General features: G+C 37.3%; 1 protein-coding gene and 1 long non-coding RNA gene across 4 annotated transcripts; one reads left to right on the top strand and one right to left on the bottom strand.

Moving 5' to 3' along the window:
• Positions 1-262,032: 262,032 nt before the first annotated feature.
• KDM4C (lysine demethylase 4C) lies at positions 262,033-553,806 on the bottom strand. Of its 3 annotated transcripts, XM_085213045.1 has the most exons (23): positions 553,540-553,805; positions 542,302-542,408; positions 538,587-538,751; positions 520,954-521,129; positions 518,279-518,393; positions 507,934-508,127; positions 493,004-493,053; positions 480,711-480,814; positions 475,996-476,133; positions 398,668-398,861; positions 395,927-396,168; positions 393,624-393,979; positions 390,463-390,574; positions 362,077-362,258; positions 361,020-361,236; positions 360,103-360,179; positions 344,594-344,649; positions 337,385-337,493; positions 295,656-295,841; positions 288,445-288,615; positions 272,823-272,942; positions 265,623-265,715; positions 262,033-263,055 (listed from the first exon to the last, which is right to left on the bottom strand). In XM_085213045.1, the coding sequence occupies exons 3-23, from the start codon at positions 538,728-538,730 to the stop codon at positions 262,879-262,881; spliced, it is 3,213 nt and encodes a 1,070-aa protein (XP_085069171.1). In that variant the 5' UTR covers positions 538,731-538,751; positions 542,302-542,408; positions 553,540-553,805; the 3' UTR covers positions 262,033-262,878. The 3 variants fall into 3 exon arrangements, with proteins under 3 accessions (XP_085069171.1, XP_085069172.1, XP_085069170.1); XM_085213046.1 differs by lacking the exon at positions 542,302-542,408 and having other exon boundaries at positions 393,738-393,979; positions 553,540-553,806; XM_085213044.1 differs by lacking the exon at positions 542,302-542,408.
• On the top strand, positions 553,718-564,147 carry LOC146542185 (uncharacterized). The gene is made up of 3 exons (XR_014880374.1): positions 553,718-553,919; positions 561,383-561,524; positions 562,253-564,147. It is a non-coding gene; the product is annotated as an uncharacterized LOC146542185 (long non-coding RNA).
• Positions 564,148-576,716: the final 12,569 nt, after the last annotated feature.

The following is a 576,716-nucleotide window of genomic DNA, read 5'->3' as shown; positions in this document are numbered from 1 at the left end:
CCTTTCTTTGCACATGTAAATTGATATTTTAAGGATATTTGCAGCCCCAGAGTTTTAAGAAAGTTTCAATTTAGCTTTTATTAGGTGCTGGGCAGCATCGTGCCAGACCGTGTACATAGTTAAACAAGACCTCTCCCAGGGGTGTATATTGTTGCAAGCTTTGGCATCTATATGCAAATTAGACTTTCCGTATTTGCTATCAGTTACAACAGAAATTTTCCACCCAGGCAAGACAATTTTTTCAGTAGCTATGTAAAATACTGACAAGCCATGAAGAAAATAGTCTGCTTTCAGTGGCTGTGCAAGTTAGAAAACCTCTATTGGTTTCAGCAATTTTTTGAAGAGGTAGGTTATATTAAAGCATGGTTTTAATAGTGCTGCATAATATACTATAATAAATAAGGGTGAAAAATGAAGTCTGCTCGTGAAAAGAGAAATAGAGTAATATCATGAGGCTTTTGCTGTTTGACATGGAGAGAAAGACTCATGAGGAGAACAAAGAATGTTTTCATGAAATTTCTTTCAGGGATCACTAAATTCTGAAAGCTGTCCTAAGAAGATTTTCTGTTGAAGATACGGGTTTGTGAAGCTGAACCCCATAAAAAGAAATGTGAACATAATGCTTGGCCAGTAGCGTTTGGAGGTTGAGCAAGTAAACTGCATTGCAGAGCATGATGATGGAAGATGCGCACCCCCCCCAGCCCTTTGCCCCGAAAAACAGTAGTTTCTGAATTCTGGAAGGATAAACATGCATCTATTTCCATGTTACACCTGAACTGTTAAAACTGACACCTGGAACTTCCATGAAAGATATATATGTTATCCAGATGGGCGCTATAAGATGCAATGGGCATGAACGTGGCACACTGTGAATCTGGAGCTAGCTTTTTGTTTGTTTGTTTTTTCTCTATCCAATTTATGCAACAGAATAGACACATCTGGCTATAAAATACATTTGCTTTTTTTCATGTGAGGCACTGATGCACAAAAATAATTTTAGTGATAAATAAATACCAATTATGAGCGATGAGTCACCAACTGTTCGAGAAGAAAGTTACTCTAGTGCTTGGACTCATAAAGAAACAGCGCCTTTAAATACTTAATACCTTGCAGCTGCACTGACATTCATCTTTTTGTCTCATGCAGCATTAGCATTTTCCCTTTACTTGAAAAACGACATATTTCTATCTTACCTACCTACTCCTTTCCTTCACGTCCCTGCAGTTTTTGCATCCCCAGCAATGTGTGCTTCAGAGTATATTCTGAGTAGAGCAGTTTCCTGATATCAGCTATGAAAAAACAAGACACAGGAAAAGAAAGCAAACAGGGATTACCACCTCAAAAGTTTGAGGTCATCTGCAGGCTGGGCCAAGGAATGAATACAAATGTGACTACTTCACCAAACCAGAAGCTCTGCATACATAGAGTCCAGTAGTTTAGTAATGACGGCCATGCTCATCAAGAGCAGCCATGGCACTGGCTACCTATACAACAGCTTGTCTGGTTGATTTTAGTTACATAAGGATGCTATAGGACAGATGCATGTAGACCACAGCAACATTTCCACATGACAAGGATGTAATGTTCCCTGTTGGATGAGCTAGTTAGCACACACAAGAGTTGCATTTGGCTTATAGTCTGGGCTGAGACACACATCCAAAATTAAATACAGACCCACTATGTTGTTTAAAAAGGGGCAACACTGAACTGCTCTGGCTCTGTTATGGAATATTTACATCCATATTAGAAGATAAAGGAGTTACTGTATTATTGAGGAGAAAGAAATAACTAGAATTTAGATATAAAAGGAAAGATTAATCTGAAGAAGCAGACTTCTGAGCATCAGGACAAGGATGTTGTTCACAAACAGCAAGGGCTGGCTCATGAACAAGGAAAAGAGGGCCTTCTTTACCTGTAGAGGGAATCTTTTCAACTGTTGAAACCATGTATGAAGCAGAGAATCATACTTGACAGTTTGTGTAAAAATCATACCTGAATGACACAAAGAATAGGGTGCAATGTGCTTGAGGCAAAGAATGGTAGGAATACACACAAACTTTTTAACTCCATGTATTCTATGTTAATATCTATGTATTACATGCTTTTTTTGTGGAAATTTAATAGAGGGTTTGCATAGATATGAGGCTGTAGAAGAGTCCAGGACTTCTAAGTGCTAATAAAGTAGATCAGAATTGTCTTACTGGGCATCTAAGGAAGTGTACTCAGTAAGTCAAAGAGAGAATGTTCAGTGCAAAATATGTTTTTCTTTTGTTCACACATATAGAAGAATGAAACACAAAAATGGGAGCAGAAAAATTTTAGCTCAAAGATCTTAGGCAGTGTTGGCAAGGGTTCTTTGAAATAGGCTGAACAACCATGATGCTCTAATCTCAGCTTTGCAAAATACGGATAATGGATAATGGATAACATGAAAGGCAGCTGGAAACTGCCAGAAAATCATGGATTACACAACTTCTACAATATTTATTCCAAGACTAGCATCTGGAAAATGAGTGCCCATACAATAGGGTAGGTAGAATGCGTGAATGTAATGCCTCATTTGGAAAATGCTGTTGCTGTTATACTGTTTAAATTTAAAAGCAAACTCAAAACTTAAATCCTAAAGATAGAAACAAAATAAAGCATCTCTTTGACAGAGCTGGGAGACTTTTATTCTTGTCTTCAGAGAAATCAGGGCAACTTTTTTTCACTGTTCTTATTGCTAGCTTTTTTTTCCTTCTGGTCTTTGTGAGATTATTTGATTTTTTGCTCTTGTAATAATAGGCATCAAGCATTTACGCAGCTGGAGATCCTCTCCCCTGCATCACCTTTAGGCTGATTCTAGCTGGCAAAAATAAATAAATAAATAAATAAATAAATAAATAAATAAGCAGGAGGAACTTTCTGTACATATGTTCAAGGCAGAACTATCCTTTCCTCGAGTCTTTCAGATAGGTAACTGCATCATGGCAGGAGGTAATCTGGCAGAAAAGCAAATGCATGCTGTTGTCTGCTGAGGTAGATTGCTCGCTGAGTGCACACAAGTGAACATTGAGAGGGAAATAGAAGACTTTCCATGGTGATTTTCTCCTTTAAGACAGTTGGGCCTGATTCAAATGTTCTGCTACGCTTCTGGAGATGTCAATCCACAGCATGGAGGTGGGGAAGGGGCACCCCAGGAAATCAAAGCAAACTCAATTATCTATCTGCTGACAATGACAAAACCATTTCATTCCTCAGCTCTTCACAGAATGTAAGGGGGGGGAAATTAAAAGCGTGAACATTTTTAATGAGTGCAATTATTGAATCATCAGTCACACAGTCCATCTGCTTCAGAGTGTTTCAGTGACTAGAGAAAGACTAAAATATCGCTTTGCCTTTTTGCATTCGTATAATCATATAAATATTCTTTAAGGAAAAGCTAATGATATTCATATATCATACCCACCAGTTCCAATAACTTGCATTTCCCTTTCACTTACTTCACTTTATTAATCACAAATTTTGAATCTGACACAAGGTTGGTGAAAACATCTTGGCAGATGCATGGATAACAGCTAACCCCACGACATTAAGTACAGAATCATGTAATAGTAAATTGGAGAGATAAATTAATGCGAAATCTATCTCAAAGGCCTCGCTTAGCCCCGAGTTTAGTAAGCAAGAGAAACTTTACACTGCAATAAAAAAGGGGGGTGAAGGCAGATGGGATTTAAAAATCCTTTGCCCCAGTGCTATCAATTCACTTGATACACATATCTGAGTGTGACAGCATATCAAGAAAGAGCCAAAACTTACTCAATAGGGTTTTAAAATCTTTGCAGATATTCAGGAGACAGATAGAAGAGGGAAGGTTTGGATAAATGCCTGCACCTGAGGAATCGTGGCAGAACTATAAATCTGTTTTGATTGTGGCATCCTAAAATTCATCCCAGAAAGGCAGAGAAGGTAGAGATTTGGATCCCAAATCAGTAACAGGCTTTGCTATATGTTAACTTATTATGTTGGGATTTGTGCTACAAGCATGTGGCTGAATGAAAAGAAGGATCATTTTGTACAAGCAAGGTTTTCTGGAATTTTAAATAAATTCAGCATTCTGTAGAAATGTCCTTTGCTTAGACCTTTTTGGGCTTCCTCTGCAATACACAGCTGAGAGTCATTCTAATCCAGTAACATGCACAACTCTGAGATATATTTTTTGAGAAATCTTTGACTTTTCTCCTGGAATCAACATCCGAAGATTCAAAACCTACATTCAGGATTCCAAAAAAATATGCAGTGTTTTCTCTGTACGTAGCAGAACAAAACAATGTAGCATCTTATCCTCTTTTTATATCTGAAAATTCTGTTTATTTAACTTGTTTTGTTTATTTCTTTATTTTATAAAGTAATGGTCTTAAAACAAAGTTTCATATTAGAGCATGAAATTCAAACCGTTTCCAATTAACAGCCCCAAATAAATAAGAAATGTTGAGTTATGCAACATTAATCTTGGTACTTAAGTTAAATCCAGGAGAACTGCATGAATGATGGTGAAATCTCTTTGCCTGTTGTGTGGGATAATAAACTGAACTAGTGTTTTTACTGTTACATTATTCTATCCACTTTGTGAAAAAATTTTCAATCACATTTTCAGATTATAAATTTTGTCAATGTAACAAAGATCAAATAAACAACTAGTTGTAATATTATCATGGCAGCCAGGCTGTGTCTAATCTATATGCTACTAACTTTTTCCTTTTCTCCAAGTTAATTTCTAGCTAGAGCTACAGAAACAATTTTTGCTATTGGGTAAAGAAGCATTAAATAAATAATTAAGGCCTGAATTGCCAATTTGTTCTCTTTGTAGGAATTAATTAGATACTGGATTAGTTTTCTTTTTAGTTTTAAATGTGGAAATGCACTGAACCAAATCTCTGTGAAGAAATATGGCCCCATTTTCACAGATCTATGCTTTAGTAATTTAAAAGTAATCAGTAATCTCTTGCGTCTCTGAGAAAGTAATCAGTGACATGTAGGAGATTATTGTTAGAATCCAGTGACTGGTGTTAGATTGATTTTTTTTTTTCTCCTTCTCACTAGTTTTGACAGCCTTGCTTAATGACTGACAGTAAATGAGTTTTGCGCTGTGTCAGGTGTTCTGGAAAGGGCTCTGGCAGGAAAGATTTGGCTTATCACATTGCAAACTAAGGTCCTGATCCAGCAGACATTCAGAGCACTAAACAACATTCCATTAGGGACTTATCCCTTTCATTTCAATGAGAGCATTTACTTGTAAGTATTTTTAGTTTCTCTTATGCAGATCCCAGTCCTATATTTTCCTGAGAGCCTCCTGGGCAGACATGTTCTCAGTAAGCAGAGGCAGACAGCATTTAATGCCTCTTTGGGTATTACTAAATCCATCATTAGGACAATAATTATTATTTGATATTTGCACACTGCCCACAGATTAGCTAAGTGTCTCACAATATGAATATACAGATTTTAGCTTCAGTAAGCTTAAAGTCTAGACACAACAAAAGAAGGGGAAAAAAAGTATAGACAAAAAATGTGACATAGCAATGCATAATATTCTGTGGCAAGACAGAAAAAAATGGCAAAGCTTGATTTAATTGTTACACTTTTTGTAGTCTTCAGAGCAGGCTACTGAGACTTATCAGGATGGATGAATTTGAATGAAATGAAAGTGGTGCCTTGGCAAATTGGTTTGGGGACACAATTCAGGGAAATTTTTAAAAAGAGGGAAAAAAAGCAAAGGGAGAATTTTATGAGGGGATGAGCTGAATGTCCGTGTGATTAGAGAGAGGAGTATTGCAGAAGAAAAAGTAGCACGAGGGTTAAGTGCTGCGGCACCTAACAGCATGGACAAAAATTTGAACTAAGGTTCTGCAAAAATCATCTCCAACTGAGAAAAGAGAAGAAATTCTTTTTTTTTTCTTTTTCATGCAAATCAGACTGTTTTTAAGCAAGGAGCCTGCTGAAAAGAGCAAAAAGTGTGGAGAACATGAATAGATGATTGTGGTTGTCAAGGCAAACCAAGCAAACTTGCCCTGTGGAGATACAGGCATCTGCAACACAGGTGCAGGGAAAAACTGTAGCAGGATACCATTGCTGTGATTTAGCACAAGGAGAGAGGACAGGCTCAGATGTGATTCCTAGGCTGGAAGACTGTATAGCAGAAGGGGGTTTGCAGAAGAAAACATTAGAATCTAAGTTTCAGCCATTCTGATTTTGAGATTTCAGAGAGACATAAAAATAAGCGGTCCACTGATGCGAGAAGAAGGCTGCATCACATTCATGGGATGAATAAACAAAGATGAGAGTTACGTAATGGAAGCACAGGAACCCTGAAATCCGTGGAGCAGCTGAAGTGAGACTTAGCTTTGGTAGCAAAGGGAGGGTGCTATTGCTAGTTCTTTATTATAACTATGAGTCAGCGTATCAAATTACATTTAGAAATAGCGGTTGAATTTTGTGCTGAAACAGTGATAACTGCTACTTGATATGCTTATATCTCACTATTTTGCCACATTGGGCCAAATATTGTTCGGTGTTTACAAAAATGTACTTACTCTAGACCTGGTCCAAAGAGTTGGAAGACTGAAAGGGCAGACATAATGTGTATACAGTGAAAGCAATCTATCTTCAAGTTGTACAGAAGGCCGGTAAAATGACAAGATGCATCCTGGCCGTTTCGAATGCATTGGCAAACTTCCTATTGATGAACACAGTTTGCAAATATATATTGGTAATCACAGGAATCACAGCTAGTCTCCTGCCTCACCGCAATCACAGGCATTCCTCTATGAGTTGTGTGGCAAATGCAAGCTGAAATAACCCGGTGTTATCCTGGTCTCTTTAATGTGACTTCCAAAATGGATTACATTTGGCCCTGACAGGAGAGCATCTCCCACTGATGCTGGATGAAGTGCAGCTGACTGGTTTCTTATCAAAATGAGTTTTCATTAAAAAATAAATAAAAACTCATAAAAAACCTCTTGTTATCCAAAGTTAACTGCTAGGAACAGATTGTGGTAAAATATGTTACAGAGTACAGTGGCAATCAACTCAGAGGGCTTACTGCTACAGTAAATTTTAATGTCAGCAATATTTCCCACAGATGTTAACATCAGAAAATCATTTTGCATAGCCATCAGTGCAAAACTGTCAAAAGAACACATCTAAAATTTCTTGGGATCACACACACTTTTATGTGTTTTTAATTTGTGACTTTACCTTTGAATTACTAATTTTTGTTTGCCTTTTGCTTAAGAAGAAAGTTGTATTATGTAATCGATAGGTCACATCTACATTACCAGTGAATCTGATGACACAGTGACATTACTAGAAGTGGTGGAGAGGAAAAGGAGAGATGGGAAGTAAGGGAAAAAAAAATAAAGTAATGGGTTCTTTTTACTGTAACGGAAGGAGTAGAGAACGTTAACAAAGAATGTAATTTAATACCTAATCAATCTACTGATTGGATTTTCCATGAGATTAACTTTGAGTCCAAAATGAATTGCACTGAACCTGGAAAATGCTATAATGACCAGCAAGCAGTGATATGAGGCTGTAGCGATATAAAAATAATAATGTCAGAGACTTCAAACAGCTACAGTAGTTAATTAAATGTGTTCAGATAACATTATGGTTGGACATAAACCCACAAAAGCAGGGAAATTTTGAGGTAAGCCTGCCAGAGCACTGACTGACAATTTTCCTGTGCTAAAGCGATGCTGAACATACAGACTCTTCTCTGAGGTACTCATGGGGGCAGATTCCGCCCTCCAACAAGCATAAACAGCTTCGTTCAATTTCCATGGCTTTTTTTTTTTTTTTTCATGAGTATCTAAGGCTATTGGTATATATGCCTGGGAATTTCAAGCTCTTAAAAAAAGATACTGTGGCTGTGGGCCAGAACTGAACTGTGCTTGGCTCAGGAAGGCGACAGGCAAAACTGGCTCTTGGGATGCGTCTGCACTTTGATCTGGGGCAACAAAGCACATCATGGAAACAGAGCCAAGTACATGCAGCTGTGCTATGGCCACTCCTCCTCTTTGAATGATGCCTGATGTTATTGACACAGGGAGCACAGGACCTGGCTCAAACTCCACAGCCATCATGCTGGATTTGTTATGACTGTACGTGTACATGACTTTTTAACAGACTCCAGCATTTGTTCTTTCTTCTCTCCTATTTAATTTGCTGCATTTCAACTAAGGAAAGCACTGCATTTTGTATTTGGGGAAACATAACTTACACCAGCAAGGAATCAGTAATGTTATTTTTATGCAACAGAAGGAGAAAGTTCCCAGAAGGTGTTTTTTTAATATCATTTTCAGAAAAAAATTTTGACCCTCCAGAGGCTGCCATAGCATTTCCTACAGGATATGCTTGCACTGTTAGGCCAGGAGGACATTATGCCTTGAGAGGCCTTGTAATGCTTCAGAGAGAGGGTTCTTCCTGTTCCACCTCTCCCTGTTCCACTTCTGAGCCTTCAGCCACTTCACAAGCATGGGAAAATATCCTCAAATTAGCTGTGTAAGAGTTACAAAATTAAGCACTATTTCACCTAGCACTGACTGTAAATTCTGAAGGCAGTCCCTCTTGCAACCCTTATTTGCTCCTAGAAACTGAAAGCACTGCATCAATTCACAGTCTAATGAATCAGTCTAAAATGCAGAGGTGGGGCCAAGTTAACCTACGAACATTTATCCGTGCTAGTTTAACACTGGTGGAGGTGGGTTAAGGCTTAGTCACAGTACTGAGCAATGAGAGCACCCCTCTAAACCCTGAAGCTACGCTGAGGAGAAATGTCCCTCGAGGTATCCAATGGCCAATAAGAACAAGCTTAAATAAATATTTTTCATAAGAAATCACAAGAGGAGATCTAATAATAATGGGCCAAAGAGGGAGGAGACAAGTTATCTTGCACTTAAATCTAAGTCTATAGAAACAGAAGGAGGACAGGGTGACCTAAAGAGCACTGAACTCTTCCCTGGTGTGGCTTGAGATATTTTGTGTGATTTTTATTATGTCATTAACCTCTAGTGTAAATCGTTAGATGATTCAGCATACTGTAAAAAAAAAAAAAAAAAAAAATAGTTCTTCAGTTTCTTATAATATGGTGAGAAGACAAGAAAAATGACAAAGAAATCTGCTCTTGATGATATTTGAAAAGTTATGGCAGTCAGGAGAATCCCCGGTGCCCAGAAAAAATACATTGCCACAAACACATTTTAAAAAGGAAGCACTTGGGAGTACTGGTAAATGGCAAACTGGACTTGAGCCATCAGTGTGTGTGTCTTTACAGCCCAGAAAGCCAACCATATCCTGGGCTGCATCAGAAGTGTGGTCACCAGGATGAAGCAGGTGATCCTGCCCTTCCATTTACTAGTGTTACCTGAAGTACTGTGTCCAGATGCGGAGTCCTCAATACAGGAGAGATGTTGGACCTGTTGGAGCATTTCCCGAGAAGAGCCACAAAAATAATTCAAAGAATGAAATACTTCTCCTTTGAGGACAGGCTGAGGGAGCTGGGTCTGTTCAGCCTGGAGAGAGGAAGGGTCCAGGTAACCAGATAACAACCTTTCATTATCTAAACTTAGATAAGAAAGAAGAGTACAGACTCTTTAGCAGAGTCTATCCCGACAGGACAAGGGGAAATAGTTTCAAACAAAAAGAGGGGAAATTAGATTGACATAAGGAAAAAGTTTTTCATGATAAAGGTGTAGAGGTGCACAGGCAGGTTACCCAGAGATGTCTCATCCTTAGAGACATTCAAAATCAAGAATGTTTGGATTTTGTGTTGAGGGACATGGTTTAGTGAGTACTATTGGTGATAGATAGGTGGTTGGACTGGATGATCTTGAAAGTGTTTCCCACTTTTTGATTCTGTGATTCTGTGAAAATCAGGCTGGATGGAGCTCTGAGTAACCTGATCTAGCTGTAGATGTCCCTGTTTATTGCAAGGGTGTTGAACAAAGTGACCGTTAAGACTCCCTTCCAACTCAATTCTGTGATTCTACAATTCTGCGATTCTATGATAGCTGTCAAGTTTTTTACTAGAAAGAAGGAAAGGATAGTTTCAGGATGCCTGAGTCTGTCACAAAGACAAGGTCTCACAGGCCCAAAATGACTTGGTAATGCATCTCTCTATTTAAAGAGAAATGAATAAATACATTTATAAATTTTAGGAAGTCAACACGGAGCTGATTTATAAAAAGAACATAGCAAGAACCATAAAAACAAAAGGGAATAAGCTCATTTGAAAGCAATAAAAAATGTTTATCACTTTTAGGTTGTTCACTGAAATGTTATTATTTTATTCATGCATAGTTCACAAGGTTAATATGCATTAGCTAGGACCCTCAAGCTCCTTACAAGTCCTTAATAATGACTTCAGTGTCACAGAAAAGATGTGCTTCTGACTTCAGAAATAATAATTCAGTGAAATAGTATTTGCCTTGTAAGTGAAAAGCAGGTTGTATCAATAGATGTTAGCTAGTTAAAGCTGAATTCTCCAAGGAACATATTCAGAATATGTTATACTTAGTCACATTATTCTATTAATAAGTACTAGGGAGATGCACTCAAACCTAATGCATTTAAACAGGATGGCAAGAAAGACCAACTTCCAAATAAGAGGGCTGCTCTGAAAGCGATGCCATCTACTTTATTCTGCTGTCCCACGACCTTAGAGGTGGAAGTTGTTGGTATGGCTGGCAGTAGAGGTTGAACCTTCCCACCAAATTCCATTACACTTTGTTGCTTTGTGTCAGATGCCAGCAAAAGGGCAGTCTAACAGGATGGTGTCTGACATGGAGGTGTGCGTGAAGAAAAGGTGTGTCACTGAGTTCCTCCAGGTGGAAAAAATTGTACCCATTGACATTCTTCAATGCTTGCTGAACATTTGTGGATACTGAAGTGATGTGAGCACAGTGAGGGGTGGGTGGTATTTTTCAGCAGTAGCAAATGCAACGGTGAGCCTCCTCTGTCAGTGGCAATTTTCACAAGAGCAGCATGCAGGCTGTTGTTAATCGCTGGCTAAAATACACAGCTAAAGGTGGTGACTATGTTGTAACTGAGAATTTGCTCTATCAAATAGTGTCACTGTGCTCTTTGTATCTGTTTTAGCATCCGTAAGTAAGAGGGCATTACTTTTGGCGTGACTTACATATTTTATGCAAAAATGTGACTGCAAATTACATTGCAAGAATTACCTATCTCAAATATTATACCAATCGTAAATAGGAACTAGAACAAAAATAGTACCAGAGACAAATAAAGTTTTGCTAGCGATGTAATTCTAGGTCATCAATATTTAAATTTTATTCCAAGTGATAATACGAAATTTTGCACTATTCTGCATTTTTGAATTTAAGATATGAATATTTTATAAATTTGACACTGGAAATTGCTGCATTTTCTCTGATACATATATTTTCACATCTTTGCATGATCTCTACACTTTTTTAAGTGCCAATTTTCCATCCTAACCTATGTCTGCTGGAGTGTTGTAATTTAAAAGCTTTGCTACCAGGGTAAGTATAATTGCAATAAGCAGTCTGTTTTTAAATTCTCACAAAGTTACCCTATTTTCCAGAAGAGAGAATCTTTTAACACATTCTTAATCTTGGCATTATAAAAAATATAAAAATATAATTATTATTTTCCCTCAAAAATATAAAGAGAAGACTCCTTTGATATGATTTGGGAAAACATATCTATATTTAATTGCAATTTATCTATAACACTGTCTTAGGAGTTCTTTCTTCTTTAGTCTTCAGTTTTACCTAAGTTTTTTCTGTCATATGTCTCATTTTCTTATTCCAGTGCAAGTACTGTTAATATCCTACTTTTAATAGCTATTTCTTCTCCCAGAACCTAATCCTAAGAAGTGATAAATATTTCATCTCGCAGTGAACAAACAAAAACTCCAGAAAGGTCTCACAGCCTACATGTGTTTTCTAATTCTGTATTGACACTATCACTTCAGTCTTTGAAAGAGGCTGACATATTCAACCAGTGTAATACTCTGATTCATTCAACTTACAGTATTATTGGTATTTTGCTTGAAATCGTGCTGTTTTTGTCCTCACAGTTGTAGAGTTTGCTGTGTTTTATTGATTCTCTCTCTGGACATTCAGCACCTTGTTGGATTAAGTCCTATACTGCTACAGATTATCAAAGTTCATGGGAGTATGTGGAGGTCACTGTTGACTGGAAACCAGAGTGTGGTGTACGAATCTACAAAAAGAGCATGAGAGAAATCCCAGGACAATCCAGACCTGTTAGTTCAAATTCAGTCCCTGGAAAACCTATGGAGAAGATTAGCCTGGGAGATATTGAAAGGCTCTTCTTAAAAAACAAAGCAACTACTAGGCAGAGTCAACATGGATTAATCAAGGGAAAGTTCTGTCTTAGTAATTTGCTATTCTTCAATTTCACGGATAAATCACCTAATGGTTTGGGTTGGAAGGGGCATTAGAGATCACCTTGTTCCAATCCCCCTGTCACGGACAAGGACACCTCCCACTAGACCAGACTGCTCAAAGCCCCATCCAGCCTGGCCTTGAATGCTTCCAGGCAGGAAGCATCCATAACTTCTCTGAGCAACATGTTCCAGTGTCTCACCACCCCCACAGTGAAGCATTTTTTCCTATGATTAGTCTAAATCTGCCCTCTTCCTGTTTAGAGACAGTACCCCTCATCCTATCTCTACATGCCCTTGAAAAAGTCCCTCCTAGATTTCGTGTGTGCCCCCTTCAGGTACTGGAGGGACACATTATGTTTTAACGTTTGATTAACTTGGAAGCAATCAAGTACTTGGACTTGATGACTTTGAAGATCCTTTCCAACTGATTTTTTTCTATTTCTTTCCAATATTTCTGAAAAGGAAGCACTTATTTTGTTAGTTTGTGCAGGCTGCTCTCCATCCTGCCATAGGCTGCACAAACAGAAGTGAAAAAAGCAAACCTTTCTAAGATATACTTAGAGATGCATACAATATGAATTACATATAAGTGTTATAGTCTTATACATGGCCTCATGTATAAGAATATATAAGATAATATATATATATAAGAAGAATGGTAGAGAACCAACCAAGATCATAGAATCATAGAATCATAGAATCACTCAGGATGGAAAAGACTTTAAAATCATCAAGTCCAACCACAACTTAAACATACATACTAACTAACAACCCTCTGCTAAATCATGTCCCTGATCACCACATCCAAATGGTTTTTAAACATATCCAGGGATGGTGACTCAACCACCTCCCTTGGGGAGTCTATTCCAATGCTTAATAACCCTTTCTGTAAAGAAATTTTTCCTGATATCCAACCTAAACTTACCCTGGCTCAGCTTAAGGCCATTTCCCCTCGTCCTGTCACCTGTGACCAGTGAGAAGAGATCAACTCTGCACTTGCTATAAGCAGCTTAAGATGAGAATCAGATTCAGTTATTAATGAAAGACAGAACAGAGGGCAGTCCATATAAACACCACTGCTCAGTATAAGGGAAATAATAAGGTGGATTTTAATTTTTAAATGCATTCTGTATGGAAAGTATGTTAATCATTGGTATTCATGGTGCAGTTTTAGCATGTCTTAGTAACCCTGGAGAAGACAAGAATCAATAACATCAGAGTCACTGATTTACAGTAATGCAAAAACAGTGAAGTCTTGCAATCAGCCTATTTCAGGCTTATTAACTGGTGCCTTGCTTGACAACTGTTTCCCAGTTGTTATTGTGAATCCAGATGTAGAACTCTGAATAACTAAAACTGGAAAATTGGAGACTGGAAACAACGACCTATCCATTTTTGTCTTCTAGTGCAAGATGGAAAAAATGTACCAAAATCCTCCCTGGAATGGCACCAAATAGTGTCTATTAGTTTCCCTAATTATTAAATTCTGTCTGCATCAGAAAATGCTGTTTGCATCCTTTCTGCATTGCTGTTTCCACAGTCCTCAACACCAGCACCTTGCAGATTATCTATACTTTAATTGATAAGCACTGGATGTATCATGGAATCATAAAATCTGATGACTCATAGAATAGCTTGTTTTCTGAATTGCAGTGTGTGACTTGGTCTGCTATTACAGTGGAGGGATATTTCTTCCCTGACCCTTGCCTAGAAGTTCAGGGACATGAGAGATGTGGAAAGCCTGACTGCCAGCAAAGGCTAAGGCAAAGAACATCTTCAATACCTCAGCCTTCTCCATGTCTGCTGAAGTCAGTTCTTCCTTCTCAGTTATCAGAGGGGATTCATTCTCCTTTGCCTGTCTCTTCTGATCAGTGTATCTGTAGAATCCCTTTTTACCTTTCACATCTCTCACCAAATTGAGTTCCATCTTTGCACATTGGCTTTCTTGGCTTTTTTGATCTCATTTCCGTGTACCTGGATGGCATCTTTGTATTATTCCCCAGCCACATATCCCTGCTTCCATTGCCTGTAAATGTCTTTCTATTCCCTCAGTCTGAGCAGGTTCTTGCTCAGCCAAGTCAGCCTCCTCCATCCCTGCTTAATTTCTTATACTGGAGGATGAAGAGCTTTTACTCTTTCACAGAATTACAGCAACACACTTACTTATTTGACTTTGTTGGTGTACAAGTTAAGGTACAAGGTGATACTGGTAAATTCAGTGGCTGACCACAGCTCAGCAGTATGCCTGCTTTTTCTACATAAATACATATCCATGTATTATGTTCATGTGCCATTTGCTCTAGTGGAGCCATGGGCTGTGACAAGTTCCTACACAGAGAGATAACACAGGGACACCTATCAGTATCTGTGCCTTCATCAGTGTGACTAGACAAAGGCAGTTCTTCTCTTTGAACCCACCAATTTTTTCCAGACATCACAAAGAGAAATGTAACTCTCTGCAGGCTGCCAGCCAGCCATGGGATTTGAAAGCAGCTATGGGAGAGCAACTTGCAGTAACATTTTTTAACCAGGCTTCCAGCCTGTATGAACAATATCAGCAACAGCACTATGGAAAGAAAAGCCAGCCATGATACCAACTGCATGAAATGGAACAGAAGAGGGTAGCATGGAGTGTGCTCCCATTCTTGTCCCTAGTGGTATGCAACAGATCTCTTCATAGCCAGAGATTTGAGGTACAGGCTAACTCAAGAACAATACCTTGGGCCTTGAGGAAGGCTTGTTTATCTTGTTTTTCTTTGTGTTCCTTTTGTGAAAGCGAGCAAAACACATTAAACTCAGCTAACCCAGCCTGGGGAAGATGACTAGACAAACTGACCACTCGCATGCGGATGCAACCTACCGGTATGATCCTTAATCCTTCAAGATATAAGAATAGTTCAACTCCTGTTCTGACCTGGGGGCTTTTCCTTAACACATCCAGTATGCTTTTTGAAAAGGAAGAGTACTTTACACTATTTTCTTCATGCCTTGCACCTACTCATTACAAGTAACTGTTCTATATGTTAAGAAGGATAAAAACTGCTCCTACAGGGAAGGATAAAAAAAATCCTGAACCTTTTCCAGATTCTGAAAATGATTCTTTCCATTATGTGCTCTCCTCTGAATTTAGATAAGTTTCTACTGTCTTATTTTGATCTCTTTTGTGTCTGATTTTGATAATGATAGGAAATCTAATCTAACTCAACTAGAATCTGTAGATCCAAGTTCTTACATTTTCCTTGATAAAATTATAAATATTTTAATATTTTGTATTTCTCTCCTTGATTTCTTCTTTATTTTTCCATGGAAAAATATGTTTTCCTACTTTTTACTACTTTCAGAATGTAATGATAGCAAGTGGTTTCAGATAGAGAAATAAGTGGTATAAGTGTAAAACACAGTTACGAATGTGCAACGCTGCTTCAAATATTACTTAAGGAAACCAGATGTTTTCCATCATCTTTCGTTACAACAATATAGAAGACACTACTAAAACAAAAATGTATAGCTTAAGAAAGTTTTTCCTGTTCAGCAGATGAAGAAATGGAAGGAAATACACTAGTTCACTCTTTGACTCCTAAGACTAGCAAATGGCACTAAAAATTAAATGTTTCTTGCTACATAATGGCTTACTATTGATCAATCATTAAGTAAATAATTAAATTAAAAAAAAAAAAACAAGCAAAAAACTTGATTTCAAGCTCCAATGAAGTATTGAAAATAAATTAATTTTCGATTAAAATATGTTATGGTTGTTAATACTATGTATATTGATAATAAACATCTCACCACCATTAATCTTAAAATTTCTACTGTTCAGGATGATTGTTATAACTAGAAACATTAGATATTTAAAACAGTTGTTCTAATGCTTACCAATGATATCTAGCTTGTTTAATATTTAATATCCATTGGAGTTGAATAATGGCCTCAAGTTGTGTTAGAGGAGGTTCAGGCTGTATATGAGTAAAAAATCTTCCCTGGGAGAGTAAACAGGCACTGGAACAGGCTGCTCAGGGATATGGTGGAGTTACCATCCCTATAGGTGTTCAAGAAATGTGAAGATGTGATACTTAGGGACATGCCTTAATGGGAAGTATTGGTGATAGGAGAATAGTTGCACTAGATGATCATAGAGGTCTTTTCCAGGATTAGTAATTATATGATTCTAATGATTGTATGATTCTAATGAGACACCTCCAAATAAGAGTAACTGCATATTTTTCACTTCTGTAATTTTAAACAATAAAATAACAAAGCTTATGTCTTTATTTTTAAATAAAAAAGACTTTTTGATTTAAAGAGGTCAAAAAGGGCTGTATTAATCAATATTTAATTAACTTATAACTACTCACAGTATATGACTCTTACATATGAACTGTGTCCAGTTCTGGAGCTCCCAGCACAAGAAGGACGTTTTGCTGTTGGAGCAGATCCGGAGAAGGACCATGAAGATGATCAGAGGGTTGGAGCACCTCCATGTGAGGACAGGCTGAGATAGTTGGTGTTGTTCAGCCTGGAGAAGAGAAGGCCACTTAAAACAGCCTTCCAGTACATTAAGGGGGCCTGCAGAAAAGCTGGGAAGGGACATGTAGTGACAGGACAAGGAGAAGTGGTTTAAACTGTGATAAGACTCTGATTGATTTATTGAGGAGGCAAGTGATAGGTGCTACCGAGTGACAATCAACATTACTTTGGGGACATTTGAAAGCATCTACCTCCAGAGCTGCTTGCATCCAGAAGACAGTGCTTAGGAGTGTTTATTGGTGGAAGATCTGGCCTGTGACTAAATAGCTCCAGCTTGGTATGGAAAAACTGAGGAATGATGTCATTGTGTCCTGTGAAAAACAGTATGCAGATGGGCATCCCTGCTCCCTCTTATTTGCTGGCAAGGCCTGGTAGATGGGAACAAAGAAGTTTCTGCTGAGATTCCAGAGCCAGAAACTGCCAGTCCAAAGACAGCTGACTCAACCACTTTGGATTTGAGCTGTCACTCCAAAGAGAGCTGGCTTGACCACTTTGACTTATAAATAAGTTTGTACTACCATTGAAAAGTCATCCTCAATGGAACAACAATGCCCAATGACCCACCACTACTGAAGATCAATGACTGAACTGCAAACCATATTGGATCCATGGTGGTGACTGTGGGCGGTACTCCAAGTGGGTGGTACTTGGGATAGAGTGGGTGGTAGATCCAGGGGGTGGTTCTGGGTGGTGCTTAACGGGTCACGGGTTCATGGGGTGGTTGCGTGTCACGATATATAGGCAGTTGTTGCACAGCAATAAATTGTCACTTGAGCTACACGCTATGCTGTGTGTCTTCATGTCCCTGTGCTGGGTGAGTGCAGACAGTAAGGGCACTGATGCGGTGTTGCTAACCAGGCTGGATTGCGAGGAGGTTGGCAACAGTGTCTTTCACCCTCTTGCTTCCTATAAAGACTCCGTGCTTCTTTCCTATCTTTTCTATTTCCCTCCTTCCCTTCTGCATTACCCTAATTCATAATAGTGTCTGTTCTACCCTTCACCATCTTTCTGATTAAGATTTGTAATAAACTAGTCGGACCAACATTTGAACACTGTTTCTTAATCTCATGCTGGGTGTACATGTATCAAAGAACATCCTTTCCCTCCTTTGAAGGGAAATTGAAGGGGACAGTTGCCCAGTGAGGCTGTGGATGCCCCATACCTAGAAGCATTCAAGGCCAGGCCGGATAGGGTTTGAGCAACCTGGACTAAAGGCAGGTGTCCCTGCCTACAGCACAGAGGTTGGAAGTGCATGATCTTAAAGGTCCCTTTCAACACAAACCATTTTATGATTCTATTATTTTATAATTCTATGAAATGAAAACAGCTTTGAAACATTTTAAGCATTACTAATGCCTATGGTTATGGCAGTTTCAGTAGTAATTTTTTTTTTTTCTTGTTGTTGTTGTTGATTTGAATTTTTAAGTTTAATATTCCTAACATATATTTGCAATGTTATCCAGGACACATCAAGCTTTGAGCCTGTCCATTAATAGAAAAGGGGAGCTTTTTTATTTTTTCCACAAAATCTATAATGAACCTGATTAACGATTGCAGTCATAGTTGTACAAAAGTTCTAAAAGGGAATGTGGTGCCAAATGGCCTCAAATGTTTGATGGCAACAAAGAACAGTTGAAAATTGACAAATGAGGACACGGTCCTACATTTAGCAAGAACATTTGTGCAGATGGAGACAAAGACGGTGATGAGTCAGAGCAAAACCCAATTCCAAAATGTTAGAGGAAATGCTCTGAGAAGGCATGTGGTAAGGCGTCAGAAACCAGGTAATTTAATCCTGGCTTACAATGTATAGAAATTTCAGACTTACACAAAAAATGTCCCTAATACTGCAGTGTCATTGTCTTGTAGAAAAATGAAGAAAGAGTTATCAAGTGACCTTCGCGGAGAATAAAAAGGTGATAGCAATGGTTTTAAAATGGGTTCTGATAAGAAGAAGCCAATGTAAAACCATAGGTGAAAATAATGTGCTTTGCTTCCCAATATTTCAGATCATTCTAGACTTAAAATTTAGAGGTAAGATTCAGGATGATCATAAAAATGAAATTGCTGTCAATGAAAGGAATAATATTTATGCAATTAAGCTTCAGTAAACCACAGGAAAATTCTGAAAGAAATTCTGCTTTGTAATTGGTTTCAGGAAAAACTAAATAAATAACAGGCTTAAGCTCTTACAATCAGGTACCTAATATTAGAAAAGTGTTGCTATATTCCACATGATGAAAACTTCTCCAACTATCTTGCTGGAAAAAGTACGGGCACTAGGCTTACATATGCCCATTTGTGGCAATGATTGAAATCAGTTGAGATTTTTTGTTTGATTGATGATGGAAGAGCCAGATGCCATTTCATCACCTATCATGGTGCACAGGAATACTTTTCTACAGGTTCACCTGTATTTTCACACTGGACAAACATAGCTTTGGCTGTAAGAACAGAACTTAAATAAATCTTTCCTAAGATCATAAGTAAGCCTTGAAATGAACACAAGGAAACAGCAGAGGTATCCATGTGTGTACTGGCCCAAATGGCTTAATAACAGGTGATACTCTTCTGAGAGTCTCCCAAGCTTACCCTGAAGAATGTAAAATAATGTAAACCATGCTTAAAATTCCTCAGATGGTTTAAGCGTAAGGATTTTTTTGCAACTTTCATTCAAAATCTATATAAAATCTTTGTAAAAGAACAGTTTACATCCATCACAGACTTCATAAAGAGACAGTGATAGAGAGCTAATGGGGAATAATTAACAAGCAGAAAGACAAAAAAAAAAAAAAAATCAAAGTTATCAAGAGACATCATGGACACAAAGTAACTGAATAATAAAGAGTAAATCATTATTTTCTAGCAGGGAAAATCCAATTAACTTCAAATATATACCTTCATTCTAAATGTACAAAATACTTAGAAAGCAGTGCCCTGAGGATTTTAAAGTAAAAGAGACCTAATAATCTTTCCTGACACTCTTATCCTGTGCAACAGCGGCAGAATCAGCATACTTGGCAGTTACGCATTAATGGAAGTACCTGAATGACATTCACAATAAATGATTAGCTGAAAAGCATGTTTCCTGCTGGGTCAGAAGGGGTTTTTTTGCTCTGCTGACTACAGTGTTTAAAACCTGTAACTACTGAAATATACCCATAGCCTGTTCAGAATTAGCAATTAAAAAAAAAAAAAAAAAGGGAAAAAGAGAAGGTGAAAAGGCAAAAGAGGAGGAGAAATGTGAAAGAGGAAAAAAAGAAAAGAAGAGAAAATAAGGAAGAAAAGGTGAGAGAAATAAAGGAAATAAGGGGGAAAAAAAAGAGAAAGAAAGAAGGGAAGATGTGAGCTCTGGAGGCTCTATTTTTCTAATAAGCAAAGTAAGAAGGACTTTCCTGAGAATTATTGTTAACAGATTTACTAAAGGAAACTGGTCTATTAGCTGTTTGGAAACAAAAAATGTAAGTGACAGATGTTGTGCAAAAAGATAGATAGGCCACCTCTTTCTTTCTATAGTGTATTACAGAGAGGTCTGTGTGAACTGGAGTTCAAAAATCAATTAACTGCATCTTTCACAAGATTGTCCAAGTTAATTATGTAAAAAGCACACATAGGTACATAAGGGAAAAAAAGAAAAAGAAAAAAATAAAATACAATAAAAAATAAAGAAAGAAAAAGGAGAGCCTACTTAGGCTATCGAGCCTACTTAGAGCAAAGACCACAAAATTCCAGAGAAGTACAACCTTCAAATGAATATTTCCCCTCCCTCTTCCCCCACTCATCTGCTGCTACACTGGAAAATTTTAATATCTCATCAAGTATATAGCAGTCATAAAGTACTGTCCCTTTTTATGTAGTTTCAGATGCAAGAAGAAACACATTCTTTATAATGACCAAAACCTATCAAATGAAATAACACTTTGGGATGATGAACTCTAAATTATGAGCGATTATTTCTAAATTCATTACAGCTAAGTCTGGCATTTTTATTACCTTCTTAATTTGTTCCATCCAAGCCGCAGAAATTATTACTCATGATATAAACAGTGCACCAATTAGGTTAAAGAGCTTTCCGGGTTTACACTCTTACTGTTTGGCTTCCAAAGTTAGATGACAGAGCCAGTTATGGGAATGTCATTGAAACAAACATCAGCATCAAAAGCATAAAAATAAAATAAATTTTGTCATATGCCTTGCACTCCAGAAAGTAAATGTATTTTTCAGACATTAAGCAATTAAAATGCACAACAAGCTGTTGATGGAGGTATTATTAGCTCCATTTTACAGATGGAGGAAGAATGTCAGGAACTGAGTCGTGTCACAGAACAGACAGCCCTTTCATATATCAACAAGGAATCAGTTTGTAGTGATAGCGATCCAGTATGTTGAGATTTAACTCAGCAGGCAGTTAAGCAACACTCAGGCACTCACTCATTTTCCCCTAGTGGAATGGGGTAAAAAGATGGGGAAAAGGTAAATGTCATAAAGATAGTACAATACAACAGAAAAGAAAAAGAAAATAATAATGTTGTTATCAGCAGCAGCAGCAGCAGCACTGCAGTGACTTCTCCAGCCAACTCCCTTGTTTTATTGTTCTGCAGGATGCCATACAGCATGGAGTATCGTTGGAGGGCCAGTTGTCCTGGATCTATTCCCTGACAGCTTCTTGTGCAACCCCAGCAACACAGGGCAATGTGAGAAGCTGAAAAGTCCTTGACTGTGTAAGAACTCCTTAGAAACTTTGAATACATTGGTGTGTTGTCAGCATTACTCTTTTCGTAAATCTAAAATATGGCATTATACCAGTAACTAGGAAGAAAATTTACTCTTTGCCATTCAGAATAAGGACATACACATATTCAACAGTGATCAGATTTGGAGAGATCGATGTGAAGTATGGTCCACTGTGGTTTGTGCAAATGTGTACAATTCTGCAAAAATAAATAATGATTTAGGTGAGGAGCTGAAGGGGAGAGAGTGCTGTGTCTCCTTGACTGAGGGCACAGTTGCAACAGCAGACTGATCTCCATGCCTCAATGGAGTTTTACTTGGCTCAGTAATGACAGCAGAACACATCTGTCTTCATTTGCTGAAAGAGAAATCTTGCTCTTCTGCGCTTCTGCTCTGACATTTGGATCAGGTCCTAAGGTAGGATGAAGTCTGAGTTTCACACTTTCCACTTATCTACACATAAATGGATGACATGAGAGTGCAGGGGTGTGATAACATTTGTAGTACTTAGAGTTAGGTTCAAAGCATCAGTCTGTTGGGATCTCCTACATGACTGACTAAATATGTTTTCAGGCTTTTGGGCCTTCCATTGACAAATCAGGTATTAACCATTCTGTGAGGCAGAACATTCATCACGTATGGCAAAACCTGCATTTCTCTGATCTCTCTCTCTAGAGGGATTTGTAATTTAGAAGTTACAAACTTCAGTCAGAAGCCAAGAAAAAAATCAAGAATATGATGAATGCTGAAAGAGATAAGAGACTAATTTTGCTGAAAAAGGCATTACTGTAAATGTAATCAGAGCAGCTAGAAAAGCTGGTAAAACACAAGTGACTAGTGTACATGCACTCTTTGGCAAATGCTGCCTTTTCATCCAGTATATACAACAGAGAGTTTTAGTTTCTTTATCAAAAATGAGAATGTTGGTGTTGGACTCACAACATCATTAATTGCAGACCTTTTTCTTTAAAAACAGCACTGGTCTTTTATGGGATTGGTGGCAATACTAACACTGAATAGTGTAGGTTCAGCTGGTTTATTCAGTAGTAGAGGTCTGAGCTGCTGCTTGTCTGGCTAACAGACTTTTTCACAGGAGCATAGCATCCCACCCTTGCTATGAAGCACAGAAAGGACAGCCTTGGCTATGCCAGGCATGCATTTATACACCCACTCTTGTAGGGGCAGATGGTGCATGACCAACTTATCTGAATCATTGTGACCCTTTCAAGGTTTGTTGTTTGTTTGTTTGTTTGTTTTCAAGTGAAAGCATCTCTAATAATAGCTTTGCCTGGGCACTCTGCCTGGAAAGTTTGAGCCACTGCCTGATATCCTCACACAGTTACATACCTCATCTCATGTGCCAGGATGTGCCTCAGAAGAAATTTTCCCCAAAGTGTTCTCCAGTCCCATTTCACTCTCCCAGAAACCCAAAAGCTTGACAGAATAAGTGAGTGGCTGCATGAAATTTTGTCTGGCAACTCTTTACCAGCACCATGACAGTAGGTAATGCCAAGCAGAGAGTTACTTGTACACTGAAATTCCCTTTTTGTCTTTTGACACAAATTCATCTGGTTTAGAAGAACTAAACAGAAGGCAAAAAGAAATTTTACCTGTCAACTCTGTAATTTCTGTGGGGAAAATGCAGGTATATGAGTTAACATTCCTTCCCTTTCAAAAGTATCTGGTTCTCGCTGTGTATCCTGAGTGCTTCATTTTATTGCTTCTTAATTTGCATATGGCCTACTTTTATTAATGTTTGTTAGTTGATTTACCCATGAAAGATCAATGCTCCAGCTGCACTGCAACTTGAGAAAATGTTTTTTTTAAAGAAACATTAAGGATCTGATATATCCTAGAGAAATCATAGATTTGTGCAGCGAAACACTCTCCTGCGTATGCTATTTCTGATGATATTATTTTCTGAGAATACAAGCACTGTGAGTCAGTCTCTTTCTGCCCTCTCCTTTCCGTTTCCTCACAGTTCCTTTATGACTGTTCTGCATAATCACAAGGACAAGTTTTACCTTAGGAGAGCAAAGAATGTCTCCATTGAATGACCTATACTTAGCCAGGCAGTCAGAAATGTATTCATGTCGCTAAATACTGATCTAGAAAATCAAACATCTGGGAGTGTTATTCGTATTAAACAATTATTCTCTATCGTTGTTTTAGCTTTAATTTTGTTTTGTTTTGTTTTTGTTGGACTTTTTTGTCCATCATTAAGCAAAAACCTTTTGCATTCAGGTTATATTTTATACTTTCCCTGAGCACTGTATTTGTGGTGGGAATTTGCAGTTATTAATATTGTATTACCAGTTTCCTTAATCAAATGCTGTTTTATTTATTCCCTGCTCAGGATAAGATTAACTGTGATGGAGTACTGACTGTAACTGAGTTCCAAGGGTCTTTGAGTCTTTCAGGAGGAGGAAAGAAGTCATTCATAAGGCTATAAATATCTAAACATGGAGTACTAGCAAATTTTTAGGATCTAGTAAATCTCTTTTACTTGAAGTGGACATTGCTTGATGTGATACATCACTGCTAGACTTTTTCTCTTCTCAATGCTAAGCAGCTGTGTAAAGCTTTGCATGATCCTGTTGCAAAATCCACAGCCAGATCTCTATCTGACAAATGTACAATGACCCCTCTTGTAGGACCTGACCCGGCAAAGTGATTGTAAGCCCAGGACCAGCAGCAATGCAGTTATCAGACAGCTTTATACCTGTCTTTCTCTGCAGGGCAATTTTTCAAGATGGTGGCATAGAAACATTCAGCAGCTGGGTCATGTGTGGTCTCTTGGAGAGAACAAAGCTTTGACCTGATTACAGATCTCTGAACATACCAAGTCTGATGGTGACAAACTGTCCATAACTTTTGGGATCATCTTAGTATAAATACTTTGTAATAAGATTTCAGAAAACAAAACAGACAACTTCTCAAGGCTTTTCTGGTAACAAAAGTCCACCCCATCCCACCAGATAGGACTGGCTTTGAATTCATAAAGCATAAACACTGGATTTAAATGTACTGGGAAAATTAATCAGTTCTAAAAGCACTTGGATGCAAACTACAAAACCTGCAGAGTCATTTAACCATAGCTTACATAATTTACTGACATAATCATTGTAATAATGAGTACAAAAACTGTAATTATATTCCTGGTCTTATAACATTTTAGAAGAATTTATATCAGAATTTTATTATGATATCTTTTGTTAGATCATTAACAAATCTAATTAAATTTGGAAACTCACTGACAAACATTGAACTTTGTTTCTGTGATGAGTCAAATATTTGAGCAAGTAAATATTAAAAAGCTAAGGGAGAAACAGTCCTTTATTTTTTAACCTCTCTTCCTTTACTAACCCATTCAGAGACTCAAATTTAGAAATCTTTACTGCAGTGTTATAAGTTTGCATCTATTCTCAGACAAAAATATCTTCAAGACAGGAGCAGTCTGGATATTAATATTTGGTGCAGTAACTGTTCATTTGCTACCTGTGTTCCATCCATAAATATGAATTAGCAAGTTCTCAAGTTTTCAGACCAAATAAAAATATGTGTACTGTGCATCCACGTAGAACTGTAAGTCTTAATATATCTAAACAAATTGGATGTATTCAAATACATGCACTCATCTTTTCACGAATGCTTTAAAAACTCCTCCCTTTTAATACAGAAAATAAGAACCAGGCTGCTTAATATTTGAGAAAGACTAGAAAGAGGGTTTTTTTCATTCTTGTTGCTTGTCTTTCACTTCATAAGTACACCATAATTTCTTCTGTATTTTCAGCTTCTGTATTTCAGATGCTTACTATTTTACGTGACAGCAAACACAAATGTTCTCCTTGCAAGGGAAATCTCAGCTTGCTGTACATGAAAATTTCTAAACCACTATATATAATGAACAAAATTTACAGGACATTCAGTTTATTTTGGGTTGAAAATAATCCAAAGTAAAAGGCAGTAGAAGAAAACAGGATTGGAGATGGGAATTCCCTAGACAAATTCCTCCTAACTTGCATGAAACTGTTATTTCATTAAATTAAAATGATTTCACCCTGGCTGCATTGCTTGTAAAAGGTAAATAGCCAGCTGTGTTTCCTCCCCTCTGAGGAGCGACTTCGCATTCTTCAGCAAGGATTCAGCTCTAGTAGTAGTGATTAGGCAGCACTATTACTCAGGCAGACTGTGGCTGACAACAGCATGTACTAGTGCAAAAGCAGAAGCAAAAACCACATCATTTCACTGAGGAAGGAAGGCTGGTGTTGGCAGATAAGTGACAGAAAGCTTTACTTTTTCTTAAATGCTTTGAATGAAAAGACCAAAGAAAGAGCAAGACTGTAAATATGGAGTTTTAGGACAGTATTAGTGAAATAAAAATACATAACTCATATGTGCTAATGTATTTCTTCTCACAATTGGTGAGAAGAGGGCCCACAGACCTATTCCATTCAAGCTGCAGTAAATAAGCTAGCATCCAGAGACATATCTACAGTGTGAGTTTATGAAACTTTTACATACTTCCTCCTGTGGTCTCCATACTCTGGGAGAAGACCAGTGGGACTGAGCAATACATCATTTGTTATACAAGCTATGCAGGGTATCTTTGCTTTGGCCAAACCTCCAAGAACTACTGCATGGGATAAGAATTGCTTGATCCTCTACTTCACAGATTTAATATATTATCCTCTACTTCACAGCTTTAAGATATTGGCAAACTGATAAAACATGGATGGACAATTTTCTTTTTGGAGGATATACTGAGGTGGCAAAATACAGTTTGTTAAAAAAGGAAAAATGTCACAAAACTGTCATAATAATTTCATATCTACCTGGTATCCACAGAATGGATGGCCATGGTTTCTGCTGTTCTGCAGAACAGTGAAAACAGCAAAAAGAACCTGTTTATATCTACATTATAACAGATGGGACAAAACCAGTACATAGGGTTTATGTGTCCATACTTTAGAAGCTGTCACTTGTCTTTTGCTAAGTATTACATTTCACATCTCTGCTTTCAGTAATCAAACAATTCCCTAGAATATTTATCTGCTGCTCAGAGAGGCTGTAGAATCATCATCTCTGGAGGTGTTCAAGGACTGCTTAAATGTGATATTAAGGGTATTTAGAGGAAAACATCAGTGATGGGTAGATGGCTGGAGAAGGTACCTTAGAGATCTTTTCCAATCTTGGTGATTCTGTGAATCCATGATCTTTTGGAGAAGGAGGAAAGAGAAAAGAGTGAATAGAATTCTGAATAGGGGAAAAAAGGCTATTTTCTTTATTGGATTAACCATGCTGGTTAATGCAATATCTTACACAAGAAAGTATATAAAAGCTAAAATTAGATATACACTATTTACACTGTACAAAAGAGTTCTCTATATGCTTATTTTACTCAAAATGCTGTTTATTCATTTATCATTTCCTAACAAATTCTTTTATTTTCTAATATATTTGGTTGTACTTTGATTTCATCTCTTTCTACACATGTCCAGCATATCTCATGTCCTAGATATATATATATATATCTAAGAAATTGTGAGAATCCTTCTTTGTTTTTTGGCTCAAAGCTTGCTTCCTGAGGTATTTCTTGTGATAAGACTCTGATTGATTTGTTGAGGAGCCAAATGATGGGTGTTACCGTGTGACAATCGACATCACTTTGGGAACATTTGAAAGCCCCTTCCTTCAGAGCTGCTTGCCTCGGGAAGAGAGTGCTCTAGGAGTGTTTATTGGCGGAAGATCTGGCCTGTGACTAAATAGCTTGGTATGGGAAAACTGAGGAATGATACCATCGTGTCCTGTGAAAAACAGTATGCAGATGGGCATCCCTGCTCCCTCTTATCTGCTGGCAAGGCCTGGTAGATGGGAACAAAGGAGTTTCTGCTGAGATCCCAGAGCCAAAAACTGCCACTCCAAAGACAGCTGACTCAACCACTTTGAAAGCATTGAAAAGATGCCATCATCGATATCTTTGTCGCCGTCATCGTTGTCGTTGTCAACAGAACAACAATGCCCGACGACCCACCACTACTGAAGATCAATGACTGAACTACAAACCACACTGGATCAATGGTGGTGACTGTCTACCTCTTGCTGCCTGCAAAGATTCCTTGCTTCTTCTTTCCTATCTTTTCTATTGCCCTTTTTCCCTTCCCCATTACCCTAATTCATAATAATGTCCGTCCTCCCTTTCCCCATTTCCCTAATTAAGATTTATAATAAACTGATCGGACCAGCATTTGAACCGTTGTTTCTTAATCTCACGCTGGGTATACAGATATTAAAAGAACCTCCTCTCCCTTCTATAAATCAGAGCGAGACAGAAATGTTATAGTATTAGTAAAGTATTGCATACTGTTGCCAGAAGACAAATATTTGTTGTCCATAAAGGAACTGTATCTGGCTTTGAAACAAAACATGCAAAACATATTTTGTTGGGACATCTTCAAATTTGGTCTTAATGGCACTTTAGTTTTCCACTGTAATTGTTCAAGTCAAAAGAATACTGAATTAATTAAGTTTAAAAAAACCCTTTTAGACTTCAGATAGGCAATCCTGCAGATAAACACATTTCTTTCTATGTCGTATTTGCTGAGTATCTTGAAGCATTCCTCTATCTACATAAAACAAAACATACATCATTTACATACGTAATATTAATGAAGAGTTTTGTTTTTTAATTCATGTGAAGAATTGAATGCTTTCAATTTGTTAGGTTTATTTGCAAGTGTGAATATTTTTACAGTGCAGTCTGTAATTCCAAGCAACAACAAAAAACACTCATTTTCTCTAGTTAAAAAAAAAAAAAAAAAACAGTTTTACTTTTGAAATTCAGTTTTTCCACGTGCATTTTATTCCTTCCTTGGGAAAGAATAATGGCGGAGAATTGAGATTGAGCCTATAAAAACAGTTGAGGTGTTCTGGACTGCATTTGTTTGAATGGAAGTATGTAAGAATGGAAGGTATGAGCATGGATTAAAAATGTAATATTAGGGCTTTTTATCTTACAAGCAGAATAGTTCAAAAAACATTCAAGTGTAAAGCTTCCAAGAAATTTTGCACAGGTTTCAGACTCCGCATTAGTCATGACTGTGAATGCTGCTATAATGTCTGGTAGAAGTCAAAAAGAAATGACTCATTATACACATACAATAATTAACTTCTACCTTAACTTAGCTCATCTTGAAGTCTTGCTCATCTTTGTACCTCAGATGCCTAACAATTCATAGACAGAAGTACATAGCAAAGACAATTACAGTTGCTGGATCCATAAGTTTTGCGTTCCTTTCAGTAAAGCTGTCTCTTTTGAAATGTTCTAAGGTAACTAACCCTAATTCAGGTACTCAGCAAACTGCAGCATCTGTCAGTGCAGGAATACGTCATTGACCAAAAGACACATGCACCCATCACCTTCCTTTCAGATTTGATGCCAAGTGAATATGTAAGAAACAAAAGCCTGAAGGAGGAAAAGTGGGGGAGTGGCACCATGCACTTTTTGATGAACGTTCGTTTTCATTTGGTGTTCAGAGATATTTTGAAAGCACCTGATCACAGTGGCCCCATCTTTATTATTCATGAGATATCTGGTGGAAAATAGAAATATCTGCATCTGCAACAGAGAAATTACGATTTCTATCTTATGTGAGGCAAAAATCAGGTTATGATTGTATGCCCTCAGAGCAGCCAAAAGCACAATTACTGTACTCTAGATTAAGAAAGGATGTTGTGAACAATTATTCACCAAGCTGGAAAACAACCTAGTGATAAACACTGCTTTTTAAAAATTCATTGCTGGGGTAAAAGCCACAGCTCTGAAAGTAACTTGTAAGCAGAAGAATCATAGTGAAAAGTGAGTAAAACAGGAAATGATCTGTACAAGCCCGAATGCATCCAAACTCAGGATCAAAAAGGATACATCTGCATCTGTATTATATATAATCCTTTGGCTATTATGATCTTAAGTGCATAAAACAGTATAACGTAGGACTTGTTGGCAAAGGTTCTTCCCTTAAATTATGGGCATGATACCAACACATGCAGAAACCCCATATAACAAAGATGGTTACGAATTACATTGTCTGGACCAGCATGGTTCTTAGAATTTATGCTCTTTAACAAGATCCTTTAAGCTACCAAACTCTTGTAAAGAGGCCTTTGCATAAATGAAAAATGAATGTTTCATTTTATCCAAAACATGCAAGCAGTGTTTCAGATAGGCAAATACTAAAAATACAGGGCAGTAGTCGGTAAATTACCACCTTTCTCAATCCTGGTATCTCTGGGAGACCTCTCTCAGAAGAAACTGCATATCTTGAATCTCTATTTAAGGATCCCTAACACGTTGTATATTCCCTCCCATTGCTCAGAAACAGATATTGAGCAGTCAGTGGGGGCTTTACTATTCCCAGATAGATATGAGTCTTGATCTCCCTGTAGGAATGGGGCTGTCATTCCCAGAACTACTGAGGTGGTTGCCTTGTTCCTCCTTATCTCCACTTGTAATTACTCACACTGGTAAGCAGTGTGCCTTCAGAAATTAAGTTAGGGGATAGTTTTCAGTTAAGTCTTCCAGCTCCTCTGAATGTTTTAAGACAAATGAATTGTGGGGAAAATCCCACTGCAACACTGTCAGTAAGAAAATCCTTTTTAATATTCTTCTTTACTTGATTGAAGACTGCAGAAACCCATGAATTTTGCTTTAAGACATCTATACTCCCATTTCCAGTTTTTTCTGGGTCTGGAGTCAAGATGCTATTTGTGTACCATGTTGTGTATAAGTAGGCTGACTGTTTTTTGCAGACTTCTGAACCATTTTAACCCTTTCTGAGCCTTTTAAGGCACGAAACTAATATTAATAAAAATGGTAACAAGCATGAATGTCACCCATGTTTCCTCTTTTTCAGAACTTCTTTTTATCTAATTAATGCACATTTTTCTGCTCTTATGCACTGTGATCTAAATGTATATATGTAGTGAGAAAAACTATGCACACCTCAGCTGAGATAGAGACTGCCAGAGTGCAAGCTTCTCATGGATTTTTGTTACTTACCCATTTGAGTTGCTGTTCATTCAATCCAGACTCCCCTATGCTGTATACATCAAAAGAGAACTAAAGGTAGAAAGTTGTCATTGTTAGAGTAAGGCCAATCTGAATATAAAAGTCCTTCTGCTGTTCATCAGTCTGAGGGACTGGTAACATTCCCACAGCCTGCCCCCTCTTAACTCCCTTCTGTGCTCTTTGTGGACACACTGACACATATATCTTCAGTATAACTCCTGGTGCTGCGGTAAAACACCCTTCAGGTTAATTTCTCTAATCCATTTAAGTAGCAGGAGGCTTAACAGCTGGAGCTCATCATGTCCTCCTTTTATGCTGATTCAGTGGTCAGCAGAAAATATGATGATTCCCAGATGTTCACACTTGATGGACTCAACAGGCTCGAGAGGAATACAAAAGAAATTGGAGACAGGTGTTTTTCTTCCTGCCATCGTAAGGGACACAGAGGAAAAGGACAACATCATTTTTAAGGAAATTGGTATTTTGAAGGCTTCCAAATACTAGGAGAATCTTTGTTCTCTGATGCTGAGATGCAGAGATAGGGAAATATGGCAATGCATGTATTTAACACATAGCTCCTCACATTTATATGCGTGTATTTTTATTTGGATTCATTAATAAAATCCAAGCCCTCTTTTCAGTAATACTGGCATCACACTATTCTGGTCTCAGAAGGAAATAAATTTATTCAAATTGAAGTTTGAATAATTCTACTGTAAACTGACAGCTCTCACAGAACTGTACACTGAAGATTGATGACAACCAAATGAATCAGAAGACACGGAAAGTAAACAGATTGTCTAAATACAGGCGTGGTGTTATACTTGCTTGGGTCACTAGCACTTATTAAAAATTAAAGGATGCAGCACCTGTGTAGCTAAGAACACATTCATATATTCATGGTATTTCCATGCTCTGTGCTTAAGTCATTAAGGAAAAAGTTAAGGATTTCCTGTTCTAAAGTTAGCAAATTTTTGATATGAAGAAGAACAGTTGAACCAAGAAAGATTCCATGATCCTGGTAACATCACCCATCTAATAGCTATTTGGCAGGGATATTGAAGAGTGCTCTGAGAACCAGGCTTAAATAAGGACATATATCTGAGTCAAGCAATTTAACTGAAGGGAAAGAGGCTGTTTGTCACCATATTCTCTCTTTTGAAAACACTTATTTTACACTGGCTCTCTCTTGGCTGGTCAGATAGCATATGTGGTTGTGAATTCCTAGGAAGATACTAGTCTTTTACTTAACTACTGATACAGATATCAGATATCTGATCAAGCAAAGTGCTTGAAGGAGCCCTACTCACTCCAGTGAGCACTAGATACGTGTCCCAACACCTTGTCAATGAACAGTTTTTAATACACAGTAAATGAGTAAGCACAAAAAGGCAACTTGTGATTTAAATATTTACTCAATAAAAGTTGGGATAATAAATCAAGCTATGATTAGCAATCCTATTCCAAGAAAAATAACTAAGCCCATAATGTTCCATGTTATCAGCTGAACTGAAATCATCAGTATATCCTGTTGTGAGTTTTTTTTTTACAGGGAAATGCCAGTCCTGCAGTAGTCATTGTATCATAGCCATTGAACTACAAGTGTCTTTTTCTCTCTCCCTTGCAAAGTATTAGTCACATAAAGTTGTTGTGGTGGTGAGTCCTTCACAGCAGAAGATGTTGTCATGGTGTGGGTGGATGAGTCAAGCTTGGTGGGTAAGCAGATGATTGTTAATTCACATGGAGTAGGAACTCTCTTCACAGAGAGAACAAGAAAAACACACGGACTTATAACAGAATGGAGGCTAAGTTACATAGCACTGTTTTTTCTAATTTCAACAAAGCACTTAAAACCCATCTTCTCCACTAATCTGGAACATACTGTGTGCCTGTCTTCCTCGCTCCCTTACTTTGAGTTTATAGATTTCTCCTTGTTCAGAGTAAGAAGAGGAAGAGATAAACAGCTTAGTCAGTATTTGGGGGACACACCTGAAAGAGCTGTTTTCTTTTGTTCAAGCTAATGCTGGATTCCCGAGATTCATTTCCTACTGAAAATAATACTTTACGTGCGCAGAACAAACTAGGCAGGCATCATGCACAGCTGTAATATCCTGATAAGTGATAACTGGAAGAACAGAGTCTTTTTCAACTTAAGTACTGAAAGTTGCTTTCAAGTAGATTATATACTTACAATCAATTAGCTGTAGTCCAAATGAAGGCCACAAAGATAATCAGAGGGCTGGAGCACCTCTGCTATGAAGACAGACAGAAGGAACTGGGTTTGTCTAGCCTGGGAAAGAGAATGCTGTGGGGAGATCACATTGCGACTTTCCAATATTTAAAGGGAGTATATAAGCAGGAGCGAAATCAGTGCTTTACATGGGTAGAAGATAATGATAGCACAAGGGAGAATGGTTTTAAAATGAAGGAAGGGAGATTCAGATTGGATGTCAGAGGGAAGATTTTTACTGAGTTGAGAGGTGCTGGAACAGGTGAGAGTGTGGATGCTGCATCCCTGGAGGTATTTAAGGCCAGGTTGGATGGGACTGGCCCTTAGTATTTTGATCTAGTGTCTGTGGCAGGTGGAGTGGAACTTGAGGATCCTTGCGGTTCCTTCCAACCCAAGCCGTTCTATGATTCTATGCTACTGTAAAACTCTGCTTCTGTTTCCAAGATCCAGTATGGAATAGTCAGGCTTACATGCACTGAGTTTTCTTTAAGATCAAGAAAATGCCCTCTCTGAAATCCTTTTCTTTAGCAATACAAGCAATAAATCTGTGCACCATTTCAAATGAAGAAACCCTATTAACAAAAGAGAACACAGGCAGGCTGTGTAATAGAGAGTGGCCATCAAAAGCAAACTGACAAAATTTCATAATGCAGCATGACCTACTGCATTCATAGTATCTGGCAGTAGAAGAATGGTCCTTTTCATCTTGCTATTCTGAAGGGCAACATCTATGGTTCAAATGACCTAAATTTACCCTTGAGATTCCAGCCCTTCTCTTTCTAGCTTCTACCTTTTTTCCTTTTCTTTCTTTTTTTTTTTTTTTTTAATTTGCCCAAGGCTAGGCATACACTAATCTTTTCAAACGTTCTGACCTGCTTTTTATTAAAATGTTTTTAGGAGAGTTAATCTTCATTTCAAACTAAGATTATTTTCAAAGCTTGTGTTTCAAATGTGCTTCAATTCCCTTGGTTGTTTTTTTCTGTTTGGTTGGATTTTTATTTTTATTTTTTTATTATTTTTGTGTGTGTGTGAGTGTGTGCGTGTTTCACAGTGTAGTGATAACTTTTAAACAAAGTGTGTTTCTGCTCTCTATTTTGTCCTTTGAAGAGAATTACTTATGTGGCTATTATACATTCCTTGGCATCTATTCATTTGAACTCTGCTATGCTGTACATCCTTTTGTGCAGCTGTCACTGTGACACTACCTCTCTGGGCTGTTTCCAGCAACTGGTTAGCATTACCTTTTTCCTTTCAAGAGCTAAGTGGATATGCTGTATTTTGCTCTGACAGCTGGGCCATTTTATTTGAGCCTTATTGGTCTTGATAGTTACCCTTAGGGAATGTCTTTTTTAATTGTTTATTTCCAAAATCTTCTGTCAGTTCAGACAGTGAAACACAAAGCAGAATACTGAAATTGTTGGTAGTAATGCATCCACATAGGATAACAAATGTTTGAGGCACCACTGTTCTTTGGACATTGCAAAAGATTATTGGTAGCCTATTAGTGTTCTAAATAAGAGAGAGAAAAGCTGGTTTTATTTTTTCTTCCAGATACACATCTTTTAAAAATATTTTACTTTCACTGATACTACTATGATCTTATTAGCATTCTTCTTTGGTGTCATTCGGGTGTTTAGGACTTTACCAGGCACAGTGGAAGTAATGGCACCATTTAAAACAGATTTTTGACCCAGTAATGGCATTAATTGAATCGTAGAATCATTAAGGTTGGAAAGACCACCAAGATCATCTAGTTCAACCACCAGCCTAGGCCTGGGACCATTATATACCATGGCACTCAGTTTGACATCTACACATCTCTTCAAACCTCCAGGAACAATGCCTCTATCACCTCTCTGGACAGCCTGTTCCAGTATCTTATCGCTATTTCAGAGAAGACATATATCCTACTATCCAACCTGAATTTCTCCCTGGAACAACTTAAGACTATTACCTTTAGTCCTATCATTAGTTACCCAAGAGAAAAGGCCAAAACTCACCTCGCTACAACCTCCTTTCATGTAGTTGTGAAGAACAATAAGGTGTCCCCTGAATCTCCTCCTCTCCACACTGAAAAATCCCATCTCCCTCAGTTGCTCCTCATAAGACTTGTGCTCCAAACCAGCTTCACTACTATTCTCTGGACATGCTCCATGGCCTCAAAGTCTTTCTTGTAGTGAGGGGCTCAAAACTGAATACAGTACTCAAGGTGCAGCCTCACCAGTGTCAAATACAGAGGGATAATCATTTCCCTGATCCTGCTGACTACACTATTTCTGACACAAGTCAGGATGTCATTGGCCTTCTTGGCCAATTGGGCACACTGCTGACTCATGTTCAGCCATCTGAGAAGTAATACCCTTAGATTCTTTTCTTCTGCGCAACTTTCCAGCCACTCTTCCCGAAGCCTATAGTATTGCATGGGATTGTTGTGACTGAAAAGCAGGACTTGACATAATCTTGTTAAAGGTTTTTCAATTGAGCTCAGCCCATCGATCCAGACTGCTCATATCCCTCTGTAGATCCTTCCTTCCCTCAGCACTTCCTCCCATCTTGATGTCATCCCCAAATTTCCTGTGGGCACACTTTGTCTCCTTGTCCAGATAGTCAAAAAAGACACTAAACAGAATGGGCTCAAATACTGATCTCTGGAGAGCACCACTTGTGACCAGTCACCAGCTAGATGTAACTCTATTCACTATCTCTCTCTGAGTCTGGCCATCCAGCCAGTTCTTTACCCAGCAAAGAGTGTATCTGTCCAAGACACAGGCTGCAAGCTTCTCCAGGAGAGTATCTTGGGAGACAGAGTTAAAAGCTTTATTAAAGTCTAGGTAAACTATGTCAACAGCCCTTCCCTCATACACTAGGTGAGTCATCTGGTCATAGGAAAACATTAGATTGGTCAAGCAAGACCTATATTTTATAGCCATACTGGCTAGGTCTGATTACCTGCTCATCCCTCCCATGCTCTATGTTTGCTGGAATGATGAGACACTCTCCTGTATAAGAAATGCTCCATATATGCTATGTTCTTGCAGTTATGCCAATTACTAGCACAGCAAACTTTGAATCAGTCAGTTATATCCTATACCATTTGCCTGTTATCATCTCTTTTGTATATCCTTTGGGATGGGTGCACCTCAAGAAACATGTTATACATCTAACTCCATAAGAAAGCTTCACAGAGGAATAGCGGCTATAATAAGCCCGTATGTGAAGAATGATTTGTCACTGGAAGATATCCAATCACAAACACATACAAATCTTATTTAAAATATTTTGGACATTTCTAAACATGACATGCTTAACAAGCCTGTATAAAATTTTAAGATAGTTCTATAAGTAAAAATAACAGGTTGGTAACTCTATCCTCAATTACACAGCTGTGAATTAACCTAAATGTATTAGTTTGGGTTTGTATGAGAGTATTTTTTAAAAGCTCACAATGTCATCACCTACTGAGGGATTGAAACAGTCATTTCATTTTCAGGACAATTCCTGTAATATTCAGTCAAAATAGGCAGTAAAAATGCATCTTAAGGGGTAGACAAAAATGGCTTTTGTTTCTAAAATTTGGCAAACAGAGAAAGCTGGTTTCAAATTAATAACAAAATAAATTGACTTATCACATGGATTTTCCGAAGGTTATTTATAAGTAATGCACACAATACATTCCGGAGAAAGAACGGACTTACAAAACTAAGTTTTTGATTCTATGATTTTATTGTTTGCCTGTGTGATTTCCTAGGAAATGTCAAGACAAAGGAGAGTGACATTTTTTTTTTTACCTCAAGGAGAAAAATGTTTTAATGCAACATATAAAAAAAAGAATAAGTATTTTGATAATGAGTCCAAACAAAAACATCAGTTAAAACAATTCTTCTTTTCCTTTTTCCAGGCGTTTTATGGTCCTCACAGAAATGAACTTTGTATCCTGTGGTTTACAGAAAATTTTTGTGCCCACGGCAAGCTAACTGAGTGGAAGGAGAGCCACTGTTATTGTCTGTGGAAGCATTCACTTGGAATCAGATAAGACATTTTTTATTTCAAAATAACTTGATAAAACTGATGTAAAAACGATACAAAGTATTGTAAAGTGGTATTCTTGTCAGCCTGACAGGTAAACAAGAAGGTTTCTCAATGATTCCTTATTCATTGTTCAGTATTATTGCTGCAACTCTTTGAATTGATTTAAACTTTTCTTAAATGTATTATTTTTCATCATTTTTTTTTCTTCTCTTGAATACATAGTCTTGAGAAAATTCAAATTCTTAACTGTATCATCAAAATGCATCTATATGTGCATTATATCTGGAGGAGAACATCCACAGGCACTAATGCATGGTGGGGGCCACATAGCTAAAGCACAGAAAAGGCAGAAAAGGACCTTTGTGTCCTGGTATATACCCAACTGAACAACAGTGTGCTTTTGCCACTAGAAGGGCTAACAATATTCTTGAGTATATTAGGCAAAGTATTACCAGCAGGTTAAGGGAGATAGTCCTGCTCTACTGAGCACTAACAACTCTACACTTAGAGTTTTGTGTGCAGTTCTTGGCTTTTCAGAATAAGAGAACAAGATATATTGGAAAGAGAATAACAACTCCTTTCAAGAGGCTACTAAGACAACAAAGGGAGTGGAGCATTTCTTCCGTAAGGTAGGACTGAGTTGGGACTGTTCAGTCTGGTGAAGACTCAGTGTCAATCTTATCAAAGTAATATCTGAAGAGAAGGTGCAGAGAGGACAGATTTAGGCTCTTTTAAATGGTGTACAGAGGCAGGCAGCTGACACAAACTGAAACACAGGATGTCACATCTGAATATCAGGAAGCACTTCTTTGATGTATGGTGATTGAGCATTGGCACAGATTTCACAGGGAGATTTTGAAGCCCATATCTTTGGAGATCTTCAAAAGCTGGTCACAGTCTTACGTGACATATTCTAGGTTCCCATTCATGAGAGAAGGGAGAGTGGACCAGATGGTTTCTGGAGACCTCTTCCAATTTCAGGTATTCTATTATTCTCCTTGTCTGTGAAATTGTTTGACCGCCATTATATGGGCCCTGAGCATGCTTGTTGGCTCTTTTTGCCCTGACTATCTACATGAACAACCCAAAGTGACCCCAAGTACACCCACAGCCAGTTGTCCCTGCGCCCATTGAACTTAACTCTAAACATCCAAATGTTGTCCTAGTTATGCTTTAGATAATTTGTCTGCAGACTTGTATTCTGGACTAATGCTATACTTTAACTTTGTCTCTGGTACTATACCCTTCAGTTCTCTTTTGATGGCCCCTGGACCTCTTCCTTCCTTTACATGGGATTACCAAGAGGCTCATCATCCCCACCAGCCCACTTGTTTTGTCCAAACCAGTGCATTGCAGGGCTGTGTCCCACACAGGGTAGGTTCTGCCAGCAGGGAGATCCTCAGTCCTGAAGAGCCTGGTGATCTTCAGAAGAGTTAGTCTCATTATGTCAGTTTGAAAAAGTCTTTAAAGGGATAATAATCTGCATCTCATATTTTTATGTGGAATTTAGATTCAGTCTTAAACGGATATTGTAGCTCTTTAGGAATTAAAACTACTACCCTAAACAGTCTGGACAATTAAATTAATGTGTATTATTAATATCAAATAATTAAAAATTTTATTAATAATAATTAAAGAGATTCTTTATCAGCAGAAAATGACTTTCTTTATATTGTGCTTCCATAGTCATAGTAGAAGAGAGCTTTCAAGTACTACTGAAAGATACAGCAGAAACCCTCAGATCTAGAAAGAGTTTACTTCCCAGGATGATACAGCACTGATTTATGAACCAAAAGGAAAAACAACAATGTGTGACAATCTGTTGCAGTGACTGAGGTTTTTTCATAAGTGTACTTAAGTGTAGACAAGAAGTTTCATGTCTAGAAACTGGCCTATTTTTTTACAATTCAGGTACTTAAAAATTTAATAATCTCTTTTCCTTCCTTCCTTCCTTCCTTCCTTCCTTCCTTCCTTCCTTCCTTCCTTCCTTCCTTCCTTCCTTCCTTCCTTCCTTCCTTCCTTCCTTCCTTCCTTCCTTCCTTCCTTCCTTCCTTCCTTCCTTCCTTCCCTGTCTCCTTCACTCCTTCCTTCACTCCCTCCCTCCTTCTTTCCATTCTTCCTTCATTTACTCCCACAGTCTCAGCCTGTTTGAAGGACTATATATTGCATATATATATATACACATATGTATACATCAGTATGTACTTCCAACTTCTTTCATGTTTTGTTTCTAAATAAATATAATCCACTAGAATAACCCCAACAGCAAAGTTGTATTACTCAAAACAAGTTGTGGAAAACAAGTGAACAATTATAATATAGTTCAGTTATATATAATCCATTACAGTAATATTTAATAAAGTGGAGATTATGAAACAAAAGGGCAAAACCGGGCAGTCAACAGATGGAGGGAGCAGCAGAAGAGGCAACGTTAGCATACTGCAAGTCAACTTGGCAACACTAAGTTCATGCCAATAAGTCAATGGATCAACAGGCAACAGAAGGGCATTCAGGCTTTCAACAATACCTGACTGTATATTCAATTATTGCAATTTAGATCTTTACTTCTCCCTTTCATATCTCCATTAGTAAACAGATTTTTTTTTCTATCTATCTATCTATCTATCTATCTATCTATCTATCTATCTATCTATCTATTTTTAGGAATAATTATATTTCTCTCAAGCTAGCAGGCCTATGGATAAGTGTTTGAAATACTACCACAGAGAACCTTGTCAGTACATCCCAATCATAACTGAAAATGTATAAAATCAAAACAGTCAAATCATTTGTAGAATTACAAGGGGGTAGACATTCTATGGTGTAGCTGTTTAACAACCTATCCGAAACAAACCTAAAATAGCCCCAGTTCTGTTGTAAATTCTCTTAAACCACATCATATGTCCGATTATATTAGCCAGGTGCTCAGGAAATTTATTGTTCAGCTGGTGTGTTTAAACACTGATAGATGACTAATTTGCACCAAGGCACTCTCATTTCTCCTCCTCAGCAGGACAGGAAGAGTAGAAAATGACAAAAAATACTTTTGGGTTTAAAAAAGGAGTAATTCAATGAAAGAGAAAAACATGGTCACATGAAGGCAAAAGGTGAAAAAAAAAGTTCTCTATTTCCATCAACAAACAATGTTCAGATGCTTCGTGGGAAGCAAAACCTCAGTACATAGAGTGGTTGATTGGGAAGAAAAATGCTTTCATAATGCAAGTTTACTCCTTTCCGTCTTCCCCTCTGAACTTTTGTCACTGAGCATGACACCATAAAACATGCGTTATTGCTTTAATCATCTGGGGTTGGCTGCTCCTCACCTCTTGCCCATCTCTGCCTGCTGGCCTTTGTGAGGACTGGAGAGGTGGCCTGGATGCCACATCAGCACTGCTCAGCAACAGTCAAAACATAGAGTAATATCAACACCAATACTGACAGTGCAAAGCACAATATTATATAGTCTGCTGTGAGGAAAATTATCTCCATCCCAACCATGCTAGGTACATCAGCTTTTTCAATACCTATGCATATGAAAAAAATATATAAAATATGATAGAATGATTTGGGTTAGAAAAGACTTTAAAGATCATCTAGTTTCAATTCCTCTGCTGTGGGCACACTTGACACAATCAGGTTGTCCCCAGGTATGGGACATCCACAGCTTCTCTGTTCAACCTGTTCCAGTACCTAGCCATATTCTTAAGTAAAAATTTCTTCCTAACATCTAACATAACTCTCTCACCTTTTAGATTAAACCCATTCCACCCTGTCCTTTCATTATCAGACCATGGAAAAAAGTCAGCATCCCCTCCTGCTAACAAGTTTCTTTTCAGTTTAGAAAGGCCATAATGAGGTCTCCATGGAGCTCTCAATTCTCCAGTCTGAATCAACCCAGCTCCCTCAATCTTCCTTCATAGGAAAGTGCTTCAAGTGATGATCCTCGTGGCCTTCCACTGGTTCCATGTCTTTCTTGTGTTGAGCGCTCCAGACTTGGATGCAGTACTCCAGATGGGGCCTCACAGGAACAGAACAGAGAGAGATAATTATCTCCCTTACCATGCTGTCTGCCCCTCTTGTGATGCAGCTCAGGATACAGTTGGCCCTCTGGGCCACAAGTACACATTGTTGGCTTGCACTGATCTTTTCCCCAGGATTCCCAAGTCCTTCACAGGGCTGCTCTCAATGATTTTTCCCAGTCTGCACACATATCTGGAATTGTCCCAAAACAACTGCAACACTTTGCACTTGGCCTTGTTGAATTTCATCATGTTCATGCAGACACAATTTTTAGTCTTGTCCAGGCCCATGTATGGCAATGGGATTATAAGTGAGGGCTGCAAGAACAAAAAGAACTCCAGTAAATCTGAAGCAGTGCACAGTTTTTGATGCAAAACATGTAAATCATCACTCACAGACAATTGATAGCAATCTGGTGGGGAGGAGAGAAGTAGGAACAAAGTTAAACACATTGTAAGTCACATCTGGGATCTGAAAACTGTGAAGAAATCTGGAAATTACTGATAACATAGAATCTTAGAATGGCCTGGGTTGAAAGGGACCACAATGATCATCTAGTTTCAAACTCCCTGCTACATGCAGAGTCGCCAACCACCAGACCAGGCTTTCCAGAGCCACACCCAGCCTGGCCTTGAATGCCTCCAGGGATGGGGCATCCACAACCTCCTTTGCCAACCTGTTTCAAAGCATCACCACCCTCTGTGTGAAAAACTTCTCCTAGTATCTAACCGAAACCTCCCTGCCTCAGTTTAAAACCATTCTCCCTTGTCCTATCACTATCCACCCTTGTAAACAGCTGTTCCCCTTTCTGTTCATATGATCCTTTTAAGTACTGGAAGGCCACAATGAAGTCTCCCTAGAGCCTTCTACTTTCCAAGCTGAACAAGTCCAGTTCTCTCAACACAGGAGAGGTACTCCAGCCCTCTGATGATCTTAGTGGCCCTCCTCCGAGCCTACTCCAAGAGCTTCACATCCTTCCTGTACTGGAGGCCCCAGGCTTGGACACAGTACTCCAAATGGGGCCTCACAAGAGCCAAGTAGAGGGGGACAATCACCTCCCTCTCCTGCTGGCCACCCCTTTTTTAATTCAGCCCAGAACACAGTTGGCCTTCCGGGCTGCAAGCACACACTGCTGGCTCATGTCCAGCTTCTTGTCTACCAGGATTCACAAGTCCTTCTCTTCAGGGCTGCTCTTAAGGAGTTCTTCCCTCAACCTGTTTAAATACCTGGGATTGCCCCAGACCAAGTGCAACGCCTTGCACTTGGCCTTATTGAACCTCATTAGGTTTTCATGGGCCCACTTCTCCAGCCTGTCCAGATCCCTCTGGATGGCTTCCCTTCCTTCCAATGTGTTGACTGCACTGCTCAGCTTGGTGTCATCTGCAAACTTGCTGAGGATGCACTCAACGCCATCATCTGTGTCTCTGATGAAGATGTTGAAGAGCACTGGTACCAAGATGGACCCCCGAGGGACTTGTGACTGACCTCCACCCTGACACAGAACCATTGATTACAACCCTTTGGCTGCGTCCAGCCAGCCAGTTCCTGATCCATCAAACAGTCAATCCTTCAAATCCACATCTCTCCAATTTAGAGAGAAGGATGTGTGAGGAACAATGTCAAAGGCCTTGCAGAAGTCCAGATAGATGTCATCCATTGCCCTTCCCACATCCATCGAAGCTGTCACTCCATCATAGAAGGCCACCAGATTGGTCAGGCACAATCTGCCCTTGGTGAAGCCATGCTGGCTGTCTTGAATCTTTTATATGTACCAGTGATATAAAAGAAATGCTAGCGTTCACTTTTAAATCCTTTGAACCTTACTTTTTAGTGATAATTGGAAGAGATCTGTGCACACACTCCAGACACAAATAATTACATTCTAAAACTACAAAAGAAAAATTGTAAACTGAAAAGGAATATCTTCTTTATTATGTGAACTTTACCATGCTTTTTAACAGTACTGATTTCCTTCACTACAAAAATAATAATAAACTACCGATTTTTCTTCTCATCTACATACTTACTAATAGACAATTCTGTTCTGTGTATATGAATACGTATAGCATAAAGTCATGGAATCACGGAATGTCTTGGATTGGAAAGAACCCTAAAGATCATCTACTCCCAACCCCTTCGCTATGGGCAGAGATACCTTCCACTGTATCAGATCTCCTACAACTTGGCTTTGGACATTTCCAGGAACGGGGAAATCCACAGAATATCTATGGCTTTTCTGGGCAACTTCTATTGTCTCAGTACCTTTGCGTAAGGAATTTTTTCCTAATATCTAATCTAAATCTATCCTCTTATAGTTTAAAACCATTGCCCTCATCCTACCACTACACTAGCTGATAATAAACAGTCGTTCTCCATCTTTCCTGTAGGCCTCTTTTAAATACTGGTAGGATGCTACATCATATCCCTGACGCTTTCTCTTCTTCAGGCTGAACAATCCCAACTCTGTCAGCTTGTCTTCAAAGGGAGAAATGCTCCAGCCATCTGATTATTCTCATGGCCTATATCTGGACTTTCTCCAACAGTACCATGTCTTTCTTATGCTGGGTGACACAGTTCTAGATGCTAGTACTCTCAATGAAGCATCATGAGAATTGAGTAGAGGGAAAGAATACCTGATTCATGTTCAGCTCTTCATCCATCAACACCTCCAAGTCCTCATCTGCAGTACTACTCTTTATTTACTCATCACCCAGCCTGTAGTCATGTTTGTGTTTGCCCCAACTCAAGTGCAGAACCTTGCATTTGATCTTGTGGAAGTTCACAAGGTTTGCATGGGCTCACCTCTCTAATCTTACAAGATACCTCTGGATAGCATCACTTTCCTTCAGCAAGTGAACTGCACTAATCAGTTTTTCATCAGTAAATTTGCTGAGGGTACATTCAGTCCAGGTCACTGACCAAGATTTTAAACAGCACTCGTCCCAATACAGATCCCTGAAGGACATCACTCATCATTGGTCTCTACTTGAACATCATGGCCTTGACCACAGCTTTTTGAGTGTGTCAATTCAGCCAATTCCTTACCCACTCAGTGGTCCATCTGTCAAAACATGACTCTCCTTTTTGGAGATATTTATCTCCATTTTAGAGACATATATATGCATGTATACATATTCTTATCTACATACATAAACATAACCACAGCATGGCAGAGTTGTGTTTATATATAGATGTATGTGAACAAGTATGAAGAAGCGTACATGAAATATTGCCTTTCCTATCAACTAGCACATCAAAATGTAGTGATACATTCTGAAACCATTCCCGTGTTTACTTTAGCAAATAGTCATAGTGAGAAGAAACAGCACAGGGAAAATAAATATTTTGTTGATGTAATACTTTTTCACTTATTTAAACAGGGGAGAAGAAGGTGTTATAATGAAATGTTAAAGTCATTGAATCATAGAATCATAGAATTGCTCAGGTTGAAAAAGAACTTAAAGATCGAGTCATATTACAACCTAACCGTACTATCTAACTCTAACAACTCTCTACTAAATCATGTCCCTGAGCACCATATCCGAACACATCCAGGGTTTTTAAACACATCCAGGGATGCTGACTCAACCACCTCCTTGGGGTGCTTATTCCAGTGTTTAACAACCCTTTCTGTAAAGAAGTTCTTCCTGATATCCAGCCTAAACCTCCCCTGGTGCAATTTGAGGCCATTTCTCCTCGTTCCGTCACCTGTCACCAGTGAGAAGAGACCAGCCCCACTCTCTGCAATCACCTTTCAGATACTGGAAGAGGGCAATAAGTCTCTCCTCAGCCTCCTCTTCCCCTAAACAGACTCAGTTCCTTTAGTCACTCCTCATGAGGCATGTTCTCCAAGCTCTTCACAAGCCTTGTTGCCCTTCTTTGGACCTGCTCCAGCACCTCAATGTCCTTTCTGTACTGAGGTGCCCAAAACTGAACACAGTACTCAAGGTGCGTTCTCACCAGTGCCAAGTACAGGCATAGGATTACTTCCCTAGTCCTACTCACCACACCATTTCTGATACAAGCCAGGATGACATTGCATGAGTAATTGGAAAACTGGGATGTGACCATGTGGCCATGAAGGGTCATGAAAAAATATATTAATGTACTTCAGCCTCCTACAAGGAAGATTACTTGTCAGTCAATATATCTAAATGTCCATTATTTCCAGTTTCTGTTTTAGTTAATTTCAGTGCATAGTTGTCTTATTATTACAAGCTATAGCAACATTTAAGTTAAACGTAGTGTATGGAATAGCATAAAAATCTTAAAAAGAAATACCATATGAGACAGCATAATGCAAATGAAACAGTCATGCAAAACACATTCTGTAAGTGGGGAAATATGATAGTTTCATCCTCTTCACAGCATATGGTATCTACATATGTGCATGTTAAGTGCCATACACAGTAAAATGTACTACAAAACTTTGGTCCAAAATTTACAGACACTCTCATCTCTATATAATACTCTTAAGGCATTCACAATTTCATAGGTCCTAGTTACTTGTGTAACACTTAATAGCATGCAATTTTTACTGTACTAGTAGAAAGAAATAAGTTGGTTTTTGAAACTCAAGAATTGAATGTACTTCACTATCTCCATTTGAGACACTTTTTAATTTAACTTTAGAAAATTCATTTGAGTAAGGCAAAGTTATATTCCAAACTAAAACATAAAGTTAATTTGATTGATTTCAACTCTATTCTTAAGTGATATTGGGATAAAAAGAAAAATGAATCTGTTTTTTATAACTGCGTGTAAGTGATATAATATCATACAGTGTGCATTAGTTTTCTAGGGAAGAAAATGTGTCTTCATTTATTGAGTAAAAGAAATTGCATATTTTCTTGACACTCAAAATTTTACTGCTGTGAAAGATGAATGTTAAGTGCTCGTCAAAATTATGAAAAGGATGAGAAAATTTTAAGAGTGTTGTCTACAGCAGCCACATCAGGCTTCAGTGTCTTTTGCAGCAAGATACCATTAAAGGTTTTCCACATGAAACAGATTCACATTACAACATGATGTCAACTGGATAGCTTTCAAATACAGCCTCTATTCACTGTTATAAACTATGTTCTTCTGCTATTATCATAATTTCATATACATACCAAAACTTAAACACATGTCATGGCTTGCTTGGGACTTTGCAAATTCCAATTGGGTGTAGTCCTTTCTTTTAGCTGTGTGTGGGCTGTCAGATATTGTGACACTACTCTTGCTAAATTTGTGGGATTTTTTATACTATACATTCATAAATCATTCTTTAATGAAACATTAATTTAAAAAACAGCAAATAGAAAATAACAGAGAGAGAAGGGATAATTTGGTTTCTTGAGCCTTGCCATGAGGTTACAGAATGCATTTGTTTTGCCAGCAAAATTGGTCAAAAAATATCTTCCCTTTTTTGACCATGGATGAAAGTTCTTAATCTATCAGCCATGCCAATGCATTTGCTTATTAGACTATGATATTTGCCAGAACAATAAAATGATTCTGGTTAACAATAACTCCCCTTTTGGCAGGCACATCTGAATGAGTTTTCTTGCCAATTCTGATGCATCATATACCTACACATGTAGAAGAACAAACCAGATATAGTCCCTTATTTTTTTCCATTTTGCAAACCGCAATTAGGCATTCAATTACCATTTAGGCATTCTAAAAATTGTTCCATAGTCTTTTTCCCTGTTTAAAAGTTGGGAAATATGGAAATTCACTTCTTTCACCCACTTGTTTGTCTTGTATATTTGGTCACACTAGCCGTTACATTTGACATGTTCTGATGTTTTTCAAAGGTACCTAAATATTCTGTGTCTGTAGTCTGGTCTGGAAGGATCACACTATGCTGTAATCAGGTCTTTATACTGGTCCTTTTGATATGATGAGCATGTTCTTTCTTAGTCAGCATTTAGCATTATTTTTCTCTTAATGTCTCTTTGAGGTTTTTGTTTTGTTTTGTTTTGCTTTGTCTTGTTTTGCTTACCACTTGCAGACACTGATGAGAAGATGAGAGAAACTGAAAAAAGGTTGGAAAATGTGTTTTTGTAACTCCAGGTGTGTTGTCACTTGCTGCTCAGCTCCTTTCACTGCTGTTTCTGTTTTTCATTAGCCTTTTATCAAGAAAATGTAACTGAAAAAATACACAAAGCAAAAATTAACAACTACTTTGGAGGGAAAATAATAGAACATTTTATTTTATGATGGCTTTGGATCTGGCAGCTTAAATCACCAGCTGCCAGTTTGTTTTATTATTATTTGGTTTAGATTTATACATGGATGGGTGGGAGGGAAGACAACTTATAATATTTGCTTCTGTTATGCTCATTATTTTATAACCTTGAGCTCGGTCCAAGTAGAGTTGCTAGCAGAAAAGAAAAGAATCACTGTTCTCCACATCACAAGAAGGAGAAGGCTGTTCTGTGTCTGTTTCTATTTCTTGTCTGGTAGCTGTAAAGTATTTCCTTCAGTGGTGAAAAGTTCAGTCTCTCACAGAAAGATTTTTATTTCTGTTACTGTTTGGCAGATTTAATCTGCTCTCAAGAGCTGCCAAAAGCCCATACTTCATTCTCTTAGTCATTTTTCCCCAGGTAACACCTTTTTGTAGGTTCTTCCGTCAAGCTTATTTATTTTTGAGTCCTGGGCCTCAATGACATCAAAACCAGAACAAAACTTTTTAAGAATAGTCTAATCCAGGAAAAAAGAAATTTAAGATAGAAACATATTTCATACACCTAGCCCAAGTAGGACTCTGCTGATTTCCTACTGTCTTTATACTGACCTCAACATCTCACTCCATCTCAGACCTCTTACAAATTTCTCTTCTTGCCCTGAGATTCAAATACCTTGGAATTTTGACCAACAAAATTGATGCTTTAAACATGTTGTCTAAATAAATTCATTTATTATAAATCCATGTAATTTCTGCTTGAACTTCTTTGCATCCCATCACATATTTTGGCTAATCTTGAATCGGAAACTTCCTTAAGAAACAACAGTCAGCTGTATATTCAGTGTACTTCATACTAGATGTGCTCAACAGATGCTTTTTAGTTACAAAAGATGTTCTCTGCAGGTTTTGAGCCAAATCCTTACACTTTTTTTTCTATTATATGTTTTAACCTTAGTTGTATGGTAGCATCATAAAACCTATACCACATCGTTTTACAGATTAAAAATAAAATAAAATAAAATAAAATAAAATAAAATAAAGTGGTAAAGAATGAGAATATGATAGTTGGGAACATCCCAGTGAAATGCACATATTTTTACTGAATCATTTTTGAACTGCTGGTCACCAAGAAATACGTCTGAAAAAAAATGCAGAAAAAAAGGAAATACAGGAAAATTTAGATTTAGTATTATCTGAATATTTAAAAAAAAAAAAAAAAAAAAGACTTAGAAAAGAGCTTCCAGTTAGTGGTGACAGTACCTAACTAAAGCAGCAGCAATTGGAGCACACCCATGTAGATTCCATGCTGTCTCTCTTTCTGGAGCACCTACCAATAGGAAAACCTCGTATTACAGGAGATCAGCTGGCATGACATTCTGTTCCTTCTGCCCTCTAAGTCCCCAGGAAAAGCTTCAGCAGCTAAAATCTCCTTGACCATGAGTGAGAACAAGAGAAATGAGAAGGGGCAGAAAGCTAGGGAAACTCTCATTCTCCTGTAGCAGTGTCAGTACCTCCACTGCACAATCACACTGAGGAAAAGCTCATAAATTCTCTGCAAACTATGAATTCCAGAGAATATAGCATACAAAAAGCTAACATTTTGTGCTGCTCTGCTACCTCAGTTCCAAACATAAAATGTCATACTGAATGCAATCTGAAAAAAATGAAGATGTGGATCTCTCGGAGACTGGCAGAGTTGTCAATAAAATCTGCTTTACAAACTCAGACATTCGGCATTTTATTAGATCATTTCAGTGTATGACATTACTACATGTCTCCATGTATGAATTTCAGCTAATGACTGAAAAAAAAAAAAAAAAAAAAAGAGAGGAAAAAATCATATTCTAATATCTCTTTGAATTCTAGATATTCTTCTTTAATTCCATCTTTAAAAGGTAAGAAGTACAAAGTAAAACTGGAATTGTTCTGTTCAAATAAATGTTTTAAATACAGCTAGGTATCTTTTTTACACACCTTTACAAGGTTGTATATTACATTCTTCAGAAGCAGCTGGAAAACTAAGATTAAGTCTAAATCACTTCAGGATTAGAAAATACCTTACTGGTATTGATAATTCTAGCCTTTGAAAGAAAAGCAATCTGGTTGTCATTTCCAATGGAAGGGAAATGACTTCCAAACATCTAACTGTATCCTGTATTTTGGCTGCTTTTTGACAACACGCAACATAAATCCAGCTCAGGGAGTGATTCCTTGGATGTATGCCAAATTACCAGGCCATTTAAATGGAAGCTTTATTCAGTTTCACACTTTAAATTATTTAAGCTACTTTCATAATAATTTCTTCAATCTGTTCTCTAACACTAACACAGTTGATAATCGTTTACTCTAGCACATCAGTTTATTTCTTTTTTGCAGAGAAAATATTATCAGGCATCAGTGAGGTTTCAGAGGATGTTTCATTTACAATGCAAGCAGCTTGATTCCTTTTGTTTTGAACATTATATTTGTTCCTGTTAATTCCCTCGCCTTTCGTTTTTCTCTTTTGACTTCTACCCATGCAGCTTTGTAAGTAGCTTTCCAAGCTTCCAAGCCCTGAGTGTTTACTAGTTCACATCTGTGAGCTGTGAACGGTCAGTTTTGCTGGTTGAAGTACATAATGTACATAAGCTACATAGCAGTACTCACAATTTTGACTGATCGAAATTTACAGGTTCACAAGCCTCAGTAAATGTCAATCAGAATTGCTTTGGTCACTTTAATATCAGTTAAGACTGTAGACAGATAAATGGAAATAATTTTATACTCATTAGTTTTGCATGGGAGACGCAAGGGGAATGGCTTGAGGAAGTACCCTGAGAGGTTAAATGTGGAATCTAGCCGCTTTTACTATGATGCCTATTTGCCTAGTTTCATGCCATCTGTTCCTTTTCCTCTGTCCAGGCAAAAGGGCATTATAGTAGAACCAGAAGTAGGAAAAGGAAGAAATGGAATCCTATACAAACAGTAAATAGCAAGAAAAGCAACTGCAAATGTCAGCAACTGAACAAAAATCTGTCTGACACTGTAAGTAGAGATTTGCTTTTCTAAGTCTCACATCCTTTTTCTTCTAGGTGAAATGCACAGGGGTGATACTGCAGCCATAAGTTCAGACTGTAGCAGCTTCAAGGAAGTTTTGATATTTCAAAGTCAATGGTAAATCTTACACTGACTTCAAAAGAATACAGAATCTACTCCTCAAGTTCATATTTGTCTCTGCTGAACAGTTCTCATAGGACCTTGAAGTGGTCATTCAAGTCCTCTGAAACTCCTTATCATCTTATCACTGAAGAAAAAATGTGCTTGAGTGCTTTAGAGCTTTCTTAGCCTGAGTGTTTATTGGCAGTTCTGTTTGGTGTTTGCAAGTGCCTGAGTCCTTTACATGGACCTTTCTGAATAGTCTTTTTCCCAGATTCGTTAGTCATATCAGCTTCTCATTTCTTTCTCCTTGCCTTCTCTGTTTCTGCCCCCATCCTTAGTCTTCCAGAGACCATGAAGAAATGACTGCATCAGTAAATGTCTTTTCTCTCTGGTTAGCCTTCAAGGGAAAAACATGCTTGAAATACATGAAAAGAAGTTACCATTCGCTTTCACAGAAGGATATATATATATATCTACACGCTGATTTATCCATAAATATATATGTTCTAATTTATATTTCTACTTATGCACAATATGAAAAGCCTAGTCAAGACAGAAAAAAAAAAAAATCATAACTGGGAGGGTATATTTTTATAAGCAGTTTGTGTAATCCACCTAAAGGTAAAAAAAGTGCTACAAATCCTATGTCCAGACAAATTGATAAGCCCTGGAGATTCAGATTATTTGGCTAAATCTCATATTTAAAATAAAATTCTCATATTTTCTCTTTCTCATCATGTTTCACGGGTTATTAGCTTCCTCTCATCCTCCATAGAAACGTCCTATGTTTCTAAGATCATAGAATCATAGAAACATAGAATGGCTTGGGTTGGAAGGGACACCAAGAATCATCAATTTCCAACCCCATTCCATAGGCAGGGCTGCCAACCTCTAAATCTGGTACTAGACCAGGTTATCCAGGGCTCCATCCAACCTGTTCTTGAACACCCCCAGGGAAGGGGCATCCACAGCCTCTCTGGGCAGCCTGTTCCAGCACCTCACCACTCTCTCTGTGAAGAACTTCCTCCTGACATCTAATCTAAAATTCCCTCCTTGAGCTTAAAATCATTCTCCCTTGTCCTATCACTATCTACCCTTGTAAATAGTTGATTTCCCTCCCGTTTATAATCCCCTTTTAAACAATGGAAAGCTGCAATGAGATCTTCTTGCAGCCTTCTATTCTCTAGATTGAACAAGCCCAGCTCCCTCAGCCTGTCTTAAATGGGGGAGGTGCTCCAGACTTCTGATCATCTTTGTTGTCCTCCACTGGACCCTCTCCAACAACTCCACACTTTTCTTGTACTGGGGGCCCCAGACCTGGATGAAGTAGTCTGGTTCTCCCTGCCTCTGCTGGTCTCCTCTCTCCTGATGGAGTCTAGGATACCATTGGTTTTTCAAGCTGCAAGAGCACTCTGCTGGTTCATGTTCAGTTTTTCACCCACCAGGACCCCCAGATCCTTCTCAGCTGGGTTACTTTCAAGGAGTTCCTCTCCCAGCATGTGCACATACCTGTGGTTACCCTTGCAATTTGCTATGTTGAACCTCATTATGTTCACAGATGCCTTTGGAGTTCTCCCTGTTCCACCACTGCAGCTGGGAAGCTGGTAGGATGTTACTACATCCTTGTGTGTTCACAGGAGACTCAGAGTTGAATTGTTTCAGTGCCTTCACTGTCAGTGATATAATCTGCTTAGTTTTGCCACTGTATTTTTCCTCTGTGATTTACAGTAAGGGTACAAAACAGTGAGGAATAAAAGTACCACATAACATAGGCTGATGTGAACACCATAGGAAGAACTCTTAGGGTGGTGCTGACATTTCAGTTATGAGACAATCTGGATCTAGACAGTTTACCAACTTCCTTTGACTACTGACAAAGAGAAAACAAAATGAAGACAGTCACGCTATTGGTTTCTAAGGGTTTGCCATAACGGAATTATCTTGTATTAGTACAATACAAAGATATATGAGCAGTCAACACTATCATTTTGTTGGCATTGCATACTCTTGTAGTCCTCCAGAGTCATGTATTGGTTAACGATATGAACTCTGGAGATCATTTAGGCCAATCCCTGTCCAAACATGTCAACCTAGAACATATTGCACAAGGACAGCTTTTGAATGTCTGTGAAGACAAAGATCTTCCATCTCTCTAAGCAACTTCTGATACTTGGAACCTTCTGTGTTCCAGTTTGTGTTCATATCTCTACTATTTGGGCTAGCTTTAAAGTATCTCTACTAAGGCAGACTATGGGTACCATAGTCTACTATGAAGCACATTATAACACCTCAGAAGGCTTATGGTATGCCTTCTGAAAGTCTTTGAAATCATTATGAGTGTACGACTTTGTTCATCCTCCTTCATTTGGAGGTGGGTAACAGCCTTAGTTTACCCATCAGTTCTCCTTAGCTCATTGACTTTGTTTCTTTTCTGCTTCATTACACTACCTGTGTAAAATTTACACAGAATTTCAAGCATCCTTTTAACCCTTGAGTCTTTTGAGCTATGAACTAAACAGTTTTAGAATTCAGACTGCTGGCAAGCAAATGTTCATTGAAGTTAATGGACTGCCTCACAATTCTTCTTCCCTCCATCCCTCCTCCCCTTTTGCTCGGTCCACTGGATGGCCTTTCTATGCAGCAAGAGCCTAGTTTTCACAGACACATCTACAGTACTAGGAAATCTGAAGAGCCATCTTAGTTGCTTTCCTCTACTATTACTTCAAAATAAGTAGCTGAAAATGACTACATGTATTCTAGGAACATTGATAGAGCAACTGTCATGGTTTCATGATTTTTCATTATCGGTATTCCACATCATAACATCATGCAATGCACTGGGGGTTTGACTGCTGATGCTCAAGTTCCGGGTGCCTGTCCAGAGGAGAAGAGCAGCTACGTTTCCCCAGGGGGCTTTGCGGTCAGCGAGGAGATATAACTCCCGGCAAGGTCACCTGATGCTCTCTTCTTTGCCTGCGCTGCTTCGCTTGCGCTTCTCTGCCTGCGCTTCTCTGCCTGCGCTTCTCATCTCAGCGTTGTGGTAAGGCCGATCCACCATCAATTTCACATTCTCTCTCCTTATAAAATTCTGTTGATACCATATTTAGTAAATTACTTTGTTTTACCTCAGATTGTTGCCACTGTTTTCAATTATTTCGGGGTCCCTTATTTTCTTTTTTTTTCCGGGGGCGCGGATCCGCGGATCCCTCCGCCCTTCTAGTCACGGAACCGGGCCGAACCAGCCCGTAAACCGTTGACATTCTTGGTGGAGAATGCGGGCAACAGTTGCTTTTTAGCTTTTTGAACAAATCTCTCTCTCCGCTCTCAGACAGCTTCATTGGGAAAGTTTATCTGTTTCACCAGTACTGTCTGAAAGCGTGACCTTGAAAAGTCCAGGCGGACGGCCAATACTCTAGGATATTTGTAAACTTTGAGCCTTGCTATCTTGTTTCTGTAAAAGAAAAAAAAAAAAAAAGAGAAAAAAATGCTTTCTCTACTGAAACTGCCTTTTAAGGGGCTGCATGCCACTGTCTCTTCTTTCTTAATGCTAAAAACATACTGGGCCTTAATTAAGTTCACCACTTTGCTCTATGGAGCAATAGGTATATATAGCCAATTGAAAACATGGATGGAAATAACTATGTGGCATCTGCATATTATGTGGCATACCATTCCAGAGGGAGCTGCTAATTTTACAGGGTTGGGGATTTTTAAGCAGGTTTCCAGCCTCTCCTTTGAATTCTTTATGCGGATTTTCAATGCTCACCTGATCACGTTATTAATCTCCGTGAATGTACTGCTCACCATTTCACTTACTATTAGTATTTATTATATTTTGAGGAAGTCTGCCCCAAAACCAGTAAATACTGAGTGGCAGGGAATGTGGAGAGGCCTGGGTGAGACTTTAGAGAGATGGAAATCTTCGGTGTCATGGAACTTTACTCCAGAACACCTGAAAGACCCTGAAAATTTAAACAGATATTTGAGACAGGAATGTCGCGGCTCGGGAAGATCTGAGGAGGCCCAAATTATTTGGGGCCTGGCTAATGCTTACCGGGCCTTATTCAATACTATCCTGGAGAGGGAGAGAGTTTGTGAAATTGAAAAGGAGAGTCTCAGGGAAACAGTGCAAAATGAGCGAGAGAGTATCCTGGTCGAGAGAAACAGCCTCCAATCTGAGAGAGATGCCCTCCGAATTGAGAGAGACTCCCTGCAATCCAAACTCAACAGTCTTCAATCTCAACAAGACACCCTCCAATCTGAGCTAGATACTCTCATAATCGAACGAGACAGGCTCCGAGCTGAACTGGAGGATGAGAGCATTGGAACTGACCAACCTGATCAACTACAGGAAGCACCACAATTGATGTCACTTGCCCCTGTAAGAGGACGGAAAATGAAACGAATCTCGACTCAGTTAGAAGAGAAGAAAGAAAGGGAGAGAGGTCCAGAGGAGTGGCTCCAAGATCCACAAGAAGCACCCCTAAGTCCAGGGGAGGGGCCCTCAGTAAGACCACGGTCACCGGCGCCAATGAGGGCAACAAGAAGTCCCGAAAGAGTAAGAGGTGAGCAAGATATCGTTACTATTGTTGATCGATCTCTGAAAATGAATGAAATTCGAAGTCTGAGAAAAGACTTTTCACGTCACCCAAATGAGCCTATTGCCACTTGGTTACTTCGATGTTGGGACAATGGGGCCAACAGTGTGTGGCTGGATAGTAGAGAAGCTCGCCAACTGGGTGGCATTGCTAGGGACTCAGCCATTGACAGAGGTATTAGTACATGCCAGAACCAGGCCTTTACCCTCTGGAAGCGGATGTTGTTAGCTGTAAAAGAAAGATACCCCTTCAAAGATGATCTGATGCCTGAGAAAAAGAAATGGGCTGATATGGAAGAAGGCATCTGTTATTTAAGAGAATATGCTGTGGTGGAAATGCTACATAGCCCCGATTTCATTCCTGACGAGCCAGACCAAGAGCATGATCCCGAGAGAGTCAGGTGTACACCAAACATGTGGCGTACATTCACAAAGACCGCACCAGAAAGGTACGCCAGCACATTTGCAGCAATGTATGGCAGAGGGGAAAGAAGACCCCTTATAAGTGAATTGGTTAATAAACTTCAAGACTTTGAGTTACATTTAAGCCCTCTGCGAGCTTGTGTTTCAGCCATTACAAAGGTAGCTGAAAAGCTGGACAGAATGGAGAACAAACAAGAAGATATAATAGACAAACTATCAACCGTGCCTGAAGCTGATAAATCCATGGAGGTAACGGATACATCAAATGGGGACCAGAATCCCCAAAACAGCCTATTGGAGGGGCTGATCAACTTGATTTCCTCCCAGCCAGTGGCATCTAATGTCTCAGCTATCAAAAGAAGACGTTCTCCTGCTCGAGCAAGTGACAACAGTAAGACCACATCACGTTTTGCCTTGTGGCATTACCTACGTGACCATGGAGAAGATATGAAGGAGTGGCATAAACAACCTACTCCTGTACTTCAAGCACGGGTAAGAGAGTTACAAGACAAATCAGCCACCAAGGTGAACTTCTCTAAAAAGATTGCTCCAGTTGCTGCAGACAATGAAGGTAACAAATAGAGGGGCCCTGCCCCCAGCCAGGGGGGGGAAAGGGATAATAGAGTTTATTGGACTGTGTGGATTAGATGGCCTGGCACATCAGAATCACGAAAATATAAGGCCCTGGTGGATACTGGTGCACAGTGCACTCTAATGCCCTCGAGTCACCAAGGGACAAAATCAATTTATATTCATGGGGTGACTGGAGGTTCCCAAGAGCTGACTATGTTGGAGGCCGAAATCAGCCTCACTGGTAAAGACTGGCAAAAGCACCCTATTGTGACTGGCCCAGGGGCTCCATGCATACTTGGTATTGATTACCTCAGAAGGGGATATTTTAAGGATCCCAAAGGGTATCGATGGGCCTTTGGAATAGCTGCTGTAGACACAGAAGGTGTTAAGCAGTTGTCTATTTTGCCTGGCCTGTCAGAAGATCCATCTGCCGTGGGGTTGCTACGAGTGAAAGAGCAACAAGTACCGATTGCTACAAAAACAGTGCACAGACGGCAGTACCGCACCAACAGGGATTCCTTGCTCCCCATTCAGAAGCTGATTCACCAACTAGAGAATCAGGGAGTGATTAGCAAGACTCACTCACCTTTTAACAGCCCCATATGGCCAGTGCGTAAAGCCAGTGGAGAATGGAGGCTGACGGTGGACTACCGTGGCCTGAATGAAGTCACACCCCCATTGAGTGCTGCTGTGCCAGATATGTTAGAACTCCAATATGAATTGGAGTCAAAGGCAGCCAAATGGTACGCCACCATTGATATTGCTAACGCCTTTTTCTCCATTCCTTTGACCAAAGAATCTAGGCCACAGTTTGCTTTCACCTGGAGGGGCATTCAGTATACCTGGAATCGTTTGCCCCAGGGGTGGAAACATAGCCCAACCATTTGCCATGGGTTGATCCAAGCTGCACTGGAACAGGGAGGTGCTCCTGAGCACTTACAGTATATTGATGACATCATCGTGTGGGGCAACACAGCAAAGGAAGTTTTTGAGAAAGGAGAGCAAATAATCCAGATCCTTCTGCGTGCTGGTTTCGCTATTAAGCGAAGCAAAGTGAAAGGGCCTGCCCAGGAAATTCAGTTCCTAGGTATAAAGTGGCAAGATGGCCGTCGTCACATCCCAACAGATGTGATCAACAAAATCAGTGCCATGTCTCCACCCACTAATAAGAAAGAGACACAATCGTTCCTGGGTGTAGTGGGTTTTTGGAGAATGCGTGTTCCAAACTACAGCCTCATTGTAAGCCCCCTTTATCAGGTGACACGGAAGAAGAATGATTTTATGTGGGGTCCTGAGCAGCAGCAGGCTTTTGAGCAGATTAAACAAGAGATAGCCCGTGCCGTGGCCCTGGGGCCAGTACGGATGGAACAGGATGCGAAGAACATCCTCTACACTGCTGCTGGAGAGAAAGGTCCCACTTGGAGTTTGTGGCAAAGAGCCTCAGGAGAGACCCGAGGCAGACCCCTGGGATTCTGGAGTCGGGCGTACAGAGGGTCTGAAGAGTGCTACACTCCAACTGAGAAGGAGATCTTAGCCGCGTATGAGGGGGTTCGGGCTGCTTCCGAAGTAATCGGTACAGAAACACAGCTCCTTCTGGCACCTCGACTGCCAGTGCTGAACTGGATGTTCAAGGGAAAGGGTCCCTCCACCCATCATGCTACTGATGCCACTTGGAGTAAGTGGATTGCGCTGATTACGCAGCGAGCGCGGATGGGGAATCTCAACCGTCCAGGAATCCTAGAGGTGATCATGGACTGGCCTGAAGGCAAAAAGTTTGGAACACCGCCAGCAGAAGAGATATCACGTGCTAAAGAGGCCCCACCATATAATGAACTACCCGAAAATGAGAAGACATATGCCCTATTCACAGATGGATCGTGTTGTATTGTGGGGAAACACCGCAGATGGAAAGCCGCTGTGTGGAGCCCCACACGACAAGTTGCAGAGGCCACTGAAGGAAAAGGAGAATCGAGCCAATTTGCAGAGGTAAAGGCTGTCCAACTGGCCTTGGATGTTGCTGAACGGGAGAGGTGGCCAATGCTTTATGTTTACACTGACTCGTGGATGGTGGCAAATGCTCTATGGGGATGGTTACAGCAGTGGGAGCAAAACAACTGGCAAAGAAAGGGTAAACCTATTTGGGCTGCTGACCTGTGGAAAGATATTGCTGCCCGAATAAAGAATATGGTTATAAAGGTGCGTCACGTAGATGCCCATGTGCCCAAGAATAGGGCTACTGAAGAGCAGCAAAATAACCATCAGGTAGACAGAGCTGCCAGAATTGAGGTGGCCCAAATAGATCTGGACTGGCAGAACAAGGGTGAATTATTTCTAGCCCGATGGGCCCATGAGACCTCAGGCCATCAAGGGAGAGATGCGACATATAAGTGGGCTAGAGACCGAGGGGTGGATTTAACTATGGATGCTATTGCGCAAATCATTCACGACTGTGACACGTGTGCCACAATTAAACAAGCCAAGAGAATGAAACCTCTCTGGGAGGAAGGGCGATGGCAAAAGTACAAATATGGGAAGGCATGGCAGGTTGATTATATCACCTTGCCACGATCTCGTAATGGTAAGCGTTATGTGCTCACCATGGTGGAGGCAACAACTGGGTGGCTTGAAACCTATGCAGTACCCCACGCTACCACCCGAAATACCATACTAGGTCTTGAGACACAAGTCCTGTGGCGACATGGTACCCCAGAAAGAATTGAGTCAGATAATGGGACTCATTTTAAAAATTCTCTTGTAGATACCTGGGCTAAAGGTCATGGTATTGAGTGGATTTACCATATTCCCTACCATGCACCAGCCTCAGGTAAGATTGAACGATACAATGGGTTGTTAAAAACTATGCTGAAAGCAATGGGAAGCGGTACATTTAAGCACTGGGAGAAGCATTTGGCAGAAGCCACCTGGTTAGTCAATACCAGAGGATCTATCAATCGTGGTGGTCCAACCCAGTCCAGCTCCCTACACACTGTAGAGGGAGATAAAGTCCCTGTTGTACATGTAAAGAATATGTTGGGAAAGGCAGTTTGGGTTATTCCAGCCTCTGAGAAGGACAAATCTCTTCGTGGAACTGTTTTTGCCCAGGGACCTGGGTCCACTTGGTGGGTGATGCAGGAAAACGGGGATGTTCAATGTGTACCGCAAGGGAACTTGATGTTGAGGGAGTGCAGTCAGTAATTCCTAGTGCGTGTGTTTATATTTTGTTTGTATATATTAAGCATGATGTAGTGATGTGGAATAAGGGGTGGAATGTCATGGTTTCATGATTTTTCATTATCGGTATTCCACATCATAACATCATGCAATGCACTGGGGGTTTGACTGCTGATGCTCAAGTTCCGGGTGCCTGTCCAGAGGAGAAGAGCAGCTACGTTTCCCCAGGGGGCTTTGCGGTCAGCGAGGAGATATAACTCCCGGCAAGGTCACCTGATGCTCTCTTCTTTGCCTGCGCTGCTTCGCTTGCGCTTCTCTGCCTGCGCTTCTCTGCCTGCGCTTCTCGCCTGCGCTTCTCTGCCTGCGCTTCTCATCTCAGCGTTGTGGTAAGGCCGATCCACCATCAATTTCACATTCTCTCTCCTTATAAAATTCTGTTGATACCATATTTAGTAAATTACTTTGTTTTACCTCAGATTGTTGCCACTGTTTTCAATTATTTCGGGGTCCCTTATTTTCTTTTTTTTTCCGGGGGCGCGGATCCGCGGATCCCTCCGCCCTTCTAGTCACGGAACCGGGCCGAACCAGCCCGTAAACCGTTGACAGCAACTTTCTAAATATACCATATTGGTATGACATTAGCTATAAAATTAACGATGCGATTTCAAAACTGCTCTGTCAGGGAACACGAGTAGAGATTTTTCCTTGCTTCTCACATTTAAAAAAGGAATAGTTTTCTCCTCCATTCTGGTGTCTTTTATGTTCTCCATTTACAGATTCTGACTCAGTGATCCACAGATTAAACAGGAAATTACTTCTAAGTATGAGTTAAAGTGTCCAAGGGTAGGCTTCATCTCATCTAGCTGGATATGTCCATAACATAGACATATGTGTCTAAGCTACTCTACTGATCTCTCTTTTCAATTAGCAAAGTTCTCTTCACTCTGAAGTGTGCTCATAGGCAGTTTTCAAGTTTGATTGATCTGGCCTATTTCAGAGTTCTACTTTTGCATGAGATTAATCATGTCCTGGACACCACCTGTTTTGATTATTTTGTCATAGATTAGACAGGAAATCCACAGTGACTAACTCAGATTTGATATCTCCATTAGTAAGATGATTCATATTCCAAGAGATTATTACCTTCATAAATAAGCTGTTTGGATGTTTTTGTCTATTTCTTGTTTCTTAAATAAGATCCCTGTTACAAATACCTTTCCTCTTTCATATCTATTCCATGTTAGAAATTATTTTCTAAATATGTTTGATGAAGTTGATCGCTTAAACGTTGGAAGTAATTGAATCCATCATAGTTTTTTACCTTTCTGACTTATGTAGATAATAGTTAGATTGTACTGTCCAAATGAATGTTTATTTCAATATATTTCCCGTGTCTCTTTTGCAAATTCTCTGAAATTGCCAATAGGTCTAAATGTATTTTTCTATATTTTTTTGACAATGTTAATGTAAGTAACTTCTCAAAGGCATTAGAGGGCAGACAAAATAGATGCTAGTTTTAAAAAAGAAAATGAAGAAAATTTGTTTTTAGAGAAATTGCTAAGATAAACCCTAGAAATATTTGAGGAAATAGTAGTTCATCTGTTTTTACTATTATCTTGCTTTAACAAAGGTGTGGATTTCCTATATGCCTGTATGAAAACATGAGCTTAACATTATGTATAAGTTAAAAGTCTGATGAATGTCAAATCTACACATATAGAGAATGCAGGGAAATACTTCTGATACAGAGAGACTTGGAAAAGATTAACAAATGGGAATCTCATGAAGTTCAAAAGCAAATGCAAAACCTGTCCATTGGGTCAGGCAAAGCTCTACTGCAGAACAATCAGAGGCTGACTGGTCAGGAGAAGCTTTGCAGAACGTGTCTCAGGGCCTCAAGGACACTGCGTTGGTCATGAGTCAGCAATGTGTCTGTACAGCAGGGAAATACTCTCTCCATCTTGGGGTGCACAAGGCAGGGTGCAGCCAGCAGATTGGTGGAGATAGTATGCCCTGCTGTCCAGGATCCTTGCTGTGCATTAGGAGTGTGTCTGCCCAGTCTGGGAAGAAACAGAGTAAAGGAGGAAGGCTTAATGATAATTGATACTCTACATAGCAGCTGACTGAGAGACAATGAGCACACATTTCATCCCAGGAAATTCTGAAAGGATACTATATAGTTTTGATTTGGATTCTGGTTTAGGTTGGGTTGGGTTTTGTTTTCTTTTGTTTTCATTTGGTATGTTTTGTTTTTGTCTGCTTTTGTTTGGTTTAGTTTGGCTGGAGGGTGGCCATATACTGGAACACATATCCACCAAATCTGTGAGGTATCCATTCTTACAGTTACTCATGATCCCACTGGATAAATTTGGTCAGATTTAGACCTATTTTGGGCAGGGAGTTGAATGCTCTCTACATGTTCTTACCAATCTCTGTTATTCCCTGAATAAGTGATTTTAAAATTATTTCTTTTCCTGCTTTTTTAGTAATGCTTGAGTGAATTTTTATCTTTTTGAAGAGCAAAATAAAATAAAATAAAATAAAATGTCCACATATTTGACACACTGACTTTACCTTGAAAAAAGGGACGCAGTTTTTATTCAATATGCAGGTTTAAAGATTTGTGAGACCCATTTTCTTTTTTCTCCTTATAACATACTAAATATGAACTATATTAAATGCTTCAAGCAAAACAGAAGCTCAGCAAGTGCAAAAAGATAAAATAACAAGACATTTTACTATATTACCACTAGTTGCCAAAAGAATAATTTAAGAACATCTATATTATTCAGCTGGAAGACTAGAATGAATATATGTACACATATACACTGGTTTTGTACTCTTTGAAGAGTAAAGACATAATCAGGAACTATCGTCTATCTCATACCACTGAAAGTAGCTGCCACAATTTCAAGGAGATATGATTCTAACTCAATTTTCCTGATTTTCTGAATGATGCTCTGTCTAAAATAGTAATTTTTAGGCAGAAATCCAAATGCACAGATGAGATCTCAGAACTCTACTGGTTGTAAAACTGACAGTAATACCAGTTCAGATGCTGTCATTATACATATTTATTTGTTTGCCTACAATACATTACTCATTGGATTTTTAAGACATATTTTAATTTATTTTACTGCTCACCTAGACTTTTAATAAAGTGGTATAAATGCCCATTACTAATTTCTGCTTGAAAAATTGCTCTGATTTCTTGCACAGTTTCAAGTCTCAAAAATGCACAGTTGTAGAAACTTGCTCTACTGTAACTAGAATCAAAATAGTGCTTACTCCATTTGAAGCCTCTGGGAATCCAAACTTCAGTTTTGTTGCATCCTGCCTACAGAAGCCTATCTTGATATTTTAAATAGGTAGGGTGGGATCAGGTTTCCCACATTGTTTCACCCTGCTGGTTTAATACGATAACAGTAACTAAATCTGATAACTGCAGATTTACATATTCCTGGGCCAAATCCTGATGCCAGAAATTAATGTAAATTGGGCTGAATAATGATTGGACTAGGTGGAGCAGGTGGCTGAACTGATCATTCAGAAGTTAAGAGTTTTTGTTTGGTTGTTTTTTTCACATATATTGAATATACATATATATTAACACACTGCTTTTCTGTATGTTCTGTTTGTTTCTGTGCTGTTATGAAGATTGATGTTACACAAAAACCCTTTGCCCTTGCACTAGTCTGACAAAATACCTAACTATTTATCATGAGTTAAACAAGTAATAACTCTTTGAAGTACTCGGGCTGCTTCTCAGTTTTAAATATGTAAGGAGAAACCACAGCAGAATATATCTTCTCTCCCTCCTCGTCACACAAAGTTTTCTTTAAATACCATGCATTATTCCTCAGAAAGATATTAGAGTACATCTGAAATTATTCCATTAGTGTCAGAATGAATTACTATTCAATATTCAGATTTCTATCATCTGGAACTTATGCACAAAATTGTGAAAATAAGTAACGATACCATTACACGCCTTCTTCCCCAAACTCTTTCTTTTCATTACCTATTAGGTTCAGTTCTTTTTTAGTTATCCTATTTCTTTGGAGTTTCTCACATGGATTGTAAGTCATTCCTTAATTTTGCACCTGATGAGAGGGACCATTTGAGAAGATCCTGAGGGGCAAATATATACTGCCACTGCAAATCTTAGGCAAACTTCCTCATGTTGGCTCTGTACACTGAACATAATGAAAAAGGAGGGGTCACTGGAAAATCAGAAGATGTCTGCAGCAGAAATGCTAAATCACAGCTTGAAACAGTGACTGAGCACCTGGTGGGAAGGCAGGGCCAACCCATAGGAGCTCAGGTGCATGCAGTATACCTGAGTGACTGCCAAGGGTTGAGTCAGGATCAACCCCTTTCCCAGACCTCAACTAAATATTGGCAGTGGAGGAAATGATATCGTTCTGAAGATCCCAGCATACCTGAGGTTTTCTGAAGGTAAGCAGATTCTTTTCCTTATTTCTGTGCCCACAGCAGTTGCATCTGAATGAATCCTCATTTGCAGCAGCCTGGGATCTTGTTGCTCTGCTGCCATTGTTGTGCTTTCCATTGTATTACAACATCTTCTTATCACTAGTAAGCATGTGAAAAGCAAGCGTGAAATGCATGGAGTGTGTTGAGGAGTGAGGCATAGATGTTTTATCATTTTTCTTCAGCTTGATAATGAGTACTGCTTTGGAATATGCCTGAAAACTGATGGTAACCTAAGGATATAAAACAATATTTTGATTTCAGCTTCAATAGAGTTGACTTTCTTCATAGAGGCAGGCATGGTTCTGTGTTGGATTTAGGAGAAAAATAATGGTGATAAAAAAACTTAGTTTTTGCAGAGTTCTTATACAGAGTCAAGAACATTTCTGTTTCCTTTGCTGCCCTGCCAGTGATAAGCCAGGAGTGGACAAGCAGTGGGGAAGGGAAGTTGGGCAGGGCAGTTTGCCCAAAATGAACAAAGTGACACTCTACATCAAATGATGTCAAGCTCAACAATAAAACTGAGGAGAGTTGTCTTGGTGGAAGGGAGCTACCACTGTTCACTGGCAGTCTTGGTATTGATTGACTGGTGGTAAATAGTTGCATTGTGCATAACTTCTTTTCATGTTGTTTTTCTGGATATTGTTGCTGCTGCTGTTATGAATGGCTTCATGGTGCTTGGCTGCCTACCAGGTTAAACCACATCTTTTTTTTAAGCTTTTTAAGCTTTTTTCAAACTGTTCAACACCTCTGTGTCAAACAGAGCCCTACCTCAGTCCTTCAGATATCTGACTATCCAAACTATTTGTGAAGCTGTGAGGAGAGTGGAGGGGGACTGCTACTCACCAGGGAAATAATGAGTGTCCAGGGAATATATTTTATCTACACTTCCAAGAAAAGGAACAAGATATAGTTGTAGCTCTTGCATCCTCTCTTAGTTTGATCTGATACTTTGATGAAACTTCATATTCAATGAAGCTAATGACATTAACTGAATGGGGCTGAAATTTTTCCTTTTTCATCTCTCAACAGACCTGTGCAAGGCCAGACACAGTGCTTATCACTGAGAGCTTAATTTCTGAGAAATGACAAAAATTCAGACTAAAAAGAAACCTAAAACAGATATTCACATATTCATTTTTTAGGCTTGTTTTTCCATAGATTTCTTTAGCTTAATTTGTGTGTGTGTGTTATTGTCTTTTTTGAAAATATAAGTAGAAACCTGTGTGATTTTAAGATTTTATGATTTTAAGCATTATACAAAAATGCTCTTATAGTAAACTCCTATTATAGAGTGGATCATATCAACAGAAGCAGCAGTATCAGGATCTCATGGAAGTGCTATAGGAACATTTCATGTGGTTCTCTAAAGAGGCAGTCTAAATAGTGGAGCAGCCTAGTTTCTTTTCCTTGAGCTCTCGTAAGATGCCACTCCAAAACAGAAAAAGCAAAAAACAAACAAAACAAAAAATGGAGTAAACTAGCTACTGTTCTAAAATTGAAGATATGAGAGTTTGCAAGATAGTTTGACCTAAAAAGCAAGATTTTACTCCAATTCTCAATTAACTGTTTTCTACTATTACTTTTAGACTTGCACTAATCCGACAGATGGAATTAGTTAAGCTTTATATAAATTGACATCAGAGCAGAACTTATTTTGTTGTCATTGCAATAGGCTGGACTGTGTTACAAGGCAAGAAAACTCCTTCTTGTGATACTTTGTGGGGGTTTTTTTCTACTTTTTTTTTTTTTTCCCCCTACCTCTCTCATACCAGTTTTAAAGTTTCTTTCTTTATTCCATCTCCTACTCTCCCCTAATTTAGGTAAGAGTGGTTCTGAAACATGTTTCATCATCAGTTTACATTCCCACATTTCAGTTTTATTTTTATATTCCTCCTACCTTTGCAGCAAGTCTTGTTATCATTATTGCACTATATCAATATCTTCTGCCTGTTATCCCTAGGCTCACATACCATCTTTCTAAACCCCATTCATTTGTTTTTCTAAGCAAATACGCTAATAATAGTTTACATGAGTTCTTCTCAGGCACTGTTTTTCTCCAAAACCTCACAGGGAAAAATAAAAGAAAATTTTCTGTGAGAAACCCCTCCTTACCCAGCAGAAACCTCATTTAAATTAAAAAAAAAAAAAAAAAAAAAAAGGGGGGTGGTAGGGGAAAGGTGGGGGTGGGAAGGAAGCTTTTTAGACTTTGCTTCTATATCTTCATTCTTCATGTTAACTCTGTCTTGCCAAACTGGTTGAGGCTGGAAGATACATCTGAAAGCCATCTATTCTAATCCCTCTTTTCAGACAGGCACATCTAGAGCAGGCTCCCTAGAACTGTGTCTAGATGTCTTTTGAAGGTCTCCAAAGACTTAGACTCCAAAACTTCCCTGGGCAATCTCTGCCATTGTCTGTCAACTTTACCATAAAAAGGTGCTTCCTGATATTTGGGCAGAACCTCCTGTGTTTCAGTATTTGCTCATTGCCTCTTAGTCTTACCTGAACTCAAAAAAGGTTAGTCATTTACCAAGCACTGCCAGGAGATTTGTTTAGGAAAACCTAAAATTATTTGTGTGAGTTCTACATACAGTGTGAGCAAACCATTTTGAACAGAGTAAAAGACAACAAAGTTCCTGAATTCAGGGGAAGAGTACTTGCTTGCACACCTCTGCCTTGATTTTTGCAGATACCTAGCACGAGACTGATACAACTATTAGAACTCGCTGTACCCCTAAGAATGACTATAATTTCTAGTTGGAAGGCATAGCATTGTAATTACAGAGTTGGACAGGGATTCAAAAGCAGGAAGCTATTCACAGATGTTCCTTTGGCTCTCTCTTCAACAATTAAATAATCAGCTTTTTTCTGTGCTTCAGTTTCTTTGCCTGTAAAATAGACTGAATATTTCCATGGTTAGGCTTATGTAATTGTGGCTTCAGTACAGAGACATGCAGTAAGATTTAATCAGTCAACAACCATTAACACATATGGGGAAAGATTATTGCCCATCCTGGCAAAAAATACATTTTCTTATGTAGGCTGTATGTTGTTTTATTCAAGGCATGAATACATCCCATTTCACTAACTGTTTTGTAATTTCAGTTTATCTGTGTATTGGGTGAATGTGACAAAGTTTTGTAGCGCATGGTCCTGCAGGGGTGGCCTATGTGAATAGAGTCCAGTGGCTGCCTCATCAAATCTGAGGATCCAAAAAGGGCATATCCACCAAGCAGAGCTGTGCCATTAGCAACATTAGTTGTGCCTTTGGGACAACAGATTTAAGAAACAGTACAGCAGCAACAGTGATACAAAGGAGTCAACCCTGCAGACACAAAGGTAGGAGAAGAAGGAAGGCAGAAGGTGCTTCAGGCATGGATAAAATGTAACCTGCAACCCAGGAAAAGACAATGATGGAACAGTCTGTCCCTCCGCAGTCCACCGGCAGCATGCAAAGCCATGGAGAAGCTCATGGTCCGTCAGTGGATGCATCTGAAGGAAGTACAGCCTATGGAGATCCCCTGCAGTAGGGGCCTTGGATAGAGCTGCAGTCCATGGGGAGCAGCCTGCAGTGGGGAAGGAGGGCTGTGGGAGCTACCATCCATGAGGATCTGCGTGGATTAGTGCATGAAGGGTGAATCCCATGATTCTGAAGCTCTCCAAGAGGGAAGGCTTCACAATCTCCCTGGACAATTGATTTCACTGATGTCTCTTAGTACCATATCTAGTGTCATGGTTTCATGATTTTTGGTTAACAGTATTCCACATCATAACATCATGTAATGCACTGGGGGTTTGACTGCTGATGTTCAAGTTCCAGGTGCCTGTCTGGAGGAGAAGAAGAACTACATTTCCCCAGGGGGCTTTGCGGTCAGCGAGGAGATGTAACTCCCGCCAACGTCACCTGATTCTCGCTTCTCTGCCTGCGCTTCTTCATCGGCTCAACTGGACTGCACTTCTCATCTCAGCGTTGTGGTGAGGCCGATCCACCTTCCAGACACACACACTCTCTCACTCATTATATTCTGCTGATACTATATTCAGTAAATTAGTTTGTTTCACCTCAGATTGTTGCCACTGTTTTCAATTATTTCGGGTCCCCTATTTTCCTTTTCCGGGGCCGCGGATCCCTCCGCCCTTCTAGTCAGGGAACTGGACTGAACCAGTCTGTAAACCGTTGACATCTAGATGGTTCTTGAACACCTCTAGGAATGGCAACTCAGTAGCCTTCCTGAGCAACGCATTCCAGCACCCGTCCCCCCTTTTAGAGAAGAAAAGTTTCATAATATCTAACCTGTACCTCCCTTAGCAACGTACCTCCCTTAGACCACAAATGAGGCCATTCCCTCTAGTCCTATTGCTACATACATGGGAGAAGAGGCCAAATCTCATCTTGCTTCAACTTCCCTTCAGGTAGTTGTAGAGAGCTATGAGGTCTTACCTGAGCCTCCTCACACTTGAGGTGTGGTCTCACCAGAGCAGAGTAGGGGGATCTGTCCAATCCAAAGGCTGCCACTTCTCCAGGAGAATACTGTGGGAGACAAGTGGGAGCTTGGCCTCATATTTTTTGTACTTTTGTATAAATACCCCTCAGGTATTTATAAAAATTGATAAGATATCCTCTGAGCCTGCTCTTCTCCAGGTTGAACTGTCCAAGTTTTCTTAGCCTCTCCTCAAAGGAGAGGTGCTCCAGTCCCTTATCACATGGGTGGTCTTCTATTACATTCTTTTCAGTATGTCCGGATCTCTCTTGTGCAAGGAGGCCCAGAACTGGACACAATACTCCAGGTGCAGCCTCACCAATGCTGAGTAGAGCAGAAAGTTCATCTATCTTTATCTGCTGGTGATAATTCGCCTAATATAACCAAGAATTCTGTTAGCCTTCTTAACAGCAAAGGCACATTACTAACTTATTTTCAATTTAATGTCCACCAAGACTCCTAAGTCTTTCAGAGCAAAAACTGCTTTCCAGATGGGCTTTTTCTCCCCAGCTGCAGAACAAATTTCCATAGCATGCCTCTGGCCTCACTTTAACTGATCATATATTGTAAAAGCAATAGATACAAGTTGCATACAAGAGGAGGTTTGGATTTGATATAAGAGAAAAAAAAAAACAAACTTACTTTGAGAACAGTCAGTCACCAAAGTAACTTCTCTACAATGTGAGTGATTATTTAACACTTGAGATTATTAAAATTTGGATGGAGAGGATGTTAGCCATTCTTGTCTAGGCCCTGCTTCTAGTGTGATAGGTTGGACTATATGATCTCTAATGTCCTTTCCAACCTGGGGTATTCTGTGATTCATCTAATAATAGCATATGTGAGCATGCAGGTATAACAAGAATGAAAATTAGTTGGGATGTGCTCCAGCATGTGCTAGTAGACAGAATTTGTAACCTGGCTCCATCCAGCATTTGAATCCTGGAGCTAGTCCTAGAGTTCATGCTTGTATGCTCCCACTGCCACTGCAAAATAAAATGCTGTGCATAGATGCCTTCAATGACTGTGAAGAGTCATCCAAAGAGCCAAATGCAGACCTGAAGAGATACAGAATAAACATAGGAACACAAGGTGAGTTTAGCACTCTGCTATGCAACCAAAGTAAAGTGAGGTTCAGATAAAAGTTTCTGATGATGGGATTCCTTCTCTTTCCTTCACTGTGAGGTGTTTCCGCAGAATGAGGTGCAGGTACAGTGTTAAGGCATAGCGCACACTGACGGGGTTACTGCACTATGTTGTCAACTGAACTCAAGGAAGGACTCAGTTCAATTCGATGAATTCACCCAAATTATTTGCCCAGGTCTTGTAATGAATGTGTGAGCATGACCTTTAGCACATAAACTCAAAGTAAAGTGGAGTTCATTGAACTGGCAATGACTGGATGATTTAATATACTTTTATTCACAGTAAAGTTTGAACTTCCTTACGAATACTTTGTTAAATGATTTTCCCATGTGGTTTGTTACATCTGTGCTTAGATTTGACTAAGTGAATACAGTGAAACAGACTACTCTTAAAAAGGTTTTGTCCTGAATGATTCCAGAAATTACTGGAAAGATAATAAGGTCATTCATGTGAATTTTAAAACAAAGATTTCATACAAAGAAACAATTCTGCTTTGAAAAGCTGTTTAATTCAAACAAAAATCTCAAGGGAGATTCCATCATTATGAGAGAGAATATTTACATAACTGCTATAGAAGTCAAGAAAGACATGCACACTTTCTTTAAGGAAAATTTTGCTCTATTTAACCATGTTAAGAACACATTTGTGTATTTGTTGCCAAATACTTACAGGGGAGTTCTCAGAAGCTCTGTCTTCTGGGACTTGCCTTGGTCTGAAATCAATTTATATGGAGAAAAAGTTTACTGAGGAAAAAGAAACTTCTTGGATGCTTGATTTTTAACAAGTTTCCAGAAAGTAAGCATTTAATAAGCACATCCTTGACAAAAAAGGCTGTCTACATGTACTAAATGTAGCTTCTAAAACTTGTAATATAATTTTGGAAACCGTAAGCAGGGCAGAAAATTGAGGAGAGACCACATTAACAACACTTTCCAGAAATACCTTGACTCCAAGAGAACACAAGCAGCCAAAATTGCTTCAGGCAAGTGTATGTGGGAGAGAAGTTCCAGTACATGATAAAACCCTCAGCGTTGGCTGGTCAATCAGTACAACAGTAGTTTCCCAATTTACCTGATACACCCTGTATTTTACACTTTATTTCCATTACAAAATCTCCAAGTTCCCTTCCAGTTATTTTCCATCATCCTCCTGCCAAAAATTAGTTTTTTGCAAAGGATTCTTGTCTCTTTTTCTTCATCTTATTGTACTTTTTGATATGTAGAAACAACAGCAACAACAGAACGTATTTAATTTTTTTCATGTGTTTATTACTTGTAATGCAGCAGAAGAAATTAAAGTGAATTTGGAGAATCACAAATTTTTCTAACTCTTTTAAGTAAGAGGAAAAGCAGAAAATACTATTTCTGACGTGACATGATGTAAATGATTAATTGCCTCACTCTTGCTCCTAAGACTGTGTTAGCAAAATGATCTGCATATCAAAACAACTACCAATAACCAATTTTGCTGCACAATTTTAACAACAAGCAAAGAATAAAATAACCTCTGTTCAGCATGACCACACGAGAATGTGTTGTGTGTGTACAGAACCAAGCAGAGTAACAGATTTGTGGCTCAGTTTAGGGCCCAGTTTTGATCCTGACCGCATTAGGTTGTGCTTTCAGTTGTTGTTCAGGGTATTATCCAAACTTAATTAGCTGTCTCCTATAACAGCAAAATAGAAGATACAGAACTGCCTGATTCAGAAACTGACTTCAGAAATATTCCCATTTGATGATCTGCACTTTTATGAAATTGAACTTCATTAAATCAAATGTCCTTTTCTTTGCTACATTGTTAGATAGCCACTGCTTTGCTTGTAGGTATGCTCATTTGATGCTGCTTTCATTCCATTTTAAAGCACTGTGATTGTCATGAATTGACTTGCCACCTGATATCATTTTTTGTAAAGTTCAATTTTATCGTTTACAAATTCTTGACACGCTAAAAACTGCAATTGATTAAATGTCCCAAAGGGAAGAAGCTGGTAAATGTGAAGAGGGTAAGAAGATGAAGTATGGAAATCAAGACACTCATGTTTATTTCAGAGATTAATTACTGAAATTATTTTGATTTCCATTCTTTATGATGTCAGCTGTATTTGTTGAATTTTATTTATAATATAGCTTCCAGACTTCAAACAGATACTAGCCATGCCTTACATTTTACTTCCAGCCTTCCAATTTTATCTATTTCATATGGTAGATATTTTGACTCAAAATCCTGCAGTTTATTTTTAGACATGATTATGTAGTTTAAGAGTTTTCCTCCAAGTATGGGAAAGAAACCTTCAGCCTACTGGCATTCCTGTGCTTAATGCTGCCTATGATACATTTGGTCTTTGTGGCCACAGAAAACTCATTGCTGAGTCATGATCAACTTGGTATCCACAAAGACCACAGTCTCTCTTTAAACTTGACATTATTATTTTCCATGCTTTCCCAAGGTTTTGCATTTGTCTTTGGTTGTGCTATATGAGTTTGCTGTTCGCACATTTCTACAGCTTGTCTAGGTCCCTCTGAATGACAGCAGGATCTTCCAGTCTGTCAGTCACTCTTGTCAAATTTGAATCATCCACAGACTTGCTGATGGAACTCTCTGTCCTATCTAAGTCATTAATAAAAATGTCAAATAGCACTGATAACAGTATTGTTTCCTGGGGTATGTCACTAGTAACTAGTCTTTAGCTGGATTTTGTATCCCTGCTCTACACCACGAAACTGGCTGTTCACCTTTTACCTCACTGACCATGTGTCTAACTCATATTTCATCAGTCTGTCAGTGAGAATTGAATGGGATACAGACATAAAGTCCTGCTAAATACAAGGTGAACAGCAGTCACTGGTCTACCCTCTTCCACCATGAGTCATCTTGTAGAAGGCTACGAAGCTGACTTTTTATGAGTTCCACTTTTCAAAACCTTGATGAGAACTCCTGGTCAAACTTTAGTGTGGTGAAGCTACAAGAACTGTGGCCCTATGATGAAGATGTCAAGCTATAACTATGCAATCTCTTTGCTTAGTCATTCTCTTGCAGAACACGCATGCGCTTGCAGAACATGGAAGGGACATGAGGACCAATAATGGATAATTTGACTATATTTGGTGATTTTTAGAGTACTGTGTTTCTAACATAGAACCAATCATTGTATTACACATTGTATAATCAATGGATATACAGATGGTATATGTATATCCAGAAGCTTGGCTAATATATTTGTTATATTGGACTAAGGAAAGAAAGTCACTCACCCTATCCTGGGCTTGCAAGATGGACTCCAGTGGAATGGATCTCCAAAGAGATCCTTCCCCACTGGCAGTCAGATCTTAAATGGGTCTAGGAGATGTGGAGCCAGGCTCCATCCTTTCCTGCAGCACAGATGAATGCCTTCACCTGTGCTCCCATGGCTGATTCATTGCTCACCTCAGGTGATTAATCAGAAGTTCAGGCCGTGATTCAGCAGCCCCATACACACATGTAACAAGGGGATATAAAAGTAAAAGCAACTGCGCAAAAAGAAGAACTCAGAAAACTCTTGCAGCATCATATTGGTGTGTGTACATTTACTCCGCTGCCTGGAGATTATACCACTTGGGTGTGGCACTTTTGTCCTTCATGTTTTGGAAATATTTTCAAAGAGGAATTACTATGTTGGTTTCCATGAGATCCAAGGATGGGCTTACTGACTTGTGGTTGTGGAACAGATTGTCGTAAGTGGGATCATGCAGCATGTGCAAGAAAACCAGGGAATTGAGCTCGTCACTTTCAGACTCATATTTGTTCAGTAGGTCCTTACAAACTTGCATACAGTGTCCTTTCTGTTTCCATGTGTGCATTCATGGAACCTGCCTGGTGCAAACTTTGTGATAGTGCAATGTTGCCACTACCATTTCAAATGCATTGAAGCCAATATTCAGCTCTGTGTACAGTTTCCTAGTCATAATCTGTCTATTCACGTGGTTCAGTGAATGAAGATGCTCTTTATTTTGTGATATGAACATCTGATTATAACTACACACATTGTATCAACAAGATTAAGATCTGTTTTCAAAGAAATTTTATAATTCCACTTCCAATGAATACTCTGTAAACCTCAGAAAAATATATGGTTTTGCCACCTTGCTGAAAGGGACCTAGGAGTGCTGATGGACAGCAGGCTGAACATTATTTTCTCCCAGAGGAATTTAGGAGGTCTTCCCCAAATGGTAACAGAAATGATAGCCCAGCTGAAGTTTTTCTACATCAATGCATAAACAGTGAGAAATAAGCAGGAGGACATGGAAACCATGGTGCAATAATGAACTAACTGCTGTCACAAAAGCATGTTGGGATGAATTGCAGAGATGGAATTCTATGATCAAGAGTGACAGACTTTTTAGAAGGAGTGAATGTATAGACTGCAAAGAACTCCTGCTGAGAAACGATCAAGATAAGGTTGATAGCCTGTGAGTAAAAATTAGGGACCAGACCAGCAAAGAACATCTGCTGGTCAGGGTCTATTATAGGCCGCTTGATCAAGGGGGGGCCTGTTGCTTAGGCCTTGCTTCAGCTACAAGAAACATCAAATTTGCAGGCTCTCATCCTGATGTGGAATTTTAACCACTCAAATGTCTGCTGGGAAATAAACACAGTGAGCTTCAAGCAATCCAAGAGATTCCTGCAGTCCGTTGAGGATAACTTCCTCATCCAAGTACTGGACAGACCAAACAGCTGGACACAGTATTCACCCGTGCAGAGGAGATTATTAAGGAGGTTAAGACTGGAGGCAGACTGGGCTGTAGTAATCATGTCCTGGTTGAATTTGTGATGTTGAGGAATGTGGGCCTGGTGAAACAATAAGTCAGGACTCTGAACTCAGGTGAGCAAATTTTAGACTGTTTAAGGAATTACTGGATACAATCCCCTTGGAACCTATACTTGGGGACAGAACAGAACAGAGCCGGCAGCACTTAAAAATGCCTTTCTGAATGCACAAGAGCTCTCCATCCCTCAGCACAAGAAATCAAGAGGAAAGGCATCAAATCGGCATGGCTGAGCAAAGACTGAGTGAAAAGGACATTTACAGGCAGTGGAAGCAAGCACGTGTGTCCAGGAAAAAATATGAATATGTCATCCAGATACACAGAGATGAGATCAGGAAAGCCAAGATGCACAGACAGAACTGAACTTTGTGAGAGATGTGAATTCTCTCTATAGATACACTCATCAGAAGAGACAAGCAAAGGAGAATGTACCCTCTCTGATAATTTAGAAGGAGGAACTGACTTCAGCAGACATGGAGAAGGCTGAGGTATTCAAGACATTCTTTGCCTGGGTCTTTACTGGCAGTCAGGCTTCCCACATCTCTCATGTCACTAAACCTCTGGAGGAACTGAGGAAGCAGAATCCCTCTTCTGTAAAAGCAAGGCATGTCAGAGACCACTTCACAAGACTGAAAACTGTGTGGGGTTGGACTATATACATTCCACTTTCCTGAAGAAATTGGCTGCACTTGCAGCACAGCAGGCCAACAGTATTGTGGGCTGCTGCATCAGATGAGCGGTCAGCAGGGTGAGGGATGTATTTGTCCCCCTCTATTCTGCCCTGATGAGGCCCTATCTGGATTATTGTGACTATGGCTGAGGCCTCCAACACAAGAAAGACGGGTAGCTGTAGGAACAAATCCAGAAGAGGGCCACGAAGATGATCATAGGGCTGAAACACCTCTTCTACAAAAACAGGTTTCCTCACCCTGATTAAAAGAAAGATCTGAAGAGATCTCATTGTGGCTTTCCAGTATTTAAGGGGAGCTTATAAATAGGAAAGATATCTTTTACAACAGCACTTAGTGTTAAGTCGAGGGGGAATGATTTTAGATTAAAAGAGATGAGATTTAGGTTAGATGTTCAGAGCATCAGCAGCTGGTTTCAGTTGTGAGGCATTGGAACCAACTGCCCAGAGAAGCTGTGGATTCCTTATCCCTGGAAGTGTTCAAGGCCAGGTTGGATCGGGCTCTAGGAGACCTGATCTAGTGGCCCATGTGTCAACAGGCTGGTTCTTCTGGTTCCATGACTTGCAAAATCCACACACCCGGAAAAGGGGACCCCAAAATAATTAAAAACAGTGGCAATGATCTGAGGAGAAACAAACTGATTTACTAAATATGATATTGAAATGCAAGATAACACACTATAATACAATATAATTAGAATCAAAACTAATAAATCAAATATAATGAGAGAGAGAGAGTGCCCCAAAGGTGGATAGGCCTCACCATAACACTGAGGTGAGATGTGCAGTCTGGTTGAGCAGCAGGGGAAGAGCACGATGAAGAAGAGCGCATCAGGTAACTTTGCCTGGGTCATCTGATCTCCTCTCTGATTGCAAAGCCCCCTGAGGGTATATAGTTCTTCTCTTCTGGACAGGTGCCCAGAACTGGAGCATTAACACTTCAACTCCCATTACACTACATGATGTTATGATGTGAAATATCGATAACAAAAATCATAAAACCATGACACCATGGCAGAAGGGTTTAAATTAGATGATCTTCAAGATCCTTTCCAACTCAAAACATTCTTTGATTCTGTGATCAATGAATCACTGCTACAGCACTGAAGGTAAATCAGCTCCTGGGCTCCATTCATGAAGTCATTACTAGGTATATATGTGATTATACCACTCTAACCACTGCTTGTCAGGCCATATCTGGTGTACTACATCCAGTTCTGGTACTTGCAATTCAAAGAAGATGTGGACAGACAGAGAGGGTCCAAAAGAGAATCAAGATGATGATCAGAGGGCTGGAAAACCCTGCTCTGATGAAAGGCTTACTCTGGCTTCGAGAGAGCCTCATCCCATTATTCCAATTCTTAGAGGATGGCTACGAAGAGAGCAAAGGATAAAAGGAGCCACATAGAGAAGACAAGAGCTCATGGCTAAAAGTTAGTTAAAATAGGTTAGCTGCATTATATCTAGCACATCTCTACTGCTTCCTGTACTCATATTAGTCTTGGTGTTTACATGGAAGGTAACTGTTAGATGCATAAATCCAATGCTGCCTCTGAATGTGAATTCCTAAGCAGAAAGAACTGAAGTAAGGTCAGATAGGGTTGTTTTCCAAAGCCCTGGGGATCTACTCATGTTCACAATTTCTAGGGAAGAAGGGGGGTAGAGGAGGAGGGCAGCAGATTAAGCACATTGCCCCTGCAGCAGTTCATCACAGACCAGAGAGCCTTTTCAGCCCTTAGCAGAAAAGCAGAATGGAAATAAAAATCTTGAGTATGAATGAGAAGATGAGGGCAAAGAAAGCAGCTGCCAGAATTGAGCCCAAAGGCAGAAGGTCTGCTAGGGACAGAAGGTAGTGACCAAAAACACTGCTGGGAGGAGAGAGCATATGCAATATTTATTGTACGTGCTTTAGGCTTAACAGTTCCTGTGTGTGCTCCTGACAAATTGCTTATGACCAAGGTTCCCTTGGCTGTGATTTTAATGATGCTTACCCAACTACATGGTTTCAGTAGTACATGGAGAGTTCAATAAATGGAAATCATCCTTAGTTAAAGCTTTTGAACGTTATTTTATGTCCACTTAGGTGGAGGCAAAATCACTGATCATTTTTTACTGTGAAATAGAAATGCTCTGAGCTCTAATTCTCTGGCAAGGGATGAATTGATTACTAGACAGGATAACGTGAACATGGCTTCTTTTCACAGTATTGGTTAAATTGAAGAAGATCATGCTTTTCTTGGGCAGTTTATAATACACTGTATATTCTTTGTCATTTAACTTCATGTAGTGTTTTCCTGGCCTACAGCTCTCTAATAAGACTTGAGATATCACGCCTAGTAGGGTTGGGCAGTTGGAATGGGGCAGCATGAATGTTATTGAATCCTTTATTCCAGTTTGTACCTTGCAGCTTGTAGAGCTATCATATAAAGACCTACTATAATAGATGATTTCAGCATGACTGCATGTATCTGTTTCATTTTAACTCATTAAAGAGAAACAGTTCAAAAAATGAAATTTCTTACATGATAGCTATTCTTCTCCTAAGAACAAGTATTTAAAGTGCTAGCATGCCATGCCTAACATTCAAACTATTTTCTGACTTAGTTTTATATTGATTTCTTGCTTTTCTAATCTATCTTTTAATTACCTCCCTTCCTGTGAGGAATCTGAAATGAACATTACTAAGAACAAGAAAAAGTAATTGGTAGTTTGGTAGAGTTTGAGTAAATAATACTGCTAACATAGGAAGTAGTAAAACTATTTCATCTTTAAATTATTTCTTCTCCTCAAATACAGACTGAAGACAGATTTATTTACAGGTCTCACTCCAGAAATGCTCTAAGTGGTGGACACAACAACAATTTAAAGCCTGCAAAACTCAACGGGAGTTCTCAGAGGGAATTCAGAATAGCTTTGCAATTCAAATGACAGGTATATTTCACATTGACAGAATGTAATTTCATTGTCTGGAATTTGGCCAAGTTATCAGGGTCATGTTCTTATCCTTTCAAAAAAGGAGTCTTGGGATTTTTTAATCATCTTAAGCGGTTGGGAGCTTGGTTTTATTCCTGAATTAAATTTAAATGTTTCCCTCAGGATGTTGAGACAATGCGGAAGCACCTGTTCAGTAAAGGCTCAAGCGAACAAGTGTGTCATCTCATTTTAATACTACCTCTACTTGCTGAATTTTCATACATGATGCCGTTTCCTACCCAAGTTAGGGGTAGGAACTGTGGCCATACTCTGTATATGAGATCTGATGACAGCAGCCAGCATATCTGTATGCAGAAATACATACTGGTGGTTTCACTGCCCTTTGCAACTACCTAAACCTTCCTTTCAGACTGGGAAAATGTGATTTGAAAAAAAAAAGCTCTAGACTTCCAATCTGGCTAATCAGTAGTAGCATAAACAAAGTAGCAGTGCAGTCAGGCAGAGCAGAACCAAGAAAGCACATGCAGTTTAATGCTGACAGATAGCACACTGTATATTAGCGCAAAGAATAAAAAGAGGAAATATTTGTCAAATAGAGAGGATCATTAGCATAGTGAACAAGAGTTCTTTTGCAGTAATATGAGGAAAGACCCCCCAGCCATCAGCACAATGTGAAGCTGTAAGATGAAGGGAAACAGAAGGGTGGGTTGTACTGCTGAAGGAGGACATTATCAATCAAAGCAAGGGCAAATTCAGAACACCTTCTGGGAAATACAGGTAGAGAGAAAACTCTCCTCCCTTTTCCTCAAGCTACCCACCTCCTTCACTCTCAAATTCTTTTATTAAAACCTTCATTTCTGGCCTGTCTTTCTGGTAAGTTTGGAGATCAGCCCATAGCTAGCACTCAGCTTCACATCTGCTATTATCCATGGAGACAGATCTTGGGGTGTCCATTTCTAAGCCTCTGTGGTATTGAGAGAATGCTGGAAAGCATTTTCATCTGTTTTTAAAATATGTTAAACTAAGCCAATTTAAAAATCAGCCTAGTTCTATGCCCTTCAGAATACCTTTGAGAAAGAAGATTAGGGAGGTGGAAAGAAAAGTGATTGTTGGCAATTCTTAGTTATATAGCTGCATGAGTGATTGAAGAGGTATCCTGCCTTCATCTGCTGTGTGCGGGAGGAAACTCTTTGTTTGATCATAACTTGAAGGAAATAGGAATGCAGGGGTAGTGGTTTAACAGATTATTCTCAGGAGACAGGAGATAGCAATGTGTAAAGATGGGCAAGATGGAAAGAACTACTGTTATTTAGTAAATAAGTTATTTCTGATCTATCAAAAAAAGAATCTCATTGCTAGCGCATATTAGATCTGTTAAGATTGGAACATAGATATGCAGCTCCCTGCCATCATTTTAGCCTCCCAAAAGCGAAGAGAACAAGGAGATTTATTACTGAAATTACAATATAAAGAAATTAAGGAGTAAATATGTGAGCACTGATCAACTGATTCACTACAGACAGTATCACACGGGAAGTAAAAGGGTTGAACTGGGAAAAAAAAATGTCATCAATTAGGAAAAAAATACACTGTACAACATATTTAGATCAATGGCCTAAATCTTGGGAACCTGATACACCACAGCTATTTAGTATCTGATTTGTTTCAGGTCCAGAGACTACTCAACAAAATATGGAGTTAATAAGAGTCTGATAGGGGGCAAATTATATTCAGTAATGTCTAACAGAGTCTTACTGGAATTATTTTGCACTGCAGATGTATATCAAGATTAAAATTTACACAATGACCTACACATACTGTGTATGTAACTTGGTATTGTATGTATGAACTCAGCAAGATCAAAACCAGGCAAACACATCATAATCTCTGGAATTATTTTTTTCTAAACATAGTTTTTTTCTTATGGGAAAAATTTTCATAATCGCACCAACAGATGATCCCAACATAACTGCACCAGACGCTTCATCCAGGCCAAATCTGTCTTCCATATGATTCTAAGTTTTCATGACTCTTTGATTCTACAGTTCTACAATTCTGATTTTTTAAATGCTTCTACCCACTGGCTAAAAGGGCACGCTGGGAAGCTGGTCCAGCTGTAAGATAGTAGGTATTTCATATTATAATAACCACAAATAAAGTACCCTAACTACTTAGGGGAAGCATAGCATTCAGATAATTAACTGTTGAGAAGCAATTAATGAGACCACATTGCAGTATTGACTATTCTTACTGTTGCGATTTCTTCCAACAATTTTATTAAGGTAATGTAGGTTTGGATAATGAAAGTGCTGTCAATGAATGAATATAGAAAGATGAACAGTTTTGGGTCACCTAATTTGCTTTAGGTGAGCAATGAGAACAAAAAACCTTACATTTTAGGAAGCCCAGGAAGGTGGATAAAGGATTACAGTTCAAGTTTGGTGCCTGGATTTCTTGAAGAAAAGACTGTGCTTCTGTTGAAGCAGGTCTTATGGGTCTGCAGTGAACTGAGGAATTGTCTGCCTCCAGTATTCCAGTAGATGGAGCCACCATTTTCTGTCCCTCTTTGGTCATTCAGCAGCACTGTCTCTAGTGGAAAAAGAGCAGATGTGGTGGCAGGTAATGCAATCCTATTCCCATACAAGAGTGCAGGAACCTGCATTTAGAGCATTATCCCCGATCAGTTTTTCAGCATTTTTAGACAGATGTGTCAGCTAGTGTGATCTTGTACAACAACTGGACCTGCAACAAAATTGCCAGTGGGTAAAGCTTCTCTTTGAGCTGCCTCCCCATTGTAAACATTTTTGGTGGATCTTCTCTACAAGTCTTGGTGGAATACAAGGGATGTTTCATGTGTTGCAATGGAAGAAAACAGGCTCATTAGGAAAGAGGCTGGGAAGATAACGAGGAGGATTTTCCCCTTATATGAAAGTGCAGTTGGAGAACACGAAGCATTGCCTGGGGATAGATTAGGAGTCAAATGATTGCTTATGAATTAAAATTAAAGGGAAGACAGGGCTAGATGACTTCTTATTGAGAATCTGCTATGTACAACCTGAACAGGAAGAACAAGTGCATGTGGCCCTCTATGGAGATATAGGAACAGCCTCCGATTATTCATATGCTCAAGTCTCCATTTGGGAGCTATCTCTCATTAATGTTTCGTTGTTTTTTTGTTTGTTTTAAATTTCTTTATTTGTTTTTCTTAAATGACCTGGATGTAAGACCTAAATGCATAGTATGTAAGTTTGCAGGTGATATTAAATTATGAAGAACTTTGATTCCCTTGAAAATGGAGATACCTTGCAGACAAATCTTGACAAACTAATAGGTTTCTACAGATAGGGACAGCTTCATATTCAGAAGCTCTGGACCTCATGAGGAACTTCAACCACCCTAATATCTTTTAGAAAACAAAGCAAGTTATAAATAATTCATGAGATTTCCAAAATAGGTGAACAATAAAGTCTTTACCCAAGTGATAGAGAAGCCAATGAGCAGACGGGCTATACTGAACCTCACTCTTATCAAGAAGGAGGAGCATCTGAGCAATGTGAAGATCAAAGAAGTCTTGAATGCAGTGACTATGAAATCATGAAGTCCACGATTCCTACAGCAGCAAGAAGGTCACACAGCAAATCCTGGAAGAAAGTGGAGCCCAAGAAAGCTCCGAGAATACTCGTTAGTATTCAAGGATCATGTCCTCCAAGCTTGGTCAGTGCAGCCCAACAAAGAAGACAGGCAAAAATGTCAGGAAGCATGCATGGATGACCAAGGAGTTCCTGGCTAAATTCAAACACAAAAAGGAAATATTCAGAGGATGTAGAAAGGGTAGGTAACCTGGGAAGATTACAGAGATATCATCTGAGCAGCCAAGGATAAGTTAGGAAAGCAAAAGCCCCAAAGAAATTGTGTTTTACCAAGGGAAAAAAGAAGGGCTTTTACAGCTACATAAGTGACAAAAGGAAAACTGGAGAAAATGTGAACCCCCTCTACATAGGAGATCTGGTTGCCTGGGACAGTGAGAAGGTACTGGATACCTTCTTTGCTACAGTCTTTAGCATAGGCCCTAATTGGATTCACCCTTCAGTGCTGACAGACGTGATTGCAAGGTTACTCTCTATAATCTTTGTTCAACTGTAGCAACTGGATGAATGGTCTGAAAACTGGAAGAAATAAACTTTCACTCCTATCTTCAAGAACAAGGGCAAGGAGGAAAACTCAGGAAACTTCAGGTCAGAAAGTCCCACCTCAGTCCCTGGGAAGATGAACAGCTAATCCTGGAGAACATTTCCATGACTGTCAAGAAAATCATCAGGAAAAATCATCATCATCATCATGGATTCACTAAGGAGAATTCATTCTTGAACAAGCTTATAAACCAAATCTGAGTGATGAAGGTACAGTATTGTTTATCTGGACTTTGCTGAGGCCTTTGAGTACATCTTCCATGATGTCTTCATAGAATAGCTGTTGAAGTATGGACTGGATTAGTATCAGTGGAATAGACTGAAAACTGATTGAATGGCCAGGCAAAGAGGGTAGCGATTAGTGGTCACTGGTGCAAATCCAAGTGGATGCCACTAACAAGTAGAGTGCTTCATGAGTTATCACCAGGTTCTCTGTTGTTTGACAATCATGATTCATCATCTGGAAAATGGGGCAGAATGTATCTTCTACAAGCTGGTTGACAAAACAAAGCTGAGAGGAATGGTGGGTACACCAGAAGATTGTGGTTCTATCCTTAAAATGATGGAGAAATTGACTGACAGAAATCAGTTTTCAAGAAGATCAGATTTCAACAAGCAGTGTGAAGTGCAGCACATGGCTGAGGACAATGCACCAGTACATGCTGAGGGCAACTCAGCTATAGAGCAACCTAGTATAAAAATATCTGAGGGTTCTGGTGGATATACAGTTGAACAGGAAATAGCAGTATACACTTGCCACTACAAAGGCTGCATTCTTGGCTACATTCAGCAAAGCAGGTCACAGGAAGTGATCCTTTGACACTTTAGTCAGCACTTGTGAGGCTAAACCTGAAGTTCTGTGTCCTATTCTGGGCCTCACTGAACAAAGTAGACATGGATGCATTGGAAAAGTCCAGAGGAGAGCAACCAAGATGATCTAGGGCTTGAAGCACCTCTCCTGTTAGGAGAGCCTGAGAAACCTGGAACTGTTCACCCTGGAGAAGAAGAGGCTCAGGGAGAACCTCAATGTTTAGAAGTATCCGAAGAGAAAGCACAAAGAGGATGGAGCCATGCTGTTTTCAGTAGTTCCCAGTCCCAGGAAAAGAGGCAGTGAAATATAGGATGTTCTGTCTAAACATCTGGAAATTCTTTACTGTGAGGTGACTGAGCACTAGCACCCATTGCCCAGAAGTGTTGTAGAGTCTCAGTCTTTGGAGGTGGCTCAAAGGCCACCTGAACCTGGCATGGGTGCCAGCTCTAGGTGTCCACACTTGAACAGAGGTGTTGGGCCAGTTATTTTCAAAGACACCCTTCCAAAAGAATCAATTTTGTGATTCATTTCTTCATTTTGACTAGCTTTCTGCAAAGCTGTCACAACAGTTGTATACAATGGTCTAGTATTTCAGTATATGCTGTAAATCACTACAATGCTAATCAAGAAAAACTGGGTACCAGTGTATATAACATCATGTACAATTCCACATGTTACTCATTTTTCTTCCTAACTAATACCTTAGAAATTCTTTGTAGCTTCTTTTTTCAAAGTTTGATAGTTCTGGAGGCAAGTAGATTTCTCTGTTACAAACATATACACGCATGCAAGCGCACACATCCCCAAACAAAACAAACCAAACAAAAAAAAACACAGGAGAGATGGAAAAAAAAGGAACTATGGCATTGCTTATTTTCCATTTGTATAAATTATTATTTTGTGCTTTCAGACTCAGTCTGTAAGCTGTTGCCCAGTTCCCAACAGTTTGTTCATGAATCAAAGGAAGTAAACATACAAAGAATTGGCAGAGTGGTCTTAACTTCAGCTGTTTGAGTTATCAGCTCTATTGTCTATAATAGAGAGTAGGCAGCCAATAACTGTTTCTCAGTCATACTGTATCTTTCTTCTGCTCCAGACCTGAAATGTCAGACCTGAGACCAGAAACCAGAACTTTGGCATTGCCACAGGCCCTGGTCAAAGCCACCTTGAGTAACGTGAACATCCAATTCAGCTGGGAGGGTAGGATCAGATATACCCAATGCCTGGCCTTATTTAAGTGCCAGTTTTGCCTGTTGGAAAGTGTCCTGTTCTGTTTTCTCTCAGTCCCATAGCCGCCCCTTTTTTGTGAGACTGTACAGTGGCCTTAGCAGCTGCGCTAGGTGAGGTATAAAGGAACACCAGTAATCCAATACACCAAGAAACTCTTGCAGTTGCTTTGATGTGGTAGGGACTGGGAATGCCTGAGTCTTATCTATGACAGCACTGGGTAGTACTTTGGTCTTTCCAAACCAAACCATTCCCAGCAATTTTTACAGGCAGGCCGAGACCTTGCACCTTTTCAGGATTTATAGCCCATCCTCTCTGTTGCAAATAGGTGGTTAATGAATCCGCCACCTGTCCTACTACCTCCAGTGAATCGGATGTCAGCAGGAGATCATCAGTATAATGACATAAATTAACATCATCAGGTTTTTCCACAATTAGCCAGGTCCTATGCCACTAAGTTATGACAATATGTTGGTGAATGCACGAACCCTTGTGACAAGCGGTGACTGAAAGGTCCACTGCTTACCTCCTCATGTAAACACAAACTGATCTTGCAGTTCCTCAGCAATTGGGATATCGAAGAACGCATTTGTAAAATCTACGACTGTCAACAGTTTACGGGCTGGTTCGGCCCAGTTCTGTGACTAGCGGGGTGGTGGGAAAATCCGCGCCTCCAGAAAAAGTGAACAGGAGACCCCAAAATAATTAAAAACAGCAGCAATGATCTGAGGAGAAACAAACTGATTTACTAAATATGGTATCAGAATGCAAGATAACACACTATAATACAATATAATTAGAATCAAAACTAATAAATCAAATATAATGAGAGAGTGTCCAAAAGGTGGATAGGCCTCACCATAACACTGAGGTGAGAGCACAGTCTGGTTGAGCAGCAGGGGGAAGAGCTTGATGAAGAAGAGAGCATCAGGTGACTTTGCCAGGGTCATCTGATCTCCTCTCTGACTGCAAAGAGGAGAGCCAACGAAGAAGAGCAGACGAAAAAGAACAATAAAAGGAGTTATATCTCCTCTCTAGTCCTCTAGGGAATGTAGTAGTTCCTCTCTTCTGGAAAGGTACCCAGAACTTGAGCATTAACAGTTAAACTCCCAGTGCCCCATATGATGTTATGATGGGAAATACCGAAAACCAAAAATCACAAAACCATGATAAGGACACAATGATAGGTTTTTATCTCCCTATTTAATGTGCCCATTAGGGAGAGAATTTTGGTTACGGCCGCATGAATAGGCAGCGTGACCTTATTTAACTCTCTGTAATCCACTGTCATTCTCCACATGCCATCCGACTTTCACACTGACCATATGGGGGAATTATATGGGCTGTGTGCAGATCTTATAATGCCCACTTTTTCTAATTCCTTCACCATTCTCGATATTTCATCTGGCCCACCCGGGAGTCTATACTGCCTTATATTAGTAATCAGATGCAGTTTCGGTAGGCAAATAGGCCCATGTTTCACATGGCCTCTTAATATTACTTGCACCGCCTGGATACTAATACATCTCTGCTGTTGTCTGAGCTCTCCCACAGTTGTCTGGAGAGCCAGACCCCATAGAATATCTATGCCCAGGATGTATTCCTGAACTGGGGCAATAGACACCTTATACTCCAGGGATAGGAGACGCCCAACCCCCACTTTCAACCATTTTTGGGTGACTGGGAAGGAAGAGGAATAGTCTGTCCCTCAAAACCACCATTCATCACTTTCTCCATCAAATTTGGTCGGATCTCCGTAGATAATTGATGTTTCTGCTCCTGTATTGACAAGTGCTAACTCTCTGGATGTTTTTCAGGGACTAGAATATTGTCAACTCTACATAGGGCCTCCAGTCTCTTTTGGAGGCCCTAGGGGGACTAACATCTCTTGTCATGCCATGAACTGAGCCAAAGTTAAGTCTTTTGTTTCAGATGGCTTGGGCATTGTGGCCCGAGACACCTGAGGGAGCTTCTTTTTTCCATTGGGAACAATGAAATCCTCTAGGTTCCACATAGTCGTTGGTACTCTTTCTATAACTCTTACCCTTTGTTTCTTAGGGTAGTTTTGGAATTTCTGATTATCCTTCAGCTGTCTCCACAGCTGAAGGAGGATGTGATTGGGCTGGCAATCAATTTTTGCAAATTGGACCCCAGTCTGAATAAGGTTGTTAAAGATTTTTTTGCAAGACCCTTATGGGCCCCAGCTGAGGCCTCTTGGTTTTAACTACTGGAAGCACCTCTGCTTCTTCTACTACTCGAATATTGAGCCTAGTGCACAGACGCTCTGTCTCCTCCAGATCAGCTACTAAAAGGGCAGCCTGTTGAATCACAGCCTCTGAGGCCACCAGGGGGTTTAATATGGAAACTAAGGTCCCGTATAGGTGGGAAGGGGCCTGCTGCAAGATTAAATCTCGCATACCTGCCAAAAACTTTAGCATATCTGGGCTTTCGAATGAGTCCTCATATATTGCTTCTCGTTTGCCCAGTTCACAAACACAATTTTGAAGGTCCTCCATGGAGGACCATAATCCTGTGTTTAATGGAATATCTGATTTGTTTGGCCAAACCATGCAGCATGCTGCCGTTAACCAGTCTATTATTGAACAGTTCTCATTGTTATACTGAACAGTAGCATACTGCCTCTGCCTGAGGACAGGATGCCCCATCATGGTGGCAAATTTTGATACTTCTGGCCCATTAACCATCATACCTTCTGCCCCTGAATCCCATAATCTAAGTAACCACATTGGTACACTCTCTTATGGCCTCTGCTGAAATTGCTGCACCATATCCATCAGTTCTGTTGGTGTGTATGGTCTAGCCGTTATGTGTAAATGTGTTTGGGCAGGGGGCCATCAGACACTGGGCACCTCTGCCAATCTATCTTGTACTTTGTTTGCCTTTTGGGTTATAATAAGATGGAGTTCCAAGGAATCTGTCATAAGTGTAACCTCTAGATCTGATTTAGAGTTTTTATTTTCCTGTTCAACCAGGTCCATTACTTCAGAGGTGTGGTTATTATCTATTGAAATATTGTGGACCTGACCTATCAGGGAATGTAAAGTTGGTCTTTTCCCTGTTAATACATTAAGTTCCTGTTCCAGTTTTTCAATGTGATCTTTTAATAGCTGATTTTAACTTTCTAAGGTGTCAGCTCTTATCTCAGTTTGATTTAAGGCATTTAACAGTGGCCATACCACTATGGACGCAGCTAACTGCCATTCTTTTGTAGTTAGGATGTCTTTGTCTAATCCTTGTGTATAATCAATGAATATAAAGATGTTATAATTATGAAATAAACAAGAGAGTTTGGCTAAGCAGATTATAATAACAAAAACAGAATAGACAGAATGCTTACCCACATCCTGGGCTTGCTGCAAAACTCCATAGAAGGGATCTCCAGAAGAGATCTTTTCCCACTGGTAATCAGCTCTTAAATGGGTCTAGGAGAGGTGGAGCCAGGCTCCACCCCTTCTGGCAGCACAGGTGAATTGCTTTCACCTGTGCTCCCAGGGCTCACTCATTGCTTGCCTCAGGTGATCAATCAGAGGTTTAGGCCATGACTCAGCAGTTCTCATACACAAGTACAAAAACACCATACTTTTTTGACAGATTTTGCTATTTAAGGGCTTTATTTTCAGAGTGAAAACAGCTCTATGAAAGAAAGCACTGAAAGGAACAAGAATATTGTTTAGGAATGGATTGATATCTTCTCTCTTTGAATGCCTTCACAGGTTCTTCTTGTAGTATCAAGCATGAGTGGCCTGTCTTCATATTCAGTAATTCCCACAGTGTCATACTACTTTAAATTTAAGATAAATATATCAGTGGATTATATCTCATCCAGGCTTGTTCATGACTCACGTTCACTTCACAATTGCTGACTTTTGGAATAAATATTTTCCTGTTTTTGATTATTTTTCAAGCTGCTCATCACATAGAGAATCACCCTTTCTATAAATACCTATAATGCTGTCTCTTCATTATATATCAGCTGTCTTCAGTCAGATGCCCTTGAAAGTTTTTTTGTCTTTTCCTGCCTATCAGAAACAAAACTCTTTGTACTGCAGATGTACTGTGTCCGTTGCCACTCATCCACTCACTGTGTTACTAACTCTTTATATTCCCTTATCTGTCTATATTAATTCAGAGTATTATAAATCCTCGGAAGCAGGAACTGTAATTTTACTTTTTGTTTGTATAATTTCTGAAACAACTGGTCTTCAATTGTGGATGTAGGATAGTATAAAGAAGCAAATAAATAACTACAATTTAAGTGATGTGAAAACTCCTCTGTCACATTGTTGTATATGTTCTATGGGTAAGACAAGATTAAAAAGTGTAAAAGAAGATTAAAATGTTAGCAAGATAATATTGCTTTTCCATGAAATAAAAGAGTACAATATCTGTTTTCTTGTTCGTTTGTTTTATGATGGATACTATGTGCTTTATTGCACTTCCAGATGTGTTCCCTACAGGAATAGAAGGTAGTGTGGTAAGAGGACTTAGAATAGATAGGAGGAAACGGTCTCTTCTATAGGAACCCATTTCTTAGAATAGAACTTAATTAGACTGATAACACTATTCTTGAATTTTGACCCCTTTATCTCCTTCAGAACTTCGCAGATAAGATAAAGATAATTTAGTAAAAAAATACATCAGAATCCATCACATTATAATACAATAGAATGCAATATAATTGGAATTGAAGCTAATAAATAATATGAGAGACAGTGTCCGAAAAAACCAAAGGCCTTACTCTAATGATGAAGGCAAAATGTCTTGCCAGGATAAACAGAAAGGCAAAAAAAGGGAGATGTCTCGTATGTGATCTGGGAACAGTTTTTTCTTTCCCTCTGAGCGGAAAACAGAAACAGAACAACTCCAAGTCCTCTGGGGTATGTAGCATGTAGTTATTCTCTTCTGAGAACCAGGTACCCGGAACTACCGGCATTCTATGGACGTGGAGAGTCTACTGCAGTGTACTGGAAAAGATGTTATGATGTGGAATACTGATAACAAAAAATCATAAAACCATGACAATGTGTCATGTCAAGACCTGTTGAACAAATATGAGGCTGAAGATGACAGCTTCTTGGATTGCATCATTGCTAGTGATGAGTCAGCAACAAAATGGCAGTCTACAGAGTAGTGATGTGAATTTTCCATAAAAGAAGAATTTCAGGATGCAGCCATCAGCAGGTAAAGTGATGTGCACTGTTTTTTGGGATAGGAAACAGGTGATCGTGGGCAAACAACCAACTCTGACCTCTACATTGTGACAGTGACTAAGTTAAAGGCACAAATTTCCAGTCAATCCAAGGAAGACAATCTTCCTCCTGCAGAACAGTAACACGAGGCCCAAAGCCAGTTTGAAGACTGCAAAGCACTTTGTGTGGCTTGGCTGGACTCTTCTACCACATCCACTATATCCGGATTTGGTGACTTCTGACTTCCATCTGTTCAGGCTGATGAAAGATGATCTCTGTGAGTAATATTTTCCTAGCAGCAATCATAGCAGCTGTGAAACAGTGGGTCACTTCCGCTGCTGCAGATTTTACAAGCTTGCCATAGAGGCTCTTGTTCATCACTGGCAAAAATTCATAGCAAATGGTGTTGACTGTGTTGAAAAAATCATCTTTTGTAGCTCAGAATTTGCTCTATCATATAATGTCATTGGACTCTCTGTATCTGTTGTGGTTTCCATTGAAATAAATAGGAGGCTTTACTTTTGAGGAAACCTACCTGCATTCCAGTCTTGCCATCTTTATTTACTAACAAAGATAGACTCAGGACCACTCCCGCTGTATCCTGGGAGCTATTCTTATCACCATTAAGCATCAAGCATTTTAGTTGCCAGCAGGTGACGTAGGTGAACTTTCTGGTTTCTTCAAGTATAAGCAAGATGATAAGAAAGAAAAAAAGTGGAATACCATGTAAATCAACAGTAACAGATGAGTTACTATATTATATGGAGGGAAGTAGACTCAATGTGTCTACTCCCTGAAAAAAGCCATTGTTTGCCTGACTATTTCCTAAGAAAACAAAGATGAAAGTTCAGAAGAATTGGAGATGGTGTCATCTATAGCAATAGTATAATTCAATCATATTTTGTGTACTCTTTTCTATTTCTTTCTTTGTTCTTTCACTCGTTTTATCCATTGCAAAATATAAATTGATACCTCTTTATTCTGTAAATATTGCCATTTACTGCTTCTTACTCAGTTTATCTAGAATATTTTGCTATCTCCAAATCTTATATCATACTTCATGTTTCAATTAGACTACTTAGAAATACTGCAGTATATTGTTGCTCTCATTGGATCAGAATACAGAATCATTGCCCAGTAGTTGTTTACAAGCAGTTTGACATTTTGGACTATACAACTGATTCAGCTCTCATATTTGCAAAGTTCTGGTATAATTACAATACTCCTCAGACTGAGACTTAGTAGTAGATGGTCAAAGGGCAGAGTCAGTAAAGGACACTGTGGGCAATCATATCAAAAGATATCTGGTATGCTCCTAAAGCACTCTCAAGAAGCCTCCTGCTTCTGCTAGGTAACAGCTGCAGACCAGCTGTAACAGCAGCTTCCATGCATGCACATACACTGGGGGACTGTGAGGGAATACATGGAAATTAGAAAGTTGGAAATTATGTGCAAGGAGTCTCAGGAAAAAGGATCAATAAGACTGTTAAAATAATAATAATGTAAAAATGGGAGAGTTTCTGTTTCTCATAGCCTGCTCCATAAGTCGTATAATTCTAACATGATATACTTTACTAACATGCAATGATAAAACTAGGAGCAATGCACACTGAAAGTAAAAAAAAAGTAAAAATGGGAAGTTAAGGGGCGATTAAAGTAGCCAGTATTGATATTAGTCATTCCATCACAGCCAGCACCAGGGTCCCAAGGAAGACGAGCCTTGAACCAGCTAGCAAGTTGGTTCCCGCACATCTTAATTCTTGTGGTCAGCCTTCTTCATATGTGTGGGACCCACAGTTTTTTTCACTAAGGCATCACTCTCTTTATTACTTTTTCTTTCTTGCTGGTCTGCATGAACCACTGATGGCCTCTTTGGCCACATCATTCCAAAACTTTCCACATTACTTAAGTGAACTAGTGATTGTTATCTTCATGACTAATTTTTCTAAGATGTTACTTCTTGCAAGGATGTCAACCTGTTAATTTTCAACTGTACCTCTGTTTCTGCCTGGGTAATACTTAACCACTACAAGATGGCAAGTGTAGTCCAGAGTTTTTAGGCGAGCTTTCTGTATGACAATGCTCTGCACTTTTTCTTGATTTTCTGCACATACCAGTCATGTCATGTGTTAGAGCTGTACAGATGTTATCAAAGTCTCACTTACCTGAGAGGTGTTCTGGGTAAGCCTTGAATAAAACAGATACACACAGCCTTTTAAAAACTATTGCCACAGCCTTCTACAGATAACTCACATTCGTACTTTCTGGTATAGCATCCTCTGTGATTATTTTGCTATCCCAGTAGTCATGAAAATTACTCATTATTTAGAGAAGTGATGAACTGGTAGTTGGCATCCAACCACAGAGCCAGTTTGCCAGGACTGAGAAAGATAAGATGGGATCTGATTCAAACTGCAGACATTCAATCAAGATTGAGTGCTGCACCTGTGACATGAAAGAATGTGTGAAGGTAAGCAATTAAAACATAAATCCATTTTAAAATCTGTCTCCAGAGCTAGATAGACTGCTAGTCTGATATAACAAAATATTGAAGAATGCAAGCACCAGATGGAATTGTATACAATGCAAACATCATTTCAATGTTCTTAATTCTTGTTCTTTCGAAGTGTGAAACATTTCTATATTGCTTCTAACAAAATACTTGGAACACACATTTTATTATCTATACCTTCTAAAGCAGTAGAATTTCATCCCAGTATTAAATCTAAGGAAATGCATTTGTCTATGCTTCCTTAGGGATCAACTCCCTTGTTCCTATGAAATCTGGCATTTAGAATCATCCATCATTTGCATATTGCACTCTTTCTCCTCTTTCTCTCTAGATTGAGAAACAGCTTCAGAAATCTGGCAAATATACCTGTTCCCTATGGCTACAAAAGACTCTGAAAAATTTTGCTGACTTGATACCTTTTTTTAACAGTTTATTCTTGTAAATCTTATCTGCTTACATCATTGTAATGTTTAAACACAGATTTCATTGACAACTATGAGCTTTTTCCCAAATGGATCACAGTGTAACTGTCAACATATATCCATAATTAAAAAAGGGAAACTTCAGCTTTCGAATATTTGGTCTGGGATCTATTCTTGTCAAGGACATCCTAAAGCTTCAGAAGCACTAGGTATATGTGTTGTCTGATATATTACAAACAGGAATAGACTAAAGTGACTGCAATGGGAGAAAAAAAAAACAGCTTGTAGAGTCATTTTTCATCTCTAATCATAAACATATTCTTTTTTTTTTCCTTTGAATATTCTCATAAACCTGAAGATGTCTGAGGAAGAAACTGCAGTATCTTATCAACAGTGATCCACTTGCTTATAATGGAATATTACATTTGTTAACTTTAGAATCAGCAATAATAAATGAACTGTGAACTGGTGGGACAAAACTAATGTTAATTAACAATGTTAATGAAGTGTATAAGTGATATCTGAAATTTTTATAACTAATATTAAAGCGAAGTGCTATAAGGCATTAGCAAAGAAAAACCCAATTTAGCGCATGATGAAAATCTAGTCAAAAGCTAATCAACAATGCTGAATTGAGAAAATTTGTATATGGTATAAAATCCAACAAGTACCAAATTTCACAGGTTCCACAGCTGAAAAATGTGCTTCAGACAAGAGATGTGACCATAAAATGTATTCTGCTTTTTACACTGGACGATATCAGGTGCTTTCAGCCAATTCAGACAGCAAGCAATGTACAGTGACAGTGCCACAGTAATAGGATGCACTGAATGATAATGTATAACGTAGAGAAATTTAAGAAGAAATATCACAGTGCTTGGCTTCTTCATCCACGAATTTGTCTAAATGACAACCTGAACCTATAGATATCTGAACAATCTTAATACCCAGTGAGGTGTTTCAGTGACTGTCTCTTGTCTGGAAGGGTGATCATTTTGGTTGTTTTGTTAATCAATCGGCTAAAAGATTTGCTTTCTCTGTATGAGAAAGAAAATAAAAGAGGACAGTCCTGTAAGAGGTGGTGTTACCATAGAACTGACTACCAAGGGAGAGGTTAAAGCAACCTTTGAAATCACATGCTTTGGGTGAATGTGATTTATACAATGAAAACCTATACTTTCCTCTTAACTTACATATTAGTTTGAACTTGGAAAGGAAGTTTGTGAACAGGAACAGAGAAATATCATATGAATAAGAAGGAAATTGGGAAACTTTTGCCAGCTCTCTGCTCAAGACATTCCTCAAATCAGGTTCATTTTGACAGAGAATATCAGACCAAGAAACAGGTTTCTCAGGAAATTATTAAGAAAGAATGACAAAGTAGACTGTGAAGTGTGATTAACCCCTAAAGTCTTCAAATATTAATAGACAGAAAGGCAAGATGTATTCAATGTATTGGAATAGAATTAAAAATAAAAACTATATAAAAATTAAGATTATTTTTATACAGTGATATTCACTGGATGCCCAGGAGTGTCTGTGTACCTAGGATTTGCTATATTTCAGCACGGATGTGAGAGCATTTTATATAACGCTGTAGAAATGGTTGTTACTATGATAAAGAAGCTCAGTAGCTTGAGGTTCTGTGATGTGTACAATAATCGTTACCTTCTTTGGTTGTAAATGCTGAAAATACAGTGTTGAAATGCACAAATGAATAGGGTAAATATCTCAAAACACTGTTTTGTTTTGGTTTGGTTTGGTTTTTTTGTGAACAATAATATAGAAATGAAGTGAGAATATAGGAACAATTCTGACTTCTGAAAAAAAAAAGGGAAATTATAGTGTAAAAATATACACTTGGTAGATATAGTGTCACGAGTTACTAGTTTTGACAATCACATACTTACACTGGTTAATGACAGTTGCTGAAACATAATTAAATAAAATATGAAGATACAGTTTGGTTTGATTCATTTTTTGTCTTCAATAACTATAAATAAATCTTGTTTTAATATCACTCATGTGCCTGTAAACTAGCTTTTTGTTTTTCAATGATGAAGGTATTTGCCAGTGTAAGTAGTGTTAATGAATGTTCAGCATTAGGGGTTATTCTAATACATAATAAATCTGTTTAGAGCACAAAACAGAAAGGATGTTGGAAGTACATATTGATGTACACACATGCCTATATTTGATGATTTATCAAGAAGGCACTATTTATAAAAACAACTTCAGTGCAATTCACATTAGCACTGGATATGCACTTTGTTGCTCTATTCTTTGAAGCTATTGAGAACCAGATGATGAAAATGTAGAACAAAGGAGCTAGATGTAGAAGAGGTGCAGAAAGTACACAAGAAAGAAAAAGACTTAGAATTGTTTAACTCTAGATAAAGAAAGAATTGTGAATTATTAGGATAAATTATCCTGGGTGTTTGTGAAGTCTCTGATTTTAGGAATCCTAAAGCAGTTGGATGATAGTGTAATGAATGGTGTGGTTCGAGGTTTATCTTGGTATTTTAAGCAAATGCTCTTCCTGAGACCATTTCCCATAGCTGATTCTTAGATACAGTACTGCCTTCTAAGAGTAGGAGCAAAGCTTTTCTGGAATGACTATGAGGACAAAAGCTGAAAATTAATCAAATTTCTCTGTCACTATGTATTCAGCTTTGTAAACTACAAAAACATCCACAGATGCCTTCTGCTAAATCATGTCCCTGAGCACCACATCCAATGGTTTTTAAACACATCCAGGGATGCTGACTCAACCACCTCCCTGGGGAGCCTATTCCAGTGCTTAACAACACTTTCTGTAAAGAAGTTTTTTTCTGATATCCAACCCAAACTTACCCTGGTGCAACTTGAGGCCATTTTCCCTTGTCCTGTCACCTGTCACCAGTGAGAAGAGACCAACCCCACTCTCACTATAAGCACCTTTCAGATGTTGGAAGAGGGTAATAAGTCTCCCCTCAGCCTCCTCTTCCCCAGACTAAACAGACACAGTTCCTTTATTCACTCCTTATGAGGCATATTCTCCAAGCCCTTCACAAGCCCTGTTGTTCTTCTTTGGACATGCTCCCACCTCAATGTCCTTTCTGTACTGAGGTGCCCAAAACTGAACAAGGTACTCAAAGTGAGGCCTCACCAATGCCGAGTAAATTGTGAATCTTTTAAGCCGTTACAGCAATTCACCACTAGTGAATGTCTAGTATTATATACCTATGCCATCAGGTAATCTGGAAGATGATCTATATAGTATGATATTTGACGTTTTTTCAGAAAAGATACTTGTTTTATTTTCTAATAGTTAGTTCAGTATCCTGAAACGTCATTAATAAGATTGTTCTATTTTCACATATGTTTATGAAATAACCAAAACACCCTTCTGAACACAAGAATGTACTATAAGCCTTGTCAGTTAAATAGCGGTGTAGCAACATTAAGCATATATTATACATTATGTTCATTTATTTTCATTACTTCCATTATTCACAAACACATACCCAATTAATCCTGCAACTATATGTAGTTCCATTGACATGTAATCCATAAATTTGGAAGAGTTGAATTGATACTGCAACCACTATCAACCAGCTCCAGTTTTTACTGCTTTCTTTAATGATAATAGAGCTTCATGTTGAAATATTTTGAGGCCAAAAGCTCTGTTCAGATAAGAATGAGGGTATTCAGGAGCAAAAAACTTGTTTCCCTCAAGCTTTTGAAGCCTTTAATTAAACACATTTCGAATAAAAATAAGCTAAATTTGCAAAGTAAAGAAAGCACTTACCAAACTGATCAAAGAGAATAAAAATGTTAAAAACTTTGCTTCTTAGTGCCATTAACTTGCTTTCTGTTTTAACTTCTGTCCCCTGCTCTTTCTTCCCTTGCTCCCTAGACTTCTCTTTCTCCTTCTTCCTCAAACCAAAGTACCAATGTTTCTAACTATCCTCCTTACTGTCAAGAGAGTCACTGGGGATAAATGTCTACACTTAGACAGGCCTGTGGTTCTAAGAATACAAGATTTACCATTATATAGGAATGACTGTAAAAGCTGAGGAAATAATAATATTATGGGAAGTATTAGCATTCATTTATTGTATTTATTTAAAAATAAATTACTTTTTCTATTCTTTCATGCCTTCATCTGATCTTCTGCTTGGCACCTTCTTCCTGGTATGTTTTTTCCAGATTTTTTTCTATTGCTGTCAAAAAAAGAGAGAAGCAGAGACCACATGTTTGTTGCTGGCAAATACTTCTGTCACATACACCTCAAGCATAAGAGTCAGCCTGGCCAGATGGCACAGTCTTTAAAGGTGCTGAGCTTGGAATTATTTTCTATTGACTTCAAGGAGACCTCCAGATATTTAATATACTTCATACATTTAGGTCAAGAGCTACACTAACAGCTTGAGTGTGGAGATTTGCATATTTACAGCAATCAAAGAAATTTTGCAGCAAATATAACAAGTCTCTCTTCTCCACATAGCTAACAATGATTTTAAGACAATCAATGTACATGGATTTTCATGTTGTAATGTAGTTAATAAACTTGGAATTTATATAATGTCGAGAGACCAAGGAAATACATACCAGGGGAAAACATGTGCAGTTATGTATCATTATGCTAACCGTAATAGCAATCTGGAGAAGACAATTTCATTTTAATATTGCATCCAGTGAGCATTCAGTTTCATCATAGCCTATAAAATATCTTTTTCGACCTCAAATAGTATGAATTTTGGCAGGAAAAGAGGTATTAACTTCCACCCCAAGCTGTCAGAATCAGTTTTTTAAAAAATCAAATCATTTCCTTCTATGGTAAGTCACAAGGGACAACTCTGGAAATACACAGGTCCACGTCTGTTTTAACTTATACCCTTTTAAACCTCATTAACTTCAGTAGTATTGGCCAGGGTTGTGAGTTAACTTGGAATTTAGCCCATGGAAAAAATCTCTCTTTCCAAGATGTTTTTTTGTTTGTTTGATTGATTGGTTGGTTTTTTTGTGTGTGTGTTGTGTGTGTGTGATTTTTTTTTTTTTTTATCCATGAAAACTTTAAAAGATGCAATTTGATTAAGGATATAAAATGACATTATTCATATCATTCAGATCCTGATATGATGTAGAATATCCATGTTTCAAAATATGAGGCAGCACTCTCTTTTTAAAATGTCTCTATCCAATTATGCTAAAAACAAAACATGCAGGACTATTCTCAGTCTCATAACACTCTTTCGCCAGGAACCATGCATGCCATTTAACCAATGATGACTTCTTTGTCTTTCAGTATATTTGCTTATCCACAACTAAGGAAGAAACAGTAACATTCTGAGACAGAAAGAGAAATGAAATTTCTGACAAGCTGTACTCTGGTCTGGTTTTGGCCTAACTATGTAGAATATAAGAACTACCTAGGGAAAGTTCATGATCATCATTTTGGGCTCAAAATTTCTCAAAAATCCACTAATGTAGAGATTATTCTACAAAGTGACCCTAGATCAACCTTTCATGATAGTGTACCTGAACTGAAATTCCAAGATTCAGCATTGTTTTCCATTTTTCCTCTCTATAATTTAACTGAGCTTCAGACATAAGTTGATAAAATAACCATTTACAAACTGCAGAGCATAAGGTCTCCTAGGGTTCGTGCAATCATTTTCTTTTTTAATCACTAACAATCTAAGAGACCAACAAATGTTCTTAATATTTGCAAAGAGACACTTTTTTAATGCAGTGTGACAGTGTAAGCTCAGTTTTATCTTCTATTCCTCAGAGATGGACCCACTATAAATAGAGTAAATACAGCCCTTTCACCTCTCCCTGAAAATTTATTTGAGTTTACAGTCCTATTATGCTCTTTACTCACCATATTCCTCTGGCTTAAACAGTATTTTTACTGTCTTCAGTGCTCTGAAAGTTGTGAAAGTATCATTCATAATATACCTTCATAACAAATGTCTCTACTAATAACTTTGTGTTACCACTGAAATAGGCTGAAGGCTAGTAGCATAAATAATGAAATCTGAGACTTATCAAAAAGAAGATTTGAGACCTACATTTTAGGACTGTCTTAGTTATCTCATTACTCAGGACCTTCAGGTTCTTCAACATAAATTTCTGTATAATACAATTGCAGACAGCAAGTATTTCCTATGTAAGCTACTCAAATGCCCCAAATTCTTGCTCATAATTTTATCAGCTTTTATACTTTTATAATTTAATAGAACCATAGAATCAAAGAATTATAGAATGGCTTGGGTTGGAAGGGACTTTAAAGAGCATCTAATTCCAAAATCTCTGTTGTAGGCAGGTTTGCCAGCCGCTAAGTCAGGCACCAGATCACGTTTCCCAGGACTCTATCCAACCTGAAATTTAATATCTTCAGTGATGGGGCATCCACAGCTTCTCTTGGTGGCCTGTTCCAGTGCCTCATCATCCTCAAAAAAGAAAAAAAGTGTCCTTCTAACATATAATCTAAATCTCACATCTTTTAGTTTAAAACCATTCCACCTATTCCATAATTATCATACAGTGTAAAAGTCACTTTCCCTCCTCTTTAGCAGCAATCTTGAAATACTGGAAATAAGGCCTTTCCAGAGCCTTCTGGCTTCCTTCCCTTCTCCAGACTGCCCGGTTCCTTCAGCCTTTCTTCACAGGGGAGGTATTACAGCCCTCTGATCACCTTCATGGCCTCTTCCAGTCTTGCTCCAGCAGCTTCGTATCTTTCTTCTGCTGAGGGCCTCAGATTTAGATACAGTATTCCAAATGGGGACTCACAAGGACAAAGGAGAGAAAGATTCAGAGAATTATGCTTTCTCAAACTTCTGATTTGCAATTGCATCCTGCAGGAATATTTATAGTAAACAGATTATATGATTTTAAGGAACATACATTCAATTCTGCCTCTGGAAATTGGAAGGAAAATGTCTGTTGATAAAGAAAAATAGAACAAGTCTTATGTTATATAGCTACATGTATAAAGAAGGCTTCTCACTGAATGCTAACATGTTTTCAGTCATCAAAGTGTCTGAAGATTTTTTTATGAATACAGAAATTCTATCAAGTCTAGTCTCTCCTGCTGTATTAAATTTAACCAACCGAAAATCTAAATCTTCTAAAATTAGAAAATCCTGAGGTAGCTGAACTTCTATTTTGAATAGTAGATTAAAAACAAATATTGCTGAAATATTTTTTGTTACTGTTATAGCTTTTAGGCCAAGAACCAAGAGAAATCCTGCCTAAGCAAGAGATTCAGTGATGCATTTTTTTTAATATGTGATATGCATCTTTTCTTTAAAGTGTAGCATCAGTAAGAGGAAGCTGGATCTATACCTTCTCTGGGAAATGTTCAAATAAAAAAATGAAATTGAAACAGAAGTTCTGGTAATTTTGCTACTGCTCAATACTGTGGAAGGCAATCAATCATATCTCACATTAGACAGCTTTTCTGAAACAATGTTAGATTTCCCAGCGGTCTTCAATTTGTACTCCATCAGGAGTCATTTGTCAGCAAGTCCTTTATGACAATGAATCAAAGAAACATCCTCGTGCCAATAAAAGACATACTAGATTTGAGATGCAAAAACTTGTCCAGGCTGAGAAAAGCAATTCAGATAAACTCATTTATAAGAAAAAACTTGATCTGATGTAACAAGCTCACAAAAAGTCCCATAGTGTGTTTAAACCTCACTTGAATGAAATTTTAGTATGCATTCTCCATGCAGCTGGCATAGGATCATCTCAGCTATGGTCAAAGGCAAAGTGCAGAGAAGTTGAAAATCCAGACAAAACAAAAGGAAATAAGCCAAAAGAAAATCAAACTCTGTTATTCAAAGAAAAGCCTTCTTTACTTTTCCAGATTTTTCTCCATAGCCATTTCTATGTAACCATGTTCATTAAAGAATCTGGCTCAGGATGACAATGTTTTATACATGGTTTTATGTAGCCATTTAATCATGTGGTACGTGATCTAAAGTGTACAGAATATAGGTACTGAATGGCATATTTGTCTACTGGCATTTTATAAAAGATCATTGTGCCAAGAAAATAAAAGTAAAAATAAATTCATTTTTTTCAAAAATCACATTATGGACAGTATGGATTATTCTGAAGAAACAGTAAGTAACAAATTCCATTGTCAACATTTTGTTTAACACACTGAAGCTCCAGAAATTGGTTTCAAGAAAATGTTGAGTACTTTTTTGAGGAAACTATGAATACAAAACACAGAGCAGAGAAACACCAGGATGCTATAATAATCTATTATTATCTTAATAAAAAAATATAAATTACCTTAAATCACAGAAAGTAACTATATATGACCTGCAAAGAAGTCCAAATAAATTATGGAATTTCCTCAAAGATATTTTACTCCACAAGACCATGGGCAACCCAGACATATCTTCTGGTAGATTTGACTTGTTTATAGGTAAGGCTAGATAAACTTCAGAAGTTTCCTTTGACCGCAAATATTCCATCACCTTGATCTAAATAGGTTAAAAATTTATTGACTCTTCTATTTTCAAGCTTTTACTTCACACTGTGTGCCTGTGAAATACATAGATTCATCTCAGTCTTTCACCTTCAGCATTTTCTGATGCAATAAATCCTATTTACTCTAAAGAAAACTAAATTAACTTGAGCAACAGTACCACTAGAATTCTTATCTTATTCTGTCTCAGAGGTTATCAAATAATACTCCCTGTATTATGTAACACAAAATGCAATACTGAGACCTATCTGAAATGTGCTGATATCAAATGATAACCTTACATTTGGTAATAGGAAGAATGCATGTTTGTCCCTGGTAATGCGTTTTACACTGTCAGTGATTTGTGCAAATTCAGAACAACCTCTACAATACATCTCTTCATTTGGCTGCAAAGAGCAGATGTACCCTGCCTGGCCAGGTGTGAATCTGGGCTCCTGCAAGCTCCGCTGAGGAACCTACTTAGATAAAAAAGTTATCTGGTCAAGGTATCATGAAGTCAGGAACTGGAGACGGACCTTACCAGTTCCTTTCTTTATCCCCACATAGCAGTTTCCCAGATGCAAGGCAGAGCTGCTCCTTTGTGCCATTGGTGAGTTGAAGTTAGAAGCCTTGACCGTGGAGTTATATAAGGAAATTAACAGCTTTGCTTCCGACATCTCAACTTCCCCCCTTATCTCTGCAATGTACATACCTGGCAGAGACATACCTCATATTGGTTTCCTGGTTCCCAGGGACAGATTGAGATGTTTGCTGAAACAGATAAGATAAATATAACCTGATATTGACTCCTGAGTGCTGTGTTGCATACCTATTTTCACTGACAGATAAATAAAACATGCATTTCAGAATGCAAATACCCAGCATCTCTGCTGTAGAGGGCTTACCCAGGGACGCAGTAGCACTTTGGACACAGAACTTATAACGAACTTCTAACATTCTTTAAATTCTGCTCAATCTCTTGTTCCTCTTTACAACATCACCAATTCAACAGCAATATTAGCAGCGTTGCTTGCTTTCCTTAATCCACATACTTTATCGGAAAAGTGAAGTTTTGTATGCTAGCATTTAGTTAAATCATATAAGCACAGAATCCAGATATCCTAATTCCTCATTAAGGATGCTGCAAACATCTGAAAAGCAACTGCCTGCTTCTGCAGAAGTAATACTGATCATACCTTAAACCACTATTTACATACATGTAAATTGTTTGTTAACAATGGAGGTATCAATATGTGAGGTTCAAGCAATCTTTTATAGGACATATCTGTTACACCTGCATTACAAACAAAACCTTGGCAAAACACTTTTTAAGAAATACTGCACTATGAATAACCCACAGGCTGATTAAGAGACTGCTGTATTGTACTTTGCATAACACAACTTAAGTCCTCTGTTCTTAAATCTCTAAAATTTTCAAAAAGGATTGGACTACCAAAAAAAAAAAAAAAAGAAAAAGAAAAAACATCAAGCTTCAGAACTCAGAGCATCATGTGAACTCTCTCCAGAAGAGGCTGTAACTATTCAAAATTGATTTTTATCTTTAATTGAGTCTTACAGTCTGAATCACTATTACTTGTCCTTAAGTGCACGTAGTCTGCTCCAGTGCAAAATGATCCAGGTGAACACAAACTAGGCTATTACAAGCAAGACATTCATGGGGTTTTTTAGGCTGTAAATTCAAAAAGCAAAGATTGAACTTTCCACGCATTTACCAAAACAAACAAACAACAACAACAAAAAACCTCTAGTATAATTACAAACTCTAAAAACTTAATTTAAATCACCTGAAATATACAATAGAGCCACATTAAGTACCATAAATAGCTACAAAAAATTATTTTCAACAAGATACAGCCTGTTGAAGTTACCACCATCTAATACATTATGATAATGTTACTATGTACACAAAACAGTACTATTTATAGAATTGCAGTGCTTTGTTTTTTTTTCAATTAGAAAATCTGAAATCACTCTGCATCTCTTTTTCAGCCAAATTCTATGTCAATATCTACACTGATGAATATTAAACATGGATCTCACATTTAACAGTTACTAACAGAATCCAGCTCCATCATAAAACACTCAGTGTTCTCATCCTCTAGCTGCAATTTAAAAGTGAATTACTATAAATGTAATTAAAGTACAATTGACTATGTACAATTTGAGCACTTTTAATTACATTGCAAGTTATCAAAAAATTCTCAGTATGAATAAAGCTTAATAACCACATAGAAAGAATATTATAAAATTTATTAAACGTATAACACTCTATGAAATGTTACCATCAGAGAAATAAAGATCACACCAGGAGAGAATTATATAAATATTTCATACATGGGAAGTGTGGTCACTTCATTATTTGAATCAAAAAATGATGTATAGATAAAGAATAATCACTAGTACATCATCCTTGGTTATTACAGCCTTCCATGAAGGCTTAAGTGACTAAAAACATAACCACCTCTAGAAGTATTTAATTTAGAATATCAAGTTCAAAATGAAACAGGCATTGTTAAAATGGGTTTTATTTCAATCCAACAAAGAAGTTCAAGAATGATCTTCAAAATTATGATCGGGTTTCAAAAAATTGTTGAGATTTGATGCCCCTAAACTGGAAGGTCATTCCACTTTATCATTGTGTTTCCAAGAAAACTTCTTTCTTGGTCCTGGACAGTGATGCCAGGACTTTCCAGGGCCTTGATAGTGAATGTGTCATTTATTTGCTGCCCTAATTCCCATAACAATTAACTCTGTCTTTAATAAGATGTGCTGGCACTGCTCTTGAGTGTGTTTTTCCTTCTCTTTCTCACAGATTACCCTGTTCTACAAAGGTCTGTGAGATTTCCACTGAGGAAATCTGAGATGAAAGCAAAAGTGAAAGAGCTGTGCAGAGCACATCCAGGGAATGCAGTCAGCCTGAACATGCTGTACTCATCCACATGTGTGTCAGCAGCAACAGTAAGGCAAGTCAGCTATGTCCTGGTTGTTTTGCTGAGACTGTGATGAAAAGGCCTACCCCTCCTTGTGATGATCATTCAGCCCACCCTGAAGTTGAGAAATTTGTCAAGAATCCACAGTGAATCGCATAGCACTGATTTTCCAGGCAAGGCACTGACAGTGGCTGTCTTTACATTATCACAGATGCCTCCTCAATCTTCCTGATTTTATGGAAGCCCAGTTAGAACTTCTGTTTTCACTGAGCTGAAATACAAAAATTCTGGAGCACTTCCTCCTTTTTTTTTTTTCTTTTTTTCTTTTTTCTTTTGTGTGTGTGTGTGTGGAGAAAAAACTTCCATTGACTCTTAAAAAGCAACTCCTTGCTACATGCTCAGTACACACAGAGTGTTTTTATTGTCAGAATAATATCTCATCAATCTCCGTAAGCATCTTTTCATCTATTTCTACTTTCTCTGATCTTACTCTAATGAAAATAAATGAGGTATAACATTTGCCTTCTCTTTGTATTGCTCTGTGTCAAAGCAAATCCAGAGCACCTAAGTTTTTCTAATTCAAAATGAACTTTTGTATTTCTAACATCTGAATGTCTCTAAATTGAACTCATGCAGCCTCACAAATAATGCATATGTACAAACACTTCCATACACACAGTGAAAGCTTCTTTCTGAGCTAGAGGCTGTTTGGTGAAATGAATTACAGTTCTCCTTTACTGAACATAGGCTAAATAATATTTGGAACTGATGCATACATGCTCAAATAACATAGGTATTCTCATGAAGTAATAGGTGGAAACTTGTCCACATAATATGCTCTTTCTCCACGTAGAATAGAATTTCATTTCTCAAGAATGCATTTAAGCCTTTTTTAAACCACAGTGCTGTTTCAGGTACTGCAGTTGCCAAAATAGCTGTGGTAACTGTGAAGGGCTGTAGTAGAATTTCAAGTGTTCATTGCCAAATGGAAGGAATTTTGTGGTAACTTTACACGCAGCACTCAAATGATACTTAAAAGTCCTCTTCCTTCTTAGCAGCATCCCATGAGCAGTTCATAACAAACTCATGACAGATTTGAAAAACTCCTGTGGGTTTTTAAGGCCTCAGCTAGATTTCCAAAACTAGTTCTGGATCTTCTTTTATTTATTAGATGGCAGTAAATAAACAAATAAATGATATATATGTACTGTGGATAGATGTACATATATATAATTAACTTACACACACACACATACATAGGTATGATAATTCAAGTTTAAATAAAAAGGTAAATAACAGAAAAGGTTACTATTTCTCTCATCCAGGTATTGAAAATCAAGAATAACTCTAGAAAGTAAGAGAAAATTTCAAGTAATTGACATTACATAGCACTGAAAGATACTGCATATATGGTTGTACATTCTCCAGCACTGGATATCTCCTGGGTTCACTGAACAAAAAAATACACAGAATGAAATGTAACATGCTGATCTCCCTTGGATCAGATGGATCAGATTCCTATCTTTAAAATGATTTTATGACAACAATATTAAAGACAAATCTTCAGCCAATAAGATGGAAGACCTTCTTTCAATTATTCTGTCATAGCTCTTAAGATATTATGTATTTTGTTTACCCATTTCTTAGACAAAGAAAGCAATATGGTCTCATCCTCTGGAGTCCACTGAATATGTAAGTGTGAACTGCATCGTTATACTAGCTGCTATTCTTTTTCTTTCAAGGATATGTCTGCAATACAAGAAGTGCAATAACTCCAAGCTTCTGCAGAATGCTTTTATGTTAGCTCCAGTACAATCACATAGCTTTATTCTCAGCAGAAACCATTTTTGTTGCATCAATGTAACCAGCAAGCCCTTGGTTTAACTATTAAAGAAAGAAGAAAAAAAATCTCAGTGGGAAAAAAAAAAACAAAACACAGAGAATCTGTAACATATGGTAAATTTATCATTTGCAGAAAGGTCTGACCTATTGCCAAGATGCTATACCAACAAAAATCCAAGAGCAACCTTAAGAGACTGAAGGAGCTGTTTTGTTTTCAATTTGATATCTAGATTATTCTAATGAGTATTTATGCTTACGTATCACTGAAATATTCCAGAATCTCTCTGCTTATTTCCTTTTTCTAAACAATCTTTAAAAAAAGAAAAATTATTATATGACCTCACTTATTATAATCAGTCCTCCAAAGGATGTCTTGTTCTTTTTCTTACCGTATGAACATTGGAAGTCTGTAACCGTAGAGTTTAAATTATTGCAGATGTAGAAGAAAAACATCAAGATTTCATTTTATTTTTTACCAAACAGAATGTATTTAAAAGTTTGCCATCAGAATAGGGGACTGTGCTGAATATGAGGAAGACTCTCAGACTACTAGAAATGAACACTTATTCCACCTATAAGTGTTCTTATTTATCTTTTCTAGTATACTGTTCTCTGGTTAGTTTATTTCCCTGCAGATGTTTCAAATTTCATGACAGCAGGCTTGAATTACTTCAGAAAAGTAGTTTTTTAGAGCAAAACTATCTCGTGACATGGTTTCGCTTCCAATCACATTGACTAAATCTGAAGGTAGTATCTTATCCAAGTACTCAAATATATTCTGCGTTCATTTTGCTTATAGAACAGTTTATCTTAATCTTGCTAATCTGTTTTATGTTGACTCCATGAAGTCTTACATAGATGTTGTTTTTCTTTCTCAATAACTTTTCCCAAATTATCTTATTCTTTATTTAAATTTCAAATCATTAACTGGCATTAATCAAAATAAAATAGGATCTTTCCGTGAGCAGGGTCGCCAACCACTAGACCAGGCTGCCCAGAGCCACATCCAGCCTGGCCTTGAATTTCTCCAGGGATGAGGCATTCACAACCTCTCAGGGCAACCTGTTCCAGTGCATCACCATCCCCTGAGTGAAAAGCTTCCTCCTAATATCTAACATACATCTCCCCTTTCTTGCTTTAAAACCATTCCCCTTTGTACTATCACTATCAATTCATGCAAACTGTTGTTCCCTTTCCTGTATGTTACCTTCAAGTACCAGAAGGCCACAATGAGATCACCCTGGAGCCTTCTCTTCTCCATGCTGAACAAGCCCAGTTCCCTCAACCTTTCTTCATATGAGAGGTGCTCCAGCCCTCTGATCATCTTAGTGACCCTTTTCTGCAGCCGTTCCATGAGTTCTGCATATTTGTTGTGTTGATTGCCCCAAGCCTGGACACATTTCTTTCTCATTCCCATTCCCTTTTCACCATAAAAATGCTACAGCAGCAGTATGCACTGCACATGACAGCAATGTCTTCTCCTTTGTTCCCATGAACTTGATATATAAACACATAGAAGTCGAGCCTGTATTGCTCACTAGGAGAAGTACACCTTCTTGGACTTTCCTTTTCTGGTCAGTGTACCTGTAGAAGCCTTTCTTGTTCTTCTTTGCACTCCTTGCCAAGTCCAGTTCCAGTTCTGCTCTATTCCTTTCTCCTTGAGGACAGTTTCCAACGCTGTTTTGTTTACTAAATCCCTAAAGATGTGGAAGTTGGCTTTCCTAAAATTTAGCATTCTAATTTTACTCTTTGTCTGATATTCCTCCTCAATCCAGTGAACTCCATCACTGAATGGTCACTACAATCCAGGCAACCCCAATCCTGGTGTCACCAATCAGTTCACTTGTATTGGTGAGCATGAGTTCTAGTATTGCATTCTCCCTGGTGGAGCTTTTTATTACTTGGCTCAAGAAATTATCCTCATTGCATTCTAGCAGCCTCCTGGATTGCTTACAACTTGCCATGCTACTTTTCCAGAAGATGTCAGGATAGTTGAAGTTCTACAGCAGGACAAGAGCCTGAAAACACAATGCATTCTGTAGGTGGAGGAAGAAAGCTTCTGTCAATAGGCTCTACTTGATCAACTGGCATGAGATAGACAACAACCACAAGATTTCCTTTGTTGCTTAAGTCTTTAACTTTCACCCATTAGCTTTTTAATTGCTTGTGGCCATTCTTCAGGGACAGCTCTTCACTCTCTCTTCTTTTCTTGACATAGAGGGCAATGCTTCACATTCTTCTTCCCCATTTATCCCTTCTGAACAATTTGTAGCCAACAATAGCCACACTATAGTTTTGGGAATCATCCCACCACGTTTCAATGTCCACAACTACATCATTGTTTCCTAGTAGCGTGCTGGCTTCCACCTCCTGTTTATTTCTCAAGCTGCATGTATTGGTATAGCAACCTGCAATTCATTCAGCTGGGCAGCCCATCTTCTTGTCTTCTTGCAGGATAACTCTTTAATTCCTCTTAGGGATTTCCCTCGAGTTTCTTTGTTCCCTTCTCCTGTTGTCTCAGTGGTCCCTGGCTCGTTGTAACATTTTAAATGCACATGAGATGTGCAGTTTTGCCTGCACATCTCATGTGGCCATATACCACGTGAAGGCCACAGCCCATGGAGACCCCACTCTGGATCTAGTTTTCTGGAATGAGCTGCATTCAATCCATGGGAGATCCACACTGGAGCAGTCTGCTTCTGAATGGTAGAGACTCACTTTGAATCAGTTCTTGAAGAGCTGCAGCCTGCTGTAAGCTCAAATTGGATGCATTCATTACAAACTGTGTTTAGCAGGAGAAACCACACAGAGGAGCAGGGGAAGAGAGTGACAATGAATGAGTGGCAGGTACAAAGCATTATAGACTGACTGCAGCTTTCTATTTCCTGTTCTCCTGCAATGCTTGGAGGGAGGAGGAAAAAGAAGCTGGATGGGAGAACGTGTTTTTAGTTTGCATTTACTTCTCACTATTCTAATTTGTTATCAAAAGGAAATAAATTACACTAATCTCTTAGGCTGAGCCCATTTTGTTTGAGTCTGTCATTTGTGAGCGATCACCATTTGTTTACCTCAACTCATGAGTTATTTCATCAGATTTTATCCTTCTGTCCACTTGAGCATGGAGAGTAAGAGAAGAACTCTGTAGTGTTAGGCTACCAGGATTAAATCACAGAATTAAATCACCTGAAGAGCTCTGCTTTTAACCATATTCTGGTAGAGAACTTTTAACCACTACAATTCAATGCTGTTAGTTTAAGCTGTATTTTCAACTATGTATTATGCCAAGAACACGGACTGTGACATCCCGTCTTGATTACAAGTGTTCTACAGGATAGTAGGTCAAAATATTTGCTAAATTTGATAGACATCAAAGGAGAGCTTCTTCAAAAGTAATGCTCCCTATTTTATTATGCTGGCCCATGATGTAAGAGGTGGATGCTGGTGGTATGGCACTAGAGGCTGAACTTTCCCACCAGTGTTGCATTCCATTTTGTTGCCACATGACGGATGGAAGCAGGGGCACAAAATCTGACGAATTCATGTCTGATGTGGATGTGTATATGAAACAAAGGTGCGTCACTGAATACTGTGCAGAAAAAAATGGCCCCCACTGACGTCCAGTGATGCTTGCTCAAATTATTTGGAGACCAAATAGTGGATGTGAGCATAGTGTGTTTCAGCAGTGGTGACAGTGACAGTGGTCACCTCTGCTGGTGCAGCATTTGATGAACAAGGCATGCAGACTCTTGTTCTTTGCTAGAAAAAAAATGCATGGCTAATCGTGGTGACTATGTTGAAAAACAATGTTTTGTAACTGAGAATTTGCTCTATCAGATAGCGTTATGTTCTTTGCTGTAGCTTTTAGTTCACTAAATTTTTCTTCTTCCAAGTTTTGAAGATGGGTGCCACATCCTTTTATCCAATCATCAAGGATTTTGATCACTTTTCAAAGATGATCAAAAGCAACCTCACAACATCATCTTCATATACGTTCCATCTGGAACAGACCATTGTTTTTTGGGTAATGTTTATGAAGGTATGCATGACTCAGTTCTTTTCCAGTACTGGTAATTCCTTGATTTCTTGAACACTGTTTTTAGGCAAAAAGGCCTTTGAGAAAAAACATTATATGCCTTCTTTTCACAAATTCCTAGTCAGCAGCAAGAATACATTTTCATTTTTGGTTATTTTGCTATTAGTTTTGTAGGTAGAAGTTGTTCCTGTTGTATTTCACATTTCTTGAAAATTTCAACTGTGCGTGTTTTGAGTTCCTAACAATCTCCATGCATTGCAGTAAAAGTTTGTATTAATTTCCTTTGTCATCTGTTCTCAATTCCAAATCCTGTATATAATATTTTGCATTAGGATCCAGCCATGACCTGTTTTGGCACACTGGTTTCCTGATACATCAATATGTTGGCATGGATTCATTTTGAACTTAAAGAATGCTGACCTAAATAATTATGTTCCTTTGCCCTTTAGAGCTACATCCTAGTTTCCTAATAGAAATTGCAATTTGTCTAGTGAATATTTTACTGTTTATTTTAGTGATGAGATTGTTTGAAAATTCCACCTTTCCTCACTTTCTTACTGAAAAAACAGACAGCTTGTTCAAAAGTTTTCCCTCAGTATGCTCACAAGTACCATGTACTTCTCATTTGATTGAAAGCTGTTCCATACCTATAACCATTTGTGTGAAATAATCCACATCTTTTCCTAACTTTTACACAAGATACGCCCGGAACTCTTATGACTCATTTTCTCCCTGAGAAAATTCATGACTACGTTTCACAGTTCTGAGATATACTTACATTGCCAGTTCTAATATTATCCAGATATTTTTCAAGGGTCACCCTTTTGTGGGACATGTTTTCCTTGCTCTAGGAATTCCACTCCTTACAGTGATGACAATCTAAACTTTCATTTTAGTTGGAGACTTTCAGTCTCCCTGTAAGTCTAGGCTTCCCTCATGCTTGGTAATACCTTACAGCATTTTTCTTTTTTGTCACTGAGAGCTCTAATAACTAAAATCCTATTTCCTCTAGGGTAATCTTTTCAAAGACCTTCTTATACTTATTCCTTAATTTTCTAATTTAATACGCTTAAGCCCTAACTGAATCCTAACTCTAAATTTCCACAAGATTCTAGACACATTCAAGAAAGTACATTCTTCTTTTTTATAAGAAATCTAAAAATGATTTTTCTCATACTTATTTATTGTTTTCCTTCCCAACTAAGCATTTGTTGGGGAATGGCTGCAAGAGCAGGGCAGCCATGAGAATATGTACGAGCATAGCTGGTGCAGCGGCACAGAGTGCATACCCATGAGAAAATACTAGGAGTTAGGAGTCACAACGTCCTTGGGGCAGCATGTAAACAGCAGGCCCACATCTGCAGTTGTGCTCTGTGGATGTGGGGGGGGCTGACAAGTAAACTGGCTTAGCAGCACAGGGGTGAATGCTGACTGAGCATTGGTTAAGGCTGAGCAGCCCGTCTAGCAGCCAACATTATGCACCAATAGTAAGCAAATACATGTGTATTGGAAACCTATATAAACCCTATGTGTGCAACAATAAAGTGAAGCTTGATCACTCATATTGAGTACTGTCGTGCTTCCCCGCTCGAGAACAATCTAATTAGGACACTATCCGCAGCAAGCATTCACTGTCATTACAATAAATTACAATCTTTATTACTGAGAAATTAATATCAAATATTTCAGTATTTTTGTGGTCTCTTTATATGACCTTCTTACTGCAGAGCTATGTTTTCCAGTTTTTTCAACCTTGAACTCATTTTTGGCCTTGTCTGAAATTAATTATTCCTAACCTTTTATAGATCATAGTTTATAAAGTCTTAATCCTAAATCTTGGTTTAGAGTAAATAAAGTAACCCCCTATAGAACTATGCTCCTTATTCTATCTTTGAGAAAACCCAAAATTTATTCATCCAAAATTTACCTTTGACTTATATATTGTATTTTCACATCATCTTTTCTTTTAAATCATAATCCCTGCCATAATCCTAGCCAGAACAACAACAACAAAATTCCTAATTTGAACAGGAAATAACAGAATCACCAGTATTTTAACCTTTGGCTTTCATTTCTTAGAAGTTTATTTTTAAGGTAAAAAGCTTCAAATGTATTAAGGCTTATTTTTATCATATTTGGTTTAAATGATCCTCAGTAACACCATCTGAGACATCATTCAAATTTCTCTAAGAATTTCTTTCTGTTACCTGCTTTCCCACAACTTTACTGAGGTAAATTTTCAATTTCTTCTTTATTAAACTTAATTCCAACTTTGGGCTTCTACTAGTCATTGTGACATGCTTCAAAGATCACAGCAATTTTAATACAGATAATGCCAACAGTTAGTTAGTACTTCAAATTTCCTTCAGAGCTGCTTTAAGATTAGTTTGGGATCAGTTCCTAAAAATGTGGTCTTATTATCACTCTGTAGGTTACTAAGTTTTGGTTTCATGATACCTGATGGAAAGGTGCTCTTGAGTATTTTCCTATTAATGTCATGTTCACTGTCTTAAAATAATTTATGTCTCAATTCTAATGATACTTTTATTTCTACTTCCCAATTTCCTAACTGTTAACACATTTACTCATTCCTGATGTGTTCTCCAGACCCTAGATTTTAAGTGACATTAAATGAAATCTAATGACATTTTTTCATTGACAAATCTAGTCACTAGGCTTTTAAAAAACGTTTTTTTCTTCTTAAACTACCTGCTAGATACCTAAGAAAAACTAGTTATCTTGCCACTGCAGTGTTTGTCCCTGACAGACACACACAAAAAATTTACCTGATTAGCACTTTTAGGACTAAAAATTAATACCATGCTAAAGTTTCTAGTTGATTGATTCTCATGTGTGCAAGATCCAAGCGCGCTCATAATATAGACAATCTTAACCCAGAAACCATTACTGAATGTGCCAAACATATAAACAATTATCTGATCAAAGTCATCACTTGAATTTGAGCACTGAATATGGCAGAGATACCACTGATGGTCAAGATCTAAATTAACAGCGGTGTCCTATTCAAAGAACAGAATAAAAGAACAGTCTCTTATACTAAAGTCCATGATTTTTGTTGCCATATCAGCAACAAAACCCCAGTTTTGGGTGAACAGTTTGGGATTGCCTAGAGTTGGCAAAGAGAAAAAAAAAAAACCATAATTTTCCAACACAGAAATTTCATGTTTCTAATGATGAGATTCAAATCTTGATAATCTGCAGATCCTTCCGTCTTTGCTCAGATGAGCTGTGACACTGCCAAACCGAACCTTCACTAACTCAGAGATCTCCATACCTGTCTTTTGTGTCCTTTAAGTCAAGTTAAAGTAGAAAATGATCAACAACTGTTTAAGCATTAGAAATATAGCTGCTTATATTTTCTTTCTTCTTGAACCCCTCAAGACAGAGGTGAGAAATCACTTCTTAGAAGATTTGGGTTTCTGATCATATATATTCATCTTCAGCTACACTATTCTACTCTTCTTCAGTGTCTGATTTTAACATGAGCATAGACTCGGGTCCTCCATATTCAGTGAACAGATTTCAGTGTCTGTGAGAATCCTTCTTTGTTTTTTGGCTTCCTGAGGTATTTCTTGTAATAAGACTCTGATTTATTGAGGAGGCAAGTGATGGGTGCTACCGTGTGACAATCGACATCACTTTGGGAACATATGAAAGCCCCTTCCTCCAGAGCTGCTTGCCTCCAGAAGACAGTGTTCAGGAGTGTTCACTGGTGAAAGATCTGGCCTGTGACTAAAAAGCTCCAGCTAGGTATGGGAAGATTGGGGAATGATACCATTGTGTCCTGTGAAAAACAGTATGCAGATGGGCATCCCTGCTCCCTCTTATCTGCTGGCAAGGCCTGGAAGGAGGGAGCAAAAGAGTTTCTGCTGAGATCCCAGAGCCAGAAACTGCCACTCCAAGGAGAGCTACTCAACCACTTTGGATTTGAGTTGTCACTGCAAAGACAGCTGAATCGACCACTTTGAAAGCATCATTGCCATGGTCACTGTTGTCATTGCTGTCGTTGTCGTCGTCAACAGAAAAACAAAGCCCGATGACCCACCACTACTGAAGATCAATGACTGAACTATGAACCACGCTGGATCCATGCTGGTGACTATCTCCCTCTTGCTTCCTATAGAGACTTCTTGCTTCTTCTTTTCTATCTTTTCTATTGCCCTCCTTCCTTTCCCCATTATCCTAATTCATAATAGCATCCATCCTCCCTTCCCCATCTCCCTAATTAAGATCTGTAATAAACTGGTCAGACCAACATTTCTTAATCTCATGTTGTTTCTTAATCTCATGCCAGGTATAAAGATATTAAAAGAACCTCCTCTCCCTCCTGCAAATCAGAGCAAGACAGTGTCTTGCTAAAATAACATATAGATTTGTTTAATCCCCTCTCCATGGAGGCATAATTTGAGCCTGTATCCACCTTGTATCTCATGAATTAAAAACAGAATGAGTATGTGTCCTTATTGCTTATGAAAACATATTTTTGTAGAGTGTAAACACACATTCTACATTAGAAAAGAAAGCGAGCAAGGCTGGCAGAGTAGAATTACAGTTCCTAAAGACATTGACAGCTTAGAGAAATGGTATAAAACAGTTTCATTAGAAGTTTATGGTAGTCCCTTTGAGAGGAGAAACATCTCTGGGAAGCAGTCCTTCAGAAAAGAGACTGATAGCCTATATACAACTGTGAAGTAAACTCCTGCTGTCAGATACCTGTTCTCTGGTAATGTAAACGTTAAATTAGAATCTATAAATAGGAGTACAGAAGGCACTATTAATTAATTAACTCTCTTACTCTGCTCAGAATTAGTAGCACTTAAATTCCAGATTTAAAGCTTTCTGATTTTGAAGGGAAAAACCTTCCCCTTTCATTTCTATAATACATTGATAAAGGGGACCACCATTATGATTCACTTTGCTTGTAAGGCAAACGTACAAAATATGAGCTCACCAGTATGGATTAAATATTCAAATAAGTTATGAAAATGTAAATCTTTTACTGTTGTCTTTAATGTCCACTGTCTGAGACTCTATAAAAATAATAAATTCTGTAATACAGGATATATATATTTGCCCTTAGAATATTTATAATTCACTGAAAATTATTGTTCAGCTGCTTGTATCAGTCAAAATAAGAAGAAAAATAAATCCAGTTGCATCTTTTATCTTACTTTGGCGAAGCTATCTCAACCTAATTTAAAACTTAAACAGTTTCTGATTACACATTGATGCATGCACTCCAGAAGGATTTACCAAAAGCACAGAGGAAAAGACCAATGTGAGAAAATGATTATATTATATTGTTGCAGTGATCTAAGACTTATTTTTCACTCCTATGTTGATAAATTATAAATTTACCTTTTATCCATTCTTCCAATTTCTTATAAGAACAGCGATTAAAAAAAAAAAAAAAGTCATTCAAATGCTCAATAAAAAAAAATAAATAAAAAGAAGAAATAAAAAGATAATTGGCCACAAACAAACAAAACAAAACAAAAAGCACTTTTTTTCAAGAATTTTTTCTGAAATTGTAACTTTTATTGAGGAAGTATTGAGCTTTCCTACTATTCAGCATCATGTCCTTTAGCAATTACCACTAAAAAATTACAAAGCTGTTAAAGGTGAATCAGAGAAAGAATGAGTGAAAAAAAAGAAAAGAGCAGACAAGTGCTAAGCTGAACAATATGAAAATTAGAATCTTCTGTTCCCTCACACTGTACACATTGCTGTCCAGTGATGGATCAAATCCAATCTTGATGAAACAATTTTATCCTGATAAAATAAAACTCTTAGATTCTATATTCTAAAGCCAAACTAAATTCTTGCTGGGGAGTCAGGTACAAATTCTCTCCTTTGAAGAGCTGGACTTGCCAATAGTATCTTGCTTTTCTTGTCTTAAATTTTCTGATGACTGTAACAAATGTCAAATACTGTCTTAATTCCAACAGTCAGAAAAAAAAAAAAAAAAAAAAAGTTTTAAAATACATATTTCTGATGTCTCAAACATTATAAATTTTCATACATTCTGACATTTTCTATTTAAGAATTGTGGTTTATTGAAATGATATAGAATCTCTGTGAAGAGTAACATAAATGTAAAATGGAGTAGCACAGCTTAGTCTTGCAGGCAAGTAAATATGAGATTGCGTTCACTCACTTTCTTCCCTGAAGACTTGTGGGAACCCAAAATTCACTGATGTATTCTCAGCACATATTACAAATATCTGATTAAATGGTCTTCGCTGGGGCTCTGTAGTACAGTCAGCAGCAAGGATGTAGAATAAAGCAGCCATGGCTTTCAGTTGTTCTACTCAGTGATCATAGTTAACATCTGTAACAGAGGAAAAAAAACACAGGCACCATTTGATTTTCTATAATACGACTGTTTATTTGATTCTCTCCTTTCTCTGAAACAACTCCAAGTCTTTCATGATAAAATGGGGGTAGGGCATTTTCTACTCTGAAGCTTCTACACTTAGCTTCCTTTTTCTATTTCACAATAGTGGAGAAAACATCAATCTTTTACTTTCTTTTTCCTGATAGCAATGGAAAATGGACTGTTTTGTAATATTCAATCAGTTTGTGTGCTTTTCTAACTCACACAGAGCTGTTTTGAATCCCAGAGGCACAGTTCTATCTTCAAGTTAAAATGAGTTACCAAAAAATAAAAGAATATTGTGATATTTTTAATATAAAAATCCTATCTACAGCTAAACAAACTGGAAACAAATGATCCGTAAACAATAATAGGGAATTTATACTTGAGAAAGATTCCTGAAGAGCTTTTTAGTAAAGACACTAATCATTCCAAGTGATAAAAAGAGCCATCTGAGATAAAGCACTGGAAAGGCTGTCCATGCAATGGTCCTGAATGCTAATGAGCATTGCTTTACACAGAGGACAATGCTGAACTTCAGAAATGAACTAAATGATTCCTCTTCACTGCTGCTGACAAATATTTCAGCCATAAGACCTGATTAAATACTAATTGCTGCCCAGCAGTGAATGCATTTTGTGGTATCTTTAAATGAAAATGAGGATGTGTAACCAACCAAGAAATTCACTAGTGTGGAAATGACCTGTTCAGAGAAACTGATGGACATCTAGTGATACATTTCACCATTTTATTGCTAAAGTATTTTTAAAATTGTCATCATCTTAATGAAAAGGTCATGTAATAGAAAAACCTTTCCCTGATTGATCTGCATAAAATTTTCATGGAATAAATGTCATTCCAATTTAGCTGTTCTGAAGACTATTTTGACATATATATCATAATATGAATCAATATGACTTGAAGGAAAAACATTAATGAACCACTTCTATTATTAGTATTTATTAAAAAATTCCGTCACACAAGTTGACCCTAATAACATTTAAACTCAAAATATGAGACTTTCATGGGCTAGGTTAAATTTCCCACTGTAGATAATTCATCTGACAAATGCAGTTTTTCTTTGTTCATAAATCATTCATGAATCCACTCCAATTATATATACATAAAACAGGAAATATTTGTGAGTGATTATAAATAGATGTTAACTATCTGTGGGCATATCCTGAGCAGATTATGCAAACAAATTTTGACTTCTAAGTCGCTCACATAATAGTGCCTCCATGTGCTCCAAGCATTTCATTGGAGAACATGGGGCTATTATTTCTGCTCCCCCGTAAGAGGCCGGGAAAATGATAAAAGCTTTTAAAAGATGTGAGAATAACCAATGACAAATAGCAAAATAATTTGAAGAAAAAAAATCCATAGATTTTATTATAAGAAACTGTACTTCTCTTGGCACTTCAGTGTTCATTTCTCAAATCAGCAGAGAATATCACTTGTATTTAAATGTTGTAGAAGGCATGGTGATGGTTTGTGGGTTTTCTTTTGTTTGTTTGTTTGTTCGTTCGTTTTGTTTTGTTTTTTAAAGGCATCTTACAGCACCAATTGGTATGTCCAAAACAGCAGACTATAATGCAGCTCATTTACATTATGTGAATTTCCTTGAAAACAGCTCCAGATTTTCCCTAGTTATCTATCAAATGCTGACAGCATAAATTGCAATTTTTATCTAAGACAAACTAAAGAGATTGTAAAGAAAGATGGCTTTGGATTTAAAGCAAGTAAGCATACACAGATAACCAGAATACCAGTCATAGATATTTTTCATTAATTAACATTTGAATTAACATTTCTCAAACTCAGTCAGTTTTGCTGACATGTAATGATAGACAAGTATATCCAAAATTAAAGAGATATCCATATACTCTTGTAGAATCTTCTTCCAACCAAGCGTTCCAACCATGGCAAGTTACATTTGCAACTGTCATGATCATGAATGGACTACCATTCCACATGCAGAGGGAGGATGGAAGAAATGGCTTCCAAAGGTCCCTCTCAGTCAGCTCCTCCAAAGTGCTGTTAGGTAGACTGCAATGTGCTATGATTAATACTCTCAGGTAATTTGTAACCATCCCTTCAGCTACGAGATATTACTCAGAGTGGAAATGTATTTGAGCACAAAATAAAACAGACATGAAAACTACTGATAAAAGTAGTATAAGTGAACCTGTTCTACTTTGTTCTGAAATGGTCTGGAAATGCTTGTGTCATCAGTTATCAGTCCCCATAGTTCCAATAATTTCAAACAACTGAAGGGTATTAATGAGTAGCCATCGGGTAATGACATCTTAAATTGCTACATCTATTTCAGAAATGAGTGTATGACTGTGCCCTAAGGTTCTCAACTTCAAAAGGATAGATTATGAGAAATTAAGAGTACTGGTTTGTAAAGACAGCTGCACTGACAAAAGTACAAAAAACAATCTAAAATATGTACCCCAGCCAAAGGGGAAAAGATCTAGAGAAGAATTTCAGATGTAATTAGCAAAATAATCACTTCAAAAATGGATATTAAATGCAAGGAGAAAAACAATAAAGGTTGATATAAAAGATGGTTCAACAAAGAAATGCTACATTTTGGTCATTAGAAAGAATAGAAAATACCTAAAAAGTAAGTTGACACAGGCCAAAGAGGTTAAAACATGGGAAGATCATTCAGAGAGAAAATACTGTACCTTCTATGCACAAAGAGGTCAAAATTAAGAATAATTTAGGCAAGTTTCAAAAACTAAGCAAACAGTTTGCATTAGTTTCAGCTAGGGTAAGCTGAAACACAAAGAAAGGAAAGGTAAATATAAAGTGGAGAAGTATTTCACATGAAATACAGTGCTGTCAAACAGATAGCATGAATGGCAATTAAGAATAACTCCTGCCTACTATTGGTATCAGTAACTACTAAGATATGTCTACCTGTAACAATATCAGGGACTCAGTGATGAATTTCAAGAAGCAGAAATATTCCCAAATGTATCTATTTCTTAAAAAAATACTTCAGACAGCTTCTTTTATTTCATGGATATTTTTCAAAATTTATGTCGGTAAAACTGCAACTACAGAGTCAAAATGAAGACTTATGTTCATTCTAAGTTTCAGATACTTCTTTCTATTCTTTCCAAGTATGCTGAAAGAATGTCTGAACTGAAGAAACCTTGTTAGGCATGTCACAATATTCACTATATGTCTGCTACTGTAACTTTTTCAACGCTTTGATTATAGAGTGAAGTATTAATACTGCACTTAGTGAAAAATACAAGTACATTGAGAAATAGTCGATGTACTACTAAAGAATGAGTAATGTTTCAAAATAACAACAAAAAAAACAATACACATAAATAGGTATCATAGAATTGTTTGAGTTCGAAGGGCCTTTTAGAGATTAAAGATTCTGACGCCGTTTAGTCTGGGGAAGAGGAGGCTGAGACCTTATTCCTGACAGGAGGAGATGGGAGAGGAGGGGAAGGAAGGGTAGTGGAAGGGAGGGGAGGAGAGGTTTCAAATGAGTCAAAAACAAGGAGAAACAATTAGTCTTTGTCTTTTACATTTTAATGTAATAGCTGAATAATTATTGTTGCATGATAACATAACTTTATCAGATTTTTCAGATTGGAGGATTTGGGGCACAAGGCTCTGAATTCTAAAGACCAATTGCTGTATTTCCAACATATGTTTGAACTAAGTATGTTATTTGAGAATGTCAAAAATTATATCCCAGTAGCAGAAATTACTTCCTCCTGTCAATGGAAAAGTAGCAGCTATGTAGGTCAAATCTGAATGGCACCAAAAAGGAGAGATAAACAATTGCACGTTATTCACTCATATTACAGAAGAATCTCACAAACATCCCTTCCTGTGATCTTTAAATTCATTTGCACATATTTATAAGGGAATTGCATACAAGCAAGTAGGTATGAATGAATTCTTACTATTCGGGAATAAATTGGTGTAAAACTTTATACCTTTATGTTTTATCTTTATAGATACATACTTTGTATTTTAATTCCAAACAGCCATAAAAGGAGTTCCACAAAAGCTAGAGTATAATTCTCATAGAACCATAGAATGGCTTGGCCAAGGATCATTGGATTCCAACACATCTGCCATAGGCAGGGTTTCCAACTGCTAGATCAAGTACTAGATCAGGTTGCCTAGGGCCACATCCAACCTGGCCTTAAACACCTCTTGGGATGGGGCATAAACATTCCTCTCCAGGAAACCTGTTCCAGCACCTCACCACCCTCTCAGTAAAAAATTTCCCACTGGCATCTAATCCTGATCTTTCCTCCTCTAGTTTAAAACTATTCTTCTTTGTTCTATCATTATACACATATGTAGAAAGTTGATTTCTCTCCTGTTTATAATCTTCTCTTAAATACTGGAAGGCTGTAATGAGATCTCCCCACAGCCTTCTCTTCCCTAGACTGAACAAGCCTAGCTCTTTCAGCCTATCTTCACAGGAAAGGTGCTCCAGGCCTCTCACTGTCTTTGTGACTCTCCTCTTGACCCTCCCTGTTTTTTTTAATAAATTACCTGGATGTAGTACTTGACTGCATACTAAACAAGCTTGCAGGTAATATTAGGAAGAGCTTTGATTCCCTCAAGAGAGAGAGGTCTTGCAGAGAAATCTGGACAAACTAGAAATCTGAGCAATCACCAACTGCTTTTAGTTTAGTAAGAGCAAGTACTGGATTCTTCTACTGTAACTGGGCAATCCTGGATATACATAGGGATACATATGAAAGGGATCTAGGAGTTCTCTTTGATAGCAAAGGATTAGAAAGAATTGTTCCATTGTACTTTACCCTCTACCCTGGTACAGTCTCAAATGAATACTACATGTAGTTTTGGGCATCACATTTAAGGAAGATATAAAACTACTAGAGAGAATCCAAAGGAGGGCTACAAATATGATGAGGAGTCTAGGGGGAAAGCACATGATAAGTATTTGAGGTCCCTTTGTTTGTTCAGCCTAGAGAAGAGGAGACTGCGGGGATGCCTTGTAACGGCCTACAGCTTCCTGGTGAGGGAAGTGGAGGGGCAGGTGCTGATTCCCTGGTGACCTCCTTGGATAGGATCCAAGAGAAAAGAATGAAACTGTGACGAGGGAAGTTCAGATTATGTATCAGGAAGAGGTTCTTCACCAAGAGGGTGGTCAGTCATGGGAACTAGGTTAAGTGGTCATGTGTAAGAGATTTTTTTTTTTTTTGCACCTTTGACTCAAAGCTTCCTGAGGAACACAGACAGACAAGTCCTGGCAAGTCCTGATTAAGGCTGGAGAAATCTTTTGTCTGATTTGCAGGCCAGGGGAAATGAGAGAGAGTTAAGTAGCAGCTTAATGGTCAGGTATGGGCTCATCTCAAGGGAGATAGTCATACCTGCATGCTCAGGAGTGCTGCATATGACTCTTACCTAAGTGCCCAGGAATGTCACGTTGGCAGAGGAAGGATAAAAAAGGAACCTACAACCAAGAGGGTAGGTGTCTGACATCAGATATTTCATAATGGAATACCTGCCTGCTGACAGACTTTCCAGGACCTGCTACCTGAGATCTACCTCTTTCTCTTGGACTTGCTGTAGCTGTATCTGCTTGCTGCCTAAGGCCGGCCTCTCTGCTGCTGCTTGCCTCTGCGCTTTTGCTGCTGTATTGACTTCAGACCATCGGAATGGCATGCAGTGATATGCTGCTGGATCTTGATGGTGGCTATCCCCACTTTATGTAATTCTTGCTCCTTTCCTATCTTTTTTATCATCCACTTTCCCTTCCCCATCACCCTAATTCATAATTGTCCCCGCCTTCCCTTCCCCATCTCCCTTAATAACTAAGATTTGTAATAAACTGATCAGACCAACATTTAGCCATTGTTTCTTAATCTCAAGTCAGGTACACATATAACAAAGAATCTCCTCTCACTCTTGATAATCAGAGACCTCATGATACCAAGCTTGACAGAGTTAAAGAAGCATCTGGACAATGCCTTCAGTCATATGGTCTGATTTTTGGGTGGTCCTGTGTGAAGATCAAAGCAGGACTCTATGACGATCCTTATGGCTGCCTTTCCATTTGGAATATTCTATGATTCTATGCATGGATGAAAAAGGAGTTTCTGGCCAAAGTCAAACACAAGAAGTAAACTGTCAGAGGGTGTGGAAAGGTATCCCAGAAGGATTACAGACACACTGCCTGTGCAGCCAGGGATTACTGCACTTGAAGTATGGGTGTTAGTAAAGAGTGAGGTAGATTTAAAGCTATTTCAATGACCACAAAGATATTTTTGAATCCAGCATAAATTGTCTCTATAATGATAGCTTCCTGACCATCACTACTGCAATATATCTTTATGAATTCTTTGTAGAACATGTTAGAGCTGCAGGCAAATGAGATGCCTCTGAGTGAAAAGGACACCAAAACATCCAAGTCGTAATATAAGACATTGTTGAACATAACAAGTAAATACCACGCAAGTCTCAGAGATAGTAAATGAGAAATTTTGTCACAAATGGCCAAACCCCAGAGACAATTTGAGAAGAACACTGGGGAGCTTCTAGAGGGTACCATCCCGAAAGACCACCTGTACCAGCATACCAGTAATAGCATATGCACCAAAGATTGCTTGGGTAACAGTATTAGAATGTTGAATTTAGATACAGAATTTGCTAAACTGATACCAAATTTGAAAATTAATTAGAGACTGGAAAGAACTGTTTACTTGGCAGGTAAGGGGGAGAGAAAGGATGGTACAATAAGGGTCCATAATAATAATTAAAAAAAAAAAGAATGGGAAAAGGTATAATAAAATGTGCAAATAGTGAGAGCAGTGCTGCCAGGGTTACCTATCAGGAAGCCCTAAGCTTGGGATTAATGACTGCACTCAGCAGGACAGAGCCACCACCATGATGGCATGGTGCAAGGGGCACCCTGAGGACAGACTGGACTGGGTCACATGCTTCCCACAGGCAGCATTGGACTTCCTTACCTTAGTCAGAGGAAGAGTCAAACCCCTCCCATGTTCAGATGAAGCAGAGTAACAGCAGTCAGGATGATTTTCCTGTCAGCAGGGGAGCATCCAGGCAAGGTGTTCTGGTACCGTCATGTTGGTGTCCATTTCAGTGCATGAGGTGTCAGCAGTTCTTCACTGTATAGAGAATCATAAGCAGAATTATATAATAGCTTGTGTTGGAAAGACTTAAAAATCATCTAGCTCCAACCCACTTGCCATGAGTTTAGTTGATAGTAATTATTCAAAAGACTTCAGTTTCTTATCAGGAAACCCCAAGCAAATGTTGCCACAGGGAGGTTATATATAGTCACATGACATGTAGATGAAACAGTAAGAAGCCAAAGCCAGACATTCATAAAATAAATATAAAAGTTTTTTGCTCATTCATTGAAGCAAAACTTACAGGTTTCCTCCTGTAGATTATGCTATTCTGTGTTTCACTAAGTTCTGTATTATTATCTGTTCTGAGTACTCAAGTCCAGTTAATTAACACATAAACGTTAACATATGAATCAAGACAGTCATAGAATCACAGAATTTTAGGAGTTGGATGGGACCTCCAGATTATCAATCCAAGACCCCGCTAAAGCAGGTTCCCAACAGTAAGTTGTACAGGAAAGCATCCTGGCAGGTTCTGAGCATTTCCAGAGAAGGAGGTTCCACAACCTCTGTAGACAGCCAATTCCAGTGTTCTGCCACCCTCACAGTAAAGGATTTCTTTCTCATGTTCAGGTGGAACTTGTTTGTGTTCCAGTTTGTTCCCATTGCCTCTTGTCCTATTGCTGAGCACCCTCGTAAAGAGCCTGGCCCCATCCTCTTGACACTCACCCTTTAGATATTTTTAAGCATTAATAAAATCCTCTCAAACAGACAAAACAGCTGCACAAAGACTTGAACTAGGATCTACTGAAGTAGAGTTTTACCACAATTCTTGCGCAAATATAGCCACTCTAATCCAGAGTTGTGTGCTTGCAAAATGAAAACTATTGGAAAAACAGTGGGCGAATTTTTATGACCATCATTTTATGCTTTTCTATTTTAGGACTAAGAAGGTAAAAACAATACAAAATAATGGTAAACCATATAAGTTGTTTGGAAAGTGTGTCTGTATAGGAAAATGATAAAGCAAGTGTTCCTCCAATACAGAGCTGACAGCACTTTTACAAATAGTCAGCATTCATGGCGAGTTGATATCTATCCCCGTTGCAAGTGGCTGCTTACTAAACTGTGCTCCACGCTGATGTAATGTCAGTATATAATTGCCTCTGTCTGGAAAACAAAGGGGATATGCAACTCCAGTGATAATACGAGGATGAAGAACTGGAAATGGGAAAGACTGGCAGATAATTTAAACAATTACTGAACTTTTCTATTCAGAAGTATGGCAAAGCAATGAACTCTTAGGAAAAGAAAGCAACTAATACTATAAGTGAAGTCTGTCTGGGTTCAAAAATCTGAGGGTAGATCTCATTTTCTACCACTCTGCCTTTCTTCTTGACACTCAAAGACCAGGTTAATTCTTCTTGTGACAGCTGATCATCTGTTTGTCTTTTTCCCAAAACACTCTCCTTCAGCTTGAAAAATGGCAGGCATTGTAATTGGAAACATGGAGCCTAATCTTAAGTTATCCCTGTGCAGATCTCAAATTATGGGTTGTAGATAACAGTGACAAACAAGAATGATTCATCTGGGATCGAAAGGGAGAGCCAGTGGCACACTGGGTAGAGAAAGGAATGGCATAACTTGGGCTGTGGGTGGTCAGTAGAATGCATTAAAAATATATAAATATATAAAAAGGAGAATTCAACAAAGATCTACCAGCTGTCTGGAAAGATGATAATCTGCTAGTACAATATAGTGACAAAAGCAGTTGGAAAGTATGGAGAACTGTTTGACTCCACACCTATAATAATGGAATTATTTAGCATTTATATAGTATGTTTCAGCTGCACGGCAAAAGCTATTTACAAAAGATAGAGATCATTATCCTAATTTTAGATTTGGGAAATGGGTATGTAGAGAATACAAGCCAAACTTTTAAGAGTTGGCTTATGTGGCTGTTCTGAAAAAAAAACAAGGGATCCAATTGTACAGAGGCTCCAATCATCTGCAGCTTTAGATAGAATGGCTAGTAGCTGCAGGTGCTCATCAAAAACAAAATCATGTTGCAAATGCACCATGTTGAAAACTTTCAACTCTTATATCCCAGATTAGCAAACGCTTTTGTGTAAGGTAGCACGGTTGTTGTTGCAAAGGTTACTTGTAAAGCTGAATAATAGGAATAGATTCCAGTTCTCCAGATTCCCATGTTACATGGTGTTCTGCATCAAAAACACAGTGTTGCCTGAAAGAAATTTACTAAATAAAAAATCAAAATTAATAATAATAAAAAATAAAACATTTTTTTTTAATTTAATTTAAAAAAATTATCTATAATAAATAAAAGTTTATGGAATGCTTATTGCTTTCTTTTTTTTTTCATAATAGTATCATGAGAAAGGGATAAAATATGAAGCGTAAAGGAGACAAAAGCTTTAATTTAAGTTGGAGAATTTACTAATTTGTAATAGGAAAAACAGTAAATAGCATAAGTGTGACAATAGAACAGTCGTGTTCTATTTGCAGAATGTACTGGCTGTGTAATATAGATCCTAGTATAGATCTGAAGAGCACAACAGCTACAGTATCAAGACTAGTAGCAAACTGAAATGGAGCTCATTTCAGGTATAAGACAAAATTACAGTTGTGAGAAGAATTGTGGCTCCAATTCTTGAGCCATTTTGAAAAGAGTTGTATGGGACACTTCTGAATATTACACACTGTGCGTATAGGTATTGTTGAATGTTTATAATAATTGCATCAGTATTACCAAAGAAAGAAAGAAAACAAAAGTGACATTTGCCTAAAGTTAATGAAGCTGAGTTCACTAATTCCCTCCTAGATTAGAGGCTTCCAAGTATCTGAGGACTTTGGGAATAAAAGATGCAATTATTATATTGAAAGCTGGGTCCCAGCAAAATTTCCAACCCTGTCCTCCCTGTTATAATAACTACTAATGCCCTTGCTACAGTTTGCATCTGTTCCAGCATGCAGCTCACTACAGAAAAAGCTTACTCTTGAGAACAATCTCATAAGAAGAAGCAGCTGCTCTTGTTCCTTCTGCTCTCCCTCTTCAATTCTTTGGAGTCGTGTCACTAAATTTCAAATGATAAGTTTGCTTTATTACTTTAGCTTTGAGTGGAGGTTAGGGACAAGTTGGTAGCAAGACTTAGACTTCATATTGCAACGCATCAGAGAACAGCCCTGAAGCCAAGGTAAAGCCCTGCTTCCTTCCAACCTTAAAGTTGTTTAACTAATAAAATTAATTTGCCTCTTTAAAATTTAAAATAAAAACAGGATGTTTTCATTTTTTTAATAGTCTGGGCTGGCAAAAGTAAAGGGATATTATTTGTATGCTGATTTGTCTGGTGAAGAGCCAAACTGCAGATCGTTTGGACTGGTGCCACTTTGGGTTGCTTCATTTCTTCCTTTCCCCAAGCTAAACACAGCCAAGATAGCTAACTTGTACCAGTGGCTGGCCATAAATTCAAGCAATGGAAGAACAAGTGAGAAGGTCAAGAAGAGGTAGACAGAAAAAGAGCTGTCTTGCCAGAGTTGCCATATTAAGCCACAAATTAAATTATATTATTCATTTGCTATTGTACCAGTAATTACCATAATTTCTATAGATTTTTATATATGTATATACTATATTTATGTATTTATACTATATTTAAATATTTATATATTTAATATATAATTAATATTTAATAAATATATGTTTACTATAATAACTATAGATTTATGAATCCTGTTTTTAAAATTTAAGAACGGTTTACATTAATGCCTACTACCATTTTTTCCAGGTCCTTATCAGCAAAAAAATGTTCAGAGCTGGTAAATTACGTGTCCACCAAAGAGCAAACACACAACAGATTAATCCTAAAACACACCATCAATTGTCAGCTTTACAAATCAATAAATTGACTGCAAAACAACATCTACAGCAAAAAAATAACGAGATATCTGTAAAGTGCTAATCTACTTTTATAACAGTCTGTACTAAGGTCTCTTCAGACCTCCAAGGCAGATAATGCCTAGCTGCGCTAAGTGAGCTTCTCAAGAGGCCAAAGGACTTAAAGGCCAAAAGAAACAATGATGCATTTGAATAAAAAACAGAAACTTAACTTTATGAGAAAGGTTACAAGAGACAGAAAATTCTAACAGTTGCAATTTTATAGCTCTGTTATTTCAAATTGAGCAAAATCACATGTCAACACAGAGGTATGCCCTACCTCTCCTCCAGTCTGACTAGATTCTCTCTGTTTGATGTGTAGGCTCCCAGCTTCTGATGAACTTCCTCATTTCCTTTTTCCTACTACTTCCAGTGTTCCCCAAAACCTTCTATTTCTGAACAGTTTAAATAATTTTTCAGGGGAAGAATATCTCTTTTTCCTTCATGACCCAGTCTTATTAAAGGAATATAACATACAAACACACACACATAAATAAATACATCCATTATTCATCCCCAAATTTGAACCTCAAAGGAGACATATAAGGTCTAGCAGTTTTAGATAAAACCTTTGCCCTTTTCCCACAGGTATGTCTACATCATTGACCAGCATACAGCACAAAGAAAGATCTGTATGTTTTGCTATGGGATGCAACATTTCCAGGATTTCCTGTCCACGTTGCTTCTTAACTAGCAGTTAAGTTTGCATCAGTAACCAGTCCTCTGTACATACTATACAGTATACAGGCTAAACCTTATAACTGTGAAGCCTTGGGAGACTGGAATGTAAGACAAAGAGCAAACAGAGTCAAAGGGTAAACAGAAGGTTCTTTTGTAAGCGCTGTTAATCTTGTCACAATTGAGAAACCTTTCACCCTTTATCACTGTTGTTTGGGAGAAGTTAGGGCCAATTAACTGTTACAGGAGCTTACTGTTTATAAGTGGATGGTGTATAAAACGTATGTTGAACACAGTAAAGAGATCTATTCTGATGCTACAAGAAACTCAGAGAGCTCTCTAACTCGACTGAGCACGGACACATTGCAAATAGAGTGATCTAGGCAGCTCTCTGTTTTCAGTCCTCATTATACCAAGAGACAAACCATTCAGAGAGTTCCAACAGTGCACTTAGTTTTATGCCACAGTATAGACAAAGGACAAAATTTTCACCTTAAAAAACAACAACACAGAGCACAGATTCTCTGGACACAATATAAGCAAAGAGATAAAACTCATCAGAAAATGGAGAATTGAAGAGAATTGAAGGAGTCTGACATAAGCTTGCCTGTGTCCCAAATACCTAGTATCAAGATGAAGAAGGTGACAGAGCAGATCATGGTCATCTTTTCAGGTAGTACTGAAGCAAGAGTGTAAACAAGTAAATGATTACTTTGCAAATCTAAAGGTAGATAATTTGCTTTTCTTTGCTGTGACAGTTAAACTGGATCAGTCCCATCCCCCAGTCCCCTAGCTTAAAATTACAAAATAAAACTCTCCCTGGTGATTCACTCAGGCATTTGGATAAAGGTCACTCATTTTCTCTCCTTCAGAAGAGAATTTGATCTAAGGCACTCAGACCAGTACCTGAGTTCTTATGACAGTTTCACAGCAGGATCTCATCCTCAGAATTTCTCAAGCAGAATCCGATTTCCTAGAGACTGGAATCTCTTGCTGCATAAAACAGGAGTTCACTCTCTGGAAAGTGGTCAGGCAAGATACATTTATCAAACTGCCCTATTTTAGAGAATCTTAGTGAAGACATAATAAAAGATTGGTTCAGCACCCCATGAAGAGCAGCAGCTGCTCCCCAGTGGAACCTCATAAGGCAGCAAGGAGATTCTGAGCAGCCACTGATGGAATTCTATGGTGGACAAAATGAAATATCTCAAACAGTAATTATGACACTTATCCCTCAAGCAGAACTAGGTTCTTTAATGACTACAAGTTGCTAAGATACTAGGTCTGGACATGAACTGTAATCCGAAAGAAACATTTGCAAAAACAGATGCCTTGCAAAGCCCTGCTGGGTTGGGTGCAGTGTTACAGAGATAGAAGTGGCACAATTAAATCACAGACACTAATCATCTTTTGGAAGCTTTAATACCTAAGTAGTTATTAATTTTGACCTGACACACTATATACCTAATAATGTGTTTGGTACTACATAACATAAATCACATCCGTTTCCTTATGTTTCCTAAGAATTACTTATAATTTACAAAGTAACTGCCCCCATATTTATTAATTTTAATTACAGAACCAACATATTTCCAGCAAAAGATTTCATCCACAATTATAAAACTAAATATATTGCTGAGTAGAGGAAATGAAGTAGTATTTAATTACCAGCAATTGCTATAAGTAACTGTCAAGTGCTAACCATCACTGCTACAAATCTTATGGAAAATGGAAAAATGTATGTGTTACTGCTAATTTAATTTACTAAAGTTATTCCTTCGCACTCTGCTTAGAAGAGAGGATCGAATAACTATAGCAATTCCTTTACACACAAGAGGCTAGATGAGCACAACACCCCCAGCTTGCAGACTCAGAATTATTAACACTGTAGCTGAGAATAATAATTCATATAAAAAAGAAATATGTGCAGATGAAATCAATATAAATCTTTGATTAATTTCACCAATCACTTGAACAGTGAAACTCATCTTACAGAAAGTATAAGCTACTACCTATGTTAAAAATAATAACATGCTATTTCAGCATCAAAAATGGTAACAGCAAAAATAAAATCAGCAGCAACAGTGTTTGATTGCTTTAATTCTGATATTTAATTTCACGTAGGGTAGCAGACATTTGTGAGTCTATAAGGACAACTTCCTGACATTTCCCCTGGATTTTGAGAGAATACCTCGTGAGCTCTGTAAGTTTTCCTCTGGCACATTACCAGAAATACTAAACACGTAAGAAAGGAAATGAGTATCAACAACATTTCAGCCAATTTCAGAAGTTCAATAATACATGTGTTCCAAGTCCTAGCAGTCAATCACTCAGTCACATAATGCATCATAATGTTTCAGGAAAGCCTGTGTTTGCTTTTTGTGTTTCCATTATATGATGGACAGGAGAAACTGAGTGGAAATGAAGATATAAAGGGGATGCTGATCATATTATCTTAAATATTGTAACACAGAGGATGTCATCTGGAATTTAAGAGAGTGTAAAAAACAGGAACCAGATGGAAAGCATTGATAGATGTAACACATTTCTACCTCTATGTCACTGATTCAAAGACAGACATTCAACACGAGTGACTACTGAAGGCAGAAGCAATAATTCATCTTCATTTACACCATCTCAGGAATGCCTATGAAATTTTCTCACATTCTGGATGTCATGACTGGGCCCCTATTGCAAATATCCTAACTTAATAGGATGCAAGAACTGTAGGAAACAGAATTCTTTCCTCCAACAGATGTAGCATTTCCAAGCCAGGCAACAATCCTCAGATATACAAGCAAGTACATCATAATACATGGTATTTCATACAGATTTTCACTCCATGATGTTACTTACATAATTTCTTAAAAGCAGTTAAGAAGATATTTTTCTAGTTATACATCTGTCTTAGGTTTACATAGCAAGGCTTTGACAGCTGTGGGGCTGCAGGATTGGCCTGAGAAAAGCCCAGCACGGCCCAACATCAGATCAGATCAACAGGGACCCACCACTGCCAGAGATGAGCCATGAGCAGTGTTGGGTGTGCTCAGATTTAAGAAAGGAGAGCAAGAGAACGAGAGAAACAGTACTGCAACCACCAAGGTCAGTACTGCAGGAGAACAGCAGATGCTCCAGACAAAAAGCAGCAGTTCTTTGCAGCCTAGTAGAAGCCCAGAGGTGGAGTGGACTGTACCCCTGCAGAATACTGGCACCACACAGAGCAGATCTCCACATGCAGCCGTAGAGAAGCCCACAGTGCAGCAGTGAATGAGGCCTGAAGTAGGCACAGCCCATGGAGAGCTCCAGCAGAAGCAGTCCCAGGGTGGAGGTGCTGCCCATGGGGAGCAGCCTGTAGTAGGGCAGGAAGGCTGGGGACGTGCTGCCCATGGAGACCCATGTGGAGCAGTGCGCTCTTGAAAGATGGGCCCAGCAATATGGAGCCATGCTTGGAAAGCTGCAGCCTGTGGAAAGCCCACACAGTCACTCAATGTTACCTGGTCTCTAATGTATCTTATGACAAACTGACATTTTGATCATCATTGCAAAAAACTGTGCAAGAGCTCTGTTCATTAGCCAAAGCAGGATAAACAGCAGAGAACACCACTGGGTCTTCCTTGATTGTGGCAAAAATAGCAGGTTTATGAAACTTATCATACATCAGAGAATATGTCCTCATGCAGGAAACATTCTTGTTGTAGAGACTTTAGAGTCTAACAAAGCATCAGTGCAAACTGAAGGTCATATTCCACAAAGTATTCATAAATCCTCCCTCTCATTTTAACAAAATTTCCCTTTCTTCCAAATGGAGTATCAGACTCAGTAAAATGAGCTCATCTTGCAATTGTAGCATACTTGAATTAAGTTTATCCTTATACTAGGAAGAAAATCCTCTGCAAATTTTGCCTACTACAGTTGCTTTCTTAGAAAGGAATGGAGCTGGACATTAAAAATATTTCAAAATCATTATACATTAAATTTGTAAGATCTTAAGTTGATCAAGATTGATTTGTTACATTAAATAACCAGAAAGATCTGTGTATAAAGTTCTATTGAATTCTAGGCAGATACATACACAACACTCAACACCTGGAGTCTTGTGAAGCTGTGAATGGCAGCCAGTAGAAAATTTTCACAGCACCTGATATCTTCACAGCTGCCATTCTGAAGAATTTTAAAGCTGATTTACCTTTACACAAGGTAAATTAATTAAAGAGTTCTTTTTACATGATATAGATATGTTTCTCCCAATTGATTTCTGGACTGTTACAGACAGGGGTGTCAATTTTACATATTCTGATTCCTGACCTCAAACTCATTGCTTGTATTATATTTCTTGTTATAATCAATAGCATAATGAAAACATCATTTTCTTTAATATTGTTCTATGTGAAAGTTGTACAGGAAGGAAAGATGTATCTTCTCTTTTTATCAAATGTAGTAAACACCCTTCTAAATGAAGTCCACAAAATTTTTCAGAGAAGTTCCTGCTAAAGCTACAAGCTGCCAACAAAAATAAAAAAGGGGGGAGGGGAGGGAGGGGGAAGGGGAGAAGGATATAAGGAAAGCTCTAAGCACAGTTTCCCAGTGGATCACATCCAGTAATTTTCTAAACAATTGGAACTTCATTCTCCTGAGTTCAGGGTTATGATTTTCTCTTTGCAAGGTCCATATTCCTCATTTTCACAGTCTCAAACAGAACATGGTCACTACAGCCCAGACTGCCTCCAGTCTTAACTTTTTAAATAAGCTCCTCTTTGTCAGTGAGGACCAGGTCCATTAGTGCTTGTCCTCTGGTCAGTCTAACACCTTTACCAGGAAGTTATCCTCAGTGAACTTCAGGATTCTGCTGGACAGCTTGTAGCCCACCATGTTGCTTCCCTAGTGGACATCCAGGTGGCTGAAATCCGCTATCAAGATGAGAGCCTACAGTGTAACACTTCCTGCTGTTGGAGTAAGAAGGCCTCATCCACAAGCTCCCCCAGTCAGGCAGCCTGTAGCAGACCCTGACCAACAGATGTCCTTTATTGGTCCTGTTCCCGATTTTCACACATACTCTCAACCTGACTGCTGTTTCTCAGCAGTCATTCTACCTACCTCAATACAAAAGGCAACTCTTCCATCTTTCTTTCCCTGCCTGTATCTTCTGAAAACCTTCTAGACCTCAATCATCATTCTCCAGTCATGGGAATCATTCTGCCATGTTTCTATGATAGCAATTAGTTCATAGTTTTCTAATTGCACTGTCGTTTCCAGGTTCTGCTAATTTCTCAGGCTGCATTCATTGGTGTAGAGGCATTTCAGCTGAGCTATTAGCAGCATTACCTTCTCAGAAAAGCCCTCACAAGATTCTTTTGGGCAATTCAAAGGTTTTCCCTGCTGTTTTCTAAACTAACAGAGTTCCCTGGCCTTTCTCTGTAATGTAGAACTGCATCCCCTTCTCCCACTGAATCTACTTATTTTTCTGGTAATTACTCCAGCCACCTTGTTTCCCTGAACACTCTTGTTCCAGCTGCTCAGTTGTGTTTCATCTGATGCCTACATGCCCAACCTCTCCAAGGCCCATCTGAAGTCGTAGAACCCAAAGCCTTGATCATGAGAAAATCCACACAGCCAATCATTCACCTGATCCATTCTCCTCCTTCTTTCTGGGCTCCAGCTGCCAACTAGGAGGATGGAGGAGAGCAATGCTTGTGCTTTAATGTCTTCAGTGGCCTTCCAAGGGATGTAAAGTCTTTCATAGAATTTTTGGTTTCCTTGCCACGGCCTCCTGAGACCCAACTTGAATGAGAAGGAGTGGACAGTTATAATCCTGCTCTGTCAGATACAGTCATCTCTTCTTGTTGTCACTAATATGTGCCTCTGGCAGACAGCAAATGTCTCTGGAGGAATTATCTGCATGACAAATGGGAGCCTCAGTGCCTTTTAGCAAGGAGTCTCCAATTACTAAGTTTCTTTGAATTTTTTTCATGGTGCTAGTTCTAATTTGTTTCCTCAGCTGGACCTGCTTAATGTTGTTGTTTTTTTACTGTTACTTTCAACTTCTCATTTTCTCAGCCCTAGAGCCTTGTATCTGTTGCTCCTTAAGGGGACAATGGGGCTAGGGGAGAGATACTTCTTTCTGATCCAAGCAGGGATGAGAGCCCAGTTCCCCTCACTTTGTGTGTTATTATGGCCTGTCTCTTCAAAATGAGAAGCTGACTCTGTTTCTTCCCCTTACAGAGACTTAGGACACTGCTGTCAGTCAGCTCATTTCAGTTTGGAATGCCTCCTATCAATCTCCGCTTCTGGTTTCTGAATACTTCTCAATCTGGCAATTTCATCTCACTGCCTGGTCACCTGCTCAATAAGTTATCAAGCAAAGCACATTTGCACGCATAAAAACTGCTTCTGCACTGAGGCCCTTAGGGACTTCCAGATTCTGGAATTCCCCACAGTGGGATGTCTAGGACATACAGGACATCCTTGTCACCAAATCAGAGAAGAATGGAATTGATAATTAGATCACTCACTGGATAAGCAATTGGCTGGATGACACACTCAGAGAGTTGCAGTAAACAGCTCAGTGTCCAAGCAGAGAATGATTAGAGCAGTATTCCTCAAGGATCAGTACTGGTACCAGTGCTGTCTAACATCTTTGTAGGTAGCATAGACAGTGGGATCAAGTGCACCACCCTGCAAGTTTGCAGCCAACACCAAGCTGACTTTTGCAGTTGACACACTAGAGGGAAGGGATGCTATCCAAAAGGATCTGAGCAGGCTTGGGAGGTGGGCCTATGCCAACCTCATGAAGTTCAACAAGGCTAAGTGCAAGGTCCTGCACCCAGGCTGGGGCAATCCCAAGCACAGAGGAGATTGGGCTGAGAGCAGCCCTGAGGAAAAGGATATGAGGACATCAGTTGATGGAAGATTGAGCATGATCCCACAGTGTGCACTGGCAGCCCAGAAAGCCAACCATATCTTGGGTTGCATCAAGGAAAGAGTGACGAGCAGTCAAGGGAGGTGATTCTGTCCTCTACTCTGCTATCATTAGACCTCTCCTGGAATACTGCAAACAGCTCTGGTGCCCCAACAGAACAAAGACATCAAGCTCTTGGAGTGGATTAAGAGGAGGATCATGAAGATGATCAGAGGGCTGGAGCACCTCCTGTATGGGGACAGGATGAGAGAGCTGGGCTCTTCAGCCTGAAGATTAGAAGACACCAGGTGACCTTATATTGGCCTTCCAGTACATGAAGGGAGCCTACAGGAAAGCTGGGGAGAAACTTTTTATAAGGGCATGTAGCGACAGGATGAGTGGAAATGACTTTAAACTGTAAAAGAGTAGATTCAGACTAGATACTAGGAAGAAAGTCTTTACTGTGAAACTGGAACAGGTTGCCCAGAGAGGCTGCACTCTTGCTGGAAGCATTCAAAGCAAGTTGCCTGAGATTTTGAACAACCTGATCTAGTGGGAGGTTTTCCTGCTTATACCAGGAGGTTGGAACTAGATGATCTTAAAGATCCCTTCCAACACAAACCATTCTATGATTTTATGATTCTATGGGAAAGCCTTTAATACTTCAGGAGATTTGACTGGGTGCACATGTCAGCCTTTGAAGTTTGTCCTCCTCCAAGCTGAATTTGTGCTTTAGCTCAACCACTGCAGCAGTTGGTCAGCATATTTTCTTTAAGGTAGATCTACTACCAACCTTTACCAAAAGAGAAGAAAGCAGGCCACTCTGCATCCTGGCTGCTCAAACTGATGCCCCACACTCTGACTGATTTGCTGTGCTCCTGGCTACTCATGCTCCCGAGGGACTGCCTCTGTACAGAAGCAAGGGATGTTACGCCACTGCTCCTGCTCTGTCCCTTGCCTCACCAGCTGCTTTTCTCAGCAGCTCTCACAAGGCCTAGTGGTGCCTAGCTGTTCTTTGCGGCTGTCAGGATCTCCCTTGCCCACTGAAGAAATTCCCAGCTTAATTTGCAGAATGAGTCTGCACTGAAGCTGATCACCTCGCAGAAAACAGTGGAAGACACTGATTAGCACTTCCCTATACAAATCCTTCAAATACAATAGTGTGGGAATAGATTTCACAGTGCACATCTCCTACACTATTGTTTATATTCATGGGATTTAAAATCAAGTGGGTTTCTCTTCAATCTTGTGTCAGTAATCCACTACAGAAAATAAATCCTAGCACTCTATGTGCTAGGAATTCACTGTGAAAATGTTTGGGATAAACACCTTCTTGTGCAAGAATAGTATTTTTCTCACGGAAGAAATGTAATGAATCTATCTTCCAAAGTACATGTATTTAAGAGACAACACTGGACCATCTATTCTCCTACCAGACATGACAACATGGGAAAAAAAAAGAGAAAAAAACCTACAAAGCATTAGGAGGCTATACTTGTAAATAGTCCAAAACAGAAAAAAAAATTCAGAGAAATTCAGGGCACAGGGCACATCTATGTATCATAATTAACCAAGGTCAGCAGTTTGTCTGACCCATGCCTTGACCTACTTATGTGATAGGACTTCTGTGGTATTACACAGAAGTGGCTGTGACTGCTTTAGGCTGCAGCAAAGCCCCTCTTTGTGGGAGCTCCTGTTCCCTATAAGAGTAGGGTCACACCAGGGAAAACAAAGCATAGGGTATCCAGCACAATACAAGAATCAGCTTAATCAGCTGACTACCACACTATGTCAATGAGTTATTTGGATACAACAGGTTGATTGCATAACTGGAACAATAAAAAATGAGTGACATATATCCACCTGTTCTGAACTAGACTTTTCACTTTCAGACCGTTCAATTTCTGAATGGTCCTGTGTGAACCCAAGAGTTGGCCTCAGTGATTATTGTGAGTTCGTTCCAACTCAGGATATTCTATGTATCTGTGAATTTATAGATCTATGAATCTATGAAAATGAACAGGATTTCTAGCTACTAACAGCATTCAAATAGACACATTGTAATGTGTACTGATAGGTACTTGGGTGCATCTGCCTGGCTGTCTGACTGCACAAACATAATGAGATAAAATCTTCTGTTGCCTTTAAAGAAGGTAGAGTTCCATAAATAGATTTGTATGGTGCAGAACTGGCCAGGAAGAATGTGGCAGAATCATCATATGCTATGATTTTGAAATCAATAGGTGAATAAGCAGTGATTAATTAATTATTCGGGGAAATCATTAGCACATTCTTAATTTCAGTCAAGGTTGAAATTTCAGATAACAGTGGGAAGAAGCAAGCCCTAAATATCAGAACTGCTATATGACTTTATGAAACCAACATAAGCTTCAATTAAAAATCTTCCATATATATCATTTGGTGACATGTTATAACCAACAAGTGAAAAACACAAAACTCAGGAATAAATCCCTTAACTTTTTTCCATGGAGTTAATGACTCTTTCCAGATTAGCTGCAAGACAAAATGATATATTTTTATAAGCTAATTAAAAAATGTGTACAAAATAAATTATAATCATTCAACTCATCAACGGTTTTCACACCGTTAAAAAAAGTTCTTGGTGTATCTCCTGGATGTTCATGATCAATCCTATATAATGTGTGGACTTCTTCACCTTGTTTTGTGTATAACTAATTAAAACAGGTACATTTTCTAGTGGCATAAAACCACAAAATTTTTATTTGACCAGTCAACATGGATGACACTACAATCAAAATTTAATTGGAAAAAATAACCCAACAATTTATGTTTCTTTGTGTGTTGTTTTTTTTTTTTTTTTAAGTTGATATTTGTTGAGCTCATTTTTGCTAAAAATATTTGATATTGTTAAAACTCTTTTCATCATGTCATGTTCCCCCTAATAGAAACCTCCAGTTTTCTGTTTCTCCAAATAGGAAATCTCAGTGCATTCTTTTGCTGTCCTAATTTTACTTTCTTCCTTAAGTATTCTGATCCTTGGAACACATTTTCCAGCAAATAGTTTACATTGGCAGACATCAAATCAAACTTCAAATTCTGTATGGATTTTAAAATCTTTATGATTTTTGTAGTTTTGAAATAATAAAGAGGGATTCATTCTTTTTATGATAACCAGTTTTTATGAACTGGTTTGAGAGATCTTGAAAGGAACAACCACAATAATTTGCAGAAGTTTTGCTCAGTCTCAAGGAATAAAATGTTAGCTACAGCTCTTGTATTTTATATTCTCAAGATAGCTTTTGCATTTTGTTATTAAATTTCCTCGTACTTATGTTGTAGTAATTATAGCAGTGCCATAATTTACTGTCTTACCATTTTTACAGACTGTAACACATTGCAAGTAGTTATTATAAAGCTGTGGCTTTAGAATAGTCTTGAAGTTGTTCTGATTTATCTTATGCTATAGCAAGCCCTGATTGTTCCTGCATCAGGAAAGAGTTTGGCATCCACTTTTTTCCAATCTTGATTACTCATATGTACTCGGGGCTTGCAAGTTGAGGAATACTGCACTGGAAAATGCACTAGTGCAGTATTTTAAAACATTCCTAGATCTCTTAGTGTATGCCAATACCACTCTGAGTAACTGCTTATAGAAAGATGGGCAGACACACATTTTACAGTGGTAAAGACAAGGCTGGTGTATTTCACAAAGACTTTTCATTTTTAGTGAGCTATTCACTTTCTGTACTCATTTTATCTAATAGCTTAGCCACCTAACTCACTACTCTCTGGTAGTGAATTACTTTCCAGAAATAATAGGGAATTTCAAGTACCATCATGTTGCTAGTATTATCACTTGAAAATGTGGATCACCATCACCTCATCACCTCATCCTGGCTTGCTCATTAGTGGCACTCTGTATGGAAAACCACTAAAGATCATTACCGCTGTAGTCTAAAGCCAGTGTGCCAGCATAATGAAAAACAATTCAGCAGTTCCCTATGCTCTGTTAGTTGTGTTTGTCATAAATGAGTTGTGGAGATTTGAAGTGAATGATCCATATCATATTGAACCATCCTTTTTATCGCTGACAATTGAAGGTGACTGAAAAGCTGGGTCAGTGTCAGACTGTATCTAATTGGAAACCTTTCCTCATTAACGTTCGATGTTGACTTGTATTAGTTGATGAAATTAGGACCACAGTGGAATGGATTTTATTACACAGGATGAGCTGGTTGAGCTCTCTTCCATTACAGTGTTATTTTAACTCCATCCATGGCTGCTGAGAAAGGAATCCAGAATCAAGGGTGTTGTGAGTGATGCAGAATTAAAGGAAATTGAGTAAAAATGCCAGCATTGCTCCGGAAATTGAAACCATGTGCATATTTATGCTGCGTTTATTTCAGAAAATCTTTTGAGGAAATACTTCCTTATAGATCATCAGGGGTTATTTTGTGGTTTTGATTCAAAGTAGGAGAGAAAATTTTCCCAGGTAAAAGGGAAATGACAAACTGGAAAGATGACTGTGGGATGTAGAATATTTGTTTGCTGAAAAGCAGTAATATGGAAATAATTTTTCATATTTTAGATACTCAGTACTGGAATGCTGCAATGAGGTCACCCCACAGCCTCCTTTTCTCCAGGCTGAACAAGCCCAGCTCTCTCAGCCTGCCTTCATAGGAGAGGTGCTCCAGCCCTCTGATCATCTCTGTGGCCCTCCTTTGAACCCTCTCCAACAGCTCCATGTCTTTCTTGTGCTCAGGGTCCCAGGCTGGACACAGTACACCAGATGGGGTTGTGGGGCATCACAAGGGCATAGAGGGACAACACCCTCTCCCTGCTGGTCACATGATGAGTAATTTTCAATATCAAAGTAGCACTTAGAAATGGAAACTTGTTACAAAGAAATTGCTGAATTTCCACAAGATATTTAAAATAGCTACAGTGTCATATATGTTCTGAAATTTACAAGGAAAAAGAGAGGTAAGAGAAAGTAAAGTCAAAAAAAAAAAAAAAAAGGGAAAAAAAACAGATGTAGAAAGGATATGTGATAGAAAGATTACTCTGTAAAAAGATCTGAAGGATTCGGAAGCAAAAATAAACAGCTGATATGTGACCAGCAAAAGGGATTCCATACTTGGAATTGGAAAATTGACTACAATCCAAAGCAGAAACATTGACTTTACTAAGAATGCCAGTGTTTAATTAAGTTACTTGAAGAAACTGTTTTGGGAAATGCAGGTGCAGACACATCTGCTTTTGTTCTTTCTGCTTTTTAGACAATTCCAGCCTTCATTTGGATATGAATATATCTTATATTTTCACTCACAAACAGGATCAACTTGCTTGGCTTGCTCATATCCATAATTATTTTTTCCATATTTTACCTCCACTCGATTCTCATTACTGGAAAAACATCAGATGTGAAAGAGAAATCAAACAACAACCAAATATGTAAAGTTATGGTTAAATTCACATGGCTTTGTTCCTAATCTGTCACTCAATGACCTTCCTTCTGTGGTTTCGAGTAGTATTTAAGAAAAGTTCCAGATATTTTGTTGTCATCACTTGAAATTCATAGTGGGCACATTATTTGGCCACAGAATAAAATAGCATCATTAATTTAACAAATGAAAAAAATTTAATGTGTGCACTCTTAATTATAATGATTTGGATGACAAAGACATCAGCTAAAATGATGTGAGAAGGTCATTCTACCTACTTCAATACAAAGGGCAACTCTTCCATCTTTCTTTCCCTGCCTGTATCTTCTGAAATGTGATTTGTGACTTCAGAGTTCCTTTTCACATTAATATTGATATTTCATGTATTTAATTCCTATTATGCTAGGAGTTTGTGGCAGATTTTCCCTTTTTTTGGTACATAGGCAAAAGAAAAAACGTGACTAGTTGATGACACTGTGGAGTATGGCCCAAGCATGTCCTGATGAAGAAGGGAAGAGGTCATGCAAGACCAGAGAATGGGGCGGGGCAAGATCTGGTAGTCATTGTCTGGTCAATAACAAAAACTGCTCCTAGCCATGCAAGTCAGATAAGGCTATAGATGAGCCTCCACCACTCCATATACCTTATCTATGCCTAACTACATGTGGCCTAGTATTCAAGGAGCTGAGTTATGACCACTTGTTGTCAGGGTAGAGAGAAAATGCCACCTTTGGCAAAAATACAAAGATTATAAAACCATGTGACAATTAACGGTCCCTCATGTTTTTGGCAACTGAAAATGAAGTCTTAAGGAACCAGTGGAAGTTTCTCTGCTTTTTTGTAAAGCTGTGTGTTTTTCATACCCCTACTTAAACCTTAGTTTGTGTATCTTGTAACAGCTTACCTTGCCCCTCCATGCCTGTCATGGCAAGCCACGTGTAAAAGCCGTATAAAGCCAGAACACTGGAGGACAGGTTTTGGAGCTCTCCTCATTCAATCTGAAACCTTTCCGTTTGCAAGCCTCTACTCTTGACTCCATCTTAGAACAGACACATTGATGAGAAATGTCACATGAGCTTTCCCACCCTAATTTACCCTTACTTAGCCTAATTTATCTCCTCTCTGCCCCTAAATACAGATTAGTCATAGGCTAATACACTGTTTGCTTAGAATACGTGTGATTATAGATTGTATGTGCAACATCTTGCTCAGAATACATTTAATAAATTGTTTTGCTGCATCTGATCAGTGTGTAGTGACTTTCTTCTCACTGAGTGAAACAATCCAGAGAATGGGACAGGACAGCCACACACTAGATTAGGTTGCCCAGGTGGCATTCAAGGCCAGGTGAAGTGATCTCTGGGCAACCTGATCTAGTGCATGGAAACCCCACACATAGCAGAAGGATTAAAACTAAATCATCTTTGTTCCAACTTGAAACGTTCTATGATCTTATGACTGTATGCTTTGGCAGAGGTCACATTTTGACAGTTTCTAACAGTTTACACTCCAGAGTGCATAATCTGTGGATTATTAAAGGTCAGAAAAGAGGACATGCACAGACCAAAGCCCCATCAACGTATGTTTGCAATCAAGCAGATGGAAGATAGAAAGGATATGGAGTAGGAAGAGAAATTGAAATAGTTCCTTCCAATCTCAAAATATCTGCAAGATGGAAAAAACACTTCTCATGCAGCTTTACCAAGCTGTTACATTCATAACTCTGTTGAACAGATTCCAGTAACGTTCACAGTGAATGTGTATTGAGCTGACTTGTTGATATTTTCAGCACAAAGTATACCATTTGTGAGATTTTATTCATTTCTTGTTGGAGTTATTCTTCCTTTTCAAGAAGAGAAGTCTGTAGCCTTGTTTCTGTGAACCTGTTCTCACCCAGGGACAGTTATTATTCTAGCTGCTGTGCTTCTCTCCTGGGCACACAGGGTCAAAACTTTGAGGAATCTGTAAGAGGTAAGGCAGGAATTAGAAAAGTACATATAATAGATATAATAATCTGTGTCACACGTGTAGGTGCCACAGATGAAATAGTTACCATGGTGTTTTACAACCCCTCCCTTGGTTCATTAAGTTTTTTGTACCTTATGCAAGTTCAATCATCCAGACTTTAGAAAAATTTATACAAATGCAACTATTACAGGGAATATCTTTATGTTAAAGTCTTTACCTTTTAGTATATAATGTTGATTGAAGTCAAAGGGAGTCTGAGCAGCTGATTATTATATAAAAAGCAAGATAAATAAATAAATATTCTCTTCCTTGTAAAAGATAAATTTGTAAGAAAATAGTCCATTATTATGTGTATGACCAAACAAAAAAAGTGTACATAGAGCAGACCTTTGACAGCCAGGAACATCAAAGGAAAAAGTGCAGTGGATAAGGATGTGAGAACAAAATGTAATGACAGTGTGATTGTGAATGAGGTACTGTTTGCTCAATAACATTAGCCATCATTTAAATACTAAAGAAAGTACTCCCATTTTCAGCTTTAAGGCTAACACTGAGCATTGTAACAGCAATTTACGATCTAACCTACTTCTTTATGCAACTCACTTACCTGGAGCATCTTATTGACAAGTCTGATGTAGTCTGTTGTTACAGTAATTCACAGTTAAGAGAAGGATAAAAAATAATATTCCTGGTCTTTGGTTGTAAAATTAATAAAAGAATTGCTCACATTTATTTATTTATACTGAGATATTTATTGTTCAAAGATTCCCTTTTTCAATGGAATTGTAATGGAGTGTGTCTTTTTGCTCTTTTACTCAGGAATATATATTATCTCCTTATGTGATTGCTTTAATTTTACAGGGAAGAGGACCATATTACCATGATCCTTCTGTGGCTCATAAAGATTCAGCTGCTGTAAATCAAAGAAATGATGATATTATTGAAGAGAGAGGGAGCTACATGTAGCTTTTTTTTTTTTTTTTTTTTTTTTTTGACCTCTTCACAAGAATGTCAAGACTAGAACTTAATGAAATAAAAACTGTTTTGAGTGAATCCAAATGGGCCTGCCTCTGGAGAACTGTTCTGGGAAAACAATTTCAGCTGGCCTCTGAGAAGATTCACACCTAGGTCTCCAGTGTCAGAAGCCAATGCAGACTGTATTCACTAACTGGAGACCTTCTTATCACTTCTTATCTTAAAGCCAACTTCTGTGTCTGGCATTGCTTGTAGTGAAAATGTTTTAGAGACGGAAAGAGATCACTATGATTTTTCAATAAAAAAATGTTAATCTATCTAGGATCTTCCTGACCATAACTGAGACAGAGATTAACATTATTATTCACTCAAAACAGATCAAAGGATGCAGTTGATTATTTTCTTACTGTTATTTCTAATTATTGCTGTTTACATTCCTACATTCCTATATGTTGTATAAGATCTTCAATTAGAAAATTGTCTATCCTATTGTCAACTGAGATAACAATTGAGATTTACTTTTCTGATACAAATTTCCTGATAAATTTGGGCATTTTTTCTACAAACTAGTCCTAACTCAGCTGATAAGAGAACAAATTTACATAAATGATATTATTATTGCTTAACATCAGTTAAAATAAAAATTGTACACGAGTGATTTTGTTAGTCATTCAGAGAACTGAACTATTGAAACAGGTCTTAAAAGGAACTTTTTGTAAGGAAAACAATACCCTTTCACCAAAACAAATAAACAAAATACTTTGTCAGAACTTATGAGTTCTTAGTTACTGTGTGGTACTTGTACTCCCAAACTAATTATTGTAATGCAGATACCAATCTTCTTAATATTAAAGAAATGCAGTAACATGCAATTGTGTAAATATTTTTTAGTCCTTAAAGTATCTCCTCACATTTTAACAATTAAATTGAAATTTATTATTAAATTGAGAGTATTTAAACTTTTAAACACAATTAAAAGCCTATGAAAACTCCTGATCTCTCTTAAAGTGGGAATTACCTATTCTTCTTGAGTACTGTAAACTGTCTGAACTCCTCACCAGAGAAAACAGGCAGAATACATGTGACAATGGGTTTAGAATCATCTCCACATCCAGCTGCAGCAAAGTGTTCTCAAAGTCAGCCAGCCAGGTGATACTCTGTTTTCCCTATTGGTATGATCCAGCCCTTCCAGAAAACAATGCTGTAAACAATATTGCTGTGTATCTAGAGAAAATACCTACCAACATGTTTGAAAACCTAAGGGCAATAAGATAGAGATAACTGAAAAGATGTTAATTTATTTTAACAGATCCATTTTATTAACAAACTTTTTTTTTAAAATGTGTTTTTATGAATAGTGCAACAATAACATAAGCATATTTATAATTTATTTATTTATTTATTTATTTATTTATTTTTAATTGGCAAGCTCACAGTCTGTCCTCATTTGCTGTAGCTATTCAAACGCTCATTTATTACTACTATTAGCAGGAAGTGAGTTGTATAGTTATAAGCACACATATTTAGAGAACTAAATTGCCACCACATTAGAAATGCTATTAGCCTGTTTCAAAGGACAAAATCAGTATCTTGTGACTTATGTGCTCAATTTCTTTGTACTCTGAATGATCACTTACACAGAGAGCTCTTCATAGTGCATCTGCTGCTCTTAGAATTTGCCAGAAATATTCATCAAATACTTTTGTGTAACAATATATCCAAAATAGTGGTACAGCTAGGAATTCGTATAAGCAGAAGATTTTGCTAAGGCTATTGGTAAAACCTTGCTCATTTCTCTACAGAAACAGAATGAACCCCTAGAATCTGGATGTACTGTCCCTTCCTAGCTCCTGACTGCCTTAATAATCCTTCTGTTCCTTGTTGCATTTTTTTACCTTTCTGTATTCAGAAAACTAAGGCAGCATAGGCAGAGCCTAACATATGGTACATGGAACTCTGCCAGTGCTTTTCTTTTCTGATTCAAAACATCCTTCCTGCTCTCAAAATTTTTGGTCAGCCTTAACAGTCATTAGCAATCCTTAAGAATCCTTAACAATCAGTACATTAGATGATGAGTCTTCAAGTACAATCAAAAGCTATGTAGAAATTCAACAGCCACATTGTTATTTGTATTTATTTTTCTATATCAATAATTGAAATGAAGGAAATATGAAACAAACAAACAAACAAACAAACAAAAAACAAAGCATCTTAAGGTGATTCTTGAATCAGTTGTTAAACTGTCAACAACACTTAGGGTGCATAGAAGTATAATAGTAGGTTTAAAAAGGATGCTTTTTTTTCCTTCTGACATTGCCGAGCATTACAGGAAATGGGAGATGAAACTACAGCAGTGTGAGGACGATTGGAAAATGATTTCCTGATGTTTCATGGCCTCTGCTCTCAATGGCTGTAGGAAGTGGAATGGATGAAGGATCAGTAGGAAACCAGACCCGTGTATTCTATTTGGCTGGAAATCCAACTCTCTTTGAAATTACAGGGCTGAAATCTCATGGGGAAAAAGAAGGAAGTTGTATTAAAGATGAAGTAATGGTGGACCCAGATACTGAAAAGCCCTAGTATCAAACTGTTATTTAAGGAAGGAATGAAGGAGCAAAGGAACGAAGGAACAAAGAAGGAAGGAAAGAAAAGCAATACAGTCTTAGACGTGGATCTAGGGTTTCTATTTTATCACCACAAAAATAAAAATATTGTAAACATTAAAAAATAAAAATATGGAAGAATATTCCCTAGGCTAGTCTGTCCTAGACTTAACAAGGTAGGAATCACGGGTCAGATTTAGTGGTGCTGAAAATCTGTAACAAGGTCCCGGCATGATTCCTCTGGTTGTTAGCTACCTCTGCATCAGTCTGTAGCACTTATTTGTGGACCAAACTCACAGTCACAGCCACTCAGAATATTAATATGTAGGATTTCCAAGAACAGGGTGGAATAGGCACAGCATATTCCCGAGAAAGAAGACTAACCAAGAGTAACCCTGGCTTCTCCCCTTTCAGAGTCAAAGGACAGTAAAATGAGACCTAGAAATATGCCAAAAAATAAAGCTCTCAGATGGTATTTTGGCTGTGTCACTTTCCCCTGGCTTCTCAATGATGAGAACAGGCTTAAATGCAGCCAGGTCTATTTTTTTCCTAGCCAGAAAATAAAGGTCTCTAAGCTAAAATGTCACAATGCTTCTTATTTTCAATTTTCAGGTTATAGTCAAAAGCTGAGGCTGACATTTTAGTTTGAACTCTCTCAGTGTGAAGAAAACAAAGGAAAATCACAATAGTGTGAAGCATTAAGGACAAAGCATCCCGCAGTCTCCACTCTGCAGCTCCTGGGCTTTGGTTGCTCTCAACAGGGACTGGGCCGAGTGCCACCAAGAGCAAGCCTTTGGAGGATGCACCACCGTGCTTCCACAGAGCTGTGTGGGTGAAGAACACTGTGAGCTCCTGGCCTTTGACCACATGAACAGATGCTTCTCACTGCTGCGTCAGCTTCTTCCACTGTCAAAGGTTAATTTTCTTCCCATTGGAAATCACTGAAATTCCTCTCAATATGTCTCCCCAGATTATATACTGGACATTTCATTGAATTAATTTAAATGAAATCTTAGAAGCCATGAATACAATCATTTCTCCATCAGTTTTAGAGCATTATATATGATAAAGATCCTGATAAATACACTATTTTTTTGTCTATGAGGTAAACAATAAATGTATGTTAAGATTTCTTGAAGTTCTGACTTGTACACTTAGAGAACCATACTGGGTCCAATTTTTTTTTTTTTTTTTTTTTTTTTTTTTCAATTACATTACATTCCTGTAGGTATTACTTGCCTTTTTCATCCTCAGTAGGTTGAATCTTGCTCAAGTCTTTCACAGTTCTGTCATTTTCTGATAGTGGAAATGAAGGAGAGAGTTAACTCATGCATTCAAGCCTCCAGAAGAAGCACAGTTGTAAGTGCCACATTCATGCTGATAATCCAGGAAGTAAGCACAAGCAATTTAGAAAGGGTCAAAGGCATTATTTCTTAAAGTTAACAGCCTTCACTCTAAGACTGGGATGAGACATTGTGACTACTGTTCTTATTGCTGACTTATGCATCTTTGGGAAATGCTTTTAGAAAGTAAAGAGATTGCAATAATGAATGTTTACATTTTTGTGAAATATTTGTACTCATGTCACATGTTACTTGTGCCACTGTAATAGACAATAGCTGTTTATTTCACATTTTTTTTTAATGAGACTTCTGTCTGTTATACACTACTTAAGCTTCTCCTCTTTACCTCATTGGAAAATCCCATGCACTTTTTATTTCCATTGTCTTCCTCTTCTCTCCTCTCTTGCCCTCTCCTCTCTTCTTTTTTCTCTTTTCTTTTTTCCCAAAGTATATTTACATTACACATCAGGATCGTGTAAGTCAGATTATGTAACTGTAGAAAAACACTCAACAAAGAACTGAATGCTATAAAGTAAAGCACACCACAACATAGCCTTCTGTCATTTCCTTTTGCCATTGTGCTTTGTTATGGGGGGAAAAGAGAAGAATTGGAAAAGTGTTTCAAAGGTCACCAACACTTTTCCGATGTAGAATTTCCCCAGGTGAAATTATTTTAATTTACAAATTTGTAGAGATAAAAAAGGCCCTGCTGTGGAAACTACAATATTCACTGTAGCATGTGGTGCTGTTGAGCTATGCTATATTATAAAGCAAATTGAAATCTCACATTTCTAGGACCTTTCATTAGTGGGGGGAAAAATCATGTGAAGAGTTATAATGTAGTTAATGGTATTGCAGGGCTGATCTCACTAATTTTACCATTTTGTTATGTGTCTAGGTTATCACACTAATTAGTTTCACCTGGAATATCAGTCATCATAACAGAGGAGCTTCATGAATCCTTTTACTTGAGTTCTGAAGCTTCCTGTTTGACGGTTTCATATTCAGTAAAACTCATCTTACAAAACAAATTAAGAATTGACAATTGGATTTTCAACTAGTCACTTTGCTATAGGCATGCCATCAAAGGAAAAATAGCACAGCAGTACTGTTCAGTAGTCCTCAAATCCAAGTAAATAGGAAGTACATCCCAAAGGTCAAAAGAAAATCTAGAGTGTACAAAATACTCCTTTCCATTTGTTCTTTCTTTTTTCCTTTCTTTTGAGATTCATTTCACAGAACACTGTGATAGCTAATATCTCGTAACACATAACCAGACTTAAGTATAGATTTGTGTTTTACCAAGTTGTGTCATCAGCAGTGGGTAGCTGTGATAGTTGAAGGCATAGATTTCTGTTTTTCTTTGATATAAAGGCTAATGAAAGCATGTAACACTTATATAGAAAAAGAAAAAAAATATCTAAAATAAGAAAATAAACAGAAACTCTTTTTTTTTCCTTGTAATGAGTTTAATTATGTTCCCAAAAATATTTCAATAGACATTCATAATAGCAAGTAATTCAAAGAAATCTCACCACTTTAAGAAAATACTACAGATTTTACTCTGAAATTTAGAGAGATTTGATGTTTTAAAATTAATTCAGAAATTTCACCTCTTGGGAGCTTTCTTTTTCATAGTCTTCTCATTTTCTCTTTGTCCAGAGCTTAAAAGCTCAAAAGCAGACAGGCAACATTATGCAATAAACACAATATGAGTTATAATCTTAATATTATGTAGTCTTTACTGGCAGGGAGAATAATTTTTTTAAATATGTTATCTACATATACAAGATGTGTAGTACTACTTGGTAAATTCTATTTATAGTGACTCCATGTATCTAAAAAATATATGAATATTTATGAGGCAATGAAAAATAAAATGAAAAATGTTTAGTGGTTTGATCAATCTGGAAAATTCCACTTTATTGCTACATCTTTATTGAGGCCATCATGATATATGTTTGAGGACAAAGTATCCTGAGATAATGTACACCTGAACTAGATTTGTTAATGCAAATATGTTCTCTTAACTACTTTTCAGAGGCAGAAAATGGTGATTTTTCAAATCCCATTTTTAAACTTTCCTTCAGAATACTCACTTCCTTGAAATGGTTGAAGACACCCTTAGTATGTAACTTTCTACAGGTTCATTGTAGTTTTTTGTAATCAGTGTAATTGTATATAAGAATGTTCTCAGGACACAAAAGAATGCAATGAGGAAGGCTAAGGCCCATTTGGAATTAGATCTAGTGAGAGATGCCAAGGAAAACAAGAAAGGCTTATTTGAGTATTTCAGTACATTAATTGCAAAAGGAAGAGGAAAGAAAAAGTGCTGAATGAGGTGAGTTCCCTGGTAACAAAGGACTGAGAAGGCACACTGAATGCCTACTTTGCTTCAGTCTTTACTTCTAAGACTCCCCTTCAGTAATCCCAGACCCTGAAGATAAGAGAGTGTCTTAGGAATGGCAGACCTTAGTGAAGAAGGATCTGAACATAGATCATCTAGGCAAATAAGACACATACAAATCTTTGGGTCTCAAAGCATTGCAGCCACAAGTGATGAAGAGGCAGACGGAAGTGATTGCTAAGCCAGTATCTCTATCATATTTGAAAGGTTGCAGAGAACAGGAGAATTGCCTGAAGACTGGAAATAAGCCATTGTCACTGCAGTCTTCAATAAGGGCAAGGAGGGACTGAAAAACAACAGACCTGTCAGCCTCATCTCCATTCCTGAGAAGGTGATGAAACAACTTATTCTGGATGTCACACCCAAGCAACTGGAAGGAAAGATTATCGGGAGTACTCAACATGGATTCACCAGATGGAAATCATGCTTGACTGATCTGATATAGCCTTCTGTTATGTCATGACTGGCTAGATGAGGGAAGAGCAGTGGTTTTGTTTACAAAACCAGCTTTTGTAAACAAAAGCAAGGCTTTTGATCCTCTCTCCTATAACATCCTCATAGGAAAAACTTAGGAAGAGTTGGATAGAGACAAGAGGACAGTGAAGTGGATTGTGAATATGCTGATTGGCAGAGCTTGTAGTGTTGTGACCAGAAGTGCAGAGTCTAGTTGGAAGCTAGTAGCAGTGGTAACCCTCACAGGATTCTACCAGGTCTGGTTTTGTTTAACATATTAATTAATTGTGGGAATACAAGAAAAACTGTTCAGAGCAGAAGCTGTGGAGCAAGATATACAGCATGAGAACCAAGGACACCTCTAGAAGAAGAAAGAACGCCTCACGGCTCTGATTGGATAAGCGCCTGTGTGAACGGTTGAAGAGTGTTTTGTAGAATGCTCTGTTGACATGTAAAGGTGGATGGGAAAGTTGTAGAGGGTGGATAGGAAAACTAGAAAAAGAAAACTTGTGAAGGTATAAAATTATGTGAGAACTTGTAATAAACAATTTGGATAATTCACATCTGAGTCTGTGCATCAGACACTGCAATTAATGACCTGGGTAAAAGGACAGAGTGTACCCTTAGAAAGTTAGCTGATGATACAAAGCTGGGAAGAGTGGCTGCCACTCCAGAAGGATGTACTACCATTCAACAGGATGGACAGGATGGAGAGTTGGGTGGAGAAGAACCTGATGAGGTATAACAAGAGCAAGTGTAGCGTCCTACATCTGGGGAGGAAAAATTGCATTCACCAGCACAAGCTAAGGCGATAATCTACTAGAAAGGAGCTCTACAGGAAAGGACCAGCTGTCTTGGTTGACCACGAGCCAGCAGCATGCCCTTGAGGCTAAGAAGGTCAATGGTTATTGCACCGTGGAATGCAATAAATACAGCATGATCAATAGGTTGAGGAAGGTTATACTACTCTTCTACCCTATTCTGGTGGGGCCAGATCTGGAATACTGTGTCCTCAGTTCAAAAAGGACAGACAACTACTGGAATCCAGTGGAGTTCTAGAAAGATGATCATAGCCTGGAGTATCTTCCTTATGAGGAGAGACTGAGAAACTTGGGACTGTTTAGCCTGGAGAAAAGACTAAGAGAGTTCTTATCAGCACTTACAAATATCTGAAGGATGGGTATCAGATGGAGCCAGGCTCTTTTTGGTGGTGCCCAGTGATTGGGCAAGTTGCACTGAACACAAACTGGAACACAGAAAGTACCATACAAACATGAAAAATTTATTGTTGAGTGAGAGAGCATTGGAACAAGCTGTCCATAGAGGCTGAGTCTGTCTCCTTTGCAAATGCTCAAAATTTGCCTAGATGTTTTCTTATCTAACGTTTCACTAGATGAACCCAGAGGTTCCTTTCAACCCCTACACTTCTGTGATTCCTTGTCCACTTTTTTACACATACAGAAAGGAAGAAAAAGATTTTCTCAGCTAGAGAAAACAATGAAAGAAACAAAACTTCTGGTGAATTCCTAGTGATCAAACTCTCAGAATGAAAGGGACAGGTGCCAAATGAGGATTAAAAAAAAATTATTGTAAAACAAAGGCAAGGGAAAAAAATGCAGAAAGGACAGCATACAGCTAGCTATCTGAATTCTTCATTTATATAATTTTATGCACAGAGAAAAGAATCAAAAATAATTTTTGGTTTGTGTTCTTAATGGAGGTTCATAATTGAGAACAGTAGCGCTGGTTTTGCAAGTCTGACAATTTTAGTAAAACACTCAGTATTTCACCTATCACATAGAAATCATTACACTAAAGAAAAAGCTGGCTGTTGTGTTATGTACAACTGTTCTTCTGCAGGAAGGTCCTATTAAAAAAAATATATAAAAAAATAAACATCACTGTTTATTTATCAGTGTTTAAATCACTGATGATTTAAGCTTCTTCAGGCTTGGGAGATCATAAGATCAGTATTCTCTCTGGGCTAAAATATTTGGTTGTACTTATACAACGAAGTAGGAAGTCATTCCTTTAAGCACATATTCCAAGATGTGGACTTCCAAAGCTAGTAATTTTGTTCTGAACGTATTGTATGCCGTGTAAATGGATGGTATTTGTCCACCCAACTGTGCAACTAAAACTGTGGCCTTCCTTTTCTAGAACTGGCGTGGAGCCAAGTCAATGAAAACAGGAATAAGGGAGCTGGAAGTAATAACAAATCAACAGCAGTTCTCTCCCTAAATGACTTCTGGGTTTTCAGCTGTCTATCGGTCCTTACTTTGGAGGTTTTGCAGTTTCCTGTGAATAAATTACACTGAAGAAAAATGTATATTTTTGCCCTTTGGAAGTTAAAATCTTTATCTGTTTAGAGCTGTGAATGCTAACTTCAGAACTGCTCTTCAAATAAGTGCTTCAGTATGTTAATATATCTTTTATTGTCAAGTTTTGTGAAACTGGGGACATGGATGGTTGATAGTCCAAATATTTTTATATAAGGTGGAAAAAATTGAAAGAATTTATGCAAGTGTGGACAGTTAGTCTTATTTCTCAACTCTGTGGAAGAATATTCTGCTTGGATGGTTGGTAGGATATGTAGTACTTAAACTCAAGTCAACAAAGATAGATGTCTATCTTTACAAAAGAAGAAAAAGAAACTGAAAAATTACTTTGCTTTTTCTTAAGAAGGACTATCCTCAAAAGCTACTCAATGTCCCTTACCCTCAGGAGACTGACAGCATACTGCTGAATCAGCCCCTAATTGCTTTGTTAGATTATTTAATTAACTCTGAACAAACACTCTTAGGGAATGCAGGAAAGGATATTTAACCAATCTCCCTCAAAGTGAAAACCTTGACTGGTGAAAGCTGAGAAGAGAGACAAAAATGGCCCCATATGAAATTATGCTGTAAATACTTTGCAGCATAAGATATACCAAACGTAATATTTAATTAGCAAAAATGCTATTTCATCCCTCCATTTTTAGATGACTTTTCAAAATCTATGTGTAAAATCTGTTTTCCTTGGGACCCACCAGAGTCAGTGGCATTGCTTTTCTGCTTTTTATTACTTCCATTTACTACAAGTTGCTTTGAGCAACAGGTGTAGCTGCTGAAGAAGAGATGATACTACAAATATTAGCAAGATTCAGATCTTTTTTTGTTTGTTTGTTTGTTTTTTCCAAGGGACTTCTTAGTATAGCAATAGCTTTTCAAATAACAGAAATGCATTCAAAAATATCTGAAAACATTATACAGAATGAGGTGGTATGACATTTAGGGTGATTCCAGTTATGACACAAAGAAAAGAGGAATAACGTACAATTGAATTCTATCATGCAAAAGGCTTTTTTCAGACTGTGCTGAACACCAGCTTAATCTGTGAACTTCAGCAAACAGAATATCCTTTAGCACTGTTTAGTTCTGAGTCTTAATGCAAACTCAACAGAAAGGCTGTTTCAGATTCAAGGCTTGGAGAAAAAGAGACAAAAATCCAGGCTAAGAGATGGAGTGATGTAATTTACCACATCTGAGCAGCCTCGTATTTCATTGAGGAAAGTGTTTAAGATTTTCAATCCAGTTTTTGATGGTTTTGGCAAAGACCTTGGAAACTGCTTCTTAATTTAGGAATGAATAAAATAAATATGATATCATACTACCTATGAAAGCTACTGTAGGATATTTTATTGGATATGGCTGGTACAGCTGATGTAGTTACCAAGTACTGATGTCCATGCAGGAATGAAGCCCTATGTAATCTCAAAGTTTGTACAGCTGCATCTTTTTGGTAGTTCATGACATAACATGCCTGGGAAATTGTAATATCCAACATATGAATCTTGTTTGAATGTTTTGATTTAGGTATTAGCTATATCACAAATGGCTAATGCAATCATGCAGAGCACACTTTGAAATACAAAGTCCAAAATTGTTTTACTACTCCTTTCTTCTGGATTCTCTTTGCCTTCACATTTCACTGTAGAAGCCAAAAATGTCAGTATTCGACATACATGAGATGTGCTCATTGTCACATGATTTTAAGAGATGTGCTTTCATTGTAGTATTTTTAATTTATTTTATAGAAATGTGAATAGTATCCTCAATTTGGAATTGTCTGAAAACATTAGGAAATCAAGGGAAAAAACTTGTGTTATTAAGAACTAACCTTCCTCAACTGATTGTACAGGCATGAAAAAAATTTCATGAAGTTTTATTTCCACAGGTACTGTTTCCAGACAATGGCATTACAAGAAAGCGAGTATATTAGGAAGTTCTGAATCTTTATATCAATGCTCCTGACTTCACCACCATTTTCTGTTTCTATTGATAATCCAAGTACCTCAGATAACCTCATTTCTTATGAAATTCCTCAGATAAATCTGTTATTCTTAAAACATAACCACTTTTTTACAGTTTCAGTGGTTAGAACCACTGTCTTACCTATCAGCCAAAAATCTGTTGGAAACCAATCTCAGTAACTAGACAGAATCCAGTAGAAAGTGATCACAACATCCATTGTGAAATATGTTTATCCTCCCATGAAGATTCTCTTTCTATTGAACTCAGATGTTGTAGATGCCAACCATTACAGAAGCAGCTGAGTTGTGCTTATGTTAATCAGTAGATGGCCAGGCATTGTGGTGAATGTCTTTCCTTTGTACATTCAAAAACAAGCAGAAAAATAGCAAATATGTTGTTGGAAGTTTCTTGATGTCCAGTCATGGCTACAGGCTCAATTAGGCCACTATGAGAAGTCTTTGTGAGAAAACTGATATGGCAGTTCAGCATCAAGACTATTGGTATTTTTGCCACGGAGTACAAATTAAAGCAGCCTAAATATTACCTTAATTGCTGACGGATCATCTATGGACTTGTAATTTCCAGCCAAATTCTAACAGTCTACTTACTAAGCCTGGAAATGGTGAAAGGTAACAGAAATTTTTTTGAAGTTTGCAATGACAGTTGATAAGCTGTTTGCTTGTGGAAAGATTTTTGACACATTGCAGTTTACAAGAAAAGTTTACATAATAAAGTAAAATGCTGCTGTAGTAATTGACTGTAGCGTAAATATAATTTCCTAATGTGTTCCATGTTTCTGCCAACCTTATTTTTCTGGCTGGCATTATACTTTATTGGCCATTAGAATAAAATATGGAGAGTGTCCTTTTTTACTTCAGGCAGAAAGGTATTTCAAGTTTTACTGTATAAATCTGTGATATCCTAGTGCTTCTTCTCTGCTGCAGCTCAGTCATCTGAATAAGAAATAAGCTTATGCTCATGTTAGAGCTCAACTAGCAATGAATTTCACTTTATTGTGATATTTACGAAAGTTTTTAAAACTGTGGTTAAGCAGAAACTTTCCATGTGGCTTCAGCCACCAGTTCTTGAGGAGGAGAGCTTTAAAGACTGCAGAGTTTTACATTCTTTTCTGATATCTCATCTTCTTCCGTCAGCCGTTTTACTGAGTCCTTTGTATCACAATGTCTGTGAAATATATTTTTCATTTATTCATTTGCTTTTTTAAGAAAGTGTCTCCATGTTATGTGTAAGATTAGCAAGATTAGCAGCCAGAAGCAAAAAGCCCTAGGCAGAATTTCCAAGCCATTGCAAGTATACCAATTATTACTAGTGATAAGTAGCTATGAGGGTTGTTATTTGACCTTATCCAGTTCTAGCCAGACCTCTTAAGGAATAGTTTGTAAACAGTTCCCTTGCTGAGGACTGTTTTTTGGGAGTGACAGGAAACTGTGGACTTTGAACAGTTTTCCAATGCTGCCTTCCTCAACCTCAGCTCCCTTTACAGGAAGAAATTAAATTTGAGAGAGAGATAGAAGTCTTTAGTGTGGTAGAAAAACAAACTGTGTTTGGTTAATAACACGTAAGTGCAGCAGAGGTTTCTGCATTTTCTTAAACTTGATGAGATCTTCTTAACAGGCAGTAAGAGTCAAAAGTATCTTCCAGGACAAGAAATTCCGGATTATAATTTGCATTTGGAGAGGAAAAGTTCTGGTAATCTAATGTCTGAGAAAAGAAATGAATAAGCTTGGATTACATAATTATTTTCTCCCAATAGCTCTCTTATTTGTAACACAAACAGATAGTCCTGAAAAATCTCTTTTCCTGATCTCCATCTTTTAGTGTAGCTGTCTTCATTACTGGGTTGCATCCTTCTCATTCTTATATGATCTCTCTGTTCCTCATATATACTGTACATCTGCTTGCAGCTGAGTAGCGCTAGAATGCATGAGTCTAATCTTCCCAGGAGCCATGTGATTAAAAAAAAATTTCCAGTGAGCTCTAAGCTTCAAATGAGAATCTCTGTGTTTTGAAGAGTGTATACAGAATCCCAGCATTCTGTATTTTAATTGTCTGGATTTAATGCATTTCTTACATCTTTTTCTGTTTTTATACGAAAATACAGTCACTGTTGTGTTTTGTGCATGACTTAGCCATGTCTGGTGGGGGAAAAAGATCACAGAATTTAGAATTCACTCTCTTTTAGCTTTGTTGTATTTGTAATGCTAATAAAGGTAGAATTCATGTCTGTAAATCAAAGGTGTGGATATAATTTTGAATGAATAAAAATCCAAAAGTTCTGGAGTGCTTTAGCAAAATCTAATACTTTTTCAGGAGTAAACACATAAAGTGATATAACCCTAAACTGATAACTACAGAATACAAAATAGTTAAGAATAGCAAGAAAGAATCTGCAACAACCAGTAATTTTCTTTTTAGAGAAGACAGAAGGTCTAAATGGCAGTGATCTAGAATGTGGAAACAGCAAGCACAACAGCAAAATATTTCAATTGTGTCAGAGAGGTGGGGTGTCGAGGTTGATAATCCCAGAGGAACAACTTGTTGTCTTTTGAGTGATCTCTTCTGAGTTCACTCTTCACCATAAACATAGTTTGGTGAGTCATGACAACTGACACCTCCAAATCAAAGGATGTCACTGCAGGCAGTCAGTAACGTCAAAGAAATCTTTTGCAATCTTATGAAAAAGATAGCTGAGCATGCACAGTAAGTAATTTTCTGGGCTATAAAACAGCATGAAACAAACAGCAAAAGAGTGGTTTCCACTAGCTGATTACTGGGAGCAGACACAGAGACTAAAATTTTGAATACATACTTTTCTCCCCTAAATCCTGTGGGATGCATTGCAGAGAAATGGAAAATATTTACTTGTTGCAAAAATATTTTCCCAAGAGTGAAAATCCTATGTGTTTCAAGCCTGTTTTATTCCCAAGCATTTAAATGCAGTCCAGTTTTTTTCTATTTTAAGGAAGCAAGTAAAATATCTCTAATACTCAAAAATAAATGCATCCAAAGGTTCACCTTGCTTCCATGGAGCTCATTCCAGTTTCCAGTTACCAACAGATTTCAGATTCTAAATGATCCCAAGTGAGAAACTCACCTGAAACACATTTTTAATTTTGTATGTTTTTTAAAATGTTTGGAAAATAGAAACTGAAACCTCGACTGGAACAGCAATAAAAAGGAAACAGCAGAAATACAGATCCATAATAATGAGCAGTAAAAATATTCATAATGCTAGTGATAGTGCAAGCATTACTGATAGCAGTAAGGAATGAGATATTACATAGCTGAAAAGACAGCTGTTATATCATGAGGATATTTTAAAGGAGGAGATATGTATCTCCTTCTTACAAGAATATGCACAGAAAGTGGAACTCTTCATGTTAAGGGCCAAATGAAAGTAGTCAGGGACCCTGCCTTTCATTTACAACATCTTCCTCTTGGGGTAATTAATAGTGACTTCACTTCCTTAACCAGTGGGCAACTACCATTAATGCAGAATATCACATACTTTAAACAAAATCATTGTTCAAGTGATTTCAGTTTAATTCCATTAATGATAACTAGCTATACCCCTGGATCTAGCCATTTGTAGATGTGCTCTTTTCCAAATATGACTCCAAATTAGCTGCAATTGTTATTCTTCAGTCTCCTTAGTGTGTTTTTCCTTTCATGATTTGCATAATTACTTATTTCAAAAAAGGCAGGTGGGTGCAGGTGAAATCATATTATTTGTTATTTAAACTTTTCAGAAATCTCTGCCTGAAGATACTTGCTGTAGCATTACAGTACACCAGAGCCTAACTGAAGAAAACATCTGAAGCCACAAGTCTTTTAAAATAATTTATATTCCTGACAGAAATATAGTCAGAAATACATGAAGATTCTACCTCCCATTTAACTATCTAATAAAAAAATGTGTATTCTGGAAGGAAAAAAACGCAATGGATCTGAAGCTGTAAAGGCACAAAAAGCTTCTGAACCAATAATTATTTATGATTGAATATTTGTGTGATGGATAAATAGATGAAAAATATGTAAAGGAAAAGATCTACCATTTCAGATCAAGCGCTCCTCTTACTCTTAAGAAAGTCTGCAAGAAAATAATTCTGAAGCATATAATGGATTTCTTCGTGTCTGTTGCAAGTTATAATATTGTATTTAAATGCTGAAACAACAAAACTGATTTATTAGTTTAAGACTGTAGTGGGGAGACAGTAAAAAGAATATTTCTTAAAGTTTCTTCTTATGAAATGGTGGAGAGAGTTAAGTAATTTTAAAAGTGTTGGAAGCAGCATTTGAAGCAGCTCCCAAAGCTGCATTTTGTCCCTAGGTGTATGTGCTTGCAACAAACACAAAAATAGCAGAGTGAAGATAATGAGAAGCACGTATGATAACAGGACTAGAACGTGAGATGGGAGCAAAATTACCATTTGCTGGGCACAGGGGTTCTTAGGTTTTAAAGTGCCTTGCGTATACATTCTGTTGCAGCTGACAAGTCATTGTGAATGTCCACAGGGTTTTTTTCACTGTATTGTTCATTTGCAAAATACTTTTATCTAGCAAATTCAATAAAGAAACAAGGGAAACATTTTTCCCTTGAGGTCTGGATTAGTTCTTCCTACAGCTCAAGGATTGTCTTTTATATTTTCTTTCTTTTGGACCTGGAAGAAGAGTGCCAATACTGAGAACTTCATTGAAAAAAATACTTGTACAGTAGAACAAATTACAAAAATAAGAACAAACAAACAAACAAAAAAAAAAAAAAACAACTAATTTTAAAAAATAGTAGGATTGTATTCAAAAACTCTCCACCCTATGTGGAGATTTTTTTGATTCCTATGTGGAATCAAAAAAAAGGAAGAATTCTCTTTCCTGTGGACTAGGCCCCTGATTTTTCTCCAAGTGCAAGTATAGTTGGTTCTAATGGGAAAGAGAGTCTGGTCAAAATGTCTTCATGGCTTTTCAAATTAGACATACTCTGTGAAAGGTAATATAAAGAGGGACAACTTTACTTCAAGACTTCAAGAGAATCAGGCCTGTAGCATTATCACCTCCTCTCCATCACTGATTAACTCACACCCATGTCCCAAAATGTCACTTCTGCTACCGATATTTGGGGACACTGAAAAGACAGTTACCTGTGTCAGATGTGCATCCTAAGAGCATATCCCCAGAAAAAAATACTCTACCTTGTCTAATTAAAGCATGAGTAATAGCCGTTAATAACTCAGAAAAATTATCTTAAGCAAATGGAATAACATCTCCCTAAGATATTTGTATATCTGTGGTAGAGGAGAGCTGTTCTTCTTTTGAAAGCAGACAAATAAAAGCTTTTTACACAGCCTGTTTGGTGGCACACGCCTCATTTTTTTGTTTTTCATTTCCAAAAGTTCCTGCTGTTCATGTAATTATTTACACATGGAGAAAGTATATTTGTCCCCACTCACAAAATATTTTTAAGCAATAATTTCTAAACATCAACAATTCTCATGATACTCTCTCTATTCAAGTAGTACTTATTATACCTTCAGCTTCCACTTCTAAATACACTTCTAGAGAGATGGATTGGTGGGATCCCAGTTTCATTTTTGCTCCCATCTAATTCCCTTTTCCAACTCCTACACTTTAACAGAAAGTTGGAGATAGCCCTCAACAGTCATCTTTAGTTTTGTTCTAGAGGGATTTGTCACACAGCTGGAGTAGACATGAAAATACACACAGAGGAGAGGAAAACAACACTTCGGCACCCTCATGCACAAAGATAAGACAGCATTTCTGTACATTCCTGCCTCAGCATTTAGTAATTCGTGTGCAGCAGAAACCCAAAATATCTAGCAGTGTTTAAACATTTGCTAGGAATGCAGAAGCAAGTCTTTCATCAGCAGAAAAATTTCTTGTTTGGGCAGTGTTTCCTGTGTCATGTAATCCAGTTATGTTTATGTTTTTTTAATTATTAGGGTAGGTAAGTAAATGGTCTTATTAATTTGACAATTACTTAATTTTCTCTTTACTGCTGTTTCTGTTTTTTTGCTAAAATGGGGGGGAAAATCAACTTAACATTAAATAGTCATTTAGTCTACACAATAAAGAATGACTGAAAAAAAATGCATGATCTAATTGACTAGAGTGTAAAACACCAGGATTCAACACTCAGAGCTTATTAGCCTGTTCTTTTAATTAACATTATGTTTGGATTTTTTTTACAAAAAGTACTATATTTTTTATAAAATTGCATTCTTCTATTCAGACTTCGCATTATTTGAACTGTACCAGAAGATGTTCATTTAGAACAAGCAGTTTTGATCACAAATCTGCACTTATTCACTGCCATGTCTATTGATTAAACAGGATACTTTCCCTCTTGTTAGAATGAAGTTATAGTTCAAAGGTCTTGCAAAAACATCCACCATAAGGAATTGAAAAAGCAAATGTGTTGTGCACTACAGCCTCCTGAGCATTACACAGTCAGAAGCTTCTGTGAGGTTTATTGTTGAAAAAAAAAAATAAAGTGTGTGCAGTATGTGCTATAGTTGAAATTTAAGAAAAGTTCAAAAAAAGACGTTAGAAGACAAATGTGCAGCTTGACAAATATCGAGAAATCCACAGACAGGTCACCATTTGTTTATTTATTTAAACATATCATGATTAGTTTCATCCAGAATCTGCAACTCAAAAGTGAAATCTTTGTCTTATATCTTCTAACAAAACCAAAAACCTTTGCACTCTATTAAAGAAAACCAATCAAAAAATGCTGTAGAAATGAGTCCCACAGACCTGTTAGATGAAGTAGGGATCTCTCTGATGGTCTTTGTGTACGAATTTCAGTAAAGATGCACATGGATTTTTGCAGAAGGACAAAATACAGTATTTTTCTCCATTTTGATGGAATGTTTGGGTTCTTGGACTTTTTTTCTTTTTTCTTTTTTTATTTCCTGAAGCTTTTGTGATTTAATAGTTCTCCAAAGCTCTCGGTGATAATTCCTCCTATGGCAAGGATTCCAAAAATTCCATTTTTGGAATCCAAATGTCTATTGAGCCTCTGATAGAAAACACAGAACAATAAAATAAAACAAAGGTTTGCACTCAGAGCAGTCAAAGGGTCTAAAAGCATTTCAAAAACAAATGAATTCTCACAGCATCTTAGCAAGCTGAGTAAGAATAGAGGATGGTAATACGATTATTGTCCTCATCTTGCTAGCACGGATACGAAGATAGGGAAATTGAATAGTCCTCCATGCCTGTGGCACAGACTTAAGAGAAACCAGATCTCCTGACTCCTTGTTCTAACTATTAACTTAAAGCATTGCTAGTGGTTAACCAAATTTTGCTAGCCTCTAAACATTACAAAATCTCTCCTGAGATATCATATAGCAACTAGAAGACTAGGGTAGGATCCAAAATCCATTAAAGTTAATGAGAATTCTTTTCTAGAATAAACACACTGAAGACTGAAGAATTTCCCAAGCCTTAATCAACCCTAACACTATAAAAATGAACTCGATTTTGCCACTTCCTGCGACCGTACCAGAAAGTAGTTTAATATTGTCTCTCTTGCAGCATTTTGGAATCACTTTTCTAAGCTTTGGCCAGTGCAAAATAAGAGTTCTCAGAAGCGTTCATGCCCTCCAATCTAGCAAGCCAAGTCCTCTGACAGTGCTGTGGGTGTGCAGCTGTGCAGCTGTTGTGCAGGGAGACTGCAGGCCATAAGAGATCCCTTTTTCTGCATTATTTTTGAAAAAGAAGAAAAAATGTGTATAGTTGCTTATATGTAGCATATGTATTTGTATATTTTATGCCAGCTTCTCACTTCCAAAACAGTCACTGAGTAATGCCCTTTAAGAGAGCTAAGAGGATGTCGCAATTAAGGAGAAAAAAAATCAGCTAATTTCAGAATCCAATCAGCTCTGTTCTACACTGTTCACTTTTTAGTATCTACCTCTTGTTTGCTTGGGCTTTTCTTGTATTCTAACTCTCTCTGTGTAACAGAGTAACACGAACCCAGCTCAGAGGTAAGAGTGCCACCTATTGAGTCCATCCTAACATTTGTAATCCTCTACAAGGAAAACAAAAGCTTACACACAATTTCTTATGACACATATCCACAGTAAAAAAAGAAAGGAAAAAAAAAAGAAAAAAAAAAAGACAAGCAGTATCTTCCCGACTGGACCCAAACTTAAGTATTTAGAGAAAAAAATATTTACGAGAAAGGAACAGGGTCTCCTTAACCAATATCAACATTCAATTGGAGAAGGGAAAGGGGAAAAGGGAAAAGAGAAAAGGGAAAAGGGGAAATAGAGGAAGGGGAAGGGAAAAGGGGAAATAGAGGAAGGGGAAGGGGAAGGGAAAGAGGAAGAGGAAGGGGAAGAGGAAGGGGAAGGGGAAGGAGAAGAGGAAGAGGAAGAGGAAGACGAAGACGAAGAGGAGGAGCAGGAGGAGGAGGAAGATGGGGAGCAGGAGGGGGAGGGGCTGGTGGAGGAAGAGGGAGAGGGGCTGGTGGAGGAAGAGGGGGAGCGGAGGAGCATGGGGGAGTGTAGAGGAATGGAGAGGAGGGGTGAGGAGGGGAAAGGAGGGGGGGGCAGGGGAGGGTTGGCAGGGGAAGGAGAAGGGGAAAGGGTAGGGGAGAGGGAAGGGGAAAGGGAAGGGGAAAATCAAGACACAGAAAAAGGTCATGTGCTTACAGTGAAAAAAAGTGGCTTCATGAAAGGAGCAGTTTGCTTAGAATATTTTAGTTCTAGTTCAGGGTAAGTTTCTCTCCTGACATGACCCAGAAAGGATTTTTTCCTCTCATCATATTGGTTAGTCATTATACTAATTAAATACTTTACTAAGCCAGGGTGTGCTAGATGGCACTTTGGAAACACTTCAAACAGTACTGAGTAATATGAAAGCTGAATATAAGGCAGCCACATTATAGGGTCGTATTACAGAATGAAGTAGCTTTTCATTTTTTGGTGGTAAAATTGCAAAGACAGTGCATATTTTTAAAAATTGCTAGAATCTCTAAAAAGTAAAGAAAAACAAAAAGACTTATAAGAACACTGATGATTTTTCCACTATGTTACACTTGCCTATGAGTTGCAATTTCCTGGCAGCTGAAGCAATGATGACATATGAGAAACGTATATTTTTAGAAGAGTTGTATTATGGTTGAATTGGGTGTATATACTGAGTTTAATCAGGAGAAATAGTACCCATATTATATGCTTCACATAATAGGCATTAGCTAAACAAACGAACCATTTCCTGAAATATGCAGAAAAATAATCAGGCAAGAAAATTATCAGAAATTCCATCAGTACATGAATACTTATCTCCTCAGACCAGGGAATAAATATGTGTACTTCGATCTGACTTTCCTTTAAAAGCTTCTTTGTCTCCTTTACTTTCCTGAACCGTGGTGCAATATTGTTTACTGTTGGTTCAAGGCAAAGTTTATGGAATAAGGACAAAAAAGCCTCAAACCCAATCCTGATCATCCTTTAGGATCAGTCTCTCTCTAAGAGCGATGGTGTGCAAGAAATGACAATGGGGGCAATTCTGGTAATGTTATTCTAGTTCCAGTGTGAATATATATTCAGTGAAATAAATAAATGCGGAGTGGGGAGGGGAGCAGAAGAGCTGGGAGAAAACATGCAAATAATTATTGCACCCAAATGACTGCAGTGATGATTTGATAGCCCCATAGTGAGCAGACAAACATGAACGGCTGTCACAAACTACAACATCTGGAATATCCTGGCGGAAGGTTGAGCTCTCCTCAGTATGCAAAAATGTGTGAGTGACAGAGAGCTATTTTTCTCCAATCCAGAAATGTCTTTTCCTCAGTGCTGCTTAAACTAGTCTGCTAGCATTTCTAGAACAGTGAATTTGGCCAGCGAGCCGTGCAGACAAAAATCCCCAAAGCCTAATCAGTAAGCCTTGTCTACATATGCTTATTTTATTCACCCTTCAGGAGTCAGACTTCTCCGACTTCCCAGCCAGGAGAACACCTTTTCATGTGCTATTTTGATGCCAATACAGTAATTTATTCTATGAATTAAAGACCTCACAAGTAAGATTAATTCCCACAGCCTTATTTACTTCTCAGACAAGGTCTGAGACTCCTATACATAGGCATGAAAATCTAACTTCATGGGAATTCCTGAAATAACTCAGAGTACGTGCCTGAGGCATGATGACTCTCCAGAGTTCTCAGTGGAATGAGGTATCCAAATGCATGAACTCACAGTACATCCAGAAATGGCCAGATCCTTCCTTCCTAAGCATTTATATGCTCCCAATATCTAACAGTAACTTAGGTCTCAATAGGAGTTACATTTTTCACTCTGCACATAAAAGCAAGAGATTATTCCTAATGATCCTCACTTCCTGGACTTCATGCAATTTATGAACTGGACATTGACATGAACAGAATGGATTGAAAAGAGGTGGGGAATATTTGTTTCACAGAAGCATCCCTGCCTGTAATACAGCTGAATACTTCTCTTTCCCTTGAATGAGTTTTGATCTTGCATTTTGGCAGTAATCACACAAGGTAAAAATCACTCTGAGTAAGGATATGAGAGGGGAATAAAAGGAAATAAATGTGTCTAACAAAACATGCTGTTTTATTTAAAAGGAAAGTTCTTTCAAGGGCTCATGGCCTGGCCCTCACTTAACACTGCTACATAAGCTGGACGACTGCCAATATATCAGGTTGCAATAGGCCATTAGAAAGGGCTGAGTATGGATAATCTTCCCTAAGGGCTGAGCAGAGTCATACTGCCTTGATTACTTTTTTTTAATTTAGATTAAAAATCCCTATAACAGTTGCAGACTAATTGGAAAAAGACTTTAAAGGAGCTTTAGGAAATTAGGTAAGAATAGTTTTTATTATTGTAGTGTGCAGCAATTGCTGCAAAACTCTTCTTTCTGAGAGATGAGGAGTCAATCACATGAAACTTACCATAACAGGAAACTAAACCTTGTCCCTTAAGGGTTTTCATCTTTTGAAAGCTTATTTTACTGTGACCATTTTATTTCCAGTCAATAATAGAAACCAAAACAGCTGTTGGAAAGGCTGGTCTCTCAGCACTCTGTGCACTTGCACAGTGCTATTAACAAAAATGAGCTTCCCATGTAGCCACTGGAAGCATAAGCCCCATGTTATGATTTGCTAAACTTCAACAAAAATATTAGTGTCAGTATTTCATTTAAAATAGAGAATGTTTCTGATTCTGTTTGAGCATTTTCCCACAGTGCTGTGATAAGAACCCTCACATTCTCACCTCTTTATCACTCCTGATTAGTAAACCATGAACCATAGAAATTGTAAAGATCATTTGAGCTCTGGAATTCAAAGGTCAAGTACAGTGTTAAAAAGGCTTTAACCATCATTTAATTTCAAGGAAGAAACATAAATATGATGATCCTGTGCAACAGCACCAACATGTTAATGCATAGAAGCTGGGGCATGAGATAAGAAATAAGAGGAAATCTCATCAATGGTTGAAGACTCAAGTGTAATCAAAATTCATAGATACGACAAATAAATCAAAACATGATACAGATTGCAAGCTTGCAGAGGCTTGTGGTGATTTCACACAGATGGGCTGCTGAACTCCACCACAACATTCTCTCACTCTGCCTCCTCAAAGGAAGAGAGATGAAAAAAGGCTCAACTACTACCAACTACTGTCATGGGCAAATTAACCTGCGGAAAATTAATATAATTGATTGCCAACTAATAACTTTAGAACTTTAGTGAGAAATAAAAACAAACTAAAAATCCTTTCCGTTCATGCACATTCTTCTTGCCACAGGCTGCAGCTCTCCCAGCACAGCTCCAGCGTGGCATCATACCGCAGGACACTTCAGGCACTGCTTCACATAGGTCCTCAAGGGTAGAAGCTCCCTCAGACCTCTTGCCCCATTTTGGCTGCTCCTGCAGGGGTATCCATGGGCTGTACATCCTTCAGACCTTCTCCACTGCTACACCATGGATGCACTGGAGATCTGCTCCACATGGTGCCCATGGGCTGCAGGGGGACAGCATGCTCCTCTGCTCTCAGAGGTATACTCAGAGTCACTTATGGCTCAGCTCTGGCAGCAGTATGTCCCAGCTGGAGCAGCTGGAACTGGCTCTGATCTGACATGGGGCATTGCTGGGCTCTGCTCGTAGAAGTCACCTCTCCATCCTTCACCACTGCTACCAAAACTTCACTGAGTAACCTCTACACAAGTCTCCCACTTACTTCTTTCCAAGTAAATTTTCACCAAAGTTTCAAGATAGCAGTGCTTCTATAATCACTGTCAGTCTCAAGGAATTACAGAATTTGATTCCTACTTACATTGCTATCATTAATCTTAATGACAGCTTTACAGAGGTAGCCATAGTATCATTGTGATTCATTCAGATAGGCAATCAGATACTTTAGTTGGAGAAAAAGAGCAGTTAAAGATGGTTGGTAGTTTGTATATTCTTGATTCTTAAAGGCAGATTTTCAAGTGCTGGGGTTATGTTTCAATATATGCTGGGTATTCATTAGTTCCATTTCTTTAATCAGATTTTACATATATGTGTAAAAATAAATGATGCATTCTGAATACCACTTTTTTAAAAAACTGGAAACAGATCTGTACATTTACTCTGTTGACATAGAATTTCACTCCTAACTGGTGTTTAAAATTCTCTAGAATTTCCTTTCAACCCAGTATACTCATCCATTCTTTATTTTTATTTTGTAGTACGGAAAGACAAAATCTAACACCCCTGTACTCCCAAAGAACATCTAAAGCACCTGGAGCCACATTCCAAGAAGACAGTCTGAGAGCGCTACATGGATGTTTTGAGATTTAATAATATAAAGGCAGTAGAGAAATTTACAGAGCAAATCAAACAGAGAAGCCAAATTCTTTAGACTTGCTAGAATTTCAGAGCAACTTAGTCCCTGACACAAGATAGCTATTTACAATTCTTGGCCCTTGCTGGAGGTGAATATGTCTCAGCAAATGCTGCTCAGAGTGTCCCCTATAGCTAAGCATCTGGCTTCACTGTAGATGCATCTACTAACAAATGAGCAACTGTTCACAAATCTGGAGCATGTATTCAAACAGATTCCAGCAAGTTTTAAGATTAAGCAAGCTTCTCTTAATGTACGCTGAATATATCTGGGAGAATGTTGTGTTATGTGACAAATATTGACCATGTCATTTGACTCAGTTCAGCAATATAGCCCCCTTTTATGTTTTAGGCCACTTTTACATCTCAGTCTCTCACACTTTATATTAACAAAAATAAGTTCACCTATTTGAAAAGTAAAAGAGTTTGTGGCTTCTCTGATGTTAGCTAAATTATTTTCATTACAAACCAACTTCAAAATTGTTATTACTGAATACATAGACTGACAGAAAGAAAACATCCTTTTTAATATTGAGTCTTAACACCAGATATGATTTCTAAATAAACTTTTCCCTTCCTGTTTCAGTCATTCAGTTCAATCATACAACAAGAAAAAGACTAAAGCTGGGGAAAAGCATCAGCGTGTCTTCAGTTTGTAACATCATTATAATAATGTAGTGGGAGAGGGTGCAAAGAAGATTCGTTTATAAATTTAAACATTTAGGAATATTTCAGTTAAGTAAAAATAATTTCTTCCTCTCAGGACTCTTCACAAGCCATAAAACTAATTCTCATTGTTATAACTTTATACTACTTTGAAACTTTAAAGGATTCTCGGAAAAGATGTCATTTGAATTGAAATAGGACCCTAGGTATTTCTCACCTTTCATAGTAGCAAACAGATTTTAAACATAAAGAGTAGAAAAATGGCTAAAAATGTAAAAATGAGATGATTATTTTAGAAGTATAAATAATACAAAGCTACAAATTATGGAGCTGCATTCTTAAAAATTCACTCCCACTGACTAGTCTCCTGGAGAAGGAAGGATTTTTGCATGAAAAGTATTCCTCAAAAGCCATATCAATGTTCTTCCATGTTGTTCTCCAATAAACATTCCCTCTAAGAGAAAAATTCACACAAGCATCAAAATAGGCAGAACAAGAATCTTCTTCCACTAGCTTTTTAACTCCACTTTTGTCTATGCACAGATACAAATTATTCCAACCAGAGGAATACAGAAATTGCAGCAGACGTTCTTCTGCTTATTTGGCGATTCTGCTCTTTAGCAGGAATAGTCTTCCAGCTTCTAATAGTCAAAGGCATTTCCTAGAAAATAGCCTCCAAAGTTGATTAACATTGCCAATCCAGTGTCTGATTTGTTTTGGTAACATTTCTCTCTCCTTCTGTAGACCATTAACATTAACAAGAGCTTTACCTTCTCTTCAGGGGTAAAACTGCTTTCAATATTTTTACCCTCCTAGTTCCCTCATGGAATAGAAGTCTGGTTCCCTGAATAACAGAAACATAAAATCAGACATAAAGACATAAAATTAGAATCTATTAGGATACTGCCAGTCAAGTTGTTGAAGAATAAGAAATGCTTTCCACAAGCAGATTTCTTTATGACGGTCAAGAACAGAGGTATGAAATGTATGCAGATAAACACAAATGTAAACACAGAAAGCAGAAGAAAACACACAGCCATGCAGGAACAAAACCATAGGATATGTTCATGTGTTCATAGGGTAATCCAGGCTTCCAGGATCTTTTCCGAGCTCACCTTGTTGCCACAGGGCCCAGAAGATCTACCCTGGGATGCTCCCCACCTTCACCAGACCCAGCCTCTATCCCCACAGGCCTTTGTCTCCCTGGGTCAGGGGTCAGCCTCATTCTTTCTGAATTTCATGATGTCTCTGCTAGCCTCTGCCTGCCCCTTGCCCAGCTCCTCCTGAATGGTAGATCAGCCCTGGAGTGTACCTGGTAGTCCAGTTGATGTCATCTGCAAACTCATTGTCCTCCATCTTCTCCTCTGGGTTATTGATAGAGATGTTGAATGGGACAAGTCCTAGGACAGACTCTGAGGGACCCTGATTGTTACCAAACTCCAAGCAGGACACAGTGCACTAATTAGCACCCTCCAGGCCCAGCCATCCAAATGTGTGCATGTGTGTGTTTGATTGCGTACTGTGCACAGCACAGTATCCCCTATCCAGCTAGTGCTAGTTTGAAGATGCTGCTTGTGGAAAATTTTTACACTCCCACTAGCATATTTCCTTAGCTTTTAGCAATCACAAACCAAGCTGTTTCCATACTTGAGTGTAAAAACTACTTCGTGGATTGTTATTGTTTAAAAACTTACTTTCTGAACGCATTTCTCATTGCAATAAATCCTACAGTGTCATTATGCACCATGTGGGGAAGCAAAAAACTCATTTGTTGTAAACATATTGCCAAATAATGTCATTTTCTCCATTTTCATTCTATTGTGGGAAAGTGTGACTAATCAGTCCCTGTTCAGTTTCCACTCATCATTCTTGGATTTATCTAGTACTTCCAGCCATTTTTCCTGCCGGAGTAAAGATGCCTGGTTTGTTTAATCAATCCTCATGAGAAAACGAATGGAGCATTATTGTCATCCTTCTCCCTTTTTAGTTCTATTGTGTCCTTTTTGAGATTCTATAATGAGAGTTGCACTCAGTATTAATGATATAAGCACATCTTAGACTTGGGGCATAATAGTGTTTTCTGATTTGCTCTAATTTTCTTTCATTTCTAACAGTTTATTTTCCTTTTTAACTCTCTCTTGGTATTAAGCTGATGCTTTTATAGAAATAATCACAATGACTCGACAGTCTTCCTTCTGAACAGTAACAGTTCATTTTGAGCCCATCAATGAATATTGATGTGAACATACCGATAATATTTTTCTCAGATGCATTACTTTCTCAGTAGTAAATTTATCTTTTGTTTTATTCCCAAGTCACCCAGTATAGTGACATCCTCCTGCAGCATTTTGCAGCCAGCTTTCATTTTACTGCTCTGAGTAACTTTATATCACCAACAAACATTTTACCTCACTATCTATCTACTATTCATTTTCCTACAGTTTTGGTGATGGATGAATATGCATCTCAACACAGACACATCTTGAAGTCACCTAGTGAACACTGCATCACTAGACAGTTATACTTCTTTTTTTTTCTTTTATACTAGCCAATTACAGTAATGCTTCATCCTTGGCCCTATGTCAGCTTAGGATTTCTGAGTCTCTTTTTTTGTGAGAGATAAACAAGGCTCTTTGAAAACCCAAGCATTAAACAGGCACAAGGTCTTGTTGATTCACATTTCCACTTGAATCTATAATGAAGTCTAAACCATGCAAGTCATGACTTCGTTCTACAGAAGCCAAATTTAATCTTTTCTTTGATGTCATATGTATTCATATATATTGTTGTCTTTTTATTACAGCTTCTCCTGTTTGTCCAGTACGGAGACCAAGCATACCTGCTGTACCCAGATCTGTTGCAAAACCATTTCTAAAATCCAGTTTACTTAGCCACTCTGCGTGCTTCTTGTCTTGTGGTCGTTTTAACTATAAATTATACACCACAGTTAATAGACCAGAACTTTTTTACTAAGTGGATTTGTAACTCTTTGTTCAATATAATGGTGTTGTGGTAATTTACTGCTTTTCAATTTTCTTTATAGAGAAACTTCAACATGAATGCTATACTTCTGAAATTTTCCTTCACAGTGCTTGAAACTTCTCCCAACTTAGTACCACCATATATTTTGAGTAAATGCTATCTCTTCTGCCATCCAATCCCCAGTGAAACTACTGATGAAGTGAACAGACCTGCAACCGCAACAGATCCCTGATGTACCTGTTCTGAAAGCATTTTCCAAATTGATGGGAAGATATCACTGGGAATTTTCTAGATTCTAAGATATCACTAGGAATATTCCTATTATAATTGTAACTATGTGTCTGTATTTACTTGCTTCAGGAACACATCCAGTCACCTTCTTCATTTTTTAATCTCTTAGAATTTGACAATGTAAATAAAATCTACTACTATCTACTATCCAGTAGGATATAGTACATTTTGTTTGGTCTTCTTTGTTGTGGCTCCTAGACTTGTTACTGAGGAGGACATGTAGAGGAGCATAGAGTTGTATGTTTGACTGTACTCAAAGGCAGTTGCTGCACATAGACATTTAAGAGACACAAATTCAGTGCTCCAAATTTCTGCCTCTCCTTGTTAGCTCTTCTTCCAGTCTCTGTGATACTCCTGATGCTCAGTAAACGATTGCCTTCAAATGCCTGCCTTGACAGATGAGCTCCATAAACCATCACAGCAAAACTTGAACTGAATCAAGGTGCCACTTGAATAATTTATATGAAAACTACTTTTACAACTTCAACACATTAAGAAAGAAATCCAGTACACATGACCTATTTGTGTAAGAGTTTATTCATGGCAAATTGGGGCAGAGAGGATGCTCCTGAGATGGGGGGGAGAGGAGGGGAACAGAGTAAGAAATGACAGCTCCACTAGAGCTGACTATACAATTTGTACCAATATATAGCTTTCAACAATAACTACTACAAAGATCTTGTATATATATATATGCCCTTATCAGAACATGGGAGCACAAGTTTGTCGAAGTGCAAGCCTTCAGTCTGCCTCCATCCAGATGTTTTTCCTGGAATAGAGTCTATGCTCAGAAATACTCAATTTAAGAATGTTTTTACTGAATAACTATTAGGTCTGGCCCTTTCTTATGTGTTATTACAAAATATTATACTCAAACAAGCATCAGCATCAGGAGGGTCCAGTTAAACCATTGTCACCTAAGAGGAGTAAGATGCGCTATTAGTTCACATACGTGATTTTTGAGTTTGTGCATTCATTTTATAACATTCTAATCATAAAGAAAGGAAAGAAAGAAAACAATTAGAGTAAATTATTACTTTTTAATTAACCTCATTTGATATATTCCCAGTGAGAATCTAATTTTCTGATCCAACTGATAAAGTTTCAGAAACTTCATAATGAAAATATAAGTATTTATGTACCTTACAGTGTTTAACATAATAAAGAAAAAGAGGGAAGGGCAAAGGAAAATGGAAGAGGAAAAAGGCAAGGTAAAGGAAGATAGCAGTAAGTGGACTGAACTAGAAGGAAGGCACTGAAAGAAATTAACTGGAAAGAAAGGAAATTTCCTATTTTGATAAACAGAAACATTCTGAAAGAAGACAAGATGGGCACATGCACAGGTATGTCTTGCTCTATTCCTCTGTGTCACCTTGAACATTTTTCTGAATTTCCTTACAGAGGTTATTGATATACAATTGAGCAGGACAAACTAGATTTCTTGTCCAGTGGGTTATGTTTTCATTAACTTGGCTGAAACATAAATGTGTGTGAGTGAGAGCTGTGCTTTTAAATCATGATTTAAGATGTTAGGAGTTGTGTAAGTTGCTAGCTATTTGGTGATAAACTGTGTCTAAAGCTGAATCATAATGCGTAACTCCAAAAGTAGAAGACAACCTACCAGCTTTACTGTTTAAGTCTTTAAAAAACTGTCAAAAGTTTGTCCCATATTACATATTCTTTCCTTTTTCCGGATAAAATATTGTTATTAATAACCATGATACACATCTTAAATTTCTAATTTAATCATTAATATTGTTGTTAAACTTTGGAGCACTTGGGGTTGGTGGGTTTGTTTGTTGTTGTTGTTGTTTATTTGTTTGTTTTGGTGAAATTTACTGTGACAAAATCTTTCCAGTTTGAAACAAAAGCTCTGCAGCATTTATTGACTAGTCACTATTATGTCACCTTAGCTTCAACTATGGGAGCAATTGAACAGTACACAGTCAAGCTGTTCAGCAAATATGAGCATGAGCTGGAGCAGCTTAGGAGCATGTTTCAAGTTAGGCCTGATGATTTACAGACTTTCAGAACTGAAGTGTTCATGGTTGCTAGTATCTGAACAGTCAAAAAATTAATGATGATCAAATTCAGGTAGTTTCACTGCATGTCCTCACTCAGTGAATGTGGTTTTCAAAGAAGGAGCTAAATCAGAAATTTTTTACTATCAGTTTGGGCAACATTTTGTTGTTCTTGCCTTTTCAAAGGTTAACTAGAAGCATCCAAAAATATCTTGCATTAAAGAGGCAAGAAAAGATTTTGAAAGAGAGGCTTTATTAGTGATATATTTGTAGTCTAAGAAATGCCATAACAATTCACAGATATTTTTCCAAGATTTCACAGTTATCAATGAAAATAAACACTACATGAAATAGTGCTACTTGGTGACTGAATCATATTAAAAAAATTAATGTAACAAACCTATAACCTATGAACTCTACTACCTATTACTAAGCATGTTCCCAGGATTCCTATAGAGAGTGACAAAAGCACAAATGAGAAGCAGGCTATTGCAATATGGTTTGAAGTTAAATCTAAGATCCAAGTTCTTAAATACAGAAATACTTTAATAACTCTGTGAAAAGTAGGGGATATTTAGCATGATCAAGCTTTATCACTTAAATGAATAAGAAAGATTTTAACTTGACATTATTAATTTATGGTTGAAGTGTAAATTTGGAGTGCAAGTGTTAATATTTTCTCTGGAGTAAGTGCAGATTAATTCTTTAGATTATAAAGATTGATTTGGTTGTGTCTGTACTACAAACAAGTACCTCCTGTCCACCATCAAAGCAACCAGAATTTGCTTGGAAGTCCTCACTAAAATCATTGACTTCTTTCAACACTCTACTCTCATTTGAGTATTGTATTTTCAGTTAAGGAGCTTGGAAGCAACCATCCACCAAAGTCTTACTAATAATTGTTTCTGATTAACACAAGAGCATCAATAAAGAAAAAGAATTGAACACCTTTTTTTAATTAAAATAATCAAGTCAAGAAAAGCAGTCCACGTGACACATAGCTTGTGTAAAAATAATTGACTCATTAATCTCAACCATATGAACATGTTCACATTAGTGAGTCAGCTGCTAGAAAGGATGCAATAGTAGTTACATGTTCACAGAGGTGTGAAGTTGAAGTTAGCCTAATTGCACAACAACTTTTCTTAGGAGCTGCGTAAAAGCTTCAGAGTAAATAGTTATTCAATGTCAAAAACAGAGAAAGTTTCAGTGGGAAACAAATCATATCAAATGGATTATGAATTATTAATGTAAAGGAGTGTCTTTCCATCACACTAAAGAAAGCTAGAACTGGGGCCTCCCGCTGTATACAAAAACACATCCTTAACCTCAATGCAGAGGTATTTGATATAAGCTTTTTTTGGTGGAAGGGTAACTGAATCTTTTAAGTTAAATACCTTCAGAATTGATTTGGATTAATACTAAAGGCTTCGTGCTCGTGCTAAACATATGAAGAACAATTTCCAGCAACACGGGTACTGTTGCTGAATTAAAACTGTCAGAAATTTATCACCATACATACATTACATATATCGGTTAAATCTTTGTAGGTCTGCAATGATGGTGTTGCCCTTGCTTGTAACAGGCCATGGGCTTTACAAGCCCCTTACCTGCCAATCTTTGAATACCACTTGGCCTCCCTCAAGATTTGTTTCATCTTAACAGTAACTTTGATTCTCCAGAGACCAAGTAACTATCACCTCCTTTCTTTTATGTTTTGGCTGGCTTTTGAAAATAACAATTTTAAAGAAGTGATCATTATACGGACATATGAATTTAGTAACTAGAAAACAGCAATAACAAATAGTCTACGTGTAGAGGAAGTTGTGATCTCAAAAGAAATGCAGCAAAAAGGAGTATGGAAATAATTGTAATAACGAAATAGAAACTGAAGAAGCATTCAAAGCCCAAGCATAAAGTACTACCAGAGGCACTGGTCTATAGACATCTAGGCAGTTATTCCTGGACATTAAAATACTGTAGCACTGGAAGCTGAATAAAACCAGTATTAGAGGTAACTAAGAGAACAAAGAGCAAGTATTCAGCAAGTACAAAACACACCTTATGCAGTGCAACATGGACAAGCAGGCAGTGAAGGAAGACCAAGGTGCAGACCATGTTACATTGCATATCAACTTGCCCACCAGTGTGGCTTATGGAAAAGAAAGAAACCATGGACATCGACCTCAGCCTTTTCCAAGAAAATGGCTCAGGATTTTGGTGACACACCATGTTTCAGTGTCTCTGGAGAGAAGCTACCATCAACTTTATGGCCCAGAGAGTACAGGCAAGACTGAACTATGCTCACCAGAAAAAGAGAAAGTCTGGAGGAAGATTGTGTATATACTATTTTAACTACATGCTGTTTAAACTACAAGCATTAGTATCATGTTAGTATCTTTGCAACTGAGCTACTAAAATTCTTGCATTAAACTACTAAGACTTTAATAAGACTAACAGTAGACTAGTGGGTTTGCATGTGAAGTGTGCAAATTTTATCCATAAAAGAATACTGAATGTAAAAAGCTGGCAGGAATATAAACAATCTGTTTCGCAACTTAGGTACAGATTGGTAGCTCTTTACATTATATACGTTATTTAGGGCATAGGCTGCCAAAAGAGGACTGTGTGCCTGTCAAGAGATGGGGCTGCACACAACACTTACCATTCACTCCAGATATTTCAGAGGAGAGCACAAAAAGCTGCAGCCACGCAGTTCCAGATTGTGACTCACTGCACTTCTATGGGGTATTTTTGTTGTCTACTGTATTACATTAACAGGAGATTTCTACACATGAAACTCAGTTGTTGTGATTGCATTGTCTATTACAATATACTATAATAAAATGCGATGCAAATAAGTGCTTGGAGCCCAGCCAGCTGCTGTAAATCTCATCTAAGCCATGAGGACAGCTCCTAGAAACTATCCAGGCTAAAACAATTGATGGCAGTCGAGGATCTGGGTCACATGTGGCAGGACAAGGAAATGTCTGCACTTTGATTATTTTGAGAATAATTGTTGAGATAAGCTGATTACATCTGATCTTCTCAAACATCTGCCTTTTCAGTGTCCATGATTGCCATCTCCTAATTCTCTTTCAATTTTTTAGTACAGAGAGCATGTCAACTCATTAAAGCCTACATTATTTTCTTAATATATTGCAGGATTTCTCTCAGAATCAATATAGGCTATCAGGTAGCATGTCTTTCATTAAGGACAGTGAGTCAAAAGGCCAACATTAGCTATCCAAGCACACATCCTCCAGAGCAACAAAACAGATACTCTTCTTTTTACTGAAGCACAAACACAATTACGTTGTAGTTTATGTCTAAGTCAATGCAAAGTATCAAGTATTTTGATGCCTCTACACTTAAAAATGAATGCTTGAATTACATAAATGTAACCATTTCGGAGCAGTATTAAATGTATTTCTTATTTCTTGCTCAGGCACAGCCTTTATGAAAATCCTTCAGAAGTAGGTTTTGAGATAGGGCCTTTTTAAATGCTCACTGGTATAGAATCCATGCCCCTGAACCAATGCAGAAACTGCTAGTGTCCAAGCCTGGACAGCTCAGAAAACAAGAACACTAACGCTGGATCACAAAACTGGTTCTTTTCTTCTCTACTCTAAATTAAGAAAAGCAATAATTTTAAACCATCTATAGTCATTAGGCAGACTAGTCAATCATCTACAACTTTTATATGGAAATAAATAGAATTAGCTTTTGAGAAATACACTGAAGGAAAAGCAAGCACAGGAAACTAATTTGTGGGGATGATGGAACAGACACATTTCAAACACAACCTTCAAACACAACAAAAAAGGAAAAAAAGAAAAGAAAAAAGAAAAAAAAAAAAAAGGAAATTCACTTTCAACTTATATTCAGAAGAAAAAAAAGGTTTCCAGCTGAGCTTAAACCAAACAGCAGCACATTTGCTACCGACAGGGAGATCTGTGGAATGAAGACATCTTATCTGATCCAGAGAAAGGTTTGTAAGGGTTTTTCACTGTGTTAGGCAATAACTTAGTGGTACAGATTTTAACCACAACAATTCTGCAAGAGAAACTAGAAGTATGTACTGAAGGACATAGTTGGTGTTTGTCTTGAAGGAGGCTGTTAAGCAAAGCAAACAAAAAGAAAATCCACATTCTCATATGATTTGCTAAAACCATATTTTATGTAGAATGAATCATTTTTGTAACATACATTCTCTTCAGTTTCTCTCATACATGCTTGAAGGAAATTCAGAACTGTGGAGTATGTTGTAATAGTGTTTAGTTTGTTCTTTTGGAGATTTTAAGGAGAAAATGGTTAAGAGAGTTAGACAGCTGAGAAAGAACTTCGAGATTGACAGGTACATTAAGCAAACCTATGAGGAGCTTCTGGGAGATGAAGATTTATCTTGAAAGCTAAATAGAAGGTTAAAACAGTTATTCAATATAATGCTTGCTATGAAGATTCGGTTGTATCACTGATAAAGAGTAAGGAGAACTGAAGTCTACTGCGGAAGGTTCAAAAAGGAGAATATGGGTTATATTTCAATGTATTATGGCAACAGTGACCAGGCAGGTATTTAAACTCATCTCTGAGAAGACCCCTTAGGACTGAGTTAACACTCACCAACATTTCCAAATGCATAGCTCTTTCCTATACATCTAGCAATTTGCTCCAGATTTTTTGTAAAAATAAGCTATTTTCCCCAAGCAGTTTTTTTTTTGTTGTTGTTGTTAAGCAGATCTGAGGAAAAGTAGAGACAACCCTAACGCTGCTTTCACATGCCAAGACACAAGCCTGGCCACCTCCTCCCACCCTGCCTGCCTAGAGATCAGTGTGGGTTCCCTCACCTCACTGAAAGTCACACCTCAATATGACACCATTTCATTTCATTCTTTTATCCTCTCAATTCTGGATGCATCTGATTGTGGCTGCAGCATTGGCTTTTAAAAAGGAAAGCACGTACTTTAGCTAATAATGTTTCCCCACTATGAAAGAATGTATTAAAATTATTCTCCTTGAACTCCTTATGATGTTTGATTTGATCAAATGCCTTCCAGTTGTCAGGTATTTTTATAACAAACCCAGAGTATCCAGAGTATTTCAAAGTAAACAGAATTCATATTACTATATAAATAACTTCATTCTTATTTTTATTTTTGTCTTCAGGCCACCCTTTTACTCTTCTTTCCAAAACCTGCATATAATTGATACTCACTAAATTCAAAAGAGAACATCAAGAAAAGCAAGTATGTTTGTGATGAAGTCACTTTACATTTTGTTTTTGTGGCTGTTTCCAAGTTGCATTCTCCTTTTAAACTCTTGCTGGCTCCTAAAAACTGTGCTGTCCTCTGCAATAGATATTTCTGAAGTCTGTAGAGATGAAGTAAAAAAGGAAGGAGGCCACGCTCCATCTCTCATAATACATTATCTTCTCCCTTCTAACTTTTCATGCCACTGTAATAAGTCATTACAAATAGTAACACAAAAATTCAATTCTGCCATTTTTTTTCTTAACAATTCCAAATTATCAACAGAGTGATAACAGAAATTGTTAAGATGGCTTCACAACCAAAGAGACTTGGTGAATTATAAATAAACCAGGTGTTATTTGTATATGTATGTAAATAAATCTGATGATGAATAAACTGAATCCACTAGGAAAAAACTGGAAGGCAAGCTCCCTGGAAATTTCTAAAAATTTGTAAGAAATTAGTTTCCATGTAGCTGTGTCTCCTAGTTTGTAGTAGACTCTCTTCTTTCAAAAAAATTCACAAAATCACTCAGAAATAAAACATGAGAGATACTTCATGAAACTGGCAGAAGAGCAGTTTAACAATGAGGGAAGAAAAGGCTTTCCACTATAGACAGCAAACCTCTGGAACCAGTAGCTGAAGTGGGCAGAGACAGGCACAGCAGCCAGTTCAGAAGGATGCCAAACTCACTAATCAGCAACAGATATTGTAACAGAGCAAAGGCAGTAATCAAGGAGGTGTCCTGTTGCTATCAGTGCAGGTGCTAGGATGAAAGCATCGTTGAGAGTAGCCTGACCAGTGCTTTTGCCAAAGCACACATTTATGGCCCCAGAGAGACAAGTTCTTAATATGTATTCTTTGCCATTAGAAAGCCAAAAACTTCCCAGTCAAGAGTACATAGTAGCCAGGCATGAAAGCCCTAAAGCAGTTTACTGAACCTGTGAAAGACTAGATTTTTTCATTTAAAGACTTTATTAGATGTTTCCAGACTCCTAGCCCTTCAAAAGTCAGAGGGTGGCAGAACTGAATTTTGAATAACAGGGTAATTCAGACAATAGCAGATCTATTATTCAGGGAGAGAAAAAAAATCAGATTGTGTTTTGAATTAGATTTCCAGCCCTGAGAGGCTTAGCTACTTTGAAATGATTATTGATGATTTTATGAACAGAGTTCAGTAGCAGTCCTTCCTATAATGTCAGAGGACCGGACCTGATGGCCCAGAAAGACCTATGTAGGCTTCTGTTGATTGAAATGTGCTTTTCAGCAGGGAAAGCAACACTTCTGATAACAACCTTTCCAATCAACAAATTATTATCAGCTCTCCTGACAAGAGGAACAAATGTTAAGAATAACCTCTCTCCCACAGCAGAGAAGTACTAATTGCAACAGTATCGAAAAAAATATATTTTTTTATTTATTTGTACATACAAAACTCCATTGTCTTCTCAATATCAAACAGATTGGAACTGATTCTCCCCTTCTGATGCAATAACAGACATTGTTTGAAATTGATATGAAGTGTTGCAAGGTCAAAATAGCTCATTTCCCTGCCTTCCTTCTCACTCTCCCCCTGCTGCTTTGGGGATTCCTCTTTTACAAAGGAAACAGTTTAGTCTGGAAGTCAGCACTCCCACACTGTTCTGCAACTACTTTAAACCTCTGACTTGCAACAGATCGTAACAAAGGCAAATAAGAGAACAACTGGTCCTTGCTGTCAGCTCTGCTGGCAAAGAAAGCTTCCTCAGAAAACACTTGTCCTATAAGTCTTAAAATAAGGGAAGATTACTTTAGAAACAAGTTAGCAATATCAGGGCTACAACGTGATACTACAGGCTAATTTGAAAGCAATATTAATGCATGTAACGTGCAGAGCAAAAAGAGAAATAATTCATAATATATTTTCTACACCTAGAGCACATACAACCTTCTCATTGGGAAAACAAAATCCTGACCATTTTGTTCCCATTCTAGGAAAGTGAAAACATACAGGCATTTAGCAAACACATTTTCTATTGTGATTCCCAGTTGCACCCATGGAGTTAGTTGCGGTAATAACTAAGAAAAAAATAAACACTGCCATTAACAAGCACAGTCAGAAGCCAAACAGCTTGATTTTTTCAAGTAAACAGTCATTTCAGTGGGGCAGCCAGACCTGTAGTATGGCTGAACTCCGATAGGAGGGGATAATTCAAGCTGCCAGGTTGCCTCCATGTCACAGGTGCTGAAGCTGTGGTGGGCAAACTGGAACCAGTTCTTCAGCAGAGGGCTTAGGTATGCCTGCAGGGAGCAGGGACCACCAAGATACTGCAGAACTTACCTGAGAAGCTGCCAAAACGTATATACAAGCCAAACACATCAAGCTGCTCAGTACATTCTGCTAGGGGTGATAAGCTCCCAGGAACAGTAATCAATAAGATTGCTGTCCTTAAACCTGAAGGCAGATCAGCAGTCTTTATGTCTGCCTCCCTGCGGAGTGCAGCAGGGAGCACCAGTGCAGAGTACCATCAGCCTGACAAAAAGCTGTGTGCATCTGCTGCTCCCCATGCAGGGGCCAGTCCAGGAGCATCCAGCAAAGTGCTGCATCTTAACTTTGTCATCAGAAGTAAACAGCTCCTGGCTGAAAATACCGGGGATTTTGTAAAACACCTTAAACAAGAACCCTGATTTCAATCTTTCAGACCCAGACCTGTTGGCTTTGAGGAGATGAATGAAGCCTTAAGACTCACATTTATCATCCCCTAACATATCAAATTCAAGGAATACTGTTTGCTTCCAGTTTTTTATAGTGTAGGGAGTAAATTGTACCTAGGAGGTTTGTAACTCCTTTTGATTCCAGCAACTTCTTAGCTATGGGCAGATGAGGAAACACTAGTGAAGAAAGCTCTTGACATTGGTCTGACAGCAGCTTCTGAAATTACTTGAAAAGCTATAGGTTAAATAACATTGCTTACAATGCCTCACATGCATTTAACTTTATGGATTAGGATGTGCAAGATTAAACCAAAGGAATTCTTATCTTCATTTACATTTATCATTATAACCTCAAACATAAAAAGCAGTCTTCTTTTAAATTACATTGCAATGTTTAATCTTAATCTATGAATAAAACTGAAGTGGAAGATGGGCTCTGTGATCTCATCTTACCTTAATTTAAAAATTTATTGTCAAAGCAGCTTCATTCTAATTTCATTTTTGCCCACAACTTCATTTTACAAATTTTACTTTAAATATGCATTTTATTTACTAACACAATCAGTGTTGCAAACATTTTCTTTCCACTAAAATTCAGGGCACTAAAACCTCAAAATTCTGAGGAGGCAGAAAATCTGTTTCAAATTCATGCAGTAAACTGAAAAGCTCTCTCACATAAAGTGTCTTCAGGAAAGATAACTAATACAGTTTTCAAATGCTCCTACGGTATGTGAAGGCCTGGGCAGGAGAGCGCACATCAACCTAAAACTGACCAGGACTTCATAACTTGTCTGTATTTATTGCTGTTACTGTCTAATCACAGATACCTGAGCATTAATACTGTGAAAACATTCCGTGGTGACCATATGCCCTATCCTTACTCTAAGATGGATAAGAAAAATGTCTTGCATACCCTTAGTTTGCTAATGTTGAGTAAAGTTTTGCTGGCATATTCCCCTCAATGCATTTCTCTACTCCATCCATTCCTCTACAGCTGTTGCTCTTTTCTCACTCTCTTGAAGCACTTTAAAGGATGCTTGAAGCCCCAAATCCTTTCTTACTTGGACAGCTATGGTTTGATCATTGTTATTAACTAAAGGACTGCAACTATTGGACTTTTGAGGTAAGAGTTCAAAAGCCCAGAGACATCCTAGCCACAAATCTACTTAGGGTGGGCTGACTTGGCTGAGTTTAAACACTGGGTAAATCATAACGTAGAGTTGATTCCAACCAAATCCACTGATGCAGGAAATCCAGAGAGAACTTTGTCAGGTTTAACACAGAGCACAGTCCTATCTGCAGCCTAACTTATCTGCTTTTTACTTCTTCTTTCCCTCTCACTTCGCTCTGTGCCTCAGCATTTGCTAGATGTACTGCAGAGCATGGTTCTGTGCCCAAATCCTCCCAGTCTGATGTCCTCGGAAACCCCAGTACCACATGAGTCTCTGGCGACCTTGTGTGCAATCGTTTCTGCAAGAGCCACAGCCGTGAGCCTGCTTCTGACGTGCTAAGGAGCAGTGTGACCACCTGAGCCGTCAGCAAGGCTGGAGGTGCAGCTGCAGCAGCAGAGCATGTGAAGGGAGCAGCTGCTTATTCAGCAGCAGCTGCAGAAGCAATAGATACGGAAGGAGTCAGTCAAGCTGCAAAAGAAGCTTCTGTTGTTTTAGCAAAAATCTGCAAGCTGATCTTTTCGTATTTAGTGACATATATATGTACTGATAAGTAAAGAGAATATAGAGGGCATGGGAAAGAAATCACTTGAAAATCTCAAGAGATACTTCATGTTTTGTATGTGTACGTGATATAAAGAGCCCATCTTTTTAAAGAGTACTCCTAAACTTAGACTGTAGGCTGTGTTTCCGTTTCTGAGCTCTCAGTACACATAACAATGTTTTGTGCTAGGAGTTACACTTATTAATCAGGAAAAATGAGACAAACAAACCAAACAAAACAAAAAAGAAAGAAAGAAAGAAAATTTTGAGCACAGCACCTTCAGACCCATTCTTGATTTTCTGGAATTAAAATTAAAAACAATAAATCCAGAAATCTAAGCAGGTAGTCTGGAGAGTTTAACAACTGTCTCTGTAGGATAACTTCAGTACTGTTATGTTTCCTAAAGATAAAATAATTTTATTTTCTTTAAATAAAGCAGTTTGGGGTTACAAGAAAATTTGTTATTGCAAATTCTTTTGAAGCTTTGTTTCCAGTTTAGTTTTTTTAGGTCTTTTTTCAGGAAACAAAGTCAAATACCTTCTTTAGCATGAGATTTCCTATCATTTGACTTACTGATTAGTAATAATAGGAAGATAGCTTATAACACATTTTCAGCTATTGACTTCACAGTAATTCTTCTGCCCGTTGAGACAGGCTAATGCGAAAACTTGGCTTAGGGATATTTGTAGACTACACTGTTGTAGGATTAAACTACCAATGAATAATTCAAATTACTAATTTAACAAAAAATGAAGTCAAATCAAAATCCACAAACACATTTTCTTCATTCCCTCAGCAGCCTGTTTATTTTTTTCTCTACTTCTCATGATGACATTTTTTTTAAAAAAAGCCAAAAGGCTTTCATGTATCAGGCATATTACAGTGTGTTCAAGTTAACCAAACAGCACAACCACACGTCAGTAATTCAGGAGAAAATGAAATCTGTTGTATACCCAGTGGCAATTTAGAGTATTAGGCTCTCATGCAAATTTATCACCATGGCAGGAGAAAAAGCAGATGACCAAACACATCCAGGATACACCAAGGGTGATACTTTTATGTGTGGGAGGGGAATTTAATTTGTCTTTGGTTTTTATGAATTGCAAGCATAGATATATTTGCTCAGAAATACATGATCATTTTAAAGCAATTAATTAAGCATGCAATTCATATGAAAACAATTTATTGTTGGACATTATCTAGGCATCCAAAATGCACATGCAATTTCCGTGCCTTCTAATTTGTGGACATCATTTATTTTTATTGTGCAATTAGGAAAATAGATTAATTAATTTCTGTCTTTCTACAAGAAGCGAGGCAAATTCTGCAGCCGAGATGTCAACGCTATCAGGAAAAAAAAAAAAAAAAAAAAAAAAAAATTTAAAAAGAAGAAGCCAACAGAATGAGCTGCACACAACACTGAAAAGAAATGCTCCAGGCAAACAAAGCTTCTACATACCAAAATAGAGAAAATAAAAATCCTGATTTTAGGAAGCAAAAGCTAAGCTAAAACATGTCACTTAAAATCTCACTACGGGAGAAAAAATATAGTCAATGCCAAATCTTAAAAACACAATATAACAAATAAAGAAGAAAAGATCATCTAGCTCAGAGCTACCTAATGGATTCACTGGTTCAGAAATGTTTTTTGTGGTTCTCATTAGAGCTCATTGGACCATTTTCAGCTAAATACATTTTCATTGAAATAAATATTTCACAGAAGCTGGAACATTTCATAGAGTTATATTGATTTCAATGCAGTCTCCAGCTATAGAAAAAAGGAGTAGGAGTCTAATAAAATAAAAACCACAGTTTTGCTGTCAAAATGTGGACTCCTCAGCACGATAGTACACAGGATAAAACATACAGATGTCTCAGCTGAGACCCAGTGCATAAACTGGAACTAACTGGTGGAAGTTAGCCAAAAAGAAAATTATCATCCTTCACCCTATTCGGATCCTGCCCCTTGATTCCCTTCTGTGTCAAGAAAAACATTTTCATTCTAGCTCAGCTGAGGAAGCACACACCTGTACCTATGATATTGCTGACAGTCTCTCTAACTACTATAAAAATATCCCGTAAGAGCTTAATGGAAAGATTCCACCTTCCTTTCTGTCTCCTAATGTCCTTTTGCCAAAGCAGTTTAGTTTCTTGCTTTTTTGTTAACACTTCTATTTCTTGCATAGTAATCCCACACAGCCTCTGGAGGCTGAATAACATCCTGCATTAAATGATAATGAATGATAATTTGTGTGTATCAACCCTTGTACATAATGCTGACCCAGTTGTGCCTCATCTCACTATAGTATATGTTTAGAAATTATAACATTCTGATATTTTAAGTTGTTTTTATTAATGACATATTTTCTAATGTGAAAATTCCGTTGCTCGTCCCTTTGAGCATCATATGCAGAGCATATTTATGGTGTTTTTAAATAGGATGATCTGTTCAGGTGCTTGTTTACTCATGTCAAGAATTGCAGCATTTTCTCATTTAAAATTCTGCTAAATTATCTAAAAAGGACCCAGCTTACTGTCTTATGAAAAAAGTGCCCAAGACTACAACTGTAATAATTGACTTATTTTAAAAAATAGATGTGGAACATATAATCTAGGGCAAGAAGTCCTCTAGTTCAGTCTCCTGCTCCTGTTCATACAGCAGAAGAGGAAAAGGCTCAGGTGCCTCTGTTGTCATTCAATAGCAGATCTCTGTAACAAAGGCTCTTACTTTTTGACTTTGACCATAGGGAAAGGGAATATAAACCACTTATTTCATTAGATTCCTGAATAGAGTTCCTCTTGTAAACCTCATTTCTGTGTGCTCTGACAGAGGTAAGCTATAGCAGAATTTGTGTTTCTGTGTTTTGTGGTTTTATTGTGTTTGGAACAGATGGGAGGGGAGTTTTTATCTTGGAAAAGAGAAGGCTCCAGGGAGACCTCATTGTGGCCTTCCAGTACTTAAAGGGAGCATATAAACAGGAGGGGGAACAGTTGTTTACATGGGTGGATAGTGATAGGACAAGGGGGAATGATTTTAAACTGAGACAGGATGGTTTAGGTTAGATATTAGGGGAAAGTTTTTCACACAGAGGGTGGTGACACACTGGAGTGAGTTGCCCAGGGAGGTTGTGGATGTCCCATCCCTGGAAGCATTCAAGACCAAGCTGGATGTGGCTCTGGGCAGCCCGGTCTAGTCGTTGGTGACCCTGCACATAGCAGGGCGGTTGAAACTAGATGATCTTTGAGATCCTTTTAAACCCAGGCCATTTTATGATTCTATGATGAATAGGAGAGGGCTGTCTGTATTGGATACATACAACATGAAAGCTTCTGGAAAAGAAAGTAGATTTCATAGCAATTTCGTTGAGTTTCAGAGGCAAGTTTTGCATGTTTTCAAATGAATAAGTCAGAGAAGTACCTTCAAAAGTGGTTACAACAAAATTCTGTGTATTTAATGTCCAATCCAGTTTTCTTATGTGAGTATAAAAAAATAATTTGAAAATCACAACTAACCAAACAGCATGTCTTCTTGAGGACTACGCAAGAGATAACAGATATAAAAAGATTTCAGGAGCGGAAAAGATTTCAGTCTGTGGAAAACTTTTCTTTTCACTGCCTTGGGGATTCCATACAGATTTATGAAATTTATGAATACCTAAAGAAACAAAGGTGATGTAAAACTCCTATGCCTGCCCCATCTGGGCTGTTCAAATGTAAGACAACCTGAGTTCAGAAGCTGTGCCTCTGCCCAATGTTTGTGTTGAAAATAGACCAGTTAATCCTGTTCTGAGTAAACTAATTAGCGATGTGAGAGTGATCTTCTCTAATAAAATAATAGGACTTCCAGATCAGAACTGCCTAAGGTAACATATAATTCAGATTAAAGGGAAATGGGTAATCCATTTCTTTACATCCACTCATATGAGAATTGCATTCAGTACACTGTTTCACACATGTACATGCATTTCGAGTCAGAAGACAGACCCACTTTCCAGCTCAAGCCTGGTTGCAGTCTTTTATTTTCATGAGAAATACAACTGACATGCAAATAATCCTGTCAACGTGGAGACTTCAGAAAGCAAAAAGAACACAAATTCTTTTTGGTATGTTTTGAACAAATCCTTCATCAGTCTCACTCTGTACATTGCCTAATGGCTAAAAACCACATTGCTAGGAAAATTCGATCTTTACAGGAAAATACAATACCTAAACCAGGATATTCCATCTGAAAACCTTAACATTTGACAAGAGATACACATTTGAAGAGTTAGTTTGCAGGAATTTGTGGACCAGATCTTGACAGGTGTTGTAGAATACACAGTAATTCATAGAATCACAAAAGTTGAAAAAGTCACAAGGATCATCTAGGCCAACCATTGACCCATCACCATCATGCCACCAAACCATATCCCGAAGTGCCACATCTACACATTTCTTGAAAACCTCCACAGACAGTGACTCCATCACCACCACTTTCCTGTTCCAACACCTTACCACTCTTTATTAGAAGAAAATTTTCCTAACATCTGGCCTGAACGTCCACTGGAACAACTTAAGGTCATTATTTCTCATCCTGAGAGGTATTTAATATACATCCAGTATTTATATAAATTAAAGGAGTAACTGATACAAGCAGAAGAGAGTGATTCCAACTGGCATATGCCCATGGTAGTGTTTTTGCAATTCCCTACATTTAATACTGCCAAGGAATCTTTAATGACTGATAGGAGTAAGGTACAGGTCTTATGGCTAGTGTGACACAGCTCAGAATTCATTCATGCCCAACACAACAAGATGAGTTCAGGGAAAGTAAACTGTTACTAAGTCAAACTCTGAAGTGCTTTGGAAATAAATGAACTCATGTTAGCCTTTTAGCTCCAGGGCATATGTTAATCATCTAACTGGGAGCATCTGTGACTCACAGATTTAAACTCTTTTTCTTGAAGTAGTTGATCCTGTGAACTGCTTCCATCTCAGCAGAAAACCATAAACTCAGCTACTCGGCTTTTTTTTTTTTCCTCTGCATTTATCAGTACAAGGAAGGTGTGCCCCTGCAAGACAGGCACAGGAATAATACTCAGCTAGGAAAAAGGAATTTTTTCTTCTGTTTCTTTTGCATTTTTCAGTCCTCCAGGCATTCAGAATGTGTATGTACAATCACTACATTTTCAAGTGATGTAAGTTACTTCCAGCTCCACTATTCTACCTTTGTGCTGCTATTTGACTTCAGCTGAAGACATGGCTATCTATTGATGCCATGCTTGTGTATCCTGTTGGTGCTCTACTACAGCTCTTCAGCTCTTTTATTTTTTTTTAACTGATCCTTATTTATGCTCAGAAACAGGAAGCACATCACTCTTTCTTAACCTGTGGAACGAGATTGGCTCCTGGAAGAGCTCTAATATTTTCTGGAACAAGTATTGCCTGGCTGCAATACACTTGGAGTTTGTTCTCCCACATGCTTACAAGAACTGATATTCAGAGTTTGGGACAGTTGGCAAAATCCAAACTGAAATGGGGCAAGGAGAGGAACACTTGAGAATTTGAATTTCAAAACTGCAATTCAATGTATGGCCTTAATCAAAGGATCAGAGTTCATATTTCAGCTCATACGCACAGTGAGATAAAAAGATACCATAGAAGAGTTCATTAAAAAAAAAAAAAAAAAAAAAAAAAAAAAAGAAAGACATGCTCATATTTAACAGAGATAAGTCTGTCAACATGGAATGCAAATTTTATTGCAGAGTAAAAATGGTCATTTCTTTCTGCTGAAGAGAGAAAGGAGGAGGAGTGAAGGTGAATATATATAAGAAGCAGAAAATTTAGCATAGCACAACCATGAAAATTAATGCTGGAAGCAAAGAGAGGGACAAAAAGGATCTGAAGAAGTACTGATAAGGCTCAAGAGGAAGAGTTATAATAATGTACATAGAGGAGGAGAAAATGAAAAGAGAACTATAACACAGAAAGAGCTAAGTTGGTAAAACCCACAAGTGCTGTATGCCACAGGATCCTGGAACAGATCACTGAGGATTCCCCCATACCCTTAGCAAAACAATGTCAAATGACAATCATTATATTTCACTAAGAGAACATTGACTTTAAAAGACATACATTGGCAGAAAAGCAATGCATAGGAAATTACTTGGGTTCTCAACATAAAAGGAATTCTTTGTACAGGTCTTTGTACATAGCATGGAGTAATTTCACTGAGAGAAAAAAATAAAGAGAAAGGAAGTATGAAAGTAGTACTTCTAATTACTCATTTGCAATAGTTCTAAATTTCATGTGGAAAAAGGATGAATTACAGTCTTGTTCCTCCACCATCTGTCAGCTGAAATCCAAATAATGTGACAGTTCAAGGAGTGACAGAAAGGAAGTACCTGCTCCAAGACTGCAGTCTAATAAAATAATGAGAAAAAGTGAGTTCCATGACTCTAGGAAATGGAGTGTGAGATCTAGTTACTGTACCTGCATGAGATCAACTTGTCTAGCTAAAATAATGTGGTTCTGACCATCAGTGGTAAATAAGAAAGATTAAATATAAGATTAGTCCCCACATTTCCCTACCAAAAAAGTTTCCCTAGCCACCCAGCTCTTCCATATGTATCATGTATAGCCTATGCAGAGAATTTATACTATGAAATAAATCACATAATTGGCGTTATTTCTTTCAGTGTAGGATGGGAGGAGTTTGTATTCTACAGTGTCCACAAAAAATAAGCCTCTAATAAGCTATACCTATTATTAAGTATAACACTGTTTTCATTAATTATGCTTATAAAGACTAGCATCTTGTTTACGAATTAACAGTGCACAGCTGGTGATAAAAGTCAAGACCATTCTGCAGTTCTGGAGATGAGTGGAAGAATTTATAAATCATAGGCAACTGACAGGTGATGCTGCTCCTTTTTGTAGGTTGAGAATGAAAAGAAGCAAGAATCATCTGTAGTCCTAGAATTTCAGATGTAGAAAATCTCAAAAATCCATTTCTCTTGTAACACAGAATTGTTGTTTTCTGAACTGTTATGACATGGATTTGAACATGCTACCTCATTAAGCTGTAAGGAAGAGCACAAGTTCAGCAAGGCATTTTGCATGTCAGTATTAGAGAACTACAAAACAGAAAAGGGAGAAAATGACGATGTTCAACAGGATCATTTTATGCCTTTTCTACATTTTTAAAGGAAAATAATACATGAATGCAGTGAGACCAGAGATGGAAGATATGAAGAGAGGCTGCTGGTCTCAGAAAATATAGCTTCTTAAACTTCTAGAATAGTTAGAATAGGAACAAAATCCAGTTTCCTCAGAGAGGCACAGATCCATTCAATTCTTTAAATTCATCTGCACTGGAGGAAAAAAATTGTTATACTATATTTTGACCAACATGGAGTAATGAAAACATTAATAGTATACTCAAAAATACTTAAATTACTTTCCAAAAGAAAGAATATAGTTCATCTCAGGTCATTTAATATATTTATTTATAATATATTATTATTAGAATTTAGGCATGGAAGTTATGGCTCATGATCAATAACTAGTTAATGTACATTTCTGTGTTTAAAATTGATACTGCTAGGCACATATTTCCAGCTCATAATTGATGCTGCCCCCAAACAGCTTTCTATACAGCCTTTCTTGCCAATTTTTCATCACTGTGCTATTCAATTTCTTGCATATATTACCATTTGCATGCACAGAAATAAGTTGAGCTTCCCAGGGAGGCTCCTAAGCATGAACATTTTCAAACTACCTCAAAAAGATAATGGTTTAAAATTTTAACAAGATGCTTGAAGAAGTATCATTTATGTAGTTCTGTATTAAATATTTTTCTGCTTCATTTTATGTTATGGTAATTTAGAATAATAATGAAAGGCAGTCATGATGGGCTACTGTAATTTAGAATGTAAGAAAGACATGATGAAATTCTGCAGTTCTTAAAAGGAGCTAGCTAATAGTGGGTTCAGTTTTTCCACTATAGCTTCATTTTACAGATGGGAATATAAAGCAGAGACAGAACAACTAACTCATCTAAACCCAGATCAAACAATGTGTGGTAAAACCAAGAATTTAATCCAAAGATTGTTTATTGCTCTGTTCCAGTGTTTTACTGCCCTTCTCTACACTGACATCTCTGCTTGAACAAATAAGCCTGGAAATCAGCTGGAAAGATTCCTTCTATGTGGACTATATTTTTATTTCCTCCATCTAGAGTCTTAATTATTCAGTTATTGAATTGGGTATTTGCTAAACAAGGTTGGTAACTTAGACCAGTTCCTCTCTAAAAGATATCCAAGAAACTTTCTTGTACTCAGCAATATTTGTATTTTCTTTCTCTGCTAATAAGCTATGATGTTCAGCTATGATTGGGGTGATTACAGTACTAGATATTATCATTTGCTGACTACACACACTTGTATTCATTTAAAAAGAAAAGAAAAGAAAAGAAAAGAAAGAAAAGAAAAGAAAAGAAAAGAAAAGAAAAGAAAAGAAAAGAAAAGAAAAGAAAAGAAAAGAAAAGAAAAGAAAAGAAAAGAAAAGAAAAGAAAAGAAAGAAAAGAAAAGAAAGAAAAAGAAAAGAAAAGAAAAGAAACTTGTAAAACTTTTAAAGATAAATTTAAAATAATATAGTTAGTATTTGTCCTTTTTTTTCTTGCAGAGGGGAGTTAATGGTGGGGGGTGAGTCATATCTTTCATACTTTATGTATGCTCAAAATTCCCAGAGTTTGATGGCATCAGCTTCTAAGCACAGGAGTAAGCCCAAAGGAAGCCATTTTCTTGGTTACTTCCTTGAGAAATCATTACTACTCTCTTCCATAGTAATGTTAACTAGAAATTGCAAGAAGGAGACCTTAGTGGAGGGTTTTAACAATGAAGCAAACAAGAGATACTTGAAGCATAATTCTGTGCTGAGTGAGAAGATGAATCTTTGAAAGCACATTCGTTGAGTTGAACATTGTGAGTATACATTGTCCTGAAGTACACGTGATGTAAATGAGTTACAGGAATTCCTTTGGCTTCAGTCCTGATAAAAGAGTTGTTTAAATGCTTTTTGGGGATGCATGAACATTTCTATTTTGACTTCAGAGGTAATTTACACTGGGAAGTATGGTGCAGAGCTGGGACCATCAAAGAAGGTCTCAAGCCTTTAGTTCTGCAGTTCTGTCTTCTTTTTTTGGGGCGGGGGTGGGAGTGAATGCGGGAGGGGAATGAAGAGGGGAAGGGAGTTGTTTTATTGTTTTTGCTGTGTTTTGTTGTTTTTGTTTATTGGGTTTTCTTTTGTAATTTACAAGGAATACAGAAATATTGAGTATATATTGGGGTGATTACAGTACTAGATATTATCATTTGCTGACTACACACACACAATTTGAAGCATTTATTGCATTTTACCTGATGCCAGACAGCAAAGGGATTTTGGTGTAGTCTTTGCCTACATGTTTATGTTGTTATAGTGTCAGGTAGCAGTAGTACCATTATATTGAATTTGTAAGGGTCTTTTTTATCTTTTCTTGGTAAGCGAGGCATAATGAATCTCTTTGTGACATTTTGCTCTGATGTAATTTCTCTGCAGGTAAGAACCTCTACTTAGTGAGCTTGTTTTCTTCCTTCTTTTCTTTGGCTAGTCATTTTGAGCACACTGGCATCCTTGAAGGCAATCACAAAAGTAAAGATGAACACTTTGGAAAATGCATAATGTCTGTAAAATGTTTTCAACCACTGCTAATAGTGGACTGGATGTATACTGCTGAACAAACAAGGTACTCTAAGAAAATTATCTGCAAAAGCAGTATTTCTCCTTTTCCATTCAACCTTTTTTGAGTCCATTTATTCTTCTGAAAAACAAGAGAATTTGTCAGTATAGCTTGTTAAATAAAAGATTTCATTTGATTCTATATAACAACACTTTTACCAGAAACGCAGTTTTGCTGATCTTAAAACACTTGGAACCCCTTCCATACAGTTAGCAAATGAGATAAAGGTGAGGAAGCACCTTTCTTCCAGCGTATGTCTGGCCCACAGCAGTAGCTAACTAGTTTCAGCTCCTGCTTGGTAGCAGTTGTAGTCTTTGAGATTCACCATAAAATATTTCTAGAAGATGGTTTCCAATTTCCTTTTATTTGACTCCGTATATCAAAGGCCACACCTGAGTGATTTTTATAATTAAGATCTCTGAAACTCTGATTCATGTTGATCTTTCAGCCTCAGACCTTTCACGCTCCATAATTTCTTTCCTAAAATATGGCTCCCAGAATTGAACATACAGGTTCCAGTTATGTTCCCACTAATGCCCAGCATTAACCAATTTATAATCTCAAGTCCTCTGAGTCTGTCTTTTTACTCCATCCAAAGATTGCTCAAATAGCTTTGGTGTATTATTTATGATTAACCCTGTTTCCCAAGGTGCTTTTTTTTTATCTCCCCACGATTCATTCGTTAGGCTATTTTGTGTTGTTTTTTTTAAAGCCTACTGGTATATCTTTTTGCCTTCAGCTAAGTGGATGACCTAAATAAGTTCAAATCTATATTTTATGCTGATTTTTCCTCTCCTTTTGCAACCAATCTGATTTTATTTATTTATTTATTTATTTTGTAAAAATACTTTTTCTTATTTGCTAAGCTATTAAAAAGATTAACTTCCATATTTTATATGTTGGACATGTATAACGGCAATGAAACCAGATAGCTAGAAGTATTTTTGCCAAAATGCAGTTTGGTAAACCTAAAATAATATATATCTGATTTAAAGAGGAATGCTTTAAAGGAGTGGGTGTTTGTATAAGTTGATGTTGACACTTGGACAAAAAGTGGCCGATCATGTGCAAACTGATACTCAGAAGCTGTAGGACTAACGAAAACTTAAAGGGACATAGATAGTGAAGTTAGAGGACATTGGCTCCACAGAACTCTTAAACAAAGCAGAAGAATGACGTGCTTTTTCAGCAAGATCATAAAATGGAACAGTAGAAAATTCCCTATGGTATATTTTTTTCAGTAGGAGCTCAGACAAAGCAATGACTACATTTTTTCCAGGCCACTACTGTACATTTCGTACTCTATCACAAAATGTTAAAAATATAGCTTTGACATGAAGTACTTAGTCTCATAAGTGGTAAATTGGCCTCAAAATGAATCATACACACACAAATAAATAAATTAATTAAAGAGGTTGACATTGGAAGGAAATTCTGAAAGTAATCTTGTTCAAATCCGCTGATCCAGCAGGAACTCCTATAGCCAGTTGCCCACACCATGTCCAAATAGCTTTTAAGAATCTCCAAGGAGACAGAGACTCCAGAATCTCTCTTGTATAGGCAACCTACTCAGTCACTAACACAATACAGAAGCCTCCTGATGTTGTGTTCCTGATGCTCTGATCAAATCTCATGTTCCAATTTGTGGCCGCTGCCTCTTGTCCTGGATGTGGGCAATATGAAAAGAGCCTTGCTTCTTTACACCCTCCTTTCAGTTAAACATTAAAGTAATGCAATCATTGAAGGGCTTGGGTTGTAAGGAACCCCATTTTCAATTCTTTTCCACATTCCACTAACCAGATTGCTCAGAGTCTTACTGAACCTGGCCCTGAACACTTTCAGGAATAAGAAACCCATCATTTTCCTAGGCAACCTGTACCAGTGCCTGAGTATCAATGCAAATCAATGTCTGAGTAAATAATTTCTTCCTAATTTCTAATCTAAATCTACCTCTTATAATTTAAAACTCTTATCTTATCAATACAGCCCTTCTTAGAGCTACTAATAAACTACTCACCTTCCAGCCTCTGTGCTGGGGGTTGCCCTAGCCCAGGTGCGGGGCCTTGCATTTGTCTTTTTTGAACTACATAAAGATTTAACAGGCTCACTTCTCAAGCCTACCAAAGTCCTTTTGAATGACATTCTTACCTTCCAGAGTGCTGACTACACAGCATAGCTTGGTGTCATCCACGAACTTGCTGAAAGAACACTCAGTAACTATGTCCATGTAAATGACAAAGATTTTAAATTATGTCAGTTCCAAATACTGACCCCCAAGGATCGTCACTGCCACTCGTCACTGATGTTCATTAAACCTCTAACCACAACTCTTTGAGTGCATACAGCCAGTTCCTCACCCAGGGAATGGTCCAGTCATCAAATCCATATCTATTCAATTCAGAGACAAGGATGCCATGCAGGACAGTGTCAAATATTTTGTACAACCCCAGGCCAATGATGTCAGTTGCTTTTAATCCTGTCAAAGATGAAGTAACAAAATGTTATTCCCCAAAACTTTTCTCCAGGCTGAATAGTCCGGGCTCAGCCTTCCCTTGCCTGAGAGATAAGCCCCTTCATCATCCTCGAGGCACGTTGCTGGATTCTCTCTTATATGTCTGCATCTCCTCTACTGGACAGCCCAGAACTCAACACAGAACTCCAGTGGTGGGATGGAGTATTCAAGAGGGTTCAGGAACCATCTTTTCTGAGCACTTAAGCCAGGTGTGCCCCACTTTAGTTATTCCAGCCACCCATTTCTGTAGTGATCTTTGGCTCTCTTATATCTCTCAAAGGCTCACTGATGCTGATGTAAATTATCTTGAAAGCAAACTACACAGCTCACTGCAGTAGATAGATCAAAAGAGCATATGCTGTGTAATCTTTATCTCAAAATGATTTAGAAGAGAAAATATCATCCTTAATTAAAATCATTAACATGGTCTCTTTTGCTTTATCTCACAGCTGCGAGATAAAGACCAGATGAGATGTACATTACGGATACAAAGTTAGGAAAAAAGTTCAAGAGTATTTGGTTAAAGAGTCAACATGAAATCAATCTTCAAAGAATGTACTCTAGGGAGAACTGAGTAGCTATCTTTCAACATTTATTCAAGATCCTTTCTTTTTTTCCTTGTAAAGAGATTAAATTATTTTAATAAATTAAAATATAAATGCATTTTATAAGTTCTCAGACTTAGTCTGAAATTGTTTAATTACAGGAAATACAAGTACAGTTTCATCACAATAAGACAAAGTCTTTAATTATAACACATCATTTCAGGCCCTTTCAAGCTTTAGCTACCTGTCTTAAGACAGATAAAAGGAAGCTAAAGTGCCACTTATGCATGAGGTCTTGCTAATGATAGGGGAAATAACAAATGAAAGATGCCCAAGAATCCCAGTTACTATAGCTTTTATCATAACAGGAGAAAACAATGAATCATTCGTTTGTTACCCTGACTGAGGAAAATCTTTCCTCATTTCTACATCAAGCAATTTTTACCATCTCTAGTGCATATGTCAGATCTGCTTCATAAGGTAGAAATTTTTCTGGAGAAGAATTTTCTCTGCAGGAGTCAACACAGATAAGACGAGTGCAACAGGCCATCTGGGATAGAAGTGACACAGGGAAAATTCTAGTGTCCTCACAGGCAGATAATTCAACATAAAGACACCGTACAGCACTTTACAAAACACCGAAAACACATCTGCACTGGAAAGAAACAGGCATCAAGGAGAGGCATGACAACTTTGCCACCCTGGAAATCATCTATAAGATCACTATTTGAGCATGATAGTATTAAGTGCAGTTTTCAGCTGTAAGAACGATGTAGAAACATTTGAGAAAGAACTGTGAGAGAAGCTGAATAAGCACAAATAAGCTTTGGAATGAAAACTGTTTTTTTATGCTGTAAGCCATCATTTTATTAGTGAGTGTTTACATGAAAGGAGTAAATGGGTATGTAACAACTACAGTAAAATGTCATGAAAACATGACAGCCAGGCACAAAAATGTACAAAACTGTAGTCTCCCTTGGCAGTGACTGTAATCAGATTGAGTCACTCTGAATAACATCAAAGTTTCTTCCAGCCTAGAATTCTGTCTCTAACAATGTCGTTAAGAAATGTTTTCAGAAAGACTAGAATAATAAGAAAAGAATATGTTGTACTTCCCCAGAGTACTTTTCCAGATGCCAGTGACTCAGAACTACACATCTTCAAATATACAACAATGCTTCTCACATGCAAGGATGGATAGGCATCATTCTTCTACAGCTCCATAACAATATGTCAAATAATTTAAAACCTGGAGGTATAGAGTATGCTGATGCATAATCATAAAGAGAAATCTGTGGTTGGAGTAAGCATAGACTTGTATTTCTGCATGGTTTATTTTAGAAAAAAAATGGAGTTTTCCTCCTAATTCTAATCTTTGAACACCTGAGAGAATAACTAATTTTTTGTACACATAATTTAAGTTTTAAAGTTTAGATAGATAGAAGTTTCTTCTTGTTTTTTCCCATCAGAACAAATTTAGGAAGAGTATTGTGTGTGCATCATTTTCTAAAACATATTAACATTCATGTTAACAATTTTTCAGCAGCCCATTTAGAAAACAATACCTCCTTCTCATAAAATGGAGGGTTCTGCTTAATTTGTAGTACAGTCCTGTATAGATTTCATTGAGTCAAACCTCATCATACATAATCTTATCCTATCATGCATATCCAGTACCCTACCATAACCTAAGGCAACGTATTATACTTACTATGGTTCAACATACATATGGGAAGAGAAAGAAAGAGATGGTGTTTTTGATTGAACAATGTAATTTGTTTATAAAGGAAAGCACAGGCTTGTATGATTCACAAAACTACAGTTATTAGATGATCAGATAATCTTTCTTATGTTGTGGACTTTTCTGAATATTCCTTCAGATCATCCAACTCCAGTCACTTGTAAATTAGGAGAAGTACATTACAAGATTTTGAAAGCTTTCAAGTAAACCTTGAAGGCCATTATCTTCATGGTATTCATTATAAATTGAAACAACCTTGTAGTATATCTGAAGGACCTTTCAGAAAAATAAGTTTTATTGTGAATACAGAAATCTTTTTTTGTCCTCAAATTATTCAAACAGTTATACATTAAATATAAGGTATAGCGGTGTATAAAAAAGCTTGTGCCCCTAGTGAGCAAACTCCCAAAGGAAAAATACATCCTTCATTTGATTCTGGCATCTTCTTGGAGTCATACCATCATAGAATTACCAAGGCTGGAAAAGACCTCCAAGACCATCAACAGTCCACCTATACTTTTATAATTTGCCCTTAATCAACATCTGAACATTTATTGAACACCTCCAGGGATGGTGACTCAACAGCCTCCATTGGCAGCCCATTCCAGTGCCTGACCACTCTCCCACAGAAGAAATTTTTTTAATATCCAACCTGAACCTCCCCTGGCACAACTGACTCAGAGTCTTTGTGCTGGTGTCATCCAGAGACAAATTCAGCCTTCTGGTTTTGTGTTTCATTCCTGAGTAAGAGATAGAAAATCTTAATAAATCTGAATAAGTGGAAAAAATCTTAAGTAGAATAGTTTAAATGTAGTTTCCTATCCTAAACATAGCATATTAACTTTCAGAGATGTCCAAGTACACACACTTCCCATTGAAGACAATTAGCTTGATTTTATGCGCAACTTTTTTGCCAGTATAATACAACTGGAATTATTTTGTGTACCATCAGTGAACAGAGGGGGAACCCATGTCCATATTTTTCAACACTAACTCCTTTAAAAAATATTTTTTGCTTAGGAACCTCAGCTGATAAAAAGCAGATTCTTATTTCCAGTTATTCGTAACCAGTTATCAGTACACAGAGGGACAACTAATCCTATCTGCACTGTTCAACCTTGTAAGACAGCTACACAGTGCAGTTTTCATTCACACGTGACCAAGACAAAAGGAGATAACAAGCACACCAGACTTTGTTTAATCATGGATTCAGTGAAAAAAAAGAAAGGAAACAGAATGGCAGTGAAGAAATCTTGATCTTAACATTAAAATGACTTCAGAGACTTAATTTGTGCCGCTGGCTAAAGAAAACATCATCTTACATATTGTGTACTGCTGTTCACACTGTAACTAACTCCCACTGTAAGGCTTTATCACAATGAAGGATATTTGGAATTTAAAATTTTACTCACATGATGAATGATCTCTATTAGAAATACTTTTCAAAAATGCTCATCAGTATATCTACATAGATAAGAAACTGAAATAAAGCAATATTGAAGTCTGAAGCACACTGAGGCACTGATAAGTTTGTAATGCGCCTGTACGGAACTGTTAATCAAAAGGTTTATGTTGTAACATCTACTGCCCCTTTTCACCCCTGTACATGTTTATATATAATGCAACAAATAAGGATTAAAGGTATAGCTGCATTTTCATGCATAACTGCATATCATGTATACAGACACTCATTCTGTGAAGTTTTCAGGTTATTAAGTTACTTGTACTATAAAATGTTGTGAGTAAAGGGTCCCTTTCTGATGCTTCAGAATTATCACCTCAAGTTCTGTATTTTGCTATAAATCTAAGGACTTCTGTATACATTTCTGAATCAAATACTTTTCGCAAAGTCTTGCTTTTTAATGAGGTGCAGGTCTTGAGAATAGGAGACTTTAATTTGAATAAGTAATGTTGGAGATAACAGGAAAAAATCATCACAAATTAATTAAAATGTCTTCCTTTGTTTGGAGTGATTAATAATACATAAGGAAACCAGGTTTTACATAATTCATCAATCTGACGTAAACTGGCACTCTCCAGTTCAACCAAGTGGAAATCGAGCTACTCTGTGACACCTGAAAAACAGCTCTGAATTGATGCAGTGCATCCTTCTGCCACTAGACTTAAAGTCGTATGGATTCAATTTGTCATATAATAATGAATTTTTGAGGAGGGAAAGGGCAAAAAAGCAAAAAAGCAAAGTTAAGTTTAAAACTTTTCTGTTGTTTTAAATACAAAACCTAGAAACCTAGAAAATATAAAAGTAATGTGCTAGAAATTTAAGATAGAGAAGGATATAAATAATTTATCCTGTGGGCCATATAGCTGAAGAATTATTTCCTAAAAAGCCTTAAATTTCTACATGTATTACTCACATGCAGTTCTTCAGAAGTCATACTTTTGTTCATGATTTTCCTCCTTTTTCATATTGCAACAGAGCACAAGATACCTCCTTATCTTAGTGCATAACAATAACCATTCATTTCTAGTGGTGCATAGCAGTGCCCATATCAGCTGAAGACATCCACATTAGTCAGGTATATCGATCATACCTGAGGTTGCATCTGAGCTGTGAGCAGGTTTGCCAGCACCTCCTGCCACCACCAACATGCTCAGGTGACTGTCTCCAACAGTTGGGTCTCTTTCTGTCCAGGACATCATCTTCTTTGATACCAAACACATTTTCTAGTATTGACGGAAACCTGACTTATGTAAGCCAAACTTAAAATTCTGGCAAGATTTAAACTAATTAGTATTACTTTTGTAACAAATATCTTAAAATAAGCATAAGCAATTCTTTACTTAAAATGTATATGAAAAACACACAGTATTGGTTTTATTTGATTAGCTGTCTGAAAACTCACAAATCTTTTCCACTGAGAGTTGTTCTTTATAAACACTTGAGTGTTTATAGAACTCAGACTGCAATTTAGCTATTCTCTGTTTTGTGATTAATACAGTACTTGCATTTGAATACTTTGATTGACATTTTTGGACAAAATAATATAATTTTATTTTTCTTCCTAGTTCCAACTAGCCATGCTTTGAGTAAAGACACGCTAGAGAAAAAAACCTGGCAGTTCTCTTAATATCTTGAATCTTCAGAACTATTGTGATGGTCTTCCTTTCAAAGCAGAGACTTTTTAATATTAATATTGTTCATATTATTATTATTCATGCTAAAGTATTACATCAAAAATCAAATGCAAATTCTGTTTCAGTGTGGTCTAAAATCCCATCTTAGAAAAAGAAGTTTGAACCATTTATTCTTCTCTATTTAATTATTGAGATCACTGAGTTGTCAGTGGTAGATACATCTACTGATAATACTTTTTTATACATATATTTGCTTAGAAAAGTGACATACACACCAAATTCCTATAGTTAGTTTTGTCTCACCATATGATTCTCTTGCTTCCTCCCACTCAAAAAAATAATGGTTCCATAAACTCTGGATCACCTTGCAGAAGTCTATTGTTGTCTATAGGTCTGTGAAATGATTCAAAACATGTGGATCACAGCAAATAATTCAAAAATAGATTATTTTTTCAATGTAAATACATACCTTTGATCCTCACAACTATCACAGTCTTTGCACCCAGTGAAACTGTACTGAAAACAGAAAATAGTATTCAAGTAGATAAGAAAAGACACAGTGTTTTTTTTCTTTTCTGTAAGATAGTAGTGCTTGTTGTTCTATTGCTTTTAATTCTAGTACTTCACACAAGACCTTCAGTTTCAATATTAAATATTGACGTCTGAAGGCATGTCATCAGGCTTTATTGAAGACTTTTTACAATAAATTAATTTGCTTTAAGCACATTGCATAAACTAGTCTTCTGCCTCAGAAAACTGAATGAGAAAACAATCTCCCTGTCCCTTAAATAGATAAACATTTCTAATTTTCCTAGTGAAAACAGAAAATGCTTTATTTATCTCAACTCACTGCAGAGGGTTCATTCATGGAATCAAGGCATTTAATTTTTATTTCTAAAACAATTATAAAAATGTCTCCATTTTCTTTCTCCTATCTCCCTTCATCCTGGAATAGCTCAAATCAAGCAATATACATGTTAGCCTCAAAGTCCCCTGAGGCGTAAAATACTTTTAAGATAAAAGGTTAAAAATAATTCAAAATTTTCTAACAACTTATCTCTTTAATTTTCATTGGTTAAGTTCCATACAGGCAAAAATTATTCTTTTCTGTAAATCAAATATAGTAAAGTAGTTTAGGGTTAAGGTATGACTTTATATATATATATGTTTAGGTCAGGCTGAACGGGACTTGCAAATTCAGCAGTTTGATCTAGCTGTAGGTGTCTTTGTTCATTGCAAGTGAGCTGGACTAGACGACCTTTAAAGGACCCTTCCAACTCAAATGATTCTATGATTCTGTACAAATAGCTTCAGAAACTACAGCTGACAACAAAACTGAGCACTGTTCTCCCTTTTCTTTAATTTTAGTTTCAACAGACAGACTCAGAATACAAAATATCAAGTTTATTGTGCTTCTCAGATTAGAGTGGCAGAAACTCCTTCTAATCCTCCGTCATCCTCAAATTGACTACTGTCTGACATTGTCAGTTCCGAGCACTGCACATACCTACAAACTCAGAAGACTGAAAAACTATTTCATTCTAATCTAAAAAAATGTAACTGGACTGGCACAGACTTCAACAGTCTTCTCAGAGAAGTGGAAATTATCTAAAGATCTATATATGATTGAAAAAGTGGAAAACCTTGGAGTATGTTTTGCTCTGCTATACATTCCTGAGGCAGTATTTTATGTGACAAGAGTAGTATATATATTTTATGCTACTGTGCACCAGAGATTCGTCTTTGTTAAACAGGCAGCATCTGCATATTCAAAGCAATAATGATGGGTCCAAGCCAGGACTCTGGATCCAAACAGATGGCAGGTAACAAAGGCTAGTTGAGACAAGAGTGTTGATGGCAAAAAACAAAGGCTTTACTGACAGGATGATACATAAAAATTTCTCCAAGCTTATGCTGAGAATGTTTTACAAACGGAGAGATTCTGCCTATCAGCCTCCACTTAAGCTGCCAAATCTTGCCCCGAGGAGCTATCCATTGCAGTACATTATTTTCTCAACCCTGAGTTCTTTTAATTTAGAAAAGAACAAAGCACCCAAACATCTCTGAAAATACCGCATATCTGGAAAGCATTTTTAAGCACACATCCCCCATCTGTTCCACCAGAAAATAACCATCTACCTTCCCAGAGTTCAATACAATCATCTTCTACAAAGTTTTTAGAAAACCGGTAGCAATGTTGATCCAGGACTTCATGGATTTAAACGATGCCCTTTCTGATTAACAAAGTGCTGAATACAATCGGTACTCCTCTTGACTTGAAAAGGTCAAAATATTCATCAGGAAAAAAGCTTTCACATCCTACTTCAACTACTCAGTAATCCAGGAAACAGGAACACTGGAAATGTAGCTTCATGACACCAGGCCCAACCAAAAGAAAGGCTGAAAATGTATTTCCAGAGGATACATGCATATAAAGTATGTGTATACACTGCACATAAAAATATATACACATATATATGACCGGCCACATAGACGACAGACACATTCAGAGCATTCACATGCACACAGACAGCACCAACAGCCTCAGTCTTCTAACGCCTTTGACTGAGCACAAGGGAGGTCCTCCAGTGAGATTTACGTCTTTATACATATAAGATGGATTTCTTCAGCAGTGTGGCTTAGACAGATTGCCCAGCATGTGATTCCAGATCTCAGACTCCCCAGTCATTGACACCTGGACACATAAGACATATTTTCCCAAACATTTTCCTTCCCAAATTACATAAGACCCTCCATATTCATGTTTTTGGTTATAGAATGTCTCGGGTTGGAAGGGACATTTAAGATCATCTAGTTCCCCTAATATTCTTAGGGACATCTCTCTCTCTAGACCAGATTGTTCAAAGCCCCATTCAGCCTGGGCTACAAGCACACATTGCCAGCTGATGTTTAATCTTTCATCAACCAGCAGTCCAAAACACTTTCCTCAGGTCTGTTCTCAAGCCATTCTTCACCCAGTATCTGTGTTTGGGATTGCACCGACCCAGATGCAGGATCTTGTCTTGGCATTGTTGAACTTCATGAGATTGGCCATGGGCCCACCCCTCAAGCCTGTTCAGGTCTCTCTGGTTCCCTGTCTAACTGTATAATAAGTACAGTACAATTCTCAAATGCTCTTTCACTGCATCCTACAATGTGTCCCACGTCCCAAGCAGAAAATCTCTCCACCGTAAATGTGATGCAGAGAGATATTCTCACGTACTTACTGTGATAATTTTCACAACAGGACAGCTGTCCAACAGCCTCCAGTTGGACACCTATGAGGGATGCAGTCAGGTTATTCATTTCCTCGGAGTCTGTGATTTGGGTACTTACCTGTTTGGGTTCTCATCTGCCACTGTGCTCCTCTGTGCTTGTGGAGATGGACAGTTGATGGGTTGATAGCTTCTGTGATGGACATCAGAGTAATCTAGCCTTTGTCTTTTTGTGTCCCTCCAAAAGTGTACAAATGAGCTTTCATCACATAACACAGCATTGTAAGCACGCATCATCTTCTTTCTGTGTTGACAAAACATGGAAACTTTCTTCTTGTAATGTGTATTTTCAAGGTATTTCTAGTATAAAGAAGGTGGATAACAAGTGGCAAGCTCTCAACTACATAGCTCAGCTGCGTAGGAAGCAGAGCTTTTTTGGGAGCTGAACCAACATCACTGGAAGAACTCCTCAAGATTGTATAGTCTAGCACAAACTTCTCCCAGTGCAAGAAGTGTCCTCTTCTATCACAGAATCTTAGAATGTTTGAGTCAAAAAAGACCATTAAATGTCATTTAGTCCAAATCCTCTGCAATAAACAAGGAAACCTACAGCTAGATGAGGTTGTACAAAGCCTGCTCTAGCCTGACCTTGACTGTCTCCAAGGACAGCCAGTTCCAGTGCTTCACCACACTTACTGTGAAAAACATTTTCCTTATATCCAGACTAAATCTTCCCTCTTCTAGTTTGAAACCATTTCTCCTTATCCTGTCACAACAGATGCTAAAAAGTCTGTCCCCTTCTTTCTCATAGTCCCCTTTTTGACCTACTGCACTGGTTTTAATCTATATGCATAATAATAATATGTGTATAGGTTAAACACACCAAAATAAGGCTCTCCATTCCAACAAATTTTGCACTTGAGAGCACAGAATTACCACGTGTAACCAACACCTACCATATATTCCTCTGTGTTTCCTGAAGTTCTTCAGCCACTAAAGAGAGGAATTTGGTAACAGATGCCGTATTAAGAAGTACATTTTTACTTTACTTCCAGAAGCATTAGGTTCTCTGACAATTTCTAATGTGATGTCCTCTTAGGGCATTGAATATTGCAATGACAAATTTTAACTTCAGAAATAAATATCAGGTGCTTCCCTGTGCCCTAGAGAGAGAGTTATCACAAACAAAACTTCTAGGCAATAGATCCATAGTTGTTATTTTTATTCTCTTCCATCTCTTTTGAAAAAAAAACAAAAAAACAAAAAAAAAAAAACTACTTCTATACTGAATGGGGTCAAACAAGAGATTAAGTGATGAGTTGTTCTACAGTACAGCTTTAGCAGTGACAGATGCATTCAGCTCTGTGAGATCATATCCATGATTCAGATTAATTATGGACTAATCAAAGTTTTCCTGGAAGTAATTAATGTTTGAAGAAAGAACATGATGTTCTAGAAAATATATAATTGGTAGGTGATATGGGCTCACCACATATTTGGTCTCTCAGAACTGCAAAATAGGTTTAAGGAAGGAAAGAAGCAGAAATTATGAGACCATTTCATTGTTTTGTAGAATTAGGCCTGTAGAAAAAGAACCTTTAAGTCCCTGATATTTATAGCATGATTGCATTTTCAAGAATTTTTTTGCAAATCTAAACTCTTGAAACTAATTTACAGAATTGAAATTTCTACTTAGCAACAAGATGTCCTATTGCCATGGGAGAATTTTAGAGTGAAGTAGTTACAAAAACAGGGTAACACTAAACTGAGATACAGTTTTTAATAATTAAGTAGTCCAGACAATAAGAGGAAATAAGCAGTTGTATCTTTACATTAGGAATGATAAGAGGGGATTAAATTATCAGTTGTGCTTATTCATACTGATATTCACAAAACATGTTTCATGTGGGTTTTCAAGGCAATACACATTTCAGACATGGAAACAAATTAGGCTGTGGAATAGTCTAGTAATGTTATAATCTGCATTGCTTAATGAGATGAGAGGAAAGGGAGTAACAACGAGAATATATAAGGAAAAGATGATCTCATCAGTTCTTGCCTGAAAAAAAAGTCCTAGCTAGGCTGTAACATACTGACTGTTGACATTAGCTTTCTAGCTCACTGGATAACTAGCCTATAAATGCTCATTGCTGACTTCACATTTGACTTCTAAGAGAGAAGATTCTATAGCATGACAGAAAAAGACAATTCACACATCAATTGGCAGAGGCCATTCCTGCATTTCAGCATGTTGGGGACATATACAGCACTAGAGTAGAGGTAAGCTCTGATCTAAATCTTGATCACTTTCTTAACCTTTCATTGCTTGACAGTCTTTCTGCAAGCTTTGGAAGAGAAAGCAAAGGGGATTCATAGTGGATTTCAGGTCTCAGGGATAAGTTACAAAATAGAATTTTCATAACATTCTGTCATCTCTGAGCTCTACTAAAGATGGACGATGACCAGTGATGATCCACTTAGTTGAAATTAGCTGATGAGTTATTTCCCCAGTAGTTATTTGCAGAAATCATGCCACAAACCACATCCTAAGTATAGTTCTACAGGAATCTGAAACTTAAATGAAAAAAAGTATTGTGTTAGCTCTGAGTGGGGAATCCAAATTCCTATTTCATTTTACCTTCATAATTCTAAAGTCCCTTTAAGGAAAGAAATGATACGGTTTTTCCTTAGTTTGGGGTTTGGGTGACAAAATATATCTTAGTGATTAGACAGTCTGCTTCAAACCAAATACACTGCAACACAGAATCATGTTCTGCATAAACCAAGTGGGACAAACTTAAGAATATGGGAGCTAATTTATGGAGATTGTAAATTCACTGGAGTCACTAAGTAACTTTCATTAGGTAGCAAAACAACTAGTGAAACATGCATACATAAATTGCAAAATGAATCAATAAACAAACAAAAATCAGGAGGTTTTTTAGCAGCTACTTCTTTTAGCAAAAATCAAGTGATTACTGTTCTCCTAAAGTATTCATCCTCACTGAAAATAATATGCATTTCTGTTCAGCTCTAGGTTCTAAGAACAACACATATTATTGATGCATTAGCATTTTACGCTTGAAATAAAGTATTTGCTTAGGGGAAAGAAAAAAAAAACAAAACCAGAAAGGTTGATAGTAATGAAGATGATAAATAAACAAAAAGCAGCTTTGTGCTAAATCCATCCCTGGTGTTACCTCAAACAGTATATTTTTGCAGATTCTCTTACCAAATCTCTTTTCTACCTAAAAAGAAAATCATTTACATTGAGTAGTTTTCAGGATATCAGCGTAGTTTGCTTTGGCAATTGCTTCATCTATTTACTCAAATTTGGAGATTTTCCAGTAACAGAACTTGTAACGTAGAACACAAAATTGGCACATGGAAAGAAAATTAGTAATGATAAAATCTGTATCATATGCACTGAGTAAATCAAATATAAATTCCCAAATCCACATTCTATATGACAGTAGAAAACCTGCAGAGAGTGCATAAAAACATGATTTAAAGCAGTCACATAACCATGCCTGAGACTAAGCAGATATGAAAAAGAAATATTAGCAACACATTTTTTTCCTCTATAAAAATTACGTTTAAAAGATATGTGAGAAAGATCTCAGGAACACTGCAGCACAGTTACATGCGCAAAGGCACTAGACATATAATCAACAAAATGTCCACTGCAAAAGTGGCAGTGGTGCTAATAAACAAGGACAAGGCTTTATACCATGGCACAAAGTTATATATTCTCAGATTACAACTGGCAAGGAGAAAAAATAAATGATCACATTTCTAATCAGAACTAATATATTGATGTAAGGTTCCCATTCATCTCCATTATGTAAAAAATTAAAGAGAAAAACAGTTTCACTAGTAGCATCAGCACCAGGCTCTGAACTTTCTGAGTTCTGACTGATACCTCAGCAAGCTTAGAGCCTGAGCCTCCGTCTTTAGCTAGAAGTTCTGGGTTGCCTATGAGTTTCTTAAGCACAGGTTTCATTTCATCAGTCCCACGAGTTCTAACAGCAGAGCACCTTGAGGCAAAGCAAGGGATTTCCCAGCTATCTTCCTGTGGGGACTGAGTAGAAAGCGAAGACAGTTTTCTTTTGCAATAAAAGTAAAAAAGAAGTTTGTTGAGCTTTTCTACTTCCCCTTAAGTATTTATCTTCTTGTTTTCCTCCAAGAAGAAACTGCACACACACAAAAACACGTCTGTGGATATTGCATCAAATGAACTAAGCTGACACAGTTATTCATAAAACCATACCTCGGAATATAACTGAACAGCATCAAAAGATAATTTTTAATCACATAGGAGCATTACTATGTCCCCTAGAAGAGGAGAACTTCATAGACTTCATAGACTTCAAAGAATTATGAACATCTGACCTCCCACATAGGAGAAACTATAAATGTAATACAGCATTTCCTGCACCAATTTCTGCCTCAGTTACAATATTTGTTTTACAGAGATATCTAAGTCTTGATTTAGAGAACTCTTGAGTAAGCTCAGAATGTCTAACAATAGAGATTCAATCAAGACTGAATAATCATTGAATATTCATTACTGGATTAGGAAGAGCCAAAATAAAATGTTTGCAATCTCAAGCAGTACGTCTCATCATAGTCAAAGTAGTGACATCTGTTCTCCAGTTGCCAGAATAGGACAGTATACGTGGAAAAGTCTTTAATATTCAATACAGAAAGCCTTTATTTTTGGCAGGGAATAGAGAGTATCAAGATGTTTTGAATATCTACCTGTTTTTAGAAAAAACAAAATAGGTCTTGGTCTTAAACTGTATCTTGGATTTTATTCAACAATTTATTTTAAAAAAATATTAGCCATTCCATCATAGCCTCCATTTTATTTTAAACAGTTCACATATCTTCAATGCTAGCATTTAGCAGGGGGGGAAGAGGCATGCAAATGTTTAATAAAGAATGCTTGTATTCTAAGCAGGTATAACGATATCAGGTCAATAAATAGTGTGGGGAACAAAAAACAAAAACACAAAAAAACAAAACAAAACAAAAAAAACACCCACAATTATAGCGAGGCATATAAAATGTCTGCATCTATTTTGGTACTCTTTAACCTTTAAACACTATATTCCTTCAAAATAGAATGTAGTTCAAGATCTAATGAATACTTCCAAAAAGTCAAAACTTTTAATAGATTTAAATATGTTATATACATATTTAAATCATACATACATATACAAAACATACATATAGACTGCTGCTCCACTGCATGTGATATTTTCATATTTGCTTTAGATGTAAGCTAGTGGAGAGGATGTTCATGGAAAGGATAGTTAAACCAGTGCTTCAGCATCTATAAGGCTGATTGAAAACAGGGAGGACAAATAGCTTCTAGGAAGAATTACCTTGTAAAGATCCATGTTTTTACTAAAGTGCTGTGCAGCACAATATAGCTGAAGTGGCACTACTCTTTCATGACCCTGCTTTCAAATACTTTAATTTTTAGAGAAGGAGGTAGAAAATGAAGCTGAAAATTGTGTATATCTTTTCAGTCTGTATGCAATTCTTTAAGACTTCTCTATATTTTTTGGTACAGAAACACCTATTAGAAATTAATCTATAGTTTAAAATGCCATGTATGTTGTTCAGAATGCCATAAACATGTTAAGACTTACTATATTACAAGAATATGAGACTGTTGTTCAATTATTCATGTGTGGAAATAGTATCTACTTTATTTCATTCTCTTAGAAAACATAATCCTGTCAAGTCTCCTTTCTGAGAAGACAGGAGAGAACAATATTTGCTTGTGAAACCAGACAAAATTAATGTTGTCACAAGCTTTCTGAGTCTTCCTGAAACTTCTGCAAACTTTGATCATAAGAAAAGTGTTTGTAACAAAGCAAGAAAAACTTTTCATAGCTCTGGCTTTAATTTCATGACTTCTCAGCAGTCTAAATTCTAGTAATATTAAGTGACAGTATGACAGTGGGGAGAACAATACTTTTTTCCTTAGAAAGGCACTTGCATTGGATAGGAAGAAGTATGGCTTTCATTCAGCAGTCAAGTTCTATAGCTAGCAGTTTCAAATGTATTGATTCAAGATTGGACACCGGTCTGCTTCTGTTAAAGGTAAGCTAGTGCTGAAAGATGGAACACACTTGGAGCTTGTGCTGATCTCCCTGGCACTGCTGGGACTCCATACCCCGATGACCACTAATTGTTATCTTAACCTGAGTGCATACATCCACTTGCATTGGCAGTGTAACATGCAAGAGCCTGTTCTGCTAAGACAAAAAGTTGCCCCTGGCATTCACTTTGAAAATGGAGTAGTACCCTTATTCTTCCTGCAAACTGGGATTGTACTGTAGGGAACTGGTTATGAGGATTATCACATAAATCCCTGTCTTTCACCATTTACTCAGTACAAAGTTCTGTGAAGGGAATTTAAGCATCTATACAAGGACTTTGTTTTCCAGCCAAATACCATCAAGCTTCAATGTATGCTGAGCAACACAACTGTTGCTGCACCCACAACTGTGGGTGAAGGAATGGTATTAGAGACATTTCATCCATCTGAATTATGTGTATACAGCAAAAGTGAAGCTGATTGCTTCAGGCTGTTTGAGAGGAGATAAGCACAAGTCTCCATTCTCTGTATTTGTTCTAGCAGGGTAACATCACTTGGAATTCCATTTCTTTTCTCATGATTCATCTAGTCTTTTTTAATAAATGCTTTAAGTGACAAGCCCTGAAGTAAAGAATTCGAACAGAAATTCATTGAGGAAAATAGCATGCAAGATACATGTATGTATAACAGCACATTCATGAGTAGCTCGAAGTAGGTCACCCACCTTTTTGCATGGCAGTCTAAAAAATACATGTGCTCACAAACCTGAGTAAATAAGGACACAACTAATGTTATTGCTTCTTCCTTTACCCAAACACTTGTAAACACAGCAGTTTACAAACCCTGGCCATGCCAAATGCAGTCCCAAATTTCACTGATATCTCTCTCTAGCAATAAAACAAAGATTTATGTGTTAAAACCTACATAAGAGAAAGAAATAAAATCATCCCAGATGACTAAATCACACTGTTTCTGGTGGGTAGCATAGTAACTGAAGTCTTTATCCCCTGAAGGACCACTCAAACAATTTGTTTTCATTTTCTTGACATCCTGTCAGTGTAACATGACTAGATGTGCTGCTCTGCTTGTTATTTTCTGGGATGAAGATGACTGGTTTTACTGAGGAATCTTAAGAGGCAATGAATAATATGTTAGAGGAATAGACTCAGCCGTGTGATCTCTCAGGAAAGAACATTTGCTCATAAGCCCATTAACAAACCACCAAGTCAGTGAAGATTTCAGGAACTAGGTCATTCACATGGAAGAAACTATGACATGCTTTCTTTATAATCCCTGAAAACAGCTTTACTTGATGAAATTGTAGGTTTTTTGTTTTTGTTGTTGTTGTTGTTGTTTTGTGATTGGTCATTTCAGAAAGGATGCCTTTTTCTTTCACAGAATAGCTGTTCAATTGCATAATTCTTTGTAATTTTTTTTTTTAGTACTACAGACTTCAGGAGAAAGCAATAATACGTGGGATATTGGCAGTGCAATGAGTGAAAACATTATGTCACCCAGACTTTTTGCTTCCAGTAGTTTGAGCTAGAATTTTTGGCTTAAGGAACAAGTAAACACAAGTTCAGTGATCTCATCCTAGCCTCCAGTGGATATTAATCCACATCACAAAAACATCAGGCAAATTTTTGAAGTTATACACTCTGTTCAAGGCAGAATTGAGACTAGTGAGTTCTGAGAGTGGTACTTGCAGGAATTGCTGTTTCTTTCCACACGAGATGGGTATTGTATTTAATGTCAACACCACTTTCTCCAGGCATTGTTCCTAGACAATAATTTTCATTCTCATACCTGCCTGTAGAAGTGATACGAGAATTTTTAAAGGAGGAATATAATGAAACTCACATGCACAGAGTACCAGGACTGCCTTTAACAAGGGCAGAGATGCAGCCTGTAGCAGAGTAATATCAGAGCTACAGTCTCCCAGAGACACCTGAGAATACTGCTGTGAATAAATCTATCCTCTGCTTCATCCTTTCTCCCAGAGGATGATAAGCTAGTAGATGCCTAAGAGAGCTCAAGGTCATCCTTATATCTCCAACAATAGGTATATTGCAGGGATCAGAAGAAAAGAGGCAGTATAGAGATCGCTGCCAACTCCTTGTCCTCCTCCGTTAAAAAAAAGGACTGGAAGAAAATAACTTTCTTATTCTGATCATTTCTACAAGCAATTATTTTAAAAAGAGTACTAATAGAAAATTAAGCAAAACAAAACAAAACACAGATATTTGGGATAGTACATGTATTACTACTTGGCAGTCTCATTACTAACTCAGAATTACTTCTACCTCACAGGAATAATGTTGAAACCCTGACAATCACAGAATCACAGAATATCAGAGATTGAAAGGCCTTGAAAGACCACCTAGACCAATCCCCCTGCTCGAGCAGGAACACCTAGGTTAGATCACACAGGAACATGTCCAGGCTGGTTTTGAATGTATCCTGAGAAGGAGATCCCATGGCCTCTGTGGGCAGTCAGTTTCAGTGTTCTGTTACCTTTGCTGTGAAAAAGTTTTTTCCCATATCCATGTGGAACTTACTATGTTCCAGCTTGCATGCATTGCCCCTAGTCCTATCATTGGATGTCACTGAGAAGAACCTGGCTCCATCCTCATGACACTCACCCTTTACATATTTATAAACATTAATGAGGTCACCCCACAGTCTCCCGCTTCTCCAAACTGAAGAGACCCAGTTTCCTCAGCCTCTCTTAATCATCTTTGTGGAGACAGGACAGAACAGAACAGAACAGAATAGAATAGAATAGAATAGAATAGAATAGAATAGAATAGAATAGAATAGAATAGAATAGAATAGAATAGAATAGAAATAAAGTAGTTCATGTGGTCATTGGCCAAATGCCTCTTGAACATTGGCAGGTATGGGGCAAAAAGCATCAATCTAGGAAGCCTATTTCAGCTTTTTTGATATTCACAAGGTTAATCTTTTCCTAACTTGCCCAGGCACTGAGGTTAGATTAATAGGTTTATAGTTTTCTCACACATCTATTTGTAGATAAGTATAACAACGCTGGCATGCTTTCAGTTACTAAGGACCTCTCCAGACTCCTAGGACTTTTGGCAAATTGTTGAGAGAGGTCTAGCTGTAACGTCCTCTAACTTCTCCAACACCCTGGGATGAATCTAGTCAGGTGCCATGATTTACGAAAATTTTGCTGATATTTAAAAATATATATTTTTGCAGTTTTGCAAAGTTTTAAATCAAGAAACAGCATTCTGTATCATATTCTTGTATTTTTTTATCATGCTGCAATATAATTCTGGCTTTTGTGATGCCCATTAACGCCTGTCAGAACATCACAAGAAGCATAAAAGCAACACTGAGATAGCAGTTATGCTGATGTACATACATCTCAATCAACAGGAACAGTCTCATCATCACATAACTTGTCCTGCAACTTGTATTTCACTTTAGATCTAGCAGTAAGGCCTCATCTGGAGTACTGTGTCCAGTTCTGGGCTCCCCAGTTAAAAAAAGACAGGGATCTCTTGGAAAGAGTCCAGTGGAGGGCCACAAAGATGGTGAAGGGCCTGGAGCATCTTCCCTATGAAGAAAGGCTAAATGGACTGGATCTGTTTAGCCTTGAGAAAAGAAGACTGAGAGGGGACCTGATCCAGGTTTAGAAATATCTGAGGTGTGGCAGCCATAGGGGTGAGGCCAGTCTCTTTTCAGTGGTACATGGAGACAGGACGAGGGGAAACGGACATAAGCTGCAGCACAGGAAGTTTTGCACGAATGTGCGTAAGAACTTCTTCACGGTGAGGGTGACGGAGCACTGGAACAGGCTGCCCAGGGAGGTTGTGGAGTCTCCTTCTCTGGAGATATTCAAGTCTCACCTGGACGCCTACCTGTGCGACCTGGTGTAGGGAACCTGCTTTGGCAGGGGGGTTGGTCTCGATGATCTCTAGATGTCCCTTCCAACCCCTACAATTCTGTGATTCTGTGATTCTGTGATTTTCTTCCAGGTATACACAAATACGTTGTACCACAGCATGTTTTTTGATACCATGTTGTACTATACCATGTCTCCCTCACCACACTCAAAGCTCTCCTGTATGTCCTCTGTGCTTCACACATCAGCTTCTGTAAATATTATTGAAAACTGCTGCATCCACATCCTCCTGGAAATTTGCACTTCCTTTTTTTTTATGTGACATTGTGAATTTACACATGCCCACTGTCATTCTTTTTTCCTTTTTTTCATAATGTTAGCAATTTTTGCCTTCATATAACATTAACTATCCTGATCTTCCTTTGTTTGTAAGGTACACAAACTATTGGCTGCAATTTCCAATCTGAGAATGACATCAACTAGATCATGTGTCTATCAGATTTTCCAGTACCTCTTTCTCATCATTATGTTCATCTCTCAGCACAGAGAACACTATTGTATATACGCATTTTAAAACCTACCACATCCATGGTTTTTGTAATCTCTTCTATCACAACTAAATAGGACCTTGTTTTAACAGATGTTTTTTACTCTATCTGTATGTTTTTAATTATCATGTTTTACTTATCCTGTCTATTTCATTTACTTGGTGTCCTTCATTTTACCTGATATACAGTCTTTTTATCACATAGATTCTTCTAATACTGCCTCCTCAGGCCCTCTTTGAACACAAATATGAAATAAGCAGCGCCTTCTCTTCTTGAATTAAAGCAACAAATACAGATGTTGCACATGATGATATAATCTGGAAGAAATACAGTTGTGACTGGATTACTTCCAACATCGAGTTACAAAAGCATACGTGTACCTGTATGAGTAAGAACATCCATAGCCTGAGCTCCCATTAATATGAGAATAATAATTCCTGTAACACTGACCTGTCAAAGGCACTTAAGAGCCCCTGAGTTTGCAGAGTTGGCAGAGTTTGCATAGCTGAGGAATGGGGTGGCTCTAAGAGTCCCAGCGCTGGTCACACAGATGACCAGCTGCTGACAAAATCTGTGTAAACACCTAAGGAAGTAACCCATAATGATATCTCAGGTTGAGCTGTCTTAGAAGTGTGCAGACTACAAGAAAAACAACCCATTTTTCTACAGCTATACATTAAAAAATATCTCTGCAGAACCACCCTAGCATGCTGTGCTGCATGTCCAGTTCAGTAAGTGTTGTCTTTTCATCACTCGAGAAAATTATTCTTCAGTGTTTGGTTTAATATTTTGCTGGTTCTGCTTAGCAGGTCTGTTTATCCACCTTTTTGGACTAGCTGTTAAATCTAAATGCCAGAGTTCCTCCATAAGGTCACATAAGCCAAGGAAAGTATTACCTTTCCAGAAGAATTGCATGCATAGTGTAGCAAATACTTGCTACTGGCAGCACTGAAGCTTAATGCATGTACAATTTATTATAAAATGTACGATATATTATAATCAGTGAATTTTAATTCAATCAGTTAATGTAATTGATGTTATCTGTAGGAAAGATGCTTGCAGTTTCTATACTGGACACCATGAGGTCTGCTGGGAAAGTCTCTAACACCCACTGTTACTAAAAGGGTGAGGGTGGGAGCAACTCCCAGAAAGGCTCTCAGATGTCATGCTTGAAACTATGAAGACAAACCACAGTGCAACAATTACTAACAAACCAAAAAAGTATCTGTATCTAAACATCAGGACAGAACAAATATTTCAATGAAAGCTGACTTAGCCAGAGAAGAATAATAGTTGAAAGAATAGGTCATGTGACTAGTTACTGTACAGCATCTGTTATAGTATTGATCTTCAAGGATGCCAGAAGAATACATTTTATATCTTCACCAAAAAAACCTCCCCTATTAAATCTGTATGTTGATAGTCAGTTAAACAGTGAAAATCAAGGTAGTACAATTAAACACCCAAGCATTGAAAAGTCTGCCAACATGCTAAAAATAATGAAAAGCAGAAGCTATCTCCAAACTGAATTTGATTGCTCCTGGAATTTCTAAATACTATTCTTAAAAAAACGTCTACAGGTAGTGGAAAAGCATGGAAGCTCAAGTCAGAATCCACCAAGAAATACAAACAGATATTTCAGTTTAAAAGTCTATCTCCATTATGTAGGCAAAAGAATCAGCATCAACTAAACACAGCAAATCAAATTTCTTAAAACTTTATATAAAGCAAGCCTTCTGCTTTGCCCAATGCTTGCACAAAGCTGTTAAATGTTAATGCATATAATCTATCTAGCCAGCTAACTAGTTTAATCCATCACACAGTGTGTGAAAACATAAAAGCAACCCAACTGTGACAAGTTAATAGTAGGGTTAGGCACTAAAACAGTAACAAAAACACACTTTGATTAATGATCTTGAATTGTTCAGTTCTAGTATAGATGGCTTTTGTCTAGGTTTATTTAGTGGCCAATCAATGCAAAATAGATCTTATAATTTAAAGCATTACTCTAGGCCAGAAGCATTGCCCCATACTGATAATAAATGCAGAAAATATCAGCTTTTCATAAGGAATAAAAGTAACAATGTATATAACTAGAGCTGCTTCAGAGGAAGAGAGAAATAAAATGCACCTTACTCAGGGGTCATTCCAGTTGCAGTGGAAAGAATGTTATAATTTCAGCAAAATAACAACCATGCCAAACTATTATTCAAAGCGTGAAGCAAAACCTTTTCTGACTACTAAAACGTGATTTGTTTCCTATTCATCCTATCTTAGTTTGTATTTCCATGAGTCTTCACTAGCCATTCTGAAATAGTCAGGAAATAAAACGTAATGAAATTTCAGAAGAAAACTTGCTTTCTTGGCATCTCTCAAAGTATTCCGTATATTCCCCTTAAGTATCAAGTAGGTAGACTCACTTTGGGACACATCTGTGCACTAAACAGTCAGCACTGCTCTTCGCTTTATGCATAAAGCTGCTCCTGTTAAAAACATCACTGGATAAATGCACACTCCACAATCACTTCAAACTCCAGATGTGTGAAGCTTGAAACCAAACCTCCCAAACAGAGAAATCCAGGCATTTGTTTAAAACCAAAGAAATGATGCAAGTACCAAGCTGTAAAGCTTAATTACCTCCTCTTGACGTTTTTCATTCAAAGTAGGAGTTCTACCACTCTGCAAAATACATGTAATAGAACATAGGATAATCCTAAGCATGCTTTTTCTAGTGATTGTACTTGTAACAGTGCAAAGAGTCATGAAGGAAGATAATAAGCTATCTGTAAAAACTTTCATTATTTATCAGTAAGACCTTTCATTTTTTGCTGAGAAACAAAGGTTAAAAGAACCCAAGTAAAAGGCTTTTATGTACTGTATTAGGTATAAGAAGCACTAGAACAAGTGGAGAAAAGAAATTTCTTCTGCTGCACAGCAAACTGCACAAATTCTACTGCTGCATGGCAACCCAGGGCATGACTTGAGCAAAACACTGGAAGATCAGATTAACAATCAAGTCCGTCTGTCATGCTTTTGCACAATACATGATATAGTGAGCTTTCAATTTGAGATGATTAATAATACAAAGCCTTTTGACCCATATAGCTGGTCAGCGTGAAATTTCATGAGTAGATTGCAGTGGAAAGAGAAAATGATAAATGAATCTTGTCACCGAACAGCTATCACAGTTATCTTCGACAAGTACGACATTGCACTGCCATTAATACAGAAGGAATCAGAGAACTGGAGATGATTATTTCAATCCGAACCTTGAAGCATTTTACCCGCCAACACACAGGGTATGAAGCACTCTCTTTGTTGTATTGCTGTTTGTAGATTTACAGGTTGTCCAGTATTAAATGTTCATTTTCTCATCATGAATTTCATTCTTCTTTCTGTCCTGTAGGCCACTATCCAAACAAAGCTAGACAGGGCATATTTGATTCTCCATTCAAGTTTTAAATTACCTTTAGTTCTGCCTTTGGTGCAAGTTGCGGTGAAGTGTACAAAGACTTCATAGAAATTTACATTTTATAACCAGTTAACACTAGCTAACATAGAAACAAGTCTGTAACAAAGAAAAATGCAGTGTCATTTTTCACTTCTAACATCACAGGATCTAAATCAAATGCATCTTACTGGTCCTACTTAAGTGGCCTGAAACACGTTTTGCAAGCATTAATTTGAAACCATAATCTGTTTCTTAGACAGTTGTAATTTATGGTTTTTTGTTGTGGTCAATTTGATGATGGCTTTTAGGCTAACTAAGAAATGGGAAAATTGTATGCATAAAAAGAGTTACATTAAGCTTGGAATACATAGTAAACTTTTAGAAGAATATCTAAAAATCACTTAATTGTAAATTTAGCAACTTGAAACATGGAAAGGCTTTTATGCAAAATGCCAAAATGACACACCTGTATGCAGCACAACAATCCTAAAGAGAACCAAACTGACCTGCCTGTTTATAGTCATCCACTAGAATCTGCCTACTATAACATTTTATAGCAGCAGCTGATAGTATGGTGTTTCCATCTACCACTATTTCTGCCACCTCATCTAACACACGTATTTTCTATGTCCATAAATGAAAAAGAGACTAACTGTATTAGTAACTGATAGTAAGTTGAAGCCAATATTTTCAGAAAAAGAAGAATATGATCAGTGAAGCACTGGATTTGCAGAAAAGAAAAGTAATAGTTCATTGGTGACTATTTCTGATAGTTGGCATTCAAGATTATGGACATACAGTAATGTATTCTGAGTGGCCACATTCAAAGGTACATACTATGTCATGCACGATGATGAAAAAATAACAACATCCTACAGCTGCTGCTAATCCTTCAAGCACACATTAGAATTAAAAATTAGTGGTCAAGTTAACCTAGCCAGCTGTCTGAAAAAAACATTTGCAAAGTGCTTTGAGTTGAGTTTACAGATTATACACAGTGATTTGAAGAATCTGCTGCCTTGAGTAAACTGTAAGTGCTACTGGCAAAGTCCAATTACACACTGACAAAAACTCACATAACACTGCAATCTTGATGTGATAAAACAGCTTGCTTACCTGTACCTCCTAGAAGAACATTGTTGAGTATGCTTACAAATTAGAATGAGCTCAGTTTTCACAAGCAAATGGATTTGATTTGTCCTGGATGCTTCTTTTTCTCTTTTTTTAACAGCTATTGTTCTATTTTAGCTGCTACCTGGACTACCTAGTCCTCATGTGAACGGCATTGTTTCAATGACATTCCAAAAGGTATTCAAAGTGAAAACAAGGACTAAGAAGAGGATGCTGTAGGGGGATTTCAATTTATTGGCAGGATATTTTGGTCTGAGTATGAAATAATGTATGGCCATTCTGCAGAGAACAACACAATGATTATAGTAAAGGGAATATTGTGTTTGTCTTGCTACCACCGTACTCAAGATTTACTTACTAAATAGGAGTAGCCACCTAATGAACACAGCAAAGTAAGGATGAGGCCACCAATCAAACCACTAATTCTGTTTTGAAGGTAAAATTACTACACTGAATGCTATAGAATGCAATTTTAATCTGATTGAGGCCAGCTGAGACTTGACCTTCCTTTCTTTTGAGCTCAGAGAGGGAAGGTTTAGATTAGATGTCAGGGGGAAGTTCTTCACAGAGGGAGTGGTGAGGTGCTGGAACAGGCTGCCCAGACAGGTTGTGATTACCTTGTCCCTGGAGATGTTCAAGGCCAGGTTGGATACGGCCCTGGGCATCCTGGTCTAGTACCAGATCTGGAAGTTGCCAGCCCAGCCTATGGAAGGGGGTTGGAAATTCATGATTGTCGGATTCCCTTCCAACCCAAGCCATTCTATGATTCTATGATTAAATCTTTACAGAAATGAATTATAAGGGACATATGTCCAAGGAAATTTCAGTGATGTTAAAAACCACCTAGAATATTTTCAAAAATATAGGTGTGTCTTTAAAACAGGAATGTATTCCAGAAAATATTTGTCTTTGTTCCTAATTTATGTATAAAATTGTCGTTTAAAATGGGAATCAAAAGAAAGACAGAACACTAGAAGAAAAAACACTTTGTTTCTAATTTTCCTTCTAAAAAGGGGGAATGGTTAGGAAATATGCTAGGAAGTTTTCTTCCACTGAAACATTAGCACTAAACTTTAAGAGAAGCTTTGCCTATCAAAAAGAAAAAAATCAGGCTGGGATTTTCTGAGAAAACATTTTCATTATCAGCTTTTGTCCTTTACTTGCATTTAACAGTGTACTAACATCATAGTTTGGTAGAATAATGAACTTCCTTTTCAGAGAAAGGGAAGATTTGTTGCAGAATAAGTATGTGCCTTCTTAATGGAAAAGAACCTGTAATTTCATTTTACTATATTATTCCAAGTAACAAATAATCAGCTTTATTAAATTCATTGTTTTATGACAAAGAACATTTATAACTAAATATTCTTGTGAAATTCACAAATCACTTAAAACAAAGACATTAGGCATATGAAAAATTATCGGAGAACATTTCTGAAAGTATTCTGTCTCTGTAAGTCTTTTCTAACAGAAAGAGAACAAGGATTATTGAAGTGAGAAAACTGGCAATGAAAGCACAGAAGCGAGCACAAAAAAAAAAGTCCTTGTACTCTCATATTTGATTAAGGAATGGAAAAGGAAAAAGGGAAGGGGGAAGGAGAAAAGAAAGGAAAAAAAAAAGAAATAAGTCTAGGCTGAGATTGTCACTGTGCTGAGATGTATAATTTTGATACTGAATTTGCCAACAAACAAAGGGAAAATAAATGACAAATTCCAGTCTGCCAGAAATTAGTAAACTTGTTAAGGAAAATTGGGGAGCAGCAGCAATGTTTACAAAAATAGAATATTTGCATTATGCTAAAGGAATAAGATTTCCATATTGTATTTTCCAGTGATTGGGATTGCCACAAGACTTCAGTCAGTATGTTTCTTGCACATGGATTCATGGTCAAAGAACACATACCAGCCATGGACAGGATTGTGAAGGACCACAAGAAGCACAGATTTTCCAGTTACAGAAAAGGTTTTTAACATTCATGTGCCAGTGAGACCTGCGTTGTACTGTTTGTTGTAAACTTTCATTCACATCGTCCTGAATGATCCTTAGTTATAGGCCTTGGTCAAGGATACAGAAGTGAGCAAAAGCAAAGATTCAAAACAAGTTTGAGATCAAAAAAATGGTCTCATTCTTTTCACTGATGGCAAGATAGATTACAAGCTGAAAACACTGCTTTTGTCATCTTGTCAAAGAGGAAGAAGATATAAGTTAAGACAGAAGGGGAGAGCATGCTGATTCTGATTGGTGCCTTGTTTTGGCTCATCTAGCAACATAAGAAGTGTATGCAGAGCCAAATAGTTTAGTATACACGTCAGTTTTCCCAGGGACAGCTTGGGTTTGGGGGGAGAATGGACAAAAAGAAATTTCCAAATTCAAAATCAACCAATCTCAGAGCTGTTTACTACACCTAAATTACTATAGGCTGCTGTCATACAATATAATAGCTTGCTGAGCAACTCCTGCAGAGTACATGTGCAGTTATTTCTAACGAACTCCCTAGCCCTTTAGGTATAAATAATAATTCTTTTGAATTGATTCTACCTGTTGACTGCATTATATTTGGGAAAAAAAAGTCATACAAGAAGGCTGAGAGCATGATTGGCGTGTTTGCTTCCAGAAAACCTCCCAGAGCATTTTAGGCATGGCCAAACTAATACATCTCTTCTTGACAGTTGCAGAACTTTTATTTCCTTAGCTAGAGTGTAACAGATTGCTTGCAGTTTAAGTCTCGATGTTTGGGTTGAGCTGCAAAATCTGGCTGCCTGCTGGGGTTGTAAAGAGGTCCCATGCAGAGAGGCGAATTCTGGAAACATCTGCCCACATAAACATTATGCAACCAAAGAGTCAAGGAAAGGAACAGCAATCTGTGGGAAGGTGAGAGAAAATACTTATTTTTCCCTCAGATATCAGTAGACTTTCTACGAATACACCAGGCTTCCAAAAATCTGTCTGTTCTTGAAATTCTTGACAATTTAGATGGCAGAACAATTAAAAAATAGGAACCCATCTCAATACAGATGCTGATTTTCATTTTGAGAATTTCACACTTTCATGTATGTTTTCAGGTTCAGTTTTTTAACTTTCCTCTACATAACAGTGTAATTGGAAAAATATAGCTTCGCAGGAGACTGTATTCATTTTCATGGCAGATTTACATGAGATTGCCTTTATCTGAGAGATTCTTGATCACCAGTCAAAGCAACAGCTGGTACACTCTTCTTCAGCTGTATTTGGACATTGGGGAACGTCATGTTATCAAAATGTTTTAAGTGCATCCATCAAAGCTGATATAAACTGGAACCTGCTACATCAGCCAAGCAGACTGCAGGTTTATTGCATGGCTTCACATCACTCTGCAGAAAGCAATTTGTGCACAGGAAGTGAAACACAAATTATTCCAATACTAAACTTGCTTTATTTTCAACTATCTGAGACAATATAAGTCAATTTAATCCCAGAACTACAGCCTTCTCATGATGCTTCTGGGGTTTAAAATGTTTACTGTTCAACTGCCTGTGAATATCTTTCCAAGATGAGCTTTTGAAAAGTTATGAGGGCCTAAACCACTTGTTTTACGGGTATTTCTTTCACACTTATGAACTTAGGTAAACAAAGGAAGTACATGGATTCTGCAAGTGTTAAATGGTGCATTTTACTGAATTTGCCTAAGACTGCTTTTGTCTGTGGATTGCACTGAAACCTACATAAAATCCTTTATGTGGTGTTAGCACAGAAACCATTACCAAAGCAGAGATGCAGTCAAATCATAGCAGTAATCTTTGATACTAAAACACTTTTTTTTCTTCATAAGCTCTTAATTACACACACAGAGTATTCTAGATATGTGCAGTATATTAGCAGTTTTAATAATGTTCAATTCTTCTAGCTGTGTGCACACTATGTTGTGTGCACACTAAGTATTCTTCTCATGTCGGATTTTGAAAATGCTTTATAACATCCAATTTTGGCACAAAATTAGACTATAAATTGACTGAATGTAGCTCTCTTTGACTGTATTAGTCTTCTGCAGACAGTTTCTCGATTTCACGTGTAAACAGCTCAGGTGTGAAGAAGTAGATCATAAGCACCACCTAGGAAATGATGAATTAAAAGGAATTTGAAATAATGAGGATGTTCCTGTGTATCTACCAACTTATTCCCAGAGAGAAAAGGACATAACTGAGCATTTCAGCATCTCAAAACTCACATGTTTTTTCATTTAATGACTATGTATTGCTCCAAGTATATTCTTCTTTATTCTTGGAGATAAGAATGCATATTTGCAAAATGCGTTGAACTGTACAATACTCAGGACCAAAAAGTATTCTTAATTTTTATGTTCTCACATGTGCCTCATGCACAGGTTTGTGATGGTGAAAGAATCACAGTCTCAGGAATAAACAGAAAAGGCTGAATTTCCTGCTGAGTCTTGTGACCTTTTGAAGTACCCCAGAATAGTAATCATTTAGAGCTTGTAAATAGAAATCCCAGATGATGTTTGCTCTAAGTAACTCTATTGCATCCTCCGCTACAACACTCAGTAGGTGTCAAAACCAAAATTCAGTCAAACTCACATGGATACAGCAGAAGTTTGGAATCTCACCCTTGCTAACAGTATGTTACCTTCAGTGAGCCAACTAAAATAATTTACAATAAACCTTGGTATCTATAGATAATCTCTATTACAAAATAAGTTTGTAATATGCAGGCATCTAATGCTACTGTTGTTTTTCAAGTCAGAAATAAACATATTAAAGTCTGTGATCTCTATTCAGGTGTTTCTGAAAAGCACACCCTAGTTATATTAAGAAGGAAAAGAATGTACATATTTTTACACTTATGACTCAAAGGTCTCTAACATTGTATGTACACCCTTCGGAACAACAACAGAGTCCCTGTATTTTCCCTGCAGTCCTCTCACAACTAATTTCATTGATTTTAGAAAGTGTATCAGTATTAGAGCTGAATCTCAGCCTGCACCTGTGACTCAACAGCCTTGTCGTGCCTAACTCGACTGCTCAGTGAAGGGCATTTTCATGTTTCAAGAGTTTTAAATACGTGTTTTTAAGTGCTAAATTTGATTTACTTTTTTTAGACAGAGACATCTACCTCTCAGAAGTAATGTTACTGATATTTATAGTCCATGCTGAATATGAATTGCTGAGAGATCCTCCTGGTATCTATATAAGCTTTCAAATCTGAGCACTTTTCTTGCTCTTGTGATACACTGAAAATATTCATTCATTACTATTTGACCAGTGTCATTAAGAATATTTAATATTTTCGTTGAATTTGGGTTTTTTTCCCCCTAAATGATTGAAGTTACTACACATAATTAGGAAAAACATATAAAATTGATATATAAAATAATATCAAATTGTACTTGAATAATATTGATCTATTCTTTTCCATTCTAAATCTACTATTCCACTAGTAGCTAAGTAACATAATGTAACAATAATCTTTTTTATTTTTTAATTTTTTTTAAAAAAAGCATTAACAGAATTTCCCTGGGACATTTTTAGTGATACTGATTCCACTATACATGAATGTGAATATTCATTTCAAGTCAATGAAATGTCAACTGCTTATTCTCTTAAAAACAGCTCAAAAAAGAAGCACAATGTTAAACAACAAGTAAATGTGTATATGAGTATCAAAACTATACTCACTGGGTGGATTTCACAGCTCATCCTGCTGCTTTATCTGCCCTTTCTGAGAACAAGGAAGGAGCATCAATTTGGTTCTCAGCAATACAGTTTGAATTTTTGGTAGGCTTGGTTGCCAGAGTTTGGAGTTCGTGATTCTTGTGAGTCCCTTCCAGCTCAGAATATTCTATGAAATATCATATCAAAGGAACATCCCCACTTCCAAACTCATATACTGAGTTTCTACTTTTGTAGCATTGATAGTTCAGTATCACTTCACCTGTTATAATCAGTCTCATTTTCTCAGTCTTACACAAAAAAAGATCATAAGAAGCTTAACCCTCCTTCTCGCTGAAGGAACCTTACTCAGACTCCTTTGTGAACGAATATGAATTAAGTCAAAGAGAGCATATCTAAGAAAAAACAGTTTGATTCTCTAATGAGACCTACAGCCTTGGATAATTGAGAACTCTTCTCCAAAAAGCCAGGAAGCTCCGCAGTATATGTTCCAAGGCTCTCCAATTCCTTTCTGGTACAGAACTAATGTGTGACTTTGGTGGTGCTTATGACAACACAGTTGCCTAATTATCCCTTTGCCTCATCCAAGGACAATAGCTTTGACTGATTTACAGTGTCAAGTGGATCTGCTGAAACCAGCTAAATTCATGCCACAGAGCACAAAGATAAAAAAGGCAGTTAGACCTTCATTCCAGATTCTCTTCAATGTTATTTATTTTCTTATCCTGCATGATTGACCTGAAGTAGAAAAACACAAAATGTTCCCATGCTTTTCAGGTAGAATTTCAGCCAAAGGGAAATTCTTTCTGAAACTACTGTGTTTCCTCACCCAGTCCCACAACTTTTGACAAGCACTCTGCCATCTTTACCAAATCTAACCCAACAGATGGAGTGAAAGCCAAGCCTAAAAGCTGACGCAAGCAAGACTGGACAACTGGGACCTATCATCAGCTGGTTTCTACGTAGTTTCCTCCAAAATTAATGCTGCCTATTAATTTCCATGGAAACTACAACATACACAATGACGCTACTTGATAGAGAAAATTCTCAGCTACTAAAAACAGTTTTTTCAACTATCACCTCCATTAGCTACACATTTTCACCAGTGATAAACAAGATCCTTCATGTCGCACTCATAAACATTTGCACCAGCAGAGGTGTCCCACTGCTTCTCAGTTGCTGTGACTATGGGTGTGGTAGAAATATCCATCTAAGTCTGGAAATGTGCTCTAGCTTCTTCAAACTGATATGGGGCCTGGCATTATCTTGCTATAAAATAAAGTTTGTCTTCTTCTCTGGACTGTTTTTGGAAGTTTGAGCCTTCAGCTTAGGAGGCATTGCAATTTAAAGGTCAGAGTAAATGGTTTGTATGGACTCTAGGAAATGCAGAAGGATCACCCCTTTCCTAGCTCAAAAGACAGTGCACATCACTTTACCCACTAACAGCTCTGTCTTGAACTTATTTGCTGGGAAATTCACATTTCCACTTCATAGACTGCCATTTTGACTCCAGCTCACAGAGGTGATATTACATCTCATCACCGGTAATGATGCAGTCAGGAATCTGTCACCTTCAGCCTCATGTTGGTTAAATAGATGCTGAAAAAAATATAGATATGGCTTCCTTTCTGTTCCTGTGTGAGCATTCATGAGACCCACCTAGCATAAACTTTGTGATATTCCAATGTTGCCACCACTGTTTGCAGCACATTGAAGCCAATATTCAGCTCCATACATAGTTCCTTGGCTGTAATTCACCAATTTGTGTGGATGAGCAGATCAAGACAGTCTTCGTCTCCTGCTGGAACAACTATACATGGCCATCCAGAACATGATTTGTCTTTAACACTGCTGTTGTCACTGCTGAAATGCACCACACCACCTCGTTGTGCTCACATCCATTGTTAGCTTCAGTAAATGTCAATGAATGTCAATGAGTGCAATTTTTTCTGCATGGAGGAATTCAGTGACATGTCTTTTCTTCATCCACATGTCCATATCAGGAACCATTTTGTCAGACTGCCCCTCTGCTTGCATTGCAACAAAGTGTAATGAAATATTGGTGAGAAGGTTCAATCTCCGCTGCCGTACCACCAACATCTACCTCTGATGCCATAAAACAGGAGTCATTACTTTCAGAGCAGCCCTTGTACCTTGGCACTTCAGGGTAATTTTATTAAAAATCTTTTAGCACCTGATTTGAAAAAGAAAAAAAGAAAGCTTACAATACCTGACTTCTTAAACTAAGCACTGAAATGTGAATGAACATTCACCTCTAAAAATGTAATGGAAGTACAAAATATTGTATTCATGAGGGGAAGGACTTGAGGGCACAGAACACCAGAGGCAACATGAAATGTCAAGGGTGAAGCAAAGTCAGTTATTACTCTGGCTTCAAACTGTTAAAACTGCCTGAGCATACATTTTAAACTCAAGAGCTCCATTACGTTGTAATCCTACTGCTATCTCCCAGTCACCATGGTGCTATTAATGATATTGCTGTTTCTCAAGTAAAACCTAAACTTTTCAGTTTGGGAAAAAGCAAGTAATTATTAAAGTCTTTGCTCTTTATCAAAGTGTTTGTGCTTAATGCAGGCAGTCCTACTTAGAAGGGAAAAAAAAGCCTATCCTTTTTCATTCATCAGAATCACTGTCTTTTGTATCACTTTCCTCAATAGCGTATGCGCTGAGGTCAGCCTTCATTAACATTTTACGTCACAGTCTGAAAACTCAGGGATTATTTTTTTTGCAATTGTCAAGTTTAGGTATGGTCTAATTGAAAATTATTTCTGGAGACACAAATGCACCGAGACCAAAATTGCCACAAAAACCTCTCTGTAGAGAAATAGTGAGCAGCCTACAATTAACTGATCCCATGGAGGACATTTGAGACACTTATTCTACTCAAATGGAGAAAGGAATATAGTATGAGGATATAAAATTGCAAGGATACAGAAATAATAGTTTCAGGATAGTATTGGGAAACTTCATGTCCTTTGGTTCATACACGACCTCATCCTGCCATTACTGTACTGTTATGTAGACTAAATTCTAGAGTAACATATTTCCATATCACAAACCACAGCATATTATTGCAAAAAGAACATAATGGTTGTAAAAAATTGAAACTACCAAAGTTGATGAATTGATTGCACTCACTGTTATGACCACTTGCCTCCATAGCATTTTTGGCAAAAGTAACCAAAGGTCACAGAACCTCAGGCCAAAAGATTCTGCAATCCAGGCAACCACAAAAACAGATTGGGCTTCTATTTTGTTATATAATTCCTGTTCAGTTCCTTCAGTACTCAAAAAGCAGATTGTGTTTTCACAATATAGAATTTTCAGAAAAAAATTAAGAGTATGTAAGAGTATGTAAGAGTATGTAAATGTAAGAGTATGATCATGATATGAGACACATAACCTTATCCCCATTATGAGAGTCTAGGGTGCTTAAGTGACAGTGGCAGTTATACAGCATGGCTGTTTGAAGGTGCAATGAAGAAGGAGTTTGGGTTGTGTGAGAACTTGGATGAAATGAAATGAGTCTGTAATCCACACTGGAATTGTAAAGTGACAGTGGCTTAAAAGAAGAAAAATATGTAGATGGCTCCAGCTTTTTTTCTTACTTTTTTCTTGAATAATTGTGTGGCAGGATTTCTTTATCCTAATCTGTTTACAGAAATATTGAGCATGCATTACACATCAAAATAAATAATTTCGCCATATCTTTGTACTCCAAAATTTGCAGTTAATTAAACTAATTTGTCAGTTTTTGTACATTGGAAACTCTTCCTGTCATCCTCACCAATCACTACTTATTTAAATTTCATCCTTGGCCAATTTCATGATAATGTTTATCTGCTCCAGAGGATTGGAAATGAGAGTAATACACTGCCATACCATTTAATTTCTTTTTTAAAGCTGGAAAAAGCAAAGCATCAACTGGCCAGTTAGATAACACAATTTCCCACGTAGGTTATTTGCTTACGGTAGCTGGGGGCTAATTTAATTCCTGAGCTGCTTATTTACTGGTTCTGAGAGGGATTCCCTACAGTCAAGAATGAAGTGTGCATAAAGTTTCTATAAAAATTGTATAAAATTTTTCTCACATCAGAGCAAATTATATATATGACAGCAACATATATGTAATATATTCCATCATTTGAATGAAATAATGACTCTCTACTACTTGTATAATTTATTCTTATACCATTTGCCTTGCAGAATGTTGATCCAAAAAAGAGATGCTTACTACATTTTTTTTAAATGTGCACATTTTTTTTTAATAGAATGCTTGCTCTAGTTCTACTTCTGATTTCTCATCTAACTGCTTCTTTAAAGTCTGGCAAGAAATGAATACAGGTTAATCTAAGTCTCATAAATAAATTGTTATGTTTGATTTCATATTCGCTGTTCTTTCTAAACATTCAGTTAATTCTAACATTACATCAGGAAGATGTAATGTTAAAGAATAATGAATAAAGAATAATGTAAAAACTCAGGCTTCTGAGTTTTGGACTTCAGGAATGGATTATCTTATATATGAAAAACAATTTTAAAGCTGCTTCTACTGGGTTCAAGATTCTCCCTAACTGAAAGTCCTAGGCAGAATTTGTTCCTAGATAGAGCAATGATATTTGCATGTAGCCTACACCTGCTTTATCGAGCATGTATACAGTCAAAAGACAATATCAGACCTGCTGCTATGTAAAACCTGCAATTCCATTCAGCAGTATTTAACTGTATTGTTTCTTTTGCTACCATGTTCCCTTTTGTATATCAAATGTATCTTAAATACAGATGGAAATGATTAAGATGTTCTACCTGCCTCCTTTGTGAGTAATCCTACCAGCTTTGTTGCCAACAAACAAACATGCCAGGCATTTCTGTCATTCCCACTTCCTTACTGTATATTTTGATACTGTATCAGTCTGACAAAGCAAAGAAAGAAGACTAAACTTGAGATAACTGGATAGCAAGACAAGTCCCTCAGTTTATGGCACACATGCAACAAAACCTCTCCCATTTGTGCTTATGCAGAAAGTAGTAGAATGTGAATGATTTCACATGCCTATTGCAGGTAAGGCTCATAGAAGCAGCTGCTGATATGCAGTAGTAATTCTATTGTTTTAAAACTGGAAAAGATGAATACTGTAATGATAGAAGCAGGTTTTAAACCTCTTTGGAAGTGTCTTTAGGCCATTTTCGTCCCTTTGCCTGTCCCTTTACTCTGACACTTCGTAATTTCCCTCATTCTCCATTTTACCCTGTGCATTTGGGCTGGCTGGGACATCGAAAGAAAAATGCATAGTTGTAATACAAGAAAATTTGCGCTGCTTATTCTCCGGGCATTCATTTGAGCATTTCCATATTAACCTTGTTTTCATCAAAATGTTTCTTGATAATGAACAAGAGTAGACACTGTTTTTTATTAGGAGGCCATTTCGCCCTATTATCACAGCACTTTTCCTTGGATCTAAGCAAAACTTACACTGCAATAAGATTGTTCTTTCTGAAATTCATGCAGGCACTTTTGTTACCACCCTTCTTGAACTCTTCTTGCTACTATCCTCATATGTCCCCCCATGGCAGGAGGGTGGAAACTAGATGATCTTTGAGGTCCTTTTCATCCCAGGTCATTCTATGATTCTGTGATTCTATGATATACTATTTCACGTTTGTTTTTTCTATGTGTCTTCTGCTTCAGTGGTTTCACATTGCAGCTAAACTCCACCGCATCATTCACTCACTCTCTCTTCAAAGGAAGAAGGAGACAAATATTGACAAAAAATGGCTCCAGCACTGAGATAAGGACAGAGAGATTGAGAGATTGCTCACATATGATTGCCATAGGCAAAACAGTTAGGGAGGCATAGGGAGATTAATATAACTTATTGCCTGTTACTAACTGCCTAAAATAGCAAGAAAGTAAAAGCAAACTAAAAACAACTTTTCTCCTGTCTCCATCAATCCATGTGGGCTTCCCACAGGCTGCAGCTCTCCCAGCGCAGTTCCAATACAGCTCTGTACCAAAAGGCCCTCCCTTCAGGCACTGCTCTACACAGGTACCCACAGGCAGCAGCTCCCCCTGCCCTCCTGCTCCACCACAGGCTGCTCCCTACAAACTGCAGCACCATCTGAAGGTGCTCCATGGGCTGTGCCTCCTTCAGGCCTCATCCACTGCTGCACCACGGACTTCTCCATGGCTGCACGTGGAAATCTGTTTCACATGGTGCCCAGGGGCTGCAGGGAGACAGCCTCTCCCTCCAATAAATTGGGGCGAGACAGCCTGTTCCACTATGAGCCACTCTCAGGGGCAGACCCAACATCGTCATGGCTCAGCCTGGGTAGCGCTGTGTTCCTTTTGGAGCAGCTGGAGCTGGCTCTGATCTGACATCAAGGAGAGTCCGTTGGGATTCAATCCTGAAGGGTAAAGTGGTCCAGGAAGGCTGGTCATTCCTCAAGAAAAGTCTTAAAGGTGCAGAAGTCCTTATTTGCTTTGTTTGCATGTTAGCTTAATGATACCCAACTGACTATTTCAATCCAAAAGTCTTTTTGCTTTTGCTCTTCTTTTTCTGTTCTCTATCCTCCCTGGGTAAGGGAGGTATGAGCTGTGTGGTGTTTAAATGCTGCCCAAAGTGAAGTCACCAAAAGAATAGAAAGGTTTCAGAGAGCTGTATAAAGGAGCTTATTACCTGCTGGTCCATGATTCGCATTACTATTCTGCCTGCAAGATCTGCAGTACTTTGTAGGAAGGTGTTGACTTTTGTCAAACTGCTCATTGAAGTTATTTCTTTGTCACTGATCTGTCTCAACACCACAGTTGACAGAGTTCAGAAGAGGAAATAGATACTGTTTATAGCTAACATTAAACAGCATTTTTCAATGAAGACACATCTGTCATGACCTTAACACTCAACAACACTGAATAACCTCCAGATGTGGTTTCTTTATGAAAAACATAAACATCTTAGCTTAATTGTTCAAATGGCAGAATTCCAGTGCTTGTTTTTGGGCAACTTGCAGTGGATTCTAAGAAAAATCAGAATATATAACTGAGTGGCAAGACACTGAAATATATCTGACAAGAATTTGGAATGATTTGTTTTGTTGTCATGAAAAGCATGACTAAATCAAACCTTAATATTTGTCTGGTTTTGGAATGAGAATTTGATTGTCATAGAGTAACATTTGCCATAACCAGACAACTGTAGGAGATATAACCAGTCATGAAATCAATGTTTTTGTTGATGAAGTCATCTTTAGAGATATTACATAGTCTTAGTCCTGAAGAATTTCAAAGAAGGATGGGTGTGAGGGAACTTTTTTTCTTTCATGTAAATAACAGCTTCATAGCTGTCTGTTTTAAGGATTAAATCCCATGGTACCAAGAAGTCATCTAAATAACAGGACAGGATTTGTTTCTGTCTTTGCAGAGTAAATAGAGAAAGGACTTAAAAGAAGTGAATTTGCATTTGCAGTTAACAAAAGTACAATACTTTTTTTTTCTTCTTAGCATATCACGAGCTCAAAAGCTCTCTATTTTCCCAACTGTTATACAGAAAACTTATGCATCTGTAATTTGAGTAAACTATCATCTAATTAAACAATTTAGATTGAATATGCTAATGTAGAGGATCATAAAAAAGAATAATTACAAAGGGACTTCAAGAGGATAATTACAAATAGGGAAAGTAGAATCTGAATAAAATTCTTATGTTCTTTAATTACTGAAAACACATCTAAACCAAAGATTGAGAATATCTTTATTTAAGCATTGTGCACAATGAATGTCTCTTCAGACCTTTGAAAAATATTAATTTGATCATGTATTTGTTAGATATCATCTAACAAATTTCAAAACCTGTGAGCTCTAGGCAAAAAAAAAAAAAAAAAAGAGGTCAGAAAATACCAATAGTATTTCTTCTCTAAAGATCTGATTGTATAATGTCAACAATGTTTCACAGAATCACAGAATCGTAGGGGTTGGAAGGGACCTCCAGAGGTCATCGAGTCCAACCCCGCTGCCAAAGCAGGTTCCCTACACCAGGTCGCACAAGTAGGTGTCCAGGCAGGTCTTGAATATCTCCAGAGAAGGAGACTCCACAACCTTCCTGGGCAGCCTGTTCCAGTGCTCCGTCACCCTCACCGTAAAGAAGTTCTTACACACATTCGTGCAAAACTTCCGATGCTTCAGTTTCTGACCGTTTCCCCTTGTCCTGTCTCCACGCACTGTCTGACCTTGCCACTCTGCCCCCACACCTTAGATATTTATAAACCTGGATCAGGTCCCCTCTCAGTCTTCTTTTCTCAAGGCTAAACAGATCCAGTCCATTTAGCCTTTCTTCATATGGAAGATACTCCAGGCCCTTCACCATCTTTGTGGCCCTCTGCTGGATTCTTTCCAAGAGATCCCTGCTTTTTTTTGTACAGGGGAGCCCAGAACTGGACACAGTACTCCAGATGAGGCCTTACCAGGGCAGAGTAGAGGGGGAGGATCTCTTCCCTCGACCTGCTGGCCATGCTCTTTTTAATGCATCCCCGAATGCCACTGGCCTTTTTGGCCACAAGGGCACACTGCTGGCTCATGGCCAACCTGTCATCAACCAGGACACCCAGGTCCCTCTTTTTCTCAACAGTAAGGTAGCTCACACCTCAGCTGGCCTCATGCTCTTGAAGCTGTCAGAGTTCAACTTCCTCAAAGAGTTTCAACACAGCAATGCTGAAAAGATGCAAGGCTGCTTAGAAAGAAGAAACAAAATCAAAAGCACTTCTCTTGCAAACAGCTGCATGCACACATATACAGAGTATTCCTCTAATATTCCTTTATACAACTAGTGGCTTTAGTTAGCTCTCATCCTAAATGTGTACTTTCCTAGACAAGACATGCAAAGATTCTTACTTGTTTTTTCACTAGACTTTAATGTCTAGATTTTAGGAGGTTCCATAAGTTAGCTGCACATTTTAAAAGGAAAGAGAAATAATATTTATTTTCAATTTCAGGTTGTTTCTATTCATCACTGCAAAGGAGGAAAAACAAAAAAGACATTTCACCTTTCCTTTTTATTTTTTTTCTTTCTATTTTAGATCACCCTGAAGTACGGCTAACCTACAGGCACATTTCTGAGCAAATTCAGCCTGAAAGAAACACAATGATCTGATGATCTGAGAAAGAAAACCTGAAAAATATCTGTTTAGCACAGCATTAGAATATTCAACCAAACACATACAGACAACAACATATCCACATTAAGGCCTACAGAAGCTGAACAAAATCTAGTCATACATTAGTTTAGACTGCAAAATTATTTGAAAATGTAAAATTTGGGATTTCAATCACATTTTGTACACCTGTGTGATTTCATAATAGTAAGAAATAATCTTTTTCTTTTCTTTTCTTTTCTTTTCTTTTCTTTTCTTTTCTTTTCTTTTCTTTTCTTTTCTTTTCTTTTCTTTTCTTTTCTTTTCTTTTCTTTTCTTTTTTTTTTCCTATAGAAACTAAAGAGAAATGAAAATGTCACTAGGGAAATTTTGAACATCAGCAGAAGATCTACTTTATTTTAAGAGAAATTATCATGATTGAAGACAGTTTTATTTTAGATTTCCTTATACTGTTTCTTTAAATAGGTGTCATGCTTCAACATATATATTTCAACATAAAATAAAATATGACAATCTGCAAAACTACACATAACCTAACTACAGAAAAAGAAGGTAGAAAATTGCTTTCTCAATTATTTCTCATTTGTCATAACTTGCAGGTCCTGAGATAAAAGAGAGAGAACCCAGCAACTATGACTAAGGAGACAATATGTAACCTTAACCTTCAGGAAATACACAATCTCATTCAGTAACCTTAAATTCTCTAGTTACCTTATTTATTTTAGTCCGGTAGCTGTAGGATGCAGCATCTTCCCCAACAGAGATTCTTTTCCCCATCAACAAATGTAGGATTACTGAAAATTGAGCCAGTCTTTAAGGCAGTTGTGTTATGACACAATCCTATGTGAGCTGGTGAACAAAAGCTCAGGATGACTCAGATGTGCCTTCATTTGATGGCACCATACTGTTTTCACCTGTCCAATTATCCAGCACTCAAGGGGAAGGTACTGTAGTTCCCTAATTGGTAGAATTTATGGCAACTTTTTCCCTTTGAGGAAAGTTGCCCTCTGAGGCATTAACAGGAGCAGTCTCTTTTAGAAGCAGCAGCAATACAACTCTATATAGCCACGTCTTATCCTAATTTTGCAAGCCATAGATACAATTTGTGTCTATAATAGATTAGAGAAATCTTTCTAGAGTTTCAATAGCTTATTAAAAAAATATTTTCACTAGACAGTAACTCCAGTTATCAACCTGTTCTCTATTCTGGGCACACAGCTTCCTCATGAATTTGTTTTGCGTAACTATGCAGCTGGACCTGAGAAGTTCTGTTTGCACTTTGTGAACTGAGATATTCTACTACAGTTTTCACAGGAAACTTTATAGAAACTGTTTCTGAGACATCAAAAAAAAAAAAGGTGAAGTTCGTTCTTGCAAATTCAAGAAACATTCAGTGCTGAGAGGGGGAAAGTCTAACAGGATTGTAAATTGTTTGAGTCCATCAGGCTTAATCCTGACCATTTATGTGTAGGCAAAGTATAAGATTCAAGTGGTCTTCAGGAGTACTTGAGACGAGAGCTTACTGACCATAGCTGGATAAAGAACCAAGAGTCAGAGGCACAGAAGTTCAGTCAACTGAGACTGCCAAGTTTGTTTGAAACTGTCCAGCCAAATAAGTTCACTGGCACTGAATTGTACAGTAATACTGATTTTACATATAATATAAAATTAATATGCTTGATTTTCAATGTGTAATTGCAGAATATATTTCTTTGCTCAGGGAATTACCAATATATATTGGATCATTTTTGTAGGCTACGTTTGTCAAAAGCAAATAGGAATCAAAGATGTATTTTCATCTTTTCCAAGGTCAACAAATCACAGCCAAATTTTCTTTCTAGATGTTATGTTTTAGTTATGGTTCAAAATGTCTGGCTAGTACTGTATCTACCTGGATCCCAAATGAACCTTAACTTGTTACAAAACCAAGTAATTTCACTTCCTGAGAAGCACTTCCACTTTGTTGATTTTGTCAACTCTAACCAAACTGGCTTTTGAAAGGAAAGTCTTTCTAACTCTGATGTCACTGACAGCAAGCATAAGGTAACATGTTCCTTATCTGTGTCTTTCTGCTGTTTCATTCAACTGGTTTTTGTTCATGTCTTCCAATTGGAATACAAGTAAGGGTCATTCAAATTCTCTGAAGTTGCTGTCATTCAGCATCAGACACACGCATCTCAACTCTGTACAGTCTGCTCCTCAAAACCTGTCTGCTGGTCAGCAAAGGCCATTAACATCAATAGCAAGATGTAAATCACATAACCCATGAAAACAGGCTTTAAAGCTTTGTCACACTATAAGCAAAAAGTGCAGAGAAGGAGTTAAAGTCAGTAATGTGTGCTGAGATAAGCTGGAGAACCTCCTGTTATCAAGGTCTCCTGTTATCTGATAGCTGGTGGGGGTGGCTCCTGACTGAGCAGGCGGTATAATAGATCTGTACCTCCTGTTCCATTGCAGGAATCCACAGCCTGCTCTGACTCGGATCAGCTGTTGTTTAGCAATTTCTTCAGGCCACCTGCTGCCTGTACTAATTTCGTAGAAAACAAAGCACTCAGAGGAGTGGTGGGATGCAAATACTGTACTTCATTCAGAGCAGGAATGAAACTAATACAATTATTAGAATGTGTGCACTTCGCTTTTCTAGGCATTAAGTACAATAAATGCGATTTACAAACCATCAACCTGAATTGACTACAAGCAGTTAATAAATATGATCTTCCAGGGAAGATTCCCTAAGAGTCCTTTCCTTCCAAATACAAAATATTCCTTCTGCCTAGTGGAAAATCTGAATATTTCTCACCTCATACTATTCTACTTTCTTAGTAATGCGTGGATGGTTGATAATGACACTGGAGGAAATCTTGCTCCTAGATTAGCACTGCAGGAGTGCCTATCTGCAATGCAGATCCCTGCTGCTTTCAGTATATAATATCCACAAATGTCAGTAATCTTAGAAAAGGGGAAAAAACAAAAAACAAACACCTTTTGCCAATCACGTATCCTTTTATATGTATATATATTAACCATCTAATCAGATCATGTGAATATAAGCAAACAATTTTTTCATCGCATGCAGTGAGTGGTAAGTACATAGCATAGAGCTACCATAGTTTACTTGATGAATGGTAATTCATTAAACCATGATAACACCTACACTTCTAAACATTTGCCCATGCCCAGAGTCCAGAGATTCTTCTAGTTTTGCTCTTAGTTCTACAAGTTCTGCCATTTAATTTGAGGCATAGTACTTCATCCCTTTGGCTCTCTTTACCATTACCCAAGTTCCCGAGGCTTTACTGACCATACCTCTTTCAACTGCAAACAATATGGTAGAGCTAGAGCTAAGACTGTAGGCTGTCTTTTAAAGACAGCACAGTGGGCCTAAATTAATTTGGAGCTTTCATTATAAAACTACAATTTATTTTTTCTCTTTCTCTAGGAAAAGGGACAGAAAGATTAAAGGAAAATGAAGCTGAAATAATTCTAGCAGTAAAATAAATGACTCCTGAACTACAGCTTCATGTGCTGTCCCTTCAATAGTATGTCATTATTTATTTCAGTTCTAAAGCATGGAAATAAAAGCAATGAATTTGTGCTGACTTTAGACTCTTCTTCTTTGCCTAGCATTGTCTTCTCTATTCGTGAAGTCAAGCCAGAAAGAGCACTGGGGTGTTTATATGCTTCCTAACCGCCAGGAAGGTCACCCACAGTATCACAACCGCATGGCAACACTGGGAGAAGCATGCTTTCTGACTGCCTTTTTCCATGAATAAAAGCAACAATTAGTGCATTTATGAGTGCTGCCAAGTTTCTCCTGCAGTTTCATAGAATATGGCCAGAAGGTACACCATCGCCTTTTTTTTTTTTTTTTTTAATAACAAAATGTGCAGAATTAATTACTGTACGAGCTGGAGCATGTCTGTCACAACAACCAACTCTTGCCACAGTTAGGAAATCACTGCCACTGTTAGTAAGCTGTCTCAATAGCTAATTGTCTTTGCTTAATACTTGTGTCCCAGAATGATAAAGTGGTAAATTTAAAAAGAAATACAAGAGTGTTGCTTACTTGATTAGCATGCTTAGAGCAGGCCGGTTTTGAGACCCAGAATGCCAGAAGCTATTTCTTTTAATTTGTGTAAGCTCTGTCTTAAGGAAAGCTGTTCAGATAGTGGAAATACCTTTCTGTTGTGGGAAAGCATAATGCAGTAATGTCCCACACAAAAGGGTCTGTTACTGGTCAGTCTTACACCCAGAACCAAATTTACTCCAGATTTGTACAACCTGGTGTTAGGTGGTAGTTCCAGAAAGCTAGCAGACCCTGTTACATTCTGTTTCTGTTTTCATACTATCTCCCACAAGGTTATCCAACATTTCATACTACTGTGCATGCTCTTTGAGTGAAGGTCTTCAAGGGCAGGGGGCTTCCCTGATGCAGGAGGTGTGTTTTTTGTATTGTAAGAGCTAAGTGCATCTAAAGGACGCTTCTTTGAGAAATTTGCTTAGTTTTCATTAACAAATGTGGTTAATCAGTGATTATCTATTTAAAAGGATGGTGCTGAGCCTTTTGTTTCTGCTGAAATTTTTCTGCTGTTCACTGTTTTCATAAATAAGATCATCCTACCTGTACATGCTTATCTGCAATTGGGCAACAGTAACATAAGAAAACTTCTTGCTAATGGTATCAGGTATAATTTTGGAACAAATTGACAAGTAAAATTTATCCTCCATTACTAAAAGCCATACTTAAGGAACCCTTTCCAGTCTGTGAAGACTGTGATGGGCCACCATGGGTGATACCGTGTTTGTCAGCTGTCTGATGAGATGCTTTAGGCCCCTATGGTGCTGGGCTTGCCCTGTGCCCGTGGTTCCAGTTGACCTCATTGGCCCCAAGGTGCAGCCATGATAGCAGCACAGTGGGGAAGATAGAGAATTACAGAATGGCCTGGGATGGAAGGGGTCTTAAAGCTCATCTAGTTCCAGCCTGCTTCTACTGGGAGGTTTTAAGCCACCCACTGGATCAGGCTGCCCAGTGCCCCACCCACCCAACCTGGCCTTGAACCCCTCCAAGTGGAGGGGCATCCACCACTTCTCTGGGCAACCTGTGCCAATGCCTCATCTCCCATACAGAAGAATGGTCAGGAAAAGCTGAATAGATAGAAGGGAGGGTAGAGGGAGAGCTAGTAGAGTGAACAGCAAGAACAGAGAAAAGAGGAAGGAAGTGCTCCTTGGAGGAGCAGGTAATTCCTTGCAGCCTATGAGCTTTGCCCACACTGGAGCAGGTTTATCCTGAATGACTGAAGACCATGCATCAAAATCCTTCCCAGTTACTGAAAGGACAAAGCTAGCTGTCTTTGACCATTTCTAAGCTGATTTTAGCTTTTCATTTTTAACTCTGCAGTTAGCTTTGCAGATAGGAGTTGAACATCATCACTGGCTTCTTCATTGACAGCAGTATAACTATCCTTTTTCTGATATTTCCTTAGCAGTGTTACCAGAGCATGGGATGCCAGCACTCTTCCAGGCGTAGCTTCAAGAGAATGATCCAAGGTTTGCCACAAACTTTCGAGCAGAGAAGCAATATGCAGCAGCCTAACCAGAGGCCACTGAGGTGCACGGGGAAGTGGCTCAGCTCCTCCTAGCAGGATCCAAGGCAGTGGGACACTGGCTGGAAGCAGGTTAATTTACTGTGAGGCAGAGATATGTCCTACTGAATACTAGGCCCCATTAAGTTAATATGCTGTGAAGTTCACACCCTTTGCACTAAAATATAGGAAACACATTATCTGGCCAGTTAATTCACCTAAGGAGCTGCAGCAAGTAGAGGCAGGTATTTTCAACACAAATAAAATAAGTTTGGTGTGAATTAACCCTTGATCCCTGCTTACATACTTATTTACATGTACTGAGGAGCTCATTTTGAAATAGCTGAAAAAATATATTAAGAACTTCTTTTTCCCCCAAATTCCGTGTTTTCAAATTCTGTTAAACGTAATAATTAGACTGCAAATTGACATCAGCAGAACAATGTAGTGAAACAGAATTTTTATGTTTTTCCCAGATATATTTTCACCTTTCTTCTTCTTTACAATCGGTTTCTGAGATAATTGTGCCTCCCTTCACTGAAAATGATGACTGTACTTATGTATTGCCCTGTAGAAAGTGAGACTGCATGCCTCAGTGAATTCTATCATCATTTCACCCCCTAATGAGAGAGATTGTTTGCAGGCAGATGAAATTAAATTGTAAGCTCTATTGACTTCAACAACAGGTGCCATTTGTGCAAACCCAAAGGGAACCATTGAATTGTCAAAAAGATTTAACTCTTCCCGACATGTGTGCATCAGATAACATCTTCTAGGTACCTGTACCACACATAGTTCTTAGCACCCACAATATATATTCTCATCTGTAACATCACAGGCAAAATGGCTGAAAAGAGCAGATTTAACTGCAAATGGAGCAACTACACTTTCTGATGGCTGGGTTGTAACAGATCTGCCTAAGCTAAATTGAGGAAGGAAGAGAGAAATTGAGCTGGAAAAAACTGCTTCTAGAAATCTATAAGGATTTCAGAAACTTTGCAGATTCTATAAAAATTCTCAATGGTTAAAATAAACTCATATCTGTACCTGATAAATTTTAGTTGCGAGAATTTCATTTACAAATGCTTCACACTTCCCCCATGCCCCCAGGCTGTGAAAGGTTGCTAATTGCTTGATCTGCATTTGCAATTAAATCAAGATTATCACTGATAAGCTGTGTAAAAGAAATCCATGCAGAAGCAAGTCTTTGCCATTTTTTTTTTTTTAAGTATAGCACAGTTGTGATTTTACAGACTAAATTTAAATTATCTCAATGACTGCTTTTGGTTTTTTCTTTGTTGCTTGCATTTATTTTTGTGTGTGAAACATTGTCATGCTTAAATCCAAACATAAAGAATGCCCAAAAATCGCAGTACTGAACAAAATAAGAGCTGGAACTCTTTGAGTTACTTCCTTAATGCTGTTTCTTTTCCTAACATAAGAATTCTCTTCTTGTCAGATAGAGAGTCAATCACTGCTATCTAGCAAGAGAATCCTCTCTGTTTCTGGATATAATTTGATGTTTCAATGATGTGAAGAACAATTAAATACTTAAGCATTACATAACTTCAAAAGTCTCTTTTGAGATGAAAAATATGCAAATGATAATGTCTAATATGGTTATGGTAAAATTCTTTAATTTTGACTTGAAAGCATAGAGATTTCAAGACAGCATGATATATTTGATCCAACAAAATAATCAAACCAACTTTGTATCACTTTGGTGGCAATTTATCTTCTCTGCCTGAAGCAGAAAGATATTCCTGCTGCAATAATGGATTTATGTAGTTTCTCCCATATCTGTTTCTTTCAGTTTAAGTATTCAAAAATGTGAAGTCCTTTAGTGGGTAATAGCTCTGGGCATGTAACAGATAGGTGACTTCCAGGAGATGAAGGTTAGAACATTCCCTTCTTGAATATGGTTACAGAGCTACAAGTCAGTGCTCCTACTTTGCTAACAGGGCATCACACACATGCCCTTATTATATGGATGGAGAAAAGGAAAGTAAGGCTTAGGGAACTAATGGCCTGCAATCACACTGGCTGCACAACTGGTGATTTCCTAACAAAGGTTTAAAAAGCCAGTCAACTGGATTTCTACATCACAATCCCAATCCCAGATTTGCAGCAGGAGCAGCAGCAACCTGTACCTGCACACTGCAGCTCTGTGTGAGCTCAGAATGGAGGGCTGAGCCCTGCACATCATCCCCACCACCTCCAGACAGAGAAAGTTCTGCAAGCACCTGGTGAGATAATGCCTGTTTCATTCCACTAAGAAGTAAAATGTGCTAATAGCATCTTTGATATTTAATAACGTTGCTTCCATTTTGAACACATCATTGAACAGATATTGAATCCATTCATTCTGGTAATAGAGTCAGAGATGTGGCGCTTTCCGTTTTAATAAATAAATAAATAAATAAATAAATAAATAAATGCAATCACCTTTGTGTGTTGGCTGGGAAGTGGGAACCATCATAACCCTCAGTATTATATGTGCTAGCATTTCCTGAATTTTTTTCTTTTATGTTGGTCACTTTGAATGTAATGCTTTGTATTTATTTCAGTGGAAACAACAGCAGACAGAAAGAGCACAATTTGATAAAGGAAATTCTCAGCTACTAACACAGTTTTCGTTAGCATAGTCACCACCATTATCTATGCATTTTTTTCCAGTGATGAACAAGAGCTTACATGCTACTCTTACAAACAACTGTATCAGTGAAGGTGACCCACTGTTGCTGTCACCACTGCCAAAACGCACCATCTACTGCCTCACTGTGTTCATATCCACTGTTTGGTTTCTATAAAAATTCAGCAAGCCACAATGGATGCCAACAAGTGCCGTTTTTTCTGAATGTAGGAATTTAATTACACTTTTGCTTTATTCACACTTTCATATCAGACACCATTTTGCCAGACTGCCCCTCTGCTGCCGTCTGTTGTGCAGCAACAACATGTAGCGGGAAGGTTTAGTCTCTACTGCCATGCTAACATCCCCCTCTGCTGTCATGGTGCACCATAATAAATGAGAGGCATTATTTTTGGAGCATCCCTCATATACGTCTCCATGTCTCTCTGAAAAGCCAATTGTCTGCAGCCTTTTCAATTTTGAGATCAATTTGTGTATCACTCTTTGTCAGATTGGCTATTTAAAAATTAATGCTAAATCCTAAACATACGGCATATGATCTCTAATTTGAGCAGAGTAGGCTTAGTTTATGTATTCTTTTTCAGACAAAATTGTAGCACTTTTTTCTTATCACACTAATTGTATTTTGCAATTATATTTCTCCAGCTTGTAGCAAAAAGGAGAGACTGAAATTAAATCTAATTCCTTGTAAAAGCAGCATGAATTTCTTCAGGTTTTGCCATGGCTTTTTATAACATGCAGAGCACTACTGTGACCACTACAACATTGATTTCCAAAAATTTAATTCCTTGTGCTGCTATGCAAAGCAGCTCAGTAGCAGCATTTGAGCAAAACTGCTCACAACACATTCAAAGCTGATCATTACGAGGCTAAACATGCCGAAGATGTATACCAAAATTCAACTCTGGATATTTAGGTGAAATGTGAGTTGCGCATCTCAATATCTGAAGGAGCATATTTATTCCACACCTGACATAAAAATCTATTCCTGTGATAAGTTTTAGTTTTGTTTGCAAAAAGATGTATAGCTGAAAATGACTATTCAAACGTGAAAATAATTATAGATACCTGAACCTCACTCTGACTTGCAAAACTTGCAAAAAATCTACAATTTTATTGGAAACTTCAGACCATCTTCATATAGAAGTGGCAAAAACAGTTGAAAAGAGATCAATCCCGTATACTTTTGATATCCAGAGTTACCATCTCCAATACCATAGAGAATCACATGCAAACTGTCATGTGTTACCTAATGAAAATAATTTTATCAATTACAGACATCATCCTAAACTCTGCATATTTCTTTATCCAATTCCAAACATCCACCAACGTTTTCTCAGTCTTATCCACCTAACCACATTCCTGTTTCCAAGTCAGATTGGTGTTTTGTGTTTTGTTTCACTGCCCCAAGCAGCTCAGAATTAGCAGAGAAATAGGAATGATAGACATTAAAATAGAAATTATATCATATCTGCTCAACAATCTTTAGAAATGTGCTGGCCACATGGCGGGGGGAAGGGAGGGGTGACATTTTAGATTTGTTTTTTAATTGGTCATAACAGGAAGTCCATGATTTCCTATAGAAGCATAGCTCTTAATGAAAGAAAAAGAGATTGTTCCAGCTCCTTCTGTGGCTATGACCACTTGCAATATGTTCCAGTATTTATCTGTGAAGTTACTGGTTTCCTTCATTTTACCCTGTCAATATTCAGAGCTTCTTTCCTGTCTCATTACCCTCCCCTTTGCTGAACTCTCTGCCCTAGTGGAGGAAACCATACTCTATCTTGTAAGGAGCTGTAATAGAACAGCAAAATGGGTATTGCCATTGCTATACTGATCTTTTGCCAAATTGTGCCCCTATCTTTCCTCTTTTTTTTTTTTTTTTTTTTTTGTAAGCAATAGGATGCTGAAACAGTGCAGGGTATGGTTCAATAATTTCTTCTTTGGTCATAGGGTAAATGTTAAAGAGTAAAACATTTCAGCAGGAAGATAATAAGCTATTAATGAAGATATTTGAAGCAAAGCACTCTCATAAGATGAATAAAAGGAGTTTACTGAGTGATAGAGATGAAAAGATAGGATAGAGGTCAACCATTTAATGCCACCAGGTTGACGATTCTGTGTCCCATAAGTTGTTTATGACTCCATCTAGCTTCACATACTGAGATGAAGGACTGCTCTGCTGTGATATGCTACTTCAGATCCAGAAAAAGAAAATACTGCAGACAGCTCTCTGCCTCTGCTCTCAAGTTTGTACAATGTGAGCTGTGAGGCAGAATATTCCTTACTTGTTGAACATGCAGACATCCTGTCCACTCTCTGCTGCTAATTCTTCCAGTGGATCCCAGGAGTGAGTATTTCTATAGTCTGCTTTTTCTACTCAAGAAACTTCTGCACACAATAGTGTAGGCAATAACCTAACTTAAGTCATTAGCTACGCACCAATGTGGCTCTTTATATATGCAAATCTCTCTCATTAAGTCCTACAAAACTTGCCTGGTGATTTAAGAATTACATACTCACATACTTTTAAGAAGCTTCAGGGCTAAGCAGCAGCTACATATTGCACTTTTGGATCCAGACAACCAAATTGGCAGATAACTGTCTAAACCCTTTATGATCTCCCTTCCTTTCAGTCTCTCCATTTATCAGTTTCCTAATCTCTACAGTCAAAATGGGGGTTTCTACATACGTTTTTTGTTGGTTTCTTTTTTTGTGAAAATAGATAAGTTAGAAATAATAAACTGCTCAGATAATTCATTAGCACATGAATGCCACTGACATGTCAAGGAAAAAAAATGTTAATTTATTTTGATCACGGCATTTAAATCTCCTATCACACTGGACCAAATATTCACAGGGCTGATGAACCACCTGGTAACAAACAATAGGAATGAATTTCTTATTTCATTTCTCTATAGATGAAGGCAGTTTTGTGCCTCCTGTCACTTGATATCAATGAGCAGGTTTCCAGCACAGCTGAAACAACACTAGATTTGAAAGATGTACAAACACTGATATCATCAAACATATTAGCAGCTATGAAAGCCAAACCAAGCTTTTGCTAACAGCTGCAGTTAGTTTCCCCAGTTCAGTAGAAAGGCTGCAAGTAAAGAACAACTCACATTAAAGCCTGGATGTGACAGGAGGCAAATGATGAGACAAGATCTCCTTCTAATGCAAACTGCCATCCTTTACGGTAGCTGCCATATGGAATATAACTAGAATTTGAGTTCCAGTCATTTTTTTCTCTGCTTGTACAATGATTACTCTGTGAACTTCTGTAATCCAATGCATTGTTTGCATTATTAATCTTTTTCTACACACCCCTGATGTTGCTCTTTTTTTTCCTGGTGCCAGCTCCCAGCTGAAAAGCAAGGGAAAGGTCCACCTAGGAAGACAAAATTAGTACAAGGGCTCAATTCAAGATATTTGTCTCCTCATACACACCTGCCTGGATAATTAGCCAACATCATTAATTGTTTGGTAACCTGATGCTCTAGCTCTATAAGAGATTACTATGAAATTCTTGCTATTCATAGAAACATAGAATCATAGAATCATAGAATGGTCTGGGTTGAAAAGGACCACAATGATCATCTAGTTTCAACCCCCTGCTATGTGAGGGTTGCCAACCACCAGACCAGGCTGCCCAGAGCCACATCCAGCCTGGCCTCGAATGCCTCCAGGGATGGGCCATCCACAACCTCCTTGGACAACCTGTTCCAATGTGTCACCACCCTCTGAGTGAAAAACTTCCCCCTAAAATCTAACCTAAATCTCCCCTGTCTCAATTTAAACCATTCCCCCTTGTCCTATCACTATCCACCCATGTAAACAGTTGTTAGATATTAGAGCACAGTTGTAAGAGCACATTTTCTGACACCTAGCTCACTAGCAGAAGAACACATTTCTAACACTGGTGAAAATAAAAGGTATTGTCTTAGTACACCGCCTGTAGTTCAAGAAGTACCATCTCTTTTGGTGCACAGAAAATACTGAAATATATTGTAAATGAGATTAATTTCAGGCAATTGAGGTAGCTTTTTAAATGAATTTCAGTCTGACTCAAAAAGATAAAACTTTCTTTTTTTCCTTACTCATTATATGAAAGAGCTAGCACAATAAAAATGAGCTTCATGTCTAAACTGAACCATTTGCACAGCATGCCACTCTCCAGTATTTCTAGGTAGCTTCTTTAAAGAACTGTCATACTATTCATGGATTTTCTCTGAGATGGGGTGAATAAGCTATACTTTCTTTAAATAAGCGACAGAATCCTGTAGTTCCTTTCTTAGAGGATTTAACCTACCTAACTCATTATACACAGACATATACTCTCCTTCACATTACATTGAACTGAATCATACACTGTGGCTCTACATGAACTTTAATGATGTGGTTTTATCAAAGCCACAAAACATTCAGCATTCAGACCTTTTGGAATATCTAGCTTCATGTACATGTACAAAAAAGATAACACCAGACCTTCTTGCCCAAGTCTGTGGTGACAAGCTGCCAGCATAATGAAAATGAATACTTCTGATTTCATGAAACAGCCTTTCTGATAAATGGTCTTCTGCAAAACAGTGAATCTCTTTTCCTGACATGAATGGCAGGCTATGGCAGACAGGTTAACAGACTCATAGATGTACTGGTAGATGGCAGAGTTAAACCTTTCAACAGGAATTTTACTTACAACAGATAAGCATTACCATAAAATAGCAAGTGTGCTATTTCTCCAAATAAAGAGATGCAATTGATCTGTCTTGGGAAAAAAGTAAAATCCTCTTTAATTTTAGAACAAAGTGTACTTTGAGGTTTAATCTTAATGGGAGAGATCCAAAGCCAAAGGAAATCAGTGGAAAGATTTTAAGGCACTTTTGATCAGATCCATAAATAGAATTGTTCTGTGAATCATTGTATCTATCATAGCAGTTCAATACAGACTGCTTCAGAGGACATTCTGACGTTCCAGAGTGGAGATGCGGGAATTTTACAGAAAAACTTAGATGCACCTCAGACTCTTTCAGTGTCCCATTCAGAATGCAAGAGGACAAAAATTTATGCTTGGAATTGTCACAGGAATTAATTACCTTGGCTCTCCCTGTTAGTAATAGTTAGCTTACCTACTCTCTCAAGAGTTATCGGTAAGGATAAGTTTATTTTTCTTAAGATGTGTTCTGTTTGCTGGACTGAAAGCTCAGATGAAAGCTAGCTGAAACGTCCTGCACTTACAGACACTTTGGAACTCAGATGTCCAATGGAGGGCAATTTTTTACCTGGGCTTTCAGGACCTGGCTGATGGGTGCTGAAACAAATGGCAGTTTACCTTGGGAGCTGAATTGGCAGATCCCAGTTGTAAAGTCCCTCTTCTGCTTTTCATATCATACACTCTTTCTGTGATTCATTAGAGAGCAAGAAATCAATCCTAATGTTGGAATGGACTTAGACATGCATAGGTATATAGCCAGAATGCCTCATCTTCTCCCCAGAAACTTTTCCTAATCTCCCTGAAGTGTGAGGGTGGACAGCAGAGGCAGGAGGCACATCTAGGTATTGGGACCTACCATTTTTTCTGCTCTCTCAGCTGTGTAACAGTTACTTATTCCAGTGCAGACCTCACCCTCAGCTTTGTGCATACAGAATAGATCCGTCTAAGGAAAGTTCAGCTACGTAGTATTTCTTTTTCATTTGCATGAATATTCTATTTATGTATACATATTCTAGAAAACAGATGCTTTAAAATCAATGAAAACAGTCAGTTTTTCAATTTTCTTAAGTTTTATTCTATCTAAACCTCAGTACTTTTTTGAAAATTCCTTTCACATAAGGTCCCTCAGTTCTGTGCAACACCTCTAAGAACTGGGAAATCAGCAGCAGCATGAAGTTCAACAAGGAGAACACCAGGGGCAGCATCAGGGCATCAGAACACAGACTGAGAGATGAGTGGCCAGAACAAAGTCAGGCTGGGTGTTAGGAAGCATTTCTGTACCATGAGAGTGATCAAACACCACAACAGTTTTCCTAGAGCGGTAGTTGGTGTCCTGTGCCTGTCAGTGCCCAAGAGGCATTTGGACAATGCCTGCAGTAATATGCTGTAACTTTTGGCTAGCTCTGAAGTTGACAGGCAGTTGGACTAAATGGTCTTTGCAGGTCCTTTCCAACTGAGCTATTCTAGCTCTAATCAGAAAGCAGCCATGATCCTTTCTTCCTTTTTGGCAGTACTTGCAACTTAGGTTTGATAGGCTCTTCTGTAATATTAACTGATTGATCTACACATCCTGGCCCCCATGCTGCATCGTGTCAACAGCACTGACATGGGACAAGGAAATGTGCTCTCTTTTTTTACATTGCAGTCCAGGCAGGCTGAGGAATCTCAGCTGATTTGCTTCATCTTCCCCATTCATATTTTGTATATCAGACGAAAAAGCAAATGGTCTCTCTGACTGTAGCCAACACATGGCAGTCCTTGATTTGGGCTAGAGAAAAAATCACATGTGAAGAAAAGCACAGTCATATAAAACCAGATATATATTAAAATATATATATATATATATATTCATATATAAACAGATATTTATATCGGCTCACTGTCCAACTCCCAGAACATAGAGTTATTCATAAAACCAGCTGACAACCTACTATCATGCCTGCTTATTTTTTGAGTAGTTCTTATAATAATTGGTTCCAGAAGCATAGCCAGCAGTGCACAGGATATGGTATTGTTATATCTTCTGAGAGAGTGAGATGCTGCAGACAGGGGAAAGCATGTGCAGATTTACCAGGGTTAAAAGGAAATTCATGCTGCTATATGAAAAGGAATATTTTTCTTTGTGTGTTCATTTTATTAGTGCTGACTGTGCATGTGTTTTATATTCATCTATAGATGAGTTTACAGAATATTAAAGAGCAAATGAGGCTCTTTTATTCTTTTTGTTTCTCTGCCCATAGTGATAAGCATATCTAATGAGGTAAAATTCAGATAATCTACAAACCACATGTGCATCTCCTAAGATTTTTCATGTAGACTTAAACCAAAGTCAAAATGTGGCAAACAATTCATAGAATTGTGGGTATACCTAAGTTTGGCTCACTGTATCTGCTAGTATTCTATAAAATCTTGTCATGTGCATCCATGCAAGTATGTTTTTGTACATATGTACACCACGGAATTCAGCTATGAAGGAGGAGAAGCTCACACACTAATGACCTGTCTCTCAGATGTGAACAGAAAATACAAACGTTACATAATTGGAAAATTTCTTTATTACTTCTCCCAGGCATGTCCAGTGATGCTGTATGTGCAACAAAACATTACTTCATTCTCCTTGTCTACTCCTGACAGCGTATTTTCAGGAATTTCCTGTTGAGTTTCTCCAGTCTCCTCATATCCAACTTTCAGACATCCAATTTTCTCAAGATTGAAATTGTAAAACTTTCTGACTGTTTTCATACAGCCTCACATTTATGCAACTCTCTGATGAATCAGTAAGGAGGGTTAATGAATTGCTCTTACTTCATTCACAACAATGGAATAAAGGCTCTCTGGTTGCCAGCAAATCAAAGATCAAAACAGTCTGAGGCAGGACACAGCTGCATAGCTCTGTTATTGGGCTAGAAAAAGGATCTGATAAATAAGGAAAAAGACACAGAGGGTGCATGATGTGCAGAAATAGAAAGAGTCAAAGAATAGGAGACATAGAATAAAGTTAAAAGCATTTTTCCCTTTACACTTTTTCTCTAGATAGTTCTATGTATTTCTCAGAGTTTCAGGCAGAGGATGGGGATATGGTAGGATGGTGACTTTTCCTTCATTTGATAGCTGTCATTATTAAATCACGAGAAAGTAACAATTGAACAACTTGTAAATCATCTTGATATCAAAAATACATTCATATTTCAAACACTCATTTGTATTAAATGGGGTCAGGCTGCTGTCCTTAAATAGGAAGGAGGAAAGGAACTGTAACATTTATACATTTAAGCTGGGAAATCTAAATCATCTGAAGACTAAATCAGAAAAATACTCTCCATAGATATTATGAGGACTGCTCTCTGGGCTCATACTTCTATTTCATAACAAATGTTTTGAAGGTTCGTTTCCCGAAGTATCAAACAGATCAGCTTGCCACTGCTTTTATTTGTAGTGTGAACACATATCCAGCATTATGCAGTTACAAGCACTGGCTTTTCTTTTGCAGCCTGTCTCCAATAACTGGCTAGTTTCTTCAGTCTTTCATTTCACTAACCTTGCAAATTTGTCCTGCAGTAAGACCGCTTCAATAAGCAGCATTAAAGAGTCTCTCCAGAGCTCATCCTCTGGGGTCACTGCGTATGTTTTACATGGGGAGAGGAAAAGCGACAGACAGAAGCAACTGAGAAACTCAGGCTGCAGAAAGATCATCAACCGCTATTACTATTGTATTCATTTGCTAAACCATTCAAATGAGGTTCTAATTAGACTAGGACAACTAATTTTGTTCATTAGATCTCAATTAAATTCATCTGAAATTCAAGATAGTAGCATTGTGGCCACACATCTGTATCAAAGATGGAGCATAATCTCTCCTGACTGTTATCCTGTGGCAAAATATGATTTTCTTCACCAGGAATTAAGATACAGACAGCTTTTTTTTAGTTAAAATCACATTTAGACAATGTGATTTTACAAAGAAAAGACTGATTATTTTCAATTAATCTTTTCATAAACATGTTTGCTGACAAGATGGAAGTCTTCATGTTTTTAAAACTATTATCTGGCAGTACATGGAGTATTTCTCTTCACTGATCTCAAAAATCTTCTTTCAGACTACATTTCCTGTAATCTTCTTGCCTTCAGTTAACCTTAGTTCATTCACTTTAAGGTCATTGAAGAGCTCATCGTTTTTACACTACAAAATTAGGGCTGAAAGAACATCTCCTCCTTCAGGATAAGTCTTGCTATCCTGCATCTATTTCTGGCAGAAGTTAGTATAGACTGCTCATAGAGACCTTCAGTAATGGAGATTTCACAATATTCTCTGATTACTTGTTGCAGCAGTCTTCTTAACAGAGCTGCTCTATAATCAGCACAGAAAAACAAGGGATTAAAATTATGCTTTACCGATAGGTCATTAATTACCAGATTGTCTTGGTAACCTATGTTGATTTCACCTAAAATCATATCCTCCCCCATTGAACTTCCATTTAGGAGTGTATTGTGCATTTTATAAGCCTTCATGCCATTGCTGTTATTAGCACATGAGCTGCCAGCTACACCAAGACTGATGGTCCGTGCAGTCTGGCTTCGGCAGGATTCTCCGTTGGAAAATGGTATTCTGCTGATACTATTCATGATTAACTGCACAGCCTTTCTGTATGCTGGGAACAAGGCCTTCTTCATGCTAAGTTTGGGAGAAAAATTCCAAAAACACCTATAAACAAAATAAACAGTTTTAAAAAATAACAACAGTAATTGGGGAATTAACAATTGAACAGGGTTATGTAGTTTCCTACCAAATACAAAAAGCAAATTCTCCCTGAAAGACTTTGGGAACAGGGAGCAATTACTGCCTCAGTGTGACTGCTGAAGCTGAAAGTCAGCTTAAGAATGAAGTTTTTGAAGACTTTTTTTTTCCTAATGATGAAAAGACTTCATTAAGGCTATCTTTCTTTGTACTTAATTGAAGAAAACATCCAATATGATTAATCCCAGTGAGATTAAGAGGATATCTTGTTCACGTCAGTTTGCTATCAGCAATCAGTTCAGAAGAAAGAGCATGGTAATAACAGGGCACTGGAGAGATGGCATCTTCCAATTCACTGCTAATATCAGCCACCAGAACTTAAGCTCATTGCAAGGAGAACAGGTTTAACTTGTATAAATTTTAATGGAATATTTTATTCTATTTTAATTAAAGATATTGTCAATATTTCATTAGAAGCAACAAATTGTTCATCTGTTGTATCTAGAAAAAGAAAACAGGAGTGAGTTTTCATTCAAAACTGCAGATTTAGATGTACATGGATCTATCTGTCTGTCAAAATAGAATTCTTTCTTTTAAGGAGATGATTGAAATAGTGATATTGCTCTCATTTTCTCATTTGTAAATATTTGGACCTTATTTCTGTGACTGAAAAAGTGAGGATCATATCTGTCAGCTAGTTGAAAATGAGAGAGCCAAACAGAATTAGTTTTTCTTATCGTTTCTTTTCTAGAATGTGCATTTTCAGTCATTTAAGATAAAATTACTTTGCCTTTGTGCAATTGAAATGACCCATTCTGCCCCACAAAAGCAAGATTAGAAGGGACAGGCTTAAGAAGTACATGAATTCCCCTATTCTGTTTAGTTTCTAAAGCAGATAATCAGGATTCATTTTGTGCAGAGCAGAGAGGTTTCTATGACTCCATGAGTTCTAGGTAAATCCAGGGAACACTCATTGTGAATACTTGCGTTCCTTTTGCTGATATAGGTATTGTATTCCTCCAAGATTGTACACCTGGGTACAACCTATGCTGTGCTTCTGCCTTATCTATATGAAATGCCATTATAGCTTGAGAGCGAAAGGAAATGTTCTGTTGTGCAGGATTGCAACATAGTACTTTATTTTTTTATAGTATCCTTGGTGCCTGCAGCAGCAGGCCCTTTCTTATTAAAAACAAACAAAACTAATAAAACTAATAAACAAACAAGCAAAATCAACAACAGGAAAAAAAAAACACAGCACTCAGTTGTCTTACCATTTTAGTGCGTAAGAAACAGGTAATAACTGGAGGATGTGTTACATTACATGAATATAACAGCACAAATGTCTTATAGTAATCTACTGCATTTCACAAGTGAAGACAAAGTAAAAATCAGAATTTGTGTTTAAATTACTCCTCTATTTCTGAAAATGTGACCATTCTTAGCTAAGCATAATTCCTTATCTCCAAGGAAAATGCTAATTACATAATTGCTATCAAATGGAACACCTTCTTAGCTTTTCATTAGCTCTCTGGGGGAACTGCTAAAAGACTTCCAGTTCAAAGACTGCACTACTGATGAGTTACTGTAGTTTGACGTTGACCTGAAAATACACACTTAGAAGTATATGTAACATTCCCATCTGCTGCTTCAAATATCAGTGAGAGTAATAATTAGGACTTTTTCACTTTGACACTCGTTTCTTACTAAAATTATTTTACTGAATGTAAAAGCTTTTAGTTGGCAATGAGGAAATTGATTTGGTAAGACTGATTTCATAAAGTATATTGCAAAGTAGCAGGGAAAAACTTGATTTTTGTGGGGGATACATATTCATAACAAGCTGGAGAAATCCATAAAGGATTTTTTTATTTTTTATTTTTTTACACTTAAACATGTTAAAACCAAATATTTGAGCAACATGCTTTTTTATTATTAACAATGATCAATTAGTTCTAATACATCTGAGAATGACTTTTTCAATATACACCATCACTGTCTCTACTAATTTAGCAAGGGTTCCTGAGATATTTCTACTCTGGGCTGAACTCGAACCCCACACCTGCTCTACAGCTAATTATAAAATATTTAAAGCAACAATTACAAGTGCAAAAAATGTAAGAACTTGCTGTGCAACAAGACAAGAGAAATTCAAGCTCATGCTGGAAACTAAGTCACGGATTGTACAGTAGTATATTTATGGAGAGGGGATGAAAAGGGAGGGGAGGAGAGGGGAGGAGAAGGGTGGGGAGGGGAAGGGAACACAACCACCACCCAGATGTAGTTCCGTTCAGTACAGCCCTTTGAGCTTTGCTGTTCAGCCAGTTCATCAACCAGCATAACATGAACCTGTTCACTTCACAGCTGGACAGTTTGTCCAGAAGGATGCCATGAGGTATAGAGCTGTACAGAAGATAAGAATGTTTTCATCATACCACCTGGCCCATCACATGTTAAACCCAACTGGGAAAGGGAGCACCAGACTGAAAGGGAAAGATTCTAGTAAGGAAATTATGCTGGCTGAGGGCTATATGCAAAGCATAAAACAGAAAATCCAGATAAAAAGAAATGTAGCAAAATGCAAAGCAGTATTTCTGCCATAGGGAATACCACATAATTCACTAGAGAAAATGGATTACATGGCCTGACAACAGTAAAGGGATGCCAGAGTGTGTTCTTTTAGCAGAACTAAGCTATAATTGCTGTATTCTTTTAATTTTCATTGGGTCAAAACTTGCAGCTTTCACACAAGCAGTTGTCATGTTAGGGCTATGCAGACTTTAGAAAGGGATGTAGGCCCCATCCTACACCATCCTACACTGAACAAGCTGGTTGTGCTCTATGTAGGAAAAAGCAAATTCTTGTGCTTCCTCATGCAAAGTATCATCAAACACATCCAACAAATAGCTGAAGTAAAACTTGCAATGAAGTCAAACCTCCTTTTACACCACATCTTCATTGTTGAAGTAGAAATGTGTATGTTTCAAGCCTTAATTTTAATTCAGTCCTTGTCTGCTTTGTTGGAAGACTGGTTTGGGCAAAGAGGGAAGGCAGACCAGAGAAGTAGATAGATGACTCTTTCCGTGACATAACACAGTGCATCTCATGAGGTAAACAAGCCCTATTTTTCTCATCATGTTTCCATGTAGGATTCTCCACTATCACAGAAGTAACATCTGGTGTGAGACTGAACATCAGGAAATGTAGCGATAGGACAAAGGGTAATGATTTTAAACCAAAATAAGGGTGATCTAGGCTAGATACTAAGAAATTCTTCACTATGGGGGCAGAGAGCTCTGGAACAGCCTGCCCAGAGAGTTGTGGATGCCCCACCCCTGGAGGTACTCAAGGCCACGCTGGATGGGCCGTGGGCAACCTGAGCTGGTGGGAGGCAGCCCTGCCAATGGCTAGGGAGTTGGAACTGGATGGGCTTTAAGGTCCCTTCCAACCTGCGCCATTCTGTCATTCTACAGTCTCCTTTCCACTAGGAAAATAGTAGTCTGTCACTAAGTCCAGTCACTTTTAATCACTCAGAAATCACTTGTGCTGACATACAAGTAGTGTTATCCTCCAGCGCTTCTGTCAGTTGCTAGTGTGTCCTTCCTTTTAAAACACACCATAAAATTTATAATTCTGATGGAAAGTGATTAACCTCTTGGAGCTTCTCAGCTGCCTTCTCTGTCCTTTTAGAACACTACTAATTGACATAAATTTACACAGTGCTGTTCTAGTAGTTAATTTGATGGATACTTTGCAATAAAAGTGTTTACATAGTGACATTGTTCTGAGAGAATGCCATTGGACAAAGTACTGAAACTTGAGTGTGATGCATGCTGTTTATGTGCTTATGGGTGGAGGTTGCACTCTGTGTGCACATCTACAGCACTTGTTAGTATCCCCAGCTGTGGAAGCACAGTCAAATACCAGGTGAGTTTTCTCGAAACATAGACACTGACTATTCTAAAATTTTACAGTGCTGTATTCAAGCATCAGTGCTCTTTTAAGGACAAAGGGCTTGGAGGGTTCAGCAGTAGATTTAAATCAGCATTTTTCCCTAGTGTTTTCAAAGGCTGAGAAAGAACTCTGCATACAGGCGTGTCATTCTGTCTGCTGCCTATTCTGAAAGGGTATGGGAATAATTGTTGTCTGAGTGGCATGCTATAAGTAGTTCTTTCTGCAAAGGTTTGCTGTTAATTGCAGGAACTCTCTCATGTAGCCTCAGCTTCCCTTTGCCATGCATAAAGAAGCTATTGAAGAGCTTTATGCAACGATTTATCTGACAACATCTACCAGTTCTTCCATTTTTAAGATTTATTTAACCTGTTCATGTAATGTCACATTCATTAATCTTTCTGAGCAGAGAAAAAAGAGTGTATCTGGCGACTGCCCTAAAATCACATAGGAACATGGTGTCAAAATTGTGAGCTCTCGACACAGTGTTACTAGGCCATACTCTCATCTTTTAGCTGTGGGCAAAAATGTCACAAAATTCACCTTAACTTTTAGCTTAAAGCTGTACTTAGCACTGTTACCTGTAGCCATGTCATAATTTAGTAGTGCTGAAATACACATTACAGCCAACATCCCCTTCATGGTCTGGGACAGCACTACTCCCTGATTCGTGACCACAAAGATACTGCATGTGAACAAGTGAAGCAGAACATTCTCAACCTGCCAGCCAGGTCCTAAGCAGACAGGTAAATAAAAACCCACAGATGGAGCATGGAGACACAAGAGTGACAAGGCGTCCTTCAGATAACAGTAGGGCATGCTTGGAACAGACTACATCTGCTGCTTGGCACTACGCCTAGTCAGTCCATCCAGAACTACAGAAATTGAACAAATTCACAGAGGAAGCTCTCTGGAGCAAAGTAACAATTTTCCTGGGAAATGGGATCTTGAAATCCCATGTACTACCTATAAGAGGCCCTACTCGGCTGCTTGTAAATACTCCACTTCCAGCGTTGTTTCAGGTATCTCCTTAGCTTTCAGAACTGAAATCCTCTCCCACTTAGGAATGCCTATTCTCAGTGACAAAGATATCCATTTTTTATTAGAGTCAAATAGCTCTAATCACTACATAAACTGTAGGAAAGAGCCATTATATGATCGTCTATGGTACATGATACAGCAGGGACAAGAAAGGGGAAGCACTGCATTCCCAAGAAGCATTGAACTGCTGCCCACTGCTTACAGGGACTGAGGTAACAGTTATATCAAAATAAGCCTAAGCAGCTCATGCTACAGCTAGAGCTTTGTATGTAGCATGTGTCCCACTAATAATTTCCATTAAAATCTAATGTCTCCTGGCATTCTCAAGTCAGGTGTTTGGGTTTGTTTTTTGTTTTGTTTTGTTTGTTTGTTTGTTTAGGGGGTTGTTTGTTTTTTTCCTTTTCTTCATTGAAGGAAATATATTTTGTGCATAAATGCACCTTACAAATGTTTAACCATGAAGAACTCTACAGTTCTGGTGCTCATGTTCAACAAAATGGTAAAGCTAAGTATGTTGCTGTCTAGAGTCTGCTGGTCATTTGTTAATTTCTGGTGGGTATTATTTTCTATTCAGGACCACGCTGATATCCTTAAATTAAGATAAAAAATGGAAATCTGTCATCAAGAAGTAACAATCTTGTTTTCAGTGGATCATGGATTTTACTCTAGACAGTACTGACAAGGATGCTTCATTTCTGCAGAGACATGGGGCACCTGAATTACCAGCTACTTGGACAAACATAGCCAGAAACTTCCTGTCAGCACATGGGCACTAATGCAGCCAGACACTTATATTAAACTAATATATATTAGACAAAGTCATTTTTGCATAACAAAGTCATATATAAAACTAGAGACACTGAGATGGTTTCCTTAGAAGATTACTTCCTGTCAGACAAAGAATGACAGAAAAAAATTTTTTTCAGTTCTATGCATGAAGTGAGAGAAGAAGTTTAGTTGTCTTTCCTCTGCCTTTTGGCAAAGAGGAAATTGTCAGGAGAGAAAATTTGGTGTGGGAGCTACAAGAGTGGAGTGGCAGTGAACAGAATAGTCCCAGCCATTTTGAGAGGATTTACTACTCAAAATAACAAAGGCATTTTAGGACAGAAATCTAAAACTGCTGTTTCCTCCTACACATCATGGCCAGTAGGAAAATGAAAAAATAATCTTTTTTTTTCCTAAATCTTTCTATGTAATAAATAAGTAATTCTGCTGTCCTGCCTCCACTCACTTAATAGGACTCCAAGGGAAACAACAGGGCCACGCAAGTCGCCCTGGGTTGCTCTCTCAGCACTGGAGTGAACAACCAGCTTTGTTGCTCATCCCACTACCCAGGCACACAGAGGAGCAGCGAGGCATATGTATTGCAGAGAACTACTTTTAGACACAGAAACTTTTCGAAGATAATTTTGTTCCATTACATTGTTCCTTGAGCCTTTTCTCCTCAATAATGCAGCATGACATTGCCATCAACTGTTAGTACTGTGTCAAGAAATGCCCTTTGGGAATGCAGTGCATCTCCATTCTTTCTTGCTTTAACTCCTGTGCATCCCAGAGAGTCACTATGGTGATTCTTCCCCACAGTTGCTCTAGTGACTAGATCTGTAAGAAACAGATAAGGAGGCTTCAAACATGATGTTCCTTCTCTTGGGAAAATTCTGGCATTTGCCGTATACCTCATTTTGCAACCTTACACTGGCTCAGAAATTGAAATGCATACAAATGCACATTGTTGTGTTGCTTTTTTTTCTTTTTTTCATGATGATCAATCTGAAATAAATAAAGAAATAAAGACATAAGCGTATTTTAAAACTTGTAGCATGTAGTTGTCTTTCCCTTTATGCACAGGAGGATCAAGTCCTTGGGAGAATAAAGATGACTGCTCCTTCAGTTGATGCAGTAATTGGCATCAGGAACAGCTATTCCTATAGGCAACCTGCCAGTAATTTGCTGGTACATTTCACAGCCATTTGCTTATACCAGAAGAAATTTGAGCCTCGGGCATCCTGGGTTCTGCAAAGGACTATGACCCAATCTCTTTTTTGGAATCTCATCCCACTCTTTCTTCCCGTTCCAGCTCCATGAATGCTCCCTATCTGCCTTAATTCTTTATTTATTTTTTCTTTCCTTTTTTTTTCCTTTTTCCCTCTGAAGACAGATTTTTATGTTTTCTTTCTCCTCCTTTCCTGTTCTACTGCAGTAACACCAGAAAGGCACCGACAACAACAGAGAACACATCTCTGCCCTCCACTTAAGTAACTCCAGAGGACAGGAAAAGGCCTTCCCAGTTTGCAGCCCTGGCAAGGTGAGTGTCCCAATGTGATGGCATTGGCATTGCGCATACAGTGTCCTCTGTCACAGCAGAAGTGCACTGGGGCTGGATGTGCATGGTGGTAAATGGCTGCTCCAATCTCAGAGCCCTCCGCATGGAGCACTCAAGTGTAACACTCAGTCAAATGGCCCCATTCCAGAGAGAAGGACCAAAGGTTATCTTCTCCAGTATCGTTTTTCCAAATTAATGAACAGCTTTGAGTTCCCTGATGTTTTTCAGTTATCGACAAACAAAAGTTTCAGCTGTAGCCTACCGACATTGCTAAAGTTATTAGCAACTGAACAAAAGCTCTTACAGAAGAAATATTTGGCAGCTACCAGCCCTGCCTACAAGTCTAGATATAGGAAACACATTAAATTGTTAAGAATAATGTTTCAGCAGCAAGGCTGCGGGACAGTTTGGTCTGGTTGTAACTGTGAAACCATAACCAAGCAGGCAGTATATACAACAGCTTGGATTAACTCTATTGCAACCTTTATACTCCACCATATCATCACTCATTTTATTTTCGCTAAGTATATCAGAGAAGACTCCTATCTGAGGTATTCGGGATTCAAGATGATCCCTCAGAGATGGCTTCTGAAGTTCAAAGGTGCGCAATAAACTTTTCAGATGGCTCTGGTATTTTTTTTAAAGATGAATATGACTTTTCTGCATATGGGTAGGAAAGATTCAGCTCACACACCATACATAAGGTGTCCCTCCTGCTAATATGCTATTGGGCACTGGCATGAAATACTTATGTTGTTTAAAGGGAAATAAAAATGCTGCTACGTTGTTTACATGAAAAGAATTATTTCATGCATCCAAGCAAAATTATCCAAGCAAAATTTTGCCATCACCTGTTATCAAAGTTAACAGTTGGGATTGTGCCACTACACAGAGATGCCTAACTCAAGCAGAACAGGTAGCAAATAAAATTATTTGCTATTTAGCCAGATGATCATTTAAGCAGTACTTACCTCATCTGCATTTTTTTCTCTTGCAGTTGGTATGCTGGAGAACATCTCACAAAATAAGAAAGGGTGGAGCTGTGTAAATAGGGTCAGCTTTTATCCTGCTGCATTTTAAGTGTCAGGGTATAATACTATATGCTACAAAAGCCTGCTGTTCACTTACAGCTGCAGAGTGTAAACAAGCTTCAAAGCAAAAAGATTTTGCAGGAATTTATCAATTTCTCCTTTTAATTGAAATTTTTTAAGCACTGTAGCACAACACAATGCATTTTGTAGCTCCTATTAAGCACCAACAAAATTGCTTTTCTATAGTAATACAAGAGAAAATAGGATTCAAGAGAAGTAATCTAATTTTTATCTAATTCCAGTAATGCGATTTTATCAAACCTTAGCTATAGCTGAGGAAATCACAGTGCTAAAATAGTCTGCTTCACAAGCCAGCATAAATTCAAGTATTCAAGACTCTTCCTCAGTATTTTTGAGATGAATGAGAATATGGTGAAAAAAATAAAATGCACTCTGGCCTGTCAAGCTAGTACTTTGTGTACTCTGCACTCACACACATAGCCTTCAGGATTTTTGAATGTGCAAAACAATTTACTTTGTTACTGTGGGACTAAGGTAATAGAAAGAGAGTGGTTCCTCTTGGAGGTATGCAGGTCTCTTCTAGGAAAATCACCACAATTCAGTTAGCCTGACTTTAAAGGTAACACTGCACTTTTCCTATTGGACCTCACTGTAAGCAACTGGTGATGGCCTGATGTTTTTTCAGCAGAAAAGACATAAAAACAGGACAGAAACACCAATGAAAAGTTTTATGGGAGTGAGAACCTGGTTATTTAGAAATGGCTACATCGGCAATAAATGACCTATTTCAAATTCATTCAGACAGTGGCAAGCTTCCTGTTCCCAGCAGTTGGCACACCAGCTATTATATGCGCATCACTTACCATCATGCCTTCACACATACTAATAAGGTCCACATCAGTCCCACTTACATGGGACCGAAAAATATATGAAATCTGAGAAGCTGCAAAGGGACAGGAAAGCTCTTTCTTGGCTGGATGCCTAGCAAATACAGTTTAGCAAGTGCTATAAGGTCTTGCGACAGGAGGCATGAAACTGCTGCAGCAGTAACTATGTTCTTCCTTTCTTTACATGGCACTCTGCATCTGGCACTTACCAAACCACAAAGCCTCCCAACGCCTCATGAGATCATTCTCTCAGCTTCATAGATAAGGAGACAAAAACAGGAAAATCAAGGTCAATATTTTTGCACTTAATAGCAAATACAGCTCCACATTTCATACTTCAGGAAACAAGAAATCCAATTATACAGAGGACCTCAAGAGACAAAGCTCAGTGGCTTAAAAACTAAAACAAAATTCCTTTTATATTCTGTTTATTAAATCTAATATTTCTCCTTTCTTAAAGCAAAGCATTATTAGTACACAGCACCATGGAAAATGAACTGTATTTTTAAAACGTATGAGTTACTTTCCATCCTGACCTCCTAAAGCATGGTCATTGTTTTAAATCTCAAAACTCAATTTTCCACTACTAAAAACTAGGGACATTTAGTTATTTTCATATTCAAAAACTTATTTATTTAAAATCAAGAAAAGTACATTTCAGACTTACTTTTTCCGGAGCTGGAAAAGAAGGATAGCTATTTTATAGCACCTTATAACATTCAGAAATTATTCCTATCAAGGAACTTGAAGAGAAAGATTCTACATCCATTTTGTAGAGACAGGGTAATTATTTATTCAGTTTTGACTAAGAGGTCATGAGATGCAGTCAAAGAACATTTACTTAACATTTAACCTGTGTAGTACCTCACAGCCTCATTTATTTATTTAGAAAGTGTGTTTACATCTACTGAACTGAAAAATAATGTAATATTTCTTATCTCCTTCATGATGGATGGATCACACTATCACTCTTATCCTTGAACAGTGTTATGGAACTTAATATCAAGAAGTTATTAGTGGTGTTTACATTATATGTAATAACATCCACCAGCTGTATTTATATCACGAGGGCAGCAATCTTGCATTTTGGTACAGTACCACTGGTAATTTTTCTTTTACGACTCTGGAAAAAGCTCTGATATTCTGAAATATGCCAGACAGTGCTCACTGAAACCCACTACCCCTAAAAAAATATGCCAGTAAGAAATACATTATGATTGTCACAGCTAAGCAATTTCTAAGACTAAAGGGATTCTGAGTGATTTCATTGTAAAATAAGAAATAGTTAATGTAACACAGAAAAATTAAATTTATAATTGAGATGTCACACAGTAGATGAATAGACTTCACTCTCCACTCAAAATAAATAAACAAATAAAAATCATGCAAAGGGCAACAGTGAGACAACAACTGTTGCAGAGGGCAACAGTGCATCTTGGCAAGCGAAGCACTGGGTTTGTCATGAAAAATTCCTTGGGTTCATATATTGATACATATGGCTTTTTGGTTTTTTATTAGAAGCAGAGCCTGAGAAACAGCAGTGCTCAAATTGTACTTTGAGAAAGATTTTTTTTTCCGATGGCAGGAAGTCAGAAATCCTGCTGATGGGCCAGTTTATAAGAAACAGATGATGTAACTTTGATAAAGCTCTCTTCTGGTTTCACAAACCAAAGTGTTTCAGACAAATAGGCAGGAAATGCATTCAGACATGCTGTTTTCTGTGAAACATGCAAAAAGATCAAGATCCCAAAGCGTGAAGAGAAATAGACAAGGAATTAAAGTATTTATCAAGTTACTGTTTGAATACTAAGTAATGTATTTGTGTTGTGTTCAGGAAACTACATGTGTACTGCAGATAGTGAAGTTTCTCCTTTAAGTACCAGAGGTGCTGGAATTGATAATCATGTCAAGAGACAAAATGATGCAAGTAAAAGGAAATTATTTATTTATATATTTGTTTAAAATATTATTACAGTGGTAGACCATTATTTTAAAAGGAAGACCATCTTATATTCATTCAAAACTAGCCTGTTAAGCATATATTTTTAAACTCTAATTTTTAATACATATAATGAAAGAAAATAATATTTTACAAATAGCTATTTTTATAGATCTTATGAAAAACGTGTTCAAAAATAACTGCAGAAATCTGCCTCTTTAAGTGTACAAAACATCATTACTGTGCTGAAGATACTTTCTGAAAAGCCAAAAATATTTAAGTCAACAATTGAGTCCACATCAAACCCTACTGAGGGTATTGTACGAAGTACAGATTTTGTTTGTCTTAATCCCGTACATATTTGTATTTGCTTTAAAAATGTTTCATAAAAACTGCTATTATTAAACCTAACATCTTTCCCTATCGGCAGAAAAAAAACGAGCCAGTGCAATTGTCTCTGTTTATTAAAGTGTCTCCTCTTCTGACTGAGAATCTTCTACTACTCAAAGAGAATTTTTACCACTAACTTCAAACAAAAATTTTCTCCAGTCTATTGCTGTGTAATCCGTTTTACTCTCTCTTGGTTTTCCCTCCTAGTTTCAAAATGAAAAGTATTACAAAATCTTTATTACATTAACTGAAGAAGTAATAACTCAAGTACTTTATCTGATGAGGCTTACGTATAAACTGGCTCACTGTAAAACCAAGTGCTTAATTAACTCAAAACCAATTGCAACTAATGCTGCTTGACTTTTTAGTCAGCTATGACCAGTCTAAGACAGTGTGTGTGTGTGCCTGTCTGTCTGTCTTTGTCTCTTCATTACTTCATTTATTGCCCCTTCTGGCACTTCTTCACGAACGAGCTTTTTAAGAAGGTGCGGTATCCTGGATCGTCTACATACTCATTCTTAAAACGGGAACTCAGTACTCTCTGTCTCTTCTTTTCTCCCAGGATAATATCCGCTCCATAAAACGTGTCTTCAAATCTCATGTCAGACGCTGTAGACTAAAACCAGACATTAAATACATATTAGGCTTGGTACACGCTATCACGTTCTGATATATTTTAGTGGAGTTACATGGAAATACAGGTACATTCCACTAGATCACCAAGGCACTAACTACGATTGATTATTCAGTTACGACGGAGTTTTTAGAAAAATGTATAAATACTAAATATATAGTTTAAACACACATTTTAAAGTATAATTTTTACTTTCCCTGTTTTGTATGTTCATAAATTAATTTTTTAGATCTTTAGTGTTCCTAGTGACTGATACCAGCTAGGTTTGTTTTTATTCAAAACTCAGAAAATCACACTCGTTCAGAATGCAATACAGCAACACAGAAATAACACAATTGTTGGGTAGTTTCACTCCTAGCAGTATCAAGTATTATCCACAACTGTGTTTTATTCAGACATGTTTTAAGCGCAATGTACCTCAAGGACTTCTGTTAACAAACCTGCATGCTGGTTGATTTACTAAGAGCTGGAATCAACAGCTGTTTCTCAGCAAACTTAAAGGATCAACTGCAACAAAGAAGCAGGATGGTAAACAGCAATCCATTTGGGGAAAGCAGTGGCAGAGTTTGGAACCAACTTCCATTACTTGAGTCATGGTAAAATTTCCCCAATTAGGAAAAACACTGGTTAGAAGAAATTAGTGTCATATATTTCAAGAAGGGGAAACAATGTCTTTATTCAGCATGAGGAGGTGAAGGAAGTGTTAAACATACCTTGAGGAATAAATCCATTTTTTATAGAACCCAAGGGAACAGCGGAGAATCATGGAAAGGCCTGTGTACAGACTGGACATTGTAGCTGACCAAATTCAGTGTTTTTTAACCTATATCTAACGCCCATATAAATTGAATGGTGTCAGATGCAAAAATAAAATACTGAACTATAAAAATATCATTTTTAAAAGAGCATGAACTCAGTTATGTCCATAATGATATTCGTACTGAAATGCTAGTTTTTGTTCTACGGGACATGCAATTAATTAAAAAAGCTTTATGTAAGTAGTCTCCCTAAAAAGAAAAAAAAAATAACCAATTGAGTTCTGAATATAATTAAAAAACATTGAAGACACACTGAATATATCCAGATGGTTTGTTCAACATTTTCCATGACATCTTTCCTAACCCTAGATAATTAGGACACTGAAAGGTGTCTGCACTTACCACAAACAAATGGCCAAAAATTGCCTCAGTCAGGAATATTTGACTATTGCACCTCCGACTGGAAAGAGTTGTCCTAATCTCATTCTATTCCTTCAGTAAATCATGGGCATCCTGCCAGCGGGCACTCACTGACAACCTCAGATTTCTGTCTCTTCTATTCCTCGCTTTCTTGCCCATTCATGCATTAAGGGGCAATCCTTGCCCTTGACACAGCCTCCACAAAAGGGATAGCTGTTGAATGACTGAAAGGAGACACTGATGGCAAGAACAAGCAGGCAAGAAGCAAAAAAAAGGGAAGTCAAATTTACTTATCTACACCTATGTGTGATGCTGTGTTAGGCCATCAAACTCATCCAAGCTGAATATGCCTGAAGAATCCACTCTACACATTATCCCCCTACCATGCCACATATCCAGCTCTCAATAATCAAATTAATGTCACATAACAGATATGTAAGCAGGTTTTGTGTATGAGCCTGCCACCTTGCAGCAACGAAAAGTACACTGTACAATGTTCTCCCTTTTAAAGCTTCATTTTTCTAATAAGAGAGTTACCCTTTTTTCACACAATACTGAATTATTTCTCTTATTTATGAAAACAACTTAGCATCTTTATGCTTTGTTGTTAGATTAAGAAAGATAATTCAACTTACAAGGCACAGTTTTGAACAAAGAATGCTAAATTAGAACACGGACTTGAGACGAGCACAATGCATTTCTGAGTAGAATTAGTATTGAATTGAACTACACAAACATCTAAGCATTAGACAAAGACAGATCTGTTTCCTCCAATATCCGTATGGCAGAACTTTCCCTTTTCAAACTTCTGCTCCTCAAGAACCTCAGCTCTTTTCTGAATGGCATATAGTTAACCAGTGGATGTTGTCTGGAACCACAAGAAACTGGAAAAATATGAGGGTCTGGTTTTAAACCAAAGATCAGTGAAATGCTATAAGTCCTGTTAGTGATATTAATGAGTTTTGGTGAATCAGGTGTTCTGTTTCTTAGGACAAGTTAATTGTATTTCTATTAAATTAAAAGCATTTAAAATCTCAAAGCTCTGATAACTTGGAAAGTTTTTCAAAAAGCATGGACATTATAAAAGCATTCTGAAAGAACATAACATTTATCTATTTTAAAATTTAAAATATTACTTATGATCTGACAGATATTCTATCACAATGACTCCTTTGGGAGACAAGAATTAAGTCTGATAGCATTTGCCTGTACTAGATATACAACAAACCCTTCTCACTGGTAAATGTGAACTTGTGCTAATTGGTGTGTAAAATCTGTACAAATTAAAATGAAAAGTAAGAATTAAGCCAGGGATAGTATTGTTGGCATTTTGAGCATATAAACACCATGAAGTTATCAGAAAGTACTCACAAAACGTGCTTTCACTCTTTTAGGAAGCTCTTCATCTAGGGTATAGATCTCTTCTCTCTTCATTAGTATTTGAGAACCATCCTCAAACTCAACCTAATTGGAAAAAAAAAAAAAAAAAAAAAAAAAAGGAGTATTTTTAAAAAAATCATGAAATCGTGATTTAACTCTGGGAAATTTCTGGAGATGTCTGAATAAAATAGCATCTGCAAGCAGAGAAGATTTGAACATAAATAATTTCTATCTTAGTGAAATTAAGATAAAACAGAAAAAAAAATGTTATTTCTTAGAATCTTCATTAGACAAAAAAAAAACACCTAAGCAAAGAGACTTCAAAATCAACACTGACACACACACAGTAAAATAAAGTTTATTAGGAATGCAGAGTAGAAACAACACAGACAAAATAATTTTGTAGGACTGATGTATTAAACGTCTTCATGTCATTTTAATTTGCCTCATTTTTTTCCCTTGCTTCTAATAAATAAATAAATAAATTTAATTTTAACATCCTGTGCTTCAAGGTTGAGGAAGACGATGTCAAAAGAAACTAAGTATGAGTGACAACTAGGGAAATAGCAGTTAACAGAATTTTATTGAATCTGATGGAATTTCTTTAAAATGCTCTGTTCAGAAGATGAAAAGCTTTATCATGCTTAGGTTTAGATTTAATCCAACATGAACCCCGTTAGCAGAAAATGAGAAAGGAAATGTAACTAGGTGTGGGGAATGTTAAAATGCTGAGGCTTTGAAGCATTTATGTCTTTTCAGTAGCTGATTTTTTTTTCATACTTCGTCTAACAATTGTGACTTTCAGCTATTATCTAGGACTGCAGTTTTAGTTCCTACAGAAACTGTACTTAAAAGTTTGGCATGAACTTAAAAGAAGTCCCATTCCATTTAATGATACCATTTGAATGACAACAGACTTATATTGGAATAATAAGTCCAAACGCAAACATATAAAAACATTATTAAAGTATTATCATAAGTAAATCTGAAAAATCATGCATTTCAAGTTGTAGATGGAGTGGGTTTTGTAGGTCCAAATTAAAACTTTGCCTTGACTGAGAGTGTCAGATTAATTTTAACAGCTGAAGAATCCAACAGAATGTATCCATTGTCAAAAGTAAGGGTACAGGTGTATGAGCTATAAACTTCTTTAAAAACAAGATATCTTTAAAAACAATTTAAAAGGGATGCACAAATCCAGAACACATTTAAAATCCAAGGAAAACTCCACAGAGCATGGATGTGTAAAAAAATCTTTGCCCCTCTGTTCCTTTTACTAAGCTTATAGGCCGAATCAGAGAGTAGTACTCTAGAGGAACCTAAAGGTCCCTTTGACTTAAGCTTGTTTAAACTATGACCATTTTATTATTTTTCACTATTATCTGTGAGCAGACTTTCTGTTTTTCCTGCTCTTTACTGCATAGTACATTTCATAGTATTTTTTTGCTTCATACATTTCATAGCATGTTTTTGCTTCGTATCTGCAGTAATGCTTGTTATGGATCACCAGTGAAAGAATCAGGCAGGAAATAAACTCCCTTGGTTCCATGCAATGAGAAAATTAATGGGCAAATACTTTTGTTTTAATAGCAGGGTAAAGAGGGAGGAGACTGCTTCATACCACAGAATCTTACAAGTTTGCTGTGTGAAATATGTTCAACTTTGCAACTGGAAGGTTTTCAGCTATAATTCAGCATGAAACTGCACTGGAAATATATTTGCCATAATGTTAAAGGCAAACATAAGCATTTCTCTAAGACTTCCACTTGTTTTGTGATTCATGCAAAATACAAAACCATTGTCTCAAATAACTCAAACTTATTCCAGACTGCATATACTACATCATCAATCATCTATTTTATCCAGCAATTTATTTTATTTGCACTTCTGCAGCTGTACTGTGTCTGTGTAGCACGTTATTCTCTCCATGAGATTTTCTTTCATCACGACAACAAGATTAAAGGATCAGTGGAAAATGTAGAAAACAACAGGGTGAATAATTTAACCATCTCAAATGAAAATCTGAAATAAACACTGAAAACAATAATACCTACATTAAAAATGACATCACACAGGTAGACCTCATTAACAGTTTCATTTGAAATGAACACCTACTTCATTTGCAGGTATAACTCTGCTTGGGGATTGTGTGGGGTAACTGGATGGCAAATGTTAAGCTAAGTGAAACGAATTCTGATACATTTTGTCGTAACTCCTGCATGCACAAGCACTGTCAAATTCTGTACAAATGTCTCAAGAACATGAAAACAATTCACAGATTTATCTGTATTTGGATATTCAAACAGATTTGTTGTATCAGATGACAGTTGTTTCAGAGACTCATTTTCAGTCTCTCCTTTTGTGGTACAATATAAGAGAACACAAAAGAGATTCTTTTGGTATAAGAATCTCAAGTGTCCAATAGAGATCAGAGAATAGTGTGCATGTATGCATGTGTCCTGGAGGCTGTGTTGGAAACCACATATAAATAGGAAGCATTACTCATGTGTCTTGGAGTTAATCTCGCACCTTGCATGTCACAGACTTTCTGTAATCTGTGGTCATGTTTGGCAGTCCTCTCATACAGATTAAAATGCTTGCAAAATTTCAGAAATCCTGTATAGTACAACTTGGACACCCTTTAATCTTTGCTGTTTCCCCAGTTTGTTTAAAAAGTTCGTTTTGTTAAAAGCAGCTCACAGTTGTCTCTAATGTTTATTATCCACTTCTGGTAGTTCAGGTTGGCAGTGATGAGGTCAAACAGAGAAACCTGAGGGCTATTAAAAGGAACTTCAGGGTTTTGGGGCAGTCAGCTGAAGGATTGGAAGTGTAGGTAATGATTTCCTTGATCCCTTAAGGGGAAAACGCTGAGAGGAACAGGAAAACCCACCCGATCAACACATGGCTAAGCGACTGGTACCATCGGAGGAATTCTGACTTATTAATTTATTTATTTTTTTAAATCAGAGGGGGGTTTATTCAGCACCAAAGCTACTGGAGAAAGATGAGATCCACCTATCTCAATAGGGGAAAAAAATAAAAACAGGCTTGCTAGAGACGAGCCTAGAGGGTGGCATGCCAGGGATGTGGGTGAGACAATAGCTCAGCTGAAGTGCATCTTCACCAATACACACAGCATGGGCAACAGGAAGAGCTAGAAGACACTGCGCAGCAGGAAACTTTAGTCACAATCAGCAAACACAGTGGGATCATTTTCATGACTGGAGTGCTGCAATGGAGGGCTGTAAGCTCTTCAAGAGGAAGGAGGGTTGGCAGGGTGGCTCTCTATGTTAGGAAGCATTTCAGTGTTGTAAAGCTCAATCCTGGGAATCACAAGGTCAGGTCCTTATGGGTAAGGATCAGAGGGAAGGCCAACGTGTCTGATATCCTGGTGGGAGTCCGTTACAGAACACCCAACCAGGCTGAAGAGACAGATACAATGCTTTACAAGCATGGGACAGAAGTCACACAATCACTCGTCCTTTTTGTTGTGGGGGACTTCAATTTACCTGACATTTGCTGGAAATATAATACAGTGCAATGGAAGCAAACTAGGAGGTTCCTGGAGTTGTGGAAGATAACTTCCTGAAACAGCTGGTCAGAGAACAGGGGAAGCCTCCTGCCAGACCTGCTGCTCATGAACAGAGACCAACTGGTTGGATATGGGGTGGATGAAAGCTGTCTTGGGCAGCATGATCATGGATGGAGTTCTATATTCTTGGTGAAATCAGGAGTGGGGGCAGTAAGACTACTACCTTGGACTTTGGAGAACAGACTTCACACTGTCGAGGATTCTGGTTGTAACAATTGCTTCAGAGTCAGTTCTGAAGGGCAAAGAGGTCCATGAAAGCTGGACTTTCCTTAAGAAGGAAATCAAATCGCCAAGCTACTTTCAATAACATTTGACAATCAAGTGAAGTCCTTGGTTACTGGAAGAAAGGCAACATCACATTCCTTTTTAAGTAAAGAGTAAGGGTAAAAAGAATGACCTCAGGAACTACCGATCTGTCAGTCTCACCTCTGTGAAAGAAAAGATAAAGGAGCAGATCCTCCAGACAGGGAGATGATACAGGAGAATCAGCATGGCTTCACCAAGGGCAAATCCTGCTTGATCAATCTGGCGGCCTTTTATGATGATGTCACTGCATCAGTGGACACGGGAAGAGCCCATGATGTCATTTATTTGGGCTTCAATTATGCCTTTGATATGGTACCCCGCAACATACTTCTCTGCAAATTCGAAACATATGGATTTGATGGGTAAACGGTTCAATGGATGAAGAACTGGCTGTAGGATTGAGTCCAGAGAATGGTGGTCAATGGCCCAATGCTTGGATTGAGATCAGTGATGAGTGGTGTCCCACAGGGATCACTGCTGGGACCGATACTCTTTATCATCTTCATCAATGACACTGATGGGGTCGGGTGAAGCCTCAACAAGTCTGCAGATGACATCAAGCAGTGGGGTGCAGTCAACACACCAGAAGGACAGGATGCCAGCCAGAGGGATCTAGACAGGCTTGGGCACTGGGCCCTGGTGAACCTCATGAGGTACAACAAATCCAAATACAAAATCATGCAAATGTGTTGAGGCAACCCCACTACCAATACAAGCTGACGGATGAAAGGACTGACCATACCCTACCAAATAAGACCTGGGGGAACTGGTGGATGGGAAGCTGGAGATGAGTCAGCAACGTGCCCTCGCAGCCAAGAAAGCCAATCATATCCTGGGCTGCATCAATAGAAGCATGGCCAGCAGTGCCATGGGAGGAGATCCTGCTCCTCTACTCTACGCTGGTGAGACTTCTTCTGGAGTACTGGGTCCAGATGTGGAGTGGAGTCCTGAGTACAGGAGAGATGTAGACCTGTTGGAACGTGTCCAGAGGAGAGCCACAAAAATGATCCAAGGAATGGAATACCTCTCCTATGAAGATAGGTTGAAAGAGCTGGGGCTGCTCAGCCTGGAAAAGAGAAATCTGCAAGGTGACCTGATTACATCCTTTCAATATCTAAAGAGGAGCTACAGAAAAGAAGGGGACAGACTCTTTAGCACGATCTGTGGTGACAGAACAAGGGAAATGGTTTCAAATTTAAAGTGCGTAAAATTAGGTTGGATATAAGGAAAAAATCTTTTACAGCGAGGGTGGTGAGGTGCTGGAACAGGTTGCCCCGTTGATGTAGTTGATGCCCTGTCCCTGGAGAGTTTCAAAGCCAGTCTGGATCAGGCTCTGGGCAATGTAATCTAGCTGCGCATGTCCCTATCCACTGAAGGGGAGTTGGGACAAGATGACCTTTAAAGATCTTTTCTAACTCTAAGAATTCTATGATTCTATCATAAATGCACAGAACAGGCTGTCTCCATGTGCCAGAAGATGAGCTGGCGGGGAAGAGGTCACATCTCAAGTGCTGCGTTCAGCTTTGGGCCCCTCACTAAAAGAAAGACATTGAGGCCCTGGTGTGTGTCCAATGAAGGGCAACAAAGTTGGTGAGGGGTCTTGAGCACAAGCTTTATGAGGAGTGGGTGAGGGAACTGGGACTGTTTAGTCTGGAGGAGAGAAGTCCAAGGGAAGACCTTATCTTTCTGTACAACTACCTAAAGGAGGTTGTGGTGAGGTGGGATCAGTGTCTTCTCCTAGGTAACAACAATAGGACGATAGTGACCTGAAGTTGCACCAGGGGAAGTTCAGGTTAGATATTAGGAAAAATTTCTTCTCAGGAGGTGTGGGTGCACATTGAAAGAGGCTACACAAGGAAGGCACAGAGTCACCACCCCTGGACACGTTCATGAAATGTATAGATGTGGCAGATAGGGACATGGTTTTGTGGGCATGTTGGTGACAGATCGATGATTTGATGATCTTGCAGGTCTTCTCCAAACTTAATAATCCTATAATTGCTATGCTGAGGAACTGCAAACCCTACTAACATCCTTATGCTAGTCTAGTTTCCATTAATTATGCTATTTTTAGCACGTTTCTAAGAGGTCCAAAATAAAACAAAAAGCTCATCTTTTACTATTTTGGTTTTAAAAAACCACATTAATCTGATCACAATATTCCTTAGAAGACAAACTTAGAAGATTAAATGATTAGAAGATTACTGTTATTGTAGAACAATAATCTTTGTATTTCATTAAAAAAAAAAAACCCAAAACTTTTCACTTTCACAAAATAATACATCTTCTAAATATAACCAAAAGCGTAACATTTAGAGACTAACTCAAGGGATCAGGCATTTGAAGACCTGAGTTTAATTGCAAGTCATTGGCAAACTGAGAAGGTCAATGCAGCATATCATTTAGCCTCCCTGTGCCTTAATTTATCTATAGATATAATAGCAAATTTGCAATTTTTGTACAGTAATGTGAAGCCTTCAGATGAAAAGAGTTACATTAGTGAAAATGATTATATATATATAAAAGAAATGTACCTAGATTCTCATTCTTCTAGAAGTACTATTATTATTGCGATTGTTTTATTGCAGTTTCTACCATTCACTTGGGTACTCAAAGCTGCTGACTGATTTTTTCTCAAAGGCAAGTACGAAAAAAACCAACGATTATTGTGTCTCTGAAATAAGAAGTCAGCTTTTTAGCCTTAAAAAGCTTTTAAAGCTGCAGTGTTCAGTTTCATTTTGCCTTTGCTGAGGATAAAATGCTCCTTAGATTATGTGTTAATTAATTCAGAAGTACCTTGCAGAAATGGAAGTGGAGCTATTTTCACTCTTCTTTTTACTGTCTTTCCTTCCATCCTTTCACAAAATGCCTGGGGCACATTGTGGTCACAAACTAATAATAGATTTTATCTCATTAATAATGTAATTACCTGAAATCAAATAATTAAATAACTGATTTGGAGATAGTAAGTAAATGACTTGGAAAAAAAAAAAACTACTTCTCTTAATATTTTACCTCTTCACCTCACAAAATGAAGACAATTGACTGAGTTCTATTAAATAATCATTTTTTTTCTTTCATAGGATCAGGCAAAACCTCAACTCGGAAGAAATGCACAGTACTAGTTAATGTTTTAGACAACATCATGTGTTGATTTAAAGGCACCAGCAGTTTACAATTTAGTCCATACTCCTGCAGCTCTGAAGTTGTGGTCTGCCACTCCAATGCTAGAGCTGAATAAGCAATAAAGACATCTCAAAAATAGGCATTTGGTAATAAACATAGACACTCACCTGATACATGTGAGCTGTGTTTGGTCCCAGATACTTTGCACCATACAGCTTTCCGTCAGGCCACTTCACTTGAACAACCTCTCCCTCTGCAGGTGGGCCCAGCTTTAGGCAATCTCTGCTCTATTTATAAAGAAGGATGGATTCTCACGTCAGAGCTAATATACTTTGAAATTACCAGTAAGCTGCTTCTTACAACTTGATAATTGGAGAAGATTTATTACCATGTGTGTTTCAAGTTTTATAATCCTGCTAATGGGCTAATAGAAGATACTGTTAGCCTTCATGAAAATGAAATACTGACCAAAGAAACTCTCTTAACAGCTTGATGCTGCATTGGCAAGGCAACATATGCATAAATCAGATAGCTATCAGGAACTGTGATACATTTCCCCAAATTAATTTCTGTCACACATTGAAAATAAAGATCACTAAAGAGCAATTGAATATGCGCAACAATTTCCTTTACATATTCAAATAACTCATGTTTTGTTAATTGCAGCACAATTTTGCTAGATGCTAACTTTGCTGCCTGAAAAATGCAGTTATAGATCAAACTATAAATGGTGAGAATGCCAATGAGTTCTTTGCATAGCTGATGGAGAAACACTGAAATAGTCTAAATACATATGATGAAGAACAGGTGAGGTTTTCTGTTTGGCTTGTTATTTTTCAGGAGTTACAAAACATGTTTTTTTCCTGTGTTTTGGCAAATTTTGTGTCTGATTTGTTGAGAATGTCAAAGCAGCACAGTTTATACTTGCTCTGGTCTCTTTTGCCTCACATGGTTCTGGTCTGACCCAAATAACTTATATGCAGACCACACTGTTCATATCAGAAACCAGTATGATGGACACGAGAAAGGCCATGCCAGCTCTGTGCTCACTGATTCCTTTGAAACCACCTGTGACAAATATTCACTTCCCAAAAAGCATTTGTACTTTGTAGTGACTACCTCAAAACACTTGTGATGCAGATTAGAGCTACTTTAATGGTTTTCTCCTAGAGGTGAGAGGAACTACTCAGTTCATGCTATCTGAGCTCACTGCTGAGAGGCAAAACAGGAAGGGAGAAGAAAGAGCCAAGGGCTCAGATGCAAAGACCCAAGGACAAAGTTCTTTGGGATCTGGTGTTATCTCAAATTGCTGTGGTACTTTCACTTTTTTCAGTCTCACATTTATATAGAATAATTACCAAAATGTATTGTTAGCTTCACCTGCCTCTTCTAACCGAGGCCAAGGATTATGACAAAGAACTTAAAATGTGGGAGCAAAAATACACTACAGCAATCCTTACTAGAGTGTGTTCTTGTTACAATACTGTATTAGCCCAATCCAAGCCTGATAAATTGTCTTTAATCACATATATCCGTGAAATTGATTCATCTCATGAGAAAAGCAGAATAATGCTGGGCTTTGCAGAAACACACATTCTTGCAAAACAGATGACAACACTGTCTGTCTCTATTGTCTCTCAGGAGCTCTCCAAGGGAACAGCTCTAAGACATATCATCTGTGTTTGCCTGAAAAGGGCTTTTATGACAGACACAGAATGATACGTCCTTTTACTATCACCAAATATCCAATGGATCCACCCACTTATGGGGTTGGAAATAGCATTTCAGTACTACCCTTCTCAGTATTTCCGCAGGAAAGAGAGAGGAAGTTTTTTTCCTTCGTGATAACTGTGAAGATGTTCAGTAACATTATTATACTTATTATACTTTTCCCTTATAATTCCTAAAGCATAAAAAATAATTTTAAAAAAGTCTTGACAAAGTGTCTTGAAACAAACTTTTAAAAGACATAGTGGAATTTTGCAAATTTCCTTAAAATAAACAATCTATCAACAATATCAAGCCAAACATTAATTTTCCAAGAACAAATGCCTTTCATGAATTGGTCCCTCTGTATCTTGCAGAAGAAAAAAGTCTCACAGCTCCTCTAGGTCGGCTAATGGAATTGCTCATATGGAAAATTGACAGTTCCCATGCAAATAACTAAGGAGAACTGGAATTATGACACAAACTCATCTCTTATATATATATAACCAAAATACCTTACTTTATGGAACAACATTTGGGAAACTCATTCTAAAACATTTAAGCTGATTATTGCTGACAATTCCTAACTTTTCTTGTATTACGCAGACTATTTAAAGGTTCTATCTTTTTACCATAAAAATAATTCTCATCATTTTCTTCTGAAGGCATGATGAGACCTATTTTTTAGGCTGCCAAAACTAACAAAATGCAAACGCACTCTTCTCAGTTGTATCATGAAAAGTCGGGCATAAGATATGGCAATCTCTGAACATTTTCATAAGCCTGATGTAAGTAACATACACTTCAGACACAGTCTCACAGACATTCAAAGAATTTCATTATAAGCAAAAACTTGTAGAGAATAACAATTCTTAAACATTTTTTTTGAAAAACTGGCTGTATTTTCTGATTTCAGAAACATATGTTTTGATATTCATGACATACATTGAGCTAAAACAGTAATCAACCCATTAGTAATAAATGTTGGAATGATAAATAATGTTTTTTTATGCCTACCACTGTCATGAAGAAATTTTCCTACGTTTTTGTTTCCCCTTTTGTTTTTACCACAGTGACTGAAGAATACTTTGGTTCATAAAAGCTGAACAGAATATCTGTAAGTAGTAGCTCTAGTTGCACCATCATGGTGGTGATAGTTGACACCGACTGAATAGAAGAATAAACATGGACCCACATTGAGAAATAAGGAAAAAAGAAGTGAACAGAAACCATAAACTGAGAAATGTTGAAAAATTCCAATGATCTCAATTGCAGCCACTGAAACCTAGAGAAAATATCTTAATTTATTTTAAAAAATGAATAAGTATGTTCAGAAGGCTTTCCTAAATCAAGGCTAGAAAGTACATATTTAAGATGAATTTAAGAACTATTGAGATTTCTCCAAAACTGTAAGAAGCATATATTCCCTGGAAAACTACAATTTTATTTTGACAATGTTTTTCTTTACAATTATCTTACGAATTCAGCTATTTAAAAATCAGCAATTATTTTTGAAATTATTAAAATGTAAGCAAATTAGATTTCTTCTATATTTTATTCAAAGCAACCATACTAAAAACAACTAAATGTATTGAAATCAAAGGAAGCACAAAATTAAATCCTGTGATTCCTCAAGTCAACAAGGCTAACTTTCAGTGCGGCTGAGCAAGCCATCTTCTGCAGGTGTGGCTCATATCTTCAGGCACTGACGGGCTTAGAGAAGCTGGAAAGTAAAATTGATAGTAGAAAGGATACTGAAATCTTTCATGTAAAGATTGTGGTAGGAAATGATGAAATTATTCTGTGACTACAGATATCAGCCGAAGTTAATTTACTGAGTCTCTGGTCTGACAGAAAGCTAGATAGAAAAAAAAAATCTTGGAAAGGAAAATAGAGCATAGCTGACATAGAATATATTAGCACTTAATGGGGGAAAAAAAGTTTGAGGAATGCAACAGTTGAATGAAAAAGACTTAAAGACTGCAATGCATCATTTAGTAACACTTTCAAAATCCTTCTTTTCTGTTTTTTTTTTTTTTTTTTTTTTTTTAGGTTTAAAAACCTGAAAAGACACTCTTAAAAATATTTCTGATCTTCAGAATTGCTCCAGAATCCACCATCAATTTTTCATAAGCTTGTACAACATTCTGCCTTTCAACTGCCAGATTAAAGCACGTCTGATCTTTCAAGAGCTTAACTGGAATCAAATCCTTCCAAACTTGATTTAGTCTTAGGTGAATGTGGCATGTGGTTGGTGGAGAAGGGTCAATTAACTCCCTTCACTTAAAACAGTAATATCACAGCCAAAAAAGTAAGCATTGTATTTGAAATCATAGCAATAACATTGGTGATTTTATCTCTAGGACTTATTTGAAAAAAGGGAAAATGCCCACATGGCATCTTTTAGAGGAGGTATAAATCTAGCAATAGTCTAATATTAAAAAATGTTCCAGGAAAACAATCATGACAAAATGTCAATATTTGTTTGATCAAATCACAAGACAACTTCACCAGATCACCTGGAGTTTGTTATTTATTTTGATTATGATGATCCTGTTCTGATTCAAGAGAGGATACAGTGATGAAGGTCTCTGATTTGAACCCCCAACTGACAAGCTCTATCAGTTCGTCTTGTTTTAAGAACTGCATACTGCCTCCCACTCATACTTCTGCATAAACATTCTCTGGAACTTCCATCAGGATGAAGGAAATCAATTTCCATCTTGATCAGATCAGAACACTGAAGGAGACTACTAAACTCACAGCTGTGCTCCTATAGTGAGCTTAGTAGGGAAGAGCAGATCTAAATATAAAATACATTTCCAATCAGTATGTGACAACCTCGTCAGCTGATTAATACTACTGGAGACCAGTTTCCCCTGAACATAGTCCTAAAACATTCACATATATATAACTAGAAAAAGAAGATTAAGATTTTCCATTGTTTACAAAAATAAGCCCAAACATTTGTAAAGATATTGAAGAAAAAAAAAAATAAATCTATTTTATAAAGCATAAAGTGGAAATATCATCTGTGAGAAGTTCACTCTTTAAGTTTATACATATTCATCACCAACCTGTATGAATAAACATCAACTGTTTTCAGCTTCGCTATTTCACAAAACCAGGGTTTACATTTATGAACAGGTATAACTTAGTGTTTTTTATTAGATATGTCCTTTCACATATAGAATAGCCTCTTCCTGCTCTGAACCATTCATTCTTCTGCATCTTGCTAAAGTGTTTTACAGGCTGTTATACACACAACTTTCTTCTATTAGGGCATTTCTACAAAATCCACACAGTGTAGAGCATCAAACTGTAAACAAGCATTAACCATGACAGCAAACATAATCAGGTGGACACCTCTTTATTTCCTAACTGAGTCATTCCTATGACATGAATCTCAATAACTCCAAATTTATTTTCCTCAACATTAATAGAATTGCTTATCTGTTTAACTAGCAGGCACAGTGCTGAACTCTGGTATTTTTTTAAATCTCCAAGCTTTAGACTGTATTCTAAATAATATATTTTTGTTTATTTAAATTGTATTTTAATCACAGCATTTTTCTCGATATCACTTAGAAAAATTTTCTCCATCTTCTTGACATTTCTATGTTTTGTTTGCTGTTTTGCTTTGTTTTGAAAACTAAGCAGAAAATGCCTCATTGTTTATTAAAATTCTGGTGAAATACCAGTGGCACTATAATTGATATGAACAATGAGGGGCTAAAGTGGGTACATGTGGCTCTTGCAACAGGTCTTTTGAGTTATCACATACTTATAATACTATTCTTGCTGTATGATTCTGTAATGCAGCAAAAGAATAAAATATATGTAAGCGGTATAAATAATTTTGATTACAGGTAAAGAAATAGTGTGGAATTTTTAAAAATATACGCAGAATCTAGCTGGCACTGTTCTTCCCAGATGCTATCCGTTTGAAGACTGTTTGACTGTTAGCTCAAAGCTTGACGACGCAAAATATTTGTATCAATTAGTTTAGATGAATATATTTTTGTACTTTGAAGTAACTCATTATTTCTATACCAGAAGACATCAAAACCCTCCAGGAAGACACTCTCCAATCAGTCAACTGCAGTCTTACATTTAGGTTGCATGAGAATCAATTTTGTTGTGCTGCTGCCTTCTGTATCAGAAGGCTCTTGAACCCCACTATGCTACTGTCATGGCACCTGTTCTGAAGAAATGGCTAAAGGCAGAGGTAAGTAGTAGCCTGACTTCAGCCTCTGCCCTGTCTGGTGATACATATCCTTTACATATTGTTCCATCCCTCATTCATAGGGGTTAAGGTACAATATTCTAATCCTCCTCCTGGAAGACTGAAAGCATATAAGCTACCCTGTGGTTTCAAAGATCAAAGAGAAACAGATACTGAAGAGATGAATTATAGCTAAATCAGACTCTCTAACTGCAATAAACCTGGCCTTCCTATCCTACTTATCTCACTTTTATTTTATTTTATTTTATTTTTATTTTTATTTTATTTTATTTTATACCAACATTTAATTTGTGCTTGCCAATCCATGCACACAGTTAAAATCAAACTGTGAAATAGAAATTGTCCATTTCTTATCACTTCCTTCATTCTTAAATTCATAAGAATGTTCCAGACTTTAATATCCATCTTTCTCTATCAACTATTTGCATGGAGAAAGCCAAAATATTATCTCATTTGAGCTTTTACATTAAAAATTACCTGGTTTCTAAAAAATAACTTGAAATTTATCCATAGTCTCCAGAACTTGATAACCAACACTTTTGCCCTCTTATTCTGGAGGAACTGAAATTTATTTCATAGCAAAATGGGCATTAATTGTAGAATTTTAGAAACTTCAGTGGAAACTGTTACTTCTGCCAATACAGATAAAATATGCTCTCTACACTCATTTCAACTGTTAAGACTTCAGCTGGATTTCTCATTCCCAGAATCACAACAAAAAAGTATGAACAACCTTAGCCTAACTATAGGCTACTGCACAGAAATGATGTTGCTACTGACTTCATTAGTCCTATCTAAATTCTCCACTTTCAAATTATGAACTGAATTTAATTTACTAACCCAATTCATTGCTACTAGGATACCTGCCATGAGATAGTGTTCTCTGCACTAATATGTGAAGACTGTTTGAACAGGAAAGAATGCAGAGGAACTAACATGTGGTGAACAAGCTGTCATTAAGAGTTAGATACTGCTATACAAACCCTTGAGAGAACAAGGCTTCTGGGGCAGAGCAGGAAAGGTGCCTTCCCTGTACCTCTGCTCAGCCCTGACGTCAGAGCTAAAATGTCCCCAAGGCCATTCTGCAAAGGCACTTAATACAAGTTGTCTCCTCTGCTTATCTTCAGCTAACATTAACTTTCAACTTTAGCACTGGTGATTAAGCTCCCACAGTCATGCTTACCAGTAATTGTTTTATAAGGAGCACGACCAATGTGATTACAACAGCACCTCTGATTTAGAAAAGCTTGTCATACAGACAAATAACATACTGCTGCTGAAAACAGTGAATATATCTACCAACACTATTAAAGCAGAAGTGAAGACAAAGAACTATAGAAACTCTCTGAAATCAACTGCTGATGTCAAAAGACTGTCAAACTGTTTTTCTTTGAGAAACTTATAGTATACAGTACTCATGCAAATTTTTAGAAACACAAAATTAGGTTTCCTACGTTCCAAGACAATTCGAATGAAAAGGATAGTGGTAGCTAATTTGCCATAGTCAGAATTTTATCTAAACAGGAACAGTAATTTACACAGTGCATTAGCATTTGAAAGAGCAGGCCTGATTCCCAGGAGTGCAATTCTGGTTTTGAATTGGTATAAATTCAATGAAATCACCAGATTAACAGAACTGTTTCTGTAATTCAACAAATTTAGCATTGGATCATAGACCGCATAGCATAAAAATACTCTGAACTCATGCATATTATGTTGTCCTTAAAATGTTGCTGATTCTTCTCTTACAAAGTGAATATATTTTTTCACTGAAGGGAAAGTAGAAGTCAAATTGAATCATGCATTCCATAATATACCAAAATTTTTTTACTTTATATATTTCAGTCATTACATAGTCTTTCAGCAATAACACAAATTCACAAGTAATGCTAACTGAGAGATGCAGAATTGCCCAAAAGACTATAATTCTAGCCCCTGATGTAGAACACAGCTTAGGATGTCCACAGTGGTACTGGGCATCGCAATAAAGTGAAAAACAAAGAATAGTAAGGAACTTTTACTGTGGGGTACAAGATGCTCTATGAAACAAAACCCACTGTCTCATAAGAGCAGCGTGAAGGTGAAATTGGCAAGCACATCAGAGTGTCTGACTCAGGGTGCTTGACTGAAGTACATGGTCTCTTTCATGCAGCAGAGAAACCTTGTAACAGTTACATGAATCCATATCCACAAAATGGTCCAACCCCTTTGCTCAAGCAGGGAAACCCAGAGAAAGGTGTCCAGGACCACGTCCAGGCAATTTTGAAGATCTCTGAGGTGAGAGACTTCATAACCTCTCAGTACAGCCTCTGGCATTGCTCAGTCAACCCCAAATCAAAAAAGAAAAATTAAAGTACAGCACTCTCTGATGTTCAGGAGAGAGCTCTTACACTTCACTGTGCGCCCACTGCCTCTTATCTGGTTACTAGGCACCACTGCAAAGAGTCTGGCTCTCTCTGCACACTTTAGGTATTTAAATACATCAAAAAAATTAGCCTGAGCCTTCTATTCTCTAGGTTGAATAGTCCCAGATTTTCCAGTCTTCCGTAATGGAAATGATGCTTATCATCCTGGTGACCTTTGGTTGTACTCTCTCCAGTATGTTCATGTCTCTCTTTCTCTGGGGAGCGCACAGCTGAACACAAGTAAGGATCTAAAGGCTTAAAATTCCTACTAAATCTACTGCACTCAGAGGACTATGAGGATTTTATATTCTCTTCCGACCATTATTTTCTCCCTCCAGTATAACACACATGGTAAGGTGGGAAGTAATCTACTTCTGAAATATACAAATAGTGTAAATTGCCAGATATGAAAATCCTACAATTATTGGTTACCTCAGAAAAAGGTTGGAAAGGCAAATAATGCTGCTCCCTCATCCTAAATTCCCACTTGATCTGTGATTCCTATCTGATTTCAGATATTTTTTTGTGTCCCACATGCTCCACATGGTAGTATTCATCATGGTGCTGGATATGGACAGACACTTTTGCAAACACAATAAATAAACATTTCAATGCATTTCTGTATCTTAGCTGCTTCACTGCAAAGTCAGCCATTTAATCTTAAACCACAAAGTAACAGTAACTTCCATTTTGTTTCTTCTGCTCAGCTATGACATTACCATCAATTCATGTAAGTTCTGTATTGATAAGGTTCTGTAAAGCACTGTGTTAGAAAACTGAATAGACATTATACATAGGAAACTGTAAAAAGATAATACTTACATTTTGAGGTTTAATTTGCTCTTAATCCATAGTGTATTCAATTCTTACAGTTATCTATTATCTTTCTACTGTAACAGGAAACTAAGAAAAAGCAAAAAACCTCAGAAAAAATACTTCTGTTTTCTATTATAAAGTGAAAATATCTCAGTTAAATCAATACAGTTATAGTATTGTACAACAAATTTCACGTTAGAAATAAGCTACTGCATATTTTAATGCTCTGCAGCCTCAAGAGTTACAAGATGGAATGAAAGCCTCCACTAGGAAGGCACCTCTTTTCTACTTTTCAAAGAGTTTGATTTCAACTTACTAAGACCAGAGCATTAAAAACAGAAATTCATTACTGTTAGTATTCAGATGAGACAAATAATGTCCTGTACGTAAAGCACAGGATAATCTGTATCAATACTTGCAAATCAAGTGCAGAAATTTACAATAAATAAAAAAAAAAGTGAAAAATAGTGACATCAGTTTTTCAGATATACATATATACATACATATACATGTAACTTTTTGATGCATTTTAAACAGATTTAAAAAAAAATAATTCAAAAGAGAAACCCAAATTTCCTCCTCAGAGATGGTTCACATGACTTTCAAATGTACTTTCCAGAATTTTTCAGATGTGTCTGCCAAAGTTCATGTTGTAAAAATTGACGAGTAGTAAGTTCAGCTATATGGCAGATATGTTTACAATGCTGAAAAAAATATAATTGAACAAGCTGAACATGAGTAGTGCAGCATCTAGCTCAATATCATCTCTTTTTTTTTTAAGTTGCTAAACCTATTATAATTAATTGTATCTCTTTTCCTACCTCATTCACCTAGCTCTGAGAAATTTTTTACTACATTTCTACCAAATATGATCTATCCTCTTGTTCCCTATACTTTATGTTCTCAGAAATTCCCGGTGCTGATGATACTGGAGCACATCCAAAGTATCTGAAGATTGCATGGAATGAGTATCAATTCAAATGTTTTAATTTCCTTAGCCATTGTACAGTTAAATGCCAGTATATTAAAAGTGAACAATATTCTATTATTCTCTATCAGAAATCGAGTGGATCTTTCACAGATGAAAAGAAGAAGGTATGCACTACTATTTAAGGTTTTGATTTGAACCGCTAGGCAAGAGAGGTAAAAAGAGAAAAGAAACCCAGAAAAGAAACTACTTTAAACCAGTCAGGAGTTCTGTCATTTATAATGCCAGACAAGGTTTATGGGACAAAATGTTACGCAAGTCTAATCTGTAGGACATAGCATCCTTATGAGATTACCAAGCCCTCTATTTTTCTGTCTACATGGACAACAACACACTGTCAACACACTATTTCCAAATGTCAGCTGTTCAAGCAGTCCATTGTTTCAAAATCAATAGCCACACATGTACTAACATACAGAAATTGAGAAGCTTATTAAATGTCCGCACTTCATCAGTCCACACTCCTGTAGACATACATACAATTACATACAATTTTGAGCTCTGAATCTCTATGTCTGATCTTTGTAAGTTTCTTCCCAACTGTTCTTTCTTTCCACAGGCCTAATTTTCCAACAGATTCAGAAATAAAGGAAAAAACCCTTGTTCTCTGAACTATCCCAGCATTTATTGCACCATTGAAAGCCACTTGTCACAGACAGATAATGTCAGTAGTAAAGAAGTAAGACTTTTCTTGAAGCTATATGCCAAGCACTGACATTCAAAGGCCCCAAAGCACTACCTTTTTTTCCCTACACATGCAAAAAATCTCACCAACATAATCACATTGCAGTTTTAAATTGATGTTCCCTTCAGCCTGCCTGTAAAGGAAATAATTTCTGAAGAACTGCCCAGCTAAATCCCATTCATTCTGTATCACAAAGGAGGATGAAGCAAATTTGTTCTGTCTCTCAACAGCCTTACAATACTATCCTCAGGACAATCTGTATTCTTACCCCTACACCTATGCCACAATCAGTTCACTCTGTCTTGGACAACTTCCGAGATAATAGATGCCTATGCAGCTTCAGACCTCGGAAAGACATATAAGCTAGAAAGGATCATTCAGAATATCAGTAAGTCCATATTCAGCAAGAAAGAAAGGATAATTGGCAAGCCTATGCGCACATTATATGTATACACTGGAGTGTGAGTCATGAGTTACTGAAGTTTTCATTTCATAATTTTGTAGAGGTGTAAAGTGAGCATTTGTCAGCAGGGACTGAGGTAGAGAATTGCAAAAAAAAAAGTCTGACTGAGAAAAGTCTTTTTTTAAATAGCTTCTCAAATTACATTGATATTATTCTCGTAGGTCTACCTACAAATACCAGCAACTAAAATGAGCTCAAATTTATTACAAAGAAAGGAGAAGATAATAATTAGGGGTTCGGTGAAATTTAGGTGCACACTGTGAAAAGTTGTAGCCTTCTTGATGAAAAGTTGTAGCCTTCTTGATAATTTCAGTGATGTACTTCAGCTGTCAGAGTTCTAAATAGTCCTATTCCTCCCTTTTCTGATAATGGTGATTTTAAAGTATTGACAGACATAGAAAAATAGAGCATAATCTACACTGTCTTCCTGATGGTAAAGGCTCTCTTGTGTGCACTACTGAAAGAAGATACCTAAATTAGCATCAGTGCAATTCTGCTGATTAAGGTTAAGGTTTCCACATATCATTGTGGGTGTGTCAGAAAACAGTGCCAGACCCAAAACACACAAATCAAGCTACTTGTTAGATAAGCCAGCTAGTCATGCAAAACTTCCTTGTTCCTGCTTTTGACAAGTGCAGTATAGATGCTGTCTTAAACTACACTTCAACAATTTTTTAGTAGTAAAATTATGGCATTCTATCAAGACTCGAGGAAACCATCATAACATGGTATAAAAAACAAACTCACAGACTCCTGATCATATACACCTCACTTCCACATCCCTCAAGATGCTGTTGCATGATAATGAACATTTACGGTAACATTCCATCAGCTGAAAGAGCATTTAGGATGTGTCAGGCTTTTTGCTGGCAGAGCTCATTTTTGTCACAGAGGCTCATATGACATTCTGCTTTGGATTTTTTATGGAAACAGCGCTGATCACACATAAGAGCTGTTGCAGAGCACTGCTTCAACAGAGCCAAGGACGTTTCCGCTTCTTACGCTCTTCTTCATGCCAGAATGCTGGAGCTGCACAGCCAGGACAGCTGGCCCAAATTGACCAAGTGGATACTCCATACCACCCAGTGTCAAGCTCTGCAACAAAAGCTGAGCTGCAGAAGAAAGAATGAGGGTATATTGCGAGTGACAGTGTTTGTCTTCACAAGAAATTTACATGTGACGAGTCCTGCTTCCCTAGAAGTGCCTGAGTATCTATCTGCCTGCCTGTAGGTAGCAATGAATTAATTTCTTGGCTTGTATTGCTTGCGCACACAGCTTTTGCTTTACTTCGTAAACTCTCTTTATCTCATCCTATGACTTCTCACACTTCTGCCCTTCCAATTCCTTTCCCAGTCCCCTGTGGGGACAGTGAGTGAGTGGCTGTTCAGTGCTTAGCTGCCTCCCAGAATTAAACCACAACTGGATGGTATTCAATTTATTGCTTTTAATCAGTAAAGTCCATTTTGGGTTGTAGGCATGACAACCCACAGATCAGCTTACAACCTGTGTGGAGAATCCCTAGATTTATAAACTTGATGGTAAACTAAAACACAATGTAGATATGTCACAGACAGGATGAGCAAGTACTCATTTTTATTCACCTAGTTTGCCTGACAGCCACAAGGTGAAACAATGACAGCAAACAATTCTGTTTAAAATGGCAACTGGAGAACCACAGTAATTAGTTGGGCAAGTGGCCTGAAACAATGTCTGGCATTTCAAGAGAGATCTGCTCACCTCTTCTGTAATCAAACATACTCACATACTCACCATTAGGCAAAGCATGTTTATCTGTAACCTCTTTTCTTTTTTCTCTTCCTTGGAATAAATAAAATTTGGTGAAACCTTTCTTTTTCCAGTCAAGTATACTGCAAGGCCTTCTTGTTTAGCTGAGATTTCAATTGCATAAAAAACATAGGAATAACTGCATCCTTAGCTCTAATTTCAAGCTACATACATGCATACATATGTGTCTGTGTACAGTTATACTTGCTAGTAAGCAATATTGACAGCTACAATGTATAGAAAAGCAAATAAATAAATAAATAAACAGCTAAATAAATCTGACTGAGAATATTAATTTACAGCAAATTGTTGTGCTGTACCACTGAAGATATGGCCATCAGGCATGAAAAAGAATTGAGCAGGCCAAAGACCTGAGACATTTCCTGATGCAGAATTGGTATACTGACGTCTGTCCTGTTGAGCTGGACAGAATTACTCCTCTTGCTGAACTAGCTGCTATGTGACAAACTAGAGTACATCCTTCAAGAAGTAGCAAGTGGCATGCTTGTTGTTTCTGAGAAGCAGTTACTCAGGACTGCAGCATATGTACTCCACCCTGGCATGTTGGCATGGTTAAGGTAACTGCCGCAGCTGCCATCTCACATCCTTTAAGATAACATATACTATCCATTCACTGCAGTCTTTCTGTCATTTAAAGAAGAAGCTGTCCTTCTAATTGAAGGTAATAAATAAATAAATAAAAGATAAGGAAGAGAATAGAACAATGTACACCCTGCTTTGGAAGTTATTGAATGCTTACATGCAAACAGTTTCAAGAAGCTTTGAGACTGAAATTTCCCTGTTCCCTGTTTTCCTTCTTAAAAATATATCACTGTGTCTGAACACTAGAATTGTGGTCTATTGTGAGCTGAGCTGAAATTATGTAGAGGATTCAGCATATACTGGGAAAGCAGAAAGCTGCTGCTATCTTTGCGAGCTAGTTGAAAAGTGAAAACAGATTAGAAAAATAAGTTCTTCAATAGGCAGCAACATTGCTTTCACACCAGATTTGATGAATAAGTCCTCCCAGCGGCACTAACACCTGATACGCACATTGCATGGATTAGCAAGTTTTAGTCCAAGCAGAAGAAAAAACATTTTTTCTCTCCCTTCCAGTAACGGCTGCAGGTGTATTATATAATGAAAACACAACAAGATTTCTCTAAGGAATGTGAAATTCGTTTGGTGTTTCCATCAAACAATTATATGTTGTTCATCCACTATCTAGGAAGCACTGAGGCATATCCAGACCTGATTACATTTATTCTTAGCTCGAGATCAGAATACCCCACTAGGGTGGCAAGCAGTTTCTCATCTCTGCCATACCATGATGCAGACATATACAAAAAAGGGGTTTTAATAACAATACAGCCACATTTGCTTAATATCTTGATCATCCTAAATCAAAGTTTGATCATTAATGGAGCCTTTCAGAGTGTTTCAAATTAAAAGATAAATTTTCAAAGACATGTAGCAGGGAATTGCTACCTGTTTTCTATTAATAGCAGTGGGAGGTAAACAGCTCAATCCCCATATACTGCTCTGAAATGCACCCTCTCAAAATGCCGTATTTTCAAAAGGCAGATGGCTTTTCAATAACTATGAAGCTTTTAACAACAACAGTATCATTTCCATTGATGCTATCTGTCAGTTAATTCTACCTCCTGGAAAACATTAGGCCTGCAGAAAACAGAATAGCTCAAAGACATCTTTGCAGTAAAGGAACACAGAGGATTCCCTGCTAAGGCTTGTACCTCTGGAAAATATACTAATAAAGTATATATTCTTATGCACTGGTGTGTATGCCAGACTCTCCACCTCAGCATAGGGCAAAGTAAAACCAGTTCGGCAACACGAAGCACTTCTGCAAGCCAGTGTACCCTGGAGGCTCTAACTTCCAGAGATTTATCTGGAGATACACCAGAAAATAAGCTCAGCATAAAGAAGCCTCAGACATGCATGAAGGTTAAAAGAGGATCAGTCATACTGCAGCACAATCATCATGAAGCACCTGCTGAACAGAACAAATGTTATCATCCAATCTACTCATTGTAAATGAGGAAGGAAAAGGAATATTTTCACAATTGTTTGCAAATTCTGTACAGATCCACTAAGTTCACAATGTGGTCCTTAACAGTTCTGAAAAACATGGCAGCTTATACAAGTGCATTAGGGAAATAAAAATCTCAACTGCTTTTTGGAAATGCAGTAAACTACACATTCTCCTCCCTGATGATTTTTATCATTAATAATGTAATCTCACAAGCTAAACATCAGAAGGTGTAAACAAGTTGTTAGAACTGATTCATGAGAGCTATTCTTCCCATTACAGCAGGATTTTTCTATTCAGCAAGGAATTTTTACAAGTTATCTCTGAGAGACAGATAAGGATACATGGAATTCCCTCTCTCATCTCCTTTATTAAATACATATTTCTCATTTAATTAAAAAGCTTTGTAAGATTACTTCTGATACATTTGGTCAAATGGCAAAGACTAATTAGAACAACCACTATTTGGAAGCCCGTTAGAAAAGAATCAATCTCAGCAGCAAAAGTAACGAACACAAACTAAACATTACAACATTATCTCCTCAAGGTCAAAAGAAGTAGTACAAGATGCTCCATCTCACCAATCTTCAAAAACAAAAGGTGAATAGCAAAACAAACCAAACCCTATCTAAGAAAGTACTTACCACGATGTCTTCAGGAAAAGTATCCCGACTAAATGAGCCATCATCAAACATGACTTCATAGAAAAGCTGTGATGTCACTCCAATGACTCTGCAGCTGTAGTATCTTGTATTTCTATGTTTCGCGATGACCGTCTGCCCAACTGTAATGGTCTTCTCACATGCTTTAGTTCTCTTGAAAAAAAATTAGAAGCAATTTTAAAATACCAGCTTACTCATCAGAATTGTATCAATGTTAAAACTGAATGAAAAATAACACTCAATAAAAAAACTTTAAATGCAAAGTTGCTCCTTGCCATCATCATCATACAAATTTAACAAAGGTTTTCATTTTATGAGAAAACGAACAGCATCTCAAGAATAACAAATTATAGCACTCAAAAAAATCTTTGCAGTTTATACCTTCTCACCATTCCACAGTAGAGAAAGAATATTAATTAACAGAATTTGTACATTTTCTTTGAAGTTCTTGAAGCATGGCAAAGTTAGACTGTGGTCTTACATTGTTTTAGAAGGTTTTTTAAAGTCTTGTACTGTGACATTTTTCATAATTACTTTGCTATTTTCTGAATGGGATAAAAAAAAGTGTAATGCATCTTCAGCTCATGTCAGAGCTGTCTACAGTAGAACATTTGCTTGAAGACTTCAGACAGCACTGATCACTGTTCACTTACTCATTTAGTACATCAGTACCAATCATTTTCCCTCATTTTTCACTTTGCATTCAATAGAATTAGTTGCGTCAATCAGATCTGTGGTAGGGTTGATAAATTATGCAAAAATTCTACATCAATAACTGTTTTTAATGGTTTTTATAAATAAAAGAATAGAACCTTGTAAATCAGCAAATGCTTAGAAGCTCACATGATGCTGACAGTTGTTAAGCATCAACTTCTAATTGAAGTATACCTAAGAACTTCCCACTTAAAAAGCAATGTTCTTCACCAGGAAAAAATATGCAGGTTGCCTCTTATTTACTTCCATGGAAAATACAGACAGTGCAATAACACTGTTTAATAGAATTTCTCATTCTGGTCAAACACAGAAAGACCTTCTTCCCTGCAATTTTGACTGTTTATTCATTACCTCACAAAGCTCCATTTCTTTAAGCAAGACAAACTAATTGTTATCTAAGCTGTATATAACCAGTTGAACTTTTCCTACAGTAGAAGATACAAAGGGGGCAGATGCAACAGCATACAGAAAGCACTAATCACTTTATTAGAAATATTTACATAAGAAGATTGAAAAAACCTTATGGCATATGCTACAATAACTACTGATTTACCTAAAACTGCTTTTCAAACCTTCAGTGGCAATGGATTCCTCAATAAATACAGAAATCTAAAAGGGTCTCTGGAGAATCTGGAAAACACTCTTTTTAGCATTAATATCAAATGGAGAAAAAACACATCATCAGTTCTTTTTGTTAGATTCCAAACATTAATAGCAGTGTCAATGCCTTTGGAGAAAAAAAAAAATAACTTACATCTTCCACTTTTGTGGAGACTGTAGTCACTATCATGCCTCTTTCTTGCACAAGTTTCTAAGATTTAAAAAATTTTAAATTTCTCTGCTTCTACAAACCAAATAGGAGTATCCTGTGCCATTTCTGGAAACAGCACACTAAATCTTTGTGTGTCAGAACTCTGCCTGACATAAGCATTTGGAGGATTTAGCTGAGCTCCCCTCAGAGAAAAAAATCCAATACTGTTCCTAAAGTTTACTTCAAAATAGTGTTTTGATCATATATATAACGTACTAAACAATTTACCTAGATTTTCCACTTTACATAGCTACTTATGTAGTTAATTCTTTTACTTAGTTTAACTGCAGAGGAGCAGAAGAAGAAACCATTTACTGCTGTTGCGAAAGGAGTGCTAACATGTCAGTTAGCACTTCTTATCCAACCTTGAAACATAAATAAACATAAACGTTCATTTACCAAACAATTCTTGACTTCAGTCTATTCTGTTACTTGAAAAAAATCAGAATCATAATGGAGATTATTAATTCTATCACTCATACGAAACAACTGAAAGTAGAAGTTTAAGATTATACTACAATAATCTGAGGAAAATATCCCTATTATAAGGTTTAAATGTATTAAACTTTGAAAATGGAATTCTTCCGAGAAGATGGCAAAACATAATATGTCAAGAGACAATACAGGCTTATATGTGATAAAACATTCGGAGAAAGAATGCCAAAGCTTATTAGAACAAATAAGAATGAAAAAGAAATGCATTCCTAGCTCAAGGAGATAATTTTTTAGTTTATTGTTTAGTTATCTTGTTAGAATTCTTGATTTATTTTCCAGAAAAAATATTGACAAGCACACTCCAACGACGTATTGCATGTCCCAGAAAACATTTCCTGTCAGAAAATCCTAAGAATTTATTGATGTTAAGAGTGTCATTTTTTATCAGAAAGGACAGTTGTTATGTAAGTCTATCAGATTAAAGGAACAGCTGTGGTAGTTACCAGATTATTGAGAAAGCTGGTTTAAAAAGCATGATTTTAACAGTACCTAAGCCTAGATGAACTAAGATAGGAGCAGATATACAGAAAACAATGAGATGCAATGTAAAAAACGTTAACCTCTCCTTTCTGCAAACCTCAAAAAAGATAAGAGGGAAAATGACTTTCTCCTAAATTTTCTGTATGTCAGGACTCAAAAATCTTCTAAAATAAAATAAGTATGTATACAGATGTATATTGAATACTAACAGGTAGCTAGCTGGAAATAGTTATTTAGTGGATATTCAAATATCTAAATACCCTCCCTGACTGCAGTTTGTAGTGGAAGATCCTTAAAATTCTTATTTAAAAACAATAAAGATTTATTTAATTAGGAAACATGAACATGAGAAGCATAACTCTCCCATCATCATTTTCTGCTCATTCCTCAGAACTGCAATTTGGGCACAGAAATGATGCATGACGTTTCAAAAAACATGCCAGTTCATGATTTTTAACTCATTTGTCTTTTCTATGGCATGCCTCTAGACTCCTGAAAATGTTAAAACTGGCAGTAGTTAGCAGACAGTGGCATTGTATTCACATGTATTCAACAGAGAAAGGATGTACAGTTTCCCCCTTATAGTATTCTTTCATTCACTGTATGCTACAGAGATAAAAACTGTTCAATAATAGCGAATGATAATTTAAAGCAGATCAGAAGCAAGTGTAACTGAGGCTGTCTATATACCTCTTCTGATTGAACTTTCAAAATGAAATATCACAGATGGACACATTTGCTTCCAGCAGACTTTCTCTGACCTTCAGTGCTGTTTTTGCTAACCCTGTATGAATTCTTTGGTGTTTTTTTTTCCCAACAGTATTGCCACATATAATGTCTTTTTCTCATTGTCTTGTGTATAACAGAGATTTAATCAAAATAAGTCCACGTGGAGCACCTATTCTCAACTGTAGTTCCAAGTGTTTTGGCAATCTGATGACAAAAGATGTGAAGGATACATTTCATGCCCAGAAATAAACATGGTTTGACCATGAAAAATTCAAAAAACATGACCTACTGTCTATTGGCAGCAAAGCACAGGTCCTACTTTGTAATTTGCATACTCGCACTCCGATTTACAAGAACAAATTAATATAGAGTGCAACAGGAATAATTCAAACCATTCTGCATAAAACAGCTTTTCTGCTAGCAAACCTTTGTATCACTTCTAAAGCTGTACCTTCAACAAATACAAGACATATACTTAGTTTTGAGTCTGTGCATACCTACATAATGTATTTTTGAAACTTCATCTCAATATTAAAATAATAAAATTCTTAACATGTGTGTATTCATTTGACATCACTGCAAGAGTAAGGCTTTTCCTTTTGATTGTCTTTATGATGATTTTTCACCAGAAGACTTGCAAGTATTTTCCATGGCTGGCATTAAAAGAGCAGTCTAGGAAAAAAACCTGTAGACGACTCAAAACATTACAATACTGCTATAGATATAAGCCACAATTTTTCCTACTCCTCTTAGTTGCTGAGTTTTGTGTTGTTTGTTCTTTTTCAAACTTGAAGGAAGTAGCAATCAAAGATATTCCCTGAGCATTTAGGCACATATTCACATCTAGAGGTTTTGTTAGTGAAACATCAGTCAACTGTAACTTTGTTTCCTTGAAATGGGGAGAAATAGCATCTTTGCTTTAAGTGGAGTGTTTTGAATTACTAAACACAAGGAGAAATTTGTTCTTGCTGAAAAGAAGATGTATTTGATTCCTGCAAAAATTTGCAGAGTGTATCTGCATGTCCTTGTTCTGTTTGTAAGCAAGGAAATGAAAATAGACAAAAATCTGTCACTAGAATAAAGATGCAGAGTTGTACCTAATAGTGAAGAGCAATATAATGTCTGCACAAAAGAGCAACAAATAGTAAAGAAAGGTGTAATAAGAAGAACAATGATAACAAAAATCCCAAACCTTAAAGGCATGATTAGGTAATTCAAAAGGTAGAATTTAAATCCGATCTTAAATAAATCCTTGACACTTTTGCCACAGCCTATTGGCAATTCAGCTTACTTAAAACATTAGTACTGGGGGCTGCAAAGGTGGGCTCTGTGAGAAGAGCCCAGCAGCTGCCCCGTGGCAGATTACAGCTGCTGCCTATGGGAAGCCCACATAGATGGATTGGTGCAGGAAGGGTGGCACCCTGTGATAGGGAGCTCACGTGGAGCTGCAGCAGAGTGTGACCATGGAGAAACAGCAGAGACAAAGTGCTATGGACTGACCACAGCCTCCATTACTCATTCCCCCGCACTGCTCCGGGGGGGGTGTAAGGAAGAAGAGTGTGGATGGAGGGAAAGTGCTTTTAGTTTGCTTTTAGTTCTCACTGCTTCGCTGTCAGTAATTGGCAGTAACTTAAATTAATCTTCCCCAAGCTAAGTCTGTTTTGCCTGTGTCAGTAACTGGTGAGCAATCTCCCTGCCCTTATCTCAACCCATGAGCTGTTTCGTCCTATTTTCTCTCCTTGTCCTGCTGTGGAAGTGAAGTGAGAGCAGTGTGGTGGGCAACAAGCAGCCAGCCAAGCTCAATCCACTGCACTTACGGCTAACTGAAGATTACCACAGAAAAATTCTCTTTAACAAAATGTTTGATCCTTCCAAACTCAGGTCCAAAAACAAACAAAAAAAGACACACTATTTTTCCTTCTCTTCAGCACATCTGACATTGATTTGAGCCAAGTGAAAAAAGATAAAGAAGATTTTTTTTCGAAAAGGTGAGCTCAGTTTCACTCCAATCAACTTTGAACATCATTCACACAAACACTTTAAAACAGCTAGATAGAATCTTTTTTCTTCACACTTATTTTCTGTTTGACACTAAGAAATACAAGTCCTGAAAATCACTAAGAATCTGAAGGGAATCCCTCTCACTTTATTACCATTGTGTTAAATGGAACAAGTATGCACTTAATTTCTAAGCTTTCAAAGTAATAGCTGTTTTAAAGTTTTTTTTTCTCTTTTAGGGAAAGTGTATGCTAGAAGTCAGATGACTGTGCTGAAGCCTGCAATATTTTATATTAGACAGGAAGTTTAAATTTGCTTAAATGATCTACATGTTTATCATTAATATTTTGTAGGCTTTTTTATTAACAACTATCATGGATATAGAATTACCAGGAAAAAAAAAAAAAAAAAAGACATCTGTTTAGGATAGATGTACCACCTATTTAGGCACTATACAAACATAGAAGAAATAATCTGTAACCTCAGCACATTCAGTATAATAAAAAAGAATAGGTGAAGAAAATAACGTGCCTTTCTTGGGGAAAAAAAGGGGTCTCCCAGTGCAATAGATAGATACATTACAGAAAGTCTGAAAAACTGAGGGGCTAGAGCAGTAGCCACAACATATACATGAAGTGGATACAAAAGAAAGTATACTGCAGAAAAACTTATTTAATCAAGGAATGGCTTCCCAGCTATTGATGAATATATCACTACCTGGAGTAATGGTACTGTGTCTAAAAAGAAATATAATTAAACGTTTAGGAAAAACAGCTGTATTTTTACTGGCCATGCTTTGGTCCAGTAATTTTCAACTAGCGAGTAACATTTCCTAAACAAGCCAAGGACTTTAAGTTACCAGTACAGATAGAGGTTGCAGTATGCTTGTGTTTTAAACCAAACTTATTTTCAAAAAAATGTATGAAGACATAACAACCATGCACATTATACTGGTTTTATATGTTTACTTTTTTTGAAAACAAAAATCTTTATAACATATAACATTTCTGGGGAGATTTAAAACAGGGACATACAATTTCATTTGCCTTTTTATGAACTATCAGCAGACTGAAACTCAAGACTGGTCTAGTTGGGAGGCATTTTATTATACTTAACAGGAGATCTTATTCTCCAGTAGTCTTGTAGGATCAAAGGTTCACTGACAGGCTCTTGAAATAAAGATATACATTGTACATACATCAACTGGGTTTACTTCAATTTTAGTGTATAAAGGAGATTAAATACATATTAAAATAAAAAGTTTGAAACTTGAGAATTTTCAACTTGACCAATGTATCAAGTTATTTACTCAATATCACATTAAGTTCCTAGTTTGCTAGGAAAGAAAATACACTCTTAAAAGCCCATTGAGAGATTTCTCTGAAATAAGTAACAATTCATTAAGATTAAAAATATTAAACCTACGAGACAGTGACAGCTAATTCTTCTTGTCTCTTATCTAAAATCAAAAGTTCCTCCTCAGCATAGGCTAGAAATAAAAAGATACAGAAATAATATGAATTTTCATGACACATCACTGCTGCTTTTCCAGATGAAATAATGATAATAACTGGATATTTGTGCGGCATTACTTGGCTGTGGTACAAAGAACTTACATAAAAGCCACATCGCTCAATATCTGAGAGTATTTGAAAGATACTGTGATTTGGGTACTTTCAATACATTCCACACTAACAAAACAGAGAACTCAGACACTCATGCTGCTCTCAAAACAACATATTCAACAATGAGTCTAATGCAAAAAATGTTCTTAGCACATCGAGTATTACTTCTACCAGATAACATAATGAGAAAAAAGCCTCCAAGATGAAATACTTTTTTATGCACGGAAATATATTAGATGAAGCCATTATACATTATGTGGGTCCCTTGTTTCATTTTCTCTGAAAACATATTTTAATTCTGCAATTCTTATTTTTAACATAGCATTAAACAAATTCCTTACCACATTTTGGTTGATCTTGTGCCTAAAACAAGTGATGTAGACAACATACGGCCAGTCATCAGGCTCCATCAGCACTCCTGCGGCGTGGGCACAGGTCACATGGAAGGAGCCTGGACAGCGTCCATACGAGCACTGAATGCAGGCACCAGAGGTTTTCTTAACTCTCTGTCTGCAGAAAATACATTTCTGTAGAAAATAAAGAGAATATTTACCATAGTACCACAATTTCACTGGCATCTGCAAGCACCTCTAGAACTGAAGAATTATTTATGCTTCACTGCTTATGTTTTACACCTCATAAATGTGCATAGTGAAAGAATATACTTTTATGAACTGCAAGGTAACTTCATAATATGAGAATCAATATATCATGTTTTTGTTTCTTTTTATGTAAACACAATCTGTTTTGGTTCTACACTAAGAAAACTGATAAATAGCCTCATAGAAGTTTAATTTCAAATTCCATACACTGCTCTGAAATTAACCTACACCTCTTAAGGTAGGTGAACTGAAAAACCTTTATATAATTCTGCACAAAGAGCAAGATTCAAAAATAAAGAGAGTACTCCAACAGAAAAGCAGGTCTAGACAGGACTTTCAGATATCATTTAACTTAGCTGCCTACTTTGAATTGGAATAAGTACATGTATCGATAGACTTTGGAAGACTGTTAATCCAAAATGCTCATGCAATGGTTTCTACCATACCCTCAGATAATGTGTTGCAATTAGAAATGCTTTATTTATCTCATGCCTTCACATAATTCCACAGCTGAAGGCTGTTCCCATGTCCCTTTTCATTTTTTCCAGTCCATTTTTACTTGTTGTGTATTTTAATATGCAGGTAATTATGTAGGCCATAATTCTCCACTTCATTTATAAAAACATTATGTCAAAAGCCTGTCTAGTGCCATGACATACCACATTTATTCCTTCTCCCAGAATGGAGGCTACATCAAAATATTGTCATTATTGCTGTGATTCAGATTTCTTACTGGCTCTGCCTCAAGCTTTTTGTTAGTAAGCCACGCATATGAAACATATGAAGGGCGGCATGCAAGGTAAAGTAAATTTCAGAAAATAGCCCACCATGCTATTGAAAAAGAAAAAGCCAGTATCTTGCCACCAGAAGATATTAACAAACATGCTAAATCAAATAATTACTTTAATAACATCTGTGTTATATTGCATACGTGAATTACCTTCCGACAACTCTCATCATGGCTAACAAAACAATGTTAACAATTGAAGATCGTAAAATTAGCCCAGCTGTTATAAACTACAGTAAACAAATTCTACTTGATACAGAAATAGTGAATGTAATAATTTGAAAGCATACTGTTTGTGTAAGGATTCCTTCCACGTGTTCTGTATTTGTTAGGCACTGACTTTGTCTGACTACTCTGGGAACAGGATTAAAAATAATTTTGATTTATTTTCTACTGTATAATTAATAATTTAAAGCATTTCATATTAACCTACACCAAATTCTTCTTCCCAAATTACTAGATAGAATCATAGAGTCATAGAGTCATAATTTTGTTTTATTGGTTATCAATTTCTATATTCTTAAGAAATCTGCAGAAGTTTTACTGCATGAGTTAGCACTTCTTTATTTCAATGGCTTCTGGCACTTGGTGATTGATATTATGATTTCTGTAAGCTCTAGACCTCTCAAGTTAATCAGTCATGCAACGTTCTAGTCCAGGCATCACACTGAACTTTCAGTACTTACAAATTCTGCCCTCACAGTCAACCCCTGAAAGCCAAGAAGCTGAATGGCTTTGCAAAGCAGAAACAAGAGCAACATTTGACATCTAGTTAAAAGTTTTGTCCATTGTTCACTGAATAGTCCTGATTAGCATGCTACAACAGCATTAGGTCTGAAAGACTAGTAAGATGACTTCACCATCCACATAAATGTCCCAGGGCCTAACTGATTATGCTGATAACACCTTGAGTGTCTGTAATCATGTGCATGAAGCCATTTTCAGATACATAAAGCAACCATTTCCTGAAGGAGCTTAAGGAATTTTTTTTAGGTACATATTCAGAACTCAGTAAATTAGAATTCTAGAATGAAAACAGAACTGAAATCTATCATACTTTAATATCCAGACACTGAGATCATAAAAATACATGGCTCATTTTACTTTAATACACAAATTCACAAGTCAGCTTAATCAAAATAAGAATGAAAGAGTGAAGTAAGAAACTAATTTTTTTCTTAATTTTATCTACAAAAATGGCTAAATGTTTTGACTGGAAAAAAAAAAAATGCAGATCAAGCAAAATACAGAGAATGGGGAAATGGTAACAAATCAGCACTGAGTAGGTAAATGAGCAGTAACTTAGGGAAATATGTTATTGCAGGAAGTGATACACTCCTTTTAATTGCTGGCTGCACTGGTGTAAGGGACCAAATACACAAATGTTATGATGCAGCTGAAAGTTTATTCTGCGTATAAGAAAAATTCTGAATGTCTTCTTTCAGTAAGTACAAGAACAATCAAGTTTGATAAATAGTGAACCATTTCTCATTATTTTTAGATGCTCTGTCCATCATACAGCAGTGAAAGTAATGATGTGGATGTAAATTAGCTTTACATTGTGTCTCCAGCCTACATATGAATTTGGAAAAGTACGTGCATGTGCAAATAAAAGGCACGTGTACCAGCAATTTCACAGTTTGCACAACTGTATCAGGCAATGTTTCCCCACTCAAAATTATGAAATAAAGCTTCTTCATCTTTCAGAATGAAAGTCAGTTAATCTACAGTATTCGGTTAATTAAAAAACAAACAAACAAACAAAACTAAACTATAAAAATCTGCTTTGCATAGACTTTTGGAAACTCAGCTGAGCTACATACCAAACTCTATATATTAGCTGCCATGTCTGACCATACTGGCATGTCTTTCCCCCTGTAGCTTCTAAATGAGAATGTATTTCTTACCCTCTTACTTGGGGCTTGACTGTATATGAATTCAAACAAACTTTTTCATCTTTTGTTCCCATGCTGACACATTTTTATATTTAGTATAGTCTTTCATGACCAAAGAAAGTAATACAAATGCTTTGTTCTGCTTTGTTTAAAAATTATAATCAAGAAAAAAGAAGAGATATGATACGACCACTGGAAAAGACACTAAAATTCCGAAAGAAGAGAAGGAATCAACAGTTGTAAAGAAGGAGGTTCACCCTCATTCTCTGCCCTTGTCTGAAGTCTGATGTTTCTAAGTTTCCAAGTATTACCTAGAATGGAACTGATCATTAATCACTCTTGCAGAAGATAGAAGCTTAATACTTTTCTGTCTGAGTTAACCTTGTATTTAGATACATAAGCTTCCTATTTGTGAAAATAAAAAGCTTGACATGTACGCATTTGCTAAAACAAACCCCTGTTAAACATATCCAACTGATAGTTCTCCACTAGCCTAAAACTAGTCCACACTAGATCAAGTAAATTAAACATTCTAGATAGCTAAGAAGAATGTAATTTTGAGTTAATGCTTCCTAGATATTACTGAAAAGCAGAGACAGTCAGAGAAGTGGCTCAAGACCAATCTTAATCAGAGATCCAGATGCAAAATGAATTGGGGAATAAATAATTTTTTTTATATAACTGGAGATTAAGAATATAGGACAGAACAATGCACTGCAATTTTCTAGATGGTGAAATGACCTCTTTTTGCTCCCAAAGTGAAAAATATTCAGTCAAAAATGGATTTCATAATCATGGAACAGCTCTTTAATATTAACAGGTTGCAAATATATAAACAGAATGGATTTTAAAGAACTCATTCTGAGACTGGATGACAGTATTTTGCTAAAGACAGACTGCTGATAGCTTTCGTAATGATTTTTATGCATTCTTACATAGACAATCTGATATTACTTCTCTTGAATAGAGTAATATTTATCCAAAAAAATCTATATATATCCAGTCCCTAACAGGATCATGAGTTAAGCACAGTTACACTGCTTTCTGAAGCAAGGATTTATGAAAGTAAGTACAGTCTGATGGTTGTGGAAAAAAGGGTGGGACCGGATTTTAGGAAACAATCTGCAGTACTGATTTCTACGCGAAGTATTTCTATACCTTCGCAAGAAGAGTGATTTATGTAAGGAAGCTCTATGATTTTGTGATCAGCAAGCAAGTTTTCTTCACAGCCATCTTTCAGAATACAAAATCAGCACTTATTTTTGGCTGAGAGCATAGTGTGTTTCTGTGGAAGCACACTCACTGCTTTTTCCTTTTTATCTTTCCTTTTATTCCTGATAAATTTAAACAACATTGAATAATACAGCTATGAATCGGACAGAGTTTAGAATCAAAATCTGTAAAGAAACAGTTTTTCAGATCATTCATCATCTACTCCACTTCTTCGTTCAACACTTTCACAATTACATAACACCACGAAAGTTGGTAGACAAAGAGTCAAGTGACTATTTTGCATCCTTCTGGTATTTCAAACATAAAAACCAGCATCTTATGGGAAAGAATAACACAATGATTGAAGGAAATGTTTTGTAGTTTCCTACTGCTCAGCATGCCTAAAGTGTAGGATATTCCAAAATAATGATAAACAATATCTAAATATAGGTGAAATTGTTTTACTTATACTTTCAAGGAGAGAAGAAAACATCATATCATGTAGCATCAATAAGAATCAATTATTTTCTAATACCTTTGAAATAACGTAGTTTGGACCACTCTGAATGTCTGAAGTTGCTAGTCATGACTTTGAAATTATGTTGTTTAGTTTTGAATGAAGTAGGAAAAGATCATGAAATTACAGCAAATATACATACTGCTTTAATATAAAGTGTTAAGAGCTGGTAAGGGATTTAATCATAGAATTACCGTATCATGGGTTTAGGTTGGAAGGGACCTCAAGGATCATCAACATCCAAGCCCCTGCCACAGGGAGGGCTGTCGACCTCCAGATCTGGTACTAGGCCAGGTTGCCCAGGGCCCCATCCAATCTGGCCTTGAGCACCTCCAAGGATAGAGCATCCACAGCCTCTCTGCTCCAGCACCTCACCACCCTCTCTGTGAAGAATATCCCCTTGATATCTAATCTAAACATTCCCTCCTTAAGCTTGATTTACCAAAAGCAATGAATAGATACATATACATCTATTGTTTCAATGAAACTGCTGAAATCCCAACAGATCACACTTCATAGGAAACAAAAGACAAACATACATTGTAGAATTTTTAAAACATTAAACAAACCAACAAAAACTTAGATCTTCTGAAACACGAATTGTGTGACTGCAATAGAAAAGTCCCCGCTCCATAGGTTAAAAGACAAACAATCAAAGAAAACAGAATACTTGATGGATAGGTTCATATTTTACAAAGTACCTGATAAGGTCCACATAATCTTCTTAACTAGCAAAAGATAAACTTTTGAGGCAAAAAGGAAGAAATAAAAGATCTTGTTAGAACTCGAACTGTTGTCCACGTAGCATTACTCACCACAATAGCCATGAGTATGCTATATTTAATATTTATGGAAGTAATTTATTTATATTTACTTCCCCGATGTTATTTCAGCATTAAGAACTCTGCAAAAAGGCAGCTCCTCCTCCAGCTGAACAGACTGTTTCTTCAGCCTCTCCTTGTATGTCCCATGCTCTAGCCTGGGCAACCTCAGTGAATTTCCACGGATTTAATTTACTCCAGAATGTTAGTATCTTTCTTGTAATGTGCAGCCATCAAACAGAAGGAAAGAGTGGACCAACCACCGGAGCCTGCTGGCCCAAGGATGGCTTTTAGCCATCTCTGCTGCAAAGGCATCTATTTTCAACATCTCATCCACCATGATCCACAAGCCTTTTTCTGCAAAGGCGATTCCAGCTTCCCTCATGCAGGATCATTATCATTAAGATAAATTCTAGTGACAGACTTTGTATTAGTCAGGCTTGGAAAGAGACAGAGAGTGACTACCCAAAGTAAAGAGTTATAGAAGACACATAGAACTTGCTAACTCAGAAGATTCTTGAACAGACAATGGGTAAATTATTTTAAGAAATTGTATGGCCATTTCAGGCTCCACCTCTTCGTGAATTGTCATTTAATGCGAAGTATTGTGCTAAAAAGTGGTATCATTATTTACAGACAGTGCACAAGAGATCACTGTCTCTGCATGGTTTATTTTATAGTGCTTCATGTGAATACATGCGAACACACATAGAGAATTTAACATTTCAATAAAAGAGCAGTTAAAATTAGAACACTGTGATGTGGCACTGAAAGGATTATATTCTTAGCAATATCCTGCAAGCGATTTACTGAAATGAAAAAAAAGAAAGTCATTATCAAAATAAAGGTACTACCATCTCTTATATAATGGATTCTCCATCTCTTTAGGATAGCTAGTCTACATGCTGATGTCAATAAACTAAAAGGATACACTCATTGTTTAGAATAAACCAAAATAAACTAAAAAAGCAATTCCGTAGAACTGAAGACATGTATGTTCAAATGTTCAGAAATGAGAATCTTGTCAAGCTCAAACCGAAACCTCTAATGACAATACAAGTACACATATCACAGTTTCATCTACCTACTAGCATGACAGTAACATGCTGTCTTGTGTCTTAAAAGATTAGAAAATGGGAATGGACTTCAGTATGTGTCCTCTGGGCAAGAAGGGGTCATGGCCAATTATGTAGGTGAATGCACTTTGCCTCTGGGAAGGAAAATATTACGCATGTAAGCTCACTGAATGAGGACACAGCTGCTTGTCAAGTTATTCTCTGTTGAAGAGAAGCTATTGCGGGCAAAATATGCTATTAGAAAAGGGGGATAAGTACAACAGTTTAGTGAGGTTATGCCACTGGGTAGGAAACACCTGGCACCCCTACAGTAACTTGAGCAAGTGAGCCATGATATTTTCATATCAAAAACAAAAAAACAAACAAACAAAAAAAACAACCTAACAAAAAACAAACCCTCGCCTCCTTCCCTCCCCCCCAAAAAAAATAATCAGGGGAGAAAGGACTACTCCAGGGCGGAGTAGCTGTGGGCTTTTGAGTTGTTTGCTTTTCAATTTTGGGAACAGTTCAAGGCACACAAAATTTAAACATGCATCACGGTCTCAGAGGAAGGTGTATTTTTTTGAGTTCTGAAAACCTTGGGGGACTGCTCAGCTTATGAAGAAAAGATTATTCATTAAGCCTTCAGCCAAAAGCCAGTCTATTTTTCAGCAAAACTGAAGTTAACATTATACCTCACTGGTAAATAGTGTCATCTGTGAACAGCCAAAATGATAAGACAGTACAGAAAAGTTATGATATTCTTTAAAGACAAACTAAAATGTATTATGTATAAGAAGTTTAAAAAATCCCACAATCTAAAATGAATCAGCTTGTAGTATTTCAGAAATGTAAATTTTTTCTGTGTTTTCCTCATTTTTAGCTCATGCATTAACCTCACTTAATAAATATTCAGACTTCTTTGACCCCACTGCGAACAGGGTGACCAACATCTTGCATTTTTCAGTCATTACAAAAATTTGCCAAACAATAACTCTCTCTTAAAACTAAACATATTAACAATTCATATAAATGATGGTTAAAACAGTCTCAGCAAAAATGCCGAAGCAAAAATTGAAATTGTGTTCTAAACATGTTATTTTTTCCCCATCTCTTGTTTCCTCCCATTGCTTTTCCATAGCAGATATAAAACAAAAGAACAATATGATGATTTTAACTTAGTCAGGTCAACAAATGAACTTCTGTGTCAAAAAATCTCATCAAGTATCATCTTTCTTGCATAAACTCAAAAGTATGTGAATGTCAGCACAGTCCAAGAGTTCCAAGTTTGCCATGGAAACAACATTCTTATTTCAAAATAATACAACTGCTCGATGTGGACTATTGGCATGAAAGCTTCCAATCCATGCTCATTGACAGCTTGTGGAGTGGACAGATGAGGCATGGAAAATATTTTAAATTAGTTCATTTATCTTGCTGAGACATGGGAAGAGACTGAGATTTTTTCATGCTTATAGGAAAAAAGAAGCAAAGAAATAAAGCAAAGGAGGAAAAGGAGACAGTAGAAAGCACACACACCAAAAAAAAAAGTGGAGTGGAAAGAAAGGAAAAAATGGAAATAGAATGAAAACAGGGGAAGAGGGATAAAGAAGAAAGAAGTAAATAGAGGAAAAGTAAAGAGAGAAAAGTGAAATAAACTGTTAAACTAAATTAATCTAAATTTCACCTATAATGCATTCTGAGTTCATTAGAAAACATCCCTTTTTCATGGAGGCTCTTAAGAAAGAAAAAGGTTAATGTTAGCTAAACTAACTAACATTTCTTTTAAATGTTTTTGCTTTTAGCATCACAATTTTCAGAAAGTGAGCCTTTTTATTTTATTTTGTTTTATTTTATTTTATTTTATTTTATTTTAATTTAATTTAATTTAATTTACTGCATTAAATGCACACAAATTTACACTCTTTTGTCCTAAGGACTCTGATTACTGGTATTTTTCATATGTGAAATATAATTTCCATCAGATGTCTCATAAATTACATTATTGGCATTGAAGAAGAACAATACAATAGATCAAATACATAGTTATTGTAAGGTTTCTTCTTTGCTATAGATGTTACTGCAGCTCAAGCCAAAGCAAGGGAGATGGCTGAAGGACAGATTAATGTCCTGCAAGTCAGAGCATTAATTCTGTTCCTGTATTTCTCTATGGTTCTAATAATATGATTTTGACAAACATATGTAGTAATAGGTATTCCTCACTTTCACAATAATCTGCTGTGAGCTTAGATCACTCTGTAGCTCTGCCTAAAAGGATTGTTCAGTACTGAAAAAAAAAAAACACCACATGTGGACCTAACATGTCTTACATGTAACATCAAATTTGCAGAAGATCACACTGGAAGCTTTAACTACGGCATGAACAGAAATATAGGCTGGAATGGAAAGCTTCTACATTAGAATCATGAGCTAGCATTACAATGGTCTAATTATTACAGTATCAGCTCTAGTTTGAAGTAAGTGGAAACTCAGAATCTTGTTTACTTACTGCAATATAGAATATATTCTAAAAGCACATAGAAAACTGAAAAAATGCAGTTCAAACATAATCTGAATAATGATTGAGTCATAGAATCTCAAAGGTTGGAAAAGACCTCTAAGATCATCGAGTCCAACCATTCATCTACCACCAGTATTTCCCCACTAAACTATGTTCCTCAGTACAACATCTAAATGTTCCTTGAATATATCCAGGGACAGCGACTCAACCACCTCCCTGGACAGCCCATTCAGTGCCTGATCACTCTCTCATAAAAGTTTTTCCTAATATCCAACCTGATTATAATGCACATAATCATACTAATAATGTCTTAGTTACTTGCAACATACAAACACAACATAGACGATACAACACTCAACCCTCACCAAAAAGGCCAAGAAGCAAACTACCTCATATACAACCTATACAAGAGCTGTGTCACATATAATGCTTCCTATTTTATTATCTTGGTCCATCCAGAGGTGAATGTTGGTGGTTTGGCATCGTGAGACAGATGGCAGCAGAGGGGCAATCTGAAAAAATGGTATCTGGCATGAAGGTGTGTATGGAACAAAGATGTGTCACTGAATTCCTCCATGCAGAAACAAATAGCATCCACTGACATTCATTACTGTTTACTGAGTGATTCTGGAAATCAAACAATGGATATGAGCACAACGTGGCAGTGTTGGTGCATTTCAGCACTGAAAACAGCGACAGTGGGTCATCTCTGTTGGTGCAGATTTTTAGGAATGCAAGCATACAGGCTCTTGTTCATCACTGGTGAAAATGCACATCTAGTGGTGGGGACTGTGTTGAAAAATAATGTTTTGTAGCTGAGAATTTGCTCTATCATGCAGTATTACTGGACTCCTTGTCATTTCCATGGAAATAAATAGGAGGCCTTACTTTCAGAACAAGTTACATATGTTTTGTATAGCTATTTTCAATATTTTGATAAATAACAAAATGTATACGTTTACTTTTTACATTTTTAATTTATTCAGTATTTTCTTTACCCAGATTTTCAGGCACAATGATTAGAACTACAAAGGGTTGGATTTTCTGGAGTTATCTTCAACATTTCTCATTTTGCGCTTTCCCACACTGGGAACCATTTCACATCCTAGTGGACATGTAATTGATTTGTTTAGTGTTACTATTTAGCAACAACTGCTACAAAAGGTCAAGATGTATTCTCTCCCACTGCAACACTTAAGACTTGTGAAAATATCTTGCACAAGGAAAAAGCAAAGAAAGAAGTCCATTTCTCTTGGTCAGAGTGTGGACTTCTATTTATTCTAAGGGCGTTCATTTCAGGTCATTTTCAATATAGAATGTTTACCATTTGGTTGTATACTGGTTTTTGTTTTTGTTTGTTTTTTTGTTTGTTTTTTGTTTGTTTTTTGTTTTTTGTTTTGTTTTCCCAGAAAGTAACTTTTTTCACTGTGAAAGCAATTCATTAAATTGCAAAGCCTTGATTATAGGTCTCATTCCTGCATGGTGGTTATGCAAGATTCTTTTCTACTCTTCTTCATTTGCAGATTTTTTATTTATTTATTTATTTATTTATTTTAATGTGGAACTCATTCATTGGAAGTAAACTGTTAAGTGGCACAAGTGGCACTTCAAAAATTTTCCTACCAAATGCCATAACAGAAACAAAAGTACAAAGGTCCAATAGTTACAGGTTACAGGGAAAGCTGGCTGGACAGCCAGGCCCAGAGAGTGATAAGTGAATGTAGTTAAATACAGCTCGTGAATGGTCACTAGTGGTGTGTCTCAGGAGTTCGCAATGGAGCTGGCCCTGGAGCTGGCCCTTTCTAATATCTTTGTTAATGATCTTTATAAGAGGATTGAATGCACCCTCAGTAAGTCTTCGAATGACACCAATCATGTTGATCTGCCAAGGGATAGGAAAGCCCTACAGAGGAATGTGGATAAGCTGGATTGATGGGCTGAGGCCAATTGATCAACAAGACCATGTGCTAGGTCCTGCACTTTGGCCACAATGCCATGAGATGCCACAGGCTTGAGGAAGATGACTGTTGGCTGACAGTCAGCTGAACATGAACCACCAAATGTCTCAGGCGGTCAAGAAAGTTGACAGCATTCTGGCTTGTATCAGAAACAGTGTATCCAGAAAGACAAGAGAAATGACTATCCCTCTGTTCTCAGGTGAGGTAGTGCCTTGAGTACTTTGTACAGTTAATGGCCTTGGTACAAGAAGACATCAAGGCCCTGCACATGATCAGAGAAGGGCAACAGAGCTGGTGAAAGGTCTGGAGAACAAGTCTTATGAAGTGCAGCTGAGGGAACTAGGATTGTTTAGTCTGGAAAAAAAGAAGGCCCAAGACCTTACCGCTCTCCACAACTGCCTGAAAGGGGGTTGTAGCAATGTGGGGGGTTCATGACCTAACACTGTGCCTGGAGTGATTCAAGTTGGATATCAGGCAAAAATCCCTGCTCAGAAAGTGGTAATACAACAGTCTGCCCAGGGAAGTGGTAAAGGTACTGTTCCTTGAGATATTCAAGAAATGGTTAGAAATAGCATTTAGGGACATGGTTTAGTGAGCACGGTGGTGACAGGTCTGTGATTGGTCTGGATAATCTTAGTGGTCTCTTCCAATCTTAATGATTCTGTGTTTCTATGATAATAACACTATCATACAGTTTGACTTTTATTACCAATTTTCAAAACTTGACTTCTGAAAGACATTCTTTCTCCTCACACAGTGCATTCAACTCTTTTATTAATGGACCATTAAAAGATGCTTCATTGTTCCTTAATGGCATAATATATTATAGAAGTCTGGTCAAGGAAGGGATTACATCTCTCAACCTGAGGACGTCATATAAAAGGCCATAGCTAATAATCAGAAAGAAATAAAAATTTACTAATATAGCTCTGCCAACTATTCAGCGAATTTTTGAACATTCTTTCATCAAAAAAAGTGTTTTAAAAATTGTCCAGAATTAAACCATTTCTTAAAAAAAAATCTAATCTGAACTTCGAACATTGACTTGAACATGTCATTCATACGCCTAAGCATTTGAGAAATTACTAGAATGGAATAAGTATAATATTTTAAAGAAAAACTAGTATTTGCTCTAGCTCCTGAATATCATTTTTAATGAACCAGTGGTTCCATACCTGATTTCTAAAAAAATTCTCAATACTAGTGCAGGTAGTGAGGCAGCAAACAAAAGATTCCTTTACCCAATGCATTCTCCACTTACTTTACACAGTAAAGGGCCTCAGTACAAAGAAAGCATTACATAGAGCATTTGAATATCTGAAGTATCACAGTACAGTTTAGCTAATAAAGTGATATGGAGGCACTTGCATAACTATTTAGAATAGTAAACTTCTGTGATTTCTGCCTGACAGGGGCACAAACGGTACAAATATTCCCACACAGTATGCACGGTTCAGCATCACTGCGACAAAATCCTGTTCCCTTCTGAGAGTTTTCCATAGCCTGAGATCAGAAATAATGATATGTATCTGCATTTCAGAGCAAAAAAAAAAAAAAACCAAAACAAACAACAACAATAACAACAACAACAACAACAAAAAACCTGGAAGCAAACATTTTAAAGGAGCTCCTCTGACTCTGCAAATTAGTCAAGTCTGTAGATAACATAACTGTCATTTCCTCATTCCACACAAATGAGGCAGTAATAAATCTCCAGAAGCATGGCTCACCTTTCATCTATAACCTCATTTCAAACAACCTCTTCAGCTGTTTCAAACAACCTCTTCGGCTGTGAGGAAGCCTCATCAGGAAATGACACATGAAAGTCATTCCTGTTCACTGGCTAACTTTTTATAGAACTATTTGTAACAGAACAGAAGACAAAAGATGAGCACAGAATCTTTTTTATATTTAGAATTCAAAGTGTATGTTCTCCTGCTTTCACTGTTACGTTCAAATTTTCATTTTTGTTTTATTCATTTTACTTCATTATTTTACCTTTTTATTATTATTATTATTGTTATTATTATTATTATTATTTATTTATTTTTGATTTGTGGTTAACAAGCAGTTTCTAAGACTTCAGGAAGGTTGTGCAGAGAAACCGTTTTGGCAGATCACGTTAAGCTTTCAAATACACACATTTGTCATTAGGTATGAGAAAGGCTAAGGCCAAAAACAATTCAGAATGAAAAGGAAAACTCTCTCCCCATAATGTTAAGTTCTAAAACTGTATGCTTTTACATTCATTCTTTAAAATACTACTAGTAATCCTATTTTCCTTCTACACAATTTTGCCCTGGAGGTATTGGATCTAAAGCACTGTGTGATCTAGAGCTGAAAATGAATGACAACCAAGTAGCGACAGTTTTAGCTATCAGCAATCAGGCAAACATTTGGTTTGAACAAAATTACTTTATTGAAATTTTTAGTGGAGCGATAAAGGGTGCATTATGGGATCATGCTAATGCCCTGCACAAAAACAGCTGAGACTTCTGGGACAGTTAATACAGGATGGAAATATCTACTGCTATTGCTGCCACTGCATTTCTATTGCCAGAAGACATGACTGTCTGAACTATTCCATAAGAATTTTTTTGAGACTGGGCTGCATCAGTTTGATTAACTCTTGCACTGAAAATGGACAAAAGAAATGGGTGCTTTCTCATGTGCCCACATCGTAATGTCTCATCTACAGTGAATGAAGTAAACAGCATTGTTCAATTACACACAGTTGCTGCAAAGCAAGATGGATTTATTTTATATTTGCAATCTTTTTTTTTATTTTTCGGCCATGTCTACTGTACAGATTGTTAATTGACATTATTTTTTTTATTTAAAACTATCCTATAAGCACATGTTTTAGCTTAACTTAATATCTTATACAAGTAACAATGATTTACAATCAAACACTTCATGCAATAGACTGATGAAGTTAACAAAGTGGTTTGCAAATGAGTTCCAGAGACTCATTAACATTTCATTTTGCTTAACATGTTTCTAAAAGGACACATTTAAGGTCACAGTGCTTGATGTGAGCATTTTCAGAGATGTTCCCTGGTTAATTTTTATCTCTAATGTACTGTTTTCATTAGCTGAGGTCATCTAAACCTGAATCTTTTTCATTCTGCCTATGAGCTCAGGCCTAATATCTTTTAACCTTAACAGGATCTTTGCTATCATTGAAGATTCCTCTTTTGACCATTACTTTTCCATCAGTTATCAACAGCAATATAAGGAAAACTAGTAATCCTTTCCTTCCAACTTAATGACCTCCATAATTTGTCAGATACAAAATCTTCTCAGTTACAGATTACAGAAAAAGAGAAGAGCTAAGTAAAGCATTTCTAGGAACATTTTAATTAAAAATATATATTATTTTGCAATGTCACATGATTATAGTTTCAAATAAGCAACACAGTCCTATCATTTCTTAGTGTAAAATATGCCTTTGTGCAGAAACCTTTTACCTACCGTTTATGTAAAAGTTTAAGCAACTTTTTTTTGCCCTTAGATGCATTTTTCCTAACTGAATTTCTAATATTCTCTTCAAATATACTTACTGAAACCCCAAAGAGAAGCTAGGAGGCATAATACGATGCATAAAAGCTTAAATTATTGAAGCTGTTTACTCATGGACTAAAGTCAAGGCTACTAAAGTAGTTGAAAATATTCAATCAAATATTATCATTAAAACATGCAAATCCTATGGTAACCAGAGGCAAACAAGAAATTATTCTACCAAAAAGGTATAAGAAACAGCCATTATTTAAAAAGAAGCAGTGGTGTGAAAGGAATGTTTTTTTTGTACTTGTTCAGTACAATTTAATAAAGTCCTTCCTCACTGCTAGGGTAATTTCTATGCATTTCTACGCAACACAGTTCCTAAGACTAATAGTCCTCCCATGCTGTGTGGATTTTGCATTATTAATGATCAGTGGACAGTGAATAGAGCTGCAAAAGGTGTAATCAAGAGATTATTGTGGCTCCTATTAGTGAAAAAAAAAAAAAAAAAACAACACAGAATGTATTTAAGTGTTCTCACTAATGCCATTTAAACTTAAATAGCTTAGAAATTTTGGGTTTAGAATAGGCACGGTTCATTGCACACTGGCTGAGAATTATATTTGTTCGTAGCAATATTCTGGAGACAAATCATGCTTTTCTATGATAATATAATTTCTCCATATAAATTTTCACTGATTTCTCAATTCAAGAATCGTGGGAGAAAAAAATCTAACAAGTAGCAAATAAATCCAGTACAACAGTGTATCATTTTAAAAGCAGAAATCAAGAAAGAAAGCTCCCTCACTTGGAAAAACCAACCACAAAAAAAACAAACAAACAAAAAAGACAAAAAAAAAAATCAAGTAATAAACAGTATTGATTTTGAATAAATTTTGGGATGATTATCCTCTCATTTTTCAAAGCTGCTTGAGAGGAAGAAAGTGCACTGAACTACACACCAATAAATTTCCACTAAATATAAAGAAATACTTCATATTTAGTTTGGCACTCACACATGTTTACTGCAGTGGAATTAGAGTAGCCTCTTCCCATTCTACAAATGTAGTTCCATATGTAATAGTTCCACATTTTTTGCAAGTCCAAGGCAGGACCCCACCTGCCCATCTCGAACCTAGTGAACCAATATATCTGCTAACATGTACAAAACTGTTTCATGCCACAGAGAATTTTTATCTAGACTTCTTTGTGTGTGAAAACCAAACTATTTGACCAGAATATTGAAGGGAAGTGCTACTTTTGCTTTAATCAGACTATTTCAAGTAACTGTATGTAGATTTCATAGACATTTCTTTTCACAATACAAAACTACTGTCAAACTTCGAATAATAAAATGTCCCTAAAAAATATCAGATTCAAATACTGACTGAAAATGAAACAAAGGATAAAAAACATCTTCCACATGGTAAACCAGTCAGTTTTTATATACATAAAATCAGTATATTTTCTATTCAAGAGCAACTGATTAATTTTACTGATCGATAGTTACTCAAAAAATGCAATATCACTGAACTGATATACTACATTTTAAAAGGGCAATCTGTTTCTGAAAAACGTACATGTCAACTCACTCTAAACATTGCTTCCCCAATGATTTAGCATATGGGCATTGACAGAGGATGTCATAAGCATCCTTATTAGTCCACACTTATGTGAGTTCTTTCCCATACAAGCAAATGAAGCAGGGAGGCACTACACATCCAGTCTGGCACCAGACAAGCAGCTGCAGAGTACACTACACTTGGACATGGAAGTTTGTATTTTCAGGTTTATATAAAATCTGTGTCAATTTAAGGCTCATTTGATTTATGGAAGCTTTAACACATTTTTTTTCGTGGTAATCATGTTTACTTTTATAAGAAAAAGAATCAACTTTTGATCTTGTCAAAGATTAAAAAAATCAGACTTTCAGATATCCAAGTAACAAACTTCTGGCACTTACAGATGAGTGAATAGGTAAGATCTGCCATATTTTATCTTGGCACAACCTATTTTTTGATAAGCCTTTCTGTAGCATGCACTAGTGGAATAAAGTTTTAGAAAATAATAACTTCTGATTCAAGGCAGCCATGCACCTTTTTACGTATTTAAGAAAAGACAAAAAGGCAAAATACACAAGTTAAAGTTACAAGAAAAAATGAAGTTTGTGTTAGGTTGTACTGAGCCTATGCAACCACATCATACATGCAGTTGCTGTGACTTGGGCTATAGATCTTTGGGACATATCTATTAGGGACACTTCATTTACTACCACTGTTTAAAAACAATTGCTCTATCTATATTGTAGGAGTATATCAAAACTGTTAGTTATTGAATACAAGATTCTGTTGTTCTTCAACCCAGAAATTAAGATAATTCACCTCCAGAGTCCATTTAAAAGGGTATTCAATAAATGCAGTGTGTATTTGTGAAAAACATAACATGCTCATTTTTCCAGCTAAAGTAATTAACCACTGAAGCAACTGTGAGTAGTAATCTAGAAAACCTTCAACAATGCTTTTTCAAAGATAAAAAAGTTAGCATTCAGTGGTAAACAAAGACTCCACTCACATAGCTAATACATTCATATAGGTATAATGAATTGTGTCAATAGAAGGGTGAATGTTGGAAAAGAAAGGGCTTTTTATTTATTTTTTTTTATTTTTTTTTTTCCCCATGTCTGCTCAGGTGAGCTATCCATTATGAGAAGACATCTAATTACTCCCAACTGTTGAGCTGGCATAGAATTTAGGTTGATGAGGCAAAAACGGGAAAGAAAAGAGACACAAGATGAGAACCTAGGTACTACAATAGAAAGAGTTTCAACTGTTTACAGACAAGCTAGCTCTGTTTTAAGATGCTTTCTGCAGGTTGAAAGTAATTTCCTACCTATTTAACAAAGTTAGGGTTCAATCCTCTGCTTCTGTTGTTGCTGTTTTTACTAGAGTTATTACTATTATCTTTATTCTTAGTGTAACACCAGCTCCAGGGAAAGGAGATTTGCTTTCAATAATCCATCTCAATACTGCTGTGGAAAAGTCCTCATAAAATTCAAGGCAGAAGTATCTGAGAATGTGGCAGCTGGACTCTACTTATAAATATTGCCAGCATCTAAGCCTTAGTCTATAGACTACTATGGTTGGTTTATTGGCCTGAAACCAAATGAATTTAACATGCATTCCCTTGTCAGGAATAAATGCTGCTGTTTCTGACTCTGTTTCCAAATTAGATCTAGGACATTCTTATTGCAGTCATCCTTGGTAGAATATAGGTCTTCTTTCCCATCTTAAAACAAACTATTCCAGTAGAATTATTTTCCTGCTTTTATACTGACTCCTCTCTCTTCCCCCCCACACCCCAAAAAAGATGAAAGAGAGTATTTACTTACTGCAAGGTATAATTTGCAAGAGGTATCAACTATTATACAATTGTCAGCCAAATGGTATGCCGCCATTGACATTGCTAACGCCTTCTTTTCCATTCCTTTGGCCGAAGAATGTAGGCCACAGTTTGCTTTCACATGGAGGGGCGTTCAGTATACTTGGAACCATTTTCCCCAGGGGTGGAAACACAGCCCAACCATTTGCCATGGGTTGATCCAAACTGTACTGGAACAAGGCAGTGCTCCTGAGCACCTGCAGTACATTGATGATATCGTTGTGTGGGGCAATACAGCAGAAGTCGTCTTCACGAAAGGAGAGCGAGAGAGTTCCCAAGACCGATTCAAACCTGAAAAGCTTGGAACGGCCAGGAAAGCACCCTCCAACACCCACTGCCAGGCAGTAAGAGACCGCCTCACCCGGAAGGGCCAGTTCCCATGACTTCTGTAATGTATAGGGATAGGTACCTGGAATTGGAGCATTAACACTTTATCTCCCAGTACACTACATGATGTTTTGATGTGGAATACTGAGAACCAAAAACAAAAAACATAAAACCATGACAACAATATAAGATGTGATACTGACATAACAGATCCCTAATCAAATGCAACTTATTCCTTCAGTTCAAGAAGCATCATTCAAAACTAGTTCTTCAATAGCTTACATCTACATTCTTGACCTGAAATGTGAATTTGAAGAAAGTGGAGTTATACCATCAACTTGGGTTTATTTTTCATGTTTGGATGGCCTGATACGACCAAAGTCATTCCTAAGAATCTGTACAATAGGTTAAGCCAGGAAATTATTCTGCCTTAGCATTATTAAATGTATGAAAAATATACAGACATCCAGTTCTCAGAGAAATCCAGAGAGATTACCTCACAACTCTTTCCAAACAATATTTTAATTACAGTCTAAAGTCATGTTAATATCCTTATAGGACATGAAACCCATGTAGCTTAAAAGATGTCAGATTTATTAAATGAGGAAGTTTTTATTATTAATAATTCTGAATTTATGCTTAAGTTCCTAAGTAATGCACCATAATAGAGCTAAAAAGAGAGCTTTATTTTCAAAAGTATAGTAATACTGAATAAAAGCAAAAAATTACCACTACTTTTAAACTCTTTCAAAAGACTGCTGTTTTTGAAAAAACAGTTGGAAAAATCAATCCGGCTTTTTGTTTTCTTACAGCAACTAAGAAATCCAAGAGCTCCTTAAAATAAAGGACACATTTTACTACTTACAGATTTGGAAGAAAGCTCAATGACAACAGTTAGGAATAGGGTAAAAAAGATTCACTGCTTGTGTGAATATGAATACAATATGAACCACATATATGGAGGTTCATGAACCTCTGAGGAACCAAATACTACAGCTTCAAAGACAAAGATTCCTACAAAGTTTGGATTAGTGCATCTGTACCATCTGTATAAAGGAAATAGAAACCAAGAGTTTGAAACAAGAAAAGATATGAAACTGAGCAAATAGAATAAATTCAATACAGGGTGAATAGAAGACATCAACAATAAACAAACAGAATAGACAGAAAAAAAGCAAGAAAATTAAAATGTTCCATATATAAAACACAGAAGGTATCCAAACTAATGCTTTTGAATGAGAATTTAGAAGAAATACTGCAATCAAGTAACTGAGAGATTCAATAGAGATTTGTCTTCAAAACTTTGCAGAAAAAGGTCTCATTAACAGACAGCATCTAAGTGTGACTATTATGCAATATATTCAGGAATTGACGAATATCTTGTACTCTCCATGCTCCTGCTCTAAATGTCTGCACTGCGGTACACAGGAAATTATAACCTGGTTCCGCAAGACTTGTCTCCTAAAGCATGAAGTCTCCTACTCCCCTTGCGTCACTTTGGCTGTAGTCCTTGTTTCCATTGTAATGCCAAAAGTAGAAGAAATTCAAAGAACTTTAAATGAAGCTTAAAATGCACTTTAAATCATTTAAAACATTTAAGACATTTCTTCCTCTCTCTCTCCACCACAAGCTTAAACCCTTCCATAACAGAAAACATCCAGACTCTAGACTCTTTAACATCTGAAATTTCTAATCATGGGCTATGCTAGGGCTCATCCATCCTTTTAAAATCCTAGAATAATAATCATAGAGTCACAGAATGGCCTGGGTTGAAAAGGACCAAAAATATTATCTAGTTTCAACCCCCCTGCTATGAGCAGGGTCACCAACCACCAGACCAGGCTGCCCAGAGCCACATCCAGCCTACCCTTGAATGCCTCCAGAGATGGTGTATCCACAACCTTCCTGGGCAACCCATTCCAGTGTGTCACCACCCTCTGTGTGAAAAAATTCCTCCTAATATCTAACCTAAACCTTCCCTGCCTCAGTTTAAAACTATTCCCCCTTGTCCTATCAGAATCCACCCATGTTAACAGCCGTTCCCCCTCCTGTTTATAAGTCCCCTCCAAGTTCAGGAAGGCCACAATGAGGTCTCCCCAGAGCCTTCTTTTTTCCAAACTAAACAACCCCAGTTCCCTCAACCTTTCTTCACAGGAATGGTGCTCCAGCCCTCTGATCATCTTAGTGGCCCTCCTCTGGACTTGTTCTAAGGGCTCTGCAACTGAGAGCTCCAGGCCTGGACACAGTCTTCCAGTTGGGGCCTCACAAGAGCCGAGTAGAGGGGGACAATCACCTCCCACTCCCTTCTGGCCACCTCTTTTTTAATGCAGCTCAGGATAAAGCTGACCTTCCAGGCTGAAAGTGCACACTGCTGGCTCATGTCCAATATCTCTTCTACCAGAACCCCCAACTCAGTAGAAGCAACATGAATCTGACAAAGGTCTTCTGGAAGTTTGCAAACCTCATATCCACTCAGTTTCTTGGCGTTCTGAGCATCCAGGGTGAATGTGTCTGGTATACTTTCCAAGAGATCTGCAAACTAAGAATCTAATCTCTTCTGAAGTGAAAGTTTAAGGTTACTCCTGACAGAAATGATGTCAAATTGTTAGTTAAAATAAATACTGTTTCAACTACCTTTTTCAAAATCTTTTGGAAATTTTCAAAGGATGTAATGTTATGAAGTATAATTTGCATTGCATTTTGAAGGTGAATACTCTTTTAGTGACATTATTGTTTTCAGTAATACCTCTCTTGATATCTCTTCTGCGTTTTATTCAAGATAAGTTCTTTCTTGTTATTTGCTACTTTTGTTCTCCTGCCTCTTTTCCCTCCATTCTATTTGTGAACATTGCAAATGTGAATTATTCACAACTATGCAAAAAAGAGGTACTGCTGTACAAATAAAGAAATTCCAAGGACTACACTGTAATAATGAAGTTTAAAACACAATTCTGTGTCCACATGTAAAATGTTGGTTAGTCGGAAATACACTCCAGTATAACCTTAGATTTTTATGTGAAAAAAAGAATGAACAGCAAATCTTATCCTTCTTAACAAGTCTAAAAGCATATGAAAAAGTGGAAAAAAAATATTCTGCAAACCTATCACCAAAGCCTCATGGAAGTCAGAAGTCAGAAACCGCAGCTGTACAGAGGTCAATTATGCCTTTTGTCCTTTTCTGCTTATTGAAACTTCATGACATGACAGTTCTCTTGGGGAATTAAGAACTGTGAAATATAAAAATTATCTACAGAGATAGTATCTTTTTCTCATGATTCTGCAAGAAAGGCTGTACAGACTGTTGAAGCTGAAAGATTTTTTCACGTTATCTCTGCAGACTGTATATTAAGTCACATGGCAGAAATCAGAAATCAGAAATGAGAGGGATGCTCAAATTTAGGATTTTATGCGAGGAAAGAATACTGCAGAATTGTGGAAAGAACATTTTTAAAGTTATCGTGCAGACCATCTAAAAACTACAATAAAAAACACAGAAAAGTGGTTTAGAATCACTAAGTAACAGTTCTTGTAAATCCAAAACAGCCATGCCAGTTATCACACCCTACTTCCTAGTTGACTACGAGACATGGTCACCTTTGTATCCATGAGAATTCCAACTGTACTCCACATTGATTTATATCAGTAAGGAAAGTTTATTTTTTTAGACAAAAGGTATGCAACTCCTAAGAACCGCTGTCCTGAATTCTAGTCAAGGCAACACAGCTATTACTCTACCAATTTATAGATGTTAAATATTATAAAATTATTGAGGATTTTTGAGTTGCAGAGACATCACAAACACTGCATACTTCACAAGGCTGCATACTTCACAAATTATTGTAAGTTTGAGTTTCCCAGAATCTGGATAAACTTTACTGTGTAAAACTGAAATACATGCAAACAACAATCTCCACTTACTACTGTAATAAAAATGTATGCATATGTGGATAAATAATGAACGGTAATGACACTTCAGCTTTGCCTGCAGTCTGAAAATATAAGAAGTAATAATACCAGCTTTCAAGGGAGTAAAAGAAATTTAAGAAAAAAAGAAAATCAAGTATCTTTCTAAAGTCAGAGAAGCAAATAAGGAAGTCAGGAACCCACACTTGTGATTTCAAAACATAGACCAAAACAATCAAATTACTGCTGAATTTATGTTTTGTAAACACCCTTTTCATTAAATGCAGCTGGTACTTTGTTGCTGCCCTAAATAATTCATTTTTACTGCTGGAGTGATATTGTACTGTGGAGGGCTGACCTTGGCTATCTGTCAAGATTCCCACCCAGCTACTCTCTTACTCCTCCTTAACAGGACAAAGGGAGAAAATACAACAGAAAAGCACATAGGACAAGACCATTTACCAAGCACAAGGAGATCATTTGCCAGTTACTGTTTTGAGCAAAACAGAGGTTTTTTTTCTTCCACTTTTAAATAGAGAAGGATGATAAGATATAAGGACAACCATCCTCTCCAGTGACCCTCTCACTCTCATGCTCAAATTCACTTCTCACTCCCAACTCTTCCACCTCCTCCCCATCTGTAGGCAGCACAGGAGCAATGGGTTGCTGAAGTCAGTCCTCTCTGCTGCTCCTTCTTTACCTCTCATACTTCTCTCCTGATTCACCCCCAGATTACAGACCTTTACAGACTATTCTAGCACAGGTTTCTTCTCCACAAGGTGCAGTCCTTCAGCAGACTGCTCCTGCATGGGTCCTCAATACCCAGCTCTCAAACTCTCCTGCCCAACTGTGGGCAGCTCCCCATGGGATGCAGCTCTAGCTCAAGGCTACTCCTGTGGGAGTACTCCATGGGCTGTGTCCTCCAGCCAACATCCACTGCTGAACTGTGAGCTCTTCCATGGCTGCATGCGGAGAACTCTCTGATATAACTCGCCCTTCGATGTAAAGGGACAACTTGCTTCACCATGCACAAAGAATGATGAAGTATCTCTACTTCAGTGCCAGGAGCATCTCCTCCCCCTCCTTCTCTGACCTTCGTGTCTGCAGCATTGCTTCTCATGCTTTTTCTCTGTCCTCTTTCTCTCAGTTGCTTTGCAGCATTCTTTACTCTGTCTTAAGTACATTTTCCACACAGCACCTCCACTTGGCTGCGGGGCCCAGCAGTATCCTGCAGGGCCATGGGACCCAGCTGGCCCATGCAGGCCCTGCCACAGTCCCTGCACCATGTACAGCCTGGACAGTCTGAGGGCATAAACAACATTCTAAAATCTGTAAGAACTTCTGTGACTTAGTGAAGTCAATTTTACTCTAACAAAGCAACATGTTTATGCAATTTTGAATACTACACAGTATTTACAGTTTTCTAACATTGTGTTACAGTGTTAGCTGAACTACAGAAGTAGTTTTTTCAATGACATCTTTAAATTGTTTTATTCTGAGTGCTAGATCAAAAAACATATGTTGAAATGAACAAAATAATATATGTTTATATATGTCACTTGTGATATTTCCAGTTATTTTTCTTTTTTAATCATTGGTCTAAAAGATTCCATTCATAATATGAATAAAACCAAATTGCTTTCTTAGAAAGCCACTAAACGCACTCTTTTATTAAATGAAATCTTGCTTAACTGAAAGTACAGATTATACATCTTCTATGGCTACCTTAATTGCAAGCAGGCTGTGCTGTATCCCTCAGTCCCAATTAAGTATGAGTTGACTGCAGTTTCTTCCAGAACTAGCAGTTTCATGCAGAATAGCCACTCAAACAAAGAGAATTTTAAACTATTTGTATTTGTTTTTACTACATATGACGTCTTCCAAGAAAAGATTTAACAAAAAGCAGGGGGAAACTCTTACCCAGTCATATCTAAAAAACTAGCACCGCAGCTTTTGAGATGAAATACAACTGCAAATGTGTTATGTGTTGATTTGAGAAACAATAGTAATGGCTGACTCATTACATTTCAGAACACTTAGAGGTTTTGGCATCAAATATGGGTCAAAACCCACTAAACACATCAGTGAGTGACATTCATTAAAATAAATCACGCAAAATGGTACTTGTATGATAACATGTTGTGACAGTACTACTGCTTTCATAAATAAAGAGTGAAAATTAAACTTTCATAGCAAAATATTTCACTAGGCTAGATTGCAAAGTTTTGACATGGTCAATTCATCACTGCAGAAACCAGACAAAGCTCAGTCTGCTGTAGTAGGGAAGCTCATTATTTCATTAAAATTGAACTATATCTACAACTTCAACATTTCTTTTATTAAAAAAAATGACCAAGAATTTGAATGGTAATTATCAGCCTCTTACACCACAATTTAGTTTCCCATTTAAATGAAGGAAGAAATGTAAGAAATAGTCATTGTCAATAAAATTGCACTGGATTCAAAACCTACACAATGTAGAGGGATAGATTCTAGGAGCTATTATTTGTTCAGTAATTCGGAGCTAGCTGAAATCATCTAGAAAAACCTAAACAACATTTTTTCAACAGATTTTTACCATCGCAGAATGTTTGGAAGGGACTCTGGAAGTCATCTGGTTGAACACCTTACACAAACTGGAACACCTAGAGCACATCTGAAAGGACTATGTCCAGGCAGTTTCTGAAAATCTCCAAGAAGGGACATTCCTCTACTGCTGTAAGAAATCTATTCCAGTGCTCCATCACCCACACAATAAAGTACTCCCTGATATTTAGACAGAACTTGCTCTTTCCCTACTGTCCAGAGACTGCACACTACTGAAAAGAGCTTGGCTCTGCCTTCTTTGAACTCTTCTTTTGGATATATTTACACATCGATAAATCCCCCCGAACTTCACTTGTCCAACCTGAACAGTCACAGGTCTTCCAACTTCTCCACACAGGAGAGATGCTCCAGTTCTTTCATCATCATTAACCAAACCGAAAACTACAGGAAGGGTCAGTTTTAATCTCTGAACAGGTTGGAAAGCAATTTCCCAGGATTTTGAGCCCAATCTTTCAGTCCAAGAAATACAAAGTTTAACAGGATCGCTTTCACAAACCATATGAATTCTGTTGTAACACCAATGGCCTTGTGTGCATACTTTATCCCCTTGGAAGATTGCTCATTAAATGTAAATACCTCTTTGTCCATTAAAGTCTAAATTTGCTCCCTCTCTTTATACTGCCACAGTTTTTGCATTGTTCTTTAGTTCTGCAGTTACCATACAGATAAAATTTGTCATTTACTATTTTGTAAACTTTTCCTTTGTACTGTACAGTTTATGCTGAAACACTTCCTTATCTTTAAAAATTTATAAGCAAAAGATTATAAGCTAAAACAAACATATATGAAGCCAAAAAATAAATGAATGTTTCAAAAATGACTAAGATTAAAATTTTATTCTTGTTGAGAGGAAATGAGTTTCAAATTATGAGCTATTCTTTAAGGGTTTCAACTTGTGCCAATTTCATATAAGAAATTTTGTGAAATCTTATTTATTATTTATTATTACAAGTCAAAAAAGTTGCTTCCCACATTCTCTTAATGATAATACCTTTAAAATACTACATCACATACTACTAAAATAAAAACAGAAGTACGGAAGAACAAAAACATAAAGAAAAAAATAGAAGCACGGAAATAATCCCTTCCTGGTAGTAATTCTTTCTAGGTACTGTCTACTATATTCAATACAGTCTATAGTCCACTGCAGATCTGAATCTGGTGTCTTCTCATCACAAGTTGAAGGCTTCTACAGATGCTAAATCATGAGGCTCAGAGAGATTGAAGAGCCTATAAAAGCAATGCTCAGAGAATCAGCAATAGGCTCTAAGATTCTTATGGACTTTATGTCACTAAAAACTGGCCACAAAGGAGCTGCTGTACCAGGTACTTCTCCTTCATACATGCCAAAGTTCTAAGTTAGACGCTTTTGCTTCCTGAAAACTAAACACAGATGTATAGCTATGACAGAATATTGGCATTAAAAACCTAACAGAGATTATGTGAATACTCCCTTTCAGGAATTCTGTGACAGACATATTCCTAATCCTGCAAATAATTCTACCAACAGATAGTTGCAATCACAAAAGCCTCTTCTGTAAGTATAACAGCCATGCTTCTTTCGTTATTCAAGGAACAATTCAGGCTAAATTCTACATAAAGCAAAGAATCTAGAATTCTTCTTTAGTCACTGCACTGAGGTTACTTTATCATAAAATACTGGATGTGAAAGTTTTATGCACTAAATCAACTTTAGTCAGTAGGTTTGGAACCCCATTTAATAAACAACAAATATTAAATTTTTATTAAACACTTTAATAAGACTTTTTATCAAAAACTACACACTATCACTTTGCTTATATAGCCTATTCCTTTTTACTCAGCATTTAAGATATACTTTAAAAATGTGAATCTATGTTTTTAGACATAAAGCAATTTAATTTCAAAGTAAGAAATAGAGAATTCACGTAACCCTCCAAATGCTGTAGGTGCTGCATTCTAAACCTTTCCTAAGCTGTAAACTTGTTATGAACACTTATGTACATTACTAATTAGTTTACTGAAAACACCTACCAAGTGATTGTGATATAGAAAATGATGTGATTTTTAACGCTTTCACAAAATAAATAGTACTGTTCCAATCTAAAACGTAGCATCAGCACCTACTGTAAAAGTGGAATTTGAACAATCATTCACTACTTACTGTCATTTTAAAGTTACTGATGCAGAACATGCTTCCTCACTGGTGAAGTTAGTCTTAATATTTTTATTTATTTTAATTTATGCATTTTTAAGCCTTCTCCAATCTTCTCTTTCTTAAAATTGCACTGTATTAGAATGTTTTGTTCACACATATGACTTTCTTCAACACAGTGAAACACGTGAAACTATAAACTGTACTTGCCTCATTTAACAATATCATCTTTTTAAACTCTGTCACAATTCCGGGATTATTCAAAGCACTAATCTGATTTTCCAATTAGATCCCAAATAGGGAAATTAAAAATCTGTAACAGAAGGTATACTTAAAAAATCTAAATGACACCAAAAAACTTTCTGTGAAACAGAAACCACCAACAAATAACTCCATGAAAAGAATTTCTGAGATTTCTCTTCTTTGGTGCACTATCTTGATATTTTCTAAATGAAACTTTTGATCAAATAAACACAAACAACAAACAAAAATAATTTTAAAAAATACCCTGTGCACACACACACAAAAAAACAAATTTTCTAACTTTCCAACTTCTTAAAAGCTTGAAAAGTAAACAAATCAACTTTCAATTAAAAACAAACATTCTCTTTTGATTTAAGGCTCTGTGTAACTTTTATCTACATATTTCCATGACTTATTGCAATTTTTCAGAACATAAAGCATTCGTACAGCTCTAAAGAAAATCAAAGAAGTCTAGTAGGCTTTCCTATTCTCACTAAAAAATGAATCAAAACCAACTAAGTAAACTGTTGGTAAGTTCTCAAACATGTCTAAAACAATTATCAGTATTCTTTATTTAGACTTGCTGTCTACAGAGTAACTATAAAATTTTAATACTTTACAACTAGGGATCAGCAGAGGAAAATGTCACTTCAGCTCAGATGCATGGAGCAAATTTCCACAATAAATCTGATAGCACGGAAGATAGGAACAGCTTAAAACAAGAACAAATTCTCTCACTAAGGATCACCTTACCACTTTACATTCCCAGGTCACAGTAGGTACTACTACCAGCATGTCTGCCCTACTTCCAATGATTTGACATAAACAAGTTACAATGCTTACATGTAGAAGAAAAAAAAAAAAAAGAAAAGAAAAAAAAAAAAGTAGAAGGAAAAAAAAAGACACAAGGAAAAAAAAAAAGACATAAGAAAAAAAAAGAATGAAGAAAAGAAGAAAAAAAAGGAAAAAAGGGGAAAAATGGAGAATGAAAGAGAAAAAGGAAGAAAAGTAGAAAAAAATTCTCTGCAAAAAAACCTGCTATATTTTCAGAAAATGCATCTCTTGGTATGAAGATAAGACTACATGAACACTCTGAATATCATTCACATTGTTTCATAAACACTTTAAAGACTCTCTGATGCCATGATGAGACCTGACAAAAGATCTACACCAAAATAAAACAGCCATACAAGAGGTTGCTCAGGTATATTACCAAATAACTTTACTGATTTGAAAGAACCTTTGAAAAATCTATCACACAATAGGTAACATATTTACACTAATTTTAATTCCAGCTTGTTAAAATTTTAGAGCAATGCCTACCATTTACGCCACGCTGGTAGTATTGTAGAGAACTCAACAACAGCACAGTCACAAAATACAAAGCAAAAAATGTGAGTAGTTTCTTTTATAGATTTTCAATTCACAGCCAAAAACATATCAGCAATTTTAAGCAAGAAATTCTTCAGGAAACAATAACTGTGTTTTACAAAGTTCAACTGTGTTAAACAGGTAATCACATATCCGAGGTAAAGAAAGGTATTACCAACAGGAAGAGGAAAAGTGGGTATTTGGGTATTCAGGTGTGATTAGTGCACAGTATGCTTCAAGTGTGAATTTCAATCATCTGGACAAACAAAGAGCTGAGAAGGAAACAATCTTTCAAATTTCACTGTCACCTTTTTACAACTTCTCACAGTGACAGTGGAAAACCCAATTTATTGCACATACATAGATATTATCTATGAATATGCAAGCAAATTATGCTCACTTATCAATATTATACAATATTTTAATCTTTTAAATGTTGATATATTAACCTAAAAATTCAAACGTTTTCGACACAGGTATTTTCTTCTCAGATTTTGCTGCACTGCAACAAAGAATCTAGAAATTAAAATACTTAAAATTACGTAGTTTGCCACCTACATAAATGGCTTGGAAATTAATAATTTCTTTTCAAAGCTCTAAGTTATGCAAGTTTTCCCCCTTTGCTCAGAAATAACGTTTATTTATCTTTCAAAGTTTTCTCTCTTTCAGACATTAACAATTAAAGTCAAAAATATTTAGCCAACAACTGTTTTGCATTACAAAGCTCTCTGTATTTTAAGATTATGTATTGAGAGACAGCTTAACCCGTGCTTTCTGATCTTCAACTTAAAAAAAAAAAAAAAAGGAAATCAGTCTGCAATACCTATTCTCCTTTCATATGTGTAAGACAAATAGAGTTCACCAAATCTCATTCACACTAACAATGATGACTACTCACAAATCATTTTATCACACTCAGCCTTTAACAAGAATCTTGATATTAATTTTCTTTTTTAAAATTGGTGAAGGGTAGATTCCTAGCATGTGTTCCTTATTTCTTATTTACTTACTTCCTCTCATAATTTCTACAATTTTGTTTTATTCTGTTCATTTTAAAAATCTGTATGAAACTGGGCTGAGTCACACATATATGCCATATATTTGACTTCAATGAATGTTTGTAATTTACTAGGCACAGTCTAGAAAGGCATGCAGCTCTTTATTGTGTAAATGTTTGGTCAATAAGTTTTCTGTTTATGAACAAAACAATCATGTACGTTCTATACTCTCAAATAGCTCTTTGTGCATTTTTCCCATCAACAGCCAATCTGTGAAATAGAAGTCAAATGACCAAAGAAATTCTGTCTTTTACATGTGGAGAATCTCTTTTCTCTGAAAAGTAGAAAAGAACTAGAAATTGCAAACGTAAATTCTAAAGTATATTTGTACAATTGACTTTGTGAGAATAGATTACAGCAAAATTAAAGTATAATGGAAAATCCGAAGGACACCTCAAATCACTAATCATGTCAGAGAAAAAAAATCTTGAAATTAAATGGCAGAAAGAGTGAAATTAGACGCTAATCAACAAAAACAAGCTAGAGCAAAATTCTGTATTTTCACAGCAGAAACAACAAGATGTCATTGACATAAAAATATTTCCCAGGATCATTCAGACATCAAATCTTTGTAAAATAATAGGATGAGTCAAACCTTCCTGTTCCTAGCTTCAGATATTCAAATAAGTACCCAAAGGAAATAAAAAGCATAATATAAATATATATTAAGTAGTTTCTTCCGCCTACATGAGTTTGATGAGAGCATGTGTCAAAGGAATTTGATTTTCTAAATTTTTCACATTTCTAAAAGCTAGTGTTGCATACAGATAAGTATGTGTATGCATGTACATGTGAATACATGTAAAAGCAATGCAACTGAGGAAATACACAAATAAGATGTGGGAAAATGAACACATAAGGTACAACTAGGAGAGACAACATTTTCAGGTATCTTAGCTCTTACAAGCATTAGTTTCTTAAAATGGCTTATCTAGCAGAGAGGTAAATTTTCAATTAATATTGAAAAGTTAACCAATTTCTAGTTACTATGATAACATAAATTCTGTCATAGCTAATTAAAGAAGCAGATGGAACTATTGCAGACAACCTCTAAAAGTAAAAGAGACCTGCATAATAGTTACCTCTAAAGCACTTTTCACTGTGACAACAGTACTCTACAGTTTAAAAACGAAACTGAATATTATAGGCAGCTTTCACTAGGATAAGTCTAAACTGCATGTTGTGCTATAGCAGTGAAGTTGAGTTGGCCAGCAAACAGCTTTCAGTTATAAAAGACCTCTTATAAGAATAAAAATACTTTTTTTTATGATGGTCCAAGAGAAAAAGTCTTCCCAGCAAAAGGACATTTGCCATATAAGTCAAGCCTTATTCCTCTGTAAAGAGATCTGGAAGTTCTCCAGGATCACAGAAGTGTTGTTTAACTAAAAGAGTCTGGTTCCTTTGTCATTAGGAAACTGATATTTAATATTACAGAGGAAAACCAGTGAGCTACAGAGCAGATGGTTAGCCGAGTATCATGCAGAACCAGGATGCATGAATAAGCCTTCTACTTTTACCATTCCCTCTGGCCATATTCTGTGGACATGTTGGCTTAACATTAAAAAGTAGACAGCTACAATTCTGTTAAAACAAGAACATTATGAGAGACCTTGCAAAATACATCAGAATTATGTGTTAACCCTTCCCCAAAATAAGAAGGTCTTTAAAATATTCTATTTGTAGTATCTTTTTTATTCACATCCCTGCAATTACAATTGCAGAAGAATATATCTACCTTTATTGATCTGATGTTCAAAAATCAAGTGGATACATAATTTTTCAAATCCAATTCAGGATATTTTCTGCAGCTGCTAATTTTGTTCACACCCTACTTTTATCTGCCCAATTTTACAAAGAAGTTAAATTTTATATAAAGAAGTTAAATTTTATATAAAGAAGTTATCAAATTAATTACTCATTTTATAAACTTTGCATGAATTTATGTATGATTTTGCTGTGTCATTTTTGGACATTCCATCCCCTCTGCAAAAAAAAAGAAAGACAGTAGCACAAACTAGTCCACCAAGAATAATTCTGTCTACAGAGTGTTTCTCTCTAACATTTAGGCTACAGGAGAAATTGGAAGATGAAGCAGGCTGCAGTGCCATCATTACGATGTTGACACATAGCTTTATGACTCGTATTTGTCAGACTTGGACAGTGTAGTCTCTCAGCTTGCCAAGTGCCCTGCTATGATAAGGTGGAAGGAGTAAGTAAGCTGCTTAAGTTCAAAGCTGACAAGACAGATGTAATGCTTTCTGGTAATGAAAACAACATACAGACATTCCTGAAGACCACACAGCTAAATGAACTAAATGTGCCTAGCAAATGATCTCACACTACGGGGCGTATGGTGGAAAATATGCCATTCCTCCATGTTTTTCCCTAATGTTTGGTGGTCACTTAAAATACGCAGATACAGTTTAGTCTGTGGCTACCTAAAGGACCATACCTTCTATTAAGAATAGCATGCAAAACTGAAAGATAAAACAAGCAACTGTTAAAAGAGCCACACTGTAAAGAAGGGGAGGACAAAACACTGATTATTAGAACTACATGCTGACTTTCTTGTAAAAAAAAAAAAGTCAAAAACAGAGATTCCTCATTCCTCAGAGAGAGGTACTTCCATTCATGGAAAAAGGTAATCTCAGGCAGCAGTCCAGCAGAGCTTCCTTGCTCTTTGAAATGAAGATTATCCTGAGTTCCTACAAATTCCTAGAATTTGCTGCTCAGCTCAACCGTCCGCTTTCTTGAACAGGTCCCTTTGATTAATATTTCAACTAGCAGTCAGCTTCCAAAAGTGAAACTAATATCTGCTCATAACCTGAGCCACACTTTTGACATCAATGTTCCAGAAACTAGAGCAATACCTTCTGGCACATAAATTTGAAAGTGAAAATGGCAGGGGGAGAAAAAAAAAAAAAAAAAAAAAAAAAAAGGCCTCCTTTACTGAAAATGCACACTTATCCTCTGAAAAGTAAACACTGACTTTATGTTTAGTTTCTAACTATGAGGGCTGCTCCAAAAGTAATTCCTTCTATTTCCTTCTATTCTATTACCTTGGCCCACAATGTCAGAAGTGGATGTTGGCGGCATGGCAGTAGAGGTTCAGTCTTCCCACTTCCTGCATGGTTTCATAGCTGAGAATCTGCTCTATCAAACATTTGTTGTTTTGCTCTTTGTATCCTTTGTAGACTCCATGAAAATCATTAGGAGGCATTACTTTCAAAACAACTGATGTATTTTCAATGATATCCAAACAATTAACTCAGCATTTACTCATCATTCTATCTTTAAAACAAATTAAGTACATAAACCAGTGGGGTATAAAGGACGCCAAGTAAGATGGAGGAATACATAAATGACCACTGATAATGGTAAGAAGTGTTGGCTTATTTACCATACATGTAATGTATAGTAAGTATTACAGTAAAATTTATTTAAAACAGCCTACAACTCACTGAATAAAAAGGAAAGTATCTAGAAAATTAAAAAATATCTTTTAGCATTTCAAAGCCAAAATGGAAATAATGATATCTCAGATTAAAATAGGTGACCCTGGGCGCTGAAATGATACACATGGTTCTGCAAGAAAAATTATCTACTAAGTTTACATTTTAAAAATATTTTGGTGCATATTCAATTACCACAAAAACAAGACATGTAAACACAAAAATTTCAAACACAAAAGTGTCTCTATGCTTTGTTGCTGTGAACAGACACAGGTTTTCATGATGTCTAAAAATAATGTTTAGTGTCATGTGTCATGGTGTTAGTTTTTCTCTGTTTTGTAAAACATTATTTATATTCTGCATACTCTAAATACATTTAACCTTTGCTAGCTGCTGTATCTCTATCAGCAGGCACATGCATCTCTTTTCCTTTTCTGGCTCACACTTTTTCTTTTCCCTACAATATACGAAGGCAATGATGCCCTGTTGCACAAAAATTTCATATACAATCACCAGAAAAAAATCAGGTTAAAAAATACAATCAAAAAGTTTTAACTCATAAAAATAATACCAAATCTGACACAGACATTAAGTATCATCAGCCGTGACAAAAGTGGAAGGTAAACTATAGAATAAATATGGCTTATGAAAGTATACTTTGTGCAAAGCCTCCATGAATAACAGCAGAAGGAGACCTCAATTCAGTAAGTTCATCTCCTCCTTATTCAGATCTGACCTGCAACCTTATTCGTTCAATTAGAAGATCCTGCAAATGCATTCCAGTAAAAAATTAATCTTTGATATGAAATACAATCACAAGCCCTTTTGCTCTTCTGGACAAAAAGTACTATTGTCCTCAAATACTCAAATCATATTTGAAAGTGGTCTCTGACCTTTAAAGCATGTAAGAATTTCTGAAAGCTTTATTATAAGGTTTAAATAAATTTAAGCTAAAATGAAAGTAAGTTCAGCATTTCTATATATTCTTTTTAATACAAATGTTATGAAAATCTCATCAAATTACTAGAGGTCAGAGAGTTATTCCAAGCCTGACAATGTAGAATATTATCTATGAGATGAAATGATTCTTCACTGCAGACATTAATATTCAGTTCAAAACTCCATATTTAATGTAGTTCTTCAATCACATCTACCACTGGACATAATCATATTTAACTCATGATTTACCTTTCTCAAATATATTACACAACTGTCATTTTTTGTTTGGACACAAACACATGAGGCCCATTATACACAAATACAGACTGCATCAACAGAGGTGAACTTAAAACATAAGCCTGACTCTATCAGACTTACACAGCTTATAATAGTCTATCAACCATCAGAGCTTAAAATTCAAAGACTTTTTACAAGAAAAATCTATTATACATAAAGTTCTCTGTTCACTAGTAAAAAGAAATTCAGTGGGCTAGTTAACATTTTAAACACACTACTTTACTTCTTAAAGACATGTTCAAATATTATTTGTAGTAAGAGACATCTAACATTTTCCATGTTTTTCTACAGACTTTATAGTTGGGTAATACAAATACTGATAGTTTGCAGTAGGACCTGCTCATTGTAGCAGATCATTTTGACAGCAAGCGCTATGCAGCCAGCAGTGTAGATTCATTAGATTCAAAATCTAAAGAACAAGGCAATTGAAACAAATGGACTAAATTGTACTTTGTACTTTGTGACTGTATGTAAAAACGTCACTATATTTTTAACCAATTACACAGTTTGGTTGCATAACCAACTAATGCATCATTTTCTACTTTAATATTCTTAATTGAAAAATTGTGCTAATGTTATTTCACTGATAGGTTTGGGGTTTTTTAATATACAAATATTTTGAAATCTATCACAAAATTTCTATTTTCTTGCTGTTTCCTGTGACAGAGTGCAAAGGAATAGTTTGTACACAAATTTATGTACGTTACCAGAAATGCATGGCAGCACCAATATTCTCACTACACATATTTTTTATTAACTCTTTCATAAAATAACTACAACAGATCTACAATCCTACTACAGTTTAACAAATTAATTTTACTACAAATTCGAACATGAGAAATTAGAAGATGAGGAGTGTCTTAAATGCCTTTAATCCCTGAAGTAGGATGACAGGCAAAAGAATATTTGTTCATTCTTTTAAAAGGTCATACGCATTTTCCATTTGAATCCATTCTTCAGTGGCAAACCACAGAGAAACCTCTGTTATTTTCAGAATTGATGTACCTTTCAAAACTATAATCTTTGGCTTTCAAGCTCACTATTATTTGCCTTCAGGTGCAAATTTTAAAGTGTATAGGCTTCTAAAAAGAACTTTATGGCTTCAGCCAGATACTGAAAGGCTTGTAGATAAGTCATCATCACAGTGTAAATTTCTTTTCAAAATAATGTTCCTCACTCAGAGTACACTTGTGCTTATACTTGGTTCACTTGTCAAATACAAATTTGAGGTCATCAAAAGCTTCAGGGCAACTTGAGCTATTCCAAAACTCATTTTCTACCTCTATTTTGTTGGAGAAATAGGATTTCAAATGTAAAAATAACAGGAAGCTCTAAAGATAAAGAAACAAAAGCATATTAGGTGCATGCTTCGGTACAGCATTGCAGTGACTGCCTGTAAAGACAAAGTCAATTCAATACCTAAGTATCATAAAATGCAATATCAAAAGCAGACAATGTATCTTGCTAAACAGTTTATTCTATTCAAGGAGTAATTTTAGAATTGACAAATACATAGGTTGAGGAACAGATACTAATGATCTTATTTAAATGTTTATTTTATAGCAGATGAAAATTTAATCATTCTCATTTACAATGTCTACTGTTGATGGTATCTCATATGTCTGACAAAGGTAAATGAAACTAGGCTCAGTATTCCTGTTGGTTTACATTCCTTAGTCACATAGTAGTAAGCATTTGTATTTAATTCTGTTTATAGAATATGCTGTGTTTTAATAAAATAGAATGACACACAAGAGAGCATTTACTCTTTCTTCTTAAGAGCTGCATTTATGTTTGAGAGGTCAGTTTGATCTTTTATCTTCAGAGATTTTTTTCTGCAGACATCGTTCCTGTTTCTAAGTAGAGCTAAGTAATTAACACTCTTTGAAAGCAGAGACTATGTAAATACTTAGGGGAAAGCTTTTTCATTCCCAAAGTAAAATGGAGTTTTAATGTTAACTTTAACAAGTCCAGGAATCCATAGTCTGTTTTCTATGACTCAAAATCTCACATATGTAAGTAGCCATAGAAAACAGGTTTTCAAAAGCAGGTGTTTACAACTAGGCTTCTCTTGGAGATGTAAGAACAAATGGAACAATGCAAAGAAAATTAAAAAAAAAAAAAAAAAAAAAAAAAAAACAAAATAGGGCTGGAAACTTCTCACTAATTCTGCCTTTCGTGTTACCTGGTTCTATGCTCTCACTGTGACAAAACAGTACTTAAATTGCTCTTCGTGTATTTCTTCCCTTTAAATTTGCTTGTACATCTGCAGTTACAATGGGGACACAACTGGAATAGAAACCAATCAAGTAAGATTGTCACATATGTTACAGTGATCAGCAGCAGCCAGCATGCATTTATGACTAACCTGATCTCTTTGCATGACAAGATGACCAGAGTAGTAGGTGAAAAAAAGGCTGCAGACATTATATACATTGATTTTAATAAAGTTTTTGACACTGTTTCCCACAGCATTCTTCTGGAGAAATTGGCTACTCATGGCTTAGATGTGTATGGTTTGCTGGGGGAAGAACTAGCTGGGTGGACTGGCTCTAAGAGCCACTGTGAAGGGAGTTCAAACAAGTTAGCAGCTGAACACAGTGATGTTTCCAGGAGTTCAGTGCCAGGGCCAGTTTTGGTCACCATTTTTATCAGTGATCTGGATAGGGATTGAGTACACCCTCAGAAAGCTCACAAATAATATCAAGCTGATAGAACTGTTGATTTGTTTGAGAATAGGAAAGCTCTGCACAAGAATCTGAGTAGGCTGAATCAATAGGCTGAGTCCAGTCACATAGCACCAAGTGCTGGGTCCTGCACCTGAGTCACAACAACTCCATAAATATTACAGGCTGGGGTAAGAGTGGCTGGAAATCTGCCCAGCAGAAAAGGACCTGGAGATGTTGATTGGCAGCCACTTGAACATGAGCCAGCAGTGTGTCCAGATGACCAAGAAGGCCAATGTATTCTGGCCTGCATAAGAAATAGTATGATCGGCAGGACTGGAGAGATGAATGCCCCTCTGTATTTGGCACAGGTGAGACTACAGCTTGAACACTGTGTTCAGTTTGGGTTCCTTCACTACAAGAAGGCTACTGAGTTGCTCTAGCTTGTGCACAGAAGACTTAAAGCTGGAAAAGGTACTAGAAAACAAAAGTTACGAGAAGAAGCAGAGGGAACTTCTGGAGGTCTCTACAACTACCTGAAAGAAGGTAGCAGCGAGAAAGGTATCAGTTTATTTTCGCAGTTGACAAGTGATAGGACATGAGGAAATGGTGTCAAATAATGCCAAAAGAGATTTAGAGGGGATTCTCTTCACAGAGAGAGTGGTCAAGCATCAGAACAGACTGCCCTGGGAAGCAGTGGAGCTGCCATACCTGCAGATATTTAAGACACACGCAGACATGGCACTAAGGGACACCATTTAGTGCCGGGGACTTGGTAGGACACACTGACAGTAGAAACTGATGTTCTTGAAGGTCTTTTACAATCTACATGATTCTTTGATTCAAAATGTTTGCAGAGCAGTTTCCATATGATGTTTTAAAATTTATGTTGTGGTGAGCTATGTCTTCCAGCCATTTCATCTTAGAACTTGAGTGTAAGGCTCTGAATTTTAAATCCAAAATACTTGCTTTCTAGTTAAATAATCATTTTAATTTTAATTTTACACAGTTAATGGAGCTCAAAGTGCCTGTTGGATATGACCGTCCAGCCTGAATATCCAGGCCTGACTGTCAAAAGAGATCAGGATAATCTCATTTTCCCATTCACAAAGTTTCAAAAACAGAGAAAAGTTACTGCTAGAGGAAAATAAAGGGAAGATGGTACCCTCATGGGTTTCTCTCTACACTGAAGGTGAGTGGAAGGCCTTGCTTCCATATTAAAGTTATCTAGCTAACACCAATATCATGGAAAAAGGCGTGATACAACCTGTTTTATCTCAACACACCATGTATGCACCATTTTTTTTTTCTTAATGAAAAACACAACAACAAAATCTTCTGTCAGTACTGATTCCGACTATTTTCATTGACAAAAGAATCATTTTCACGGGATTTAGCATTTCATGAACACTTCAGTATGTCATGAATTTTTAACAATGACAGAACATGATATGTAACCCAGTAAAAAAAATAGGTAAATATAAAAACGTTTTGGCATTCTATAAAAACAAAAATTTGCAAACATTAAATTGTTGTATAAAACAACTTTGTAGCTACAAACTACTGTATGCAGAATACAAATATGGATTTTACTCTGTAATAAATTAATATGTGATATTTAATAATAGAAAGACTTACAGAAAACACATTGATTTCAACCCAAAAATGTCTAGTGAATTAAAACTATTTAATAGCAATCACTACACATATCAACTAGGCAATAAAAATAACCTACCAATATGTTTCCATTTGCACAGATGTTCTTTAATTTGTCAAAAAGCAAACATTGACTTTTTATTTCCTTTTATATTCTTTTGTAGATGCTACATTAAAGAAAATGTCAGCCCAGTCTCTACAGATTTCTGAAAACAATAGATGCTCTGCTTATTTGCTTTTCTTATTATTTCCGAGAAAGGGAGAGATAGGAAGGAAGAAAAGGGAAAGTAATGAGGGAATGGGGAAAGGATACAGAAAGAAGCAGACAGATAAATATTTACAACATTTAAAACAATTAGAACTATTCATTCTCACATTGTAACATCTACATCTTGTTTGGCTGCATCCTATAATGTGCTATATCCTTTTGTATTTGTTTTCTGTTGTTTTCTGTGACTATTAAAAAACCAACAAAACATGTAGGACAGCAACTAAACATAATCGGACCAACTGTAACTATTAGCTATCCCAGACTTTAATATGAATAACACTTTAAAATAGTCTCAAAAATGTAGTTTTTAAAATATATGTTACTTATGAGTACTCAATATTAGCAAAAGATGTACAAAACAATATCGCTGAGTGGTGGAGAATGATGAAAAACACATAGCCTAAAAAGTTGGACAGAAGAGAAATTGGCTGCTGAAGAGTGTTACTGGCAAGCCTTGCAATTTTAAAAGGCAAAACTGGCCTGAATCAATTGCTTACAGATTCTGAGAGCTACTAGAACACCATGCTGAGGGTTCTCCAAGGCACAGACCCTGAAGTCAGTGGGCATGAGAGCATGAATGTTATTCTGCAGAATCAATAGTTAAGAAGGCTGATGACATTTGACTTATTCAGTGTTACTCACAGTAGCAGAGAAATATGAACTCCGTGTTTAAGGAAATAAAATAATTTACAAAAAATATCTAACACATGGGGCTTCAAAATATTTTGAGAAAATATTAAATAGCCATGCAATTCCACCAAATATCTATTATTTAAAAAAAATAAAAATACTACAATGTTATTCAGGGAATTCACTGTAACTTAAAAACAGACTTAGACTACTGGTGTTTTTCAGAGCAGATTTTTCTCTACTCCTTTAACCAAGGAACAACACTTTATAGATTTACTGACATTAAATCATGATAGGGCCTTTGAGAGATTGTCAAACTGCATACTTCCCTTAAACTAGAACAAGCCTAGCTATTTCATTATAAATTCAATGTCTGAAATGACGTCTTGAAAAAGTAAGGTTTAATGAGCCAATCCAAGATTACAGTGCTTCCTTCCCTCACAGTAAGGCCATCCACTCAGTACCTGGGGCAGTAGTACATTGACGGCTATTATAAAGCACCTCACCAGTGATTTTTCTGTATCCAACTGAGTTTCTTCATCAGAATATTAATTTCAAATAAATACATAAACTCTTACTTAAAAGCAAGCACTGTATTTCTAAATAATCAAGAACTTGCTTGAGATGGAAAGGGTATGTGTAGCTAAAGACAATCCGTAGCGTCTCAATGCCATTTTATTCTGAAAGAGGCTTCAAGAACTGAAAAAAAAACAAGACTGCAACCAATTTTTTACCAATTGCAGGAAAAACATAGTTGCCATTTATAAATAACTGATTAACATAATTGCCTTGTACTCAGCAGAAATGACCTAGAAATTGTAAATCACATACTTCACAAATTTTGTGCATTTTGATTCCATATCTTTACATCAAATAATTTAAAATTAATTCAAGCCTTCTCCTGAATGCTTCTACTACTCTTATACAGATCAAGAAATGGACATCTCAAAAAAGGGTGAATTTCAGTACCAGGTAAACGACACACTTTTGTGGTTTCAACCTCTGGATTAATCGCTTCCAAACAGACAATCATCTGTGACTATTTATGATCCTCAAAATATATAAAAACTTTGCATTAATTCTCAGTGCTTCTATTGGTTATATTTTCAGATTAGGAAAGATCTGGGACTGTCACAAACAATTTGAGAAGACACTGCCTGTTCAAATAAGATCCTGATATCTTCTGTAACAGAGAGAAGAGGATTTGCATGCATGTTATTAAAAAAACTAAAAAATTCAAGATTTTGAAGTTTTGAGAAACAAAATTAAAGGGAAGGATGATGAAAGGACACTCACTCCATTCCTCTGTTACACAGAGGATACTAAACTAAACAAATCCTAAAATAGCATTCAGGAATATTATGTAAACTGTGCAAGTTTATGGTAAGGAAAATCAAGAAATATTTCTGAAAAAGCACGAAGCAAGTGCAGAAATTTGATGACATCATTTCCCTACATCATTCTAGTGGTCCAGAAGTCATCTTCTTGCAGAAGATGATATCTTAGTGATGCAAACTCTGTCAAATTTACTAATTTTCTTTGTAACATAGCAAGGAAAATTATCCTAAATTGCTCTTGAATATGTCTCCCAGTTTTGTAAATCAACCTTCCAGAATGTTAGCTGTGGATATACTTATATTTATTTTTTACAACAGCTTTCAGAATTCCTTAGGAAAGAGGGTTTTTTTTTTCAATTCAATATAATGTGTGATCTGTTTTATGCATGCTTTTCAATATCCAGATGGTAGAGATACTGCATGACAACCAGATCATACATCTTTTTACCTCAACAAATTGTTTCTTGAGGCAAAAATACATAATAAAAAGATCTCACAAATATGTACTATGTGATATTCATAGTCTAGGTTTCAGTGCTTTCATTGTCAGTAGAAATCCAGAAGCTGAACCTTTTTTTTTCATGGTTGATACTAGTCAAGTTTTCTGTTGTTTGTCTAGACGAGGACAGATTCAAACTTTTTTAAAGAAATACCAGAGATTGTAAATGGTGTTAATGAATTGCCATTACTTGTAAAAAGTAATAGGTTAATATCAGTAAAGCCTCAGCTATGTACTTCTAACCTTAAACATAGTTTAATTCTCTGTAACTGGCAACAATAATTAAAATTCAGATTTTGAATGCATTTCAAAATATTGGAATATCTTAATAGCAAAGAATACGTAAAGTATATATGAATATAGTACTCACCAATTTTAATCTTTGTAAAGGTATTCTGCTAGTGTCTATCGGTGTACGTTCTGTGACATTACCAAATCTGACTTCTGGAACGGCAATTGCACACATTACATGAGCCCACCTGTGAAAAGTGGCAGGTCAAGAATACTACCAGAAAAATCCCATACAAATACAAGTGATGTTTCATTACCTCCAATTTGTTGTTTCCATTTTAAAAGGAATCCAGACATTTGCCTTCAAGGACTTCAGAAGACTTCTTTGAAACAAGTTAACACAATTTACAACACTAACACTTCATGTAAACATCATTTCAGACTGTAAATTTTTACTTGAAAAAATAGATCTAAATATTTTTCACATTGTATTTCGTAAGTGCAGTATCTTTGTAGGTTTCTATCCAGGCATGCATGCACAGGCCAGGCTGTTTTTTTTAATAAGCAATTTTTCACCTACAGTATTTTCACAGAATCATAAAATATATCAAGTTGAGGGACCCACAAGGCACACTGACTCTGACTCCTGGCTCTACACAGGACCACTCATGTTCCATGCCCACCACTCACTGGTGAAGAACCTTTTCCTAACACTCCCTGACCCTCCCTGACAGCTCCATACAATTCCCTTGGGCCCTGTTACTGTGACCAGAGAACAGAACTCAGTGCTGCCCTTCCAGTCCCTTCATGAGGAGCTGCAACCTCTGTGAGGCCTCCCCTCAGCCTCCTCTGCTCTGAGCTGAACAAACCCAGGGACCTCAGCCACTCCTTGCATGTCTTGCCCTCTTAGACCATTCACCATGTTCATATCCCTCCTGTGGAAGCTCTCTAATAGTTTTATGTCCTTCTCAATAGTGGTGCCCAGAACAGCACACAGTGCTCAGAATGAAGAGTGCAGAGCAGAGTAGAGTGAGCTCTGCACCAGCTGGCAGTGCTGGGCCTGATGCACTCCCAGAGTACAGCTGGCCCTTATGCTGCCAGAGTACACTGCTGACTCATATTCATCTTGCTGTCTACTAGAACCCTCAAATCCCTTTCCGTGGGCCTGCCTTCCACTCTCTGACCTCTCAGTCTATATCCAAGGTTGCTGTGACCCAGGGGGCAGAATCAAGCACTTGCTCTTTCTAAATTTCATATGCTTGGTGATTGTCCAGTCCTGAAATATGTCAAAATCCCTTGGCAAGGGCTCTCTATCCTTGAGGGAATCAACTCTCAATTAAGCATTGTCCACACACTTACTTAGTATACATTTGATATTTGTGTTCATAAAACAGAAAAACACTGAAGAAAACTGGCCCTCAAAAAGAGCCTAGGGAGCACTATTAGTGACTGGGCACCAGCTTCATAATGTGACCTCATAATGCTTTGAGCCCAATAATGCTTCAAGCCAACCTGCAGGCCAATTGTTCACTCATAACATTTTGTTTTTGTCTAGATGTGTACTCAACATTTATTTATAACATTTATTTATAACATAGTATCGAGGAGAATACTAATAGAGACAGTACAGAAAGCTTTCCTGAAATCCAAGAAGTTCACATCTACTGGATTCCCTAGATCAACCTGATGGGCAACCTTATCATAAGATAAAATTAACACCATTAATTTATAAAGACAAAATCCTCATGAACTTGTGTTAGGACCAATGACAGCAGTGTCACTGTCATTGTTAGGGCAATCTCAGACAATAGTATAGACTGGGAGAAGAACCCATTGAGAGCTGCTCTGCCGAGAAGGATTTTGGAGTGCTCGTGTATGAAAACCTGGAAGTAAGCCAGCAATGTGCATTTGCAACCTGGAAGACCAACTGTATCCTCTGGTGCATCAAAAGAGGGGATGCCAGCAGAGTGAGGGCAGTGATCTTCCCCTTCTGCTCTGCTTTTCTGAAGCCTCATTCGGTAAACTGTGTCCAGGTCTGCTTCACCCAGTAAAGAAAGGATGCAGAGCTGTTGGAGTGGATCCAGAGGAGGCTGGAATCATGAAGATGATTGGAGGCTGAAGCATATCTCTCTTAAAAAGGCAAAGGCTGAGGGAGCTAGGCTCAAGGAGAAGAGTGCAGGGAAGACCTCACTGAGGCCTTCTAACTCTTAAAGGCACCTTATGAAAAGGAAAGAGACTGTCTTTTTACAAGATCTGATAGAGATAGGGCAAGGGAGGAATGGGGAATGGTTCTTAACTAAAAAGGGAGATTCAGGATAGATGTTATAAGGAAATATTTTACTGAGAAGATGCTGAGGCACTGACACGGGTTGCACAGAGAAGCTGTGTATGCAGTGGATGCCCCATCCCTGGAAGTATTCATGTTCAGGTTGAATTCGCTCTGGGCAAAATGATCTAGCAGGTGGCAAGCCTGTTTATGCCAGAGGGGTTGGAAGTAGATGGCTTTCAGTCCAAGCCATTCTGTAACTCTCCAATTGTCTTTTAGGTGTTTTTCAATAACTCCCAGAATAATCTCCATAATTTTACCAAGCATTGAAGTGAGACTGACAGGGCTGTAATTATAGGGTTCTCCTTCTTATTGTTCTTCAAAACTGGTATTTTCATAACATTTGCCAGCTTCCAATCTACTGGGACCTCTCCATATTTCCTACACCATTTAAAAATAGCTATAAGAGCTGATGGTGACGTCAGCCAGCTCCCTGAGATAATTCTTTCAGGCCCAAAAGACTTATGTATCCAGCACATCAGAAAATCTTGCACAAATTTGGGTTGGCTAGGAGTTTACTGTTAGAGAATCCTCCACCTCGCAGGACCTATAGTGCACATCACGGGTGTTGAAGACAGGGGCAAAGAAGGCATAAAAGTCTCAATTTTGTCCGTACCAATTTGTGAATATCATCAAAGTGGAACAATGTTCCAGTGCTCTTTTTGTTGCTTACATGCTTTAAAAGCGCATACATACTATTTTTCTTTTAATAACATTTTTCTTTCATTGATGCCTGCCTGCAAAATTGCACTCATAATAACAGGTGTCTTACCATCTAAGCTTTATGTGGACAGAAATGCTATAAATAAAATGTCTCTTCAATAAACCTTAGCACAACCCTTTATACTCTGATTTCTCTCAACCTAATAGGACTTGAAATAATGACTGTTCACCTGAGAAGAAGGAATCTCAGTACACAGAAAATATCTCAGAGTTGGATTTTATACTTGGTGGTGAAAACAAAATAGTAATTGGAACACACTTCTGAAAACTTTCAGAAGTTCAAAATAGGAGATAATGCTCAAAGATAGACAGAATACTGAGAACAAGTGAAAACTAAACACTGTATAGCAAGTGCAATGTGTTATGGAAACAGGAAAATAAAAAAAAAGAAGTTAACTACTTTTACAGAGCACTTATTTCGGAAATCCGTAATAGAAACCCAGAGGGATGTAATGCAAAACTGAAGACTTCAGGTATAATTACAAAGAAGAAGACACTTTCTGCAGATCCCTGTGGTGGTTTTTATTCCTATGGCTAAATCTTATAACCTATTTCTAAAATATTTTAATTGACTTAGGTTAAAGCAATTGGTTGCACCAAGTGCTTTGAACCTTCTCCTGGTGTTAAGGTAAGTACCTGCCCAAAGTGTGCACAGGTGGATGATCTTTTATGACTAGTGGCTGAGTTGCAAGAAGTAGTTAAAAGGCTGCATAGCATTAGAGATGCTGAGAGAGAGAGAAAGAGAGAGAGAGCTTTTTAAGGACCATATTCCAGGACTGGATAATACTGAGAAGGAGGCACTTTAGTCCCTGGTGATGCACAAAAGCAGGGCTCCACTTCAGACCCCACCTTCTAGCTTCACTACTAAAAGCAGATACTAAGCTCATGCAAACCCATGACCAAGATCTGCAAGGAGAAGTCATATCAATAGCTTACAGAGGATTTCATAAACGGAAACACGGAGTGCTTGTAGTTGGTGACTCTCCCTTAAAAGGCACTAAGGGTCCCTTCTGTTGGCCTGACAGGGAGTCTTGATTGGTTTGCTGGCTCTCAGGAGCGAAGATATGGGATACTGAAAAGAGTGTGCAATAGTTTGTCCTGAGCATGGATCTTTTGCTGTTCTTTTTTCTTGTGGGCATGAATGACACTGCAAGCTGGAATACAAGCACAATTAAAGAATACTATAAAGCCATGGGAGTGCAAGTGAAAAAGACTGGTGCCCAGGTTACCTTCTCAATTTTCCCTGCTGGAGGAAAGAGGGCAGCCAGAAATAGACATATAACGCCTACACAAATTCCTAGCTATATGGTTGGCACTGACACAACGCTTTCAGTTTTCATGACGATGGGAATTTCTATGAGGATTACAACACATTATGAACAGATGGGATATGTCTGTGTAGAAAAGGCAGGGCTATCTTCAGCAGGGGGCTTGCAAACTTACTGAGGTGGGCTTTAAAACTGAAGGGCTTGGGGTATGGTGTCCAAAATGGAAATGCTCATGTCATTGAACTAACTGGTGAAATAAGCAAGGTCAACCAGAACAGTGACAAATGTTCTTTAGCTGCCTTCCATCGCATAAGCCAAAAGGCCAGCCACCTCAGCGGTATGTATAGTTACAGGGGATACTTAGGGTGGAGATCGGTCACAAGCGATGTCCTTCAGGGGTCGGTCTTGACACCAGTGCTCTTCAACATCTTCATCAATGACATAGACAGTGGCATCAAATGCACTCTCAGCAAGTTTGCAGATCACACCAAGTTGAATGGTACGGTCAATACATTGGAGGAAAGGGAAGCCATCCAGAGGGACCTGAACCGGCTGGAAAAGTGGGTCCATGAAAACCTAATGAGGTTCAGGGCAGGATGCTGCACTTGGGTCAGCGCAATCCTAGATATTTTATACAAACTGGGAGAAGAGCCTCTTACGAGCAGCCCTGCTTAAAAGGACACGGGGGTCCTGGTGGACGAGAAGTTGGACATGAGCTATCAGTGTGCGCTTGCAGCCTGGAAGGACAACTATATCCTGAGCTGCATTAAAAAAGGGGTGGCCAGAAGGGAGAGGGAGGTGATTGTCCCCCTCTATTCGGCTCTTGTGAGGTCCCATTTGGAGTACTGAGTCCAGGCCTGGGGCCTCCAGTACAGGAAGAACGTGGAGCTCTTGTAGCACATCCAGAAGAGGGCTACTAAGATGATCAGAGGGCTGGAGCACCTCTCCTATGAAGAAAGGTTGAGGGAACTGGGGTTGTTCAGCTTGGAAAAGAGAAGTCTCCAGAGAGACCTCATTGTGGCCCTCCAGTTCTTGAAGAGAGCTTATAAACAGGAAGGGGAACAGCTGTTTACAAGGATGGACAGGGATAGGACAAGGGGAAATGTTCTTGAACTGAAGCAGGGAAGGTTTAGGTTAGATATTAGGAGGAAGGTTTTCACACAGAGGGCGGTGACACACTGGAACAGGTTGCCCAGGAAGGTTGTTGGTGTCCCATCCCTGGAGGCATTCAAGGCCAAGCTGGATGTGGTTCTGGGAGCCTGGCATGCTCATTGCCGACCCTGCACATAGCAGGGGGGTTGAAACTAGATGATCATTGTGGTCCTTTTCAACCCAGGCCATTCTAAGATTTTATGATTTTCTTGCATCCCCCCAACGAAATATAAATCCTGTTTCCTTTTCTTCTTTAAAGTGACTCTGTACCAATGGGCACAGCATTGCAAATAACAGGAAGAATTAGAGATCTGTGTACAGTCAGAGGACCATGATCTTACAGAGATCATGGAGACATGGTGAGACAGTTCGCATAACCAGAACACATTCATGGATGAGTATGTATTTTTTATAAAGGCAGACAAGCAAGACGATGCTATGGAGCTGCACTTTATGTGGGAGAAAACTGGATGTACTGACCTCTGCCCAGAGATGAATGATGAGTGAAGGGAGTGTTTACAGGTGAGAACTAAGAGGAAGGCTAATATGGGTGACACATTTGTGGGTGTGTACTACAGCCTCCTCACTAGGAGGAGGAAATTGATGAAAGTAGCCTCACAATCACAGGCACCAGTTCTCATAGGAGACTTCAACCACCCTTATACTTGCTGGGACAGGTTGGATAGCTGGGCTGAAGCTAATGGGAGGAGGTTCAACGAGACCACATGCCAAGTCCTGCACTTTGGCCTCAACAACCCCAGGCAACGCTTACAGGCTTGGGCCAGAGTGGCTGGAAGACTGTGTAGAGGAAATGGACCTGGGGGTATTGACTGATGCTCAGCTGAACCTGAGCCAGCAGTGTGCCCAGGTGGCCAAGAAGGCTAGTGGCATCCTGGCTTGCATCAGAAACAGCGTTGCCAGCAAGAACAGGGAAGTGACTGTCTCCCTTTACTCAGCTCTAGTGAGGCTGCACCTTGAGTACTGTGTCCAGTTTGGGGCCCTTCACTGCAAAAAAGACATTGAACACCTGGAGCGGGTTGAAAGAAGGGTAACAAAGCTGGTGAGGGGTCTGGAGCACATGCCTTACAAGGAGCGGCTGAAGGAGCTGGGATTGTTCAATCTGGAGAAGAGGAGGCTCAGGGGAGACCTTACTGCTCTCTATGACTACCCGAAGGGAGGTTGTAGTGAGCTGGGGGTCGGCCTCTTCTCTCGTGTAACTGGTGATAGGACTAGAGGGAATGGCTTCAAGCTGTGCCAGGGGAGATTCAGGCTGGATGTTAGGAAATACTACTTCTCTGAAAGAGTGGTCAGGCAGCGAAATGGGCTGCCCATGAGGAGGAGTCACCGATCCTGGAGGTGTTCAAGGAACATTTGGATGTTGTGTCGAGTGAGAACTATTGGTGATACGTGGATGGTTGGACTGGATGATCTTGTAGGTCTTTTCCAACCTTGGTGATTCTGTGATTCAGTGATTTAGATTAATTAATTTAAAATATTGTTTCTAGGAGAAGTTCAGAGGTTCTGTATAAATTCTGTAATAACAAATTGTCAGTGCTAAAGAATAAAATACACTTCACTGTTTGGTAAGATTTTCTCATGCAAACAATGACAAATGAGCTCTCATTTGCTTTCTTTACACAACGACAAGCAGAATAGAATTTGAAACAAATAAGCGTGTGCAAATACTAAAACAAATACACATTTTAGCATCTAACTATTTCACAAAATGCCAATGACACATTTCAGGGGGAGTAATTTTAATTCTGCAAAGATTCATCTTAAAGGCACACTGTCAAGTAATTAAGATTACAAATGCTCAGTACATGGGAATGTGTTAGGAAAAAACTTTAAACAAAAATGTGCAATCTCAAATACTTACTTCTTGTCAGTAGTTTGTTTTAATGCACCACCTCTCAAATTGCAGAGACAACATTCCTAAAAATAAAAATAAAAATAGTGTAGAAACAAGTGAGCTTTATTGACTGGTTACAAAGCAGTCTTATTAAGCTGATCCTAAGTACATGTAAATTGCTAGCATAGTTCAATACAGGCATACAACCTGCCACTTAGAAGCACTGCATTTCCTTACAGAAAAAAAATATATATATAACAAAAAGACTGACAGTTCAAAACAGCTGAAGAAAAATAAGTTTTAAATACTACTCTTGAATAAAGTTACAGAATCGCTTTGAAGGCAACACCAAATGAAAAAGCATTCAGCTAGTACTGCAACAGAAAGGCTAGAATTGCCATGAAACCTACTATGGTAAAACACAATAAAATGATACATAATTAGCTTAATAAAAGTTAGGAAGAAAGCACTGTCTCGTAAGCCATTGATTCAACTCAAATAATGAAAGACATTCCGTGTTTGATACTTTCTTTTGAGAAACACCCTAACAACAAAGTACTTCCTTGCAAGTAATGAATTTTCTTCACAATTTAAGCAGATAATGTCGTCTTATCTATCAATATCACAGAATAACATATTTTTTCATACAGTGCCACTTTAATGTAGTTAATATTATTACAGAGGTGTACAGATGTGAGGTTCACTGCTTTAAACACAAGAGACCTAGGATTGAACCCCACTTATTCTAGGTTCCAGTTCGCCAGAACTCTTAAATCCAAAAATCTGAGGTCTTAGAATAACAATCCTTTCTGGCATGCAAAGGAGCAGAAACAGGTAGTTTCTGCATAAAGAGGGGAGAAATGGCCATAAAGGGGCTGCTCCGACAGATCTGAGTGGGTTTTTCAGAATTTACTGTCTGTAATTTTACAGAGACTCAATCAGCAAAACAAGTCAATAGAATTATACTAAAATTCCATAGGACTTTTCCATTTCACTGTTGGAGAGTAAGTAAAACTGATCCTTGCAAAACCAACACTTTTACTCAATCAGCTGTATCTTTGTGGGGTTCTCACACTTCATCTAATGAAATCTTCTACCAAAACCAGACAGAAGCTAAATGGGACACAATTACAGCTAATCCTATAGCACTGCAGCCTCTTCCACATGGTTTCTCTTTAGATCCTTTCTTACAAATCAGCGAAGGAAAGGTCTGTCTCTTCCTTTGATTCATTTTAAACTCCATGAGGAAATGAGTAATCTTTTTGCTATTAACACTGATATCTTAATATGCAGAGCATGCCAATCATTGTCATGAGCTACTGACCAATAGAGTGCTTTAGTTTTAAACATGATGGTGGGATGCAAGATGAGAACATTAAAATTAGGTTGGCAAGCTCACGAGAAACGAAATGAATGAACCAAGCAGCATAGAAAATACTCAAAATGGAATGTTCATTCAAGAATAGGTAAATTCCTGCGGTTCTGCATGTGTACGAACCTTACAGTGCAGCAGATGAATAACATCTGCAGACTCTTGAAAAGAATATGACTCTGATTCAATTGAAAAATTTGTGGGGAACTACTTCCTTACCTCCCTTCAAGCTGAAAGTTCAGCAGATCACTCACTTGTGGATTCTCTCTTTTTTTGTTGTAATTGTTGTTGTTTGTTTTGTCTATAACTAATGCAAAAATTAATTAATTTGTTTTTAATTAATTAATTATTTTTTTATATTTGCCATAAAAAAAGATTACTCTTGTTCGTCAAAATAAAATAGAGCCTCTATTTTGTGAGATTTTATTTTGTTTTTTATTCTAGCCTACGTTGAAATTCAGTACTAGAATGAAAATGAATATTTTCTGCTTCTAATAGATATTTTTAAGGAAAACCTTAATCTGATCATTTGTAGTTTCTCAGTGCAACTAAAGAAAAAATCCAAGGCTATAAAATGATTCTATAAATAGATTATGCTAAAATACTAATAAGATACTACAAACAAATTTCTGTTTTCCTGTCTCTTAGACACAATATAAAGAATTCTGAATTATACACTGCAATTCATAATTCTTATCTAGTATAGCACAGAGCTTTCATACTCAGTTAAAAGGAAGAAAATAAAAAAAAATAAAAAGTAAAAAAGAGACAAAGTTGCTTTATGTATTCCCAGTGGTAGCTTGAAGCTTGACAATTTTTTTTCCTATGCAGGGCCTGTAGGAACTGAAATCCACATATACAAGTCTTCAGTGCATTGGCAGTAATGGTGGGCAATAACCAAATGGGTCATTCTGTGGTAGATACCAACTGTAGGAACTTGAAAATGTCATCCATGTTTATAGTAAAACTGTGTGAACAGGTCCAGAAGTAAAGCCTATTAGATTTTATACCATCCTAGCTTTGCAAAGTATTGTCCTATATATGTGCAATATGACCATTACTTTATCTCCAGTTTTGGCATACTGCAAACAATGAAAACACAGGGGAAGCAGTTATTAGAAGTACTAATATTTCTGGTAAAGACGTGCTTGCTATGGACAGCCGTGAGATCAGACATACATTAGCATTTATGACCCCTGTCTTCATACAGAAAGAATGAGTGTTCACTGTGTATATAATTCAGGATAAGCAGCAGACTTCAATGTAGAGCCTCACTGTCGCATCACCTTGTTCACTATTCCTCTGCAAATCCTTTAAGCAAGTAATTTTATGTCGTATGTATTTGCATTAAATAATAATTTCTTACGCATGTTATTTTACACTTATCTAAATTAAACCTTAGAATTTTTTTAATTGCTCACCTGCTTAAAAATCAGCATAACATTCTAGAATTATAAAAGAAAACACTCTTTTCCAATAGCTGCATAAACTAAGCCATTCCCATATAATTCACAATCTTTATTACACTAATGTTTGCTTCATCTTTTAGATTTTTAGTGGAAACAATGCATTTTTTCATAACAGTCACATTCATAGGTTCTGGGCTGCAAATTTTTCCTTGTTTACAATTAAACAGTGATTTTTGCAACCACCATTCCTAATCTAGTCTATTTTCCATTTCTCTCTGTTTCAGCCACTGCTATAAAACACAGCAAAAGTCAATGTGAATTAACCAAACTCTCTTTGATACATACATCCAAAAGATGGAACATCTTCATTGGAATGATACGCCATTATTCAAGCATAACTGCATACTAATTATTATTGCATGGATGAACACAACAACAACAACAAAGAAGTCTGTTCACACTTATTTATACTTTAAAGTGAATGCATTTGGTTGTCTTTGCATGCTTTTTGCGCTCAAAATTCAAAGTCATAAAGACTGCAACGCTCTCAGGAAAGGCTTTCATACACTCCATATTTGCTTACTTCATCCGCAGTACCATTCTGTGTGAATAGGAAGCAGTTTGACACAGCAAGGAAATAGAATCGAGTCAAGCCATGGGTGAGGGAAAGTAGAAGTCAAATAATGGTTATTCCTATGGACAACTATGAACATTACTCCACTTGATCCTCTCTCTTATTAAACTGCTCTCTTTTTTCTTCTGCAACCCTGTAAATTACAATGGCATCTCCAAGGAATAGTGTTTACTCAGTTCAAGGAAATATATATGTGTGGGTGGATAAAAACTGTATAAATAAAACATATATTATTCCTAATTAATTTTGTCTGACATTTTTCCAAATTCTTAAAAAATGTAGTGATATAGTCTCCATAATCAACCTAACGATCTTTTCCAGTCCTTTCACATTCCTGCCAGCAGCTAACTTGAAGCTTCTTTGCTGTCATTTGAGCTTTTTTTGTTTTTTGCTTTATGCATGATAAACATGAGAAACAGATCATTCCTTTAATGATTTAATTTGCCAGTTTCCATCTGCAGCTTCTTACTAAGTTAAAATATCACTAATTTTTTACTCACTATCTTCATTTGATGTCACATTTTCTCCTCTAAAACACAAAGAGAGCAAATAATCTACAACGTCAGGCAGAGTAGGATTAGTTGATTTTTTGTTAATTCATTATAGCAGACCCTACCTGCATCCCACATCTCTATGAACAGCAACAACTGCATGCACCACAACTCTCATAAACACTGCTACAACAGTGACTGGAATAACTGCTCGATATTCCTGTGTCTGTACTCTAGCTTCAGCATCTTGAACTCTTCCCTATTCAGCTGCGTCCTGTTTTCAAGAGTATCTCAATAACTGAACAAAATTTTGTTCATTTCGACCTATTCTTACCTTATGGGCCTCAATTTAAAAAAAAAAAAAAATCCACTCTTGGAAAGAGGAAAGAAAAGACAGTGTGAAGTCTGAGAAATGCCAATAAAATTATGAGTGGCTTGGAAAAAGACTTCACTAAGTAGACCAATACAAAAACCAGGTTTGCAACCAGGTGGTTGCTATCAAAGGACAACAGAAGGCAGCTAATCCTAAACAGACAAAAGCAAAAAGATTCTTCACAAAATGTGATTTAAGTTTGCCACATGTGTATGCTAGAACTTTATACCATTTAAACAGGAAGTTCATTAAAAAATTCATCAGTGGCCACCTTCCACTGAGCAAATAGACAGACACTGCCTTTGCCTACGGCAGTTTCTTATTTGTATACTGTTATAGATTGGGAGGGAATGCTTACCTAAGGTTTACATTCTTCCCAAGGTATTCACCTTTGGCCTTGTTGAAGACGCTGGGACAGGCTGCCCAGTGAGGTTGTGGATGCCACCTCCTTGGAAGCACTCAAGGCAAGACTGGATGGGCTTTGAGCAGCCTGGTCTAGAGGGAGGTGTCCCTGCCTATAGCAGGGTGTTGGAAATAGATGATCTTAAAGGTCCCTTCCAACCCAAACCATTCTATTATGTTTATGATAAGTATATATTTTGTGTGGTAGACTGAAGCAATGAAGACGTTTATAATGTTTTCAGCATTGCTTCAGTAAACAAAACACTATTTATCCAATTCATAAAATACTGTTTTTATCTCAACTATGTTCCTATGCCTCTTTTGACTGTGATTAGTGTCTAACAGTCTTAAATATTTCTAGTGAGAAACCAGAACAATTGTTTTCATTTTTAAGAGTGTTCTGCTGTAAAACTGTTAAAGAAATGCTGACTTATTAGTCATATTTACAAGCTGGTTGGTAAAAATTATAACTACTTAAAACTGGTATCTAATCTTGAACTCTGCCACAGCCAAGTGACATGGATACAATTTCTATAGTTAAGGCTGAAAAACAAATTTTGTGTTCCATGGGATGTTCTGGTTGGCTTTTTCAAGAGCAACCTTTGAACAAGAAATGCCCTAAGTGTTTCACCTTCTCTAACTGCCCTGTAATGCCCAGCATCACATCTGTGAATAGCACTAATTCAGCTGGCATTGCTGTCTCCTCAATTATCTGATGTCCCTACTTAATTTATTTTGGTATCTACAATTTTGTAATTAAAAAAAGAGTCAGTGTTTCTCTTAACACATTTGCAAATGCTATTTTCAGAAATTGTCCACTTCTGAGTATTTTAATCTTTTCACGCCACCCTAAATAGTGTCATTTCTAATCACAGCATCTGAAGTCAAAAATGTAGAGGGTATGACATGGAGAATGCTAGGTGGCCTTATACAAAACACTTTCTGCAACACTTAACTGTTTCCAAGCATCCAAGAAAGACCATAGACATCCTCACCTTTGAAGAGAAGTCTAAAGGACAGAGATTAGCTGTGTTGTAAATAAATAAATAAATAAATAAATAAATAAATGCTAAGAATCAAGGATATAAGAGACAAAAGTAATTATTTTCCCTTAAAAGAATGACACTGCAGAAATAACCACCACACTGAGGCTAAGCATTTAGCAAACACACAAACAAAAATGGAATGACAGCATTTCTACTGATAAAAATATATACAAGATTATACTCATTACTGTAAGATAGTATTTGGAAACAATGGTAAATATTAAAATCTAAACATTGGTAGATGAAAAATTGTTTTTTCAAGAAATCAGCATCACTGTATTCTGCTACTGGCTATTTCTATCCTTCTTCCTGCCCCTAAAAATTGTACTGGGCTCCTCAGCACAAGCAAGACATGGAGCTGTTGGAGTAGGTCCAAAGGAAGGCAACAAAGATATTCAGAGGGCTGGAGCACCTCTCCCATGAAGACAGATGAAGGCAGATGGTCTTGTTCAGGTTGGAGAAGAGAAAGAGATCTCATTACGACCTTCCAGGACCTAATGGGAACTTGTAAAAATGATATAGAGCAACTTTTAAATGGTCAGGTAATTACAAGACATAGGGGAATGTTTCCAAATTAAAAGAGAGGAGATACAGATCAGAAGTTAGGAAAATATTCTTTACTAAAAGGTTGGTGAGACACTGGAACAGGTTGCCCTGAGAAGCTGTGGATGCCCCATCCCAGGAAGTGTTCAGCTTCAGGTTGGACAGGGCTTTGAACAACCTGATCTGGTGTAAAGTGTCCCTTGTCCATGTTAAGGGGCTTGGAACTAGGAGATCTATAAATTTCCATTCAACTTAAATCTAGACTATTTTATGAATCTATGAAATACAGAGGTGCTCAAGGCAACCAGGCCCTTTCACATGATTATCAGTGGCAAGTCAGCAAAGGGAATTTCAAGAAGCAATTCCTTACTGTATGAGTTACAAAGCACTGGAATGAGTTTGCCTGCAGAGGTAATGGAGTCTTCCTCCTTAGGCAGACAGTGTGGGTTATTCTGCATTAGCACTGGGTTGAACCTGATAATCTGCACACGTTCCTATAAACCCTATAAAACCATCCTGTGATCTGAAGGTCTAAATGGATTTTGCTTCTGAGATTACAAAGATATTGTCCAGATTTAATACTCTTCATTTTCTCCGACAGCACCACAAAAACTCAGTGTTTACAAACCTTCTAAAATACACTGTGTCAAAGACTTTTCTTATAAGGAAGGCATATCCTGGTAACAGACTAATACCAAAACCAGAAATTCGATACTTTCCATCTCTGATTAGAATAATTAGCTAAATAAGTTAGCAATAGCACTTGTGGTTCTCCAAGTAAGTAATCTTCTTGCAGAGAAAGTTGGGAAAGAGAAAGGTAGCCAGACAGACAGATAGATAGATAGGTAAAATCTAGCATTACTTTTCTAAAAAGGAAAATGCAGGAAATCGGTCTTTCTTTTTGCTAAAAGCAGTTTTTTACACTCACTCCAGAACTTTCTCTTTATCAACAACATCAAAATGCTTTAAAGCTTGCTAACAAAATCAGTCTGAAAATTAAAAACGTTATGCCAACTCACATGTAGTGAGTTATCTTGGCAGTTATCAGGCTGTGAAAACAGGAGTTTATAATAGAAATGCTGACATTGTACCACTGAGAAGGGCATGACTATAAAAAGACTATTCAAAATCATTATTTTTAGTGGGGTGAAACAGGGTAGTTTCTGAGCTTGAATGAAGAATGCCCTTATGTGCTACTTTTCAAACGCCTTGCAAAAAAAAAAGAAAAAAATCTGTCAGCCAATGTACTCTAACCACAAAACACATACAAATCAAAAGACTGAACATAAGCATTAGAAATATAAAGCACTAGAAAGCTTAATCTACAGGAAAAAAAAAGAAAAATACACTACCCTGATTAACACTTACCACTCAGCAAAGGATCTTTGAAATACATACAGTTCTTGAAATCAGTGCCAACTGACCAGTTTAGATGCTGCATTATTTCTGTAGTACTATAAAAAGTTAAAGTAATCTGTGAAAATTTACACTTTTTCCCCAGTTGTGCTATTAACGATAAAGTTACTATGAAGTAAGACAGTGGAGCACACTTCCTCACTTACTCGTATCTTTCTCTTTCCTGTCCAAAATCCTTTTGTCCTCTAAATAATAAAAGTACTTATGTTTATGTACTATAGCTACTAGATGACTACATCCTTGCACATTGTACACTACGTTGCATTCTCTATAATGCCAGTCATTATTCATCCTGACTTCACTAGCTTTCTTTAGCTGAAGCATTTAAGATTAATGAGGCGTTTGTTCTCAATCAAGACACTCTGTATGAATACAGTTACACTTTCAAGAGCCATGCAGATGACTTATTTAAAATTATTTGATTTTTTTTTTGTTTTTTTGAGAAGATTGATTTATGGCTATTTTTGTCCATTAGCATATATGAATTTTGTATCAGCCTTCCACTTGTCAATAATCATTACCAAATAGGACCTACTGTGTATTAGACTATAAAGATACATTATCATGGTTCCAAGAGCATCCCAGAAGATGAAAAAGTTAAGTATTGTAAAGCATGCTATTTCAGCAATTTAGAGAAGATGCGAAGGCAAGAGAACAGTATGCTTCTGAATCTCAAACGCAATTTTCCTTGGGGAATTCCATTTATATTATCATCACAAAAAAGTCTGGGTATGAAAAATGAGTCCACTAATGCATTTTGCTATTTCCAAATTTTAATAACATTCCTCATTGGGATTCACATAAAGTGCAATCTCATTCAGTTACTAATACAGCTAGGACTCCTATGCTTTCACCCTTCATCCTTTCACAAGATCATAAGAGATATGCAAAAACCTTGTAGAGTAAATTTAATGTAACTGACTGAAGTTTAAGAAACTATTATCTACAAAGCAAACAACAAAACTTCATAGTTTAAGCAAAGGAATGAAAAGCAATCTTCCCTGATATAAAATGAATTACAAAGTCGAAGTCAAGATCTGTAAAACTCTTTTCTTTCATAATATCCATTTTATTCTCCAGTGCACAAAACTTTGCCTTCCCTCTGTTTTCCATCCAGTTTTCCCTACAAGATTTAAAGTTTTACCCAGAAGAGAATTCTTCAAACAGGTCTTCCTCAGCTCAGTCTCCCTCTTCTAGGAATAATTATGCCAAGAAAGTAAATCAAATTTCAGATATTCTGGAAGATACATGTTTCAGGCAACAAATACTTCTGATATTAAAATGTTCTGATTTTGCAACCTTCTCTAAAGCAAGAATTTAATTTTTGTGGGTCTGTAATTCCTACAGTCAGACAGATCTCAGTTTCACATCTTCCACAACTGTGTTCTGTTAATGAATGCTTACCCTGAACAAGAATTAGGATCAACACATTTTTTTCATACAAAAACTTTAAGTCTGAGCTGTCTTAGCTGGAATAAAAATAATACTCATTCTATACTCCCCTCAGTTTAAAAGGTCATCCAAATAAGTAATTTATTTTAGTTTCATCTCGCTCTCCAGAGATGTCTGTGGTACTACACAGCAATTTCAAATGTAATAAAACATCATAACAGCAGATAGAGAAAAAAGATAAATAGATAAAAACCTGATTTATTAAAAACAAACAAAGAAACAAATAAAAAAACACCAAATATAATTCAAAGGTAGCATAAAACTTACAGCTGCAGATTGGCATGACCAACATAAATCCACATTTTTAAAAGAAAAGCAATGCCCTGATCAGCAGTTGTCTTTTTAAAAAAACATTTTTCAAGAATAGTTAAAATAAAGCCACATGTATCTTAAGAATTAAGCTAAGATTAGATGACAGCTTTTAGGATAACCTAAAGTTATTAACCAAAAGAAAGAGAAGCTTAATGTTAAAATGACAAATAGGACCCAAATAAGTGTCAGTAGTTCTTAATAACACTGACGTCAGCAAGGAACTGCTTACAAACAAAAATACACTAATACACTCAAGTTGTTTATCAAACTGATGATTTTTTCCTCCTTGAGAACTATAGTCACAGTTACATAGCTTTGTAATTAATGCTACTGCTCAAACAGGCAAAAGAGAACCACAGAAAAAAGTAACCTCACTGTCTATTTTATTATTCTGACTTGAGGCATAATCAGCGCTTCTTCAGCTACTCCTGACAAATGCCTTTCTATCATACTTTCAAGAGTCTTCAAAGAGCAGATTCTACAAAATCTCTACATTCCAGCATTTCACTATATTTAGAAAGAAAATTTTACAAGGTGTCATGCTATTAACACAAGCTTCTGTTGATGAAGTTTAAAGCTGCTACAACTTCATCTTGTCCCTAAACTGAAGGAAAGGCAATTGATAATGTTTGCCTTTGATTTATTCTGATTATTTTGCATATGACGCTACTACTTACTTCCTTTCTGTTTTCTCTCAGCTATACTGAACAAGCTTAATTCTTTTCAGCCTTCCCTTGCAGAACTGCTGACGTCTATGAGAAATAATTGAGAGAATTTTTTACCTTTTTTTTATTTATTTTTTAAGTTTTTAATTACATGTCATTATCTTCCAGCCCATTCAATCTAATGAGGTTTTTTTTGAAGCGTTTGTGTTCACTGCCACATAGTTCATCAGCTGGGCTCTCAAACATGAAGAGAATAAAAAGATCATTCCATATGCATTTCAAGCTTCACTCCTGGTATAAGCTTAAACATCCTGGTCTGATGCTTCAGATTTATAGAACTGATAACTCTGTGACCAGAGTGTTCACAATTCTGGAAGACAGCAAGAGCTATTGCCTGGCAAGGCACTCCTATCTTATATAAAACTGATAGCTTCTGTTTAAGTACAGATCATAGAATATCCTGAGTTGGAAGACACTCACAAGGATCACCAAGTCAAATCCCTGCCTCTACAGGGATTCAAATTGTATTACTGAGAGTGTTGCTCAAATGCTTCTTGAACTACAGATGGCTTGATGCCACATCCACTTCCCCAGGGAGCTTGCTCCATTTCCAGCCACTGACAGGAATTGTACCTATCTGCTGAATTCAGTCACAAAATTTATTTTATGCTATTTATTCAATACAGTAATATTATTACTACTCTACAAAATAGCAAGATTCAATCTAAAATAGTAAACCTAACCCAAAATAGTAAAACTCAACCTATAAAATGTCCAGGCTCCATGGTACCTGCAGAAAATTCATTAAGAACACTTCTGTACTGATCTTTTCATCTCACTGAAATATTTGAAAGGAATGAAGAAAAAAATATTTTGAATAACACCTGGCAAACAATAGACAGTTGTGGAAAAATCTATGACATACTGCATAAATTTAACACCTTGGCACTTTCACATGAAATATATTTCCCCATCTCCTATATAATGGCCTTAAATTACTTAAAATAGACCATTGTGGGCTTCCACATATGCTTCATAAGGACATGAAGAGCAATCAGCAAATAGTGCAGAGAAGGTTATTACCACCTGAACAACTTAAGACAAATGATGGCTGGTGACCAATATACTCAGTGTCGAAAACAGATCCATATTGCTGTATGTTTGGCAGCTGTTCATCTAGGTAATCATTCTTGTGTGGCTTGAATAACAGAATTTAAAGCATTACCAAAAGCCCGTGAAAGTTAGGATGAATCAAATTTTTTGTTTGTTTATCTTTCACAGGAGCTATCATGGCAAAAAAAAAAATAAAAATAAGGCACTTCTATAAATACGTATCATTTGTTGTTGCCTAGCTGTTTGGAAATAATTGACAGATTCATCATTTGTTTAGTATTTCCCTCTGAATACGAGTTAGGTTGACTGTCAGAATTCTTTAGGCCACCAACACCCTACTTTTATAAAAAGGGTACTAAATTTTCTAGGCACCTCACAGAAGCTTTGTAAATTCTCAGAGATTACCACAAATACTTCTGAGATTGCTTCAGCATCTCAAGAGTTTTGAAAGATGCTTCTATTGAAAAAGAAAAACTGAATTGGTAGCATTCACATACGAGTAAATAACAGCACCATTTGTATCCCTGATTGCTGGATTTTTCCTATTTAACTTTGCTTGCAGATTTCATATCTACTATCTATCATTTCTATATCTTTCAACTGACAATGAACAGTTCACATTGAATTGCAGTAACAAGAATAAGTAATAAAAAGAAATACAAGATAGCTAATTATGTAGGACAATTTTAAGCAAATTTATTATTAGTGAGGGATGCTAGATTTATAACCCTAGAGAAAAAAAATTGTCTAACAAGACTTCACACAAAAATAAAGTATATAAATAAGCAAACATTATTAATTTAAAGTTTCTAAATTCACCATGACTGATTTATTTCTTCTGATACTTCAGACATCTGATCTTAGAACAGGAACACATTTTTTCTAGTATATATCTAATCAATCTTTAGCATTTCAGTAAAATTCCCCCAAATGACAACTTATGACAAATGATATTCCACAAACATTTCTAAACGAAGAGATTTTGCAGGGCACCAGTTCATTTTACTCAGGTCACCATATCAGAGCTATATAAAAACCAAGTTGTTGGCATTAACAGTTCAGATTTGTAGGTGTATCATCAATACACATAAAAGCTTGTGTTAATTAAGTTTAACAGCAATTCAGTTAAAAGTAATAGCTGAAGTTTACATTAAATAAATTGTCCTAATGGGTATATCTACTGGTTTTTGTAAAGTGAAAGTAACACCGCTTTCCACTCCTATAACCTTCTTTACTCCATTTTCTGAAGTGTAATTTTTTGCAAAAAGCAAATGTAAGTTCAATTTGGCTATTTTCTGTATGTTTTTGAAATTCCAGTTATTATTGCACTACTTTGTCTTATCTCCTCAAATAATATGACCAAAAATGCTTCCCATACAAATTAGGTCTTCCTCATTTTCAAAAAATTGTGTGCATTGTAATAGAATAAAACAAAACATCTTCAGTAAAACAGCCATAATTCTTTGTATGTAAGATGTTAATGAATCCAGATATAATTCTGAAAACATTTTTGACAAAGGAATGCTGTCTTTGGTTGAAATTTTTGCCCAGAAGTTGACCAAAGAAAAATCCTAATTAGTTCACTCTTGAATCTGCCCAAATTTTCCTTTACTTATCGTATTCCACTATTTCCCCTCAGTGAGCATCAGACAGAAAGCTAGGAAGACACGCATAGGAAGGGTGAAAGCAGAATACAGAGTGACCAGACAGAAATAAAATAACCAATATATTCTCCCCCTCTACTCTGTTCTCATGAGACTCTACCTGGATGGAGTATGGCATTCAATTCTGAGGCCCTCAACATAAGAAAGGCATGGATTTCTCAGAATAGGACCTGGACCAGGGGAGAGCCATGAAGATGATCAGAGGGCTGGAGAACCTCTCTGGTGAAGACAGGCTGACAGAGTTGGAGTGGTTCAGCCTGCAGGAGAGAAGGTCTCAGGGAGACCTCAATGCAGCCTTTCAGTACGTAAAGGGGGACTACAGGAGAGATGGGGATGAACACGCTAGCAAGAAGTATGGTAATAGGATCAGGGTAATAGCTTTAAACTAAAAAGAGTAGACTTAGATTAGATATATGGAAGAAATTCTTCACTGTGATGGTGGGAAACCACTGGAACAAGTCACAAAAAGTAGCTGTAGATATCACATACTTGGAAATGTTCCGTTCCTGGCTGGATGGGGCTTTGGCCATTCTAGTCTAGTAAAAGATGTCCCACCCCATGGCAAGGTCACTAGGCTAGGTTATCTTTAAAGGTCACTTGCATCCTAAACCATCTCATAATTCTATAAAATTAAAACTCAAGTCAGTCATTACATCATAATCTTTGTTGTTACAGTCCACATACTATTGTGTATATCACAGAATTAGGAGGGACCTCTTCTGGAGATCATCTAGTCCAGCCCACTCTATTAAAGCAGGTTCCTTACAGTAGGTTACAGAGGAAAGCATCCAGTGGGGTTCTGACCATCTCCAGAGGAGACTCAACAGTCAATCTGGGCAGCCCATTCCAGTTTTCTGTAACCCTCAAGGTAAAGAAGTTCTTTCTCATATTTGTGTGGAACCTTCTATGTTCCAGTTTTTATATTCTCTTCACTGTCAAGTCCCAGAACTATCTACATCAAGTATTAACAAATTTTAGATTGTATTTTGTTTTACAGTTTTTCAGTGACTTTTGATAAATATACATACTATGACAAACACGGAAAGAATAAGACGCTCTCCAAATTTATCTGCAAATGTTACCATTTCAGTAGCAATTAGCATCAGATTTCAAGCTAATGCTCTAATTGTTTTATTTTTTAATGAAAGCATCTAACTCAATCCTACTGATGTCATTCATGAATATGAATATTCTTAGAATTCACTGATTTATCATAGCTCTATCTTCCCTGAAAGGAAATTAACACAACTTTCTGTTTAGCAGTGGGGCTGTCTACCCCTTTTTAACTGACAGTCATATTCCATGTTAATAGTAAACTTTTATTTGCTAGTGTAGACGTTTTCTTTTCCCCTTGACCTTCCCCTGACTCTAGCACTATAGTCACAAAAGTAGTTCCAAAGATCCTAAAATTCACGATTGTCTGATAAGGAAGCTATAACAAGATTTTCTGGTTACCTATGCAAGATGAAAATTGGATTCCACCTAGTAAGAGTGCCTTACCTTCTAAAATGAGAACACATTACAGAGACAGAAATTGATCCAATAAATATTTTAATAGCTATGCACTGAGAGAACACAGGACTAAACATTATTAATGGACCATATTCTAGTAATGAGCAGTTCTAAGCCATTCTTTTCATTTTGTTTTCCCCAGCTTAGGTAATACCTGCAGTAAAAGTATCAGTTCTGCTTTTGTTTCCTCTCAGCATTCACAAAAGAAAATTAAAATGTTGATAGTGCAGAAAAAGCTTTTACATTTATTGTTACTTCAACTTCACTGGCACTACCACTGAATTTCTTACAGGTGCATTTCACAATTGCAAGAAACAATGTTTGAAAAAGTGACACCTTATTTTCCTCTAGTTTGAATCCTCATTTCTTCTTTAACATATATAAAGTTTTATCATGTCATTAAAAGATTTAAAGCACTTAAAATACATGTTTTTAACTCAATAACTGAATGAAGAAAAGCTGTGCTGGCATAAAAACTGATTATCACATTTCCTCAAGCTGTTTTAAGGAAAATAAATATCATATGACTTACCAGGGTAGCTGATAGATTGGTAAAACATAGAATTTTAAACTGGCTGTCATTTAAGTGGATATATGTTTAGGGGTTTTACTAACTACCAACTGTTTTTCTATTTGTTCCCAGCTGTATAAACAATTATATATTGTATTTTTTTAAGGTCAAACAATAGGCACTTGGGTGCTTCAGAAGTGAAACTTCTTTCTGTCTGTACATCACAGTAAATCTTAAATGCTGTAAAAGAATAATTTCATTCTTGATTGTAATTTATTATTCTCTTTCCCTTTTCTCTAACTGCCCATACAGACATATTTGAATAAATAATAAAATATTTAGAGGAAATCTCATTTTCTCTCTATTATGTGCACTTAAATTGCCAGTTGTTTCCATGAACAAGGTTTTACACACGTGTGTTCTGTCTGCAAAGCCCTTTTCTTGAGTGTGTAAACCTCCAAGTTTGTCTCTCAAAATTCAATAACTTTTTAGACTGAAATCTAATATTTTGTAAATTATGTTTCCTCTACAAAAGTGGCTTAAGAAAAACAGCAAGAAACAGGGTCTATTCTATACTTCATCTGTAATGTGTTAGATAACCAAACAACACGTAAAACTTACAGCTGTCCATGCTTCTGTTCTGCATCGAGAACACAACCATTCATTACGGATTTCATGAGAAGGAACACCATAGCAACCTAGAATGAGAGAGCTGATTTGATTAATATATTCTGTATTTTCTAATCATGATGTCATACAATTCAACTATGTGCAAACACCAGTAAATCATATACTGTAATCACGGAAAGTTTTCCAGCTTTCCATTATTGCTATTCTATAGTTTGTGTGTGTGTGTGTGAATGTAGCTTCCCCAGACTTCCAAACTTAAAAAAAAAGAAGAGCCACAGCAGGGTATTTTTTTTATTTTCTGTAAGTTCAGTAGCAAATCATCAATTCTCCCTGCAATAACAAGGTACAATCTGAATCAATGTACTGACATTCTATGCAATTACACTACATGTCCATGTAAGGACTTCTTAGATGTAAGCATTCAAGTCCTACTATATGTAGAAGATGCTACAGAAAAATCATGCATTAATCAGTTAATTGATATTAAGGATGTAAAGTGAAGGAAACTGCTGTATTAAAAGTCAATAGAGATATTCACAAATCCTCAATTTTAAAAGGATTTCTTCCTTACAACTTGTTAAGGAAATGCTAACATCACAGAGGGGTTTAAAATATGAGAAGTAAATTTAAAGGCTTAGTGTTGAACAAAAAATCACAAGTCTCTCTGGTCCCCATAGTTAAATGAAAATTGTAAAACTAACTCTTCGTTAGTTTCAGAGCAACCATTAACAAATAACAGAACACTTTACCTAGAGGAAAAGAATGCAGCCAGTGATTTCAAGGATTAATTATGGAAAATGTTTCTCAAGTGCTTACTTAGACATACCAGAAGCTTACTTAACTATTACTTATCAATAAAACAAAATTTGAAATGGCATTGGTACCAACTGAAATAGTAATGCATTTACTTGCATGTACTCGTACACAACACTTTGCACAGGAAATAAGAAGACTTGTTCCATCCTCATCAATTAAGGCATTTGATGGAGAGTTTTCAGTGTTTTCTTCGCTATAAATAAAACACATTTCTGGAATAAGAGGTTTAGACTTCTCATTTTCAATCACCAGTTTTTCTTCTAAGCTTGCTTCCTTGTAAGTAGAATTTTCTTCATCAAGATTGTCTGGCTGGAAACAAAATAAAATCACATTTAAGTAAAAAAATGAGAGTCTTTCTTTCTGCTCTTTCTAATTATGGACAAATGCCTTCTCCTCACCCTACTCCTGCGTTAATAATGTAACAATTTATAAGAAAACTAACTACTACTGATTATCACAATCATTCTATAGTTACTTGACTATTCAAATAATAAAAAAGCACTCAGTCTGAAAATTAGCATTATTGCAACAGCGTTCAATGATACAGTACAATTGACTCCCATTAAGCTCTTTAGCTGGATCCAGTGCAAAAGGTTTTTTTCCCAGGTCCCAAACAGAGGGTTTTCCTGTTCAGTAACTGCAGAATTAGTACTGTATCAACATTTTAGCTCATGTTTGACACAAATTCCACAAGCCAATATCAAATTGTGTCCTGGATAAGAAAGTTTCTATGGAAATACTGTTCTTGAGAAGGCCCAAGTACTGTGAGACGATATTTTTTCAGCACTGTAAGAAGGAGATGTGGAAGCGGTTTTGATGAAAAGCATTTGACAATGGACATATAAGGAAGTAACAAAAAGATATAAATCTGTGGATTAATCACCTTCAAAAATGCAAGCTTCTATATGTGTAAGCACACATTCACTAACACCAATCCTACATAAATCCCAGGCAGAAGGCATACACTGTCTGTAACAAAAGATAAAGCATCATCTCTAGTTTTAACAATATTGAGTTTATTTACTCCCCATACAACCAAAATGAGTAAGTTAAACTTCTTTCTAACGTATTAGCAATTTTTGGGAAATGCTGAAGCTGGTAGCTATTTCACACTCCTCTCAGAAATGAAACTCGAAGGATCTTGCTTACCTTGTAGTATGGCATAAGAAGAGTGCAAATAGCACAGTGGGGTTCCTTTTTTGCACAACATGCATTGTATTCTTTCTCAGCATTGAAATTAGGTGTTCTTGTCTGCCAAAGGTGGATAAGAGGCCTGGCCCATGTCTCTGTCTCTTGAACATCCTCTTCAATAAATGCATTTTCAGGCAGTTCTTCAAGAAAAAAATCAGAATAAGAGGCAGAGGGCACAAACTATAACAAATTAAGTTCTGTCTGAACATCAGGAAACATTTCTTTAATGTGCAGGTGATGGAGCACTGGTACATGCTGTCCAGAAAGGCTGAGGAGTCACACTCCTTTGAGGCCCAATGGTTCTGGTCATCCTGCTCTGGGTATCTCTGCTTGAGCAGGAGCTGGACCAGACAGACCCCCTCAAGGTCCCTGTCAATCTCAACTAGTCTGTGATTCTATGAAAGCAAGCAATTGGACGTATTCTTTTCCTGAAAGGGAGGGAAACAATACTGAATTTGTCATGTTCACTAATAGCGAGATCAAACAATGCTAAAGAAAGTCTGAGAGTGAATACAAATGTAGAAGTCTAAAGAAATTATGCATCAGGACAACCACACAAAAAAGCACTTTGACATCATAAGCTGACTACTTTACAGAAAGTATTTCAGTAGCTCTTCAACTAACAATTGTATTCATGTCCTTATTCATAATGTTAAAAACTGTCTCAACTCTTCCAAATTCAGCTCTTCAGCCAGAGGCCATAAACTCCACCTTAAATCCCTCAAAACAGGAACACATGTTGCCATGCAGCAAGCCTCTAGAGGAGGTGGAGAATAAAATCATATTGAACCCTGAAGAGAAAGAAATTGTCCAATAGGTGTAATCTGAAAATGCTCTTGAGAAAAATGCAGAAAAAGGACTACTGAGAAAAGTAGATGTAATTGTCCTCATTTCAGCCGGCATAGAGCTAATTTTATTTACAGAAGCTGGTATAGTGCTGTGCTTTCGTTTTAGGAGAATAATATTGATAACACTGATTTTTTAGTTATTGCAGAGCAGTGCTTACATACAGTTGAAGACTTTTCAGCTTTTGTGCTGAGGAGGCTGGGGCGCACAATAAGTTGGGAGGGGACAAAATCAGCAAAGCTCACTCAAACCCATCAAAGGGGTATATTTAGGGAAAAAAAGTTTATTTCAGAAGAAAATTCCAAAAACAAAAATATGCTGTGAAGTACATTAAGCTGAATTATCATGTTCTTTCAGCCCATTACTGCCTTCACTCACTTTATGAAAAATCAGTAGATTTACAGGTCTCCCGGCATGTTAAATTGTCACGAGTTGCTACAAATTATGAAGTTGATAGCATTTTTATCATTACTGAATAAAATATGGATTTAAAATATTGTATACAAGCAGTCCTAATGTTTCCAAATATATATATATAATAAATTTTATATATATAGCAAATTTTATTCCCTTTTATATAGTTTCTCATGAGAACTAATGTAAATTCAAATACAAAATCACCAGTAATGAAAGTAGAAGGACAAAGACAAAATGTCTGCCAAAAAAAACTGTCATCAAGTCAATATTCAGCAGCAGTTCTTTACTGCAGATAATATAGTTGTAAAACAATAGCAACAAGAAAACAGCTGAAAATAAGGAGGAGATAACATAAAACACAGGCATCGCTCTTCTAGTTTTCTGCATAGCTTTTGTTGCTGTTGTTGTTATGGGTCTTATTAACCTAAAGAAAAAGTTTAAAATTATCAATTATATTATTTCTCTTACTCGCATTTTTCCAGAATTGGCTTCATTTTTGCTTTTTTTTCCTAGATTCATTTTTGACAGTATTTCTCTTATGAAGCTAATACTACCATTATTTTAAATGTTTTCACTATGTTTGTGTACTCACAGTGAAAGGATTTCATCAATCTAGATAAAGAAAGCAAAAAGAACACAAAATTCGTTGAGAAGATTTGTAACTTATGACTTCTCTATCTCTTATCTACTTTGAATCTGATATCCTTTGATCCCATAACTGTGGGAATAATAAACTCCCACCAAACCCAAGCTTGTGCAGGATCTGCCACTCCATCTGGATGCATGTAAGTCTCGGGGCCCAATGCAGTTCATTCCAGGATACTCCAAGTGCTTGCTGATGTCATGACAGACTTTTCAGTTATTTTTCAACGGTCTTAGGAATCTGGAGAGGTCCTAGTCACCTGGAAGCTAGCAAACATTGTCTCAGTTTTCAAGGTCAAGAAAGAAGATCCTGTTAAGCACAGGTCTGGCAATCTCACTTCAGAGCCAATTAAAATTACTGAAAAATTATTGAAAAATACTTGAAAGACAGCACATTCACTGATCATAGCCAACACAAGTTGGCTATGTAGGCATAAGTGCTGCTTAATGAACTTATTTTGCTTTTATAATAAGTTTTACTATTGTCTCTGACAGTATCCTGGACATAATATCCAGCATATAGCCAGACAAAAACATAATGCGTTGACTGAACAACTGGCTGACAGGTCAAACTCAAAGGGTTTTAGTAAATGAAGTTACATCATGCTGGCAACCAATCACTAGAGGAGTTCTCAGGGTTCATTTTAAGGATTAGTTCTCTTTAAAGCTTTTATAAATTATCTGGACAAAAGACTCAAATGCATTTTAAGAAAGCTTGCAGATGATATTAAATCAAGAGAAGTTGTTGCCTCCCTCAAGGGTGGACAGGCATTGCAAAGAGATCTTGACAGACCAGAGCACTGGGCAATTGAACAAGTGGCAGATTCTGAACCTGGGAACAGAATTCTGGGACAGGGAAACCTTCAACAGATGAACAGACTGGAAGATGAGACTGGGGGATGAGAGGCTGGAGACCAGCCTTGCAGAAAGAAATCTGGGAGTTGCAATCATTGCCAAGACAAATATGAGTCAGCAGTGTGCCGTGGCAGCATAAGGCCAACTATACCATGGGTTGCACGAGACCCAGTACTGCCATCAGGCGAAGGGGGCGATTGCCCTGCTCTGCTCTGGTGCTGTCTCACATCAAGCAGTGTGTGCAGTTTTGGGCACCACAATATGTGAAGGACATAAAACTATCAGATAGCTCCCACAGGAGAGATACAAACATGGTGAAGGGTCTAGAGGGAAAGGCATGCAAGGATCGGCTGAGATCCCTGCGTTTGTTCAGCACAGAGCAGAGGAGCTGAGGGGAGGCCTCACGGCAACCTGCAGTGCCTCACAGGGAGCAGAGGAGCAGCGCTGAGCTCTGTTCGCAGGGCAGCATGGAGCTGCTCTCAGAAACCCGGTTTGAAGTTCAGATGGTCCTGTGTGGAGCTAGAAGTTGGTTTTGATGATCCTTGTGAACTCCTTCTAACTCAGGAAATTCTATGATTCTGTGGCTGAACTACTCTTTGCTGAATGAATGTCCCATAGGCACAGAAGCCTTCATCTTGAACCTCAGCCTACTATGCTTCTTTTTAATCAAAATATATCTTCTATTAATTTCAGATTAATATTTCTTCATTTCTTACACAGTTCTTTTTCTTACCATTCCCTTTGGTAAGCTGCTGTATTGGTTCACTTTTGATGAAATTTGTATTTTTACCTTAATTACATATGATCTCCGCTATTTCTTTTTTGCCCTTGTGCGATTTTCACAAATCATTTGCAGACAGTGAGAACTTTGTATTTTCAAACCTCATTCCAAATAAAGTCAAGGAAAAAGCACAAACACCATACACATACTGGACTACATCTTTCACCACCTCCAAAAATAAAAAAATAAAAAAAAAATTACACTTTCACTGAATTTTCCTCTTTGCATCACATTTAGACTGTTTCCAGTTATTTTTTGATCGGAAACCCTCTTTATTACTTCCAAATTGTAACAACTGTAATTATTCCTTCAATTCCTTTTAGAGAGAACTGTCTTCCCAATGTGCCTTACTACAGTGTCTTAGTCTAGTGAGAGCTGTTCTAAAAAATAATGCCTTCTATTTCATGACGTTGGCCTACAACATCAGAGGCAGATGGTGGTGGTATGGCAATTAAGGTTGAACATTCCCACCAATATTCTGTTACATTTTGTTGCTGTATGACAAATGGCAGCAGAGGTGCAGTCTGACAGAATGGCGTCTGATATGGCAGTGTGTATAAAGTAAAGGTGTGACAATGAATTATTCCATGCAGAAGAAATTGCACCCACTGACACACATCAGCGCTTGCTGAACATTTAGGAAGATCAACCAATGAGGCAGTGGTGGTGTACTTCAGCAGTAGCAAAGACAACAATGGGTCGCCTCCACTGGTGCAGATTTTTACAAGCATAGCATGCAGGCTCTTGTTCACTGGCAAAAGTGCATAGATACCGTGGTGAGTGTGTTGTATCAGTAGCTGAGAATCTGCTCTATCAAAAAGCTTTATTGTACTCTTTCCATCTGTAGTGGTTTCCATGGAAATACATGTGAGGTGTTTTTGGAGCTACCTACCTATCTGTATGAAATCTGACACCCAAGCGCTCTGATGTGATGCTCCTACGTGTCACTTCCTATGACTTCTCACTCTTTTCTACCATAGCAAGCCCAGTAGGTCATCCAGTTAAGGAAGAATATCCCTCCTACTTTCAGGGGAGTACCTAGCCCAACACTTCTTAAAAGAACGTGACACACAACTAGGAGTATACAAAATCAGCAGTACTTAGAATGAATGTTCCTACAAGCTATAAACTTTCTGATCCTTACTGTGTCACCACTGTATGTCTTACAATTTTCACTTCTCTCCAAAAATTTCCTAGGCAATCTCAAGTTTAATTTATCCTCTCTTTCAGGGACTTCAGAAATATTATTTAGTCTCCTCACAATCAACATTCTCACACCAAAATAATAAAATGTCAAATGAAATTTATATGATAAATAAAGTTAGAGTACGTGACTCTCATTACAAAACATGACAACAATATTGTCTTCAATAACTTGATCACCACTTAGAATATGCAGTCCTCCATGTAAATATATTCTGGATAAACTGAACTTGGAAAGTTTCACTTCGGTTGTTTCTTTCAAACACAACCCAACAGCATTGATGGAAAGAATTCTAAAGTCAGTTTCTTTGCTGGTATAGGAAGAGTTAGCTTCCTTGTTTCCATAAAGGCACACAAGTTACGTATTGTGAACAAAAAATTGACAGCCTAATTATGCAAAACAGGCAAAAAAAATAAAAAATCAGTTCTCAAACAATTCTAAAGAAAGTCTTGAACATAAAAAAATTACTTGATATAACAAATACTGCTGTCTCAAAACATTTTTCATTCATGTGAAAATTCCTAAGTACTGTTTATGTCCCCCAAAAAATCACAGAATCACAGAATGGCCAGGCTTGGAAGGGATCTCAAGGATTATGGATCTCCAACCCCCCTGTCACATGCAGGTCCACAAACCTCCCCATTTAATACTAGACCAGGCTGCCCAGGGCCCCATCCAATCTGGCTTTGAACACCTCCAGGGACAGGGCATCCACAACCTCTCTGGGCAGCCTGTTCCAGTACCTCACTACTCTCTCGATAAAGAATTTGCCCCTGACATCCAACTTAAATCTCCCCTACCTCAGCTTAAAACCATTTCCCCTTGTTCTGCAGTTATCTACCCTTTCAAAGAGTTGATTCCCCTCCTGTTTGTAGGCTCCCTTTAGGTACTGAAAGGCTGCAATGAGGTCACCCCGCAGCCTTCTTTTCTCCAGGTTGAACAAGCTCAGCTCCCTCATCCTGTCTTCATAGGGGAGATGCTCCACTCCCCTGATCATCTTCGTGGCTCTCCTCTGGACCCTCTCCAACGGCTCCCTGTCTTTTTTGTACTGGGGGCTCCACACTTGGACGCAGTATTCTAGATGGCGCCTCACAAGAGCAGCGTAGAGGGGAACAATCACCTCCCTGTCCCTGCTGGCCACCCATCTTTTGATGGAGCTCAGGACACCATTTGCCTTCCGAGCTGCAAGAGCACACTGCTGGTTCATGTTAAGTTTTTCATCTATCAAGAACCCCAGGTCCTTCTTCACAGGGCTGCTCTCAAGGACCGCTCCTTCCAGTCTGTATGGGTGCGTAGGATTCCTCCAGCCCAAGTACAAAACTCTGCACTTTGCCATGTTGAACCTCATCAGGTTCACCCGGGCCCACGCTTCTAGCCTCTCGAGGTCCCTCTGAATGGCATCCCTTCCTTCCACCGTGTCAACCGCACCACTCAGCTTGGTGTCGTCAGCAAAGTTGCTGAGGATGCACTCGATTCCGTCATTGATGTCACTGATAAAGATGTTGAAGAGCACCGGTACCAAGACAGACCCCTGAAGGACGCCGCTCGTTACTGGCCTCCACCTGAACATAGAGCCATTAATGAGCACCCTCTGTCTGCAGCCTTTCAACCAGTTTCTTATCCATCGAGTGGTCCACCCATCAAATCCACACCCTCCAATTTGGAGATCAATGTGATAAATGAGATAAAATGTGGAAAACGATTGTTTTTATAGAAATTATTTTGGTATTTTCTGAGTAGTATACAATTCCTCTTATTCTCTTTCATTACTTACCACATATTTGAAAAGCAATCTCTGACTTAGACTAAAATAAATTTACTTTCCAAACTCACATTGATACGAGTGGATTCAAGCTGGTTCATGTAAATTCAGAATTTTTTACCAGATACGTGCATTATAAGTACAAACGAGACCAGCATCACATTATGCTCCTACGCAATGGTATAAGGGACACAAAGTAACTATAACCTCCAATTATCCTACTCAGAATCCATCTGAAGTGATGATGCTCAAAGAATGAGAAGTAATTTGTGGTGCCCACAACAACTGAAAAATTTCAGAAGTTTGACTGTCATAAGAAGGCATGCTTCAACTATATATTAGTGCCTTATATACATACATATCAGATTCCTTATACTCAAGACCCGCCAATACTGAAGTTTCTCCTCCAAAAACTTGCATCTACTCCCCAAGACCAGCGCGTAACATTTCATGAAGTACTATAACAAGATTTTTCACTCAAAATCTTCCATATTTACACTTTTCTGCAAAAGTCCACACGTTTTGTCAGCATGCTGCTAGAATTCGTTTCAGTATCAGTCATTCATATAACAATGCCAACCAACAACATGCCATGATTCCATTATTTGGTCAAACATACTTTGTGATACTTTGTCCTTCTTCTTTGAGCAGCTACTAATGGCCCAAAGAGATAATTAGAACTACTCAGATCACCCAGTGCAGTCAGATGAAACACAGTGTATGTCTACAGAGAGTATTTTCTTCATAAAAAACATTTGCAGCACAGCTAAGGAATCTGTTTTGATTTTCATATCTGTCGCCACCTGGATGAAATCATAGAATCACAATCATAGAATCTTAGAATGGTCTGGGTTGAAAAGGACCACAATGATCATCTAATTTCAACCGCCCTGCTATGTGCTATGTGCAGGGTCACCAACCAGCAGACCAGGCTGCCCAGAGCCACATCCAGCCTACCCTTGAATGCCTCCAGGGATGGGGCTTCCACAACCTCCTTAGGCAACCTGTTCCAGTGCATCACCACCCTCTGTGTGAAAAACTTCCTCCTAATATCTAACCTAAACCTCCCCTGCCTCAGTTTAAAACCACCCCCTTGTCTTATCACTGTCCATCCTCATAAACAGTCATTCCCCCTCGTGTTTATACACTCCTTTCAAATACAGGAAGGCCACAATGAAGTCTGCCCAGAGCCTTCTCCAGGCTAAACAAGCCCAGTTCCCTCAACATTTCCTCACAGGAAAGGTGCTCCAGCCCTCTGATCATCTTAGTGGCCCTCCCCTGAACCCATTCCAAGAACTCCAAGTCCTTCTTGTGCTGGGAACCCCTGGCCTGGATGCAGAACTCCAGATGGGTCCTCACAAGAGCTGAGCAGAGGGGCCTCTCCCTGCTGGCTATCCCTTCTTTAATGCAGCCCAGAACACAATTGGCTCATGTCCAGCTTCTTGTCCACCAGGACACCCAAGTCCTTCTCCACAGGGCTGCTCTCAAGGACATCTTCCCCCAGTCTGTCTAAGTACCTGCACCCTGCACTTGGCCTTGTTGAACCTCATTAGGTTTTCAGGGGCCCACTTCTCCAGCTTGTCCTGGATGGCTTTCCTTCCCTCCAATGTGTCGACCGCACCGCTCAGCTTGGTGTCATCCACGAACTTGCTGAGGGTGCACTCGGTGCCATCATCTTTGTCATTGACGAAGATGTTGAAGAGCAAGGGTCCCAAGACCAACCCCTGAGGGACACCACTTGTGACCAGCCTCCAGTCACTGACCTCATAGCTCACCATACCTCATAGTTCATTGACATTAAGTCCTGAGTAGGATTGTATACATACGCATATTAGAATTAGTATATATCTTGCTGTCAGAGAAAGTAAAATGCAGGGGCTGCATCTGCTTGCCATGGCAAGAAAATTCGATATACATTTGCAGATCAATTGACAACACTTTTCAAGAGAGTTTATACTTTCATGCATAGCACATAGGCACACTTGAAAAATACTCAAAAAAAACATCTTAAAAGTCTTTAGTTGATCTATCTATTCCTGTTGCTTGATCTCCATCTCAAACATAACGCTCTAGAAATAGTAATTATTCCCATAGCAACAAGTATTTTATCAAAAAATCAAACTATCATATCAGCTACAAAAACAGATGTCTCTTCAGCAGAATATGTTCTCACGCTACCCTATATTCAAGTGTAAATGTTATGCTTCACCTGAAATGTAAGTGCAACTTACACTTCATTTTCCAAGGCAGTCAGCACCACTGCAGCCATATTCTGCAGCAGAGCAGGAGATTGCCATGTAAGAGGCCATTTAAGTTAACAGGTAGGTAGATTGGAAATGGCTAGAAACAGCCATGACCAGGCTTAGTACTTGTGGGTTAAAATCAGGGACTAGACAAATAAAGAAAACCTTGTGGTTGGAGATTACTACAGGGTTCCTGATCAGGGGAGCCTGCTGACAAGGACGTGTAGCTGAAGTGATAACAGCCCTAGTATTCATAGGTTCTCATCCAGATGAGGAATTTCAACCACCCAGACATCTTAGGAATAAATTCTTTACTTAGAGGGTGGTGAAGTACTGGAGCAGGTTGCTCTGAGAAACTGTGGATGTTGCATCCCTGAAGGCGCTCAAGGCCAGGTTGAATGAGGTTTCTGGTAGCCTCATCTAATTGGCAGCCCTTCCCATGGCAGTGAGATTAGTCCCTTCCAACCTAAACCATTCTTTGATTCTATGAACTTACATGAGTTCAGTTCCTTAACAATGCAACAGAACTGTAATCATCCGATTCACCAGCCTGCACTTAAGTTGTTTCTTTCTCTGAGACTATTCATCTCATAAGAACCTCTTAAATAAGACACCAAGCTCAGAGGCTGACTACATGAGTATGTATATGTTCAAGAAGGAAAACCATGCAAAGAAATGCAAAATGCACTTTCTCAGGATGTATTAAAAATTCCTAACTATGCAGTAGAGAATTTCCTTACTTGAACTGCAAAACTGAAATTCCTCTGAAAGGCACCTCTTGACACCTTTATTATCTGAAATTTTACATGCTGGAGGAACTATACAGGATAGAAACTAAATAACCTACACTAAAATAAACCGTTTTTACATTTAAAAAGGCTGTCTTAGGAACACTTAGCAGCACATCAACATTCAGTTAAATTTTTTAAAGATTCTGAAAAGACGTTGTATAACAAAGAAAAACTAAGACTGGTAGAGGAATCATTGCAAATATCTGTATGTATGTGACCCCAGAAAGCCATCGCTATTGCAGATCAGTCCCACTCAGGAGACAAAAGAGAGACAGCTGAGAGCTTACACGCTAGTTTTAATGAAAGGACCGATGAAGGTGATACTGCGATGGGTGTTGCTACCTAAGAAGGTAGAGTAAGTGCCGTAGGCCCTCTAAAGATAGACAGCATGTCCACTGTCTGTTCCTCATGGGGTACTTCAAACACCTTGATCTTCTGGAGGGACAACACAGCAGAATGTAAGCAATCCAGAAAGTTTCTGGAGTGCATGAACAACATCCTTCTCCAGGTTCCAGTTGAGCAAATGATGGCCAGTGTTCTGCTGGACCTCATGTTAGAATCATAGGTAAGAACAAGACAGGTAGTCACCTACAATGAGGGACTTGCTGCGAATACAAAGGTCTAAGACAGCTCTGGTTGCAGTGACCAGAAGATGGTTCAAGATCCTGAGGGCAGGGAGAAGGGTGAAAAACAAAGTCACAAGCTTGGACACTGTGGCAACTTTCATGATCTTCTTGGAAGTCCTACAAGATGACACCCTGTGTGAAAAGTTAGAATGATTTGCTGTCTCAAAACTTGCTTAGTAGCATCATTACCAGCTTGACAAGCTTTTGAAGTTAATGGTTACCATGATCACAGTAGTAAGAGATATATATGCTCTGAACAACCAAGAGAAACCATTTTTGGTTGTTGCTCCTTTGGGGCGTTCAAGCTGACTTGTTGGGGTTGTCTCAGAGGAGGGGACCACCATGTAGTCAATGCACATACTTAGCAGCCCACTATGTGACAATGTCATGATCAGCTCCCAATTACCCAAGCGGAGGAGCATGTACTACAGACATTCTGTTGCCCCTGACAAATAAAACATTAACAACTAAGTTAAGGAGCACTTTGGCAAAGTGGACAAACAGTTAGTAATTCATATATAAGCCCTTACAATTCTACCTATGAGGAGTGAGGGATCTGAAACTAGATGTCACTAGAAGGTCATTCTTGATAATCCAATAGAGCATGGTGATTCTGAGAAGTGCTTCAAGACTGAAGAAAGGTAGATGTCAGTCTTATCTTCAAGAATGGCAAGAAGGAGAGTACAAGAAATTACAAGCTGGTCATCATGGGACCACCAAGGGGAAGTCAAGCTCAGCTGACTAGATTAACCTTTACAATGAAATGAGTGGTGTAGTAGATGATGAGAAAACAAAAGATACTGTCTACATGGTCTGCAGTAAAGTCACTGACATCATGATCCTTGTAGTGTACATTAACATAAACTCTAATCTCAAACCAGCCACCACTTTTAAGACTATAAATAAAACTTCAATATGTATAATGCATGTATAATGCATACAACAATATTCTGTATATCTAAGAGGACATTAAGCAGCCAAGTCTCCTTTCTGCTTAACAAACACTTGCAGACTCTCCTGAAATATTCCTTACAGTGGAGGCATATATACATACATATTTTGTATGTATATCAAGGCAGAGTTCCTCTGCTTTACATGATAATAGTCTGTGCACTCTGTGACAGTGATCCATCCAAAAATAAAATAAAATAAGATAAAAGAACAACTAAAATGGAAAAAGTCTCAGGAAAAAAAATCTAGGGAGTGACTGACCACATCTGTTACAACGGGAGCTGAATTTATCACATGAAGAGAATCACAGATTCACGGAATTGCAGGGGTTGGAAGGGATCTCTAGAGATCAACGAGTTCAGCCCCGGTGCAAAGCAGGCCCCCTGTAGCAGGTTACGCAGGTAGGCATCCAGGTGGGTCTTGAATATCTCCAAAGAAAGAGAAGTTGGTCTTTGTTTTAAATAAACAGCTGTATCAGTTAGGTGGATCATCTGGTTCTATGTCTTTTCCAAAGCAGATCAGAAGAGTGTGAAAGTTTTGTTAAGCCAAGTCAGATCAGAACTCAGGAACTATGTATGTGGGCTCAGTCCAACATACAGCATGAAAACGGAACAAGGAAATTTCAGTTGGAAAGAAATGGAAAATGAATTTTGAAGACAGCAACAGGTTTGAGATGACTTCAACCCATACATCACTTCCTGGCAGCTGGTGATAATTCAGCATCTTGATAGTGAGTGTACAGAGACCAGAAATTGAAACCACAGCTCTGTTGTGATCCAACTGTATATTTTAAATGCTAAATTATGGTTGTACTGTGATTTCAGTAAACTGCTGTTTACTGCTCTGCTAATTTAAAATCCTAGGTAACATAAACTATTTTCAGAACCTGGTCAGAGAGTAACAGACTCATATACAGACACAAAAATTGAATTCTGCTGTACTGGCTTGAGTGAGCATATGCTTGGAATCACAGAATTGTTCACGTTCGAAAATACCTTCAAGATCATCAAGTCCAATCACAACCTAATCATACTACCCTAACTCTAATAATTCTCCGCTAAACCATGTCCCTGAGCACCACATCCAAATGGTTTTTGAACACATCCAGGGATGGTGACTCAACCACCTCCCTGAGGAGCCTATTCCAGTGTTTAACAACCATTTTGGTAAAAAAGTTCTTCCTGATATTCAACCTAAACCTCCCCTGTCACCTGTCACAAGTGAGAAGAGACCAATCCCACTCTCATTGCAATCACCTTTCAGTTATTTGAAGAAAACAATAAGGTCTCCCCTTAGCCTCCTTTTCCCGAGACTAAACAGCTCCAGTTCCTTCAGACTCCTCCTCCATAGGGCATATTCTCCAAGTCCTTCACAAGCCTTGTGGCCTTCTTTGGACCTGCTCCAGGACCTCTGTCCTTTCTGTACTGAGATGCCCAAAACTGAACACAGTATTCAAAGTGGGGCCTCACCAATGCTGAGTATAGGAGCAGGATTACTTCCCTGTCCTGCTCATCACACCATTCCTGATACAAGCCAGCTATTGGCCTTCTTGGCCACCTGGGCACACTGCTGGCTCATATTCAGTCGACTATCCATCAGTACACCAAGGTCCCTTTCCATCAGGCAGCTTTCCAGTCACTCCTCCCCAAGCCTGTAGGGTTGCCTGGAGTTGCTGTGACCAAAATGCAGGACCTGACACTTGGCCCTATTGAAACTCATACAGTTTACCTTGGCCAATCGATCCAGTCTATTCAGATACCTCTGTAGTGCCTTTCTCCCCTCAGGCAGATCAACACTCCCTCCCAGTTTGGTGGGAGAGAATGTTAAATCCCTTTCCTGAATACACTCTGACAGTCACTTTGATTCCAAAACCTCACCAATATATCATTAGATATAACACTGATCTTGGTATGCTTTGATAGTAAGCCTGTGGAGTGGTCTTCACACTGTAAGAGTGACATGTCTGCCCATCATCTCCCTTCCATGGGATGTTTAAGTCTGTTGATGGGTGCAATAGTATTTTTAAACATAAAATAATGTCTGTTTCTTTAAACTTCTACTATACTTCTGTGTGCTTCACACATTCATATGGAGTTCTGCAGTGGATTAATACCAGCCCCAAGAAGTGGTAACGGGATAATGTAAGGCAGGATATTCCCATATATTTGAGAACCTTGTCACTGCCATCTCTAGCAGTGGTCAGAGATTCTGATTTTTCATAACTACCAAGACATTTTTTATTTCACCGTAACTGTAATGATTTGTTGTACTAATGAGTTTAAGGTAACGAGGTAATAGGGAAAGTAGCCTTTTTTCCCAAAGAGAATCAGAAACACTTACGAGCCAGTGAGTGACTTTAAATAAATACATAACAGCTGTTATAAAATGTACCATATCAAACAATAATTCAGCCATAGTAGTACTGACACTAGAAAATAATCAGCAGTGCCCAACTTCATACTAGTTCCCACTACCACATTTGTACCAGAAAAGAGAATTTACAAAGGATCAGTTAATCACTATAATACAATTTAGGATGTACTGGTTCTCATTTATGTAAACATTTATATATACCTGTATCCCTCTACATAATTAAGAATAGGGAAACATTTAACAAAATATCTAGACAAAATGAAATCTTAGTCCAGAATGGGTTTTGATACAAAGACAACTCCTTCTAAAACAAAGTACACATAAATAGTTGCTTTCTAAATGAGTACGTGAATGAAATAAATGTTCTCACAAATGTTATTGGTTTAATAGCTCATGCCAAACTTATTCCAACACTCAAGACCACTGCTTTGAACGATTTTTGCTTACTAAGTTAAACTCAAATTCTCAGATGGAAAACATTTGGGCCATTTGCAGAATGGATTGTTGGCAGTATTTGCTGATTTAACCCAGCAGATGTGAAAAGCCATAGACGCTAATACAGTACAATTTGCTTTTGCCAGTCTCAACAATGATTTTGCTGCTTGGGGTTATGTTCCACTGATGATTCCTGGCTTTGTAAAGCAACATTCTCTGCTATGAAGAGCATAGCAGCATCTGTTATTTTTCAGGTAGTTGAACATAATCTCAGCCCTGGGAGGCATTATATATAGTTTGAAGTGTCCTGGAGGAACTAATAAAAAAAAAAAAAAAAAAAAAAAGTCGGTCAGGGAAATAAACTTGGAACTTCAAACTTCACTGCTCCTGCAGTATATCAGCAAACTCAATTTCAGAAATCTTTTTTTCTTTTAGTAATGAAAGTCTAGCTTTCATAGTGAAGTATGAAAATACAAATATTTAAATTTCTTGTGACTGTACTCTAAAATAGATACACATTTCTGGTTAGAGAAATTATTAATGAAGGCCTCAGTTCTCATAAAAATTGTATGTGAGGACAACTATACTGAATCAGAAGCTAAGTCTAATGGCTTCCTGATTATACAAAGACTGACATTCAAAAGACAATAACAGGATGCTTTTTTAAAAAAGTAAAATATCAAAAAAGTGCAATATATCAGTTGTGGCAGATATCAAAATGTTTTTAAAAGGTCACAAAAAGTGAGAGTTCAAAAAGAAATTTAAAGGCTAATCTAAACGATATACTTAGATACTGTGATACTCCAATTTTTCTGAGGCATATTATTAGAGTCCCATAATGAAATCTGCAAATGTTTTGTGATTAAACTGTGTATAACAATTGCTACACTTTGCTAAGTATACTTGTACTGTGAATGTGTAGTACTGTCCTGGTTTTGGAGGGGATAGAGTTAATGTTCTTTATAGTGGCTGGTACAGTGCTGTGTTTTGGATTTAGGATGAGAATAAAGTTGATAACGTGCTGATGTTTCAGTAGTTGCAGAGCAGTGCTAACACAGAGCTGAGGAATTTTCAGCCTTCGTACTGCCCTCACAGTAAGGAGCTAGGGATGCACAAGAAGCTGGGAGGGGACACAGACAGAACAGGAGGCCCAAACTGGCCAAGAGCGGCATTCCATGCTGTATGGCATCATGCCGAGTAATAAAAGTGGGAGATTTGGTCGGGGAAGGGATGTGGTTGCTGGGGGCCTGGCTGGGCATCTGTCTGCAGGCAGTGTGCAATTGCACTGTGTGTCATTTGATTTTTTTTTGCTAGTATTATTTTTTTCCTTTTTTTTTCTTATTATTTCAAACAACTTCTCACACATTTACCTTTTTCAATTCTCTTCATCACCTCACTGTGTAGGAGTGAGCAAACGGCTGTGTGGTGCTTTTCTTCCTGCTGGGTTAAACCGCTGCATATATGATTGCTACACTCTGCTAAAAGCAATTTGTACTTGCACTGTGATTTAAGCGCACTGCTGTATCACTCTGCTAAATCAAAATCCCAATTAACTTCAACTATTCAAATAAGAAAATTTTGCATTATGTTTGAAACACTCCATGTATGGAATATTTTAAACAACCTGGTCAGCACATATTAGACGTTAGCTAGCACAGTTGGGAAGATATTTCCAAGGGAGTGTAATGACAACGTTGACAAAAAAAGGCTTTCTGACTTGATATTAGTTGCAAAAAAGAACCTAAGAGAGAAAGTGTATATTGTAATTAAGAACAGGCAACGATAAGAATGGCTGCAGACAGAACGACTACCATTAAAAGAGCAACAGATTACTACAAATACTAGCAAAGGCTAGAAAAGTATAAGCATTAACTTTGAAATGGAGGGATAGAAAAACTATAACCAATAGTTTAATAGACAGAAAAGCAACTCACTGGTTTTATTGATATTTAGAATGAATTTGAAAAATATGAAGGTTCCAGAAATTTGAAGAAAAGGAATAAGAGCTGGGCTTGGCTGGCTGTTGGTGAGTTATTTGTGAGTAGTACAGAAGTCAGAAGAGAAAAGAGCACGTAACATGCTAGAACAAGGAAAAAAAAACAGGAAAGATAACAGCTCTTTGGCAATGAACACAGAAAATCAAAATAATTTCTTAGACTCAAAGTTGCAGCCTTAAATAATAGTACATGACGCTCATATGCAAAGGGATCATTTACTACTATTTACTGAAACAGACTCAAAGTGATTGCCACTATTTATACTATGAACAGTGAATGATCAAGAGAGATCTGGCTTAATATTGACCCTCCTAAGAGCGACAGTTCCGACAATGAGCAAGAAGAAAGTATTATGAAAGTATTTGCTCCCATGGCAAAAGACAATCAAAGATAATCAACAGGCCTGAATCAGTTGCAACCCATATATTCCTCCCTAGAGACTGGAGACATTCAACATCGTATTGTTCAGTCAACGTATTATTAAATAGTAAAAAAATTCACACTTGTATTGTGACTGAACTGTATACTGCAAGTGCTACACTCTCCTAAACATAATTTGCACTTATACTGTGACTTAAGTGCATGTTATATCACTCTAGTAAATAAAAATCCTATATAGCTTCAACTGAGTTCAAGTAAATTTTCTATTCTGTGCTACATTCTCCATACTTTAAACTTCTAAGAGGATCTAATCAGACTATGCTGAAACACAACCTTTTCTCTACCAAATGGTTATGTTGCTAAAACCTGATTTATATTACTGTGTTCTTGAAACTAAAACAACTTAGAAAAAATTCTGAAGATTCATGCTGTAAATAATGAGTTTATATCTACATAATCTGTGAAACACTCTTACAGGATTAAACATCTTCATTTAAAAAAAAATAAAAAAATAAATAAAAAAAAAAAAAACCTGCAATTTTATTTGGATTCCTTGTTGAAAAAACTATCTTCTTTAATTCAAATAGTGGACCGTAGAAGTAACTGTTAAGTGTAAGGGGTAAAAATCAATCTTACCTCCCTTGTTCCCAAAATAGTTTAACTTCTTGCTGAACATGGAATACAGAATTCAGCTGCAATATTCAGCTAAGGCTCATATTCTCAAAGATGTCTACTAATTCTGGCTACCAAAGTTGAAACACAAGCAACACATTTTCACTGATATTAAAATACCAAGTGACTCCACAAGTAAACAGACACATCTGAAAAGCAAGCTAAGAAGATAACTCACTGATCAAGAAACCACATATAACTAACTAGTTGGCAGGAAGAACTGTCAACACAAAATATAAATAGTATAGTTGTGTTCAAATTCCCATTTTCATATCAAATGTACATTATTGCAATTCCAGTAATTTCATTTGTCTTTACACTGTGTAAATTTAAAGACAAGCCAATCTATTTGCAATTTAGTTCAAAGACACATGTCATCAAAATCGAAACAGAAGCAAAGGAAAACCTTCTGGAATTTACTGCATAGCCTATCAGCAAAAGAAAAATGTAGCTGGCAGTGCAAAATCAGCAAATGAATAAACTACAATCTGATGACTGGCTGATATCTTGTTATTTTAAAAAGCTTAATTCACAGCACCATAAAAGACCTACTAACAACTGCTTTATCCATCCCATTCCCTTATGTAATTTTTTTCATAATTTTTTACTGAACAAAGTTTTTCATTTGTATTCCAGTTCAGTTTGCCTGTGGACACTACTTACAGCCAGAAGTTGTGATCATTGGATAAAATTAAAGTGGAATTTTAGAAACTATACTTCAGACACCACTGCTGACCTCCTTCCAGTACTTGAATAGAGCTTATGGACAGGTAGTAAACTGACTTTTTGTATGGTGTGAAAAACAAGGGGAATGGCTTTAAACAAAAAAGAAGACCATAGGAGGACATCACAGAGGATGGTGAGGCATTAGCAAAGTCTGCCCTAAGAAGCTGTGTGGATGCCCCATCCCTGGAGGCATTCAAAGCAGGGTTGGATGGAAACCTAGGCAGCCTGACCTAGTGAGTGGAAACCCCATTGCATGGGATTTGAAACAGGATGGGCTTGTGGTCCCTTCCAAATAAGGATTCTATGGCTAGGCAATCCAAATACAAGCTTGTTGATGCAGTAATGATATGCCATACTTCACTACTGTTTCAAGAGCTTACCAAAGATCGTACAGTACCCATTTTAAAGAAGGGTAAAAAGGATGACCCAGAAAATTACAGACCTGTCAGTCTCAACTCTGTGCAGATCCTCCTGGAAGCTATCCTATGGCACACGGAAAAGAGGGAGAACCAGCACAGGTTCTCCTGTGCAAGCCCTGCTTGACCAACCTAATGGCCTTTTATGATGGCATCACTGCATCATATCTCACATCAGTGGAGAAAGGAAGAGCCACTGATGTCAGCTATCTGGACTTCTGTAAGGCCTTTGACATAATACACCACAACATCCTTTTCTCCAAATTGGAAGGATACAGTTTTTTTGGGGGTCAGTTCAATTGATGAAGAAATGGCTCCAGGATCAAGTACAAAGAGTACAAGTACAAAATGGCTCTATATCCAAATGGAGATCAGTGATGAGCGGTGTCTCATAGGGGTCATTTCTGGAACTGATACTGGAAACTTTCTGAGGGTGCACTCAGCCCCACTGTCCATGTCAGTGGGGCTGAGTGCACCCTCAGAAAGTTTGCAGATGATACCAAGCTGTGGGCTGTGGACCAAATGGACATAAGGACCAAAATAGTATTTTATTTAATTCTTCCTTTTTAAGTAATACCTTTTGAGCCACTGTACACATAGACCGTGATCCCTGAAAACGAACACTGGAGTGTTTACTAATATCCTATCGGAGTTAACTAACAAGTGTTATGTCATCAGTCCAAAAGTATTGATATGGTAGGTACTTCTTTCCCATTTTCCTTCTGCCTTCTATGAATTTCCCAGGCTGTTAGACAATCTAATACTTTTATTATCTTCTCTAACGCTGTGAAAGTTGTCCAACCTACTTGTCAACATGTGCATCTACAAAAGCAGAAAAATACAGAAAACACTCTCCCAATCTTCATCTCCTGCGTAATAATGGTAGGGTCCCCGCACAGATTACTAGAACGGATATTCCATCAACACTGTACAGAGTACAAATGCTAGAAAACAATTGCATTCAATCTCTCTCAAGGACCAATTTCTGAGGAATTTTAAAATCTTGTAATATATTTTTAGAAATAGCATTAATTTTTACAGTTAAAAAAATATACCCTTCTTAGACAAGAAAAGGCAGTTAGTAAAGCAGTACTGACACTAAAATCAAGTCAGTTTCAATACTGATGGTTTACAATACACCTCCAGATTTTTTCAAAGGCAATCATAGCCCTACAAGGCTTGATTTTTTTAATTTGGAAAAAAAAATAGTCCACCATAATGCCTTGGGACTAAGATAATTTATCACCCTCTGTAACAACACCACAGGTATCTAATCCTCCTTAAAAGTAAGTAATATATTTTCTGTGTTTCTCTTTCCCTTACAGAAACAGAAGTTTGACTCCAGAAGATATGCTTACAGAAGTGTTATCCATCTCCTCAGCAAACTTCATAACCAGTTTGCCTGCTGACTGTATAGCTACCCTTGAGGAAGCTGTTAAAAGGCTGCGTTAATACAGCAGGCGTAACATTTTCATTCTGTACACTTGATAAAAAGAAATTATACATTTCTCTATATCTAACACTATTCTATCTACACTTTTAACAGGTGAAGTACATATTTAAGCTCAGAAAGCTGTTCAATTAGAATTGTAAGGTCTATCTAGAGGACAGTGAGTCTTGATGAGCCCAAATACCGCTGTTCAGCAAATGATGGATAAAGGATAGAGGAATTGGTTTGTATTTCCTTCTTCAATCAAAATAATGGTCCTGGCATTCGTGTGTGTCCAATCTGCAGCAGATTGGCTCTGCTTGTCAAAGATGCCAAGGGACAAGAGCTGCTCGTGGCTATAATCAGAGTTGCCAATTCTTGCCATTTCTGGAGATCAGCTGCTAGCTTGACAAGAGGACCAAACACACAGCAAAAGCTTTATCTTTGACCTTTCAACACCTCCTTTTCCTAAACAGTTACAAAAAATTTTAACCTACTTATGACATTACTAAAATTGCATTATATAACCAGACTTTTTGCATCAGTTCAAGCACATCTGACAAGATGTTGACAGCAAATGCAGTAAGTGAATGAAGTTTTATTCCATTTCTTAGCAGAACAAAAACTACAGCTCTAAAACTAGCCATTTTCATATCCATTTAAATTCTTGTCCAAGCCACTCTTTCCACTCATGGTAGCTTTCTCATTTCATGTTTTATTATCTTAGAATGCAAGAAAATCTGAACTGCGTTGAAATTCTGAATTATACTTAAAATAAATCCACAATGAATTCAATCTATAGAATATTATAGTTTACAACGAAGTAAAATTTTAGTCAGTTTGACTCTAAAAACAGTTTCTAATGTTGCATGCCCAAACATTGCTGTTAAGAAATCTCTGGGACCAATCAATCTGCAACAGAAGTCAATATGCTTGCTTCTTCTGCTGAGTCTGCATTTTACTGCTTAAGTGAGCAGAAATATAACTGCACTGCATACAGAAGAAGAATATTACCACAGGCTAACATACGTACACTGATGCTAAACCGAAGTTTCATTACACAAAAAATTTATTTGGGATGGGACTCAACTCATGCTGTACTGCTGCAGCTATATTTCCAAACTGGAACTTGAGCTATAATTTTAGGTACTGATTCCACTGTCCCCAGTATTTGTCATTGTTCAGTATTTGAGGAACTAATTAAATATTAAATAATTAAATAAATATAAAATATTTAAAAATTAATATTAAAAACATTAAATAAATGAATGAATAAATAAAGGAAAGTTGAGCATCAGATACACATACGAAAAGATTTTTGGGAAAAGAAATAAAAAGATTTTAAAAACAGGACAGCAACAGACCAGGAAGAAACAATCAATCCAACCCTTTCTGTATAGAAGAAACATTCAGGAAACATACACGTGAAGTATAGGCAGTGATAACAAGAAAGTACAAAACTTAATGTCAAAGCAATTGTGAGCAAAAAATACCAAAAACTAACTCTGAATTTCTACCAGAGGACTCTGTATTAATACAAAATTCAGAAAGTGTCTGCTAAGATTTAAGCATGTTGCTAGATATGATAGCATTCTATTTGCAAAATTATAATTCTGAAATGGCTGACAGTGTCAAAGTATGCAGCCTTCTCCTTATTAACGGTCTCTGATCACCTCTATTTGCAGAAACTTCCTAACAGAAGCCTAGCATATGAAAGACTTCAAATATATTAATTTGAATATAAATTATCTGCATTAGAAATGGCTATAAACACACTATCCAACTGAAGTAAAGTGATTTGCAAATGAAGTGTAAAGCTCTACTTTCTTTAATTTTCCATGACAGCATCAGCCCATTTCTTCTTCTTCCTTTTCTTCTTTCATTTTTTTATGTTTATGAATTGATTGAATCCAGTAAACTCAACTATAAACCAATATAAACAATCTATCAATACACATATCCTCCCTGTAGAAGAACAGATGAGATAACAGTTATAGTTCCAAGAGACAACAGTATCATAGCCATTATTGGCATCATTTCCATTCAGGAACTACCCAGAAAAAGAACTAAATATATACAGTGATTAAAATTTCTGGTAATTTCAGAATATGAACAAAGCACTTAAAAAGGGGAACATAATCATTAAAATATTGAAACTGATCAGTTCTCTGATATTTGACAAGAAACATTCTAGAATATGATCAGAAAAATCTCCTTTCACTGGCATTTAACTAGTAACAGATCTCTACCTCATGTCAGCATGTGTCAGCAAAGCTAGTGAAGCTTCAGTTCTCCAGACTCCCTCAGCAGTTCTTCCATATCTGTCTTGGATGTAAACATTCCATTCCCTAAAATCTATTGTCTCTCTTCTGTGTTCTTACAAAAGCATGCTGATAAATTAGATCACAGAGCAAGGTAGATGCATGAAAACAGTATCAAGCTCCAGTTCCAGCTAGAAAATACCAGTAACTGCTACTCTTAATTACTTCCTTCAGTCAATAAGCAGATGAATGCTTAACAGCAACTTGAAATGGTTCTTTCTTAACCAAACTATATCCTAATCTACCAGGAGGACAACCACTTAGACAGGAAAGACTGGAAGGTATTTAGTAGTATATGACTTCCTGTTTGGAAAACTGCTATTTTCAAATAAAACTAAGACACTAGAAGGCTGATAAACTACTCAATAGGGCTGCAAAAGAACACAATCTTTGAGATCAGTAAACCAGCGTCATGACATCATCATCTGGTTAGATTATATCACAGACAATCTAAGCTTAAGAGGGAATTTTACACTATGTTTTAACTATAGCTAATGTTAAATAAGCATCAGCAAGCAAAAGTACTCTAATCTCTAATTAAAAAAGAGCAATTTCACTACAACGTACCACATATTTATATCTTTAATTACTTCACTAGATGAATCTTAATATTAATATCATCTTTTTTTGTGTAAATTATCATAATACTTTCTGAAATACTCTCTGCCTAGCCCCCAAGGTATCCAAACATATCCATATATGATACAGATCATATGCCTAAGCTGTCTCTAATTTTCAGAAAGATGCTTAACAGCTAATTGAAGTATTATGTCTGGCAAAACTGAGGTTCAGATAAAGGAAGAGAGAGAGAGATTATGGCTTTTTCAAGCTACTGATAAAGAAGAAACAAATCAAATATTTCTGGCCTGGAACACGGATGGAGATGTAGCGATGAGTTACAGTTAAAATTACAGCATCCAGCTCAACAGTTCCTAAATTGATGCTAACTAGAAGTGTAACATTATTTAGTTAAAAGAAGAATCAATTAATAAGCATGCTGTCTTTCTTAGATCTTAAGAAAGTCTACTTGTAGCTGTAATAACCAGCTACTCTTCAGGAGCCATAAAAACTAAGAAAGAAAAAGAACAGAAAGCCCAGCAAGACCACGGAAAGTACAAAATTACTGGATTAAACAAAATAGAGGTATGAAATACTGATAAAAATGGAAGCATAGAGAAATGTTGGAAGCAGACTTCCAATGTGATATTAGTTCCATTCTGCACTACAAAAAGAATCAAAATGGTAAAGAGTGTGTGAGGACTAACCCTCATTTCTGCCAGCTCATGGGCGTCCAACCCTTATGCTTGCCTTGGTCACTTTTAGTGAATAGAAATGGTCTTGGGCTGCATATATGTAGGCTGCTCCGAAAGTAACGTTGTTTCCCATGGAAAGAACAACAGATGCAAAGAGTAGAATAGCACTATGTGATATAGTGAATTCTCAGCTACAAAATGCTATTTTTCAACATAGTTACCATCATTAGCTATGCATTTTCACCAGTGATGAACAAGAGCCTGCATGCCACAATTATAAGCCAGCACCAGTGAAAGTAACCCACTATCACCACTGCTGAAATGCACCACACACCACCTCACTGTGCTCACATCCACTCGATAGTCTCTATGAGCACTCAGCAAGTATAGACAAATGTCAGTGGGTGCAATTTTTTCTGCAAGGAGGAATTCAATGATACACCTTTGCTTCATACGCACTTTCATGTCATACACCATTCTGTCAGACTGTCCCTCTGCTGCCATCTGTCATGCAGCAACAAAATGTAGCGGAATATTGGTGGGAAGCTTCAACCTCTACTGCCAACCACCAACGTCTGCTTCTGACACTGTGGGCCAACAGAATAAAACAGGAGGCGTTACTTTTGGAGCAGACCTCATAAAATATATAATAATATAGTTAATATATATATAACAAAACATTTCAATTTTAAATAGTTTTCTTAAAACATTAAAAAAGAGGAATAACGAACTAAAACATAAAACTAATGGAATATTTGACCTAGTTTTTGTGAAACTAACACACCAGTCTAGTCCAATGGAAGTGACTGCAATTCTTAGTGAGGCCAGAAGCTGTTCATCAGACTTTTCAGAAAATTTCCTCTTCTTGTACCTAACCCTTGACAACAACTGTTCATTGCAAAATTCGCAATGACATGAATAAGGTCTGACTGTGAAGAGAAGTATATTTTTCTCTGCTAAGGTAAGGATTATGAAAGTCCAGGAAAGATCAGATCCTTAAGTTGAATATCTGATTGCTACTCTACACATTTCATTTGAAAATTTTCAGGTCATGTAGTTTTATCAAACAAAACAGGACTCACAAATGTAAATAGATGATTTTCTGGGAGCAGTCTTTAAACCCCAAGCTGTGTGGTGCAGCTGACACCAGAGGGACAGGATGCCAGCCAGAGGGACCTAGAGAGGCTTGAGCTCTGGGCCCAGGTGAACCTCATGACGTTCAACAAATCCAAATACAAGGTCTTGCCACTGGGCCAAGGCAAACCCCACAACCAATACAGGCCATGTATGAAACAGCTGAGCACAGCACTGCCAAAAAGGACTTGGGAGGTACTGGTGGATGGAAAGCTCGACAGGAGCCACCAGTGTAGCCTTGCAGCCCATAAGGCCAACCAAATTCTGTGCTGCATCAATAGAAGTCAGCAGGGCAAAGCAGGTGATCCTGCTCTTTTACTCTGCGCTGATGAGATCACACCTAGAGATCTGCATCCAGGTGTGGAGTCATCAGCACAGAGGAGACATAGACCTGTTGGAGCATGTCCAGAGGAGATGGATCCAAGAATGGATCCAAAGATGATCCAAGGGATAGAACGCCTCATTTACAAGGACAGGTTGAAAGAGCTGGAGCTATTCAGCCTGGGGAAGAGAAGGCTCTAAAGTGACCTGAGAGGGATCCTTCACTATCTAAAGAGGGGCTATAAGAAGGGGATGGACTCTTCAGGAGTCTGCTGTGACAGGACAAGGGGAAATGGCTTCAAACTTAAAGAGGGGGGACTCAGGTTGGATATAAGGCAAAAGTCTTTTACAGTGAGGATGGTGAGGCACTGAGCAGGTTGCCGGAGATGTTGTGGAAGCCCTGTCACTGAAGACATTCAACTCCAGGCTGGATGGTTTCTATGAGCACCTGATCTAGCTGTGGATGTCCCTGATCATTGCAGAGGAGTTGGACTAGATGACCTATAAAGCTCCATTCCAACTCTAATGATTCCATAATTCCATGATTCTATTGCCAAATTCCTTTATCAAAATGGAAAGCACTGCTGCATATTCATCACTGTTCTGGGCCCTGTGTTTAGCCAGTATATCAAAATGCATACAGTTTTTTGCCATCACCCGAGTCAGCACTGCACAGCACTGTCCTTCCTGTGCGCTGCTTTCTGACAACATAGAGCCAATAGAGCAGTGATTGTTTGGGTGCTGCTGAGCAACAGGCACATGTCTGGGGCCACTCTGCTGGGAAGAACTGCCAGCTTTAAATGACAGGGAGAGGGTGGACTACATTTTGGGCCATGCAGGGCCACAAGCAGCCCACGGGTCATGGGTTGGACTTGCCTGTGCTAACTGGAAAGAATTCTGAAGAACAAGTCCAGAAAAAGACTGTAAATTACAGAACTAAAACACCAAGGTAATACAAACAATGCATCTGTTTTCCACTTTGATGGATATCTTTGATGCCTAGTTCAATAAACTTCACAAGTCACATCTGACAGAATGAAGTAACTTTATTTACTAGCTCTGTCTGGATATTCTTGTGATTACCGGGTAAAGCAGAATTTCTTCTATTTATTTCGGAGAAGGAGATCATTACTATGGGTAAACATTTTAGCTTTTGTAGCTTGTCCACAAGATGGAGAATCTCTAAAGTTAAAGCACTCAAGTAAGGTTCCAAATAAAGAATATTTGATAACTTCTGAGTATTTTTTTTTTTTTTTTAACTTTTTGGATCACCATAGTATCTAATTACAGAGCACTAAATTTAATGGCTGGAGAATTATTTAGCATTTATTGAGTACAGAATCATGTTCAATATATCAGTGTAGTTTATTGTAATTATTAACGCACATGCTTCTTTTTCTTAATTCCTACTTCATTATACCCTTTGATATGCTTTAAGTTACCAAATAATACATAATTAAGGCATCATATAATACATACTAACATCCATACCAACAATTTATAGTTAAGAAACAAGCAAGCATATACAAAATTATTAACTAATATTAAGCTTCTTTTTTTATGCATTTGAGTTAAACAATGGAAACTAGTCAATATTAAAAATAACAAAATAAAGACCATAAGTACCTAAATGCTGAATCAAAACCTCAGTCTTACACATTCCCATGCAGGTTACTTATCCTACTTTCAGTTCCTTTCCAAGTCTTCAAAGTGAACAGAAAACTGATGTAATAAAATTTTTAGAAAATTGTTCACCTGGGGAAATGGCAAGGAGACCTTTCGCCGCTTCTAATTTTCAAAGATTACTTTCAATATATCTAGAAACAGAACTATGTTCTTCCATCTCTTCTTATGTTTGTGAAAATACAGATTTTACTTTTAACGTCTTCCACACAACTCCTTAGACACAGTTAGAACCATGGGAACCATTACAACAGTTTAACCGTTAAAACAGTTTAACATGAGTAACTGTCAGATTCTACACCTGGAAAGGGCAACCCTGGCTATAAATTCAGTCCCTGGGACAACATGCTCGGGAGCTGCCCCTCTGAAAGGGATCTGGGGAGTCAGCAGTGCACCCAGGCAGCCAGGAGAGCCCATTAAACCCTACGGTGCACAAATATGGGATTGCCAGTTGGTGAGGGAAGTGATTGTCCGGCTCTACAATGCACTGCTTCAGCCTCACCTTGACTACTGTGTGTGATTTCAGGTGCCACAGTACAAAAAAAGGACACAAAACAATTACAGAGTATGCAAAGGAGGGCTACAAAGACACTGAAGGCTTCAGAGGGGAAGACATGAGAAGGGGCTGAAGTCCCTTAGTTTTTCCAATCTAGTGCAGAGCAGGCTGAGAAGAGGCCTCATAGTGGCCTGCAGCTCCTCAAGAGGAGAGCGGAGAGGCAATGTTGAGCTCTGCTCTCTGGTAACAGTGACAGAGCCCAAGGGTACAGCACCAACAGATGCAACAGGAGAGGTTCTTCTTGGTTTTCAGGAAGAGATTCTTCACTGAGAAAATGGTTGGGCACATTGAACAGGGTTCCCAGAGCAGGGGTAATGGCCCCAAGCTGCCAGAGCTCATCCTTATGGGTTCCTTCCAACTTGGCATATTAAATCATTTTATGATTCTCTATCCAAAGATATGAAAAATATAGAGCAATTCTGTTCAAAATAATATTTTTAATAACTTGTAAAACAATGGAGTAAAATAACACAGTAAAATCAAAACTACAACTACAAGAATAGGGAAGTTTATTCTTTCTTTCAATATTAAACTAGGCTAAAATCTGGAAATCATAAATTGATTGAAAGCATAAATGAAGCCCAGAAGTCAGTAGCATTTTTCTTGAATGAGAACTACACTATCTTAAAAGACTGACTCAAAAATGTCCAAATTCTATGAAAAAGGCAAACAAGAAAAAACAGGCTTTAAAGCAATATAGGAGGACTATGATCTATACTTAAGGTCTTTATTCAAAGGATTCTTGTGTCATTTTATCTGTGTTTACACAATGAAAAGTCATAAAATCACAGAATCATAGAATTACTCAGGTTAGAAAAGACCTTCAAGATCATCAAGTCCAACCACGACCCAACCATGCTATCCTAACTTTAACAATACTCCATTAAATCATGTCCCCACATCCAAACGGTTTTTGAACACATCCAGGGATGGTGACTCAACCACCTCCCCAAGGAGCCTATTCCAGTGCTTAATAACCATTTTGGTAAAGAAGTTCTTCCTGATACCCAACCTAAACCTCCCCTGGTGCAACTTGAGGCCATTTCCTCTTGTCCTGTCACCCATCACCAGAGAGAAGAGACCAACCCCACTCTCACTGCAATCACTTTTCAGGTATTTGAAGAGAGATATAAGATCTCCCCTCAGTCTCCTCTTCCCCAGACTAAACAGCTGCAGATCCTTATTCTCCAAGCCCTTCACAAGCCTTATTGCTCTTTTTTGGATCTGCTCCCGATTGCTCATAAACTCAGCTGCTCTGAGAAACAAGGAAGATTTGACTGGTGAACACAGAACTGTTATGTGACTCCTATTAAGAAGATTTGTCAACAATAGATCCAAAGTTTTTAGAAGAACTTGAAGAGTAAAAATAGAATAGTATTCAGAGACCACACTGGATGGTTTTCGTGCAATCATCCTACAATGTTAGTAACTCCCATTCAGAAAGAAAATTTTTTTGTTTATGAAAATGACCATATATGGTCTAAGGACAAAAAAGGACTATCAAAAAATTTACTAAGCAGTACACTCACCTTCATCACTAGTTGCCTGCTGTTTAACCAAAGTCATTGGAGATCTAGCTGGGGGTTTATTTAGTGGATGACGCCAGCTCTTAGATACTTTCTTTCCTTCAGCTTCTGCTGACTGAAAGGTAAAAGCACAGCTAATTTAGCACAGAATTCTACAATTAATTTTGATCAACCAGTCTTCTATAAATGTGCACAGATATCAATTTCTAACTAGTATAAAGGTACTCAAAGCACCTTTAGAGTCACAATACAATGTCTGTAATGCAGAATAAAACTCAAATTAAGAAAAAGCAACCTTTTTCAAACACAAATTATTAGAAGTTACAATCGTCTTTTCCACACTTATAGAATATAAGTCCTCCTTTGCACAGGTAATGTTTGAGAGGAAGAACAGCCCAATAACTGCAGAATCAGAAATACAATGCAAACATTAACTGTGGCTGTGAAAATGAGGCAGCAATCCACTCAATTTGTGACAGAGTGCAATACACATAAGGAAACTATCATTGTGGGAGTTTAAATTTAAAAAAAAAAAAGGATTTGGAGTTGAGACAAAAAAATTAAGCATCCTGACTGGATTTACATGGAAATTCTTTCCTCTTTAACATGACCTTATGGACTTTCATTTTGAAATTAACTACGCTTCAAGAACTAACAGCAATGTTGCAGTCTCCAGAAGTGCATCTTTCCCAACTCCACATTGTGTGACAATGGGAGAAATCAAAAAGTAAACCAGTTGCTGGTTCCTCAGTAGAGGAAGCACAATCATGCTGGCAACAGGTTGAGGGAAATCTCACACAAATCCTATGGGCCACACTGTTTTGTGTTTTCTTTGCCACACCAAGAATGTAACCCAGCAGGTTCCATATCTGTGCCTTGATTGCTTTGAGAATTAAAAATTACATATTAATTGTAAAGTCAATTACAAGACACGTTTACTATGATTAGCAAAGAAAAATGAGGCTAAAGCAGTGGACAGGTTGATGATCTGGAAGAAGTTACCAGCAAATTATAAAGGAAAAGATCTGCTTTTTTAATTGCATCTATACAGCACATTTGTAAGTTTTAAATAAGAACTTATAACAAAAACACATTAAGGAGTAAGCAATTATACTGGGGAATATTTGAAACCTCTTATTTTATATGTAACATACAAATGGCTGAGAAGCATAGAAAGAGATAAATATAATCTCCAATACAGGATGCTTATTAAAGCTAACAAAGCCAATAAAAAATCATTAGTGCACAATTCCTGACTGTAAAATGCTTGGAGTGATTTTAATTTTACCTCCCAGTTTCCCATTAACACTGGCAATCTGGCAGTAGATCACCGGCTCCATCTTCGCCAAACAGGGAAACTGCCAAACTAATAAAACTATTGTGACTAGCACTACAGCTTTGTATTTTTCATTATGCTTCCTAAAATAAATGCTATTCACCCTTCCACAGCACAACAGCAGTGCAATAGAACAGAAGAGTTAAATTCAGTTCAAAGGAGCTTTTGAACACTATCTATTTCAACTGCCTGGCCACTTCAGGACTAACTGAGAGCTAAAGCAAAATTAGAACACTGTTCAAATGCCTCCTGCAACACTGACAGAGATGGGCTACTAATCATCTCTAGGAAGCCTGTTCCAGTATCTGATCATTGTCGTGGTACAGAAATGCTTCCTAATGTGAAATATGAACCTTCTATGGCAGCTTTGTGCCATTCCTTCCCCACCATATGTTCTGAGGAGCAGAACCCAGCAGCTCCCACTGCTTCCCCTCCTCAGGGAGCTGTATTGACTCTTGGTCTCCTTGACTGGGTAACCCGACTGTACTCAGCCTCTCCTCACTAGACATTAATTCTAGCCCTTCTACTAGATCCTTTGCCTTCTTCTGGATTCTTAGCAGAATAATGGGTAAAAAATAAAACATTTTTTTAAATATAAATGTGTGATACTAAATACAGTACTCATTTCTAATTGATATTGGATAACACAAAACTGTGAGGAGTGATTGAGTTGACAGAGTCATTCAGGCATACAGATAGACCCTGAAAGTCTAGAGAGTTGGGCTGACAAAAATATTATGAAGTTCAACAAGAAGAAATGCAGTGTCCTGCAAGTGAGAGGAACAGTCTCAAGCACCAGGACATGCTGGAGTTCACCCAGCTGGAAAGGAGCATGTCAGGAAAAAACCTTTTGAGGTCCTCATAGATACCAAGTTGAGCAATGTGCTCTTGCAGCTATGAAAGATAATGGCATTCTTGGCTGTATCAGACCAAGCATCATCATAAGGTCAAGAGAACTAATCCTCAGCATTGGTGAGGTCACATCTGGAGTACTGTGTCCAATTCTGGGGTCCCCAATTCAAGTAAGACAGGAAGAGGATCCAGTCACCAACAAGCCTGCAAAGATGATGAAGAGACTGGAGCACCCTTACTGTGAGGAGAGGCTGAGAGAGCTGGGACTTCAGGAAGGAGAAGAGAAGATTCAGGTGGAGATCTTACCAATGTGTATGAACACCTGAAGAGAGTGGGGGCCAGACTCTTTTTGGTGGTGCCCATGCCAGGACAAGAAGCAGTGGGCACAAGTTGGAACACAAGAAATACTATCTAAACACCAGGAATCACTTCTTTACTATACAGATGATGGTCTAATGGTTGTGGAGTCTCCCTCCAAGGAGATTTTCAAATGCCACCTGGCACAGTCCTGGGCACCATGCTCTGGGTGAACTCGATTGAGCAAGACAGTTGGACCAGTTGACCTCCAGAGGTCCCCTCCAACATCTACCATTCTGTGATACGTAATAATTTGTATTTCTGGTTCAACACATTTCTGGTCAATTAAAGCTCATTGCCTTGTTAACACTGGCAGACAGTGATCACAGGAATATCTTGAGAGTAATCATTGACAGATCAGATTCACAGACACAAAGTGACATTAGTAAAAATCTAAACTCAGAGGAAAAACACATCAACAAGTAAGATCCAAAAAATCCTCCCTCTCAATTCTCACTCTTGTCTGAACACTTCAGAACATGCTGAAATTAACATCTGATTAAAATCATGCATACTCTTAACTGCCTTACTGTAGATATCAGTTCTCATTAGGAACAGGTTTGGTCATGTATTAAATCAGGAATATATTAATGTAATGATGAAAATTTGCTTCACATACGTTGGATGTTTCCATGTCATCATCTTCATTCCTTTTTGCAACTGGCACTTCACCATGTCTCAAGCTACTTCCACTTTCTAGGTCACTGACATCATCCTCTGTAGAGACATTCACCTTTTTAGCTGGGCTTTCTGCCTCGGAATTATGATCCTGGCACTTCAGGTACGGTATGGATGATTTAGACTTATTCTGAGTTTTCAAACTCTCTTCTTTATTACAGCTATTTGAAGTGGGCACACAGGCCCCTGAATCTTCAAATGTAACGAGAGAGTCACTGGAATCCTCCTTGTCCTCATCAGCTTTTGGTTCCATTTGCAAAGGAACAGGACAGGAAACTGAGTCTGAAAGAATGCTTTCTGTGGATCAAAAATATGGCTTCTTAATAAGTCTCACATTATATTACTGCATTTCACTTCAAAAAAATCTGAATTATTCAAATAAAGAATACAGTTCCTCATTTAGAAATCATACAAAACAAATAATGTAGTAGAAGGACATACATAAAAGTGGAATATAGGTTTGATCACAGAATAAATTAAATGTAAAATTTTGAGTTTGGAGTGTGAAATATAGCTTTAATCTTTTTATGGGCATTTTGTGTTTGAACTGCAACAGTTTTAAGTGATTCAAAATAATCAATATTCATGTAGCTTGTTTACTCTGACAGCTTGCAAGCACTTTTACTGGCTGAAAAAAAACACAGTATAGAAAGTTGGTATATTGACCTTTATGATCCGCATTTATATGTATTATGCCAGTTTTACAAATGAAAATAAACAAAGACTAATGGTTTATAACTAGGAAAATATATTCCAAATAGATACCAAGAATATTTTTGAAAGCGACAGCACTAGTCTAAAAATGAAAAGCAATTAGCATAAATTTATAGTTCAGCAATTACTGTAATTTCATATTTCAGTGAAATTTCACCCTTCAGTGCAGAAGGGTGAAATTTGTGTAGATTTTACTTTGTTGAAATTCTTTATCTGCGGATGTTTCCATGGATTTCCATGTTTTGTGGGATGTTTTCAGACAGAACAGGAGGCTGGAGAGGTGACCTAAAAAACATGTTCTCAAAGAACTCTATGCCACACACCCCAGTAACAAAGAAAAAAGTCTCTAAAGCCCCTTTTCACTTTTTCTTCACATTGGTTATTTCAATGTGCTCCTCTGATAAAATGACAGATCAAATTAGAAAACTGATAGAAAGTCCATCCAATAACAAAACAGAATCTATTCAAATGAAGACTTCTGCCCCGATAGAGCATAATGAATGTACTGGCCAGAGATAACTCAGGGCAAATCCCTTCAACTGGAGCTACTAGTGTTACATCTAAAACGGTCCTTTCTTCTACAAAGGTCTACGTACCACTTTTCAGTAGCACAAGGGAAAACGGATAGTGCTCCACTTTTCTCTGCTTTTCCTTCCCTTATCAATGAGCACACGAAGGAAGCTAATTAATCACTATAACTAATCACTGGTTTCCCAGTGTTCATGGAACACTTCAAACCTCTGTTAAAGTTGGGGGAAGTTGTAAAGGAACAGCGCCACAAAAAGCTTCCATATTGGATTAATCACTGTGGCATCCTCATGGGCTCAATCCTGGTCTTTACCACCTCTAACAAAACTAACACAACTATTAATAATTAAAAGCAGAAAATAGTCTGTGTAAGTGCAGCCAAATTTTCTGTATAAATTTGAAATCACAGGACTGCCCTCAAAGGTAAGATTTCAGTTTGCATTTTGGAACAGGAATGTATATACTTGAGCTACAGTGAAATTCAATATTAAGAGAAAGAATAAATTAAACATATCAGTAGATCTCACTACAAAATCACTGTAGGGAACAAAGCACCTTTGACTTGACAATACCTTGATAACTTGCATTATCAGACAGTTAAAGGGAAAGTGACAGTAATTTTGTAGTCTCAAAATAGAGCCTTTTTTTTTTTGCACAAACACAGACTGCTTTTAACATGCAGTATTCTTGATAAAAATACGTGTGGTGCATTGCAAGTATATATGTTCAACCTGTCTGCATCAGTGATAAGTCATCCCATCTTTTGCTGTACAATTGCTATTACAGGTGTTATACGGGTGATTCTACTCTCAGTTCTCAATAGTAATTTGATCATTCACTTTTACTGAATCAACCCTCTCTTTGTAACTTTGCAACTTTGTAAGTACTTAGCTTTAGAATTCTACTTAGGATAGTACGATGCTTTAATATCAACTGATCTGTGGCATCAGAGTATCTACAGCCTACAACTTACATGTGAAAAATCATCTGTCCTTATCTCACCTGCAACCTTGACATTATCCAATAAATGTTGATCCAGCTGCATTCTACTACTGCTTTCTTCTTCTCCAGAAGGCACTTCTGTATTTAGCGGTCCCACTTTTTCATCTGGTTTTTCATTGACCTTGAAGCCATCAGTAGCTGCTTCAGTCTCTTTGATTTCTGCACCAGTTGCCATAGCAGATTGTCTCTTGTCCCCTGGAGTTTTAAGCTTTTTAGATCGAGATCTGTTGTGCTGGAAGCCGCTATAAGAGATATTGCTGTCAGAGTAGAGTCTGTCTTGGATAAGATAAAATGTCTACCAATATATATGTCCCTTTCACCTGCTTAAAGTGGTAAAACCTGACAATTTTTCATCTTTTTGTGTAGAGATAGCGTTTACAATTTATTGATAGATTAACTATTTGATTTAACCTTCTAATCTTTTTTACCATTCTATGACAGAAGTTATTAAACTGTAAAATAATTTTACATATCTATCAGTTAACCAGCATCCAAATTAGTTTTTTGATGAACCATTCTTTTGAACCTGAAAGAGATCAACCTTTAAGAAAGTAATGAAAGCAAAACTCCCTCAAATGTGCTAAAACCAGGTGCTACTTCCCATACCAATGCTAGCAAAATACTAGATCAAGTGCCCTTATATAATCAGGACTATCCATTTATCATAGAAGGTTTTATAAGCATTTTAATACAAATGAACAAAAAATTTCTATCACCAAGTATTCTGAATGTCTATTATATCAAAGAATAAATTTGACAATAATTTTTAAAAAGCAAACTTGAAATAAAGTCTTCTGTACAGGTTTTTGCACTCTCAGAAGCTGAAGAGCAAAGTTGGAATAAAACAGCTGTGAGCCTCTTTCAGAAACAGGCTTGCAGTTTATGCGCTCAGGATAAATGGAAGGGGAAATTGGAGTCCAGTTTCAAATTCAACTCTGTGATACCAAAAGAGAAGATCTGTATCTGACTGATTGTATATCAGATTGTAAAACTAATGATGCATTTGCAATAAATGCCCCATTACAGGAGGAAAACCAGGAGATTTTACAATGGTCTTGCATGTTAGACTCTAAACATCTCCAGAAATAAATAAATAAATAAATAAATTGTTAATCCTTCTCCTTTATCCACTAATCTATACCTTTCAACATCCTCTAAAATACTAACAGTAATAATAGTATTTCTATAAAATTGTAATTCCAGAAAATTTGTCAAAGTATGATACAACCAGTACTATAACTGCTTTTATGCAGTTCTGTTGAAGCAAAGTATTTCAGCTTCAAATGTCGAAGTTACGTTATTTAAGTACATTCATGAAAATCCCGATATGTAGTATTTCAATTTTTCCTCTGTTGCAACTAACATAATTCCCAAAATCAAAATGACTACAAATTTCATTTGACATGTTATAGCAGAAATGAAGCTGAACAGGTACTTCATTCTCCCTTTGTAAGATGCATTATTAACATGGCTGAACAAAAGCCAATCAAGAATTAAACATAGGAATTGTGTTTATTAGCTAAGCTGAGTGCATGAAATCATATTACGTGTTCCTTTGATAATACTTTCAATGTGATTTTTAAAAAGTCTTTGCTTATAGTTAAAACTGCATCCAAGTGTACAGGCGCAGTTATGCCACAACATAACTATAGCTTACTACAGAGCAAAAGAGCATTGAGTTAGCTAATTGACAAAATCATTCTATTTGGGTTAATACTATACCCTTATAAGAAAGTGGTCACTCATCTTCCATATTAGCTGTCTTTAACACCTGATTATATCTCACAAACTATTCTTAGCAACCTGAGAACAAAACCAATATTACATTCCTCAGCAACATTGCTCCTCTACAACAGGAGTTGGTTTTCTTCTGTATGGGTTGATTTTTCTATTATCTTCCTCAGTAATGACATGCACTCATGAAGAAAATGATGAAATTCAAAGTTAAATAGAAATTTGGAAAGGTATTATCCTTAACCCAGAAAACTTCCCAGTAAATAAATATCAATACAACAGCCCACTCTACACTAAAACTAAGATGATCTTTATTAGATAACGAAAAAGAAAATCCATAAAAATCATGTTCAGTAAAATCAAGACGGAAAGCAGTAGTGCAGAAACAAAACGTATCTGCGCTATGTAAACAAGAGACATGATGAGCAACAAGAAAACAAAACCAGTTATAAAACAGCTTTAATAGGTCAGAATTTGAAACCTTTAGTACCAAGCTGAGACTTTTTTCCTCTATTTTTGTTAGTTGTGCAAACATAAACAACTGGGATTTAGACTTGTTACGATCTATCACTGACCTGAGGTAGATACAGAAAGGTTTTGGCTGCTGCACTGAGTCTGCCAAATAAGTAATGATATCTCCTTAGAACCAGATTGTAGTGAGGACTAAGACTGTTGCTAGAGACATCATATGGCTGTAGGGATTCTGCCAGAGCTCCATGCCTTGTTTTTCCAATTTAATCCCTATCTCACCTATGATGATGACATTTCTCCCTTCTTTTTTGGATGCAGAAGTCACTAGAAACAATGAAATTTTGAAATTTTCTTTGGAATTATATTTACTAAAGAATAATTCTAAACTCCAGACTAGAATGAATGACGCTCTTTATGCTCATTAACTTCAGCCACGCATGTAACAAACTAGAATAGAATGTCAGAGAAATACAAAAGAAACAAGGAAATGGACATCATATTGAAAACAACCAAATCAAGGATAAAGAAACGAATACCTCTTGGAAAGTTTCCTTATTTTCTTTCTTCTCTGTAGCCACATACTTAATTCAGGAGTTGACTCAGGAGTCGGCTTTGTATGATCAATGGTATATAAATCTTTGCCCTGTTTCCACAGCTGGTATCTGTTTGGCTGAAATTTCTTCACAAAAACGTCCATGGAAATTGTGACCATGTCTCTCCTGCAGGTGCACTGCAAAAGAATAGAGGAACCTGAATGACAAGTTGTATAATATGCCACAGCTTGTAGTTAACAAAATCAAAAACAAAAATCGTACATGTAAAATCCAATTTTTCTAGTGGTAAGAAGCATTCAAAGTTGTTAACTCAGAAAATGTGATATTTCAGGATACTACAGAGGTACTTCAGTTCAGTTAAGACATGACTAAGTTCTAAAGCTAAGAACAAAAAGAAATCATAGCCTTCCTTCTGGCTCTATTAACTGTGCTTTGTAACTTTAAGCATAATATATTGAATCAAACACTGCATAAATCCTCAGCAGCATCATTATTTTCTTCTTAAAAATAAGTGACATACTAGCCACACATCCAAAAGGTATTTGCAGGCACTTATAGGGTTCCAACTTTTACATCTCTTCTAATGAGAAATTTGTTAGTTAAGAAATGCACACTAGTACCACACCAACTTTCTGTTTTGTTTGGGTTTTCCTACAAAGGGGGAGGAACAGCAAGAATGGGGAGCAGACACTTCAAGACGTTATCTTTTAAGGTTAGAATAGAGTGTTATAAACCTGTAATCTAGCCTTCTGCGCAATGTACACTTCAAAATCTCATACACTACTTCCCTCATGAACTTCACCTTGTTCTCTGATCAATAATCTTTGTATTGTTTCCTTTCAAATCCTGCTTATCAGTAGAATATTTTACGCTTATTGAATTAACACTTAACAACTGTAAAATTGGGATTCTTTAAAAGAAATGCTGTAAATTCTAAAAGATTATTTTAAAACTGAAGTTATTTTTCCAAAGCTTCAAAATACTTACTATAAGAGGCTACGATAAATAAATCAATATGCCTGCAGTACATACATTATTCAGATTGAAAGCAAAATGGCTAAAAAAAAAAAGATTCTTAAGTGGAAAAGCTTTCAAAAAATTTAATATTATAGATAAATGACTCTGTTAATGGGCAAAACTGAGATAAGGTTCTCTTTAAGGTAAACAGTGATATACAAAAAATGCTAAATACGTAGTCTGGCTTTCCAGTTTGCTTCCAGTTAATTTAAAAGGAGTGAAAAAAACATGGAAGGTGTTTACTCATAAAAAATGAAACACGCTTGTGATGGACTGGTAGTGTTTATTAGCTTGCTTTCTGTAAAATGATGCAAATTCTTTTGTCTGCTCTTTCTACTTATTTCTAATCTACCTTTCTTCTGCTTGAAAAGCGTAAGTAGTACAATGAAAAGAAAGAATCAAGTTGTATTAACATGTTTGTTTTCCTTTCATTCTAAGACGAAATACAAAAATCTGAAGGCAAAAGCTAGAATACGGTGATGACTTAATGGGAAGATACTACAAACACAAAATCCTTTAAAATGACTTGCCAAATGCCAGTTAGTACAAGTGATTTTTTTTTTATTTAACATCAGATGAGGCCCAATCTCCAGACAGAATTAACTTCTTGACCAAGTTTCTAAACATAAGGATACAAATAATCTATTATTTCATTCTTTGATACTGTTATGTCTCAGAATCAGAAAACTGTATCACAAAATCGTAGGGGTTGGAAGGGATCACTGGATATCATCCAATCCAGCACGCTGTTAAAGCAGATTTTCTACTGTGGATTGCACAGAATACTGTTTTCTTTCTTCAAAAGGTAATCCTGTTCTTTTGTTATTGGTACACTTATAGTATGGCGTATTCATTTTTTTTTTATTAAAAGCCTAGTTCCATGAAATATCTCTGAATTTATATTATGTTTGTTATGTACGTATTCATTATGCTCATTAAGTACAACATTTCCTATTGGAAAGTTTCCTCCCCATTTTGAATTTAAAATGGAGTGAGTTTCTGAATAATGAGGTAAGGTACGTTATATACCCATATTCAATACTATCATCACAGCCTCATTTCGCACATTTTCAAATAGTTCCTACCAAAACACCTCAGAGCTCTATCCCAATAAAGTCCCTACTACTACTGCGGTAGTAATAAGTAGGGACTGCCATGCAAAAAAGCCATGTGCAAACTGCAGACTAGAGCTACCACAAAGTTAGCTTCAGAATCCTACATCAAAATATGGCAGAAGAAAAACTTAACTCCTCCATCTACATACAGACAGCAGAAATACACTGCAACTTGACTTTTGCTGAAAAGTCAGTTACTACCACTTCAATAGGCACAGTTTAGAAGAATCTGACATAATAGATTGGATACTGCTAAACTATAATTTAAAGATAATTCTTATAAACTTCTAATTCTTAAGAAATGAATGGTTAAGTTTCAAATACACAAACTACTCAACAATAATAATGTTATCAGTTTAAAACTACAGTTTATTTGACCCACATGTTTAAATTTAAAGTCAGTTAAATCTTGCATTCAGCTAAAGAAATGACTAGATTAAGTCATCTGAATGTCAACATCAATATGCTGCATTTTCACAACGCCACTTTATAATGGAAGATTAAATGAAAAGAAGAAGCTGAGGATGAAAGGATTGTGCAAAGCACTGCCAAAAAAGACCTGGGGTGCCTCTCCTATAAGGACAGACTGAAAGAGATGGATCTGTTCAGCCTGGAGAAGGGAAGGCTGCAAGGTGATCTGATAGCAGCTCTTCAGCATCTAAAGGGGAGCTACAGAAAAGAAGGGGACAGACTTTTCAGCAGGGTCTGTTGTGACAGGACAATAGGAGATAACTTCAAGCTTAAAGACGGGAAACTTAGTTTGGATATAAGGAAAAAATCTTTTGCACTGAGGGTAGCGAGGCACTGGAACAGGTTGCCCAGAGATGTGATTACTGTCCCATCCCTGGAGACTTTCAAGGCCAGGCTGGACCAGGCCCTGGGCAACCTGATCTAGTTGTGGATGTCCCTGTTCATTGCAGGAGAGTGGGTCCTTTAAAGGTCCCTTCCAACCCTAAGGATTCTATGATTCTAAGAAATCATAGAACACTGAAATTGTAGTTTTAATCAGTTGCATTTAGTATTAGTTTTTATCCAAAAGTATCTGGTCAGAATTTTCTTTTTCAAATAAAATTTATCTATTCATTTATCAATCTATGTACAGATATTCTGTGAAAGACTTGACATCATTTGAAACTGTTTCTCTCATTCATCATGTCCTTGATCAGTCACAATAAACAGTAACAGAAAAGGAACTGAGGTATCTGGAGAGTGGGATGTGCATATGCAGTTGGTGCATTACAATATTTTTCATTTCTAAAAATAATATATGTAATATGTACAAGAAACACTATTATCTCCCAGTTTACACGCAAAATCCCTTCAAATTCAAGATACATTGCGCTATACAAAGGAGATACTGTTGTTTAAATAAAAATATAAAGTATTACTGTTTTTTTTGCTAACTGTAAGACTTCCAGCAGTTTGGGGAGGTGAGGGGGGGAAACATTATTTAAACCCAAAGAATTAAAAAACATCAAGAAAAAATGCACTGTCTGATGGAATCATAATAATATATGAAAAGAATTATTTTTAGTGAGGCACAGAATTTCTGTCTTTCAGCAGTCTTTGATGAATTTCCACTACGTTCTAACAGTTCTACTGCAAGTGGCTTAAAAAGAAATACCAGATACTAGGAATATAATTGATTTTTTTTCTAGTCATTTTTAAGCTGCTGCAGACGTAAACCTCTGAGTAAAATTAATGGAGAAACATCATGCTCAGCACTACTATTGCCTGCCTGAAGTACAGAATATATAGAAATATAATACAAAAATATATACCAAAAATACAGAAGACAAGCTTCTAGCTACTGAAGTAGCTAGATAATTGGATAAATATTTGGAATTACCACATTAGACAGTAAAAACAGGGGTGTTCTGAAAACTACTTTGACTCACTTTCCCTAAAATAATCCAAGGAGGAAAAAAATGGAAAGAATGAAAAAAAAAAACAACAGTGGTTTTGATAGACAAATTGGAGAAGGCTTTATGACGTTTTTCTTGGTGGGAACAATGTTTTTTTTTCATTTCTCATTAGACTGACATACAGCTGACAGTTACATGATTTCCAACTTCTGAGGCAAAAAGTGAATGAAAGCTTCTATCTCCAAAGTAAAACTAAACATCATTCTGATTACCAAGCCAAACCTCAAGGGATACAGATACAGGGCATACCACTTTATACTAAAATATTTACTATATTACATTCACAGACAATAATATTAATCACCTAATATATTTAAGAGAAGATATCAATTCAAAGATGCTAGATCACTAAATCATATAATCAGGAAAATGAAAACAATAAAAAAAAAAAAATAGTCACTACTTCTATAACCCACCCCAGTGAGAAGACAAACATAGCTGTCTCAGGCCACTATCTACCAGTGTTCGTACTATAGGAGTTATCTTCACCATCCAGCAGGCCTCTTGGAGGCAGGTAACAAAACATGACAGAACGGAAGATAACATCCTAGCCAAGATCGGTATGTGTTGATAAAAGTGAGAGAACATTAGATACTCCACAACATACCTAATACGGCCCTGCCTACAGATAAAATATTATTCACAAATAACGTATATAACCCACAACACAAAAAAGCATGTAAAAGGCAGCTGATGTTGGGATGTTGGCAAACATCCCAACCCATACAACAAAAGAAGTTATTTTCTACGTGAATCCCTCTGAAACATACTCTTCAATCAAAGATTAGTTAGATAATCAGAGTAATTAAGAGAACAAAATCCTCTCCCAGTCTTTTGGTATTATAACATCAAAGTAACAATTACTTTTATTATTTCATCTATCGTAAAGACACAGCTTGAAGGTAAGCAATTCAGATGACATTTATTAGTAAATGCAGGCCTTCTTAGCAATGAGGGGGAAGAAAAATATATCAGCAACTTTAACCAATTGGTGTAAACAAATGTGATACATACTTGCAATGAGAAAAAACTACCTAAGCAAGGCATGCTTAGCCACAATATTTTTTTTTTTTCCCAAATAAATGTTATTTATAAATGGAAGCAAAGAATAACTAGTTTGTATTCAAAAAAAAAAAAAAATCAAATCATTCTCATTTGTTGCTCTAATTCAGAAAAACTGGGATGAACATGTCAAGCTTCTAGATCTATGTCTGTTTGACACCTATTCAAGCATCTTTTAAAATAGGATTCTTTACCTAACTACTCTCAGTGACATAATGGTAGGATTCATGTTTTGACCAGCCATATTTTGACCATACCACATCAACACTAGGACCTAAAAAAAAAAACTCTTAAATTTTTTTCAGACAATTAAGAACTAGTACAGTTCCCTCCTTTATGTAACCATTTAAAAAAAAAAAAAAAAATTGCATCTTGTACTCTGCAGGTAAAATTTCACTCTATACACCTGTGGACAGCAAAAGAAATGAAAATTTCATAAAAGGAGAATGGATATCTATAAAATATAAAACAAAGAAACAAATAGGATAAAATATCAAGGTGTTAAACTTTATATGCTATACAAATCACAGTAAAAAAAAAATGCACTCTAAAAGTTATCTAGTCAAGGTATTTAGAATCACACAATCACCGAAGTTGGAAAGACCTCCATGATCGTCTAGTCCATCTACCACCAATATTTCCCCATTATACCACGTCCATTAGTACAAGTCTAAACCATGACACTTAGTACAGGATTTCTCAAATCACACTTTTTTATATACTTTCCTAACTGTTTATAGTGATTAAAGCTTTCTTCACGGTACATTGGCAATGATGAATTTATTGGAGAGATATATTTTATTTATTTATTTACTTTTCCCCAGTTTAACTTCAACTACACTGTTTAACAGACCATTCTACCTACTGTATTCCGTCCTTGTTGCAACACCTTAAACAAATGATGCTCAAAAAAAGCAAGAAATATATTTTGATAAATTTCAATTAATAGATGCTACAGTTAGAACTGCATCCCTTGAATGCACCTGTAGAACAACTGTTTGTCAGGTAGCATTTGTTGGCAGGACAGAATTTAATAAATCCTAGTAGCAATAACTATTCTGTGCTACAGAATCAGGCAATGATGCATTTTCACACTGACCTTCTGGCAACTTCTAGGCAGAAACCTTTGATATTAGTTAACCATCTATATAAACTGCAATAAAGCAAGCCCTCCTCTAACAGTCAAAGAAAATACAAGCAGTTCCTTCTCACATCCAGTCATACAGAACACAAATCAAAACATCACTTTCTTTAAAGGCCTTTTTATACATTCCACAATGTGTTAAGTAAATAACAGAACAAAATACTTCTAATAAAATCATTATTTGTATTCATATATGCATAAGAAAATAGACTGCAATATTTGTAAAATAGTCCAATATTTAAATACTACATTAAAAAATATTTTTTTGCTTGATTCCTATTTCCAATTTACTTTCCATTTACTCACTATGCCACCTACACATCACTCAGAAAAGGATTCTTTTTATATTTAAAAATATAAAAACACAGAAGTGATTCCATCAGAGCCAGATGCCACTGTGAAAACACATCTCTTCATATAGAGCACCAGCATTCTCTTGAAACCCCGAGAACAGTGAAACAGTCAGGAAATCACTGAAAGAAGGCCATCTTTTCCTACCTCCCAGACTTTCTTCCTGTTTATGTTATCCACCATTATTGCTCTTACAATTATACTTTCCTAGCTCACAAGACCCAGAAATGACTGACTTAAATACAAGTTTAGCCTACTGATATAAGCAATGAAATTCAAAATAGAAGCTAAACAGCAGGCTATGATCCAAGGAACTTGGTGGAAACATGTAAAGATCCAGGTATCTCCGCGTACAGCAAGGGGAGGGAAGGGGCTTTATATATGTGTGATAATATTACAGGCCACCCTGAACACTAGCTTCTGTCACTTAGAATAACAGACTAATATACAAGATAGCATGCTCACTCTTCATGTGTTGCTACCCATCCCAAAGATGACAAAGAAAAAAAACAAGCCTGTATTGTCATGTTTAGTGTAGTGAAAACAGTACCATTGTCAACAATGCTGAACATATGTAAGTAGAACAAGAACAGTAAAACTATGCCTCTGAAGCTTGACTGGTTTAAGGTTCTCTGCTTCTACTGTGTGTGCATGTCTGCTTTTTGGTGAGGGGTTTCTTTTTTCGAAGTAGTGGGGAAAAAGATTAATTTCCACAGTCACATTTACTCTTGAGTACCCTAGTACTGTAAATCTTCTATTAGTATCTCTCATTACACTACTCTTACCATTCGAACATTGAATCATTAGCTATTAACCTTTCTCTCTTCAATCCTTCTCCTCTCTTCCTAGGATTACATCCTGGATGCCTACAAACAAAAAGAAACTCTTCGTCTGGAGCTTTTCTCTGCTGCACATCAACTGCCCACAACACCACACAATCCTTGTGTTACTCTGTGTTGCTTACCTTTGTAGTATATTTGGGCTGCCCTTCCTAAGCTCTAGAAGGTAAAGGCTTAACTTAAACTATGTCATAATGCTTGCACTGAAAACAATATTATAAACTATTTTTTAAAGTTGAAAAAGCTGCTTTAAAAAAAATGTTTTGAATGTAACAATCAAGACACATTTTTCTCAGATTTCAGCTTCTAGCATACAGAACATTGTATTAAGAAATGTTAAGAATAACAAATAAGAATTATGAATAGTAAATCACAGTACATAATGGCATCTGCCTGGGCAAAGAAGAATTCAGCAATAAAATTCTTATCAGAGAGAAAAGATGTGGTGAAGCCTTGTGTGAAGCACAGAAAGCACTGCTACATTCATTAAGTTTCACAAGGTATGTAATAAACAGCTGCAATAGCTTGGCTCAATTTTTCAAGATCAGTTGCCTAACATCTGTTACACATAGATATTTTGCAGCGTCTGTACACACTGAGTCAAACAATAAGCTCAATAAACCACTGATAGGTTTATATACCAATAACCTCACCAGTTGTTAAGACGAAAACCCAGAGGACAGGAACTGCAAGAATTAACACCTAACACAGTCTTCTTCTATCTAGACTGTCAATCTATTAAATCATTGTTTAGCCAATCAGACTCTTAAATTGAGTTCATGTTTCCCAAAAAATACTTCATTTGTGCTCCTGTTCAGTACAGCAGAACAAAATTTAGCAAACCTATACGCTTTCTAACAGATAATGAAGGTATCAGTTCTATACACAAGTAGGAATTTGAGAATGCTTTGCAAATATTATTGTTTTTTTTCATGACAGCAGACAAGAAGAAACCAGACCACAGAAAGAACTGTTTGTGAAAGTCACATCACAGACAGAACTAACACTAGAATATTAGATTCCCCGCTCATTGATCCAAATGATAAATCTTATTTCTGAATAAAAGAAAATTATTTTCTCAGGCATCTTAAAAAAATTTTTTCAACCCTCTCTAACAAATCCAATTCTGCCACAGAGAATGAAAGGAAAAACAAAAACAAAATATGGAGGGCAGAAAAACATTAATGAAAATCAAAATAATGATCTGGCCCTACGAACATTGCAAAAAGAGTAAAGAGCAGAAATTAAATAATTTCCAGCTACCCACTAACATAACTTGCCTTTTAACAAAACATGGTAAGGAAAGAAACAGTAGATATCCAGAGTTCTATCCCTGTTTAAACCAATTAAGTTATAGAGCACTGTGATTTTTAAAAACCAATAAAAAATAAAAATAATTAAAAAAAAAACCTCCAATCTTCCAAGAAAAACAAAAAGACATAAAAAACAATTCTGTCAAAAACAATGCAAACAAAAAAGCACTACGAATAAATTTTTACATATGCAATGTAGCCTTAAGGAATTGTCCTTCAAGTATCATTGCAAACAGCTATCTTAAAGTCTTCTAAAGGTAGAGGAGCTAACAGCTGAATTAATCATGCAATAAATGCTGTCCTGTGTAACTTCTGAGTTTTATTTATGTAGGTTATTGTTCACATATCTTCATGTCAAGTAAGTTTTTTTCCCAAAAAAATCCCTACCAGCAATTTAAACCTAATCAAAGATGTTCCTTTTGGCCCACTACTGATCATTTGTTGTAAGAATTACTAGTTGTCCCATTAATGACAAGAAAACTACCTGTCAGTACTTTCAGCTCTTCAGAATGACCATGAGTTAAAACATAGCCGAGTAACATCTTAATAGATCAAGTTTGCTGTGAGGATTTTGAATCTATCAAAGAGGAACAGAATTACTGCGTAAATAGGGTATTATTTGCATACAGTTTTTGCATACAACTTTTTTTTTTTTTTAATCTGGCACACACAAAATTCTATACTTATGGCACTGCTCATATTTCAAATAAGGCAGACTACAAAGTCTTCCAGCAACAGATGTTTGGTGAATATGTTATCTTTAGTGGTCTTGTTCTATTTACTGGGCTTCCAGATTTTGAACACCCTAGCAACAATGAAAATCTTACTAACAATGGCATGTCATAAACAAGGTTGTCTGTTATCTTCTGATTAACACACTTCTCTCCCCATTTGAAACTCTTGAAAAAACACTGCCAGAACAAAAAGCAACTTGCTTTGAGACTTATGCATGTTAAACATATACACGTATAAATACACATATAATGTATACATATGTACATATAAAGTTATATATATAATGTACTAAAATTTTCATTTGTTTCAAAAACAGTTTGATGGTAGCAAATCCAACATGTCCTAACTTTTGAGAAGTTCATACATCGTCCACAGTTTCCTCTCAAACTGAGGTAGCAACAAAAGAAAGCAACTTAGCACTTCAAAGTTGTCTGAAATTTTCCCTTAGCACAGGAACATTATGGCTATACCACACAATAGCTACTACCAAATAACCTGTTCAGAAACTGTCTTACATCAATAGTTTAGCAGGACTTTACACTGTGTTTTCTCCTTCCCACTACCTCATTAATTAAAGTAAGAACAAACAAAAAGACTTGTTAAACCTTTACAAGGACAAACAGGATATCCTCCACAAATGGGAGATTTTCTCTCATTGTTAACAGTGCCACTGAGAATAATGCTGTGTTGACACGATGAGAACACAAGCTTTATAACACAGCTTGCCCAGATTTGGGAAAGTGAGAGAGGAGGTGGACATAAAATGACAGTAAGGAGGAAACAGTAGACTCCTTTATGACTTTATGCTCTAATACATAAAAGCTGTATGGAAATCCCATCAAAATTTTTCATGTTCAGACATCAGCACGTTCTCAGTATAAACTACTTGCAGGTCTGTGAACCAAGCACCTCAAAATCTACCACTGACACTAAGGACATGAAAACCCAGTGCTCACAACCTAACTGTCATGGTTAGTATCTTGGAACAGTAGCTTGGTTAATATCTTGCAGCAGTAGCTGAACTATTAAAATTACTCAAAAATACAACTTGCAAAAATGTAAGAGCCAAAAGAGTAGAACAACAGCATTATATATTTCACCTGCCACAAAAAAAGATAGAGTAGAACCAAAGGAAAATTCCTTAGATGAAGTATGCATTCAAAATAGGGTTAAACCACCCCTAGACATTTTTGAAAGAAATTGAATGTGTTTCTGTTGACTAAGGCTCTTGCACACAAAAAAACCCACACTCACTGATGCGAAACAAAGTCCCTTCTAGCAAATACTAAGTTATCAACAAATACATCATTGTCATTAAAGATCCTAGAGAAACATCTGCCAACAGTCATGGAAAATTGAATTCCTTCCTGGAAAATATGAGGTTCCAAAACAAAGTAAACAAACAAACAAAACAAAACAATATAAAAAAAAAAAAAACACCAGACTTGGTGTACAAACACACTGAATTAAATTTATACTCCTAATGAAAAAAAATGCCAGACCATTCAAAGCAATGGAATTCCCTTACTCTCAAGTGAAGAAAAGAACGACTGCATCTTGACAATGTAGGCCTTGCTAGGTTACAGTCTCTAACTGTATGATAATCAAATGAAGGACTTTGACAGAAGGTGATAGCCAACACTTCTCTCACTTCAGATAACTGAGCATAGGTCTGCACTTTGCTGACCAGGAAATACAAAAGGAAAAAAAAAAAAACAAAAAAAACTGTATAGATATCTGAAGAGAACAGATAAAAGCACAGAAAACTACATACATACACAATCTTTCTTCCCACTCCTACTCACAGTCACACTCACAATGTTCTATCTTCTGAAGATGGGAAGGTACTACCACCAGCGATCTGCATGATTGCAAAGTATGTATCATTAAAGTACTCTCTACACGACTGCATGATTATACATGTTTATACTAATTCATAGTATAACACAATTCCTTGGTGTTAGAAGGCTATGAAGATCCATGTTCAAAATAGTATTTTCTTTGATTCCAAAAGAGTATTTTCTTCAATAGAATGTAGCCAAAGGATGATTCTTGATAGGTCAAGTGTGCTCTAGCTACTCTTAGCCATGTGTTAGTATTTTTAATTAGTATTTTTAAATGTGGAGACAATTTAAGGTATCTGCTAAATAGCAATCTTCCAAAAACACTTTTATAATGTGGACAGGGCAGATGTCTATGTATGTGAAGATGGAAGCTCTCTAATGTGGGTTATGAATCAGGGAGAGATATATCTCAAAAATGTTACTATATACTGATCATTTATAGAAAGCAGATTTAAAAGGTATGACACTGTGTTATGTGAGTTTCCCTTACCAAACTGTATGCCTACTTTAGTATTCTTCTTCCTTTTTTATTTTGCATTTTTTAAATCATTAAACAGAACTCAGTAAAGAATATGAGAAATTTTATCATTCTTCTTTTTGGACAGACGTAGAATATAAGACAATCATACAAGGTCTATGTGCCTTCTTTCATAATTACTTTCTAAATAGTTGGAACTGTTATCAGCCAGTTGTTCCCTACATCTTGACAAAAGCTCACAATTACATGACAATATGATGTTACTGTTAATATGTTATTAATACTTCTGCCAATGAACAGCCAATATTTCACCAACAATACTGCAAAATGATAACCACTAAATCACAACCTAAGCATCACATCTATGAATGGCAACTCAACCACTTCCCTGGGCAGCGGGGACTCTATCAGTGAAGAAATATTTCCTAATATTCGTACTGTCTGGGAGACTAACCCTCAGCTTGCTACCACTTCCTCTGAGGTAACTGTACTGAGCAGTAAAGTCTCCCTCAGCCTCCTTTTCTCTAGGCTAAATAACCCTGTATCCCATAGCCACTCCCCCTAAGATTTGTTCTCTACACCTTTCAACAGTTTTGTTGCCCTTCCCTGGACAAGCAACTGGAATTTATGTAGTCACAATGTCTAATATAAATTAATGAAGCTCCCATAGAAAAAAAAAAAAACAAAAACTAGAGCTAGTTTCCTGGGTCTCAAACTTAAGATAAATAGTTCATCACAAGTAGCTGCTTGATGATTTCAAGATAATAAGGTAATCAGCTTTACTTCATCACAATCAGACCATTGGGATATTAAATATCAAACATTTTAACTGAAGATTTTTGGTATGCATAAGAACATAAATACTATTCTGACACAGACACTTCCTTAACAACATCTGCTTTAATCAAATAGATAGGGTTTTATGCAGAGTTCACATTACTGTGGATATTATTTAAAGAACATAAAATGTATTCTTTTACTGATTTTATTTCATTCTAAAGCATACATTTATTCCACCTGGGATAAATAAAATTGCTATTGAAACGTAAAGGCTTTAACATCAGAGAAATACCTTGCTTATACTTCATGCAAAAGAATAGTATATAACATGCTTTTCCCTCAGAAAAGCCTTTGGAGCAGGTCTGTATTTGGTAGAGAGGAAACTGATAAGACCAAACAAATGGTTCTGTATGATATCGTGGTGGCTTTTTCATCTGTGTAAAGTCCATTAGTCAGACAGAACCCATCCAAAAGGAAAAAAAAAAATCTCTATCAACTATGTATTAACTTCCAGCAGTACAATACATTTCTACAGGATGTTTCATCCACACCTGCAGCTAGCCTGAAATCTATTTCAAACAAAGCTGGTGTAAGTTCCACATGCTAGCAGATAGTACAAAAGAATCCAAGATAATTCAAACTCATTCTGGCCAACAGTATTTCCAGTCGCAAAAAAATACATCTGTGTGTTATATGCAGTCACAAAAGAAAGGCTATACTGAGAAATGTATAAAAGGAAGTAGTATATGCTGTTCTTTTATTTATGCTTGAAAAATGACTGTTATGATTTATGAACTGTAAAAAAATAAAACATGCATAAATATGTTATTTAGGAGAAAAAAACATAAGCAGCAGTAGCTCTCTATTAAAAAGTGCATTTTTAAATTTAATATTACAAAAGCCTTCTTTCAGCTGTGTGACACAGTAAATTGAAGTCGGGGAAAAAAAAGTAGCTTTAGAAGTATAGAACAAAAGATGAATATGAAATACTCCTAACTGTTCTAATTGTGCATTAACTATATTTTATATATTAATATACTCAATATTGCAAAACTGAAATGCTTACTCTGCCTTTTTACATTGAATCAAAAAAGGTAAATTTCCTCTCTATGTAAGCAGCTAATTAAACCATTCCTAACAAAGATAACTTAAAAGAATAACAAGTTGTTGAGCAGTTCCATTAGTTTTTAATGGATATTTTCCTTGTTTGCGGCACATACAAAAAGCTACCAAATATTTAAAGAAAATCATAGTTTACATTCTACAGTTGACCTAAGGATCCTAACTCAACAAAAACTGTTGAGATCAAGTTCAATGTAGTGTCCAAAATTCTGGACATTTTCATTGCATTTTGAAGACATGAAGATGGAGGTGAAAGTCTCAGTTCTGATTCACAAGAGCTTTCCCTCTAAGTTCAAGTGTGGTATTCAAACATGAATCCACTTCACATTGCCCTCAAAGAATCACCACTCACATTTGATTCAGGGAAAAAGTATCATTATGTCCTCACACCAACATGATTATTCCCAAAAGTAAAGACTAATGCCAAATTACATGTCTTGATTATTTAGCAGCAGGAACTGAAGGAGAAGAAATTAATCTATACAGAGAGCAGAAGAGAATACGTAAATATCTTCAGATAAGATGGAAATGACCACAGAATTTTTATTTCTGCCTAACATTTATCCTTATTCCCTGCTAAACATATGTAAGTGCTTTAAGGCCAAATTCTAGAAGATAGCACTTACAAGTTTTGTGTTCAGCACGGGTCTCTGAATACTTAATAGGGTTACTTTTTATTTATATTGCATGTGATAAGAGCAAATTAGATCATTAAATTTTAACATTCCATGAAGAAATGATAATGGCTTTCTGATGATGTCGAAATAGTCAGTATAAAACTTTTGCGTTTACTTTTCCAGTGATCAGCATCTTGTTTTATTGTGCAGATGTCACTCTACCAAATTATTATTGGATTGTTCCATCTTTAAATAGATAATTCTATGCCATATGTTTGTATAGGAATAAAGATTCTTGCATTGGAACATACCATATTGCTCTTTCTCACTAAAATACAGTTAAAGAATTAATGTTTAACAGACACATGCTGTGTGTCTATTCAACCTGCCTCAGGGGAGGACATGACACAGAAAGGGTGAAGTTGCTTGATGTTGTTTTCAACTGTAAACCATCTCTAGTCAAAAAGAACTAGTAATTTAATCTCAAGATTTGTACGCTAAAAAAATCACAACAGTTAAGATAAAGGAACAGAGAATTATATTCTTTGATAAGTTGCCTTTAAGCTTATCTTCTGAGAAAACAGTTTCTTCAGCTTCTGTTCACTTCAATGGAAGCTGAAGATACAACTGGAATTAGGTATTTTGTGAACACAGGTAGATTAAGGGGAAAGAAAAACCGCATTCAAGAGAAACCCAGATGGAAAACAACTTAGGAAAAAAAAAGTTATGAGTTTCAAATAAGGGTCAACAAAATTATTTTTTAATCCACCTTTCTAAAATTCATCTTTAGCATATCATATTTTTATTTTGTGTGCCTTAAAATCTTTTTTTCTTTTTCTTTTCACATGTGAAATACTATTCCTTCTATCCCGTATGCTCTGAAAAGGAAACATAAACATTTCAAGCTTCTTTGCTATTTCACACAAATAAATACTGAAGAAAATGCAATGGAATTATTGTATGATACATCCTGTTGTTTTTGGAAAATTCTTCAGAGGACGTCAAATGTAGTAAACTGAGCTGTCAAAAAGCCCTATCAAAGTTTGCATGAAATAAATCACCTAACAAAAAGCCAGTAATTATGACAGCAATTTCTACAACCAAATCTCTTTTGCCAGGTACCTAGCAAGTAAGGCAAGGATCATGAGGATTATTTCTTTTTATATTCATTTCTTTCAGCCTCATTACAGGGAAAAAATGGAAAAAGAAAAAAGGAAAGAAAGACATCAACACTGACGTTCACAACATTTGTTACTAAGTTAGAGGGATATGGGGTTGATGGGTGGACTATTAGACGTTTAAAAAATATAACTACAAATGGTTATAATAAAGAGCTCAGTTCCAAGTGGAAATCAGTAATAAGTAGTGTCCCTCCAGTCTCCATGCTGGGACTAACCATCATTAGAGGCATTTAAAGTCAGGCAGGATGAGGTTTTGAGCAACCTGACCTAGTAAAAGATGTCCAGATGTTGCTCAATGCCCTGTATGGCATGGCAAGTTTGACTAGATGACCTTTAATGGTCCCTTCCAACCCAAGCCACTCTAAGATTACATGACTATAATTCCTATTGCATAAAAATCAAGATTATGTTTTATGTTTTTACCTTTCTTGCACTACATTCCAGAAAAAATAAGCCCAAATCATTCCTATCAGATGCTTTTGCAGTTCCAATTAGGAACAATTAAATTACATCTACACTACATGTATTCTTTCACATTTGGCATACCAAGTTGGCAACTCTAGTATTACAAACGGAACTATTTTCTTACAAGAGCTCGATCTCGAAATTCACTTCCATTATGCATAAAAATTTCTTTGCACTGTCAGCCTAAATACATTCATGGATCATTTATATGAGTAGTTCATATTTGTAATGGAGTGAATGCTTTCGCATTTGCAAGTACAGTATCTCTAAATTCAAAAGGTTTGCAATGAGACCAAATGATTTAATTACCCATTTGGGTAATGTTGAATGCCATGTGCTTATCTAACAGATATAAAAACTATACCTGCAGAGGACAATTTTTTTTAGAGCTATTAAATAAGCAAATGAAATTGAAGTATTTGACACTTATCAAATAGTTGACCTAAGTCTATCAGACACTGCGCTATAGCACTACTACATTTCTGCAACAATGTCACTTAGGACTAAGATTGTTTTCTTCACAGAAAATAGAAAAACTCCTATGGTTTGGAAGCAGTAATACAATTAAAAGATAACAACTGAGTAAAAAACTGCTCTTTCTTTATACATCTCTTAAGAAAAAGGCCATAGTTCCAGGATATTAACACGGTGATGATTAATTTTCATCAAACACAATATAATTAACATTTTAAAATACCCAATTATACCAAAGATTTACTAATGAGGCAGTTCCACTACCAACCACTCCACACTGTCTTTGGACCACATTTAATTCTCAGCATGAATATAGCTGTGCTCAAGGCTTCTCACACTTCCAGGTAATGATCGAGGTGTTCAAATAGCATTTCCAGGTTTCTTGGAAATGTTTTATTTTTTGAGTAAAATGAGGAACAAGAAAAGTAAATTTGCAGCACTGAACAGTCAAAATAATTTTTCTGCTTCAGGATTCCGTAACACATTCTGAATGTTTATGATCCTCTCAGCCTGTTAGCTACGATTAAAATGCTTAAGTCTGTTACATGTCTCAAACTACCCACAATAATTGGAAAGTCTGTCTTTGATTCAGAATCTGCAACCAGTAATTAAAATGGCCACTTCACTGTTTTGTTGGTTTTGTTTTTTATTTTTTTTTTTTAAATAAAGAAGCATTTAAAATGTAAGGAATAACAGATAACTCAAGGAAAAACAATGCTTATACAATGAAACACTGTCCATGGATATCTGTTTTTGACCAGTTTAGCCCAATTACCTCAGATCATGCAGAGTTTCAGTTTTTCTTGCAAGTAATTGTCAAGCATTTCCCAGAGAACAATACTTTTTTAACCATTTCAGTTGTTTGAATTAATCTCTCCAAACCATGGCAAACAAATATATCATCATGAACTGAGCTTCAAATAAATGTTTTCACAATTAAAAATATGTGGGTTGATTCTTACCGTGACTGCTGGGAGATTTAGTTATTTAATCATAACAACTGTCTCATGTTACCTTCTTTAACAGAACTTGCTATTGAATTATACTACTTGTTTATGCAGCACATTTCCAACAGTCACACTGCAATATTTTCATTGCTGCAAGACCACGTTTCATAAACTGGAACTGATCTGCTTTGCATCTTTCACAGAACCAAATTCAAACAGAAAATAAATCCACAACAGTTATCTTCTCTGCTCCAGTTAAAAGCACAGAGCAGCACATTTTATATGTGTATATATATATACATATATATATACACCAGTAGCATTTTGCAGCTGACATACATTATGAACGTTACTAGTTTCAGGTGATTGGTAGACATTAGCATTTATTTTTTCAGGCTTTGATTTTTTTTTATTCTTTTAATGCTTTACAATACAGTTGTGAAGAACAAGACTTAGCTTCTGCAGCTGCAATATACAATAGTAAACCCACTACAGCTGAATTAACTAACACAAAGTGTTGAAATCAATTTTGAAATCAAAACTTCGAAAAAAAAAAAAAAAGCAAGGAATAAAGTTAACATGTATTTAAATACATTACACTGTCAACCAGATCAAGAATAGTTTCTAGATAGGTTGCTCCAAAAGTAATGCCTCTTATCTATTTCCATGGAAACTACAACAGAAACAAAGAGCACAGTAACAATACTAGATAGAGTGCATTCTCAGCTATAAAGCTCTATCTTTTCAACACAATCATAACTAGTATCTACACATTTTCACCAGCGATGAACAAGAGTCTGCACAACATGCTCACAAAAATCCACACCAGTGGAGGTGACTCACTATCACTGTCGCCAGTGCTGAAATGCAGCACCACTGCCTCACTGTGTTCACATCCACTGGTTGGTCTCAGCAAGCATAGATGAACATCAATGGGTGCCATATTTTCCTCATGGAGGAATTCAGTGACACACCTTCGCTCCCTATGCACATCCATGTCAGATGCCATTCTATCGGACTGCCCCTCTGCTGCCATCTGTCACACAGCAACAAACTGTAATGAGATATTTGCAGGAAGGTTCAATCTCTACTGCCATGCCACTAACATCCATCTCTGATGTTGTGGGCCAGAAAAATAAAATAGGAGGCATTACTTTCAGAGCAGCTTTCATATATTTCAATAACACCCTTTGGCAGTTTATAGTAATTAATTAGTAACTGGAAAAAAGAAAACATGATAATGCACTGTAATGTTCTAATTAGGTTTCTAAAAGACACATACAAAATGTGTATTTTAACGAAAGATTGCTTTTATAGGAAATAAATGGCAGAATTAAGGTAACCTGCACAAAAACATACAACTGCCTAGAATTGCTGTAGATCTGGTAAATACAGTAGAGAAAAAAATCAACACTACAATTTGCACTGAAATAGAATGGAAAATAATAGGAAAGCTCTAATGTAGTATTTTTTAAAGTCACATACAATTTGGCTTTTATTTTACTCTTGTTTTTAATGGTATTCAGAAACAATTGGGAAAAAAAAACACCAATGCTGTTGTTCTAAGTCAGATTCTCATTGTAAGGATTTTAATTTACTTTGGTTTCCATACTCCAACTCCAATTAAAATATTCAAAGTGTCTGGTGTAGTTCTGATTTGGTCAGAACTAGCAACTGAACCTGCTCTTAATAACTGCCATCTCCAAGGGGCAGCCTGCTTGACAGAAGTATGCCTAAAAACTAGTTTAAACTCAAACATCAATAATGTTATCAGGAATCTGAAAACAGGAAGAGGGATGTGTGATTTACCTACAAAAAGCATGAAAAAAAGATCCTTATCCCTGATGCTCAGATTTATTTAAAGTCCAAAATTTCTGGATAATATTTTTTGTTTCAAGAAATCACCCAGGGGAACCAAAACACACACAAATGAAAAATTAGCTACCTCGGATTCACTTCATTTTGACTAAGGAGCATGTCATTTATGCAGTGAAAGCAAATATTGCTGCTAAGAGAATACTGTTGGTTTCAGTTGTTTTTTTTTTTTAATCACTACTGATGGTATTTGTAAATCTGTCATCTGTAATAAGGTAAAACAAACTGGCACTACTAAACACACAACAGAAGTTGATCACCTGATCAAATTAGGAAGAATGTCATTTTTCAGTATCAGTTAGTGTATGATAATGATATCTCTTGTAGGTAAACTATAAAATGTACACAGAGGTAGGGTTACTAATGTGCAGTGTTTGCCTGATTGGCTACACATCACAAATCTTCCTCTCATCTACTTTTATACGGGCACGGCAACACTCAACAGACTGCTGGAGCTCAATGGTGAACACATAGGTCAGGAAACTCCAAAAGGGTACAGGGCATGATCTACTATCCTGTTTTTAATCCAGCTGCGCCCTCAAAAAGCAATAATTGCTCTACTCTGAAAAACTGACTTTTTACTCAAACAACACCTGTAGTATAGAAAAGCGGGTCTCATTACTATCTCAAATATATCAATCAAGTTCCATCATTGGAACTCCATCACTGAGAGTATAATTGAACCACACTTTCCTTGTCATTACTGGAAAGCATCCATTAGCTGATCTGATTGCACAGATCAGTGGAAAATATTATGTAGGAAAAAAACTTACAGGAGAGATGCCTCAACAAACACAATACACTAGCCAACTAAATATTCTGGTACCCCAAGTAACAAGCATTTCGAATTTCTACTGACAATAACACAATATCATTTACTATTCTGCTTTTTACTTAAAGTATTTTTAAAAGAAATTATTTTTTCATAACTGTCATGTAGCGTACTTCTCACTACTTCTCAAAGGAAAACAGCACAGTACAGTACTCTTTTCCAGCCCACAGACTGGAAAAGAGTGGATTCAGAGCACTGTGACAACAGGTAAATGAAAAAAGGAGTACAGGAAAGCTAGCACGCGTTTGAGGACAACCTCCTCCAAGTGAATGGATGATTCCATCCTGATATTCAGGAAAATCAGAATGTGTAATGTAGCGTAAGCTCATCTTGTCTAAACTCAGGTCTGACCACATGTGAGTTGAAGGCAACAAAAGGGAAACTTTGGACAAGTAGGGAGATGTTAAGAAAGTCAAAGCTAGAGCTGATACTTACATACATATAAGAACAACTTCTAAAACCATTCTAGCATAGAATCATAAAATTACTCAAGCTGGAAAACACCTTTAAGATTGAGTCCAACTACAACAAAGAAAAGTGTGAGCAAAAGAACCTGTGTAGCAAAGAAAGTGTGAGCAAGTAAAGCTGAATGGGAAGGGTGACTTAGTGAGCAGGGACACAAGCAAGACTGATGTATTTTCTCCATTGTAGTGTTGTAGGAGGCATTAACGAGGAGTCAGGATGTGATGGGATAGGATCTCCCCTGCTCTGCTGTGTGGGTCATCACCCGTGCTTAAGGGGCGCAGACGAAGCACATAGGATATATAAATCACTGTTTAGTCACAATAAAGGCCATTTTGCAGCATCCTCATATTGGTGTCAGTGCTGTTATGGTCCTAGCGAGAGGAGATCGCTAGCCCCCGGTGGACCAGACCTTGAGAACGGGGACAATTGTAGTCTTTACAAGGTCCCTCTGTCTTCTGTGCTTATGGACACAGTTTGAGAACTACTAGCAGTCTCAGGAAAAATAAACAAGCAAGCAAACACAACAAAACAAACAAGTCACCTTGGAATGCATTTCTGGGCACCAACATTAGTCACATCTGATCAATCTGATCACCTGTGATAAAAATGACCAGATTTTGGTTGTTGGTAGAACTCATTTACCTCGACTTAGCAAGGCTTTCCCACTCTTGCCTCAGTTAGGACCTTACAGTCTGGTTGTGAATAATTCATTGGATGGGTAGTCTAGAAAAGCTGTGATTAGTGGGTTGCATTCTATCCAGAGATTGGTAACAAGTAACAAGTATGGAAAGGGTCTATACTGTAATCTCACTGACATTTCTATCAGCAAGCCAGAATACATCAGGAGTACTGTCGAGTTTGCAGATGACACCACACTGGTGGATCAGCCACCACACACAAAGTCAGGGCTGATTTTCAGAAAGATCTGGACAAATAGAAGGAATGGGCTTGACAGAAACCTAATGAAATTTCGTTCGTTCTCATAAATGCAGAATCCTGTCCCTGGGACAGCATACATTAGACCACATCTAGATTTTGCAACTATACTGAGTTCAGCATAAAGTCAGGGACAAGAGCACAAGGAGTCTTACTGAGATGGACTTATTCAGCCTGAAGAATGGCTAAGTCAGTTTCAGAGGAGAACAACAGATTTCTACTAGTTGTAATGTTATCCAGAAAATAGCCAGTGTCAGATAACAGGACAGCGAGAGGCAGGGGGAATAAGATGAAACACAAGAGGTTCAGACTGGAAATAAGGAAAAGACTTCTTCCCTATTCAGGCAGCCTAAAACTGGAGCCAGGGACCCGCATTAATTTTACAATCCTATGAAACATCAAAATAAAAACAATAAAACTGAAAACTATAAAAATACATACAGAGTAACTCTCACAAGATTTAAAAGTCAGTAAATTTTCCCCATCAGTGATTATGGGTAGTGAATTTAGAGACTTAACTATAATTTGCATTCAATTTAAAAACTCGCTAACTCGCAAGAGGGCAAATGAAAGAGATTGGCTTATTCAGAGGTAAAATCCAAAAATCTATTGAATAAATCCACACTTAGAACAGCATATTCCTCTAAGATGGGAAGAAGGAAATACCTTTTCCTTAACAATGATAACAAAAGTATGCAATCACCAAAAACCAGCAAGCTCAGCAAGCCTAGCCAAGAAAACTTCTCTTTGCCACCGAACAGCAGGACTAAGGATTTCTCCTAAATTAATTTTAGACCTACCAATGTAGAATATAAGGAAATTTCAACTGTCTAAATGTACTAGTGAACCTGCGTTTGAGTGAAGTTACAGATAAATATAAAGCAAAGAAGTATGATATTAGCAAATTTTTTTCTTCAATATGGAATGATATGGAATATTTATTACCATCATGTCATCATTTTTTATATCCAACATTACTGCAAGCATAATTTATTCATATTTTAATGACTTGGTATTCAAATTAAATCTTTAGTCACAAACAGGCTGCGTACTGTTTCCTCTGACAAGATTAAGGTTTTATACCAAGTATGGTTGGGTGGGGGTAATTCCCCATGCACTCTGCATCTGTAGCTAAAACAGCAGTGATATCGCACCAGTGTCTGGGCTCTTGCTGAGCAGTGCTGGCACATCATTCAGGTTGGCTCTTCAACCTCCTCAACGACCAGCAGGCTGAAGTGGGCAAGAGATGGGAAAAGACAGCTGCAACCAAAAGAATACCGTGCGCTGTATAATGTACTCAGCAAAAAAAGCTGTCCAGTAGGAGAAGAGGGAGCTCTCATTATGAAAGTGTTTGTATTCCCAGGTAACCACTAAATGTGTTGAGGTCCAGGAAGTGAACACCATTTGCAGATGGGAAGCAGAGAATAATTCATTTTTTTCTTCTTTTGTTTCCACATAGCCTTAGCTCTTTTATCTCATTAAACTGCTCCTACCTCAAACCTACAATTTTATTTTTTTTTCCCCTCTATCTCACTTTATCCCCAGCCCTGTCAGGCTGAGGAGGGGAAGCAAGAGAGCAGCTGTATAGTACTGATCAGTGTAAAACCACAGACACCACAGCAGTTTTCTTTTTCCTCAACTGAATTCATGATTATTCACAGCAACATAAGGAGAAAAAAAATAAATAAATAAAATGGGGCTTGGGGGAAGGGGCAGAACAGTGAAAGGTAGAGTCTGTGAAGAGCTACCATGAATATCACCTACTCTTAGCCAAAGGATCTCTCAAAGTATGGAACAATTCGGTGACTCATTAGAGCTAATTTCTGATGGCACTGCAGCCCTAGCATTAAAAAAATCTGAATAAGCTGAGGGAGCTGGTGACTGGCCCACTGGCATGCTGTACTTCTGACGTATGTAGAACAGACTGGAACAGCACAGGAGATGCATTCACTTCTGCATTTACTATCCAGACAGGAACAATGCTGTTTATAAATGAAAGAAACCATTTATGGTAAGATAATGCAACTATGGCCAAAGAACACTAATATCACGAAATTCAGAGACATAGTATGGAACTACTGCCTACCCCTCTGTGCTATGCTTGGGCCCAAGAAAGCCCAGCTAACAGTAGAGAGCTTGCACAGACTTGTAGGTAATTTGGAATCCTCTCTGACAAGCAGGCCAGCCTGAGTAAATTTATTCCAGCACAGAAGGACTTCCATCAGCACAACACTGATGCAGTACCATTTTAACCACAGCTATCGATGCATGCTGAGAACAACAGGGAAGGATTGAATGTATTCTGCAGTCTTGCGATAAGGACACAGGGCCCAAAGAGCCATTTATTGCAATCAGTTGAATCAGAAGTTTGCTTTAAGTCTATGGGAAAAAGCTAAGAACAAAAGCTGGAAGCTGTGTGTATAAAAAGAAAGGCAGACCTTTCCTCCATCTATAATCCTTGTGTGTAGCACTTTATTTTAGTCTCCAGCTTCACAAAATTTGTTGAATGTGTTTCTGGAAAGTAAACAACTATGATAGATCATACTTCTCACACTCAACAACTCTCCAAACAGCACTGGCTTTCAATCTGAGCATCTCTTACATCTAGACAGTTATCTTACATGAAAATCCTAGACTCCTTGACTTGACATTTTTTCCTGTGGTACAATGGCCTCCCTAGCAGCAATTTTATGCACAGAATTCATGAGATTGTTTTTTTCTTCTTTTGCTTTAAGAGCAAAGAGATTTTGAAAGCCAAACCTAGCAGATTAAGAAGATAGAAAAGACTAAAATGTATACAAAAGGAAAAACAGAAAACGAGTTACTGTTCCTTACCTGACTGGTAAGTCTGAAAACAGCTCATTTGGAAATAATGTATAAAAGGCAGTGCTCAACTCTGCACTTTAATAACAAAACACTGCTTTTACATAAAAGATTTTAACATAAAACAGAAACTTTCACATCACCACACAGGAAAGCAAGGTACCACTGCAGCTTATGTTAATGTGCTTGTGCTAGCCTTCACATATAAGGCACATATAAAATTTATAATGAGAAGACATACCCTAGGATTTAAAACCAGTCAGAAACTAGCATAGATATCCATGGATAGCAGAAAAATTGTACTCCAGTTACAGAAACACACTATCCCTTAAATAACTACACATTTTAGCAGGCTATAATTAACTTTCATTTTGCAAGTCAGACATGCTAGAAGCTAACGTTGGTTGATTTTAATGCACATTACATCTACAATCTCACTACAGAGCAGATCTGGGCATAAAGCTACAATGTTTTTTTTTCCTCCACAGAATATCCTGTACCTTAATATCAAGCTATTGCACCTCGAGAATTGCAGTTACACTGCACTCATCCCTGTGGAAGGAAAGACATATCTTGAATCCCCAGTATAATAAGACCCAAAGCCAGAAGTGGCATTTTCAATGTAAATGTGACTGAGGCATTTTTAAAAAAAAGACACATTCCAAAATGAAATATAGAGGAGAGATTAGCAAAGCCACTATGATTCAAATAACAGTGAATTCTCCAAGGGTTCAAGCTTATCTGAGTTTCAGCAGCAGCATAATACAGGAAAAGTCCAAATCACAGATGCAGGGATTATGAAGCACTACAGCAACTGGATATACACCAATAAATCACGATCATAAAAATACAATTTCTTAGCAATTCCTAGATGAAGAACCTTTGTTTTGAGATTAGAACAAAAGCAGTGACTGAATGTTGTCGAAACAGCATAAATGTCAGCACCATGTGTGGGTGCCCAGGCGCTGGCAGAGGACAGCAGGACTTCCATGAGGTGAGGCCGGGGCTGCCCCATGCTGGACACAGCCAGGCAGGTGCCTCAGAAAAAGCAGAGAGGAGACCACAGCAGAGCAGGTAGATGTTTCCCAAAAGAGATGAGGCCTGTGGGGAGAGCTCATCAGGAGCAGCAGATGGGAGAGAGGAGAGGAGAGGCAGAGAAATTCTCCCTATGTAACCATCATGCACCCCATCCATCCGCATCACACATAGGATGGAGAGATGGGGAGTCAGAAGAGGCAAGTGAAGCTGAACCTGGGAGAGTAGAGATGGAGGTGCTGTTTGATTCTGAGTCTGTTCTTTTCCACGAGAGGAGTTGGTAAGCCCTCTCCCAGTCTATCTCTCAACCCATAAGAGTGTCTCAGCTTATTTTCTCCTTCTGCCTCTCAGGCAAGAGAGAGTAAGAGTTCAGCTTGCTGAATGTTTTACCCTTACCTGAGACTAACCCACTACCATGGCTAAGGTTGAGAACAAGGAAATAAGGATAAGAGTAGATTGAGATTAGGTAATAGGAGGTCATTCTTTATTCAGAAGATGCTTCAGCATTGGCACAGCTGCCCAGAGAAGCTGAAGTGCCCCATCCTTGGAGGTGCTCAAGGCCAGGTTGGATGGACCGTGGGCAGCCTGAGCCAGTGGGAGCGTCAAGACAGAAGGGTTTATCCTGAATAAATATCACTCCTAATCCATGAATAAACTGTTCTACAATGCTGCCACATTAATATTGCTAGTCATCTGCATTATCCCTCTTTTAAACACTGTTATTGTTCCATTACAGAATGTGTTGGCCTTATTTTATTTTTTTTCTCTCTTTTGACTAGTGGGATTTTTTTCCTTTAAGTCTATATAAATCTACATCTCAAACAGACTTACCCTTTTTTATACTTGAGAATCAATCTGAGCAGGTTCTGGCTGTAGTTTTCTACAACTAAAATCATTTCCAATCTTTCAATGTATTAAAATTCTACAAGCTCTCCTTTCCCAAGTGACTGCTTTTTATTAGGTAAAGAACAATGGTTGTATAGCTTCTTGCCTTAAAGAATATTTGTCTTAAAAAAAAAAAAAACTACTATCATCATTATAATTTTTTTGTATTTTCTAAAAACATAATAGAATACTTGTTCAATTTGGCTTATGCCTTTTTTTGAGAGGCAAAGCCACAGTTGACTCTTCAACTATCTTCTTAACCAGTTAAGCACTATTGACAAAAGTACTGTTGAAAGCTATGAAAGAATCCACATCCAATCCTCCTTGGCAACCATGGCGTACACTACAGAAGGATTATCAGTGTGCTCTAACATCTATGCAGAAAACTCCTATGCTATTTTTACAAAAATATTTTATCACAGAATTTTCCTACTCTCATTACTACCAGATGTACCCACCAGAAGATGCAATGATGTAAGCAATGACAAAGGCAAATCTCTATCATATATACTCTGCTTACGGCAGATTTAGAAATCAAAAAGGCAAAGATGCAAAGAGCTTTCAGCACCTTGCTTATACTGCAGCTTTTACCACTCCTGCCAGCTGTACAGTGAACCAGCAGCAACACTGTCTGGAAATTTTACAGTAAACATGCTAGCACACTCGAGACTCCAAAGGGAAAATACAGAATGAATTTTTGAAAAAAATAATAAGATAAGGGAAAAAAAAAATCCTAGTAGGATGGATGTACCAAGAAAAGCAGTAACAGTTGTGTGGTCCTAATATATCAGTTTGCAAACTCCTGAATTCACTAGATAGGATAACATGCTTCTATACTGTGTGCCAGGCAGCTTTCACCCATGTGAAAGGCTTTATAAATAAAAAACAAGTGCCAAAGTCATTATCCTCCCTCTCTTAAAATGCCTGAACCAAAGAGTACCAGGCTCATGCAATTACTATTCATGCTAATCATCACTGCTGTGATATGAATCAGGAATGAAAACATACCCATTTGTTATTAACAACAATTATTTGACTAATAATTTTTGCCTGACAACAGTTTCTCTAATAAAATGCATATGAATGGACAGCCTTTCTAACACTTCACAACCATACCTTGCAATAGGTCTTCTGAACAATACTGGTAAAAGATATCATTTTATACTCTGTAATTCATAAATCAAATGTTTCACTCATTTTAGTCTGGGCAAGCAAGTACCATCAGTCTAAACAGATTTTTGTACATTTGGCCATGAGAAACAGAAACAGATGGGAATCCACTTACTATCTAGTATGTAGAAAAGAACATATGTAGGTTTCTTAAAACACAGCTAAGAAAGTTTTTAATCAATGTTGACATTTGCTGAACACCAGATTCTTTTTCAAGTATGAAGGTTAGAAAATAAGCTATAGCTCATTATATTCGCATACCAATTTGTTTAGTCTTTCTAAAACAAAAGTCAAGCCTGTTTCAAGACTGTTGAACAGCTGAAAGGCGGTTCAAGACTGAATATGGAAAAAAGAACATGAATGCACAGCCAGTAGCCAAAGCATACGTAGAAGCACTGTTAAGAATTAGAACAATGTAACACTAAAGTGTTATTAATATAAGAGTATATTAATATAATATCAGGAACAAAAGCTTTAGTAAGTGTACCAAAAGTAACATGTCAGAGAAAAACAAAAAGGTTCATATTAATACACAGGGCATGAAAGGAAGCCTGAATACAAAGATACTAGACGAAAACCATCACTTACAAAGCACCTTTAAACACAGAGATAGTCTATCTGCAACGTCCACGTTTTAAAAAAAAAAAAAAAAAAAAAAAAAAGGTTCAATTTCATAATATCAGAATAGAATAGTTAAAAATGTATGTATTGCATGGCATTTCAAAACACAGAATCATGAAAGTCATGGAACAACAATGTTATGACTGACTGTAAATTCCCATGTTATGCATACTGACCTTGGACTAGGTATGAAATCAGTGTCAAACTTGTCAATATAATCAATAGTTTTTAGCATACAATTCATATCCCACTTGAATTCACATCTGAGGTACTTGTTAGACAAACTGCCATCTACAAATGCCTAGTTTTCTCCACTCAGACTGAATCAATTGTGACTAGATCAGTTGCACATAGCAAGGCTGTTGATAGCTAAAACTAGTCCAGCTATAACTAACTGAATAATATTAATACATAGCATTAACCAGTTGAAAGAGTAAGTCCTAAAATAGTAAAAACAGCACACAGAATGCAATTTGAATCAGAAAACAGTATATATATATATTTTTTTACAAAAATCAAGTTTCAGAGTTCTCTTCAAAATCATGCAGCAATACACTTATTTTCTCAAAATTACTAAAATAACTAAGTGGATTTTTTTTAATAAATACAGAAATCTATTTCCAGTCAGAGGACAAAAATAGAAGTTTAGAACAATCGGTAGATTTCATAAATATTACAAATAGTCCTACTGGTATTGAAAGCAATTCACTGCATTAATCCATTAATGAGAACAAAGATTAATCCTGTCTAAATTATTTTAATTACAATATTTTCAGAACAAAGAATTCATTTATATTGTCTGTGCTCCGTACTGCTTAATAAGTAAAAACTAAAAAAAAAAAAAAAAAAAAAAAAAAAAAACCAAAGAAGCGAAGGTCATCAAACTAAGCTGACAAACTCCAATTTTCTTTCAATGAAAGTGAAACTTTAAATGCATTTCATAATTTTTATGCATTCTGTCCTCAAAATTGGTGCGTTAAGAGAGATGAGTAAATCCACAGCTTGAACCATTTAACAAAGAAGAGTTGCTAAGTCTTATATTAAGTGACAAAGAATTTAAATATGAAAATTAATCCTATTTACTAAAAGAACTGAGGTTTGTTCTGTAGTAGTATGAAAAATGGTCCACATTCAACCTTTTCAAAACTGTATTCCTTCATTTCCCCCGTACACTGGCTTACATCATGCCTGATTTTGATCCAGTCCATCTAATTGTTCAACAACTCACAAAAGGCTATCTTGTCTACCTTAATAAGGGAACAGTCATGGTTAGAGTTGAGATATTCTGTTGTAAATTCAGGAGTTTAGCTCATTTATTGCATGCTACCATTGCTACTTCTACACCTTTGTAATTGACTTATCTGGCCATATTTTGTTAAAGCAAATTTCAGATAATTATCTGATTTGGTTGAGGTCAAAAAAACAAATTTGCATATTTTTAATGTATATTGTCAAGCTTTTCTGCTGAAAAGGAGAACTCCTGCATACAATCACTGGGAGACTGTGTGCTGTTTTAGTACTTAGAGGAAAACATGAGATTAATTCTAGCAAAAATAAATTTGAAATTCTTAGGAGAAAGTATAGGATGTAACAGACTATGATAAATCCTTTATAAACAAGAGGATTCTAACTGTCTCAGAACAACCTCAGATTGAACTGGAAAGTTTTACAAACTTTCTCAACACCTTACTGCACCATACAATTTTCCCAAACTTTCTGAATTTTCCATAACTTTCCACAAATACACAAATATTATTATTTACACACATCTTAGAAAACTGCACTGACATTCTGTCCTGTGTCATTCCATCCTCTTTTTGACCCTTCCACCTCCTCACAACCCAGTGTTATTAAAGCAGTCCTTCCAGGAAAGAACACAATTGGTACACATAGCTAAAACCTCTACTCCCACCTACTTCAGGCATTTCTTATATGCATATATTCTCATCAAAAACTGTACATATCTTTGCAGGCTTTACAATTTCAACACACTTCCTGATTTCATAGCTCTTAATCTTTTGAAAATGGTTATGGTTTTGAAGGACAAATAAATCCTACACAATTTACTCTCAGATGGATGTCACAAAGAGTAAGTTTAGTTGCTACCTGCATGTGCTTGACAAAAAGAGAAGTTTACATTAATAGTTGTAAACATGCCTCTATTTGGGAACTTCAGATTTGGTTTATCCTGCATGGAGGAATGTTTTATCAGTTTTGTAGTGGGCACTACACATCGGCTGCTAAATGCTGTGGAATGGATATTCCACAATGGATATCATGAAGCAGTCTTCCAGTAAGAAAACATTTTTCTAAAAGGTAATGTAAATCATCTTTTGTGAAACTAAAGCATGCCCTCGCTTGTATGGTTTTGTGTCAACACAGAGAACAAAGGAATATTACTGCCCTTTAAATGTTTTGAAAGGCTTGTGATATAATTCCTCGGTATTCTCTTTTCAGAGTAATTAAACCAAATCATTTCATTAACTATGTAATTCTCACTGACACCCTCTCCTTTCAAAATTAACAACTACTGATGTGTTCTAGCCAAATTTGACAGAGTTCTCTGAAGTAGGGCTTCATCAGCTTCAGGTGAAATAACCAATTCCCATGTTTTCCACTATAGCAGTTTTGTTAATGTAAAATGTCAGAAATTCAGTAGAAAGGTGAAAATTTTCATCTCTCAGAAACAATATCAATAATATGGATAACTAGAACAGAACTTCTGCTAAGCCCTGAATTCTCTTTAACAAATGCAGTATGTTTAGAACCAGCTGTGTAAAAACACATAAAAACATGTATTTTAGAAAATGTTAACCTTTCAATTGCACGGTTACAATAAAGTAGCTTTGTAGTAGAAACATCATTTTAAGCATATGCTTAAATTAGTAAACCATTTTACATAGAAAACTATTTCCCTCCCTTTTTTTCAGATTTTCTTATTAGCTCAGAAGCATATCTAATGCTACACAGTTCATTATACCTACTTTTTCAGAAAATAAAAGTGTGCTGATGACAGTATAGCCATATGAATACAGCAGGAGAACTCAGTAGCACTGCTGTACAGAAAACAGGTAACCTTCACCACCACAAATGGTCCTTGTGAGCATTTATTTGAGATTTGCGAAGTCATTCGCTACCAGAAGTAGAGAGCATAAAAAACATGTCTTTTGTGTAAGCTTTCCTCTTTGCATCATTCCACGCTTTCAAAAAGCTCCATTATCTGTCACCAGTATTTACTGTATCCTCTAAAGTTAAATCAATCTTCAAGAGAAACTCCAGCAGTTTGACAACCTGAGTTCAATAGAAAATATACCATGAAGAACAAAAAGACAACTAACAATTGCGATATGAAGCATTCAGAAGGGTTGTGTCTGGTTCTGTAATGAGCCAGTTCTTGTAATAAGCAATAACAAATGTGAGTTTAAGAAAGTTCCACGAGGAAAAAAAAAAAAAAAAAAAAGGGTCTTGATTTATCATGACATCATTGCATCACTGCTGTAATATTTATACTGCAAAACTGCAGAAGATGGAATCACACTTACTACTAAAAAAAAAAAAAGAAAAAAAAAACAATTTAGGATGAATCTATGTAAGTTTAATTTTTATAAAGGAAAACCAGTATCAATGATATTAATGAAGATTAGATTTCTGTACATGGTCATTGTCATCTTTCTGTATGTTAATATGATAACCAAATGTATAAGAAGGAGACAAAAACATTAATGAAAAGCTTTAAACTCTGATGTTCTGAACATATAGACATACAGAGAAGAAGCTTTCCCCCACATATTATGCTGACATCTTGAAGGAAAGAATCCATAGCAATGTTTCCTACAAAGAAATTGACACAAATGAACAGCTTCTAACGATTTTATTATGATAGAGATTCTGTACTGTGAGCCACTCTGTCCTTCAACAAATTTTACATGGAGTTGGGAAGTCCAAGAAGGACACCAAAGTCACCTGGAATGCAGAAAAGTCTTCACCCAACCCCTAAATTCAAGAGAGCAGTATGGGGAAGTACTGGCAGAATAAGGATAAGAATTCCACATACTTACTGTGCAAGGTTATTCTTCAGCTTCTCCATAGCCAAGGTAGGAGATTCCTTCCTAGAGCATTTCTACATAATGTAACCGTGCTCTCTCGTATGTTTCTAACAGCTTAGAGCTTAGAGGAAGAATCGTCTTCCTGATAGGACACATCTTTGGAAGTCAAATTATGGATGCATGTTTTAATTTTCTCTTTTAGCCTTTCAAATGCCATAAGAATATCAAATATCTCTAATATAAAAAAGAAGATCAAGGGGATAGCTTTCAGTACTCCTATTTTGGGAAGGATGTAGCACTGTAAGGCATGAACTATGGTCTTGTCTCAGTAAAGCCAGCAAGCTGATGTCTCATGAAGTAGAAGTAATCCTGAGGAAATCTCAGTTCCTTTCTTTCCAGGCCCATTCTGTTCTGAAGCAGTCTTTATATTTAAACAGCTCAGCTTCTGATAGCAAAGCAAACAATAACTGCAGACACGTAAACAAAAACATACAGTATGGAATCCAAGGTCTGCTATGCAAACTTGAAAGCAGGTTTCTACTCATTCTCTACTTTTTGTGGAAAAAATGCTTAAATATTTTACACCACATTTCTTCAGAAAGTACAGAACTGTAGAAAGCGTAAACCATATAAAGGTCACCTTGATGTGAGTAGGGATTAAAACTGCAAAATAGTGGAGCCATAATTCAAATAGATTAAAAAACATCAAGTCTTTCACCTGATTTTTAGAAAAGTAAATATAAACATTAATCAAAATGCAAAAGCATATTCTAAATTCTCATGTTCTTTCCTTAGCTGTAGGAAATGCATATATAAACTTCTTAAAATTCACTATTTAAAAACATATTTAAAGTCTGCCTGAACTAAGCATCTGACCTAGAAATGATTTTCAGAAGTAAACCCCAGCTGAGCTACTGTGTTTACAGTCATGATTACAACTGTCTCATTTTCTAAAAGCAAACATAGCCATAGAGTATAAAATTTGTCTCCAGTGGTTATAAGTCCAAACACCGACTGAAGAAATCCTGTCTTATCCGCCAGTTCTCATATCTTATAATGAGCACTATCACACAGTGGAGTAATTAAGAGCTGATCTTATATAGGAGAACAACACTGAGATTTACTCATGGCACAGGTATAAGGCATCCATAATGAAACAGTGCAAGAGAAATGCTAGAAAAAAAAATTACTTATGGCCTTTATCTCAGACTACAGCAGGTTTTGTTTGCTAATACTGCTAACATACTAGGTCAGTTTTAAATCTTGGAATCTGTTTACACTGTATAAATTCATTTATATTTTCACACACCAAAAAATCATATTTATTGTGAATACAATATACTACTTTTATTGACTATATTCACGTCGTATTCATAATATTTTTGATTCAGATATTTCAATTAATAGATATACAAAAACAAACTTCCAATGATGAAACAAAACATGAAAAAAAAAGCACAATACAGAAAAAAACATGTCTGAAAAAAAAAATCATTAAACTCATATTGCAAAAACTGCTCAGCATATAAAAACTCTTTGCTAAAGTTTGGTGTTTATCTTGTTTTCAGCGAATGCCCACATTACAAAATTTTATATGCAGTTGACTCTTAGAACAGAAGTAACATTAAAAAATTAATACCTAACAGAAAATACCATGTATATAAGGATATTAAAAGTTGAAGTTTAATCATAAGCAGAAAAGTCACACAACTGGAGCACTTTAAGGCATTATGGTGAAAAGTCAATGCCACTTTTCAGTATCAGTATGTAAGTCTTACCATATTTCCCTGCAATCCACTACAGAAGAACAATATTGCCATATTTAATTTCACACAGCCTATCCATCCAGTTATTTCTTCAACTTTACTTCATTATACAACCAAAAAAGCACTGTCTCCCAAGCTGCTCTTAGCATAAGATTTTCAGCTTCTGTTTTCATTAGGTTTTTATTGAAAAAATGTTAGTCGTGAATACCTAAGAATCACCATTGTTACCACATGCACCATGTGCCTGGTCTGCTAAGTAAACATGATACAAGAGCAGTTTTTGTACTGATACATACTGCGATTCTCCAAATCAGATATGACATATTATTTATACCATGAATATAATTCATTTCCTCATAATCCCTTGTAGCAAGGAGAAAACAATGCTCAGAACTGCTGCCTTTTATGTGAAAATGAATGAATGCCTCTTAATGAAGACATCAGTTCTTTGTAACAATTCACTACAAAAGATTACAAATATGCTTTCACGTCAGACTAGTTTTAAAACACTAGGCACTCTGTAAAATAGCTTGTCACATCATGCATTTGCACATGCTCCTATGTGTCTTGGTTTAAAATTCTCATAAAACTAATTAGAATACTAAACTAATCATTTACTATTTATGTGTTTGAGTATATCTACACAGAATTTAAAATATTTGATTCCTAATTATTTAACTTCTACATGTGATTGTTTATCACAGGACAAAGGACTCATATTCATATTTTCAACTACACAGTTTTAATTCACCATCTGTTCATTCTCAATCCCAATACACTAAGTTAATGTAATACGGTTGCTTTATAACTTCAACTGAAAATGTCAGATACACCTGTAAGACTTGTTAAATAAACTCAGCTATTTTCACAAAACCCCTACCTGTACACTTACAATATTTAATATTTTCTTCTTAATTGTAGAATAGATTACTTAATTCATATGTTTATTTTTAAACATTGAATATTTTGAAGAGTTTTTCGGTTATGCCATCTTTTTTTAATGAGCACTGAAGTTACACAGTAATTCCATCAGTGTCATCTTAAATCAGAGATTTGTAAAGAAAAAAGTACCTGCTACGTACAAAGATACTACAGTGCCTATCCCCTGAAAGTATAATCTTGCCACAGCATCAGAAAGCAAGGACATCTATTTTCTGAAATAAATCTAAGAATTTGAGTAAATATTAAGCATTTTACAAACCACAGCAGTAAATATGCCTTTTATAGGTAAAATATCACTACTCAAAATTAAAGCTTGATTCTAATGCTATCCTAAAGATATGAAAACTCCCTGTAAAATTTCATTCGCTAACAAACATCATGTTTCTGATATCAGCATACAGACATCACAGGCATGTCCTGGATTTTTAACACAGTAGAGATAATAATGGCAGAATCAGTGACACGACTTAGACTTTGTTAAACATTGTTAAACAGTGCTGCTTGTAAAGTTGTGTAATATGAAAAAGGTATAAATAAACAAATGCTTCAGACATTAAAAAAAACCACAATTATATGCATAAATGTATGCAACCAAATAGAGCTGTTTCCCCATGAAGTATTTTAACCAAGTCTTAATAAGATCAGTGTCTTTTATTCACACAGAAACTTGACAAAGTAAAGGAAATCACTCGTTCATATATTGTAAGTATACCAATAGAAACATAGAATTATTTTGGGTGGGAAACATCATTTTAAATCAGCAAATCCAACATCCTCCAAACACTACAATTTCACAGAATCACAAAATGGCCAGGGTTGGAAGGGACCTCAAGGGCCCCATCCAATCTGGCCTTCACTGCTAAACCATGTCCCTAAGTATCACATTCACATTTCTCCTGAACACCTCCTGAACACCTCTTTGTAAAGAAATTCTACGTCAGTCACTCCACACACACCCTGTGTTCTACTCCCTTCATCAGCTGTGCTGGTCTTGTCCGCACATACTTGAGCAACTCAACTTCTCTCTTGCAGTGCATGCCCAAAACTGAACACAGTACCCAAGGTGTGGCCTCACCAATGCCAAGTACAGAGGGACAGTCTCATTCCTAGTCCTGCTGGCTACACTACTTCCCATGCAGGCCAGGATGCCACCCACCTTCTTCGGCACTCGAGCACACTGCTGGCTCATGTTCAGCTGGCTGTGACCAGCACAGCACCCTTCTTTTGCTGGACAATTTTCCAGCCAGTAATCCCTAAGCATGGCACTGTTATGACCTGAGCAGTGAGCCCAGCTCTTAGCCTTGTTGAATGCCATGTAACTGGCTGTTGCCAATTGATCCAGCCTATCCAGATCCTTCCGCAAAGCCTGCTTACTGTCAAGCAGATCAACATTCCCACTCAGCATAATGTCATCTGGGAACTTATGTGGTTGCACCCAATCTCCTCTTCCAGGTAGTTGATAAAAATGTTAAATGAGACTGGCTGCAACACTGAGCCTTAGGGAATACTGATTGTAACCATCTGCAAAGCACTTTTAACTTCATTCACAAGGACCCTTGGGGCCTGGCCATCCAGACAGGTTTTTGCCCAATGACCAGTACATCTGTCCAAACTGTGAGCTGCCAGTTTCTACAGGAGGATGCTGTGGGAAATACTGTGTTAAAATGCAAAAAACATGCACAGCCTTTCTTTGTCTAAGTAGGCTGATGATCTTACCACAGAAGTAGACCAGGTTACTCAGGCAGGACCTGTCTTACATAAACCCATGCTGACTAAGTTTGATCAGCCAGATGTCCTGCACGCACCACATGATGACACTTAGTCCAGTACCTTCCCTGGCACCGAGGCCAATAAATATCCAGATCCTCCTCCCAGTTTTTATTTTAGATAGATGTCACATTTTCTAAGCTCCAGTCAACCATGATCTTCCTGGCTGGCCAGATCTGCTGGTACATTATGGAAAGTGGCCTGGTGAGCATTTCTGCCAGCTCCTTCAGTACCATTGGGTGGATCCCATCCAACCCTCTAGATTCATGTGTGTGTTCAAGCAGTGTAGTAAGTTTCTAACTATTCCCCCCTGGATTATAAGGGCTTCATTCTGCTTCCTGTCTCTGTCTTCCTGCTGAGTGGACTGGATACTCCGAGAACTGGTCTCAGTAATAAAGACCAAGGAAAGGATGACATTAATTACCTCAGCCTTTTCCCCATCTCGTCACTGTTTCCCTCTTCATCCAACAAAGATCAGAGATTCTCCTTTGTCTTTTTTTTTCTTCTTTTATGTACTTATAACAACATTAGTTTATTACTCATACATATGAGTTTATGTACTTATAACAACATTTTTATTTTCTTTTGATGTGGTGGCCAAGTGAAGCTCTAACTGGCCAAAGCCCTCCTAACTTCTTCCCTGCATAACCTCACAACACTTCTATAGTTGACCTGAGATGCAATCAGTGGTTCTATTAAATATGCTCTTTGTTTAAAAATATTTGTGTTTCCTTGCCTTCTTTTTACAACATACACATGCCTAACATTATAAACTCTTACATACCAATTCCTAGGTTTCAGCATTTATTTATGCAATCGTTACTTGCATATCTTGCATTCAATAATCCTCTATTTTGTACACCACATTGAGCTAAGTAAAGGTGATACAACACTGCAGTACAAAGGACACAAATGTATAAAGGCACCAGACAAAATGGCTCACGAGGCTTTAACAGAACAGTGTATTTGTAGCAAGTCATAACAAATAGAGCAACTGAAACTTCAAGGAAGAATCCTCATGAAGCAGGAATTAGATTGATGTTGAGTGCTGACTGTGTCTAAACATCATAGTTAATAAACAGAACAGCAGCAACAATGGTACCAATGTACTTGATCTGGCCCTGAGCATAACGTCTGCTGAAATCACAGAGATCGACATGAAGAAACCGAAATCTGTGACAAAAACTCAAAAGTCAGTGCTCCCTTGGCTGTAATTCAAGACAGATTGCTTGGGCACCTCAGTAAAAATGACCACATCAACAAGAGTGAATGAATGTAACAAAATGAGTGAGTGAAATCTACAAAGAAATGCATGTGAGTAAAAGCAACTCTGTTTACTTTTTTTTTTTTTCAGAAGCACTTTGCCTTCCTATACAGTCCTGCACTGAGTTTTTCTACCATTAGAAAGTGCATGGATAATAATTTAGCAGCTACTTTTATTATAGCATAGCCATCATCAGTGTGAAAAGGATCTGAACACACGCCAAGAACAGGCCATTCAACATTTTGCATATGCAATTGAATTCTGAGGTTTCAATTTTGCTGGAGTCCATTTTGAATAATGTGTCAGCATAGTCTGATTCATCTCTAAGCTCAAGTGATATTAGAACTCGGATTTATCAAAGAATATCACAACAAAGCTAAAGAAAAGTGGCAATGTTATTCTGAGACTGAAGCACCCCTGAAAGTGTTTTGTAGACAAAGCAAAAACCAGATAAAGAATTTGAGTTTCAAATTTAGTCTTTCATTTCTCAAACTACTAGAGGCAAGAAAGTATCTCAAAAAGTGTAATTAGCCACAGCAAGTTGTTGGATAGCTCCAAACTTACTCCTACGCAGTACACAGCTCTCAAAACCACTGTAACTGGTTCAAAAGGGAGTAGTACTCTAACATTATTTGAAAAGGTCTCAGCACAGTCTTGATGGAAAGGATTCTTAAAGGAAAGAACATCTTACAAAAATTTAGGATCAACACAATAGTGGGGAGTTCCACAATGGAACACAAAACAGCTGATCATGGCCCAACACTGTAAGATCTGTTTGAAATTGCTGCAAAAAGATCAGGCAAAATGTAAAGCTACATCATGCTGGTGAAACCCAACAAAAGGATCTAAGTCAGAATTCATATTATTTTTATAAAGATCAGAGAAGTAACATCATTGGCAAAAGATATGAAGTTTCCTTAAATCTTCTGACAGGTTTGAAGCAGGGACACATTTATTTCTATAATCACCATATTTTTAGTATAATTGTTTTGCAGTTCTACAAAATTTCTGTTGCTATACTATATATGGTCTAACTGTTGGCAAGAGTACATGTTACGTAAGACTATTTCTCAAGATTCACATGAAACTACAAAGATGTATACTTTCAGATACAAAAAAATAGCATGGCCAAGGAGAACAAAGCTACTTGAACAGAATATGGGGCTGGAGGGGAATGAAGAGTGCAGTAGGTAGAGAAGCATGCAGTTCCATACGGAAGTTTAAAAAGCCAGAAGGGAGTCCATATCAGCTGAAAAAGGCAGGAAGAAGGTGGAGAAGTCCACAGTTAAGGAATAAACATAGAGGGAAACAGGAAGAAAAGGCTTTTGAAAATCAGAAATCAGAATGGAGAGAGAGACATAAAGTAAGATGGGGAAGTTTATGTTTGATATTAGGAGGAAGTTTTTCACACAGAGGTTGGTGAAGCACTGAACAGGTTGCCCAAGGAGGCTGTGGATGCCCCATCCCTGGAGGCATTCAAGGCCAGGCTGGATGTGGCTCTGGGCAGCCTGGTCTGGTGGTTGGAGACCCTGCCCATGGCAAGGGGTAGAAACTAGACGATCATTGTGGTCCTTTTCAACCCATGCCATTCTATGATTTCACGATTCCATGATTCTATGTAGGTGATGAAAGATTTGCATGGATGAGGCAGAATGGATCAGGCAACCTAACTATTGCCTGATCTAGTGGTTGGCAATTCTGCCTGCAGTTCCTTCTTAGAACTAAATGATTTTGAGGTACATTTCAACCCAAGCCATTCCATGACTTTGTGAGTCTGATTCTACATCAGTACCCACAGGCCAGTGTCAGAGTGGTCTACATCCATTGAACACTGACTCCTCCAGATCTGACAACTTACTTCCCAATTCTGCCAAAAAGCAACTTAGTCCACAGGTGGGGTTTAGGCTGCATCCTTTCTGTTAATAACCAATATTCAGAGTGTAACTTGCAACAGCTACCAAATTTGAGATTTTTGTCTCAGATATATAAGGTCTGTACTGATGATTTAGAAGTTCAAGCCCAACTGCAAATCATGCTCAAGAAAACTACTAATTCTCAATATATTTTTTAAAGCACGTTGAAAAATTAGGAGAATAAAGGTTGCAAATTAAAGGAATTTTCGCATAGGAAACACTAAGATCAAAACTCCAGGCATGCTTTTAACCCAGTCCTTTACATCTATGTATTACCGTACTATTTTTCATCATACAAGCACACTTATTTCTAATGCACAGCACAGGTGTAATTTAGGATAGAGTAAATTTTGTAATTGCTGACATTTTACATCTTTGCAGACACCTGAAGTTGTAAAGAGAATGAAGAAAATAACTCCCTGTGGCAATAGAAAATCTAACTTTTCAAGGAAAGAGAACACCTACCAGATGAAATGGTTCATTTATTCAGTCAGACAGTTCCTGTGTGATAGTAGGCTAACCACAAAATCCAGATTTTCATGAGTGGCAGCCAATGAAATGTTATTTGCTGCTTAAAAGAAAGCTGCAAAAGTGATGAGCTGCTACATCTGCAGTTTGAATCAACTAAACTGATGCTCAAAGCGCTGGAAAAAAAAAGCTAAAACTTAAAACATTATTGGCACCTCGTTTTGGATACTTTAGATGAACAAACTGTTTCAGCCTTTGTATCTTTTGAGCTTAAGTTTCTAAGCTGTAAAATGCAGATAATGATATCACCTAGTTCACAGACCAGTGTTAAATTAATGTTTATGAATTTTACAGATGCAATAATGAAAAGTACTACAAAAACAAGATTTTTGTCTTTTTTTTTTTTCTTTTCTTCTTGGCTCAGGTTTAAATAATGAATGGTGTGACTGCACATTTTACACTCTGAAAAGGGAACAAAAAGTGAATGAACCTAGCTAATGGAGCAAACTCCAGTGGAACAAAACACATTTCCTTGTAAAACTCAAGATTATATCATTACATACTACCATAACACAGACATTAAAGAAAACGACCCCTTAGTTTTGACAGACCGATTCATCATGCTTGGTTTTGTAACATTGCTATTCCTTTTTAAATAGTTTCTACATTGGTGTAAGAAAGATTTGATGATCTACTGAACTGTTAACTGTTCAGTTTTAGTCTGCTCTAGACAAAGAAATACAGAGCATCTTCTGAAGTCATGAAGACAAGTCAAAATATACAACATACGACTACCTGAAAATTTTAAGCTGACATTTTAGTAGCATGCCTCTCAAACACTGTGTGGTCAATTTCTTTTGTTTTTATCAGCAAAAGAGATGCTTCATGAAAAGGCCTTATTACAGCAACAAATGCGGTAAGAATGCAAATTCTTACTGGCTGAAAAGGAGCTACTGCATTTACATTCATGTGTAGTTCACTACCCTGACACATACAAGTGTTATTTTAGCTAGCTGATAGACAGCAAGGCATCCTAATTTGATTGTATAGCAAAATAATTTTGCTCCATTTCTAACTTCAATTTCTTAAACAGGGGTGTGTATATGCAATTATATATGGGTGGTGAACATCAAGCTCACCATCAGCACAGCCTCCACAATAAATGAATAAAACATTTGGATAGAAAATCAAGACTTAGCAAAGTCTGTGCTAAAGATGGCACATCTACTCCCAGAAAATCTCTAGAACCGTAATATCACTGAGCACTGAAGCTGCTTAGTGATGTGCAAGGAGAGTCTGTTTATGCTCACAAACAATATTTATCAGCAAACAGACAAAACTAATGGAAGAATTAAAACAAAAGCAATAAACATAAATACACAAGACAATTCACTTGGCTGCATATCTCTGGCATGACAGCAAACAGATGACACTGTATCTGTTTCTGCTTCCTGGAGAATCAGCAGTAAGGTAAGCACTGCTCTATACCAGAGTAATCCTGGATAGAAAAAGTGAGCTCTCTCTAAAGATCTCAGAGGTTTGGAGAGTTCAGTTTACTCAAAGTCAACTTCAGCTGTTATTTTAGCTTTTAATAGATAAAAAGTGTTCTGTCATTGCATAAGAAATTGTGCCAAGCTTTCTCTTGCAAGCAGATTACCTAGAAGAAAGGTTAAAATTTTACAGTTTAAAAATGTCCCAACTACTGTCAATTGTGTAATGCAGACACCACAGAAAGCCCCCAAAATCTTTTTTGTTTTGTTGCTGTTATTTTCTCCTTCATTTGTTTTTTAATAGCCAACCTTAAAGGTTAAACTTACAGGATTTACCAGCCCCATTTAGGTGACTGAATTAAAACATTTGTACTCAAATAGTCTAAACTGCTCCCTTAAGTTTCTGCTGTCTCTACAGTATACACAGGATGATAATTCAGGCATATCCATTAAAAGCAGGAAACTAAGAAAGCTCAACAAATTAATGCATTTTCAGTCTCAATTTAATTTTAAAGGATAAAGTTAATATCTTTGTTTCCAAATAAAACTTTCCTCATGTTTAAATATTTTTTTAGCAAATAGAATGTACTAAAATTCAAAAACAAAGTGATTTCAACACGAATGTAAAATCCAGAGTATAAATTTTCCTAAAGACTGGTTTTAAATCACAAACCTAAATATGCTGACAGGTACGTAATGGAATTCCTCAAATTATGTAGGAGACTAATTCACAAAAACTCTCCACTGACATTGGCCAAAAGACGACCTCATCACCACATCAATAAGTACCTTCTACCATAATATGCAAGACTGCATCTCCTGTGCACAGCAAAAGCCAGTAGCTATTTGAAAGATGACTGCGGATTACCATATCAGAGCTTTGTGAGAAGTAAACACTGGCTTCCCTAAGGCACCTCAGAAAGACACACAGATAATGTTAAAAATAGCACCAAGAAATTTTTAAGATCACAGCCAGAATGATTCCCCAGGATGAAAGATTTTTCATGCCCTCATGTACCTTCTTCTTGAAAACTCTGATGATAATGACAAGACTTCTTTAAAAATGCGTCGCGAATTTACTTCCGGTACATTTTATAGAAATTACTGCAAAAAATATATATATATATAATGCAAGTCCCATATTCAACACTATGAGCAAGTTACTGCAGCAGGAAGCAAAGCATTGTAGACAATCATAAACATCAAAAGAATCTTGATTTTAAGCTTCCTTTCCCTGTATGCGATATATCATTTTTACACTTAAATTGTAATATTTAACGCATACATATTCTGCCTGGCTGTCTGCTTTTTTGTGATTGTGCATATCTCTAAAGCAAAATGACAAAAGAAAGAATACATGAGTAGTTACTGCTACTTTTTCATACCTGAACGTTGTTACACACAATGCCGAAAGACCGATAATAGTCCTGCTTACACATAAAAGTAAAAAGAACTGCTCACATCTTTCCTAGAACCTGGGAAGCCAAAAACACGATATGAATTTCAATATAATTACGTTAAAAGTGAAATCTGAAACACTTTTAATACTAAGTGCCCTCTAAAATATTGGTGAGTCACTTCACAGCTATCCTTCCCAAATGTAACAGCAATTTGCAACGAAAATGAATCCAACATACCTGCTATTCCAACTGAACCCATTAGACTGCATCTAATCCTTTTGGTCAAGCACAGTTTAAACTTTTAATTTTCCTTCATAATGGTTTATCCACATTTAGTAAACATTATTATAGATCTAGCAAGGCTAATGTTGTCCTGTTCAGATAATTATTCACTTAAGATGCTCTTCAAATTCATTTTGTTATCATCACTTGGACACCTCTCACTGGCTGCGTACATTGAATAAATACATCTTACCAAATGCAAAATACCAGTATATTACATCCCAGTGATGTGTAAAACATATAACGTAGAAAAGGCGCCACTACTTTCCACAACTTTCTTCCCTGTAGAAACTTTAAATGTTTGCCTTTTAGTACATTTTCACAAAGCCTTAGCTGGTTCCTGTGCCGTAATTCCTTCCAGTATATTTTTACATATTCTAGTACCATAGTCCTTCAAACAAGCATTTTTATTTCCAGTTGCACAGCTAGATATTGTGCCTTTCAATACCTGAAGGAAGCATATAAACAGGAGAGGCAATGGCTGTTTACATGGGTGGATAGTGATAGGATAAGGAGGAATGGTTTTAAACTGAGACAGGGAAGGTTTAGGTTAGATATTAGGAGGAAGTTTTTCACACAGAGGGTGGTGATGCACTGGAACAGGTGCCCAATGAGGTTGTGGATACCCCATTCCTGGAGGCATTCAAGGCCAGGCTGGATGTGGCTCTGGGCAGCCTGGTCTGGTGGTTGGTGACCCTGCACATAGCAGGGGGGTTGAAACTAGATGACCTTTGACATCCTTTTCAACCCAGGCCATTCTGTGACCTTTGCGAGTCTTCTTAAAAAGCCATTTACTTTCAAAAATGTTGATCAATAAATCAGTAATCCTGCCCTCTCCCTTCCACCAGCAAGCAGTTCACTGTCTGTGATTGACAGTTCTCTCAACCTCTTTCTGCAAATTCAGACACACATTTGCAGGCCCTGAATTTAAAGCTGTTTGAGACACAGGGACCAACTTTTCTCCATTCAAACTTGTTCTAGTAATAAACCTGCAATAAACAAAGCTAACATATACCATATACAATACTTGGGAATAAAATGGTGATGACTGTGTTGAAAAACAGTGTTTTGTGGCTGAAAATGCACATTGGCAAACAGTATTATTGTGCTCTTCATACCTGTTGTAGTTTCCATGGAAATAAATAGAAGGCATTACTTTCAGAGCACCCTACATATATTATTTTACATGAACACATATACAATACATTCCTAAAATATCTGGATATTTTCATTGTCAGAAATATTACTCCCAAAAAAGCAAACAAAAAAGAACAAACATGAGAAGCCAGAAATAAGTCAAACTGTTGTAATAAGCAGCTCATTGTCCTCTGTTTTCTTTCTAAAGTTCCTTCCTGTTTAGAAATAGCCAATTGACATCTCCATTTCACATCAATTCCAACAAGACTTTGTTTCAAAACAAGCAAAAAATAAACAAAGTTTGAGACACATTTTTCAACATAGTTCAATCCAACTATAACAAAGCAGGATTCATTTTTGTTTCGTGATTATCTATTTTGTAACATTTACTTATTACCTATTCATAACTTAAGGATTTTTTCACACCTGTTACTACAACAATTACCAGCTGGCACAACTCACCAAGTACCAATTTTCAATCAATTAAATACACTGACTAGAATACCAATTTCCAAAGACACTCCTATCTAGGATTCTATTATACTTATTACAGTTATCAAAGTAAAATTAACAGTAATCTTTATTTTGTTGCATATTGCAGTTCTGAAATTATATCACACTTTTAGAAAATGTGCCATACATTGTATATGGCTTTAAAATTTAAAAAAGAAAAAAAAAACCCTTTTCATTTACTATCTTCTTTTCAGAAAGTCTACTTCCTTGTAAATCTCAAGAACTGATTTTTATTCTTACGCCATACTCATAGAATCAGTATTTCAGAAATGTTCCTCTTTTTATCTTTATACTCATTATTTCCCAGTGTAGAAAACTGCAGTGTATTTTATGCATACAATTATTACAGTTTTGCTGCATACATTTCCCGTGGTAATGCTGTTACTTATTTTAAACTCAACGGTATGGAATTTAAGTTGTTAAACAAAGAATAAAATAATCAAGGCTATTACTTTCCTCCTTTAAGACATATAGTCTTATCTGTTTTGTAGCTACATGCAGTTGCTCAAATGAAGAACAACACACTGTTTTTCACAACAAGAAAAGATGTTGATGCTGTTATTTCAAAACATACTTGTAGATGAAGTGTAAATGATAAACACTATTCTTCTTTAAGTTAGAGTTACACCGCATTCCGAAAAGTTTTTTAGATGGTGATCAACATTTTTATTTTGAGAGTAGAGAAAAGTGTTTAAAACTGCTCAGCATTCAGTTCTACTTCAGATATAGCATAATTTGGACAGTCTTGCACTCTCTTGAAATCTCAATTTCCTGCTTACATCATCTTACCTCCAGCAAGGTTGTCATCAAATGATGTACATAGTCTTCACCTAGTGAACTCCTATTTCAATCATCATTTACCATTTTATTCTAAATAAAAGAAACAATTTAAAGCATGTAAAAGTAATTTGACGCTGAGTTTGACTGATGTATTATAAGCTTCCTAATTAAAATTAAAAACATGGGATAGAAGGATATGTTCTTTTGATTCATCATTAAAAAAAAAAAAAAAAATCACTGCAATGACTTTTCACCCTACTGCTAATGGTTAACAACCATATTTACATTCTCTTGCTGCAAGGATGCTTTAAAATAACACTGAATTAAATATAAAGACTTATCACAAAGTAGTCACATTTCAAGGAATGTGCAGTTGTGGAAAAAGTCTAAACAACTTTAGCCTGTTCCTAAATTTGCTACTAGGCCTCACCTATTCCATGTATTACCATAACAGAATAAAAGACTATCCATTTTCTTCCAAGTACCTGCTTGCTCTGTAAGAGCAATGATTTGATTCAAAAATGCCAAGGAACCCAGCAGGGCTGAGATTACTTCCATTAAGACAGCAAAACTGAAGAAAAAAAGAAAAGACATCTGACTATAGCCTCAGAGAATATGCACCAAATAACATTTCCTTAACATGCTCTAACAGATTAAGGCACAGAAGAGAATTTGAATTGGAAATTAATTCTTTATCTGCTGTCATGAAACACGGACATTATTAAAACAAGAAAATATTTTAAATGTAGTACAGTCCAATCCTTTTTAAGCCCTACTCCAAAATAACACCAAACTAATGGTCATCAAACACTTAAATTACATGAAGGTAAAAGTTTAAACAAAACATATCATCACAATGTCACACAAGTGTCTCCAAAAACATGGAGAAAATGTAAGTTGTTATTCAGTTTTATTCAACTATTTCCATCATTTATACTTTCAGTAACAGACAAAGAAGTGTGAAGTAAAATGAACAGTTTCAGAACACAGAAGAGAATCTACATACAGAATGTGTTAAAAAGTCCAAAAGAAGTTTTTATGAAAGAAATTCCATCTGAAAACTGCAGACCACTGATATTTGGGTAGCAAGCACAAATCCTGGTATGAACACAAACAAGATCTCACAAAATACAAGTGTTGCCTTCACAGCTTTGGGAATACACATACAAAATCAATTTAAATGATTCTGCACAGGAGTTCACACTTGTCCTCATCTTATATCATTTTATTAGGCATTCTGGATTATACATCCTCATTAGTATCTCAGCATCTTGGTATTGCAGCCTGGCATGAAACTGATAATGGACTGATGTATTCCCCTCATTAAGTACTACAATGCCCCTTCATGGTGATCTGTGAATTGCAGATGTATAGCTCTGGGTCATACCTGTCAAGTACGTGACAAACGCTCATACACCAAATTATTATCTACTGATCAAACCCGAGACCAGCAAGAGGACAGCAGAAAGTAACAAATATCTAGAAGAAGACATATCTATCTATGTAGATAGAACAAATATCTATCTACATGCCAGGTAAAAAGCACGATTTTTTTTGTCAGAGGATCCCTTACCCCAGGGTGCCAGGAGAGAAAGTATATATAAGGCTCAGACAAACTGCCCTCTCAGTGAAATATGTAAGGAAATGAGTCCTCCCTCACCCTGGTTTGCACAGGCTTCTTCTACCAAACTTTCCTTTTCTCCTCAGCTTTGTACAGACTTCTACTCTTCCTAAAGCTTCCTTTAAGTACAGATTTTCAGTACAACCATTAGATCAATGAAATTTTCTACAGATGTTACACAGTATATTTCACCTTACACGTACTTTCAGTACTGTACTAAATAAGCACTTTCTTGAAAATTGATTGTTTTAAATGCAAGGAAATGCAAAGCAAAAACAAGAGAATGCAAGCCTGTCTACTGCATGAGACAAAAACATCAGTTTTCTTTATGATTATTTTCCTCTCTCAGCTTCACTCAAGGGAAAAAGGGGATTATCACTAGGTAAAAGAAGTAGCCAGAGGTATTCAAGGTATTCACCCAACCTAAGAAAACACATATCTCAAAAACATAGATTTTATATCCAAGAAGGTAACAGCAATGTAGAGAGGAACTTGAATCTTCTCATATCATATGCCCATAGGCACAGCTGAACAAGCATTAGGTTCAAACTGCAACCAATTGGAAAGTCCAAGTTGGTGGTCCAGGTGTTGTCACCTATCTACATCATATTCATAGCGTCTTCTGTTTTGCATAATCATAGAATTCAACAGTTTTGAGATCAGAGAGTAGTTTGAAAGGCAGTCATTACTCCTTTCAAAAAAAAAAAAAAAGTTCTCAAGAAAGTCAACCAAAAAAAAAAAAAAAAGTAGAAAATAAAATTGTAAAAAATAAAAGAGGAAAAAGGAGACAGAATACCTGCTATTTTCTTTTCTACTCACAGTTCCATGCACAGATATATTCAATTTGGGAAATTAATGGTTTTATCAAAATAATCTATACCATGCATCATACACACACTTTCCACATACTTAATAAGATTGGGAGAAGCGATACCAACTATTCAACAGTGACACTTTCATTCTCATCTCAAGTCCTAGAAATCATTACAGTGAATCTGTTTTACATTGCAGTTGTCAGAAAAAAAGCAGTTGTTTGCTGTACACATCCTTTCATATAATGAAAATGCAGAAATATAATTATATAGGTTATATAAACATTTAAATGGAGTTTGAGACACAAAGGTTAAAAAAAACTTTTCAAAATCAAAATGATCTTACACACAACTGCCTAATATAAAACCCCATGGAAACACCGGATCAAAATACATTTCTGACAAGAAGCTTGTCACACATCATTACCTTGGTTTGAAAATAAGATCAAACAGACAATCTAAGTGAGATGCTAGAGATATATCTGTTTATGACTGGCTTACCAACTTCCTTTGCAAATCATGTTCTCAAAATCTAAAATCTATAAGCAGTGCTTGATGAATGCTTATTTAGTGTGCTCCTACCTAAGTACATTTCCCCTAAATTCATTAATCACTTATTCCTGTGTTACATAAGCTCTGTGAATATTTTACATTTTAATGAAAATCTGCTTAATAAAATTGGAGCTATGTCTGAGCTTGCCCTAAGTCTTCAAAGTAAAGCTCTTTTGTCATTCATTCAATACCATATACGTAATGCATAAGTATGAGCTGTGACAAAAACATTTGGTTAGAAATAACCAAAGACGTTGTAATTTAGCAACTAAGGATGTTTTTACACTCCCAAATGATTAGGAAAAAAACATCCTCCTGCTTTGTCCTAGGACGTGGCACAGCGCCAAATCACTGAGGACATGGCAGGATGATCAAAAATCTTCCAGTTATTATATTTTCAGAAGATACCATTGCTCTGTCAAGACACAGTAGATGATCATATGCACGTGCCTGGATGTAGCACTGAAAATGAGAGTGGCTTAGCTCTGCAAGCCATCCTATTAGGCTAGCTGCTTCTTCTTTCCCACTTAACCCTGGTATAATAGATAATAAAATCACCAACCAGAATGAGACATTCGTAAAACTCTTTGAATTCATTCCAATTAACTGGTTTTAGAAAACATGAAACAGCACGGAGGAAATGAAAAATCCATGATCCTAGAGAGGTGATTTTTAAACTATTTACCTAAACGTACACATTGCTAGCCAGATCTGCAGAAGCAAACTGCGTTCATTTTAGCTATCTAACAATGTAGTACTTAATTAACCATTTGTGTTCATGAGTGCTATATTTATACATGCAAATTTTGAGATTTTTTCTAAAGAAAGTTTTATAGCCAGAATAATTATTACTTGGCATTTATGTTTCCCAGCCTAGGACTTCAATACCTACTAAAGTTGATTTGAAATTGTTCCCATTTTGTAACAAACAGGCTTATGGAGTACAAGACTATGTAATTTAATCAAACCATATAATTAGGGGAAGTTTGGGAACACAGAATACATAAGCACAAAGATCTGTGCAAAAAATTAAATATAAAAGCTATATCACATACTAATACACACATTCTTTAAGACCTATTCTGCTGTTCTTATCCCCATGCAATACTAAAAGCAGTTTAATTGGTATTTGTATTTTAAATACAACAGTTTATGAAGTGGCAAATTAATCTTCAAAACTATTTTAGGGAATAGAGGAAATCCAGCATAATCCAATGATTTGCAACAAAAGTAAAGAGATGGATGCAACTGCCTAAGGTCATTCAGCAAGCCAAGGGCAAAGCTGGAGCTAGAACTCAGAATCTTTTAATCCTAGCCTCATGTTTTAACAGTGGTAAACGCTGCCTGTCCCAGTCTGTTAGCAGAAATTGCATGTACGCTCTGACAGTAAAATAGACTCTTTGAATGTGTGATGCCCAAAGGAGAGGATGAAAAACAAGAAACCATATGTCTGAAGTCTTTCTGAATGTGCCTCAAGAGCACCAGAAATAAGAAAGCTTTTTTTTAAAAAATCTGCTGCACATGAATAACCATGTTAAGATTCCTAATATGTTTTGTAAGAACTAAATGAAAGTTTAAATGGTAACACAGAAATCAAAGAACTATAGTAACAAATTAGTATTAACACGATGTATACTAAAAGGTTATGGCACCCACACTTCTTAAGGACTGTAAAGGGTCCTCTTATCACCCCAGCCATAAGACAATACTTTCCTTGTAACAACAAGAAGAAAGAATGAGTTTTAGTGGAGACCTGAATCCCTTTTTTCTCAACACTGCACACGTTATTAATCTCATAACATGGGTATGTAGTGTGTACAGTAGTATCAGCTCTTAGTAACATTTAATTCCAGAGTACCACCAGAAAACATAAAAAGGAATGACAGAAAGCCTCAAATATTTTGTAGAAGTCTGTCCAAGGAAAAAAAAAAAAAAAAAATCACAAAAAGATGCTTTACCTGACAGCAATGTACACTTCCAGAAAAAAAATAAAAATAAAAAATACTAAATGTTGCCATCTCCATAAGGTCTGGATATTATCTGCTTGCTTTTGAACTTAGAGAATACCTCCCATACAGTACAACCACTAGAAAGTTCTACAGCCTTTTAAAAGCATATAAGGAATACTAATTCCATAGTTCATTGCTTTTTCCTCATGAGTTCACATATTTTCCTCAGAATTTATAAGCAGGTGCTCTTTTAGTTAAAACTAGAAATAAGAAGATCAACAAATTAGATCTTTTCAAGGAAATGTATGGTTATATTGCCCTCTGCTGATGAATAGTTAAAAATGGACATAAAACAAGAACTCATGCTCCAAGAAATGCATTTTATAAAACGTATATTACTAAAATTAAAACATTTGTTCTACTATAATTCTAATAGACTCCAAGCGTCACTTCTGTTTCCTCAAAGAATTATCAGCAAACTGAGCAATATAAAAGACTCGAAGCAAAAAAAAAAAAAAAAGAAAAAAGAAAAAAAAAAAGAAAAAAGCTTTTTTTTTTTCCTTCAAATTTCTGCTCCAAGAACTGGAAAATAAACTAGTTTAAGATAAATTTATCTGCATGGTCTCACTTTGAATCACTTCCTATATGAAAATATTTATCCAATCAAGCTGCATTTTCATTAACATTCGAATTACTCTTCAAACAGACACAAAATATTTAGCAATAAGAAAAACAATCTACTCCACACTGATATTAAAAGGCAGTTTAAAAAATGCAGTATGTGAAAGGTTAGGAAAAAACAGCATATCTGGCCTATAGAGGTTATTTGATGATAAAAATAGCTTATAAATCAAACTGCTTGCTCTCATATAGCCTCCAGGTTTCATGCTGGTTAAACTTTGGATTTACATTTAAAACTATTCTGATCGTTAGAAAAAAATTCTTGCTGTCTTCTTTAATTTACTTTTTTCACCATTACTGTAGCTTACTACTGGCAATGCTGATGCATTACTAATACATACTGGAGCCAGAGATAACCATGTGAGCCAGCTAATGAAACACCTTGTATGGGAAGAGTTTACATAGTGTTGCTCATTTTATCCTTGCCTTTATCCAGACTAGTTAATTATCTTCAATACAATTAGTTCAAATGAACAGCAGCCGTGCAGACACAGCTGAATGTACTTGGAAAGACTTCAGTAGATTAAATTATAGCATAAATTTCTTTCTAGCCTTTAATTTCTTGGTCCTGCATACGCTGAAGTACAATTGCTTTATCTTAACTGCAGTTTTATGACGTGTTAATTAGATCACACTAGGTAATTTCATCTCATACCACATCTTTAAACTCTAATCTATATAGGCCTCTGATTTCCTTATATTTAAAATATGATTAGCAACACACACACAAAAAAAAAAAAATAGCATCACCTTGGAAACAAGGCAGTATGTCGTCCATGCACACAAATAATGATCTTACATTTTCTGTAGGTTGTTCTCATTATGCCTTTTTTTTAAAAAATAGAGAAAATTTTAAGGCTTGAGATAAAATAGGCAAATAGAAGGAAAAACGTGCCTATGATGCTCAACAAGTTTAAGATGATCGAAAAGAGAACACTATGATTGTCTTAGATTTTTATCTTGATGGGATTAAATCAGAACCAGCAATTGGTGTAAGAGAAGAAGGGTATCGTTATACTTAAAGATGCATATGTTCTTTTTATTTCCATTATATGATGCTGATCACTATTTACCACTCTATTAATCCACTGCTTCCTGCAGGTTTCTGAGGAGGGGAAGCAGAAGGAGGTGCCAGGCTCTGCTCCTGGGAACAAATGGCAGAAGGAGAACAGCACAGAGCTTCCAGGGGAGGATCAGGCTGAGCATTAGGAAAAATTTAGTCATCACTAAGGCAGTCAAATACTGGAATAGGGCTCCTAGTGAGATGGCTGATGCTCCAGATTGATGCTCATAAGTGTTCCAGAGGCATCCAGACAATGCCAGTCAGGCATTCCAACTCAACAATCTTTGAAGATCCCTTCCAGCTGTTCAATTCTACTGTATCCCTTAAGACTTAAGGGATTTCATATATACTTCTAAGAAAAGAAATAAAGTAAAATATTTTCTATTGAGGATCATAAGCATTATCACAGCTACAAAGCATTTATTTAACGAAGCAATAAGCGGCTATCCCAATACATATGTATTGATAGCAACACTGGCAATCTCTAAGGAATAAAATGAAGTTTTAAAGAAATCATTAAAAGCAGACTCAATGAACTTGGGATAAAAGCAGCCAAAGAGAAAGGCTGTCACTGTGGTTTCAGAAACAGACACCTCAAGAATAAACATTCTCTTAAATTGAAATGATGATCAAAGAATTAACATGTTACAAAAGACACTGGAATGGAAATAGGAATAAGCGGAAAGAGTCTTTATGTTCCTCTTTGAGGAAAAAACATAAGGCACCCAAAATGACATAAACTGATAATCTGATAAACTGATAATCATATACAATAAAATGAAGCAAGTGCTCACCAAACTTCTCTAACTTTTGAATTAACACTAAGGTTGTTGTGCTAATTTTACCCATTCCTTATTTAAAGTACCATCTCATTTGTCTTCATTATTGCAAGCCATCCAACTTCCTGATACAACAAAACTGTAAACTAGATCTTTCCTGAAATAGACTTCTGTACTTATTTTCTCAATGAGAGAAATAAGAATTAAGAATGTTCAAAAAGTCATTAACCTTCTCTTGTATCTAGACTCATTCAAATTTTAAAAAATAAAATAAAAAACAAAGTAAATACTAAGTCTGTCAGAAAAATTCTTGAATGTATTGAACATGCAAAGAGTAGAATCTGCAGAAAGCATTAAGAGCCCAAAAATGGACAGGTGGACTACCGAAATTCTTATTTTAGAATTTAAAAAAGAATAAAGTTTATGTTTAGCATTTGCCTCACAGAGACTTACTGACCGGTGTACAGTATAATGGTCTAATAAAAAGTTGTATGTAGGTTGGTTATACTGCAATGATGTAGTGTTGCCTAGCAGTCACTGAAGTAATTAAAAAATGCAAGTCTATTTCACAACTGCAGTGGCCAGCATAGGCAAGTAAAACAGTACGCAACACTACATGCTAGGGTAGGAGTGGCTGGAAGACTGTGTAGAGGAAACTGACCTGGTCAACACCCATCTGAACATGAGCAAGAAGTGTGCCTAGATGGCCAAGAAGTACAATGGCATCCTGGTTTGTTTCAGAAATAGTGTTGCCAGCAAAAATGATTGTCTTTCTGTAATCAACACTGGTGAGGCCACACCTGGATTACTGTGTTCAATTTTGGGCCCCACTATAAGAAAGATATTGAGGCCTTGGAGGGCAACAAAGGAGGCACAGCTGAGGGAACTGGGATTATGTCACAGTTGGGCCTGGTTCCATGAGAAGGGGGCAAAGGGTCCCACAGACTCACGCCAAGGAAGTAGGGGGAGGAAAGGAAAAAAATGGCAGGGAGATGAGCCTCCATGAGGAAAACAGCAACAATGAACTAAGAAAAAACTCAGTTTACTAAATATAGTAGTGGAATGTGAGATAATACAATATAATACAATATGATTGGAACTGAAGCTAATAAATCAAATAAAATGTGAAAGAGTTTCCAAAACTGAAATCCTTATTCTAATGCTGCAGGTGAAACGGCCAAGGAGCAAAGAGAAGCAGTTCTATGACTCCCAGTCAGCTTTATCCTTCTCTCCAAATGGAAAATAGAAGACAGAAAAATGAAATCTCCTGAGAGTGGCAGTTCATTCTACTCTTCTGTGACTAAGAGATCAGAACGAGGGATAAACCATGAAACCACAGCATTAACTCTTTAACTCCCAGTTCACTGCATGTTGTTACAATGTGGAATACCGATGAAGAATCATAAAAACCATGACATTTTAGGAACTTTAGTCTGGAGGAGACTTAGGAGTGACCTTATCGCTCGCTACAACTAGCTGAAAGGAGGTGTGGTGAAGTGGGAGTCAACCTCTTCTTCCATGTAACCAGCAATATTTTAAGAGTGAATGGCCTCAAGTTGTGCCGGGGGAGATTCAGGTTGGATGTTAAAAAATACTACTTTTCCAAGAGAGTGTTCATGTGATGGAATGGGCTGTGCAGGGAGGTAGTGAACTCACCGTCCCTGGAGGTATTCAATAAGCATTTAGATGTTGTACTGAGGGACGCGACTTAGTGGGAAATATTGGTGATAGGTGGATGGCTGAACTGGATGATCTTGTAAGTCTTTTCCAACCTTGGTAATTTTAGGATTCTATGATTCTGGGCAATAAAGAAAGCAAAAATCAAAGGTGGTGGTAAATGGAAAAAATAGAGAGTAAATATCAGAATGAAAACCATTTTTTCCATCAATAGACATGGAGGAACCATTCAAATTGTGACAAAGTTTCCAAAAAAATTAGTTTAAAATAAAGAAAATCATTTTTAGCAGTGAGAAGATGACACAGTAACCATAGCCACAAATTAAATCAGGACAGCAAGTATTCACAGAAGTAACTCTTAGATTACGTGTTTTTATCACACAACTCATTGTATGAAAGTCCTAAGTGGCTGTCACATTACAAAAAAAAATTATGCTGAAAAGTAAACATTACTTTAAGTAAGACATCTACTGATTCACATAATATTCCACTGGAGGTAAATGAAGTGCTCTACAGCCAATCTACATATCTCAATAGGCACAATACAGCTGTAGTACATTGCAACTTATTCATCATGATACTGACTGATACTCCTGCAACATCTTCAGGAATTCAACAGAGACAAAATTACATATTATCCATAAGAAATTAAGAATAAAAGTGTTTCCTGGTACAGGAAGCTCTGCACATATCTGTTAAACTGCATTTTGTAACAATATATTTCTTCATAATTAAAATGATATTTATTTGTGCCTATTCTAACTGTAAATGATGATGCATAAATGTCTAGCAGGGAAGAGGAGGGGAGGGGAGGGGAGGGGAGGGAGAAGGGAAGGGAGAGATAGACAGGGAGAGGGAGAGGGCGAGGGAGAGGGAGAGGGAGAGAGAAGAGGCTAGTGTCTCTATGAATTAATTTTTTCTTTATTTCTCTGTATTTGACATTTCAAGAAACCCTATGAGCCTTTTAATGATAGGGAGGGCCTCAAAAACAATCATTCTGTGTATCCCCTATTATACAACTTTCCTTCTAAGAAGCTATTTTTCAGACTCTTTCACCATCTGTACACAGAAGTCAGCACCAGTGATTATTTCAGATGTGGCCAAAAAAGGAAGCAAATGACACGAGATTTATGTTTATCTTTCAGGTCACTATAAAGTTATCAACAGACTAAGACTAAGATAGCAAATATGGCATGAATCTTGTTTGCCTCAGAGCATTCCATTTCAAGATTTACTGAAGTAAACACGGGTCTTTTCCAGACATCTGCACACCTCCTGTATTCATCAACACAGTTTTGACAATCGATTCATAAAAAGCCAAAAGTAAATTTTCTAAAGGACCAAATTACAACAGTGGGAAAAAAATATATTAAAAAAAAAAAAAAAAACTTTTTTGGGTGTCAGTCTGCATTCTCATTTAAAGTTAGTTCTGAGAAACCAATATTAATCCTAACCTGCTCCCAAGGCTCATATAATATCAATAACCTTTTTGTATCCTTTTTCAGAGGAGTCACAATGAGTGACATTCATATATCAACACAGCCAATTCTGATCATCTGTTCAGTGTTGCTACCCTACTGTGTTTTCAAGTAATTGAAACTGCAGGCAAAATACAACTCAGACAGTAGTGCAAAATACAGTACTGGCAACAACAGGCCAATCTTTCTGAATGAATTCAGGTAAACTGACAGTTAATCCGCGCTGGAAACAAGGTATTTGAGGCTGCCACTTAGGAAGGTTTCTGTCTGACATGAATATTTGCAAAGACCTGGTGAACTCAACTAGTTCAATATATTCAGCTTTCCAATCCACTGTTAAGTTACAAGGCATTTGCCAAGCAATTAACTCTACAGCTTTCTGCTCAGCTTCTCTGCCCTTCAACAGCTTTAGTAACCTTCACTTTCCATGACTTTTCACATGCACAAATGCAGAAATAAATCACATGCTTATCACTGCACACTTACAAATAAAGGCTTATATTGGCTCACAACAATCTCAAAATTCTCTCTTCTAACTGCTAATAGTACTAACAAAAACAAACAAACAAACAAAAAATCAAGTAATAACAATGTGCTTTAACACAGCATTCATGTTCTGAATTGAAACCATTTGGCAAGTCTTTCATTTTGGACTTTTTTCAATATATACACTACTGCGACCCGGTAGCTACCTTGCCAGAAAATTATTAAGAGGTCAAACAAGTTTGGAAGTGAATTTCAATGCCAAACAGACACCAGATTAAAGAAAACAATCATTTTCTTCAGACATCTTGTGAATAGCTCTGGAAGGTAAAACAAGATTACTGAATTTTAATTAAAAATAAAAATAAAAATCCAAATGAATTGCAGCAGCATAATCAATACAAATTGCATTATTTAATTAAGCAAATTTTAATTGAAGGCTTACACATAAAATTCATTTTCTCCAGATTTAAAGAATTCAAATTTAAACTTTTTCTTACGAATTTTATAGGTAGTACAGCAGCCAATAAAATTTTACCTTATTCTAAATTAGCTGTTATGTTTTAGACACATCACCCTTCTGAAACAAAATACTGATTCTGATTCACACTGGAATTTAGCAACAGAGCCCAAGAAAGAAAGCCAGTTCAGTCTCCAGGCTAATTTGTAGTATTACTGCCCAGTTGATTAAGGAGAACCATGTTACACAAAGTTAATGCCTCTCCTACTGCAAGACAAGCACTTTGTCAGTATACCACAGAAGCACTATCTCAGAGAAAATAAGAATCTGCCTACAAAAATACAAGTAGCAAATATGGCAAATGTTGCAAAGCAACACAGAACACCAGTGGTGATACAGAATGCCCACTGATGAAGACTGATGTCCAAAATGAAATAAAAAAACTACTGTTGGATTTTTAGAGATGCTGAATTATGCTGTTGGCCAGTAGGACTTATAAGAGCACAGCACCTTCCACAAGTCAGAAAAACTTTCTTTGGGTTGTCATTCTTGTATTATATAGCTAGCACTTAATTCATCCAGATAAAAGAATGCAAGAGCAGTTTTTTTTCTGTTATTTATTTCCACACAAAGACAATAAAGTCAAGAGCACAATATTATTTCAGAAGCTTTCTTAATCTACAAAAGCCCTCTCACTAAATTCTGATTGCAGTCCAATTAAATTAACTTCATAGCTTTGAATATCACATTCAATAACCACAAGATGTATAACATGAGGGTCAGCTTCTTTAAACAAGTCTGCCATAACAGGTGTTCAGGAACAGGCAACTAATAAATAAGACTGCCAACAACACAAAAGTAAAGATGCAAACTTCAGAAGTTACCCTTCTGAAGTACTGCACACAAATTTCAGCAACAGCCACAAAAGGACCGTGAAAGATTTCACTTTATTCCAGGCAAAAGATCCTGGAGTGACAAACTCAAAACTTGAGACTACCAAGACAATTTTGAAATAGCTCACTCAGTTCTGAGCTGGTGCTCAGAAGCGTTTGGAAGCAGATAGATTACCATTTTTCCCATGATTAAGCATTTGTTATGAACACGATCTGCACGAACTTTCATTATACAGACAGAAAAACTAATGGAAATTTTAGAGGAGACTGAAAATACCATCTTAACATCCTATGGAACATCATACTAAGATGATAAACAAAGAAAATTATACAAGTCTTACAACTCTCCATTAACAAATAGAAAACGGTACCCTTTATAACACATGCTAATTTTTAATTTTTTTTTTAAGGATTGGAATTCATGCTTAGGCTGTTTATGATACATTGATGAGACTGAGAAATAAACATTGAAGTGACTTGCTTTAAAAAATATGCATATGCTAGGCGATTGGTTCTGTGAAAGCCTGCAGATTTGTCACCTCCCTCTACCATACGTCATTCTACTACATTTCACAGGCCAAAGATCTCTTGTACATAGCAGTAGAGATAAGAAAACACTTGCTAGATTCCTCTAATCAGTGATCTGTCCATCGGAAGGTGATAAATGTTTTTAACAGCCTTCCATGTTTTCATTCTTAGAGATCTTCTTTTTGTTGAAGGAGAGAAATATGCAATATATTGGCAAAGAAGGCCAACTGCCTGCTCTGCTAAAATTGCAAATGTGTTCTGGTTGCTCTGGATTTAGAGATCACAAACAGAAACGTTCTAAAACTGCTGACAAAACACTATAAAGGCCTCTCCTTTCAATAGGTTCAGCTATGAGGAGCTGCTGATGACTGAGTACTGTACATATATCTGTATGAATCACGACTGTTACATTAACACAAGGCATTCAATGTTTAATCAACAAATAACAGAAAGCTGCCTCATAACAATTATGAATAAGTCGATGTTTAATGATTTTAAAAGAAAGAATTCAATCAGAATGCTTTGAAGCAATTTATAACTTTAATAATGACAAGTAACCCACATGTGATTTCTAACAGCTATTGAAAAGAGCATGCACTCTGGAAAGAAAATCCCTGTAAGATTACCAGTGCTCAGATTCCCTAAATTCTAGCTCCAAATATGAGGCTGGCAGGACTGTGTAGGGTACAGTCAGAAACTGGCCTGTCCAGAATTACCTACTTTGCCCAAAACTTCTACAGTGTAAAAACCAGTTTGTACAAGTAATTGTTACAGAATACTCATCCATCTCCCCAGAACTGATGATAATGTAGAAACAGCATTTTCCAATTTGAGAAGGCAGAACGCAAAGAGTAACAACTACAGAGAAATTAAACACAAATCTTAAATAGACATTTAAAGAAGATTAAATAGACTGAATTTGACAATTACAATTTTTGCTCCAGATCTCCTCAAAGCAAACAGGGCTAGAGTATATGAAACAGATAGTAACTTCTTGAAGGCAAACAAACTGGAGATTAAAAAAACAAGAGCTGGGGCTGTTCAGTTTGGAGAAGAGAAGGCTGCAAGGTGACCTGATAGCAGCCTTCCAGTATCTGAACGGGAGCTACAGGAAAGAAGGGGACAGACTTTTTAGCAGAGTCTGTAGTAACAGAACAAGGGGAAATGGCTTCAAGCTCAAAGATGGTAGATTTAGGTTAGATATAAGGAAAAAAACATTTTACATTGAGGGTGGCGAGGCACTGGAGCAGGTTGCCCAGACATGTAGTAGATGCCCCATGCCTGCAGACTTGCAAGGTCAGGCTGGTCAGGCTCTAAGCAACTTGATCTAGCTATGGTGACCCTGTTCATTGCAGGGGAGTTGGACTGGATGGCCTTAAGAGGTCCCTCCCAACTCTAAAGATTCTGTGATTCTATAAATAAAAAATAATTTGATCGACTTCCGATCAGAGATGCCTACAAATTCCACAGATTCTCTGAGTCCAGGCATGCTTTACAGCTACAGAGACAGCAGCATCTTTATTTTCAGCTGAAAACCAGCAGTACTTTCCAAGCAATCACAGAGTAGACAGCAGCAGAGAGGCTACCTCAGCCTACTCAGGCAGACAAGTTCAGAACCTCACAAACCCATCCAACGGCCAACTTCCTCATGGAGCACCACTGATTGATCACTTCAGCCTGCATCATACAACCTATCTGACTTCAGATCCTGAAGTCAGACCTGGAAGCACTACACTTAATGGGGTTAACTTCATTCAAATTAATAAGTATTAGTGGTTGTGAAGCAAGTAATTATAATTAGCAAAAAAATAATAATAACAAAAATAGTCAACTCTTGCTTTATTAAGGCACCAGCAATAAAATTATATTTAACTATGCTGTATACAGATCTTTACCAACAACACAAGAATCTTGGCTACTAAATCTCCTTAGTTCTTTATTATCAGAAAATTTGATTTTAAATGCTTGCAGCAGTGGCAGAGAAGATGTAAGAAATGCTCCTCTCCAATCCTGGACCAAAAGCAGTGCATTTAGATTTTAAAGGAATAATCTTGCAGAAATCTCACCGTATTTCTCTATAGTACACTTAAGCAAATAGTCCGATACCTGGTTACTGTACTGAGAAACGGTCTAAAATTTAAAGATCTTTTTCTTTTACTGTAATTTTTCATGCAAAAAATTTCCAGTTCTGCATCAATTAAACTACTTCCCTTTTAACATCCTTTCCTTTTTTGTTCCAAGTATTAAACAAAACAAAAGCACTTCTTGTATCAGATGAAATTCATGATATAGGAAGATAAATTACGCTGTTTGGATGCAGGAATAAAATATTTATTCTCTACAGCCAACAATAATCAAATAGTAAAAGTGAACTGGTATGGCAAGTACAGAAATATCTATCTATAGCTTTCTCTTGGTCCATCAAAGCTCTCTCATTAAAACATCAACAGGACTCTATTTTCAGGATTGCCTGAATGAACTGAATGATGTTAATCAGTTCATTTTTATTTCATTGTTTCTTCTCTATCTATGCCACAGGTCTTCAGACATATTATCCACAAATACTTGGCCTCCGTTTTAGGCAGAGAAATGGAGGAGTCCATGGTGCAGCAGTGGATGAGGCCTAAAGGAGGCACATCCCACGGAGCACCTTCAGATGGTGCTGCAGTTTGTAGGGAGCAGCCTGTGGTGGAGCAGGAGGGCTGGGGAAGCTGCTGCCTGTGGGTACCTGTGTGGAGCAGTGCCTGAAGGGTGGGCCCTGTGGTACAGAGCTGTATTGGAACTGCACTGGGAGAGCTGCAGCCTGTGGGAAGCCCACACAGGATCAGGACAGGAAGGATAGCATTCCATGGAAGAAGACGGAGGAGAGAGTAACCCCGAAGGAACCCCGAAGTGGAGGGGAAACATTCTACCACAGCCCCCATTCCCTGTTCCCTTGCTCTTCTCAAAGGGAGGAGGTAGAAGGGGGTGGATGAAGTTTGTAATTTTTATTTAGTTCTCACTGCTCAAAGACTCTGTACATTGTATTATTCTTTCAAGTCTGTTTTGCCTGTGACATTTATTTGTGAGTGATCTCCCCATCCTTATCTTAACCTACAAGCTCTTCTTCACTTTATTTTCCTCCCCTGTTCTGTTGAGGGGGAGTGAGAGATCAGGATGGTGGAGCTCACTAGGCATGTACACATGTTAAACCACTACATAATGACATAAGTGTTTCAACACTTATTCCTCCACCTCCAACTACCTTGCTTTGAAATCACAAATACAATAGGTAGATGTATGATGTTCAAACTTAAAAGTCATGTATCTTTCTTTCACAGTCTTGAATATTTTCTGCTAATGGGTATACTTTACCTCAGTGAAGCAAACAGGACTCTCCTTTCACTACCTAGCATGAAACTTGTACAAATACAATAACTCCAAGAGCTAACCTTTATTCTTTTGTCCATTTTGCCTAACTAAAAATACTCTTTCTTTTACAGCAAGCAAGCATATTATTTTTTATCCTTTTTGTACTATCTCTTTGCAACCATATTCAAAGCGTGCTGAACATGGAGCACAAATAAGACTTGCTTGCTTAATTAAGCTTGCAAAGGCAGCGCTCTTCCAACTTCTAAATAAACAGAATTTCTTCAGCACATCACTTTGACGCAACACGAAGCTACATTTTATCAGATACCTCACTTATTCAAAAAAATAATATAATCATAATGAAAATGATTTCTATTTCCTAAGCTTTCCACTTCCAAGGATCAAATACACATTTATTCATATATAATTATTTGTTAAGACTTTTGACAAAAAAAGTAAAGTGTAGACACTCCAAAGTCCCAATATGTGCTTTGATAGCTATCCAGTAATATTTATAGAACTTCAGAAGCATCACTATGAGTTTTTTTCATTACATTTAATTTCAATGTCAGCATTAAAGCTTCCTTGAAAAATTGCTTTATTCAAATTATTCACTCATTCATACCTCTACTGCACACAAAAGCCATCACACTATTTGATTTACACTAAAGCACCAAAATTATTTCTATCTTCAAACTCATTTACCAAGAATTTACCTCAGTGCATTTCAAAAACATTTAAGAGACCAAGTAAGTGCCACTTATTTGACTTCTTTTCTAAAATCTTACCTAATCTTCAATTCAAGATAAATTCATACATTCTGATTAACATATCAAGAGCTGACCCATTAAGCCAAACACATCAACAGCCTGTCACCAATAACATAAAAAAGGAGAAAAATAAATGAGATTTTATGGGACTTCTTGATTGTATCCTCTTTTTGAGTAATTTTTTTTAGCCCTTCTCTGGATGTATTCCAGTACATCACAGATTTCTCCCAACACCGCTCATCATAATGCACCAACACATTCAGATTTATCTATCATTATCATACACTGATTTATCTTAATATTTTGGGGAGGGGAAAAAAGAAACAACAAAAAAAAACACTAGAAAACCACAACATTTATTATTCTGTACTAAGATATCCAGAAGAAGTAACTGAACAAATTCAGTTGGAATAGCCTGGCAAATCCAGACATGGGCACAACACCACCAAGTACTTGATCGAGATGTTATTTCTAATTCCAATGTTTACTAAATATTTCTAAACCAAGCAATACCCTGACTGCTCCGTAGAAGCACATATTCTTTTACATCTCTTGAACAATCCATCTATATATGGATATATATTTGCAATGGGAACTTCAGGCAAAGAATTCCCCCTCAAAATCCAAAGTACTTGAGATGCTGCATTGCAAAGGTAAGATCAAATAATTTTGTAGTTAAGATCTAAATGCATTAGTAATTGATCTGATGAGGTTAATGATGAATATATGAAACCACATTACTTACAGTGAACAAACTTCAGACTATTACCTGAAATTGTCTGGCTACACTACTGGTTATAAACTAAAAACAGAATGAAATAATACATATTTTTTGTTGGTGTTAATATTGTAATAAAGTTGACAGGGGGCTATATATTCTGTGATGAAGATGACACATTCAAGGTGATTGATTCTACTTTTCCACCCATCAGTTAAAAGCTGTTAATGCTTCAAGGCAGATAACAAACCTTAGAAACTGAATGTGACCACATGAGCACCAAGGTCTTCATTCAACATTTTTTGAATGAAATGTAAAATATATAAAAACACTATTTCAAGATACATTTTAATAGCTTCCTTTTTGTAAAGCATGTAGTTATGTTTTGCAGTTAGTTTAACCTAAAATCAAACCAGTGCAAGTTAAGATCTTAGGATCCTTTGGTAGACTTGTAAATCTTAAGATCTGCTTACATGCAGCTGGTTTAAAAAGACACATTCAAGTAGGAAATATACTGGAGTTACTAAATGTCCAAATAAGATGTTCAGCTCTCATCTCACATATCTGCAAAGACACATAAGATCATCTGCACTAGAAGTAACATACACATTATTTGTCCTGATATCTCAGGATATGGGTACATCATTAATTCTTCATTCAAAGTAGAGGGTTTTCAATTATGTGCTTATAAAAATACGATTTCTTCCAAACAGTGGAAATGAAGAAAACAGGGATGTTTCAAATCTGCAATACCACCACTACTCAACCCTTCTTCTTCATTTTATCATGATTTTCCAAATGGTCTCAGGGAGAGAAAACTGCAAGCACATGCTCATCTCCATGGTATGCTTGGCATGACCCTGTTCATATAGTATTCAATTCAATCTGTGACATACTCTACCTAAAATCTCAAAACCTCTCATTGTCATTAGCATCACAGGTAATTCATATTACATCACTCTTTGCTCTGAACTGCTAATGTTAAGTTCCAGTGTATAGTGAAATTAATATTAACTGTAGGAGAATTCATCTGCTGTTTCAGAAGAAAATAAATAGCTTAGCTGAGTGAAAGTATTATTTATACAAAGCTTTTTCTCTATTTACAGATACAAAAAAAAAAAAAAATCTATATAGATTTGAGTTGCCAGACAGTATCTGAAAGGACGTAGGTAGGATGCATGACATATGGCAAGAGAATTAAGTTATTCTTTAGCACAACCTCTGCTTAGGGAAAAGGTACAAATAAGAGAGTATACTGACAGGGTGTAAACAGGAGAACATACTGACACTTCAAATGCCTGGACATCCACTGCCTCTTGAACTACCTTCTGGTAGCTGTGGCACCTGCATGACCTCCAAAAGCCACACAGGTCTCATTCCAGTACTCTTACAGCTTGACAGAGGAAAACAAAATATCTCACCCACTTCACATGGTCTTAGACACCTGTCCAGGTTTTTTTCAGCAACTGAGCCAAACGCAGAAACTTATAAGCCTCAAGTTCACAAGAACTATTTCTCAGTTGAAATTATTCTTCTGTGAAAAAATCTGTAATGCAAGTGGTATCTCTTTGCAAGCTAACATTAATCTATAGACAGAAAGTACCCACTGACAATAGTTTTTCTCAGTAAATGAAGGAAATTATAATTGGCTTTCTGGTGAAAAGTAGTGGAGACAAACTGTATTGATTTACCTAGAGATTCATGTAAATTATATTCTGAAATGGAAATTTATTGCAAATTAATGACTTTTTTCCAGGGGAAAAAAAAAAATAAAAAAGATCACTTTGTTTATTGGTGAGAATGGCTATTAAACAAAAACTTCTCAACAACTTGGAGCAAGGGAAACTCACTAAGTATGCTCATGTTGTACACATTACTTTGATAAAGTGAACGTTTACAAGATAATGTAAAGAAATCAAAGAAAAACTAGATTCCATCATTTCTACCCACTCAGTTGCCTGTATGTATTCCACCATTTACAATCATGCCTTAAGGAATTCCCCTCTCCTTATTTTTATTCAAAACTACATTTTAAAAGCCTGGTGTTTTCCTTAATAGTATTTTGTGGTAGCACTGGTTTGATAATTATTGAGTAAAATAGCACAGCTTGCATAAGAGTTCTGTACTAGAAACATACACGCATCACCTTAGTCGCACATGTGGTAGCATCACATAAAAAGGTGGGGAAAAAAATCAGGAAAAATGTATAATGAACATCAGTACTGAGACACTTCTTAGAGAATAGCACAGTGTGAAAATAACACACAGTCATATTAAGATTCAGAATATGAACTTGCCATTATTTGCACAAAGTGCAATTATATCCACAAAGTAGGAAGACACAGAAAATAATAAAACATAATTCTCTGTTATGTATGCAGGTAAAAATATCATTATTATTTCAGACAGAAAATATGAGTTGGTGGCACCTGCAACTTTAAACACCACAATTCTAAATAATTCAGATTGTTCAAATGAAGATACATCACAGTATTCTGGCGTGCATCTGTATCACGTGGATATATACAAGTGGATATTGTAGGAAACATTAGCATAGGTTTAAAAACAGCAAATTAAAAAAAAAAGTCATTTCTCTATCTTAGTATCTGTAAATTTAAAATTACAAACTGCTAAGAGAGTCTTGTCATAAAAGTCTTTTAAAACTGCATGAAGTAACATTCTATTTCTAAAGCAATTACAATTCTAAATTCAACATCTTTAAGTATTACAAAAACTGGCAATTTTGTACACAAGTTACCACCTATTGAGAAACTGACGCTCTCCATCACAGTGGTAGATCTGAGGCCAGAAGAACCAAATGCTAGAGAGAGATTTTTTATAGGTGCTGTTCTCAGGAAATGGCAAGTTTGTGATATAAGAACCAAACAGAGCATGCAGACTATGGCAGCAGTAAAATGAGCAAAAACAGAAGATAAAAAAACAGATTTAAACTTTTTTTTTTTTTTTTAATAAAAGAAGAACACTCTGTGATAACCATACAGCTGAAAGTACTGATGACCCTATGACTATGAACATCCAAGTGTAGAATGCACAGCAAGTGGCACACAAATATCATGAGCAGACATGGAAAGCATTTCTCATTCCCAAATCCTTGTAGTATTTCATTAGCACTCAAGTCAACAATATAAAGAGGGTAATTACGGTTTCTACTAAGTAAAAACTTTTAACTGGCACAACTTGAATGATGCTGCTATCATTGCAAACTGATGTATCAACATATGTTTTTAAAAAAATGTTACTTTGACAGCAGAACATAATTCAAACTAGCAAAATGAACTGATGCAATAATCATTCATGAGCTCACAGGTAGCTATTGCTGACACTCAGTATTAAAATGTGAGTATGGAACTAGCAAATTTTTTTTTTTTTCACCCAGACTTTCAAATCATTCGACTTCATTTCAAAAAAAAAGAAGGGGTGGGGAGGGAGTTTAGCATTATTTTTATTTTTATTTTTTAAACAGACAACTGTAACATTTTATTGAACAAAAGTAACAAAATAACCTCTTTTAACAAAGTATTATCTCAATAAATTCCAAGAGGCAGAAAACTGCTGTTATGTACTCATTAAGTACAATTTCTTCTCTCATATGATTATTGAAGTCATACATATTGTCTCCCACTCCATGTTTCATAATAAATATATTGATTGGATAGAATAAACCGGACATGGCCATTCTCAAGACCACGACTCTCTTTAACATAACACAACTCTCTCTTTAACACAAACAAGTCAGGATAGTAAATAACTTTCTTTTCCCTTTGAAACAGTCATAACTGCTTAAGGCTGTTACAGCACAAAACCAAAATATCTTCACAAATGTCTCCAAACAGTCAAGCTGAAAATCTAAGCCAAAGTTTCATTTAACAGCCTGTCAGTTTTTTGATGTGAAGTTAATGAATGCAGTGGCAAACAAATCCATCAAACCTAACATCAAAACAACTGCACTTCATCCCACCAAAGGGAAAAATACAATCTGCAGGCCAGAGCTTTATCTAACCTATCCATAGAAAAGGTGTTGCTAAGCAGCTTCCACCAAAGAATATGGATGAGTAATTACCAACTTAATTTTACAAAAGAGAGCAATTATTTGTAAGTAGCCATAGTTTCAACAGAAAAGGTTGGTAAACTTCTCTCTTCAGGTTCTGCACATCAGCTAAAGAATGAAAAGCTTTCCAACACAGAACTCTTCAACATTTAGAAACATATCACGTTCTGAAATGAGCTACAATACAAAGGAATCATTATAATGATGGGTAAAATCACCTAGTGTGACTTCTATTCCTGATAGAAAGCAGTAAAATTTACATACATTTACACTGAAGGAGAGTTCTCAAGTAGTGCCATACACACAGCAAGCAGTGAGAGTAGCATTTGGAAATGCAGTTTTTTCCCTTTTGAGAAAGCATTTAACTGTATGGATAGATGTGGGCAAGGGATAACAGAGACTTGTGAGATGCTGAGACAAGAGGATTTGAAAGAGCAATGAATAAAGAATCATTTGGATTTAAACAGTAACAAAAGGAAGAGGGAAGGAAATAGTCTAAAATAATCACTAGCAAGTAAAAAAGAACTAGAAATGCCTCACTTCACTTCACTTTGGACACTTTGTACACAATATCTCCACCTTAACTCAGCCCTGTGTTTTGTGAACTTCCTTCAACCATCGTGATTAGGTGGAATCATGCAGTTCAGACACTGTGTACAAGGTCAAAGTATTATGTGAAAGGATTCACTGTAAATAGAAAGTCCACACTGATGCCTTTCAATCAACACTCATAAACAGCAGCAAGGTAAAAGAGAAATGCCAAGGGAATAAAATGGATTTTATTCAAGACTTAAATCTCTTTCCAGTATCAAATTGAAGTGTACATATATCACTGATCCTACCTACAGGAACTAGAATTTGGGTAGGGCAAAATCATGACTGAAAATCCCAATTCTGGCACCTGTAAATGAGCCTTGTATGATGGCAACATCAGCATTTATTAAAAAAAAAAGATCACAACAGAAAATAAATAAATAAATAAATAAATAAATAAATAAATAAATATAGATGAATCACAAATGTTTGAGAAGCAAGGGATGAGGGCTTCCCTTCTACATCTAATGAAGATTAATTTTTTTGCTAAAGGAAAGCATGACTTTTCTTAGACTGCAGAAGTATCTTTCTATTCAACCACTTCAGAAGAATTCTTATTTTACCAAATACAAAATAATCGTGTAAGTATTTATATTCTGTGACTGGGATAGCTGAACATAAACCCATCTTCAACATCAAACCTAAACACAGTACTCAAGGTGCAGCTTCAGCAAGGCTAAATGCAGAGGGACAATCACTTCTCTGCTCTCCTGTTTGCAGCACTATTTCTGATCCAAGCCAGGATGCCATTGGCCATGCTGGCTACCTGGGCACAGCGCTTGCCCGTGTTCAGCCAAGCAGCAATGAACAAAAAATGAACATTCCCAGGTCCATTTCCTTCACACAGTCTTCCAGCTCCAAGCCTGCAGCATTCCCTGGGGTTGTTGTGGCCAAAGTGCAGGATCCAATACTTGGTCTTGTTGAACTTCATCCCACTGGTCTCAGCCTAGCAATCCAGCCTGTCCAGATCACTCTATAGGGCCTTCCTACCCCCAGGCAGATTAATAATCTCTCCCAACTTGGAGTCATCTGTAAACTTAGTGAGTGTGCGCTCAGTGCCCTCATCGAGGTCATCAATAAAGGTACTGAACAAGACAGGCCCCAGTTGCAACCCCTGAAGAACACCACTCACAACCGGCCAATAGGATTTAATTCCATCACCACATTCTGAGCCCAGTCCTCCAGCCAGTTCTTCAGACAGCAAAGAGTGCATTTGTACAAGTCAGAGCCTAACACTTCCCTAGGAGAATACTATGGGAGACAGTGTCAAAGACTTTGCTGAAGTCTATGTAGACTACGTCAACAGCGTTTCCCTCAGCCACCAGGTGGGTCATCAGGAGATCAGGTTGGTCAAGCAGGTCCTGCTTGAGCAGGACATTCATGAGCTCATGCTAGCTGGGTCTGATCCTCTGGTTGTCCCCCACATGTTGTGCGATCCCACTCAAGATTATCTGTTCCACAACCTTCCCTGGCACCAATGAAATCACTCTGACAGGCCTGTAGTTCCCTGGATTCTCCTTACTGCCCTTCTTCTAGATAGAAAGGCATCATATCGGCAAGCCTTCAATCCTCAGATACCTCTGCAGTTGACCAGGAACATGGATGGTAGAAGGCAGTTTGGCTATCACCTCTGCCAGCTTCCTCAGCACCTTCAGTTGGATCCATCTGGCCCCATGGACTTGTAGCAGTTCAGCTGGTATGATGGGTCTCTAACTGCTTCCATCTGAACCAAAGGAAGTTTATTCTGTTCCCTGTCCCAAACTTCCAGGACAGGCAGTAGAGTACCCCAAGGGTAACTGGTCTGACTTTTAAATACAGACATAAAGAAGGCACTGAGAACTTCAGCCTTCCTTTATCCCCACTTATCCTTGCTACATCCAGTAAAGGATGGAGATTCTCCTTATCTCTCCTCTTACTGTTAATATATTTGTAAAAAAAGTTTTTGTTCTCTTTTACTACAGTGGCCAGTGTTCAAGCTGGGCTTTAGCCTTTCTCATTTTCTCCCTACATATCCTAACAGCTTCTCTGTACTCTCCCTAAGTTGCCTGGCTATTCCTCTACAGGAGGTAGACTCTCTTTTTCTCCCCTGGTAGGCTCGTTTATCAGCTGCATCAGGAAGTTATCTTCCACACACTCTAAAAACCTTCAAGACACCTTCTTCTGCACTGTATTGTATTTCCAGTATATATTAGGAAAGTTGATTTCTCCCATGAGAACAAGGGCTTGTGATCACGCTACTTCTGCCAGATGTCACAGAATGCCTCGTCTGTCTCTTCATTCTGGTCAGGTGGCCTATAACTGACCCCATCCAGCAAGTAAGCCTTGTTGGCCCTCCCCCTCGTCCCTACCCATAGATAGCTTATCCTTCCCAGCCTCAAGCTCAGCATCAAAACGCTCCCTAATATAGCCACACCTCCTTCCATGCCACCACCTCTCCTTTCTTACCCCTTCCCTCTGAAGAGCTTATAGCCATCCTCTCAGTACTCCAGTAGCTTTAGTGTTCTGGGAGCAATCCCAGGATGTTTCCCACCAGACAAATCTGGAGGTTTGCCAGCGTGACTTCCATCTACAAGAAGGGTTCTAAGGAGGACCTGGGAAACAACAGGTCTGTTAGCCTGACCTCTGTGCCAGGGAAGGTTATGGAGCAGACTGTCTTGAGAAAGATCCTGTGGCATGTGCGGGACAACTGGGGGCTCAGGTCTAGCCAGCATGGGTTCACGAAGGGCAGGTCCTGCTTGACCAACCTGATCTCCTTCTATGGTCTAGTGACCCGTAGTACCCCGTCTGGCAGACGAGGGAAAAGCTGTTGATGTAGTCTGCCTAGAACTTCAGCAAAGCCTTTGGCATTGTCTCCCACAGTATTCTCCTGCAGAAGCTGGCAGCCCGTGGCTGGTACACTCTCAACTGGATAAGGAACTGGCTGGAAGGCCGGGCCCAGAGAGTGGTAGTGAATGGAGTTAAATCTAGCTGGTGACCAGTCGCAAGTGGTGTTCCCCAGGGGTCGGTAGGCTGGGGCTTGTCCTCTTCAGTTTACTGGATGAGGGCATTGGGTGGACCCTCAGTAAGTTTGTGGATGACAGAAAGTTGGCTGAAAGTGTTGATCTGCCTGGGGGTAGCGAGGCCCTACAGAGGGATCTGGACAGGGTGGATAGCTGGGATGAGGTTCAACAAAACCAAATGCCGGGTCCTGCACTTTGGCCTCAACAACCCCAAGCAATGCTACAGGCTTGGGGTAGAGTGGCTGGAAGACTGTGTAGAGGAAATAGACCTGGGGGTACCGACTGATGCTCAGCTGAACCTGAGCCAGCAGTGTGCCCAGGTGACCATGAAGGCCAATGGCATCCTGGCTTGCATCAGAAACAGCACTGCCAGCACGAACAGGGAAGTGACTGTCCCCCTTTACTCAGCTCTGGTAAGGCTGCACCTTGAGTACTGTGTCCAGTTTTGGGCCCTTCACTGCAAAAAAGACATTGAACATCTGGAGCGGGTTGAAAGAAGGGTAACAAAGCTGGTGAGGGGTCTGGAGCACATGCCTTACAAGGAGCGGCTGAAGGAGCTGGGATTGTTCAATCTGGAGAAGAGGAGGCTCAGGGGAGACCTTACTGCTCTCTATGACTACCTGTAGGGAGGCTGTCGTGAGCTGGAGGTCAGCCTCTTCTCTCGTGCAACTGGTGATAGGTCTAGAGGGAATGGCTTCAAGCTGTGCCAGGGGAGATTACGTCCAGGCTGGACGTTAAGAAATACTACTTCTCTGAAAGAATGGTCAGGCAGTGGAATGGGCTGCTCAGGGAGGTGGTGGAGTCACCAACTCTGGAGGTGTTCAAGGAACATTTGGACGTTGTGTTGAGGGATATGGTTTAGTGAGAACTACTGGTGATAGGTGGATGGTTGGACTGGATGATCTTGTATGTCTTTTCCAACGTTGGTGTGATTCAGTGGTTCTGTGAAGTCATACTTTGCCTGCTGCAAACTCCTCCTGCTGCTGGTCACACTACATGCATTGGTGCACTTCAGCTGCAGAACCATCTGCCTCACTCCCGGTCCCTGCACTTTTCCATCACGCTCATCTCTAGTGAGCCCCAATTTAACTTCCTCCCCCTTCATACCTAGGTTAAAGCCTTTTCAATGAGCCCTGACAGCTCCTGGGCTATGATCCATTTCCCCACTTTGAGACAGGTAAGACCAGCTACAGCCATTTCTCCAATTCCATTTTTTGTTCTTTATAATCTTTTTTTTTTTTTTTTTTTTAATTCTGCTTAAGTTTGTATCAATCACATATTCTATGGCTTTTGTTCTTCCTACTCATCATCCTCTGTCTCTCACTCCAAGTGCACAGATATTCCCACTTAACTCACAAAACACAGCCCAAAGCAGCAGCAGACATAGAAAACAGCAGACTGGGAGCAAGCTGGTAATACTTTTCATATGTTGCCCAAGTGAAAATCTGACACCAACCCTGTAAAACAAGGTGGAGGTACTTTCCTGCTTCCAGAACCAGCCACCACAGGTAGGCAGGCTACCCACACTAAAACCAAGATCACAAGTTCAGCATTTTTAATGACAGAAAATCATTTGGGGAATCTGCATCTGTAGTTTGTGCTTAACTAATGTTTACGGTACTTACGGCCTAAATGATCTCTGATTTAATTAACATTTGCAATCGATTTCACAGAATATTTATCATTCCATTTTGTGCAGGAAAGCAATATCGTCACACAGACTAAATATTTACTGCAACTTTAATGGAAATCTTTGCTTGATTTTTTTTTTTCCCAAATTAATGTAGAATGAATATTGACTGTATTTCAGGAGTTTTTTCTTTTTCTAAGACAGAAATTCAGCTGTAAGCAATTAGAAGCTATTTTGTAAAAATGAATGTGTTCCTGTAGGAAGACAAATAATCAGTCATCAACATGCAATATTCTCTGAGGAGACTAGAGTAACTAACTGACCTAGATATTGCTGTATTTTGCTGACACAGGCAATTTCTGAAGTACCAAACCAAGCAAATAAGAAACCCAAACCATATTTTTCAAGTGCAATTCTTAATTGCACTTGAAAAAAAACATAAACAAAGAATAGATAAGTTAAACACAACATCAGCACTCAGAAGAATGACAAATGAGAATGTAAAGGCGCTTTTTTTTTAGTCACATTATCAGAGCACTTACAAAAATAAAAGTACCCTTTGGGCACACAGACCAGTATTCAGTATTTTCAGAAAATTTTCTGAAGTTGTTATAAAAGCAATCATAGCTACGCTTAAGTATTTCTAGAAAGGCCATAATAAAGAAACATAATATCTGATTTGCAATAGCTCTGTAAGTTAGTTATGCTTTCAAAGCATCATGAAATTACACTTCAAGAGTAGATAGCTACATAAAATGTTTTCTCTTTGATCAGCTTGTTTACACTACTTGTACAGCATAAGCAAATATAGACATGTATTACAAAGAATTTCACTATTTGTCACTTCTTTCTTACATAATTCCAGTAAAAAAAACATAGCACTCTATTTGTACTTCCTAGCATTTTCTTTTTCATTTAAAAAAGATAAAAAAAAGAAGCTTTGTCATGTGTTTTTTGTAATAAGTAATAAAAATAAGTAACTTTAAACACTGCTATCATTTGCCAAAGAATCTAGACTTCACATTTGACCGTGGCGTCTAAGATTTTTCTACAGAAGCTGAAATTGATTCAGCTGCTCCTTTAAAACTTTGAAATATATTTAAATTCATTTTAAATTCAACCGAGCTTATATTTCTTATATATGCACACACAAACAATACCGCTCCTATGCCTGGTCTAGTGGTTGGTGACCCTGCACGTAGCAGGGGGTTGAAAGTAGATGATCATTATGGTCCTTTTCAACCCAGGCCATCCTATGATTCTACGATTCTATGATTCAATATGTACAGACCACAGAAGACAATGTCCTAAGATCAAAGTCATATCAATGTGCTATACTTTTCATTAATTAAAACTGTACTTAGAGTATATATGCCAAGGCCATCCAGCTAAAAATTCAGAATTTCAGAAACAACTTAGAAGTGATATAAAGCAATATAATTTCCTTGCTTTAACCAATTATCTTCTTGTTCTGTTCAATTTGATCATGACTTTAACTTTAGGATATAATACAAAAAATGAGAGTCCATACTGGAGGCATAAAACAAACAATAGTTTGTACTGGAGCTGCTGCACACAGAAAGGTAGACTGTACTTTTTAAAACATAAAAAAAATAAAACCTGTACACTACAAGGCATGTAGTTGAAGGTATCACTACCTTTCCTGCATCCAAAGATAAAATTTACCATTCTTGCGACTCAGCTGAGTCAATTTTAAAGCTGTAGTACACTCATCCCTTCAAAACAGACAACAGTTTTACCTGCCACAATTAACTCAGTTCTGTGTCCATGCCCATATTCTTCTCAACTTTGTTTCACTGAAGTACTGTACTGAAATTCTGAACTACCTTTGGCGGTGCACTCCTTGCCCTCTCACCCAGACCCGTTGTTATGCCCAAGGCTTAGTGCATACTATGAGGTGCAAAAGACCTTGTCCTTGTGACCAGTAACAGTCATGGCTTCATGGAGACTGTTAGTAACCAACCATATTGTCTCAGACGGAGTGCTTTGAGAACTGATAACAGGCACCTAGCTCAACAGATCCAATTCTAAGTTGTATGACTATAAATCAATCATCTTACTCCATAAATACAAAGCAGCCTAAGAATCCCTTTTGAGAGTTCTTGCAAGCAGTTGGCTGCACACCAGAATCTCCCCAAGTAGAGACACCTCTCAAGGTTACTTAACACCTGTGCAGAGATTTACTGAGGATATGGTGATGCACTCCTGACAGAATCTCAGTAAGCTATACAGTGTTTTTAAACTACACAAGCTTCGCTAAGTTTTGATGTTAGATTCATTATGCACACGGCCACCATCCCCCTCTGTGTAGCAAAGAGTCAAGGATATCTAGCCATTTCAAAACTTAAGTCACTGTCACAATTGTTCAAATTAACACATTGTATCTATTTCATATCAGTAAATATCTTTTTGTCTTCCTCTTATGAGTGTGCAGTGCTTTAGCCTCCATTCATGACAATTACAAATATTTAAATCTTTTTTAAATGACTTACTAATCACAAGGACAAGCTTGAAAAGTGGGCCCATGTGAACTTACTGGCGTTCAACAAGGCCAAGTGCAAGGTGCAAAATCTGACATTTTCAAATACCTTCTTGGAGGCAACCCATTCTCACCAAAATCTGTGAATGAAACTTGACAACCCAAGCAATGGGTTAGAAAGCCAACACTGCTTTATTGTAGCACAGCAGATTGCTCCTCCTAGCACACATACCCAGGATCTAAAGTATACAGATTATATACATTTTAAAATGTGAATATTCCACAAAGTGCCTGCCTATTCCTAGAATTGCAACACATACTAAAATTTAATACTTCTCATGCACCATGTTAACATAGGGTTTTTGCAAAGGGGTCTTCGGTGGTTGCAAGGTTCCACTGGGTGGTGTTGTCCGGGCAAAAGGTCCTGTATTATGTAGGCCAGGTCCCACATTTGGTCAAGAACTTTACAAAAAGACATGGCTGCTGACTAAGTTTCTGATCAGCGTGTCAACTTTGTTATGGTGCCTATACTATCAATCCCATGGTCTCTGATCATATCCTGCTCAACCAAAGGATAGTCTTCTGTTCCTCAGACTCTCTCTCTTACCTCCAGGGTTCAGGATTCCTAAGGGGCAGTCTTTGTAGTGAATCAAAGAATCCATTCAGTATCTCTGCCTTCTCAGCATCTCCTGTTACCAGGACACCCACCTCATTAGTAGTACACTCACATTTTCCCCAGCTTTCCTTTTACTGTTAACACATTTAAAAAAACCTTCCTTGTTATCCTTGACCTCCTTTGCCAGATTGAATTCCAAGTGGGTTTTAGCCTTCCTCATTGCATGCCTGCATGACCTGACAGCTTTTCTACATTCCTCCCAGGTGGTCAGGGCTTTTTTTCAACATTTCGTAAATTTTCTTCAATGCATTGCAGGAACCTCCCGGACCATGCTGTCTTGCTAATGTAACAGATATACTGCATGGTTAAAGTGTCCTGCAAGAACTAGTGACAGGATCACAAAGCTACTTCTAGCTGTCCGCAGAAGGCCATATCAACTTTCTCCTCCTGATCAGGTAGTCTGTAGTATACATCCACAACAATGTCACCTATATTAAGCTGCTCCTTAATTATCACCCACAAGTTCTTCTTTTGATCATCATTCACCCCTTAAAGTAAATCTCAATGCACTATAATTGCTCTCTCACACAAAGAGCAGCTCCATCACCTCACTTCACCAACCTATCTCTCCTAAACAGGACATACCCATTCATGACAACATTCCAGTCATGCGAGCTTTCCCATCACGTCTCCATGATCACAGTGAGATCATGGCCCTGTGACTACACACATCTCTGGTTCTTCCTCTTTACTTCCTATGTTGCATCCATTAGAATACAAGCACTCTAGCGAAAAAGGGTGCAGGTACCTTTAGAGGAATACAAGAAGACTTCATGTAGGAATACTCATTCTTTGGGTGTCTGGCCTTCTGGCTTTTTTCATTACAGGTAGCTAAGAAACATCTGTTACTTTTACTGCTGCCTTTCTTTATTCCCTAGTTAATTGCAATGCCACAAGCACTGCCTTTATGGACCCCAACAATTCATGTATCTTCAATACATTTAACTTCCATTTGAAAATTTCCATAAATAGAAACTGTTTTTAAAGAACAATACACGGGTTTAGTGGAAAACAAAATCCAGAACTGAAAGGAATACATGCTGCTGGGAAGTAAAAAAAAAAAAAAAAAGAAAGAAGAGTAACTACAAATAAAAGTGACAGAGTTAGATATTACCTGAAAGTTCCCCACTTCTCATTGACTTTAATAGATTACCACCAAAAAGAATCAACAGAAATCCCTTTAACAACAGTTTTCTGCAGTGACTTACCAACTTTGCTGCTTTTCCATAATCAATCCATCTGATAGTTGCGAAGTTTGTTGACTCTGCACAGTTGAAGCCGTGGTTAAATCCTGCATGGTATCCATATGGGAAAGTGATCATAAATTCCCCTGCCTCTTGTGTAACCTATTGCATTAAAAAAAAGAAAGTGAAGCATATTACAAAAGCAGTTCTGCTCTTGAACCAATTAAAATTCCACTGTTCCTTTACCGTTATTCGGATAGAAAAAAATTTCTTCTTCCACACAACTGTCATTTAATACATGCAGAAATGCAATGCTTGAGACAATGTTATTTACTTTAATTGGGATACCTTCTCAGCATAGCTCCATGTATCACTTTACAAAATCAGAAACTACTTTCAAAGAAGTAAATCTTGGAGGAGGTGTTTTCTGATAATATGTGGAAAAACAGGGAGCTAGAAAAGGCGGAGGAAAGAATGTACCAATCTTCTTGAATGAGAGGAATCAGAGATACAATGGACTGAAAATATGCATAGTTCTGATCCCTAAGTACCAGTATGCAATGAAGAAATTATTCTGTTCATCACCCTCAAGATGATTCCCTAAAATGACACCAGAAGTATTCTGCTGTTCCTGGAAAAAAATCTTATCCCCAGCCTTCTCTCATACTCACCTGAGGGACTGATTAGGCTTTTAAGTTACAGTGATGATCCAGCATAAAATAGAAGAAACTAAGTTAGTGAGCCTTGGCACAGAAAATATGTTTTATACCAGTGGAATATACTAGAAGGAAAACAGCAAAACACATTACATTATGTTCACCTGAGGCAGTATCTTCAGATCATTTTGTATAGGAAAGAAAACTACCAGTTCCACTGCACCAGGCCCTAATTATTACATTTATTAACACAATACGGATTTTTGAGCTGGATATATCACACAGAATGTCTGAACTTTAAATTGTTATTTTAAATGTACAAGCATTACTTCAAAATTAAATGTGATGTGCTTCTGTCCTTATCCTCTTTCTTTGTAGGCACAGTTTAAGAGAGAATAATTCTGGTACTACTTATGACCATAACTCCGTATACTTAGAGTACTTAGAGTACAGGTGGCCTCAAAGAAGATTCTCAAAGAGGAACAGCTTAACTACGCTTAAGATTTGGTACTGCATTACAAAATAAGCAAGGGTAGTTCTGAGTCATTATTCTGTTCTTTCCAAGTACAGCAAACTTCAATCAAAATAAATGCATGCTGAGGCTACTGACTCAATAGAAGAAAAAAAAAAAAAAAATACTGTGATAGTAACTGTGTTTTGCACAATCTCAAAGAACCGAAATTCCTAGCAGTTACCAACAACAGACATAAAATTCTTCCCGAATTAAAAAAAATAAAAATAAAAAATAATAATTTTAAAAAAAAAGTGGGGTAAGATAAGCAAAAGATTGGTCAGGATATTCTCTTTCAAGGTGAAAAATAACCTCTTATCTTCCCACACTTGGATGGACTGGTGCTCTCCTCCAGAGCTGAAGAAAAACACAGTCAGCACTTATTCATCACTCACTAATATCTGTCCAAGAGATTAAAGTCTCAGTAAAGACCACCAAAGACTGTATCAAGGACAAACTAGTCAGAGACCAGAAATGGTACACTGCCTCCTCAACCATCTGACAAGAGTTAATCTAGAAGATTCAGAAGTAAAGGATCAAATGAGTTTTACGTAAAACAGCAACAAAAGACAGCACCACTAAAAAGCAATCTTTCTAAGTTCAGCAGATAATCTGAGTAATGATGGATGCCTGCTCAAAAAGATGTATTCACTGATTACAGGGAAATAAGGAGACTTCCTAGAGATGAAATAGATTTATTTTCATTGTATGACAATGCTTTGGAAGGAAATACTCATATGATTTTAAGTAGCAAAAATTGAGAGACTTGAAACAATTCAATAAATCAAAATCACAATTTGAGACATTTTTCTAATAAGAATCTGTTTTTACAACCCCCCTTCTTCTCTCTCAAAATTTTCATCTACTACTTGTTAAAATTCCTTTCTGTGCTTTTTACATGTGGTGCAAGAATAAGCACAAAGATTTAACACTTCACCTATTGATGTAAATTGCTGATAGTCTTATGGGAGGATGCAAAGAGGGGAAAAACAAGAAAAATATGCTGAGCTGAAATATAAAGCACTGCAAAATTGTATTTTACATTTTTCATTTGCATTTTGCAAGGTTAATATTTTGGGGGGTTCATATGTAGCATATACATGCAAACACAAATACAGATGCATATATTATAAATGCTACTATAGTACTTCAACAATCACTGTGGGAATGTTTAAGAAGGATTATTCTCAATGCCAGCAATTCCAAAATTTATCTCAATACACCCTCCCACTGCTGACAGTTTAGCAGGTGTTCTATTGCAACAAGCACCAGTTCAGCTGCCACCTGGTAGGCGTAGGCTGTCTTATCAGCGTTCAGCACATTTCCAGTTCTATCACTTTGAGCCATGAGAGATCACAGCCTGGTTTTCTCTATTCACTTTCTCACTGAATCCCATTAATTACAATTACACTTGGGTACAGACTGCTTCCTCCTAACAGTAGTTGACAGAACCAAACTTAAAATATTTAACTATTTCTTGCACTTTCATTTAAAAAAACTGAAAAACAGATTCAATCAATGCAGTGAATTGAGAACATCAGATCCCTTACCCACCCCAAATGTGTGGTACTGAAAACAAATGTACCAGCATTCACCAAGATACTACCTTAAACACAAACAATTGAAAATTATATTGTTCAAAATAATGTTCAGTAAATCCAACATCATAAATTGAACTATAAAACCTCTAAGTTTGGAAGGATACATCTGACACATAAAGCATAAGATTATGAAGGGAATCAGTACTTACCTGTATATTACAAAGCTGAACTCAGCAACCACAATGACAATATATCATTCAGAAAACAAACTTTTTATGTAATTTATTCAAAAAAGCTTATTTTCCAAGGCAGGCTGTATCATTCTAAAAGCCCACATTTCTCCAGTTTTATACATATGTTAATTTAAGCATAAAAAGAGAAGTAATCTTTCAAAAGGCAGGAACAAATGAGTGGCTTCATACCACATAAAAATCTACCTTACTCTTTCCTTCTGTGCCTTAAGAATAACGCTGCATTTTCAGATGCTTTTTTAATCAACCTTTAACCTTCTTAAATTTTTATCTATTCGGTTTTGCCAAAAGCATATAACTCCTAGTACCAGTTACTGTTAATTTAGTAGTAACCATTGTAGTTGCAGACAATGGTGCAGATATTTGAGAATATTTCATATTGTTGCCAAATATCTGTTGTAAGATCTCTCTCAAGACATAATCGAGAAATAATCTTTAATTATATTTACTTCTTGAACAAGGGATTGATTTCAGATGGTATTAAGGCTACAAACTGCAATATATATTATATCACCCTACCAGTTCTGAGTTTATTTCATATTCATTCACTTGAAATACTGCATACTGTATTTCATATCATTCTACATAATATATACAAAAACATAATTTAAGCAATTCCATGGACTACATTTAATACTGTTTAGATAAACATCAACAAAAAGAGATGAGAGGTATTGCATAATCTAGGCAGGGGAATGTGGAAAGCTAAGTTCACATACAAAGGCCTGTATGGTATCAATACACAGATAAACCCTGAAATAAAAACTTCAATAATAAAGAAGGAGTGTGGTGAGGACAGTTTAAAGGACTTTTCTGCAGCATGACGAGAGTAAGAATTATAACCGATTAGTTGATCAAAAGGCTTTTAAGATATTAGAACATAAACAGATGTTCAGGCAGGAGACTATGAATCAGAGTGCACTCTTCTGAGCAGGCTTGCAAAATCTTTTCATTTAGAAATTTAGAATTTACAAACTGTTCAGGATACAAAATACATATACTAAGGAGAAAGCAGTGTAGTAGCAACACTTTTACTAGCTGGCACCTGCAGCAAGCTCAAAATTCAACAGAAGATGTTGAATGAAAAGACAGAAAAGAAAATTTTGAGGGTGACAACAAACAGAATACTTCAGACACGTTTGAAAGCAATCAAGTTTTAAATCTATCCACCAAGAAAAACCCCAAAATTTATTCTTTCCACTTTGTATTAATACAAAGTTCCAGTACACTACTACCCAGCCCTACAAAATAATCATTCTTTGTTTCTGTAATGTTTCAGCTTTTCCCATATTTTAAATTAAATAACAGTTCTTTCAGTTTCATTCCACTCTGTAAATAATCTGAAGCTTTTTTTATTTTACAACCTATACAGATGTATTAAATTGCATCAGAAAAACAATACAGAAACATTAAAAAAAAATAAAATTGTTATGTAGCTAGCAGTAATGCAGCTAGTTAAGAAGGGTTTCAGTCACTAGACAACCATATACAGGCTTGCATGGAAACTGCACAGAAATAAAAAAAAAACAGTGATCCATTAAAAGCACAGACACTGTCAGGTACAGATTTTGACAAGTGCAGGCAGTCATAACTCTCTACTAGAGAATTGCAATCTAATTCATAGAAGAGTTCTAATATAAGAGGCATTCGTTTTCACTGTTTTATGGCCTAAAACATACGTTTTTACCCCGGTGTTACTTCTATTATAAAGTATAATCTTTACAATAAACACAGTGTAATTAGACACATGAATGCAGTTTAAAAATAAACACCAGTGTACCTTGTCAAAAGGAATTCCATACTTTTTCAGTATTGAGGGAGAAATCAGAGTCATCTTGTGGCGAAGAAATGCATTACATCCATGAAAGCTGCTTGGGAAGAATCCTAGTGAGGGAAGATAAGCAAAATTGGGTATCTTTTAATTAAAACAAGAAGAAAATTTTTCTACCATTTTTTTTTTAACAATAAATTATACATCGTCCTGTCATTGTTAGCTGCTGAGAGATTTGTATAAAACTCAAATGCATCTCCTACATTTTTCAGCCAATTTTCATTTTTTGTTTACTTTTTAAAGAATAAAATGATTCTTAAAAACTGCACCTGTAGATTTGGACATCCTGTTTTTTCCTATTCCAATTACACTTTATTCTATATTTTCCCACATTACTGTTCACTCTGCCACCCCTGCACGCCTGAAAATCAACCACGCTACTTGAAGTCAGGATTCCACAACAATCAGATTTACATAGCACTTGAAGATCATACAGAGCAGAGAAACAAAACCTTCTACTTACAAAAAGCCAGAAAGCGTGGCATCATTTTTAACTACTTCTCAAAGTTCAGGGAGGTTTTTTTGGTGTTTTGAGAACAGCTTTTCCATTTTGTTTTGATTTTTGCTTTTTTGTACCTGATTTTGAATTCTTTGAACAAAAATTGATGTGAAGCTATTCAGGTTTCAACTTTCATGATTATTTATGAACTAATCCACTAACTCCACTTAGTTCATTAAGTAAAGATAAAATTCAGCTTATGAGTACACAGAGATAAATGAATGAAGGGAAAAGCAAAAAAAAAAAAAATCTAAGATCACATTTCAGCACCACTAAATTTCAGTATTTCAGAAAACATCAGTTTCATTTACCCTCAACCTAAATATACCACAGCAAGAAAACACTGTTGCAATAAGGAAAATGGGGAAAATTGAGAAGGACAAGGAGGGCAAGTTTCCAAAACGCTCCATTAATCCTTCCAGACTACATTATGGGAAGAACAACAGAGCCTGAAAAAAGAAAAGGGCATAGTAGTTAACAACAAAATGCCCATGAAAAGTTCAAATTGAAAAATGAAGGAGTATAGTGAGAACCATTTAACCAGCTGCTGCTGTCTCTGCTCTCAGTTCCCATTCTACTTAAGTACAGATGCATGCCCTGCTCCGAAATAAGTGTGACTCTTGCTGAGGAAGAGAGGTATGCTTCTGGCAGTTTCACAGAATTATAGCACTGATAAACCTATAGAACTGGAATGGTTAAGGGAAACAGTTTACTTATTAATCAGCAAAGATTAAAAGCTCTTTCTTATCTTTACAGTTATCAAAAAGATAGTATTTATCTTGACAGTCTTCCTGGAGTTTGTACCAGATCATTACCAAGAATCACCAAAAAAGACAGTATAAATAACAAATTCACATTTAGCAGTCCTGGAAAATGTACTATTTTACTGTATCAGTCATAAAGCATTTGAAAATAAGCCATTTTTTGTGAAGTTAAACTTCATTAATTTATTTTGTTTTCTTCTGGAGAGCATATTTTGCAATGTTGCCAAAACTTACAACACCAACAGCTCACTCCATTGTAGGTCACTTATTTTCAAGTGACTTCAGAAAGCCTCATGGGCTACTACTGGAAAATAAAATACTCTCTGAAGTAATTATTTCAAAAATTTTTGCTTAACTTTGATAAAGCAGAATTAAGGCACAAAGGAGCTCACTATCACATATCCACAGGAGAAAACTTAGCAAACAAGCTGAAAGAAGTGATGGTTCCAAATCTTAGCCTCCAATGAGTTCTCACTGTTAAGTGTAGGAAGTTTCACCACTCCAAAACACACACAGGGTGCAATTCTATTTTTCTAACTAAATATTAATTTGTCTGATTCTGCTGAAAATCAACAAAGAAAAAAGTATATTGAGAAGTAAAAGAAATATATATTAAAAAAAATAAGTCACTTCACAACAGCAATTTTATTCCTGTGTACAAGAAAAATGTGTGTAACATATGTAGCATTATCTTTCTACAGGGAAGACCTGTCCTGAGAAATATGGAATAAATTAAAATGAAGCAAATGGTATTAAAAGTATATATTACATTTTACCAATTGCTTTGCATCACAACTAGAGAGTGGAGAAAAAATGACACCAGCTAACCATTATGATAAAGTCTCCTTAATGACAGCAACAAAAATAATGTAGAAAAAAAACCTTTTTGATTAACATATGCATAAAATAGTTGATATTGTAAGAATAAAAACAATCTCTGAGAGAGATCCAGGTAGATAGATTTCCTAGGATTATACAAGGTGTAAATGTTTGTCCATAGGAAATACATTAACCAAGAACATTGTTCAACTATTCTCCAAAATGAATTTTAAGTGTTTTACTGGAAAGGCCTTGTAAACATATGAAAGTAGTAAGAGTTCACACAGGATGTATGAGAAAAACTAACACAAGCAACTAGACTAATGATATAAAAACACCATTTAGTTTAGATATGAAATTAGCCAAGGACATTTAACAGTAAAAGGACTGACATCGCATTACTGTGTTTGCACAGGCAGTCCTTACAATAAATAGTTCACTTAGGCAATAAAGGTGTAACATACACATATGTTGGCAGAAGTATTAAGGCCTGTTATTAGGATGTCCTGAGATCAAATTCTATTAAAGTGTGTCAGACTTACTTGCAATTACCATGCATTTTTATTTTTTTTTTACTTTACTGGAATTACAAATTATGCTAGTTTAAGTTTCAAGTAGCAATTTTTGGAGGGTTCAGTTTCATCACATAAGTATGCATGACTTCATTAAAATAAAAGATAGAAAAAGGAAACTACTTGACTAATAGCTGGCTCTGGTGAATACACTTCAAATACTTTGGAACAATTAAAATCTATAGCAATTATAATAACTATAACTTGGAATTCATAGTCTATGGCTCCAAGAAACCTCAGACCTGAGCAGCGTTAGGAAATAATAGACCAAAACAGACTGAAAGAAAATGATCAAAGGTGACACTTGAGACTGAGAAAATAACTGTTATGAAAAGCAACAACGAAATTCCATTTCCAAAAGCAAGGAGAGCTTGACTGAGTTGATTCTATGTGAGTAAACAGAATTTGTACCAAATTTTGGTATGGCAGTACACTTAATTAGCTCAACAAATGGTGTCAGAAAGCAAATGATGGGCAAATAGATATCCAAAACTTGAGTTGTACCACTACAGCTCTAAAAGATGAGAAAGAGTTGTGACAACTCCAACCACAAGGTGAGCTTGCTGAATTCTAAGTAAGCTGCAAATAACACTGAACAGCACACTACAACCTGCTGAACATCCATTAAGAGAAAATTACAGGCAACATCTATAATTACAGTGCTCTCTCAGTGAAATCAAAGGTGCTGTTGACACTTTCTGTGCCACTATAAAGTATTTTTCCAGATTCTTTCAAAGTCTACACTTGGACACACGTATTTTTCAGTCTCATTCACAGCATTTTCTCAGAAGTGTTCCCTTTCAGTGAACAAGAGAGGAAAGAAAGGTAGTATGTCCTCATAAGAGGTTTCATCAGAAGGTCTTTTCTTCTGCTCTGGCTAAAGATAAGGTCACACAAACTCTTCCTTCAGGGTCACACAAATTCTTCCTCCAGCAAAGAACCCTACAGGAGAATGGACTAACAAATATAAAAAGACCTATTAACATGCTGTAAAGAGGACACCACATTAGAAGCATTGCAAGACCTTTAGAAATACATTAAATGCACAGACTCTCTTACAGCATACTGACATTTAAATAATAAGAATGCCATTTAGTTCTCTCTCTCTCTTCATTAACCTATTATTTTAACACCACCACAAGCAAATTCAAGACAATCTTGCAACACAGCAGAACCACTCCCAAATACCAATCTCACGTTATAATTAACAAGTCACAGGTTTACAAATCCATCCTGAACATGCAGTGAATTTCCACATCCAAAAGAAAAAAAAACTGCAATCTGTCTAGAATGTACCTAAATTCAAGTTCTGTAGTAGATTCACGCTTGGTTAGCTACATGAAAGTAAGCACCCATGAGCTCTAAATCAAATCTGCAAAAGGAGGTATTTTATGATAATTCGCATGCAACCTCATTTTCACTTAAGATGATCTCTTAAGAAGTGGTAGACCTCTTCCATACTTCTAATTATTACTCAGCATACAAACTGACAATTCAAAACAGCAGCATGTCAGGGTCCTGAGAGCCGGCTTACGTTATCATATTTGAAAAATTGTGGCTGTCAAGCAAAACCCCTGGGGACTAGAAAAAGGGAAATACCACTTTCATTTACAGGAAAGGAAGGAAGGAGGATCTGGGGAACTAAAGGCCAGTAAGCCTCACCTCTGGGCCTGAGAAGATCATGGAACAGATCCTCCTGGAAGACGTGTTAAGGTACATGAGGGACAAAACGGTAAGCCAAGACAGGTTGCATGGCTTCACCATGGGAAGGTTGTGCCTGACCAGCCTGGTGACTTCTATGACAGAGGCATGGCATCCATGGACAAAGAAATGGCAATTGACGTCATTTACCTGGACTTCTGCAAGGCTTTGACATGGTCCCCCGCCACATCCTTATCTCTAAATTGGAAAGATATGGATTTGAAGGATGAACTAACTACCTGGTGGATAAGGAATTGGTTGGAAGGTTGTAGCCAGAGGGTTGTAGTCAGTGGCTCTATCTATGTTCATGTGGAGGCTGCTAATAAGCAGTCACTCAAGGGTCCATCTTGGGTCCAGTACTCTTTAATATCTTTATCAATGACAGATGATGGGATTGAGTGCACCCTCAGAAGGTTTGCTGATGACACCAAGCTGAGCCGTATCAAGGTGACCCCAAATATACATACAAACTGGGAGAAGAACAAACTTGAGAGTAGCCCTGTGGAGAAGGACTTAGGGGTCCTGGTTGATGAAAAACTTAACATGAGCCAGTCGTGTGTATGTGCAGCTTGGAAGGCCAATGGTATCCTGAGTTCCCTCAGAAGAGGGGTGGCCAGCAGGGCAAGGGAAGTGGTTGTCCCCCTCTATTCTGCAGTCATGGTTTCATGATTTTTGGTTAACAGTATTCCACATCATAACATCATGTAATGCACTGGGGGTTTGACTGCTGATGCTCAAGTTCCGGGTGCCTGTCCAGAGGAGAAGAAGAACTACATTTCCCCAGGGGGCTTTGCGGTCAGCAAGGAGATATAACTCCCGGCAAGGTCACCTGATGCTCTCTTCTTTGCCTGCGCTTCTCCGTCTATGCTTCTCTGCCTGCGCTTCTTCATCAGCTCAACTGGACTGCACTTCTCATCTCAGCATTGTGGTGAGGCCGATCCACCTTCCAGACACACACTCTCTCTCTCTCCTTCTATTCTGCTGATACTATATTTAGTAAATTAGTTTGTTTCACCTCAGATTGTTGCCGCTGTTTTCAATTATTTCGGGGTCCCTTATTTTCCTATTCCAGGGGCACGGATCCACGGATCCCTTAGCCCTTCTAGTCACGGAACCGGACCGAACCAGCCCGTAAACCATTGACATCTGCCTTTGTGAGGCCTCCACTGGAGTGTTCATCAAGGTCCAGGGTCCCCAACACAGGAAAGATGTGTAGATTTTGGAGAAGGTCCACAGGTAGGACACAGAAAAGATCGAAGGGCTGGAGCACCTCTCCTACAAAGACAGGCTGAAAGAACTGGCCTTCTTCACCTATGAAAAGAGAAGACTACAGGGAGACCTAATTGTCTCCTTCTAGTATTTAAAGGGAGTTTAGAAACAGGAGAGAAATCAACTTTTTACAGATGTAGATAGTGACAAGGGGGAAGGTTTTAAACTAAAGAAGGGGAGATTTAGATTAGATGTCAGGGGGAAGTTTTTTATTGAGCAAGCGGTGAGTTGCTGGCACAGGCTGCCCAGAGAGTTTGCGGATGCCTTGTACCTGAAAATGTTTAAGGCTAGGTTGGGTGCAGCCCTAGCCAATCTAATCCAGTGTTTAATCTAGTGGCTGGCAACCCTGCCTGTGGCAGGGGGATTGGAATTTAATGATTCTTGAGGTCCCTTTCTACCCAAGTCATTCTATGATTCTATGATAAAAATGTGATTCAACAAATGGTGGACAAATGTTTGGGTATAAACACATAAGCAAAGGAAGAGACAAGTAAATATAAGGTCCTACTCAAGCTTTTTGTCAGCTTTCTATAGTTAACACAACAAACAATAGCAAAGAATATGTGAAAACAGTCTTCCAACTGCAAAGAGTCACAAACATGCTCTCAGATAATTCCACATACATATTTCAAGAGTTAACATGACCAAAATTACTTTTACTAATCAAATTATTTTTTTTTTTTTTTTTTGAGTTATAGTCTTAACACTATGTCAGTGAAGGCTATTCTGCCTCAGTAGGCATTAATACCACTTCACAATTTCTGGTTTTATGGTCATTATTCCAGATACAAGTCAAAACTTTCTCATTTTCAAGGGAAACTAGGAGAAGTCGGTTCTAAGCAGACTGCAAGCTGTCCCTGAGGAAAACAAGATTCCCACACACAACACTGCTGCAATGAGAGACATAAAGAGTACATAAAAAGGTTTGGGGGTAAAAGACAATTTTAAAATAAGGCTGGCTCAATAAGTTATTGAGAGCAGTGATCACTGATACCTGGAACAGTTTTGTTCCACTTTGTTTTTTCAACTATAAGAGTATAGCTCATATCAGAATATTGCTGTATCACAGTTATCACTCGTAAAAACTGAAGTGGATTAGGTTCCATTCTGCAGTAGATTATCATAATCAAAATAATGGGAACAATTACCTACCTAGCAGGAATGTGTGCATACTGATTTCAATCAAACTGTTAGGCTATGATCATACATGGACAAATTACGATCTTATTCTCAAATTAGCAACTTTTAATCATATGAGTAACTCCATTGGCTCTACAAGGCAACTGACTATGTATTATCTTGTTAACTTGTGCGACCAGCGTGGTCGAAAATAAAGTCACTATTTAACAAACACACATAAAAATTGGATACTTTCAAATCAAATTCTAAGCAGAGAATGAATGTGGTCATACTTATTTTTCTACACTTTTACACTCAAATTTTACATCAAAGGTGCTATATTCTCTTTTTTTTTTTTTAATATAAACTGAAAAACAAAAACTTTCAGAAAATATCATCCTAAATTGCAAGTATCATTAATATAACTTTATGTAATCAAAATTCATCCCAATTAATGCTATTAAGGAAGAAAGCTCAAAATAAGGTAATTTTTTAACATATGTAAATTATGGATGTTCATTTGGACTTCTAAACATACAAAATACTTGTAATTCACTGCTTACAAAAATTACTCGTGGAACACTGGCAAACACAAAAGGAGGACAAAGTTTTCTAGTATATTTTCTATACTTTATTTTTGTGGGTATAAATAAAAACAATATAACTTATTAAAGTGAGTTTGTAGTGATCTGACTCAATTTTATTTACCTTTATGTACTACACACTTTTAAGTAAGTGGGAGAACATTCTGCATGGCAACATTCTCACAAAGAAGAATTTGTATGACATATAAAGCAGAGAGTACAAAAGCCACAAATGAAGTGCTGTGAAATATGAGTGTTATTATACGATGAATATGTTATGGACTTGAATTTATTATCTCTTAGATATAACTTTCCTAACTTGACTCATATAACTATCAATTAGGAAAAAGTTAAATTTCTCAACTGCTGCAACTTTCGTATTTGAGACCCTTACAAGTTATGCAAGCTCTCTGCCAATTTTCATTCAAAAGACTATTTAAACTTATTTTCTTATGTAACAGGTAATGACTTCTCCATGAAACAGACTAATTAATACCATATACCATACAAAGCTTTTTATAGTATTACTATATACTTAGGTCAAATTTTACATTAGTTTCTTCTTGAACATAATTAAATACCAGATAAATGCCACTTGCTTTCTAAAATAATTTCTGCAATTAAGTCAACTATTAAAAGAACTTGAAATCCTTGAAAATGTCATCTGTGATTCTCTTTATTTTCTAACTCATTTTATGAAATGAAAAATCCTTAAGAATACCATAATATTACAGATCAATGTAACACATATAAAAATTGCAGCAACAGCTCACTTGAGATTCTTATTACATTTATGTCTACAAAAAACTGAAAAAAAACTTACCTAAATGAGTAAGCAGCTGAAGGGTAAAATCAAACTGTTGCCTTTATTAGATTCAAGTCTAATGTATTTCAAATAAAATATTTGTAGGTGCCATAGTCAATCAAGACTTCAATGGAAAGCAAAGATGAAAGCATTCATGCACAAAAGGCATGTGTGATAATTGTGACATGTAGACAAGTTAATGGAAAATATTCTAGCCTTCCTTTAATTTTAATGTATCAACTGTTCCCTTGACTTAGACAACCTGCCACACTTAATGTAACATTTTATTATTTTTATTACTATGGGAGCATTCAATTAATTCAATAAGAATTAGTCACTCATCAGCCTCCTTGCATAGACTACTTTTCTTTATGTTACACACTTGTAAAAGTACAACTGAAATTTTTTAATACACGTGTAATTAAGCAATAAGTCTCACTTATGCTATTTTCTATTAACATTTCTTATTAACTGAATTGTTGCCATGTAGATTACTCTGTATATTCAACTTTTTAATATACCCTACTGTAAAATTCAGACTCTATTTCAGCAGGCAGCAGCTGCAAAGTAGGAGACCACAGAAGTCTTACCCTTCTTAAACATGGAAATAATCAGAAACAGAAGACTACAAACAAAAATAAGTGAAAAATATGTCAAGGTGAGTATAAAGTTCAACATCTTAAGAACTGTATCTTCCACATGACTAGATGGACCAAAGATACCACAAAAGCAGCCTATTCAATGAAAAACAGTGTAGAAGATACTAGAGTCAAACACTGAAAGCAGGAAATGTCAGAGATGTCTGTCTGTAAAACTAACACACCTACCTTCTGTAACAATAAAAACCTATGTATGAGCACGTAGCTCTCCTACAGAAATCTACCTTCATGCCCTGAATATAACAGATTAAAAAACAATCCAAAATGTGTCTTTCATTGTTCAACATCTGATTCTATTTTCAATTTGATACTCACTGTTCAAAATCCAGTTCTGAAATAAAAATAATTAAGTTTCGATCATACTTATCATGATTCAGCAAGGAAAGCAGATTTGTATTCACTACACATCCCTGCAGCATGTACTGTCATAGACTTATCAGCAGGTGTGACTTCCATGCAGGTGTGCGCTGAAAATGCTGATTTGACATGCTCGGGCAGCTTCATTAAATAAAGCTATTATGAAGCATAGGTAGGTTACTGCTCCCATCTGTGGAAAAATGTGTAAGCCACTATTACTCAGGCCTGAACTCTGCCTGTCCTACAATACTTTCACTAATTCTTGTCCTAAGAACTTTTGAGTAATACTGCTGTACTGAGAAGAAAGTCTCATTTAGCCTATTACCAATTCTGACTAAGATAAGACTCTACTCCTCACACCACATGTCCTAGCAGCTTCTAACATACCATGTTTCTGAAGATTTCCACAACTTCCCCATGTTTCTATGTCCACTCCTCCTACCACAGTAAGCCACCACTAGCAGCAGTAAGAGCCTTGAGAAATCTCAGGACTTCATCTGCTAACACAGTGTTTTCTTATAGAAATTTACACTAAGCAACATCGTAAGTTCCCATGGAAATGTGAACTTATTTTTTTAAAGGTGTAGCAAAGCACGTCTCTCAAAAAGTTACCTAGTTCCTGAATTTGTATAGGTTACCCCCATATCTGAGTAAACTATAGTATTTTAAAGAAAAACTGAAAGTTTTTTTAGTCTGCTCCAAACAATGGTACCCATCGCTTGCTTTTACTTCTTAGAAAGGAATGAACAAATGTTGCTGAAATTGCCCATTCACTTTCCTTGCCCTCAAAAAAAAAGTATTGAGCACACACTAGTTTATAGAATGTTTAAATCTGAAGAGTTAGCAATAAACTGCTGCACAGCTATAAGCGGTCAATGTGAAATCCTATAATATGATTGAGAGTAGCTCAAACATCAAGTAAAAATTCTATCAACCCAAATACCATCTTCCCAGTAAACAAAAAAAGTGGATGTATAGAAGATTTTAAATACATCAAATCTTTGCTTCGCCTAAGTAATCAAGGTGTGGATCAAAGATTTGCTGGCTGAAGAACTGGCTGGAAGGCCAGGCCCAGAGAGCGGTGGTGAATGGAGCTAAATCCAACTGGCGACCAGGCAGGAGTGGTGTTCCCCAGGGGTTGGTACTGGGGCCTGTCCTCTTCCAATATCTTTATTGCTGGATGAGGGCATTGGGTGCATCCTCAGTAAGTCTACAGATGATACCAAGTTGGCTTTAAATATTGATCTGCCTCGGGTAACAAGACCATACAGAGGGATCTGGACAGGCTGGAGACCAGTGGGACAAAGTTCAACAAGACAACATGCCGGGTCCTGCACTCTCCTGCAGAGAATGCTACAGGCTTGGGTCAGAATGGTTGCAAGTACTGGTCAATGCTCAGCTGAACATGAGCAAGCGGTGTGCCCAGGTGGAAGTGGCCAAACGGGATCCTGGCTTACATCAGAAATAGTGCTGCCAACACAAGAAGGGAAGTAATTGTCCCTCTGTACTCAGCATTGGTAAGGCCGCACCTTGAGTACTGTGTTCAGTTTTTGGCCCCTCACTAAGAGAAAGACATCGAGGTCCTGGATCATGTTCAGAGAAGGGGCAATGAAGCTAGTGAGGGGTCTGGAGCACAAGTCTTATGAGGAGAGGTTGAAGGGAACTGGGATTTGCCTGGTCTACCACATGCATCAAAATATTTACCAGTGAAAATCAGAACCTTCAAAATATGCACAAGAAGAATTTTATACTTTGCAGGTGATAAAAAAAAAGATGTGGAAATTAGAAATAAGTGACAATTCTCTCAGCAGAAACTCTTTCAGTTTTCATGTGGGAAATTTCAGAATAATGAAAGTAATTATCCAGGTTGAAATCTGCCTTTTTAATCTGTGCTTTTAAGGCTGCGAGCTCATGTCTTTACCTTCACATCTCAGTGATATACATGATATTACTGTTCTCAATAACTAGTTTAATTATTGTTCATAAAAACTGCCATGCACATATATGTGCATAAAATAGATATGAAAAGAAAATGAACAAGTTTTCAGAAATACACAATATTTAATTATCAGCTTTCAGTGGTATTCATAGAGTCACAGAATCACAGAATGGGCTGGAATGAAAAGGACCTCAAAGATCATCTAGTTTCAACCCTATTGCCATGGGCAGAGTCACCAACCGCTATACCAGGCTGCCCAGAGCCACATCCAGCCTGGCCTTGAATGCCTCCAGGGGCATCCACAGCCTCTCTGGCATTCCTTACATAGTATCATCAATAGCAGGCTATAAAACATATGCTGCAGGTCAAGGAACATGCCTAATTATTCCTGTGTTCATACGTACTACTCAATCCAGAAATAAGAGGAGATCTGTAGTGTTATTTAAAACAAAACAAATAACTGTGCAAGAAACATTTTTCTATAAATTATCCTTCTTTATCCTTTAGACCCCATCCCCACAATATTCTCTGCTTCTTCTCAAAAGATGTTCCTCACACCTTCAGAGAGCATAAGTCACTATATGCTTTGGGTAATTAACGTACATTGTTATGCTGCTCGTTGGACAGTAGACTGCTATAAATAAGATTTACAGTTGGTGTAGTTCGTGAACTTCCCCCTCCTCAGAGGTACTAAGTTTCCCCTCTCTACCCTGTCATTCCATTCCAATTCCATGAAACTTCAGAAAACACAGTTCTCCTAAGCGTTTCTTTCTCTGAATCAAATTTAACTACAATTGACTATAAGTTCAAAAGTTTTCGATGGCAAGAAACTATGATAAACGAAAAGCAAGGGCATGGAAAGAGGCAAAGATATTTGCAATGAAAATCTAATGAACAAAAAGGACAAAATTTTGTGTTATTTTCACAAACATGACCAACCTAAAAATGCCACTACAAAATAAAGCAGTAAGAAAAAGGCTTACTTTGTGCCATTAAAATTCCTCAGAGTATTAAAATATGTTCCTGGCTTGCAAACATAAAAGTCACACAATATTAAGAAGTACTAAAGCACAGTAGTTCAGTAGAGGACATTTTTCAATTTGCTGGAGACTTGTCCTTCAAACGTCTCTCATACAGAAATACTGAAAATATTACCTTGAGCCAGTCGTTCAAGCCGTTTCCCATGCTCTGGAGGAATTGCATACCTAAAATTCACGGGAAGAAAAGGAACATATGTTTAAAGAAATAATTACTTTACAAAACAGTATTTTGCAGATAATTAAGTGCCTTAAGCACAGAAAATAAGAAGATTAATGAGTGAAAAATTATATAGAAAAAATACACAGGCTGCTCCAAAAGTAATGCCTCCCATTTATTTCCATGGAAATGACAACAGATACAAAGAGTATAACAACACTATTTCAAAGAGCACATTCTCAGCTACAAAACACTGTTCTTCAACAGTTAGCTATCAACCATTAGCTATGCATTTTCTAGTGATGAATAAGAGCCTGCATGCCAGGCTCACACAAATCTGCACGGTGGAGGTGACCCACTGTTGCTGTCACCCACTGCTGAAACACACCACCTCATTGTGCTCACGTCCACTGGTTGGTCTCCAGAAGTGTTCAGCAAGTGTCAGTGAATGTCAATTGGTGCCATTTTTTCCACAGGGAAGAATTCAGTGACACACCTTTGCTCCATCTGCACTTCCATGTCAGACACCATTCTGTCAAGAGTGCTCTGTTGCTGCCATCTGTCACATGGCAACAAAATGGAATATTGGTGGGAAAGTTCAACCTGTACTGCAAAATCACAAACATAGACATAATGGGCCAACATCACAAAACAGGATGCGATACTTTTGGAACAGCCTTCATATATTATTTTCTGAGGAAAAAGTACAAATTAAGGTATTTTGAGAAACAATTTTAACTATTAGTTTAAAAATTATAATACACAGTTCAAAAATATATTACCATTTAAAATCATGCATACTGACATTCATAACTCCAATTAAAAAAGAAGCAATTTTCTTTTCCAAGTGAAACAAAAGCCATATAAAAAAATAAATTCCCACAAGATTAACTTCTTTGCTTTTTAATGTATTTCACAGAAGTTCAACAGAAAAATATGAGTATTAAATGTCTCCTGCATTTTTTTCTTACTGTCAGTGCTGTGGAATGAAAGGCTACTTGCCTTTGTAACTCATTGCAATTCTTAAGAAACACATTTTCTAAAAATTCAGAAATTGCGCAGATCTTGGAAACATTCTGCTCCTACAGTAAAATATTTTTACACGATTCCACAAGCAATTTGCAACAACTTTGGAAAGTGAGTAATACCTGAGCAAACACAGAACCTTGCTTTTCACAGATTCACTGCACTTCATAGACATGTCACCAGTACATCTACACATTAGACTCTACTTTTGACTTCAACAACTTTAGCATGTGATATAATTGTCTTTTGATATTTTAACAACATTTAATTATTTATTGAAAAAAATATATGGTTCGGAAAGGGGAAAATGCCTACTTAGAAAAGTTCAAACCCACATTTTCAAAGTCAACATGCAGATTTTTTTCTTGTACTACATTATGAACACAAATTTATTTCATATTTCCTGTCAACTCACTAAGAAAAAACAAACAAGCTGTTCATAGCCCCTCACTTGGCACAACCTTCCTCTGTCTGCAGCCTTCATTTGCACCTATTGCACACACAAATTTTCAACTATTACAACTGAAACTGCTGCACAGAAGCAAGACTATTCCAACACAATAGTCCATGCTCTAAACAGAACAAGTTTAACAAAGCCCATGCCTGACAACCCACTCCAAATGCTACTAAACAAAGAGACTTTTGACTTGCCTCTGTTCACTGAGTGCAGTTTTCTTCAGAATTTTATCTTTCCAAAATTGTTTCTCCCCACTTGTACTTTTGAACTATGCCTGTTCTCCACCAGACATTAAGTGTGCATCTGCGCATACATAATAATCTAAAACATTTTTAACTTTCACACCTCAGCTATACAGCTACGTATAGCATTTTTTATTGCATTTTATGCCATTAAACACTGAACTCCAAAGTAAAACCAAAAGAGACAGTATTTATGTCTAAGAAGACAACCTGGAGACTTTCCTTTGCTTTTTTTGTCTCTAATTTGACTGGGATTACTTTGAAAACTTGTTCTTCTGAAAGTGCATCGGGCTGTATTTTTGCGGTAATACACAGCCCTGTACTTCTATTTATACCTGCATGTATGTTAAGTACTTACCAATAGTACAAAAAGACAAAACTTGAAAACTGAGGTCACATTAAAAATGGTATCTTTTAAGCGATTAGGAAGATAAATGGGGACAAGTGATTTAACTGGGCTACACCTATTTATTTAGTGAATATAAATTTATCAACCAATAATTCATTAAACCTAAGTTGGTGTTTTTCACCATTGTCCTCTTCTGGTGAATGCAGCAGCATCTAACTTTTGATCCTTCATTTCTTCCTTCTGATGCTATTGCCTTTGGTTAAGGGATCAGGAAAAGGAGGCTGCCTTTGCAGTATTGTTAGAAGACCCAAATTCACTCTCCAGACACAATGGAGTAACACCTCTCCTTGGTTCCAAACACAATATATTAGAAAACTGTTTTTTTAAATGAACATGCCTGTCTTGGAAGCCAGACAAAGTATGGTGATGTGAATTTAACTGGATGCTTGGTCTACCATATCAAATATTAAATAAAAAACACTCAAATTCCTTCTCAGATCATTAAGTCAGTGTAAAAAGGGAAGAAAAAAAAAAAAAAAAGAGAGAGAAAAATATATTCTCTCTCAGTCTTCTTAGGTTACATAAGATCTTTGGCAGATTTTTGGATCGCATAACGCAAAGCACTTCATCACTTTAAACACACAGGTAAGACCCACTGTTTCGACCTAAACTGAAACAGATTCTACTGCATCCCACTAAACAAATACAAAGAATTTAGTAATGGCATTTCAGTTTTCCCCAGCAACATCGAATATTTAGGGTCAGGAAAAAATACGAAATTGCTTTTTAAATAACAGTTGGCATGTTTTTTTTTTTTTCCTAAATAAATCTCAGCATCATGGAGTAACATTCACTGCTTAGCCATAAGCTACTGATAATGAAGGCTCACTGTCCTATCTATATTCTTCAGAGGAGACAGTAACAATTTACAGTCTGGTCCCTGTGATCACTCAGTCCCATAGCTTAGAAAATAAGTTTGTTGACAAACATAGTTGACTGTGATGTGAAAAACCAATGTTCTGCAAACTCAGCTGAAAACGGTAATGCACAGCCTCCTTAAATTTATTAACTATGTTGGTTACTATTTTTTTTTACACTCTGAGATGCAAAATGTAAATAACCTTCAAAGTACTGTTTTCTTCACATTTACTTTTCCATTCATCAGAGTGAATTTTCCATGTAGGAAAACAGTTTCTCCTTGTATGGCAAAGAATATGGCAAGGAAAAAACGAAATATGCATTTTACTCAAGTTCAGTTTTATTAGGAACATTTGGATGTTGCAGGTCTCTATAACAAGACACCAAAGAAAATTTCCATTTCCTTTAATCTTTCTTTAAGTCAGAAATGGAAACAGCTCATTTCAACAAACTAACCAAAAGCATGTGGACCTCAGATGAAACTGCTTAACTCAAAGGAAAACACAGACGAAAATTACAGTCTTCAGAAGAAAAAATAACTAATACACATCTGAGAAAACACAAAGCCAGCTAATATCATCTCTCCACAGCAACAGTACTTTCTAAATTTCCATTTGAGAGACTGTGGCAAAAACATCAGGCAACAAAAAAAAAGTCTACTACATTGAAAGTGCTTATGGAAAATAGGACATTTATGTGAACAGACAACAGATCTTTTTAAATAACTTTAAGGCACACTTACATCACCTATCAATAATTTTGTGATTTTTGTATTAATTTCATGTTCTTTTCTCACTTTCGGTTATGGTATAACCATCTGACTGTCCTGATAATAAGCACAAGTCACAGTAAAATCAGGTTTCTGTACTTATGTTAAAATGAGACAGAGGAAATGACAGAAAAAGCTTAAACAAATTTTGATAATAAATATCATTATACTAATGTAATTTCAGGGAAAAAAATATAGGAAACAGCATTACTGCAGCGTTTGAATTTTAAAGATTTTTTACTCAATCTCTTTTCTATATCTGCATATTTAAAGTGTCAGAAAGTTAAGCTTCCAAACTCTGGAAGGACATTTAAGTTCAATTATGGTAAAATCACTGCACACAACTTGCATCATTTCTAATATTGCTGCTGTGTTAGTGTGTGACATTAATATATGAATGTTCATTAAATGATTCCTTCATATCAGTCTGATGCCTTGTAAAAGCATTCTAACACCTCAAAAGTACACACAGCAGTCTGCAACAGCCTCAGAATAATCTCTTGTTTACAGGGATAAATACAAACTTATGTTGTTTTTTTTTTCCCTTTTCCTCCACAGTAGAGTATTCAACAGAAAATAAAAAATAAAACTCACAGAAAGTCTTACTACTGTTCCCTAACCTTAGGATTTTTCCTTTTACCTCATGACCAGTTAGCAGAGATTAAAGAAACCTTCTATTTGCAAACATTAGAAATGCAAGATTTCTCATCCTCTATACAATCAAATCTTCTCTCCTCCATCTTCCTTATTTGCAACCACATCGCTAGTAACATGGGAGAGTGAAGAATATACTCCCACAACTTAACTATAAGGTATAGTTTGATGAGATGCAGGGTTGACAGGCTACTTTAAGGGAATAGAAATAGCATTTTCACTTCTTTGTTAGATTCTTGGTTTCAGCCAAAATGCACATTTATATAGAAAGACTATCTCAAGGTCTCTAAATAAGTACCCTGTTTTTTAGTGATGACTTAGGAATACAATTTCAAAAAAAAAAAAAAAAAAAGCATCCAAATCCCATATGATTTTACAAGATTTTAAATCTTCTCCTCTATTGTCTAGACTGAGCAGTTCTTCATTCATCACATCTATCACAATGTATTCCTTTACGAAGCACCTATTTTTACCCATCCGAATTATACAGAGCCAAAACAGTGATTTCAGGCTTGTAATAAAATTAAAAAATCTGGACCACACTATAAAATTAATAAATTGTAATTCCCAGGAATAATTTTAAAAAGATATAATTTCATTTTTAAAAGTCAGGAGAGTTTGCACATTAAAAGCTACTGAACCTTCTTACAAAGACAGCATTGAAATGAAACAAATCCAACCAAAATCTACCAAGTCCTTCAACAATAATGTAACAAAGATTTTTAAAAGTAATATCACAGAATCAAAAAAGGTTGGAAAAGACCTCTAAAATCACCTAGTCCAATCATCCACCTACCACCAGTACTGCCCATTAAGCCACATCCCTAAGTGCTACATCTACCCTTTCTTTAACACCTCCAGGGACTCCACTGCATCCCTGGGCACCCGGCTGCAATGTCTAACCACTCTTTCTGAAAAGACATTCTTCCTAATATCCCTGAACAATCAGGGAAGAAATGATTACCCGATTTCTATTTCATTATCTGAAATGTTCTCCCACATTCTATGGAGAAAAATCTCCAAGCAGCCACAAAACATGACACAGAGCAATCTGAATTTCCATAACTCGAGTTATAAATATTCTAAACAAATGCAGTTATATGCAATTAAAATGTCTTAATACATTAAGAATGTCGGTAATGTTCTACTGTGTTCATTTTAACATTAACTAAATTCAAACAGTAACTTAGCATTACAGTTTCTCTTTGTTAAATTAAGTTAGAAAACTGTAATATTTTTAACATAGCAGTATCAGAATACTGATTTAGAAAAATGAGGTGTAAAGTTACATCAACATGACTGTGCTTCCTGAAATAAAATTCAACATACAATTTTTAAAAACATCCTGCATAATGGAGCTAAAAACAAATCATTGATCCTATCAGAATTAAGTCTTGTTTTACCTCAATTCAGTGCAGACATATGTACTTACATATCCGTCTATACTGTCCTTAATTAAGTAGAAAAGCATGACAGTGTATCATCAATTTTCACACAATTAGTGTTTAATATGAAAAAAAGTCATCAGAAGTCAAAATTCTTAATAATGCAGTCTTAAGCTGTATTTCCTTGGAGATTCAAAAACTTTTCAGTCTGACATATACCAACTATTTAAACTTCAAATGTTCTGCATCCACCAGCATTCATTCTATTTCTACAAAAAGCTTCTATCTCCAAGTTTGTTTCACCAATGAAATCCTAGCTTAAGGAAGAATTCAAGATACAAACTAAAATCTAGGTCCTCACTCTGGGAATCTGTATTGGAAAGAAGAAAAAGGGCAGTTTGTCCTCACTGGCTGCAAAGAATGTCAAAAATCACTAATATCTGTTATATATTCTATGAATCGCATAGCTGTCACTGTGTGACAGTCTAGGATACCCTGCTAGAATGAGTCACACGCTTTCAATTTAGTGCATTTCCACAGAAAGTGAATTTTACTTTCACAGCAAGGAAAGCAGTGGAGCTAAGTGATGGTATAGACACAAATACAAAGATCTCTAAAATATACTTTGCTTTGCTTTTTGCAAGGACTCCTTAATATCATTTCCAAGATGAAAAATACAGGCTCTAATAGCTCCTGAGAACAACTATGAGATGACAAGTCCCTAGTTTCCAGGAAGAGAAAATGAGACCTCTACTTGTCATAAAAAAATGTATAGGGTTAGGCAGACAAAGAGATTTCCAATGAGTCAGTAGTGCAAGGGATCAGCACAAAATTCTATAAACTGTCAGTCATACACTGACTTCCACTCTTGATTTGCCTTGCGTCTCCTCTAATGTCCAGGACAAAAGGAAAAAAACCCACAACGCTAAATAAAATTTGATTTGCCCACAATACAGACATGATAAAGCAGTTCATGAAGTTAAATCAAAACAGATGCACCTCAAATCATTTACAGTTATAAATTTAACAACCTCAACGTTTTAACAAAATTAAAATAAATGCAAAGCTATGTATGTCTGTAAAATCACTAAGCCATAAACTTTCACAGAAAAATGTATTAAAGAATATTAAAAAAACTGACACAGTTACACCACAACATCACTAGAACTGATATAAGTTTAAAATTTAGTTCACTTTCTGAAGGTTCATGGTTATCTTTCTGTCATGCCTCAGGAAGTAATTAAATGTTTCCCACATGAATAACACTGTTCTAGACATCAGAGTCAAAGCAGTTGCATTTTCTAGTACAGAATAACTACTATGGTAATGTTTTCAAATTCACAGTTCTACTGAAACTACAAAGGTGGAATCCGTGGTAATCTGATCCTTCCATCAGGAAAGGCTGACATTGCAAGGAACGTCTCATGGCCATCTGGTGCCTAGGACCATGTCCAGATGGCTTTTGAAAATCTCCAAGGAGGAGGCTCCACAACTTCTCTGGACAGCATGTGCCAATGCTCACTTGTTCGTACAGCATAGCACTTCCTGATGTTCCAATGGAGCCTCCTCTGTGTTAATTTTGCCAACTGCCTCTTCTCAGGTCACTAGGCACCAATGTAAAGAGCCTGGCTCCATCCTCTTAGCACTTTTCCTTCTGATATTTATACACAAGGGCTGCTCTGAAAGTAATGCCTCCTATTTTAATATCTTGTCCTCCAAAATCAGAGGTGCATGTTGGTTGTATGGTAGTAGAGGCTGAACCTTCCCACCAACATCCTATTACATTTTGTTGCTATGCAGCAGAAGGTAGCAAAGGGGAAGTCTGACAAAATGGTGTCTGACATGGAAGTGGGTATGAATCACAAAATTACACATTAAAGGCGTTAAGGTTGGAGGTAGCCTGGGCTGCAGAGACCACACCCTGGTTGAGTTCATGATCTCGAGGGATGCGGGCCTGGCAGAGTGGCATCTGGACCCTGAACTTTGAAAAAGCAAACTTCACGCTGTTCAGTGGACTGTTGGCCAGGATCCCCTGGGACACTGTCTTTAAAAACAAAGATGTTGAGGAGAGCTGGCTACTCTTCAAGGATGTTCTTCCTGAGAGCACAAGAGCTCTCCATCTCCCTGAATAACAAAGTGGACAGAGGAGGTAGAAAACTGGCATGGCTCAGCAAGGACCTGCCGGGCATACTGACAGCGAAGAAAGCTGTACAAGCTCTGGAAACAAGGGCATGTCAGCTGGGAAGAATACAGGGATGCTGTCTAGACTTGCAGATGTGGGATCAGGAAAGCCAAGGCACAGGCAGAACTGAACTTGGCAAGGGACATGAAAAACAATAGGAAGACATTCTACAGGTACATTGGCCAGAAGAGACAGGCCAAAGCGAGTGTACCTCCTTTGGTAAATGTAAAAGAACTGGCTTCAACGGACGAAGAGAAGGCTGAGGTACTGAATGAGTGCTTTGCCTTGGTCTTTACTGGCAGCCAGGATTCCTCACTATTTTATTCTCAATCCCTGAGCCCTGCATCCCTAAACCTCTAGGTGAAGACCGGGGTGGTAAATCTCCCCCCACTGTAAGGGCAGAGCAAGTCCGAGACCGCCTCATGAGACTGAATGTATACAAGTCTATGGGGCCAGATGGCATGCATCCCAAGGTTCTGAAGGAGCTGGCTGAGGTGGTTGCTGAGCCGCTCTCCATCATATTTGAAAAGTTGTGGCTGTCAGGTGAGGTCCTAGATGATGGAGGAAGGGTCACATCACTCCCATTTACAATAAATTGAGTTGGAAGGGACCTTTAAAAGTCATCTAGTCCAAATCCCCTGCAGTGAACAGGGACATCTACAGCTTGATCAGGTTGCTCAGAGCTCCATCTAGCCTGACCCTGAATGTCTCCCATAACAGGGCATTCCAACACCCCTCTAGACAATTGTTCCACCATTTCACTACTCTTCTCATTAAAAAAAAAATCTTATCAAAAAGGAATTTTTTATCAAGTCTAAACCTCCCCTCTTTTAGCTTGAAACAATTTCCCCTTGTCCTGTCACAACAGACCCTGCTAATGAGTCTGTCCCCTTCCTTCTTACAGTCCCTTTTTAGATACTGAAAGGCCACTATCAGGTCACCTCAGAGTCCTCTCTTCTCCAGATTGAACAGCCCCAGCCCTCTCAGCCCGTCCTCGCAGGAGAGGTGTTTCATCCCTTGGATCATTTTGGTGTCCCTCTTCTGGACATGCCCTAGCAGGTCTCTCCTGTCCTGGGACTCCACATCCGGATGCAGTACTCCAGGTGAGGTCTCACCAGCACAGAGGGGCAGAATCACCTCCCTTGATCTTCTGATCATGTTCCTTCTGATGCAGCCCAGGATACAGTTGGCTTTCTGGGCTGTGAGGGCACATTGCTGGTTCATGTCTAGCTGCCCATCTACTAGTACCCCCAAGTCCTTTTTGGAAGGGCTGTCCTCAATCCTTTTATGTCTCAGCTTGTATTGATAGCAGGGGCTGCCATGACCAGGTATAAGACCCTCCACTTGGATTTGTTAGATCTAAAGAAGCTCTGCTGGGCCCATTGCTCAGGCCTGTCTTGGTCTTTCTGGATGGGATCACCCTCCCTCCGGTGTATCAACCACACCACAAAACTTGGCATTTTATCTCAAAACCTGTTGAGAGTGCACTCAATCCCACCATCAGTGTCACTGATGAATATATTAAGGGGCACTGGTTCTAGCACCAACCCCTGAGGGGTATCACTTTTCACTCATTTCCATCTGGACACTGACCACTGCTCTCTGGGTGCAAACTTGTAAGCTGTTCCTCATCCATTGAACAGTCCACTCATAAAATCTATCTTTCCAATTTAGAAAGAAGGATGTTATGGGGGAATGCATAAAAGGCCTTACTGAAGTCCCAGAAGTGGCTCCTCCCTTGACTTCTGATGCAGTTATGGCACCACACAAGGCCACAAGGTTGGTCAGGCAGGAATTGTTCTTAGTGGTACTATGCTGATTATATCATCTCCCTCTCTTTCCTGTGCCTTAACATAACTTCCAGAATGATCTGCTCCATGATTTTCTCCGACACAAAAATGAAGCTAACAGGTTGGGAGTTCCTGGGCCATCCTTTCTACTCTTCTTAAATATGGGTATGACAGTGCTTTTTTTCCAGTCACCAGGGACTACTTCTGACTGCTATGACTTTTCCAACATAATTAAGAGAGCATTGGCAACTGCATCAGCCAATTCCCTCAGGATTCTGTGATGCATCTCATTAGAACCCAGAGACTTAGGATGTTCAGGTCCCTCAGGTGGTTACAAACTTGATATTCAATTACATTGGGAGGGACATTGCTCCTCCAGTTCCCACCTTCCAAACCTGCTCGAAGACTGTGTGTAAAGAGTGGGTTGCAGCATGTGAAGACTAAGGAAAAAAAAGTTGTTGAGTACCTCAGCCTTTTACTTGTCCATTATTACCAGTCTGCCTGTACACCTGAATCACAGCTTGAACCACTGATTGACCACCTGAGGTGAGCAATCAGTCAGCCCTGGGAGCACAAGTGAAGATAATTCTCCTGTGCTACTGGAAGGGGTGGAGTCTGGCTCCACCTCTACTAGACCTCATTTAAGAGCTGACTACCACTAGGAAAGAATCTCTTTTGGAGATTGCTCCTTTTGGAGATTGTTCATCTTGGAGTCTTCTCAGTGAGCCCATGATAAGGGTAAGCTTTCCATCCCTTCTTCTTTAGTGTGATAATCTGTTTAGCCTAACATTCTTGCATATTTCTTAATTATAACATCCGTATATTCACTAATTATACATCTGGTATGAAACAAAGGTGTATTACTGTGGTTGGCAACCCTGCACACAGCAGGGGTGCTGCAACTAGATGATTTTTGTGGTCCTTTTTCAACCCAGGCCATTCTATGATAGTATGATTCTAGGACTGAATTCTACCATGTGGAAAAAATGGCATTGCACCCACTGACATTCATGGACACTTGCTGAATATTTACAGAGACCAAACAGCAGATATGTGCACAGTGAGGAGTGGGAGGTACATTTCAACAGTAGTGACAGTGGGTCACCTCCACTGGTACAGATTTTTATGAGCCTGGCATGCAGGCTCTTATTCATTGCTGGTGAAAAAGCACGTCTAATACTGGTGACAATGTTTAAAACTAGTCTTTTGTAGCTAGAATTTGTTCTACTAAATAGTGCTATTGTGCTCTTTGTATCTGTTGTTGTTTCTATTGAAATAAACAGGAGGCATTACTTTTAAAGCAACCTATGTACATTAACAAGATCCACCCCTGAGCCTTTTCTTCTCCAAGCTGAACAATCCCAACTCTAACAGCCTCTCCTCATCCTCAGAATTAGATAGCAACTTGAAATATTTCCACTTTCATGGAGAATATCGTAGCTTCCAAATATGTGATCAGTTTCAAGAACAAGAAACAGTGCTGACAAGCTTGACAGATTATAGCTACCTTTTTACAGTCAGAATTCTGACTACAACTATCTCTGTATTTCCTGACAGTCTTATTTCTTATCCTTTTCTAATGATTTTAAAATAAATGTGGCTGATCCTTTCCTTGGTCATAACCACTTCCCATCTATCAGGGAAGGTTTTGCAGATTGCTCCCACTTCATGTTAAAATATCTGCACATCACTGCAATTTTATCTGTTACTTTTCTGAGACAACACAAACAGGAAACATGCCAGTTCTGTAAATGGTATGCATGACTTACAAAAGTTAACAGCACTATTCTACCCATGCTGAACTTTGTTTCACCTTGTCCAATTTTTTACCAGTCTTTGTCACCTGCTGATCACACTGAAAACCCTATTTATGATACTCCAGAAGATACCATCAGAACCAGATTAAAAGAGACTCTATCTACAGTATTAGTGCTAGTCTGACTATGCCATTCCTTCTACACCACTTTTTGACTACAATTTTCTCTGTGTTAATAGCATCACACCACCAGCCATTTCATTTCTTGATATTTCAACCCCATCACTATCTCTTTGCTGCGGATATTCAAAATCTGAAAGCTTTCATGTGAAATCATGTTTTAAAATGTCTCAGAGCCCAGAACATGGAACAACATTTCCTCAAATTTCCAAGGCAATATAACACATACTTGTACACATTCTACACTAGCAAATCTGTAAAAATAAACAGCTACAGTAGTCAAGAGGCAACATTAAAGTAGCCCATGAAAGAACTTGAGGCAGTCTTGAGATCAGTGTTCTCGCCATCCTGGCTCCCCTGAGCTCCCCAAATCAGAATTTCTAAATCTAACTCACATGCTTTGAATGTCATCACAGATTCTCTTACAATAGTGATACTTAATCTAATTTAGCTAAGGTCTCTCCTTAAGAAACCAGTCATTTTCTTGACATTATCGTTAAAAATCTTTCATTCCTGTTGCGCATAATTATTTTATGAGCGATAATCCTTGCAAGGTGTTCTGCAGTGTATGAGCTGCACGACTAAGCAATTTTCTCTTTTTTTAAATAATGTATTGTCTCTTGTCATTTCTAGGCCAGGAAGTAAAGAGCTAATGGGATGTCACAGAAAACATCACAGATTAATACATATAATCTGTCTGAATTTCACCACAGGTTTATACTCTTTTCCTTTTAAAAAATAAGTACAAACTGTTATTCTCTATATGGGAAAGAATTAAAATCTCCACCCACCATCAGACTCAAAAGGGGAACAAAATGAGCACAATTTTAAAAATACTACTTCCTAAAAAAAAAAACCTAAACATGCTGTCCACTTATCCTCATTTTCTCTTAAGAAAAGAGTATTTAAATTACTTTAATGTTTGAAACTTCCACAATTCCATGAAAATAACTGCCTGCTTAAAAATAATTTTTGCATGTGTGTAATTAATATTCTTCAAGAATGTTTACATCTCAACCTTTACAAAAGTGAATAAAATTCTATTTAAAAGACATTTTTTGTATAGTCAGGTAAATAGCACCACAAATAAGCACTGCTTTCAGATACTTAATACAGCAAGAAATAATTTCCAAAATGCAAATAACTTACGCAGATTTTTGTCATTTATAAATTTATAATGCAAATTGAAGCACTATCTATGTTTTATGCATGGATATAGCACACATTCCAACAGGCTAACATTTTACTACTAACAGCTGCGTTAGGTGAAGCATTAATGTCAAAGAGCAGTTCAATATTTGAATATGTCAAACTCCTCAAATTTTACATTAAAAAAATCTTCAGTCAAGGCCTATAAACCTGAAATAATAATTACAACCGAAGATAATGAATATACTTAACAATAAATGGCAGAGTGAAGAAACTTCCAGAGTGAATCCACAGCTCTGAGATACCATTATGAAACATGCAAACAACAAACTGGAATAACAAATTAGGTAAATCATGTCAATGGTTATTCTTTGTAATAAGACTGTTCTCAAACGAAACAGTGATGTTAAATGAGGTAGTGTCTTCAAGATTTCCTTCCCCTCAGAAACAAACAAACAAAAAAAAAAGACAGAAAGGAAAACTTGCAGGAGAAAATTCTGCCTGGCAGCAAGCAATCACAGCAGATGCTGTTTTTCTTTCTCTCAAATTTTTCCTCAGAACATTCTTCTTTTCTCCCCTCATACTGTTCTATTTCAAGGCTTCTGAATTGTATTAATTCATTTCTTCCTCTCAAATTATTGCCTATCCTTAGGACTTCTCTGCAGGTAAAAAGTAACTTATAAAGCAACCATATAAATTACACAAATATACACATATGTGGGCAGAAAAATAACCATAATCCTGACTTCGCTAAAGGTTACCTGACATACTTCCTATGTTTCAAATGAAGCAGTCAATGAAGGAATCGGTATACACAACATAATATGTACTTGTTTGCCTACCTCTTGATGAAGTGCACAGAGAATAAGAAGAAATGGAAGATTATCTATGCCTAACTATTGGAGAAAGCTCCAAAATCCATAAAGACAATCAGAGCAGTCAGATTTAGCAGCTGCCTGCAAAAGCTTGCCTGGGATTTCTGGTGGAAGCTACTCTCAGAACTCAGAGAAAACACTATAATGCTTTTTAATATAATATTTTTCACCTAGGTTTCATTTGGTTTCCTTAAGAAAGCACATATCAGTTCACTCAGCTTTAATTTTAAAAGAACACATTAGCTGTAATTCCTCTATTTCTCTGAAGGAATATGCTAAAATCATGTTAACACAAGAAAATTTGAATACAATAACAGCATTAGTAATAAATTATTGCAGCATTCCTCCAGCAAGTATATAACAATAAATAAATAAACCTCTAACTGATGAAAACTGTCGGTGAACTTTACTGCAACATTCTGAAACAGTATGGGCCAATTTGGCTCAGAAAAGGAAATTAGTGTCCACTGCTATTTCTTCTACAGGTATTTTGGGGACAGAAAAAAAAAAATCTTACTATCAGCAGGAAAACATTTCTCCATTGTGCTTTAAGACATCCACGTAAGACCACGTGTATATTCACTTTCTTGTCCCTCTTTCAAACAAAAGACTCTTCAATTAAAAATGTGAAGTGGAAAGGATAGCAGAAACATCCTACTCAGGGAATGTGTCAATGCTGAACCTCCTTTGCTACTGGGCCTGAGTAACACTAAATAATAAGATTCTGACCCAAAAAATAAAAATAAAAAGGCAATTAAATCCATCTTTAATAAAAAAAACCTGGAAGCAGTCCCAAAAGACAAATCGGACCCAAACAAATTGAACCAAAGAAATTGATTTCTTAGAGGCCTCACAAGAGCTCCCTCAAATATCCTTGGATTTGTTAACTCCAAACTTCTCAAATTGAATCATTACAACCTATTTCTTTTGAACTCACATAAGCTCTGCTTATTAGCCTTGTTCTTTAAAACAGAATAGTACAATACTGCAATGTTCTTTGTATCACAGATCTCCTATTTCATTGCTTTTCTTAGCTGAGAATTCTGTCTTGGCTTTTGAGTAAAGTTAATCACTGTGAAGCAATTGCACCCCAACTGCTTGTTTTAGTCAGCTGAAACACACAGATAAATAAACTTCTAGAAAAATTAAAACTTGCCATGACTTTGGCTCCCCAAAATGGAGATAATTAATGCTGTAGAGATCCATATCTTCAGTGTGCCATGCGAATGTTGTTTTCCACATGCCAAAATACAGATATGGGGTATTTACACCCTCAATAGAAATTCCACAGTCTTCTCCTACAACATCCAATATTGTATTAAGATGAGCAATATTCCATTCCTCAATACCCTGAAAAAGATACATAACAGGTGTATTAATAAATTAATAAAATAATGGAACTTTATATAATAGTATTTCACAAAAGATACATGCCTTATCTAGCCTTTCAAAAGACTGTAGATAAACAAAAATTTATAAATACTTCATCAGACTCTTGAAGTTACCCCCAAAAAATTGTTTTGTCCTTAGCAGAATTTAGATCAAGTGTTAAGCCTGAGATGTTTACAGCAGAGAACACAGATAGGTAGATATATATGAGCTTAACATTTAATATTTCAAACTCAACACATATTGAAATACTGTACACAACAGAAATAACAGCTGCAGACAAAAAGCTATATGTCACTAGACATACCAATCCTTTTTACTTACAAAATAATATAAAAAAAATTAAAATGCTTTTAAATTGTTATTTTTCTATTTAAGTTTCCCACTTTTCTGAAGAAGCCATAAAAACTAAAACAATCACTCCAGAGATCTTTCAATAACCATAATTAAGGATTGCATGACACAGCATTAGAGAAGAAATCTACTAATTTCATGGGATTTCAGACATTTTCCTCCCATTGTTGCCTAAAGTTTCTGTGTTAAAAGCCACACATAGTCTTCGTTGTATTTCAGATTCAGAAAACACGATTCCAATTTCAGGTAATACAGTGTGTAAAAGTCAGTGTAACAAAGATCAAAGCTACAAAATTGAAGAGAAATTTCACTATAACAACAATCATTAGCTCCTTGAAGGAAGACTTCCATGTGCAGTTCAGCTGACTCCTTGAGACACCATATTTGACTGCCTGCAGTGATGACCTCACTTAAGAAGAAAGGCTACCCTTATGTCACCGGGGAGATTGACATAACTTCTTAGAAAGGAGTTAGGTTTACAGAATGAGTTGATTCCGGACAACAAATTGATTTATTTATAATGAAAGCTTTTGTTCTCATGCACTTATGTGACATAGAGGTGCTTGAAATAAAAACATGTAAAAACATATTTATGATAAGCACTATCAAAGAGAATTAAATGCAAAGATGTAGCCAAGTAGTAGATCTTGGTAAAATATCTACCTTTCAAATCTAAAACTCAGTCACCAGAAAGGCAATAGAGCTGTAAGATATAAAGTTTATTTGCAGACACAATTGTAACTAATTATTCTTCTAATTAATTTACTTACTTGCTTGAAAAAAATCTCACAAAATTAACTGCTGTTCACAAATTATGCATGGTGAATTCGGAGAAAAAAACTAATATGACAAAATAAAAGCAATGTCTTAACCACGGAGGCATACTAGAACATAAAAAATAAACATACCGGATTAAAAAAAGCAACTGTTAATCTAGGCAGTATCCTTCTGACAGAGGGCAAAAACAAACAAGAATCAGAATACCTTTCCAGCCTCCAGCAATTTGCAGATTGAAGGTTTCACCAGAGGCGTTACTCATCCGCTTAACAGGACCCAGTGGTCTTTTTACCACTTAAAATTCATTTCTCCAGTCACCATTTTTAATACAAATAAACTTTTTCCAATCATAACATCTAGACATCTTATCCTCCTCTTACTAAGAACTAGTAAGAACTAAGTGATACTAGGAGACAAAATTAAGAAAAAATTATCTTTTTATTTCACCTATTTTCATCCTTAGTTAAGTCACAACCAAACACCAAGCAAACGGTTAGTCCCTGAAAAGAAAGCAAGTCCTCCTACAGAGAAAAAGGTTGCTTAAACACACATAACACAAAACACAAGATCCAAAACCCCTATAATCAAAATGCATAACCTATTTTCATTTCCTAATAGCCATTCTGGACAAATTACAGAAGCTTTCATTTTTGAGGAAAAGTTCACTGAAACGGGTTTAAATTCCAAGATCACTGTGGTTCATTCTAATTATTTCTACATTCCTTAACTATTTTATGCTTAGGTTAATGCAAGTTATTACTACAAACTATTATCAAGTGTATTACTTTACCTCAAAGATGTACCTTTTTCTGGTATTCCAAAACACTACACAAAATGATTACATGAATTCCACTTAAAATACTGAGACAGCCTTTTGCCATAGTTACGAGACTGTTTTTAGACATCAGAATTTCAGTGCAGAACAAAAACAGCATAGGACCTGTAGTTCAGCAAGCCAACATATAATCATACTTCAAAAAGTTAAAGTATACCCCTTAAAGTATACCCTAGAAGGGTATATTATATTTAATAACCATTATTAGATGAATAGCATTCAAATTCTTTGACCTAGAAATGAAGCTTCTTACACATGAAAAAAAAAAGAACATATAGGCATACTCTACTCAATGTAAGGAAAGGATCGAATATTTAATCTGTACTATATCTCAATACTGTTTTATAATAACTGTAAGTAAAGTGTAAAGAACGTATTTCTAGCATCCACACTTTCAGTGGCTGATTTTTGAATACATGCAATCTGTATTCTTCTGAACCACTGTGCCACTTCTATACAGTAACATGTTCTGCTGTACAGTTGTACCATACAATTCAACATTAGTTGGGAAAAAGAAAAAAAGTTAAAAAACAGCATATTTTTCTCTGTTTGCTACAACAAAGAAATACAGATGTGAAACAACTTATTTGTCTTTGCCACAGCACATTAGACTTTTAATACATTTCTTCAGAGAAACAGTACAAGTTATAGGCAGCAGGTTATGTAAAAGCTAATACTACAATTTTTGCTAACTTTTTAGATGATTCAGACTATCTGTAAATTACCGTCATGAGTTTTTATGGTTCTTTTAATAGCATTTGAACCAGCTTGTAAGGCTGTATGTAGATAAAAGGGAATTCCTTACAAGCAGCTCTCATAAATACCTAAACACAGCTCAAAAGGAGCTGACCCATTCTGTTCTCAGGGACTAAAAAAGAAGTGGCTTCTAATACCTTGGTAAAAAAAACTGAAATTAGGGAGTTTTTTTTTCATACTGAGGATCTCTCTGCAGAAAAGAATAGGGCTTCAAACAAAATCATTTTCTATTCATGTTCCATTTTTAAAGTAATTGTGGTAGCGACACAGTACCGTTCTTTGCACTTTCCTGATACATATCAGTCTGAGATATTCTATTTCTTTGAGTGTGATTTCTGTATATATGTACGCTAATAAACAAAGCCATTTTTCGGTGTTTAATTTATCCCTTGATTATCACATGGATTCCTTTCAATATTAATATGGCAAACAATACATTTCTTGTACAACTAGGATTAAAATGTCTTTATGACTGACTGTAAAAGCTCACATAATAGGATTTAAAAAAAAACAACTGATTTAGACAGAGCGAAGGAGAGTAGGAGAATGCAGAAAAATCTGTGCTTGGTCACCCACTCGTCAGTCCACGCACTCACCCACACAGTCATGAATATACTAAAAAGCCTGCCATGTTTTTATTGCTTCTTGAAGGTACATAAGAATGAAATAGGAAAATGCTATGATTAGAATTTTTGCACAATAAACACGTATTTGATCTACTTTTCTCAGTAACTTTTCAGATAAGACTCTTACTTTTGAAAGCACATTTTTTAAGGGTGGAAAAAATAAGAGAAGCTAGTAAATTCTCTGTGGAAATAGATACTAAAACCAAATATATAAGTGAATGAACACTCATATTGATCTCAACTGTGAGAAGATCATACACAGAAAGGACATTTCAAGTTATCACATGCTAAAACACACATAAATTGCTACATTTAAAAAGTACTGATTTGCAATGAGACTTCTTGACTTCAATACAGAGTGCAAATAAATAATCCTACTGAGAGAGAAGAGTCCAGCTTATCTGACCACATGATAGAAACGTTTAGGCAAAATCAGGTTTGTGGCTTTGAGGTAGACTGAGGAAGAAAATCAGGTACATTTTGTGCTCAGCCACATTCATTCTCAGTCTCTACCATTTCTTGTAAACACCCTTACTCACTGTCTCTTTTTTTCGAAATAACATAAATTGTGACCACTGAGAACTCATCTATGCCCATTATCACCCATTACCAGAAGTTCATTCTAAATTTCATTTCTGTATTTTTGTACATAATTCTTATACACTGTTTTCCTGTATTCTTATTGTCACAGTAACAGTCACTGTTCCTGTAGTTCTTACCTCCTCATTAAGCTACCCAGTAGCTTCCACTATCCACTACTATAAAGAATGCCATATAAGACACATGAAGTAGTCAGTTCACAAAAGAATCTGTAAGACTGTCTTGACAAGCATGGAGAGTCCAGTCTCTGTAGGCAACCTCAGTGGCACTCATAGTAAACAAGTGCCTCCTGACATTCGGATGGAAGCTCCTGCATGCCAGTTTGCACCCACTACCTCTAGAACTGGTATCACTGAACAGAGCCTAGCCCTATCTTCTTTCACTCTCCCTTCAGCTATTTATATATACAAAGGAACTATCTCTTTTCCAGAATGAACAGTTTCAGCTCTCTCATCATATGTTCCAGTCCCTTCATCTGTGGTCCTTTTTGGACTCTTGCACACTTGTACTATTCTCTCTTTTTCTGTGGAGTCTAGCTTGGACACAGTACTTAACATCATAAAATCATAGAATCATAGAATCACCAAGGTTGGAAAGACATTCAAGCTCATCCAGTCCAACCGTCCACCTATCATCCATCAGTAGTTCTTCCTAAAAGGTGAGTTGCTTCACCTGTTGAGAGGAGAGGGGAAGGACCGCTTCCCTTCAGAAACCTGCAGCCATCACTCCTTCTTAACAGTATGCTGAGGATACCATTCGCCTTCTCTGTGGCAAGAGTATGTTGCTGGTTCATATTCAACTAGATTCACTGGAGTTCCCTATGGCCTTCTCTGACACACTGCTTTTCAGCCTCCAAGACGTATTCCATATGCCTGGGGTAGTTATTTCCCAGGCCGTACTGCCCAATCATTAACTGGATCTAGTACTGATTCTTAGGTATAACTATCCCTTAGCATAACAATTACTAGTTATTGGCCCCCAACAAGGCCCACTAATCTCACCAGCAGGGCCAATTTCGAAATCCTTACTCTTTCATCATCCACACTTTAGCTTCCATGAGGCAGAGGGTGTTGAAAGCCCTACTGAAGTCAAGTTATGGTATATCCAGTGCTTTCCCTTCATCTACCAAGTCAGCCACTTTGTCAAATGTCAAGAAAGTTAACAAGCTGGTGAAGTATGACTTCCCCTTGATGAATATCTGCTGACTTCTTGTGATAGACAACCTTCCTGTTCTTCCTGTGCCTCAAAATGGCTTCCAGAATTGGTAGTTGTTCCATCAGCTTCTCAGGGATGAAGATGAGGCTAAGTGACATGTAGTTCTCTCAGTCCTCATTCCTGCCCTTCCTGAAGGTAAGATCTTTCCTCCAATCATCATGCATCTCTCCCAGACACCATGATCATTCACATATAATTGAATGGCCTCAGTGTGATATCAGGTAGCTCTTAACATTTATGTGTGCTTCCCCTAAGAGCTCAAGGATGCATATATGTCTGGTTTGCTTAAGTTTTATCAACCTGATTCTTTTTCACCAAGAGTAACTCTACCTCACAGTAGACTTTTGTCCTATCTTTGGTATTCTGGAATTTTGAAAGTATTAGTAGACTACAGCAAAGTAGGCATGTGGCCTCTTCCATGCCATGTCCTGTACTACCAGAGTCCTTGCCAAGTCAGCAGACCTGTATTTCCCATTTATCTTTTGTCACATATACTTTAGAAATCTTTCTTGATGCCTTTGACACTTCTCACAGATATTCAGTTCGAGGTGGGCTCTGGATTTCTCATTTCCATACTTGAACAGTGTCTGTGTTCCTTATAGCTTATCTGTTCTTGCACCCATCTTCTATATACTTTCAGTTTATCTTTGAATTTTTCCAGAAGATCCTTGCCCATCTACAAATGTCCTCTTGCATTTTTGCCTGAGTTTCTGCTACCTGGGACTTGCCATTCTTGAGCTTGGAGGGGGTGAATATCAGGCACCTTTCTTGGGCCCTCTTTTCTTCCAGGGTCTTATCCCAAGAGTCTCTTCCTCTTTGAAGAGATCAAAGTCTGGCTTCCTGAAAGTCAGGACTGTGGTCCTGCTTTCTGTCTTGCTGTTCTTAAGAACTCTACCAGCTCACTGTCAGTGCAGCCCAAGGCTGCCTCAGACTTTCACGCTTGTAGCAAGCCTTCCCTTTTGAGATTAAGTTACCAAAAGACCACCTTTTCTCACAGCTGCTCTACCCCCTTGGTCAGCAAGTTGCCACCAATGCTCTCCGAAAACCTCCTAGATTGCTATACCCTGCCATTTCCCTGTCTGAGGTAAAGTTACAACTCACATTCCATCCCTAAGTCATTTCATTGTCAGAAACAAATTCTACAGCTAATGTTAAAGTGCTGCTTTAAAATCCAGTTAGTTCCTCTGTTAAGGATACAAGTGGAAACCAGATGCTAAAGCTAATGTTACATTAGAGATGTACCTACAATTCAAATCAACTGTTAACTTGCAAACTCAACTGAATCAATCTCTACACTACTAAACAAATGTGCTCCCCACAGCTTAAGTATGGGAGAAGGAAGGCACTATTGTATCTGGAAGAATAAAACTAAGGGAAGGAAAAGAAAAGCAAAATTCTGCTTTCAAGATAGCAAGCTGAAACACTGGTGAGAAAGAGGTAAGCCAAAATTTATGCGTGCTTTTTCCACACCTTCACTTTTCTCTATGAATAGCATTTACTGCAGAGCACTTAATTCAGATACGTTTTATGAGCTGTTGTAAGTCACTTTTTTTTGGAACATCTTTTGAAATTAGGGATTTCTTTCTACCTACCTACTAGATTAGTCCAAATAGGAGTTTCACAGATTTTCTCCTATCTGCCCATGAAAGCATGATTTCAAATAAAAATTTTCTAAAGAAAAGACCCCAAAAAAACATTTTAAAAAAAGTTTATTTGAGCTCCTACTATTTCACACAAGAAAACAATTAAATTTGTAGTCTCTACAATTACTAGTGTGATTTATTCAGCTGGGTGTAGTGTTGAAGTAGGTCTAACTAGTTTCCCAGCATAGAGACTATACTGAAAAAAAGTAGGTGAATCACACTCTCCAATTTACTCAGTTATAATTGACAGATGAGTTAATACAGCTATGATATCAGAAACAAAAGATCTCTTCTCCTTCCTCTTCCTGATAGCAACAGTGGGTTTCTGCAACTATTCTGCAGGCTCAAGTTGGCATTACATTCAGGCTAACTTACAAGCAAGAGAGATCTATTAAAATAACATTAAAAAATAATAACCACTTCAAAATTAAACTTCCAAAACAGTCGTAACTGGTGTCCATATTCAATTCAAGAATAAATTAAACAAGTGAAGATAGAAAAACTGGTGCTTTATTGTAGATTTTGTAAGTTCTGTCAGGATTTCACTCAAGTTCTGATAAAGTTATAGCAACAGAGAGACAAAACCCTGAACATCTATCCAATTAAGCTTATAAATTTAACAGAAATAATGTTCTTCATAATCTGTTAGTGCAATTATTTTCTTGAGCCATTCTTACTGTCTTTTTCTTGAAAAACAGTATAATTCAGTATAAAAGCAATTAGAGTGCCTTCAGCATAGAATAGTATTCCAAGCAAACATTCAACTATCTTAAATTTATTTTCTATGAAGCTGTATGCAGCATACAAGAACATTTATTCTTTCACATTATTTCCTTACAAAGATCTAATGTCTATTAACACCAACAGAATGCTGTAAAACTGTAAATAGATTATAAGCAAGATAGAATCTAGAAAAATCTATATATCACAAGAGTAAACTCTGAATCATCGACAGCAGTTGTCAGATTTCAAAACATGTATTTATAACTGTTCAATTTTTTTCTTTTACATAACAGATTTTTAGCTTTGCCCCTTCTTCCAAATCCTTCAAAATCTTTCATTCTCTAATTTAAGAAAAGTAAACTACAAAATCTATGATCTAAGCTGCTATTAAGATGCTGCATTCCACAGATCTTATTTCTTAAATTATTTAAATAGCAAAAGTCAAAACTTGGTTGAGCTTCAGGCACTGATTTGTCATAAAAATAATCATCATGCAGACAAGAAAATGGAAGTGGCAAACTTTTAAAATAAAAAGCAATTACTTGCAGTACAGAAATACTTCTCAATAATTTTGACAGCCCGACCACACATACACATCACATTTTCACTAAATTCCTGTTATTTTCTATTAGAAATCCAGCTAGACATGCATCATTCTGTATCAATAACACGCAGTTTAGTATAAAATGTATAATGTAAAAACCAAGCCCTTGTTTTTGTTTCAGGCTCTTACGTCAAATTAATTCTGCCCTCCTCTTTCTCTTGAATACTGCACCTTACTATATTCATCCTTTTCCCCCCAGAAAATGGCAGTAGCAAAACAAACGGAATGAATATGAAAAACAATCTCTAATTTGAAACCAAAGGAAAAAAAATCCATTCTTAGCGCTATCAATTGTAAGACATGAAAAATATAAGTTGCCCAAGCACGCCATCTAGTGGCTGAAAAATAACTTTGGAAAAAATATTCTGAGAGGTAAAAATTTTGTTCTGGCATTTGCAATTTTCTCATCCACAGTTTTCATGCCAGAGATTACTTCCTGTTTTTGTTTACACTCCACTGGACTTTACACTCTGAAATGGCTGCTGCATTAATTGTTCAGCCTGTTTACTCCTTCTTCAACAACTTCACCTCTCACTAACATTTCTCTTTATTTTAAAATACTTATTTAATCACAACCTTAAAGTGTGTATTTGTAAAACGCTGGTATGATGAGAATGAGATGTCATCTGTCAACAATAAAAAAGATATGGAAGAGAAGAGGGGGCAAAAGGAGAGACAAAAGGGGGATAAAAGGGCAGACAAAAGGGGACACAGGGAAGAAAAAGAGAAAAAAAAAAAAAAAGAAGAGCAAGATTTTATTTACTGGGACACACACCAAAAAAAATGAACACTGTTATCCTGTGCCCTATTTTTGTCTATACAAAAATAAAACAACTCAAGACCACCTACACTTGAAGTGGCTCTTCACTGAAACAGCTCAGCTCAGAATCTTAAAGTATTTTCTTTATCACTTTTATGTAACTGGGCACAAAACAGAATTTGGACTTGCTGCTTTTTCTAAACTAAAGACCAGTAGACATTTGTATCTGTCTTCATATAAGCCAGCACAAAACTTGAACAGCCTAAAACTATCTTGGCTGACTGTATGTATCTTTAGACAGTATTCCAGCAATTTTTCTTCTGTGTAGAAATATGAAATACTAGGAGCATCTTAGACTATCTGCCACAGGGAAATTCTACTTTTTTGTTTGTTTGTTTGTTTGTTTGCTTGTTTGTTTTACTGTTTCTGAGGAGCCTGTAACTCTATACAAGACAGGCTCTTTTGGATAAAATTCTGTTTTATGATTTTGTAAATCCTCAAGCTTACTTTTTAATGCTAGCACTTCTTCAATCAATCTTGTTCCTTCAATAATTCTATCAAAATCTATATTTAGACTTTTTATTTATATAAAATATATTTTTATATTTATAAGTATATTGATTTTTACATAACCAATGTTTATGTAACCAATTTGATATACTGTAATTCTACGGAATACAATATGTGTTTAGTCCTTTTTAATTCATGGAGATCTTCAGGAGTAACCTCTAAAATGCACTTCCTCTTTATTTTAATTCAGAGGCATAGAGAAATCACAAGCATATTTCACAGAAGCTGTAGACATTCCCAACATGCATAAAGTATTGTGATCCATTTTCCTCCATGAAAGTGAGAAATAAATGTACTTCTTATTTTACTTATTTTAAGTAAATTTACTTATCACTAAATTTCCACATTTCCACACAAATACTGAATGTTATACTGAAATGTTAAGAACTAAACAGTAAAGCATTTCAAAGCCCTGGAAAGTTCCAACTGAAGAAAGAAGTCCTATCATTAGAAAAAGTATTGGTATCCTACAGAAATGTTCTTGCTGATGTACAATTAATTTCAACTCTGCTTAGAATCTTTAAAGAGAGTAACACAAAGATTTCAGAAAGACAGATTTTTCAGACACAAAACAAGAATGTATGCTCTAAGTATAATACCCTTTCAGAGGGGGCTGAAAGAGATAAACTTCATAAAAAGCTACGCATACTTCATCATAAATGCTCCCACTGATATCTGCTCCATAAATTGGTGCCACAAAAGTCAAGTTCCTCCAGTATTTACGCTCCAGATCTTCATAATCTATGTATCTTGGGGTGCAGTATCTGCAGAGGAAGAGGTAAGGCAAATTTCAGCTAGTCTTTCAACAACCACCTTCGCAATGGACTATGCTTCTGATCCTGCAAAGAGAATTCTAAAAGATCACTTTATTTCAAATGCACTGAAAGGGAAGAATTATTACTTGTCCTGCCTGAATTCCTCATTTCATAGCCCAGAATGTAACCTCATACATGACAGCTAGAGTGGTTGAAGTTATACACCCATACAACATTTTCTTTAATCTTCAGGAGCTAAATAGAACCCCTCCTGACTGCTTTCATACTAATGTCCTTCTTTTTATTTCTGTTCTTTGTAACAAACACACATGGAAGAGCCACTTCTCTGAAAACTGACATTTATTATTTCTCTGCCTCAGTACCATCTCTGCAAACACAGAGGCAGGGCCTACACAAGTCCATCTCACAATAATTCAAATGAACTAATTCTGCCAAGCAACAGCACTGCTTCCTTGCTCCTCCCCCAGAAAAAGACTTCAAGAGGAGACAGAGCATTTCAAACAGTGATAGCAAAACTTCTCTCAAGCAGTGAAAACAAAATACATAAGAGATCTTTCTTTTTTCCCCTTTAGGGTACTATACCTTTATATATCCAAGAAGGTTACTCTTTGAAAATCTTCTGAGAACACAGCATTAGCATACTACCATAAAAAACATTCATTAATAACCTTTCCCTTGGGATCCTTTTGTCAGGACTCTGTTCTCCCATATTTTGGTCTTTAGAAAAAAAAACATGCTCTCCTACTGCAGCTCTGAGAAACAATTTATCTTTAGCACTGCCAGATTACTACAGCTGAATTACTGGAAAGAAACCCTGAATGTATGTGAACAAAGTACATCATGTGATAAAACAGAACAAAAATAAGCAGTTAACAATATATATCTTAAACAATTAATTTTTAGCAACAGAGTTTTTATTTTCATCATTTTTCACTGTATGGCTCTAGAAAACAGCCTGTATTTCTGTTTGACACTGAGTAACAAGGATACATAAATTCAGTTACTCTAACAAGTATCTCCACTATGGAATGCAGGTATGCCCATATTTCCCTGTAGACAGGGTGGAGAAGCACGCTGGTTAAATGGTGAATTGAGAATGCCTAAACAAATAAAAGATGCAATGCATTAGACAGCATTAAAACAGACCACAGTGTTACATGGAGCTATGACTTTCATTCAGGTGTTCATGGCCCTTTCCTCTTTTCCAAAGGAAAGGGATATCACCACAATATTCAAGGAAAGGGAAGCTTTCTTCATAAAGGAATAAAAGTCTTTTTTTATAAGATTGTAAGAGGTCCCAGTTCTTTAATAGCTTAAGAAAAATAAATAATATTAGCAGTGTCACAGGAATTAACATTTTCTCAAGAGCAGTTAGAAATACTCAGAGAGAGACTCATACCTAATAATTTATTAAAAATTCTCCCAAATGTTCTTGACTTTAAATATGATGTTGTAAACTGCTTTCAGTAAAATAGGTATAAAAACTGAAATCAGAAATGCTTCCCAAATACATTCCTTGATAAGGAATAAAACATACAAAAGCATTGTGCTACATAATAAACCTTCACAGGTATTAAGCATTCTTGAATCTATTTTAAAAAATTGTTTCTTATTCTACCGTGAGTTAATCAAATACACATTTCAACTATACATGAATAGATATCATAGGAATTGTCATAACTTTCTATTTACTCTCTCTTCTAACAGTTATGAACAAATAAATTTAAACAACTACAAAAACAGACTTCCATTCCTACTTATCAGGAAAAGAAATTTTTGTGTGATAACACCACTTTTTTCACAAAACATACAAAAATAAATGTACAGATATTTTTAAATTCAAAAAAAGAGATCAGTTTTCCACTTCTACACATGCATGGATACTAAAGAACATTTTCTAAGAAGCCTCTTCAAGAGTTTTAATCTCATAGTTTTTCTTGATCTTGGTAACACCTCCTCTCCATACATTTTAATTTCTTAAATTAGTTAACAAGATAAACTTTCCTTCAAACTAGGCCTGTATTATTTTGCTTTCTCTAACTCATTATTTTCAAGTATCTTTTCTCTCAATGATTCTTCATGTCACAATCCAAAAATCATTTTCCACCAGTTTTGAGAAATACTGAAGGAGAATATATTGTTTCACACTGGCAAAAGGAATGGGGAAGTATTCCTTCTACCACTTCCCTTTCTCTTCACTCACCAAGCTGAAGCTTTTTTAGCATAGTGCCTAGCCCTTTTCAGCACCTCTTTTTCCTTCCTTAATAGCTGTTTTGCCATACCTAGAACGTGGAAGTTCTCTAAGCACAACTGTGTTCCGGATCACTTTCTTTACTTCCAACATATGCAACAGACACTTTCAACAACAGAAGAAAGATTCATATTGTGATATGCTTCTACAACTACAGAGATAGAAAAACTTCTGTGAGGTATACATTAAAAAAATAGTAATAATAATCACTATCACCCTCTCACCACACTTAAAAGAAATCACAATATAGGAACAAATAAACAGTAGCCATTTTAAGCAAGGACTACATATACATACTTGTCACTGTTGGCCAGCTGCTTGAATTCCTTCACTGTCATTGGCTTTTTCTGAATGTTATATTGTGTGAAGAGCCCTGACTGGCCGGTGACCATCTGCTGAATTGGAGCAGGAATCACCAAATCTTCAATATCATCATAATGTTTTCTTGGCTTCCATTCCTTTGGTGGGATAACCTGAAAATTTGGGTGAAAAATACAGAATATCAACAGCTGCCACACCAATTCCAAATATTATGGAAAATCCACAGAATCAAATATGCCCACATGGTGAACTCACTGCTTACCAGCTGTTACACTTAACTACATGATCATGTAAGTGCTCCTAGATGATACAGAAATTTAAAACAGCCATAACATCATCTTCTGTTGCTCAATTCACAAGCACTAACTCACTAACCCACAGAAATTCAGACGTGCAAACATACCCGTGTAACACAAATGGACAGAAATCCTTTACAATCAGAAAACAATACAGTGCACAAGCACTGCTCACTATGATACAAAATTGTTATCCTCAATACGTAAAAAGCAAACTTCCAGCTGCTCACAAAATTGCGTGATGGGATCTCCTGGGAAACTGTCCTTAAGGGCACGGGTACAGAGTTGGGAGCTCTTTAAGGACACCCTTCTGCAAGTGCAGCAGCTCTCCATCCCCCAGCTGAAGAAGTCGAGCAGAGGAGGCAGGCAACCACCATGTCTGAGCAAGGACTTGCAGCTTAAACAGAGGGAAAAAAGGGAAATGTACAGGAAGTGAAAGCAGGGTTGTGTAGCCTGGGAGTAATACAAGGCTGTTGTCTGTGTGTGTAGAGATAGGATCAGGAGAGTCAAAGCACAGATGGAGCTGAATTTGGCAAGAAATGTGAAAGATGACAAGAAGGGGTTCTACATAGGCAGGAGGAGACAGGCCAAGGAGAGTGTTCCCATTCTGATAAAAGGGAATGGAGAACTGGCTTCCTCAGACATAGAAAAAGCCAAGGTGCTCAATAAGTGCTTTGCCTCAATCTTCACTGGTGGTCAGTCTTCCCATGTCTGCCAAGACCATGAATCTCTAGGTGAGGGTGTGGGGAGTAGATTCCATCCCACTGTAACAGAGGAACAAGTCCATAGACCTCCTCATGCAATCGAAGTCCATCAGGTCAGATGATATCCATCCTGGGGATCTACGAGAAATGGCTGATGTGGTTGCTAAGCTGCTCTTCATCATATTGGAAAAATCACAGCTGTCCAAAAATGCCAGGTGACTGGAAAAAGGGAAACTTACTCCCATGTTTAAGAAAGGGAGAAAGGAAGACCCAGTGAGCCTCACCTCTGTGCCTGGGAAGATCATGGAGCAGATCCTCCTAGAAGCTTTGTTAAGGCACATATGAGACAAAAAGGTGATCCAAGACAGCCAGCATGGCTTCACCAAGGCAGATCTTGTCTGAACAATCTGGTGGCCTTCTGTGATGGAGTGATGGCATCAGTGGACCAGAGAAGGGCGACAGGTGTCATCTACCTGGACTTCTGCAAGGCCTTTGACATGGTCTCTCACCACATCCTTCTCTCTAAATTGGAGAGGTGTGGATTTGAAGGATGGACTGTTCAGTGGATTAAGTATTGGTTGGCTAGTCACAGCCAAACGTTCAAGTAGTTCTGTGTCAGAGTGGAGGCCAGTCACAAGAAGTGACCCTCAGGGGTTGGTCTTGAGACCAGTGCTCTTCAGCATCTTCATCAATGACAGAGACAATGGCATCGAGTGCCACCCTCAGCAAGTTTGCAGATGACACCAAGCTGAATGGTGCAGTTGATACACTGGAGGGAAGGGAAGCCATCCGGAGGGACCTGGACAGGCTGAAGAAGCGGGCCCATGAAAACTTAATGAGGTTCAACAAGGTCAAGTACAAGGTGCAGCATTTGGGTAGGGAAAAACTGGGTATTTATACAAACTGGGAGAACTCCTTAAGAACAGCCTTGTGGGAAAGGACTTGGGGATCCTGGCAGATGAGATGTTGGACATGAGCCAGCAGTGTACATCCGCAGCCTGGAAAGCCAGCTGCATTCTGGGCTGCATTAAAAAAGGGGTGGCCAGCAGGGAGAGGGAGGTGATTGTCCCCCTCTACTCAGCTCTTGTGAGGCCCCATCTGGAGTACTGCATCCAGGCCTGGGACCCCCAGTACAGGAAGGACATGGAGCTCTTGGAGCGGGTCCAGAGGAGGGCCACTAAGATGATCAGAGGGCTGGAGCACCTCTCCTATGAAGAAAGGTTGAGGGAACTGGGCTTGTTTAGCTTGGAAAAGAGAAGGCTCCAGAGAGACCTTGTTGTGGCCTTCCAGTACTTGAAGGGAGCTTATAAATAGGAGGGAGAATGGCTGTTTATGAGGGTGGACAGTGATAGGACAAGGGGGAATGGTTTTAAACTGAGACAGGGAAGGTTTAAGTTAGATATTAGGAGGAAGTTTTTCACACAGAGGGTGGTGACGCACTGGAACAGGTTGCCCAAGGAGGTTGTGGATGCCCGATCCCTGGAGGCATTCGAGGCCAGGCTGGATGTGGCTCTGGGCAGCCTGGTCTGGTGGTTGGTGACCCTACGCATAGCAGGGGGGTTAAAACTAGATGATCATTGTAGTCCTTTTCAACCCAGACCATTCTGTATGATTCTATGATTACTACAATTGACAGTCCTTTTTCCAAATGTTGTTTGCTGAATAGAGTATGAATAAATTTATTTTTTACTGATATATTTACGAAATTACAGCTAGTTCAGAGAACTGCTGTTTAACGTACACAAAACTGCAGTGTACAGTTCTATTAGAATAGCAGTTTGGACTCATTAAAACATACTGATTTTGTATTAATACAATTTAAAGCTCATAATTAAATATTAAAGCTCTGTGTGGATTAGCCAATTGTAAAGCTAACATTTATTTCAGACATCATCGTTGTCCAAAATCTATTCCTCAGTAGGTACGAAACTGTTATCACTAAAGCCATTTCAAATTTCCAAGAATCCTTGGAGTGTTTTTTAACAGACTGCGTAATTTTGAACATTCCTTTTACTACTTATCTGAAAACAGAAAATTCTCTAGACTTGAAATTGCAAATTTTAAAAGAAAGTTGGAGACAGGTTTGGGGCAGTTTGTTTTATCTTATTGCTTTCCTTATAGCTTCTTTTTTTTTTTTTTTTTTTTTTTAATTTTAATTGACGAAATATCTGGATGCTGTAATTGTGAATTTGCTCCCCTCATTGTAACTGATTTCTTCTGTGGATCTCAGATTTTCATAGGCATTGGCTTGCAAATTTTTAAAGCAACACAGAGCAAGCAGGATGGTTTTTGTAAAAGAATCTCTACTATTTATGAATTACAGAACTTGAATAATTAATTCATATCTTAGAGGTAGCTTTTACTCTACGATAGCTAGATCATTCCTCTAACCAGGCACTTCAGGATTTCATACAACACTGTCCATTAGAGACTGTTATAACATCACTCAATAAAAAGTAAAAAGAGTTAAAAAAAATAAGAGAAAAACACTACTTAGATCATAAGATCATTTGCTACCTTACCAAAGGTTCCAATGTTACCAAAACAATTGTAAGCATGCAAACTGTAATGCTCAAGTACTCAACATCCAACCCTTTGAGAGATCTGGTCAACACCATTCATGGTCATAAGTACATACTAATCTGAATATACCAAGCTAAAGAAAAAAATATCAGTTAATAAAATACTTCCATATCTAAAATTTTGACTTCAAACCAACTTATTTTTTATTCAGTTTTCACATGGATAGAATCCTCTCTGTTCTTTTTTCCTCTCAACTACCATGTGATTTCATTTATATAGGGACTTCAGAGCTTGTTTCAGTGTTTTTAGCTTTTAGGAAAAAAATAATTGTATCATCTTGTGATTTCTACACAGTTCTTTCATGCAAATCTTACGTTACGTTCACATCAGCATAATACCGAATGTTGGTTTGGAAGCAGGGAAGTCATGCATTCAGAATATATGCATAAAAATCAAATATGTGCATAGAGATTTCCATTTTCACTATTATTAAGCATGAACTCATACATTTGGATCAACCAGATGAATACTGAAAAGCAAAATTTGCATTATCTTCTTTAATTCAAGGTCAGTGTGTTCTAAGTGATTAAAACACTTTTTGTAAACATTGGTTCAAAATATTCACTTTCAACTATCTGAAATATGTTTATGATTGTCATTACTCATTAGAAAAGTGAATTGTGTGAGTGATATGCTAAGCATCATTTAAATGAAAACAAAGTCTCCACCCCAAATAATTTACTTTTTCTAACAAAGGTCAGAGCAAGGAATAGAGATATTAAAACATTATATCTAAAATGACATGTAGTCATGGGCCGTATCACAGTTGGAAATAATGACTAGGTCAAGTTTTTTACTACTGACCTGTGCCAGTGAAGCCTCTTCACATTCACTTTAAAAATGAACAACCTTTTCAAAGTCAGGCAAATTATGTTTATGTTATGAAAGCAAGTTAGATTAAAATCATCAATCAAGTGTTTGATGTTCAAATATAAAATAGAAAAACTAAGGCAGAGTTTTCTCATTTATCTATATTTACAGCAAATAGCCGAAGTATATTTACATTGACCGATGTTACTTAGGGAATATGTATTCAGTTTTAGATAACAAATGTCGCAGTTATAAACTACCATTCATTTTTCCCTATGAAGCTGCATATTATAGAACTGAGATTATTTCAGAATGCTGTCAACGGATACAATTTGTATTAAATCCTCTTTTGTGTACTGGTAATCTCCTGTTGTACATCTGATTCTGCACAGCACTGGCTACTATTTCTATGTGGCTAGTTTCATTCAAAATCTGAAAAAGTTGTTTTTCTTCTGCTTGTCAATGTATACCTTCAGTGCAATGTTCCAAAATTTACTTTCCCACTTGTCAATTTGTTTGCAAATTCATTTAAGTGCTTTGTTCCACATAAGAGCAGTTTGAGGCTCCAGAACAATTCTTAGTCAAGAAAGAGCAATTAATCTATCAGTGTACTTTATTTTTCACTTATTTTGTGGCTTTCCTTTTTAAGAAAAGGACTCTCTGTAACAGAGAACTAAAATGCGTTATTCCATGCTTTCAAAAGCCTGATTGAAATCTTTTAGCCAATCTGCTTTAGGGTGTACAGTATATCATCTGTCTAGGAATGGTTTTAATACTGTCTTTCTAGTGCCTCTATTGTCTACTTCACGTATATTAATAGGAACTTTACAGAATTATAGAATGGTTTGGATTGGAAGGGACCTTAAAGATTATCCAGCCCCACAGTTCAACCAGAGAACCAGCCAGTGCCAGTATCATTTGTCCCTATAAGCAAGACGAAGAAATGTCCACAGAAGTCAATTTAGCAAAGAGAGAAGGTTCTAAGTTTGGAGAAGAAGTAGGGCCTTCACAAAGGCGGCAGGAGGAAGAGATAGAAACTACCCAACTCCTAATTTTGATTGAGCTTCAAGGTACGCAAAAAGATTACAGCCATCAGCCAGGGAGCACACAGTCATATGGCTGCTCTAGTGGTGGGATGGTGCTTCCAGCAGTCAGGATTTAGTGGGCAGTAAAGCCAAGCAGCTGGGATCTCTTTCTCGCAAAAATGGCAGTGACGAAGAGTTGGAAAGGGGACACACTTTTGTCAGACATGAGGAAAAGATAACCCAAGGAAGACCTGGTATTTAACCCACGCAAATGGTACACCATGGAGAAAAGTATCCTGTACTTAAGGGAATTAGCTATGGTAGAAATTGTAAGTGCAATTAACCTGGATGATAATACCCACTTCCAAGATCCAGATGACATCAGGTATACATGACTTATGTGGCAGAGCATTGCATGGAATGAATCATCATCGTATGCCAGCACCCTGGCAAGAGTGAGGTGGGAAGATGACAAAAAAACAACTGCGGATGACAATATGAAGATAGTCTCTCTTCTTCCCTACAGGCCTGTGTCTCAGCTCCGGAGAAAGTGGTTCAATGGCTCCTCCACCTGTACAAACCAGTACTTCTTTCATTAGAAGTAAGCAATACTTTGCCAGAGAGAGAGGATATATTGGGTACACACACTGCATACCATCCCGTGGCTTCACCTACACGATCACAGAGAGGATATGAGTAAATGGGATGAAAAACCCACTTCAGTTCTACAGGCATGTGTATGTGAGACGCATGAGAAAACAACTGCAAAAGAGGGTCCTTCTGTCCCAGTTTCCAGCAGGCAGTTCTCCAAACAGAGAAGATGGTCTGATCTTTCCTCTGAGGTTGACAAAGTGTCTTCAGGTTCTCACACATGAGAACTGAATAATGAATACAATAACCAGAACTAGAAAGACCGTGCCTCCAACCAGGTAGAGGAAAGGGACAATTAGGTTTATTGGGCTATGTGGATTTGGTGATCTGGGACACCAGAACCACAGAAAAATCAGGCACTAGTTGTCACTGGTGTGCAACATACTTCAATGCTATCCAGTTATTAAAGAGTAAAACGCATCTGAATTTCTAGATTGACAGGTAGATCTGAAGAGTTGCCTGTATTGGAGGCTAAAGAGGGCCTAACAAGAAATGAGTGGCAAAAGCACCCCACTGTGACTGACCAAGAGGCTCTGTGCATCCTTGGTATAGAGGAAGACGGACTTCAAGTACCCAAGTACCCAAAAGTATCAGTGGGTTTTCAGTATAGCTGCTGCAGAGATGGAGAACATTAAACAGCTGTCTATCTTGCCTAGTCTCATAGATGACCCTTCTGTTGCGGGGTTACTAACAGTAGAGCAGCTGGTGTCAACCACTACTACATCAGTGCACTGGCAGCAATTCAGCACCAACCAGGACTCTCTAATTCCATTCACTGACTGATTCACCAACTGGAGAATCACGTTGTAACCAGCAAGACTCGCTCACTCTTCAGCAGTCCCATATGGCCAGTGCAAAAGCCCAATGGAGAGTGGAGGTGAGGCTAACAGTGGACTACCATGGCTGAATGAAGTCACACCACCGCTAAGTGCTGCTATGTCAGCCATTCTACAACTCCAATTAGAAGTGCAGCTAAGGGTAGCAGAGTGGTATTCCACAACTGACATTGCTAAATCATTTTCTCAGTCCGTTCAGCAGCAGAGTGCAGGTCACTTCAGAAGTGGAATCACAGTTCCTACTATTTGTTACAGGCTGATCCAGACTGCACTGGAACAGTGGGAATCTCCTGAACACCCACAGTATACTGAAGATATCATCATGTGAAGCAAAACAGCACAATAAGTTTTCGAGAAAGGGAAGAAAATAACTCATCCTTCTAAAACACGTTTTTGTCATAATGCAAAGTAAACCTAGAAAAGGCTTGTCAGGGAAGTGGTCATTGCATTGAGTTGCCTATGTTCAATAAGCATATAGCCAATGGTCACAAATACACTGTCTCATTTTTGAGTGGTTACCGTGGTTTAACTTGACAGAATGTAAAAAACAGGTGCTCTCCACAGCAGCCAGGGAAAATGACCCCACTTTGAGCCTTTGTCAAAAAGCAGTGGGGGGGGCTCAAAGTTGCCCTCTACGGTTTTGGTAATGGGGACACAGAGAATCCACCGCCCACTGCACTCCAAATGAAAAAGAGATACTAGCAGCATAGGAAGGGGTCCAAGCAGCTTTGGTAGTAGTTTATGTTGAAGAACAGCTCCCCCTTGCAATCCAACTGCCTATGCTGGGCTGGACATTCAGAGGGAGGGAATAAGAGACTATTTCTGACAGATATACAAGTCCAGGCAAGTCTTGGACGAGTTGACTTGCAGGCCAGGTGCAGTGAGAGATAAACAGCTGCCAGAGATAATCACCTGCTAAATGGTCTATGAGCAGCCTTCTGTGGGCACATATCTAGGGAGATAGGTGCTCAATAGGTGCTCAATGTGACTCTTATCTAAGTGCCAGGAATGCAGTGGTGGCAGAAGAAAACAAAAAAAAAAAGGCACCAACAGTCAAGGAGGGGTATGCTCAATATAGGATGCCGCATGGCATGATACTTGCCTGATTCTCCTGGGCCTGCTGACACCTGCTTGTTTCTCCTGGACCAGCTGTCAGTTGCCTACTGCTTACCTGCTTGCTGCCTAAGGCCAGCCATTTTGCCACCACCTCCACCTGCCCCTACTACTGCATCAGCCTTGGACCATCAGGATGGTGCACAACAGCATCCACTGGGTCCTTAGTGGTGACTATCCTGCATTACATAATTCTTGCTTTTTTCCTACTTTTCCTATTGCCTGCCTTCCCTTCCCCATCACCCTAATTTGTATTAATTGCCAGCCTTTCCCTTCCCTATCACTTTAATTGATAAAACTGCTTGGATGACATTTGACTTCCCCTGTGTCTCAATTTCGTGCTGAATGTATGAAAGAATTTCCCTTCTCGCTCTGATGACAGAGGGTCCCATCCACACATCATGCAACTGATGCAAGGGTGGAGCAAAGGGATTGCAAAGATCACACAGTGGGCTCGAATAAGAAATCCCAGTCATCCAGACATCTTAAAGTGATTACGAAAACCAACATGTTAGAATATCGACAGAAGAGGAGCTGACACGTGCTGAAGAAGCTCTGCTACATAAGAAATTGACCAAAAATGAGAAGAAACACTGATGGGTCCTGTTGCATTGTGGGAGAGCATAGGAGATAGAGTCCAACACAATGAGCTGCAGAAGCTACTGAAGGAAAGGGCGTATCAATTTGCAGAGATGAAAGCCACCCTGTCAACTTTACACATGTCTGAATGAGAAAAGTAGCCAGTGCTCTACCTCTACACTGACTCCTGGACAGTGGCAAATGCCCTGTGGGAGTTGTTACAGCAATGGAAGCCAAACTGGCAGTGCAGGCGCAAACCCATCCGTGCTGCTGCACTGTGGACATTGCAACCCAGGCAAAGAACATGGTCATAAAGATACTCCACACAGATGTTCATATACCAAAGAGCTGTGCCACTGAAGAACATCAAAACAACGAGCAGGTGGATTGGCCCACTAGGACTGAAGTGGCTCAGGTAGATCTGGACTGGCAATATAGGAGTGAACTATTTTCAGCTCAGTGAACCCAAGACACTGCAGGCTATAATGGACAAGAAGTAACCTAGATGGGCTTGGGATCAAGGGGTGGGATTGACTATGTATGCTATTGCACAGATTACGCATGATAGCCGAACATCATTCAGTGGGGGTAATTCTTTGTGCATCACTTGTTATATACATATATTTGTCACAATTAATATACTAATTAATATACTTTTCAAATATACTTTTTCTCTATCTTAGTAACTAATTTTATCTCAACTTACGAGTTCTACTTTTTTTTATTATTGTCTTCCTCCGTCCCACTGAGAAGGGGAGTGACTGAACAACTGCATGGTGCTGAGCCACCTGCTGGTTTAAAGCACAACATTTGCTCTAACACGTCCACGATCTTCTTAAATAAAGGGCTGTGACTGTGTGCTTACCCTAACCTCCTCTTTCAGCCTGCCTGTTAAACGCACGGCCTTCCTCAGTGAAACTTGAGTGACTACAGTTTTGGGCTGGATTATGTAGAATAATTATTGGAGATGACTTGTTGACATGTTCTCCCTCATCAGAGTATAGTGTACAGAGTACAGAGGAAGCCATTAGGGTGGAATATGCTATGATGCTGCTGTGAATATACAAGCAGTCTGTTTCATGATAGCTCCCTAAGCAACCCAACATGTACCCCTAAATGTTAGTAACAGGGGAGCTCAGTATGTTGACTCTAAGAGATACAGCACAGAAGGCAGAGTGGAACGCAAACAACACAGCCAGGCTCTGTCATAACATTGCAAGGATGGGAACGTGGTGGTACCATAGAACAGATAAACTTCATAGTTGTCACTGTAAGTCAGCAGCTTTTCATTTTTCCATTGTAACAATCACACAAAGATATGTATGACTAAAGCACTCAGGAAAGTAGTATAAAAATGGCTTAAGAGAGGAGAAACTTGGGGGAAGATGCCATCCATTGCGAACTAGTCAGGAGGACATGGCTGACTTCACAGACTTCTTACCTACTGGGTAAGATTCACACAATCAGTTTTACCAAGTGCTTTTCCAGGAAACTTAGAAATCTCTACAGAATCGTTCCATAATTTAACTTGTTTGCAGTAAGATGTTTTCTTCCCATTCTTGGTATTCGTATGTGCTCTGTAAAGTGTGTTTATCACTGTCAGCACAAAAGAATCTATAATCTGTTGCTTCAATAAAGCACTATACATTAAGCATATACATGAGACTTCTCACTGAGCATGACCAAACGCCTTAAGGGTGGCTTTTTTTTGCTCATTGGAACGTGACTAAATAAAGGTGCTTCACACTACAGTTGAATCCAAGAGCACAGGATCATCGAATCGCAAGGGCTAGAAGGGACCTCTGGACACAGTACTCAAAGTGAGGCCTCACCCTCACACTCTACTTTTTTTTTTTCCCCTCTTTCAATCTTTAAGTCTGTCAGCTTTGACATATTTCCTCTGAGTACACTTATGTCACACCCTGAAAAGCATATACATTTTAGTTTTCCCCTCACAGTATGTATAAGCCTTACAGTCATCATATTCCTATTTATATATACACACTCCTGCACAGGCAAGAGGTCTTTTACTCCCTATGTCCGTATATAAGTCTGAAGTGTTAGTTAAGAAGTACTACTCTGTTTTATGTTCTCTGTTCAGAGGTTAAATGGCAGTTTCTGCGTGTGTATAGAGCTCTTCTTGAAGTCTTTCTTTCTCTTCATCCTTGAGTTTATACATTCCCTGGTTCTGGACTTGATACAGTCCCTCTGAGTTTATTTTGAAGTACCATCAAAAGGAAAAAAAATATATTTATTCTTATTATTTAAAATTCAATTTCCACAATTCAGAAAATGTGCCTTTACTACAGCGCAAATTACTGACTTTGAAAGATTTTGAACATACTTAGTTCCTTGGTCTGCTGAAATTTATATATGCATATATATGCATAATATTATGTAGTTTTTAAAGAATAAACATTGAAATGTATTAATTTTTAAGACAACTAAATAATACCTAACTGAGTAGAAACAGCTAAAAATACTTTGACTATTATTCTAACAGCAAGCAGATGAAGGGGAAAACAGACCTGCCTGTAGTGGTTACAAAGGCCCTTCCTAAGTCACGGTATGATGAGAGGTGATGGCTTCAAATTGCATCAGAGGACGTTCAGCTTTGGTGTTAGGAGAAAATTATTCTCACAATGAGTGGTGAAGCATTGGAACAGGCTACTCAGGGAGGTGGTGGCATCACCATCCCTAGAGATACAAGGAAAGAGCAGATGTCACAATGAGCAACTGAGGTCTATAGTGGTTACACACATAGGCTGATGGTTGGACTGGATGATCTTAGTGATCCCTGCCAATATCTTAATTTATATATCTAATGATCAATATAATTAATCATTTTATAATAGTTTTATTATTCTCTCTTTTATCATATGCATTAGTCCAGGTGTTCTGTGCATCCAGGTCAGCACATATCCCGTACATAAATACATATATACAGATAGAGAAAAATATTTCTAGTGCTCCTGAGAATCATATATGTACATGAAGAAAAGTTCCACAAACAGTTTGGAATTCTGATGATAAAACAGTCCTAGGAACCTGGATCCATTCATTTCTTTCCAAGAGTATTTTCTCTTCATAGGATAACACTGTATTGGCCAAAAATAGAGATGCACACATTTTCAGTCACATAAGCACAAGGGCATTAACTTTAAACTGAACCCAATTACACTATATAAAATATCACAAATCTATGACTACATAATCAAATTCTACTCTTGTATGCTTCATTTCAGTGATTTCAGTAGAAACAGCACGAAATTCCAAGAGCTATGAAAGTAGTATCAACCTCTTAAAACCAAATCTTGGAATTGCAATTCAAACTAAGTTAATTTCCAGCTTCTTTTAATTGCACATTAGTACAATTTGAGAGAACAATAATCTGTAGCCAAATATTTCCATGCCTACTATCTGATAATGAGATGTAATAACCATCTCATTCAAAGGTGAAATTGAAAACAGTGTAGTTAGGATAAAGCAACAAAATAAATAGCTATACTTTGACAATTGCAATGACACAAAGATCCACCCTTAAGGAAATCCTGTCAGAAAAGAAAAAGTTTCCATTTGAATTCAGTTTAAAAAAGTGTTCCTTGAAAATTTAAGAATACAGTTTAAGCAACATTTGCTAGATGCGTACACTAGAATTAACCATCTACTTTTCCTTCTAATCCTGAAAATGTAATTCATTTGAATTACTAAAATGTATTCCCCAGTCATTTTCAACTCAGTTACAGGATTCTAATCTACAGTCGTGCAGTACAATACCAGAGTACATATGAAAAGAATAAGTAAGACAACAACCTTCTGTGTTAAAGTAAGTCAGATACATTAGAAGCATGCAACCACTTTACAGCCAAAATCTGTATTACAAGTCTGTAAAATACTGAGACATTTGCTATATAAAAAGAAGTCATTTCATACATGTCTAACCTAAACAGAATAGTACAGCTTTGGTCCATTACAGCATTCAGTTGGGATGTTTCAGCTTTAGAAAGTTTACAGGAAAGCTACAAATCTACAAAACCACACTTCAAACACTAAGTGTCTCTTTTTTTAAAGTGACAGCATGAGTAAATACTAACATTACCTGGTTGCAAATAGAGATTAATTGTGGATAGTAGGAAAGGAACCAGAACTGAGCTAAGGAGGTAAATCAGAACAATTACAAAAGTTATATCCAAGCAGTAATCTGAGGAATACATACAATCTTGCCATTATTTCATTGAGAGAAATTCATTACTTCACTTTGTAGTGGCTGAAATTTTGCAACCAAGAATGGCAGAACATAGAGACTTCCTTCCCTAGACATCCTGACGTTCATATACAAAAATTACTAGTCTACTGGAATTAAATTTTAGACCCCTGGTTAATGTTAAATATAACAGCAGCCAAAGAGGAGCGTTTATCATCTGCTTCAAGCTGATGACCAGGACACTTAGCTGTTCCAATCTTTCACAGGTGTGAAAAGAACAAGTACACAGGAAAAAAGATACAGGAAATAAATTGTCCTAATTAAGATCTCAAAAATATGCTTGGATGCTTGTATATCCATTTGAAGGTTTGCAGTATCATGTCTGATGATGTAGCTAATAAGAAGTGCCAAAGAGAACCATTTAACTTTGTTTTCCTTTAAAATGAAATGGATGGGGTGCATTTTCTTTTTCAAGTGAAACTGATTTTTAAATACTCCTGCACAAATAGATTAGTTACATTCTAGGAAAAACAACGCATGATAAAATGTCAGTTAATTTTTTGTTATTTTTTTTTCCCAAACATAAAATACAGTAATATTGGCATCTGCTATAATTTCCTTATATACCCAGAGATAGCAAGGAACACAGTCTGTGCGTACTTGTTGATTACACAACATACCAAAGGAAACTACCCACATTCAACAAATAAGTATCAATAAAGAAAGCATAGAAGCTGGTCAGAAAGTTTATTTTTCTTTGGGTATGAGAACCCACTAACAAGAGAAATAAAAATAGTTACGTAAGTAGTATAGAAAAAAAGTATTTTTTAATGTCAAAGATAGTAACAGAGATATAGTGTCTTGCCCACATACACATTAATATATAGGTAGATCTGTTGAGACCGATCTTGCTGGTAAGTTTACTGTTAAAGACGAGGTCTGTAATAGTTAATTCCCACAAACATTTCGTAACATGGCTGATTATAAGAAACAGGAAAAAAAAACCGTGACTTTAGTTTATCTTATTTCTACTTCTGTTTGTAGAGAAGAGTTTGAAAATGTTCCCTGACCTGGGAAAAAGTTTTCAAAGTTTGAGATGTTCAGCAAAGTTTGTTTCTCTTCTCTCAACTTTAAGTATCTCAATTTCACTCTAATAGCTTAAAATTCCAGTAATGAGGAGAGCCTCTCCCAACTGCAATTTAAAATAACTAAGTTAGGATTTCTAGACATGGTGTGCTGTTCATTTCGAAAGTGACAAAACACATAAGGCACAAATGGGACGCAACGCTAAATTACATCAGATCTATTCTCTGACAACAACTCTCCATTAGGGGAGGAGTAACTACTGTAAGATTCTGGATATACCACTGCTTGAAGACATACTTACTGCTTTCTTTGTCTCAGACTTTACTACTACGACCAATTATTTACCACTTACCCAGACCACTGAACTGGAAGACAGACAGGGAACAGAATGAAACCTTTAAAATCCTGGGAGAAACAGTTAGTGACCTACTACTCCACTTGAATATACACAAACCCATGCATGACTGGGATCTACCCAAGGGTACTAATGGAGCTGGCAGAAGTGCTCACCAGGCCACTTTCCTTAGTGCTGGCCAAACAGGAAGGTCCCAGTTGACTTGGGCTTACTGAACATGACGATTTTCTACCATGAAGGAGGATCCACAGCACTACTGGCCTGTCAGACTTACTTCTGTACCAGGGAAAGTCACGGAATGTCATCAACAGCATATACTGGACAACTGGCTGATCAAACTCAGTCAGAATAGATTAATGAAGGACAGGTCCTGCTTGACTAACCTGGTCTACCTCTATGATAATATCACCTGCTTAGGTAGATAAAGAAAGAAAGCTGTGCATGTTGTTTACTTGAGCTTTCACATAGCATTTGCTAGTGTCTCCCACAGTATCCTCCTGGAGAAACCAGCAGCACACTGCTTGGACAGATGTGCTGAGTGCTGGGCAAAAGCCTTTCTGGATGCCCAGGCCCCAGGGGTTCTTGTGAATGAAGCTAAAAGTAGTTTGCACATGGTTACAACCAGTGTTACCTATGGCTCAGTAAGGCAGCCAGTCTCATTTAACATTTTTATCAACTACCTGGACAAGGAGATTGGGTGCAGCCACACTAAGTTCCCAGATTACATTATGCTGAGTGGGAATGTTGATCTGCTTGAAGGTAGGAAGGCTGTGCAGAAGGATCTGGATAGGCTGCATCAGTGGGCAACAATCAGTCATATGGCATTCAACAAGCCTAAGTGCTGGGTTCACTGCTTGGGTCATAACAATCCCACACACCTGTATGGGCTTGGGGAAATGTAGTTGGCAGGAAAGGACCTAGGGAGGCAAGTCAACAACCAGCTATACATGAGCCCATACTCCTAAGAAGGTGAACAGCATCCTGGCCTGCATGAAAAAAAGTAGCCAGTAGGACTAGGAAAGAGATTGTCCCTCTATACTCAAGCACTGGTGATGCTGCACATGGAGTACCTCTTCAATTTCGTGTCCCTTGCTGCAAGGAGGATGCTGAGTTGCTCTAGGACATGCAGAAAAACAACAATAGAATCAGTTAAAGGTCTGGAAATTTATGTGGAGTGATTGAGAGAACTGAGGTTGCCTGGCCTGGAAAAAAGGAGAGACATCATCATTCTCTACAGCTACCTGAAAGAAGGTAGCAGCAAATAAGCCAGCCTCTTTATTCAGCTGGCAAAACATAAGGAAATGGCTTCAAGTTACAGGAGGGGAGATTTAGACTGGATATTAGGAAGAATTTGTTCTCAGGAGTGGTTAGGCACTGGAACAAGCTGCTCAGGGAAGTGGAGTCACCATCTCCAAAGGTATTCAATAAACATGCAGGTGTGTCACCTAGTGACATGGTTCAGTGGTAGATCTGGTAGACAGGTGAATGGTTGAACTTCGTGATCTTTAAGAGAATGTTCTACAATTTTATTCTACATCTAATTCTCATTATAAAAAAAGAATCACCACTAAAAAGTAAACAAATATGAATTTAATCTCAGTAGTGCTTCACTAACCTTAAAGCATATAGCTACTGACTGTAGTGGGATTATCTGCTTCAGTATGGTTATATGCAAGCCTAAGGGACTGTATTTGCCATCTGACAGATGAGGATTTTCTAGTTTACGGTAACACCTCTCCTTTTATATACTCCACACACAAAAGGTACTCCAAGAGTAATGTCTCCTATTTTATGATGTTGGCTAATGATATTAGAAACAGATACTGGTGGTACAGCAGTTTTCTATTACATACTATTGCTGTGTGACAGACAGCAGCAGAAGGTCAGTCTGACAAAATGGTGTCAGACATCAAAGTGCATATAAAGCAAAGGTGGCTTACTGAATTTCTCCTTCCGGAAAAAAACACACTCGCTAACATTCATCAGTGCTTGTTGAATGCTTCTGGAGACCAAAGAGTGGATGTCAGTATAGCTATAACAGTTATGTTCCACCCCTTCAATTCTGATAAGATTTTCAGTGTATTATCATTTTCACATTAAGAAGATATAGCTATATGCTAGATGGTGCAGAGCTGTCACACCATGAAATGAAGTGACCCCAGTTTGGTAGATTACAACCAGGAAACTATATATGGAAATAAATATTGACATCAACGTGTTGGAAACAATTGTGGCAATATTGGAATATCACAAAGTTTGCACTAGGTGAGCACCAGAGTGCTCCTACAGGACCACAGAGAACATCATATGCAAGTTTGTCAGGATAGTGGTGACAGTTTCCTGGATCACATCACTAATGGTGATGAGACATCGTATCACCACAATAAGCTGGAGTCAAAATGGCAGTCCATGGAGTGGCAGTTTGTGAATTTCTCATCAAATATTAAGACCTAGAAGGTAAAGCGATGTTTATTGTCTTTTAGAATAGGAAAGGGATGATTCTTCTCAACTTCATGCAACCCAAATAAACAATCAACTCTGCTACAACACGACAGTGACTAAGCTGAAGGCTTGAATTTCCAAAATCAGGACAGAGAAGAAAACAACCATTTTCTTGTCACATGGTAACACCAGGCCCCATACCAGACTAAAGACCATGAAGCAGCTTCCAATCTTGGCTGGACTGTCCTACTACAGTCTGGATTTCACACATTCTGACTTCCAACCATTTGGGCCAATAAAAAATGGTAGTGCATGGGCAACATTTTCCTAGCAACAATGCCATCACAGTAGCTACGAAAAATGGGTTAACTCCACTGGGGCACTTTTTTTTAAAAAAAAAAAAAAAAAAAGCATAGTATGCAGGCTCTTGTCCATCACTAGCAAAATGAATAGCTAATGATGGCAACTATGCTGAAAAATACTGTTTTGTAGCTGAGAATGTGCTCAAATAGTGCCACTGTGTTCTTCTGTATTGTTTTAGTTTCCATGAAAATAAACTGGAGGCATAACTTTTGGAGCAAGATATGTATATTATGTTCTTCTCTCTCTCTCTCTCTATCTCTATATATATATATATATATATCTGCATTACCAAAACTAGTTTAAATCTGCCTTAGGAAAAGATCCTCTTTTTCTGTTATAAACATGCTAAAAATTGAAGGTTGGAAAGAGAAGAGTATCTTCATTCATTTGCATAACACAAAGGTTCTGGTTATAACCAGAAAAACAGACCAGCATCAAATTCATTGAAATTCACATGGAAAAATACTATAAGCCAATAAGATCAGTATCACAATCAGTGAAATAAAAGTAGCAGGAAAACAAGTATTAGGAACAATTTTCCTTCTATATTAAAGATGTTTACCTTTGCAACTCCAGCCCTATGAGCACCTTGTGATTCCATGTATGCTAAGTATTTGTTGAACTCTCTGAATTCATCCATTGAAGGCCTAAAAGTCATTATTTTGCAGCTTGGATTTGGAGGACTATCAGATGTGACCGCCGCCATTGTGGTTCACTTTCAATCCAGCTGAAAAATAAAATAACATATACTGAAGAGAATAATCAAGCAGCATCTGAAATTCAATATATGTTTTGATCAGGAAAAAAGTTTTCAAAATTCCATAGTATTATAAAAGGCACAAACAAAATACTTACTTTCTCTCCCCACTCCTTTAAGACCTCTCAGCCTTTATCCCGAAGATATATCTACCATAAGCAATAGTTACATAAAAATCCAGTACAAAAATCCATACAGTCCTCTCGCTGTTTTTACAACACACTTTCTCAACTTTACCTTTAGCCATACTAGCAACCTTCAGTGTTGATGCATTCACAGCTTGCTCCATTTCTGTGTAGATATTTACATAACACAGTTGTAACCTAGACTAACAAAGTTATGCTTATTACTATTCCCACTTAGTTCACAAGGAAACTGATTACTGACTTTCCAATCACACTGCAAATGTAGGTAAAGAGTACCTGGATTTTCTAACTGACATGTCAGCACTTCAATAGTATCAGTCTGCATTGCCAAGTTGCAGTAATATGACCATTTACAAATTTATTCCTTAATCTTACAAAAAAAAAAAAAATCCTCATTTCAGAACAAAAGTAAGTCAGCTTTGACTAGCTTTTTCAGTGATTTGCTGTCATCCCTCATTCGAGGAAAGGGAGGATTTGGCATTGAGGGACAAGGTTTAAGGGATATGGTGGTGATGTGCTTGACTAGATGATCTTAGTGGACTTTTCCAACCTTAACAATTTTATGACTTTATCCATCTGCAAAACAATACATCCACGGTTTTGTTACCAAACCATGTCACCTTACACTGCTTGTATGTTAGCGTATTCACTCTCCTACTAGCATTCAAAGATTCAGCCTGTTTCTTGTGCCCTTAAATTATGGTTTTGCCTTCCTACTTCTCCCAGAAGATCACTCTCCATTTTTAACAATTAGATTTCTTTTTTTCCCCACACTCCTCTCTTTTCTACTCTTCTTCCTACCTTATTTCCATCTCTGATTGAAATGAAATTAACTAGATTTCTGCAGGTCTCCAGTGATTAAAAAAATATCAGTACCATTTTAGTTCAGGATTATTTTTGATTTTAAATTATGATTATGAGGTCCAATATAGGCAAGCATATCCCAACATACAAAACTGAGATACCTTCCCTGGTAGTAAACATATGCCATGCATCCTTCACTTAGTCCCATACATTAAAGAACCACATACAAATTTGTTATGATGACCAGTTCCAAATGAGATTGTGTTATATCTAAAGTTAAAGCTTTCTTTGCTTGTATACATTATGCCATGTAGTATGCAGAGTTTATTACTCATAATGCTTCACTGACAATAAAATGACATTGGAAAGATAATGAAGCAGGGTAATTGATCTCTTTAATCAGTTTTTAGCCCTTCAATTTCGTACCTGCATATGAGTGCAATGTATACAAACACATCACCTCTAAAAAAAACTATTTACTGGCAAAAAAAATTAATAGTTCATCATTATTTCATATCTTTAAACTACTTCATTAACTGTTATACAACACAACCTGCAGCTATTTTGTCCAGAGGGACCTAGGCAGGCTTGAGCAGTGGACCCAAGACAATCTCATGAAGTTCAACAAACCCAAAAGCAAGGTATTCCACCTGGGCGGAGCCAACCTCCACTACCAATACAAGCTGAGGGATGAAAGGATTAAGCACAGCTCTTTTAAAAAAAAAAGACTTGGGGGTACTGGTGGATGGGCAGCTGGACATGAGCCAGCAATGCACCCTCACAGCCCAGAAAGCCAAGTGTAATCTGGGCTGCATCAAAAGAAGTGTGGCCAGCAGGGTGAGAGAGGCGATCCTGCCACTCTATGCTGGTGAGACTGCACCTGGAGTACTCCATCCAAATGTGGAGTCCTCAGTAGAGAGACATGGACCTGTTGGAGTGTGTCCAGAGGAGAGCAACAAAGATGATCTACAGAACACCTCTCCTACAAGGACAGGTTGACAGAGCTGAGACTGTTCAGTCTGGCCACTGTCTTTCAGTATCTAAAGGGGAGCCACAGGAAAAAAAGGAACAGACTCTTTCACAGGATCTGTGGCAATAGAACAAGAAAAAATGGCTTCAAGCTTTAAAGAGGATAGATTTAGGTTGGATATAAGGAAAAAGTCTTTTACAGTGAAAGTGGTGAGGCACTGGAACAGGATGCCCAGAGATGTGATTGATGCCCAGTTCCTGGAGGCTCTCAAAGAAACACTGGATCAGGCCCTGGGCAATCTGATCTAGCTGCACATATCCTTGTTCACTGCAGGGGACTTGGACTAGATGACCTTTAAGGATCCCTTCCAACTCTAAGGATTCTATGATTTTAGCTTAGAACAGAGATTAATATACTTCTCTCAGCTCTTCACTGTACTCTAATACTGTTATTTCAGTTTTGAGGGGCTTCTTGGTGAGACATAGAAAGAATAGTTGATTCATTCTCTACTTCTATTTCCAGGGGGAGGGAACTGCTTTTAAAACCGAGCAACTTCAGCAGCCTCTTACGAATTTCTGTTTTCTAATTACTAATATTCTTTTCTTCAGCAGACAGAACAGAACTTTTTAGAACTTTATGTTATTCACTCAACTGCCTTGTACCAAGTCAAGCATTTCTGAACCTAAGGACTCCTAAACCAAGTCAAGCATTAACTTCAACAAAGTCCTTTGCAAAAAGCAGTTGTCAGTATTGTTAACCAATAAATGAGCTGTCTCTCTACTTCAACAGCTCTTACACTCATTTTCAGGTTTTTGCAGAGAATACAAAGGTAGGAAGAACACCAAATAAACTATGGTTGTACTGCCTTCCACAGGGACACAGACAAATGCAGCTTGACAGGAACCATGCTCATCAAGCTCAATAATGGAACATGCAGATTTCCACATTCAGTGAGGGGCCCTGGTGGAAGTGGCAGAAGAGACCTTTTGAAGTCCTGCTGAAGTCAACATGAATGGTAGAATCAATAAAGTTGGAAAAGAACTTAGCCATCAATCCATCATTGCTACACCATTAAACCATGTCACCTAATGAGATATCTACCTTTTCTTGAATACCTCCAGGAACAGTGACTTCACCACCTTCCCTGGCATCCTGTTCCAATGCACTACTGATCTTTCCAAGCAGAATTTTTTCCTAATAACCAATTTGAACCTCCCTTGGTGCAACTTAAAGCCATTACCTCTATTTAGTCCTACCACTGTTAACAGGGAAAACCAGGTGGACTCCCACCTCACCACAATCTCCCTTCAGACAGTTGTAGTGAGAGAATAATGTCTCCCCTGAGCCTCTTCCAAACTAAACAATACCAGTTCCCTCAGCTGCTACTCATAAGGCTTGTGCCCCAAGACCCCTCACCAGCTTCACTGCCCTCCTTTTGGATATGCTCCTCCAGAGCCTTGATATCTTCCTTGCAGTGAGGGGCCAAAAACGGAACACAATACTCCAGACATGGCCTCATCAGCATCAAGTACAGAGCGAAAGTCACCTCCCTGGTCCTGCTGGCTAAACAATTTCTGATACAAGCCAGGAAATCACTGACCTTCTTGGGCCATCTAGGCACACTGCTAGTTTACGTTCGGATGGCTGCCAACTGACACCTCAGGATCCTCTTCCTCCACACAGTTTTCCAGCCACTCTGCACAAAGCCTGTAGTAATACATGGGGGTTTTGGTGATTGAAATGCAAGACTCAGCATTTGGTCTTTTTATCAGCAAGAACCAGCAGTGCACCCCTGTTAATATAAAAGGTGCTGCATTAGACTTAAGTACTGCTGGCATGCTGAAAGTGGTACTTCCTCTCTACTCAGGGATGGTGAAGCCACACCTAAGCACTGTGCCCATAGCTGGACCACCAGTGGACATAAACATACTGGAAAGAGTCTTGCCAAGGGCCACCAAGATGAAGAGACAGGAACAGCTCTCCTGTGAGGAAAGGCTTAGAGAGCTGGAACTGTTCAGCTTAGAGAGCTGGAACTGTTCAGGGAGTGTGAAGGGTCTTTATGCACATATTCACTCAACAGGAAGGAGTGATGAAGTCTGACATTTTTCAGCAGTGCACAGTGACTGGACTAACAGCAACCAGAAGAGCAAACACTGGAAGAGGTTGTTCAGTGAGATTGTGAAGCCTCCATCTTCAAAGACACTCAAAGGCCAAGCGAACAGACTGATGATCAACATGCTCTAGCCAACCTTCCTCAAGCAGCTGGGTGGACTAGGCTTTCTCAAGAGGTCACTTCCAACTTCAGAACACATGATTCCATAATCGAATTCATATGCAGATGTAAAGATGGCAGAGCCAGATTCAGCAGCATCCAATGCCAGCATAAGTGGCAATGGGCAGAAATCAACTATAAAATATTTAAAATGAAGGCCTTCATATTCAGTTATATCCTAACACACTATGTAATTCTCTCAAGGACTTTGTGGAATATAAGTGTCCTAGATATTTCCTCCGACACACAAAATTCAGCTACATCCTGTCAAATCATTAAAATAAAATAATAAAATAGCATGATATAAAATTCAGAATAAAAAGAGGCCTTCAGAGTTGTTATTGGTGGGGGTTTTTTGTTCCTTTTGGGGTTGTTGACTGTTTTTTGTTTGGTTTTTTTTTGCAAGCAAGTACATGACTAAAGAATTATTATAACATAAAATCCATACTGCTGTACTATTATTACAACCTTAACTATTCCAATTAAAATGTAAGCAGAATTAGCTGTTCTGTGATACTACTCAGAGTTGTACAATCTAAGAAATAAGGTTCTTCTAGTGCTTTTATTTAACACTATGGAATAAAAATATGCGATACATTAGTGCACATATGAAGCTAGAGAAACAAGGACCATTACACCCATTTTAGCTGCCAAGTATAAAAAAGAAAGTAGTAACATTTATGCATGGATTTTTACAGCTATTTTAAAACCATAATATTGACACTGTAATTAGACATTTTCTGTCCCCACTGCAAGACAGAATTGCATGTTGATAAGATTGTCCATAACTATCTAGAAAAGCAGATGATAATACAAAGGAAAAGACATTCCATGCAAATTAGTATTTTGCATAACACTGAAATAAGCTTTATGGCTAATCACAAGGTAGCTTTAGTCAGACAAGCTCAAGATAACTATGTGTCTGATCCAATAAACTGCAGTCTGTCCATAAACCCTGAATTTACTAGTGACTAAGGTATTTGCCTACATTTCAAAATATCTGATAAAAGAGAAAAATTTACATAAAATGTAGTTATGTAAATTGTTCAGCATTGCCAGCTAAAGCACCAATAAGTGGGTTAAACAGTCAGATCTTTTATTTTTAAAAGTTTCTAGCCAAAGTCACAAACTACATCCTTCAAATGATCAATTAATAGACAGATAACGCTACAATGCCTGTCTAACATTATAGGAATTAAAAATACTAGGTCAGCAAAGGTCAAGCACCCACAGTTATGTCAGTATATGGCCTCAGGAACGTAATTCAAGATGTCGAAACACAACACAATTTAGAGCAAGATGAAATCTATTGAATGCTACAGATACAGGTTGGACGGAGAATGGCTTCAGAGCAGCCCTGAGGAAAAGAATTTGGGAGTGCCAGTTGATGAAAGATTCAACATGAGCTAACAGTGTGCTCTTGCAGCCCAGAAGGCCAACTGTATCCTGGGCTGCATCAAGAGAAGTGTGACTAGCATGTTGAGGGAAGTGATTCTGCCCCTCTACTCTGCTCTTGTGAAAGCCCACCTGGAGTACTGCGTCCAGTCCTGGAGCCTCCAACACAAGACAGACATAGAGCTGTTGGAACAGGTCCAGAGGAGGGCCACAAAGATGATCTGAGGGCTGGAGCACCTCTGCTATGAGAATAGGCTGAAAGAGATGGGGCTCTTTAGCCTAGAGAAAAAAAGGCTACAAGGAAACCTTGTCGTGGCCTTCCAGTACTTGAAGGGTGCCTATAAGAAAGCTGAGGAGGGACTTTTCATAAGGGCATGTAGTGACAGGACAACAGGAAATGCCTTTAAACTCGAAAAGGATAGATTTAGAGTAGATATCAGAAAGAAATTCTTCACTGCGAGGGTGGTGAGAAACTGTAACAGGTTGCCCAACAAGACTGTGGATGTCCCCTCCCTGGAAACATTCAGGGCCGGGTTGGACGGGGCTTTGGGCAACGTGGTCTAGAGGGAGGTGTGCCTGCCTATAGCAGGGGGGTTGGAACTAGATGATCTTAAAGGTCCCTTCCAATTCAAACCATTCTATGATTCTACCAGTATTTACATAATCCAAAACATATTTTTCAGCAGTTACAATGACAGTGGGAATTGCTTTTTAAATGAATGTTGACTTAAATGACACAGCTTGTATGAAAAAAATGTGACGTTTTGCTATGTGTGTTAACAACTAGGAGAAAGAGGAGATGAAAGGCTGTAAGAAACTTCTTAGGGGCCTACCAAAGCAAAATAGAAAAAGAAAAGAGAGGAAAGTAAAAAAAAAAAAAAAAAAAGGAGTAACATTCTGCATGCTGAAGCATCATAACTCAAATCTGTTATGGGAGACTCTTAACTACCCACACCTACAGCACAGAAGTTTACCATACTACATGCTTGAACGCACACAAAATACTCATACTGAATAAAATGTAGCATCTATAGGATTGTTTTTGTCACATTCTAAAACATAAAATGACCCCCATATACTTCCACAGCCAACAGATTCTCAACTACTCAAATTAGTATCAGGCAGCTACCATTTATAGCTTTCCCTAAGCAATCAGTGGACATGATTTTTGTCTACATCTTACAAAAACATAATGCAGTGCGTAAGCAAGCTCCAAAGAGTTATATTGTAGATGACGTTACATCAGTCACAAAAGAGGTTCCATTTTAGGGCCAGTTCTCTTCAATGTTTTCGTAAATGGCTTGGATGAAGCACTAAAAGGTGTTCTGAGCATGTCTGCTCATACTAAACTGGGAGGAGCTTCTGAGTCCATCATGAGTGGAGACACCTTACATAGAAATCAAGACAAATCAGAGAAAATCATCAACCACAAAGTTTAACAATAGCAAATGCCAGATTCTGAACCAGGGACAACCCTGACTATACTTACAGATGGGGTGGATGAGACACTGGGGAGCAGCTCCAGTGAAAGAGATTAGGGGGTCTTGGTTGACAGCAAGTTGAACTTGAGTCAGCAATGTAACCAGTCAGCCAAACAGACCTACCATATCCTGAGGTATATCAAGAACTGTGCTGCAGCCAGTCGAGGGGAATGACTGCTCTACACTGCACTGGTGCAGCCTCACCTTGAGCACAATGTGCAGTTTCAAGCACCACAGTACAGAAAGGGTACAGAATTAGAGAGCGTTCAAAGTAGAGCTACAAAAATAAAGAGAGGTCTAGAGGGAATCAGCCAAAGTACCCTGGTTTGCACAGTCCAAAGAGGAGACTGAGGGGAGATTCCACTGACATCCACAGCTTCCTCACAAAGGGGAGTAGAAGAGCATGCAATGATCTGTGCTCTCTGGTGAAAGTGACTGGACCCCAGGGAATGGCCTGGAGATGCAAAAGAGGAGGTTAAGGTTGGATATCAGGAAAAGATTCATTGAGAGGCACTGGAACTGGCTTCCCAGGGAAGTGGTCATTGCACCAAGATGCTGAAGTTCGTTCAATAGGTGTATGCGTAGCACTCTCAGACATATGGTTTCACTTTTGAAAGGCACCCCAACTACCTGCACTGGACATTCAAAGGGAGGGTCCACGCATCATGCAACTAATGCTACTTGGAGTAAGCAGTAGTGATCTGATCGCAGATCACTGATCACAGAGTGGGCTCAAAATAGGGAATCCCAGTCATCCAGGAATCTTATAAGTGATTATGGACTGACCGTAAGACAAAAATTTTTGGAATATCAACAGAAAGAGCTTGCATGTGCTGAAGAGGCTCTCTATACAATAAACTGCATAAAAAGAGAAGAAATATGCCCTGATCACTGATGGGTCTTGCTGCACTGTGGGAAAGCGTTGGAGGTGGAAGGCTTCCGTATGGAGTCCTACATGACAAGCTGCAGAAGCCTAGATTCCAATGGACTTGACTGTGGGCACTACTGCACAGTTAATTCATGAATGTGGAACATGCACTGCAATTAAACAAGCTAAGGAGATAAAGTCTCTTCGGTATGAAGGACAATGGCTGAAATAAAAATATGGGAAGGCCTGGTAATTGACTATATTACACTCCCACAAACCTGCCATGGCAAGCACCATGTGCTTAGGCTCTCAAGCCCCACGCTAGGCACTGTAAGGACTGCTGTAGTTTAATCTAGCACTAATTCCCCCCTCCCTGTTGGATAGAGAAAAGAATCAGGAAAAAAAAAAAAGTTTTTATTTCAATACAAGTTCTATTTACAAAGACAGAAAAAGGAAGAGGAATAAAGAATAATGGTTATGACAACAATACACATGTCTACAAAACAAGCTATGTACAAGCAATGCTCATCACCCACCAAATGATGCCTAAGTAGCCCCCAAGCAGAGGCTGCCCAGAACACTGTTCTCCTAAAGCCAAAACATAGCATCATACCAAACATTATCAAGGAAAAAAAACAGCACTGTCTCAGCTGAACCTCAGACAGTTGGTCCTGTGAGGAGATAAGAGTTAGAATCAACAATCCTTATGGATCCCTTTCAACTCAGCATAGTCCATGATTCTATTACTACATTACTAAATATCATGGAAGAGTTCCCTGTTGAAACACCCATGCTTCATGAAAAATTCCCTGATTCCCTCACAAGAACACAGAATATATTGTTCCCAGAAATGGGAGAAATCTTCATTTCTCCCATTTCATTTGTTCAATATGTAATAGAGAAACTCAAACTAACAATTGCATTTAATTAAATTACAAGCAAATTCACACTGCTAGAAAATTTAGTGAAGTAAAATGAAACCCACTGAAAAAAAAAAAAAAAACAGCACATTAATCTGTAGATAGTAAAAGCATGTGAATATCTGCTTTAACCTGAAGTCTTACTCTATAAAACCAGTCTTCAGTATTACAATACTCTCAAGCCTTATGACTAAGGCATCAGATCTCTGTACTCCACATGCTTCTTTTCTCTTCTAGTACTCAATGAACTAAACAGTATTTTGAGTTCCACCCCTCACCAGCAGGAATCAGAGTTTTCTAGTTTTAATTATGCTAGACTTGACACATCATTCTTCCAAAGATGTTCACAGAAGGCAAAAACTCTGTAAGTTCACCCAGTAATTTATTTTTATTATAGATTTTTTTTTAAAATTCATTTCTGCATTTTCCTGCATATTTTTTTTAGAAGTTTATAGGCTTCATTTCTAAGTAAATTCCATTTGACTCTCCATATTGTTTTGTAAATCAAATTCAAAAGGTGCTAGGTACTGCAACAATGCACAAACCCTGACAAGCTACAAGAATGACTTAAAGTTTATCAGAAACAAAATAGAATAGTTTGCTTGTGCAACTATTACTGAGCATGCAAACAGCCAATTCTGAAGCCAATCTGACTCTGCATAATTGTCTGAATTGTTCCTGTAGGAAAACATGCAAATTGCGCAACTAGTACATGGCCTGGAAAAAGAGAAATTAGATTCTATTTATCAGGAACTCTGAAACAGTAATTTATGCTACTTGACAGTTGAACCACAGTGTTTCAAATTTATAAAATGAGATTAATTAAAATGAACTTAAGCCTCATGATAAGGCATATATCCATCAGATATCCAGCATTCATCAGGAAAAATAAATTTAAGTTTGAAATATAGGAGTACTAAATTATTATAGAAGCTTATGGACTACGGAAGCTTAAAAAACTTGGAATCTAGGCAGGTGAACTTATTATAAAGCTCTCACTAGCATCTCAACTTGACTCTAGGTGGTTTGCCAAACTTCATTTCAAGCTTGTGTTTCTATGTCCTGGTACTGCCTCTAAAGCAATTATTTCCAAAATAGAAAAATGACCTATTTTGAAGCCAGAAGCACTAAACTGGAAAACAACCTGAGTTCATTCTATAGCCATTCATTGCCCATGCTAGCCTTGCAGTACACAAAACCATCTTAAAACAATTGATTTGGGACACACAACAAGAAAAGTAAGTTGTATGTATACAAAGTATACATATGTATACAATGTATACAAAGTATGGAATCTGCAGTCCACATTGGGCGCCTGTTACAGCCTCTAGAAACAGCAATAGCCAGTTCAACTTATCCAGTTCTCACAGCTACTAACAGCAGATCTCTCTGGAAAAAAAAGAACAGAAATAATGTACAATTACACTTTTCCAGAATACCATCTCTGTCTTCAGCAATTCACAGCTCAAGATGTTTTGAGGCAGAGAATATTTATGTATTTTACAGAGTTGCTGGACTTCTGTCTGTGACTTTCAAACTCTGTGGGCCCTTAATATCAAAAAAAAAAAAAAAAAAAAAATCAAAGTACTCCACAATCAACAATGTACAGAAGGAGATGTTTCATCTGAAGTATGCTTTGTATATTTCACTTTCCAATTTCAACTGAAATCTCACACACATACTGGAAGCAGTTTTCTATTTTCTCAAGTTTACCTTAAGAGCATACATGACTTAAAAACCTCCAGCATAAGCTCCTTCAGCCATTTCTTCTCTAGACTAAAGACTCCCTGCAGAAAATCCATTCTATGCTTCTGACTGACCATCCTTGCATTCTATTTTTGGAATCAGCAAATTACTTTTAGTTAGGAGAAAGGAACACAAAAACCACAAGCAACAGTCAAGATATGAATAAACCACAAATTAACACAATGGAGTATCAACATTCTTGAATTTGGTATAGTCCTCAAAGAAGCCCTTACAGATCTCCTTGCAAAAGTCAGTCTTGTACACAAACATAGTTGATTTCAAAGGGTTCTGAAAACCACAAACTTTTTTTTTTTTTTTTTAATATGCTAGATTAAAGCTGCCACCACATAAAAAAAGTTTTTACTAGATGAAGAACCAAGACAGGACAAAGGAAAAAAAAAAGCGAATATTTACAAGCTGAGAAACAGAGGAGAGTTTTCCACCTGTGCTGCTTATGGCACATCTGAAACTACAGACCTTGTCAGAGGTGCAGAACTAACCATATGACCTTCCCAGTCAGCATCTTTCCTCTCATTAAAGAAAATGAAGTCATACAGTTCCCTTACCCTTACGTCCCATTCTAATTCCAGAGACTCAACACCAAGAGGCCTGGACAAAGTCATGCATGCAGTTCTGCTGTTATTACTGAAGCATACACACTGAAGTGAAATATATGACTACAAGCACATTTGTGGTATAGCCGTACCATGCTTCTACTTCAACAGCAGCATGACGCTTCAGCACTCACAGCAGCAGAGAAAGCATTACCTCTGCTCACACAACCAGAGGCCTCCTCACTTCAAAATGATCACAGGCCACTAAATGTCATAGTTTTGCATACCAGGAGCAGACCACCTGAAATGGACTGATAGATTAGTAGGAGGGAAGCACACAACTCTAATGCACAGTATTCTATCAAGTGATAGGAGCAAGAAGAAAGCATCAACACTGTGCCTGTGCTGGACTTACATCTGTAGCATAAGGTATCACTTTGTCATACAAGCAGTGCAAGGCAGAATTTGTTAAGCCGCCTACTTAACGTTTGTACAAGAAGATTCTACAGAGGTTTGTATCTGAATAAATCCAGAAGAGATTTCCACAGGGATACTGAAAGAACGCTGTGAGCTTCCAAGTATCACCAGCTTAAACACAAGGCATACTTAGAACACTGTGAGCAAAAAACCTGTCAGGACAATTATTTTCCTCTAAGTACTTTTACTCATTTTATTTTCAAATATTTCGCATCATTTACTGATATCAAATACTTCAAATAGCTAAATCTGAAATAAAACTCAAGCATTAAGAAAACCCCTAATGTTTAGGGATCACGTTATTCAACTTATTTCTGTTCCTTTATTCACAGCTGTTTGCAGACTTCCACACTTCCTCCCAACATTTTTGTATTCAAATCAAAATTACCCTTTTCTCACCAAAAATATTACAATAATTAACAACTTAGTCAGCTCCTAAGCCATACAAATTACAGAAACTGTAACTGGACATAAATCACATTTAAACAAAAAAAAAAAAAAAAAGAAAGAAAGAAAGAAAGAAACAGAACAATGAAACAAAACCTGATCCAGAAGAATAGTCTACAGCAAAAAGGCAGAAGGAGTGGCTACATAGGTCCACCTAAAGTAAAGCTATCTGCTAACAACTAAAACTTTTATTTTAACCAGACAAAGTCCAGCAGGAAATCCAAGGTCAACAGATCTAAATCAAAACAACTACAGTCCAGCAATACTATATTTTGTAGGCAGAAATATCACAAGGGAACTGAGGAATTGGAATGCATTTTCTCTACAACTCCTCTACAACATCTGCAGTAATGAAAGTATTTTCCATCAGGCCTGAGAGCAAAACCAATTAAAACACTGAAGAACTTCTTCCAATATTCACTAGAAGATGCATATTGAATTCTAACTCCTTTAACATCTTGAATTAACCTACACTTAGCCTGTATTTTCCTAAATATGCTGTACCACCAAAAATTAAACAGAATCAAGAAAAAGAAAACACGAGTTCTTGCTTGAGTCAACAGTATAAGCTACTCCCAGGGGAAAAGTTAGTAACTTACCACTACACATCACAATTTTAAACAAGGGAAATGAAGTTAGAGCAAAATTTAAGTTCACAACTTAGTGAATTATGACACAGGATACTACTTGAGAAAACTGAAGTATGTTCAAATGCTTTATATACCTGAACTACAGCAAGATTTTACAGCACAGTCAATGTTGCTTCAGAAACTTCCTGCAAGAACCTCCATTGTCATTTGGTTACAGAACTACCATTGTCCCTGTATAAGATACTGAATTTCTTCAACATATCCTATTAGTCTCCAAATCTAAATGAAAACCAAGATTTCAACATGTCTCATTTGTTTTGAGATATGAAGAGTTAAGTCATCAAGCAACTATAGATGTATTTTACTGGACATGTATCAAAAACCTTAAAACTGTAATTACACTAAGATGCTATCTTCAAAACTCCATGTATATTAAAAATGTATCTGAAAATACATTTGTTTTTTGCATGGGGGACAGAGGAGATTAAGACCTTCATAAAGCAAATCTGAACAAAACCAAATAACCCATACAGCTTCATACTGAAGAAATATTCCCCTGCAAAAGACAACTACAGGAAAAAAAAAAAAAAAAAAAAAGAGTTGACTGCAGAACCAAGAAGTAGTCCAATCAAGAGCTGAGAAAGGACCACAGAAGTCCTTAATCTCCCCAATCAACTTTTTTTTTTTTGGTTACATATGAAGTCACCAATTTTTCTGCTGCACAATTACTGTGCCTCTTCATAATAGCCTAGTGAGATTACAGTAATTAGCATTTTACAGCATAATGTTCTGAACTGAATGCATTACTGTAGTAACTGTACATTTACATTTGCTGCAGAATTGTTTACATTGTTTAAAAATCAGGATGCTAGATAGAAAATAGCATCAGAAAAAGTTAAGGACTAACAATTAAAGAGCCTGATTTTCTTCCCTTTTTTGTCACATTTGCCATAGAAACCTCAGAGACCAGATCAAGAATGGATTTTTTTTGTTTGCTCAAGTTTTTCTTTTTAAGCAGAAACTAACTGAAGGTTTATATCTTACATACAGCAGCTCTCATTCTGACCTAGCTGCTGTTTTATCCCATCCACTTACTTGGATATTGTTTCCTGCATCAGGCCAAGGAAAAGAAACTGCTCTCACACCCGTCTGTACCTGTACTGATCTAAAAGCCAACCACCAGCTGCCCAAGCCCACTGACACTGCTCCACCCGTTTCAAGGATCAGAAAGCAAACCGTGCCTCTGTTCTCCACACCCCTGCATGCAGAAGGGCCTCGTGCAAGGTGTGCATTGCAGAGCCAGGCAGACCCAGGGCAAGGCCTGAGCTCATTCGCATCACCACCTTCACCGTAAGCGTAACAAAGAAAACCGCACAAGGTGACAGAAAATACCCCACCTCACACTGCTGCTGAGTTTATTTTTTTGTGGAAAGTGTTTGAGCTTAAGAACTGCTATTTTAGTACCTTCCAGGTAACTTCTGTTCCCGCTGTTGCTCACGTCTCAAAAAGAGCACAAGTAGCTCCAACTTACAGCAACACCCAAACAGACGCTGCTTTCTTCGAGGCAGTACGAAGTCACCTCTTTTCCCCTTAACCTCACACAAGAAAGCGTGATAATGCTTTCTGCAGAAGGACGCGCTCGGCCCAGCGCAGCACCTCGGCGCCCGTCCCGCCCCATCCAGCAGCAGCCGCTGGCGGCGGACCGGCAGCGGAGCAGGTGCGTGCCGACACCGACGGCTCGCTCCGATGCCGCTTCCAGCCACGTTACATCAGACACATCTGACCCGCGCCGAGAAATGAATGAATCGCAGCATCGGGAGAAGCCCCTCGGGCACCCCGTGCCGCGTGCTGGACGACGGCAGACAGCAGGGGACCGCCAGCCCGCCGCCAGCGCCCCGAGCTCCGGCTGAGCTGCGGAGCTCAGGGCCGGAGCGGGACCGCGGCTCCCGCTGCCCGGCACCTGCCCTCGGCTTCCCCCGGCCGTACGCAGCGCGGCTCCCAGCCCAGCCCAGCCCGCCCCGCCGCCCGCTCCAGCCCCGGAGCCCTCCCGCCCCCGGAGCCGCCGCCCGGCCCGAAGTCGCCCCGCACCTGTCCGAGAGAAAAGGATCGGGCGGTCGCAGGGAAGAGAGGCAGCCGACTGCGCTGCGCGCCGGATATGCGTTCTTCCCCCTCCTGCCTAGACTCAACGAACACTCCCAAGCTTCTACCCCACGTTCTCCCCGGGACGACTTCTTCCGTGCGCTGATGACAGCTGCGCGCTGCGCATGCGCGCAGCCCTCGCACGCCCGAGGTGGGGAGGACCGGGAGAGGAGAGAAGCTCGGAGGCCCAGCGGGAGGAACACGTGACGGGGACGAGCTCTCACGTCACGTGCCCAGCGGCAGCCGATGCCGGCACCGCCCCCGGGCGGAGCAGCTGCGGGAGGGGAAGATGCGCTGCGCGCGGCGGGTCATGTGGCGCCGGCTGGCAGGTCGGCCGTGGGGGTCGATGTGCTGTGGGGTGGCTGCTGCCCCGCACCGGGCGACGCGCGGGTCTTGCAGTGCGGCGCGGGCCGGGTTTGGCGGTGTGCAGTCCTCGGTCGGCTCTAGTCGGTTTATGTGTGCCAGTCCTGCGCTGTCATGTCCCGTCGTGCCTTGTTCCAGTCTTTAACGTGACTTTCATCCGCATGTGGCAGAGGCTGAGCCCTACTATGCCGTCATGTATTTAGTTTTTGTCAGTTATTGCTGTTTATCTTCCAGCTTAGCTTTCAGGTTTTTATGTTAAAGTAGCAAAAAATGACCAGAGGATAACTAAAGGAGAAGTCCCTTCAGGTGTTGCGATTTGGGATTGTTCAGCTTGGAGAAGAGGTCTTTCAGTACTTGAAAGGAGCTCAAAAGCAGGAGAGGGACCAACTTTATACAGAGGTAGTGATAGCACAAGGGAGGGTGGATTTAAACTGAAAGAGGGGAGGTTTTGGTTAGATGTTAGGGAGAAATTCTTCACTCAGAGGGCCATGAGGTGCTGGCAAGGCTGCCCAGAGAAGCTGTGCACATCTATCCCTGGAAGCACTCGGGGCCAGGCTGCATGGGTTCCTTCATAGTTTGATCTGGTGGTTGGCAGCACTGCTCACAGCAGTGGGTTTGGAACTGGATGAACTTTGAGGTCCACTGCAACCCAAGCCATTCTGTGACGTGCTTCTTTAAACATGCCCATTATCATGAAAGAGCTCTTTCTTTAGACCCAAATTTAAGCACTGACAGAACCTGAAAATGTAGCAGAACCTGAAAATGTTTCTCGAAAATGAGTGTATCTAATGCTATAACTTTGCTGTGCTAAGAGAGTTTTCAAATAGGCTCTCTTTGGCTGAGGCTGAGTACAATGACTGTTGAAGCACTGGGTGAGCAGCACCTCTCCTCTCCCTATCTTATGTCTGGTTAGAAGTGTGTCTTGTAGTACTGATGAAGCATGTACCTCTGAATGCCACTGGTTCAACTTGTAAGGATGGGCTGAGGAAGCATGTGGGCAGTTTGATTCCATTAACCCTCATCAGGGTGCTGCAGTGTGGATGATTGTGCCCTGACATCATTTTTCAAAGACCACCTCACAGCACTTCTGTCTTGCTAGGTGGAAGTACAAAGACTAGTCTTCTTCAGAATGGCTGTGAAGCTACGCATGGTCATTTGATCAGTATTTCACTTTTGCTGTGATGCAGTGCTTTCAGGACTCATTGATTGCCTTTACTTTAATGGGTTTACCTCAGAGTACCTGTGGGATCAAGTGCACCCTCAACAAGTTTGCAGATGAGGTTGAGTGGTGTAGTTGATATGACAGAATGAAGGGATGCCATCTAGAGGGACCCAGAGTAACTTGAAAGGTGGGCCCATGTGAACCTAATGATGTTCAACAAGGCCAAGTGCTAAGTGATGTGCTTGCATCAAGGAAATTCCAGATATATATGGAGACTGGGAGAAGAAATCCTTGAGACCAGCCAGGCCAAGAAGAACTTGGTGGTCCTGGTAGATGATAAGCTGGACGTGAGGCAGCAGTGTGCACTTGCAGCCAGCAATGCCAACTGTATCCTGGGCTCTATCAAAAGATGGGTGGCCAACAGGGCAAAGAACGTGATTGGTCCCCCTCTGCTCTACCTTCATAAGGATCACTGCATCCAGGCCTGGGGCCCCTAATACAGAAAAGATGAGGAGCTGTTGGAACAGTTCCAGAGGAGGGCTGCTAAGATGGTCAGAGGGTTGGAACACCTCTCCTACAAAGAGAGGCTAATGGAGCTGGGCTTCTTCAGCTTAAGAAGAGAAGACTCCTGGGAGACCTCATTGAGGTGAGGGCAGTGAGGTACTGGCACAGCTGCCCAGAGAAGCTATGGATGCCCCATCCCTGTAGGACTGAACTCCAGATTTGATGGGTTTTATGGACAACATGATCCAGTGCCTGATTTAGTAGTTGACAACCATGCCTGGAGCAGGGGATTGAAATTAGATGATCCAAAGGATCCTTTACACTTCCTTCCAGCCTAAGCCATTCTGTGATTCTGTGGTTTGTTGACATGTTCTACTGGCATAAGTTTGTTTTCCTTACTGAGATCTCAGCAAGTTTTTATGCACTTTCTTTTTGCCTTTCATATCTGGGAGTATACATATGGGTTAGTGTTGGTTAGTAACACTAGTTACAAGACAGCATCTTTCATCTACTGGACACAGCATAGTATTTCATCCAAACTAGTTCAGAACATATATATTGTTCTTGAATGCGAGTAACTTCTACATTGTAGCAATATAAGGAAATCCTTTCAAAATTGTAAGCAATGTGTTTGTTTATCGTGTCCGTAGCATAGCTATCTAAAGGTATGCTCACTTTTGAGGAAGAAACCGTTCTCAGGACGAATTCCACTGCAATAGTGCCTAAAACTCACGAGATGGCAGCAAATACCAGGAATTAACGTTCTCCTTGCCTAAGGCTGAGGCAATGAGAAGCATTTTGTTCCTGTTACTTCTGTCCAGGCTATGCAGGTTTTTGCCGTTACTATTACACTATCCTGAGCTATGAATCAAAACGTGAATGCTCACTGCTGGCTGAAATTTTCATCAGTGTGCAATTCAGTGGTGCTTGAATGTACATTGTGTAGGCTACAGAGGGAACATAAAGGATTTTTTTAACAAAGTATCTGTTGTCAATTTTATATCTTCGTCACCATGTCCTTTTCCCGAAATTGTTACTAGCATTATGTGAGCTTGTATCTCCTAGCAATCTGGAAACTCATTCACGTATGATACATACATTCAATTCAATATTGATTTTTCTTATTCTTGACACTTTATATTAAACATAGGAGAAACCTTGTTGTATGTAATGTTGATCACCTTCATGAAAAAGCTTACCTAACCAGAGAGTGTTCCTTTCAGTTCCTTTTTGCTCACTTACACACAGACACACACACACACACACACACACACACACAAAGATGTTAGGATAAAGTAGAGAGACTGCATGTAAAGGATGCCTGTGGGACTGACTTGCCCAAGAACAGCAGTGGAGCAGTGCATTTTAGGTCTCCTCTAGTGTGGAGTCTCAGCAGCCCAAATTCTGGTCTCAGCCAGCATAGATCAACTATCCGGCCAGGGTGGCAGATACACCCTTAAGTCCTGATTCCTGGCAGTCAGTAAGCAGGCTGCCAGTGTGCACCGCTTCCCGCTTTCTCTCGCTCCCCCTTTCTGGCCCCAGGGTGTGGGCACACATAATATCGGGGCGGTAAGGGAATTGGCATTACTAGGACTGAGCCGCTGGGTCACCCTGAAGGTGCGAGGAGCACCCCCCGACGTGGTGGCTGAGCACCTCAGCGTTATGATCAATGCACTGGTGCTGGACTGCCAGAAGATGGCGATACCCACCCTGGAAAGGGAAATCTGACAGCACAGGGAGTACAGCCCGTAGTAGAGGTGATACTTAGACAAGAACCGCTGCTGACAGCTAAACCTGCGGTCCTTCATGACCAGAGATGTCTACACTGCTTTCTTCTTCCTCCACAGGCTGAAAAGTCCATGCAACTGAGAATTCTAAAAATGCTGTGCAACTGTAAGCTACACTAAGTACGATAAGTTAGATAGATAATGAACTATGCTGATTGTGGCTTGTTTGTTTGTTTAATGTAGAAATAAATCACTAATTTATAAGAATAATCATTAATCTGCCTAGGGATCCCTAAAATAACTTGCCTGCCCTCCGTAGTGTCAAATGGCAGCCAGTCAACCTTTATTAGTACCCAAATGCACAAGCTGAATAAGGCTGCCTTATTTGATGATGCTAGATTTTTCTTTTCCTTGTTAATGATTTTGCTGTCAGATTTATGATAATTTTGTGCTAGCATCCATCATTATTGGACAAATGGCTGAGAATCTTGATTGTACTGTTGTGTGATAGAGAGAAAGGATTAAAAATATGTAATCAGATCATCTTGTCTCCCCACTGGGCCAGTGAAATTGGTTTCCTTTGAGTACAGTGTTGTCTGATACACTTTTAATAGCTTTAGTTCAAAATTTTAATCCACCTTCTGTGCATTGTCTATCAACTCCCACACAATTTCACTCATTTTTAGGAGTTTTATATGCATAAAATGCAATGCCCAGGATAATGACAAAGTGAAGATGAATATTCAGACAAAATTGTTTCCCCTCTGCACTGCCTTCTCTTCAGTGCAGTTGTGCAATATATATACTAATCTGCTGGATGTCAATATGACACATGCCATGAAGAGCAAGATTCTTTCCTGCCCTGCTTTTAAAGGCATTAAGGAACTTTCAGATATATGACTAGGGTAATGACAACATTTTAAGATACAATAGTTCAAGGATCTTTGATTTGAATGACATCAGTGACAGCTCCAATCCAGAGGTCATCCAAGGAAAGATAAGAAAGGGTCAGAAGTTCCAAAAAAAAACAAAAGTCTTTCATCACCCTGATTTTCTTTCATTTCTATCTTTTCACTTAGCTGTGCAAAGTCTGACAGAATTCCAGTTCAGCTCTAAATTCCCATAAATAAAAATCCTGGCACAGTGTTAGTTTACTATTTGGATTACTCTCAAAGGAGAGGTTTTGAGAATAGGGAGTTTTAAGCACAGTTCACTGATGGAAATGAAATCTGTTCACGTAACTTCCATTCTCCTAAGATATCCAGAACTTTAAAATGCGTGAGCTGTTTTACGGCTTCAAGACAAATCCATTTCACTGGGACTTGCGCAGCTGGCATAGCTTCCAATTTTTTTAACCAGATGAAAATCTGAGGAGATCATAAAATTAATTACAAGACCAGGACCTCAAATTAGAACTTCTTTTCAAAATGAGCAGCCAGCTGGCTTAAGTGGGTTTTTGGAAACTCTCATTATTAAATTAGTATTACTGTGCTCATACCTTTTATTTGATTTTTTGAAGAAGCAAATTCACCATTTGATCTCAGAACATACTGCTACTAGCAATATTCTTTTCCAGCTGAGCCACAGCTAACATGCCTTTTATTCTTTCTCCTTTGTGTCCCTTTTATCACCTCAATGTGCTCTTTCATGTGTTGCAAAGTACAGATGGTGAAATGCTTTGGGTCATGCAATGTTGTCTTTTAATTCTTTTGTGAGCTATGGCACCAGCTGATCTTTATTTTTCAATTTCTGATGAGTCCTGTGCAATCAACCTCTTTTGGTTTAATCGTTATGCCTGAAACAAAGAATGGCTCTTAACAGCTAAAAGTCAAAGGCACTGAGCCAAATTGTTCTTCTACAGACTTTCTTGTGATTCGTGGGCTTTCTCAATACTAAGAGGAATAGGAAAAAGGAAGAATTTACCCAGTTTTACACAGTGATGAACTCCTTACAAATATTAGAAATAGATCTACAACAGCTACAGTATGTGTAGAATGTGTAGAAGAGTAAATGCTCCAAAGGGACATTCAAATGTGACTTATGAGATATTTTACTGTAAAGAAAAAAGGGAAAGAAAGCAGCAAGTGACAAAGAAGCAAACTGTGTTAACAAAGGTGGTATTTGTAAGCAGTGGCATATGGTGTTGCAGTAAAGATCTTGAAGTAATGTTTTGTACTAAGACAAGCAATGTGAAGCACAGAAAGAGTGTACATGTTGCTTAACTATAACGCTGGAGAAGTAAGCAATTTAGAATAAAACAATGAGGTTACTAAAACACATATTCAAGTCCTGATGATGGGCTGCATTCAAATACCATGTTTTCAAAAAACCTATGTTTATAATGAAAGCTGGTACTCTATGCATTTCAAAGGCATAGCCAAACAGAAGCGGGGCATTTTGGTAAGTGTACACTGCCACCTTTTATCTTCTGCCCCTAAATGTGTCAAGCTGTGGGTGGAATTTTTGTTGAATGCAGGAAATTTTTGCTGTGATGGCTTAGGTCAAGTCAACATTTTCCTCCTACTGACATGGAGATAGCCTCTCTCTCTCGTGCCATTAATCAAGCAATTTAAAATCTATATATATAATTTTCTCATAAATCTGAACACTGTAGATTTCAGTACACATACGGGGGTGCAAAGAAATATCACAAAACCACCAGGCACCTGGGATGAACAAAAGAGAAACTGAAATCCCTCATCTTGAATGGTAACCACTTCAAGCTGTCGCCGGTCATGTGCTTCTCTTTGTCTGTTGATTTATCCATTGATTTTTATCTGTAGTCTTGAACTTGTCAGGTCTGTAGCCTGTACAGCTTTTCTTTTGCTTGTCTTTAAAGTCTCTTTTTAAAATCTTTAAAATAAATAAAAAGGGTAGCATTTTTCTCAATAATTTCTGCCAGAATAATACAGGGCATACTGTTAAGAAATCTGGTTAATTGAGATTCACACCCTACACTGGATAAAAGTAAGCTGAGCCTGATCAAAGTCAGCTGTGGTTCTCTACTTTCCATTTTAAAAGACATTCTGGGAATTCCTACATTCTTAAAAAAAAATACTGTTAACAGTATCCAGCTGTGTAGGTGGACATACCTTTTTTTACTTCCCTTTTTGTTGTTCATGCAGTGAGAGATATCATGAGTATACTTCGCATGTATGCAGAAATTAAATGAGCTGCTTTGAGTTGCATATGCAACTTCATTTAGTCTTCCTCTGTTATTTGTCCCATATTCCCTAATGTCCTACTGTCCAGGTATCGCTCTCCCTGTTCCATTCTAAATATTACTATGTAGCAGCACTTATGCTGTATTTCAGTTTATTTACTGTTGGTGTCGCATCCAGAGCAGATTAACTTTTTCATCTGAGGTGGGAAGGTGAAGGCGATGGCAAGCTTACAATAAAGAAGGCAAGATTACAAATACATGGGATACTGACAAGACACTGAGTAAACTTTGTAAGATCTGATAAGACCTTATTGAATATTCGAGGATCCTGCTCCAGGATTTTTATAAGGGAGTTCCTTCCTCTATTCCATGGCTAAATGAAATGCAGGTTAAGTGTGACAGCTGTGGCCACCACTGCAGCTGGTGGCAACCAGGTCTACGTGCTGTAGTTATTGGATGACAGTAACTGGCAGTGTAAGAGCAAATGGTAAAAAAAAATGGTTTACAGTGAAAGCAGTGAACCAATTTATTCCAGTGTGACGGCATGAAGTTGACATATTATCTCTCTTTCTTTTGTGGAAGGAAGAATGCTGCAAAAGAATTTTCTGAATGACTCATACTTCTTTTCATATATCCTATAAGTAAGGGTTAGGAAGTTAGTTTACAGATAGTTTTACAAAGAATGAAATTAAATGGACTTGATACTCGCAAAATAAAAATTATTTTTCCTGCTCTAAGTGAAACAGCTGAGAGCTTTAAACTTTTTTAGGTTATGACTACAAATGTGTTTTTTAGTGAATGGAAATCCTAAAATACAGTGTGAATGGACCTAACAGTGTGTTATTGTAGCATCTCTCTCTTTGTCTCTGCCAGACTTCTCTGTTGACTGATCCAGCACATTAACCATGCAGAATACTAATCCAGAAAAAGACAGATGTATCCTGCACAATCACCATGAAGAAATGGTTCATGATCCAGAAAGGAAGTGGAAACTCACAACTGAGGAGAAGAGATGGTAAAACATAAGAAAGAGTGACATGACAGCAGTGAGATATAGCTGTGCTAAAAATAAGACTATTCAGATCTTATTAACTTGCAGTTTTTGTAATGCTGCGTTATGAATCAATACAGTATTACTGTATGGCAGAGCACTAAAGCTAGTTTTGCCAAATAATAGAACATTTGTGTAATCTGAGAAGCTGAAGATCAAGATACTGTCTACAAGTCCTGCTAGCTGTTATGTGTTACAGGAGTTTTTTTTTGTTTTTTTTTTTTTTTAAGTCAAAGATTGTAGTTAATTCAACAAAGAGCCAAGTATATTAAAGTTATGCCAACATTTCTGAAGAGGAAACGGTGTCTTAGTCAGTGCTGTTAGTTTGATCCAAAGAATTAGAGTACAAAAATGGGAGTTAGGAGAAAGTGGGTAGTTTTTGCAGGAAGACATCCGAAAATATACTGAAAGTAAATAACGAGTGCTTAGTGCATAGTTGTACTTAGTCAGGTCTAAGACTGGTGTTTCTATTTATGGAAGAAGGAAAGATGATAAATCTGATAAAACAAAAGAAATAATAGGGTAAGGAGAAGGCTGCTTTGGAAGAAAATTTCAAGGAGAACAAATTATAACTGAGAATCCAAAAGGAGCGATAAAGTGAGGAACATATAAGATTAAAAAAAAAAAATTATTACAAACTCTAGACTCTAGGATCTCTGAAATGAAGTGCTACACTCATTTTCCTTGCTTAGGCATGGAAGGCAAGTTTTTGGAGTGCTCTGCTGCTGTGTAGTGTGGCTACTGGCTCGAAACCTGAATGACTCAGAGGATGGAGCGCCAATCTGCTATTTCTGCATAGAAACACTAATTGTACTATGAGGTTGCCATGACAGCAAGTAACTTTCTTCCCTGTTTGGCTGAGCTTATGCCAGATGAAAGAAGGATTTGAAGTTTTATTCAGTATCCTTCCTGTTATCCGGAGTAGAAATGCACAAAGAATTCTCTTCCCATTATCTATTTTAACACAGTGCAACTTTCAAGACTTTTTCTCTTTACACATTTGATATCTGAAGCTCATTGGATTTCAAAGTACAGTCTTGTATATATCTATACATATATTACATATATATTAATGATAAATGCGTATAATATATACGTTTTACCAAAAATTATTATCAAAATGCTATCTACAATGATGATGCTGATCAGACACTTAAGAAAAAAAAATCGAATAGGTCTGATCCTGCTAAGCAAGCTGAGCCTTCTACTTTCAATCTTTCCACTGAGTTATGAGAAACTAGACACACTTCTGTTTCATTGGGCTCAAGCACCAACCCCTGGATGGATTAACTGCTCTAGAGTGTTCAAGAGAGGTAGGAAAACATAACCATATCCATTATAGAAAAATAGAAATTTATAAAGTGTGGGAAACAAGTTCCCCATGGTAACTTTTCCATGATGGAAAGGGAGATAATCAGCTTCTTTTCTATTTGTGAAAAGAAAAAGTGTTGGTAGCTTAGCGAATAAAATATTTTAGTCTATATAAAGCAAAAAGCAGTGGCAGTACAGTGGTACTGCAGCTTACTTAATGATTATTAACATAGAATATGATTTCTGGAAAAAAAGCTTCTGAGCTTTGGAAGATAAGATTATAGTGATTTTAATTTCAGATTTTCATGGAAAAGAGTTTTAAAAAGAAAAATGTTTTGTTAATGAAAAGAAGTATTTTAGCCCCTACTAAATGCCAACTCTGAATCTATTTGAGTAAAAACTGGAGTCACTCAAGGGTCTTAAATAAACTAAAAGTACAAAATACTAGCCTCATTTCAGAACAAAATTGAGTTAAGTTTGAAATATAGTCAATACTAAAATAGTTTTTCAGTGTTGTGGTTTCTAAAAGCAGCTATGGAACAAACATTTCTCCCACTGGTTATCATTATTTTTAAAGCTGGCATGGTATCCATCACTGCTTTGTGAAATATTTGTATTTCTCTCTGAATCAATGCAAAACGACTCTCATTTAACATTCTGTTCTTTCTCATACCCAAGCAAATGCAGATAATATTTACTTATCAGATAAGCTGGCAGATCCCCTCCCATCAAAGGCCCTCCCACACTCCATCCCAAATGCATTTCTGTGGCCCATTAGCTCCCTGAAGCCCTCTAAAGTTTGTGAATAGAATACTGAGATTTGTCAAAAGGCAAAGATCACGGAAGTGTTAGGATTCATACCAGCATTATCTTCCTAAATCCACTATCAAAATGAATTTCACAGAGTAGAGGAGTGTGTAAGTAAATTTGAGACTGGATTATTGGGGTGGGAAAAGGAGTTTAGATTTTATATTAACTTATCATATATTGCTGTGAATTTTATGTTAAGTTCTCTGCTAAAAACTATAATATGACTGACTGACAGTGTTGGCCTCTATTGAATCTTTCTTAAGCAGAAAGATTGTGAAGACTTGTTCATGAGAGCTTGAACAAGAAATACTAGTTTGCTGGGGAATAACTAAGTTCTGAATTTATTGGGAAGCAAATTAATTTATGCAAATGGTTTAAAGCACATACAGAGAATCACAAATAGAATCATGAATATTTTGTGTGTTTATCAAGCATGTATGTGCATGAGCTGTGAATGGAATTAAAAACTGAGACAAGTAAAATTATTTTTGGAGCTGTTTTTTAATTAAACAGACTGTTGTCAATTTTCAGTTTTTCAGTGAACAACTATCAAACACTTAATTGCTATGTTCAGAGTTGTTACTTTTCAAACATGTTTTCATAGGTCAACCACTCTTGCTCTGAAAGTAATTATACTGCTTTAAAATTGTAGGTCTGTAATTATGTGAGGTCTCCAGATTCACTGACTGTTACGTTTCTATAATTATTTTCTGCTTCACGATTAGTGGAATGTTCAGTTAAAAAAAAGTTAAGTTAAAAAAAAAGTTAGAAAAATACAACAAATGTTAATGGAAGATAACCAATTGCTGCTGTCTCTTAATAGTGATAGAATCACAGAATCACCAAAGTTAGAAAAGATCTACAAGATCATTCAGTCCAATCATCCTCCTACCACCGATATTTCCCCACTAAACCATGTCCCTCAGTACAACATCTAAACATTTCTTTAACACCTCCAGGAAGGTGTTAAAGGAGTCCATGACCTCCCTGGGCAGCCCATTCTACTGTCTGACTACATTTTCAGAGAAGAAATTTTTCCTAACATCCAACCTGAATCCTGCAACTTGAGGCCATTCCCTCTAGTCCTATTGCTGTTACATGGGAGAAGAGACCAACTCCCACCTCACCACAACTTCCATTCAGATAGCTGTAGAGAGCTATAAGGCCTCCCCTGAACCCTCTCTTCTCCATGCTAAACAATCCCAGTTCTCTCCACACTCCTCAGCAGCTTTGTTGCCCTTCTCTGGACATGCTCCAGAGCTTTGATGTCTTTCTTGTACTGAGGTACCCAAAACTGAATACAGTACTCAAGGTGTGACCTCACCAGAGCTGAGTACAGAGCTAATCACCTCCCTGCACCAGCTGGCTACACTATTTCTTAAACAAGGCAGGGTGCCATTGGCCTTCTTGGCTCTCTGGGCACAGTGCTGGCTCATAACCAGTCAAGAGCTGACCAACACCTCCAGGTCTGTTTCTTTTGCACAGTCTCCCAGCTACTCTGCCCCAAGCCTGTAGCGTTTCATGTTGTGGCCAAAGTGCAGGACCTGGCACTTGGCCTTGTTGAACTTCATTCCACTGGCCTCAGCCCAGTGATCCAGCCAGCCAGATTGCTCTGCAGGGCCTCCCCACCCCCAGGCAGATCAACTGTTCCCTCCAGCTTGGTCTCATCTGCGAACTTACTGAGGGTGCACTCAATCCCCTTGTCCAGGTCATTAATAAAGATATTGAATAGAATAGGCCCTTATACTGACCCCTGGGGAACACCACTCATAACAAGTTGCCAGTTAGATTTAACTCCATTCACCACCACTCTGAGTCCAGCCAGTTCTTCACCCGGCAAAGATTGTTCCTGTCCAAGGCTGCCAGGTTTTCTAAGAGAATGCTGTGGCAGACAATGTCAAAGGCTTTGCTGAAGACTAGAAAGACTATGTCAACAGCCTTTCCCTCACCCACCAGGCAAGTCACTCAATTATAGAAGGAGTTTGGTCAAGCAGGACCTACCTTTCATGAACCCAATGAGTTATCCAAGCATAATTCTTTAGTTTTTTTTTCATGTTTTACTGAAGGAGTTAACAAAGGAGGTGTGACCAGGGAAGCAGAATCTAGTCCTTACATTTCATTACCACTATTGTGTTTTATTGCTTTAAGAGCTCCTGAGAGCCAAGTCCCATTAACAGATGTATGTTGCTTACCTTGATTAAAAATTGCTTAGGCAAGAGGGTACAGGCTGCATTAGTCAGTGCTCCATGCCCAGCGTTTTTCCTACAAATGAGCATAAGCTGTTTCTTTAGAGAGAACAGAAAAGAGAGAAAAGCTGTCTTTTAAGTTTATTCTAATTTTTATATTGATCAATAGAGGTTTAGTGTTGAAGCAGTGAGAAGGATCCCCAGATTTATTCTGATTACATGGCAGACGTTACTGTGGTGGCACACAGTTTTTAAAAACAGTTGTCACTCAGATGAGAAAGTGCAATTGCACTTTGCTTGTTTCTGGTTTATGTTAACCTTAATGCAGTAAAAAGTAAAGGTGAGTTGGTTTTATTATTTAATCCAACTTTTTTAAAAGGTTGCCAAAGACAGAGTTGCATAATGTCATTTTGCAATTGGTAAACGTAAGTACAGAGAAGATACATTTTAAATATTTGCATTTAAGAAGACTAATACATTAGCACTGAAGATGAAGGTGATCTCTAGTATTCTCTTCACTACAGCAACAAATTAACAGACTGCTCTTAAGTAACTCAGTATTGACTGGAAAACCAAGATGCATGTTTCAGATTAACCTGTGGATAACAAGCAGTGTGTTCTGTATGAGTAGGTATAATATATAACTTCTGAGGTGCTATAGTACTGTGGAAATTCCAACTCCCTCTTGTTTCTGTCAATTGATTAATGAATATTTTGCCATGTATTTATTCAAGAGAATGGCTACAATGACAAAACATTATGAGATAGTGGATTCTCGCTGTGTCATCATTATTTTTAAATACACTGAAGGAACTATTAGTAACATCTGAGATTTCTCAGTTTCCTTCATCATGGTATATTTCTATGCTATTTTAATTACTGGCTGTGACATAACTGTTACATTTTATACCAAAAAAGATTTGAAAATCATTAAATGAAAATATATGCTTGCTTTTGCAGTTTGAATCTAATCACTAGACGTATGCAGCAGGACATTGCTTTAGAATATTTAGATCAGTACTATCTCCCTGGAGCACTTGCCTTATTTAGAAATTATGGAAATAGGTAGTTATTTGCTTTTTTTTTTTTTTTTTTAACTTTTCTTTCAGAGCTACACTTATTTTTATTCCTAACTCAGTTCTTCCTTCTCATTCTCCTCCGCTGATCAGTCCTGTCTCATCACTACTTGCTTTTTTTTTCTTTCACACAAACCTTATTTTCTCTGATCAGCATTTTCTATCTACGATGAGCCATAAAGCAGCATTTTTCAACTTCCTGCTGCCGTCTACTTTTGTAGTTGCTCCCCAAACCTGTTATTCCTTTTTCACTTGAGACAGATTTTCAAGTCAATATAGCGTATGAAATAACAATTTTCTGAAGTAGATATGGCCCATTATGGTGCTAAAGAGTCTTGTTAAGAGGCAGAGTTTGTGTTAATGCAGCACTGCACAGAGCCAATTATTTTCACATGGCTCTTTGGCCAGAGCTGCAGAGTCGTGACTGTACAAATCATATGCCACCAGTGTCGAGTTCAGGGAGTGTAAGTGAATGTTAAGTCATGCTGAGATCATGCCACCCTGAGGTAAGGCATGCTTGCAGTAGCCGTAGTATTTACAGAAGTTTTGGCTGAACCCTGTTAGAAGTCTCTAGTGAATATATACGAACCAGTTAGTTCAGAAGCTTTTATCTTAGACATATTTAATCATTTTATTTTTTCATTTTTTTAACACAATCAGGGAAAGGATATATCTAACACCAGAACTGGGCCATTGCAACATTTTCAAGCTTTTTCCAAGTTATATGTTAACTAAAACGTTATGTAACATTAAAGTATTTATTCAGTTTTGATTTCAGAGTCAGATTCTTCAGTATTGATCAAGATTCATTCCTGGTCTGTGTTGATGATCTCACACAGCATAATTCACAAGGAGTTTGTAAGATATCAAATCAATTCCAAATGTATTTAAAGATGATAGGTGAATCAACACTAGCAGATGCTATCACAAAAAGAATTTGTTTCACTCCTCTATCCTCATACAGTCCTGCAGTCTCCCTTTTGCTAGCTGTGATATTCATCCTCAGTGATTCATCAGACAGATAGCTAAACTCTTATATACTATATCTGCATATCTGTATATCTATATTTATGTTTATCTCTCTATATATATCTATCATATATATAGACATTACATGTATCATCTATATATGCAGATATAGTCAGACTACGATCAAACAAAATGCCATAATCACTTGTAGGCCACCTAGAACCCTATAGAAATGTTGTTTTGATGGCATTTCTTACTTCATTTGCAGAACATTTTTAAGCAATCTCTAGAAGTGTGTTGATAAAAAATCATTAAATTGTTACATCTCTGGAAGCAACAGCCTTTTTTATGTAGATGAAAACTCAGAAACTCTTCTACAAACTCAAAAGGAGGTGCCAGATTTCTTTTTCCCAAATATTTTGCTTGGAGCTATAGAGGAGAAAGAAGCATGTCCTTAATACAAAGTTTCTGTGGTTTATAAAGAGTGCTTCTTAAACCTTTACTCCAAACAGAGCAGAGTAATGTCCTTGTGTGACTGATTCAGTATTGCAAAGAGACTTTATTCAAACTCTGGAAAAATGAAAGCTCAGAACGATAAGGACATGTGATCAATTCTGTAAAGAAGGAAGGAAATTTAGTCAGTGACTTTCAAACAGTTGTTTGCTTTCATTAACACCTGTTTATCTGAAAATCTGGATAGATTTCTGAATCAGTTTTTTTTTGTTTGTTTGTTTTGTTTTGTTTTGTTCGTGCTAGGGGGTTGTTGTTGCTGCTATTATTTCTGTTTGTTTTGTATGTTGTTTTGCTGTTGTTTGGAGATTTTTTTAACTTTTTCTGAAACTGTCATCTCAGCTGTTTGTATTGGTTTACTTTCTGAAGTACAAACAAAGGTTATAATTCCATTTCTAATACAAAAATACTAAAACAAAACACCACTTATATGCAAAACTGAGTCCTCTGAAAAATAACCTTTTAGACTTCCTGAATTTTCAAACTCTACATAGTCTGTACATAATAAATTTAACCCCTAGATAAGAACAAAAGAGGGCACACATTAACTTCCCAAAGAATATCTCAGAACCTTGTTGTCATGACACCTCTGTTAAGGTAAGCAGTATATAGTTCTCTGTGCTAAGAAGAGCTTCTTTATTGCCTAATAAAACTAGATAGAGCAACAGAAGTTCTTGCAATGCAATGTGCATTTCATAGGTATCCATAATAGATAACTAGTATAGATATAAATTATTTGAATAGGCAATACTGTAATCATATAGCAATATTTAGTATTTAAAAGCCGTGGACACAAATAACTTGATAAAGAGTATAATGTAACAAGTATTAAGTAACCGAATCAGTATTCAAGATTACCTTTGAGCTCACCTTTGAACCAAGTTAAAAAAGAGCAAGGGACAAAAAGAAAGATTTAGAAAATCACCCAGTCAGCACTGAATAATTCCTCCTGGTCTTCCTCTCTGGTGGATTTACAGAGGATGTTGGTAGGACTTCTGTAATGATTCATAGCAGATTTTTAAAAGCAGAACTTCAGTACCAGACAAATACATGCTAGACACAGGAGCTATGATAATCAGGAAAACAAAAACAAAAACAAAACCCACAGTCAATCATAATCCTACAAATTTGGGAAAAAGTATGTGCTTGCCTAGAGACACAACGGCAGCTGAGCTGCCCCAGATATGTCACAGAGATGTGAGGCAGCTCAGTTTGTCAGTGTGAGGGAGCATAGTGGCAAATGGAGAAGAAACCCACCAGTGTTTGCAGCCAGTGCATGTGGGAAGCATGGGTGATTCTGTACATACATGACCCTAGACATAAAAGGAGGTGGAGTAGGAAAACAACCTGACTCTTTTAGGGGTGCTAGCATTTAATTTTTCTTTTTTTTTCTCTTCCCCAGGACACTGGAAATCAGCCAGGAGCTTTAAAAGTATTCTAAAAGCTTATGGGCAAAGTAAACCTTTAGAAAGGCCCTACCTAACTGCTGTTATGGCTGCTTCAGTTGTAAGAGAAAGTCAGGGCCCTATGTGCACCAGGAGGCTCTGCAGGCCCTGACCTCACTGGGCTGGAGCAGCTCAATTTCACCTCAGCACGGGCTCTCAGCTGTCTTATACAAGCACTTGTCTCCAGCTCAGCCTGGCCCACTGTCTTGTGGATATGCTGGTCTCCTGTAGGTGCTGCCAGGGATCTAAGTGGTGACCTGGCTCCACATCTGTGTGCTGAATGGACTTTAAGTGCAAGCTGAAACCTTGTCTCTAGTCCTGTCTCCTGTTCCGTCGCCTTCTGCTCTTGCCTTGAGCTTGTGCATGGTCTCTGACCCTGGCTTGTCCCGTACTTCGGACTGCTGGGGAATCCTCTTACACGCACCTGGCTCCTCATCGTGCCTATGCCTTGCAAGACCTGGTTGCCATGTGCACCTGCACCTGGGCACAGTTGGCCTTGCTGCTCCCCAACAGAGAAACTGTGCTGAGGACATCCAGTACCTTACAAGAAGCATAAAATTCTTGTCTTCCTCACTCATTTCCCCACATCAGAAAGGAGGCTGGTAGGGCTTAATTGAGAGATTAATATTCAAGGATGCCCACGGTTGCTCAAGGATTCCACAAAACTTTTCTTCTGAAGTCTCGGGAATTTTTAAACATTTTTTCTCCTCTTTCTTTTCTTCCTTTCCTCATAGCCTTGTACTTCCTAATCAGAACTCTTTGTGTCTTTATCCTTTGTCAAAACAGTCAAATCAGTAATTTATTGGATAAGAAAAAAACTGTATTTGATAATTTAAACAAAAATATGAAAGTTTATGCACCCACTTGTGTGTGTATATATATCTATCTGAGAAATATGTACAGAACCTCAGTAGTTACACTTGCTGCATTCATTCTGAAGAGGAGAAATGCATATGATTGCACACAATTCTCTGCACCTATACTTCACTTTTATGACTTTGAGATATGGGATATACTTTTAGATTTATGATCTGGAATTGCAGAATATTCACAGACCGATCTGTGGACTTAGCAAGTGTGGTGCACAGCAGATTTGTTAAAGATTATATATCCAACACCACAGGTAAAACAGAAGCTGCACCCTGAAGCTGCTGAAGGTATGGGCGTGTGAGTGATAAAACAGCCTTGAGAGGAAGCACAGTGAGCTTTTATTGTAGTTCCAGTTGACCAAATAACTGAAAACAAAGGCAATTTTAAAATACATTTAAATGAATTGTCGTCCCTAACTACTGTACAGGGGTATTTCTGAGTTTGGAACCAGTAAAGGACTATATTCCCCGAGGGCTGATAGTTAAAAAAGACAGTTTTAAAAGCTTAAAGATTTATTAGCATAAGACATAAGGCTGCACAACAAACACTTTACTGAGGATGCTTCACTGCTGTTTAGAAAGAAACAACATAGTACAGTACTATTTGGTGTGATAATGTCATGGGTTCTTTGTTAGGAGGAGGTTCTTTGGAGGAGGCCCTAAGCAAAACCATAAGGATCGCTGGGAAATTCACCAAGCCAACCATGTTACTAACATATACCTTATTTTTTGATCCAGCTGTGGTCAGTGAAAGTGTAACAGTGCTTAAAGACTGCAAAAATGCATACTACCGTCTTTGGCAGTAGTGGCTGCATCAAGCTCTTGAGGATTACTAAGAATTCAAAAATATCTCATTGATTCTATCCACTCTTACCACAACGCTGCCTATTCTATTGCATATTCTGCTACTAGGTTATCTGAACAACGTGCTGTTATACTTAAGGATGTGACAGCTACTGCCTAGGTACAAATTCCACGCAATACACAGTGCTCTTAACTTTTCCTGGTATAGAAGTGGGAAAAAAGAAGAGGTGGTAATTCAGTCGTCACACCATAAATTCTGTACACGTAGATGTACTGTTGAGAGGTAGTTTTCTCCCCAGTAGTTTCAGGTGGGAATTGCTAATGAGAGAAATATGATGTACTGCTTCTTTAAGTGAAGAAATAAGCTTAGGAAAAAAATAACAACAAAAAGTATTTGTGGCTTGATGTATTAGTTAAAGGTCTATACTGTTTACATAAAAACAGCTAGAATCCTTTTTAAGCAAATAATCATGCTAGAGCTTAAGTATTTCATGAGGATAAAAAGTCTTAGTAAGGACATCTCAAAAGGTAGCAATCATCACAGTACAGCTGTGTATCATAGCTTTCGTCTTCTAAGGACTAAATTATTTTGTTTTTTGTTGTTTATCTGCCAACAAGCATATGTATAAAACATGCATAGGAAAGTTTTTCAACAGTTTAGTATTGGAGGAAAAAGGGAGAAAAAGAAAGAAAAATAAACCAACCAAGCAAAAAAAAAAAAAAAAAAAAAAAAAAAAAAGAAATTTCCAAGCTGTAACTTGTACAAATTCAGTGCAAACAGAATTAGAAATAGCTATGCTGAAACAGATGTCCTGCACCTCTTGTGTTTCTGCTGGTAAAGTGATTTCATGATTAGTGTTAATAAGGATGTCCTCTATCTGGATAGACATTCCAGATAAGGCTGGCAATTAAGAGGCTATTTGGTAGGATTTCTTACCTGATATACCAGAGACCTTTGAAAGCCCTGGTCATGGCTGATAATTTTATTTAAAAAGGCCAGCAGAAGAGATCATTTCAACAGAAAAAACAATTCCTTCTGTTGAGTAATTTCTATGGAAAAAAAATCTTACATCAGGGCAGAAGTCAGCATATTTCAGAGTCAGTCTGCACTGATAGATACATGTTTATATTGTTTTATTTGTTGCAATGTCCTTACTATTTTTAAGTGTTTTTCATGGCTTTAAGGAATAGTAGGCTGTGAAATATAAAGTGACTGATCTTGAATAATTCACAATCATATATTCAATTACATATACAAAATAATAATTCAATTACATTGACAAAACTGCTCCGAAAGTAATGCCTCCTATTTTATTATTCTGGCCCATGGTGTCAGAAGTGGTGGCTGGTGTACAGCATTAGAGGTTGAACATTCCCACCAGTATTCCTGTACATTTTGTTGCTGTGTGACAGATGGCAGCAGAAGGGAAGTCTGAAGAAATGATGTCTGACATGGACGTGCATATGAAGCAGAAGTGTGATTTAGCTCCTCTACAGAGAAAAAAAATGCACCACTGACATTCATTGACGATTGCTAAACAGTTTTAGAAACCAAGCAATGGATGTGAGCACCGTGACGTGAGTGAGGTGGTGATGGTGTGTTTAAGTACTCATGACAGCAACAGTGGGTTGCTGCCACTGATGCAAGACTGACATAGGCTCTTTTTTTCATCACCGGTGAAAATTCATATCTAATAATGTTGACTACATCAAAAAACAGTATTTTGCATCCGAGAATGAGTTCTATCAAACCGTGTCATTGTGCTCTTTGTATCTGCTGTAATTTGCATGGAAATAAATAAGAGACATTGCTTTTGGAGCATCCTATGTAGTTCACTAGAAGCTTACAGTGTTTGGTTGACATCCCAACAAATTCGAGAAACAAACTTTAGATTTCTTTATCTATCTATCTATCTATCTATCTATCTATCTATCTATCTACCTTTCTATAGAGAATTCTCACAGTGCTAACTGACTGATGAAATACTTGGGACAAGTACCTATAGCATTTTTTACTTACTTCATATTCCTCTTTAGTCATCTGCAATCGTACAATGTCAGAAACAGGCTTCAGAGGTGCAGAAAGTTTATGAAAAGGAATGGTATATTCTAGGCTATTTGACCATTATATTTTGGGTTGCTCTAAGCTGTTTTTTATTGATTGTATAGCAATTCACAAGGAGACTATTCTCATATAATTATAGTTATGCTGCTACGACCAATTACGCACTTTTTTCCAGCAGAATCACATCAAAGGTCAAGCTTTGGGTGTCCAATCTCTGTCTAATTACTTGAGTCTGATCATTAGGTGAATACATAAGCATTTCTGATCTATTTCAACTTAATAGCCTTAGTAGGAAGACACTGCAATAATACCTCTTCTTCTGGAAAGTTTCCTTCTTTCTCATGAGTGTGCACAAACAGTTACTTCTACTGCTTCAAGTTTCTGAAGTTTATTTTTATATACAATTATGGGCAACTGTTATGCTTTTGATAATATCCCTACCTATTCCACCACCACTGTCTTCCTGCAATGCTGTGATGATCAATGTATTCAGTGTTCCTAAACAACCCATCTTTATCGCACTTCTTTATCTCACATTTGTAAGATACGTTCAATCTCTGGGAGGCCTAATATGCTATCCTCTCACTCCAGACTTCAGCACAAGGTGATATGCTGTGCAATTCCTATTTGAACAGTCATTCTGCAAACTACTGATTCAAAAATTTACTTTGTTGCAGGTCTCAGTCGGTATTAAATTCTCAGTCTCTCTGATACCCACTTGTAAACAACTAATTGTCATCTGAAGAAAAAAAAAAAAGAGCCGAATCAGAATGCTTACTCTATCTTTTATTTTTTTTCTATCACACTTCCTTTCTTGATTCCTGTGCATAGGCATCCTCAGACCTATCTATTATTGGCAATATACTTTGACATGACATACTTGTTTGAAGCTACAGGATCAGATACTTTTTTTTTTTTTTTTTTTTTTTTTGGTCTTGACACCAGAGCTCCATTTTCTGTTATGTCTCTCATTCAGGATTCCTATTTTGATTGTTAATGCCATCATATAGTTTTCAGGAGGCAGCTAGAGAGTTGGCCAATTATTCAAGGTTGACAGGCTTCTATCTCTGCCACATTGACTGCACATAGCCTGTGCTGAGATGAGTTTCTGAAGGAGAAAACTTAGTATCAACCAACCACTCCAGCTGTGGTGCTTTCCAGATGAAGTGTGTATGTCTTGAGACTGCAGCTTTCTTCACCTGCACATTTCTCCAGTCTTGCTCCTCCCAGGCATCATTTTCAAGTCGAACTAAAACTGGATTTAGTTCTGGAAGAATCAGCAATGTGGACAGAGTATACATGGTTTGAGATTCCTTATAGGCTTCTATATTCTCTCCAGACTGCACTTTCTAGAGCAGTATGTGGTCCCATTTGAGCAAACAATCCTATGAGAGCTATTAATTCAGATGAGCTGTCTATAATGGCTTATTTGTAAGAAATACTTTACAGAAGAAGTGATTAGTTATCTCATTATATTCAGAAGACAAGCAGCAAAAACCATCATCCAATTAGGATGAAGTCATTGTATCTATTGGGAATATACTTTATCTTTTATTGTTATTCTATTTAAAAGTTGGCCTCTCCTCAAAAGCCACTTTGTTCTATTACTTGTGAATAAAGACTTTTGTAACTACGGGATCCTATCTGCAAAGAGACAGAACTGAACAGAGGAAAACATGGTTCCATACCTCACTCTCTGAGCCAGTGTCACCCCAAGCTGAAGCAGATGGAGGCAGATGTTCAGTATGCCTGCTGATGGCCTAATGCAGGGCACAGTGCCAGATGGTGATCCCTTCCTGCCCTCCTCTCTGTCTCCTCCACCTTTCTTGCAGCTTCACACCAAGCCAGAATGAGTTCCTGAGAATTTTTGAGCCAGCTTGTGGCTAGGGATTTCTCAACTGCTGCTCCTTCCTGGGGCTCTCTGTTGTACATAACAAAGAGCCATCATTCTACCACAAAAACTGCCCCAGAATGAGGTTTAAAAGGTGAGATGCATGGTACAGAAATAATATACATTATTTACAAAATGTTATCTAAATAATTCTGTTTGCACCGTTACTTTTAAGTCAGCTGAGCCTAAATTTCTGCTTATTAATGTTGGATCTATTTAATTCAACCCACGGCAGCAAAGAAAATACCATCCAGTAGCGATTTAATTATCTAGAAGAGTGATTGCCTTGATTAGAGAGATCTCAGAAACCTAAAATGAAAATTACATCTATAAAGAAATTAAGCACCTTCAAATTCTGTCTTCTGAAGACTCTCCTGGAAAACAGCTCTCGAAGACTGTCTGTGCCTTGAAAGGAGAACAAGATGATCAGAGTGTGAGAAAAAATGAGACGCAGACCCGTTGAGGTGCGTCCAGTTGAGGGCCACAAAAATGATCCAGGGGATTGAACAACTCCCTTAGGAAAACAGGCTGGAAGAGCTGGGGCTATTCAGCCTAGAGAAGGTTCCAGGAGACCTGATAACTTTCAGTATCTTAAAGGGGGCTATAAGAAAGAAGGGGACAGATTCTTTAGCAGGGTCTGCTGTGATAGGACAAGTTTTTCAAATTAAAGGAGACTGGACTTAAGAAAGAAATCTTTTACAATACAGGGGGTGAGGCACTGGAACAGGTTTCCCAGAGAAGTGGTGGATACGCCATCCCTGGAGACATTAAGAGTCAGGCTGGTCAGGCCTCTAAGCAAACTGATCTAGCTGTAGGTGCTCCTGCACACTGCATCCATTTTGTCTTGAAGAGCACCTGAGTCAAGGGCATAAAATTGCCAGAACGCCTTTGCCTATCTGTGGCCACCAGTATCTCTGCCCAAGCCACCTGCAGATGTTCACTGTAGGGAACTGTTAAGATTTTGGTACCAAAGTGCCGGGCAATATTAAGGGATTGGACACTTCAGATGAAGACACAGCTATGCATGTGTACACAGCAACACAGTGCCATCTTAAATTACTGGTTCCACTGTGAGAATTTAACAGTTCTGAAAAAGTAAGAGAAGATGGAGGCTGCGGTGGCCCTTTGCAGCCCAGCAGAATTGTACGCTAAGTGACCACCAGTGGTGCGGCCAGGCGCGGTGCTGCCCTGCCACCCCTTCAGAGATGCGCACAAAACGC

This window comes from Meleagris gallopavo, chromosome Z, assembly GCF_905368555.1.
Source record: "Meleagris gallopavo chromosome Z, MGAL_WU_HG_1.1, whole genome shotgun sequence".
NCBI lineage: Eukaryota > Metazoa > Chordata > Aves > Galliformes > Phasianidae > Meleagris > Meleagris gallopavo.
This window is presented reverse-complemented; position numbering and strand designations above follow the sequence as displayed.

Bases quoted from the DNA above. Each gene is read 5' to 3' on its own strand.
- KDM4C (XM_085213045.1), bottom strand. From the start codon at position 538,730: ATGGCGGCGGTCACATCTGATAGTCCTCCAAATCCAAGCTGCAAAATA. The intron at 508,128-518,278 runs GTATGCGTAGCT...TATCTTTTTCAG, and splicing joins GTGGGAGCATTTATGATGAA to GGTATTGAGGAATGGAATAT. The intron at 272,943-288,444 runs GTAAGTACTTTC...CTTTATAAATAG, and splicing joins CTTTTCCTGAAGACATCGTG to AGCAGAGATTGCCTAAAGCT.